The following is a 576,716-nucleotide window of genomic DNA, read 5'->3' on the forward strand; positions in this document are numbered from 1 at the left end:
TTTTATTATCCCTCTGCAGAAGGCGTCAGTAAAACTTAGCAGTGACCAGCTAACTCTGCTGACTTTAAATGCCTGCTTTATCTCCTCTGCCACATTTCTCTCTACTGGGACAGTTTTCCTCATTACCATACAATTTTTAGAATTGTACTGCCACCTTGTGGCAGGAACTATCTGCACCCTTCTTCCCACAGGGTTCCCGTCCTTGTTGCCGCAGGACTAAGTGAACCAAGCCAAACCCACATCTTACTACTCAGTAGTTCAAAAGTTCCATGAGGTTAGGTGATGCATCATGAGAAACAATCAGCAGTGGATCTCATGGTCATGCGCTGTTCTCATTATTAATTGTTTTACACCGACTGCTCTCATTATTAATGAGCACATGGTCAAGCACTGCTCTCATTAATTGTTTTAATCCAGATCTCCAGAGAAGCAGATGCCAAGACAGAACTAAATATGCAGGAATTTCACTAGAAGGAACACTACTATATGAAAAAATGGAGATAAATATGAAATGCTAAGAAACCTGTCAGAGAGCAAAGCAAATCTGACCCCAGGTGAAGGTGAGATGGGGAGAAAACTGGAGAGAAGCGTTGTAGGATCACACAGTTTAAGGAAGGCCTGTGCAATGTGAAGAAGGTGCAGCAAAGCTGCTGGGGAGTCCTCAGCCCAGAGTCACTGTCAGTGGAGTCCCATGTCTCCATGGAATGCTCGCCCTATTTCTACCAAGGTCTGTCACTGCTTGGGAGCCGACCATGGGACGCGTGGCCTCAGCAAAATGACCCGATATGTTTCAGAGAACAGCTGCTCAGACCCTTCACCATTCGTGCTCCTTGTTCTAGGAGATTTCCAGGTACATTCCTGGCTGCCACACACCACTCTGTTTGTACACACTTATCTGCTTCCAGCCTGTCCAACTTTTAGAAATGGCTACAGGCCTCATTAGTGAATCGAGGACACTTCCAACATCAGTGTATCTCTCAGGTTAATTTGGCAGTCAACTTGGAAACTAGCAAACTGATTCTACAAGGACCTGTAGAGTTGGGGGCAGAGGGGAACCAGCCAAATCAAAGACAGCAACCCTGTCAAAGAATGCTTTAGAGGGTCTTCCATCATGGAAACTATGGCAGGTCTACACCTAGTCACACTTGGCACAGGCTTCGTGCTTTCTATTTTTTTCACAGTGTGGTAGAGAATGTAAGTAGTGCTCACCAAATAGTCTATAAGTTCTCCTGATGTTTTCCAGACCCTAGATGAACTCAGATAAGAATATATAATTAGGTCCATGACTTTGAAAAGAACCTAAGCAAGCAAGCGGACCTGGTGCTTTTGCTTCCTTAGCTTCATGATGTGTCTACTCTTGGTAACAAATATCTCAAAACACTAAAGAAGGATGTACAGCTCAAAGAGAAACAATAACAAGAGAAGGATTGTATTCAGATCTTACTTGAGTAAATACCACTGGGACAAGTCAAAGGCCAGCTGAAGGCTAGAAGCTCTGAAAGGAAAGAGGACGGTCAGATGGAGGGAGGGAGATTCAGGTCAACCTATAGGGTAGAAGGGAAAAGAGATGGTCTCCATCTTTGGGTCAGGAGGTTAGACCAGCAGGCCTCCACGGCTTCTAGGGATGAGGATCTGAGGCTGCGTTCTCCTGATTCAGAGCCTCTTCTGGATTCAGGTTGGAGGAGGGAGGGTGCAAGCTGAGGCTGAAAATACAGTAGACAGCAGACATGATTCAGGTGATTCAGGTGCAGATGATTTATTATATCATAATTTAAGCCTTCGGTAGTGACAACACAGGTGAGAAATAAATTATGGTTTTTTTCTTTCTTGGTTTAAGCCAATTTCTGATTATTTATTTGTTGTCATCCTCTCTTCAGGCCAAGGTTGTTAGGAACTGTTGCTGTAAGAGAAAACAAAACAACCAGAGTTGCTTTTTTTTCTGAGCCAACATATTTCTAATGCAAATAATTGAAAAGGCACAGGTAAACAAAAGGAAACAGTCAAGGAAATGAAAACTAAATCCAGAAGAAAACAATTATCCAGTTACCTCAATGGCAGATACTCTTAGTTTTATAATAGAAGCAGCTCTCTTAAATACTGTTTATTTATCCATATTTAGTAACTAATTAGGTCAATAAAACAAGTATCTTGACACTTCCATTCTAAGTATATGAAATGATTTTAACTTAGCTAAAGGAAACTTTGTGATAATTCTAAGTACAACCACATTTTACTTAGATGCACACACATATATATATATCTATATATTGAAATATTTTAACAATGACCATCCTTTGTGCTAAGATTAATGATAATAATTATTTATTTTGTATACCTATATTCTTTAAATGAATGCTTATTACTTGTTACTTATGTGATAACAACAGAATGATTCATACACTCAGATACATATACAAATATTTGAATGAATTAAGAAAGGAGAGTCAAGGCAGTATTTGGGCATTTCAAGGACTCTGGATGGGAAAAGATTTTAATGTTCTTTAAATCTGAAACTACCCTTCAGAATTATGAAAAATGAAACCAGTTAAACATTAAATAAAGTTAGAATTTTGTTGTAAAGTACAAAAGCAAAAATCACAAAAGTATTTTTGAAACCAATAAATAATGTTTAAAAAACAGGAAGTTATTAACACTGTGCGAAATCTAAAATCCCAACTTACATAACAGAAAAATCGGTGGAGTGAGAGATGGAAGAAGGGAATAATATATTAAGGACCCTAGTACTAATTCCACATGGTTATATGGTGTACTTTCTGTGCCGTACTCTGTATAGAAATAGCTCGGTACTAAATGGCACAGTGTAAAATAACAAAGAAAATTTCATAGGATAGTAAAAAATAGTAAAATTCAAAATACACTGTCTCTCAGAAAAGATACCACACACATGTTCAACTCACTAAAAATAAATAACTTATGAAGTTACAACTTGACTCAAACAGATTGGTGATGATCATTACAAGGAAGTCATTTGGCAATAAATACCAAAACAAGGAGTGCGTATACTGTATTTATGCTTTGATCACTCTCTTCTAGGGATTTATCCTGAGGCTATCATTGTATAATTATTTCAAAATGTGTACACCTTTAAGCATATTATTTACAGGGACTTTGTAAAAATAAAAAACTGGAAGTTGCCCTGGCTGGTGTAGCTCAGTGGATTGAGTACTGGCCTGTGAACTAAAGGGTCACCTGTTCGATTCCCAGTGAGGGCACATGCCAGCCAGGGTTGTGGGCCAGGTCCCCATTAAGGGGTGGTGCATGAGATGCAAACACACATTGATGTTTCTCTCCTCTCTTTCTCTTTCCCTTTCTGGAAATAAGTAGATAAAATCTTTTTTAAAAAAGAGTTGTTTTTAAAAAAAACTGGAAATAGTCTAAATATTCATAATAATGGAATTTTTGAAATAATTTCTTTTTAAATTGAATAGCATATGTCACAAGAGAATGATATAGGCCTAATTTTTTTAAACATTTTTTATTGATTATGCCATTACATTTGTTCTATTCCCCTCCTCCATTCCCCTCCACCCTGCACACCCCTCCCCCACCATTCCCCCCTTTAGTTCATGAACACGTGTCTCGAGTTCTTTAGATTCTGTATTTCCCCTACTATTCTTACCCTCCCCCCTATCTATTTCCTATCTACTGTCTATGCTACTTATTTTCTGTACCTTCTTCCCCCTACTCCTTCTCTCACTCCCCTGTTGCTAACCCTCCACGTGATCTTCATTTCTATGGTTCTGCTCCTGATCTAGCTGCCCTCTTAGTTTGCTTTTGTTTTAGGTGTGGTTGTTAATAATTATGAGTTTGCTGTCCTTTCACTGTTCATCTTTTTTATCTTCTTATTCTTAGGTAAATCCCTTTAACATTTCATATAATAAGGGCTTGGTGATGATGAACTCCTTGAATTTGATCTTATCTGAGAAGCGCTTTGTCCTTCCATTCTAAATGAAAACTTTGCTGGATAGAGCAATCTTGGTTGTATAGGCCTTTGGTTTTTATGACTTGGAATACCTCTTTCCAGCCCCTTCTTGCCTGTAAGGTCTCTTTTGAGAAATCAGCTGACAGTCTGATGGGAACTCCTTTGTAGGTGACAGTCCCCTTATCTCTTGCTGCTTCTAGGATTCTCTCCTTCATTTTAATCTTGGCTAATATAATGATGATGAGTTCCTTCTTGGGTCCAACTTCTTTGGGACTCTCTGAGCTTCCCGGATTTTCTGGAAGTCTATTTCCCTTGCCAGAACGGGGAAGTTCTCTTTTATTATCTGTTCAAATAAGGTTTCCACTTGTGACTGTTCCTCTTCCCCTTCTGGTACCCCTATAATTCAAATGTTGGAGCATTTAAAGATGTCCTGGAGGTTTCTAAGCCTCTCATTTTTCTGAATTCTTGTTTCTTCATTCTTTTCTGTTTGGTCATTTTTTTCCTTCCTTCTGGTCTACTCCCTTGATTTGAGTCCCAGTCTCCTTTCCATTACTATTGGTTTCCTGTGCATTTCCCTTCATTTCAATTAGTTTAGCCTTCATATGTTCCTCTAATTTGTGACTAAAATCAACCAGTTCTGTGAGGATCCTGATCATCAGTGTTTTGAACTGTGCATCTGAAAGTTTGGCTACTTCTTGGTCACTTAGAATTATGGGCTCTGGGGCTTTGAGTTCTTCTTGAGCCATGTTTTGGTCTGTTCATGCCTGTTACATATGAGAAGCGGAGCCTTGGGTGTTCACCAGGGCGGGGCCACCCAGGTCACTGGTTTGTGATGCTGTATGTGGGGGTGGGGTCAAAGAGGGGCAATAGTGGTCCCCTCTGCTGCTTCCCACCACTGTGGGGCCTACACAGTCTGTCTCACTGCTCACTCCTTCACCTGGTTTATCTGCACTCGAATGTACAACCACGGTCAGCCTGCTGCCTTGTGCCCTCACTGGGCCCACCCGTTGCTATCCCACACCTGGGATCCGCCCACGGCTGCCTGCTTGCCTGGGTTGGGGGATCTTTCCTGTCTGTCGCCCGCTCTACTGCTGGCTCCGCCCCTCTCACCTGTCTGGCTGAACAGTTCATTGTTGTTGGACTTCCGTACAGTTCAATTTTCTGTGTTTTGGCTGCATTTTTGTTACTAAAACTTTGTTGTCTTTAAACTTGGTTGTGCGAGAGGGTACCGTGTTTCCACCTATGCCTCCATCTTGGTGGAAGAAATGTACCATAGTTTTTGATCTACTCATTTGCTGATGGGCACTTAGGTTGCTTCCAGCACATGGCTGCTATAAATTGTGCTGTTATATTATTAATGGAAGTCATTTTTGTCTATTGATTTTGAAAATTTACTCTTAATTCATATATCAACCAAGGTAACTTAGATATTTTAATAAATATTTGATAATCCATTAACAATAAAAAAGATGTACTTTGAAAATAAAATGATCTATATTTTAATTCATTGTTAGTTTAGTTCTAATACCAAAGTTTGCTTGTATATCCCTGTTTTCCCTTCATATAAAATTTCAAAATCTTTTTCTCAAGTTTGGTATTCATATGTCAAAAAAATAATTTGAGTAAGTTCAAAAAAGCAGAAAACTGTACTTGACAATTTAAATATATATATATACACACAGAAACATACATATACATACATAGTTTATTAATGTTGGAAAAGAAGAAAATAAGCTTTAAAGTTAAAAGTTATAAGAGGATGAAGACAGTCCATTTCAAGTTAAGTGAAAAAGAAATATATTTTAGATAATTAGACTCAAAAATAAAAAAAATTTCCTTTGTTCTGTCTTGAAAATAAATGCTGAATTAATTATAAAAGAAATATAAAATTTAAATATGATAGGTATGATTGTTTTAAATATAAAAATGTAAGCTACAAATTTGATTAAAACCTAATAATTCTAAGAAGATGTTAAGTTGCTGAACTTCAATAAAAATTATACTGTACCAGTATATACTCCTACCTGTTGTAAACTGACCGATCTGCCTGGTTCTAGGAATTGTAACTCTACCCTCTGTGGCTGAGTCAGTGACCTCTGGAATGCGAGCCACAGGAGACAAAGCTTGTCTCTGGTAGCAAATGCTGCCTCAGTTTCCTCCCTGCCCCCAAAGCATGGTCGGAAGTTCTTAATGAGTAAGACCCCTCAGAGGAGGGGCAGCCTAGGCCAGGCATGACCACTTGGGAGGCCATCATGGAAGGACTCGGGGGGCTGCAACAAGGAGCAATAGACTCTTGCCCCCACCCCCACCCCGGCTTTGACAAAGCCTGAGTCCCCCATGTCTTCTGGGAGAAGCACTTCCTGGCTCTAATCCCCTTAAGCCTGAATACCTGATAGGGAGAAGTGCAGCTCCTTGCCTTGCTAGAGCGTGCCCTGGGGAAAAATCTCATATCACAAAGACTTCCTGATAAACCTGTGAAATCTGCTCTACTAAGAGTGCTTTCATTCATATGTTAAGGGTTCAAGCAAGAAACCCTAAAACTCTTCCTGACTGATTCTGACTCAGACTAAGCCCTCAGACTTCTTTGAAATGTTATCTACTGTTTGATTCTTACCGCCCAATATTCCTGTGTATTACAACCCAATAAAAGCCCCTGGAGGAGGGGTCTCAATGCCTTTTTTTTCTGGGAAACTGGCCACTCTCCTCCCCAAGCAGATCACATCATGTCTCAGTCATGTTTACTCTCATCCGTGGCATATGGGGGGACCTGCGAGCAAAGTTGCCCCCACACCTACCTGCATTTTTATTTTAATGTCTTTCATTTTTGTCTTTTTCTAATGAATAATGATGTTGAGCAATTTTTCATGTTTTGAGTCCCTTCATTCTCATCTTTTGTGAAGGCTCTTCAAATAATATGACTACTAGGTTCCCCCACCTTCTGTCCTTGAGTTGTAGGGTATGTGTGTGTTTATATATATATATATTTCTAAGTATGAGTCCTTTATTGGAAATATTCATTACAAAAATCTTCCCCCACATTGTGACTCCCCTTTTCCCTTTTAGAAGGAAGGCTTTTGGGAATCAAAAGTTCTTAAATTTTTAATAATTGTATTGTGCTGTGGTAAGAACACTTAGATCACCTTTGTTAATGAACTTTTTAAGTGTATCATACAGTATTGTTAAACATAGGGACAAGCAGATCTCTAGAACTAATTCATCTTGTAAAACTAATTTATCTACTGTACAGCATATCTCTAGAACTAATTCATCTTGTAAAACTGAGGCTTTATTTGCATTGATTAGCCACATGACTTCTTCCCCTGCTACCATTCTGCGATAACCAGTGTTCTACTGTCTGCTTCTATGAGTTTCACTCTTTTAGATGCCTCATATAAGTGGAATGATGTAGTTATTTGTCCTTCTGTAACTGGCTTATTTCACTTAGTATAATGTCTTCAAGGTTCCTCTGTGTTGTCGCATGTGCAGGATTTGCTTCTTTTTTACAGCTGAACAACATTCCACTGTATGTGTATACCCATTTTCTCTATCTACTCATCCACTGATGGACATTTAATCTGTATATACATCTTAGCTATTGCAAACAGTGCTGCAGTGGACATGGGACCACTAATATCACCTAGAGATCCTGATTTCAGTTGTTAGAAAAGTATCCACTAGTGGGGTTACTGGCTCATGTAGTAGTTCTGTTTAATAATTTTTTTAAGAGTTTTCAATAGTTTTGCTTAGCGAATGCAATAATAATTTGCATTCCCACAAACATGCTTTTGTTTTTTGTTTTTCTGATGATGGGCATTCTAACAGGTAGTCATGCTTTTGACTTGCATTTCCCTGATGATTAATGACATTGGTCATATTTTCATATGCCTGTTGGCCATCAGTGTGGCATTTGGGAAGAAGTGTCTGGTCAAATCCCTAGCTCACAGATGGCAAACACAAGGCCCAAGGGCCAAATCCAGGCCTCCACCTTGTTACATCTGCCCGGCACCTCATTCCCACATGGTGGCAGTGCCAAGATCCTTGCCCCTTGTTAAGGAGTAGTTACATTTATACAGTCCTAAAATTACATTCGGTCCTTTGAAGGAGGCTAATGTTGGCCCCCTGGTGAAAATGAGTTTGACAAGCCTGCAGCTCATTTGTAAATCGGGTTATTGGGTTTTTTTGGTATTGATGCCAGAAGTTCCTTATATATTTTCACAATTAACTCTTTATTTGATATATGGTTTACAAATATTTTCTCTGATTCTTTTGGTCATCTTCCACTTTGTTGAATCTTTCCCTTGCTGTACAGAAACTTTTTAGTTTGATACAGTCCCACTTGTTTATTTTTTGCTTTTCTCGCCTCTATTTTTGGTATCAGTCCAAAAAAATCATTCCCAAGACCAAGATCATAAAGTTTTTCCTTATGTTTTCTTATATGACTTTTACTGTGCTAGGGCTCACATATAAGTAATGTATTTTGAGTTAAGATTTGTGTATGGTTTAAGGTAAGGGTCAAATTTCATTCTTTTGTATGAGTATATTCTGTTTTTCCAACACCATTTGTCCAAGAGACTATCTCTCCCCCATTGTGTATTCTTGGGCACCCTTTTGATCATATGCATGTGGACTGAGTTCTGGGTCTCTACTCTGTTCCATTGGTCTTTATCATTTTTATACCAGTACCATAACTGCATAGATATATTTCATCTAGAAAGTTTAATTTATTGATTTTAAGTTGTTACTAGTACCCTCTTTTCTTCTAACATCCAAAATATCAAAAACATGTAATTTTAATACCTGACATTGATCATTTACATCCTTTCTCTTTTTATTTTGATTAAGTAATTTTTATCACTTACATTATTAGTAATATAATATCTCTAATTCCTTTCTTTTTCTTTGATTCTTTTTGTTATTTTTCTGTTGACTTTCCTTTTCATTTATTTCTGCTTTCCTTAATTATTTATTTCCGTTCACTGCCTTTGAAGGCAATAATCTCTTCTATGTCTTTGATAGAGATTATAGTGAAAAAAATACATTTGATTGTCCTCTGTCCTGTACTACACATTTTATTGTGATTAAAAATCTTGCTAAAAAGTAGAGATGTGCCTAATTTTTGTAGAACCTAAAACAGTCTGCCTTGACCATAGGATTAAGATGGTATTGTCCATACTTAACAGTGCTCTTAAAATTAGGATTTCCCTCAGTCAGGCATGTATCTCGACATTTGTTACATGAATATTAGTCAGTACTACATGAAGAAAGAGCTGGAAAAATAATCTTGGATGCTATTAAAATATTTTCTCTTTTTATATACAATCCATCATTTGCTAAGGAAAATTTTTTATGCTGGTAACAAAAGGGAAATGTCTAATTTTATAAAACAATGTTTTAAATTATTTCATACTCTGATCTCTGAATTTACCTTCCCTGATGAGTTGATGAAGTAAAATCAAAGAATACTCCAAGGCTCTATCTTATTAACAGTAAATTTTTCTGAGGTAATAGTATAACTATAAGCATGTGTGGCATACCTTACAATATCAGTCCTCTTTAATGTGGCAGTAAAATGTCACTTAGATATAAGTGCTTCTTACTAATGCTCAAAAGAATCCCATAATGCATTGCTCACAGATATTTGCCAGGGTATGCAAAAATCACTCGCTTAGTACAGGTCAAGGAAGAGAGGGTGAGATGTCATGAAACCGAATTTTATTGTTAAGGGTTATAAAGTAGCTCACAATGAGAACCATAAAGAGTGTTCTGAACAAATGCTTTGGTTGCAAAGGCACAGTTCTTAAGTGCTCGCAAACATCACAACCAAAACATACAATGGAAATGATATTGCTCCAACTCACCTCTCACTGGGGGACTGATCCATGTTATCCCTGCTTTCTTCTGACATTGATCTAGAAAGTTGATAAAACTTCTTTTAAAGTCGGGAAGTGTTAAAATCTTAAATGACTGTTTGAATAAAGAAGGTTTTTCAAGAAACAAAGTGACTTATTACATTAAACATCTTCTTCCAACCAAATAAAATAAAAACAAAATAGATGCTGTCTCAACATTGGAACAAGTGCCATTGGCCACCTTGCTTGGTTAACACTTCTCATCCTCATTTTACATTTATCCAAGTGTTTATGTCACAAGCTCACATTTGTCCACACAGGCCCCCTGATTCTATGTCATCCCTAACTCCTCTAGTCAAATTAAGCCAAAACCATTAAGTAGTCATCAAAAATTTCAGTTAAATTTTCTATATATGAATACATACTCCTTCCTCTTATAATACATATTCATGTATGCTCTTCCTATAGATTTTTGGAAGGTAAAACTCGAGGTAAATATTTCCATGGGAAAATCATATGAATTATTAATAAGGGTCTCCATAGCGATGTTTCACTATGACTCTGTGATGTTTCACAGAGTCACCTGTGTGACTCTGTTGGGAGGGCTGCATAGCCCTCATGCACCTGATTACAGGCAACAGGGGATATTTCTGGTACTGATTTGGTGCACCTGGAAAGTTGATGATACCCTGGAAAGCTATTATTATCTTCCATTCTATAGAGTTATGGAGAATAATTTTAAGAACATAAAGATTAAATCACTTGTTTAAGAAAGCATAGTTTTTACATGCCATATTTAGGAGTTAAAATTAGGCTTTCTGAGGCTAAATGTAATTCTGTTCCCATTTCATAATGCTGCTCCCTGTCTTTTAACCTGACCTTGTGAACTATGTAATTTCTACTTTAGGAAGGACTTTCCAAATTATCAAAATCAATGTTTAGGAAGATAAATATTATGGAGGCCAGTTTGAAGATATTATCTCTAGTTGAGAAAGGCAATTAAATTATTTACCACTGATCTGAGACTCAGTATCTAAAACTTTTTTTTGAAAGTTCCCTTGAAGTGCGGTGCCACCTATTCTCATGAAGTCAGCAACAACATAACTAGACAGGGCGGTGGACCAAGAGACTGGATAAACCACAATATTCGAGGCACCTACAGGTTCCCCAAAAATGATTCCAGCAGTAAAATGAATCAACCTAGAAAACCACAGAGGGCACCAAACCAGTTTGAAATGTTTCCTTGGGCCTCTCCTAATATCATCGTACCTATAGTCTTAGGTTATTCTTGATGAAACCTAGATACATTTTTTCTTGGCTTCCTTAGTAAGAGTTTTATATGTTTATATATACCTCTCACTTTCAGTTTCTCCTCTGTAGCATAGCTCTCTTATTTTATCCTGCTTTATTAAAACAGCAGCAGCGATGATGAACACAGGTAAAGAAATGTAGAAAATGAGTTGATATTGGCGTTTGGGGGGAATGGTAGATCTCTGCTCCAATAAACTTCTCCCTACTATAGAAAATATCCATTTCAAATTATGTCACAGATGTTATTAACCAACTGCAAAGGTGGAGAGGCTATCATTACCAACACTAGTCCCAAACACTAAACATTTCATTCATGTATATTAGGAGTATAATAAAGTCCCAGAAAGTAATGTACCAAATAAGCTGGTCCTAGTGCTTTACTGATGATTTTGCATTTTCAACTTTCCACCATGAAAGTTGATTTCTTTGACTGAAGGTAATGTTCTTTCATGAAACACATGCTCAATACTTGCAAACATGTCTTCAGTTCTTTTTTGACACACCTTCTCCAAAATTCAACCATCCATATCACAGAGATTATTGGGATTATACCTGGCAAATGTGGCACTTGATTTCTCACACATTACTACAAATTTTTCTAAAAAATTAAAAATTAGTAGCCAGTAACTAAGTTGTTTAATCAAATATGTAGCAATATGAAATTAAAACGGCTCTAGTATAGAATGCATCACTAAGCCTGGCATTAACCCATTTTTGACTCACTAGTGCTAATACCTACATTTTTCTCCCCAGTTCTTATTCATTCTCAGTTGAGAATATGGCTCCTCCTTGTATATACCAGCCACCTTTCTGGAACAATACTGTGTTGAGTTCACTTTCTCCATGGCTTGCTGGCCTGCCTCCTTTCACTGGATAGGAGGAGCTCTGTTCCCGCAGGCCTCCGCCAGCTGGAACAGTGGAGGAGCTGACAGGCAGAGGAGCCACTCTCTAGCTGATGATCCTTGAGTCTCAGTCAAATCCCCGGATAACTGCCCCCGGAGCAGTCATATTCCCCTAAGAATTTTAAAGGGAGTTCAAGGTACAAAGTTCAACACTTTCTGTTTGTCTGCTTTCTACATGTGGTTGGGGTTCCTGGTATTATTAGGATGAGGATTACATTAGAGATCAGCCTCTCTGGCTATATACTGCGGATTAATTCTCAGCTAGTCTTTGGGGTCATCAATGATATTAATGGGTTATTTGCAAAGAACATAACATATTCCCAGGTGGCCTCAGAAGCATGAGTAGGATTTCTGGAAACCAGAAAAATGGGTCTCACTTCTTTCTACTACAATCTAGTTTTAACAAGCACTACTAATAATAGCTAAGAAGGAACATTTTCTAACTCGCCTTTCAGCCTGGTCTTCTTCATTTAATTAATTACTCCGAGTTTCCATTTTCCACTGGTTAAAACTAGTCCATAGTAATCTGCCTCAAAGCTTACCCTACTTCATTCCATAGATGCTTCGGTGAATCACCTAGGCATTTAACTCTTCATGGTTTTTCACCTTCTCCCTTTTATTACACCGAAGTGTTTTAGCCTTTATTACTCCGGGGTTTAATCATCAAATCAGACTCCCAAAACATAAATCTTACCCACACCAAGCATTATAGTCAAACATTAGATAAAAGAAAAAATAACCTTTCCCCCCGAGGAGCCTGAATCCATCCACTGCACCTCCCAAAGGTTTCCCTTGTCCCCCTGCCCTCAGCATTTGAATTGGCTTCAGAAAAAAAACAAACAGATGAGAGTTTTGAGTGAAGTAGAAATGATATTGCTCATAAAGGAAGCTACGTCAGTTTTGTACTCTTAAAAACACAGCTTACATGACTACCTAGCTTCTCCAACTAACTATTCCATCATGAATCAATAAATTCCCGGTTTTAAAATAATCTATGTATACAGATAAGTACATCCTGCCCATAGTATTTTACAGAGAGGGACTCTTCACTTCTACTGCCAACAAATACTGCTAATGTGTGTGTGGTGGTTCACTTATTGTCATCTTGACTTGGCCATGTGTGCCCAGATACTTAATCAAACATTATTCTGGGCATTTCTGTGAGGGTGTTTTGGAATGACATTAACATGTATAATACGTTGGTGGACTGGGCAAAGCAGATTGCCTTCTCTAATATGAGTAGGCCTCATGCAATCAGCTACAGGTCTTAATAAACAAAAATGCTGATCTTCTTGAGAAAAAGAGAGGATTCTTTCTGCCTGAGGAAACTTCATGGAGACATTGGCTTTTCTTGTGTCTAAAACCTGCCAGCCTTTGGACTGTAAATATACCATCAACTCTCCTAAGGCTCCAAGAATGACAACTCGCCCTGCAGATCCTGGGACCTGTCAGCTTCCAGAATCACATGAGCCAATTTCTTATGATATCTCTCTCCTCTCTCTCCCCCATATATATATGTGTACATACATATATGTGTGTGTGTGTGTGTGTGTGTGTATACACACACACACACACACACACAGATCCTATTGCTCCAGTTTTTCTGGAGAACCCTAGTACAAATTTTGGTACTGAGAATTAGGCTGCTGCTCTAACAATTACCTACAAATGTGAAAATGGTTTTGGAACTGGGTAATGATAAATAGAGGATGGAGAAATTTTGAGACACATTTTAGAAAACCCTAGATTTACTATAAAGGAAAATTATAAAAATATCTGATTTCAAATAAGTGTCTATTTTTACATACTTATGAGAAAATAATAATGTATGTGTAAAATTATATGGGACATGTTAAATTATCATGCTTTTATTTTGGTCTGATACACAGTCTGGTATAGCTTTGTGTTAGTTCTCTAAAAAGTTGGTCACCCCAGGCACGACCACTGCCTGGTATCAAGCCACAGCTAAGTCTGCCCTGGTGTTTCATTATTACTTTTCCCAGAAGGAAAGGAAGTGAGGGTAGATAGCCCTATTCTGCTCCCAGATTATTTTAGGTGGGCGCCCATCCACTCTGGAACAGCGGGTATCCCTAAGTTGTTCCCATCCTTATCCAGACTTGCTTCATCTCAGAATAATGCTCAGGAACCCCAGGGTTGGGGAGGGTGGATTCTAAACAGAAAATTTCAAAAAAGTTAAATGGGAAGCCTTATAATTGAGAAGAAAGGATTAAAAGACAGTCTGAAAGAGTCCAGTGGCATTACTATAACAATGACTTATACACCAGGAATACATGAGACAATCCAGAGTGAACAATCTAAATAAACTAGTCAAATTATATGCACTGGCACTTCTAATGCCATTTACACACTGGCATTTAAAAGTGCCTAATACTGACTATACTTTATGTTGGTAAACAATGTCAATGTTGTCACAGAAAGGAGAATACAAACGTATAGTCCAAGGTTTTTTTAGCCTTTTATATCAAATAGATATGTAACCTAATAAACACATTTTGCAAAAACTCCAAGAAATAAAAAATAATTATAAAGCTGTGGGGTTTTTTGGCATTACTTGTTTGGCCATCTAGCTTGTAACCTATACTTTTATTCTCTTTCATATTATCTTTCATTAATGAAATTTGAAAGACATGAACTTCCTTTGCCTTGGTGCCCATCATCAACACTTCCAAACTGTCCTTTGGATTCTGTGCAGTTAGGAGGAGCAAACCCTTTGTCACAATGGCAATGATTGAAATTGTTGCAAATCTGAAATAATCAAAATATAAAGTAAATTTTTATGTACATAGATGGTTCTCAATAAAGACCAATGAATATCCTATACTTATGCAACAGATAACTTATTCCAGAGAAATTAGCCAATCTAGAGGATTTACCTTCAAAATTCAACAAATTTTCACCAATTTTCTCTTGAAATTATCTATACCTTAAAATGTACATCTAGCCACTTTTGTCACATATCAATTGAGATCATACAGGTGTGGGTTTATTCCTGGGCTCTCTGTTCTGTTCAATTGATCTATTTATCTGTCCTTGTGCCAGTACCAGACTGTTTTGATTATTGTGGGTTTATCATAGAGTTTGATATCGGGAGTTGTGATACCTCCAGCTTTGGTTTTCTTTCACAACGTTGCAGAGGCCATTTAGAATCTTTTATGTTTCTGTATGAATTTTTGGAATATTTGTTCTAGTTCCATGAAGTATGCTATTGGTATTTTAATAAGAATTGTGTTGAATCTACAGATTGCTGTGGGCAGAATGACTATTTTAATGATGTTAATTCTTCCAGTCCATGAACATGGTATATGCTTCCACTTATGTGTATCTTCCTCAATTTCTTTCTTCAGTGGCCTATAGTTTTCTAAGAACAGGTCTTTTACCTCCTTGGCTACAATTATCCCTAGGTACCTTTTTTTTTGTCATAAGAGTAAATGGAATTGTTTTCTTAGTTTCTCTTTCTCGTAGCTCATTATTAGTGTATAAAAATGTCATCAATTTCTGTGTATTAATTTTGTATCTTGCTATTTTGCTAAATCCATTAGTTAGGTCTAGTAGTTATTTGTTGGAATCTTTATGTTGGGTTTTCTATGTATAAAATATCATCCGTGAACAATGACAGCTTTACTTCCTCCCTTACAATTTGGGTGTCTTTTATTTTTTCTTGTTGTCTGATTGCTGAGGCTAGGACTTCCAGGACTGTGTCAAATAAGAGTGGTGAAAACAGACATTCCTGTATTGTTCCTGATCTTTAAAAGGGTGGTGAAAGCATACAATGGAACGAAGATAGTCTCTTCAATAAATGATTTGGAGAAAACTGGACTTACATATCCAAAAAAATTAAACTAGAGTACGAACTTACACCATACCCAAAAATTTTTTAAATGGATAAAAGACTTAAATGGAAGTCACAAAATCATAAAAATCTTAGAAAAAACATAAGTAGTTAAATCTCTGATATTCAATGTGGAAATATTTTTGCCAATATATCTCCTAAATCACAGCAAAGAAGGCAGAAAATAGACAAATGTGACTAGATCAAATTAAAAAGCTTCTGCACAGCTAGATAAACCACCTCAGGACAAAACGGGAAAACACAGTATGGGAGAACATTTTTGCCAATGATACCTCTGACAAGGATTTACTCTCCAAAATATACAAAGAACTAATACAACTCAATGCCAGGAAGACAAACAAACCAATTAAAAAATAGGCAAAGACCTGAATAGACACTTCTCCAAAGAGGACGCACAATTCCTATAGACATGTGAAAAAAATGCTCAACATTGCTAATCGTCAGAGAAATGCAAATTACAACCTCAATGAGATATCACCTTACATCTGTCAGAATGGCTGGTCATCAATAAAACAACAAAAACAAGTACTGGCATGGATGTGGAAAAAAGGGAACCCTAGTACACTATTGGTGGGAATGCAGACTGGTACAGCTATGGTGGAAAATAGTATGGAATTTCCTCAGAAAACTAAAAATGGAACTTTCTTTTCACCCAGTGATTCCACTTTTGGGAATATACTCCAAGGATCCCAAAATACCAATGCAAAAAAAATATATGCACCCTATGCATGCTATGTTTATGGCAGCACTATTCACAATAGCCAAGATTTGGAAACAGCCTAAAGTGTGCCCTTCAGTAGATGAGTGGATAAAAAAGCCTGTAGCACATTTATACAGTGAAATACTACACAGCAGTAAAAAAAAGAAAAACTCTTACATTTTTCAGTAACATGAATGGGCCAGGAGAAAATTATATTAAGTGAATTAAGCCAGTCAGTGAAAAAAAATACTACATGATCTCACCTATATATAGAATATAATCTAATGAACACAATAAACCAATGAACAAAATAGTAATAGAAGCATAGACACATAAAAGACTATTGCCTCCTGGCTGTTGTGGCTCAGTGGATTGAGTGTCAGCCCATGAACCAAAGGGTTGCTGATTCAATTCCCAGTCTAGGGCACAGGTCTGGTTTGCCAACCAGGTCCCTAGTGGAGTGTGTGTAAGAGGCAACCACACCTTGATGTTTCTCTCCCTCTCTCTCTCCTTCCTTCCTACCCTCTAAAAATAAATAAGTAAAATCTTTAGAAAAAACAGGTTGATGCCAAAAAGGTAGGTGGGATGAAAGATGGTGAAGGACCCATGGACACAGACCGCAATAATACAGGGATTGGCTTGGGAAGGAGAGGAAGCGTTAGGTGGCAGTGGGGAAAGGGAGAAAAAGCAGGCACTGTAATGGCATAAAAAATAAAAATCAAATTAACAAAAAATAGTAAAATGACAAAATGAATAAATAAATAAATAAAAATTGCATGCAGCTTCTGTTGCCAAATCATTTTTTAAAATTCTTTCAACTCCTCCCACAGCCAAACCCAAGAATCAGTAATTACCCATAACACACTATTAACTGTCATGTAGTCAGCAGCTTCACAAAACATCCCAAACTCTAAATTAACAACTAAGACTACCAAGAAAATTCTAATAAACTTTATTTACCGATTTCTGCCTTCACTCTGTGAAAATAGGGTGATTTTGGTGATATGATACCAAATGGTGTGTATAGTATATCTACCTCACATATTTAACTTTTTATACATCCAGAATCATCTTAAATGTTTCTATTTTATCTTCTGTAATAAATAGTTTGGCAAGGTTTCTTTGCAAAATAATATTAAAAATATAAATTATAAACTGTTAAATAACACTAAGTAGTATGAAAATGATAAAATAATTATTCAAATAATTTTGTAAATCTTCAAACTGTTTATTGAATTTTCAAAGCATGTTGCTTAAAATGAAAATTGGAATTACTTACCCCATGGCCACCGCAATGTTTAGAACTGTGGCATGCCCTTGTATTGAGCCTGTATTGAATCTCTAGGCACCTAAATCTGACACACATCTAAAACAAAGCAAAAGGAAGTGAAATGTAAAGTCAGCCAAATGATCAGATCATGTGTATTGGTAATACATAAGAAAAATTGAAGAAAATTCCAAATTCATATTACCAAAGATTGGCATAAAAATCTAAATAATAAAGTAATAGTGAGTACACTGAAATAAATGTAAAATAGGTTATCTTCAGATTATAAAGATATAATCATATATAAGAGGTTAGAATTTTTATTTTCTTATTGTCCAGTACCAAAAGTCCTCTTAGCAAGATAAACTTCTGGAAAACTAATTTGATTAGGTCCTTGAGGAACATTTTTTTAAATGTCCAGGCTAGCCAGTAGGTGGCACTCTCCCATAAAAGGATAACTCTACAAGACCTCCACCATTACAAAAATATATATATCATATTAGTGTTAGATGTTAATAATAGAGGAAACTGGGTGTGTTGCCTACGGGTAGGGATGGGCAAGTGGGCAAGAGGGAAGAGGTGATGGTATACTCTAACACTGGATGGTTGTGCAACTCTATAAGTTAAACAAAAGCCATGAGTTGTACACTTACACCATAGGTGAATTTTATGGAAAAATGATATCTCAATCAGGTTGTTAAATGCATTGGTTGGCATAGTGTCAAAATGAGTGTAAACATAATAAAGTATTGAAAGCACTTATAATTCTGTAGATTAATTACCATCCCAGGACCACACGTAGTGCCATCTTCTACAAATGTTTCATCTCTATCTTCAGGTTGACTGTATGTCGATAATGTCTCTTTGAGTATCCTGTCCGTGTGTAGATATGTAGATACACATGTTTCCTCTCGTACGTGTGTGTAAATCACAGATAAATTTGCACGCGATACTAATTTTTTATGTGGCCAAGAACAAACTAATTTTCCACACAGCAAATTACTAGAAACATAAGGCATAAAAAATTCTCTTATTATTAACATAGATTGCTAATACATCTAAGTTAAAAACACATTTTACCAACTTAAATCTATGTTTCAAGAATTTTCTGTCAGCAAAGTTTTCTGAACACACCTCCTTATGCATGATGTGGCTCTTTTGTTTAACGAGACAATGTGGCAAGGAAAAAATTAGTGATTTTTGCACTCTGACAGACCTCACCTCTCCTATATTACCTTCTGATATTTAAGTAAATGGTTGCTGGTCTTCAAATTTTTATTAGTGAAAAATGGAATAACTCTTACTATATATGTTTGATGCATTAAACATATTTATAATATACACTCATATAAGCTACTTAACACAACATCTACCTCATTACAACAATAAACGGGCAATTTTTATGGTCATTGGAACATTATAAGCTCATGTTATTTGTAGGCAATGGGTAATATGCTGTTCTCAGATCATAGAACAAAGAAAACCTGGTATAAAATATCATTTTAGTGATCATGTAATAATATATTCTGGTATCCTAAAAACATATAACCTACATTACAAACAAATTAGAATTGTCTAAATACATACGGAAATGAACAATACTGATTGCCACAGTTTCCAAATCTATCTCCTGCTGAATTTATTTCTTCATAACAATAAAATGGAGCACCTCTAGAAGCTAAAAGAAAAAATATGTAGATTATAATACATAATTCCAATTATCATTAAAGAAACAATAGACTCCCTCTGGAAATCATAATGTGATCCCTAGGGAGATTTATAATTACCTAGCATTAAATAATGGGTTGCAGTAGATCCAGGATTAAATTAAGATCCCCCCATTTTAAGCCTGCTACACTTTCTTCTGCACCAGACACAATAGAAATGAAGTAATATCCATAATGAAATACTGATAAGAAGTCCAAGGATCACTTAACTCTTCTTCTGTACTAGATTCCTCATCTCTGTTCCCAAGCATCCTAACAATCACTAAATATTAACTGTTGAATTTTAAAATTAGGAAAACATCAATGTTTATCTACTTAAGCCCTTTTATATATTTAGTTATGTCTAATTTTTAAACCTTAAATAATTCCAATGTACATGATAGCTGCTTCATTCCACAGATTTGGTGATTCAGAGGCTCATTGGGTTGATCATGTCAATCCAATGTGATAAGAACAATCTTCTGTTGTCACTACTATTAATTGAAAAGGGACCTCCCTTTAGCAATTTTACGTATTTTCATAGTTGGAGAACATTATCTAAGACTTTTACTATCTCTCCTGAAAGATATAATCCATACATATTCAGGGTGCTACCAAATAGTCAAAACAGATGTGTGAGCAGAATCCACCATAATCAGCCTCTTTTCTTTTGAAAAGACCTTCTCTTGAACTCACCCGATAATTGGCTTTTGTTTGCTTTACTCCAATCAAAACACTGTTTTGCTTCAATCTAATTTAAATGTGAGGGTTCTCCCAAATTCTATATGGGGCCAAGATTGGGATGGTAGAAAATTTAAGGGGGTAGGGAAACAAAAACATAATAATCCAATAACATCTTAATGCATCAAAAACATTAAACTTGATTGCGAGGAAAATCCGTAAGGAACCAAACACTACATGTTAGTTAGGGACGGGTCATTGCTGTATGAAACCTCGCTCTGCAGTGCCATCTTAGCAGCTTCGCCAATCCCCGCCCCCCCGCCCCAGTTTCCTCAAGTGCGTGGGAAGCAGGTCAGAAAGCCACCACGCTGAACAACCCAACATCCTCAACAGTGGCCTTTTCAGCTCAATTTTTTAGGCTCAGGATGGCAGGTATTTCTTCATTGTTTTCTTGACACCCCAGGTCCACTGACCTGGCAGATTTACTCCTGGCCAGAATTTTCTTTTCCTACCAAAATTGTGCCTGCTGCAGTTCTACCACCCAATTTTCCTGGGGCCTGAGAGATTTAAGCATATAGGTATCAACTTTCCTATTCTTTTTTCTTTTTTTTTATTTAATTATTTTTCAAGTACAGTATTCTGTCTTTTACTCCCATCCCAGCCCACCCCCCCACCCCCGTGTCCCCCACCTCCCTCCCATTTCCACCCCCCTTAGTTGTTGTCCATGTGTCCTTTATACTAGTTCCTGTAAATACTTCCCCTTTTTCCCCTGGAATTCCCTCCCCTTTCCCCTCCGGTCGCTCTCATTTGGCAGGCTTCGAAATGGGGTCACCACAAAACCCAAGTGAACAAAGAAAGACAATGATCAAAAGTTTGGGACACTTCAGGACAGAAATTTGATACTCTTACAGCAGCACTTAAGTCAATGGGGTTCCCTGAACTCTGAGGGTGGAAGTTCCTTGACAGGCTATGCCAACATCTAGTCACATGAGGAGTGGCAATGACCTGCTATGGGTGGGAATGGTCTTGAAGGAGACTCTGAGAAGGTAGTTCTGAAGATTCTGAGATCAAGAGAACGCATTTTTTACCTGATAGGGCCAAGTAAAGATCAATACCTGAGGGGCTTCATTTGTTTTGCAGGGGGTGCTTCTGTTTGGTTTGTTTCCTACACGGCAAGAAGATTCTCTAAAAGTAAGGCATTAATTTTGTATACTTTTATATACTTGTTCACCTTCATTGTTAATCCCTTGTATTTTGCAATTCACAGTCTTTCCCACCACATTTTATTACCGGAAGCAAGGCTGCGATAAAGCTAGGCGGGTATCTGTGTTTCTGCTTATGGGTAAGGAAACCCAGTGTCCTGCACTGTGTCACATTGATCTCAATGCTCAAGAATATTACAAGCAGGTATTCCTAAGTCTGACCAGTAGCTGAAGTGTAAAGTATAATAAAAATATAGCATCTTGGTTCCCTGTGATTATATGTATGAGACAGGGAGAGAAAAGGTCTAATTCCATAAAATGCTCCATGCATAAATACTCCAAGTACCAGCTATCACTGCCATGTCTAATGGAGCTTAGGAATAGCAAAATATAATAAAACAGGCTCTGGCTGGGGGGGCAGAGGGTCTGATAAATACATCTCCCAGTGTAAAATAGGGGCTGCAGCCAAATGGAGACCTACACTTGGGTGCCCGGGCTGAAGCTATGAAACCCAGTAGCACTGTAGATGGGCATATAAACTGGGGCAACTACTATGGAAAACAGTATGGAGGTTCCTCAAAAACTTAAAAAATAGGACTAAGTAGATCCAGCAATTCCACTTCTGGGTATATATTCAAAAGAATTGAAATCAGGATCTCACAGAAACAGCTGCACCCCATGTTCATTGCAGCCTGGTTCACAATATCCAAGATACATAAACAACATAAGTGTCTACCAACAGCTTAATGTAAAAGACACTGTGTGTGTGTATATGTATATATACAACAGAATAGAATTCAGCCATGAAAAGAATGAATTCCTCACATTCAAAGTGCTGAATAGGAAAAAAAGATGCCAACAAAGAATACTCTCCTGGGCAAAACTACCCTTCAAAAATTAAGGAGATATATAATCAAAAGCTGAAGGAGCTCATAACCATTAGACCTCCTTACACAAAATGCTAAAGTGAGTGACATCAGCATTGTGGTGGCGTACACAGCCCTCCTTTCAAAAAAATCCACATGTATTTATTATGTATTTGGTCTGTTTTATATGTCCAAGGAAGAACAGAAGATGGGAAAAAAATCATTTCCTAGCTTCAAGAAATCAAAGATTTAGATGTAAATGCAGAAAACATGATGTTAAAAGAGTAAAACACTACTAGCTGATGGGCTTCAGAATAAGTAAATGATGCAATGAAGCTTTAAAAATATTTAGCTGGGTTATTTTAAAGAATCTTAGAGACAGTTTCTAAATATCAAATGCATTAGGTATTTTGTTTGGTTTTCCAGATTTCTGACTGTGTTAAAATAGACATAATACAAAGTTGACCACGTACAGCATTTTAAGTGTGCTGCTCAGTGGTGTTAGGTACATTCCCAGTGCTGTGGAGCCATCACTGCTAGTCCATGACTCTTTGCATCCTTTAAAACTGAAACTCCATCGCTGCCTAACAATGACTCCCCCTTCCTCCCTTCCCCAAGCCACTCGCAACTGCCATTCTATTTTCTGTGACTATGATTTTGACTGTGCTAGGTACTTCATATCAGTGAAATCACACAGTGTTTCTTTTTGTGACTAGCTTATTTCATTTAACAAGGTTCATCCATGATGTCACATATGCAAAATTACCACCTTCTGAAAGCTGAATAATACTTTGATATATTTCTTGTTTATATGTAGATGTCACATTTTGCTTTATCCATTTATCTGTCAGTGCACCTTTGGGTTGCTTCCAAGTTTTTGCTCTTGAAAATAATGCTCTCGACATGAGTGTACAAGTATCCCCTACAGACATTATTTTCAGTTTGGGCGTACATACCAGAAAAGGAATTACTCATCATGTGCTAATTCTATTTTTAATTTTCTAAGAGGCCTCTGCAGTATTTTCAACAGGGGATGTACCATTTCATATTCTCATCACCAAGGCACACGGGTTCCCATATCTTGACATCCTCACCAACACGTCATTTTTGGTTTGTTTTTTTTTTAATAGTAGCTATCATAATGCATGTGAGGTGGTATGTTATTGTAGTTTTAATTTTCATTTCTTAATTATTAGTAGTGTTGAACTTCTTTTCATGTGCTTATTGGCCATTTGTATATTTTCTTTAGAGAAATGTCTATGCAAGTCTTTGCTCATTTTTTATTTGAGCTATTTGGTTTTTGTGGTTGAATTTTAGGAGTTTTCTATATATTCTGAGAATGAATTTCTTATCAGATATAGGCTATGCAAATATTTCCTCCCAATGAAATTACAAAACAGCCAGAAAACAGTAAGATGGTGTTAGTAAGCCCTTACATTTGGGGCCAGATAATTTTTGTTGCAGGAAATGTTCTTTGCATTGTGGGATGTTTAACAGCATCCCTGATTTTACTTGCTAAAGACCAGTGTCAATTTCAAGTTATCATAATGAAAAATGTCTTCAGGCATTGTATCTAGTCAGCAAAGGCCAACGATGCTTCAAGTATTCCACAATGCACAGGACGATCCCTCTCGCCCCCACCTCCCACAACAAAGGAATGTCTGGGCCTAAAGTATCAGTAATTCTGAGGTTGAGAAACCTTGATATAACTGCTGAATGAGTACTCACATACCTTCAGGAGCCACACCACTCAGTTTGGTGACAGATCTTTTTATTAATGTCTGTCACTTTACTAATTAGATTTTGACTTTCTAGATGACAATCATCACCACCAAATTAATGACACAAAAACTTTAACATTTATTTTATGCCTAGAAGAGGGAGTTTCTTTAAGTTGAGAAATAACACTGAAGAACATGCTGTAGCAGCCGGTCTTTTACAGAAACAAAATTTGGTAAAGAACTTAGAAAAAGGTGGTACATTCCCACTTGAGGTATATTACTGATCTAATTTTTAAAAAGTAAATGCTTAAATTTAAGGTCTTTTGCCATATGTTTCTCTACTTTGGATGATAATGCTTCATACAGAAGCTGTCTTTCAACATTATGCCAGAGGCATATTTTGTACAGAAACCAATAATTTGGTGTAATAATGATTTGTATTAAGTCTATGGGATAAGATTTGTCTTGGTTGTTGCCTATAAATTATATGTGGTTTTTACATTGGAAAGGTAATGCCTACTCCAGAATTACATAAAACCCTCCCCAAGACATTTTTAGTACCTTGTGTTTATGACAGGCCTCCATAAATAATGTAGTCAAAGAATTATAGGTAGTTTAGATTGATATACTGTGATCATTGGAGGCAAATTTACTTTTTTAAAAATTATTTCATTGTAGTTCAAGTACAGTTGTCTCCATTTATGCCCCAGCACTCCACTCTACCCCAACCATCCGCACCTCCCTACTTTGATTCCATCCCCACCCTTGGTTTTGTCCATGTATCCTTTATAGTTGTTCCTGAAAACATTCCATCCCTTTCCACCCATTATCCCCTCTGACCTCCTCTCTGGTTACTGTCAGCCTGTTCACAATTTCAGTGTCTTTGGTTATATTTTGCTTGCTTCCTTGTTTTGTTGATTAAGTTCCACTTAACGGTGACATCATACAGTGTTTGTCTTTCACCTAGCATAATACTCTCCAGATCAATCCATGCTATCATAAAGAGTAGGAGCTCCTTCTTTCTTTCTGCAGCATAGTATTCCATTGTGTAAATGTACCACAACTTTTTCATACATTTACTCATGGGCACTTAGGTTGCTTCCAGCACTTGGCAATTGTAAATTGTGCTACTAGGAACATTGGGGTGCATAGGTTCTTATGGATTAGTGTTTTAGGGTTCTTAGGATATAATCCCAGCAGTGGAATTGCTGGATCAAAAGGTAGGTCCATTTTTAGTTTTTTAGAAAACTCCATACTGTTTTCCACAATGGTTGTACCAGTCTGCATTCCCAGCAACATTGCACTAAGGTTCCCATTTTTCTACATCCTCTCCAACACTTGCTGTTTGTTGATTTTTTTATGCTGGCCATTCTGACCGGCGTAAGGTGGTATCTTGTGGTTTTAATTTGCATCTCTCTGATGGGTAGTGATGCTGAGCATCTTTTCATATGTCTCTAGACCCATCTTTTCATATGTCCCTCTGGGCCCTATGTCTCTGGGCCCTCTGGGCCACTCACCTTGGAGAAGTGTCTGTTCAGCTCTTTTGCCCATTTTAAATTGGGTTCTTTGTCTTTGTGGATTGGACTCATGTGAGTTCTTTATATATCGTGGAGATCAAACCCTTTTCCAAGGTATCATTGGCAAATATGTCTTCCCATACAGTTGGTTCTCTTTCCATTTTAATGCTGTTTTCTTTAGCCATGAAGAAGCCTTTTATTTTGATGAGGTCCCATTTGTTTATTCTTTCCTTTATATCCCTTGCTCTAGGGAACATATCAGTGAAAATACTGCTGTGTGGAATATCTGAGATTTTCCTCCCTGTGTTTCCTCTACAACTCATATGGTGTCATGACATATTTAAGCCTTTTACCCACCTTAAATTTATTTTTGTGAATAGTGTAAGTCTGTGCTCAAGTTTCATTTTTTTTTGTATGTAGCTGTCCAGTTCTCCCAACACTATTTGTTGAAGAGGTGATTTCTACTCCATTTTATGCTGCTGCCCCCTTTGTCAAATATTAATTGACCATAGAAACTTGGGTTTATTTCTAGGCTCTCTGTTCTGTTCCATTGGTCTGTGTCTGTTCTTATGCCATTATCAGGCTGTTTTGATTACAGTGGCCTTGTAATACAGTTTGATATTAGGAATTGTGATCCCTCCTACTTTGTTCTTCTCTCTCAAAATTGCAGCAGCTATGCGAGGTCATTAATGGCTCCATATAAATTTTTGAAGTATTCTACATCTGTGAAATATGTCATTAGTGCTTTAATAGGGATTGTGTTAAGTCTATAAATTCCTTTCAGCAGTTTAGACATTTTGATGACATTAATTCTTCCAATCCAGGAACATGGCACATGCTTTCATTTGATTCTGTCTTCCTTAATTTCTTTCTTCAGTGTTGCGTAGTTTTTAGAGTACAGGTCTTTTACCTCCTTGACTAGGTTTATTCTTAGGTACTTTATTTTTCTTGTTGCTATATCAAATGGGATTTTTTCCTGATTTCTGTTTCTGATATTTCATTGTTGGTGTACAAAAATGCCTTTGATTTCTGAATATTGACTTTGTATCCAGCTGTTTTGCCAAATTCAGTTATTAGGTCAGGCAGTTTTTTGGTGGAGTCTATAGGATTTTTTATGTACACTGTCATGTCATTTGCAAACAATGACAGTTTTGCTTCCTTTTTTCCAATTTAGATGCCTTTTTTGTCTTTTTTTTCTGATTGCTGTGGCTAGGACTTCCAATACTATGTTGAATAGGAGTGGTGAAAGCAGACATCCTTCTCTTGTTCCTGATCTTAGTGGGAAAGCTTTTAGTTTTTACCCATGAGTCTGACGTTGGCTGTAGGTCTCTCATATATGACCTTTATTATGTAGAGGAATGCTCCCTCTATTTTCACTTTGCTGAGTGCTTTTATCATAAATGGGTCCTGTACCTTATCAAATGCTTTTTCTGCATCTATTGATATGATCATGTGATTTTTGTCTTTTATTTTGTTTATGTGATGTATTACATTAATTGATATGCAAATATTGTATCATCCTTGCATCCCTGGATCAATGATAAATTCCACTTGATCATTGTGTATGATCTTTTTAATATATTGCTGGATGCAGTTTGTCAATATTTTGTTGAGGACTTTAGCATCTATGTTCATCAGCAATATTGGCCTGTAATTTTTTTTCTTTGTTATGTCCTTATCTGGTTTTGAGATTAGGATGATGCTAGCTTCATAAAAAGAGTTTGGGAGTCTTCCATCCTCTTGTAATTTTAAAAGTAATCTGTGGAGGGTGGTCGTTAGCTCTGCCTTAAATGCTTTGTAAAATTCTCCTGTGAAACCATCTGGTCCAGGGTTTTGTGGGTGTCAGCAGAATTTGATTACTGCTTCAATTTTGTCTGCTGTTATCGGTCTGTTCAAACTTTCTGCTTCTTCTTCATTGAGTTTTGGAAGATTATATTTTTCTAAAAATTTGTCCATTTTACCTAGGTTTTCAAATTTCTTGGCATATAGTTCTTCATAGTAATTTCTTGCAGTCCTTTGTATTTCTTTGGTATTAGTTGTAATCTCTCATTTTGAATTGTGTTTATTTGGGTCGTCTTTCTTTTTTTCTTGATTAAGTCTACTTAAAGGCTTGTTGATATCGTTTATTTTTTTCACAGAACCAGCTCCTATATTTACTGATCCTTAGAATTGTGCTTTTAGTCTCTATGTTGTTTAATTCTGCTCTAATCTTACTTATTTTCTTCCTTCTGCTTGCTCTGGGCTGTCTTTGTTGTTGTTCCTCCAGCTATTGTAGGTGTAGGGATAGGTTGTATATTTGATATGTTTCTATCTTTTTTTGGTAGGCCTCTATCATTATGAACTTCCTGTCAGGACTACCTTCACTGTGTCCCATAAATTTTGAATTGTTGTGAGTTCATTTTTATTTGTTACCAGAAACTTTTTGATTTCTTCCTTGATCTCAGTCTTGACCCATTTACTGTTTCATAGCATGCTTCACTCTCCATGAGTTTGAGTGTTTTTGAGTTTTTCCTTGAGGTTGGTCAGTTTCAGTCCCTTGTGATCAGAGAAAATGCTTGATGGAATTTCAGTTTTCTTGAGTTTGTTGAGGCTTGTTTTGTGTCCTATCATGTGATCCATTTTTGAAAATGTTCCATGTGCATTTGAAAAGAACGTGTATTGTATCTTGCTTCTTTGGGATGAAAGGTTCTGTACATATGTGTGTGTGTGTGTGTGTGTGTGTGTGTGTGTGTATATATATATATATATATATATATATATATATATCAGTTAAGTCCATTTCATCCAGGGCTTTGTTCAGTGCCACAATATCTTTGTTGATATTTTTTTTGAAAGACATACTCACTTTTGACAATGGGGTATTGAAATCCCCTACTATAATTGTGTTGCTGTCAATATCCTTCTTGAAGTCCTCCAAGATTTTCCTTATATACTCGGGTGCTCCTATGTTGGATGCATATATATTTACAATGCTTATGTCTTCTTGATGGACTGTCCCCTTGAGTATTATGAAGTGACCTTCTGGGTCTTTCTTTATGGCCCACATTTCAAAGTCTATTTTGTCTGATATAAGTATTACTACCCCAGCATTTTTTTCTGTTTGCTTAGAAAATTTGTTTTCAGTCCTTCACTTTCAGTCTGTATAGATCTTTTGTTCTGAAATGGGTCTCTTGTAGGTAGCATATGTGTGGGTCATGATTTCTTATCCATTCAGGTATTCTATGTCTTTTGATTGGAGAATTTAATCCATTTATATTTCACATTATTACTGATAGGTACTTATCCATTGGCACTTTACTTCCTTCATACCTGTTTTCTTCCCTCTCTCACTCTTTGTTTTTCCTTTTCTTAAAGCAGTCCACTTAGTCTCCTGCAGTGCTGTTGGAGGAGGTGCATTCTTTGAGGCTTCTTTTGTGAGGACAAATTTTCAACAGCTGCCTATGGCCTCCATGCTCTTCAGGGAGCTTCAAAAAATGGGACTGTGTTTCAAAAATAAGTGCAACAGTTGCCTGATAGCCAGGCCCAGACTTATCCTGTCCTAGATGCATTAACACAAGTGATCACTTGGATTGGACAGACATTCATTCAAAATCAAGATGCTTTAGCTGTTATACTTTCCTCCAAAAAGAAAGTTATACTATTTTAAAAGACAATTATTGTACTTATTCACAAACAGTTTCTCACTGAGGGCTTTAAAAATCACTGCTAATACTAAAGAAACATTAAGAAAAATTACCTAGGTAAAATGAACACCGAGGTAACTAACATCCACTATCTAACATTAAAAATATCTGTCCAGCACGGAGATTTATCTTCCTGGTTTTACATAGGGAAAGGTTGAATCTGGAATATACTTTTCTGTTTTTCCTGATTTTGCTTATAATTTATTGTTAGCTGAATTATGCTTTAAATACTATCCTAATGCAACCAGTATCTTGACAGATGGCACAATTATGATTCTACAGAAATAAGAATGAAATTATAATTACCAAAACCTCTATCTCATCTCCTTCTTAAATTCCTGACATTCACATTGATCTAGACAATACTTAGAATTTTCTCTTCTGACCTAAGGAAGGCATAGAGGACTGAGAATAAAAAATTTCTCTCTCTCAAAGGATATGTGCGGGAAAATGTATGGTATTTCAGCAAAGCTAATGGCCCATATATATATATAGGAAGCTATCAAGCTGGACTGGACTAGTGAAAGCCCTCACTCTTCAGCAAGCCTCCTTGTATAGACCCTGTCTTGAAGTGCACACAATCAGTGACTAGCCCTGCTTTATTCTAGTAAAAACTCTTTTTTTCACTTAAGTCTAAACCACAATCCATCACTTCAACTTCTACATAACATTTTGAGAAGCTGCATTTCTACTGGAGTGTTCTTCCACTTGCAAATAAGAATTCCATACAAATTTACAGGAGTTTTTCTGTTTGTTTTACATATTCAAGAAAGTTTTATTTCCTTTAATAGGCAAGACTTTCCTCATTAAGAAATTTTATCTACATTTTTGTTCTGTAGAGCTGAAGAACAGACCTAGAATAATTTATAAATTAAAAAGAAAATATGGCCATTACCTCCTCCAATTAAACTTTTACACTGTTTATCAAATGTCCGACATTTTCCTTTAAAACAGTGGGCTTCACCTGAACTACAACTTAGTCCATCGCGTGCAAAAGTGTTCCTCACACAATGTGAGTTATATCCATTGCAATATTCAGTAAAGTCACAGTCTTCATCAACTGATTTCCTGCAAACTGTGCCAACTGGTTTCAACTAGAAGGAAAAAGAAACATAAGATTACATATCAATGATACTCAAGTTTTCTTTCCCTTCAGGCTTTGAATTTCGATCCAATTTTTTTAAGTTGCTAAGATCAGTGAAGAAATTCTTCTTCTTAACTACCTAAGCACTGCATTGACTTTACTGTGCAAAAATGAGTGGGTAATGCTTATGAGAGATGTGATAAACTCAAAGACAATCAGACCTCCATAATTATGTAAAAGAAAGGAAAAAAGGAGAGCTGAGGAATTAATATAAAAATTAATTGTAACGCATCATGGCTATGCTCGGATATGCAGCCTTGGGTTTCTCCATATGCCATCCTTAACGCAGATATCAGCAACCATTTACAAAACAAAGTGTACACCATAATTATTTAGAAAAAAGTTTGTAGATTTTAAAAGAAAAAAATTTAAGGAAACAGGAAGTTCATTTCATATACCACACTGCAAACAATTGTAAATAAAGTAACTTCTCCAATTAAAGTAACTCCTTCAGTGCTTACTCTTTAGCTGATAGCTTCAGAGTTCCCTTTCTGTACGCCTGCTTTGGGCAAGAAACATAGAGCTTCCCTTAAAGAAAATCCTTTCTTCAATTCAAACCCCAACTTCTCATTATCCTATGCCAACTAAATCAAATTTGTTGAAGATTTCCAACATCCTACAGGCCCAGTTTATATAAAACTCACACATATCCCCTTCCCCAGAATAAGTTTTCTGTATGGTCTTTCTCATGTTTTCAACATGTATTTGCTACCTACACAAATTTTAGATAAAAAGACAAAACACAACATATGAGTTGAACAATCAAATCAAAACCAGTGATCAGAATTGTTGGTAGAGGAAAATACATATAAATACAATGAAAAAGTGTTAACACTTGTTTCTTGAGAATATGTTTCCTTTTGTAAATGTGCATATATGGCCATTTTTAAGTTATTTTAATTTAATTTACTATTAAAAATTAATTTTTTAGAGCAGTTTAAGTATCGCAGAAAATATGAGGGGAAAGTATGGAGATTTCCTTTATAACCCCTGCCCCACACATGCAAAGCTTGTGCCATTATCAGCCTCTCTGACTAGAGTGGTATATTTGTTACAAATGATGAACCCACATTGGTGCATTGTAGAGGGCAAGAATAACAGTTTCACTTTACCCACATCGACCCTCCTGCAAGGTGCCACAGCACAAACCCAACAGAGACCCTCTTGGGCTTGTGATTTCTCCAACAGGGATAGTGGAAGTAATAGGAGAGGCTGGTTTCCCCAGCCTTTGAGACACTGTCCAGGAGGTACTTTATTGTCCTACCCCACCCAGAACACTCAGGAAATTGGCACAGTTGGACACTCTGGGGACACCTAGGAATGGGGAAAGGGAATGGGGTCTCACAGCAACAGTGTGTAGATTGCAGAGGTCAACCATATATCCTGTTAACTTGCTCAGGATGCCACTGAGAGCCCCAGTCATGAACCAATAGGATCCTCTCCAGTAAGGACACCCACAAGTAGCCAACAAACACCCCCAGTATTCCAAACACATACCCTAGAGCTGGCATCCACTCTCCCCAGCCAGTGGTACACATAGGCCACCAATGGCATGCACAATCCTGCACTCAACACATGGATATCAGCAGCTGGTTTGACTCTCCTAAACTGGGAAAAGTCAGACAGCCTTGAACACTTCAGGGCACTGCCTTAGGTGAAGCAAATGGGAGCCTCTCTGCCTCTGGATGAGCTTTGGGGGATTAGAGAAGGCATCCAATCCTAATTTCTCCACAATGATGGAATAAGATAAGTGAAGTAAGCATACACATAGGAAGGATCTGAGAGGCCCCCCAAACCATGTGGGCTGACTTGATGACTAGCTTCTTAATCATCTTAATCTTCTTAATCATCTTAAGCTCAGTGGATATAAGAGAGAACAGAGAGACAAATAAATAAAAATCAGGAAAACAATAGATGAATAAAATGAGAAGTTTAATACAGAGAGAAATGGTTTTTCAAAAGAACCAGACAGAAATTCTGTATCTGAAAAATAAAATGACTAAACTGAAAAATTCCATATAAAGGCCCTCAGAAGTACAGTTGATCAAGTACAAGAAACAATGGACTTAGAAACATCCATCCAATGGACTTGAAATCATCCATTCAGAAAACCTGAAAAATTAAAAAAAGGAAAACCTACGATACTTGTGAGATACCATCAAAAGAAATAGTATACGCATTATGCAAGTCCCAGAAGGAGCAGAGAAAGAAAAAGGAACATAAGCCTATTTAAAAAAAATAATAACAGAAAATTTCCCAAATCAGGGAAAGGAAATGTACACAAAGCCAAAAGAACTCTAAATAGATTAAACATAGGGAGATATTCAAAAGAAATATTATAAACAAACTGTCAAAAGTGAACACAAAGAGAACATTCTGAAAGCAGTAAAAGTAATTATTCCATAAATGGGAACCCATATAAGAGTATAAGTAGATCACTCAGCAAATCTTTGCTGGCCAAGAGAGAGTGAGATGACATTCTCTAAGTGCCAGAAGAAAAATCACTTTCCAACCAACAATACTATACCTAGTAAAGATGTCCTTCAGAAATTAAGAAAAGATAAGACTTCTCCAGAAAAACAAAAGCTGAAGGAGTTCATCACCACTAGACCTATCTTTAAAAAATGCTAATGAGGACTTCCGCCAAGATGGAGGCATAGGTTGAGATACCGTGCTTTCTCACACAACTAAGTTTAGAGACAACTAAATATTAGCAACAGAAAACACAGCCAGCACACAGAAAATTGAACTTTTCGAAAGTCTGATAACAACAAATCCTTCAGCCTAACCGGTAAGAGGAGCAAAACCAGCAGCTGGCGGAGCAGGGTTGCACAGGAAAACTCGGTCAGAGGGACTCAGGTGCGTGCAATCCAGGCGCAGGGTTGGACCTAGTGAGCGACACAGCGAGCAACCTCTAGGAAACAGCAAGGGAGCAGGGCTGCGGGTTGACTGTGGTCTCACATTTGTGCGCGGATAGACAAGCAAGGGAGTGGATTAGACAGGACCCAGCAGGCCCAGCAATGAGCAGCAGCAGAGGACGCCACCATTTCCTCGCTCTGACCACGCCCCCACATACAGCGTCACAACCCAGCAACCTGGGAGTCCAAGGCTCTACTCCTCACACTAAACGGGCGCAAACAGACCAAAAATGGCTCAAAAAGATCTCAAAGCCCCAGAGCCTATAAATATAAGCAATGAAGAAATAGCAAAACTCTCAGATGCACAGTTTAAAACACTGGTGATCAGGATCCTCACAGAACTGGTTGATTATAGCCACAGATTAGAGAAACATATGAAGGCGAAACTAATTGAAATGAATGGAATTGCACAGGAAACCAATAGCAATGAAAAGGAAACTGGGACTCAAATCAATGGAGTGGACCAGAAGAAAGCAAATAATGGCCAAACAGAAAAGAGTGAAGAAGCAAGAATTTAAAAAAATGAGGAGAGGCTTAGGACCTCCAGGACATCTTTAAATGCTCCAACATCCGAATTATAGGGGTACCAGAAGAGGGAAAGGAACAGCCACCAGTGGAAAACTTATTTGAACAAATAATAAAGAAGAATTTCCTTAATCTGGCAAAGGAAATAGACTTCCAGGAAATCCAGGAAGCTCAGAGAGTCCCAAAAAAGTTGGACCCAAGAAGGAACACACCAAGGCACATCATCATTACGTTAGCCAAGATTAAAATGAAGGAGAGAATCCTAGAAGCAGCAAGAGCTAAGGGGACTGTCACCTACAAAGGAGTTCCCATCAGACTGTCAGCTGATTTCTCAAAAGAGACCTTACAGGCAAGAAGGGGCTGGAAAGAGGTATTCCAAGTCATGAAATCCAAAGACCTACAACCAAGATTGCTCTATCCAGCAAAACTTTCATTTAGAATGGAAGGACAGATAAAGTGCTTCTCAGATAAGACCAAATTCAAGGAGTTCATCATCACCAAGCCCTTATTATATGAAGTGTTAAAGGGACTTATCTAAGAAAAAGAAGTGAAAAAAACATGAACAGTGAAAGGACAGCAAACTCACAGTTATTAACAACCACACCTAAAACAAAAGCAAACTAAAAGGACAGCTAGATCAGGAGTGGAAACATAGAAAGGAAGATCTCAAGGAGGGTTAGCAACAGGGGAGTGGGAGAAGGACAAGGGGGGAGAAGGTACAGAAAATAAGTAGCATAGACGGTAGATAGAAAATAGATGGGGGGGCAAGAATAGTATGGGAAATATAGAATCTAAAGAACTTGAGACACATGGTCATAAACTAAAGGGGGGGTAATGGTGGGGACAGGGGTGTAGGGTGAAGGGGAATGAAGGGGGGAATAAAACAACTGTAATGGCATAATCAATAAAAAAATTAAATTTAAAAAAAAAATAAATATATAAATTTAAAAAACACTAATGAGGGTTCTTCAAATCAAAATAAAAAGATGCTGATTATCAATATAAAGTATAAAAATCATTGGTAATGTTAAGTATAGTGAAATTCAGAGTACTCCAACACTGTAATATGTTGGTATGGAAATCACCTTAACTCTAATATTTACAAGACAAAAGTATTAAAAATAAGATTAAGGCCTTAGTGGCTAGGTAAGAGGGAGCAGATTCCACTTCCCCCTACACGCAGGAGAAAAACCTGGCCAATCTACTAATGAACAGAGTAGACAGCCAACAATACCCCAGCATATAAGAAAATGGGAGATAAAAAATTGTACCAGACATTGAAGAACCAGACGGTAAGGAGAGTGCTTCAGGACAATAAGGCCCCAGGGATTGGTGCCGGGACCAGGGCGGCTGCAGCTCCAGGCCCAGTGCCTGCTGGGCCAGCCACAGGGCTCTTGGAAGAGAGCTGGGTTGGAGCTCCCTCCCAAGTCAACCAGGGTTTGAGCAGCACTGAGAGAGACCTGGTTGCTTGAAGTCACACAGAGGGAGTAAGGACTAAGTGGCAAACACACGGGAGCTGTGAGCACCCAGGCATAGCCCTGGGAAGAGTGTGTGCCTTAGCCTGTGTGACCAGAGGTGGCCTGGCCAGATGCGCTCACCTGCAACTGGGGGAGAGAGAGCTTTGTGGAACACCTGGGGACCATATCCATGGACCAGGAGAGACCCTGGGATGTTAAACACTCATGGGGTGTTAAAATCCCCTACTATAATTGTGTTGCTATTGATATCTTTCTTGAAGTCCTCCAAGATTTTATTTATGTATTTGGGTGATCCTACATTGGGTGCATATATGTTTACAATGTTTATGTCTTCTTGGTGGACTCTCTCCTTGAGTATTATGAAGTGACCTTCTGGGTCTCTTTTTATGGCTCTTTTTTTTTAAGTTAATTTTGTCCAAAATGAGTATTGCTACCCCAGCTTTTTCTTTCCTGTCCATTTGCTTGGAATATTTGTTTTCAGTACTTCACTTTCAGTCTGTGTAGGTCTTTTGTTCTGAAGTGGGTCTCTTGTAGGCAGCATATGTGTGGGTCATATTTTCTTATCCATTCTGCTATTCTGTGTCCTTTGATTGAAGCATTTAATCAGTTTACGGTTAAAGTTATTATTGATAGGTACTTATACATTGCCATTTTTTGTACCTGTGTTGCTCTCTCTTTCACTGTTTTTCTTCCTGTTCTTAAAGCAAACCATTTAGCATCTCTTGCAGAGCTGGTTAGGGAGGTATATTCTGAGGCTTCTGTTGTCTGGGAAGCTCCTTATTTGGCCTTCTATCTTGATTGAGAGCCTTGCTGGGTAAAGTAACCTTGGTTGCAGGCCTCTGGTTCTCATTACTTGGAATATTTCTTGCCATTCCCTTCTGGCTTGGAGCATTTCCATTGAGAAGTCAGCTGCTAGTCTTTGTGAGGCTTTCTTGTATGTTACTTCCTATTTTTTCCTTGCTGCCTTTAAAATTCTCTTTACCTCGGAATTTTGCCATTTTAATTATGATGTGTCTTGAAGTGGGCCTTTCTGGGCTCCTCTTGATTGGGACTCTCTGTGTTTCCTAGATTTGTGTGACTTTTTCTCTCATCAAATTAGGGATCTTTTCCATCATTATGTTTTCAAACAGGTTTTCTATCCTTTGCTCTTCTTCCTCTCCTTCTGTTACCCCTCTTATATGGATATTATTATGTTTCATGTTGTCCTGCATTTCCCTTAAGCCCTCTTAATTCTTTCTGAGCCTCTTTTCCTTTTCTTGCTTATTCTGGGTATTTGATTTTTTTTTTTTACCTTCCCTCCAACTTGCTGATCCAATCTTCTGCTTCATTGATCCTGCTTTTGATTCCTTCTACTGTGCTCTTCACTTCAGAAATTGTGTTCTTCATTTCCTCTTGGCCCTTGTTGATAGTTTCTATTTCCTTTTTCATGTTGATACAGTTTGCAGTGAGTTGACTGTAGTTTCCCTATAGTTTTTGGTAATTCTCTGTGAGTTCATTGAGCTTCCTAATAACCATTACTTTGAACTCAATATCTGACTTGTCTCAATAGTTGTCTTGCCTCTATTTCATTTAGCATTCTTTCTGAGGCTTCCTCCTTTCCTTTTATTTGGGGATTGTTTCTTTCTCTTCCTATTATTTGTGAGACTCTTCTTGTTAGCCTTTACTTCTTAAATTGATCTGTTCTGCCTCCCTGGGTTTCTGCTGTGAACTTCTGTGGTAGAAGACCTGTGAGATTCAGTGGTGTAGACTCCTACATCTGCTGAGCTTGCTGGTCTTGGGCTGTCATTTATGTTGGCTCTCTGTATGTCTTTGGGTTTTGATTGTTATTGGGTCTTTCTTTTGGAGGGTCCTTCCCTCCAGCTGGTTAACTGAGCATCACTCCATCCACCACCTCTTGTATTCTGTTGTGCAGATGTGGACAGGTTGCATTAAAGCTGGTTCTTCTGTGTGTACAAGGTTTTGAGGATTCGCTCTTTCTCTTGTTCAGTGGTTTGTTTTTAGCAATTTCTCCACCATTCAGTTGTATTTCCAGATAGGTCCTGGGTTGAGTTAGTGTGTCTTCTACTCCCTCCTTCACCTTCTTCTGTTCTCTGTTGGTGGTTTCTTTGTTGGTGGGTTTCTTCTTCCAGCAGGTATCCTGGTGTTCACAGCTTCCACCTATTCTTTTTTGTGATATGTTGAAGGGGGAAGGCAAAATGGTTTAAGCAGGAGTATATTCTGTAATATTTAAAGTACCAACCTGTAGAGAAGAGATAGAAGATCCTTTGGTTATGTATTTTGTTAACCATGATATTTCACCCAACTAGCCTCTTTTTAGAAAGGATGGAAAGAAGATAAGACTCTTGTTGGGGGAGAGAGGATTGTGATTTGGATCTAGAATGCAATGAGCTTGTGGGAGATCAGATAATAAGGTGAAGTGAGAGTAAAGGATAGAAAATAGGTGTAGTGAGTGAGAGAACAGAGTTAACAACAACAGTAATAAAGTTCAGGAAACAGTGAAGTGGGCTAACATCTGGGAGAGGTGCTGTGTAGTATTTATAATTGTATGGAACAGCAATTATTTACAATAGTAATGGAGCAACAACCATATTACAGAATCTATGTGATCTGGATAACAAGAATAAGAAGTATAGGACCTAGAGTAGTGTGCTAATAGAACACAAGTGAAGTAAAAGACAGTAAATTAAAAATATGCTATGAAAGAGAGAACAAGGGAAACCAGTCAAACAATGCAATTTAACCAGCCAAGTGAAGAAGACTAAACAGAAAAAAGAGAAATACAAAAATACTAATGAAATGAAAGATGTAAGAATAATGAAAAATAATAATACACATATATAATAACTCGCAAGTTCTCTGTAGTAGCAAAGTGAAATTTGTCTCACTGTCTCAGCTGTTGGGATGACCCCTCTTTGGGTCCATCTCTGGTCTTTTCACAGTTCCAGGTTTTATTTGTGTCAATTGTTGGGAAAGGAAGGAAGGGAGGGAAGGAGGGAGGGAGGGAGGGAGGGAGGGGAGGGAGGAAGGGAGGGAGGGAGGGAGGGGAAGAAAAAAGGAGAAGGAGGAGGAGGAAGAGGAAAGAGAAATAATAAGAGATATAAAGGGAAAGAAAGAAGGAAGGAAAGGAGGAATAAATAAAGAATCAAAAAAAGGAAGAAGGAGTTAAAAGAAAAAAATACTTTTTAAAAAGCCTCTTGCTGGCTTCAAACTGGCCAAGCCAGTTCTGCTGCTCTTCTGGCTGCAGCAGACTGAGGGGGTTTGGGTTTTGCTTTTCTCCCTTCCTGAGAAGGCTGAAGGGGGATTGGCTTTGTTTTTTTCTCTTCCTGAGCTGCACTGGCCCAGCCTCCAGCCCAGTTCCCTGCTGGGCCCCCAGTGCCCTTCTGTGCCCAAACTAGGCCTTCAGTCCACCAGTTGCGCTGTCTCTGAGGCGCACTAGTTAGGGGCAACTCACACACCACCTTCTTGCTCTTTGCTGTCCTAGATACAAGGGACTCTCAGCACCCCTTTAGGCTAGTTCAGCACCCACCCACCCCCCGCCGCCACTGAGTTAAGTCTTTCTGCAGATTGCTGGCTCCCTGAGCCCTGCAGTTCTCCTCTGTGGGGGCATCTCTGCCCTCCTCTTAGATAGCCAGTCAGCCCTGCAGGGCAGGGATACTGCTGTGGCTGCCCCTGCAGATGCAGTGTGCTCCTCCTCTTCTGCTTCTCCAGGGGAGCAGGGGTTGGGTGCACGATGCCTCTGGGCCACAGGGTCAGGCATACTCCATCCAGGGCCTACAGGTTTAGTGGGACAGGCAGCCACTGGTCCCACAGTTTTGGGTGCACACTCTCCCTGGGGCTTTGGGTGTGAGCACAGGGGTATGGGTGCAGAAGGCCAAGTGGCTGCTGCAGCCAGCGTTTAGAGTCTCCATGGGTGCACATAGCCCCCCTGTGTTTGCCACTTCTTCCTTATTCCCCTCCCTTTGACTTTATGCAACCAGGTCTCTCCTGGTGCTGAGCCATTGACCGGCTCTTTCCCAAGAACCCTGGGCCAGACCAGGCAGTCCCTGTGCTGGACCCAGGGACCTTATTGTCCTGAAGCACTCTCCTTATCATCTGATTTTTCAATGTCCTCTACAATTTTTTATCTCCAGTCTTCATATATGCGGGATACTGTTGGCTGTTGGCTCTGTTCCTTGGAAGACTGGCTCAAGAAGAGATTTTTTTTTTATTCCACTTATGATAGTATCAGAAAGGATAAAATACTTAGGGAATAGATTTAACCAAGACATGGTTAAAGACACGTTCGTCAAAAACTTATAAGACATTGATGAAAAAATTGAAAGAGATACAAATAAATGAAAAGATATTCTGTGTTCATGGATAGGAAGAATTAATATTATTATACTATCCATACTACCAAAGGTACATCAAAAAATTAAAAATAGAACTACCATTGATCTGGGAATCCCATTTATAAGTATGCATCTAGAACACATAAAATCTTCATGGGTTATGTGAACCTCCACACTCACTGCAGCATAATGCACAACAGACAAGACATAGAAGCAACATAAGTGTTCGTCAATGGATGCATGTATTTGTAAAAGGTAGTATATATACACAATGGAATAATATTTGGTTATGAAAAAAAAGGAAATCCTGTCATTTATGACAACACAGATAAAAGTTGAGGGTATTATTCTGAATGAATAAGCCAGATAAGACAAAGACAAATACTTTATGATCTTGTATGTGGAGTATATTTTTTAAAAAAAGACTCCCAAACTCACCAAAACAAAAAAGTAGAATGGTAGTTTCCCGATGCAGCAAGGTGGAAGAAACAGGAAGATGTTGGTCAAAGGTACAAATTTTCAACAATAAAATGAATAATTCTGGGGGTCTAATGTACAGCCTGGTGACTATAGTTAATAACAATATATTATATATTTGAAAGTTGCTAAGATAGTAAATCTTAAATGTCCTCACTAGATGAAGTGGTAGATGTGTTAACTAACTTCATATGGTAATTATTTTGCAATATATACTTATACCAAAACATTAAATTTATATAGTGTTGTATGTCAATTATACCTCAAAAAAGCTGCAGGAAATTTTTTTAAAAGATAAAAGCATACTGTTTTGCCAATCTACAGATGTCTGCCTTTAACTTTATTCAGAAGTTCATTCTTTCCTTCCTTTTTTCCTTTCCTTCTTTTTCCTTCCTTCCTTCCTTCCTTCCTTCCTTCCTTCCTTCCTTCCTTCCTTCCTTCCATCCATCCATCCATCCATCCATCCTGAGGAATTCTCTACTATACAGGACACATGAACAAAACCAAGGAGGAGGATGGAAGCAAGGGAGGGAGGTGGATTTGGCTGGGGTGGGGGTGAGTGGTAGGGAGAAAATGCAGACAACTGTAATTGAACAACAATAAAGTAATAGAAAAACAGGAATTGAATTATTGCAACAATAATTGAATAAATTACAAAGGAATAGAGGACTTTACCAGAAGACAGTGAAGAAAATTTAGCTAACAAATGAAACTAACCTACCTTCCTGACTTTATATGAGTATGGTAGGGTGTTAGAAAATAGGACCATAAGGGGGTTGCTGCAGATGTATGTCAGTCACTGAGAAGTCTCAATGGGTATAAGAGAGATTTGTGATGAGGTCAAGTCAGGACAGAAGTATCAGGTATTGTGTCCATGAGAGTTCTATAAATGATAGCTTGCCCAGTGGACTGAAGTGGGAGGGTGGGTCCAATATCACCTGGATATAATACAATGAGAAGGGCAAAATATGTTTTCCATCTTATATAAACAAAATCTCAAGAAACTAATTCTGAGCTATTATAAAATACGGATGTCCTCTTACCTTGCAATCTGTTGTGCAGCATTCCCCAGAACCACACTGTTTCTCAGGTTTCAATCTACATGATACAGCATCACAGCAGGCTTTATGTGTGCAATCCTGTAAATAAATGCTGTTACTCAATCACATATGACTAGCTACCATAAAATAAAACTGCCACTCAGGATTTCTTTACAAAGTCTGAAGCTTTTCTCAAATTCCCAGTTTTAGTAATCCCATTCTTTATATGAAATCCACAGAAATCAACATTTTATTCACTAGTTTGTAAAAGGGTGTTGTTCCACTACATTCCATATGACCTGAACAATATGAACATATTACTGTGAAGCCACAGTAATATGTGGCTCACACCTCTAAGGTGTGAAGCCAACACCTTAGAGGAAACACTCGCTAGCTGCCTTGCTAACTACCATTCTCTTCAAATTTTTTCTGATATTCTTGCTTTTATAATTAATTGTATAAGCCAAATTTGTTCACATGTAGAACTTCTTTGATGTGAAGTTATCAAAAACAACATTCTTCTCTCCCCAAAATGGTAAAATCCCCAAAACCACCCTAAAAAAGGTGGTCCCAGAAGTCAGGTTCATCTATTCAGACCTCTGCTTTCACTGGGATCCTGGCCCTATAGACACTTGTATTGTATAAGGTTCAGTGCCTCCAGGTCATCATTTCTACTCCTCAGTAGCAAGTTTGTCCTAAATTATGTAGTCTGTCAGTATCAGATGTTTCTTTCTGGGTGATGTGTCTTTTTTGTTACTGATAATTCTTATTACTATTTTCAATGAACAACTTGACCATAGGCTGTGGTACTGTACTTTTAAAAGTTATTTATGAGACCCAAGATGGCAGAGGAATAAATGGAAGCTATACTAACCTCTTCCCTGGACCAAACTGGAATTAAAACTAAATTGAAGAGAAATCATCCTGAATACCCAACTGAACTCTAGCTAGAGAGAGGCCTTATAACCAAGGACAGACAGAGAAAACCATACCACTGAAACAAGACTGGTAGGGACTATGAAGGAGGCATGAGAGGGCTGGCTGGGCTCCCACGGGCAGCAGCTTAGGTTCTGGAGGGATAGTTCAGTGGCTTGGAGTTCTCCCAAGAAGTGTGAAATTTAAACCCCTAAACTGGGCTACTCAGCCTACAGCACCAGAGCCAGGAAAATAAATAAATAAACAGTAACACCCAGCTGTGAAAAGCAGCAGGGTTTCTGTCCATCGGGAAGATACAGTTGGATATCTAGAGGCCTCTTAAATGGACAATGCACAAAATTTTGTTTGTAGCCACTTACACTGGGCTCCAGCAGAGAGAGGGCAGAGTGGACTAGAGCTGCATGAGGAAAGCCTGGTGTTGGAGGCTCTGGAGAGAGAACTGAAAGAAGAGCCTCCAGGATCCCTTTGCTGAGTCATTTCCCATATGGCAGAAGCCATCTTTCCCAGGCATAACCCCCTCCCTCTCCAAGTGGTATCAGCCTGAGGGGAAGCAAAAGCCCACTGGAATTACTCTACTCCACCCTGTAGAGCTTAAGCCAGGTCACTAAGAAGTACATTTGGAGGTTATCTATACAATTTAACAATTAAGGTAGATCTCTGGGAACTCTAAGACTTCAGCTGATCTGCCCCAGTGCCTGGGTGCTGGTAGAAGCCTGCCATGGTGCACAGTCTGGCTTTTTCAGCATACAAACAGGCCCAGCAGAGGGAGCCACAAGCTGTGGATTGATGATGACTCCAAACAGGTTGCCCCAGGCCAGTCACAGGCAGTGTCTGACATAGGTCTGAAACAGACACTTCACAGATATATCTAATACATAGAAACAAACACAAAGAGGTGGCCAAAATGGGAAGACAAAGAGACAAGACCCCAAATGAAAGAACAAGAGAATACTCCAGAAGAAGAATTAGGTGAAAGGGAGGCAAACAATTTATCAGATATAGAGTTTAGAATAATAGTTATAAGAATACTCAACAGCATGAAAAATATATAAAAAACAATTTTTAAAAAGTACCAGTCATAAATAAAGAATGCATTCTCTGAAATAAATAATACACTGGAAGGAATAAACAGTAGGTTAGATGAAGCAGAGGATCAAATCAGTGATCTGGAAGATAAGAAAAAACATCCAAGAAGAGCAGCAAAAAGGAAAAACAATAAAAAAGAATGAGGAGAGCTTACGAAACTTTTGGAACAACATGAAGCATAACAGCATCTGTATCATAGGAATACCAGATGAGGAAGAAAGTGGAAAAGGGATCAAGAACCTATTAGAAGGAAAAATTACTGAAAACTTCCTTAGTCTGGTGAAAAAATAACACACATAAGTCCAGGAAGTGCAGAGAGTCCCAAACCAGATGGACCCCAAGAGACCTATACCAAGAAACATCATAATTAAAATAGCAAGGCTAAAGACAAGGAAAGAATCCTAACAGATATAAGAGAAAAGCAGGTTGTTACCTACAAGGGAGCTCCAATTAGACTGTCATCTGATTTCTCAACAAAACATTTCAAGCCAGAAGGGATTGGCATGAAATACTGCAAGTGATGAAAAGCAAGGCCCTACAACCAAGGCTATTTTACCCAGCAAGGCTATCATTTACAATTGAAGGAGAAATAATTTTCCAAACAAGAAAAAGCTAGAGGAGTTTGTTAACACCAAAGCAGTACTACAACAAGTGTTAAAGGGCTTGCTTTAAGAAGAAAAAGGAAAAGAAAAAACAGAGGAAAATGGTTTAAAAATAAAACAGCAATAAATAGGTATCTATCAATAATCCCCTTAAGTGTAAATGGCTTAAATGCTTCAACCAAAGATACAAGGTTGCTAAATGGATAAGAAAACAAGACCCACATATATGCAGTCTCCAAAAGACTCACCTCAGATCAAAAGTCATGAAGACTAAAAGTAAAGAGGTGGAAAAAGGTATTTTATCCAAATGAAAAGGAAGAAAAAGCAGGGGTATAGTAACACTTATACCCAACAAAATACACTTTAAAAGCAACACTATAGTAAGAGACAAAGAAGGACACTACATAATGATAAAGGGGACAATCCAACAACAGGATATAACCCTAGTAAACATTTAAACACCCAACATAGCAGCACCTATATAGGTGAAGCAAATCTTAAGGGACAAAAACTGAGAGATCAACAGAATATAGTCATAGCAGGGGAAGTCACACTCCATTGACTTCGATACATAGATCTTCCAAACAGAAAAGCAACAAGGACACATCAGCCTTAAATGACATCCTAGAGCAAATGGGTTTAATTGATATCTTCAGAGCATCTCACCCCAAAACAGCAGAATATACATACTTTTCAAGTGCACGTAAAATGTTTTCTAGCAGAGACCACATGTTAAGACACAAAACAAGTCTCAGTAAATGTAAGAACACTGAAATCATATAAAGCATTTTCTCTAACCATAATGGTATGAACTAGAAATCAATCACAAGAACACTGAAAAATACACAAAGATGTAGAGGCTAATAACGTTATTAAACAATGAATGGGTCAACAATGAGATCAAGGAAGAAATCAAAAGATACCCTGAGACAAATGAAAATAAGAATACAACAATCCAAAATCTGTAGGACACAGAGAAAGCAATCCTAAGAGGAAAATTCATAGTATTACAACATATCTCAAAAAATCAGAAAAAGCTCAAATAAACAATCTAACTTTACGCTTAAAGGAACATGAAAAATAAAAACAAAAAAGCTCAAAGTAAGTAAAAGGAAGAAATAATAATGCAGATCAGAGCAGAAATAAACAAAATAGAGTCTAAAAAAATTATACAAAACATCAATGAATCCAGGAGCTGGTTCTTTGCAAAGATGAACAAGACTGACAAACCTTTAACCACACTCATCAAGAAAAAAAGAGAGAGGATTCAAATAAATAAAATCAGAAATGAAAGAGAAGGAATAACAACTGACACCAAAGAAAATACAAAGAATATTAAGAAAATATTATGAACAACTATATGCCACAGACTGGACAACCAGTCCAGTTCAGGTTTTCCTATTCAGGCACTGATTCCTAAAAGGTTTCAGCTTGCTCCACCAGTAAGTTGTGATTCTCTGTTATTTGCCTACCAGTCCTTCCAGGATAAGGGCACAGGGCCATGATTTGCTCTAATACCTCATTTCTCTGATGGATCTATGAAGCGTTGTTGCTTCCTCAATTTGTTAAGCTTTTGTTGTAAAGACTTAGTGGTGACTTCGTAACTACTCACATATCAGATCAGAAACCACAATACTTAAGTGTCTTTTTGTATTTAAAATTGGCTTTTGAATATTTTTATATATTCATATATATCTGAATATACATGAATTGTAAATATTGTCTCCCATTCAGGAGCCTTGCTATTTTGTTCTTCTTAACAGAGTCTAAAAGAAAAGATTTGTAAATTTGATGAAGTACAATTTATCATTTTTTAACCTCATTCTTATTTGTCATGTTTAAGCAATTTTTGCCTACCACAGGGTCAAAAAGATTGTCTCCTACATTTTATTCTAAAAGCTTTAGAATTTTAGCTGTTATATTTAAGTCTTTGATCCAGGTCCAGTTAATTTTTATGTATGTAGAAAGTTAAGGTTTATTTTACTTACATGGATATCCAATCCAGTTCATACAACACCTTTGTCAAAAGATTTTCTTTACCCATTGAATTGCCTTGACAGATTGCCAAAAAAAATCAGTTGACCATATACACATTATTTTATAAGTGGATTCTCTATACAGTCCCAGTAAGGTATATACTCATGCTTTGGCCAATACCACATCATCTTCATTATTGTAGCTTTATAAAATTTTTTTAAATAAAAAAAAATTAATCTATGTGTTCTACCCTTTTTTTTAAAGGCTTTGTCTTTTGCATTTCCATATAAATTGTAGTATAGATTATCAACTTCTACAAAAAGATGGGTGAGTTTGGGTTGGGATTGTGTTGAATAAATATATAGTTATGCAGAGCTGACATCTTACTAATACTGTGTCTTTCACTCCCTGAAAGTGAGTATGTCTTCACTCATTACAATCTTCCTTCATTTGCTGAGCTATGTCAGTTTTTATTGTACAGGTCTTGCACATATTTTGCTAAGTGTATGAATATATTTCACATTTTTGAAACAACGTTTATGGAACCGTACTTTTTATTTTATTTTCCATATTTTATTGCTTACATTAGAAATCCAATTGATTTCTGTATACTGCCCTTGTATCTAGTGACTTCAATGGACTAATTAGTTTTAGTAACCTTTTCAGAGGAGACTGCTTAGGATTCTCTAGTCCTGTGGTTGAGTTGAATTTTATTAAAGATAGGTTTGCACCTTTTTTTCCAATCATCATGTGCTTCTTCATACTGCCTTACAACAATGGCTATAGCATGTACTGCAATGTTAAATGGAAGAGATAAGAGTAACATCTTTGACTCGCTCCAGGTATAGGGGGGAAACTTTGAGTCTTTCACCAGTAATTATGATGATAGTTGTAGATATTTCAGAGGTGTACTTTATTAGAGTTAGGAGGTTCCCTTCTATTCATAAAGCACTGACATTATAAATGAATTGGTGCTAAATTTTCTTAAATGTTTTTTCTTCATATATTCTATTATGTTGCATAACAATGAATGACTTTCTTTTTATAAATGTAAAAATGTGTTTATTCACAATCCTTGAGAAGTTTCATATCTTAAAACAACCCTGTATTCTTGGAATAAGCCCCACTTAATCAAGACATTAAACTATTTATATATTGTTCATGGGGGATATTGATGGGATTTTCTTCTCTTTTAACTTTTCATCTTGTTTTGACTTCAGGCCAAGAGCCATTTTATGAAATGAGTTGCAAAATGCCTCCCATCCCCCTCTTCATTCCAGTCCTCTTTTGGCTTTGTCCACGGGTCCTTTATACACGTTCCTTGATGACTCCTCTCCTTCTTTCTTTCATTATCCCTTTCCTCCCTCCACTCTGTTTACTGTCAGTGTGTTCATTATTTCAGTGTCTCCGGTTGCATTTTGATTGCTTGTTTTGTTGATTGGGTTCCACTTAAAGGTGAGATCATATGGTATTTATCCTTCACTGCCTGGTTTATTTCACTTAGCATAATGCTCACCATTTCCATCCATGCTGTTACAAAGGGTAGGAGTTCTCTCTTTCTTTCTGCTGCATAGTATTCCATTGTAATGTACCACAGTTTGTTTTTTTAATATCTGTATTGATTACACTATTACTGTTTTCCCAGTTTTCCCCTTCTATCCCCTCTCCGTCCTGCCCCCAACCCTCTAGCATTCCACTCCCCTTAGTTCACATCCATGGGTTGTACATATAAGTTCTTTGAGTCCTCTGTTTCCCATACCATTTTTCATCTCTTCCCATCTACCTTATGCCTACTAACCAGGCTTCTTCTTCCCTGTACCTTTCCCTGCTATTCCTCCCTTCCCCCTCCCCACTGAAATCCCTACCTGTGATTCCCATTTCTCTGATTCTGTTCCTGTTCTAGTTATTTGCTTAATGTTTGTTTTTTTTTTTAAGTTCACTTGTTGATAGTTGTGAGTTTGTTGTCATTTTACTATTCATATTTTTTATCTTCTTTTTCTTAGGTAAGTCCCTTTAACATTTCATATAATAAGAGCTTGGTGATGATGACCTCCTTTAACTTGACCTTATCTGGGAAGCACTTTATCTGTCCTTCCATTCTAAATGAAAGCTTTGCTGGATAGAGTAATCTTGGATGTAGGTCCTTGCCTTTCATGACTTGGAATACTTCTTTCCAGCTCTTTCTTGACTGCAAGGTTTCTTTTGAGAAATCAGCTGATAGTCTTATGGTCTTTGTAGGTAACTCTTTCCTTTTCTCTTGCTGCTTTTAAGATTCTCTTTTTGTCTTTAACCTTGGATAACTTAATGATGATGTGCCTTGGTGTGTTCCTTTTTGGATCCAACTTCTTTGGGACTCTCTGAGTTTCCTGGACTTCCAGAAAGTTTATTTCCTTCGCTAGAGTGGAGAAATTTTCCTTCATTATTTCTTCAAATAAGTTTTCAATTTCTTGGTCTTCCTCTTCTTCTTCTGGCACCCCTATAATTCGGAGATTGAAACATTTCAGGTTGTCCCAGAAGTTTAAAAGAGTCTCTTCACTTTTTCAAATTCTTGTTCCTTCATTTTGTTCTGGATGAATGTTTATTTTTTTCCTTTTTTTTCTAAATCATTGCTTTGAGTCCTGGTTTCCTTCCTGTAACTGCTAGTTTCCTGAACATTCTACTTTATTTCACTTTGGGTATCCTTTATTTGTTTTATCATTTTTTGACCAAGCTCAATCAGATCTGCTTTAAATTGTCCATCATATAGTCTGGCAATCTCCTCCTTGCTTAGCTCTCTTTCTGAGGCTTCACTCTGTTCTTTCATTTGGGCCATATTCCTTTGTCTTGGCCTGTACCACAGTTTTTTGATCCACTCATGTACTGATGGGCACTTAGGTTGCTTCCAGCACTTGGCTATTGTAAATTGTGCTGCTATGAACAGTGGGGTGCATAGGTTTCTTTGAATTGGTTTTTCAAGATTCTTAGGGTATAATCCCAGCAATGGAATTGCTGGGTCAAATGGCAGTTTCATTTTTAATTTTTTGAGAAAATTCCACACTGTTTCCCACAGTGGCTGCACTAGTCTGCATCCCCAGCAACAGTGCACTAGGGTTCCCTTTCCCCCACAACTCTGCCAATACTTGTTGTTTGTTAACTTGTTTATGATGATGGCCAGTCTTTCAACATGTGTGCTTCACTTTGTTGTTAACACCTCCTCTATCATCTTTCATCTTTGTATTGGTTTAACCTTTCTTGCACATTTTTATATTTTCTACAAGTAACAAATTTCATTTTAAAACACTGTTATACAGTGGGCATAACCTGTCAACACAAGTCTTTTTCTCATTATATTATCAAACAAGGTCTATTCCACTGCCAATAGTCTATATACTTCAGATGTCCTTATCTGTTTTTGTTACTGCTTATTGTTAACTATATTTCTTCAACTCCTTCAGTACTTTTTGTGGTCACTAATTCTAAGTGTGAAGCTGATGCATACACTAAAAAATGCGAAAAGACAATATCTGAAGATAAACATTATCTTCAGAACCTTTGCTCTGTTTCCAAAAATAGCCACAAATTAGAAGACTTAAAAGCTGCCATCATCTACAAAATAGGTATTTTTTAATTTTTCTAAAGACAAGGTCTTTATCTTTTCCCCCACATATTATACACATATATAGAAAACAAAAAGTTTCTGACAAGTTTCTACTCACAGCTGCCTTGCCGCAGTCACACTCTTCACCCACTTCCAACCTCCCGTTGCCACACACATAGTTTACTTGTTTGTAAACTGGAGTAACATGAAGGATGTTATGAAGACAATCAAAGCCAGAATTTGAGGCGAGGTATTTAAAATCATCCAAGCTACAGGTGCTAAAATCCTTTATACCCCAAGAGTGCCTAAATTATTAAAAACATGGGTATGGTAAAAATTATTGCTGTATATCTCCACATTTACCCTAATGTATGGCGTTTTCGAGAGAGATTTAGAGTATTATTCTTCACAGAAAACAGAAGGCACATTTAAAAAATATTCATTGCATTGCTAATATGTTTAACACACTTTTTAAATTTCAGCAGAAAACTAATGGGAATGAAAATACAGGAACCGTGTTATTCTTTGTTACTTCCCCAGTGTCAACAACTGAATTAAAAAATTTTGGCTTCAGTATTTAATGTACTCTTAATCTATTTAATATTATTTTTATATTTTCTGTAACTGCCAGAATGAATACATTTAATGATATATTTATTAACAGTATTTATTATCACTATTTTAATAGTAACTTTAATAGCATGTTTTTTAGCTTTTCTGCTTCTCATAATTAAACATTTCTCAAATAAAAATTGGTTGGTTGAGCTCTTTGGGAGGGGCAGTAGGAGGACCTGTCCTGACAGAATAAAAGCTGTTAGCATTTTTGTAACACCTTGGCATCCAACTAAAACACTAGAAATAATATGATTTAAGAGACTAAAGATTGTGCCATAGACCAGGGGTTGAGGAACTTTTTTCTGTAAAGGGCCAAGTAGTAAACGGCATCAGCTTATGTACTATATATGCCATTAGAACTAATAAATCAGCTACAGTAGTACTAAAGAAGCCATAAGCAATATGGAAACCAATAAGCCTGGAAGTATTTCGGTAAGATTTTACTGACAAACCATGCAGCCAAATTTGGCCCCTGGACTATTGTTGGCTGGCTGTTGCCTTGTACTACAACCTACTCCCTATCATTTCTCACAGAGTCTAATTCAAGTTCTGACAGGATCCCCAGAGAAGACCAAATTGGAAAAACCTTGAGTTTTCCTATATGCATATTAACAAAGCATAAAAGCAAGCAAATAAAATTCAAAATGATTAGCCAGTAGTTGAATTGACTGGTAAAGAAAAAAAAATCAATGTTTTTCACAGAAAGGTAGGAGAATCCAAGCTTTCTATTGTATAACAACACTATTCAATGTGATGATGACGATAATGACAATGATAGACATAAAATAAATAAGAAAATGTAATCCATTGCCAATATAAAAGCAATCAATAGAAATCAACAATGAGATGGCCCAAGTATTACATATGGCATGCAAATACTTAAAATAAACTGATATTATATATTCAAATAATTAAAGAAAACTGCTTAGTTAATTAGAGAAATTACAATCTTATAAGTAAACACTCAAAGTATAGTATATATTCAATTTACATAAAATTATAGAGCAAGGTAAGCTTATTGTAGTCATAGAAATCAGATTAGTTGATGCCTGGGGCAAGGGTGGTGGGTAGAAGGAATACCAAGGGTCACAAAGGACCTTTCTGTGGAGACAAACACTGTATACCCTGATGACACTGTGGTTCAAAGATTTATATATATTTGTCAAAACTCATAAACTTCTCCACTTGAAGTATGTCAATTTTATTGTGGACAAGTTATACATCAATAAACCTGGTTGTTTAGAAAGTATAAACACTCAAAAATATGGTGAGAATATTTTTCTGAGAAACTATCATAAAGAAGAAATACATTTATTTATCTACTTTTCATTAAAAAAAAAAAAAAAGGCCCTGGATGGTGTAGCTCAGAGGATTGAGCACAGGCCTGCAAACCAAAGCATGGCCAGTTTGATTCCCAGTCAGGGCACATGCCTGGGTTGCAGGCCAGGTCCCCAGTATGGGGTGCACTAGAAGCAACCACACATTGATGTTTCACTCCCTCTCTTTCTCCTTCCCTTCCCCATCTCTCTAAAATAAATAAATAAAATCTTAAAAAAAAATAGATATCATAGATTCAGAATCAAAGTATAAAATTAAATAATGAGAAAATATCCTGAGCTGATTAGATCCTTATTTGCAAAAGATTTACTGAGCACTCTTCTAGGCTACATTATTTAGTAAAAAGTACACCAAGTGCCTCCTAGGAGCAAAAAGAAAGAATACCAGGATAGAAATATGTAAAATTACTCAGATAGTTACTGGAATGATGAAGAACAAAAATAAAGCACTATATTGTAAAAGTAAATAAAAGATCATATTTTAGAAGAGAGGATATTTATTTTTTTAATCTGTAGCTAACATTATACTTATGATGAAAAAGCGAATGCTTTCCCCTTAAGATTGAAAAAGCAATAATATCCACTTTTGCCACATCAATTCACATTGAGCTGAAGTTATTTTGAGTGTAATTAAGCAAGAAAAAAATTAAACACAAAGAGATGAAAAGGAAAAATAAAACAGTTCTTATTCATGAATGACAGGATCTTGTTTATAAAAAATGTTACAAAATGAACAAATAAAAATCTCCTGGGAACTTCTAAAGTGTTTAACAAGTTTACAGCCCTCAAAGTCAATGTACAAAAATCAATTATATTTCTATGTACTAGCAATGAATAATTTGAAGATGATCTTAAGCCCTGACTGGTGTGGCTCAGTGGATTGGACATCATCCTGCAAATCAAAAGGCCTCTGGTTCAGTTCCAGAGACTGGCTCAGGATACATGCCTGGGTTGCAGACCAGGTCCCCAGTTGCAGGTGTGCAAGAGGCAACCAGTAAATGTGTTTCTCTCACATATCGATGTCCCTCTCCCTCTCTTTCTTCCTCTTTTTCTCCCCTCCCTAAAACTTAGTAAATACAAACTTTGAAAATGACATAAAGTAAACAATTCCATTCATCATACCAAAAATAATAGTTAAAAGATAAATTTAATAATGCTCAAAGATAAACTTAAGAATACTTAAAGATAAATTTAAACTGTAAAACACAATTATATTGCTAAGAAAATTTTTAAATGATCTACCTAAATGAAGATATAAATCATATTCAAGGATCAAAATACTTAATATTATTAAAATGACAAGTCTCCCAAAATTGAACTATGCAATTAAACTATGCAATACTTTTCAAAGTCTCCGAAGTTTTTGTAAAAATTAGGAAATTGATAAAATATCCATAAAATTGCAAAGGACCTAGAATAGGTGAAAAAACTTGGGTGCCTACACTATCCAATTTCAAAATTCAATGTAAAGCTACAGTAATAAAGGCAGTGTGCTCTTCCATAAGGGCAGACATACAGGTTAAAAATATAAAATACAGATTCCAATAAAAAATCTGCACATATGTAGCCAATTCATTTTTGAAAAAAATTGCCAAGGCAACTGAGGGAATGGATAGTCATTTTAACAAGTAGAAATGGAATAATGGGAAATCCATATGGCAATAATAAAAATAAACTGAAATGTGTATACCATAATTAACTCAAAGCATATCATAAACATAACTGTAAGAGCTATAAAACCATGATGCAGAAAGGAAAAAAGGATAAAGTGTACCTCGTCAAAATTAAAAGCATTTTTAAAAAAAATTCATTCAAAGGAGGAAATCATGTATCTGATAGCAAGAATGAATAAACAATTCTTACAACTCAATAAGAGCATGAAAATCTTTTTTTTTAATTAAAAAGATAGTTTTGAATAGGTTCTTCACCAAAGATGACATACAGAGCTATTAAGCATGAAAATATGTTCAACATCATTAGCTCCTAGGGAAATGTAGTTGAAAACCAATAAAAGATAGTACTACATACATAGTAAAATGATTCAAATTAAACTCTGAACATACCAAGTCTTGGTGGTGATGTCAAACACCTGGACTGGCTACAAAAATGGAAATGTACGGACCCTTGTTTATAAATGATACTAAAATTAAAAACTTTTTCCTTTCTTCAACAGTCTGTCTGTCTCTAATGGGTCATGGTGTTCTTTATTTGCAATTTAATGTCTTTTTAAATAAAAATTTTGATTAACATGAATTGTACTGTTCATCCTGATATTGAACAATGCCAGTTTACTGCAAATATCAGAGCATTTAACTTCATGCAGAATCACTAAAATTACACAATTCATCTCGCTGGTCCATAAAGGAAGCTTTCAAGCAGGTCAGAAAAAAGACACAAGCCGGACTCTGGAAGGTAGGAGGGAGAGAGTTTCCCCAGACACGGAGTGCTGGGGAAGTGCTGAGACTATTTTGGTGTGTGTTTCCATCTGCACTTGAAAAGAATGTGTATTCTGTAGTCGTTAGATATAGTGTTCTATAATTGTCAATTACTTTAGTATGATTAATAGAAATGCAAAAGTTCCTAACCAAAAAATTTCTTAAAAAGGAATTATGGGTGTTTCGTGAAGTTATCTTACATTGCTTCTGGTGACATTGTACAAACATCTCCTGAACAGTGGCAGGTGTCAGGGTTGTCAAAACTCAGTCCCATATTAAGGCCAAGCATCTGCACAATGCTGACAGTATAGAACTCCAAAGATGAACCTTCCGGATACTAAATGTAAGAAAAATAAAGGGAAAAGAGTCAGCTAAGAATCCTATTCAGTTATTTTTTTAAAAAGCAATACTTACTATAATCAAAAATTAGTATATGAAATTCATTTTTAAAATATATTAACACATCCAAGGTACCTTGTCAATGCAGTTGGAGTGGTTATGTAAGCATCTGGGTGATAGATTTATTAAACACAAACAAATATAAAAGTCTCATTTCAAAACACTATTACTTAATGACAACAGTAGCTATCTTAGAGCATTAAACACCACATTGTGTTGCCTCTTTGAATTTTTTTAAACAAAATGCCTCTAATCTTTAATAACCAATTCTATATTTTCTTTGTGGAAAGCAGTCTCTGAATGGGTTTCAATGATTTCTGCCTTCTGCTATTTGTGTTCTTGAGTGCCAGCTGCATTTATGCACATACTTCTAGTTCACTGAATACAGTAGAGTGATGGGTCATCTTTTCCAAGACAGGTTAGAAAAAGACTGATTTCTTGTGTTCTATGAATCACTGTCCTCACTCTGGGGGAATCTAGCCAGCTACCACATCATGAAGTAGGCCTATGGAGAGGTCCACATGAGGTCTTCCAATAGTTACATGACTAAGCTTGAGAGCAAACTCTCTCTGGGTTGAACCCTGATGAAACTACAGCTCTACCTGACACCTTGATTTTGCCCAATAAGGTGCTCCTAGAATTTTAACCCATAGGACTGCATTTTTACATCTGCTAAGCTTTGGTATAATCAGCTAGATAGCAATAGACAACTCTACACCCTCATTAGGTATTGTTGTTCTCCTTCGTAACATTCCCAGTTTCTTTGCATATATGTTTATAGCAGCTTTACTCATAATTGCCAAAACTTGAAGGCAACTATGATGTGTATCCAAACACTAGGTGAATGAAGACATAAACTGTGGCACATTTCAGACAATGGAATATTATTCAGCACTAAAAAGAAATGAACTATAAAGTAATAAAAAGAAATGAAAGAACCTTAAATGCATACTACTAAATGAAAGAACCCAATCTGAAAAGGCTACATACTATATAATTTCAGCTATATATAAAAATTCTGAAAAACACAAAATTGTGGAGACAATGAGACAATCCATAATGGTTGCTGGTAAGGAGGGGAAAATTAATAAGCAGAGCCCAGAGGATTTGGGGGGGACCGTGAAAATGTTCTGTATGATACCATAATGATACCATAATGTGTATATACGTGTATGTATATAAACAGCATGGATGAATGAATCTTGAGGGCATTATAATAGGTGAAATAAGTCAGACAGAGAAAGACAAAAGCTATATAATCTCATTTATATATGGAATCAACCAAACCCATAGAAGCGAAGAACAGCTGGATGGTTGCCAAGGGTGGTTTTTGTGGGGTGGCAATGAGTCAAAGGTACAAACTTCTAGTTTCTAGAGAATCGATATACAGCATAGTGACTAGAATTAATGATACTGTATTGTATATTTGAAAGTTCCTAACAGAACAGACTTAAAGGTTCTCACCACACACACATACAGAAATACTAACAATGTGAGATGATGGATGCGTTAACCTTATTGTGGCAATCGTTTCGCCATATATACACATAAATCATTACACTGTAAACCTTAAAGTCACATAATGTTATAACAAGTATACACCAGAAGTGAGTTTAATCTTTTCAATCTGTCGATGGCAATTTGTTTCATTTTAGTTGCTACTAAAAGTCAACCAACTGCACAAGTGGGTCAGTATGAAAATCACTCCTTTTTCTGAGTGATTTCTGAAGCACTCTCACGTTAGTTCCCTTTCCAACTTTTTATATAACTTGTTGTAAATGGACTATAACTCTATAGTAAGAGCTCATTCTCACTTTCCTCAGAAGTCAGTAGATTATGAATATTTGGTAGCTGTTTTTTCCCTACAAGTCTTCTCCCAAATATAAATACTTAAGTGCAATAATAAAATAAAATAAAGTAGAAGACAGCCCTGGCTGGTGTAGCTCAGTGGATTGAGCGTGGGCCTGTGAACCAAAGGATCGTGTTCGATTCCCAGTCAGGGCACATGCCTGGGTTGCAGGCCAGTTCCCAGCAGGGGACACTCGAGAGGCAACCATACATTGATATTTCTCTCCCTCTCTCCTTCCCTTCCCCCTCTAAAAATAAATAAATAAAATCTAAAATAAAAATAATAAAGTAGAAAACAAATATTGATGAAAGCATGCCACCGTTCAAAACAAATTTTGACTTACAAAGGTCAAATACATTTTAAAAAACAGTATTACATTATGATCAGTTCAATTTTTAAATGTTCTATTTTTTAAAGATTTTATTTATTTATTTATTTTTAAACAGAGCGAAGGGAGGAAGAAAGGGAGAGAAACACCCATATGTGACAGACATGTTGATTTGCTGCCTCTCCCACACCCCTAGCCTGGGACACAGCCCACACCCCAGGCATGTGCCCTGACTGGGAATCGAACCAGAGACCTCTCGGTTTGCAGGCCAGCACTCAATCCCACTAAGCTACACCAGCCAAGGCTAAATGTTCTACTTTTTAAAAGCAATTATATAGTTTAATTTTATGCTTCAAAACTAGTAACTTAAAATACTATTAAAGAATGAGTAAACTATGTAATACATTTATTTATTCTTTAAAATATTTAGGAAATTTTGAAACATGAAAGTAATGAGAGCAAACTGGGTAATAATTACATACCAGAGCAACTCCTGCGACATGGTCCTTATTACATACTTTTTCAGGAAGTATAGCTCCTATAAAACTCAATTGTTTCTTGAAGCTAAAAAAATAAGAATTTCCTCATGATTCCATTTAAGGCGGTATTATTGATAAATTTTCATAGCAACAAACATTAGGGAACAATTACTATGTCCTAAGCACCATGCTACTCTGAATTAAGCTTATTTAAACATATTTTTCTCATACCTACAATGTTAAGAATATTTCAGTATATACTTGTACTTTCTTATTTGCTAAACACTCAGAAGTATAATAAGGATAAAGCCTAACAGGTATGCCAAGTGCATTTGCACTAATAGTTATAGTTTTTATTCTGGTTCCCTCTACATTTACATCCCTGAAAATTAAATTTTCTGTGACCTTCTTATTCATTTATTCTCTAAAAATGAATAGATCTTTCTGCGCATAAGATTCCAGATGATGAAACAATTCAATATATTATTAGAAAATAAAAACAAAAATTAATGAGATGAAAAACAAGATGTAGAGATAATATAACAGGTAGTAAAGTTTATAAGCTGAAAAACATCAAATTTTATCACAATTAATCTCTTTTATTTATTTCAATGCTTCTATGTAACTTCACTTTTATCAGGTTATTTTATGTCAGTTGATAGAAGTTCTTAAAGTCTCACTTTGCATTACATCATTGAGAACAAGAACTGTAACTTACATTTCCCCCCATCCCAATCATGTCTACTGAATATAAGGAATATAGTATGTATTAAATAAGTTCTTCTTTTTTCATAATTAACATGTGAAATCATTTTCCATTCTTTCTTTAACTCTATACAAATACAGAATACTATACTCACGCAAGTAAGTATGCAACATGATGAGTCTGAAAGACATGTTTGGTTTTCCAATCTAAAAATCTGAATAATATGTGATTAGGATTTCCAACAGTAGAAATTCTGTTTTTATTTGACCAGATTTCTATGGCAGATATTATAACAGTCAGTTTTAACTGAGAGAGCATCTAAAAAGAGAAGGTAAATGAAAAATTTTAATAAATTTGATTATATTAAACCTTTATAAAAGTACAATTAAGACATTTAGTTGCCTTGTCCTGGTGAATACCTAAGGCCCCAGCCCCTTAAAACTTAACAGGTGCCCTGAACAAAGAAATAGGGCCAAAATGAAAAGAACATAGTAAAACTTCAGAGAGAGAGCTAAGTGATGAGGAAATAGCCAACCTATCTGATGGAGAATTTAAAGCCCTGGTAATCAAAATGCTCATAGAACTATCTAAACTTGGCCTAAAAATGAAAGAACAAATGAAAGATACCCAAAATGAAATAAAGCAAAATATTCGAGAAACCAACAGTGACAGAAAAAAAACTGGGACTCAAATAACAAATTTAGAACAAAAGGAAGAAATAAACATCCAACCAGAGCAGAATGAAGAAATAAGAATTAAAAAAAATGAAGAGAGGCTTAGGAACCTCTGAGACGACTTGAAACATTTCAATATCTGAATTATAGGGGTGCCAGAAGGAGAAGAGGAAGATCAAGAAATTGAAAAATTATTTGAACAAATAATGAAGGAAAAAATTCCCCAATCTGCTGAAGAAAATAGACTTCCAGGAAGTCCAGGAAGCCCAGAGAGACCCAAAGAAGTTAGATCCAAAGAGGAACACACCAAGGCACATCATCATTAAGTTATCCAAGATTAAAGACAAAAAGAGAATCTTAAAAGCAGCAAGAGGAAAAAAGAGTGTTACCTACAAAGAAGTGCCCATAAGACTATCAACTGATTTCTCAAAAGAAACCTTGCAGGCAAGAAGGGGCTGGAAAGAAGTATTCCAAGTCATGAAAGGCAAGGACCTACATCCAAGATTACTCTATCCAGCAAAGGTTTCATTTAGAATGGAAGGGCAGATAAAGTGCCTCCCAGATAAGGTCAGGTTAAAGGAGGTCATCATCACCGAGCCCTTATTATATGAAATGTTAAAGGGACTTATCTAAGAAAAAGAAGATCAAAAATATGAACAGTAAAATGACAACAAACTCACAACTCTCAACAAATAAACAAAAAAAAAGAAAGAAAAACAACAAAAGCTAAGGAAACGACTAGAACAGGAACAGAATCAGAGAAATGGACATCACATGGAGGGATTTCAGTGAGGAGGGGGAAGGGAGGAATGAAGGAAAAAGGTACAGGGAAGAAGAAGCATAATTGGTAGGCATTAAATAGAAGGGAGGGGTCAAAATGGTATGGAAAACAGAGACCTCAAAGAACTTATATGTATAACCCACAGACATGAAATAAAGGGGGGGCTGCAGGGCAGAGAGGGGATAGAGCAGGAAAATGAAAAAACTGTAATAGCATAATCAATAAAAGATACTTTAAAAAAGACATTTAATTTGGTAGTTTGATCATGGAAACTCTTCAACGGCATAACCAAATACTATGTACATCAAAACATATTACATATACTTTTACAAAGTGTATAAACAAAAGGGGATTTAAGCACTTACAGTGTTAACAAATCCAATTATCTGAATAACCTTCTGTGTTACAACCTTTACATCAGAGCCCATGTAATCAAACTGAAAAAGATCAATTATTTTTAAAAACTAGTGAATGCCATTAATATATCACATACCCTTTATACATACAATGGACTATGTTCTAAATTAGTGATCGAACTACATTCTAATTGTAATCCAAGAAAGGAATAATGATATATAAATGATTTCTAAAAATAAATCATTTCATGTTACTATAATGTATATAATAAAAAAATTTAATAACATGGTTTTGGTTTTTGTCTTCTTTGGTGATATTGTTATTCTTTGAAAACTTTAGTGATATTTCTATAGTTATACATTTTTATTAAATTTATTGGGATAACATTGGTTAATAAAATTACATATGCTTCAAGTATACAATTCTACAAAGCACCTGACTAGCTCAGTCAGCAAAGCATGAGTCTCCTAAATACATGACTTGAAGCAATGTTTAATGCACTTAACTTGTGTCATTAATTATTATTTATGAAAACAGAATCATAACTTTTTAAATGGGGTATTTTATAAATAAGTGAGACTATATCAAACGAAAAAGCTTCTGCACAGAAAAGAAACCACCAGCAAAACAAAACAATACCAACTGAATGGGAGAAGGTAGTTGCAATCAACAGTTCTGACAAAAAGTTAATATCCAAAATGTATAAAGAACTCATACAACTCGAAGCCAAACAAAAAGACAATCCAATTAAATATAGGCAGAAAACCTGAACAGACACTTCTCCCAAGAAAACATTCAAATGGCCAACAGATAAATGAAGATTCTGTCCACCATGGTGGAAAGAAGAAGAAGGGGCTAGTCAAAGAACATGTAGGAATAACCCATGGACATGGACAACAGTGTGGGGACTGACTGTGGGAGCAGGGGGATGGGCTGGGCAAGGGAGGCAAAGGGGGGCAAACTGGGAGAACTGTAGTAGAATAACAATAAAAAATATTTTTAAATAAATGAAAAGATTCTCAACTTCACTAGTTATTAGGGAACTGAAAAACGAAACTAAGAGATACCACTTCATACCTGTTAGAATGGCTATCATTAACAAGACAAGTAAGAATTAGTGTTGGAGAGGTTGGAGAGAAAGAGGAACCCTCATTTACTTCTGGTGAGAATGTAAACTGGTGCAGCCACTATGGGGGTTCCTCAACAATTTAAGACTATGTGGGATATAAAACAGAAAGCGACAAATGAACAAACAGGAAAACAAACAAAAACTCAGGGACACAGACAACAGTATGGTGGTTACCAGAAGGAAGGAAGGTGGGGAGGGTAATAAAGAGTAAACAGGGTCAAATATATGAAGACGAAAGATGATTTGACTTCGGGTGGGGTTAAACAATGCCATGCACAGACCAAGTATCATAGACATGTGCTCTTGAAGCCTATGTAATCTCACTGACCAACATCACCCCAATAAATTTAATAAAAAGAAAAAAGAAAGAACAGAATTACCATATGACCCAGTAACCCCTCTTCTGGGTATCTACCTGAAAATTGTAAATACATTTATAACGATATATATAACTCTATATTCATTGCAGCACTATTATTCATGGTGGCCAAGACATGAAAATAACTGAAGTGTCTTCAGTAGATGATTGGATAAAGATGTGGTACATCTATACCCAGCCATACCAAAGATAAAATACTGTCATTTGTCTTGCTTTTAATCTTTATCTTTGGTTTTATTTATTTCCTTACTTGTTGCATTTTTTCCATTGCCATTTATCTCCCTTATCACCCCCTCCCCCTGCAATCACCACATTGTTGTCCATTTGCATGAGTCTTTTTTCCTTTTTGCTCCATCCTTCTACCCATTAACCCCTCCCACAGCGGTCATCCTGCTTTCCGAGTCTGTCTCTATTTTGCGTATTAGTTCGGTTTGTTCATTAGATTCCACGTATGAGTGAAATCATCTGGTATTTGTCTTTCTCTGACTGGCTTATTTCACTTAGGATAATGTTCTCCAGGTCCATCCAACCACAAACAGTAAAGTTTTCTTCTTTTTTATGGCTGAGTAGTATTCCACCGTGTAAATGTCCCATAGTTGTGTTATCCACTCATCTACTGAAGGACACTTTGGCTGCTTACATCTCTTAGCTATTGTAAATAACACTGCAATGAACTTAGGAGTGCTTATGTTCTTTCAAATTAGTGTTTTGAGTTCCTTCAGATATGTTCCCAGAAGGGGAATCACTGGGTCAAAAGGCAGATGCATTTTGAATGTTTTGAGGTATCTCCACACCGCCCTCCCCAGTGGCTGCACCAGTCTGCATTCCCACCACAGCTCACAAGGGCTCCCCTTTCTCCACAACCCCGCCAGCACTTACTTTGTTTTCTAATTGCAGTATTTATTCCCTCTATGTCCACTACAATTACTTTTATGTTTGAGTAGAAATCTTTTATCTTAACCTTGGCTTTTAAATTTGTCCCATATTTATGAAACGAATGTTTAATGTGTAATGTTTTTCTTCCCCTTGATTGCCTTCTTCTTGTTTATTATGCTTAAAATTCTGATTAGCAACTTCTAAGTGCTTTGTAATTTTACAGAAATATGATTTTAGAGCATGTGTTGGCTTGGTACAGGGTCAACTTAGCCATAATAAAAACCTCTCCAACTCTTTTCTGAGCCAGAAGCTTCATTTTTTTTAATCCCTGACAACAGTTATGTCCACACTTCCCCACCTCATGTTTACTTCTTTGAGAGTCAACGGACTTCCTTCTGAGAAAAATATTTTTCTTTATTACCTATGCATTAAAATATTAATAGCCAAATTTTTGTGGATCTAAACCTGTTACTTTTTTGTTTTGCAAACCTTGTTCACTGTGGCTAATTTTCTTATGGATTTTGAGCTTACACATGGCTCATATTAATCCATGGGAATCCTGTTTGAAGTAGCATTCCTCCAGGGAGAAATACCACTTGCTTCCCTTATGTGCCCTCAGATCTTACCAACCTAGGACAAAGACAGCCTCATCTCTCGGAGTAATGGTGGGGGGAGGGGAGGAATGGGGACAACAGTAACTGAACAACAATCAAAAAAGAGAATCCCCTAACCACCTGTGTTGCATGAATTCAAATTTTAGACACTAGATCTGAAAAATAGTCGTGAATTCTCAGTATGAACATTTTGTTAGTTTGTTTTCCTGTCATTTCATTTACTTAAAACTGAGAACAAAAGAGGTTAAGTTGTTTTCTTCCTCTGCTTGAAAGGGGCAGCATATGTGTTTAGTAGCCGACTCTACCAATTAGGCTGAGGCAGCTAAATACTATTGCACATGAGGATGAGGGTTTGGGGAAATTCTAATCTATACTTTCATTAAGAATGTAGTCCTTTTGGAAAAAAGTAAAAATAACAGACAAGGTTTAGAAAATGAAAAGATGCTTCACTTTACAAAAGCAACTGGAGATTATACATACAAAATAAATTAACAAAAACTTGGCTTATTCACAATTTTAAGAACTTATTAACTGCTTAAAAAGCAAAATAAACATAAAAATTTGTTTAAAATTGGTATTACATCATTGAAATCAAGTTAGAGACAAGTGTTAAATAATTTTAAAGTAATAATGTATAAAGAAGGACCTACCAGATTTTTATCCACAACAATATACATTTCCAGGTATTGAGGGAATAACTTGAAAAATTCAACTCTCTGAAAAGCACACAACATGAACACTGAAAATTTTCTAAAAATGTATCTTTTATTGAAATTATATTCAAAGATAGATTGAGAGACATGTTGCTACCAATTATATAACAAGGCTATTTTCAAATACAAAATTTAGGTACTCTTAGAAAAATTCCAATACAAATGTACCTGGGTTAAAAAGAATTTTTACTGAGATCACAAGCTACATAAGAACCCAGGTTCTTTTGATTTCAGCAACAGCTGAAATTAGCAATATTAAGTTTATAGCATATAGCGTTTCTTTCCTTGGCCATGTGATAATTTTCATAGTAATCTTCCATATAGACAGATTTATTAGTTTACTGGAAAACTAATTTTGGCAAACTATAAAGTTTTTAAAATATTGCTAAAGCATGATCAAAGGTGTTCACTAGGGCTAGGGATGTTATTGATGGCAGTTTGCAGGTGTTTGTGGAAGAGAACTAACCACTTTGCTTTACATGTACTTTATGCAAGCCACAGATGTTATTCATTCCTGAACCTTCAGGAAACACAGACTTAACTTACAAAGTCAGATCACATAATATTTATACCATGTAAATCATCAGACAATTGAGGAAAAGGAATTAATTAATACCCAATGGAATAAATAATACCCAAAATTATTTTTTTGGTTTCTTTAATCCTATATTCACATATCTGTTTCCGATTTGTCAATCACTATGTGTTTGCTAAACTTTCATCTGATAACAAACATAACAAAGAACTTAATTTCATTTTCTATTTATCTTAAAATTCATGCAGGTACATCTTGAAAAAGTAAAATCCAATATTTGCAAGTCACCAAATTTTGCGCTGAAATTAATTTTATTTCACAAAATTATACTGAGTAGATTAAAACTAAAAAGTCAACACTTACTTCTGATTTTTTTCTGTCGTGGTACTCTGAATTGTTATAACTGTAAACATCATTGTCTCTTAAGAGAGGAAGGTTAATGTTATAACCTCTGTCTTCATAAATCATGTGCACGAATTCCGATATGGTCTCCACAGGTTCTATTCCATATGAGATGTTTTTGAACTGCAACGTTCCCCTAAATGTTGAAATAATCAAAACATCTAAAATGATTCTACCAACACTATAATCTAATATTCTAATGAGAAATGTTGGTCAGGGCTTTTTTCCCACTAAAAGTCACCTTAGTTTTTCTACTTTATCTCTTTATGTTTGATGTGCTTCCCAGAACTGGACCAGTAATACCACAGGATATGTATTATTTTGCATCATAAATGTTCCAAGAAGAATATTTTAAAGAAACCATGACGGTGGCGTGGAGCCACATGCTGGAACAGGTTAGGATCCCTCCCTGGGGGACAGGCTTCCTAAGCCAGTCTGGGGGACCTGTAGGCCCACTTCCCTTTGGTCTTAAGTTCTCTCCCTCTTTCTGAGACACCTCACTCTCCCCGACACTTCATGTCCTGAATACTTTGTGTGGGCTGAACTGAATACACTACCTGGCTAAAAATGATGAGAGCTGAGCCAAAGTGCCTATCAGACTGAGGCTTTCTACAACTGTTAACCATCCTAGGAAATTACGAGAACATAAAACATTGGGGAAAACTAAAATACAGAGAGACCAAGCCACACCCCCTACACTCAAGATTGCTCAAAGCCTCAAGCAACAGATCCTATCATTAAGTTCATCATCACCAAGCCCTTATTATATGAAATGCTAAAGGGACTTATCCTTATCTAAGAAAAAGAAGTTAAAAAAACATGAACAGTGAAAGGACAGCAAACTCACAGTTATTAACAACCACACCTAAAACAAAAGCAAACTAAGAGGACAGCTAGATCAGGAGCGGAACTATAGAAATGAAGATCACATGGAGGGTTAGCAACAGGGGAATAGGAGAAGGAGAAGGGGGGAGAAGGTACAGAAAATAAGTAGCATAGACAGTAGATAGAAAATAGACGGGGGGGGGCAAGAATAGTATGGGAAATACAGAATCTAAAGAACTTGAGACACATGGTCATAAACTAAAGGGGGTAATGCTGGGGATGGGGGGTAGGGTGGAGGGGAACGAAGGGGGGAATAGAACAACTGTAATGGCATAATCAATAAAAATAAATAAATAATTTAAAATAAAAACAGCCTCCAATCAGGAACAGAGGCTGTCAGCGTGACCATCTATTTTATCAGTAGTTCTGGCTCACTCCTTAGGGAATTAAAGTAACAAAGGTAACTAGAACCAGAAAAGATATGTGGAGGATCAACTCATACACTAGCAGGATCTACTACTGGCAAATGAGGTTTATTTCCATTAGTTACAACCTGAGTCCTGAACAAGTACTGAGTGACACAACAGAATTTGGAAAGCCTGCAATGTATCCATAGTAATTGCAATCCATCTGAAAAAAAATACAGGAAGAAAAACAAATGGATAACGTATTTTTAAAACAGACATCACATATATGTTACTTTCATGTATTATCACATTAGCTACCTTAGTACATGAATGGGAACTACCTACTGACGCTGTGCCAGGGAGAAATAAGAACTAGTTCAGATTATTCATTTTAGTGCATGGATAAAATTACATTTAGTAATTTCAAAGTGTTCATATTTTTAAAGGAAATTCAGAGTAAGACATCTGTACAAAAAATGAACTTCAGTCTTACCTGATCTAACAAAGGGTGGGCCTTCTGGGTGTCGTTTTGGTCATAAGAATAAACGACAGAAACTGATGATAAAAATGATCTAGGCAGAAAGCAAAACAACATGCTCGAGTTGTAAAAGAGAAAACATGGAAAAAACATTCTTCATAATACGTTTTTCATTTTACTGGAGAATTTAAAGCAGTACCAATTACCTTGGCATATCCTATCTTCCAAATACTTCTCTATCATTTACAGTAAATTAGGCACCAAGGGAGGCATTTTAACTATAGTAACCTATACTACCAAAATTCATGCTAATGAGCAACCCAAATTCCTGGGAATATCAAACAGCAAAACAACATAGGTCCCAATTTCCAGCACAGAACTTTCAAATCTTTGTCTTTATTCCTCACTGACTCCAGATTTTAAACCTGAATCTCAAAATTAAAATGTAGGGTTAGAGTATAATCTAGATAGATTTCCTTGACATTGCTACAAACTCGTTCACTAAGCTTAGCTAAGCCCCAAGTTCTTCTCAATAAACTTGGTCAGAATTTTCTTCCATTCTCCTCAGTATCTATTTAGAAACTTGGCACCACCCCTGTCATTCATTCCACACAATCTCCATGTCACCTCACTTTCACATGACCTCTGCCCACCCTCACCTCTGACCTCTACCTCCAGAAGATGACTACCTTGGGTCAAAGCAAATACTATACTTGTGCTACAAATCCCATTCTGTGCCATATGTTGAAGATGCATATTTTTTCAGTCCCGTCATTTTAAACTCTTCTCTCTGCCTTTTATCCTAACACTATTTAAAAACTGTATTATCAACTCATTACTGTCCTAAATAACTCTCCCTTGATCCTGTGTCCTACTATAACTATTCCCTATATATTTCCAATTTGCAGCCTATTTTTAATAGTTCATTTTTATTGTGTTTTTTCTATTACCATTTATCTCCCCAATACCATCTTCTACCCCCACCCAGCCCTTTCCCCCACATCTCAATGGCCACACTGTTGTTCATGCATAATGTTTTCTTCCCTTTTTTTAGAGAGAGAAGAAGAAAGCATCAGTGTGTGAGAAGCAGCAACTGGTTGCCTCTCTCACATCCCCAGCCAGGGATCTGGGCTGGGCTGCAACCCAGGCATGTGCCCTGATCAGGAATGGAACCAGGAACCTTTCAGTTGACAGGGTGATGCTCAACCCACTGAGCCACGCCAGCCAGCACTTTTTTCTTTTTTTGCATCCATCCCTCCTCCCCTCAGCACCACCCCCAGAGCTGTCAGCCTGCAGACTATTTTTATCAAATAAGTAATCCATACCTAGTTTCTCCACTTTGTCAATATTTATTCACCATGAAACTGCTCTGAAAAGATTCATAGCCATCAAAATGTGAAATCCAAAAGGCAGTTTTTACATAATCATTGTACTGGACCTCTAGCACCTTTTCTGGAATCTGTGCCCACTAACTCTAATCACACATCACTCTTCTGCTTCTCTGCCAGTGGTCAGCCAACAATAATTTGTGGGCCGAATTTGGCTGGCTGCATGTTTTATAAATAAAGCCTACTGAAATACAGCCAGGCTTATTGGTTTACATCTTATTTATGGCTGCTTTTGCATTACAAAATTGCTTAGTTTCAACAGAGTATACAGCATATTAGCTAATAATATTTACTGAGTGGCTCTTTATAAAAGAAGTTTGTCAACCCCTGGTCTAAGAGGGCATAGTCTTGCATGTTCGCCTTTGTTCTACCTGTCCCAAAATATTCATCTTTACTGGGATTCAGTCTTCAGCCACCAATCTATTTATTAGCACTCTATAAATTCTCATTTAAAAATACAGCCAAACTATTGATTATTGCAAAATCTATATCCCAATTACCAATCTCTGCTCAGAGATTCACATTCCTATATTCATATACCTAGTGGAAAACCCTCTTGGATATCATATAGGCGCCACAAACTAAACTGAACTTTTTCCTCACATAAAGATCTCCCTTGTTCATACTCCTCAATTAATTACACTAGAACCCACCCATCTTCTTAAGCAACAACTAATTTACCCAAGATTCCTCACTGTTTCCCAATCACACTACCAAATCTGTCTTCAAGGTCTACTGAATGTTTTATTTCCTGTGCTATAAGCTATAGCATACATTCAAGCCACCAATCATCACTCACCTAAACAATTAGAGACCCTACCTCTACTTTCCCCCCCTCAGAATCAGCCTGCAAGACTCACTGAGCCTATGTAAGTATATTCTTACAAACATTTTGCCTTCCAACGTCCTTACCGTGGCGTGACAGATCTCCTACAAACTGGTTCTACCTATTACCCTTCCAAAATCTTTCACTCCTATCCTCCAGAAAATGTGTTTTTTAGTAATTCACATTGACTTCTGCACACCACAGAATCCATTTGGTCTCCCATCTTCACGTTTTACACATGACTTTCTCTAAACAGGATGCCCCGCTACACTACCCTACTTCTTTTCAGAGCTAAAGGTATCTTCTCCCAAGATACAAGCCATCTCTTACCTCTTTCTGAAAAGCCTTCCTTGATTTTCAGACCGCTGTTTACATATGTATCATAATAGCATGTTATAATAAAATTCTCTCCATTTTTTATTAATTGTTTGCATATATCTTTCTGCAGTCTAAGTTATTTAAATGTGCACCATATTTTATTGTCTTTAGTATGCCTAAAACTTTACCCAATAACAAGTACACAATAGATATCAAGGGCATATAAACACCAAATATACACCTGAATTGAAATGCTCCTATTCACTGCTATTTTTATACATTAAGAAACCACAGAATTAAAATTTGAAAGGATAAAGTAATTACTTACTGCTTTGTGAGAGAGACAAAATATGGTTTTCCTTTTATTGTAATCATATAAGCAACCTGTAACATGAGAATTCAAAATACTTCAATACTTGTAATTAATATGTTAAATGATGTTTGCTGTCAGTTATGCCTTTACAATGTTGTCGAAATTAATAACAATATATAATCATTACATATGCTTCCCTTCCCATGTGGATATTTGAAGCTTCAGGATTCTGAAGTGAGAGCAAGGTGGCAGAGCGCCCACATGCCTGCCAGGCACCATTACTCATATTTCTGAGCGAGAAGCTTACCTGATGGTTGCTCTGTTTCGGTTTAGACACATACCACCAATCCCCCATGGTCAAGGTAAACAGCAAAGGTGCCTACCTCACTTGAGAGAACCTTCCGCTTGCTTACTCCAGGCCATCCTGGAAAGTAAATTTTCCTGCTCATTGGAAGAGACACCCCCAAAAGAACGAACTACAGGCATGCACTAGACCTCTAGCAACATTGCACAGCAACTACCGTTGTTTTGCTTATTCAACAAAATAATGAAACTCCTCTGGAATAAAACGTAGGAGAACAGAGAGACATGTACGGAGAACTCTCTAGAACATATGGAAAACATGAGTCATTATTTATTTAGTGTTTAAAGATTATTTTAGCCAGAGAAATAGCCATTTGAACATTTTCAGTTCCTTAACTCTGTACCATGGCAGAAGCAGATTCTTTGCGACAGATTAAGGGTCTGAGAAGGGCCATTGGGTGGCACACTGGAAAGAAGTGGAGTCTGCAGGGGACCGTGCAAACTGTGCCCTCTAAAAATCCCTTGTTATTCAAGAAACACAAAAAGTAAAGGGCCAGGTGAGAGCGGCAGTAAAATTTTAAATCTACATATCTTAACAAGAAAAAAACTACTATGTAATTAACAAGAAATGGACAAAATTGATTCCCAGAGTTTCTACAACTTTACACGCACAACATCCAACTGTGTGGGCTAAACTGTATCCCTCTGGATTTATATGTGAATTTCTAACCACAGGATCTCAGAATGTGACCTTACTCAGGTAATGAAGTTACACAGATAATGAAGTTAAAATCAGGTATCATTAGGGTGGGCCTTAATCCAACGTGACTGGGATACTTGTCAAGAGTAAATGTGGACACAGACATACTCAAAGGCAGAATGTCATGTGATGATTCATAACAAGTACACATTCATCTATAAACCAGGATAGGTGCCTACAGCAGATCCTTTCCTCACAGTCCCCACTAGCACCTTGATCTTGGACTTCTAGACTCCAGAACTGTGAGACAATAAATTTCTGCTATTTAAGCCACATCATTTGTGTTACTTTGTTATAGCAGCCCTACAAAACTAACATAACAAATTTCAATAAAAATTAAAAGAAATGCTAAAGAACAGGATCAAATTATCCAAAAAAATAAAAAATTGAAATAACAAAGCCACAGGTAATATGGTTAACCATGGTAAAATAATTGGTAAAATCATGGTAAAATAATTAGCCATATTTTAACTATGATTAAAATGAAATAAGCATAAAATGGAGTAAAAATAGCCTCTTCAACAAATGGTGTGAGACCTGGACAGCTAAATGCAAAAAAATGAAACTTGAACACCGACTTACACCATACACAAAAATAAAGTCAAGGTGGATAAAAGATTTAAAAATAAGTCATCACACCATTAAAGGCCTAGAGAAGAACATAGCAGGAAAATATCAGATATTCCACACAGCATTATTTTCACCAATATGTCCCCTAGAGCAAGGGACATAAAGAAAATAATAAACATAAAGGAAATAATAATAATAATAAAGGAAATGGGATCCTGTCAAAATAAAAAGCTTCTGCATAACTAAAAAAACAGCATTAAAATTAGAAGAATACGAGAAAACATATTTGCCAATGATACCTCACACAAGGGTTTAATCTCCAAAATATACAAAGAACTTACACAACTCTAAGAAGACAAGCAACCCAATTAAAAAATGAGCAAAGGACTTGAACAGACACTTCTCCAAGGAGGACATCCAGAGGGCCCAGAGACACATGAAAAGATGCTCAGTATCCCTAGCCATCAGAGATGCAAATTAAAACCACAATGAGATACCACTTCACACAGGTCAGAATGGCCATCATAAACAAAACAACAGACAACAAATGTTGGAGAAGTTGTAGAAAAAAGGGAACCCTAGTACACTGTTGGTGGGATTGCAGACTGGTACAACCACTATGGAAAACAGGATGGAATTTTCTCAGAAAAATAAAAATGGACCTGCCTTTTAACCCAGCAATTCCACTGCTAGGATTATATCCTAAGAACCCTGAAACACCAATTCAAAAGAACCTATGCACCCCAATGTTCACAGAAGCACAATTTACAATAGCCAAGTACTGGAAGCAACCTAAGTGCCCATCAGTAAATGAATGAATCAAAAAACTATGGTACATTTACACAGTGCAATTCTATGCAGCAGAAAAAAAGAAGGAGCTCCTACCCTTTGGGACAGCATGGATGGAAATGGCGAGCATTATGCTAAGTGAAATAATGCAGGCAGTGAAAGATAAATACCATATGATCTCACCTTTAACAGGAACCTAACCAACAAAACAATCAAGCAAAATATAACCAAAGACACTGAAATTGAGAACAGGCTGACAGTGATCAGAAGAGCGAGGGGAGGGGATTATAGGGGAAAAGGGTGAAGCGTTTGTAGGAACTCTTATAAAGGACACATGGACAATAATAAGGGGAGTGAAAACAGGGGAGGGAGATAGGAAGGGCTGGGGTGGTGGTGGTGGGGAAGGCATAAAACTATACTTGAACAACAATAAAAAATATGTGATTTTTTATTTTTGGAATTTTCCATTTAATATTGTTCCACAGTTGACCGTGAATAATTGAAACCACAGAAAGCAAAATCGTGGATGGGGAGGAACTGCGGTAGCTTGGGGAATCATCCGAGCCAGGACTAGGGGGCCAGAAAACTCAGTAATAATGATAAACACTATTTGAATGCACTATTTTAAATAACCAAAATTAATGCAAAAATGTATGACAAACAAAAATACCAAAATTTTAAAGGAAGACAGTATCTGAACCTGACTCACCTCACTTGCCTCATCTTGGCCCTGGGGGAACCCCAGCTTTTTGCCACCCTCTTAAATTTTGCACCTGAGTCAAGCTCTTTGCTTGCCTCTTCCTAATCCTGGCCCTGGTTGCTCCTATCCTTCAAATCCTTCATCCTAAACAGAAATACATACACATACAGAGTCACACATATTCATACACATGAAAATGCTCCATGTTTCGATTCTGGTCTGAACTGCCAGCTCTGCCTCCAAGAACTGAGTCCCTGCCTACATTCAGCAATGCTGGTCTTCACAGTAAAAACAACACATTTAAGATATACAAATATTATTTCCCATTACATTGTTTTCTGGATCTTTTTCGGTGTCAGAAGATGAAATCTTTTCAGGAATTGTGGTCTGCACAAATGTTTTATGAGGATCTAAAATAAAAATAAGCAAAGTTATTTTGGTATCTGTTATCTCACATTATCCATTTCTAAATCTAATTCTGCATTTGTTTCTCTATTATTACCAAAAAAAAAAATTTTGTTTAATCTATGTATCTACTCTCCCTTTCCACTGTCTTTTTTTTTTGTCATTCTTACTACATATTTCTTAACCCATGCCAAGATCTCATGATTCTATTTTGTCTTTATCTATCACTATCCGTAACACACACTCACACACTGATTAGGCAGTTCGACAATTGGACTGTGTAACACTGAGTAACAAATACAGTGTTACTGTGTGGCAAAGAAGTGTGGAGATGGGAACCACACAGGTACATGGAGAAAAGGGGATCATTTTAAGGGAAAAGACAGAATATTGAACACAACTTCCAGTGGAGCAGCTTGAGGACAGCAGTCAGCCAATCAGGAAAGTCATAGATAAATAGCTTCTTCCTGGCAACGCAATTATTTTTACAACAGAATTTTGAATGTGGGAGGGCCCATGTCTCATTTTTGTCTGCTTTACAGACAAGAAAATCATTCCAGAGAAGTGAAAAGATTAGACCCTGAAGGAAAGGGTAAGTATAAAGGAGCCTGGTTAAGAGACTGGGCATCAATCCTGAAGCAAAAAGTACAGCCCCTTAAGCAAAGTCCCCCTAGAAGCCTGGGTTGGGAGGAGGAGGAACAGTGACCTGTACTTACCGGGGCCTGCCTGCAGACCACGAATTCCTGTGAGAAGGACCAAAAGAAAGAACATGGCTCCGTTGTCTTGGAACCCCGCTGGCCGAGTAACAGCAGTTGAGTCGTTGGGACCAGTAAAGGTGTAGCTCGCGCAGCGTCCCAGAGCCAGGAGATGCGCCAAATGGAGTGAAAGGCGGCCGAGAGGCTGTGTCAGAAAACGCACGGCTCTCTGCTGCCTCCGGAGGTGAGTTGGCATAAAGCAGGTGGGCGGGTGAGGATTTGGTGAAGACTGTCAACGTTCACACATTCAATTTATTGTTAAGGAAGGAAAGGCTGTGTGATTTTCAGTCCTCAGATTAGGGTGGTGTTCAATGGGGCTTTTGTTTGGATCATTTACTTAGGATAAAGAAGAGGAGGAACAAAGATAAAAAGGCTCAAGTTACTCATAGCAAACAAATTTCTGCCTAGTATATTATCACACTACCCAAACAGGAAAAACGCATTATTTGCAAAAATTGTTGCAAACACAGCTACTTTTCTAAATTTAATTGTTGAGTATTCCATTACTGGACACCTATTTTACACAGAAAAACCCATAAAATCCTCATTCAAATATATATGCTTAAAAAAAAAAAACTTCTCTAACCCTGGCTGTGTGTCTCAGTGGACTGAGTGCTGGCCTGAAAACCAAAGGGTTGCTGGTTCAATTCCCAGTCAGGGTATAAGCCTGGGTTATGGGCCAAGTCCTCAGTGGGGGGCATGTGAGAGGTAACCACACATTGAAGTTTTTCTCCTTCTATTTCTCCCTCCTTTTCTCTAAAAATAAATAAAGCCTGTAAAAAAACAAAACTTCTCTAATATCGCATTATTATTGCCACACTAATGTGGGTCCTACTTTTACTTCTTTATGTAACAAAATGGCAACGAGCTCCTTGAGTTTTCTTTTTGCCTCATATACCCCAGGCTGGGCGCTACAGAAGCCAATGACTTGGAAATACCAAGAGCAGACAAAAGAAAAAATAACAAAAAAAACCCCTCCTCTCCCTAGCTAAAGGACCAAAAAAGGGTTAATATAGCAAGACAAAAAAACTTCAATTTACCTACTCGCTAAATCCCACAGGAAAGAACCACAGCTCCATTCCAACTCCATCAGCGAAGGCGGAGTAGGAAGCCTAGAGGCCGCCCTGCGGGCTCTAACGAGATGCCACTCTCCCCCAAGCACCAGGGTGGTCTCAGAAATGACCAAGTGGGTAGATGGAACTTTATACCTGCCCACAATGCCATCTAAGGTGCTGTCGGAGACTTTTTTAAGGAGTCTCATGAGATAACCAAAATGTCAAACCAAGAACAAGAATCTCAAACTGAATGAGAAAAGATAATAGCCAAAAGATGACATGGAGAGATGTTGGAATTATGACAATTTTAAGGAAGCCATCATAAAAAGCTTCAATGCAAAGTTAACAACATACTTGAAACCAATGAAAAAATACCAAGTCGCAGCAAAGAAATAGAAAATACAAAGTAGAACCAAATGGAAATTTTAGTACTGAAAAATACAATACCCAAGTAAAAAACTCACTGGGTGAGTTCAACAGTAGAATGGAGAGTACAGAGATAAGAACTGATGAGCTTAAGATAGAGAAGCAGAAATTACCCCTCTGAACAGTGCAAGGAAAACAGACTGTAACAAACAACAACAAAAATAAGACTTTAAAGACTTTGGGACTATAATAAAAGTGCTGCCATGTCATTGGAGCCCCAGAAAGGGAGAAAGAGGGTGGGACTGATACAATATTTGCAGGCCAGAGGAGATTGGCAAGGAATATTCAAAGTGATGAAAAGCAAGGACCTACAACCAAGTTTGTTCTACACAGCAAATCTATCATTTAGAATTGAAGAATATGTGAAGAGCTTCCCAGACAAGAAGAAGCTAAAGGAGTCCATCACCTCAAGATAAGTAATAAATGAAATGTTAAAGAGCCTCCTTTAAGGATCAGAAAAAGAAAAAATATGAACAATAAGATAACAATAAATACATGTCTATCAACAACTGAACCTAAAAAAAAAAACAGGCCCCATAGCAACAGACTCAGATACAGAGAACATTTTGACGGCTACCGAATGGGAGGGGGGTTGGGGAGATTGAGGAAAAGATAAAAGGGATTAAGTACATATTGGTTGTTACAAATAGTCATGGGGATATAAAGTATAACAGGGAATATAGTTATTAATATTCTAATAAGTATGTATGGTGTCAGATGGGTACTAGACTTATTGATATGATCACTTATAAATTACATAATGTCTATTCACTGGGGTGTACATCTCAAACTAATATAGTTCAACTGTAACTGAAAATTTTTTTAATGATTTCAATGTAAAAATAATATAGTCCTAGTTGTTTATTTTTCCTTTTGTCTCCCTTGCCTGAGGAGATATATCAGAAAAAAATATTCTACAAGCAGTGTCTGAGATTTTATCACCTATGTTTTCTTCTAGGACTTTTATGCTTTTGAGTCTAACATTTAAGTCTTTCATCTATTTTGAATTTATTCTTGTGTGTGGCATAAGAAGGTGGTCTGGTTTCATTTTTTATGCACATATCTCACCAATTTTCCCAATACTATTTATTGAATAAACTATCTTTAGTCCACTGTATGTGCTTGCTTCCAAATATTGACTATAAAAGTGTGGGTTTATTTCTGGGCTCTCTATTCTGTTCCATTGATTTATGCGTCTGCTTCCATGACATTACCATGCTGTTTTGATTACTATGGCCTTATAGTATAGTTTGATATTAGGAAGCAGGATTCCTCCAATTTTGTTTTCCTTTCTCAAGATCACTTTTGCTATATGGGACCTTTTGTAGCTCCATATAAATTTTTCAAATATTTGGTTTAGTTCTGTGAAACATATCTGCATGGGAATTGCATTGAATCTATAAATTGCTCTGAGTAGTATGAACATTTTAATAATATTAATTCTTCCTATACAGTATGTGCTTCCACTTACTTGTATCTTCTTCAATTTTTTTCTTCAGTGTCTTACAATTTTCTAAGTACAGGTCTTTTACATCCTTGGTTAAATTTATTCCTAGGTACTTTATTCTTTTTGAAGCAATTGTGAATGAGATTGTTTTCTTAATTTCCCTTTCTGACAATTCATTATTGTTGTATAAAAATACAACTGATTTCTGGATATTAAGGTTGTATCCTGCTACTTTATTGAATTCATTTATCAGTTCCAGTAGTTTCTTGGTGGACTCTTCAGGGTTCTCTATGTACAGTATCATGTCATCCACAAAAAAGACAGTTTTACTTCTTCATAATTTGGATGCCTTTTATTTCTTCTTATCTGATTGCTATGGCTAGGACTTCCAGTACTATGTTGAATAAAAGAGGTGAAAGCAGGCATCCCTGTCTTGTTTCCAATCTTAAGGGAAACGCTTATAGTTTTTGGCCATTGAGTATGATACTGGCAATGGGTTCGTCATATATAGCCTTTACTACATAAAACTAAAAAGGACATCATCAACAAAAAAACACAACCCACTAAATGGGAAAATATATTCGCTGATATATCTGAAAAGGGGTTAATGTCCAAAATTTGTAAAGAACTTTTAAAACTCAACACCAAAGATACAAACAATCCAATTTAAAAATGGACAAAGATCTTCAACAGATACTTCTCCTAGGAGGACAGACAGAGGGTCCAGAAACATATGACAGGATGCTCAGCATCACTAGCCATCAGAGAGATGCAAACTCAAATCACAATGAGATATCAACTCACACCTGTCAGAATGTCTATCATCAATAAATCAACAAACAACAAGAGCTGGCAAGGATGTAGAGAAAGGGGAATCCTTTTGCGTTGTTGGTGGGAGTGCATATGTACGGCCACTGCGGAAAGCAGTATGGAGATACTTCAGAAAATTAAAAATAGAACTGCTTTATGACCCTATAATCCACTTTATACAAAGTGGGAATTTATACAAAGAAACCTGAAGTACTAATTCAAAAGAATATAAACACCCCTATCCTCATTGCAGCATTATTTACAATTGGCAGGATATGGAAGCAGCCCAAGCCCCCATCATTAGATGAATGGACAAAACAACTATGGAATACTAATTTACATTCATACAATGGAATACTACTTGGCCATAAAAAATAAGAAATGTTACATTTTGCAACAGCATGGATGGACCTGGAGAACATTACGCTGAGTGAAATAACTAGAGAAAGACAGACAACATATGATTTCACTCATATGTGGAGTCTAACGAACAAACAAGCAAAATAAAGACAAACTCACAGAGAGAAGGCTGACAGCCCCAAGGTGAGGAGGACTGGGTAGAGGGCAGAGGGCTAGAGCCAATAGTGAAAGGGACTCATGGACATAGACAACAGTGGGCATTGCAGGGGCAAGGGGAAGGGAGTTATAAGGGGGATAAATAGTAATAGAAAAAATACAATAAAAATTAATAATAAAAAAGGCAGAAATCAATGAAGCAGAAAACAGAGATGCAACCGAGAAAAGACAGTAAAACCAAGAGGTAGCCTGAAGATACTAGATTGATTATATGGAAAAACTCTTATGAAGATTGACAGAGAGAATAAGTATCACCATGATCGGGAATGAAAGAGGGACCATAACTATAGGTCCTACAGACATTAAAAAGGATGTTATGAACAACTTTATGCCAAAACACTGATCATTAAATGAAATGGATATACTCCTTTAATATAACAATATCTTAAATTATCACAAGATAAATGGAAAATCTGACTAGTCCTCTATCTGTTAAAGAAATTGAATCTATAATTTTAAATTTTCCCACACATACAACCCCAGCTATGTTGGTGAATTTTGCCAAATACTTCATTGAAAAACAAACAACTTTATACAAAGTCTTTCGGAACACAGAAAATGAGAGAACTGCCCTGGCCGGTGTGGCTCAGTTGGTTGGGCATCATTCCACAAACTGAAAGTTCTTGGATTTCATTTCTGGTCAGGGCACATGCTGAAGGCAACTGACTGATGTTTCTCTCTCACATTGATGTTCCTCCCCCTCTCTTTCTCCCTCTCTTTCCCTGACTCTGGAATCAATAAAAGAAAAAGAAAATGAGAGAAACTTCCTAATTCAATTTACCAATACTGAGACCAAACTCTGATAAAAGGTTAATCTCTGCCCAAAACCCAAGCCCAAGCTCTCTGGGAATTGTAATGACATAGGAGCTTCATTTATCTAATATGGCTTTTTAATGAACTCAAGCTAGCTTTGGACCTTCTAATAGCACCAAGACTCACTCACCTTCTTTCAACCAGACCCTTCCATATTTACACAAACTGCATGTCCACTCCCTTAATCATTAAGCCCTTAGAACATCAGGTTCTAGTCAACTCAAACTATCTTAAGAATAGAGCCTCAGGTCTGCTGCTCAAGGGAACAGAATTTTGGATAAACTAAAGATGATGTCTTAACTTCAGTTTCGTTTCAGCCCCAGGCCCATGAAAGCTGAATGACCCTCCCAATTACACCTTCATGAAACCAGATAGAATGATGCCATGGCTTTCATCAGGACCTGACTCAATGATCAACTACCCCTGCCCTGGTCGCAGCCAATCAGTACAGCTCACCACCCCAACTCCTTACTCACCAAGACTAATGATTCTTCCCTATATAATCTATCCTCTAGGGGCCACTGGGGAGCCAGGTCTTACACCTGTCTCTGGGCTTAGTGTTGTTTTCTTATATAAACCCTTACTTTGTTGCTGCAAACTACTGATCGTGTTTCATTTGGCTTTACTGCACACACGCAAATGAACCCCATTAATTGGATAAGAGATTTACTCTGTTGATCTCCCAGGAGAGGGGCAAGAGAAAGGTGTCAGAGAAAGCAAGGGGCTTGGATGCTGAAGTACAACCTCCAAAGCAAACACAGCATCTCTCAGAAGCCTGACTTGGAGTTGTGGGGAGGGTGAGGCGGGTTCAATGAAATCTGCATGCAGCCAGTGATCCGTGAGAAGGCCCAGGAGGAGGAACAGGGCCCACAACCCAGAGCCCTTCCTGAATAAGGGTAGTTGGTGCCAATCTCCAGCATCTGGGACCTCAAGTGGTGCTTGGAGAGCTGTGGAGAAGAGGTCTGGGAGCCGGGTGGGGATGGAAATGGCCTGGCTGAGATTACCTTTAGTTCAGGGCCCTAAAATGACAGAACTGCAGGCTCGGGCATGGAGGAAGAGAGAAAAACAGACACACATGCAAGTTGGCCCGCACTTAGTTTATTGTTTCCTTCAGCTGTGACAAGGAGAGGGAAGGCAGAATGTTCATTTCTCAGTGAGACAATCAGGATTATCCATCGCCTTCTGAAGGAATTACCAGTTACTGGGGAAGAGAACAAAGACACACACACTTAAGGTGCTGATGGCAAACAAAGTCCCTTCCACAGCAAAACACGCGAATGGCCGGGCTGCTGCCAGGCAAAAAAAAATCATATAGCAGGAAGAAATTCTGGAAAGAATTCTTACCATTTTGCTTGTGAGATTATTTAGCTATAACTTACTCTGTCATTTTCTGTGATTTTTGTGAAGTCATATTTAATAAAAAGTATTGCAAATGAGAAAAACTATCATTTTCCACATACAATAATTGTTCATGAATATAACAAGTTAATTTTCACATTTTTTAGAAATTTAAATACAAGTTAATTTTACTTTTTTCATTATCTTCTGTCAATAATTTGGGGGTTTTGTGTTATAATCAGTGTTTGTGGCACCTGGAAACTCACAGACCTTAAGCACTGTGACTACAGTGCCTACTGAGTGAAGTGGCCCTGATTAGAAATTCATTCTGTAGACTAATTTACATTCCTCACCTCCTATTAGATTCAATAGTTTAATTGCATTCTGTCATCAAGAACAAGTTCCCAACAAACTTAGTATAACTTTATGAAACTGAAGAAAAAGACTAAGTAATTTAAAAACCCATTAAAATAACAAAACTAGAAAAGATTAATAAATTATTTTTGGTATACTACTTTACCAATTTATCTACCCAATAAATAACTTAGAAATTAATTGTGGACTATGAATTTTATCTTAATTTCTAACAATTTATTTTAAGAGACATCTCTTAATGTACTTACCTAGTACTTTATATTTGGGTAGTTTCCTGTCATTCAGATCTAAGTAAATAAGGAAATAATGCTTTTAGTTGATAAAATGCAATCTGACAAACAATTTTCATGGCAGTTTCTTCCTCTTTCCTTTCAAAATTTTGGCAAAAGAGAAATTGCCAATTTTATATTTTATATTATTATTAAGCATCAAAATCAAATTATTGGACCTCTTTTCTATTTTTATATCCACAGATTTCTTATGTCAAAGCCCCAAACAAAAAGAATAAGAAAGAAAAATAATAAATTGAAGGCAAATTAAGTGAGGCTAATTGACAGAGAAGATAATATAGTTAGATTAGCAAGAGACTTCAGTGACGATATAGTTTTACCCTTTGCATCCTTTCCCTGTCTGCTATTTTTTATAGCCTCAAAACTTAGATTTTTCCTACTATTCTGACCTCCAAATACCCCTAATATATTTAACATAGTTAATTCTCCACCAAGCCAATAAAGGGGTTTGTATATCCAGATCTGTGAGACTACTGACGTTACAGCCCATTGGGTTTCCAGCTTCTAAAAAAAAATCGTTCTGGTAGTGTTTACTCAAGGAATTCATTCTAACAACCCCTCCCACGGTCTTTCCACTTAAAAAAAGATACTGAAAATAAAAATTTGAAAATAGGGAAGAAAAAGAAACAGTAAAGTACAACTATGTCTGCTTAGCTTATTAAATTTAGGTGAAAAAAATAATACAAGAATGCTTTTCTTGGGTATGCTAAACACAAATTAATGGGTTAACATTCATCCAAGTTACATTCTGCAGATGCAATGTAGTGTTCTATAGATGATGCTCTCTTGGCTGCCCCTGTCTAGTTGAATACCACATCTAGTAAAGGATATGTGAATGACACATTCTATAATGAGAGACAATGTGAGAAGAAAATTGGAGTAGTTACAACATTAATTATGTGTATACCTGAAGTTCAAGAGTAATCACTCATTCATTAGACAAGTAGTTATTGAGCATTTACTCTGCTTGGTGCTAACTATAAACTGGTTAGCAAAACATGGGTAGCCTTTACCCTTGTGCCCTTTCAGAATACACTGGGAAAGTAATGCCGCTAGGTGAGCAAATGGTTGGAGGAATCGCAGTGTTTGGCACCATTACCACAAACCTCTTGCTAATGGTGACAGGGAACAGAGACAATAAAGAAAATCAGCATTTTTTCCTTCATTCTTAGTTTGGAGAAAATAACTAAGGTCTATAAAGACGTGACTACATTAGGAGACATCCAAAACCAACAGAGAGAATAAAGGATATGGAATGGCTATAGCTTCCCTAGTAGAGGGACCGACTTCATAGGGGAGGATAGAAACCATATAATGGCCTCGGGTAACCTGAAAACTTAACCTAAGGATATGCAGACAAGATATTCTGGAAAACCAGTGGACTGGCTGTAACTAAAAAAGATACTTTAAAGAAAAATGGCAGACTGTACAAGAAAACTAAAACTATAGAAGGGAGACAGGAAGTATTTATTTGAATGAATAGTTGTTCCTTATAAATATCTGATGACTTCAGAAGGGTCACAAGGCCACAACTGTGGAGCATGGGAAACTGAACTTCAGGGACCCCTTGTTGACACAATTGTGGGCTGTTCATGGCAGTGGGAAATGTGGAATTCTAGTGCATTTATGGTACTGTCTCTTAGACGAACTCCTCTTAAGTGAACTAATCATTCACTCAGTTGTTCATATTGAGTTTATGGGTATAAATGTGGCCTGGAAAAAGTAATATTTCCCTTTGTGTATCCCATCACAAATGGTGCAAAAAAATGCCCTGCTTCTGAGTTAGGTTCACAGAGTAGTTATAAATACATCATCTGTTATTAGATTTAACTTGTTTTTTTCTATGTATCAAAAGAGGAAACAATCAGTACAAATTTAGTCAACTGAAGAAAAAAGATTGAGGTAATACTTGTTCCAAGAAAGAGAAATATGCATACTTTAATATGGTACTTTATCAACTGTGGCTGCTCAAAAAATATTAAGCAATTATTTGTTCATTCTAATTTTTGTCATATACTTATTTATAAGAAACATTTCCTAAATTGCTTACCTGCTGGTATACATTTGGGCACTACTTTCTGAACTGGATCTAAATAAAAATAGAAGTCAAAATAATGTCTAAAAGTTATATTTTAAAACACATCTATTTTAATAATGAAGATTGGGGTATTTTATGCCAAAATTAACTTGTATTAATACCTGGGGCATGCAAATAAATAGCATTCTCATTTACCCAACATCAGTTACAATATGCTGGGGAAAGTTTAAATCGTCCAATGAAGAAAAGTATCAAGATATCAAAGATCTTTTTTTTCTTTATCACTGCTAAGCACACAAGTCTGACTCTGAATGCCTAAATGTGGCCTTCAGACTCCAAGCTCTTTTTATTCCTCAATATGTAAATTGCCACATTTTACAAATTAAAACTCCCATTTACTTCTGGGCAGTCTAGCAGACTGATCTGACAGGGAAACTTTCCCATTCTGTTCCATAAGGAAAACTTCCCCTTTGTCTTCCACAGAAAAGTAGATGAAAATAGCACAAAAATGTTGATATTCAATTGTGATTAAGAGCTGGAAAACACTTTTCCTTCTGTCAGTAAAATATGACAAGCTGGAAGTTCAGAGGGAAAACAGGAACTAAAGCTGAATGACCACAAGGGAATCCAAATTACTTACACCCTAAAAAAGGTTCCTTTAATAACCTTAGTTTGGAAGGAGTTAAAGGCACAGACACTCAGATATTAGAAAGCTAGAAGGAAGCCCAAGCCTGGTAGTCCTGAATGGGGATAATACAAACTATACCACTAGGAGTTGAACAGGCAAATTGTCCCAGCCATGTAAATAGAAAAGGATCACCAAGACATGCAGAATCCCAGGCCTGTGCCATGTATAGCAGCAGGACCTCAATTTGCCAATTCTCGTATCCATAAATAAAAACCAGCAAGCATAGAAAATATTGAAACATTCAGGCCCCAAGACAGGCAAACCTGAAATGTCCTCCTCTTCCTTACATACGCTTCTACAACCTGGGGCACACGGGACTCCCAGGAGAACAAGTCTAAACTGCAAACTACTGTGTGGTAAATTCGCACAACCACAGCACAGCAGAAAACTTCACACAGGGTCAAAAGGTAACATGAAAACCTTTAATAGATATGTTTAGACTTCTGCCAAGATGGAGGCGTAGGTGGAAGCACTGTGCCTTCTCATACAACCAAGTTTAAAAACAACAAAGTTTTAGCAACAAAAATGCACCCAAACCACAGAAAATTGAACTACACGGAAGTCTGACAATGAACCCTTCAGCCAAACCGGTAAGAGGGGCAGAGCCAGCAGCTGATTGGGGTTGGGCAGGAAAGATCCACTGGACCGACCCGGGTGCGCAACCCAGGTGCGCCAGCAGCCATGGGTGGATCCCAGGTGTGGAGTAGTGGGCAGGCCCACTGAGGGCTGACCACAGTCACACATATACGCGCAGATAAACAGGTAAAGGAGCAAACAGTGAGACAAACAGTGCAGGCCCCAGTAGCAGGAAGCAGCAGAGGAAACTGCTATTGTCCTTCTCTGACCCCGGCCCCACATACAATGTCACAAACCAGCAACCTGGGTGGCCCCGCCCTGGTGAACACCTAAGGCGCCGCCCCTCATACATAACAGGCGCAAACAGGCCAAAACATTATGGCTCAAGAACAACTCAGAGCCCCAGAGCCGATAAATCTAAGCCAGGAAGAAATAGCCAAACTTTCAGATGCACAGTTCAAAACACTGGTGATCAGGATGCTCACAGAACTGGTTGATTTTAGTCACAAATTAGAGGAACATTTGAAGGCTAAACTAATTGAAATGAATGGAAATGCACAGGAAACCAACAGTAATGGAAAGGAAAATGGGACTCAAATCAAAGGAGTGGACCAGAAAGAGGAAAAAAATGACCAAACAGAAAAGGATGAAGAAACAAGAATTCAAAAAAATGAGGAGAGGCTCAGAAACCTTCAGGACATCTTTAAATGCTCCAACATCCAAATTATAGGGGTACCAGAAGGGGAAGAGGAACAGCCACCAGTGGAAAACTTATTTGAACAAATAATAAAGAAGAACTTCCCCATTCTGGCAAAGGAAATAGACTTCCAGGAAATCCAGGAAGCTCAGAGAGTCCCAAAGAAGTTGGACCCAAGAAGGAACACACCAAGGCACATCATCATTATATAAGCCAAGATTAAAATGAAGGAGAGAATCCTAGAAGCAGTAAGAGCTAAGGGGACAGTCACCTACAAAGGAGTTCCCATCAGACTGTCAGCTGATTTCTCAAAAGAGACCTCACAGGCAAGAAGGGGCTGGAAAGAAGTATTCCAAGTCATGAAAGGCAAGGACCTACATCCAAGATTGCTCTATCCAGCAAAGCTTTCATTTAGAATGGAAGGGCAGATAAAGTGCTTCTCAGATAAGATCAAATTCAAGGAGTTCATCATCACCAAGCCCTTATTATATGAAATGTTAAAGGGACTTACCTAAGAATAAGAAGATAAAAAAGATGAACAGTGAAAGGACAGCAAACTCGCAGTTATTAACAACCACACCTAAAACAAAAGCAAACTAAGAGGACAGCTAGATCAGGAGCAGAACCATAGAAATGAAGATCACGTGGAGGGGTAGCAACAGGAGAGTGGAAGAAAGAGAAGGGGGGAGAAGGTACAGAAAATAAGTAGCATAGATGGTAGGTAGAAAATAGATAGGGGGAGGGCAAGAAGAGTAGGGGAAATACAGAATCTAAAGAACTTGAGACACGTGTTCATGAACTAAAGGGGGGAAGGGTGGGGGAGGGGGTGTGCAGGGTGGAGGGGAATGAAGGGGGGAATAGAACAACTGTAATGGCATAATCAATAAAATATACTAAAAAAGATGTTTAGGATCTCCACAGAGATGAAGTCATAAATAAAGCAAGAAAAGGATAGCTGTTAAAAATATAGGTAAGAATGGGTGATTTGGAAACTCATGTGGATATCAATGTCAGAGAGAGAGATGGAAAAGCATAATATATGGACAGCCACATTAAGAAATGTGGAAGCTGAAACGAGAAGATCTTCCCATAAACAGGTATTTAGGTTGAGAGAAGAAAAAGAATGGGGAAGAATAAATAATTGAGGAAATAATGACTAAATTTTTTCCAGAATTAATGACCTTAATGCAGATATTTCAAGACTGTACTGAATCCAGAGCTAGATAAATAAAAACAAATTATATCAGGACATATCACAATGAAATAACAAAACATTCACTACAAAGAGGAAACCTTAGAAGCACATAAAGAAAATATGTATTGAGTGGAAGGGAATAACTAAATCAGACTAACAAGTGAGGTCTCAATAATGACAGTAGATGTCACATTACAACAACAAAATGCACTAAAAGACTGTGGAAAGCAACCTTCAGCTAAAAGTCTGTAACCATCTAAGCTATCTTTCAAAGAGGAGTGTGGAAAAAAAGGATATTCAGACATTTAACACAAATGCTTATAACCACTAGCTGAAGCTAAAAAGGGGGTACTTCAGGAAAAAGAAATTAAAATAAAAATGACAAAAGTAAATTCAAAAGTGACTAGTGATCACAGAAATTGGTAAATATGCTGTTAAATCCTGGTAAGTCTTCACATGATGCAAAGCGTGATGCCGTAGCAGCAGTGACGACATGACTGATGGAGGGGAGGCCACGGGGGAAAAACGCCCAGAAGCTGAGTCAAATCACAGTGGGTGAGAGATGAATGCCCAAAGTTTGCTGTTAAATGATCTCAGATCCTCTTGTTGTTTAGGCAAATACTGGAGATATTCATTGAGTTTAGGTATTTATAAGTTACTTATACTACTGTGGTATTAACAGAACTCCCACTAGAATTAACTCGACCTCTCCACATTCTTTGACTTCAACGGTCTCCCCCACTGACTCTCCACTAGTTACAGATTATTCCAAAAATAAATGTAAATCAGATGATTTTTGGTTCCATTTCTTTAAAAAAAAAAGACATTGGGATTTTTATGGAGATTGCATTAAGTCTGCACATTGCTTTGGGTAATATGGTCATTTTAACTGTCGATCCTTCTAATCCATGAACATGGAATATCTTTCCATTTCTTCTGTTTTAATAATTCTTTGTAATTTTCAGTATAGATCCTTTACATACTTTGTTATACTTATTCCTAGGTAGTTTATTGTTCATATCGTAATTAAAAGAGATTTTTTTCATTTCTTTTTCTGAAATTTCATTGTTAGGACATAAGAATGCAATAGGTTTTTGGAATTTATTTTGTATCCAGCCCCTATACTGTATTTGTTTACTGTTTCTAATGGTTTTTGGTGTAGTCTTTAGGGTTTTCTATAAAAAGAATCATGTCAACTGCAAAAAGTACAATCCTGAGGCAAAAAAAAATTAAGCCAAAGTTAACACACTCCCTGACTAATTATAATGCAAAGCAATGATGATCAAAACAGCATGGTATTGGCAGAAAAACAGATACAGACACCAATGGAACAGAATTGAGAGCCCAGAAATAAACCCACGTGTATATGGGAAAATAATTTTTGACAAAGGAGCCAAAATTTTCCAACAGAAAAACAAAAGTCTCTTCAGTGAATGGTGCTGGGAAAATTGGAAAGTCACACACACACACAAATACTAGATTACAGTTTTTTTCTCATGTATAAATATTAATTCAAAATAGACCAAAACCTAAGTATAAGATCTAAAACAATACATTACATAGAAGAAAACATACATACTAAACTTATGGACCTTGGTTTAAGAGATGATTTCATGAATTGGGCCCCAAAAGCAAGGAAAGTAAAAGCAAAAATAAATGAAGGGGACTGTATCAAACTAAAAAACTTCTGCACACAACAAAAGAAACTAACAAAACAAAAAGGCAATGAACTGAATGACAGGAGATATTTGCAAACAACAGCTTCCACACAGGTTAGTACCTAAAATATATGAAGAACTCATACAACTCAACACCAAACAAACAATACAATTAAAAAATGGGCAGAGGATCTGAACAGCCTCTACTCCCAAGAAGACATACAAATGGCCAATAGATATATAAAAAGATGCTCAACTTCACTAGCTTTTAAAGAAATGCAAATCAAAACTACCACCTCACACCTACTAGAATGGCTGTTCTCAACCAGACAAATCACAAGTACTGAAGAAGTTGTGAAGAAAAAGGAACCCTCATTCGCTGCCAGGGGAAATGTAAACTGGTACAGTCACTATGGGAAACAGTATGGAGGCTCCTCCAAAAGTTAAGAATAGAGATACCATAGGATGCAGCAACTCCACTCCTGGGTACCTACCCCCCAATTTTGAAAACATTTATTTGCAAAGACATATGCACTCCTATGGCTACAGCAGCATTATTCATGGTGTCCAACACATAAAAACAATGGAAGTGTCCTTTGATAAATGATGGAATAAAGAAGATGTGGTACATAGATATGAAATGTTGCCATTTCTGACATGGATGGACCTTGAGAATATCATGCTCAGTAAAATGTCAGATAGAAAAAGTCATGAATCATATGATCTTCATCATAGGTAAGATATAAAACTGAAAGCAAAAAATAAGCAAGAAAAACCAGTAAAAAGTCATAGACACAGGCAGCAGTTTGGTGGTTACTGGAGGGAGGAGGAGTGCAGGGGAGTAAAAGGTAAAGAGGTCAAATACACCGTGATAGAAGATTTGGCTTTGGGTGGTGGGCGCACGATTCAATATATGGGTCATGGTCATAGAATAATATATTTGAAACCTATATAATTTTATGGTTTTGTTTATTAAATGTATTGGGGTGACATTGGTTAATAAAATTATACAGGTTTCCTGAACATAATTTAATAATACATCATCTGTATACTGTATTGTGTGTTCACCGCCTCAAGTTTCCTTCTACAACCATTTTCCCCCCTTCCCCTTCTTTTCCCTCCCACCACTCCCCTTTCCCTCTGGGAATCACCACACTGTTGTCTGTGTCTATGGGGGGGCGGGGGATTGGCCAAAAATCCCCTCCAACCACCTTCCTCTCTTAGAGGTCTCAATCTGTTTTTTATCTATGAGTCTGTTTCTATTGTCTGTCGATTTATTTTGTTCATTAGATTCCACATGAGTGAAATCATATGGCACTTGTCTTTCTCTGACTGGCTTATTTCACTTGGCATAATGTTCTCCAGGTCCATCCATGCTGTCAAAAAGGGTAAGATGTCCTTCTTTTTAATAGCCAAGTAGTATTCCACTGAATAAAGGTAGCACAGCTTTTTCATTCACTCATCTACTAATAGACACTTGGGCTGTTTCCAAACCTTGACTATTGTAAACAAGGCTGCCATGAACATAGAGGCACATATATTCTTTCAAATTAGTGTTTTGGGTTTCTTTAGGTATATTCCCGGGAGTGGAATTGCTTTGTCACAAGGCAGTTCCATTTTTAATTTTTTTAGGTAACTCCACACTGCTTCCCACAGTGGCGGCACCAGTCTGCTTTCCCACCAACAGTGCATGAGGGGTCCTTTTTCTCCACATCCTTGCCAACACGTGTTTTTGTTGATGTATTAATGATAGCCTATACAACTTTATTAACCAGTGTCACCCCAATAAATTTAGTAAAGTAAAATTAAAATCTAGATGCTACTTCTGATTCTTTATCAAGCTTGATGACATTAGTCAAGATAGACACTATTTGAAACTCGCTTTGATCATCTATAAAGGAGAAGGTTCTGATATTAAAAGATAAAGAGTTAAAATTTCACAGCAATAAATAATAATGTATGGACTATAAATGGGAAACTAGTTGGGAGATGGCTTACAAGTTTTCATGGAGAAATTTGTAAAAAATGTTTAACTTGAAAGGAATACACACCTTGTGGTCGGCAAGGGAAGAGTGAAGGACAAAAAATGAAAAATAACTTAGTTTGCATATTAATTGGAGTTTCTTCTTTCTCATATATTTGTTTATTAAATGCGCTTTTACATATTTTGTGAACTTATAGGTTCATATTTCTAATGATAACCAGGGTATTTACTTCATTGTTGTGGATTAAATTGTGTCCCCTCCAAAAAAGAGGTTGAAGTCCTAACACCGAGTACTTGTGAATGTGACTTTATTTGAAAATAAGGTATTTACAGATGTAATCAGTCTAAGATAAAGTTATACTAGATTAGGGTGGGCCCTAAACCCAATGATTAGGGTCATTTTATAAGGAAACAGATTTAGAGATGCAGGAAAGACGGCCAGGTGGAAAGCACTGCGTTTGCCGGAGTCCTGCAGCAGCAGGCCAGGAACACCAAGGCCTGCTGAGGAGCACAAGAAGCTGGGAGAAAGGCACGGAAGAGGTTTTTCCTCAGAGCCTCCAGAAGGAACCAGTCTTGCTGGTAGCTTTGTTTAGGACTTTTGGCCTCCTACACTGTGAGGAAATGAATTTCTGCTCTGTTAAACACCTTCCCCACAAATAAACAATAAAGAAATGACCTGAACACTGTACTGGATGTGATGTCAGTCAAGGACAACAACGGTGTCAAGTGACATTATTAGAATTTAAATGTATAATTTTAGAAAAAACTGTCTCCCTGGTGCACACCAAACCAAAAGGCTGGACTAATGAACTAGCATCCCAAAGTGTACTCCAGTGGAAAGAAACACTTTCCTATGGGTAATGCTGTCGACTCTCACTCAGTGTGGGTGACTGAGGACCAGAAGAGAGATGAATTATGTTCATCTAGAAAATTTGAAATGCCAGCCCCTACACAAGTAAAGAGTTTTTAAGTGAGAGAGGGAGGCACAAAAACTCCCAAATGTTTTATATCTGCAGATGGGCCCCAAATCCAAGACTGTTAGACGTGAGAAAGTAAACATTTGTTGTATAATCATATAGAGATAGCCACCTTTCAGGCAATGGAGGGGAATCTAATTAAAACTATTTTGTAATGCTGAGAGGCTATGGAAAATACAGAAATTGTTCCCTTCTGATGCTTTCCTTCAGCAAAGTTTTCTTAACTGACCATGGTAAGCAGTCATTCACTCAGCTGTTCACAGGTATATATATTGAGTTTCTAGTTGACTCTCCAAAGAAAGAAGTAAACTTCCCCATTTATGAGTTAGCTCCATAAAAACGAGTGATCATCCAAGAGTAAACTCCCAACAGACATTAACAAACTGGAGGGACAAAGACATGTATTTACCCAGGTTAAGTGCTAGTTCCTAATCGGCAAATACTAATAGGTTTGGTTTGGTTTGGTTTGGTGTGGTACTGTGCCAATTTTTGCTGCTCAGTTAATACTTACCAATTAATTACTGATTAATAATTTGTTCATCTTTTTAACGTACTTATTTTAAGAAATTACTCCAAATTTACTTACCTGACAATATCCGTTTGGCTACTGCTTTCTGATCTGGATCTAAATGAGGACAAAAATAATGTTTCTAAGTTAATTCTTTAAAAAATGTGCCTTTGTAAATAATGAATCTTAGACAATTTTATAACCTGAATTAACTCTTTTATAGCACTAATCACCACCAAGGAATAACCTCAAATGATTACTAAATTAGGGTATGCAACTAAACAGCATTCTCATTCACACATATCCCATGTCCACAAAGAATATAAATTTCAAATCCCCGACTAGGGAGAGGACCAAGTAACACATTTGTTTTCCTCCATGTCACTACCCAGCACAGAATGTATGCTTGACCTTGAATGCCTGATTCTAGCCTTCTATCCTTCATAAACCTAATGCTTTATCCACAGGTAAACAAATGACTACAGGTCCTGATTCAAACCCCTCACCGGCTTCTAGACAAGCAGGCAGACTGGGCTGACAGTGTTCTGCCCCCTCCATCCCACACAGAGAGATATAACACACACGCAATACCAACCAAAATTTAGAAGGGACATTTCTACTATAGTTTTTTTTTAAGCAGAGAAAATAAAAAAAGCACAAAAGCTAAATAGGAGCTAAAGTGGAACAACTCCAGAGCTGCATAAATCAGCTGTACACATCAGCTCGTAAGGAGCTGAGCCCTTCTAGAAAGCTAGAACTGATCTTCTCTACACCTGACAGCCATGAAGGGCCTTACCAACCAGACAGAGGGACAGTAAATGCTCTTACCACTAGTCTTTGGGATAGGGCAGGGAAATTTCCTTAAATGTGTAGCTGAGAAAGCATCACCTGGAGACACAAGAACCCTAAGTGTTTAAAATGGTTTAAAGATACGGATAACACAGACGCCACACAGAGAAGCAGGAACCTTAGTCTTTAACAAGCACAGGTTCAGGATACCGGCTCGTGCTTCTTTAGAATCCTAGATCTCCAGGTCTAACAGGTGCTGTGAAAGTGGGCGACTTAGGAGGGAAACAGGAAATGCTCTCCACAGGAGGATTCTGCAAAGCAGGACACGTAGAATTCTCATGAGACAAGCATTGCTGCTTAAAACGGCCTTACGATCAAAGACAAAGCCAGTAAGAGCTAATGCCCACAGCCAGAGCAAACAGGTAACAGAAAAACTTCAAAAAAGTGTTTAGGATTTCCATAGGGATCAATAAAGGAACAAAGTCCATTAACCAAGAAATGACAAAATGAGGAAAAAAATTGCTGATTTTTAAATTGTTTAGGGAAATCACCCAGAACACTAGGTAAACAGAAATACAGGGTAGGGCAAATGTGGGGTTCCAGCTGTTCAAATGAAAAATAATACAATGATCACTAATAATACAACAATAAACTCTGAGTTTTATAAACTCACAACTGTAAGTCTAATACACAGATGGGCAAAAGTAGGTTTACAGTTGTGAATACCCAAAACACAGTTTATTCTTGTATTATTATTGACTGATTATTTTATTATTTATTTATACTATTTGTCTTATTATTATGTTTATTATTTTGTATTCTTACTTATGACTTATCTTTCAGGTAATGATGGCTGGTCATTTAAACTACTTTGGCCCACCTCTGATTATAAAAGACCAGCTAAAAAACATGGAAAAATTTAAAACAAATTTAGAATAGGTAGACTCAGTATTTGAAGAGAAAAAGTCTAGAACTTTTCCAAAGTAAGGCTTCACACTGAAAGAAAATACTGAGTTCCAGTTCATGATTTTTAAAAATTTACCAGATTACACCATAATGAAACAAGACCTCTATGGATGGACAAAGAAACACGGCAGAGGCTTATTAGGCCGAAGATGGCCCCTAAGATGCCCATTCTAAAGATGGCCCCTAAGATGCCCGTTCTTTGGATATTCAAACATTTTTTAAGTGTTGCTCAGAAGAAAATTTGTAAATGTAATTAAAGCTCCAAATCAGTTGATTATAAAATTCAGAGATTTTGGTGGGCATGACACAATCAGGCGAACTCTTTAACAGAGAGTTTTCTCCTGCTAGTGGCAGACAGGAGCTAAGAGAGAGTCAAAGCCTGCGGAAGACCTGAGGTGCCCTTGTTTCTTTGAAGATGAAGGGAGGTACATGCTAAGTCCTGTGAGTGGGCAGATCAGGAGGGGCCTCTAGCAGGCAGAGAGCAAGGAAACAAATACCTCAGACCTACAACTGCAAGAAATGAGGTTCTGCTTGCAACCCGGAACGACCAGCTAAGAGCTCAGCCTGGCCTTTTAGCCTGCACTCGGGTCAGCCTTGTGATGACCCAGACGAATCCACCTGGAGTTCTGACTTACAGAACTTCAAGATAATACATAAATGTTGCTTGAAGTCACTAAGTATGTACAGCAGTAAATGAACTAACATACCAACAAATTTATCACCATCATCATCATCAGTAAATGCCAGGTGTCACTGACATATCATCAAATTAGCTGATGCAAAATAACTCTCAACCAAGACTTCCATACTACATAAATTCACATTCAAGAGTGAAAATAAAATAGACAATTCTAGACAAATAAGATAAACAGCTTACTACGCATAGACTCACTAATAGTTTCTAAGAGATGTACCATATTTCACCACATATAATATGCACCCATATCTTATTACTAATTCCCATGTATAATATGCATCCTTACTTTTTCCTCAAAAATTATGGCAAAGAAGTATGTATTATGCATGGCAAAAAATATGGTACTTCATCAAAAGGGATACTAAATATTAAAAGATTTGAAGTAGGTTAAAATTCAGGAGTAAATAAACCCCAAATGATAAAATATGTAAGAGTCAATGAAGGAAAATGTACAAGATCTGTCCAGAAAAAGTCCAGCCATTCTTAATATAATGAAAATGGTTTGCATGACATTGATGTATCTGGCAGCCAAGGAGAGTGGGCTGGAATGTACATGTGTGAAAAATGACGACCTCACCCTGGCTGGTGTAGCTCAGTGGATTGAGCGTGGGCCTGTTTCTCTCCCTCTCTCCTTCCCTTCCCCTCTAAAGATAAATAAATAAAATCTTTAAAAAAAAAAAATGACGACCTCATTGTACCAGTCAGTGGGGGTGGAAGACGCTGTTGAGTGAGCGTGTGTACTGTGTGGCTGTAGCATTCAAAATGGCTGAGCAAGTACAGCAATGAATCTGTATTAAATTTTGCAGTTAGCCTGAACATTCCTCCCCATAAAGTATTCAGATGATTCAGAAGGATGCAGCTATGGGCAGCTGATGGTTGGTGACAACATGCCTGCTGGTGCATCAAGTCTCGTGCATGGTTTTTGGAGAAATATCAAATCACCCAGGTGACTCACCTTCCTAAAGCCAAGATTTGGAATCCTGTGACTTCTGGCTTTTTCTAAAACTAATATCAGTTTTGGAAGGGAAGAGATTTCAGACTGTTGATGAGATTCAGGAAAATACAATGGAGCAGCCGATGGCGATTCCAACAAAAGATTCTGCAGAGCGTATTGAACAGTGGAAAAGGCGCTGAGAACTGTGCGAGGCCCCACGGTGCCCACTCTGACGGGGACTGAGGCGTCATTCTCCTGTGCACAAAGTTTCTTTTTACTTTTTTTTAAAACTTAGTGTGAACTCCATTTTTTAAAAGATTTTATTTATTTATCTTTAGAGGGAAAGGAAAGGAGAGGGAGAGAAACATCAATGTATGGTTACCTCTCATGTGTCCCCTGCTGGGAACTGGCCTGCAACTCAGGCATGTGCCTTGACTGTGAATCGAACCGGGATCCTCTGGTTCACAGGCCCACACTCAATCTACTGAGCTACACCAGCCAGGGCTACAATGTTTATCTTGTATCGTCAATAAATGTCTCTATTTTACATATTACATGGATGGATACTTTCTGGACAGACCTCATAGGGTTAAATGGGTTAAGATCTATATGTTATCAGAAGAATATATGTGTGTGTGTGTGTGTGTGTGTGTGTGTGGTGTGTGTATATATATTTGCAAATTAACTACATTTAAATTTTTAATAATGATATAATAATTTAATAACTAAATAATACAACTAAAGGAATAAAATTAGAACATATGACCAAATTAATAGATGGAAAGAAAAAACAATAACAGCACAATTGATGTAATGAAATGATAAGAAAATCATTGTAAGAAAATAGAAGAAATATCGAAAAGTATAATCAATAGAAAAAATAAAACGGTAGACTTTGGTCTAAATATATTGGCAAATATAAGCCATAAACATATTAAATTCAACTACTGAAAAACACTTGAGATTACTGATTTTAAATCCCTCTGGCAGGGTGTTTTTCAGAGCCCAGCCTGTGAAAAAGTTATGTCAGTAAATCTAAGACAGAATGGATCTGTGCAAAGTAGACTGAAAACCTTCTGGAAAGGACACACCATTCTACACGCCATTAAGAACATGAGTGATTCATGGAAAGAGGTCAAAACGGCAGCATGAACAGGAGTGGGGAGTCGGCTGACTGAGGGCTCAGCACTGCGGGAGGAAACAGCTGCAGACGTGGTGGGCACGAGAAGAGGAGAGAGAAGCGAGGCCTGAAGATGAGACTGAACTGTGGCGCTCCAGTAACAAAACTTGAGCAGTTGAGAGGTTGCTTCTTACGGATGAGTGAAGAAAATGGTTTCTTGAGACAGAATCTACTGCTGGGGAAGATACGAAGATTGTTGAAATGACAACAGAAGATTTAGAGTATAACACAAACTTCATTGATGAAGCAGTGGTAGGGTTCAAAGGAACTGATTCCAATTTAGAAAGTTCTACTGTGGGCAAAATACTCCCAAACAGCAGCACATGCTACAGAGAAGTCAGTTGTGAAAAAAAATGTCAACTGATGCAGCCAACTTCACTGCCATCTCATTTGAAGAAATCGCCACAGCCACCCCAACCTTCGGCAGCCTCCGCCCAGACCAGTCAGCAGCCCACACCAAAGGACGACCCTCCACAGCAGAAGGACCGACTCACGGAGGACTCAGATGATGGCGAGCAATGTTTAGTAAGAAAGTGTTTTTAAGTTAAAGTATGTATGTTGTTTTTAAAAACATAGTTCTGTAGCATGCTTAATGGATTATAATATCTAGTATTTAATAACTATAATATATAGTACAGTATAATACAAACATAATTTTATATGCACTAGGAAACCAAAAAATTCATTTAACTCATAATATTACATTCACTTAATCACAACAGTCGAAACCAAACCTGCAGTATTTCTTGCAGGTAGGGCTACACATCCTTTTTCTTTACTAATTATACACTTTCTATTTCTTACTACAGTCAGTTATTTTATTCCTTGTTCCTTCAAAGTAGACTTCCAAGTGAATAAAAAACTAATTTACTAGAAAGTAAATTTTTATGTATTAGTGCCTAGTTTCAGGGCATGACTTTACCAACTGCAGGAGTTCAAACAATATCCAGAAATTAATTGTGAATCATTAATTCATTTTTCATTTTCAACATGTGTCTTAAAAAACACTCCAACCTACTTACCCGGTGGTGGTATATGTGTAAGTGCTGCTTTCTGATCTGGATATTTAAAAAACAGAAAAGAATGTCTCAAGTTAGTCCTGGGAAAGTTCGCCTACTGCGTGACTAAAAGGCCAGTTTATAAGCAGTGTTATCTCTTTTACAAGACTGACTATCAATAAAGCAGATAATGTCCCGGTCACTGGAAAAAAGATTCCTATAAATAACTTACTCACCCGTATACTTTATCCACAAAGAGTACAAATGCCAAGTATTGCAGTGAGAAGAGTTTTAACACACAAATTTGCTTTACTTTCTGCTTGTCAGTTCTAAACGCAAAATATAGGTTTGACTCTGAATGCCTGATTCTTACCTTTATACCTTAACGTTTAACTTCTTATTCATTGATAAAGAAATGCTACGTATTTTTAATCCTCATTCAAGGGAATTTTTTTCACTGGTTTTAGAGAGTGAGAAGAAAACACCAGTACAAGAGCGAAGCTTTGATTGGGTGCCTCCCGTAAGCACCCAGACCAGGCTCATACATGCCTGGACTGGGGATCGAACCTGCAACCTAGGTATGTGCCCTGGAATTGAACCTGCAGCCTTTTCGCTACTAGATGGCACTCCAACCCATTGAGCAACACTGGCAAGGGTGAGAAATGCTACATTTTGTAAATTAAAATCCCTACTGACTTCTAGACAATCTTGCAGAGTAGACAGGCCAGATATTGTCCCCTTCCAATGCTCACATAGAGGAGTGCTGAAAAAAACTAACAAAGACTTAATATATAACTTAATACAAAAACAAGAAAAAGACTTCTCCTGGTGCTAGTGAAAATAAAGCAATGGAGTTCAAAGGATAAAGAGGACCTAAAACTGAATGACTGCAGTGGTATCCGAGACTGTGATACTCCTTTGGGACTGGAGACTGAGCAGCCCTCCCTTAAAAGGAAATCAGTAAGTGGGAAACTGTACGTGAGCTCCCTCACTAACCCTGGGAGCCAGGGAGAGCCGCTCCATCCACAAAACAGGGATAATAAAGATTCTGACCACAGAATGGACACTTGAAACCTATATAATTTTATTAAGCAATGTCACTCTAATAAATTTAACTTTTTAAAAAGTGTACACAGGAGAGGAGAAATAAAAATTTTGTCTCAAGGTTAAAAAAAAAATCACCTCTGACCAGTAAGGAGCGTTTGGAATACAGCAGGAAAATGAGCTATGTGGATGGGGAAAGTATATCAGTGAGAGAAGTAGGACTCCCAAACCTGTAAGAAGTATACTTCCAGGACCCCAGCTCACACACTACAAGTTCCTGAACACCATGCATTGCAATTGCTTTAAATATTTTTGCTTTAAAAGAAGCAAAACTCAAACAGCCCACATGTATGTGTCTTCAACAAGGGCGTGCAGAATTCTCACAGGAAAATCACAGACACTGAGGATAAAAGAGTCAATGATTACAAACCACGGAAAGCATGAGTGTCAACAGTCACCACAGATCAGCAAATTCACGCACCAAGAAATACAACACAAATTGTTTTTATAACTTTAGAATAAGAATTACATTCTTGCATAGAAACCTTCACAAGAATTGATTCCATAAGACTATTACAGGACAAAAATGCAAGAAGAGTTGGTGGAAGTCTGAACAAGGAAATAAAACAGAACGTGGGATACACAGTTATAAACCATAAAGACATACTTCCAATTCTGGCCAAGATGCAGTACAGGTTAGGTTTACCCTCCTGCCTGAAACAACTGAACATCCTGACAAAATGTATGAAACAGTGGTTTTGAGACATTGAGTATGTCAGTGCAGGACAGTGATCTCTGAGAGAAGGGAATAAAAAAGGGGAGAACTATATTTGACTCTTCTTGTTGCCTGACGAGAGCTTCCAGGCTGTAGCACAGGAAGGAGCACAGGCAAAGCCAGAAGGTTCTCTGAGTTGGGGAAATGGAATAGGGAGTCTAGGAAGGGCAAGGCAGCTAGAATTCACAGGGGGAAATCGCAGAAAGGGACAGAGCTGCACACAGAGACCTCCTGAGATCTGTGGAGGGTCCCCGCTGAGTCTTAAGCAGAAGTGCAAGTGAGGAGACCACCTGAGTCAGAGGGGAAAAAAACTTCCTGAAATGAAGAAAGGGAGCAATCTGTTGTACACACAAAGGGACAGGGATAGTTTGTGTACCCAGCACCTCAGGTGAAAAATCTCATAATTCATGGTGAGCTGGGCAGAGTTACTCACAAGGGCTTTGCCTTAGTAGTGATGACTATTCTAATCCTGCTTAATGAAGCTTAAACAGCAATGGTATTAGAACAATTGGATATTCTTATGGAAAAGGAACACTGACTCTATCCATACCTCTTTAACTGTATAAAACTTAATTCAAACTGAACATGAGCCTAAATGCATAACCTAAAACTATAAAATTTTTAGAGGAAAACAAAGGAGAAAATCTACATGAATTTTGCTTAGGCAAATATTTCCTAGATACAACACCAAAATCATGATTTATAAAAGATGAAATTGATACAGTGTATTTAATCAAAATTTGAAACTTCTGCTATTTTAAAGAATGGAAAGACAAGTCTCAGAGTAAGAGAACATATTTGCAAATCATACATATGATAAAGTACTTGTATCCAGAACATATAAAGAACACTCAAATGCAACAGTGGGAAAACGAACAGCCCATTTTAAAAATAATTAAAAGATGTGAATGACTCACTAAAACAAAGACAATCCAATTAAAAAATGAGGCCTTTCAGCTATAGCTACCATCTTGTCAAAATAAACATGGTTTTATTTATAACAGTTAAATACCAGAACAACCCCAAAATTCATCAACAGATAAACAAATAAACAAATTACAGCATATTCATACAACCAAATACGTATCAACAATAAAAAGGAAAAACTTTTAATACACAAAAGAGCATAAAAATGAATTGCAAAATAATGATGGTGAATTAAATAAACCAGATAAAAATTAAAAGTACAGAAGATGGAGGTATAGGTGGAAACACTGTGCCTCCTTGCATAACCAAGTTTAAAGACAACAAAGTTTTAGTAACAAAAATGCAGCCAAAACACAGAAAATTGAACTGTACGGAAGTCCGACAACAATAAACCATTCAGCCAGACCAGTAAGAGGGGCAGAGTCAGCTGCGGAGCAGGTCAGGCAGCGGTGGACCCACCCAGGAGCACAGGCAGCGGTTGGCAGATACCAGGGAGGGCGCAGGGCAGCTGGCTGACTGCAGTCACGTATTCCAGAGCAGATAAACCAAGCAAAGGAGCAAACAGTGAGACAGACCGCTCAGGCTAGGGCCCCAGCAACGGGAATTAGAGCCTGAAAGCACCAATTGGAAAGACTTTCAGGTCAAGGTGCTGGGAGAGTTCGTTGGAGAAATCCACAGGGTCCTGGAGGGTACACAAGCCCACACACCCAGGAACCAGCACCAGAAAGACCCAATTTGCTTGTGGGAAGTAGCAGAGGGGACAGAAATCTGAGAGAGAGCAGAAAAAAACGTCATTGCCCCTCTCTGACCCTGCCCCCACGGTACAGTGTCACAACCCAGCAACTGGTGGCCCCACCCTGATGAACACCTAAGGCTCTGCCCCTCATACATAACAGGTGCAAACAGGCCAAAACATTATGGCTCAAGAACAGCTCAAAGCCCCAGAGCCAATAAATCTAAGCGACCAAGAGATAGCCAAACTTTCAGATGCACAGTTCAAAACACTGGTGATCAGGATGCTCACAGAACTGGTTGATTTTAGTCACAAATTAGAGGAACATTTGAAGGCTAAACTAATTGAAATGAAGGGAAATGCACAGGAAACCAATAGTGATGGAAGGGAAACTGGGACTCAAATCGAGGGAGTGGACCAGAAGGAAGAAAAAAAATGACCAAACAGAAAAGAATGAAGAAACAAGAATTCAAAAAAATGAGGAGAGGTTTAGGAACCTCCAGGACATCTTTAAACATTCCAACATTCGAATTATAGGGGTACCAGAAGGGGAAGAGAAACAGTCATGAGTGGAAACCTTATTTGAACAAATAATAAAGGAGAACTTCCCCATTCTGGCAAAGGAAATAGACTTCCAGGAAATCCAGGAAGCTCAGAGAGTCCCAAAGAAGTTGGACCCAAGAAGGAACACACCAAGGCACATCATCATTATATTAGCCAAGATTAAAATGAAGGAGAGAATCCTAGAAGCAGCAAGAGATAAGGAGACAGTCACCTACAAAGGACTTCCCATCAGACTGTCAGCGGATTTCTCAAAAGACAAGAAGGGGCTACAAAGAAGTATTCCAAGTCATGAAAAGCAAGGACCTACATCCAAGATTGCTCTATCCAGCAAAGCTTTCATTTAGAATGGAAAGGCAGATAAAGTGCTTCTCAGATAAGGTCAAGTTCAAGGAGTTCATCATCACCAAGCCCTTATTATATGAAATGTTAAAGGAAATTATCTAAGAAAAAAAAGAAGATAAAAATATGAACAGTGAAAGGACAACAAACTCACAGTTATTAACAACCACACCTAAGACAAAAGCAAACTAAGAGGACAGCTAGATCAGGAGTGAACCACAGAAATGGAGATCACATGGAGGGTTAGCAACAGGGGAGTGGAAGGAGGAGAAGGGGGGAGAAGGTACAGAGAATAAGTAGCATAGATGGTAGGTAGAAAATAGATACGGGGGAGGGCAAGAATTGTGTGGGAAATGTAGAAGCTAAAGAAGTTGTGACACATGGACATAAACGAAAGGGGGGGAATGGTGGGGGAGAGGTGTGCAGGGTGGAGGGGAATGAAGGGGGGAAATAGAACAACTGTAATGGCATAATTGATAAAACATATTTTTTAAAAAGGGGGAAAAAAGAATGATAAACACAACAAAAAATATAGAGATCTCAGCAAAACCAAAACTGCTCATGAGAAAAGGAAAAAAAAACTATATAAGCAAAGTTAGAATTAAAAGAGAAAACGTATCTATAAAACGTACAAAAAATCACAACAGTATATAATTGTAGCTCTGGCACACAGATGCAGCCACGGGCGGTGCAATGATGTTGCTCCCGCTCACTTCCGGGGCACAGCACGTGCTCTGCAGGCAGGAAGGCAACACTGGCAGGGCTGCCACTGAAGACACGCACCAGTAATTTCATAAGAGAAATAAGAAAAACGTTAACATTCATTCATTTCTAATGGTGTGCAAATGGGCATCACCTTTTTCTGTGTCTTTGTGTTTGAATTAATTTTTTTTAAATAGCCCTGGCTAGTGTAGTTCAGTGGATTGAGCACAGGCCTGCAAAGAAAAGGGTCGTTGGTTTAATTCCCAGTCAGGGAACATGCCTGGGTTGCGGACCAGGTTCCCAGTAGGGGGCGCATGAGAGGCAACCACATATTGATGTTTCTCTCCCTGTCTTTCTCCCTTCACTTCTCTCTAAAAATAAATAAATACAATCTTTAAAAAGGAAATAAATAAAAATAAAAATAAAACTTTATCCAGAAGATCTTTTTAAAAGGATTTCTTACAGGAGGCAGTAATGCAAACTGCAATATTTCATGGGTGGTAAAGCCCAGAAATCTGCATATTCACACCTTGTTTCTCCTGTAAAGTGACATGCATGGGTCACTGAGAACCACTAGGGTTATTTCCTCTCTCAATTACCAAAGCAATGACTTTGGAGAGTTACTTAAATTTATACTCCCGAATCTTTGTATCTCTAAGATGAGACTATTCAAAATCATCATACACAACTAAATGACATACTGATATAATACTCAAAATTCTTATTAAGTATATCGCTGTTGCTCATGATAATGCCTTACAAGGGACTAGATTCAAACGGTACTAAAGTTTAACTTCAGAACACAAATTTACTCGCTACTTAGGGATTCCTCTTCCTTGGTGAACGACTTTTTCAGTTGATTCCATGAAATAGCTATTACGGTTGCTATGATGAGAACAGATAAAGTGATATAGAAACCTAGAAGCCACCGGTTCTTTTCCGATTTCCAAAAAGCTCTTTTCATGATTAAACCTAAAAACAAAAAAACCATTACAAATCAGAGTAAAAAAATTAAGCTGTATACTTTTACTTCAAAAGTGCAACAAACTAGTGACAGTGTCCTTAATTTTTTTGTCATTCAAGTAACACAAAAACATAATAGTATCATAATACTTTGGACTATCTCCTACTATCTCTTATTCTAAAAGGATGAAAACCAAGTTCCAGAAAGTTGAACGGATTCTGTTACACAAGAGCTATAGCAAAAACTCACTTTATAACACTATAAGTGGGTGTGAGTGTAATTTATTAACACTCATAAATTTCCATGATATATGAGTACAATGTGGTATGGTGTAATTGCAAAGTTATCCAATGAATTTGCATTGTTACAGGTCGCATCATTACAGAATCTCACCATATTTGTGTATATCCTATTTTTCTTTAGTAGACTGTTGACTTTTTGGCATTAGGGATCTGTTTTTATATTTTGAGCCATTATAGCACTATTAAAATGGGACTGGCATAAAAATCAGGAGACTTAATTCCTAACCCTTATTGTGCGACTAGTTAGCACGGGTATGGTGCCCTGAACATACTCCTAAACTCCACAAGAAGAGGGACCTTGTTTAGCTCACTGTGTATCTCTTGTGCCACATGACCAGCACCGGGCATATTTAGGAGTTCAATATATATTTGCCAAATCAGTGAATGAATGACATGCTGAACAGATACAATACTGTGCTCTCATCCCTCCAGGATCTCGTTAACAGCAACTGGCGGGTTTTTCTCATTTAAGTTGTAAACTTCTTCAGAGTAAAACTTATCTTCAATTTCCTTTATTTCCTCTATTATTAACAAACACATACTCACACACAGTAATTGTGTATAGCTGAGATCACAGGATTGATTATGAAGGAGGGAATGTTGAAAGATAGTCTTAAAAGAGGAAAATCAATGATATCAGTAAGTGCAAATTTTAAAAGATACTCTCAGCTTCAATCACGATATTTTAAAGTTAATATGAGAGGAAAAAAAGAGCAAGATTAAGAAGGTATATTTGGTTTCCATTTCTTGAAAGAAGCCTATTTACCTTTTAATTACAAATACGGGTTTCTTCCTAAGTGGAGAAAATGTAACTGTGTTTGTCCAGACGAGCTGCCCGAGAGCCTCCCTGACTGGACGCGTGAAGACAGAGACACTTGCCTGCTGGGAGGCCGTCGGCCTCTCTGGACTGCTGGTTGCAGGTGGCGCCCGTCCAGCCCTTATCGCACTGGCAGTGCTGCTGGGAAGTGCACACCTAGGATCGTTTGAAGACACTTAAATCATCGTTTAAACATAGCTTTCCTATAGAAAGTCAGATTATCAGCTGGATTATCAATCTTTTTTGGTTTTTGTCCCGTGTAATTTTGTTTATTTGATTTATTTAGAGAGATCAGCCAATAAACACTTGATTTCTTAGCCTAAAGTGTGTACACGCAGACAAACGGACAAACCCTCACACACAAGACAGCTAAATATGAAGCAAGGCTCACAAGATTTGCATCAAGAAAGTTTAGTATCTTCAAATGTTCTCCTGACATCTTAGCCTGCGGTTTCAAAACACACTCTTAACTCGAATGAAAACGAGGCACTTCCAGTGTGTGCTGCAGGCCAGCCACCACCAGCCCTGTGCACATCCCTTCCAGTCTCCAAGTTCAGTGTCACCACCAGGTAACTGGAAGGATTTGCACTTACAAACGAGGACCCACCCTCCCCTAGGAGGGGTTGTTAAACATTTATGAGTGTAACACTGCCCTTGATCCCTATCAAGTTTTATTCTGTTTGCTTTTGTTTGATCGATTTTTAGGCAAAGAGTTTTTATATTACCACAGGGCATCAGATACTTAGACAAAGCATAACATCAGGAACTGATGGTTTCTATTATTAATAAATTAATTATTAAATAACAGCAAACGCCTTTGTGATGCTTACTATGTGAGTCTCCATTCTGCACAAGTCTCAGCACTTTATACAGGTTTACTCATTAAACCTTCACAGCAGCCCTCTGAAGTGAGGACAATTATTATTCCTACTTTACAGATGAAGAAACTGAGGTACAGACATTTAACCTGCCAAAAGGCACATGGCTGGTAAGTGATAGAGCCGAATTTAAACCCAAGCAATTGGGTTTCAGAAGGTCTGCTCCTTGAGCACCGTGCTATGCCACTTCTCAAAATAATATAAAACATTGCTCAGTTTCTAAGATCTCAACTTAAAAACAAGACTCTAATTTCTCTGTTCCATGGCTAAAATGCACAGGGGGCAAATACTCTGTTCCAGGTATTCAAGCTTCTGTCATAGCACCTTCATAATGTTGTATATGTAAATGTATACTTTTACTCTGAAATATTTCACAGAAGTGACATTGTCCTTCTCATGAGGCACTTGGCAATTTGTCCTAATCACAGTCCATCCCTTTCAGCCCATGGAGTGCTGTCCTAAAACTGAGGCAATCCAGTCATGGAGAGGATGCCCACCTCCTGGGGACCACTGAGCACTTCCCTCTACGGAAGAGAAACTGTCACACAGAGAGCTAGCAGAAGCCTCAAGAGAGAAAATAAAAACCTGTGCTTCTGTGCCACCTACAGGAAAATAAAAGAAAGACCTCTACCTATCAAAGTTCTTTTTATTTTTTTAAATTTGATCTTTATTGTATTTTTCTCCATTACCATTTACCATTTCCAAAGTTTTTTTTAAAGGAGCTTTCAGATAAATTTAATTTAAAAAATTCTTCCTCACATTAAAAAGGCAGCTTTCATTTCCACAAATGTCAAGGCGGAGAAATAACCCATCATGTATGTATAAGGAATAACCCAGATAGCAAGGGAACTCAGAAAGGAAAAATTTTTCAGAAAATAAAAATAAAGACATGTAAATACATGACTTAAATAACAGAATTCAAGATTGCTGTTCTGATAAACAACAATATCCAAGAAAACTCAAAAAGGCAACTCAATAAACTCAGAAATAAAATCAGTGAACAAAAGGAATACTTCACCAAAAAGATTAAAATTGTATATATAAAGAAACCAAACAGGTCCCAGCTAGTGTGGCTCAGTTGTTGGAGCACTGCCCCAATAAACCAAAAGTCGCGGGTTTGATTCCCAGTCAGGGCACACGTCTAGGTTACAGGTTCAATCCCTGGTTGGGGTATATACTAGAGGTAACCCATCAATGTTCTCTCTCACACTGATGTTTCTCTCCCTCTCTCTCTCCCTTCCACTCTCTCTAAAGTCAATAAGCATGTTCTCAGGTGAAGATTAAAACAGAAAAAAGAAAAGAAAAATTACGGAGCTGAAGAGCTCAGTAAGAGACAGAATGAACTAGCAAGCTTAGGAAACAGAAAAGACAAGACGGAGGGAAGAATTAGTGACACGGAAAATAGAAATCTGGAAATGACTGTTGTGGAAGAAGAGAGTCAAGAGTAAAAAAGAAACAGAGTTCTCTATGAGAGCCATGTGTCTCCATTAGAAACAGCGACATTGGAATGGTGGGCACATAGACTCCATCGGAAACAGCGACATTGGAATGGTGGGCACATACACTAAGAGCTGAGAAGCAGCAGAAGGGAACGGAGAGCCAACACGAACAAATAATTGACAAAAAAAACTTCCCAAACCTTTGGAAAATACTGGATTCTCAGATATAAGAAGCTAACAGAATACCTAATTATCTCAATGCAAAAGAGACTTCTCCAAGACACATTATTATTAAAACTATAAAAAATTAACAACAAAAAAAGAATTCTCAAGGCATCCAGGGAAAAGGAGATAATAATCAATAAACAATATCTCATTAGATTATCATCAGATTTTTTTTAGCAAAAACCCTATGAACAAGGAAAGAGATTAAATATTCGAAGTATTAAAAGAGAGAAATCACCAGCCAAGAATAATATATCCAGCAGAGCTGGACTTTTCCAGACATACAAAAGCTGAGGGAATTTTCCACCACAACAACTGCATTACAGGAAATACTGACAGGTATTTTTCTATCTGAAACAAACAGTCAAAAAGATACAAAGCTATGAGCAAGGTTACTAACAAGAGGGGCAGAACCTGAAATTGAAACCCTCACTCACAATAGGCTACCAAAACCTTAAATAAACATAAAAGTTAAAGAAGGTAAAACCATTTTTTAAAAAGAAGCAAATAGCTACTGAAACTTGGAAATAAACCCACAGCATTACAAAAAGTGATTTGTGACAACAAAAACAGAAGGGAAGAGGATAAAAAACTGAACTGCACAGCTGAATGGAGATAAGGTGCCATCACTAAGAAAAAGGACTACTGTATATATTAAAGTTGCTTTTGCATAAACCCAATGGTAAACACAAAAACATCTAGAACTGAAAAAAGACAGCCAAAAAAAGGAAATGAAGGCAGGGGGAAATACAGAATACAACCAGATGAAAATAACAGACAGAAACACAAGAGAAAAGAAACTATAGAAGCACAAAGCCCTCAGAAAACAAAAGATAAAATTACCACAGGAAATCTTCTTATATCAATAATCACCCTAAATACAAACGGAATGAACTCACTTGTTACAAGGTATGAATCAAAAAACAAAATTCTCTATACACTGCATTCAGGAAACACATCTCAGTCACAGAGACAAAGACAGATTCAAAGTGAAAGGGTGGAAAATGACTCTCCAAGTAGATGGCATCCGCAGAAAGACAAGTATAGCCATACTTACATCTGACAAAATAGATGTCAAGTTTAAAAAAGGGAGCGCGAGCCAGAGATGGACATTTTATACTTGGCAAACGGGCCACTACACCAAGAAGACATAACACTTCTCAGTGTGTGTGCACCCAGTCAGGGAGCACTGAGATACATAAAGCAGCCACTAACAGAAATAAAGGGAGAAACTGACAAAAACACAATCCAAGTAGGGGACCCAAACATGCCATTCACAGCAGTAGACAGATCATCCAAACAGAAAACCAATAAAGAAATATCAGCCTTAAAAGACACGTTAGACCAGATGGACATAACTGACATTTACAGAGCCTTTCATCCCAGAACACCAGATTACACTCTTCTCTATGGCACATAAAACACTCTGAAGGACAGATCATATGCTGGGAAACAAAACTAGCCTCAACAATTTCAAGGAGACTGAAGTCATACCAAGCATATTCTTCAAGAACAATGCTTTAAATTATAAATCAATTGCAAAAAAGGGAGCAGAAAAAAAGATACATAATGTGGAGATTAAATAACATGCCATTAAAAACTGATGGGGTCACAGAAGAAATAAAAGTGAGGACAAAAGACATAGAGACTAATGAGAACGACAATATGACACAGCAAAACTTTGGGGAGGCAGCAAAAGCAGTAATAAGAGGGGAGCTTAGAGGCCGAGCTCAAGAAACAAGAAAAATACCAAGTAAACAAGATAATATTACATCTAAAAGAAGTAGAAAAAGAACAAGAGCAGCAGAAGAAAGGAAATAATCAAATTAGAGCATAATTAAATGAAATGGAGAACAAAAAGATGATACAAAAAAAACAGTGCAACAAAGAGCTGGTTCTTTGTAAAGAACTCACTAAGGAAAAACAAGATTCAAACAAAATGGAAATGAATGAGAAGCTCCCAGAGACATCACGGAAGTACAAAGGCTCATACTAGAATACTAGGAGAGACTATGTGCCCCAAACCAATGACCTGGGAGAAATGGACATGTTCCTAGGAGCAGATAACCTTCCTAGACTCAACCACAGAGGACTGGAAAATCTGAATAGGCTGATCAACAGTGAGGAAAGTGAAACAACTTTTCAAAACCTCGCAAAAAGTAAAATCCAGGACCAGATGGTTTCCCTAGTGAATTCTACCAAACGTTCAAAGATCTGATACCTATCCTTTTCACTCTTCCAAAAAATTAAAGAGGAGGCAATACTTCCTAATACGTTTTATGAGGCCGACAGTACCCTGATATCAAAACCTGGCAAGGATAGCACACAAAAAGAAAACCACAGTAGGTCAGATAAATACACATGCAAAAATCCTAAACAAGATAAAAAATAAAAATTAGCAGATTTAATTTTAATCTGTCCTACAGATAAAATTAATGGTATAATGTATAATGGTATGATGTTCTACAGACAACATTATACCTAATGGTGAGATCAGAAGTTTCCCCACTAAGATCAGAAACAAAGCAAAAAAGTCACCTCTCACCACTCCTTTTCGGCATCATCCTGGAAGACAAGAAAACAAAAGCTATGCAGATTGTGAAGGAAGAAGTAAAACTGCCTTCGGAAGTGACAACAGCAACACTGCGGGTGGAAGACATTCCTCCTTATTGTTCTCCTTTTAACCCTGAATTTGGCACCATCCTGAACAAAAGTACTTTTGTGGGAATTGTGTAATTGAGCACCATACATCAAGGGACCCAGGAGAAATCTTGCCCACCTATGCATCAGGTAAAAGGCAGACAGGCCTCAGTATAGGCTGCGGAACCAGCAGGAGTCTGTGAACAGGCCTCTGCCCCTCTTGGCTGCATTCAGGGAAAACCCAGAGAGTTCTGCCATGGACATAAAAGCCTTGCATAAGTCCAACCTTTTGAAGAATAGGTTTCTGCATTCTTTTGGAGTAAGATAACTGTTTGGAATACCCAGGAGAGGGTGATACAGGGTGCAGCAAGGGGGGGCCCCAAAAAAACAGATTTGGAATGGTGTCCAGAATTCAAAGTGTATAGAAATATTGGAGAGACATATAAGATGTCCTCACCACTCCCCCCCCCCCAGGGGGAAGGGATGAATAGAGCCAGGCCATTGAGAACTATTTTGCATAGCAACAGTTTTGGAGCTAACCTCTGGAGGAATGGTTATTTAACATATCTATAACCTTTAACTGGTTTCATAGATATGTTAAATAGCTGTGGCCAAGTTTGGGGCCAGGAAGAAGGAGGGAGAGGGGAGAAGGTAGTAGCTGGGACTCAAGATGGGAACTAGGGGCTGCTCTCCTGAGTGAGAAGGGCTTGGACTCAGAATGTAACAAGGGGCTGCGCTCCTGAGCGAGATGGCCTGGGTGGGAGCTTGGAAAAGACTGGCTCCGAGACATGAAGGGTCCCCCCCGCTTGGCCAGATGAGAGGGAGAGCCACGCGGTTTCAGCAGAGTGAGGACCCCCTGTTGGTGGGGTGAAAGAGGGAGCCACGTGGTTTTGGCGGAGTGTGGACCCCCTCTTTCCCAGGTGAAAGGGAAAAACCACGCAGCTTTGCCAGAATGGAGATCCCTGCAGCCAGGTGAAGAAGACAGCCACATGCTTTTGGTGGAGTGCGGACTCCTGCAGCTTTGGTAGAAGAGGCCCACGCGGCTTTGGGGTGCCCCCTTTGGCCGCGGGGCCTGAAAAGCAACAGAGACTTTGACTGGAACTGGGTACAAAGGACTCTTGCCAGTGGACCATGAGAGGGTACCACAGTACTTTGGATTAACTCGAGATCCTGCACGGTGACACAGCTGACGGTGCCAGCGGCCTGCAACACAGACGTGTGCTCTTTTCCTGATTTACGGTACCCGGAATTGGGACAGCGGGGGAAGGGAGCACTGTGTGGGTGTAGGTGTACAACCTAAAGAACTTTGATATTTTAGTGGTGGCATTAGGCCTGAATAGCATTAAATAAACATTTTGTTTCCTTTTCACAAATCTCTGGCTTTAAGAGATGTGTTTCCAATTGGCGGCGGACAGAAGGGCCCAGTAGATTTTAGTATTTTGGTTTTTGGGAGGGGCCCATGTTGTACAGCAGTTTTGGGCATCCCTAGGTGGGCCAAATATTGTATTGCCCCTCCCTCGGACGACCTCCTGTTGTTCGGTAACAAGGGCAGAGTGACTTTGCCAGGGTGACCTCTCTCCAACCATGGGGCTGAACTAGCCAGTGGTGACCTCTCCTGTGGGGGAAGGGAAAGGAGCGAGTGAGTCCTCCGTTAACCAGCTGTGCATCACACAGCTGGAGAAGCCTGTTTTTCTCCTGCAGCATCCAGAGTACTAAGGCAGGACCTCCGTGACTGGAGAAGTATGATCAGAAAATAGTCAAGAAATATGAAAGGGCATTAAAGAGACACAGTTTCTGCTGAATGTTTTCATTACTCCATCAGGAAGCCTGCTCATAAGCTGCTACAAAAACTTAAATCATGGGTGCCCCCCAACCTGACCTGTGAGCACCCCCAGTGCCCCAAGTGCTAAATCCGTAAGTTTCCCCACTTTTGTGGCCTGCTCCTTGTACACCTGAGCTGATCAGCGAGAGCAAGCTCCAGCAGACAGATATATCCCTCAGAGAATCAAATCAGGGTCCTCAGGCAAGGGAGAAAACACAAACTTGAGTTCTAGCCACCTTCTGGAAAACAAAAGAGAGGTTTTCAGCAGCCGCCTTCTAAGAACCAGAGAAGACATACTAGTTTAAGTACTCTGCCACTAGAGGGAGCCAGAAGTGTGAACGACCCAAACCTAAATAAGACCAATAAAACATACCTCCCACCAGAAGACAACCAGTAAAGATTTAAGGTGACTACTACTTCAAATGTGAAAACACCAATGCAAAATTCCAAGAAACATGATGAATCAAGGAAACAAGTCATCATCAAAAGATAACAATACTTCAGCAACCAAACTCAAAGATGCAGAATTTAGTAATTTAGCTGATAAAAAGTTCTAAATGGCTGTTTTTAATAACTTGGTGAGCTACAAGAAAACACAGAAATACAATTCAACCAAATAGGAAATCTTGTAGATGAAATTAAATGTTAACAAAGAGATAGAAATCATAAATAAGAACCATAAAGAAATTCTAGAGGTGAAATTTTCAGTGATTTTTTTTAATGTCATAAAGAACATCTGCAGCAGAATAAACCAAATAGAAGACAAAATTGTGACCTAGATAAATAGGAACAGGGTAGAAAAAATAATAAGAGCAAAGAAAGCACCCAGGACCCATGGGAAGCCACCAAACACAGAGACATTAGACTCACTGGAGCACCGGCAGGGGGCAGAGAAGAAAGAGCCAGGAAGTCTATTTAAAGAAACCATAGCTAAGAGCCTCCCAAGCCTGGGATGAGACTTAGACATCCGAACTCACAAAATTCATAGATTGCTCCATTTCTCAATGCAAAATGACCTCCTCAAAGACATTATAACGACACTCACAGAAAATAAAGAGAAAGTCCAAAAATAGCAAGAGAAAAACCAATTTCAATCTACAAAGCAATCCCTGTAAAGGCCAGGAAAGAGTAGAATAACATATTCAAACTACTGAATGAAAAAAGCCAGTCAAGACACTTTATCCAACAAACCTATCCTTCAGAAGTGAAGGAGAAATGGAAACTTTTCCAGACAAACTAAAGGAGGGAGATCATCCCCACTAGACCTGCCTGACAAGGAATTCTTCTGCTGAAAGGAATTCTTCTATCCAAAATGCAAAGATAATAATCAATAGCATAAAAACATACAGAAATCTGTGACACACTGCTAAAACTAAATGCACAGATTTTTAAAACTCTAAATCTGTGATGTAATTGTGAATTAACCATTTAGCATTAGTATTCAGGTTCAGGGAAAAGATTATTAAAAACTAATTATAGCTACTATAATTTGCTAATGAATGCACAAAAAGAGGTAAACTGTGGCATAAAAGGGGTAGTAAATGGTTAAAGCTCTTGTGTGAGATTGAAGTTAAGTTGCAATTAGCTTAACATGGACTATTTTATCTATAAGATGTTGTATGTAAATTCATAATCCAAAAAACAAGAAGCCACAGGAGATTCACAAAAGATAAACAGAGGGGAATCAAAGTACACCACCATAGAAAACCACCAATTCACAGAGGTAGGGAGAAAAAAAAAAGAGGGAAAAGAACAAGGGAACTAAAACACAGCCAGAAAACAATTAAAGATATGGCATTACTAAGTTCTCACATATCAAGAACTTCTGTAAATGTTAATGATATTAATGAACCAATCAAAACACAAAAGGGATGGATAAAAAAAAGCAGAACCCAACTAAGTGCTTCCTGCAAGAGGCTGACTTCAGTTTTAGAAACACACACAGGCTCAAAATAGAGATATAAGATACTCCATGAAAGTAGAAACCAAAACAGAAATGGGGTAGCTATCCTGATATAAGATAAAGTAGACTTTGAGCCAAAAATAACAATAAGACAAAAAGAAGATTACTAAATGATGATGCAGGGGTCAGCTCCTCGAGAAGATACAACAATCGTAATTTGTGTGCCCTGTTCTGAGCACCTGACATGTTACGCAAATACTAACAGAACTGAGGCAACTGACAGTGGCACAATGAAAGTGGGACACGTCAGCTCACCACTTTCAACCATGGGTGGACAATCCAGACAAAATCACAAGGAAATGTGGGACGTGAACCACACTTTAAATCACCTGGGTATAGTAGATATATACAGAACATATCATCAAACATCAGCAGGAAACACATTTTCAAGTTCACATGGAACATTACCAAGGACAGGACGTATCATAGGCCACAAAAGTAATGTTAGCAAAGTTAAGAAGATTAAAAACATATCAAATATCTATTTGGCCAAAATTGTGTGAAATGACAAATCAACAAGAAGAAAGCTGAAAAATTCACAAATATGTAGATATCAAACAACACACTCTGAACCACCAATGGGTCAAAGGAGAAATTATACAGAAAATTAAAAAAATCTAAAACACGTGACGAAGAAAACAGCACAGGGCAAAAAACCTGGGATGCTGCAGAAGCCGCTCTTAGAGGTGATTTACAATGATAAATGCACTTGTAAAAAAAACAGGTAATTTCAAATAAGCCATCTAACTCTACACCTAATGGAACCAGAGGAAGACAATAAGCCCAAAGTTAGGAAAAGAAAGGCAATTACAAAGATTATAGTGAAATAAATAAGGACCCCCCCAAAAAAAACAAGATCAATGAAACTAAGAGAAAGTTCTTTGTAAAAATAAATTGATAAATCTGCAGCTAGACTACGGAAAAAATAGAAAGTAATATCACCAAGATGACAATGTAGATTGTTCCCACAGTCACTCCCTCTGAGAAGAAAAACGAACAACTACTCATGAACAAGACACCTCCGAGAGAATCCCAGAACACGAGGGTGAGACGAAAACCAACCCGGGCACCACTCGGATGCTGATGGAGACAGACTGTGTTGCCCCCGCCCCAGGCCCGCACACCACCTGAGAAGTCTTCCCTGAGCCTACCATTCCACCAACAGGAAAAGATTGCTCAGCGTGAACATCCAGACCTTCCAGCATTTCGAGTAGCTTCTTGGGAGTGTCTACTCGAACTCTGCTCACAGAGATCATGCAAGAAATGGTGAGGCTAGCCCGCTGGGGCTCTGATTTGAGGGAGGGGGCAGGAGGGGCTTGCAACCACAGGATCTTGTCCAGATTCGTACCTGCAGCGCCCACGTAGTAGTCCTGACCAGCGGCTTTGTTCATCCGCACAGCCAAGACAGTGGTGCAGCAGGACCAGGGAGCCTGACAGGGTACAGGTCTGCCTGACTTGGGGCCTCAAACAAAGGGCCTTGCCACCTCTGGAGCTCGGTATCCCCTCACCCCACAGGGGGCTGAGTAATAGCCCTCTCCAGTGCTGAGTGTAGTTCCCAGCCCCACACAACCGGAAATCCCGGCCAATTAAATTCTATAAAATGGTCTCTATACCTACCTCTGGCTGCAGACTTAGTAACCCAATAAAGCTCCATATGGAAACCAGATACAGCAGAGCCTAGCTGTTGGGAAAGGTCATTAAAAAGACGACCAGTGGTTTGACCCACAGCTTTATGTACCTGGGGAATCCGAGACTCTTATTCTCCACGGAGCTTGCAACAGGTGCTCCGCTTGCTCTCCCTGGGCTGGAAGCTACTCTAGGATACAATCTTGAGACAGAACTGTGGTGCAGAAGACAACCTGTGCTAGGTATGTGACTAAACCCAGGTCAGGCCCCTGTGTAAGTGACTGAACCTACTTAGGGCCTCTCTATTAACTTCTCGAAATCTCGTGGACTGGTGCAGAAAACTCCTAGTCCTGCAGCTGCCCAGGACAAGCCTGTAAGCTGTTGGTTAAATCTGCTGCCTACCAGTCTGCCTTCTTCTTCAGTATGTCCCTGCCTTCCATGCATGGAAACTGGTTCAGGTTATACTGAAAGCTCTGGAGGAGGCTGCCACTCAACACTAGCGTACAGTGGGGACCAAATAAACTAATGAGTGATCCTAAAACCTGAAAAATGTCCCAGGTAAATGTGATTTGGGAAACACCAATCACATGCTTACTTACTCCATGGCCACTGCACTTTGCCGAACAGGTGTGAAAGTCACTCTTGAGCATCCTCGATTCTACACACTCACGATTTACACAAACCTAATGAAAAACAATTCCTAGTCAGAGAAGTTCAGCTATCTTAACATTACAATCCGCAATTTTATAACATAAAACCATAACCATTCAATGCAATAAATGTCCATTTAAGTACTGCTTTTTCTGTACCCCACAAATTTTTAAGTTGTATTTTCATTTAATGAAAAATAGTTTTCAGTTTGTGAGGTACATGTGTTATTCAGGGTGTGTTCTTTAATCTCCAAATATTTGAGATTTTTCAGGTATGTCTACTGTAAACTATAAAGGTAGGTGCTAATGATATATCAGTGTATGTTTGTCAATTGTAACAAAGCTACCAAGAGTGTTTTATCATATAAGACTTACAGTATTATGAAAGGTTACCTGGTACAATTTGTTTCCATATATTATCACTGAGAATAACTATGCATGTTATAGAAAAGACTGTATTCTTACTAAATTACCAATTCAATAATACCAAATCAGCTGTTGACTCGTTTTATTCTTGTATTGTTTTGGCTCCATCGCCTAAATCTTTCTACTGAGCTTCCAGGCACACCCTTCCCTCGAGGAGGCACCCACGACTCCTAGGCGGGAAGAGGAAGCCAGGCAAAGACCTGGGCAGGGATGAAATGAGGCTTCAAAGTAAATTTATTTTCTCCAGATTGATGTCGGCCTCAGAAATCATGATTTATAATAACGAGTAACAATGGCCAACCTGTAGTTAACGTTTACTACATGCTAGACATTAGACTAACCGCAGCACACTGTTCCGTCATTGAACGTTCTCAGTAACCCCCAGAGTAAATGCTCTTACTGCCCCTACTTTACCTCTAGGGGTGGGATCTCAGACTGGTTAGGCCACTAGCAAACTGTCAAAAAACAGCAGGTGAAAATTTGATTTTATGCAGCCTGATCTGACTTGCGTTCTTATCAACTGGGCCACAAAGAGACACATGTTAACCAATGGGATTTCTTCTTTTTTTTTCCCAAGAAGAAAAGTAAATTTCCACGCCGCGCACCATCTACAGTCTGCTGCTGACCTCTCTCCCCTCCTTGCTCCAGTCCCAGAACACTTGGTAGTGCTTCCTTGCTCACAATATTAAAATTCTGAAAAGGACCAAACAGTCCATTCCCTCCAAATATCTGGAGTCTAGTTTAAGCTTATTTCTGTCCTCTTTATCTAAATATGTGAGGTTATAGAGCACTGCAAATGAATTTAAATTTGAAACTGAGATGAAAATATGTACTAAAGAAATGACTAAAATTCGATTTAGAAATGGGTGTTCATTTACTCACCCTCCCTTCATCACACTGAGAGCCATCCTTGACCATCATTGGGTCTGTGAGCAAGCCATGCAGACTGTAGTCCAGAGTTATGCATATGACGTTGCGCACGTAAGCATAGAGCACAGCGACATTGTCTCGGTAGAAAGGAGTTCGAGTGGGGTAGGTGCAAATTAACCTTCCACATATGAGATTCCTGCCAACGTAATAAAGTTATGATTGTCACACATTAGGCATTTATTGGAAATGCTTCAGATTTGTTTTCTTTGACAAAAGAAACAAAAAATGGTTCATCATTTATGGCAGTGTATCTAGGGAAATGTAACACTGTAACATTTAAAGTAAAAAAAAAAAGTACAAAGCCACTGTATACAAGAGTATCTTTCAATGCTGCTAGTTGTCTTTTATTCACTGTGAAGATTTATGTACTTATTATCAAATAATCCATTCACTCAAGCATGTCATATGATATAAAAATAAACAAACTGTGACCTCTACCTTGAAGACTCTTATAGTCTGATACTGAATGTGATGTGTTGTTGAGTTGTACACTTGAAACCTGTATGGTTTTGTAAGCCAATGTCACCCAATAAATTCAACTTAAAAAGTGTAATTGTTTTAGAAAGTGCTACAATGAAATAAACAAATTCTTACAGAGTTTTAAAACGAGGACACTTTCTAATTTAGCAGGCAGGGGAAACTTGAAACAGAACATGCCATCTGAGTCAAAACTTATAAACAGAAGGATTTCAACAGTCAGAATAAGTTGTTTCTACACAAAAGTAACAGCATGAGCAAATCAAGGAAGCACCAAATACGTGTTATGTTTACCTGTCTACAAATTCCATGAGTACAAGGGCCCTAGATGAGTTGCTAACTAGTATTGAGCCCGGTGTCTAGCACATACTAAGTTCTTAATAAATGTTAAAAGAAATTCATGACCAATATATCAAAGAGCTGGCCCTTCAGATGCCAGGAAAAATGAACTTCATTTTATAGACACCAGGTGGTCTTCAGCTTAGGCAAGCAAAGGAATGGGACCAGTGTTTTTATAAAAAAGAATGAGCAGATTAAGAAAGAAAAGGTGCAATAGACATTGTTAGTTTCAATCATGTATTGGATCTAGGAGTCTAATAGTCATCTACATATGTTTATAAATTAGATGTAGATTTAAGCCTGTAGCACAAGGAAGATGTTGGGGTTCAAGATTTTGATTTGAAATTCACTCCCATATACATGTAGTACTTGGAACTACTGGCATGAATGAGACAAATGAAGAAAAACTAAAGACAGAACCTTACAGAATATAAGGAAAGTATCCTCAATATTTGCACAGCCTACCTCCACTGGCAGAACCGATACTGGCCCCTCTCCATACCACAGTTCCCGAACCTGTCAATTTGAGATTGTATTTCTTCATAGCAGGCAAATGGAGCATTTGATGAACCTGTCAAAGTTTAAAATACATTTGGATTAAAACTTCCTTTTTTTTTCATCTTCTTCGTTTCCTTTTCCTTTTTCTCTATTGTTATGTAATTCGAAAAAAAATTCCAAGTGAGGTTGTACAAGAGAAAGAATTCAAGTGGTTATGCCTCCTTTTGCTTCATTTTCTGTTACTTTCATGACAGAAGCTGTGAGGGGAGAGAAGTCACAGGAGTCTAAACCATGAGAGAGGGTTCTGTGAGAGTAGGCAACAGAAAGATAACACAAGAAAATTATACTTGTTTGCCTAGGTTCTGAGTAGGACCTCATAAAAAAATCCAGGTCTATAATGTAATTTTATTGAAGAAACATTGTTTCATCAAGAAGCCTAAAATAGCAGGACCAAAATTGCCAAGCTATATATTTAACTGTTTTTCCTTCATTACTATATTACTTTTATTATCACTTTGCAAAAAATACCAAGACCTTGGCAATTTACAATACCCCTGTATAATGTCACAGTTCCTGGAAGTCATGAAAAACAAATCAATATACAAAAATCAATTATATTTCTACACACAAATAACAGTTGGAAAACCATGTTTCAAAAAAACAATAGTTTTTATAATAGCACTAAACCCCATTCTGTGTCGGAAAGAATACAAAAAAAGATGTGAAAACCATGTTCACTATAAACTGCAAAGCACTGCCTGAAGAGGGGATGCCCCAGTGAGCGCAAGTGCTGCTCTCCACCTGGGGGGCCAGCGGCCACCGCGCCCGCTCCGTGTGTCAGGGCATGTGCTCTGAAACCGTGCTGCGTGAAGTACGTCAGACAGGAGGTGTCGAGAACCATATGACTTCACTCCTGTGTGGGCTGTAAATCAGAAAGGAACAGAAACTCACCGACACAGACAACTGTATGGTGGTTATCAGAGGGGAGGTGGGGGGGGCACAGTAAAGGGTAAAGGGATTAATACATGGTGATGGTGATTTGGGTGGTGGGCTCACAATGCAATGTACAGATGATGTACCATAGAATTATACACTTGAAACCTACATAATTTCATTAACCAATGTTCCCCCAATAAATTTGATAAAAAAGAAAAAAGTGTTTATGGTCACATAACTATAAAGGGACAACTTTTATGGTATGTGAATTATATCTCAAAAATGTTAATAAAAATAGCCCTGGCCCGGTTCCTCAGTTGGTTGGAGCAATGTCCCATACACCAAAAGACTGTGCGTGTCACCCCTGCTCAGGGCACATACCCAGGTTGCAGGTTCGAACCCTAATTGAGGTGCATACAGGAGACAATAGATCGATGTTTTCTTCTCTCTCTCTCTCTCTCCCCTACTCCCCCTCTCTCAAAAGAAAAAAAAACAATAAACATATCCTTGGGGGAGGAATAAAGTGAATGAATGAATGAATGAATGAATGAATGAATAAAAGAGCCAAACCCATAGAAATGAAGAGGAGAGTGGTAGTTCCCGTGGGCTGGGAGGTGGGAGAAAAGGGGAGATGTTGGTCAAAGGGCACACACTTCCAGTTATAAGATAAATAAGTTCTGCAAGTCTAATGTACAGCATGATGCCTCCATGTACTTGAAATTATACACTTGAAAGCATATTACATACTTGAAGGTTGCTAAGAGAGTAGATCTTGAATGTTCTCACCACACAAAAAAAGAAGTGGTAATTATGTGACATGATTCAAGTATGAGCTAATGTTACGGTGCTAATCACTTTGTGACACGTGAGTATCAAATCAACATGTTATAGACCTTAAACTTATATATTGTATAAGCTGGGGGTAGGGAAGACTTAAATGTGAGACCAGAAACAATAAAACTCCTAGGATAAAACATAAGAAAAAAGCTTGTGGACATTGGTCCAGGCAAAATTTGTTTGCATATAACACAAAAAACACAGGCAGCAATAGCTAAAATAGACAAGTGGCAGCTGCATTAAACTAGGAAACTTCTCAGGAAAGGAAACACTCAACACAGTGAGAAGGAAACACAGAACAAGGGAAAATATTTGCCAATTATCTAACTGATAGGGGCTAATCTCCAAAGTATATGTTACAATTCAGTAACAAATACAAACAGTGGGATTTTACAATAGCAAAGACTTGAAGAGACATTTCTCAAAGGAAGACATTCAAGTGATCAACAGACACATGAAAAGATGTGCTCAACATCACCAATCAGGGAAATGCAGATCATTTCAGACCTGCACTTACCAGGTCTTTTAGGATAACTATTACCAAAAAGACAAAAGACAAGTGTTAGCAAGAATGTGGAGAGACGGGGATTTTTGTACACTGTTGACAGGAATAAAACTGGTACAGCTATTATGGATAACAGCAAATAAACTCCTCACAAATTAAAAATAAACTACTTTAGAACCCAGCAATCATATATATACTCATTCTATGAGGCCAGGATTACATTATAAAACCAGTATGACATTCTATGAGACCAGTATTTTATATAAGGTGAATATATATATAGAGGGAGAGAATACACTGGCATATATATGCCAATATTTTAATATATAAATATATAGTATATATTTAGAAAATATATTTACATAAAATATATAATATAAATATATAAAATATGTGTTTATATAATGCTGTATTATACATTTATATGATATATGTAATAATTTATATATTATGTATAAATATATTCATGTGTGCAAGTGTTTATATATATAAAGAATATATATATAATGGATTTGTTAAGTAGTTTCATTGTGGCAACTATTTCACAATGTATATAACGTCAAAACATCAAGTCATATACCATAAATATATGTATTTTAGCTATCAATTATACCTGAATAAAGTTTGAAAAAATAAAAATGTGTAAGTTAAACAAAATAAAAAATTTAAATTTATGTATTTATGTACAACATAAACATGGACTACAAATCATATATAATTGACCACTGTCTTGGTAACGTTAATAAAATACTGAAGACCAACAACTTCGACGCTACAAGGCAGTATTACCTCTTCCAAAGATGGACTGGCAGCGTGCGTCGAGGTCTTGGCAGTCTCCCCCATAGCAAATGTATTTTGTCTTACATGATCGTCCATTGAGTATAGTCACATCAGGAAGACAATCTCCTGAGGTTCCGTTGCAAGATTCAGAAAGATCACAGTCAGGATGTGCAGCAGGCCTACACACTGAACCTGCTTTAGCAAACTAGTAGAAATTAAAATATAAAAAGTAAAGCATTATATATAAGACTGCTGTGTTTATCAATATTGATTTCAAAATTATGTTAATTTTATTCATAGGTTGATAATGTATTCATTAATGTCTCTTAATATCTTCTATATAAAATACTATGCTCATCATAAACAAAGCAACAAACAACAAGTGTTGGAGAGGTTGTGGAGAAAAGGGGACCCTAGTTCACTGTTGGTGGGATTGCAGACTGGTACAACCACTGTGGAAAACAGTATGGAATTTTCTCAGAAAAATAAAAATGGACCTGCCTTTTGACCCAGCAATTCTACTGCTAGAATTATATCCTAAGAACCCTAAAACACCAATCCAAAAGAACCTATGCACCCCAATGTTCATAGCAGCACAATTTACAATAGCCAAGAGCTGGAAGCAACCTAGGTGCCTGTCAGTAAATGAATGGATCAAAAAATTGTGGTACATGTACACAATGGAATTCTATGCAGCAGAGAGAAAGAAGGAGCTACTACCCTTTGCAACAACATGGATGGAACTGGAAAGCATTATGCTGAGTGAAATAAGCCAGGTGGTGAAAGACAAATACCATATGATCTCACCTTAACAGGAAGCTAAACAACAAAACAAACAAGTAAGCAAAATAAAAACAAAGACACTGAAATAGAGAACAGGGGGACAGTGACCAGAGGGGAGAAGAGAGGGAATTTCAGGGGAAAAAGGGGAAGGATTTACAGAAACTAGTATAAAGGACACATGGACAAAAACTAAGGGAGGTGGAAATAGGAGGGAGGCGGGGAGCACTGGGGTGGGGGGGCTGGGATGGGAGTAAAAGACAGAAAACGGTACTTGAACAATTAAATTTTAAATTTTTTTAAAAAATAAAATAGCCCTGGCTGGTGTAGCTCAGTGGATTGAGCATGGGCCTGTGAACCTGAGTATCATGGTTCGACTCCCAGTCAGGGCACATGCCTGTGTTGCAGGCCAGTTCCCGGCAGGCGACACACGAGAGGCAACCATACATTGATATTTCTCTCCCTCTCTCCTTCCTTTCCCCTCTAAAGATAAATAAATAAAATCTTTTAAAAAATAAAAATAAAATAAAATACTATGTTCATCATATCAAAAAACATGAGTGTCCTTAACTGAAACAGGACACAAAACACACACATGAGGAAAAGTGTAACACAAATACGGTGTGACAAGAGCCAAGGTTTTGTCTGTGTTCTGGTGCAAGAGAGGAAAATCACTCTTAGCTTGTGATAATTACTCCTTTGGGGTGAGAATAGTGTGATCTGCACAGTTTCCAAATAAAATATAGTTATTCAAATCACAGTCTGTAAATATGGAATATCTGTAATTACAATCTTTCTCCTGAATTACCCCATAGTTAGTTAACACTTCCACATATAGAATTCTAAAAATTTATGTAAACAATCTTAAATGAGCATCTATCTCACATTTCTTAATCAATGGTTTCCAGGTGACACTAACAAGATCAGAAGTAAGAATGTAACCACATGGTAAGATTCTAGAGAAAAATATCGTAAAACTGTGTTGGTAAAGGACTGTCAAGGACAGAGAACCTGTGGTAGGAAGTTCAACAGAGAAATTCTCATACAATGAATTGTTATAAACATATTAAAAAACTGAAAAGGAAAACAGGACAGGAGTCAACATCTTTTTCATATAAGCTAAAGTGTGACCTTTAAGACAACTTACCTTTGAACACTAAGTTTATAGTTTAAATTTTGTGCTATGTAACATTTGGAACTGTTGGTTCTAGTGAGTTTCATCAGAAACTCATTTATATATACATTCAGTATTTATACATTCATGGGAAACTGCTCTGTTTTCTGATAAACCTACAAACACCTACCACCACCAGTAACATTTTTATTTGTAAAATGTAAATGTTGGAAAAAGTGAATGAAAGTAACCCCTTTTAATGGAGATTTTCTACATTGGAGAATTCTGTAATAACTCATTGGAGAATTCTATAATCGAGGCTTGAAAACAACAGCATCAAGTCAGGGAGAATAATGGCATTAGAAGAAGGCCTCAACATCCAACTGAAGTTCACAAAATTAGAAGCCTGATTCCGAATTTGGTATCTTTTTTTTTTTAAAGGGCACTTGTTTGACTTGCAGCTATAGGTCTAAGTACTGTGGAGAACCTCAGACATGATCCCGTATATACTTGGGTGATGTTAATAAACTCGAGTCTTACTTTACAGCCGTGGCAGCATAACCCTCTATCGCATTCTGATCCCTGTTTCAGCACACAGGTCATGGGATCGCAACAGCTGGCAGGTCCACATTGCTACCAATGAATGGAATGCAAATGAAAGATACGTTATAACATAATAGAAACTTTGGCAGGAGCTATATTTACTGTGCTTTTGGGTTTTGGGAAAGAATATGAATGCTTTCAACATTTATAGATTTTTACTTCTCTAGACAATTAAAATACTAAGATACTTCGAGTCAAAACAGAGTAACTGGAACCCCACTAACTCTAATCAACTAGAATATTGGGCAAAACACATGCAACAACTTTTTCCAGAAAGTAGATAATAGTAACAGAGAGAATAGTAGTTATCAGTGCCTGGAGGATGGAAGAAATTGATTTTAAAAAATACAAACGTTCACTTAGAAAATGAATTATTTCTGAGAAAGTAATGTACAGCATGATGCCTTCGGTTAACTATAATGGATTATATACTTGAAATTTTGTAAGAGGACAGAAGAAGTATTCTCACTACTCACAAAAAGAAGTAACTTTGAAGTGAGGAATGTGTTAGATTGCAGCAACAATTTCACAATGTATGCATATAGCAAAACACCGCCCTATACACCTTAAACATACATACCACTGCTGTTTGTCCACTACACCTCAACAGATCTGGGGGAAAGGGGTGTGTAGAGTTAGGGCCCACTGCAAAGTTAGAGAGAACAGTCCCTAAGGCTTCCCTCATTTTTACACCAATGATCAGCTCAGTGGAGTTTGATAATTTACCAGAAGAACTCACAGCTCTCACTAAAAGCTGGTATATGCAACAGTTATGGTTTATTGTATAAAAAGGGTACAAATTAAAATCAGCCAACAGAAAAAGCACTTAGCACTTAGCACAAAACCCTAGAGAAGCACTAAACTTGAAGCTCTTACTACCTTCTCCCCATAGAATCACAGACACACTACGCTCCAAGCACTGAAGTGTAGTTTGAGGCCAGTATTATGCCAACACCAAACCTAGCCAAGACATTACAAGAAAAGAAAAGAACGTAACGATATCTCTCATAAATGTGCATGCAAAAATATTCAATAAAAATTAGAAAATCAAATCAAACAATGTATAAAAAAATATGCACTGCAACCAAGTGGGATTTATCACAATTATGCAAGACTGGTTCATCAATCAAAGATGAATTAATATAATCCATCATATTGACAGGCTGAAGAAAAAAATCATGTGATCATAACAACTGATATATTGAATGGAATAAGCACCTAACAATATCCAAATCTCTTTTATGCAAAAAGCAATACAGGAATAAAGGGAATCTTTCTCAACCTGATAACCAACTAAAAGTCTACAGCTGACGCCACACTTACAGGGAGATACGCTTTTCCCCTTGTGGTCGGGAACAAGGCGAAGATTCCCCCTCACCACTGCTGTCAAAATCTTAATGCAACTATATGAGAAAATAAAACTTTAAAAAATACATGTTAGATAGAAAGAAGGAAAACTGTTTTGTCCATAGATTGCATGATTGTCTATGTAAAGAAACTTATAAATAATTGGCCAAACCATTATAGCCACAAAAAAATTTTCCTGTGGCTAGTGAGTAATTATATCAAGGTTTCTAGATACCAAGTTAGTATGCAAAATTCAACTGTTTGCCTGTATACCAACAACAGAAAAAGTGGGAATTTAATATAAAAAACACAATCCCATTTACATTACTACTAAAAACAACAAAAATTTTGGGAATAGTTCTAATAAAATTTCAAAAGATCTATATGAGAAAAACTACAAAAATCTGATGAAAGAAATATAAGAAGGTATAAATAAATAGAGAGATATTCCATGTTCCTCGGTAGGAAAACTCAGTATTATTAGGCCGTCAGTTCTTCCCAATCTGATCTAGAGAATCAATATAATTCCAATAAAAACTCCAGCAAGTTGACAAACTGACTCTCAAGGCAAAAGACCTGCAACAGTCAATCTAACACACATGAAGAAAAATGAGAAAAAGGAAGAGGAAAACTGAGGGACTGACAATACCCAGTATCAAAATTTACTATAAACTGAAAAAATGAATGGATGGTGTTCCAAAAGAATAGATGAAGAGATCATTAGTGATGGAAGGTGACCAGACTCAGACACAGAGGATAGACTGACAGCTCTCAGAGGGGCGGGGAGATGGGTGAAAAAGGCAAAGGGATTAAGAAAAACAAACAAACAAACCAAAAATATACACACAGAAAACAGTATGGTGATTACCAGAGGGAAAGGGGAGTGGGGGAAGGTGGTGGAGAGCAAAGGGTGCGTAAATGGTGATAGAAGGCGACTAGACTATGGGTGCTGAAAACAATACAACATACGGATGAGGTGTTATAGAACTGCACGTTTGAAACATATATAATTTTGTTGACCCATGTCACCCCAATGAAATCAATAAGTTTAAAAATAGAAGACGACCTAAATTTAATATTATGTACACACATTGGCAGACTCAATATCAATATGGACACAATACAATTCCAATCAAAGTCCCCACATTCACATGCAGATTCTTACTTTATGTGGAAAGAAAGGGCCCTAGAAGAGTAAGACCATCTCGGAAAAGACAAAAAAAATAAGTCTTGTTTCAAGACTTACTATATAAGAGTACATTAATTAATAAAGCATAGAATTGGCAGAACAACAGACATAAATTAAAAGAAAAAAATCCAGGGATAGACACACCGGGTGTGGTAACTGATTTTCATAAGGATGTTAAGGTAAAACAAAGGTGAAAAGATAGTTATTTTAATAAATACTGCTAGAGAAAATCACCTTCTTAAGGAGGATAATGAATGTCAAGCCAATCTCTAAACAACAATAACAAAAAAACTCAAATGGAAGACAGACTAAATTTTAAAGTTTTAATTCTCCAGTTCTCCCAACACCATTTGTTGAAGAGGCTATTTTTACTCCATTTTATGTTGCTGCCCTCTTTGTCAAATATTAATTGACCATAGAGATTTGGGTTTATTTTGGGGCTCTCTGGTCTGTTCCATTGGCCTACGTGCTGTTTTTATGCCAGAACCAGGCTGTTTTGATTACAGTGGCCTTGTGATACAGTTTGGTATCAGGTATTGTGATCCCTCCTACTTCGTTCTTCTTTCTCAAAACTGCAGCAGCTATTCGGGGTCATTTATGGTTCCATATAAATTTTTGAAGTGTTTGTTCTAAGTCTGTGAAATAAGCCAGGTGGTAAAAGACAAATACCATATGATCTCACCTTTAACAGGAACCTAATCAACAAAACAAACAAATAAGCAAAATATAACCAAAGACACTGAAATAGAGAATAGGCTGACAGTGTACAGAAGGGAAAGGGGAGGAAATTTCAGGGGAAAGGGGGAAGGGTTTACAGGAACAAGTATAAAAGGCACATGGACAAAAACTAGAGGGGTGGAAATGGGAGGGAGGGGGGAGGGCTGGGTGGGTGGGATGGGATGGGAGTAAAAGACAGAAAACTGTACTTGAACAACAATTTTAAAACATTTTTAAATATATGTTACAGAAGAAAAAGTTTTAATTGTATAACTTCTGGCAGAAAACATAGAATAAAATATTCATTACCTTGGGTGAATAAAGATTTATTATGACAGAAAAACTGTGACAATACCAAAAAAATGATAAATTGGACCTTATAAAAACAAACAATGCCTGCTATGCAAAGACTTTAAGAAACTAAAAGGGTAACCCATAGACTAGAAACAAATAGGTATAATATACATGTATGACAAAGAAATGGTATCTAGCCTATAAGTCAATAATAAAAATAAACAACTTAATTTTTAAAACTGGCAAAATATTTGAGTAGATTATTCAAACACAGAGTGGCTAATAATGACATGAGAACATGTTCAACATCATTAGGGTCATCGAGGAAAAACAAAGCAAAACCACTGGAATGGCTAAAATGTAAAGGCTGCAGTATCAAAGTTTCATATATTGTTGATAGGCATGTAAAATGATACAACCACTTCAGAAGATAGTTTGAAAAACCGTTTCTCATAAAACCATACTTATCATATGATCGAGCAACTCTTTTAGGAATTCAGAGTAATACCAAATACTGTTAACAACTCAAATGTACATTGCCAGGTGGATGGAAAAACAGATTGCATTACATTAAAACAATGAAATATTACTCAAAAAAAGAAGAAACTATTACGACATGAAACAGTGTGGGTGAATCTCAAAACACTGTATTGGAAGGAAGAAGCCAGACACAAAGAATATGAGTTACATCATTTCTTTCATGTGACTTTCTGGATGAGGCAACGCCGACATCCTCAGGAGTTGCCTGGAGGCGAGAGGTAAATGGCTGCTAAGGGAGCGTGAGGAAGCTTTTGGGCACAAAAAAACCACCTGTGTTTTAATTGCACCAATGCTTATAAACATCAGTCAAAACTCATCGAGCTGTGTATTTAAAAGGAGTCCATGTTATTGTATGTGGATTATGCCCCAGTAACAGCTATTTTAAAATAAAGAAGAGTAAAGAGGGAAGACTTATCCTACCAAATGGTAAAACATAACACAAAGAAAGGCATAGTAATTAAAATGACGCAATGTATGGGCAAGTACATTCAAACCCATGTATGTATCAAACCTTAATATCATTTCCATCTATTCATTTTGTAATCACAGAAATGTATGGTATCTGCTGGATTGCTGCATATATTTCATTGCCTAGAATCATTATATCCTGGACATTTAGCATTCATATTTTCAGGACTTCCCTATAAACATAACCTAATGTTCACGTTGTAATAATAACACAGAGCTCTATTACCATATTACAAGTTCCATCATGAACTAAGACACTAAAGGGTACCTGATAGTCCACTGCCACATTAAGCTTTAATAAGACATTTATAATATGCCCAATGATTAATCACAGGTTTGGATCTTATATTTTTTGTCTAGAACCCAATACCTATTCTAGACCCCCATTTTTCCCATCAGCGATAATTTTTTGGAGTGCATTTGTTCAAAACTCTTCAATCTATAAAATTCAGACACTATATTCTTGCCTGTATTTCCACCTTGATTTCATTTACTGCCATATTCTACATGCTGCTCAGTCGTATTTGAGATACAGAACACTGATGACAAGGAGATTAACTAAAACAATCACTTTACTAGCCAGTGTTCCCAGTTACCAGACTTACCTCCTCAGTCCCACAGTCACAGACCTCAGGCTTCTCCACTCTGCCATTGCCACAGATCGCTGCTCGACCCACTTGCATTTGTGGCTTATTCTGAAGACACTTGGCACCCATATTTGAAACAAAATGTCTGAAGTCACTCACACTGCAACTGCTAAAGGTCTTCACACCACTGGATTGCCTAAAGGGGAGTCCGTATAATGTTGTTGGCACTATATTCTTGAAAGCACAACTCTATATTACATTAATTAATTTCAAAATGTTAAATCTAATAAAAAATAATAAATGTTCACAATGAAAGCTTAGAAGCTAAAATCATTCTTAAGGAGGTCATGTGATTTATTCAGTGGAACATATGTCCTTATTGAAACAAAATTAAGCACAACTCAATAGCAAAAACAAACAACCAATTAGAAAATGAATAAAGGTCTCGAACAGACATTTTTCAGAGACAACATATAAATGGCTAACGGGTGTATGAAAATGCACACAAAGTCATTCAACATCAGGGAAACACAATCAAAACCACAATGAGATATAACCTCACACCTGTGAGAATAGCTAATTTTTTTTAAAGAAAGGTAAGTTCTGGCAAGGATGTGAAGAAATTGAAAGCCTGGTACACTGTTGATGGGAATGTAAGTTGGTACAGCTGCTATGGAAGGCAGTAGAGAGGTTTTCCAAAAAAAATTGAAAATATAACAACACATATAATCTAGAAATCTCACTTCTCAGTGTATAGACTGGATATATACATTAAAATCCCCTACTATGATTGTATTACTGTCAACTTCTCACTTTAAATCCATCAATTTTGTTTATATACTTAGATGCTCCTATGTTGGGTGCATGTATGTTTACAAAGGTTATATGTCCTCGTGTTACATTGATCCCCTTATCATTATGTCCTTCTTTGTCTCTTATTATAGCCTTTTTAAAATCCACTTTGTGCCTGATACTGATATTGCTACCCCAGATTCTAACACATTCTAACAGGTCTGAGGCAGTTTCTCATTGTGGTTTTGATTTGAAATCAGGATCTCAAAGAGATTTCTGCACTCCCATATTCATTGTGGCCTTATTCACATAGGCAGATATACGGAAGCAACCTAAATACCAACTGACAGATGATGGGTAAAGAAACTGTGGCACATAGGGTTACAGCACGTAACATCCCATGCAATGGGATACAGTCAGTCTGAAAAAAAAATCTGACATATGCAACAACATGGATGAAGCCTGAGGACATTATGCTAAATAAAATAAACCTGAACACACCAGACAGAGACACAACAAAGAAAGAAAACTTCAGGCCAATATCGCTGATGAACATAGACGCTAAAATCCTCAACAAAATATTAGCAAATTACATCCAACAATATATCAAGAAGATCATACACCATGACCAAGTGGGATTCATCCCAGGGATGCAAGGATGGTTCAATATTCACAAATCAGTAAATGTAATACATCACATAAACAAAAGCAAAGAAAAAAACCACATGATCATATCAGTAGACCTAGGAAAAGCTTTTGATAAGGTACAACACCCATTTATGATAAAAAACACTCAGCAAAGTGGGAATAGAGGGAGCATTCCTCAATATAATAAAGGCCATTTATGAGAGACCTACAACCAACATCATACTCAATGGAAAAAAACTAAAATCTTTTCCACTAAGATCAGGAACAAGACAAGGATGTCCACTTTCACCACTTCTATGCAATATAGTTTTGGAAGTTTTAGCCATAGCTATTAGACAAGAAAAGAAAATAAAAGGCATCCAAATAGGAAAGGAGGAAACAAAACTGTCACTATTTGCAGATGACATGATAGTGTACATGGAAAATCCTATAGACTCTACCAAAAAACTGCTCGAGCTAATTAATGAATTTGGCAAAACAGCAGGATACAAAGTCGATATCCAGAAATCAAAGGCATTTTTGTATACCAACAATGAATCAGCAGAAGCAGAAATCAAGAAAAAAATCCCATTCAATATAGCAAAAAGAAAAATAAAATATCTGGAAATAAACCTAACCAAGGAGGTAAAAGACCTGTATGCAGAAAACTACACAGCACTGAAGAAAGAAATCAGGGAAGACACAAACAAATGGAAACATATATCGTGTTCATGGATTGGAACAATTAACATCATCAAAATGTCCATACTACCCAAAGCAATTTACAGATTCAATGCAATACCTATTAAAGTACCAGTGAAATACTTTACAGACATAGAACAAACACTTCAAAAATTTATATGGAACCATAAACACCCCCAAATAGCAGCTGCTATTTGGAGAAAGAAGAACAAAGTAGGAGGGATCACAATACCTGATATCAAACTGTATTACAAGGCCACTGTAATCAAAACAGTCTGGTACTGGTATAATAACAGGCACATAGACCAATGGAACAGAACAGAGAGCCCAGAAATAAACCCAACTCTCTACAGTCAATTAATATTCGACAAAGGGGGCAATAACATAAAATGGAGTAAAGATAGCCTCTTCAACAAATGGTGTTGGGAGAACTGGACAGCTACGTGCGAATAAATGAAACTTGAGCACCAACTTACAGCATACACCAAAATAAATTCAAGGTGGATAAAAGACTTAAATATAAGTCATGACACCATTAAAGTCCTAGAGGGGAACATTGGCAGGAAAATCTCAGATATTTCACGCAGCAACATTTTTACCGATATGTCCCCTAGAGCAAGGAATATAAAGGAAAGAATAAACAAATGGGATCTCATCAAAATAAAAAGCTTCTGCGTGGCTAAAGAAAACAGTATTAAATTAAAAAGACAACCAACTGTATGGGAAAACATAATTGCCAGTGATACCTCGGACAAAGGTTTAATCTCCAAAATATACAAAGAACTTACAGGGCTCCACTCTAAGAAGACAACTAACCCAATTAAGAAATGGGAAAAGGTCTTAAACAGACAATTCTCCAAGGATGTACAGAGGATCCAGAGACACATGAAAAGATGCTCAATATCGCTAGCTATCAGAAAGATGCAAATTAAAACCACAATGAGATACCACTTTACACCAGTCAGAATGCCATCATAAACAAAGCAAGCAACAACAAATGTTGGAGAGGTTGTGGAGAAAAGGGGACCCTAGTTCACTGTTGGTGGGATTGCAGACTGGTACAACCAACCACTGTGGAAAACAGTATGGAATTTTCTCAGAAAACTAAAAATGAACCTGCCTTTTGACCCAGCAATTCCACTGCTAGGAATATACCCTCAGAATCCTGAAACACCAATCCAAAAGAACCTATGCACTCCAATGTTCATAGCATCACAATTTACAATAGCCAAGAGCTGGAAGCAACCTAGGTGCCCATCGGTAAATGAATGGATCAAAAAATTATGGTACATATACACAATGGAATTCTATGCAGCAGAAAGAAAGAAGGAGCTACTACCTCTTGCAACAGCATGGACGGAAGTGGAGAGCATTATGCTGAGTGAAATAAGCCAGGTGGTGAAAGACAAATACTATATAATCTCACCTTTAACAGGAAGCTAAACAACAAAACAAACAAGCAAACAAAATAAAAACAAAGACACTGAAATAGAGAACAGGGGGACAATGACCAATGGGGAGAGGGGAGGGAATTTAAGGGGAAAAAGGGGAGGGATTTAGAGGAACAAGTATAAAGGACACAGGGACAATAACTAAGGGGGGTGGAAATGGGAGGGAGGTGGGAAACACGGGGTGGGGTGGGCTGGGATGGGATAATTAGAAAATTGTACTTGAAAAATAACTAACTAAAAAATAAAATAAAATTATTAAAAAAAATAACAAACCTGAACAAAGGCATAACTACTGTATAGTCTCACTGATATGAAGTATCTAAAATAGTTAAACTCATACATGCAGAAAGTGGAATGGTGATTGACTGGGACTAGGAGAAGGAAAGCATAGGGAATTGTTCCACAGGAGTAAATTTGTTATGAGAGATGAACAAACTCAGCAGGTCTTCTGTACAACATAATGCCTATAGTTAACAATATTGTTTTGTTTATTTTAAAAATTTGTTAAGAGGACTCCTACAAGGAAAAAATAAGAACAGGTTAATTTTACTTTTATAAGCATTACAAACTAAATCCACCTTTAAGTTTTTCTGCATTTTGGGGTGCGGTTTATGCCAATTCTTCCACACAGAGAAAGTGGCTGTATGTGTGTACAATATCTCTGCTGAGGTGAAATAAAACTGAAATGATGGCATGGAGAAAACTCTATATCCTTTTATGTAAATTCCCATATGAATATCAGCAACTCTCCAAATTTTCTTCTACTTCCTCCATCTTTGCCCTGATCACCACAAAATTAAGAATCAAGCTCTTGACAGTCTGAATCCATTCCAATGTTTTCCAATGTTTATTCATAGGTGTGTACTACATATATAATGATAGCTATGGTAATTCATTAAACTTAACTTCAGATGACAAAGGTAATAATTTTGTTATCTGTATTGTTAACATCACATTATCTGCACAGTTCTTAGCGAACACAGAATCAATTGTCTAGTAACAAACTTTTTTTAAGCAAACTATACTATTTAATCCAGAACATTTTATAGAAATTAAACCAGTGTACAAAGAAGCTAAAATTCTCAGCAAACTTAGAGTTTATAAATATGTAAGGTCAGATGCACACAGTTAAAGACTTTAAATTCAGGTACTCTTTACCCAAAAATTCATCTTCGAATATTACATAATTCAATAAAATATTTGTTATTACATATTAATAGATATTTTACTCTAAAGTATATACTTTGATGATCTGACCACCAAAATTGAAAGGTGAAGAAAATTTATAATTAAAAATCTATATGGCCCTGGCTAGTGTGGCTCAGTGGACTGAGTACTGGCCTGATAACCAAAGGATTGTGGGTTCAATTCCCAGTCAGGACACATGTCTGAATTGTGGGCCAGTTCCACAGTAGGGGGCATGTGAGAGGCAACCACAGATTGATGTTCCTCTCCCTCTCTTTCTCCCTTCCTCCCCCTCTGTCTAGAAATAAATAAATAAAATCTTTTTAGATAAATAAATAAATAAATATGTGATATTTTCACTCTGGGAACTATTTATAGCCAACTATATATAATTTATAATATTATATACATATATAGTCCCCAATTATTCATCATTTTGCTGCCCATAATAGCAGTTCTTAAGAACATATATTTCCAAAACTTATTTGTAATCAGTTATCTGGAGGTTTTCTTTTTTTATTTATTTGTTTGAAATTTTGCATTCTGAATTCTAATACCATGTTAGGTTTTTTCCAAATTATTTTATAAATACTTATTAAAACTGTCATATAATGAGCCTAAATTCTGAGGTCAAAAAACACAGAAATTAATTAGAAAAAGAAAATAATAGAAAAGAGTAGTTCTATCATTTTTCTGAGGTTGGAGGTAGCATTAACAATATTTTGAAACAAAGAAAAGTTTATCTCATATGCTACTTGATCTTTCTTTAGAGTCTTTTGTCTACACATCACCTACCCCACACAAATTCCACGTTCTCACTGTTCTAGTGTATTCCTATATAACCATGTGAATACTTTCTTAGGTCTTCCCTATTCCTCAAATAATAAGAGATATGAGCACAACAGTAAATAACTTACATATCTCGATTACTTGCATCCTTACAACTGTGCGATATAGCTCTCATGGTGCTCATTTTTCAGATGAATAAACTAAGAGTTAGAAAAAATGAACAAACAAACAAGTGAAAGAACACTCCAAAGCCCATGTTCTCTTCAATGTATTCCATATACCAAAATTGCATCCCCTCAAACCAGAAGAAAAAGAGAGCAAGAATTGAGAACATATTTGAAGAAATAATAACTGAAAACTTCTCTAACCTTGGAGAGAAAAAAAGATACACAAGTCCAGGAAGCACAGAGAGTCCCAAAAAAGATGAAACCAAAGAGGCTCACACCAAGACACACCATAAATAAAATAGCAAAAACTAAAGACAAACAGAGAATCTTAAAAGCAGTAAGAGAAAAACAGCTACCTACATGAAAGCTTCCATAATATTGTTAGCTTATTTCTCATGGGAAACATTCAGGCCAGAGAAATGGATGAAATAGACCAAGGAATAAAAAGAAAGTACCTACAACCAAGACTATTCTACTCAGCAAGGCTGTCATTTAAAATTGAAGAAGCTTTCCAGACAAGAAAAAGCTAAATAAGTTATTACCACCAAGCTGGTATTACAAGAAATGTTAAAGAAACTTCTTTAAGGAAAAAAAAAGAGGAATATAGTTATAAAGAATAAAATGGTACATGGACAATAATAAGGGAGATGGAGGTGGAAGGGAGAAGGGGAGGGATGGGGGTAGGGGGTAAAGAGAAGAAAACTGTACTTGAACAATTAAAATAAAAATTAAAGAATTCACCAAAAAAATAATAAAATGGAAATAAATAGGTACCTATCAATAATCATTTTAAATGTAAATGAACTAAGTGAAATAAGCCAGTTAGAGAAAGACAAGTACCATATGATTTCATTAATATGTAGAATCTAATGAACAAACTGAACCAACAGGCAAAACAGAGACAGACTCATGATAGAGAGCAGCTGACAGCCCCAGGGGGTAGGGCGAGGAGTGCAGGAATCAAGCAAAAAGAAAAAAGAACTCATGGGCATGAACAGTGTGGCGACTGCAGGGGGCAAGGGGGTTGGTGGAGGTAGAAGAGGGTATGGGGAGTAAATGATAACAGAAAAAATACATTAAAATGAACTATTAAAAATAATAAACAAATGAAAGTGAATTAAATGCTTCAGTAAAAATACAGACTAGATGGGAGATCAATGGTGATGGAAGGAAACTTGATTTGGGGTGGTAAACAGCAATACACTATACAAATGATGTGTTGTAGAATTGTATACCTGAAACCTGTACAATTTTATTAACCAATGTCACCCCAATAAAATATTTCAATAAAAATACAAAAGATAGCCCTGGCTGGTGTAGCTTAGTGGATTGAGCACGGGCCTGTGAACCAGACAATCGCGGTTCGATTCCCAGTCAGGACACATACCAGGGTTGCGGGCCAGTTCCCTGCAGGCCAGTTCTTAGCAGGGGACGCATGAAAGGCAACCATACATTGATGTTTCTCTCCCTCTCTCCTTCCCTTCCCCTCTAAAGATAAATAAATAAAATCTTTTTAAAAAAATACAAAAGATATTGGATGGCTTAACAGATAAGAAAACAAGACCTATCTACATGCTGTCTACAAGAGACCCACCTCAGAACAAAAGGAACACACAGACTGAAAGGATGAAAAAGAGATTTCATGCAATGGACATTGAAAAAACTGGGACATATATAATAAATCTTGAAAACAATGGCTATATATAGTAAGAGACAAAGAAGGACATAATGATAAGAGGATATAACCCTTACAAACATTTACACATCAAACATAGGAGCACCTAAATATATAAAGAAAACTGAAGGACATAAAGTGAGAGGTTGACAATAATACAGTCATAGTAGAGGATATATATACATATATCCCCCCTGGACTATATACTCAGAAAAGGAATTTATGGATCATACAGGTTGTTATAACAAAACCAGATAAAGGCACTACAAAAAAGTTAAAGGCCAATATTTCTGATGAACATAAGTGCAAAAATCCACAACAAAATACTAGCAAACTGACTTCAGCAATACAATAAAAAGATCACACACTATGACCAAGTGGGATTTATTTGGGGAATGTAAGGTTGGTATGATATCCACAAATCAATTAATGTGACACACTACATAAACAAAATAAAGAATAAAAATCATATGATAATATGAATAGATGTGGGAAAAGCATTTGACAATATCCAAAATCCATTTATGATTTGAAAAAAATGACTCTCAGCAAAGAGGAAATAGAAAGAACATATCTCAACATCATAAAAGCCATATATCTCAATATATCAAACCCACAGCTAACATCATACTCAACAGAAAAAAACTAAAATTGTTTCCCTAAGATCAGGAACAAGACCAGGATGTGCATTTTCACTGCTCTTATTCAACATAATACTGGAAGTTCTAGCTACAGCAATCAGACAAGAAAAAAATAAAAGGCATCCAAATTGGAAAGAATGAAGTAAAACTACAGATGACATAATACTGTATTTGGAGAGCCCTAATGCCATCAAAATATTATTCTACTAGAACTGATCGATGAATTCAGTCAAGTATCAGAATACAAAATAAATATTCAGAATTTGGTTGCATTTTCTACACCAATAATGAACTATCAGAAAAAGAAGCTAAAAATTTTCATTTATAATTGCATTAAAAATAAAATACCTAGGAATAAATTTAAGCAAGTAAAAGATTTGTACTCAGAAAATTATGAAATACTGACCAAAAAGTAAAGAAAATATAAATAAATGGAAGCATATAACCATTTTCATGGATAGAATTATTAACATCATTAAAATATCCATACTACCCAAAGCAATGTATAAATTCAATATAATTCCTATAAAAATACCAATGGTATTTTTCATGAAACTAAAACAAATAACTTTTAAATTAATATAAAACTTAAAAAACATGGAATAGATTGAGCAATCTTGAGAAAGAATTACAAAGTTGGATATATCATGCTACCTGATAACTACACTATAAGGCTACAGTAATCAAAACAGCATGGTAGTAACATAAAAATAAACATATAGATCAATGAAACAGAATAGAGAGTCCAGTAATAAACTGACACCTATAAGGACAATTAATATTTGACAAAAGGGTACAAAGAGTGTCTTCAATAAATGGTATTGTGAAAATTGGACAGATATCTGAAAAAAACAAAATTATGTCACCATCTTACACTATATACAAGAATAAACTCAAACGGACTAAAGACTTAAATGTAAGGCTTGAAACCATAAAACTTCTAAAGAAAAACATAGGCAGTAACATCTCTGACATCAGAAATGTCAGAGATGTTATAGCAATATTTTTTTCTGATATTAACCTTGAGCAAGGAAAATAAAAGAAAAACATATGGGACTAATCAAACTAAAAGTTTTTGGACAATAAAGGAAAACATCAACATAATGAACATACATCCTACTGAATGGAAGGACATATTCACCAATGATACATCTGATAAAAAGTTAATATCTAAAACTTTTAAAAAACTCATACTACTCAACACTAAAACAAAAAAATAATATTTCAATTAAAATTAGACAGAGGACATGAAGAGACACTTCTTCAAACAGGACTTACAAAAGGTCAATAGATATATGAAAGGATGCTCAACGTGACTAATAGTCATGGAAATGCACATAATAACCACAATGAGATATCATCTCACACCTGTCAGAATGGCTACCATCAATAAACCAACAAACAACAAGTGCTAGCAAGGTTGTGTCGAAAAAGAAACCCTCGTGTACTATAGGTGGGAATGCAGATTGGTGTAGCCACTATAAAAAACATTATGGATGGTCTTCAAAAAATTATAGTGGAATTGCCATGACCCAGTGATTCCACTTCTGGAAATATTTCCAAAGTAATCTAAAACACTAATTTGAAAGAACATATGCACCCCTATATTCATTGCAGCATTATTTACAATAGCCAAGATATAAAGAATAAAATCTTAGCATTTGCAACAGCATAGATAGACCTAGAGGGTATTATGCTAATGAAGTAAGTCAGTCGGAGAAAGAAAAATTTTATGAGATTTCAATTATAGAATATGTATAAAGTTTTTTACATATGTAATCCATTTGGAACTTATTTGTGATATAAAATGTGCATATATATAAATAATATATGTTTGAGTTTAAGCTATTTTTAGAATGCAAGATTAACCTTCAAGTGATGCTTAGAAGGAACTATGAAAAGAGCATGTTTTCAAAAACTAATCTGACTTATTTTTACATCTGACTTTTGATTGTTCTTCAGTTATGAGGTGGTCCTACTTAGCATAGGCCCTTTCACAAACTAAAAAAAAAAAAAAACTGTAGAATGCTAACAACACCCACTCCAGTCTTTGATAAACTATTTGGGGAACACTGGCAAATTTAGAAGCACTCTAACAAATCCATCCTTACTTATAGGACTTTATAATTCAGAAAACACTTTCACATTTTCTTTTTGTTTTATTCTTGCATCACTCTGTGAAATAAGAGAACAGGCATAATCATTTCCATTTTAAAGCTGAGGAAAATAACTGAACAAGGTGAAGTAATTTGTCCATACTCACACAAATATCATATATTTTATATGAACTTCCAACTAGGACCCATTCTGAGTTTTTCCACAACATTAAACTACTCTAAAAGCAAAACCAAAAAATTTGTCTAAAAATAAAATCCACTTGTTTGGCCTGCTGACATATTTTTAAGATCCTTACTAAGTGCTTTCTTGAAACACAGCCACAGAGAATTCCTTTGCTAATTATCTTACAGACTGGGTTTGTTATCCTGGACTCTTCTTACACTGAAAATTTCATGCTTATATTTTATAGTACTTGGTCCATTTTTAGCTGATTTATGCTATAAGTAAATACTGTATTTGGCCTTCAAGTATTTAAACCAAAATAAATATAATAAATAAATCTTATTATTTAAAAACTTACATAGCTTCTGGATTCATTATACAGATAGCTCCTGAACATGAACATTTCTTCGGGTTATCATACGATATTCCCAGACTGAGTCCCAGCATCTGGGTGACAATTACAGAAAATGCCTCCAAAGTTATCTCCTCGGAATACTACATTATCAACAAAGAAAATTCAAATGAAACAAATAACTGAAGGGTGTTAAAATAATAGTTTTGTAATTCTGAACATTCTTATTGTTCTATCAAATACTTAAGAACAGGTAAATGCAGCTCCTTGGACAGGTGACAAGCTAAAGCTCTTCTTATGAAATTTATTGAGACATAAGCATATTAATTCTATGCCAAGCTGTGCCATGATTTAATGTTTGAATAACTAACACAGTAAGAAGCTACCGTAAATATATAAAAGGGCTGCTTTTACATTAGAGTTCACATTAGCGTTTTGGCTATATGAGCCATGATCTTCAATTTACCTGAGTTCTTACAACTCTCATACACGCTGAGAGCTGTGTCCACAATATCCCGCCTCCCACCTCTCAAAGTGACCCCATAACAAAATACTAAGTTTAAGTGTCCTATTTGCTTCCTGCTAGTATTTCTCAATGGCATAGTAAGTGGTATCAAGAAAAACCACATTCCTGGATTAGGCTTCTCATATATACAGCAAGTGTACAGATAACTACCTTGCCAAGGAGAATGGAACACTCAGAGCTGTCTTTTTTATGTTATCATTTCTGGGGGGCATAAGGTGACATGCATTTCATATATATTTTTTTTACAATTTAGCAACTCTTTTTAGTGAAGTATTTATTCAAGTATCTTGTCCATTTCCTATGGCATCAGCTTTTTTATTGACTTGTGGAAGCATTTTACATATTCTGTATATAAATCATTGTTACTCACGCATTGCAAATACTTTCCCTACTCTGTGTCTTGTCTTTTCACCCTCTCAATGACTTTTCACAAACAAAATTTCTCTAATTTGATGTGGCCCAATTCCTCCATTTCCTTTATAATTAGTGTTTTTCGTATCCACCTTACATTTCCCTATACCCATAGTCATGAAGCTATGTTCCTTTTTCACCTTCCAGGGCTTTGTTTTTTAATTTTTGCATACAGATCTACAATCTACAGATTATATTTTATGAATAGCAGCGAAATTACATTTATTTTTAAAATCCACTATAATCACATTTTTGGTGTTGATCATTTTGTAGTGGATACTGATGTCAAACTATGTTGTACACTTAAAAACTTACATAATGTTTTATACCAATTTTAGCTCAATAAACAGATCATCCACTAGCAAGTGCATGACAATCATCTTTGTAAAAACTTAACTACATGCCTATCGTTTTACCATTTTGAAACTCTCTATTCTATTCCACTGGTCCCTTTGTCACCTTGTCTTCATCACTGACACTTCATGATAAATATATCTTACTATCAGCTACAGTATGGCCCTCTGCTATGTTACTCATCAAGATGACCTTAGTTATTCTTAATTCTTTGCATTACCATAAAAATTGTAGATTTTGCCTGTCAATTTTACACATGCACAGAGCTGCTAGGATTTTTACTGGGGACTGCATTTACCTTGTAAATCAACTAGGGGTATCAGTATCCTTGTAATATTGTCTGCCAGTCCAGGGCCTTAGGCACTGTCTCTAATAATGCTGTATTTTCTCTGTAGAGGTTGTATACATCTTTTGGTAGTTTTTTATTCCTAAATTTCTTGATTTTTATGCTACTTTTAAAGTTTCAATTTCTGTTTCCAGTATAGAGAAATACATTTATTTTTTATTGTTGTTATTAAACCCCTCCATTTACACTCCTCCAACCCATATATTATGTTTGTTTTTTCATTTTTTCATCACATTCATCCCCCCATTCCCTCTTCCACCTCCACCCACCCTACCCACAGCAATCACCACACTGTTGTCCATATCCATGAGTTCTTCGTTCGTTTTTCCTTTTTGCTCAATCCCCCCCACCTACCTGTCCCCCATCAGAGTTGTCAGCCAGCTCTCTACCTATGAGTCTATCTCTCTTTTCCTTGTTAATTAGGTTTGTTCATTAGATACCACATATGAGTGAAATCTTATGGTGTCTGTCTTTCTCTGAATGGCTTATTTCACTTGGCATAATGTTCTCCAAGTCCACCCATTTACCTTTGCTGACACAAAGGTAAAAGAGTAAAATTTCTTCTTTTTCACAGCCATGTAGTATTCCATTGTATAAATGTACCATAGCTGCTTTATTCGCTCTTCTACTGATGAACATGGACTGCTTCCAAATCTTGGCAATTATAAATAACACTGCAATGAATAGGGGTGCATATATTCTTTTGAATTAATGTTTTAAGGCTCTTCAAATAAATTTCCAGAAGTAGAATCACTGGGTCATAAGGCTGTTGCATTTTTAATTTTTTGAGATAACTCCAGACTGCTTTCCACAGAGGCTGCACCAATGTGCATTCCCAACAGTACACAAGGATTCCCCCTCTCTCCACATCCTCACCACCACTTGCTGTTTGTTGGTTTAGTGATGAGAGCCCTTCTGACAGGTGTGAAATGATCTTTCATTGTGGTTTGTGGTTTCAATTCGCATTTCTCTGATTATTAGTTACAGTGAGCATCTTTTCATATGCTCTTTTCAAAGAGGACCTGTATGTCCTCTTTGAAAAAGTATCTATTTAGTTTCTTTGCCCATTTTTTAACTGGACTGTTTGTTTTTTGTTGTTGTTAGATGTTATAAGTTCTTTATAAATTTTGGATATTAACTCCTTATTCAGTGTATCAGCAAATATGTTCCCCATCAGTGGTTTGTCTTTTCAATTTTTTTTATGGTTTCATGCTGGATGTGGCTACCAACAAGATTCTAAATTCTTAGTGCTTTAATATATTCACATAAATCCCAGTGCAGATGTTCCTGGTTGTGGGTAGCCTTACATATGTTCATGCTGAAATAATTACATATTGTACTCCTGCCCTTATTTATGTCTTTTCCATTAAGCTCACCAGTGGAAAGGCTCACACAAGTTTTAGCTGCTCCAACCAAGAAATGCAAAACATTACTCCTATTCATATTCCATTGAGATATAAGAAGGTCTGAGAAATGTGGCTTATGAATTGGCACATGCTTTTCAGGCACAGATGTGGAGTATGTCAGCAGAAAACCACCTATGACACATTTGCGTCATTTGTTTTCATTTAATTTTGTATCTATTTTAGTCTCACCACACACACTATTATTAATTCACATAGGCCATATTCAAACATTACTGTTCATTCCCTCTGACTCTCAGAGCTCCCATTTCATATCACTTTCCTTTTTCATAAAGTATATCATTTATAAATTCCTTTAGTGACATTGGACAGTTGGAAAGCAGTGGAGGCAAAGAAAAAACAGAAAAATGTAAAATAAGGTGATAGCATCAATTCTAGAAATATCAGTAAGTGCAGGAATGTTCATGACTGAAACTTAAATAATTAAAATACATATATTTTTATATTGGACAGAGAAAATTGATCTGGTTCTATCCTGTTTACAAGAAATAGTCCTGAATTGCTTTGATTTGATGTAGAAAGAAAATTCAAAATATTAATGACAGAGTAGAAAAAAATTTTTCACACACATAAAAGCAACTTCAAGCAACTTCTTGGTTTTGGAGAATCTGGGCTCCTTCCACCACTCTACTCCATTCTGACTAGGTGATGAACTTGTCTTCATATGGCATTTATAGCAAATTGGAGAAAGGCCACAATAAAATGGGTAATACCCCTTTAAGGAAGCTTCCTAGAAATGTTATTTTTGCTTTCATCACAATAAAAGAAACTGAGAAAAAACTAGCTATAAAAACAGTGGAAAAAATGAAGGCTTCTATATGAACAAGAGTATTGCCTATCTGAAAACTGAGGTTCTGGTTTGGGGCAGTTTTTTAAAAAAAGATCAAATGGAGATTGGAAGAGGTATGTATAGAGATGTTTATTAAATATTGTCCATAATGGCAAAAATAGAAACAACCAAATGCTCATGAAAAGCATAAAGGAGGCAGGGAGGCATATTTCTATAATGAAATATCACACATGCATAAAAAATTAGACACAAAGCATTCTGAGTACAGTGAGACTACGCTGAGTGATGCTGAATTGCAGACATATGTCACTATACATTTGTCAAAACTCACAGAATGTACAACACCAAGAGTGAGCATAATGTAAACTATAGACTTTGGGTGATTGCAATGCCTCAATGGGTTCATCATTTATGACAAATGTACCACTATTGTGTGGAATGTGAACTGTGAGGGAGGGTATAGAAAAAGTCTCTGTACTTTCCTCTCAATTTTGCTGTGAAGCTAAAACTTCTATTAAAAAATAAAGCCTTACACAATACTGAGGATATGAAGGTGTTCGACTTCCCTATTATATGTCTTAAATGCTTATCTAGTCTGAAATTTTTCTTTCCTTCTTTCCTTGGATTCTTATAGACTTTTATCTGTACCAGCAATATAATCTGTATACTCTCTGCCTTCTATTACAAAAATGTGCATGCCACTTATCCATGTCATTGAACCCCTACTAGGTGGAGGGGTCCTTAACTAATGACAGAAACAATGATACAAATGATAAGGATGACAATGATGATAATAAGAGTTAAGATTTATTATGCTCTTACTATGTACTGTACTAGGCTTCACTGATTTATATTTATTCAATTACATTGCACATTCATCTTTGTATGTTCATTAGGCCTAATAGCACCTGGAATAAAATTATCTGTGGAATGAAAATAAAGTCTTTTAGAATTAACTCAATTTCACATGTTAAGTAAATAAATAAATCTCAAAATTATAAGTGGAAACCAAAAATTCAAGTGGCACATTATGATATAATTTACATTGTGCTTAAAACATAAAAACAATTCTTGTTTAGAGAAATATTCAATTGTGGTAAATGCATAAAAGCTTTTAAACAAGAAAAGCTTTGTAAAAATATAAGTATAAAAGCTCTGTGAAAGAATAATTCCTTGAATCCATCTCCCCCAATTATTCTACCCTGCTTCAACCAATGGTTCACATCCTAAATCTTGTTGACAGGTCTTTATCAATACGTATGGCCAATCCATCATCTCTATAAAGCTCATATTACAGACTAACCACCTAATTCCTTTCCTAATCAACCCTCTAGCACTTCAACTCAACAATCATGTACCCTCCAGAACATCTAAACCAGGGTTTGTTTCTAAACCTTCACTGATCCAAACATGGTACTGACCTCTCCTTCCTTACAAGCACCCCAAAGTTACCTTGTCATCATTTCACTTCAAAATAACTTGACAAAAACACAATATATTGATCTTCAAAATGCCAATACAGAAAGATGTGAGAACTAGGATTTCATACCTAGCCAAGTTATCAATCAAATGTGGTAGGAATGCAAAAGTATCTTCATTAATAAAATAACTTCATGTTTGCCATTTATACCCACTATTTTCAGACATACAGAAGGTCCAAGACACATGAAAAGATGCTCAAATGACTAGCTATCAGAGAGATGCAAATTAAAACCACAATGAGATACCACTTTACATTGGTCAGAATGGCCATCATAAACAAAGCAACAAACAACAAATGTTGGAGAGGTTGTGGAGAAAAGGGGACCCTAGTGTACTGTTGGTGGGATTGCAGACTGGTACAACCACTATGGAAAACAGTATGGAATTTTCTCAGAAAAATAAAAATGGACCTGCCTTTTGACTCAGCAATTCCACTGCTAGGAATATATCCTAAAAACCCTGGAACACCAATCCAAAAGAACCTGTGCACCCCAATGTTCATAGCAGCACAATTTACAGTAGCCAAGTGTTAGAAGCAAGCTGGGTACCCATCAGTTAATGAATGAATCAAAAAACTATGGTACATTTACACAATGGAATTCTACACAGCAGAGGGAGGGAAAAAAAAAGAGCTCCTACCCTTTGCTACAGCCTAGATGCAACTGGAAAGTATTATGCTAAACGAAATAAGCTTAGCATATTTGTCTTTCACCACCTGGAAAGCCAGGTGGTGAAAGACAAATACCATATGATCTCACCTTTAACAGGAACCTAATTAATAAAACAAACAAGCAAGCAAAATACAACCAAAGACACTGAAATAGAGAACAGACAGTGACCAGAGGGGAGAGGGGAGGGAATTTCAGGGGAAAAGGGGAAGGGTTTGCAGGAACAAGTATAAACGACACATGGACAAAAACAAGGCGGGGGTTGAAATGGGAGGGAGGTGGGGAGGGATGGGGGGTGGGCTGGAATGGGGGTAAAAGGCAGAAGACTGTACTTGAACAATTAAAAGAAAATAAAATAAATTTAAACAATAAAAAATAAAAATAAAGACAACTCATAAGTTATTCCAGAAAAATAGCAAAGAATTCCAAGAAGAGGAAGAGGAAGTTTCATTTCCTTTGGCAGTTGGTTTCACCCTTAGAAGTTAAAAAAAATTAAGAAGCTCTGTTAGACTCTGATGCCTAAAAGATTCTCTTTTCAAAGCTTTACTAGCACAGCAATATATTTCTTTATTCAAGAGTTAACATTATTTATATGCTCAAAATACTGTGAAAGTCTATCTACTAGTTTAATTATTAAATCAACTTGCAAAGTACAAAAGTTCTACAAAATAAATGATAAACTTTGTAAACCAAAAAAATGCATATGAGAATTATACAGCTATTTTGTTTTTCATAGCATATAATGAATGGATAGTGCCTACGGTAAATAGTTATTATTTAAATAATTATAAATAATAAAGTATAAATATTAAAATGTAGCATATGTATAATATGCATAATTATATCATATGTATAAACACATATATAGTGCTATGTTATATTTAAATAATATAAATATTATTATAAATAATAAAATAATAAGAATACATATAATGGAGGGCTAAATATGTTTAGTGATTGCTTCCTGAATGTGAAGATGATAGATTATATGAACTTCCTTATATGTTTGTTCCCTTATGCACTTTAAAAAATGGTCATGAACAAAAATTATTTTCTAATTTAAAAATATATAGTACTTACAAGCAAACAAACAATCATAAAGAACCAGAGACATGGAAATGAAGAACAAATTGACAGGGACCAGAGGGGAGATGGGAGAGAGATACAGGGGAAAGAACCTATGAGCAAAGGACCCATGGACAAGGACAGCAGAAGGGAATTGTCTTTGGGAACAGAGAATGGATGAGGCAGGGGAGAGCAAAGCAGGGGAAAATGGGGACAACTCTAATTAATTAATAATTAAATGGGACAACAATAATTAATCAATTAATTAAAATATATACTTTGTAAGCTTGCTTTTTAAAAGAATAAATTGTGTGGGTAAGTGGCTCAAATTACTTTACCTTTCAATGCTGCACCTAACTGCACCAATAATTTATTTACATATAAAATATTTAAGTACTATAGTTTTTAAGTTTATTTTTTAAAGATTTTCTTTATTTACTTTTAGAGAGAGGGGAAGGGAGGGAGAAAGAGATGGAGAGAAGCATCAGTATGTGGTTGACTCTTGCACACCCCCTACAGGGGACCTGGCCTACAACCAATGCATGTGCCCTGACTGGGAATCAAACCTGCAACCCTCTGGTTCCCAGGCTAGTGCTCAATCCACCAAGCCACACCAGCCAGGGCTAAGTACTATAAACATTAAAATATACATAAAAGTTTCTTCTTAATATTGTTTCAAGTATTTTTAAAAACTTTTATTATACTTTTGATCATTTGTTTTGATTTTGAAGCTATCTTATCTGTAAGACTATTTCTCCAACTTTAAGTCTACAATCAAAAACTTATTTAGGTTTCAGAAATTTCTTTGCAGATAATTTTTCGTGTTTAGTATTCTGTATTTTAAAGAGTGTATGTGTACTTATATTTTTATTTCACTTTAACTTCCAAGTAATGGCAACAAGATACTTGTTCTACAAGACTCTTCCTTCCACACACTTCAATTTTTAACAGGAATTGAAAATAAATGCATATGTAAACTATAAAATGTTGATTAATTTTTCAACATATAATTTTTATTGTTGTTCAAGTAGGGTTGTCTCCACCTTGCCCCTACCACTTTCCCCTGCCCCACCCACCCCTACCTCCTACCCTAATCCTATCAATACATAAATAATTACATACCAAAGCAATCCCTGCAGAGTAATTAGTAATACACATCTTTCCAGGAAATGTTGCTCCCACATAATCTGGATAATCTCTATACCTAAAAAAAAAAAGTATACATTTATAATTCACTTTGATGAACAATTCAGATGTGAGACTTCCTGCTAATAAATTGTCTGTAATTCATAAAATCCAAGTCTGAACCAAACCAAGATGTAAAATTTCCATATTTTCTTAATTGTTTCAAATTAGGAAAGTATTTTTAATTAAGTGAAACTAAGCACCCTGCTATTGAAAATTGTGCTGTTATGAACATTGGAGTATATAGGTTCTTTTGAATTGGTGTTCAGGATTCTCAGGGTATAATCCCATCAGTAGAATTGCTGGATCAAAAGACAGTTCCATTTTTAGTTTTCTGAGGAAATTCCATACTGTTTTCCACAGCGGCTGTACCAGTCTGCATTCCAACCGATAGTGAGTGTACTAGGATTCCCTTTCCTCCACAACCTTGCCAGCACTTGTTGTATGTTGATTTGTTGAAAGAGAAAGAAAGAAAAAGAGAGAGAGAGAGAAAGGAAGGGAGGGCAGGAGGGCAGGAGAGGGGAAGGGAGGAAGAGGGGGAGGGAGGAAGAGGGGGAGAGAGGGAGGGAAGAATAAAAAGAAAGAAATTAAGCCATCTGGATTTCTAAAAGATATTCAATAAGTCCAGGTTTTTATTGGTTTCCTTTACTGTTCTCATAATATTGGTTAAGGCTACCAAAGCCTTTGATCAAACATTTTGATCATAAGCATTTTGCTGAGTGACAATAAAAAGTAGTTTTACTGTATGGATTGAAAATATTCACACTTATATAGAAAAGCTCACCAGTTGCTCATAGAAATGACTTCGTTCTACAACTTAGTATTATTTGTTCTTTGAGTAAGAGCCTATATAAACTGTGTAATAATAGCACTATTTTCAGAGATTTATATAAATATTCCATTTAATACTCAAATAAGCCAGTAAAATATTTATTATTACACCCCCAGTGGAAAAATCAAACATCAGATGGTAAGTATGATAAGTAACATTCTCAAGATAACACAAATGATAGGTGCTTCTAAATGATTCAAATTTCAACAATCTGAATCCAGACCTAGACACTCAAACACAAAAGTATAGATGCTCCAAACATAAAGTATGTCATCTTTAGAGCCCTCAGCAAAACGAACATTCCAGGACACAAGTAAAAAAAGCTTGTTACCCAATTCTCAATTAGAAATGCCTCTTCAGTGTTGACTGCACCTCAATTCACAATTGCATGGGTTCCCACTGCTGCCTTATTCTGTCTCTCTGATATTGTTCCTACCTAACCCCTCCTGCACTTATTTTCTCTTTCTTCTTTTAAGCATGTGTCTTTAATAGGATAAGAGGTACAATGATTTGTCTCTATAAACACTATAAAGATGTAGACTGTATAGCACAGTGGACAAAACAGCACACTCCCAGCTAGTGATGTCATTGGTATTTCCATTCCCTGGAAGTCAAATGTTGATTTTACAAGGGTTGTTTTTGGGTTCTTTTTTTTTAGTGTTTTCAGGTATTCACTCCTAACACCCAATTTTGGCTTTACATTCCAATGTCTGAGTATTGTTTACACTCTTTCTTCATACGACATAGTTCTCCCCATAGATAAGACTTTTCCCAACTGTTCACACCCTTACTGAGCTGGACTCAAGAACAGTTCATTTTTACTTACTACTGCCCACAATCCATTCTCATCCTCGAGTCACTTCTCAAGATCTACTGTTTTAATTTTGCAATGTTTCTTATATCCTTACCCTCCTTCGAATGTTCAGCTACAGTTCCAACTATGAGTATATTTGTAGGTTCATACTTTTGTAAATAACTAAGAATTGTTTAGTCTCATTGATTCCATGACCTGGAAAGCTTTCAACCTCCTTTATCTAAACTTAAGTGTTCCCAACTCTGCATTCCATTTCTAATTTAATTACAAGTTTCTGAATTTGACCTTTTTTATATATTACTTTGAATCAGTCCCACCTCAATTCTTTTTTTCTCTTATAAACTACAAGCAAGTAGAGGTAATGTACTAGCATAAATCTCATGGAGTGACATAAGCAAGATGGCAGAATAGGAGTTTTCAGCCCCCATGTCCCCACAGAAACAATGACTGTGACAATCACCCACAGATGAGAATACTTTGTGAGAGTACAAAAAGCTGGAGGAGGAGTTATAGTGCCCCACTAGAGAAAAAAATCCAAGAATAGATGCTCTGAAGAAAGTAAGCATAGCTTCAATTTACCCATGTTATCATTCCCCAAAAGCAGCACAGCTCAATGCTAAGAGAGATGCCCTCAGCCATGATTTCTCCCACAGGAGAAAGTGAGTATAGTGAACACTCCCAGTCATGCAGGATGCTGTCCAAGAGCCTGCTTCTTAGTGTTCATTGACAGATGACTGGATAATCAAAATGTGATGTAAGGTGGGTCCAAGATGGTGGTAAAGGAGATCACTGAGCTCACCCCAAAACATATCAAATGTACCTATATTTAGAGCAATTCCTCCTAAGAGACATCTGAGAGCCAATTAAAGGCCAACTGAAAAGCCCGTACACAACAAAAAAAGAGGAGACCACATAAAGAAGGCTGGGGAACCAAAAGAGCACTGGGAGCTGAGTATGCTCTCCAGGATTGAAGAAACCAGTGAGTTCCATTGTTCAACTTTCCCCTGCACTTGGACAATGGGCAGAAGCTCTATCCAGGTGCTCTGGCCAACCTACAGAGCCACTGTACCACATACCTAGCCACCCCTCACAGAGCTACATCCCAAATAAACAAGCAGGAGCCATAACATGCACACACAGGGCCCCTTCACCCGGAAATTGATACAGCTGGAATATTAGGGTGCTGCTGTGCACACCCACTGGACTGTAAGTGCACATAGAGCTTTCATGCTCAGTGAAACTGTGGAGCTTGCAAGGCATGGCAGTGCCTGTACACAGGGCTTCCGTACCCAGAGAAAGTGCAGAACCAGTAGGACAGTGCAGCCTATACACACAGAGCAGTTCCACCCACACACTGCTTGTACAATAGACAATAGCAGCAGGGTGTGCCATATGCATACAGTGTCACCCCACCTGGATTAGAAGAGCAAGGAAGCATGCACACATTAGGCTTCCCCACCCAATTCCATGGGGAGCCAGAACAACAGGGAGATACTGCACACATATGTACACCAGGCTGCCCTACCCATAACCCACTCCTTCTGGCCAAGCAGCACACCAGGCACCAAATCCAGCTGCTCCAATTCCAACCAGTCTGCCAAGACCAGCCAGCATATGGTCTGCATAGGCCACCTTTTTGAGATTGGAGAGATATCTATTTAATCTAACTCAAAAGTGCAAACACAGGACTTCCGCCAAGATGGAGGTGTGGGTGGAGATGCTATGCCTTCTCACACAACCAAGTTTAAAGACAACAAAGTTTTAGTAAAACAAATACGCAGCCATAACACAGAAAATTAAACTACCGAAGTCCAACAATAAGGAACCCTTCAGCTAGACCAGTAAGAGGGGTAGAGCCAGTGGCTGGCAAGCAGGTTTGCACAGGAAAACTCGGCCAGACCAACCCAGGTGCCACCCAGACCGACCCAGGTGTGCAGGTGGCGGTTGGTGAATCCCCAGGTGTGGGGTTGCAACAGGTGAACCCAGTGAGGGCGCAAGGCAGCAGGCTGACTATGGTCACACATTTGCGCGCAGGTAAGCCTTCAAAGGAGTGAGCAGTAAGACAGACCGTGCAGGCCCCAGCAGTGGGAAGCAGCAGAGGGGACCACTATTGCCCCGCTCTGACCCCGCCCCCACATACAGCTTCATGAACCAGCCACCCGGACAGCCCCACCCTGGTGAACACCTAAGGCTCCACTCCTCATACTTAATGGGCATAAACAGACCAAACATGGCTCAAGAAGAACTCAAAGTCCCAGAGCCCATAATTCTAAGTGACCAAGAAGTAGCCAAACTTTCAGATGCACAGTTCAAAACACTGGTGATCAGAATGCTCACAGAACTGATTTTAGTCACAAATTAAAGGAACATGTGAAGGCTAAACTAATTGAAATGAATGGAAATGCACAGGAAACCAATAGTAATGGAAAGGAAACTGGGACTCAAGTCAAAGGAGTGGACCAGAAGGAGGAAAAAAATGACCAAACAGAAAAGAATGAAGAAACAAGAATTCAAAAAAAATGAGGAGAGGCTTAGAAACCTTCAGGACATCTTTAAACATTCCAACATTAGAATTATAGGGGTACCAGAAGGGGAGGAAGAACAGCCATGAGTGGAAAACTTATTTGAACAAATAATAAAGGAGAATTTCCCCAATCTGGCAAAGCAATTAGACTTCCAGGAAGTCCAGGAAGCTCAGAGAGTCCCACAGAAGTTGGACCCAAGAAGGAACACACCAAGGCACATCATCATTACATTAGCCAAGATTAAAATGAAGGAGAGAATCCTAGAAGCAGCAAGAGATAAGGGGACAGTCACCTACAAAGGAGTTTCCATCAGACTGTCAGTTGATTTCTCAAAAGAGACCTCACAGGAAAGAAGGGGCTGGAAAGAGGTATTCTAAGTCATGAAATCCAAAGACCTACACCCAAGATTGCTCTATCCAGCAAAGCTTTCATTTAGAATAGAAGGGCAGATAAAGTGCTTCTCAGGTAAGATCAAATTCAAGGAGTTCATCATCACCAAGCCCTTATTATATGAAATGTTAAGTGACTTACCTAAGAAAAAGAAGAAGATGAACAATGAAAGGACAGCAAACTCACAGTTATTAACAACCACACCTAAAACAAAAGCAAACTAAGAGAACATCTAGATCAGGAGTGAACCACAGAAATGAAGACTACATGGAGAGTTAGCAACAGAGGAGTGGGAGGAGAAGGGGGGAGAAGGTACAGAAAATAAGTAGTATAGAAGGTGGGGAGAAAACAGGGGGCAGGGTAAGAATAGTATGGGAAATATAGAATCTAAAGAACTTGAGACACGTGGTCATGAGATAAAGGGGGGAATGGTGGGGGAGGGGAGTATGCAGGGTGGAGGGGAATGAAGGGGGGAAATGGGACAACTGTAATGGCATAATCAATAAAATTTTTTAAAAAAGAAATCCAAAACACTAATTTGAAAAGATTAAAAAAAAAGTGCAAACACATAAAAGTCAAACAAACTGGTGAGGCAGAAGAATATACCCCACTGAAGAAATATGAAAAAAATCCAAGGGTAAAACAGAGAAGTAGTTTGCCAGATAAAAAAGAAGTTCAAATAAATAGTCAAAAGGATGCTCAACAAACTTTAGAAGAGAAAAAGTTTGATGTTCAGAAAAAACATCAACAAAGAGCTTAAAAATAGAATAACCAATCAAGGATGAAGAATATAATATCAGAAATGAAAAGTACTTTAGAAGGAATCAACATCAAAGTGGTTAATACAAAAAAAAAAAAAAACAGAATAATAACCTGAAAGACAGAACAGTGGAAATCACCCAATCAGAAAAGTAAAATGAAAAAAAAGCTTAAATTAAGATACTATAATGGACCTCTGGGACAACATCAAGCACTCTGACATTCACATTATAGGAATTCCAGGAGAGACAGGGAAAGTAACAGAAATTATATATGTTTGAAGAAACGATGGGTGAAAACTTTGATGACCTGGGGTAGGAAACAAGCATCCAGGTCCAGGAAGTATAAAGAGTTCAAAAAAGATGCACCCAAAAAGGTCCATGCCAAGACACACTGTAATTAAAATGTCAAAAGTTAAAGATAAAGAGAATATTGAAAGCAGCAAGAAGAAAACAAAAAGCCACACATAACAGCAAGCCCATAAAGCTGTCAGCTAATTTCTCAATAGCTACTCTACAGTCCAGAAGGAAGTGGTAGGAAATATTTAAAGTGCTGAAATATTATACCCAGCAAGGTTATCACTCAGAATTGAAATAGAGATTTGTTTCTCAGACAAACAAAAAAGCATTTACTACCACTAAACTGGGCTTACAAGAAATATTAAGGAGTCTTCTCTGTGCAGAGAAGATCATAGTCAGACATAAAAAAATACAGAAAAGAAAAAAAATCTTATGAGTAAAGGCAAATATATAATAAACATGGTGAATTAACCACTTAAAGAGCAAATATGAAGGTTAAAAGACAAATTAACCTTACCTTATAGTATCAAAATTAACTATACCTACAATAAATAGTCAAGGAATATACAAAACAAAAGGATATAAAATATGTCAAAATATAAATCATGGAGGAGTACAAATGTAGTGCTTTTAGGAAGTGTATGAATGCCTAAAATAGACTGCTATAAATATAGATGGAAATATATAAATCTCATGTAACCAGAACCCAAAAATGTACAAAAAAAAATAAAGAGAAAGGAACTCAAACAAAATATTAAAGAAAACCAATAAACCAAAGGAAGCAGGTTAAAACAGCAACGAAACAGAAAAATACTACAAAAACAACCAAAAACAATTAACAAAATGGCAATAAGCACATGGGTACCAATAATTACTTTAAATATCAAATGGAATAAATATTCCAATCAAAAGATATAGGGCAATTGAACTAATAAAATAAAAAAGACCCATCTATAGGCTGCCTAGAAAAAAGAGTAACATGAAATAGAAAGATACACGCAGACTGAAGGTGAACAAATGTAAAGTATTCCATGCAAATAGAAATGAAAGGAAAGCTGGACCACCAATATTCACATCAAACAAAATAGACTTTAAAACAAATAATGTAAAACAAGACAAATAAGGACAGTACATAATGATAATGGGTCAATCAAAAACAGAATATAATAATTGTAAATATTTATGCACCCAACAGAAAATGTTCAAAGTATATAAAGTATATATTAATGTATATAAAAGGAAAAATTAATAGTAACACAATAATAGTAGAGGACTTTAATACCACACCTCAATGAACAGATTATCCAGACAAAAAAATTAATAAGGAAATAATGGCCTTAAATGTCATTAAGACATTTAATAGACATTTGTATACCATTTCATCCAAAACTGCAGAATACACATTTTTCTCAAGTGCATATGCAACATTCTCTTGGATAGACCATATATTAGGACACAAAACAAGCCTCAATAAATTCAAGGAGATTAAAATTATATCAAGCATTTTTTTACCACAATGACATAAAATTATAAATCTACTACAGAAAAAAAAATAGAAAAAAAAAACACAAATACAGGAGAATAAACAATATTTTACTAAACCACCAATGGGACAAAGAAGAAATCAAACAGAAAGTCAAAAACTATCTTGAGACAAATGGAAATTAGAACACAACTTTCCAAAATAGATGAAGTGCAGCAAAACCACTCTTTTTTTCAAGAGGGAAGTTTATAGCTATATAAGCCTACCTCGAAAAAACAAAAAAAATTCCAAATAATCTAACTTTTCCAACTAATGGCAGTAGAAAAAGAATAACAAACAAAAACCAAAGTGAATAGAATGAAAGCAATAATAAAGATCAGAGTAGAAATAAATGAAATGGAGACTAAAAATAGGGGGGAAAATCAATGAAATTAAGAGCTGGTTCTCTAAAAGGATAAATAAAATGTACAAACCTCTAGCCAGGATCATAAAAAAGATAGAGAACCCAATAAATAAAATCAGAAATAAAAAAGGAGATACTTCAACTGACACCACAAAAATATAAAGGATCATTAAAGAACACTATGAACCAATACATGCCAACAAACTGGACAACCTAGAAGAAATGGATAAATTTCTAGAAACATATAACCTTCAAAAACTGAACTAGGAAGAAACGGACTTTCTGAACAGACCAATTGCTAGCAATTATATTGAAGCAGAAAAAAAAAACCCTCCCAAAACACAAAGCTCAGGACCAAAAGGCATCACAAGTGCCTTCTACCAAACATTTAAAGAAGAATTAGTAACAACCATTCTAAAACTATTTGAAAAAAAAATAGAGGGAAAACTTCCAAACTTACTTTAGGAAGCCTGAGTTACCCTGATACCAAAACTAGACAAGGATGAAAAAATATTATAGGCACTATCCCTGATTATCATAATTGCAAAAACCTTCAACAAAATATTAGCTGACTGAATTAAATAGTACATCGCTTCTCAGCCTTTTGGCTAAGATCAAGTGAATTAAATAGTACAAAAAAAGTATCATACACCAGGATTGAGTGGGATTGTTCCAGGTATGCAAGGATGGTTCAGTATCTGAAAACAAGAAAGTGATAATCTGTATCAACAAAATTAAGAATATCATATAATCACCTCAATGTATGCAGTAAAAGCATTAGAGAAAATTCAACATTTATTAAGATAACTCTCAACTGGGTAGAGAAGGAACATTCCTCAACATAGTATAAGCCTTATATGACAACAGCTTATAGGTCAACAGCTGATATCATACTTAAAAGCGAAAAAGTAAAAGCTTTTCCTTTGAAATCAGGAACAAGACTAGGATGCCTACTCTCACTAACATTATTCAACATAGAATTAAAGACTAGGATGCCCAGTGTTATTCACCATAGTATTAGAAGTCCTAGTCAGAGCAATTAGGCAAGAAAAAGAAATGAACAGCATATATTTATTTGAATTAACACCTTTATCATGATATAATGATCTTCTTTGTTTCTTTTTTCTTTTGTTTTTTTGAAAAAAATTATTTTAATTGTTGTTAAAGTACAGTTTTTTTGTCTTTTACCCCATCCAAGCCCACAGTGCTCCCCACCTCCCTCCCACTTCCACCCCCCTTAGTTTTTGTCCATGTGTCCTTTATACTTGTTCCTGCAAACCCTTCCCCTTTTCCCCTAAAATTCCCTCCCCACCCCCTCCCCTCCCCTTGGTCACTGTCAGCCTGTTCTCTTTTCTAAGTTTTTTAAAATATATATATCTTATTAATTATGCCATTACAGTTCTTCTATTCCCCCTTCATTCCCTTCCACCCTGCACACACCCCCACCATTCCCCCCTTTAGTTTATGATCACATGTCTTAAGTTCTTTAGATTCTATATTTCCCATACTATTCTTGCCTTCCCCCCCTATCTATTTTCTACCTACCATCTATGCTACTTATCTTCTGTACCTTCTCCCCCCTTCTCCTCCTCCCACTCCCCTGTTGCTAACCCTCCATGTGATCTTCATTTCTATGGTTCTGCTCCTCATCTAGCTGTCCTCTTAGTTTGCTTTTGTTTTAGGTGTGGTTGTTAATAACTGTGAGTTTGCTGTCCTTTCACTGTTCATCCTCTTCTTTTTCTTAGGTAAGTCACTTAACATTTCATATAATAAGGGCTTGGTGATGATGAACTCCTTGAATTTGATCTTACCTGAGAAGCACTTTATCTGCCCTTCCATTCTAAATGAAAGCTTTGCTGGATAGAGCAATCTTGGATGTAGGTCTTTGGATTTCATGACTTAGAATACCTCTTTCCAGCCCCTTCTTGCCTGTGAGGTCTCTTTTGAGAAATCAGCTGACAGTCTGATGGGAACTCCTTTGTAGGTGACTGTCCCCTTATCTCTTGCTGCTTCTAGGATTCTCTCCTTCATTTTAATCTTGGCTAATGTAATGATGATGTGCCTTGGTGTGTTCCTTCTTGGGTCCAACTTCTGTGGGACTCTCTGAGCTTCCTGGATTTCCTGGAAGTCTAATTCCTTTGCCAGATTGGGGAAATTCTCCTTTATTATTTGTTCAAATAAGCCTTCACTCATGGCTGTTCCTCTTCCCCTTCTGGTACCCCTATAATTCTAATGTTGGAACGTTTAAAGATGTCCTGAAGGTTCCTAAGCCTCTCCTCATTTTTTTGAATTCTTGTTTCTTCATATTTTTCTGTTTGGTCATTTTTTCCTCCTTCTGGTCCACTCCTTTGACTTGAGTCCCAGTTTCCTTTCCATTACTATTGGTTTCCTGTGCATTTCCATTCATTTCAATTAGTTTAGCCTTCATATGTTCCTCTAATTTGTGACAAAAATCAACCAGTTCTGTGAGCATCCTGATCACCAGTGTTTTGAACTGTGCATCTGAAAGTTTAGCTATTTCTTCATCACTTAGATTTATCGGCTCTGGGGCTCTGAGTTCTTCTTGAGCCATGTTTTGATTTGTTTGTGCCTGTTATATATGAGGAGTAGAGCCTTAGTTGTTCACCAGGGCGGAGCCACCCAGGTGACTGGTTTGTGATGCTGTATGTGGGGGCGGGGTCAGAGAGGGACAATGGCAGTTCCCTCTGCAGGTTGCTGCTGCTGGGGCCTGTGTGGTCTAGCTCCTTCACCGGTTTATCTGCACGCAAATGTGTGACCATGCCCTCAGTGGGTCTACCGCCTTGCGCCCTCAGTGAGTCCGCCCACTACTCCACACCTGGGATCCGTCCACGGCTGCTGGCGCACCTGGGTCATGCACCCTGGTCAGTCTGGTGGATCTTTCCTGCCCAACCCCGCTCTGATGCTGGCTCTGCCCCTCTCACCAGTTTGGCTGAAGGGTTCATTGTCAGACTTCCGTGTGGTTCAATTTTCTGTGGTTTGGGTGCATTTTTGTTGCTATAACTTTGTTGTTTTTAAACTTAGTTGTGCAAGAAGGCGCAGTGTTTCCACCTACGCCTCCATCTTGGCGGAAGTCCTCTTCTTTGTTTCTTATTACAGTCTGTTTTAAAGTAAGTTTTGTCTGATATAAGTATAGTCACCCTAGATTTCTTTTGATTTCCATTTTCATGGAAGGAATATCTTATTCCATACCTTCACACTCAGTCGGTGTGCATCCTTACTTCTGAAGTTAGTTTCTTGCAGGTAGCATATAGGTGGGTCTTGATTTTTATCCATTTAGCTACTTGGTCTTTTGATTAAAGATTTTATTCCATTTATATTTAAAGTAATTATTGCCAGCTATATACTAATTGCCATTTTATTCATTGCTTCCTGCTGTTTTGTAATTCTACTCACTTCTTGTTCTCTTATGCTCTTCCTTTGAGATTTAATGATTTTTTTGTAATGGTATGCTTAGATTCCTTTAATCTAATCTTTTGTGTATATACTATAGGTTTTGGCCTTGTGGTTACCATGGGCTTACATAAAACAATTTATATTTGTAATAATCTATTTTAAGATGAAAACAAATTAAGTTTGATCATATTATAAGACTCTACATTTTTACTCCATCTGCACATTTTATGTTTTTGGTGTTACAATTAATATCTTTTTATCTTGTGTATCCCTTAACAAATTATTGTAGCTATAATTATCTTTACTACTTTGGTCTTTAAACCTTTATAAATAGCTCTGTCAGTGGTTAAACCCCCATACCCCATCTTTACAACATTAGATTAGTCTGGGTATATGTATATCCAGACTAATTGGATATATTATAAGGCCAGTCCACTGGTGATGATCTCCTTTAGCTTTTGCTTTCTCAAAAACTTTTTTTTCCTAACCTCCTACTGTCTTCCCTTTGGAATAGTAAGAAATGAATAAAAATTCCCCAAATAAAGCTACATAATTATCTCAGATTTTTGTTTTCTAAGAATACTGACGTATAATTCTTACATGAATAGATATGCAATGTCGTGAGGTCTCAGGGTAAGATACGATTTTTTCCATTCTAAAAATTTATGCAATAATTCATCTTCCTCACCAACTGTAGAAATCTTATTTTTATCTGACCACAACTCCAGTGATGACAGCACAATAGTAACTTTAAGTTGGGCAAATGCCTAAAAACAAAAGAGGTAATACATAAAAAATAACCTTTGTGTTATTTCACATGGCCAAGAAATGAACTCAATGTTTTGACAAATGCATGCTTAGTTTGCGTGTATGACGTAATTATTCAGAAACACCTGAACAGACAACTCATGAGTATGGACAATGGGGGAGGGACTGACTGGAAGTGAGTGGGGGCAGGGCAGGGGAGAGCAACAGGGAAAAGGCAGGACAACTGTAACTGAACAACAATAACAAAAGAAGTTTAATAGTAGATATAAGCATAAATAATAAATGTTGTATTTCTCCGAAAAAAAGAAATGCCACATCAAGATAAAAGAATTTATAATTTTAAAACTTGTATGAACTTTTCTAACTAGTATGAAAAGAAAACTACTTACTGAATTTACAAGGCCAATAATTCCGATGACTTTATTTGTCACTATCATGCTATCAGAGCCCAAGAAATCATACTGAAAAACAGAATTTTTAATTTAAATACAAATTTGTAATGTAATATGTCTGAGATTTACTTTCCATCTGCTCTCAGAGATTTGAGGCTGCTTTGGGATTAGAACAGTTAAAAATAAGCTAGTAACAAATTTTTTTAAAGGATATAAATTTGATCACTCACACATATTGATGAGAATGCAAAATCATGCATTCACTCTGCAAAGTATTTTGGAATACAAATAATGAACTTATCACAGGACCCAGCAATTGTACTTCTGAGCATTTATCCCAAAGAAACAAAATCTGATAGTCACCAAAATAACCTGCACTTAAGTATTTATAACAGTTTTATTCATAAAAGCCAAAAACTAAAAACAACTCATATATCTTTCAATGGTTAACTGAACACACTGTGATACATACATACCATGGAATACTACTCAGTAATAAAAAAAAAAACCTGAAATTTCGATATGTGGAAAATATAGGATAAATCTCAGGAAAATTATGCTGAATATTAAAAAATCTCAAAAGGATCCCTACTGGATGATAACATTTATGCCATATTGCTGAAATCAATGAGAACAGATTAGTGATTGTCAGGGGTTAGTGAGTACAGGCAGTGGGGCGAGATGGGTGTTATTATAAAAGGAAAATATAAGAGCATCTTGTGGTCATGGTACCATTGAGTATCTTGACTGGGGTGGTATTTATTTAGTGTTATATTTGTGATAGTGTCACATAAAACTACACATACACAAACAAGTGTAACTACAATCGTTGGAATCTAAATAGAATCTATGGAGGTACCAATGTCATTTCCCATATCCATAAATCATACCTCTGAAATACACTACCTGTTTGATGTCCCACATGACCCTCCAATTAAACATATCCAAACTAAATTCATCCTTCGTCTTCAAAAGTCTGCTCCTACTTACTCTTCCAGTTCCACAGTGAATGTTGGAATCATTTTTGACCTCCCACATGTATAATACTACATGTTCCATGAGAGCAGAACTTTTCTGTTGTGCTCACTGCTGTATACCCAATAACTAAAATCATAACTGGCATCTAGATCACACTCAAAAAATTTACTAAGTGAATAAACAAGCCTAATCAATTTAACTGGTCCTTGTAATTCAACCTCATCGGTAACTTTTTAAATTGTCTTTTTCTTTCTAGTCTTAATACTTTTAATCTGTGAATTGTCACCTTGATTTTTGAAATAATCTCTTAAATAGTTTCTCCCTCTCCGATTTTCTCACCAGAAATCCAATCACTACACCATTTTTTAAATGGTGATTCTAAAATGAAAGCATGAACATTTCACTCCCCTGCTTAAAATCTTCTGACTCTCTACTACCTTTAGAACAAAACCTAAATATCATGTCAATTCTCCAACTCATCTCTTTCCATTTCCCTTCTTCAATGCTTTGTAACAATTACACTAAACTTCTTGCAGTCTTCTGAAAAGAACCTTCTGTCATATTTATGTGCTATTGCACAAAGTCTTCCCTGGCCCCAGATGAACCAATCTGAACTCCAAACTTTTACCAGATTCTTACACTCCAAGCCATTATTCCCCTGCCCTAACCCCAGAGCCAGGTCCCACACAAGTAGAGTCAGCCCCTACACCCCAGAATCCACTAAAATTATTCCAAGTAGCCAATTTTAAATTTGGTTATCTTGCCTCACCAGTTCTTTCCCAAAGAACCCACAATCAAGGCTCCCATACATCTTCCCAACAGCAATCAAGCCACACCTGGATAATAATAACACCTACATTTTAAAACAGCTACTTGCGTGCTCTGAGAGCACCTCAGGCTACAGCGGTGTCTCTCCCTGTCTTTCTCCACATGGAACTGTGTTTTCTAGTATCACATGCTTCCCTCCATCATGGCACTGAGTTCCTGAGGCTACAGCTGTGAAGTCACCAAGGACAACATCATCACTGCCCTGTTTTTTATGCCCCACATCTAGTAACACAGTTGTCATCACTGGCTCCATGTTTATTAAAGAATATGTAAATATGTATGAGAATGTAGAAAAGTGGTGTTTAATCCACATTATATGACTGACAAACTTGGCAATTTGGACAGAGGAAGCTTTCAAAACAGCTCTCAAAACCTATCACATAATCCTGAAACAAAATGATTTCCATAATCCAAAGTATTACTTGGAAATTTAGTCATTTTTACTGAAAGCATCTTAATTTCCTCTTAAATGTTCACTTTGCCCTTTTCCCTACACCCTAATAAATCAAGTACTATCATGTCCTTCTCCAAATCTCACCTCACTTTGACCTTCAATTCTGGCTTCCTGGCAAACTCTACAACCCTACAAGTAAAACTGGTAGTGAGTATAACTTATGTTCTCTGTCATATCCACAGGTATGACAATCCAATGTTTTTAATGAGAACAAAACCTATAAAGTATATTTTTATTCTTATTTTCTAAAATGTTCAAAATAGTGAGGAAACAAGACAACTGATTGAGTGCAAACTAAGTTAACACCCAAGGTCCGAAGTTCAGAGGTCCTCGAACTGTTTATGGGAATCAGGGATCTCAGCAGAGGTGCATTTAGACCAGATAAACAATAGAACGGAACAGACATGCCAATGAAAACTGTTAAAAAATTGAAATATTAATGTAAGCAGTTCCCATAAATAACTATACTATCACCATTTTTGGGCCAATAATTATTTTATAGGGCAAAACATTCTCCAGACAACACACTGCTCTTCAAGTGCAAACAAAAATTAAAAGCTTAAAGAACATCGCATAAAGCAAACATCACCATAAAAAATAATGTGGATTAACAGAGGCCCCAGGTAAGTGGAACCTAATCAACAAAACAAACGAGGGAGCAAAACAGAACCGGAGACATGGAAATAAAGAACAAACTGACAGTGACCAGAGGGAAGGGGGAGGGGCCGACAGGGAAAAGAAGGGGAAGGGTCATCAAGGAAAATGTATAAAGGACCCGGGGACAAAGACAACAGGGTGGGGGGAGGACTGAATGTGGGAGGTGGGGATGGGTAGGGTGGGGGAGAGGAAAGGGGGGGAAATGGGGACAACTGTAATTGAATAAAAACAATTTTTAAGATTTCACATAAAACACTTCTGATACAACTAGTATAATTTTGAATATGTGTTTTGTCAGTTTGCAAATGTTTCCATTGTTCAGTGTACAACATACAAGTAAGAAGATTAGAATCTTTAAGTCACTATCTAGCTAAGGTTAATCATATATTAATACCAAATATGTAGAAGTAAAGAAAAATACATACCAAAACTTTGTCCACCACAATATGCATTTCTAGATAAAGAGGAATTAGGTCTGAAACATCTGTTTCTACCTAAAAAGAAGAAAAACAGTATTTAAAAACATAAAATCTTTCATAACTTATTTATTCTGAACTTTTAAAGTCTTTTTTCCATTTTGGGGTGGGCATGGTTGATAAATACATATATATAAGTATATATATCAATTTAAACATACCTTAAATATGTATATTGATGGTATAAGACTTGATTTGTATAAATTGTGAAATAATTGGCAAAATAAAGCTGATGACCATATCTACCTCATATAGTTAACATTGTCTGTCTTTGTGTGTGTGGTGAGATCCACACGTAAGATCAACCCTGTTAGCATATATCAAGTTCCCAATATAGTATTGTTAGCTATAGTCACATTACTGTACATCAAACCCCCAGAAATTACTTTTTCTGCATAACAGAAACTGTGTACCCTTTGATCAACATTTCCTCGCTTTTCCTTGTCCCCCCACCTCTGGCAAATAACATTCTACTCTCCACATCTATGAGTTTGACTGTTTCAGATCCCACATATGAGATCACACAGTATTTATCTTTCCATTCCTGGCTTATTTCACTTAGTATAACATTTCCAACATTTATTCATGTTGTCACAAGCGACAGGACTTCCTTCATTTTTAACACTGAGTAATATTCTTGTGTGTGTCTGTGAGTGCCACACTCTTTATCCTTCATCCATCAATGGGTACTTAAGTTATTTCCATATCATGGCTTTTCTGAATAAAGTTGGCAATGAACATGGGAGGGCAGATATCTCTTCAAGATACCTACTTGTTTCCTAGGATATATACCCAGAAGTAGCATTGGTGAACCATATAATAGGTCTAGTTTTAATTTTCCAAGTAATCTCCATCCTGTTTTCCATAGTACCTGTACCAACTTACATTCCCACCAACAAGGGTTCCTCTTCTCCACATTCACAACACTTATTATTTCTTGTCCTTTTTTATAATAGCCATTCTAACAGCTGAGAGGTGATGTCTCATCGTGGTTTTGATTTACATTTTTCTGACAAGTGGTTCTGAGCTGTATGTAGTGATGGGTGGTAACTAGGTTTATTGCAGTGATCATTTCATAATATATGCATATGTCAAATCTCTATGTTGTAGGCTTTAACTAACAAACTTGTGTGCCAATTACATGTCAATAAACAACTGAAATAAAACAGTTGTAAATATAAATACGTTTTAAGAGTTCCAGATTCTAGACACTGAAAGCAGAAGCACAAAGACAGAGTATCCCACCCTCCATACCTATATCCACAAAAATACCATAAAGAAAGGTCTGAGGGAACCCGGGCAGCGCACTAACACTGCCCACCATGGTTTGGGTAACCTAAGTCATTGTAAATTACCCTCCTAAATTCTCAGACAAGAAAGAGAAATTTTAGTATTTAGTTAACAAAATTTCATGTTTAATTATACACATATATGTGATAGCACTGAATTCTTTGGTGCTGCATCTTCATTTCACCATACATTTGATTCCTGTATTATTTTGGACATAGGATTAGATGCTATAACAGAGACACAAAAATAGTAGTGGGTTAAACAATATTGGAATTTTTTATCTCTCAAAAAAGTCTGATTAGTAGTATTCTATTGTGCAAATGTACTATAATTCTTTGATCCACTCATTTACTGATGGGCAGGTGGGGGTGAGTGGGGCAGGGGAGAGTGGGGGGGAATGGAGACAATTGTACTTGAATAACAATTTTTAAAAGTCTGAAAATGGTGGTTTTGTCTTCTAAATTCTTCAGGAACAAGGCTCATTCTATCTTGTTGCTCTGCCACTTGTTGGTACCATTATTATCCTGTGGACTACATGATGCACCAACATGTCCACAATGCAGTCAGAAGGAAAGGGAAAACTAGAATTAGACTATAAACCCCCCTCCTCTATAATTCAATCCTGACATAACATGTATTACGTCTGCTTACATGGCATTAGCCCTAACTTTATCGCATGGCCCCACTTAAATGCAAGGGAAGTTGAGAAATGTAGTCTTTTTTTACATGCCCAGAGAAACTCTTAGGGGTTTGTTATTTAAAATGAGAAGAATGTATACTGTAAACAACTAACAAAGCCATATATCTCTTAAATACACTATGCATATTTCTGCAACTTTTACTTGGCACAAAATTACTATCGCACTCAATTTCTATTATGAAGACCAAAACATGCAGTTATACATGGTATACACTGAACAATTTACATGGCTACATGTGACAATCCTGCTTATGACATTTTAATTATATCTGTAATTAACGCTAACTTCTTGGTTATGGGTGCAACTTTTATAAATATTGGCTTTAATGAATACATTTCAGGAATATAGAGACAAAAACAGGAACTGAATTTTTAAAGTTTGTATTGCTATACACTAGTTAATTTTTAGAAAGTTATAAATAACAAACAAAATAAGAATTAAAATAAAAGTAAAAGATTGTTGCAAACAGGAAAAGGAGGTATGGGCAAAGGACATCATAAGGTTAAAAAAAGGTGAGGATGTTCTTAGGGATATTGAGCAAAAGAAAAAGAGAGAGAAAAGGACTCATGGACACGGACAACAACATGGTCATTACCAAGTGGAGGGGCAGTGGGGAGATAAATCATGATGGACAGAGGCTTAACTTGTGGTGATGAACATACAAGACAGTGTACAGATGCTGTGCTGTAGAAATGTGCACCTGAAACCTGTATAATCTTGTTAACCACTGTCACCCCAATAAATTCAATAAAAAGGGAAAAAAGAAAATATGAGCTACAGTTATACAATAGTTAATCAATTTCTTTTTTAAATAAAAGAAGAAACTATCTTGAAAGTAGTAAAAAAGCATATATGACTAACTTTTTCACTTATGAAAATGTTATAGTCCATTGGGTTTTGTCCTATGTCACGGTTATTTTCAGTATGAACTGCAAATTTAATGTTTTCATTCCTTAATTTATAAAGAATGTGCTGAAATTCAGCTTCAGTTTCCAGAGGCTCGATTCCATAAGAAACATTTTCAAATTGCAGTATTCCTCTGTAAAGTTAAGAATAAAAAAATTAAGTGCTTTTAGTCCATTTTTAAAAATTCTTACAGAATCTAAAAAGAAAAAAGGAGAAAACACAGAACATGTTTAAGCTCAATATTTTGACCCAAATTCTTTATATTTTGAAGATGATTCTGAAGAGATAAAAGATCTCCCCCAATCGAAAAAATTTCCCATTTCATTTCTGCAGTTATAAAAGCAATTACGTGATCAGTGCTAGTACAGTGAATAGCATTCACAGTGATCAAGTAATTCCATCCAGTCCTCAAATCAGTGGCTAATGAAAGCACTATAGAAATTGGGTTTGCACTGCTTTATGAAAAGATAATAAAAGGTTATATAGTGAGCAATTTCATTACAAAAATATTTAGCAATTATTATGAAAAGACATGTATTGATAGTTTATGCACACAGTTCTGAATAAGAAATTTAAAACATGACTTTAAAGAGTAAAATAACTTTTTAAACTATTCTTCCCTGAATCAGGTAACAATAGTTCAAGTAACTACTCCCTAAAAACCAAATTTTAGATGTCCATGTAAAAGCACTGAGGAACACTGTGTGTGTGTGTGTGTGTGTGTGTGTGTGTGTGTGTGTGTAACAAGGATCAATGCTACAAAATGAGAGTGAAAACTTTCCTGACATAAGAGAAAACTCTCTCAGTACTAAGGAGGAAACCATAGAGATTTTCAGATACTGGAATCATTAGAAAAATGAGTATCATATTAATAATTATTTATTTATGTAGAATCTATTTCCTCTCTCTGAAGACGATTTTCCTTGAGAAAAAGCATGCCTTATTTGTCTTTATTTTATCTTATATTTCTAAACACTAGGCTAGAAGCTGGTACATTGTCAGTATTGAAAACATTCTATGTGCTGGAAAAATAAGCCAGCTTAAATTTAACTCCTCAAACGTGCTGTAGTCACGATGTTTGTCATTTCTGTAGTTAAGAAAAGACAAGATATAGAGGAAGGACACCAGAAAATCTAAACCTTTACAGAAAGAAATTTGGTCAGTGAGGAAAGTGAGGAGAAGTAAAAGAAATGGCAGAGAGTATAACTGAACAATCTCCACATGGGAATTTTCCTCCAATTTCACACTTGGTATCAACAAAAGAAACTTGACACAGCCAAACATCATAAGTATGATGTTCACATATCAACAGTAGAAACGACATAACCTCAGTCCCAAGCACGTGCTTAGTGTGACAATAGAATTTGGATATCCTTCGACAGATCCTTGGTAGTAGCATTGAGTCTAGGAAAGAAAAATGTGATCTGGTTACTTAGAAATTGACAAAACTTTCAACTGATTTCTTACTTGATAGGATTTTTAAATATTGTTCCAGACTACAGAGTTCATATCAGCATGAATAAAGCAACATTAAGAAAGCAGTCTCCCCACACTTGCCACTTTCATTATACTAACTACTCTTATCAGATTAATATTTGGGATTGTTATTTTACACCCTGCTTCCAAAGTGAATCCCATATTTTTAATATTTTATTGATTATACTATTACAGTTGTCCCATTTTCTGCCTTTTATTTCCCCTCCACCCTGTGTACCGCCTCTCACCCACATTCCACCCCCTCCCTGTTAGTTCATGTCCATGGGTCATACATGTAAGCTCTTTGGCTTCTACATTTCCTATACTATTCTTAACCTACCCCTGTCTATCTTCTACCTAACATTTATGCTACTTATTCTTTGTACCTTTTCCCCCTCTCGTCCCACTCACTCCCCCACTGATAACCCTCCATGTGATCTCTATTTCTGTGGTTCTATTCCTGTTCTAGTTTTTCACTTTGTTTTTGTTTTAGATTCGGTTGTTAATGATTGTGAGTTCGTTGTTATTTTACTGTTCATATTTTTTATCCTCTTTTTGTTAGATAAGTCCCTTTAACACTTCATATAATAATGGCCTGGTGATGATGAACTCCTTTAATGTGACTTTATCTGGGAAGCACTTTATCTGCCCTTCCATTCTAAATGAAAGCTTTGCTGGAACAGAGTAATCTTGGATGTAGGCCCTTGCCTTTCATGACTTGGAATACTTCTTTCCAGCCCCTTCTTGTCTGCAAGGTCTCTTTTGAGAAATCAGCTGACAGTCTTATGGGAACTCCTTTGTAGGTAACTGTCTCCTTTTCTCTGGCTGCTTTTAAGATTCTCTCCCTATCTTTAATCTTGGGTAATGTAATTATGATGTGCCTTGGTGTGTTCCTCCTTGGGTCCAACTTCTTTGGGACTCTCTGAGCTTCCTGGACTTCCTGGAAGTATATTTCCTTTGCCAGATTGGGGGAGTTCTCCTTTATTATTTGTTCAAATAACTTTTCCACTTGTTGCTCTTCCTCTTCTCCTTCTAGTACCCCTATAATTCAGATGTTGGAACATTTCAAGATGTCCTGGAAGTTCTTAAGCCTCTTCTCATTTTTTTGAATTCTTGTTTATTCATTCTGTTCTTTTACATTGGTTAAATGTTTCTTTCTTCCTTCTGGTCCACACCATTAATTTAAGTCCCAGTTTCCTTCCTGTCACTGTTGGTTCTCTGTACATTTTCCTTTATTTCACTTAGCATAGCCTTCATTTTTTCATCTAATTTGCAACCAGACTTAACCAATTCTGTGAGCATCCTGATTACCAATGTTTCGAACTATGCATCTGGTAGATTGGCTATCTCTTCATTGTTTAGTTGTATTTTTTCTGGAGTTTTGATCTGTTTTTTTCACGGGGGCCATTTATTTTGTCTGTTATGTACACCTGTTATGTAGTGAGGGACAGAGCCTTAGGTGTTCACCAGCGTGAGGCAACCCATGTCACTGTGTTGTGGCACTGTATGTAGGGAAGGGGTCTGAGAGGGAACAATAGCACTTGCTCTACTCTATACCAGATTTCAGTCACTTTCTGAGCTTCCCATAATCAAATTGGGCCCTTCTGGTGCTGATTCCCAGGTGGGTGGGTTGATGTACATTCTAGGACCCTATGGGTCTCTCCAAGGAACTCTCCTGTGAAGCTGGGAGTTTCTCCCGCTGCCGCTGCAACTCTCACAGATATTTTCAATCAGAGGTATTGAGGCTTTATTTACCTGAACTGGAACCCTGGGCTGCACAGTCTGTCTCACTCCCCAGTTGTTCTTCCTTGTTTACCTACATGCAAATGTGGGGCTGCCCAGCCTGCCAGCTGCCACCTTGCCTCAAGTCCTCTCCACCCGGCCGCCTGTCTCCGCCCCTCCTACTGGTCTGGATGAATATTTCTTCTTTAAGTCTTTGGTTGTTGGACTTCCATTCAGTTCGATTTTCGGTCAGTTCTGGTTGTTTTTGTTTTTTAATTTGTTGTTGTCCTTCCTTTGGTTGTCTGAGGAGACACAGTGTGTCTACCTACACTTCCATCTTGGCCGGAAGTCAATCTCATATTTTTGATAAAATTATTTTCCCTTGTATAAATGTAGGTCATCAATTAAAAGACAAAGACTGTTTTGCTTAGCATGATAGTCTCCAGTTCCATCCATGCTGTCACAAAAGGGAGGAGTTCCTTCTTTATTTCTGCTGTGCAGTGTTCTATTCCATTGTGTAAATGTACCACAGTTTTTTTACCCATAATAAACAAAATAAACTAATGAACAAATAAAACCGCAGGCATGGAAACATGGAACAGACTGAAAGTGACCAGAGGGGAGGGGTAATGATGGAAACAACAGGAAGGGACCAGACAAAGAACATGAATGAATGACCCATGAACATGGACAACAGTGTGGGGACTGACTGTGGAAGCAGGGGATGGGATGGGCAGAGGAGAGCAAAGGGGGAAAAGCTGGGACAACTGTAACAGAACAACAATAAAAAATGATTTAAAAATAAATAAATAAACACTTCTGTCAGAAACTGACAAATCAAGCATTCAGAATCTGTATCAGATTTGAACAGTATGTTAATAACCTAATATAGATAGAACACTATACTTTAAAACTGTGGAATACACTTTCTTTTTTTAATTATCTATTTATTTTTATTGATTATGCCATTACAGTTGTTCTATTCCCCCCTTCATTCCCCTCCACCCTACCCCCCCATCCCCACCATTACCCCCCCTTTAGTTTATGACCATGTGTCTCAAGTTCTTTAGATTCTATATTTCCCATGCTATTCTTGCCCTCCCCCCTATCTATTTTCTATCTACTGTCTATGCTACTTATTTTCTGTACCTTCTCCCCCCTTCTCCTCCTCCCACTCCCCTGTTGCTAACCCTCCTTGAGATCTTCATTTCTATACTTTCTTTTTAAAGAACACGAAACATTTACAAAAATAAAACTATATTCTGGCCATGAAGCACAAGAATAAATTTTAAATTATTGAAATCATACAAAGTTCAGTCTCTGACCACAGTACAATTATGCTAGATATACAGTCTCCAAAATCCAGTAGTGCTATAACTTTTGATAGAAATCAGTGTAAGATTTGTTAACACACTACTCTATGTTGGAATTAGGGGAGTAAAAAAGTGAGAAAAAGAAATTGATGGTCCTAACCAATATAAATGAAGTAACCTGGTGCCCAATTTAATATTTCAATAATTTTTATTATATGCTAATTATGAGCCAGGCATTTTTCTATGCATTAGGTATACATCAGTGAACAAAATGGACCAAAAGCCTACCTGGTGAGAACCATATTGCACCAGAGAATCAAAAAATAGAGCAAGTGGATAAAATAAATGGCAGAAATTATATTTGTACCATTATGGGGAAAAACAAAACAGGTAAGAGAGTACTAGGTATAAAATGCAATTTACAATAGGGGTTAGTCAAGGACTAATATGCTTTTGAGCAAAGACCTGAAGAAAATGAAGGAGAAAAACATGTGGCATTTTGGGAAAGAATAAACACCTGGATCAGAAGCGATAGAAAGTACAAAATCCTTGAAAGGAAAATATGTCTGGTATGTCTGAAGAACAGCAAGAAGAAAAATGTGATTGGAACAGGTAAGTAAGGTGGAAAATAACAGGAAATGAGGTCAGACAGGTAAAGCAGACCAGAATGTGTAAAGGCTGTAGGATACTGAAATGATTTTGGTTTTCACTTTGTGACCGATAGGTGGTCATCCCATGGAGGGTTCTGACCAGAGAAGTGACATGGTCCAACTAAATTTTAATAGGATCGATCTGGTTGCTGTGTTGAGAATTGACTGAGAAGATGGGCCAGGCGTGGAAGCAGAAAGATTATTCAACAAGCTCTGGCAATAATCCAATTAAATACGATGTTTACTTGGAAAACAGAGGTGTCAGTGGATGGAGACAGAGGGAGAGGGTGGTTTATGGATATACAATACTGTAATTTAAAGGGTCGATTCATTACAATTTCTTCATGGATGGGATAGGGCAGCAATTCTCAACCTTTTTCATCTCATGGCACATAAACTAGTCACTAAAATTTTTGGTGCAGCACACCAAAAAAATATATATTTTTTGCTAATCTGACAAAAATAGGTATAATTTGATTCACACCAGATGGCTATCATTGTGTTGGCCATGGTCATTTTTTTTAATTTGACAGTCTAAGGAAAAAGGTCAGTGCCCATGACTAAATAACCAGGTAATGCATGTTGTAAAAATTCTTGCAGCACATCAGTTGAAAATCACTGGTGGAGTGGGATGGGAGGGGTGGGGAGAAAAGTTTTCAATCTATGATTTTATGTCCAGTAATATTTGTGTTTGCTTTTATTATGTTTTAATTTACACTCATTAATTCAACAAAAAATTAATTAAGAAAATGATATCTATATTCTTTAATTATTGTTTTTTTCAAGTACAGTTTTTTGTCTATTTCTCCCATCCCAGCCCCCCTCCCATGCTCCCCACCTCCCTCCCATTTCCTCCCACCAAGTCCTCATCCCTGTGTCTTTCATACTTGTTCCTCAAAATCCCTTCCCTTTTCCCCCCTTAAATTCCCTTTTCTCTCCCCTCTGGTCACTGCCCACTTGTTCTCTATTTCAGTGTCTTTGTTTTTATTCTATTTGCTTGTTTGTTTTGTTATTTAGCTTCCTGTTAAAGGTGAGATCATATGGTATTTGTCTTTCAACGCCTGGCCTATTTCACTCAGCATAATGCTTTCCAGTTCCATCCATGTTGTTGCAAAGGGTAGTAGCCCCTTCTTTCTCTCTGCTGCATAGAATTCCATTGTGTATATGTACCACAATTTTTTGATCCATTCATTTACTGATGGGCACCTAGGTTGCTTCCAACTCTTGGCTATTGTAAATTGTGCTGCTATGAACATTGTGGTGCATAGGTTCTTTGAAATTGATGTTTTAATGATATCTATATTCTAAGCAGAATAGGAGGTGCTAAGTCAATCCAATTTGTCTTTAGTTTACCAAGACTTCAGGAAAACCTAATAATGGGAGAAATTAGGTTTAAAAAAATGGATCCCTTAAATATATCTATCTTCTGTAAAGACAGTCTTCTGTAAAGAAAGCATTTATTCAATTTTTTTAAGTTTAAAAATTTTTCTAAAATATAGAACTTAAATCTTACCTGAATATTTGAAGAATGAGAATTTACAGATCCTTGATTATACAAATAAACCATAAAATTATCAGCTAAAAAAAGTCTGAATATAAAAAAAAGAGAGAGAATTTAAAAAGTCATTCTTTTTAAAACATAAATCAGAGGCCAGCAAGCTAACGGCCTCAGGCCAAATCTGACCTACTCTCTGTTTTTGTAAATAAAGTCTTATGGGAACATAGCCACAATCATTGACTTATGTGTATGGTCAGTGGCTGCTTTCCTGCTACAGCAGCGGAATTTAATCACTTTGACAGAGACTTATGGCCCCCGAAGCCAAAAATATTTACTATGTGGACTTCTAGAGAAAAGTTTGCCAACCTCTGATAAAGGTATTTTCTTTTGGTATATATGTAATTTTTATTCAAAGAAATACACATTTATTCAAAATACTTGTCCTATCTTAATGGACTCCTTTAAAGAAAATAAGAAAAAGAGACTACAAGATGTAGGATTATTCTTTCACTTCTAAATTTTATTACCATGCATACATATATTTTTTGTAATGAAGTAGAAGAGTATTGTGTAAAAGTCATATTAATCTGAACATAGGTACTAAAACCAGTTAAGTTCAACCTTCTCTGGTACCATCCTATTTCAGTTAGGCTTCCTCACCCCATGTCCACTCCTCAATCCAATGTAACAAAACTAGACCACCCAGACTAAGTTCTGTTGGGAATCCTCCACTGCAACTGATCTCATGTAGGTTAATTACCTAACAGCCCGTAGCTGTCAAACCCAAAAGGCAGTTGGAAGTCAAGTAAAACTACTCTAATGCACTTCATATTGTTGACCACATTCTCCTTCTTTAAATCATCTTATCTTCAACGTCAGTTGTACCATTTCCTCTTGGTTTTCCTCTCATCTTTCTTTCTTTTTTAAAATTTAATTTAATTTAATTTTTATTATTTTATTTATTTATTTTTATTTAATTATTTTTCAACTACAGTATTCCGTCTATCTTTCTACTTCTGTAAATCCCTTCATTGGATCCTTGCTTCCTCCCTTAAATGCTTCTTCCCTTTCCATGGCATTCATTTGTGGGTTGTTTTTTTTTTTCACTTTTAATATTTACCCTCACCTCTGTAGATTTATCGTGTCTATTTTTGGTGCTTCATTTATACCTACATAAAAAGATGCCTTTAAAAGCCACACCTCTCTTCCATGTTCTAAACTAAATCTACTTGCCAACTAGTCATTACTCCTGAGATATCCCACTAGCACTTGGTATGCACCCTCTCCAAAAACGAGCCCACACTCTCCTTGGCTCAGATCTGTCCCCCATCTCCTTCACTGCCACACTAAGTCTCTGCCACCCCTCCCTGTATCCAATCTGCTAGCTAATCTTTCTCCTGCCACTTCCGTATTTCTCCAAAAAAAAAATCACTACCTCTACACAATCGTAGTTCTGCTTCTCATTATTTCTCACACAAGTTATTTGCAATAACATAATTGGTATTATGCTGTCATAGGCATTATGCAGATAATTTCCCAAATTAATAGCATTTCATCTACACATGCTCTACCCATACCCCATGCTTCAGTCCCTCTCATTTTCCCTCTTAAACACTTGAACAGTTATTTGTGTTTTTGTTCACCACATTCTTCTTCCCTTCTGTCCACAGGAATAGGTTAACTCTTCTTTAATTCAACTCTTCTTTTACTCAATGCTTTCTTTGAAAGCATTCTCTTGCCCTCTCTTCTTTCTCTGCCCGAGGCTTTTGGTAAGTTATTTACGCTTACTATTTTTGGATTTCTCACAATTAGCCTCTCCTTAATTCCATGTAGTCTAGCTTTGCACCCAATATTTAACTGAAACTGTCCTCTTGAAAGTCACAAATTACTTCCAGCCAGATTTTCACAACTGGGTTCCCATTAGAAAATTAAATCTTATAAAAAGTAGTTATAGTTATTTTCTTAATTCTCTGAAAGATGATACGTAACTAGTACTGTTTTCCATAAATTATTCACTAGCTCCCACTCAGTGTATAATCTAATTTCTGTGTTAAAGATCTTATTAAATGTCCCTGATTGTGGGACACAATTGCCTCCCCGATCAAATTTTAACCAATACAATCCGTTACAGACTTAGTTCTTATTTTGATATTTTCACTTGATTATACAGAGTGAGACAAAAGTAGGTTTATAGTTGTTCATACATTTCTATGCTACACTGTAAGCCCACCTTTGCCCCACCCTATATAGGCCCTGCTGGTTCCCCCACATTAAGATTGTAGAGATTAACATTCAGGTGGTGAGTCCCTATTTTTTCTATTCCTAACCCCCCTATTCACAAAAGATCACTTGAGACATTAGGACCAAAAATTTAATTAGTTCACGGTCGAGCATCTGTTTATCTGTGACAACTAAAAGTTGTAATAACAACTACATTTATTATTTTAGCAGTCCATTTTAATTATAAGTAAACAAATTCATATAAATTAAATGAAATCCAAAACTAAAGAAAAAAATTACCTTTGCCTCAGGTGCACAATGTATGGTTTCTCATCAATTGGAATAATATAGGATATCTGTTTCTAGAAAATCCAGAAAAACTGGGAGTGAACACAAATATAATTGAATAAGCGAAACAACAATTTTATATTACTCCCTCCAAGCAATGCTTAAAATGTCTTGATTAAAACATCTCAGTCTGTGTGATTTAAAATCTGCAACATACAAATTCTAAAGACCAAAGGCAGCTGAATGTTTTTTAAATGAGCACAACGCTAGCATCCTGAGGTTTCAGCTACATAGATGTATTTGGTTACCAGTAGGTTTGTGAAATTGGTTCTTTGTATGGGGGAAAGTCCTTTGTCACACACCTAGATCTTTTCAGAGGTGTTGGAAATTGGCAGCTTCGGGTACTCTCAGCCTAGATTGATACTTGTCACACCCCAGATAAAATGCACAATATTTTATAGTTGTACTTTATAAGTGGTAGTTAAATGGAACCATTCAAGCCATTTTTATAGTTGTTTATAGTTTTTATAGCACAACATAACTAAGAACTTCTATCAAATAATCCTTCAGTAAAATGCGAATGGTTTACTGCCCGTGATGAGCAAAAATGAGTATTTATCATTGGACTTACTTGAATAATTATAACGAGATTCAATGCCCACATGTTAAGAGTCCAACGGGCCATTACCTCCAATGCTGTTTTCACCCTTTTAGAGCAAGTCACATGCAGGGAGTGTGAACATTGGGGTGGTTTATTATCCAGGCTGCCTTACCCTCAATCTGCTCACAGATGACCATTTACTAATGATTTTATATTTCTTAAGAGACATGGGACAGGAAAATGAAGTGTTTGCTCTTTATTTACTAAATGATTATAAACTCAAGTTTTTCATCAAAATAAAACTCCATTGCTGTAATGTTTTTAAAAATCTTAGCATGTATCTACTACATAATATGTTCTATTTCCACACAAGTAAGCCCAGGAAGGGATTTATACAGTATTAGAAGTCTACATGTAACTGAATTTCAAGCTCTTCAGGAAGAAGAGCCCACGTGCTGTGCGGTGAGGTCCACTCAGCTGGCCTCCCTGGGATGATATCTACATCAGTGGAGCACAGTAGGCACAAAAATTATTTTAACCATTTCCTAAAAGGTATTGCCTATATTTTTCAACAGAAAACTCTTGAACAAAATTTGGTATTCTTTTTGACTCTATCACCACTATTCTCAAGTTAAAACATGGATGGCAATAAGTTCTAATGTCAGTAGGTCGGTGAACCTGAGCAAAGAGATTTTTCTCCAACAAAAGATAACATGTGAAAAACAAGAGTTGAAGTATCATAGAAAAAAAACTTAGCTGAAGAATATAAAAACCAATATGCACAAATACCAGGACACAGAAAAAGATAAGCCTTCCAGAAACTGTGACAATAAAAAGCAACCGAAACACTATACAAATAAAAAAATACAATAAGGCAGACTGTTAAAGGGTCTAATAAGTGGTCAAAAAAGGAGCAGGAAGGTTACCGCCACCAGTGATAAGTCAAGTTAATGTCAGGCATCCCCTGCCGTGCCTGCTGGAATGAGAAGAGCACTTCGTCTCTACTGTAATCTTCTCTAAAACTCAACCCCAGCATGACCATGAGAAATCCGGACTGAGAGATGTTGTACAAAATTACTTTCAAGATCATGAAAAATAAGAAAGACCAAGAAAAAGGGCACAGGAGACCAGGGTTACATAATGACTAACTGAACTGCAATGCCCTGAATGGAATCCTAGAACAGAAAAAGCACATTAGTGGAAAACCTGGTGAAACCAAAATAAAGCTAATAGTACTGCATTAGTGTTAATTTCTTAGTTTTGACAAATGTATCAACACAGTTATAAAAGAGGGTAACTTTAGGAGAAAGTGAGTAAACATGTATGGGAACTCTCTGTAGCATCTTTGTAATTTTTCTGTAAATCTATCATTATTCCAAAAATTTTTGTTTATTTTTAAAATCAAAACCAGAGATGAATTGAAGAAAGAAGTAAAATGTGTCTGTGGCAGATACTGGGCGGGCCTGATCAGGTGACTAGATCTTCATCTCTTGGGGTTCTAGGCTGCCAGTTAGTTGCCAGGCTACACTTGCTATACATTCTCATTTACAATTAAAACTCACCTGGGGGCTGTAAGAAAAGCCCCAGTGGATCACCTGAAGGCCAAATACTTGCCTCCGTGCCCTCCCTAACTCAGCAGCACCCCAAGTCCTCCTGATGTCATAGTAAATCATCCTGCCAATACGGCAATTTCATTCCTTTCTTTTTCTTGCAGTTCTGTGACACAGAGCCAAAATAACCACAAGGCAGCTGTAGCTCTAGATTTAGAGGGAGGTTTACTATGTTCCCTGGCAGAAGCATCTAAGATCCAGAACCCTTATACCCTCAGCGCATACAATTGGAAGAAATGGATCAAACACAGTCTAGAAAGTAACAGTGAACAGGAGCACTTCCACCACTTCGTGGTCCTTGAATAACAGCCACTTGTCTCATGTATAGACTATACTCTAGTATGTCATTCCTTGCAACTGCTACTTCCAAGCTGGAGTTTAACTGCATTTAAGAGACCGATCCTTTACTTTATCAGGCTGGCTCCTCCTCGTTGATGACTTATGTAACAGGGATCAGTGGGTCCCATGGTCATTTACCCACTACCACATTTTATTTGCCATGAAGCAGAGCCCTTGATCTTATCCCAGGTCAACAGACCAGACATACAGTGAAATGACGGGTAACAGTGCTGGCCAATACACTGCAGAGGCTGATGCTGGCCTAGTCACTGTGGACAGGACAGGCAGACCATGCCCACAAGTATGTGTCAGGAATAGGAAGCACAAAGCCTGGCTCCTTCCAGAATGGAAAGAGTCTAATGTAATCAACATGAAAACAAACAGAAGGTGCCATTATCATCAGGGGCTGAGCATCGATCTCTATTGCTAATAGATCAGACATTCAAAGTGGCAGTGATCGCTGCTTTGGTGAAGGAGAGCCTGAGTTGTTGGACATGTGCGCAGCCTTCTTCTCTACCTCCACGGCTGTCTCATTCGTCCATCTGTGCAAGCACTGGGGCAACCAAGGACAGAGGCTGACTTCGCTCTGATGGATGGACCATCCACCACTCGCTTGTTTAATGACTCTTCCGCAGTAAGTGCTCTCTGGTGTGTATTCACACATAACACAAGATCTCTACAGTTTTTACCAACCGTCATAAGTCCAGTCACATGCCTCTGCCCCAGATCCCTCAATCTAATCTTCCAATTGTGTTCTTTCTAGGGCCTGACAAAACAGGCAAACCATTCACCACAGCCCGTGAGTCTCTGCAGGTTTTTTGTCTTCTGTAGTGAGAAGGCCTACGTCCTTCTCACTACAAAGTGGACTATCAGGTGCACCACCTGAGGCTCTCCCACTGAGAGGATTTCCCCTTCCACTGTCTGTAGGAGCCAACACTGACCAGAGGGGTAGAGACACAAGAATCCAGTTTTTCTTCGTACCAATATACCAGCTACTTCGTTAATGAGCCAAGTTCAGTTTATATTTTCTTCTTTCATAACATACTCACAGGGACCCCTCATGAGTCCACAGGTATGAGCTCAGAGAGGTATTTATGCCACAACAGTGGATGACATGAGGATCTACCTAGTCATGCAACTTACTGGTGCCCTCCAGGCCTACTCAGTCCCCGCCTCAGATGTACTGACCTTGGGCCCAGTCCATTTCATGACCTGGTGAATCTAATAATGTGTCTAGAATGGGGAGTTCAGGTTGCACAGTCATTACTCTCTCATGGTCATATTCCACAGTATTTTTCAAAAAACAAGCAGCATACCAGGAGCTGCTTTTTGAATGATACATATGTATTTGATGAAGACAATATAGCCTTGCTCCGTAAGCCCAAAATTCTGCACCAGAACTCTCCTATTGGGGCTTGCCTGAGACTTTGCATGGCACCCATTTGTACCATAAATACTTCTAGGGCCATGGGTCTGCTGGTTCATATAGCTCAGGCCACAGGGATGCCAATACTGCAACCTGGATCTGCCCTTGAAACTGGAAGTCTTTTAAACCATTCAATAAATGAGTCAGGGTAACATTTCCAAGTAAAAATTTGCTGTCACTAAAACCAAAAAAGGCCTATCAGGTGTTGTGGCTCTTTCTTATTGACAAAAGGCACAAAATATAGCTAGTCTTTATTTTGGAGGGACTGCCACAGCTGCCACCACCCTCTAGACCCCTCCACATATCACTGAGGCATCAAGACCCTGAATCTTCATGGGGTGCACCTCTCCCCCTCTGGAGGGCATGTATTGTACCAGGATATCAGGAGTACTTGCCATTTTTTGTGAGGTCTAATTAACTGTATGTAACTGGTCTAGTGAACCAACATGATGATCTTTGAAATGTCCAGATGACCCAGATTCCTTTTACTATGTTATGACAGAGAACAGATATAGTGAAATCATGAATTTAAAGAGTTGTCCAACTCAGGTAAATGTGAAGGTCTCCTGATATTCTTCATGAGATGTTGAAAACTCATCAGCCAGGCTGACAGCACTTAACTTTTGAAATCTTGGAATTCTTACGACTATGTCCTGGGCGTCCAACAACGTAAGTCCTTTAGCTACAAAAGATGAGGCTCAGGTCCTCTGACATTCAAGCTTCACTTTAAACTAATGATTAAGTAGCATGAGCCTGTAGTTTTCTCTTTTCATTGAATTATTGATACTGATCAATTCCACCATCCTCGTAATTACTGTTTCCCCTGTAACTGTCAGACACATGAACTACTGCACTAGCCAGTACATCTATTCCATTTATTTACCATCACCAGTCACTACAACAAAAAGTCTTGGTAATTTCACTGCTACACATTTCAGAGATTACCAATATTCCATCTGCCACTAGTCACAAGGTCCTCATTACCAACTAAATTGTGGGTAAAGTGCCTCCAGGTCCTGTTTTTAGAGTTGGCTTCCTAGAACCACCGTTTCTGGTACCAACTGTCTTAGCTGAATTCACAAGAAGCTAAGTCTGAAATTATAATTACTTTTGCAAGTGACTTAGGAAACAAGTGCTATCAGGAGAAACCAGTGGGAGCATGAGAGAAGCAAAATTGGCAAGGAGTAAAAATTAAACATAGAGTTTCAAGTGAAGTCTAAATTCAGCCTCATCCTACAGAGAGAACTGGAGAGGAATTGTTCTATAGAGCCTCTCTTGTCTTGAGACATGAAAACTGGAGTTTCTGAGTCACTGGCCCCTGGAACTCTGGATGAAGTAGCTCCAACACCCCAAGGCAATCTTTTGGGGAAATCTACAGTGGGCCATTAGTGGCTGCACTCACAATAGCTAGATAAGGGAGGGAATGAAGCCAACCAGTAAAGGGGTATTTTAGGAACAGGGTAAAGCACCATCACTGTCTGTGGTAGAAAAATAATTTGAGATAAATAAATCCCCTTTACAATTGAAAGACTTATAAGCAAGACAAGATCATGACGATAGGGTAAGTTTTAAATCACCAAATCCTTCTAAAAGGAGATAGAGCAACTAGAGTATTCTTAAAAAATCATACCTAGACTCTTCATCAAGGTATTCTCATAAACCAAAGATTATGATACAGGAGGAGGGAGTAGAGGGGTGCAAATTGAGACGACAGGAACACCTAGAGAAGACTTAGAATATATCACCAGCTATTGATAGAGAGAAATTAAAGGGGAGTTCTAAAATTTCTAAGAATACTAAAACACAAATATTATCAATACACTAAAAAAAAGTGAAACCCACACTTGATGAAAAGCATGGTTACCTGTAAAACTGTGACATAGCTACACATGTCCCAATTTTCAAGCAAATGCAAAAGATAAATAAACAGGGACCCCCCTAAGTGTCTATAGGAAGATTAGGTGCAGGATGTTCTGAGTCTTCTAGAGTCCTGCAAATATCCAACACAATCTTTCTTTCCGAAGGATAGAGGCCTTGCTTATAGTATAATACAAAAAAACACTGAAGGCAAAAGAGAGTGTTGAGATACTGGGGGGAAGAGTTCTAGAAATTCAGCTCTATGGAGCTGGTAACACAGGGAGCCTGTGTTAATCATACGTTAATCTAAAACACGAGAATGGAACTCTTAAACTAAGAGTTTAATGAAGCTAGAAAAGATATTCTGGTCTACCCCCAGCACTGAAACTGAAATCTCATCATAATGTGTGAGAAATACATATCATTTAAAAAGAAGAAAGACAATTGATACCCATACAAAAATACTGTAAAAAAATAATGAAAATAATCTACAAATATCTAAAAAAGGCACACCACAAAAATATAACAGCCAGTCAGATAAAACCATCACCTAATATGACAAAGTAATCTAAAATAAAATAACCATGGAAGATACAAAAGAAAAGCAAAAAAATAAATAAATAGGTATGATGGTTAAACACAAGGAAATGTGAGAAAAGAGAGATAACGGAGGTCAGAATAAAAATTGAAATTTAAAATATTTCAGAAATTAAAAATAGATATAATATCCCATACATCACAGAAAGTATTATAAGAAAAATAGAGGATAGAAAAAATAATTATTTAAAAAAATTAAAATTAGAAAAGAATAAGTATAAAAATAAGCAGTGATGATTCAATATTTTTGTAATGATGTTATGAACAAATATTTAATATTATTAATCATTGGAGAAGTGTATATTCAAGTTCTTTGACCATTTTTTAATTGGGTTGTTTTTTTGGTGCTGAATTTTGTAAGTACTTAATAAGTTTTGGATATTAACCCCTTATCAGATGTATGGGTGAATATATTTTCCCATTCTGTAGGTTGTTTTTTTATTATGTTGATGTTTTCCTTTGCTGTGCAAAATCTTTATAGTTTTATGTGGTCCCATTTGTTTATTTTTTTCTTTTGTTTCTCTTGCCTGGGAAGGAAATATATCTGATAAAATATTGATATAAGTAATGTCTAAGATTTTGCTGCCTATGTTCTCTTCTAAAATTTTTATGGTTTTGGGTCTAACATTTAAGTCCTTAATCCATTTTGAATTTATTCTTGTGTGTGGTATAAGAAGGTGGTCGAGTTCCATTTTTCTTCATGTATTTGTCCAATTTTCCCAATACCATTTGTTGAATAAATTATTTTTTAATTTTTTTATTTAATTATTTTTCAAGTACAGTTTTCTGCCTTTTACTCCCTTCCCAACCCACCCCCAGTGCTCCCCACCTCCCTCCCATTTCCACCTCCCTTAGCTGTTGTTCATGTGTCCTTTATACTAGCTCCTCTAAATCCCTCCCTTTTTTCCCCTGAAATTCCCTCCCCTCTCCCCTCTGGTTGCTGTCCCCCCATTCTCCATTTCGGTGTCTTTGTTCTTATTTTGCTTCCTTGTTTGTTTTGTTGTTTAGCTTCCTGTTAAAGGTGAGATCATATAGTATTTGTCCTTCAACACCTGGCTTACTTCACTCAGCATAATGCTCTCCAGTTCCATCCATGTTGTTGCAAAGGGTAGGAGCTCTTTCTTTCTTTCTGCTGCATAGAATTCCATTGTGTATATGTACCACAATTTTTTCATCCATTCATTTACTGACAGGCACCTAGGTTGCTTCCAGCTCTTGGCTATTGTAAATTGTGCTGCTATGAACATTGGGGTGCACAGGTATTTTTGCATTGGTGTTTCAGTGTTCTCAGGATATAATCCCAGCAGTGGAATTGCTGGGTCAAAAGGCAGGTCCATTTTTAGTTTTCTGAGAAAATTCCATACTGTTTTCCATAATGGTTGTACCAGTCTGCAATCCCACCAACAGTGAACTAGGGTCCCCTTTTCCCCACAACCTCTCCAACATTTGTTGTTGCTTGCTTTGTTTATGATAGCCATTCTGACCAGTGTAAAGTGGTATCTCATTGTGGTTTTAATTTGCATCTCTCTGATAGCTAGCGATATTGAGCATCTTTTCATGTGTCTCTGGATCCTCTGTATGTCCTCCTTGGAGAAGTGTCTGTTCAAGTCCTTTTCCCATTTTTTAATTGGGTTATTTGTCTTCTTAGAGTGAAGTTGTGTGAGTTCTTTGTATATTTTGGAGACGAAACCTTTGTCTGAGGTATCATTGGCAAATATGTTTTCCCATACAGTTGGTTGTCTTTTTATTTTAATACTGTTTTCTTTAGCCACACAGAAGCTTTTTATTTTGATGAAATCCCATTTGTTTATTCTTTCCTTTATATTCCTTGCTCTAGGGGACATACCAGTAAAAAGTTGCTGCGTGAAATATTTGAGATTTTTCTGCCAATGTTCTCCTCCAGGACTTTAATGGTGTCATGGCTTATATTTAAGTTCTTTATCCACCTTCAATTTATTTTGAATAAATTATCTTTAGCCCATTTTATGTGCTTGTTTCCGCTGTCAAATATTAATTGACTATAAAGTTGTAGGTTTATTTTTGGGCTCTCTATTCTGTTCCATTTATCTATATGTCTGTTTGTATGCCAGTACCATGCTGTTTTGGTTACTATGGCCTTATAGCATAGTTTGATATAAGGTAGTGTGATTTCCATATCAGCAGATTTTTAAAAAGCATTTGGTAAAATCCAGTACCCATTTATGATAAAAACTCTCATCAAATTGGGACTAGAAGGAACATAGCTAAACATAATAAAGGCTATATATGACAAACTCACTGCCAGCATCATACTCGATGGGCAGAAACTAAAAGTGTTCCCCTTAAGATCAGGAACAAATCAGGGATGTCCACTTTCACCTGTCTTATTCAACAGAGTTCTGGAAGTCCTAGCCATAGAAAACAGAGAAGAAGAAGAAATAAAGGACATCCAAATGAGAAGGAAGAAGTAAAACTGTCTTTATTTGCAGATGACATGATACAGTACACAAAGAACCATAAAGATTCTACCAAGAAATTACTAGAACTGATAATGACTTCAGCAAAGTGGCAGGATACAAAATTAATATCCAGAAGTCCATTGCATTTTACATGCCAATAATGAATTATCAGAAAAAGAAATTCCATTTACAATTGTTTCAAAAAGAATAAAATACCTAGGAATAAATCTAACCAAGGATGTAAAAGAATTATACTTAGAAAATGATAAGACACTGAAGAAAGAAATTGAAGAAGATACAAATAAATTTAAGCACACACTGTGTTCGTGGATAGGAAGAATTAACATGATTAAAAGGTCCATGCTACCCAAATCAATCTATAGATTCAACACAATTCCTGTCCAGATGCCAGTGACACATTTCACAGAACTATAAAAAATACTTCCAAAATTTATATGTAACCACAAAAGGCCCCATATAGCAACAGAGGTCCTGAAAAAGAAGAACAAAGTTGGAGGAATCAAGAAGACATAAAGATGGTTGACAGACATACGAAAAGATGTTTAACATCTGATAATCAAAGAAATAAAAATTAAAACCACAATGAGATATCATCTCATACCTGTCAGGATGCTATCATCAATCAAAGAAGTGCTGGAGAGGATGTGGAGGAAGGGGAGCTACTTTGCACTGCTGGTGGGAATGAAGATTGGTGAGACCACTGTGGAAAGTCATATGAAGATACCTCAAAATATTAAAACTGGAACTGCCTTTTGACCCAGCAATCCCACTTCTGAAAATATATCCAAAGGAACCCAAAACATTCATTGGAAAGAACATAAGCGTCCCTATGTTCATTGAAGCATTATTTACAATCACCAAAATATGGAAGCCACCCAAGTGTTCATCAGTAAATGGATATAACCATTTATGCAATGGAATACCACTTGGCCATAAAAAAGAAGAAAATTTTACCCTTTGTGACAGTATGGATGGACCTGGACAACATTATGCTAAGTGAAATAAGTCAGTCAGAGAAAGACAACACCATATGATTTCATTCATATGTGGAATGTAATGAACAAATTGAACTAACCAGCAAAATAAAGACAGACTCACAGATGGAGAGCAGGATAGTGGCCAAGTTGGGAGGGGAGGTTAGAGAGTGGAGGGACTGAGCAAAAAGGGAAAAGGACTCATGGACATGGACAACATTGTGGTGACTGCAGGAGTTAAGGGAATATGAGGGGACTAAAGGGTAATAAAAAAGAATACAATAAAAAATAAATTCTAAAAAAATTAAAATATTAATCAGGAAAACATTCCTGAAATAACAGCAGACTTGAAGTAACACTAAAATATATAAGAACTGAAATGTATATAAATATAAAATATGTAATATAAATGGTATACATATTACACAAAATTATTTGTATATAAATAAGCAAAATATGTATTTTATATATACGGAAAAAATAGAATGTATAAGTACATGAAGTACATATTATATATTAGTAAATACTGATATATCATTTAAATAAAATATAAATATATACTATACATTACACTATATATTGCTTAATTTATATGTAAACATATTTTATATGCACTGTTATACACAAACAGCAGAATGTTAAAGTGAGAAAACATGCACGCACTACTAGTCTCGACCCGAATGTGGAACGAGTAGAGCTCCTGAACACTGCTCACGGGGTATCGGCATACACATCATAGAAAACCCCTTGACACTGCATATGTGTAACAGGCATCCCAGGAGGGGAAGAAAGAGAGGCAGTCAGAAAACAATATTTTTAAAACTTTCCAAAACATTCAAAATTGGATGAAAAACATTAATAGGCACATCCAAATCCTTGGCAAATCCCTAACAGAAAAAAAAATAGAAGAAGATACACATCATGCTACATCATGTTCAATCTATTGAAAGCCGAACATGAAGAGAAAAACAACTCATTATATACAAAGAAGCATCAGTTTAATTAATGGCAGACTGATCATCTGAAATAATAAAGCCAGAAGGCAGTAAAAGGTTATTATCTTTTAATGTTGAAAGAAAAAAAATCCTGGCAACCAAGAATTCTATATCCAGCAAATCTATCCTTTAAAAATGAAGGTGAAACAAGACCTGCCCCACAGGAAATACTAATGGAATTCCTTCAGGCTGAAAGGAAATAACGAAAGATGGTAACTTAAGAACCACAACTGGTTAAATATATGAGTTAATATAAAACACTGTATTAATTTGTTAAATTATGAATATGTTTTTACTTCTTTTAATTTTTTAATTAATGGAAAAAGCAATAAATACAATAATGTATAGGTGGGTTTATACAAATACAGATGTCCTATATGACAAGAACAGCATAAAGGACAGAGAATTCCACTATATAGGAGCAGTTTCTATATTTTATTAAATTTGTTCATATTAATATAAATCATGATAACTTAAAATGCATGTTGTGATACCACAGAAACTACAAAGAAAATAAATTTTTTAAATTACAAAGTGAATGTAAATCCAATCATACAAATAACTGACCTTAATGTGAACAATCTGAACACCTCGATAAAAAGACTGAGATGGACTAGAACAGCATGTACAACAATATCCAACTATGTGCTGTTTATGAGACACATCTAAGATTCAAATATACAAACAGGTTCAAAATAAATGAATGGAAAAATATGTATGCTGTGCCAATAATAACCATAAAAAGGGGCTGTATCAATATTAGATAACATAAGCTTAAAGACAATAAACATTACTAGAATGGAAACATTTCATAAAGATAAACTTGTCAATACATTAAAAAATATTAAAAATTTTTATGTACACACAACTCTTAACAGATCCTCAAAATACATGAAGGAAAAACTAACAGAACTGAAAATAGAAAGAGACAATTTTATAATCATAGTCAGAAATTTTAATATTCCAGTCACAATAACAGGTAGAACAACTCAACGGAAAAACAACAAGCATGAAGGATATTCCAACCAAACCATTAACTAGCGCACCCTGACTGACACAGAAAACACTCCACCCAACAACTGCGAGATCCACATTCTTTTCAGGTGCATAGGAAATGTTCTCCATGAGACCGTATTTGGGGTCAAGAAATTAAAAAGAATTAAAGTCATAAAAGTGTGTTTGCTACTGCAACTGAATTAAATTAGTATCAACAACAGAAAACATCTAGGAAATTCTCAAATATATGAAAATTATACAACAAACTTCTAAACAACTCATGGATCAAAGAAAAAAATCACAATGAAAATTTAACAATATTTTGAGCTAAATGAAAAACACATTATACCATAATTTATGGAATTGGTGCTCTACCCTCTGTGCACACTAGGGCAGTAGTATTATCCCCACAGCCCTAAGCAGTAGCCCTGTCCCCTCCCACCCCTATGGCTCCAGATAGCAGCCTTGCCTGAGACAGTGAATGGAGGCACCCTGGCTCTGTGAAACTAAGAAGGTCATCAACTTCTGAAATCAAGGAGGAAAAAGCTTTGCTTCCAAGGCTTGTGATGAGTCAATTCTGAATAGCCTTTGCATCATTCCTCCCTTTTTTTGAAGGAAAATGAATGTTCAAGTTCCACCTTCTACAAAACACCGGAATACTATTCAGTCAAGTTCTTTGTCACTTTATAAAAACAATCACCTTTTCTCCAGTTTCCAATAACTTGTTCCTCATTCCCATCTGAGCTCTCACCAGAAACACTTGTAATGCACATATTTCAAACAACACTCTTTTCGTGATAGATTATATATATATATGTCTTTGTTCTAAAATGATAGAAGCTTCTTCTACAGCTCTTCTCTCTTCTTTCTGAGTTCTCAGCAGAACTGCCTCTTGCATTCATGTTTGTACCAGTAGTCATTTCAAGGCTAGCTAGGCTCTTTCTAGCATATGCTCATAATTATTCTAGCCTCTACTTATCACCCAGTTTCAAAGCTACTTCTACATTTCTAGGCATCTCTTACTGCAGCACACTACTTCACAGATCTGCATTTGTTGGTTTGAGCTGCCTTAACAAAATACCACAGATGGAAAGACTTAAATATAATTAAGTTGTTTTCTCGCAGTTCTGGAAGCTGCACGTCTAGGATTAAGGTGCCATCAGGGTGGGTTTCTGGTGAGACCACTGTACATGGCTTTCAGATAGCTGCCTTCTCACTGTGTCCTCTCATGGTCTTTTTCCTGTGCTCAGGTGGAGAAAAGGGGGAGCGGGAGTGGTGTCTATAGGGAACCGATCTGCATGGCAGTGGCGAATGTAGACTAGCCCCTGATTCAGAAAACCAGCAGGAGCGAGTCAGCACACAGGAACCGAGCCCATGGAACACTATTTCCATAGTAAAACCAGGCAGGCCTGCATTGTACTTAGGCTTCTTTGATGCTTGCTTTTTGCTAAACTCCCTCACCCTGAATTGAGGCAGCAAGTGTTTACTGCATATCTTTAAAGTAACTTCCTAAAGCCTGTGCTAAACCTCCCAAGAATAGAGTGTAACCAGTTCAACCACTTTCCCCATGCATTTGCAAACATCCTTTTCTTTGAAGTAATTAGCAACATTCTTTCCTTTGTTATCTATAAAAGGTAACCACCTAATGTGAACCTGTGCATAGTAAATGAGGACCATCTGTGCCCAGAAAAGCAGTAAAAGCTTGCCCAGGCAGAGGTCCAGGCCCTCTCTCACTCAGAGAGCAGTCATGCCATCCCTTTTTCTCCACAGGACTTCTTCAGTCCGTGTGAATGTGTTCATTGCAGCCACAACACACGGACCCCGATGGTCGAAGTCTGTATCAGGTATCTCTTCCTCTTCTTAAAAGGCACAAGTCCAATCAGCTTAGGGAACCAGTTTTAGGAACTCATTTCACCTTACCTCCTTAAGGGCCTTATCTCAAAATACAGTCACATTGAGGATTAGGGCTTCAAATATGAACTCAGGGAGCAGGGAACACACTCCAATCCAAAACAGAGCTCTCAGTTACAATCAGCAAAAACAAGAGTCATAAAAAGAAAATTTGATTAACTGGATATCATTAAAATTGAAGATGTTTGTGCTTCAAAAAATGCCAGTGAGAAAACAATAAAACAAGACACAAATTGGAAGTAAATAACTGAAAATAATACATCAGATAAAGGATTTGTATTTAGACTATATAAGCAATTCCTAGAATTCAGAAATAAAGAGGAAAACAACTCAATTTAAAAGTGGGCAAAAAATTTGAGTGAACGTTTTACCCAGGAAGATATATAAAAGGCTAAGAGGCTCATGAAAGATGCACAACATCACTTTTCATTAGGGTGATTCAGACTGAAGCCACAATGAAAAACACTAGGTACCAACTAGAATAACTAACCAAAAATGACAGAGACATCATCAAGTGCTAACAAGTAAAAACAAAACAAAACACAACTGCAACCCTCATATGAGGCTGATGGGAAATGTAAATTGTGCAGCCACCATGAAAAACAGTTTGGCAGTTTCTTTAAATGTTAAGTATAAACTTAACATATGACATAGCACTTTCACTCCTAATAATCTTCTCAAGAAAAAGCAAAATATGCATCCACACATAAATGTTCATAACAAAATTATTCATAATAGCCAATATCTGAAAACAATCCAGGGTCTATAAATGTCTGTTAAGAAATAAAAATTAATGAACTACTGATAAGTGCTACCAAATGGACAAACCTAAGTGAAGAAAGCCCAATAAATACATATTACATGTTTCTGTTCATATGAAATGTCCAGAAAAGCCAAAATTACAGAAACAGAAAACAACTCAGCAGTGCCAAGGGCTGAGAATGGAAGCAGAGAAATACTGCGAAGAGGCATGAAGGAACTTTTTAAGGCAACAGCAATGTTTTGAAACTGGATTGTGGTCTTATTTACCCAATTCTCTTTGTGCACTAAGAATCAATAAGTTGTATTCATTCACAGTGGTGAATTCTGTGGTGGGCAAACTATACCTGAATAAAAGTGTTAAAAAGAAAGTGTCAAAAGTAAGGTCTGATTTATTTTTTTATCTCCTAAGACATTTTTCATATTTTTGTATCCTAAGACACTTAGCATATAGCTGTGCACACAAGCCCAGAGAAATGTTTGTTAAATAAATTGATGAATAAGATAAAGTATCTCCCTTTCTAACAAAAATAATAGAATAAAGGGCTCCTCTCTGACAACTCGAACATGCTCCAGTAAAGAGTAAGGAAGGAGGCTTTATTTTTAAAAAGATTCTCCTTAACCTTTTTGGAGAAAATTATTCTCTTCATATGAACCATCTAGATATAACTCATATAAGACCCTAATTTTTCTACATTATTTTCTGTATTTGAACTTTTAATAGTTTCACCATGAGGAAATGACAAACATTAAACAAAACAGAACGTTCTAAGGTACGTATTTGCTTTTGCCATTAAAACTTTAAATTCCTTATTAGAAGCAATACTGGGAACTTATGTTCCCTACTATAATAGGACTGATATATTTCACTGCTATAGGATAAAAATAAGAAATTTCATACTATAACATTGATTGTAAAATATATCTTACATTTTCTAGTTCTGAATTATCACTTGTATTTGTTTCGATTTTCTCTGGAAATATAATCTGGACAGATGAATTCTGAGAACCTGAAGAAATAAAATACAGTTAATAACTGTGTCTTAAACCTGACTAAATCTTTGTTCAGGGTCTTTTGTAAGATTCACTTACGCAAATACGAGTTATCACTGTATACTCCTATAAAGATCTTTGAAACAATTTAAAAACAGACACAACAGTTATAATACACCATAAAAAACACAGGGAAGGAACTATCAACTTACACAAAATTTGCTGTTCCCTAACAAAACAGAAAATATTAAAAATAATCATAGATAAACCTCAAGAAAATTTTCCTGAATTAAAAGATTTAAACAATAGGCTGGAGAGTATACTGTAATATAGTAAAATCCAATAACAATTAATTAAAACTGAGATTATTCTACTTAAATTGTTGGCTAAGACAAAGAAATAATCCTATGGGCATGTTAGCACAAAAGGAAAAGGAAAAGAAAATCATATCGGGGTCAGGGAGAAAAGCAGGCTGGCTTGTGAATTTTTTAAAATAGTATTCAATGTTAAAAAAAACTGAATAACAATGCCTTTTTAAGATCTTCATGAAAAAAAGTATAGAACCAGGAATGTTTTACCCAGAAAAATTGTTATTGAAACATGGAGACAAAAGACAGATATCTACAAGCAAAAACTGAAGTAACATAGCTCACACATGCCTTCATGAAAGGCAGATGAACTTCTCCCAATAAAGATAAAAACAGAGTTGAGGAAAAAGGCCTAGTAATAGTGAGCATTAAATAAACTTAAATATAGAATAAAGGTTAAAGCAACTATGGAAATTGTGGTCATTCAATTAAATGCAAATGTCATAAACTATGATTACATAAGCAGAATAAAAAATATATATATATAATAATGTCACAAAGTATAGCAGAAGAAGAGGGGTACCATATGTGCATACTGAGTTCCTCAAATTTATTGCACTGTGGGCAAAAAAATCTGACTTAAAGCTGAAAATCGAGTGGTAGAAGTAGAAACCTAGTGTTTAATAACTAGTGTTTAATAACCTTCTATAAAGGTATAGAAGAGTTAAAACCACAGTCCTGTAATAAAGGGGAGAGAAGGAGAAAATTTTAGTATTTAGTAAAATACTAAATTTCCTAATCACAATGAGGAATCACTAGTTACTACTACCTAAATAAAGGATTAAATCTATTATATAAAATAGATTATAAATATTCCAAATTAAGGGGTGAGAGAATACACAAGGCATCCAAAAAACAAATTGTCACAGATTTTTATGGCAAGACTTTTTACCAAAACAGAAGCATGAGATCAATAAAGTAAGACATAAATAAGAAGCATAGAGATTAAAAATCTGTCATATCAATACATGTAAGTAGGATGAACTGATCAATTAGAAGAAAAAATCCTCAGATTGGATCCACAAAATGAAAATCCAATTACTAAGCCTTCCATAGAATAATGAATACTGGATCTATGCTAATAGTAATTTTTGAGGACCTAAAAAATGCTTACCAGAAAAAGTCAGGTGATTAATGCTCAAATCTATGAGTGTACTCGTAGGTCTGCAAGTTAACCCTAACACAATTTGCCCAGCTACGGAACCATCTGTGGAACTAGAAATAATCAGTAACTTGTTCAACCCCCATCTAGCCTACCTAACCCACAGGGTGAGAATTACTATGGTAGGAAGGGCCAGAGAGAAAACTCTGAATATCACTTTCACTATCACCAAAAAAATTAAACCAAAAGTCTTTCTGAATCCAGAAAAGTAGTCCCACTATGGAATCTAATGAATAAGTGAACTAACAAGCAAAACAGAGACAGACTCACAGAGAGTAGGCTGACAGCTCTGGTGGGGCTGGGGAGCAGGTTGGGGTGGGGGTGGAGGGATGGAGCTAAAAAGCAAGAGGACTCATGGACACAGACAGCAGTCTGGTGATGGTGGCCGGAGGGGTGAGGTGGAAGAGGGTGCAGGGAGATAAATGGTAATGGAAAAAACAATAAAAAAGTGATTCAATTAAATTTTTTAAAAAAGAAATATACAAAGTCAGTAATCCCTATTTTATCCCCACTTTATTTGTTTGCTCTGGGCAAATGAGATAATAGAGATTAGTTGTTTTACATTTATTTCAGGTGATGATTGAAATAACTAATATTGTTCAAAATACGGTCTCTAGGAAAGCAAATGAACAGTGGCATTGGCCCCTGTATGTAACCGTGGGTAGGAAAAGGTGGCTTTCTCTCTCCCAATAAGCAGAGAATTGCCACAGCAAGTCTGCATTGTCACTTGGTTGGCAGTGACGCCATGATGCCTTCGCTAGCCATGTCGCCTCAGGTGTTTGTCATCTCTAGCTCTGCTTCTGCTGAGACTCCACACGCACCACACTCTGTGGTGGAGAGAATAACCCTCCCAGAGATGTCCTTGTCCTAATCCCAAGAACCCATGAACATGTTAGGTTACTTGACAAATAGTAATTGAGAATTAATGTTGTTTATCAGCTGAACTTAAAATACAGAGATTATCCTGGATTAATTGTGGTCATAATTTAAGCACAAGGAACCTTAAAAGTAGAAGGGGAGAAGCAGAAGAGAGAACCAGAGAGACAGTAGTATGAAAAGAACTCAGCCCAATGCTCTTGGCTTTAAAGATGGAGGGAAGGGAACACAAGACAAGGAATGCAAACAGCCATTAAAATTTGGAAAGGGCAAAGAAACAGATTGTCTACCACAGCCTCCAGAAGGAAGAGAGCAATGCCAACCCCTCGATTTTAGCCCAGTGAGACCCATTTTACAGAACTGTAAGACAATAAATGTTACAGCAACAATAGGAAACTAATATAACATCTAAGAGGAAATCACTCTGGAGACTACATTCATAACATCATGCCTACAAGACCTGAATTCGCAAGTGCATGAGATGCCTTGGCAAGAAGCAGGTGTGCCAAAGTCTTGATTAACTACTCTATGCACAAGAAAAATCCACTTATACTGGCCTAGTAGTCTAGAGACACTAGAAAATAACCTCTATAGTAAATGGCAAGAGGCATTTGGATTTTGGAGGCAACATACATAACATATGGCTGTGGTGCTTTGACCGTTTTACTGAAAAATCATAGGCTGCCAGCTTTGTGAGATGCCAAAGTAAAAGAAAACTCAGCTGACTGAGGCTTCTGTGCAAGCAGCTGTTATGTTTCTCATTTAAGGCAAGGAGAAACCATAGTGCACTAAGGATCTGCGGCAGATGTAAATCTGAGTAGAGCCTGTGTTAAGCCCCACTAGGAGAATGTCAGTAAAAGCCCCTGAGGTTCTGAAGCAAAGACATGTCCTCAGTGGCATATACAGTGGTTTGACTGATGATTCCCCTCACCCCAGCAAAAGATATGTCCACTCAGAACCTGTGGATGCAACCTTATTTGGAAAAAAGAATCTTTGAAAGGTGTTATTAGCTAAGGATTTGAGGTGAGACCATTCCAGATTAGGGTGGACCCTAAATCCAATGACATGTGTCCTCTAAGTAAGAGAAGGGGAGAAGAACAGAGGAGACAGCCATATGAAGACACACAAACACTAGACTAATATGTCTACAAGAAATACTAAGGATTTCTGGCAGTCCTCAGAATCTAGGAAAGAGGAATGAAAGTCAGTTTCCAAAAGGAATCAGTATCTTGATTTTGGATTGCTGGCCTCCAGAACTGCAAAGGAATAATTTCTGTAGTTAGTGGTATACTTTTTCATGGTAGCCACAAGATATTAATATAACCATCTAACTCTATTTATTTTATGCAAGTTTCTAGCTCACAGCTGGGCTCTGATAGAGGCTAAACTTCAGGCCATGTGATACTACAGGATCTTGCAACCTGAGCTCCTCTTCAAAGATTGACATAATCAGGCACTACTGGCTTCTAAGGTCACTGTGCATCAGAAAAGATGGAAGAGGGATACATACACTCAATTGCCTTGATCCAAAATTGACACATTTCTTCTTCTCAACCCCATGAGCAAGAGCTAATCGACCCAGCTTAATGGAAAAAGGCCAAGCAATGTAGGCAAAAACAGATACTAATAGGCTTTGTCACATAAAATGGGGAAGTATGTTCACAACAAATATTAATCAAAGAGGAGCTGATGTAGTAATGTTAACATTAGCACAGATAGAATTTAACAGCTGAAAGTATTATTAGGAATAAATAATGGCAGGCCACAGTTAATAAAAAGAAATCAAAATGAATTTTAAAAAGTGAAACCCCACCTGACACCATATACAAAAATTAACTCAAAGTGGATCACCAAATACTGTTCCAAGTTGATACTGGTGACCTGCACCTAGTCTCCTGCAGCTATCCCAGCTGTCCACCCACCTGCTGGGCTCTGGAATGCCCATGGACCTCAGTGGTCCAGGCCCTTCAGCCTGCAGGAAGTGAGCAAGACACCACAGCACCCACTGAAGGTCAAATACGCTGGGGCAGAGGTTGACGAGCCAGGCAAAGTGCTGAGACCTACCCAGGATAAAAACCAGCCCACTAGTATTGCATGGGACAGCCTTGATCCAGGTAAACCCTTGCACCTTGATCTTGACAGACCCAGATGCTCCCAGCAGGACCCCAAATATAGAAAATGGCACCATTTTCTGGTGGCCCGATTACATGGGCTCTGGGCTTCCCAAGGGCACATGCCTTCACCTCTATGTCTGACTGGTTTATCAGTAGGACAAGCTGCTGAAGTGTGAAGAACTCATTCTCAGCAACAAATCTGGAGACCACCATGGAAAATTCAAGGTGTTATCATTCCTCAAAAGGTCAGAGCCAGTGTCGCCGGTGGCTGGCACATGTAATGCAACAGAATTGAGTGACTGTGCCCAAGCTCTATGAGCAGCTGTCTGGGAAGTAGAGGAAAGATAGGAGACAGAAATCACCCTGGGAGCCCCAAGAGTTCTCAAGTTCAGTGATACACATAGACTTCTCCTCTTCCCTGTCCCCATTCTCACAGGCAAGGCCTGAACAGATAGGGATTTAGGGAATCCCTTCTATCTATCCTTTATATTGTACAGGGCCACACACCCTGTTTTATGTTTGGATAAAAATTTTAACTCCTTTGGGGAATATTTTGATGCTCTGATGGGGTCATCAGTTGTTAATGTAAGAATAGAAACCCATAATTTAAAGAGAAAAATGGGGGTAGGAAGAACAGGTCTATAATAATAGAGCAAAGCATCAAAAAACAAAATGTTTAAGGAAGGTTAAAAGGAAAAAAAAACACAATTCACTGCATCTGCCTTTGTGAGCCCAAGTCCAGAATTGGACATGGCGGCACCTTCTGAGATCTGTCTTCACAGCTCTGTCCTCACCAGACAACAAGAAGCTGGCATGCCCACTAACACCCAATATGGTACATCTCTCTAGGTGTCAGTGTCCCACTCCGGCTCCTTTTATTTTTAACCCTCACACAAAAACATGCTTATTGATATTTTTTAGAGAGGGGGAAGAGGATAAAAAAAGAAAGAGAAACATAATATGAGAGAGAAACATCAATCGTTTGCCTCTTGTAATTGCCCCAACTGGGACAGAATACGCGACCTAGGCCTATGCCCTGACCAGAAATCAAACTGGTGAACTTTTTTGTTGATAACACAATGAGAACAGTTTGCACAAAACTGATGTAACCTAGCAGCCAAGGAGAGGGGACTGAAATGAGCATGCATGGCCAATAATGACTTCAGTGTACTAGTCAGTGGGGGTGGTGGACGCCATTGAGTGAGCATGTGTACTGTGTGGCTGTCACACTCAAAATAACTGAGAGAAAATAACTGAGCAAGGAGACCAATGAATTTGCATCGAATTTTGAATTAAGCCCGGGCATTCCTCTGTGGAAACTATTTGGATGATTCAGAAGGCCACAGCTATAGAAAAATGGTGATTGGCAGCTTCATCATGACAATGTCCCTGCTCATAGATTATGTCTCATGCAGAGTTTTTAGTGAAACATCAAGTCACCCAAGTGACTCAGCCCCACTACAGCACAGATTTGGCTCCCTGCAACTTCTGGCTTTTCCCAAAACTTTTGAAAGGGAAGAGATTTCAGATCATTGATGAGATTCAGGAAAAATACAATGGAGTAGCTGATGGCAATTGGGAGAACTGTGTGAGTTCCCAGGGTGCCTACTTTGAAGGGGACTGAGGTATCATTATCCTATGTACAATGTTTCCTGTATCTTGTACGTTCTTCAGTACATCTTCCTATTTTTCATATTACATGGCTGGATACTTCTGGACAGACCTCGTATATTGTCTTAGTGCCAGGGATTAATTGAGGCTTTAAAGAAAAGCAGCCAACTAGTCCAGCAGTATTTTCAGAGCACACTCCCAGGAGATGAAGACCTGCTCCACAACTGACATCCTTGAGCTTTTGTCCATTGGAAAAGCCATCTCCACAAGGATGCTCTACAACCCAGGCCAAGGGACCTCACCAGCCAAATTTAGAGGCATTGATTCCTGGACTCATGCTCCTCATTTGAAGAAAGGTCCAACACCTACATGACAATCTGCCCCTGGTGCAGGCCTAAAGCTCAACATTTCCAAGGAGCAGAAGCAGCAGACACCATCTGAATAGACAGCTTTCCTAAGCTTCTGGACCAGGCCAATACAACCTCATGCTTTTTCCTCTGCACAATTTGCCAAAAGAATCTTTTATCCACTTTTCTATGTGCTGAAAGTGCATGACAATATGTAACTTACAGTGGTAAGACCTTGTCATTCGGGTCTTACCACTATAAGTTATAGTGGTAAGTTATAAGAAAACTACTATTCTTATATTCTTACATGCTATTCTTATAATCTCTAGCTCATCAACTTTTATTTCACTTAGAACTCACATGTTAGCTAGTATACCAGCTACCTTTCTTGAGTTCTTACAATGGCTCCTGTTAATAATTTTAAAAGCTCTTGATTTGGCCTGTTTTTGTAATCTACATGCTAAAAATTACAATTTATTACACCCTTTTGTTCCTACCCTACAGAAGCTTTCTGAACCTGAAAATCTCACGGGCTTTTGGGTCTGTACCACAGCAAAGCATGCTCTTGAGGTTCCTGGGTTGGTGGCCTGATCTCTATCCCCAAAGGGATGAAAAAACTTGACTGGTACAGTTCTGCTTTTGCTTCTATGAAACACACACTGCCTTCCCTCTGGAAAACATGCCCCAGAGATAATTACCTTCCACTGGGACCTTCTTGCTCATAAAGGTATATAACCCTTACTCAGATTTAGACATTGACTAGTAACCTTTCCTTATGTTTTGAAAATATGAATGTTCCTGGTAAAACATTAAGTTAACTTCCATTAGATGCCTATAGCTATATGCTCTTGTATGATTCAAAAGTGAGTTCATGCACAGAATGAAGAAACAAGAATGCAAAAAAAATGACAGGGTTAGAAACCTCTGGGACAACTTTAAACATACCAACATCTGAATCGTAGGGGTGCCAGAAGGAGAAGAGGAAAAGCAAGATATTGAAAACTTATTTGAAAAAATAATAAAGGAAAACTTCCCCCCAGTCTGGTGAAGAAAATAGAAGTCCAGGAAGTCCAGGAATTCCAGAGAGTCCCAAAGAAATTGGACTCAAAGAGGATCACACCAAGGCACATCATCATTAAGTTACCCAAGATTAAAAATAAAGAGACCATCTTAAACGCAGCAGGAGAAAAGGAGAGAGTTGCCTACAGAGGAGTTCCCATAAGGCTATTAGCTGATTTCTCAAAAGAAACATTACAGGCAAGAAGGAGCTGGAAAGAAGTATCCCAAGTCATGAAAGGCAAGGACCTACACCCAAGATTACTCTATTCCAGCAAAGCTATCATTTAGAATGAAAGGGCAGATAAAGTGCTTCCCAGATAAGGTCAAGTTAAAGGAGTTCATCATCAACAGGCCATTATTATATGAAATGTTAAAAGGACTCATCTAAGAAACAGAAGATCAAAAATTATAAATAGTAAAATGAAAACAAACTCACAACTATCAACCACTGAAACTGAAAAACTAAAACTAAGCGAACAACTAGAACAGGAACAGAGTCACCGAAATGGAGATCACATGGAGGATTATCAGTGGGGAGAGAGAGGAGGGAGAATGGGGGAAAAATAAACAGGGAATAAGAAGCATGATTGGTAGGTACAAAATAGACAGGGGGAGGTCAAGAATAGTATAGGAAATGGAGAAGCCAAAGAACTTATATGTACAACCCATGGACATGAACTAAGGTGGGGCTGTGGGAAATACTGGAGATAGAGGGTGCAGGGAGGAGGGAGAGAAAGGGGAAAAAAAAACGGGACAACTGTAATAGCATAATCAGTAAAATACACTTAAATAAACTGAGTTCATGCGGTGGTGGAGTCTGCATGACTACAATGTAACCTCTCTAACATGTCCCTATGGAAGGGTAACAAGAACTATAATGGAACTGGATATTGGAAAGATGTGCCTGCCCTGAAGGAAACAACGTGGGGAACGGTGGAAACTAAATTCCACCTGCCTTTTTCATGGAAGTGCCCCACTTCTGAACCAAAATTTGACTCACAATAATCAAACTCATTTGTTGCTTCAAATATTATCTTGTATTGCAGAACAAATTAACACTGTATGCAAGATAAGTGTTGAGACAAATGACAGCTGAGGAAAGTCGGGGTTTTTTTGAGTTTGAGTGGAGTTCGAAAAGTTTTTTGGGTGCTTTGGAGTGCAAGTAATTTTGAGGCAGTTTGATGACGTGCATGACAAGCCTGCAAGAAAGGCCAAACCCAAATTCAGAGAGGAAAGGATTTGTCCTTGAGCTTATTGATATCTTCTCTCCGTCACTTCGAAGGCCAGATGTCCAAACACAGCCTGGGTGACGGGGCAAACAAAACCAAAAAGCAGGTAAAGCCCCCGACTTTTTAATGGGGTTAGGCCCCAGTCTGACTTGGACGGAAGCTGGTGTGAGTTGAAAGAAAACTCTTCCTCCGCCCCAGACCAGAATAACTGGGTCTCCCATTGACTTACCGGGTGTGGACGTGAGCAATCCACAGAGACCAGCAAAGAATAACATTACGGGGAACATGCTGGTGTCCTCGGCTCCGGGCCACTGCTGAGCGTACAGCCGTTGGTTGGCTAGGAAGGCGTCCCACCGGACCGCAGGGGTCGCGCGGAGCCCCAGGGCCTCCTCCCGTACGCACGCCCCAGAGCGCGTTCTCGCGAGGCCTCAGCGGTTGGGGCGTTGCAGCCCGCAGGTGTGCAGCCCTCTAATCAGCCCACGCCTGAGGTCAATCCCGCCCCCTTCCCCAACGCCTGCCCCACCGGGTGGCCTGTTACTCCTCTAAAGTTACCCATCTCAGCCGCTCCTTCCCAACTGTCGTCCTGCAAATCTGACTTGCTGTTGATTCACGAACCTGGAAGAGCTAACACGTTCATTATGCGATTTGTATCAGACACACCCAGCTGCTTGAAAAAACGAACATTAATACTTTCTGAAATTAAAACTATACACTAGATGATTGGATAAAGATATGGTACATATACAATGGACTACTACTCAGCCATAAAAAAAATTGAATATTGCCATTTGCGACAACATGGATGGATCTTGAGAATATCATAGTAAGCAAAATATCAGAAAAAAATTAACCATATGACTTCACTATGAGATATAAAACTGAAAGCAACAAATGAACAAACAAGAAAATCAAAACCTCCTAGACACAGAAAACAGTATGACGGTAATCAGAGGGAATAGAGCAGAAGGATAGTAAGGGATAAAAGGGGTCAAATACATGATAATGGAAGATTTGACTCCCGGTGGCGGGCACCCAATGTGATATACAGACGATGCATCAATAGAATACACTTGAAACCCATATAATTGTATTAACCATTGTTGCCCCAGTAAATTTAATTTTTAACATATTTTATTAATTATGCCATTACAGTTGTTCTATTTCCCCCCTTCATTCCCCTCCACCCTGCACACCCCTCCTTCACCATTCCCCCCCTTTAGTTTATGACCACGTGTCTCAAGTTCTTTAGATTCTATATTTCCCATACTATTCTTGCCCTCCCTCCTGTTATTTTCTACCTGCCATCTATGCTACTTATTTTCTGTACCTTCTCCCTTCTTCTCCTTCTCCCACTCCCCTGTTGCTAACCCTCCATGTGATCTTCATTTCTATGGTTCTGCTCCTGATCTAGCTGTCCTCTTAGTTTGCTTTTGTTTTCGTTGTGGTTCTTAGTAACTGTGAGTATGCTGTCCTTTCACTGTTCATATTTTTCATCTTCTTTTTCTTAGGTAAGTCTCTTTAACATTTCATATAATAGGAATTAGTGATGATGAACTCCTTGAATTTGATCTTCTCTGAGAAGCACTTTATCTGCCCTTCCATTCTAAATGAAAGCTTTGCTGGATGGCTCAATCTTGGATGCAGGTCTTTGGATTTCATGACTTGGAATACTTCTTTCCAGCCCCTTCTTGCCTGTAAGGTCACTTTTGAGAAATCAGCTGACTGTCTGATGGGAACTCCTTTATAGGTGATTGTCCCCTTATCTCTTGCTGCTTCTAGAATTCTCTCCTTCATTTAATCTTGGCTAATATAATGATGATGTGCCTTGGTGTGTTTCTTCTTGGGTCCAACTTCTGTGGGACTCTGAGCTTCCTGGATTTCCTGGAAGTCTATTTCCTTTGCCAGACTGGGGAAGTTCTCCTTTATTATTTGTTCAAGCAAGTTTTCCACTCATGGCTGTTCCTCTTCCCCTTCTGGTACCCCTATAATTCTGATGTTGGAACGTTTAAAGATGTCCTGAAGGTTCCTAAGCCTCTCCTCATTTTTTTGAATTCTTGTTTCTTCATATTTTTCTGTTTGGTCATTTTTTCCTTCCTTCTGGTCCACTCCATTGATTTGAGTCCCAGTTTCCTTTTCATTACTATTGGTTTCCTGTGTATTTCCATTCATTTCAATTAGTTTAGTCTTCATATGTTCCTCTAATTTGTGACTAAAATCAACCAGTTCTGTGAGCATCCTAATCACCAGTGTTTTGAACTGTGCATCTGAAAGTTTGGCTATTTCTTCCTCACTTAGATTTATCAGCTCTGGGGCTCTGAGTTCTTCTTGAGCCATGTTTTGACCTGTTCGTGCCTGTTAGGTATGAAGGGTAGAGCCTTAGTTGTTTCCCAGGGCGGGGCCACCCAGGTCACTGGTTTGTGATGCTGTGTGTGGGGGTGGGGTAAGAGAGGGACAATGGCAGTTCCCTCTGCTGCTTCCTGCTGCTGGAGCCTGCACAGTCCATCTCACTGCTAGCTCCTTCACCGGTTTATCTGAGCGTGAATGTGTGACTGTGATCAGCCCTCAGTGGGTCCACTGCCTTGCGCCCTCAGTGGGTCCGCCCGCTTCTCCACACCTGGGATCCACCCATGGCTGCTGGCGCACCTGGGTCGGTCTGGTGGATCTTTCCTGCGGGACTCCGCTCTGCTGCCTGGCTCTGCCCCTCTTACCAGTTTGGCTGAAGGGTTCGTTGTTGTCAGACTTCCGTGTAGTTCAATTTTCTGTGGTTTAGCTGCATTTTTGTTGCTAAAACTTTGTTGTTTTTAAACTTAGTTGTGCGAAAAGGTGCAGTGCTTCCACCTATGCCTCCATCTTGGCGGAAGTCCCCTAAATTTAATTTTTAAAAAATTAAATGGAAATAAGAAAAATATGTGAACACACACACAAATATACATAGATTTACTAAAGCTAGGTTTCTAAAAGAACAAAAACTAGCTGGATGGTTTCTTAACTAGATTCTGAGAATGGAGAACGTGAGTAGATTCTGATGCTTTGGAAGACAGCCTGCTATGGTTCACTCGTTTTTCCCTACCTATCCAAATGCACTTTCTAACCAGACTCTATCTACTGTTTCTTCCAATCACTCTGGTTCTCCACCAGGGCCTTAGCTAAAATTCACACTCGTGACCCTCTCGTTCAGTAACTTCTCAGTACAATGAACATTCATTTGTGTAGTGAATGAGACGGGCAAGTTTCTTGTCCAATTACAGTATGTTCCCATAGAAAATTCTAGTCAAAAAGATGTTCAACATTTTCTACATTCTAACCCGGGCTGCCACCTCTTTTCTCCCACCGCCAGTGCTTCGGCCACCTTGACCTCTGGTCTTTTCTGAATGAACATTGCCTTATTATTTATTCCCTTAGACTGCAATGCCTCCCCCCTCTCGGCCTCACCCGTCTCCACCTATATGCACTATCTTTTAATTCTTTTCAAACCCCAAAGAATGAATTCTCATACTACCTAACGGAAAAGTAGACACACAAAAGAAAAGGCAGGGCAGAGGGAGTGGGGTTACGAAAAAAAGCTCACTTGGGGAATCATCACCCTCACTCCGACATTTCACATGCAATTTTATGGATGCATAGGGTTTAAACAGGGCAATCTAAACCCAAAAAGAATGGCATGAGCTAAGACAAGGCAACACAAACATACATCTAGTTTGTATCTCAACAGGAGCAGCTGATGCTACACTAACACCACTTTCCGAGTTGCTGAGGCAAAAATCTGGTCTCGTTTCATAGCATTAGAAGAATTATAATAAGTGCTTAGACTTGCCAATTTTGAATATACTTCTAGTTATTTCTTTGGCTTTTCCCCTCTCCTCAACCTTTAATAAATCTTTAATAAAGCAGATCTTATATTAATCTTATTAGTGTACCTGGCTCTCTCCATTACAGGAGGCAATTCCAGCTAAAACTTATATATCACACTGTCTAATATAGTACCTGCAAGATGGTCGAATTTCAGTAAATATTTCTGAAACTTAATAAAATCTGATTTGCGCTTGGAAAACCTGCACTGTGCTTTACTATATTGTTAGAGACCTAGGCATTTGCTTGATAGGAAGGGAAAACGCAATGCCCTGAACAAGGTGGATATACAGCCAAATAGTTATACCCAAGTTAGATACAATTTATCCTTGGTTATTAAGACATCGTCAGCAGATGGCAAGGAAGCCCTTTAAAGATTGAAGTGGGATCTATGACCCTAAAATTTAACAATTTTTTTAAAGATTTTATTATTTATTTATCTTTAGAGGGGAAGGGGGGGAAGGAGAGAGGGAGAGAAACATCAATGTATGGTTGCCTTTTGTGCGTCCCGTGCTGGGAACTGGCCTGCAGGGAACCGGCCTGCAACCCAGGCATGTGCCCCGACTGGGAATCAAACCTCGATCCTGTGGTTCGCAGGCCCATGCTCAATCCACTGAGCTATACCAGCCAGGGCAAAATTTAACAATTTTTAATAGCAATTCAAGATAAATCAAAGGCAAACCAAAGTCAAAAGCATATGTTTATAAATATATATGAAAGTAAAAGATTTAAACTGATTAAATAGTCATTTAGAAAAACTTTCTAAACATTGAAAGATTCAAGGAATTTATTCTGAGAAAAGCTTTAAATTACATAGTTAATATATTACCAACTGTAAGATTCCAGTAATATGAGTTACAATTGTAGTCAAATCAATGAAAGACAAATATTTTAGTTTTATATGAATTCATTCAGGGATTTAAACTGAAATGAAGATTCTTCATTTGGAATTATTTATGACTTTTAATGTATATCTGATTGTTAAAACAATGTACCATCTTCAGAGAACTGAAATATCTTTTTCAAAACTAATGTTTTCCTTTAATAACAAAAAGCCATTGTGTACCGTTTGACATATGTTAAAAAATTAGTGAAATATCTGTAAAAGTTTGAGTAGTATAGTAGTTTTGTCCAGTATAATGTTCTTTGTAAGATTTTATTTACTTTTAGAGAGGGAGAGTGAGAAAATGAGGGAGAGAAACGTCATGTGGTTGCCTCTCTCCTGCCACCAACTGGGACCTGGCCCACAACCCAGGCACGTGCCCTGACTGGGAATCAAACCAGCGACCCTTTGGTTCACAGGGGAGCACTCAATCCACTGAGCCACACCAGCCAGAGCATAATGTTTTAATTCATAATGTTATAAATAACTAAGTAGGGAGTACTAGACAACACAAAACAGAATTTCAAGTATTTTATTTATTGTAAATGTTATATTTGCATATGTATATATACACAAACCAAAATTTTGAAAAAAAACTAATGAAATTCAGTTAATAAACCTATTATTAAACTTTATTATGAAAGATTATGTAAAATTTTTAAGTACTTAAAATTTTACTATCGATACCATTGCTTCCATAGTAAAATTCTTTTTTAACACAGTTGGGATGATACCTCAGAGACACCACGTAATTTTTTTGCACTTATCTAAGAAAATCTTTTCATCCTTTCTCTCTCCAACCTAATTTCTTTGAAAAAGTGTCAATAGACGACATGTTCCAGCACACCTTAGTCAATGTAAACATTCTAAATTATATTAATAGCAAGCTATGAAGTTTCGGATTTTAAACTTAAAGTGCTCATGAAATTCTCAAGTGGTTTTTGTAACAGCTCCACTGACTGAAGATATAATCGCTCCTGCTTTAGTACAGCCATGAATTAACAGCATATCTGATTAGTTCTATTAAATATATCGTACCTTAAAGTTTATACTTTATTAAAATAATGCTATTGTAAAAGGATGTCATGTTTTAACATGATTCACAATAGAATTCTATTATTAAATTAACCTTTCTAATATTCATTATCCACAGATAGATCCATAGAATCTATTATCCATAGAATCTGTAGAATCATTAATCCATAGAATCATTTATCCATAGAACATCATAAAAATAAAAGATAATAATTGTGTGTGAATACACACATACACTTTTAGTGTATTTTGTACTTAAAAAGTAATATTATAACATCTTAAATGTGGGTTTTGTGCATTCTTCTGAAGACAGAACAAATGTCTATTCAAGATTCTAGCGCATGATAATGATTAGTCTGTGCAAGATGAAAAATATTAGATATTATTGGCAGTTAAGTCAGTTTTCACAGGTATTAGATTATCACATGTTCAACCTGAAACTACATTAATGATAACTAAGGTCAAAATTCATAGTTACATTTAAGCACACAGTAACAAATCTTAAACCAATACAGTTAATTTGAGAATCATTACAGTAACATGTTCAAAATAACAATTCATGTTAGGTGCATTAACTTCACAGATGACTGAATAAGACTTATTCAGTGATGGAAATGAAAATGTTATTCTAAATTCCCTGATTTCGTTGAATTTCTCATATTTCTCAATTCCCACCATCCATTTTCTGCTTTTCTGTGTCAGTAAAAGTTTGTTTTGCGGTGTTTTGCTTTCATTCATAGTTGCAGCAGGAAGAAAGGATTTTCAAGAAAATACCAAGAAAAAAAAAGTATTATCTCAGTTCCCTGAAGACATCTGCAGGAGGAAAGGGAAAACAATCAAGTGAGGGAATTATATAAAGGGGGTGCAGGAGCAGGGCGAGCAGGAATTAAATTTCCCTGAGATGGTACTTTCGGTTGCGGTGGAGGGGGCCTGTGAGAAGAAAAAACAGAGTTAACCATGTGTTTCAGCTGAATGGCACAATGCTACATTCATTGCAAGCCCAACATATCACCATCCTGAACATCGCTCACCATTCTTAAGTGTAACGTTATATTCTGAGATTATTACTAATCTGATGTGCAATGGTTAAAGAGAGTCTACAGTGGAGTACTGACATTACATTAATGCTATTCCACAATCTATAATGTTGTGTGAAGGTTCTGGAGACTGTGCATTTAAGCGCCTCTTGTGGTGTTAGGATTTAAGGGCAGTGAATTACTGTAAGTATAAACCTTACAAATATACACGGAGATGAAATTCCAGGTCTCTCAAACATAATATCCAACTCTCAGAGTTAAACTGGCTATGACTTCTCTACCAGTCCTTCTCAGTCGTCACACTTTAACCTGTGGATATCCTTTCCTTAACCACTTCAATCAGTTCTCGTATACCACTAATCCAGTTACACACTGCATTACCCGGTGAGTTATGTGTATCACAATTTAGATATTCTTCTTTTGATGTTCTGTTGGATTTGAACACACTCTTATTGTATAATAAAGATTATACAGGAGAACACATCTCAGAGGTGCAACTCAGCTGTAATTTGAAAAGACTTTTGGGGATGGAAGGGGTGGGATGCATCTTGCGTGATACAGTAAAAAAAAAATTTCTTCTTTCTTACTGATTTTAAGCCCATCTATTGAGTCTTTCATTTGGCTCCCTTTCTTAAAAGTTTCTAGTTCTGTGCTGAAATTCTCAATCTTCACTATTAATTCTATACGATAATCACCACAGTTATTTTCAAGTCTTTATCTGATAACTCTGTTGACTGGATGACCTCTGACTGTGTTTCTATGGTCAGTTGCTTTTCCTGGTTTTAGTCACATTTTCTTTTCCTTCTATGTCTGTTTTTTTTTTCCCAATTGGAGACCAAACATTAAAAAAACAACTGTAGGAATAAACTGAGGACTAGTTCACCCGTAACCCGAGGTTGCAGTGCAAACCCCGGGATGTCTGTCGGGGTGTCTTCTCCTCCTCGCAGGGCTCTAGTCTTTGTCCCCTCGGCCCTGTGAGTTTGTTGACAGTGCTCCTCGGCTTCCTAATCTCTCACTGCTCACACTCTGAACGGGCAGACGCACCTACGACAGAAAGAGGGCCCCCGGGCTGGGAGCATCACCAGACTGCCTTCCTCTCCTGGAACTCGGCCCCACAATTCCTCACCTCCCTGGTAGTTCTCTGCTGCCTAGTCCGACCCACCCAGTTTCCCACTGCCGTGCACTTCACAGGCCCTTCTTTCTGAACCTTATGTACACCAGCGGCTGCAGCAGTTTACTGTCTTGCTGAGGCTTCTTTAAAATTTCATTTGACACTGTACGAATATGACAAAACTTACATAAAATTCTTAAAAGCTCTTCTGTAAATTGTGCCGTATCTAATCCAAAGGTGTCAAACTCATTTTTGCCGGGGGGGGGGGCCCATCAGCCTCCTGGTTGCCTTCAAAGGGCTGAATGTAATTTCAACTCCTTAACAGTTAAGGAGTAGTTACATTTATACCATCCTAAAATTATTTCGGCCCAAACCAGGAGTTTGACACCCCTAATCTAATCTGTTGGCAATAAATACACGTCCTAAAGCAAGTTAAAATAGAAGGAAAAAACATTAGACATTAGCTCTGAATTTTATTCTACTCAAATAATCTAAGCAAATTCGCTTCAGACCTTGACGGGAACTGCTGAGGTTGCTTGGCTGCATACGTTGGTACAGGGTATCTGTTTGCATATATAGGCTAAAAGAGAAAAAAAGTCATTACCACAATGCATTCATGACCATGTTTTCTATACGGTTTGTTGTTTTTCATATAAAGTAACCAATATGTTTAAAATCAATGACTAGATACCTTAATTATAATGCTAACATCAAAAATTTTTTTGCTTATTTAACATCTTTACCACTTAATATGAAATAATTATTTTACGGCTATGTATTTTTTAAAGTCGATATTACTAAAGTATGATAATCTTAGTTATAACCAACTACCTTAGTTAAAAGGTAACATATTTCCTATGTCAATATATTTTATTTTATTTTTTATTATTATTTTTACTTTAATTGTTGTTCAAGTACAGTTTTCTGCCTTTTACTCCCATCGCAGCTCACTCACCTAGCCCTCTCCACCTTCCTCCCCTTTCCACCCTCCTTTGTTTTTGTCCGTGTGTCCTTTATACTTGTTCCTGCAAACTCTTCCCCTTTCCCTCTGAAATTCCCTTCCCTCTCCCCTCTGGTCACTGTCAGCCTGTTCTCAATTTCAGTGTCTTTGGTTACATTTTGCTTGTTTGTTTGCTCTGTTGATTAGGTTCCTGTTAAAGGTAAGATCATATGGTATTTGTCTTTCACTGCCCGACTTATTTCATTCAGCATAATGCTTTCCAGTTCCATCCATGCTGTTGCAAAGGGTAGGGGCTCCTTCTTTCTTTCTGTTGCATAGAATTCCATAAATGTACCATAGCTTTTTGATCTATTTATTTACTCATGGGCACTTAGGTTGCTTCCAGCTCTTGGCTATTGTAAATTGTGCTGCTGGGAACATTGGGGTGCATAGGTTCTTTTGTATTGGTGTTTCGGGGTTCTTAGGATATAATCCTAGCAGTGGAATTGCTGAGTCAAAAGGCAGATCCATTTTTAGTTTTCTGAGAAAATTCCATACTGTTTTCTACAGTGGCTGTACCAGTCTGCAATCCCACCAACAGTGCACTAGGGTTCCCTTTTCTCCACAACCTCTCCAGCAATTGTTGTTTGTTGCCTATGTCAATATATTTTAAATAAACTCTTCCAAAACTGTATTGCCAAACATATATAGTACCTAAGTGGTGCTACAGATACCACTAATCTACAACCCTGGATTTTGGGATTCCTTATATTCTTCCTTGACAAGGTGTTGAAAGTTTTGAAACAAAGTGAGACTCTATAACACAGCCTTAAATAAGAAAGTAAAAGCAAAAAAAATTTTCACAAATCACATTACATTAGGAAAATTTAGGGAGGATGAGATAAAATTACTAGATCACTGATGAAGATTCCTGACTATGGTATTCTCCACTCTCAACCAAAGCTCCATCAGTGGCAGAAAATGCTCTATATGCACAGTGTTGTTGAACATGAGCTTGAACGTTCTCTGGGTCCTGCTATGGAACAGATGATCTATTTTGTTCTGGGGATGTTTTTGGAGGTTTTACCCCATGAAGTGATTTGCTTATACTGTGAAAATAGAGGAATGATGCAAAAAAAACTGTCTCCATCCCCTTCCGACAAGCTATAGGTACACTTTAAAGGGATAAAGTCCACTCCTTGGAATTTACATATACTTTTACATGTCTGCAAAAACCTATGTACAAGAATGCCTGATGCTGCATTTGTGGTGAGAACAAGATTTGAAACGACCTGTTTTTGAATCCACGGTAAATCCATAAGATGGAATGGTATGGAGCTATTAACAAGAATGGGGTACATACTCACTGGTCACAAACAACAGTACAACCCATGAACAACCACAGTAACATGGTTATCACAAAAAGATGAACAATTTTCCAGAAACCAAACTCAAAGTGACAAAGGATTGTGATCTAAATGATAGCGAATTCAAAATAGCTGTTATGAAGCAACTCAGCAAGATACCAAAAAAATTCAGAAAGGTAGTTTGATGAGCTCAGAAATTAATGAACGAAAGAAGTACTTTACGAAAGAGATTTAAACTCTAGAAGACAACCAAACAGAAATCTAGGGCTGAAGCACTCAATTAATGAGATGAGAAATGCATTAGAAATAATAATTCATGTTTCAAAACAAACTTCCCCAAGATGTGGTACTTTGGCATGTGAATTATTTTAAGCTGAAGGCAATCAAGGACCTGTGGGCTCAGGAAAACATTCTGCCCCTCCCTTAACTACTCAGAAAAATCTAAATCGAGGGCCTTGCCCATAATAAGGGCTATTGCCAAAAATGACTTTTTGTGACGTATCTATACAGCAGGGCAAATATCTAATTATTAAATATATGACTTTCTTACCATGCTGCAATAACTTTCCCCCTCTCTGAAGCCTCAGGTGTTTTACCTTATCTTTAGCTCAGTGTGTCATACATCATTTTCACTGAATGTTTTCAAATGTCTCACAAAGATGAAGTTGCCATATGCACATATGTAATTAAAGTTAATTATTTCTCTTCTTAAAAAAAAAGAAATAATAATTCAGGTAGAAAATAAAAGAAAACTAAGATTTTTTAAATGGAAAAAACAGAATTATTGATCTCCATTAAGAAGGGCAACATAAGGATAATGGGTACCTAATAAGAAGAAAGAGCCTGTTTAAAGAAATACTAGAGGAGAACTTCCAAAAGCTGGGGGTTGAACTCAACATAAAAATATAAGAAACTAACATAACACAATTATCTCCATACAAAAATAAACTTTTCTGAGACATACTATATTAAGACTGTCAAAAGTCAATGATAAACAAAAATTCTAAAGGCAGCCAGAAGGAGAAAAGACAGTAACCTACAAAGAAACCCCCACTGGGCTAGCATCGGATTTCTCAGCAGAAATTCTACAGACCGGGAGAAAGAGAATGACATATTCAAAATATTGAAATACAAAAACTACCAGCCAAGAGTACTCTATCATCCAGCAAAGTTATCCCTCAGCCACGCAGGAGAATCGGAGGCTTTCCCAGACAAACAAAAGCTGCAGGAGTTCCCCACCCCAAGAACTGCATTACAGATAATGTTGGAAGGAGCACACGAACTTTAAGATGACAAACAGAATCAGTGGCAACTCTATTTCAAAACAGGGTATTAAACACTTATTACATGGAAGAGACGGGGGTTGGGCTAGGGTGGGGGGAGTGATGGGGGAAATGCAGACAACTGTAAACGAACAATAAAATAATTTTAAAAAAAATAATAAATAAATATGATAACACAAAAGTTAAAAGGGGAAACACCTAAAATAACTACAGCTAATTCAATTTGGTACAAACCCACTTGTAAAAAGGGCAATTTGCAACAATAAAAACATAAAAGAGGAGCAAAAGGGCCCAAGTTATACATGCAAATAAAGATAAGAAGCTATCAGAAAAAAAGGACTATTTACCCATGAAACGTTTTACACAGACCTCACTGTACACATAAAACAAAAATCTAGAGCTGAGACACAAAAAGATATAAGGTCAATATTAAACCCCCAAAAAGCTGATATTGCCATATTAATAAATTTTTTAAATAGATTTCAGATGAGATTGTTTTTCCCAGTCTCTTTTTTGTACATAAGGACTCTACCAACAGCTGAAAATGTGAAAACAGTTCTCTAGGACTGCCTTAAGGACTTCTAAACATCAACAACAAAGATTCACTAGAAGAACATAGAGAAATTTTTAAATGCGCCAAAGAAACTGAAAGCATCCCCCTAAAATCAGAAATGATACAAAGATGCCGATATTACCACTGCTATGGAACATAGTACTAGAAGGTCTAGCCAGGACAGTTGGAATAAACACCTAAGTAAATAAGTGGTACTGAAACTGGACAAACGGAAGTACGACCATTTCTATTCACAGATAATATGATCCTATATATAAATAGAAAACTCCAAAGAAAGCTACTAGAGTTAACAAATGAATTCAACAGTGATGCAAAATATATAATAAACATGCCTAAATCAATTTTGTTTCTATAACACCAGCAATGAACAATCTGAGAAGGAAATTAAGAAAGCAATTCCATTTACAATAGCGGCCAAAAGGATAAAATACCTAGGAATAAATTTAATCAAGAAGGTAAAAAACTTAAACAGTGAAAATTACAACCCATTACTGAAAAATTTAAATGAGACCTAAATTAACAGAAAGACAACTAGTGTTTGTGGTTTCAAAGACTCAGTATTGTCAAACTCTCTCAACCCAAAGTGATCTACAGACTCAACATAATCCCTATCAAGTTCCAGTAGCCTTTCTGTATAAATGGGAAAGTAGATTTTCAAATTTAAAAGGGAGGAGAGATGGGAGTTATTGCTTCATGGTACAAAATTTTTGTTCTGCGTAATGAAAAAGATTTTTAACAAGATAGCGGTGATGACTGCACAACACTGTAAATGTAAGGTCACTAAACTGTACACTTAAAATTTATTAAAATGGCAAATTTTACGGCATGTGTATTTTATCATAATAAAAATACGTCAACGGTGAAGAGCATGTATGTCATTTCTAACTTCTGTATGTAGGGACTGTATGATTATCCTATATATGTAGTGATATGGAAAATCTTGGAAATATATAATTAAGGAAGAAGAAGTGCATAATAATTTTTTGTTTCTTTTTTACTAGGGAAAAGGAATAGAATATATATAAAACATGAGGAAGGATATCTAATCATTTCACTACACATAAAGTGGAAAGACTTTATAAAAGTCTGACAAGTATTGACAAAGATGTAGATGTTTTCAGATCTACATCTGAAAACAAAGCAAACAAAAACTCGTAACACAGACAATACGGTGGTTACCAGAGGGAAGTGGGGCAGGAGGGCAGTAATGGGTAAAGGGTCAAAAATATGGTGATGGAGGAAGATGTGACTTGGAAATATTTTATATGAATATATTATTTAAAATCTAAATTATTTTATATTTGAATTATTTTATTGAAAAATAAATAATTTTTTAAATATTGCATAAATATATAAAGTAACATTACATACTTCTTAGGAATATATGCAGCTGAGAAAATGGATGTCATTATCGCCAAACCTCCTCCTAAGACATGCAGAGGAGCGGTGGTGGTTCTCCCACTGCCGAGACAGTGAAGTGCATTCCGGAGCTCAGCACCCGGCCTTTGGCAACATGCCCCAGGGAAGCCAGGCATTGAAAACAGAAAGAGCAGACAAGGAAAAACCAGGGAGAGCTTGAATCCCCCTTCACTTCCCAGTCTTGGTTCCGAGGCAAGGCACTCCTGTTACCTGAATGTCTTCCCTCTCCTCTGAGCCAGGGACCCTGTTGGTAAACCTTTAACCCAGAGGCCACCTACAGACCACATTCCTAAATTCTCAACAACTGTCTGTACCTATGTGACAACTGTTTTTTTCATCTTGAAAAATGTGAAACTATAATAATAGTAAAGAAATAGAATTTTTCATTTTAAACTTACAGCTTCTCTGGGAGGAGTCACTGGAGAAACATGCCGAGGGGCATTCGCTGGATGTCTAGAAACCTTTCCTTGATTTTTGCTATCTGACCTGAAAGACAAAATGACTTTTGAGCTGCACTGAGATGAAAACACTTCTACATGACATATTACACATACCTTGCATTTTCCCCAAAACAGAATAATGATGTTGGCAGTGGTAATAATGATGACCATGATGCTACCTAAATTTTTCCCAGCATTTTTAAGCTTTCACGCATTTTTAATCCTTAGAGTATTAGAAAATTTTATTAACCCCATTACACAATGGAATAAACTGAAATTCTAAAAAATTACAAAATTTGGTCAATGAGGCATACTCTTAAGCTGCACATGCAAAACTTGAGGCAGTCACTCTAAAAATTAGGAAGTCCAGGTGGAGCAAATGAGCCCTGGAAAGGTATCAGCTGAGTTTAGACATGCTGCGGCAGGGGCGCGTCAGCGAGGGGGAGATGTGTAGGAGAGAGCTAGAGCTGTGGAACTAAAATTTTGGAGATGCAGATTGGGGAATTACATGGTTTGGTCAGTCTGGAGTGCGTAACAAAGTAAGAGAAAGCAAGGACAGAAAGATAAATGTGTTTTAGAATATGTTAAAAATTAAAGCTAACATCAGGGTACTCTAGAAAAATGCTCTGCAGGAAGTGAGAAAAATTGGGCACTAAAGTAAAGGTAAGCCATCACAGAGATGTATGTTGGGTTAGCCAAAAAGTTCACTTGCTTTTGTTTTTTTTTTCCGTACGATGGCTCTACTAGTGCTTAGTTGTCTTCAACTTCATTTTAAACAATTTTGTTAGACTGTATTGTGACAGCTGTCATATCAGCATGCACTTAAAAAAATCAAAGCTGGTGAATTTTTGTGTAGCCATTTTAATATTGAAGATGGAAGAAAATATGCAACATTTTCAGCATGTTATGCTTTATTATTCAAGAAAGGTAAAAATGCAACTGAAACGCAGAAAAATACTTGTGCAGTGTATGGAGAAGGTGCTATGACTCATGGAACGAACGTGTCAAAAGTCGTTTGCAAAGTTTTATGCTGGAGAGCTCTCGCTGGACAATGTACCACAGTCAAGTAGGTCAGTTGAAGCTGATAGTGATCAAATCAAGACATTAACTGAGAACAATCAATGTTCTACCATACGGGAGACAGCCAACATACCCAAAAATATCCAAATCAACAAAGTTATTGGTGAAAATGAAAACCATGTCTTTTATTTTATGGGCAATAACTAAACAAACTTTTTGGCCAACCTAACATTTTAAAATCATTAGCATAACAAAAATTAATTATTAAGTAATTACACTGTGCCAGCCAATCTGCCATGGGTTTTATTTTTCATTTCTTTTATTTGAAAAAAATATTTTCCCTTTAATCCTCCTATTAAGAGCTAGGTAGTATTATTATTCTTATTTTAGTAAAAGTAAATCAAGGCTTAAAGAGTTTCAGTTCATAATTATATTAAATATTAAATGACAAACTGGAACTTAAATTTAGATCTGATTACAAGGTCTATGCTAATCTATGCTACATTCTAATGCAAACATGTAAGTGATAGTTGAGAGATAGTCATACAAGAGTCCAACACACAGACTAGATATGTCTGAATTATGGCAATGCTTTCTTCCACCAAAACTTATTTCATAAAATCTTATAATTCACAAAATCTGTTTCCAAAACGATGATTTGAAAAGCTCTGCCCTGACTGGTATAGCTCAGTAGACTGAGCACAGGCTGAAAATCAAAGGGTGGCTGGTTCAATTCCCAGTCAGGGCACATGTCTGGGTTGCGGGCCAGGTCCCCAGCATGGGGTGCTCAAGAGACAACCACACACTGATGTATCTCTCCCTCACTTTCTCCTTCTCTTCCCCTCTCTCTAAAACTGAATAAATAAAATCTTTAAAAAAAAGGAAAGAAAAGTTCTTCCTCTGTGAAAAGTGATACCTAAAATAGACAATAAAGAAAAATTTCAGCATTTACATTTTTAAATTGGTATCCTGTATTTTAATCTCTGATTAAGAAGTCCAAATAAAAAACTGTAGCCCAAATTCCTACTTACCCCCTATCAGAAATCAGTGTCAAGCAAAATGAACTCCAACGGTCATTTTTCAGCAGCATACAGACTGGTTACCATAACCCTATCCCCCTCCCCATTTTAAGAGGTGGCTGAGTCCTCACTATTTCTTTTCACCCCTGCTAATCATGTCAAAAAATAGATGTTTAGAACCCTATTTTTAAACCAGCCTCTATGATCTGACTGCCATCACTGTAATTACTTAAATTATGTTATATGAATCACAAGACAAAATGTACGTACTCATATGTTTGTGACCTCTTCTTTCTGAAGCAGCGCTGCCGTAGTTGACTTCTCTTGATGAAGAGGAAGGCAGCAAATACGAGAAGAGGAACAACTAAGAAGAAGAATACTAGAAGTCCGTCCCTCAATGCAGTATTGGCTAGAGAGAAAAAAGTTCTATTAGTGATCAGTAAGTCAGAACTTAACTCATACTAACTAGAACATAGTAGGTGATTACAACTATTTTACACCAATTTCCACATCATTTGAAACTCAAACTGATAAAAATTGAATACATTGAAAAGTCTGTTCACACCCAATCGCTGCCCACTTTTTTTGCCTTCCCCAAAATAACTACTTTTATTAATGTCTCATATTATCTTACAGTATTTCTTCATACAAATAAATATAAGAAAAAACTATTTTCTGTTGTCAACCCTATCTTACATAAAAGGTAGCATACCATAAACACTACTCAGCACTTCACTTATCTCTGTATCTTTCCAAATCATAAAGGACCACCTCATTTTCTGTACGGCCACACAAAACAGTACTGCAAGGACGTCCTATAGTTTACCCAAACAGTACCCAACTGATACTTTCATTCTTGTAATCTTTTGTTATTTAAAAATGCTTTAAAAGTGCTACAATGAATAACCCTGTAATAGAACCAGAAATTTATATTAAAAGTTGTATGACACTGTATGAAACAACAACCAACCCAATTAAAAATATTTAAAAATTAAAGACAGCAAAAATAAAATAAATAAATAAAGCTTGATATATCATTTTATACCTACTAATGAATAGACAACATTTTGATTAAAGCATACAACACTGGTAGGTTATGTTGAAAAAACTGGTACCTTCATACAGTCAGCAGCATTACACAAATTCATTTAGAATTTTTTCTACGTTAGGTTTTTCTACTGTATTTTTTCCATGATCACTTACCCACGTCCACCCTCCCTCCTGCATTCACCACACTGCTGTCCATGTCCATGAGGCCTTTTTCTTTTTCTTAATCCATCCACCCTCTAACCTCCCCCAGAGCTCTCAGCTTGCCCTCTATCTGAGTCTCTCTCTACCTTTTCATAGTACAGTTTGTTCACTGGATTCCACATACGAGTGAAATCATACGGCATTTGCCTTTACCTCACTGGCTTATTTCACTTAGCATAATATTCACCAGGTCCATCCATGCTGTTGCAAAGGACAAAATTTTATTCTTTTTTTACAGCCTAGTATTATTCTATTGTATAAATGTCCCATAGTTGTTTAAGCCACTCATCTACTGATGGACCCTTGGGCTTCTTTCACTTCTCCACTATTGTAAATAACACTGCAAAGAACATACAGGTGCTTGTGTTCTTTTAAGTTAGTGTTTTGGATTTCTTCAAATATATTCCCAGAACTGGAACCACAGGGTTAAAACGAAGTTCCACTTCTAATTTTTTTCTTCCTTTCCAAGTTGGATGCCTTTTATTTCTTCGTCTTATCTGACTTATGGCTAAGCATTCCAGCACTACATTGAATAAGAGAGGTGCAAGTAGACATCCTGTCTTGTTCCAGGTCTTAAGGAGAATGCTTATAGTCACTGCCCATTGAGTTTAATGCTGACAGTGGGTCTGTCATAGAATTTTTATGAAGAACCATAGAAAGGATTATACCCTCCAACCTAGTCATCTCATTTCTAGCAATTTATCCTCCAACTGGAGAAATGTGTTAAGTATTAAGATATACATTACAATGTTATCAGTGCATACCAAAAATTAGAAACAACCTAAATGTCAAATAATTACAAAACTGCGAAGCCAAGTTACAGCACATCTACTCGATGGAATGATACACAGCCATTATTTCTGACTTCCACTTCTAGCCAAGGTGGGATAATAGGGACCAAATCTATCCTGCCAGCTATAACAACCAGCAAACCCAGTAAAATATATAATGTCCAACTTTTCAAAATGTTGGACATCAGGCAATAAAGTACAGTGATACCCGAGACAAAAAAAAAGATAAGGTGAGCTTTACAACTGTCCCAGTTTGCTGCCCAGTGAAAGTTAACAGATCATGATGAAGAGTGAGACAGCCCAAGCAAAGCTCAGTGGACTCTTCAAATGGAGGAGAGGGAGCTGGCTGTGCCCAAGGCAGCTAGAGTTCACTGGACAGACAACCGGAAGGAGAGAGCTGCAGACAGAACTTGAGAGCTGTGCAGAGGGCTCCTCACACATATAAGGTGAGAACTGATTTATGTATGCACGTAAGGAAGCCACTTGAAGCCACAGAAAGAATGACCTGTAGGAATTAGAACGAATCCCACAACTCACACAGGACTGGGAAAAATGCCCGTTCCTACCACTGCCGGTGGAAAACTGCATAATTACCATGGCACTGAGGAGAATAAACAGAAGGGGTTTTGCCTCAGTAATGGGGCAAATTAGCCCTAGGATAAATGACACTCTGGTCCTCTCCCACAGAGTTTAAATGCAACACTCAAAAGCATCAAACTATAAACTATGTTCAAGTAACATAAGCACCCTAGAACAAAGCTCATCAATGTAAATTCAAAAATATCTAGTATCCAACAAGGCAAAATTCACAATCTCTGGCATCTAGTAAAAAAAATTACAAGGCATGCAAAAGGCAGGAAAATATGATCCAAAATGAAAGGAAAAATCAGTCAAAACTGATGGAGAAGACAGAGATGATAGCTGACAAGGATATTAGAAGTTATTATGACCGTAGTCCACATTCAAGATGTTAAAGATTGAACATGCAATGCAGAGACATAAACTATACCAAAAAAAGAGAAACAAATAGAACTTACAGAGATAAAAAATATAATGTCTAAGATGAAAGTTACAGTAGATAAAATTAATGAAAGAGTAGATATATAGAAGAATGAACTCAAAAAATAATGATACAAACTATTCATAATTAAACCCAGTGAATAAACAACAAAATAATCAAGGCAAATAAATGAGATGTGAAAAAACTTCAAGTTATGAAAGAGACATGTACTGGGTGTCCCTGAAAGAGAGAAAAGAGAAAAACAAAAAAAAGTTGCTCAATATCACTAATCATCAAAGAAATGCAAATCAATACCACAGTGAGATACCATACCACACCTGCCAGAATGGCTGTCACCCATAAATCAACAAACAACAAGCGTCGGCGAGGATATGGAGAAATGGGAACCCTTGTACACTGTTGGTGGGAAGGCAGACCAGTGCAACCACAATGGAAAACTGTGTGGGGGGATCCTCAAAAAAATAAAAAATGGAACTGCCTTATGACCCAGTGATTGCACTTCTGCAAATATATCTGAAGAGACCTGAAACACTAATTCAAAAGAACATATGTACCAAATATTCATTGCAACACTGTTTACAACAGCAAAGATATGGAAGCAACCCAGGTGCCCACCAATAAATGAGTGGACAAAAAAGCTATATTACATATACACAACAGATTACTACCTGGCCATAAAAAAGAAGGCAATTCTGTGACAACATGGATGGACCTACAGGGTATGATGCTAAGTGAAATAAGCCAGTCAGAGAAAGAAAAATAACACATGATTTCATTTATATATGGAATTTGAAAAACAAAATAAAAACAGACTCATAGATACAGATAATAAACCAAGTTGTCAGAGGGGAGGGGGTTGGGAGCTGGGTGAAAAAGGCGAAGGGATTAAGAAGTAAAAATTGGTAGCTACAGAATAGTCACAGGATGTACATTACAGAATAGGGAATACAGTCAATAATATCATAACCATGTATGGGGCCAGGTGGGTACTTGAACACTAGGGAACCACTCTGTAAAATACATGATTTTGTAACCACTATGCTGTACATCTGAAACTAATACAGAATAATACTGAATGTAAACTGTAACTGAAAAAAAAAAGATTCTGAGACTTAGAAAGGTCAGTCAAGAACAATTTCCTTACTGAAGTCAATAAATGTCTGGATGTGCTACATGTGACATATATGTGCACATAATTCTTTTTTCCATGTTTCTAATTGATTTTTTTTTACTTTTGAATTTTATTGTTGTTCAAGTACAGTTTTCTGCCTTTCCCCCCAAACATAATTCAATAAAGTAGTTAATTATTGTGTTTTAAATGTATAAAACATTACAAAACAAGAAAAATAAATTTTTAAAGACAAAATGGGCAAAATTTTCCAAATTTAAAGAAACTATAAAAGCACAAATTGAAAAAAGTCTCACAAATCCCAAGCGTGCTAAGGCACATTATTGTCAAATATTAAAAATCAGAGATGAAGAGAAAATCTTACAAGTGACTAGAGGGTAAAAACACACCTTACCCACAGAAGACCAAAAAAAAAAATAAAGATGGCAGATTCCTCAGGAAAGACACGTAAGCCAGAAGACAAGGTAGGGACATCTTTGAAGAGGTAAAATGGGGCTAAAACTTCACCCTAGAATTTTTTACCCAGTAAAAAAAAATTCAAGGCAAAAAAAAAATTTTAATATACAAAAGCTAAAAGTATTTGTCACTGGTAGATCTGCATTATAAGAAATGGGAAAAGAAGTAATACGAGCAGAAATTAAATGATACCTAATAAAAATCTGACTTAAAAAATGAAGAGCACTAGAAATGGTAGCTATGTGGGTATAGACTTTTTCTATTATTTAAATCTTTGAAAAATAATCAACTGCTTAAAGTCAAAATAGTAATAGTGTGTGTGTAGGGGCTCATAACCTATGTAGAAGTATGTCATCAATAGCACTAAAGGCAGATACATGGAAGCATAATGAAATAATACAAACTGAAGACAGAAAAGTATTAACATGCTAGATTTAAACCCAAACATATCATAATCAAATTAAATATACAGATCAACTCAATCAAACAGCAGAGACTGGCAGAGTAGATAAAAAAGCAAGACTCAACTACATGCTGCCTATAAGAAACCTGCTTTAAATGTAAATACACAGGCCCTGGCCAGATGGCTCAGTTGGTTGGAGCATCGTCCTGTGCACCAAAAGGGTGCGGGTTTGATCCCTGATCAGGGCACATACCTAGGTTGCAGGTTCCCCATCAGTGTGTTTCTCTCTCACATTAATGTTCCTCTCTTTCTCTCTCTCTTTCTCTTTCTCCCTCTCTCCTTCCCTCTCTCTCTAAAATCAATAAACATATCCTTGGGCAAGGATTAAAAAAAGAATTAAGATATAAAGACACAAATAGATTAAAAGGAGAATGATGAGAATTCCCCATGCTGACTAATCAAAAGAAATCTGGAGTCACTATATTAATACCTAATTGCAGAACAGAATATTACCAGGTATAAAGAGAGATATTTTATAATTACAAGGGTCAATAAGTCAAAAGGACAGAACAATCCTAAATGTTTATGCACCTAATAACAGAGTTCTGCAATACATAAAGCAAAAACTAATAAAATTGACAGGAAAAAACAGGCAGATTAGCAGTTATAGCCAAGGATTTCAATATTCCTTTCTCAATAATTGACATAACAAGTATACAGGAATCGGTAAGGATACAGAAGTCTTAAACATCTGTCAACTAATATGAACTATTTATTAAATATTCCACATAACCACAGCAGGATACAAATTCAAGTATATACAAAACTTATTACGAAGATAAATCACCTTCTGGGGCATAAAACAAGTGCCAAAAATACAAAACAATTCAAATCATACAATATTCTCTAAATACAGTGGAATAAATGAAAAATCAGTAACACTAAAATTGCTAGAAAATCTTCCATATACTATAAAACAAAGTAACACTTTGAAATAACTCATGGGTCAAAGAAATAATAAATATATTAAAAGTCATTCTGAGCTGAATGAAAATGAAAGCACAATGTATCAAAATTTGTGGGGTGAAGAAACAGCAATCCCTGCAGGAAAACTCACAGTACTACAATGTCTATATTAAGAAAAGACGACTTCTGGCCAAGATGGAGGCGTAGGTGGAAACACCATACTTCCTCGTACAACCAGTTTATGAACAACAAATATTTAAAAACCAGAATGAGAGAAAATTAAACTGTACCAAAGTCCAACAACGATGAACCATTCATCCAGATCGGTAAGAGGGGCAGAGTCAGTGGCTGGTGGAGAGGGGTCCCAGCAGGAAAAAGTGGCTGGCCAGACTGACCCAGGAACGCAGGTGGAAGTTGACAGATCCCAGGCACTGGGTGGCAAGGGGCAGACCCAGTGAGGATGCAAGGGGGCTGGCTGACCGCGGTAACACATTCACACGCAGATAAACCAGGCAAAGGAGCAAGCAGTGAGACAGACCGTGCAAACCAGGGCCCCGGTGCCAGGAAATAAAGCCTAAAAGCACCAATTGGAAAACTTTCAGAGGTCGAGGTGCTGGGAGAGGCTCCCAGACTCATATTGAGTTCATTGGAGAGACCTACAGACGCACAAGCCCACACATCTGGGAACTAGCACCAGAAGGGCCCAATTTGCTTGTGAGAAGCAGGAGAGGGGACTGAAATCAGAGAGAGAGCAGAAAAAAACTCCATTGCCCCTCTCTGACCCCACTCCCACATACAGTGTCACAACCCAGCAACTGGGTTAACTGGCACTGGCAACACCTAAGGCTCCGCCCCTCATAGGTAACAAGCACAAACAGACCAAAACATTATGGCTCAAGAAGAAGAACAGCTCAAAGCCCCAGAGCCAACACTTCTAAGCAACCAAGAGATAGCCAACCTATCAGATGCACAGTCCAAAATACTGATGATCAGGATGCTCACAGAACTAGTTGATTTTAGTCACAAATTACAGGAAAAAATAAAGGCTTCGCTAAATGAAATGAAGCAAAATGCACAGGGAAACAATAGTGATGGGAAGGAAACTGGGACTCAAATTAATGGAGTGGACCAGAAGGAAGAAAAAATGACCAAACAGAAAAGAATGAAGAAACAAGAATTCAAAAAAATGAGGAGAGGCTTAGGAACCTTCAAGACATATCTAAACATCCCAACATCTGAATTATAGGGGTACCAGAAGGGGAAGAGGAACAGCAATAAGTGGAAAACTTATTTGAACAAATAATAAAGGAGAACTTCCCCAATCTGGCAAAGGAAATGACTTCCAGGAAGTCCAGGCAGCTCAGAGAGTCCCAAAGAAGGAGGAACACACCAAGGCACATCATCATTACATTAGCCAAGATTAAAATGAAGGAGAGAATCCTAGAAGTGGCAAGAGATAAGGGGACAGTCATCTACAAAGGAGTTCCCATCAGACTGTCAGCTGATTTCTCAAAAGAGACCTTACAGGCAAGAAGGGGCTAGAAAGAAGTATTCCAAGTCATGAAATCCAAAGACCTACACCCAAGATTGATCTATCCAGCAAAGCTTTCATTTAGAATGGAAGGGCAGATAAAGTGCTTCTCAGATAAGGTCAAGTTCAAGAAGTTCATCATCACCAAGCCCTTATTATATGAAATGCTAAAGGGACTTATCTAAGAAAAAGGAAATAAAAAATATGAACAGTGAAAGGACAGCATACTCACAGTTATTAACAACTACACCTAAAACAAAAGCAAACTAAGTGGACAGCTAGATCATGAGCAGAACCATAGAAATGGAGATCACATGGAAGGTTAACAACAGGGGAGTGGGAGGAGGAGAAGCGGGGAGAAGGTACAGAGAATAAGTAGCATAGACAGTAGGCAGAAGATAGACAGGGGGAGGGCAAGAATAGTATGGGAAATATAGAATCTAAAGAACTTGTGACACATGGACAGAAACTAGAGGGGGGAAAGGGGGGAGGGGTGTGCAGGGGGAGGGGAATGAAGGAGGAAATAGAACAACTGTAATGGCATAATCAATAAAACATATTTTAAAAAAGAAAAGAAAAAAATGTCTCAAATCAATGACCTTCTTAGTCTTCTGTCCTAAGAAACTAGAAAAAGAACAAATGAAAGATGAAGTCAACAGACCAGGAGAAAATATTTACAAAGCATTTTTCATAAAGGACTTGTATGCAGAATAAAGAAGTCTCAAAACTCAAGAAGACAAACAATTTAACTAAAAACTAGACAAACAACTTGAACAGACCCACCACCAAAGAAGACATGTGGATGACAAATGAGCACATGAGAAGATGCTCGACATCATCAGCAATTAGAGAAATACAAATTAAAGTCAGAATGAAATGCCACTACATACCTATTAGAATGGCTAAAATTAAAAAGACTGACATATGGAGTGTTGAAGAGGAGAAACTGGAACCCTCGTATACAGCTGGAGAGAATGTTAATTGGTACTGCCACTTTGGGAAACAGTTTGGCAATTTCTTAAAATGCTAAAAATAAAGCTACTCTATTAGCCAGCCACCCCACCTACTACCTACCCTAGAGAAAGAAAGTGTATCTTCTCAATAGAAAGGTACTGGTATCAAGGAGCTTATTCAAGACAAGCAGGGAATAGGAATAAGTGGTGTATAAGTAATTACTATAGTATGTGAAAGTGCTTACAGTAACAGGAGAATAGAAAGGGCACATTAATTCAGATTTAGGCAATCAGGGAAAACTTCCTAGGGGAAATTAGGTATAAATTGAAATCTGGGTAGCAATTAGCCAAGTTCCAACAATGTAAATATAATATGGTGTGAAAGCCCAGAGGTAATAGAGGGTGGCCTATTAGAAGAAGTAAAAGAAGTTACAATGTCTTAAGCATAGTGAAATGAGTTAGTTGGGAAAGTTAAGCATGGGGCAAACCATGCAGGGCATTTAAGCCGCGTCCAGGATTTTTGGACTGCACTCTAATAACAATGCAGAAGCACTGAATTTAAAACAAGATACTGGCATAATCAAAACCGAATTCCTGAAGGAAAAACACTACAATTCTGTAATGTAGTATGGAATGTGGATGAGGAAGCAAGATGGGAAGAGGGAGCCTAATTAAGAGGCTACCACGTAAATCCAGGCAAGAAACTGAAGGTAATTCACAGGGATGGAAAAAATGGAAACACTTGTGAGAAATTCAGGCAGCAGAACCAACATAATCTAATGTATAAGTGATGTGAGAAGTGTGGGAGCAGTGCAGGGATGCTCGATTTCTGACACAGCTCCTGGGACATCACACTGATTTTCCTCTGTAATACTTGCCATTGTACGTAGGTCCACTGTCCACACTTCCTCCATATCCTTCCGTCTCACAGGTCGGGGGAGCCCAGCCATTTTCACAGTGACAATTCTTATTGCTATTACACACCTTCAAAACAACCAAAACACCACTTTTATTAATTATGATAGCTGCTTTCAATCATGAACTCTAGAATGGAAACCAAGAGAAAGAACTAAATTCATGCAAATCCACAGACACTCTAAGGATAAACTTGTATCAGGCATCTCAATTCCCCAAGGTCAAAGAAATCCCAAACTCTTAGGAAGCCTCGCATGACACTGGGGTTCCTCATCAATCCGCGTACCTCCATGAGCAAACCAGAAGAGCAGACGACTTACCCCATGTCCGTGACACTTCCTCTGAATATCACAGTCATAGTTCAGAACAGAAGCATTCACACACTGGAAGTTCCTACAGATCTGAAACAAAGGAGGAAATGAGTACAGAAAACTTGAACGCATTAATAAAACTAGCCAGGAAAAAAAAAACTACACCTGGGCATAGATTATTTCATTGGTTAGGAACTCTTTCAGACTTTTAAGGAAGGGTTATTCCCACATTATATATTTGCAAATGTAGCAAAGTAAGTAAAATTCATTAATTGACACATAGCTGATCAAAAAGGGAAAAATAATAAAAAGGGCAAAAATAATGATAAAACTGCAATCTGTCCTTCTACGTAAATACAGAGGTGAAAATCCTAAGTGAAATATTTGGATGAAGAAAACTACAGTATCTCTCATTTTTTATTTCAGGACATAAATTTGGAGCCAAAGATGAACTACCCAGGACAACAAAAAAAGAAGAGAATTCTCCTTTTCCACTTTTTTTTCACTCTTAATGTTTACCTCCTCCCCTAAATACAAATGTAGTACCAAACAGAAAGCCTGCTCCAAGTGCAGAGTCTGGACTTTACCGAAACCCAGAAGAAAAAGGACTCAACCTATCCTACTGCACGGCTATACCGAACGTTTGGTGTTTGGTTCCATTAGTGTGTCAGTACAGGTACTGACAAGCATGCCCTATCCTTCTTGTACATAAATGTTGTAAACACAGTATGAAAACCTAGTAACCTGGAGTTTAAAGCCAACACTTTCCAATGGGGGGGAAAAAAAAGCATGTGGGGTTTGAAAGTAACAATGATACATCTTACGTGGGGGAAACCAGTAGATACTATTTTTATTCTTGATGTTGGTGGGGAAAATATGTTAATGTGTTTTTCTTGCTATCAAAAGAACAAATAGTACAATGAAAAAAGATAAGTAACTGTCAAACTGAACTCACACACACACGCACACACACACACACACACACACTATAAACATACAATTTGTGCAATCTAGGAAGAGAGTAAGATAGACTAGAAAATATTTTTTAAAAACACTTAAAAACAGCATTAAATGAGATCATAGAAATAGAATGAAACGTTAATAAATTAAACTGTGCCAGTAAACACCAAAGCCCAACCAAATTACAAAAATACAAAATGAAAACAGAGGATATTTCCATCATAATGGGACACAAAGAGCTTTCCTAAGCACGACATGAAGCTAAGACAGAGCAATGTTAGCAAGAGTCTGGGAGAAAACAAGACAGCCTCACACACAATTAGTGTCATGGACATTGTTAGCACCGTATTGAGAGGTAAATGGACAGTGCCTATCAGATTTTAAATGTATATGCCTCTTAATTTAAAAAACCGACTAGAAATCTATGCTACAGAAGTACTCAGAGATGTAGGTGAGATTAAGTGTAGAAGAATATTCAGTGCTACTAAAAAATAAATAAACTAAATGATAAATAAGAACGCAAAAGATCTGAATATGTAATTATCAAACACTATATGCTCTAAGTGAGAACACTATCTTCAAATGCACATTTATCAAAAATGAACGTACAGAGTCAACTCATTAAACATGGATGTTTTATTCCTAGAAATGAGCAGAGATATTAAACCCAGCACCAAACTTGAAGCATGCCCAATTTCCAAAGCAAAGAGTCATGTTCACAGTAAATCTTTTTGCCTTCTCTTACATCACATTTGGGGAAAAGAAAAAGGCAGAAGAAGATGTGGTAGATACATACAATGGAATACTACTCAGCCTTAAGAAAAGATGTAATACTGCCATTTGCAACAACATGGATGGACCTTGAGAGTATCATGCTAAGCAAAATAAGTCAGCCAGAAAAAGTTAAGAACCATATGATTTCACTCACACATGGGATATAAAACTGAAAGCAACAAATAAATAAGAAAAACATAGGAACAAAAACTCTGAGACACGGACAACAGTATGGTGGTTTCCAGAAGAAAGGGTGGGGCAGTAAGGGGTAAAGGGGTCACCTATGTGATGACAGGAGGTGACTTTGGGGTTGGACACACAGTGCAACTTACAGATCGTGCATCAGAGAGATGCGTAAGTACATCTACAACCTATTTAATCTTATAAACCAATGTCACCCCAATAAATTTAATTTAAAAAAGAAAGACAGAAGTGTATTCTGTTGGTTATGATTTTCAAACCTGCCCATCAGCACTTTTTTTTCTGTTATCCCGAGGGTTTCAGAGAAAAATCTCACGCCTGTGGAGATGTACATTTTGAGGTAATCAGCGTTCCAGTTAACTGTATCACCGCAGCCATGAACACTGCCCGCTACCGATTCACTCAGCCTGCGATGTCAACAGAGGTCTCTGAATGCCAATGCTGTACTATTCCCAGTCAGGCTGACGGATCACTTCCAAAATCACTTCTAAAGAACAGGGTACCGGTTGACCCTCATTTTTTAAACAATGTAATACATGCACATGGGTATAAATCAAATAGTGATCAAAGTGCTTACGAAGAAATAATTCTATGACCCATTCCTATTCAGTCTGCCATTCTATCCTATTTCTTAATTTACTTAACTTAGACATCACCAATTAATGTCCATATAATAGGTAAGAATTCTGCCTTCTAACACAAACCCAAACGCCCATTGCCCACCTTCTCAAACTAAATATTGCTTAACATTTACACATAATATTGGGATATTACCCACTCAGTACGCTACATGCCACTATTACTTGAGCAAGTTCGTAACTAGGTGAAGGAAGACAGGGGAGGCTGATAATTGGAGACCAAAGTATTACCTTTCCTATGGATAAAGCAGTTAACATCACTCAAGTAAACAATGAACTGGGCTTCCTAATTCTGCACCCCAAAATCAAACTTACCTGCCTAGTCACAGGCTGCTCTGGACAACCACAGGCCTCCCCCCACAGAAGCAGAGCCTGCCCTGCTAAATTTACTGCATGGTCGAGAGAGCAGACCAGAATGCACCCTCTCTGCAGGCAGGGAGATCTGAAAAGAGAAGACAGAAGGGACTGAGCTACTCGTGCCCAGTGTCTTCTCCCAAACTCTTCAGCTGCATCAGTCACTTTGCATCCCTTGGGGTGAAGTGAAGGAGAAACACACTGAGGCTGGGAGTCGTTATTTCTTTTTCTCCATCTTTATTGACATGTAACTGACGAATAACATTGTGTAAGTTTAAGGTTTACCACATGTTGATTTGATAAACTTCTATTTGTGAAATGATTACTACATCAGGCTTATTGAATACCTCCACACTCCCCATAATTACCATTTCTTTTTTGTAGTGAGAACACTTAAGGTCTACTCTGTTTGTACGTGCAAGTGTATAATATTACTAACCATAATCACCATGCTGAATATTAAATCCTGAGAACTTAAGCATCTTATATCTGGAAGTTTAAACCCTTTGACCAGTATCTCCTGTTCCACTACCCCACACCCCTCAGCTCCTGTGAACCACCATTCTATCCTGTTTTTATGAGTTTGGCTTTTTAAATTCCACATACAGGCAAGGTCACATTATTTGTCTTTCTCTGACTTAGTTCATTTAGCATAATGCCCTTAAGGTCCACCAATGTTATCTCAAATGGCAGGATTTCCTTCTCTCTCATGAATGAATAATATTCCACTATATAGATTATTTCAATATCTTGGCTACTATAAATAATGCTACAATGCACAGAGGAGTGCAGATAACTATTCAAGATCCTGTTTTCATTTCTTTTGATTATATAACCAGAAGTTGCTGGATCATACAGTATTTCAACTTCGAATTTTTTGAAGAAATTCTATACTATTTTCCACAGTGGCTATACCAATTTACATTCTCACCAATCAGGCACAAAAGTTTCATTTTCTCTGTGTCCTCATTAACACTCATCTTGTCTTTTTAATGACAGCTTATATAATAGGGATGAGGAGATAGATATCTTATTGTGGTTTTGATTTGCACTTCCCTGACTATTAGTGATGTTGGGCATATTTTCAGGTACCTGTTGGCCATTTGTTTTCTACTTTGGAAAAATGCATTCTGATCCTCTGCCCATTGCTATTGAATTGAATAAGTGCTTTACATATTTTGTAGCTAACCTCTTATCAAATATATGATTTACAAATATTTTCTCCCATTCCATAAGGTACCTTTTCATTTTGTTCATTATTCCTTTTACTGTGCAGAGGCTTTTTCATTTGATATAGGCCCACTTAATTATTTCTGCTTTTGATGGTTGCATTTTTGATGTCATATCAAAAACACCATTGCCAAGCCCAAAGTCAAGGAACTTTCTCCTAATGTTTTTTTCTAGGAAACATACCATTTCAGGTATTATTTTTAAGTCATTAGTTCATTTGAGTTAAATTTTGTAAGTGGTAAAAGATGGAGATCCAATAGCATTAAAATATTTAATAGCATGGGAATATCCAGTTTTCTCAATACTACTTATTAAAGAGATGATCCTTTCTCCATTGAGTATTCTTGGCTCTCTTGTCAAATAGTAGTTGGCCATACATGTGGGGGTTTGTTTGGGGCTCTCTCTATGCTGTTCTGTTGGTCTAAGTGTCTATTTTTATGCCAGTACCATACCGTTTGATTACCACAGCTTTGTAAAGCAATTTAAAATCAGAAATTGTGATGCCTCCAGCTTTGGTCTTCTCTCTCAACACTCCTTTTGCTATTCATAGTTCTTGTGGTCCTACACACATTTTTAGGATAATTTGTTCTGTTTCTTTTAAAAAGGCTAATGTAATCTTGACTGTATTATATTGACAGATGGCTTTGGGTAATATGAATATTTTAACAATATTCATTCTCTCAGTCCATGAACACTAGATATCTTTCCATTTACAGGCATACTTTGAAGAGATGCTGGTGCAGTTATAAACCACTACAATAAATTAAATATCAATAAAACAAGTAACATGAATTTTTGGTTACTCAGTGCATATAAAAGATGTATTTACACTATCCTGTAGTCTATTCAGTGTGAACAGCATTGTGTCCGATAAATATACAGACCTTAATTTAAAAATGCTTCATTGGTAAAAAAGAAAAATGTTAACCATCATCTAAGTCTGTTGGGAAAGAGGGCCACTAGACTTGATCAATGCAGGGTAGGGTTGCCACAAACCTTCCACTTGTTGAAAAAAAAGATCAATATCTGCAGAGTGCAATAAAATGAAGCACAACAAAATGAGGTATGCTTGTATTTGTGTCTTCTTAAACTTCTTTCACCAAAGTCTTGTAGTATTCAGTGGACAACTCTTTCACCTCCTTGGTCAAATTTATTCATAAGTATTTCATTTTTTTATGCTATTGTGAATGGCATGGTTTTCTTTATTTACTATTCAGACAGTTCATTGTTAATGTATATGTCTGCAACTGATTTCTGTATGTTGATCTTGTATCTTCCAGCTTTACCATATTCATTGATTTTTAGTAACGTTTTTTGGTGGAGTATATAGAATTTTCTATGTAAAAGATCTTATTATTTGCAAACAAAGACAACGCACTTTTAGATTACAATTTGGAGGGCTTGCATTTCTTTTTTCCAACCTGCATGCTCTAGCTACAAATTCCAGTACTGTGCTAAATAAGACTGGTGTGACTGTGTGCCCTTCTCGTTTCTGACTTTCCAGGAATAGCTTTCAGCCTTGCACCACTGAGCATGATGTAAGATGCAAGCTTGTCAGATATGGCTTTTATTTGTAGGGAGATTTTTAACATGCACAGGTGTCACATTTTGTCAATGCCTTTTCTGCATCAATTAAAAGAACCTTATGATTTTATCTTTCATTCAATTAATATGATGCATCATTTTTACATATTGAACCATCCTTGCATTCCAGAGATAAGTACAAATTGATCCTGTTGTATTATCTTTTTAATGTGCTGTTCAGTGAGGTTTGCTAGTATTTTGTTGACAATGTATGCATGTATATTCATCAAGGATCTTGAATGGAAGTTTTTTTCTTGAATGTTCTTGTCTGGCTTTGGCATCAGGGTAATGCTGGGTTTGAAATACAAGTTTGAGAATGTTCTCTCCTCTTTGATTTTTTGAAGAGTTTTTATTGGCTTTAAATTTTCTTTAAATCTTCGGCAGAATTCACCAGTTAAAGCATTTGGTACTAGGTTTTTCTTGGGAGATTGTTGATTACTGAGTCAATCTCTTGTTATTGGTCTGTTCAGATTTTCTATTCCATCATGATTTAGTCTTGGTAGGTTGTATGTTTCTAGAAATGTTTCCATTTATTCTATGTTATTCAACTTCTTAGCATATAATTGTTTATAGTAGTCTCATGAATTTTTGTACTTCTTTGGTATCAGTTGCAATGTCTCTTCTTTCATTTCTGATTTTATTTGTATCTTCTCTATATTCTCTATTTTACTTTTCACTTCATTCATTGTGTTCTCCAGCTTCAAAATTTCTGTTTGGTTCTTTTTTATGATTTTTATCTCTTTGTTAAACTTATCATCTCTTCATGCATTGTTTTCCTGATCATGTTAAATTGTCTATGTTTTCTTGCTATAGCTCACTGAACTTCCTTTAAAACAGCTATTTGAGCCCTGGCTTATGTGGCTCAGTGGATTGAGCTCTGGCCTGAGAACCAAAGGGTCACAAGTTTGATTCCCAGTCAGGGCACATGCCTGGGTTGCAGGCCAGGTTGGGTCCCCAGTTACAGGGCGTATGAGAGGCAACCACACATTGATGTTTCTCTCCCTCTCCTTCTCCTTCCCTTCCTCTTTCTCTAAAAATAAATAAATAAAATATTTTATTAAAAAACAGCTATTTGAGTTGTTCATGGGTAAATCGCTTATCACATGTCTTCGGGACCAGTCACTGAAAAGCTGATCCTTTGGTGGTGTCATGTTTCCTTGATTGTTCATGTCTGTGAACTTTTGGATTGCTGTCCTCACGTCTGAAGTAACATTCAACTCCTCCAGTCTTTATGAACTGCCTTCATGAGAGACATACCTTCCTTCAGTCCAGCTAGGGATTCTGAAGCTTTCTCAGCCTTTTATGGGTACGCCTGCTCCACACTTCTTGCTTCCACTTGTTGCAGAATTCTTAGGCTTATTGCCTTCCACTGATCTTGTGACACACCAAGCCCAGTGCCCACAACCTCCTTTTTGTTCGCTAAGTGTCTGCAAAAGCTCACTCCTGCTACCATTGTTAGGAGAGCGTATGGGGTACCCACGGGCCACTTGGAAAGACCCACAGGCAAGGCATCTGCTGTCAGTTGTGGGTGGGCTTCTGGTGGAGTATGGTAAACACTTAGTAGGATCTGCATTTTTTAATGTCCTCCAAGGGTCCTACCCCCTCCCCCCAGCCTCTTCTCACTCCTCAATCATACAGTCACAAATTGGTACACTGGTAGGGGAGAAAGAAGGGGCGCTGCACAGCTGGGGAAGCCAGGTGCTCACTCCCCAGCTCTCATTCTCCCCCGTGGGAGAAATCACGAGCTGAAAAGATCTGTCCTAAGCTGTGCCACCTTGCGGGATTCGGATAGAGTCAAACCGTTTCTCTTACCCTCTCCAAGGTGTCCAACTCGCATTTGTTTTGCTCTAACACTATGCTGGAACTTCTCTGCTAGAAACTTGGACTTTTGCAAAGGCTGTCTTATCTGGGAGGGACTGACTAAAATGCTGTTTTCCAGAGGCTTCCAGACTGTGGCCTGGAAGGGCTGGAGCCAGGCAAAAACCACTACAGAGTCCAACGTCCAGGACTGTGGTCTCTGCTATTACCTGACATGAGGTAGGCAGGAGTCCCCCTGGTCTCTATGGTGCTGAGTCCCACAGCTCTTACAAAGGCACTTCTGTACATGGGTGGATGCCGAATTGTTATTTAGGGGGGAACACAAATGAGCGACCTCTTATTTGTCCATGTTGCTGATGTCACCCCAAAAGCCAGGAGTGTCATTTTAATGGAAGTTCCTCCACAAGAAAACAGTGAAATGGAGAATAAATCTCCCTTGCCAAGTTAAGACAAAACGCTGTTGATCTGAAAGCTAAGTGCTAAGACTATATTTTCTTTTAAAGAGCTTTTGTTCCTACTGCAGATTAAACACTTGCCTTTCTTCTCATACAACTGGCCTTTTGTGTCATTTCCTCTTCCAAGTTCCCTCTTTTTCAAATAACCTCCTATGAAGTCCCCTTGCCCCAGTGAACATTCATTTTCCTGGCCTGATACACAGCTGTTATCTTGAAATTTCTGTTTGACATACTTCTATATCCTAGATTACATTTCTTTCCCTTTTTGCTTTACTTCCTCATTTACTAGAACATTATGTTAGATGATTTCCTAAGAAAGGATAAATAAAAGATAACTTTTCTGATCCTTTAAATCTCTGAAATGGTTTGATTGTGTCCTCTTATTTGCAGATGCTTCAGCTGTATATAGAATTCTAGGTTGAGAATCTCTCAGAAACATGAAAGTGTTGCTCCTTTGTCTTCCAGAATTTGGTTTGCAACCTCATTCTTTTATATGTGGCCTATTTGGGGAAGTATTTGTTTGTTTGTTTGGTCTCTAGAAGCTACTGGGATTTTTCTTCACGATTACTCTAAAATTTCATAATTGCCCACTCTTCTTGTTTTCTTTCTCTAAATCTGAAGTTTTAATTAGTTGAATTTAAAAATCTGTATTTGATCCTTGCAGGCTTTTATCTTTTCTCTCATATTTTGTCTCAGTCTTTCTGTTCGGCTTCCTCAGAGATATAACTCTAACTAACAATCCATTTCAGTTCACTTCTGTATGCATGAAGGGAACAGTGTACTAGGGTTAGGATAGGGACATAGGTACCTCTTAAGAGGATAACCAAATATAACAGCAAAAATTTTGGCTTCTCATCTCCAACCTAGAGGCCTGTGCAAATGGCTGCTGACACTCGTGGACAGGATAAGAAAAGCAGACGGATAAGAGAAGGGCCTCGTCTCTCCCTTAGTCGACTAAAAGTAATTCCATTTCAGTCTCATGGTTCACCCCACTCTCAGCTATAACCATTATTTCCAAATCTCCAATCCTTTTAGGGTTCTGCAAGGCTGAGAAAGTCTTCTTGATCATGTCCTATCCGTTTGCACTGTAAGTTGTAGGTTCTGCTACTCTGTCAGACTAATTTCTGTCCTCTTTCAGGTTTCCAAAACTTGTGGAAACCTTTGTTTACCAATGAAGTCTCATATATTTCTGCTTTACAATTTATTCCCTATTTTTTGTTTATAGTCTCAGAAGATTTGGATAAATGAATATTACAATCCAAGATCTTGTGTGGATGTTTTTCCCAATTTATATTTTAACTCAGAAGTTAATTAATTTGTAATAATTGACTGTGATAATTACTTTTATGGCCCACATGTATAGGATATACAGTGCTAGACATGTGATCAAATATTTTTTCTGAGTGTTTCTATGAGAGTGTTTTTTGGTGAGGTGAGCATTTGAATCAAGAGACAATTAAGCAAACTGCTTCCCTAACATGGATGAGCCTTACCCAATCAGTGATGGCTGGAATAAAACAAAAAGGCTGGCCCTCCCCTCAGTAACAGGGAACTTCCCCTGCCTGCATGCTTTCAGTCTGGGACTGCTGCTTTCCTCCTTGCCCACCAGCCTTCTCTAGCCCTGCTCCTACTTCATGGCATCCCGCAAAGAATTCTTACAGTTTCTGCCCTATCCTTAATTACCTTTTTTAAATTATATATTCCAAACAAAAAAGAATTTGGCCTAGTTCATCTTCTCAAATGGAACTACTGGCATTAGGTCAGGAGATGGCTAACTCCTGGCTCGTAGCTGATCCAAACACTGTGGTCGGGATAGCAGGGAGCATGGGCAGGACAAACACTGTGAGGTTTCTAGTACAGAGACACACATGGATGCTCACACACACACACACACACACACACACACATTCACACACCCCTGGGAATCACCTAAGTGTCCCAATAATGGCAGACTGACTAATAAATTACAGCACATCGATGGGGAGGGGAAATATACACAGTATATGGCAACACAGAAACCATTAGTTATGATACATGAAAAAAATCTGGATAGTAGAAGTATAATCATTCTTAATTTTGCTCTTGGTGGCTTCCTATTCTCCCAAATTTCTATAATAAACATAGATTTCTTTCATAATCCAAAAAGATCAATCACTTACTTTGCATAATGCTTTTGTAAATTTTACTTTGTAAATAGGAAACATTTTAGTTACCTTTCCAGTGTCGCATTTTGTGCCTTCATTCACCATCCCAGGATCTGGAACATCTGATCCTAGCTGAAAATCCACGCCCCAGCATTTGGTGCCTCCGCTGGGAGTCTGAATAATAGCAGGCACAATTCCAAACACAGGCATCTCTTGTACATTCTCACACTGAAGCTTCCCACACAAAGCATTCCTATAAAGATTGAAAAAGAATTCAAACATAAAATGCATCTGCTGTAGATGCAAAGAAAAATTATATTTCTATGTGCACAGACAGAAAGTGTTCTGCTATTTAGTGGAAGGGAATCTCAACAGAAAAAGTGTATGAGAGTAACAAAGATCAAAGCATCTCTTTAAATACAGCGGAGAAGAACAGAGACAAATGGATGCTAGGATGCAAATTAGCAGGGTACCAGGTGGTGCCGATGATTCTTTCTTCACACCTAATCCCTCTTCACTATCTGCTAGGGTTCAAAAGTCTAACTAATAGTTTCTTAGAAATATAACTTTATAAATATTACACCCAGAAAATAATAGAACTACATCAAAATTCAATTGTGCCTTCTTAAAGAATTGTGGTAACTAGAGTCTGTAGTGTAAAATAACTAAGAAAGGACTCTGGCATTCTTGGCTTGGTTATCACTTACTTGAAGACTCAATCGTAATTCAATACACCGAAGCTGTGTGAGTTAAATGCCCTTCCTAAAAACTTTAATAACACAGCAAGTACGCCTAACATCAACTTTTATGATGCTGTATTAAAAATTTCCAACTTTCTGATTCAAGCAGCTACCCTATACCTGAATCTCCTCTATGATATCACTGCCATTATAGTCATGATAGGGTACTGTTTTCCAATCTCTCTAACTTGCCACCTCCTAAAAATTCCCTTTCTAGCTTTCATAACTTTCCTTCACTTCTTGAGTTAAACTCTATCTCCCTGTAACTTTCCCTCACTGGTCCCAGATCTTCCACATGACACCACGCAGATAATGTCTTTTCCTTCTTCCCCATGGCGGCTATTTTAGGACACTCATAATGAAGCTCCTAATGACTTACTACACCGGTGCAATAGCCTACACCCACTTCTCATGCAACAGAAAGGTCTTTTCTAAATTATGTTCCAGTTTGTTTTGCTGCCTCTGAAGCACAGAGCTCAAAGTGGAGCATGAATTTCAGTTACAGCCTAACAAACGAAAACAAAATGGTTCTCTCTCATCTCCTTTATTCTATATACCACACTTCCATTAAACCCAAGATTATAGGTGCTTTTGTGGTAACTACATCAATATGTAATACACTCTTAATGCCCTTGAACTTATCACTAGTTAAACCTCTGCAAAAGCTGCTACTAAGTCTCCTCTTTCTTCTGTCCTGCACTCAAAAGTGAGTCATTTTGTCCCAACTTTCATTTATCCTTATGTCACCAGCTATTCACTGGGTAACTTGACTAAGGTGCTTAAATTTTCTAAGCTTCAGTGTCTTCATCCGAAAAATAAGAGATAAATGCTATCTCACGTGGGTAGTTGGAGTTGGACATGAAAAACCTCTAGAGCAAAGCACAGCGGAAGGCAGACCTCAGTCAACCCCTGTTGGAGCCCTCCAAGGTGCATGCTGCTATGACACACCCGGTGTGTCACCTGTAGTCTCGGTGGCACACTGGAGTTTAAAAAGCTATCAGCTGATTTCTCAAAAGAATCTTGCAGGCAAGAAGGGGCTGGAAACAAGTATTCAAAGTCATAAAAGGCAAGGTCCTACACCCAACATTACTCTATTCCAGCAAAGCTATCATTCAGAATAGAAGGGCAGATAAAGTGCTTCCCAGACAAGGCCAAGTTAGAGGAGTTCATCATCACTAAGCGCTTGTTACATGAAATGTTAAAAGTATTTATCTAAGAGAAAGAAGAAAATCAAAACTATGAATAGTTAAATGAAAACAAACATACAACTATCAACAACTGAACCTAAAAAAAAACAAAAACAAAAAAACTAAGCAAACAACTAGAACAGGAACAGAATTGCAGAAGTGGAGATCACATGGAAGGTTAGCAGCAGGGAGGGAGAGGGAGGAGCATGGGGAGAAAGGTACAGGGAAAAAGAAGCATAATTAGTAGGTACAAAGTAGACAGGGGAAGGTTGAGAATAGTACAGGAAATGGAGAAGTGAAAGACCTTGTATGTACGGCCCATGGACATGAACCAAGGGACAAGGGGAATGCTGGAGGGAATGGAGTTGCTGGACAGAGGGGTGTCAAGGGGAGAAAAAAGAATGGGACAACCATAATAGCATAATGAGTAAAATATTCTTTAAAAAAAAGAAAGAAAATACAGTTTACCCTTGAACAACATGGTTTGAACTGCACAGGCCCACGGACACACAGTTTTTTTTCAATGAATACTACAAACATATTTTCTTTTCCTTATGATTTTCTTAGTGATATATTCTTTTCTCTAGCTAGCTTCTGTATTGTATGAACACACATACATAATGAATATTAAATACAAAATATGTGTTAATCAATTGTTTATGTTATCAGTAAGGTTTCCAGTCAACAGTAAGCTACTAGTAGTTAAGTTTGAGGGAAGTCACAAACTTCTGACTATGTGGGGGGTCAGTGCCCCAAATCCCCATGCTGTTCAAGGATCAACTGAACTCTTAACACATATAAAGCTGTTACATATCAATAAGAAAACTATAGCTGCTTCAACAGAAAAAAATAGCAAAAGTGCATGGAAATAGGCTATTCACAAAATAAGAATATAAACAACCAACAAAGCTAAGAGTTGCTCATTGTTACATTCATAAAAGATATTCTATTGCAAGTCTCAGTAGAATAATGACGTCAGGCAAGGATCATCAGTGCAGGTAAAACCATCAAGTAAAACCCCAGTGGGGAGCTGAGTATTCATGCGGTACAACATCATCACCCCACGTACTACCGCAGAGTTGCAATGAGAAAAACATAACTACAAGTTCTGGTCATTGCCACTTAGTAACTCTGTTAATAAAACAGACCAGAATTATTTGTCTTCTTGATATAAAGCACAACTTAGGGGTAGTCTTCCCCCAGTATTTCACCTAAATCTAATTAATAACTTAGATTTAACTTCAGATTCATAAAAAAATCAGGGGGTAGAGACACAAGTTAAGCAACAATGAGAAGCACTGAACAAAACCAGAATGACTGGCCCAGTCATCTCCTCAGTGAAGAATAATATTTTAGATGAAAAGTGACTTAAGTGACATGTCAAATAACTGCAATGTGTGATCCTTAACTAAGTCCTGATACGAGAAAAAATAGCAAAGAAAGGCAATTTGAGGACAACTGGAAAGATGTTAATATTGACCAGGTAGTACTCAATACTAGAAAACTGTTCATATTCTTAGGTACGATAATAGTGTTGTTGTCAATGGCCTTTTATGATAAAGATGAAAACTGAGGAATTTAGGAGCAAAATATCTTAATGTCTGTAGTTCACCTGCAAATGGTTCAGCAAAGTCTACACAAAGTAAATATGATAAAGTATTAACGATGTTTTAACCTAGGATATATGGATTTTCATCATACTATTTCTACTCCTCCGTATATTTGAAAATTTTCATTTACGAAGTTTAACAGGATGGCGCCGCCTATGTACTGAAGGAGGAGACAACTCTCAGTGAAACAGGACAAAACATGCAGAACGACGTCTCAGTGAGCAGAGCAAAGGGCGGAAATGGGGTGGGGACAAGGTTACGTTTGTGCTTAAAGAAACTCGGCAAAGGCACTCGTGAAGCTAAAAGCAATAGGTACAGGGAGGGAGGGTAAGAACAGGGGAAAAGAGTATAGGAGTGGAAGCCACATTTTCTCTATAGCCCTTTAAACATTTTTTGAATACCCAACAATAAAGATAAATAATTATTCACAAATTCAGTTAAAACAAAGATGAAATACCTAGTTAATATAACAAATTGAAAAAGTAGTCTTTTAAGATAATACTCTGGCACTGGTGAGAGGCATTGGTCATATAAATCAGTTAAACATTTTGAAGGTCAATTTACAAGTATCTATAAAGACCCTTAAAATTATTGTCCATATTCTTTGACTACGAAAAGTCTCTGGAAACATTCAGAGAAATAAACAAATATCTAAACTGATTTTAACATGGCCTTATTTAAAATAGCAAATTACTAGAAAAACCATAAATTTCTAACATAAGGAAATGGTTAAAAGAAGCTGGGTGCATACCATAAATGCTCTTAATAAAGTGGAAAGTGAATACATCAATTTATAAAACAGTATTAGTCATAATATACAATTTTGTTTATATGGATATATGTGTGTCTGAGTACACATATGTGTATATATGTATGATGAACACAGGAGAATGACATTCAACAAAAATTTAACAAAGCATTGCTGAATAACAAGACCACAATGTCATCACTTTCTTTACACTATTCTAGATTTTATACATTTTCTATGATGATGATTATAGAGATGATGATGATGATGATGATGATGAATCCAACAACAAACTCAGTGCTAACTTCCATCAACTCATTCAGTCTTCCAAATGACACTGAGAAATAGGTATCATTATTATTCCCACTTTACAGAAGTGAAAAATGAGGTAAACAAATAAAACAACTTGTCCAAGTCTCAGATATCCTCAGTGGTTAAAGCAGAATTCAAATGTAAAGAGTCCAACTTCAGATGCGTATTCCTAACAACTATATTATCTTTATTATATATCCTTATTAAACTATTATAAAATGTTTTTCAAATCAGCTACCCCGTACTTAATAAGTTTCATATGTGTAATTTCTATATTTTCATCAGGATATTCATAAAACCATGGAAATATAACCAGACTGGAGAGAAGGATAATGAATGTCCAGCAAACTCTAAGTCTGCGTTCATCCACTTATGCCAAGGTTTTAGCTCAGTTCATTCAAACTAATTCTCCACCCATCAGCTAGTTTGAATATAAAATATTCCCATGGTAATTATACTATAAACTTATTAAGAATAATAGTTTGACTTACCCCAGAAAAACAGTGCTGTACAAATGCAAGAGAATTTATATCTATAACTACTTTTGAGACTATATACAAGATGTATTTAAAATTAGTATGTTCATAACCCCTTTTGAAATTCTTTCTTGTTTTTTAACTGCCTTCAACCTAATGTTTTAGGTTTCAAGAAAGGTACTAAGAACACCTACAAGAGGAATATCTGAGAAAGTGTTCCTTAGGGAGGTCATACTGGAACTGAGATCAGCAGGGCAGAGCGAGCAGGCCGGGCAGAAGGAACAGCACATGGCAAGGCCCTGTGGCAGAAGGTAGGCCAGTACGGCCAAAGCATTTCATAGCACTTAATGGATGCGTACAGAAAGGTGATCCTACAAATAAACACATTAAAGGAGCATCCAGAAACTCGTAAAAAATACTAGAAGAACATTCTACACAAAAGCCAAGGAAAAAGGTTTCTCCAAGGAGAAACTGGTCAATACAGTTGAATGCCCTAGATAAGTCAAGTAGACCTAAAAACCTCTGCTGGATTTAATGATACGAAGGTCGCTGTTGTTATTTCTTCTTAGTAAGTGTTGCTTCACTACTGCAGCTTAGCTTAACCGGCAGAGTAGGAGATGGAGTGAGAAGACATACACAGCATTATAAAGTCATTCCAATTATGCGACAGTGTGCGCATGTACAGTGTACAGAAACAAAAAAAGGAAAGATACACACTGCAATTCACAAATGACATAGTTTGAGATTATTGATGACTTTTTTCTCACCTGCAATTTTTGATATTATTAATTTTTATACAAGCAAATGTAGAAAAAGGGTTTTATAGGGGTGAGCAATGGGAGAAAAGGCAGAACGACTATAATTGAACAATTAAAAATTTTTGTTAAAGAAAAAGGGTTTTAATTTGTCACTTTTATATAGAGCTAGAAGAAAATAACAAAATACAAAATTCTGTACCTTTATAGATTTAGCAGCATAACCTTTTAATGAAAGGAAGAAAGAGGAAGAAGAATGTTTATTTGGGGTTCTCACTGTAGAACACAGATAAACAAACTAAGATTCTAAAAATCATTGGCTTTAGGTAGGCAATGTCAAAAGGGATGACTTCTTTTACCAGTTCAGTTCAGAGTCTCTCGGAAACCTTGTGTTGCAACATTGTAAGCCTGAAAAGTGAGGTATTCAAGGGGAGAAATTGGTAGTCACAAGGAGTTATAAAAGACGACTGGTCTTGTAATCTTTCTAATTGCTTCAGAATCTCTGCAGCACTTACCCAGTGGCGCACTTCTTGTATTCATTGCCAGAGAAGCCACAATTTCCAAATCTGTCACCTTTAGAATTCACATCAATGAAGCAATCTTTGGGCGCAGCCTTGGCTTCTGTAACATTAAAAAAGTTTCTTTTTAAATAATGTGATGGCAAATTTAACTCAGAAATAAAAGTCTTATCTATGAGAGTCCACACACCTGGATGAACTGCCTCAATGCCTTTGCAAACGTTACAGGCCTTACAGATAAAACACTTTTTTTTTAGACTTTATTTAGTTTTAGACAGAGAGGAAGGGGGGGAGGAAAAGAAAGGGAAGCATTAATGTGTGGTTCCCTCTTGTGCGCCCCCTACTGGGACGCTGGCCCACAACCCGGCCATGTGCCCTGATCTGGGCACAGAACCCATGACCCTTTGGTTCACAGGCGGGTGCTCAATTTGCTGAGCCACACCAACCAGGACAGATCAAACATTTTTTGTTCCACATTTTATACTTGACAACCAATTATAAAAGTAAAGTTTAGATTGCACTTAAAAGTTAGCCTAAACAAGGTGCCATTAAATAAGATGAAACGATAGATAAATTAAAACCCATACACAGTATGGGCAGCATTTTCAGCATAGTCATTCTCACTATTCTCGAACATGCATCTACTGCAGTCTGGATAAATCAGGTAGGGAACGGTTCATGAAAATATTGCCAACTCTTATTATTTGTTTTTTTTAATTTACCCTATATGGAGGCTTAATTCAGGTATTCCTAGTAGTGACAAGCCATCCCTAGCCATGGCAACTGATAAAGTATCAAACCATTCTTCTTCCTTCTATTTTATGTATGTATCATTTAATGTTCAGTTTTTTCCACTTAATTACACATTTCTAAAAATATTTAACTTATAAATATTTTAAGCCAAAATGCGAGTACTTTCTATTTAACACACAAAATTCACTTGTTTGTCTTATACATCTAATGCTATGTGATTTAGTTTAAAAGAACATGGATACGAGTGAAAGGACTTGGACCAAAAATGAGGCAGAGGATCAAGTAATACGAACACTGAATGCAGAACACTTACATGTGAGGTCATATGGCAATATCCCTAGCAAAGCTCTTCTACAGAATGGAAACAGCTATAAAAACTTCAGATAATCTCCAAAGATAAAAATCGCTACCGTTCTTTCAGTCCTAGATATTTTTTTTGCAGGCCTCTGTAAGATCTTTGCTAAATAACAGTATTTACTCCAGTAAGATGACCTTCTAAAATTACTTTTTCTAGTCTGGAAGAACCTGCCTATTTCCACAAAATACGTGTATCAGAAGTTGACAGATCTCTGCCACTCTTGTCCCACAGCCTGACTGATAGAAATAAGTCACATTTAATTCTTCAACAGTCTGCTGTCCTCCTGTTTAGGAGTACCACAGAAATGAAAGAGAACGGAAGTCTGGTCAAAATCCACAACTCTAGCTTCAAAGAAATAAATTCGGCATTTTTTTAAATCTTCACCTGAGGATATGTTTTATTGATTTTAGAGAGAGAAGAAGAGAGAGAAACATTGATCAATTACCTCTCATTCACACCCCGACACCCCAACCTGAGATCAAACCCAGAAATCAAATCCACTTCAACCAGCTGAGCCATCTGGCCAGGGCATAAACCCAACATTTTTGGCAAACACCCAATGACTGTATGAGATTGGCTGATTGCCCCTGGTATCACCAGACAAGGTAGGGGGTAAAAGGATAAGCTCAGGTATTCAAATTCCCAGCTTAATCACTGTATAAATAACCTGAAAGCTCTGTGTGACCTGGAAAAGACCCTTAATATCTCCTGTAGTGACAGACCTGAGGTGGCTAAAAATCAAACCCAGAATCTCGTTCTCCAACTGGCTGAATTACAACCCAAGATGAACTCCCAGCCTCAAAGGGTATCTGTCATTAGGTTGAAGGCAGTGGTTGCGAAAGAATGAGACTCTGAAAGTTGAATGGAAATGCATGGGGAGATCCTGATGAAGCTGGGGACACTGAGCCCCTAAATTCTAAAGAGTTGCCTTTGTCAAGGAAGCAGACTCCCCACCCTCATCTAGAGGGATTAAGCATGTACTGCTTGAGGAAATTATGGGGGCATCCCTGAGGAAGTCACCATGCAAGACAATAGTCAGGACCCCCTACCACTCCTCATTGCTTCTACACCTCTAGTCAGACTCAAGTCTCAGCAACCCCCTAAAGGTGACGTGACCCATAAGAAGGTATGCTACACACCAATCAAATTATTTGGGTTTTCAAATTTATACACATAGAAATATGGGCAACATGTGGGAAAATGAATATTAAAGGTATGGGATAATGGTTAAAAAACAAAGTTTAATCAGGTCAAATTTATTGACATGGGCAGAGATTCTGCATTTAATGTTGCAGCAAGAAGAGCTAGGGCTGTAACAGTTTATGAGGTTGGCTGGCTGAAACATGAACCAAAAGGCGGCCCACAGTGAGTGAGCTAGAAATGCTGGACCTGCCTTGGCTTAATATAGAAAAACAGATCCATGAATTTACAGAGCTTGTAATGCTACTGTAGGTTTCCCATTTAAAACCTACTTACTCTGGGAGGGTCCAGAAGACACACCTTTCACCGTGATGAGAAATAAATTGTGAGGGAAGCCCCAGCACACCTGAATAATTCTGTGATCACTCTTCTCTGCAGGCCACTTTACACTGGGACCTACAGGCACTGAACTGGGAAACCTAAATGCAATGGAAGTACCTGGACCCCCAGCGGCAGAGCCCAGTGCAAGGGCACTCGACTGCAAACACACGGTGGACGTGTTGACCATAACAGAGAGCAAAGTCAAAGTCTGACTTGCACAGACCTAAAGCACTGGTTAATCACGATGTTCCAAGAAGTGAAAAAATTGGGAGCCTACTAGTAAATTCTTACTAGATCTGTAGAAGCAGAGAAGTTCTAGGTCAAGTGAACAGAAGTCCAACCTGAATTAAATGAACTGAGTCAGGAGCCGTCAACAAATTCCCAGATTTGAGTCACATTACACACCCCAAACCCCTTAATTGAAAGAGCACCCTAGTACACTGGCAAAAACTTATACTGTCGATCTTCCTCTTATTCTACCCCAACGAGATTTAGGGCCTTTCCCCAGCATAACTGTGCACTGTGGAAAAGGAAATAACCAGACGGTCAGGCACTACTAGACACTGGCTCTGAATGGACACTAATTCCAGGAGCCTCACACAGCATGGCAATCTACCTGTCAGAGTAGCTGGAAGTAAATGACCAATGGAGTTTTATCTCAGGTCTGCCTCACCCCCAGCCCAGTGTGTCTCCAAACCCATCCCATGGCTGTTTCCCCAGTTCTAGAATGGATCACTGGAATAGACATAATAGCAGCTGGCGGAATTCCCACACTGGTTCCCTGACCTGTAGAGTGAGGGCTATTATGACAGGAAGGGCCAAGTGGAAGCCAATGGAACTGTCTCTACAGAGGAAAAGAGTAAATTGGGGTATCGCAATCCTGGGAAGACTGCAGAGATGATTACCACCATCAAGGGCAAGAAAGCTTCCAGGGTGCCGACTCCCAACACATTCCAATTTAACTCACTTCCTGGGCCTGAGCAAAAGGCAAGTGGATCTTACAAAATGATGGTGGATTATAAGCTTTGCCAGTGGTGACTGTAATGACACCTCCTATGCCAATTTTGGTTTCACTGTTTGAGCAACTTAATACATCTTCTGGTATATGGTATGCAGCTATTCAATCAACATATGCTTTTTTTCCCCTATGCCGGTCAGTAAGGACCACCAGAAGCAGTCTGCTTCCAGCTAGAAGGCCAATACTGATACGCCTTCCCTGTCCTCTCTTAGGGGGACAGCAACTCTCCAGCCCCATATCATAGTTTAATTTCCAGGGATTTTAATCACCTTTCCCTTCTACAAGATTTCACAAGAAAGCTCTTTACAGGCAAACCACAAGATGTTGGTACCCCACGTGAACGCTCACTATGAAGTGACCTCAGCAGGGCAGAATTTTAATAATCGAGTGGGTAGGGTAATTATCCTACCTGTTCTATGGATACCACTCAACCTCCTTCCACGGTCATCCCTGTCATCCCCCAATGGGGTCATGAGCAATGGGCCACAGTGACACTGACGGAGACTATGAACAGGCTCAGCAGCGTGGATTTGTACTCATCAAAGCCAACCCAGCTACAGCCACTGCTGAGCATCCAATCTGCCAGCAGCAGAGTCGTCCATATGTGCCATTCCTCTGGGGATCAGCCAGCTACCCAGTGGAAGGGTTATTAAATGGGACCCTTTCCATCATGGCAGGAGGCTTCGTTCTTACTGGAATAAAAACTTACTCTGGACAAGAAGTGCTCTCCATGCATGCAGCATTTTTGCCAAAACTACGCTCCATGACTGATAAAATGCCTTATCCACCATCACGGTACTGCACACAGATTTGCTTCTCACTGAAGAACTCACTTCACAGCAAATTAAGCATGACAATGAGCCCTTGTTCATGGAATTCACTGGTCTTACCACATTCCCCACCACCTTGATGTAGCTGGTTTGATGGGATGGTGGCACAGCCTTTTGAAGACTCAGTTACAGGGCCAGCTGGGCGGGAACAGGTTGCAAGAAGGGGCAAGGTTCTTCAGAAGGCTGTATATGCTCTGAATCAGCATCCAGTACATGGTTGTTTCTCCCGTAGCCAGGATTCATGGGTCCAGGAATCAATGGGTGGAAGTGAGAGTGGAACCACTTATGATTTCTCCTATTGACCTACTGGCAAAATTTTTGCTTCCAGTTCCCAGGACCTTTGCACTGTGCTAGCCTGGAAGTCTTAGTTCCAAAGGGAAGAGCTTCCGACAGGAGACACAACAATGACTGCACTGAACTGGAAGTTAAGTCTGCTACCCAGCCACTTCGGAATCCTCATGCCTCTAAATGAACGGGCAAAGAAGAGAGTCCCTGGCCGGGGAGATTGATCCTGACTACCAAGGGGAACCTGGCCTACTGCTCCACAATGAGGGGAAGAAAGAGTACAATGAACATAGGAGATCCTTCAGGGTGTGTTTAGTATTGCCAGGCTCTGTCACTAAGGTCAATGGAAAACCACAACAACCCTACCCATGTAGTACCACTAATGGCCATAGCCTTCGGGAATGGAGGTATGGGTCACCCCACCAGGTAAAGAACATGACCAGCTGGGACATATGGACTGGTAATGAAGAAAGCTGGTAAAAATGCCAGCTATGATTACATGACCAGTTATAGAAATGAGGACATTAATGTCATGAATATTCTTTTTTGTTATAATAAATATATTTGTTAATATATATAAAATATCCTTGTTTTCTTTCCCCTCTTAGTCCCTTCTCGTGTAACATGAGATGCATTGACTTTATATAATATAAGTATTGTTAATTTTCCATTCTAGCACTTAAGTTAGGGGTTATTGAGAAGAATAAACATCACTCAAGGACTTTACTTCTTCCTCTAAGAAAAGGTATAGTGCATCCCCAGTTAAGTAGAAGTATGACCTTGTTATTTTCTCCTTTTGGAGATTACATATGGCAGAATGAGATACATAAGGGCGTCAGGTTGACAAGGGGCGGACTCGTGGCCATTAATCTTACATGCCTACTTGACCAGGCCACAGCATGCCCAGATATTTGGTCAAACATTATTCTACATTATTCTGTAATAGTGTTGGTGGATGAGATTAATATTTAAATGGCATATCAAGTAAAGCAGATCATCCTCCCCAGTGTGTGTGAGCCTCATCCACTCAGCTGAAAGTCTACAAGGAACAAAAAAGCTAACTTTCCCTGAGTATGAAGGAATTCTTCCTGAGGACCTTCAGACTGGGACATCGGCTTCCTCCTCACCTTCAGCCCTGAACTGAATCATCCAGTCTTCCCGGCTCTCAGGCCTGCCCACCTTTGTCCTAGAACTAAACCATTCGCTCTTCTGTCTCTACAGCTTGCCTACTTACCCTGCAGGTCTGGAATCTACCAGTGTCCATGACTATGTGAGCCAATTCCTTACAACAAACCGTGTGTGTGTGTGTGTGTGTGTCTGTCTGTGTGTGTGTGTCTGTGTCTGTGTGTCTGTGTGTGTCTGTGTGTCTGTGTATCTTCCCATTGGTTCTGTTTCTCTGAAAACAGACACAAAAAATCAAGACTAAGGAGAATCAGGGGCCTCCAAGCCAGACTTCTTCAGACGAGGTGAAATTAGCAGAATACTGATGCTTCTAATCACCTCAAGGAAGACAAGGCCACTGGTGAACAGTCTGCAGTTCGATTACTAATAAGGATACAAAAAACTAACCAAACCCAGAGAGAGAGAGGGAGTAAAAATTATTAACTCCAAAAAAATAAAAATAAAAGGCAAGAAAGCAATTGCAGCTTACTACATAGCTCAGCTGGGAATAGCATTAATAGGATTATTACAAAGTACTCAGGTGTACTGTGTGTATATTTTTTCACAAAACCAAGCAATTCTCTGACAATTCTACTCAATTGTGATAGTACAGATTAAAAGGCTCAGTCACATCTCAAGACCGTCCTCCCCACTGCTCTGTCCCCACCTCAGGCACCAAATGCAAGCCCAGATTGCTACCTGTGTTTCGGACCAGCAAGCTCTAGACCAGAGGTTTCCGCAATCCCTTCCTCGGTTTCATTTGCTACAGTGGCTCACAGAACTCAGATAATCTTTTTGCTTACTAGGTTATTAGATTGTTATGAAAGGATGTAACTCAGGAACAGCCAGATGGAAGAGATGCACAGGGCAGTATGGGAAAAGGGCCCGCCACAAATGCGACACTCAGTCTGCATACCCACATGTTCACCGAGCCAGAAGCTCTCCAAACCCTATCATCTGGGGATTTTATGGAGGCTTCAGGACACACATTAAATCACTGGCCAACTGTGATAAACTCGATCGCCAGTCCCTCTCCCTTTCCAACCCTCTAATCACATGGTTGGTTGCCCAGGAAACCAGCCCCCTTTAGTTAGGTGGTACCTTCTACAAGTCACCTCATTCCATAAACAAAAGTCACTTGTATGGCTCCCATCACATCACTTAGAAAATTCCAAGAGTTTCAGAAGCCCCCTGCCAGAAAATACATGAAGACTGAACATATATTTCTTACTATAAATCAAAATACCACAACAATTGTCACTGCCATAACTAAAGTTGTAACTAATTCACATTAAAAAAATGAAGAATAAAAAATGAGCATCAATGTGATAAGAGTTGGCAAGACTTAGAAGAGAAGAAACTGAGTTATCTTCCATGACGAAAAATTAATATTTAAGTCCTAGCATGGAAAAATGTCAAAAATAGCATTATCAAGTGATCATCTAAAGAGCTGGATTGAGCAAGTAAAAAATATAATTGGCTAGATATGGTAAAGTGGTTGGCTTAAGAGATAGAGATATTATTACATACAAGTCTGCTTTATTGTTTTCATAAAACCTTGTAAATAATATGGACCTTTATGTGTAAATATAACTTAAATAAAAATAAACACTTTAAGAAGAGAATTAGAAAAAATTTAAAACATCCTAAATACCTATCAGTAAGAGAACAGATTATATTTATATCATAGAATATTTTAATGCACAATGATCTAAATTTATCAATAAAATGGATTTATTAAAACTAAAATATACACATATACACATGCATGTACTGTTTATATGCATAGACTAGAGAGGTGATAGAGAGTAACAACGAAATTGCCAACTGAATTTGGGCACATCAAATTCATGACCATGATCATCCATAAAGAAGGAAGGAAGTATGATAGGAGAGAGGAAACAAAAATAGTTCAATTTAGCAATAATTTCTTATTACCACTTTTAACATAAACTAAAAAATAAATAAATAAAACCCAAACAGTCAATTATGAATAAAATAGCTTACTTGAGCCAAAGATGACTTGACACTGAGCATCGTAATACTGGCACATGCCGTTGTAACAATAGGCTTTGTTATTCTGGCAAGGATATCCATTCTGAATGAAAACATCTGGCTGGCAGAACTGAGAAGACCCATTGCAATATTCTGGAACATCACATTCATTGGATCTTCCTCGACATAAAGTACCTCCAGGAAGAAACTAAGGTAACAAGATTCAAATGAAATAGGAGTATCAGGACAATTCCCACAAATTAATCAGATTAGAAACCACAATATCTATATCTATAAAATTTCTAACAACAAAAAATTAAATATCCCAATATTTAATGAACAGATGAATCGAGGCCAATGAATAGAAGCCAATAATAGGCAATTCATAAAAGTTACAAAATACAGAAAATGAAAAAATATTCATTTTGATTGCCTTATTGGCAATCAAAAGAAAAGCAAATTAAACAAATATATAAAAGCACATTAAACTAATCTATCAAACTAGCCAGGATCATAATGCTTGCTAGCAACTAATGTTAACATTAGTTGATAAGCATATTATTACACTCGTGGGTACAGAATGGCACACTGTGGAAAGTATGTAAAATGCGTGTCAAAAACTATTAACACTCATGCTCTGCCCCAACAATTCTAGTCATGAACAAAAACTGGAAGCAATCTCAATGACCATCATTAATTGACTAAGAAATCACAGTATAGCCACACAAAGAAGTACTAACTACACAATCACGTAGAATTACATAAATGGGAGAAAGTCCATCGTATCTTATTAAAAATACAAATAGGAAAAATACATATCTGTGTCTACCCATTTACCCCTACACGCGTGCGCGCGCACACACACACACACTCACGATCACACTTATACAGGAAAAAGTAACTACATCAATAGTATTTTATCAACAATTGCTATGGTTAAAATGACAGTCTATCACTATCTGCTTTCTATACTTTGGTACTGTTGAATTTTTTAAAAACACAGATTATTCTTAAAATCCGAAAAAATTTAGGAAATCTCATTAGACTATTTGTCATAAAAGAATGTGACGCAAAACTACAAACAAGCAGTATAAAATTCCTCGTGTGAGTAATCCTGTAACAAAAACAGTGCTCTCTTAGAGATCAGAGAACACTAATTCAAATATATACACATTTTTCCTTTTTCTATTTTGGCTCAAAACAGGAAGGAATTTCTTACCCGACAGTCTTTGCAACAGTCGCCATACGCACAGTCAGCAGATGATTTGAGCTTACAAGTAGTTCCTTCACAACAAGGGTCCAATTCACATTCCTGGGAAGAGAAAAGGACTGTCAGTAAAGAAAGGACGTATTGTCGTCAATATTCATTAATAAAATTCTTATCTTAGACCCCAAATCTATTCTTTCTAACCTGGTTGTAACAGTTAGTCTCTGGAAACAGTCACTATCCTTCTGGGTTTGTCAGCGACTCTTTAGCTACAACTGTTGAGGTCTCAACATAAATCAAAGGACTGAAATCAGAGAGTATGTGTCTTTGCCTCCTGGAACTGCCAGAACGAGACGACAGCTCGAGCAAAAGAAAGTCATGACGTCACAGTTCTGGAGGCTAGAAATCCAGGATCAAAGTTCCGGCCAATTCAGTTTCTGGTGAGGACACTCTGCCTGACTTACAGACAGCTGCCTTCTTTCTGTGCTCTTAAAAGGCCTTTCTTCAGTGTGTGTTCAGAGAGACAGAGCAAGTGAGCTTTCCAGAATCTCTTCTTACAATGACACCAGTCCTATCACATCAAGCAAGGCCCTGCCCCTACGACTTCATTTAACCTTAATTACCTCCCTGAAATCCCCATTCCACCCATAACAGTATATTTAACGATCACTGGAAATTAAACACCTATGAATGCATTTCTCTTCATGCTCAGGGTCTGACTTCTCTGCTCAGTGGATCTTCACCCTCTGTGGATATTCTGAACCTTTCTTGGCTTCTCCTGCCCCACTTTAGGCCACCACAGCACCCCACCCCACAACCCCCTACCCCCCCCCACACCTACTCTCCTATGTTCCAACTAATGTCCTCATGTCTGAATTGGTGGGAAAGGAAGGAAAAATGGAAAAAGGAGAGACGATAAGGGAAAGGATGAGAAGAAGAGGAAAAGAAGGAAAAACAGCTTTCCTATTTCTTACTAAAATAAGATGTGACCTTTGGGGAAAACTGGGTTTATAATTACTTCATAACAAAAATTTAAAAATAAATGAACTATAACCTATACCTTGCACCATACAAAAATATTAAACCAAATGGATCATAGACCTAAATGTAAAAGTTAAAACTGTGAAGCTTCTAGAAGAAAACATTTGCAACCTTGAATTAGGCAGAGATTTCTTAAATATGACACCAATAAAGCACAAATTGATAATATAGGCTTCATCAAAATATAAAACTTCTCCAAAGATACTGTTAAGGTAATTAAAAGACAAGCTATAGACTGGGAAAATACATTTACAAATCATGTATCTGAGAAAGGACTTGTACCCAGAATGTAAGTACTGTTCAAATTCAGTTATAAGAAAACCACCCAATTTTTTAAATGGCAAAGAGTTTAACTGACATGTCATCAGAAGAGACATAACAGTTGACAAATAAGCACATGAAAACATGCTCAAAATCACCATCATTAGCCAAATTCAAAGTAAAACCTCAGGGAGGCACCACTTCACATCTACCAGCACAGCTATCACCAAAAAGACGGACCCTAGGAAGTCGTTGTGGCGAGGATGTGAGAGAACCAGAACTCTCACACACAGAGAGTGGGGATGCAGAATGCAGCCACTCTGGAAAATAGTTTGAAAGTTCCACATGACATAGTCATTTCACTTAAGGTATTTACCCAAGAGAAATGAAAACATGAGCTCATATAAAAACTTGTAGGTGAATGTTCAAACAGCTTTATATGTAACAGCAAAAAAACTGAAAACAGCCCAAATATACATCAAGAGATAATTAACAAACTGAGGTGTATCCATACTACTCAGTGATAAACAGCACTAAAAATGAATGAACTACTGACACAGTAGCAACATGAATGAATCTCAAAATAACTATGCTTAATATATGAAGCTAGACAAAAGAGATATTCCAATTACATGAAACTCCAGGAAGTGCGCGCTAATGTGTAATGATAGAAAACAGACCAGTGGTTGTCTGAGGAGAACGGGGGAGCACAAAGGGGTGGGAAGAAGAGATTACCAAGGGTTCAAAGAACTTTCTGGGACGATACGTTCACTATCTTGATAGTGCTGATAGTCTCACATATGTGTATAATGTGTTAAAGATCATCAACTTGTGTACTTTAAACATGTACAGTTTAATGTTGATCAAGTCCTCAACTGCCAATTTCTTACCCTTTGCTTTGTCCTGACCAAATTTCAGTAAGGCTTCTTTCTTTCATTTAGGTCCCTGAATTCTGCTTGTCCCCCATGCCCCACACACAAAAAGTAAAAAGTGTTCCCCTTGTCAGCTTCTTCCGGAAGTCATCTGACCACAGCCAAATACTTTCCTCTTGGTGCTCGCTGGTTATTTCCTCCTGCTTCTCAGCTCCCCGCTCCAACTTTCTGCTTATCTCTGCTCACCCTACCTTTACCCTATTAAAGAAAAAACTTTTCCCCTTTGATTCTGAGACACTTCCAGACTGCTGAGATCAGAGTGGTCTCCCTGTTACCACAGTTTTTCTTCTGAATAAGGCCTTTCCTTATCTAAATCCTAATTCAGTGTTTTGACACCATATCCAATTATACTTAAGCTGTTAAGTTTTTTTTCAAAAACACTTCGAAACAGACAGATGACTTCATAAAGAATAGAGAATCACAAAATAGACTGTGTACACAGGAATTCTGATTATGTTAAAAGTGCCATTTTAAATGGTTTTGCAACAACTGACTATTGGTGGAGAGAAGTTAATTTCCTAGCTCAGTCTACATGATCCCCTCAATTAAAGAGCTAATATAAAAAATTTAATGAAAAAATGCTAGAAATTATAGAGGCTGTAATGATAATCTTGAAAGAAGCATACTACAAATCTGGTCAAAATACAAAACTCAGAAAGTCTTCAGAAATATAATTGATAAGTTCGTCTTCATTTAAATTTTAAATTTCAGTTTAATAAAAATACCCCAGGTGAAACGCTGAATGACAAGAGTAAACCCCAAGATAAACGACAGGCTCTGGGTGATAATAATGTGCCCAGGTGGAGCCATTGTAACTGCTGGGCTGCAGGGTGCGGACAATGGGGACACTGTGCATGTGTGGGCAGGGGCAGCACGCAGGAACTCTCGGTACTTTCCATTCAAGTTTGCTTTGACCCTGAAACTGCTCTGAGAGATAAAGTTGGTTAATTTTTTAAAGCTAAATGGTAAGCTACAGGCAGAGAGGAAACATTCAACATATGACCAGATTCAACATTAGAACATATTCAACAAAGGACTTTGCACCTAATACATGAGTTTCTAAAAATAGATTTAAAATAATTCACATCCCGCCCTGGCTAGTGTAACTCAGTGGATTGAGCATGGGCCTGTGAAGCAAAGGGTCGCTGGTTCGATTCCCAGTCAGGGCACATGCCTGGGTTGCAGGTCAGGTCCCCAGGAGAGGACACGTGAGAGGCAACCACACATTGATGTTTCTCTCCCCCTCTTTCTCCTTCCCCTCCCCTCTCTCTAAATATAAATAAATAAATAAATCTAAAAAAAAAACAATTAACATCCCGGACCAGTGTGGCTCAGTTGGTTGGGCCATCATCCCAAAAAGCAAAAGGTCTCTAGCTCAATTCCCAGTTAGAGTACCTGCCTGCATTGTGGGCCAGGTCCCCCACTGGGATGAGTGCATGGGAGAGGCAACAGATGGATGCTTCTCTCCCTCTCTTTCTTCCCCTCTTCCCCTCTAAAAATAAATAAAATCCGAAAAAAAAATTGCTTTCTCTTCTCTAAAAAGAAAAAAGGGAATCAACAACCCAACATAAAAACTGATGAGGGATATAAAAACAATAATTCATAGAAGAAAATTATGCACATGGCCTAGAAGCATATGAAAAGTAATAAAGACTAAATGAGCCCTGGCTGGTATAGTTCAGTGGATTGAGCACAGGCCTGCAAAGCAAAGGGTCACAGATTCAATTCCCAGTGAGGGTGCATGCCTGGGTTGCCGGCCAGCTCCCTAGTAGGGGGCATGCAAGAGGCAACCACACTTGACCTCTCTCCTTCCCTTCCCCTCTCTCTAAAAATAAAATAAATAAAAACTTTTTAAAAATACTAAATGAAACCTTAAACAAGCATAATCAGTCAGGAGAGTATATGAGAGGAGCTAGGGCTTATGGCAATTCTCACACTCTACATAATCCCGAGAGCCCTACAGGAAGAACTCCATGTCTGTAATAAAGCTCTATGATTCTAACTTCCTTTTCCCTTCTACACATGTCCTTCATCATGGCATGCCGGCCAGAGTGTGCATGTGGCTGGCCATGTCTGCACAGACTGGGTTACGACCCCTTATTTTTCCCAAAATAAATCCTTTTTGGTGATGAAACACCTATTTGATATTATTTTTCAGTTAATAAAAGATATCAAATAAAACAATATTTTCTTATTTTTAGCCATTAAAATTAAGAAAACATTCATTATCCTCTGCTAGTAACTATAGTGGGCACTGAGTGCCACTGAGTGTTGGTAGACCTGCAAATGGACACAGCCTTTTTGTATAAAATTTGGTAGTCTCTAATAAAATTAAAAAATGCAGTGTTTTTCAATTCAGTAATTTTACCCTTATGTAATCCTCTTAGAGAAATACTTGTACGTTTATGAGCACGTACAAGGGTGTACCGTTTGCAACAGAAAAATACTAATTGTTTTTTTTTTATGGTGAATGTTTTATTGTTTTATTTTTGTGTCTTTTTTTATTTAATTGTTGTTTAAGTGCAGTTTTCTGTCTTTTACTCCCATCCCAGCCCACCCCCCCAAGTGCTCCCCACCTCCCTCCCATTTCCATGCCCCTTGGTTGTTGTCCATGTGTCCTTTATACTAGTTCCTGTAAACCCTTCCCCTTTTCCCCTGAAATTTCCTCCCCTCTCCCTTCTGGTCACTGTCTGCCTGATCTCTATTTCAGTGTCTTTGTTTTTATTTTGCTTGCTTGTTTGTTTTGTTGTTTAGCTTCCTGTTAAAGGTGAGATCATATGGTATTTGTCCCTCAACACCTGGCTTATTTCATTCAGCATAATGCTTTCCGATTCCATCCATGCTGTTGCAAAGGGTAGGAGCTCCTTCTTTCTTTATGCTGCATAGAATCCCATTGTGTATATGTACCATAGTTTTTAGATCCATTCATTTACTGATGGGCGCCTAGGTTGCTTCCAACTCTTGGCTATTGTAAATTGTGCTGCTATAAACACTGGGGTACACATGTTCTTTTGGATTGGTGTTTCAGAGTTCTTAGGATATAATCCTAACAGTGGAATTGCTGGGTTGAAAGGCAGATCCATTTTTAGTTTTCTGAGAAAATTCCATACTGTTTTCCATAGTGGTTGTACCAGTCTGCAATCCAACAATGAACTAGGGACCCCTTTTCTCCACACCCTCTCCAACATTTCTTGTTTGTTGCTTTGTTTATGATGGCCATTTTGATTGGTGTACAGTGGTATCTCATTGTGGTTTTAATTTGCATCTCTCTGATAGCTAACAATATTGAGCATCTTTTCATGTGTCTCTGGATCTTCTGTATGTCCTCCTTGGAGAAATGTCTGTTCAAGTCTTTTGCCCACTTTTTAATTGGGTTATTTGTCTTCTTAGAGTGAAGTTTTGTGAGTTCTTTGTATATTCTGGAGATTAAACCCTTCTCTGAGGTATCATTGGCAAATACGTTTTCCCATATAGTTGGTTCTCTTTCTATTTTAATACTATTTTCTTTAGCCATGCAAAAGTTTTTAATTTGATGAGATTCTGTTTGTTTATTCTTTCCTTTATGTTCCTTGCTCTAGGGGACATATCAGTAAAAATGTTGCTGTGTGGAGATTTTCCTGCCAATGTTCTCCTCTAGGACTTTTAATGGTGTTGTGGCTTATATTTAAGTCTTTTATCCACCTTGAATTTATTTTGGTGGAGGTAAAAGACCTGTATGCAGAAAACTACACAACACTGAAGAAAGAAATCAAGGAAGACACAAATGGAAACATATACCATGTTCATGGATTGGAAGAATTAACAACATCAAAATGTCCATACTACCCAAAGCAATTTGCAGATTCAGTGCAATACCTATTAAAGTACCAATGACGTACTTCACAGACATTGAACAAACACTTCAAAAATTTATATGAAACCATAAATGACCCCAAATAGCAGCTGCAATTTGGAGAAAGAAGAACAAAGTAGGAGGGATCACAATACCTGATATCAAACTGTATTACAAGGCCACTGTAATCAAAACAGCCTGGTAGTGGCATAAAAACAGGCACATAGACCAATGGAACAGAACAGAGAGCCCAGAAATCAACCCAACTCTCTATAGTCAATTAATATTCAACAAAGGGGGCAGCAACATAAAATGGAGTAAAAATAGCCTCTTCAACAAATGGTGTTGGGAGAACTGGGCAGCTACCTGCAAAAAATACTGACTACAGTCACTACGTGTCCATTAATGAGAGCATAGGTACATCCTAGTACATCCTTATATTAGAACAGTAATTAGCAGATTAAAAGATTATCCACATAATACAATAACATGAAAAATCTCCAAGATAAATTAATAGAAAAACAACTCTGTACATAATACATTAAGTCTGATTTCATTCATGTAAAAAGATAAAATCCTAAAATACATCCTGGCTGGTGTAGCTCAGTGGATTGAGTACGGGCCTATGAACCAAAGGATCGCAGTTTGATTCCCAGTCGGGGCACATGCCTGGGTTGCAGGCCAGTTCCCAGCAGGGAACACATGACAAGCAACCACACATTGATGTTTCTCTCCCTCTCTCCTTCCCTTCCCCTCTAAAGATAAATAAATAAAAATCTTAAAAAAAAAGATAAAATCCTAAAATAAACACAACTCTTTATAAGTGCGCACATTGTATGAATATAAATGTACGGAATAAAGTCTGAAAAAAAACACTCTGCTTATAAGAATGATTACCACTGAAGAAATGTTAGAAAATTTACAGGGGAAATAAAGCTATGAAAGGAGAATTTTGCTTGTTCTTACTATTTGAAACTTTTATACCAAGAACCAAAAAAAAAAAGCTGTGATATTTGAGAGAAAGGGGCTATATTTTTTTAAGAATAATTTTGTGAAAACTCAAGAAGCACATTGAGACTATTTCAATATTTTTGGTAGTAAACTAACAGCCAGGAGAAAGCAAAACAAGATATCTAAGAATAAAGAACTTAGATGCCTAGAAAGGAAAAGAGCTTAGTTATCCTAAGTACATAAAGTTAATTTGAAATTAAACACACCTTATGAGGCCTTATTGTCCTCGTTTGAAAATGAGAATATAAAAGTATCAGTTTATGTGGCTTGCTGTGAGCATAACGGCATATAAAACACTGAGCAGAAGTCCCTGACCCACAGCAGCAATGCAATGAAGGCCCGACACAAGTTCATCATAAAATACATACTGTCCTTCTAGAATGTGGTCTTCCTTCCGGCAAAAGCCAGGTGTGGTCAGGCAAAGAAGACGAAGAAGAACTTGTGGAAAAGACTGGGAATGTAGTAAAGCTTACACATAAATGAACAAATTTCTTTAAAATTTAATGCCAGGCCTAAGAGGAAAGAGCCTGAGTAGACCACTTTGAGAGGAGAATGGCTAAGATCTAGAACAATAATGAAGGTGAGCACGGGCTTGTGGCAATAGGTGTGGGTAACGGGTGTGATAAAGCCAGAGATCAGCAGGTAAACTAGAGGTTAATAAAGGGAGAATGTTAATTTCAGTGCCAATAACTTTGTCAATGAAGGACGTTGGAGAATTCCATTTATTATTAAAGTGAGCTCAACTGAATAAATACTTCTGCAAGGCAGTGCCAAAATGTGAAAGCTTATAAAGACAGAGCCAAGTGGAAACCGGATCCATTCTTTAAAGTAAATAAATGACCCAATAACCATAACAGAAGTGGTAGAAGGTAGCAAAAATACAAGAATAAACAGCATTTTCCTTGACGTCCAAACAGATGACACCATCAGTTGTGTCCTGGCAAGGAAGCAATGACCAATCCCAGGAAGATATTTCCACAAACAAGACGTCACTAAATGTGACTTCAGCTCCTGTGCCAGAGTTGCCCAAAGCGCGCTGTTTTATTTTTGCAAATCCTGGGTTTATTTAACAAGGCAAAAATCAAAAATTAAACTTACCTTTGGAGTACCACAGTCACACTCTTCCCCGGAGTCCACCAGTTTATTTCCACAGAAGGGAGCACTATAGGCTTCATCAGGCTTTGGAATGTTAAGGAGGCAGTTTCCTCCTTTATTTAAAGTTAACTTCTCAAAGTCCTCTGCACTGCAACTGCTGAAGTTCCTGGAACCTCTGTAACAAACACGAAGAAAAAGAGCTGATGTTACAGCAATTACTCGTTTTGAAAATTTGAAGTCATCCCTCCAACCAGCAAGAAATGAATTGTTTATTTTTATGTAATCTTTATTGTATTAAGAAACAGTTTTAAAAGCAGGAAATAAGCTAACCAAAAGAGAGAAATGAGAATTCTATTTCTAACAAATATAGAACATCATTTCAACTAGTATAAGTAATTACTATCTGGGTTTCACTATAATATACCTCCATGAAAATATCTTCCAAACAATCACTTACCTTGAAATACAAAATCATAAATCTCATCATCAGAAGAGAGCTTAAAAGTGATCTAGTCCAACTCAGGATTAAGTTTTAATTATCTTCCATCGATCTTCAAACATTTGAAGACAGCTACACGTTTCCCCAATCTTTTCCTCACTCCACAGGATAACCCTCACGTGTTTCCCTCACTATCACTTACTAGAATGCACTACAGCCATCAAGAAGCAGAATGCACAGTGCAGAAGTTCAGCTACAGTTGAGGTTCAAAGGCCTTTCAGGATAAATCCTGAGAACACTGGTAAACACTTTGAAAGCTAGATGAGCATCTAGAAACTGTGCAGCCTGAGCTGTCCATGTAAGACTGAAACACATGCAACTTTGATACATTTTACATGTTCAGTGTTAATTATTGTTTTACTCAATAACTATCAAATATTTTCAAATAATCCTACTGGCTGTTTTTACTTTTGAAGACTAGTCGGAAACACACCCACACATATGACGAGAATCTGTGAGAAATCTAAGTCACATGAAAATTTTATCAGGGGAGCCCTGATTGGCGTGGCTCAGGTGGCTGGGTGCTGTTCCACAGAGAAGAGAAGGGCCACCGGTTCCCACTCAGGGCACACGCCCACGTTGCGGGTTCAGTTCCCAACTGGGGCATGTACCAGAGGCAACCAATCCATGTCTCTCTCCTCTTTCTCCCTCCCTTCCCCTCTCTCTAGAAATAAATAAAATCTTTTTAAAATTTTTTATCAGGGGAATTTGGTGCCCTGAAAGAATCCCTTTTTCATCAGTTTGAACAATGATGCCAGAAGTAGCAGTGGGAATAAACACTGTTGCATTATAGTTTTTGAGGAAGCATTCCCATCTTTGCTGAGTCTTTGTACGCACCAGGAATCTAGAAACAGATCCTTTCTGTGAAGAAACTGTGTTCCCTGGGCATACAGTTTACACTCTTCTTTGCTCACTGGCCCGGGATCTCCAGGGAAATAGACAGTCCTGGCTCCAGGCTCTTGGGGAGGAAAAACAGCCTGCCTAGAACACTCTGGTACTGTTAACCACTTTTGACAAAAAGGTCTTTCAATGTGGGATGTTGAAGGATTTTAACAGACTGACTGGCAGAGAAGAAACCTGTACAATCATGTATGACAAAAGAATGAGCAAAGACAGTATTTTGACTAACTAGGTTTTTGACAATAACAAAAACACTTGTTTTCCACATTTTTCTTTTTCCTGCTACTCTGTTTAGAAATATTGTGAGGAATCCTTTTGTACAATGTAATTCATCCAACAAATATTTGCTAAACATCTCTTATGTACAAGCACTCTTCTCTTTTAAAGAATAAAACCGTAAATAAAGCAGACAAAAATCCCCAGCACTGTGAAGGTGACATTCTAGTGAGTGAGACTATAAACTTAATAAGTAAATTTGGTGACATATTAGAAGACAAGTGCCACTGCGGGGAAAGGTGAAGAGGTAAAGGGGGATGACCTATATAGGGGGGGAAGCAACTGCAATTTTATTTATTTTTTTATTTCTTGATTTTAGAGAGGGGAAGGGGAGAGAGACAGGCATTGATTTGTTGTTCCACTTATTGATGCTTTTTCATTGGTTGATTCTTGAATGTGCCCGGACCAGAGATGGAACCCGCAACCTAGGCATATTAGGGACAACACTCTAAGCAACAAGCTACCCGGCCAGGGCATGATTACAATTTTTAAAAGAGCATTCAAGACAGGCATTTCAAGCATTATGACAATTGACTCACAACTGACTACCTGGGGTGGGGAAACATTACAGGGAGAAAGAACAGCAAGAACAAGAACCCTAAGAGTGAGGCCCAACCAGCATGCTCAAGGAAAAACAAAGCAGAGAGTAGGGTTAGAGTGGAATGAGTCAATGAAGGAATGAATAACATACGATACCATCAGCAAAGATCAGAAGAGGCCATTGTAAGAAACTGACTTTCTCCTATGAGGGAAAGAAGGACACTGGGGAGAGGGAGAAGGGAGAGAATGGCACAATGGAAAGGGCTGAGCAGGAGCCACTCGATATCTGAATAGGATCACCATGGTTACTATGCTAACCATGCTGGAAGCTCCTGCAGAAATCCACTGGATGATGATGACAGATCAACATGAAAGCAGGGGAAGCAGAAAGAACTGTTTGGATTATTTATGTTTTAAAGGAATAGCCATAAGAAGAAGAATGTGACAAAACAGAAAAGTCAAGGATGACTCTGAGATTTCCGTGCTAGACGGAAGAAGTTATCATTAACTGACCTGCGGAAGACTGTGGTAGAGCAGCTTTTTGGAGGGACAAATAGGAATTTGAATCTAATAGACATCAAGTGGAAATGTCAAACTAGAGTAATAATTATTTGATAAACAAAGAAGACTTCAATTAAACAGAGGTTTGTAATTATTTTTTCTTATTTTTTTAATTTATTTATTTTTAGAGAGAGGGGAAGGGAAGGAGAAAGAGTGGAATAGAAACATCAATGTGTGGTTGCCTCCCATGTGCCCCCTACTGGGGATCTGGCCTGCAACCCAGGCATGTGGCCTGACTGGGAATGGAACCGGTGACCCTTTGCTTCACAGGCGCGTGCTCAATCCACTGAGCTACACTAGCCAGGGCTGTAATTATTTTTTTACCTCCTATTGCTGACCTTTATGTGGTTAGTACAGTACCTGCCACATAGTACATATTCAATAATATTTTCTTTAAGAATGTATTAATCAGACAATAGCTAGAGGAATTTTGAAGTCATATGTATATTCCTACACTTTTGAGTCCCTAATTTTATTCTACACAAACCCACCACTTTTAAACTAGAGTATAGTAAAACTTCAATATACAAAATAAATACACGAAGCCAATTTTTACTTTATATAAGTAATTAGAAAGTGAATTTTTAAAAGATATTTATAAAAGCATCTAAAAACATACAGTATAGGAACAAAAATAAAAATAAAAATACATACAGTACAGAAATAACACTAGGAAAAGAAATTGTATCTCTACAGGAAAAATAAGTATTTTTTAATAAAAGGAATTAAAGCAGATCATGGACTTGAAGACTCCATACTAAAAAGGTGTTTTCTCTTTTTAAATTAAATTTATTCCTGACTGGGCAAGCTACCTGGTATAAATATAAAAATGTGTTAATTCATCACCAAACTAATCTAGAGATTTAATACAATACCAATCAATCCCCCAATAAGACTTTTTCGTGGAACTTGATAAGGCAATTCTAAAACTACATAGGAAGTCACAAACAGCCAAAAGAGTCTTTTTTTCCAATTTTACTTTACTTTTTTGCCTTTCATTAAACTTACTGGGGTGACGGGGTTAAGAAGATCACATGGGTTTCAGGTGTACATGTCTATGATGCAGGACGAAAACTGCATTGTGTGCTCACCCCACAAAGTCAAACCATCTTTCATCCCCTTGTATTTCACCCTCTTACCCTTTACTGCTCCCCACCCCCTTCCCTCTGGTAACCACCATACTGTTTAAACAAATAGATCAAAATAGGAGAACTTCCTTTGTACACCTACTATAAAGCGGTGCGATTGAGGAAAGTGCATTTTTGATGCAAATACAGACAAACAAATGAAATTGAAGAGCCCAGAAATAGACACATATATTTATGGACACTTGACTCATGACCAAACTGACAATTAAAGGTAATAATCAGGACTTCCGGCCAAGATGGAGGTGTAGGTGGAAACACTGTACCTCCTCACACAACCAAATTTAAGGACACCAAAGTTTTAGTAACAAAAACACAACCAAAACACAGAAAATTGAACTGTACAGAAGTCCAACAACAACGAACCATTCAGCCAGACCAGTAAGAGGGGCAGAGTCAGCAGCTGGTGGAGCAGAGTCAGGCAGGAAAGATCTGCCGGACTGACCCAGGAGCACAGGCAGCAGTTGGCAGATCCCAGGTGTGAGGTGGTGGCAGGCAGACCCAGTGAGGGCGCTAGGCAGCTGGCTGACCACGGTCACAAATTCATGCACAGATAAACCAGGCGAAGGAGCCAGCAGTGAGACAGACCGCACAGGCTAGGGCCCCAGCACCGAGAGTTAAAGCCTGAAAGTACCAACTGGAGAAACGTTTGGGGTCGAGGTGCCAGGAGAAGCTCCCAGGCTCACGGAGAGTTTGTTGGACAGACCCCACAGGGTGCTGGAGGGTGCACAGGCCCACACACCTGGAAGCCAGCACCAGGGGGACCCAGTTTGCTTGCAGGAAGCAGCAAAGGGGATCAACATCCGAGAGAGAGAATGGAACAAACGCCATTGCCCTTCTCTGACCCCACCCCCACATACAGCATCACAACCCAGCAACTGGGTCACCCTGCCCTGGTGAACACCTAAGGCTCCGCCCCTCATATGTAATAGGCGTGACCTGACCAAAACATGGCTCAAGCAGAAAAAAGAGCTCAAACCCCAGAGCCAATACTTTTAAGCAACCAAGAAATAGCCAACCTATCAGATGCATAGTTCAAAACACTGGTGATCAGGATCCTCACAGAACTGGTTGATTTTAATCACAAATTAGAGGAACAAATAAAGGCTAAACTAATTGAGATGACAGGAAATGCGCAGGAAACCAATGGTGATGGAAAGGAAACTGGGACTCAAATCAAGGGAGTGGACCAGAAGGAAGAACAAAATGACCAAACAGAAAACAAGAATTCAAAAAAATGAGGAGAGGCTTAGGAACCTCCAGGACATCTTTAAACATTCCAACATCCAAATTATAAGGGTACCAGAAGGGGAAGAGAAAGAGCCACGAGTGGAAAACTTATTTGAACAAATAATAAAGGAGAACTTCTCCAATCTGGCAAAGGCAATAGACTTCCAGGAAATCCAGGAAGCTCAGAGAGTCCCAAAGAAGTTGGACCCAAGAAGGAACACACCAAGGCACATCATCATTACATTAGCCAAGATTAAAATGAAGGAGAGAATCCTAGAAGCAGCAAGAGACAAGGGGACAGTCACCTACAAAGGAGTTCCCATCAGACTGTCAGTGGATTTCTCAAAAGAGACCTTACAGGCAAGAAGGGGCTGGAAAGAAGTATTCCAAGTCATGAAATCCAAAGACCTACAACCAAGATTGCTCTATCCAGCAAAGCTTTCATCTAGAATGGAAGGGCAGATACAGTGCTTCTCAGATAAGATCAAATTCAAGGAGTTCATCATCACCAAGTCCTTATTATATGAAATGTTAAAGGGACTTATCTAAGAAAAAGAAGATAAAAAATATGAATAGTGAAAGGACAGCAAACTCACAGTTATTAAGAACCACACCTAAAACAAAAGCAAACTAAGAGGACAGACAGATCAGGAGCAGAACCATAGAAATGAAGATCACATGGAGGGTTAGCAACAGGGGAGTGGGAGAAGGAGAAGGGGGGAGAAGGTACAGAGAATAAGTAGCATAGACGGTAGGTAGAAAATAGACAGGGGGAGGGCAAGAATAGTATGGGAAATATAGAATATGAAGAACTTGTGAAACATGAACATAAAGTAAAGGGTGAGGAATGGTGGAGGAGGGGGTGGAAGGGAGATGAAGGGGGAAATGGGACAACTGTAATGGTGTAAAAAAGAAAATATATTTTTAAAAAGTAACAATGAAAAGAAAGTCTTCTTAATAAGTGGTGCCAGTTCAACCAAGTATTCATATTGGAAAAACATCACCCTTACCTTACAAAATGCACAAATGGTAATTTGAGGTGGATTATGGACCATCAAAGTCAAAAATAGATGAAAAGTGGGAAAGGGAATAGTATAAGAGTATCTCTGTGACAGTAAAGTTAGGGGACAATTTATTAAGTGAGACACAGAAAGGAACAGCCATGAAAGAGTAGATTGATAAATTAACAACTTTTCACTAGGTCACCAAAAAAATTACAAAACCACTCTACAAATGAATAAAGATAGACAACCCAATTTTCAAAAACTGGGAAGAGAACAGTATCTTCACACACACATAAAAAAATTCCAGTGATTCATAAAGATGAGTAAGTGATCTAATCTCATCTCATTAATAGGGAAATGCTAAGTAAAAGCACAATAAAATACAACTATATACTCAACTTATTATTGAAGTTTAGAGCAGATAATATCAGTCATTGATGAGGTAGATAGTGGGCACTCACTGCACCCCACAGCACATTTCTTCCACCCGCCTTTGATTTTGGCAGTTGTTATGGTGGACAGTTCCCCACAACTCCTACCTCTGAGCTTGTCTCCTCGGGTGCAACTCCAAGGTACAGAGGAGTTAAATCCCAGGAGGCAACCATCAAACCAAAGAAAGATGGAAGCCAACAAAAATGCAAATGTACTACAGCCACCTACATCAGAATGGACAAATGTCACGAACAGAAGGCCAACTAAAAGAAGCTGCAGGCAACAGGAAACACACTGTACACGGCAGAGACCCCTACACATGGGAGATACATTTCAAGTCCCCCAGCAGGTGTCTGAAACTGTGAAGAGTACCAAACCCTATACATACTAAATTTTTTCCTATATGCACATACCTATGATGAAGTTTAATTTGGAAATTGGGCACAGTAGAGATTAACGACAATAACTAATACTAAAATGGGACAGTTATAACAACATGCTGTAATAAAAGCGACGTGAATGCGGTCTCTCTTCCCTTTCTCTTGGTGATGGGGGTGATGCAACGTCCGCAGGGTGAGTGGACGGGAGGTGGGTAGGCCGGACAGAAGGATGATTCACGTCCCAGGCAGGACCGAGCAGGACAGTGCGAGACTTCGTACATGACTCAAACTTATGAATTGTTCCTTTCTAGATAAAACTTAGGAATTGCTTATTTCTACAATTTCCTCTTTAATATTTCCAGACTGTGGTTGACTGTGGGTGACTGAAACTGCAGAAAACAACACCAGAGAAAGCAAAACCGCAGACAAGGGAGACTTCTGTAATTCTGTTGACTAACTCTACTCAGTCTACTGTATAATTAGAGCTCAAAATAGGCAAAAAACTAGAGTAGTTAAGAATACATATTTACGTGACAACACTGTAAAGAAAAGCAAGGATAACAGCTACCTGTAGGGAAAAGGTATGACAAGGATTTCTGAGAACTGGTAGCAAGCGACAGGCCTCGGGCGGTTACACAGTGTTCACTTTATAAAAATGAGTTCGGCTACACATTTCTTTAGCTAGATTTTCTGTATGTTTTATTTTTCACAACGACAATGCTTTAATATATCACAAGTTGTACCAGAATAAGACCCAGCACGAGTATCCTCGGTGCGTCCCTTCCTGCAGGTTTGCTCAGGGGAACCTAGTCAACTGGAAGGCTATGTTTAACCAGGGCTGAGAAATCCTGTAGGGAAAAAAAGGATGCATTTGCTCAACCTGATGGAGGTTGTTAGAGGTCAGAAAGCTGGCATGAGCCATACCTTCCATAGGAAGCAATCATCAACAAGAAATCAGAATCAAAGATAAAGGTCACAGAGTGAGAGGCAAACCTGGGATGCAGAGCAGGCTTTCTCTGATGTTAAAAAAAAAAAAAAAAAAAGAGAGAGAGAAACACGAGATGATGCAACTGAAAACACCACCATTAATAAAAACACCACCCCCTCCATTCAGTAATGAAGGTCTCACTTACATTCTTTTTTGCGAAGTGGAAGACATTTTATTCTCCAAAACTTGATATTCCTAGATTTAGAACATTCTTCCTTTTGCCCTCATTAATTTCAACTTATTATACTAACATATAAAATTATTATTATAAGACCAATAAAACTGGCAGAAACTCACATGCTGACTTGCTACACAACCAAAGAACCTCCCCAAAAGGCAGAGGCAACAATCCACAAATAACTACATCTATGCTGAAATCCTTATTAGATTGCTAAAGTGGGAAACTATTCTCGTACCAGCAGCAATGGGAAAACAATATCAAGACAATCCACTCAGATCTATTTGAAATATAATCGCCCCCTGAAAACTTTTTTTAAAACTCCACAACAAAATTAACAACAACAGCATTATCAGTCCTCAAGAACACAGTCTGGGGAACACTGGTAACAGTAATCACTTCAAGGTTCGATGCTATTAAATGTTGTAACAGAACAGCACCTACACTTTTTCTACAACACCTCTAGTAAGTTGTTTTGTTTTAGTTCCTAACTAAAAATAAGTGTTTTCTCAGAGCAAAATGACCTAAAAAACACAGAAAAGCAAGAAGAAAATGGAAAAGGACTTAAAAGATCACCACCAAAAGACACAACCGGTTCAACATTTTGGCATACAGCCAGCCTTCCAACCTTTTTCCACATGTTCATATTTTTTTAACATGGAAATAGCTCACACAAGGATATTTCATATACTCCCTTTTTCACATGAATAAATACATTTTAAAGGGGCACATTACTAACGACCAGCACTTCACAAACCATCCTCTGCGACACCCCAGCGCTTCTAAGGAGGTGTCCTCAGGGGCCGGGCCGGCTTACTCACTGGGCACACCGCCTCGGTGTGTTTTAAGCTTAATTTCCACAGTTTCCACAGCCCACGAAAGTGTTTTAAGCTTAATTTCTTTTAAAATCAGAAGAAAAAAGGGAAGTCACAATAATAAATCCAGACCTGGTTATATTCATCTTTACATCAACACAGGCATAGGCTATCATTTTTAATACGTATAAGTAGAAAAAGGTACAAATAAAGGCAAAAGTAATTAGGAAGCATGAAAATCATAATGCAGCCTACGGGGTTTTATATTTTTTGGCATTTGCCCTTCACTCTTTGAGTTGTCCGTGACCTAACTCTTCAATCCACAGGTTGTTTTTTTCTTTCCAGGATTTTTTTTTGGTGGAGAGGGGGCAAGAGGGGAAAGTCTCTGCTAAGAAAATCTTTCCCTATCCATGACTGTGTTTTATTAAATCATGTTTTTCTCTATTTCCTTATGTAACTGAATTTTATTTTAATGTATGATATATGATGTATGATCTGTATTTTTTCCAAATCTTTACAAATTATACCAATCCATTTATTGAATAATCTATCTTGTCTTTAAAAATGTCACTTTTAGTAATTCTTAGTTTTCTACTATGAGTCTATCGATATGTATAATCCCCAAATACCCTAATACCTAGTATGAAAAGCTCTCTTATATTTTCTTCACTATTATCACAAAATTATTCCTTCAAATTGACTTTAAATTTATTTTTGTCATGTTCCAGAATTAAAGAAATATATAATTATCTGGAACTTGATAGGATTTGCATTAAATTTAAGAATTAACCTGAAGACATTTATTTCCAATATTTAGTCATCTCATAAAACAACACTGTCTGTAACTAAATTATATATTTAACTGTCAATAAACTTCTGTTGTCTCTTTAAACAAGTCCTACATATTTCCTATGAAGTAGATTCCAAGCTACCTTGAACTCTGGACAAATAAAAACCACTTTATTCCTTCATGCTTTTCAAAACGGTTATAGCTAGTTTATTGGGAATCTATCTATTTTATACATTTATCTTATAACTGTATTCTAATACTATTTAATTGATTCCCTTACTGTTCAAAACCAGACAATCATATCATCTGAGCTGCTTCCCTGTTCAAATATTTATTCCTAAATCTTTTCCTAACTCAGTGCATTAGCTGGAACCTCCAAAACAAGATACAGTGTCAGGACTGATAAATCTTATCCCCACCCTTCTCCAGTGTGCTCTGTGCTTGGTGGAGACCGACCTACATGGACTGTGTATCCAATTAAGCACAGCCAGTAAGAGGCACTGGCAGAGACAGGAAGTCGGCAGGAGAATATGGTTAATTCCCGTGAATCCCACTCCAACGGGATCCCACTCCATCGAACCGCCTGGTGTTGGCAGTTTCCCTCTATTTTAACTCCCACACAGTCAGCATCTCCTAGGGCAACAGCTTTTCTCCCCAAGATCTAGTTACATTCTTCCCTTTACATCTTCTACATCCCTACAAAGTTACAGTTTTATAATATAAAAAAAAACTTCTTTGAAGCTCTTCTCATGGTGAAAACAGACAATCTGAAATTTAGTATCATCTTATATTCATGTTTAAGTTTCAGTATGTAGTAACTTTAGAATGTAATAGTCACAATACCATTACCTTCAAAATATTTTATAACTACTTCAGGTCTCTTCTTTGGCACAAATGTACTTAGGAGAGTGCTTTAAAAGTATCGGCTCATTTAAGGGGTTTGTTATCAATATCTATAGTCTTACCACTTTGTGGTCAAAGAATGAGACCTGCCCTGTTTCTGCTTTTTGGAAATTATGAAAGTCTTCTTTTGGCCAAACGGTCAACTGGACATCTGCAATGAAGATTTATGCTCTGTTCTGCATAGAGCTGAAGTTTTATCTATTAAATCAACCATACTAATTATTCATTTGAACTTCTATAATCATGAAGACTTATCAGAACTTTAATACCATAATTCCTGTTCCAATATCTGGACTTCTGCCACTTAAGCTCCGATGCTGCTTGCAAAGCATAACTTTAGCCCTTTGGGGTTCCAAAACCACCCGCGGAGCAAGCGGCACCCCTTGTGCTGATTGCACTCTTTGCTAAACCATACTCTGCATTCCTGTCAAATAACACTCCCTGCACTATAGTGGTGTGATCAGAAAACAGCTTTTTGGTTCTACAGGCCTGGGCTGAAACAAGGATGTTAACAAATGCTTACTCATGCATCACCTATTGTTCTCATTGCAAACCCCACTTGCTTGACCTCTGAGTCAGCCAACCACTGAAAGTACAGTGGCCCCACCAGTCAGAAAAGAAATAATGGAAGCTTATGGTCTTGTTTTCCCTGGCAACCCATCTCTTTGACGGTCAGCTCCTTCTACAAAAGTTGCCTTATCCCACCCATTTTGAAAAATATCTTTGGTTCATACCATGGGCTATGTTTCCTGGTTTGCAAATCATTATCTGAATAAACTCTCTTTTAATTTTCCAAAAGCTTCCTCCAGACTTTTGTTTACATTTATATATATATATTGTTTATATATTGTAATCTGTCAATGATTAAAGAGATTTTTAAAGTTTCTCTAATATAAGTGACGATTTTCCCTTAAGGTCCTTTTCACATTAAATATTTTAATAACATAAAATAAACAACTATAACAAATGTTCACTAATGATCATATATCTTATAAATGAAAATGATCATTTTTGACTTATTTGAAGCCTCTTAGTCACAGGTATGCTTCCTAGATATAATTACAGTAGTCTGTGACTGCTTGCTGATATATTTATTATGTTAACATTTTGTCTTCCCCCCACTGAAGTGTAAACTCTATAAAGGGCAAGTCTTTGTCCAACTCACTGAGATATTCTAAGTGCCTGAAACAAAGCCTCGCACGTGCTCAACAACAGTGAATGAAGTACGGGCCGCTCTTCGCCGCCCCACACCATTCCCAGTTCCTCTCCAGCACTGCTTCACGACATCCTTCCTCTGAATACTCCTTTTTGCACCTCAGTCTCTTGTTTTATCTCACTTTTGATTATTTATTCCTCATTCCCTGAATTTATGTATTCCTCAACCTCACTGCCAGCCAAAGCCAACACTAAATTTACTTCCCAGAATCTCCCATGGAAAATCTTTTACAAACATGACATTTCTTGTGAATTTAACCGCATTTTTATTAAGTATAGTTTTTTCATAAGCACTACTCTAATTCTTTCATTATTAATTTTTTCAGCCTAGTATTTGCTCAAAAACATATCGATTCTGCAGTAAATGCTACCTGAGTGCTTCCCCTTTACACCAGGGTGTAATTACAATTATTCTCTCAGATCTAAAGATAAAGTGCTGATGGACCTAAGTTTTTATTATCTTTCATTGCCCCAGGAGGTTTGAGAGAAGTGACTCCTTGGGGCCATGGATAGTCCCCCATACGAAATCTTCATCTGTATTGATTAAAGATGAACATCTTTCATACATAATTTTTTTCTCTGGCTCAACTTCTACGGCACACATGCGCTGTGGCTGTATCCAGCTCTCTGCTTAGTACGGCTGCCAACTACATTAAGATGCAACTTTGTTGACTTACAACAACTCTGCATCAAAAAGAAGCCAACGACTCAATGGTTCTTGTTCACCATGAGATCCTCAATTAAATTATTTTTGAACCCTGGCAAAAGAAGGGGTTCTAAGATCACAGGTTCTGGATCACAGGAACCAGACTTCCTGATTTCAAACTCCAGTTTTACCACTTCCTTAGATGCATGACCTCAGTTTTCCTCACCTACAGAGATGAAAACATACCTACGTCTCATTAGGCTGCTGAGCATTAAATGATTAATACCTTTTAAGTAGTTAGAACAGCACCTGATACAAAAAAACGAGTTCCATAAACGTTAACTCTTCTCTCTCCTCCTCTTTGTCTTGCCTCCCACCTTTATGTATAAAATTGGAGATGGCGGTAGGACTGTATTAGGGTTTCTTCTGCTTACAGTGACACTGCAGTGCTTTCTCAAGGGGTTCCTGAGTAAATGCTTCATACTGTCCTTCCATCTGTATTCCAACCCGCACCAAATCGAGCAGAAACCCTCCCCTGATTTCTAATTCAGATGTAAATTTTCCCACGTTCTGGTATCTTTTGGTCTGTCACCTGCTTTAAAGAAGAGTGTAACTACCCACCTGTGCCTACTACATAAATGTTTCTTGCTGAAAGCCCTGTAGAATTATTTATTTAATTAAAAACAGACTGTTCATTAGTGTATCATGCACTGATTTCAGCAGAGCCTGGAATAAATTGTCCTGGTTTTTTCTGGGATATGTGTATGTCCCACAGTTTAAGGGACATCGATCTACAAAACCATATTAAAAAGAGTAAGAAGAAAGAATTCGATTACTCACGATGCTCCTGAATTCATGATGCAGTTCTGAGCTCCACAAACACAATCTCTCCCATCATCATGGTTCATTCCGAGGTTATGACCCAACTCGTGAGCAACAATGGATGCAAATGTCTCTACTGTGATTTGCCCAAACTGTCCAAATACAAGAAGGTATTAATTAGGTTTCTGAGCAAAAAGGACATGTTTTGTTTCTGAGATTATTTTTTCACAACATCAGTCCTTATACCTTTCAGTCTAGTAAGAAACGTGTGACTCAACACACTGATCATGAAGATAGACCCTTTAAGCAATAAATCAAATACTGTACTTTAGATTACTATGGTGCTTTATGGGAAAACAAATTCATGGTTCTACTTTAACTTTCTTATATGGAGTCTCTATGTCCTCATCTATAAAAAGTAAGGAGCTAATAAACACATAATAAGTATTAGGTTTCTGAGCAAAAAGAATATGTTTTGTTTCTGAGATTATTTTTTCACAACATCAGTCCTTATACCTTTCAGTCTAGTAAGAAATGTGTGACTCAACACACTGATCATGAAGATAGACCCTTTAAGCAATAAATCAAATACTGTACTTTAGATTACTATGGTGCTTTATGGGAAAACAAATTCATGGTTCTACTTTAACTTTCTTATATGGAGTCTCTATGTCCTCATCTATAAAAAGTAAGGAGCTAATAAACACATAATAAGTTATTAGAATACTTAATCCAGTCTCTAGAAAAACCACCCCTCTGCCACTTCTACACTGTCCCTAAATATACCCAAAATATAGTTTTAAGGACAAGGGGAGGAAGTGTAGACTCAATGAATGCCTGACGCTGTCCTCATGCAGAGACCCAAAGGTGAACATCAAGATCAAAAACATACCACGTTAATCCCGCCTGCGTGGCTCCTGGAACACACTGTTCCCACGAAGGCCATTCCCGCAGTCCCACCGAAGCCTTTCTTCCTGAGTGAAAAGAAAAGGTAAAAGTTGTAAGAAGTGCTTGAGAGGATAAAGGAACACACTGCTCCTCTATCTGTGGATAATCTTCAAGAGATCGATAGAACCTACAAAACCTGGGAGAAGATGGCAAAATTAAATGACATTTTAAAGTCAGAATACAATTAAGCCTTCTCTCTTTTATTATCAGAAAATAAGATTAATATTACAAATTCACTCTTTAAAATGAAGATGCATTTTAGAAAACACAAAATATTTTCTACCTTCTAATGAAAACCTCCCTGAGATGCATTCCATTTATATAGTCAAACACTCTAGTGACAGGTAATAAACCCAATGACCACATGTGCACACAGGAGGCTGCCGGGCAGGGAGCCCAGTGGCCTCCACACGGTCCCTCACTTGGATCTCAGGACCTATTCCCTCTGCCTGGACCCGTCCTCCCCAGTGACACCCCTAACTCGGCCGCTCACCGCCTTCGGGCCTTTACTCAAAAGTCATCTTCTCACTGAGAATTTGCCACGTTACCTACAATTTCCACTTTACTCCTCCAAGCCTTTTATTTTTCCGCCTTACAACTTACCTTTATTTAACATATTATATATGCTTATTCATCTCATTCATGGCCAATCACCTCCACCAGAATATGAACTCCATGAGAACAAGAAGTTTTATCTGCTTTGTTCACTGCTATACCCCAGTGTCTACAGGTATAATCTTTTATACCCCTAATAAATATCTTTTAAATGAATGAATAAATCCTTTTCTGGGGCATCTGAACAGCCAGGAGAAAAGGACTCCAGATATTGACACAAGGGGATTTCCAAGAAAACACATCAGCCAGATGGCCACACAGTGAACCCAAAAGTCTCCAAGCCCCACTCAGGTACTCAATGCTTCCAAATGGCTTTTCAGCACCCCATGTTAACCACAAACAGAAACCAGACATCATCTGACATTTGGGAAATGCCTCTACCACAACACATGGAGACCAAAAGGAAGTGAGAACACAGCTTGGTAAGGTGCACTTGGGCAAGGCCCGGGGGGTATGCTTGATGTCTGTTCCTTTTAGGCTTACGTGAACTAGATAGTATGCTCCCTATCTGAGGATACATGCAGGTACAATTTTACTAAAAATTAATAAGAAGGTCATGACCAGCCCTGGCTGGTGTGTGGTTCAGTGGATTGGGTGCCTGCCTGAGAACCAAAGAGTCACCGGTTTGATCCCCAGTCAGGGCACATGCCTGAATTGTGGGCCAGTTCCCCAGTAGGGGGCACGTGAGAGGCAACCACACATTGATGTTTCTCTCCCTCTCTTTCTCATTCCCTTCCCTTCTCTCTAAAAATAAATAAAAACTTATTTTTTAAAAGGTCATGACCAAGCCTTTTTAATTACAGGGCCATAAAAATCCATTTTGGCATTTCCAGTGCCTTGCTTTGAACTAACTCATATAACAAAAGAAAACAAAATAAAATCAAGGGAAATTTCTCCTCTGAAAAAAATTTGTATTTTAGGCATCTCATTGAAGGAGGCAAAAAAAAGTATCATATAAAGTAAAACATGTTCTCGGCAAAAAGCCAGCCTATCAAGCCAGAAAACTTTTAAGAAGCATAAAATGTTTTAAATATTTTTTTAAATAGTGACTTCTTTTTTTTTAAGGTTTTATTTATTTATTTTCAGAGAGAAGGGGAAAAAGGAGATAGTGAGGGAGGGAAACATTGATATGTAAGAGACAAATCAACTGGCTCCCTCTCACAATGGCCTACAACCCAGGCATGTGCCCTGACTGGGAATCAAACTGGCGACCTTTCAGTTTGCAGACTGGCTCCCAATCCACTGAGCCACACCAGCCAGGGCTGTTTTAAATATTTTAAGTGAACATTTTGTTGTAACTTTTTGGAATATACTTGTATAAAGTGTTAATATAAGTTTAAGTTTTATTATGGTACCATGAAATTGCTATATGAAGACAAAAAAATTTTTAAAGATATCAGTAATATTTCAAAGAAAGTAGGAAAACTATTATACCCATGAAGTCAAAACTTAATTATATAAAAAATTTTCTGGGGAACAAAAAAACTATTAAATATTAAAAATAATACAGCCAGAAATTAAAAACTCAATATAAAGCTTAGAAGATAATTTTAAGAAAATATCCCCAAAAGTGGACAAAAAGACAAAGAGAAGAAAGGAGTCAACAGATAATAAAATTAGAGGATAAACACAATATTCAATTGCCAAGTAAAAGGAATCCCAGAAGAAATGAAGAATAAAAATAAAGAAGATGAAATTATCTACAAAACAATTTGAGAAAAACGCCTAAAACTACAGAACATCAGTTTCAAGACTGAAATTACCACTAAGCAGACAGTACATCACTGACTAGACACCTACAGCAAGAGACCTAATCATCAAGAAACTTAACGACACCTGGGAACTAGAGAAGATCCTCTATGTTCCCAGAGAAAAAGAAAAAGGCCACACACTCAGGATCAGGAATCAGAATGATTTAAGGCTTCTCAATAGTAATACTACACGTGAAAAGATAACAAACACATTCATGCTTTCAAAACTCTGAAGGAAAAAGATCACATGCCTAGGATTTTATACCCATCCAAGTAATCAAATAGTTACAAAACAAACTAGAAAGCACACCTGGGAAAGACAGTTACTCAGACACCAGGATAATCAGGTCAAAATGAGGTCATTTTACAATCTGTTCTGAGACTGTGAAATACATTTTCTGACATGCAAGAGGTCACAATTTTTCTCTCCATATGTCCTTTCACGAGACGAACTAGAAAAAATGTCAAAGTGAGAGTAACCCAAACCCAAGAAACAGGAAGGAGGACATGGGATAAAGGTGACGAGGAATCCCACACACCAGACAGGTCTCACTATCATACCCTCACTTGTCCTACTACATGAGACTGTTTTCCTTATTTAAACGAATGCTCAAAACCCCACAAAAATCATTTAAAAAGCGAGCAAAAATCATTATTCTGACCATCTCACCAGCAGTACTTTTTTTAAAAATCACTCACAGAACCAGCTGCGCACTGTCGTGTCTCCGACGTGTTATGAGGAACTTTTCCCGCCACTGCACGAAGTTCCCCAGCACATCACCGGCCCCTCCCATTATGCTGATCAGGTTTCCATTCGTCCAAATCTCCAGTCCAACTAGCACAATCCGAATGTTTAACATAATGTACATCTAAGAAGAAAACAAAAGTATGAAAATATATTAAAGTATGGATGTTTTAACTTACAATGAAGTAACATAAGTACTTAAATTAAAAACAGGACTCCTCCCCTCAAACAAGATTTCCTTCAATATGAGACCCTAACCTCTCAAGGGGTTTCCTCATCCACAAAATAAAAGTAACATAAGTTCAAAATCCTTTTAATCATCCACTCCAACATTTGACAAACTCTGGAAATTTAGACTTTCTGGTAAGTTAGTACCAAAACTTACCCTAACCTAATGGAGGCCTATTTATGGTCCACATTTATCTCAGTTAATGGAAATATTCACACATTTCACTACAGAGAAACCAATGGGTTTGATTACATTATGCTACCCCAAGATCCTGTGGGAGGAGTTTATATAATACCTAGTGAACCATGTTACCTTTGTGGACCCTAAGGAAGATAATCCCTAGTAAGAAAGGCTCCTAGTGGCTGACTGGGCTCGAATTTAAAAGTAGAGCCTGGCTTTCCGGCAGTGACAACCTCTCCACAACAACACACCTCTCACTAAGGCCCTCCTTCATCCCTCTCCAGGAGAGAAGAGGAGACACGAGAAGAAGCATCTGGTGCAGAGCCCCAGTTCCTACTTCACGGATGTGAAATGCCCGGGATGCCATAAAATCACCACTGTCTGCAGCCCTGCAGAAACGGTAGTTTGTGTGTAGGCTGCTCCTCCCCTGTCAGCCTACAGGAAGAAAAGCAGGGCTTCCGGAAGGATGCTCCTTCAAAAGGAAGCAGCACTGAAAACACCCTGAATCAAGTGGGGAACCATCCCCAAAAACATTTTTTGTATACAAAACAAAAATAAATGAATATATAAATAAAAGCAGGGCCTAGTAGCTGTTTCTAAACAGGGCCTCTCCCACAAAGCTCATGTCATGGAGAAGGCTGCACTGAACTGCCTGCCTGCACTGTGCTTCTGCCATCTGGGCCTGCCCTTATAAAGGAGTTCCTGCATTGTATTTCAACCCACAGGACTGAGGCTTTCCCCATCCAGTCAGAGCTGTGCAGCTGTATTCCCCACCAGCATCTTCACAGACCAATCAGGGCAGCTCCATTCTGACCAATCAGGACAGTGCTTTTTGGACCCATCAAACTGCAAAGATCTGGAGTCCTCACTTGCATAAGGATGGGCCAATCAGGGACCAGGGACAGGTGCTTCTGTTTATACAAGTCAGCTCCCCTCTTGCTGAGCAGACCTGCACAAAGTGGAGCAAAGCAGAGGAGAACTGTCTATCTGCAGAGGGGCCTCGCTCCAGAACTTCCTCCTAGCCACCCTGTTTCACAGCCATGCTGCTTCATAACTGAGCTGTAACACCACCACGCTTTGCTGGTCTCACTGCTATGCTATATCACAATTGAGCTATTTGCACTGGTGAAGTTTCCTTCTTCACTCCACCTCAAACTGGAGATGCCTGTCAGTGTTAAATTGGTGGCAACAACCACTGGTTGGCACCTTTCTAAACTCTTATCTAAAATTCTAATTACATATAGCCCCAAACTTTCAGATAAAGGAATCTAGAACTCATATCTGTTTCATAAAAATAATGTGAAGAATAAATAAGTTCTTAAATGTAAAGCACTCAGTCAGTTTTGAGAGCATCATAAATGCTCAACAGAATACTATTATCATCATCATTATTACTAGGCTTGGTATTCATCAGGGAAACACCTTACAGATGAAATCATCTTATGAGAACTTCTATCTAATTTTCAACACCTCCCACTGGATGACTGAACCCCAAAATCTCAAACCACATTTCTCTGTCTCTCTCCCTCTCTCACACATACACACACACAAATTTTGCCATATCATGTTTTCAGAGTAGGAGGCAGCCTTAATCAAAATAAGGTTCTCTCAGTAAAAATTCAAAGATATTTTCATAATGCAAAGTACCTTAGCCTATGTACTCTAAAGATAAAGTAGATGCTAATATTAAGTCTCTTGCTTGTCTCAAAATCTTACCACAATTACACTTTCCTTTCAAACATAAAAATAGTTGCAAAAAGAACTTTAAAAAAAAGACCCCTGGAAAACTGAGTCATTTAGGTTTGGGGATAATTAGAGCTCAAAATGAGACAATTTTTAAATTCTGTTCTGGGACTGTAAAAGAATATGATAAAATAATTCTAAGAGAAAATACAACTTACACTATCCAAATAGTTTGCTAAACGAATCATCTCTTCTCTCACTGCAGTCTGATTTCTTCCCATCATGTCATACTAAAATGCAAGAGAGGAAAATCTTTACTACCAAAGTAATTTCAGAAAATAATTTTCTATAATCTTTTACAGTGAACATTAAATTTTAAATATTTCCTCTGAACCAAAACCTGAGACATTTAGACATTCATCAGCATTTCGATTTATAAATCTAAAGATATATTTCAGTGATAAATAGGAATAAAAAACAGGCACAAGTGTGAATAATTAATAATGAAAAAGCACAGAAGTCTTCATTTTTCTCTAAATTAGTACAAACTTTAAAATGAATTTTCTTCTCAATTTACTTATTCACTTTAATGTAAAAATATTTTCAAGCACTTCACAAAGGCAGAGTTTAAAAACAATCAAAATGCATGAGAATAAAAACAATGGATTTCCTGACTCCTTAGGCTAAAAACATTACCAATAAACCTAAACTTTGGGTATATTAATGAGAGATTAGTCAATGTTTAGTATTAGAAACATTATATGTAAATAAAACACACAGATATTTAAAAGTTTAACCATATTAAGCCAAACAGTCAATATGACAGATTCTTTTCTTTGAGGCCTAAACCTAAATATCTATTTTCACACAACTAACTTAATAAACAATGAAAAAAATTTAAGAATGTATGTTTCACTTTATGAGAAGGGCATTAAAATAAGATTATATCAGATCTGATCAGTTAGGCATTTTACCATGATTCTCTTAAAAAATGAAAAATAAAGTTGAATATATTTAACGAAGTTCGATTGAAATGAAATCATTTTTCTTTGGCATCATTTTCTACAAGTATATAACAACTGTATTTGGAGAAAGTAATGAAGAAAAACGTGTCAAATCTGTATTTTGTCCCTTATCCAAACCTTCCACAGAAACATCTGCCCCTGGCTGGGGCAGCATTCACGCTCGTTCACACTCCCTCTCCTGCTTCCTTCTGCCTCTTGAACGTAATGAACTCAAAATGAGCAAATCTGAATACGTTTCTGACTCTCAATAAATAGGGATTTTCCCCCAAACTAGATAAAATAATGGATTGTTTAAAACCGTACAGTCCTTGAAAACGATCTCTTCAGCTTACAAGACAGGAACTGCCAATCATGCAAACTTTCTACAAACAACTTCTTCACACAAATAACAAAGCTGTCAGTAGAAGCTAGACAAAAACATGTCAAAAAATCTATGTTAAATTATATGACAGCTATATCTAAGACTGAAAATCCTATAAATGCTAAAACAGATCCATTATTTTTCTCAGTTAAGTGCAATTCTTAGTAGGAATATGGAAAAACCCTGGTATTATCACGGACAGTGAAGTTAATAGTATTGATAAAAGCTAAGATGAACCACCCTCCTCTATTCCCTTCTAACACATGCCAGGACCTGGAATTTTCTAGCTCTTCAAACGAAGTTTAGGTTAGCAGAAATTATAGAAAGCAAAGCAATTCTATTAGGCAGCAAACCAATATTTGATTAGCTACTTAGTCCTTTAAAGTCATCTGAGAAGGTCTCAAGACTCTGAGAGGCAGTACAGTTTTCCTTAAGAAATTCAGCATAAGCAAATCACCCGAAAAAAAAAAACAACAGGAAACAAAAAACACTAGCAAAAAATAAAGTCAGAGGCAGTCCTATTGCTATCTGCAGCTTCTGGTGGTATTATGAGTATTCAGTATGCTTAGGGGGGAAAAAGCCATTTCTGTTTTTAAATTGCATTTCAGAAGAATCAATACAAACACATTATTATACTTTATATTTCTTTCATGGGATGCTCACTTCTCATCTGCTTTTCCTGAAAAAGAAGAAAAACTGTCACCAATCCTACCCTTTCCTTGTCTACGACAATGAACAGCTCCACGTAGCGGGTCTGCGGCAGCACAGCTCTTCTCCTCTGTCCAAACACATCACAAAGGCAAAACATGCGCGTTACAAAGCTTATGGTTTCCACAGGTAATGATCATGCCCTCACCCCTGGTCACTTATTTCATGTCTTCTAAGAACATCATGAAATTATTTTACATAACACATCCTAGATGGGAAAAGCCAATAACATGCTTTTTAAGTGATATCTGTTATCCTTACTGATCTAAGAAAAATTCTACTTAAATATGAGCTAAAGTTTATAAAGCAGAATTACTGGTTTTCTAATATCAAAACTACACATTCACTCTCTAATGAGAAACCCCATTACTACGTTGAGTGGAAGAAAGAATACCCACCAATAACCCAGAGCAGAAGTGAGCGACCTTTTAAAGGTTGCCACTTAAAACAAACAAACAAAAAAGACTGGTAAATTTGCATAAATGCATGTAAAGAATAGAATAAGCTAAAATTTAACATATTCCAATGATTAAAATTGAAAAGAACAGGGTAGTAGTCAAGAGTGGATGGTAGACAAGGCAAGGAAAATAATGCCATAAAGTAGCACGAGGTGATGTTAATGAAAACGCACCGGAAGAGGCACATGCCTCTCCCTACACAGCAGCATCATCTCGTATGTAGAGGCTGATCTACTCCTAAAACCATTTCAACCTCTTTAAGAAACACTTGCCAAGAGGATGCCACAGAATCCTAATAAAGACTCAAAACGGGGACACAAGTGTCCCGGGAAGCCACATGAAGTAACTCAAGTCTCCACCTCTCTCTGTCTCCCCAACCTAGAGCTCAGGAATCACCATCCCGGTGTGTGTAAAAGGTATCCAAATAAGAAATTCTGCCACTCTTGAAGGAAAGTGTAATGGACTGTTATGTAGCAATGATAAAAAAGAAGTACAATTACTGTTTAAGATTTAAGCCTTAGTTTCTAAAACATATAGAAGCTTGCCATGGCCAGGTGGCTCAGTCGGTTGGAGCGCCCTCCTGTATAACAAAAGGTTGTGGGTTAAATTCCTGGCATGTGCAAGAGGCAACCAATCAATGTTTCTCTCTCGTGTCGATGTTTCCCTCTCGCATGGATGTTTGTCTCTCTCTGTCTCTATGAGGCCTTCCCCCTTCCTCACTCTCTAAAATCAACGAACATATCCCCAGGTGAGGATTAACAATAAAAAAATAAATAAATAAACCCTAGAAGTTCTACTATATTCAATTTTGCAGCACCTGTTAAATGTCTGGCACAGTTGGCAAAAACACAGCAAGAGTAAGTATTTGTTTAATGCAGAAATACATGACTGTTTTTAAAATTCTAGTCTGTGTTCACTGATAGACAAATGGATAAAGATGTATGTAGCACATACATACAACAGAATATTACTCGGCCATAAAAAAAGAATGAAATCTTGCCCTTTGCAATAACACAGATGGACCAGGAGTCATTACACTAAATAAAATAAGCCAGACAAAGACAAATACTACATGATTTCACTTTCATGTGGAATCTAACCAACAAAATAACTAAACAAACAAAACAGAAACAAACTCACAGACACAGAGAACAAACCAACGGTTGCCAGACTGGGGGAGGGGGTGAGAATGGGTGAAAAAGGTAGAAGGGATTATGAAGTACAAACAGCCAGTTATAAAAGGTACAACTTAGGGAATCTATCAATAATATTGTAATAACTATGGGGCTAGACAGGGACTAGGCTTACTGGAGTGAACACTTCAGAAGGTTTATATATGTCTAATCACTATGTTGTACACCTGAAAGTAATATAATATTGCGTGTCAACTGTAATTGAAAATAGAAAAACTAAAGAAGGAAATCCTCAAAACAATGATGCTTCATTTTTATTCAATAGAAATAGCTTTTGGTATTAAGCCGGAGAAAAAAACCCTTTAGTCTGAACCACGAAGAAGTAGATTATTTCCTTACTCGAAGCAGCTGAGTGATGCTAGGAGGCTCTTCCTCTTCATCCGGGGTGGTTTCTTTCTCTGTGTCCTTGTTGGGAACCCCACATGTCAGAGGCTCTTTGTGGACATCATCCATTCGATAAAAGATGTGCTCGAAATGAGAGCTGTTTTGCAGGGGTTCGATCCCATAGCTCACATTCTCTATATGCAGCAATCCTCTAAGGGTTGCGTTGCACATACACAGTTTTTAAGAATGAGGGAAAAATACAGAGGAAAAGGAATCAGAAAACCTGAATTCAAGTCCTGGTTCTTAACATATGTAAGAAAGAGTAGGATGGTATAGAGAAAAATATAAGGCTTTATAGTCAGGCAGACCTAAATTCAAAGTTCAAGACTGCTACTTACTACCCCAACTCCCCAAAAGTTACTTAACCTCTCTGAGTGATTACTGGGTAATGGAAGGCAAGAAAGGACAGTGGCTGAAAGTGTGGGGTCTGCAGCCAGAGAACCAGAGTTCAAATCCCAAATGTCTGCTCCTAGCTGTGGACTCTCAGCAAGTTATTTAACCTCTGCCTTCCTTTACATTCTATACAAAGGTATTCTGAAAACTAAATTATTTAATAGGTGCAAAAGACTTAGAACATTGCCTGGCACACTGTCACTGTTCTGTAAGTGTTACTACTTAGATGGTGACCATCATAGCCATCTTATGCAGTTGGTCTGAGAAATAAAAGGAATATTTATTAGTTCAGTCAATCATGCAACCAACCGACCAGCAGTGTCATACTGCCCGGCCCTCGGGAAACGTAACTGTAATGTTATTATCATTTCACTTGATATGTGATACAATTTCCCCAAACCTCCGTTTGCTCACCTAAACGTGGAAATAATAAGCCTCTTTTCACAGTCATTATCAGGTAAAAAAGAATATAAGTGAAAATTGTATAAACATAAAGTGTTATACAAATTTTAAGTATATTTTAAATAGCGAAAATTAGTTAGCAGTCTCGAAAATGAGTTTTCTCTTTATATGTTAAAGTTCATCAACTGTAATGTTTATCTAAATAACCATGCCGAGAATGATATCTGAAATATAGCCCTGAAGAACTTCAGCAGTATCCAAGTAAAATCTAATTTTGTTAAGTCCCCCAAATGACCTGATTTGGAAACAGAAAAGTAAAGAAGTACAAAACAGAGGGAAGAAAGAACTAATGAGGAAAATCCCTTACCTGAGTCCCAAGCAGCCAGTAAGAGCAACGGATGAGTGATCAGCTCCCTCCACGTAGCCCCGATAGTGACAGTGATCCTAGAGCATAAACACTGCATTATCTCCAGACACTGTTACATTGCTGAAAATCACCACAGAATTACAGAGCCAACAAAATCATTTAAGGTCAGTAAACTAAAAATGTCATTTATATCATTGGCACCTCATAATATCACCTGGCATTCTTTAGACGATTTCAGATTACCTGCGATCACCCTGTAAGTACAAGAATATTTAGGTGCAATTCTAAAGAATACTAAGTACAAACAGCTCTATTCCAATAACTTTTAAGCCTAGAAGCAGAAAAAGACATTGTCACATTTAACACATTGTATCACCATCAAGCCAAGAAGCAATAGCAGCCAAGTGACAATTAATACAGAAGTGGACCTTGTGATGGGCCAATGACGAAAAGGGGGAAAAGAACTTAGTATGTAGCAAAAAGGACTGATTTTGATCAGGTTATTTTTCTTTTCCTCCTATAGATATACTGATATAGATATATAGATATAGTATAAAATAATATATATTATATTACTTTTATTAGTTACACATTTAGCCATCTTTAAAAACTAAAAAGTTCGTATACTTAATTTTGAGCAAGAAATTGACTAGTGGAAATACAAGCACAATATCATTCACTAATATTTAGATTGTTGTAGTACACAATAAGATCTTCTTATCTTCAAAACAATTACAAAGCACTAAAAAACAAAACAGCCAAAGGTGTGTGGTGGGGGAGAACTAGCCCTACTGACCGCTGAAGCATATCACATGCCTTTATAATGGAAATGGCACAGTACTGGCGGTGTGCTGAGAGACCAACCAGTGAACAGAGTACAAAGTCTCAAAACAGTCCAAGGTACATACAGAACTTTTATGATGAAAGTGGGACCTCAAATCACTGTGGCAAGGATGTACTTTTAATAAATGGTGCTTAGTCCACTGGTTAGACATTTAGAAAAGAATAAAATTAGAGCCATACCTCACACCATACATAAGAATAAACTCCAAATGGATCAAGAATTCGAACATAAAAAATAAAACCATACAAGAACTAAAGGAAAATATGGGTGAATTCCTCTTTAACCTGTGTGTAGAGAAAGAGTTTCTAACTATCACTCAATAGCTACATGCAATAAAAGTGACAATTTTTATGGAGCTATGTAAAACAAAGGGTTTTTTTAATCTTCTACATCAAAATAAACACATACACACAAAAACAAGGTCAAATGATAATTCACAAACTGAGAGAAAATATATAAAAGATAAAGGCTTAATATCCTTAACGTAGTATACAGCACTCTTCAACAATGAAGGGAAAAAATTAAAAACCCAACAAAAAACTGTCCAAATACATGAACAGACCATCTGAAAAGGAGGATATAAAAAATATCATTGCATATATGAAAATATTTTCAACTAACTAATGATAAAGTAAGAACTCATGAGTCTGTACTGATATAAATAAGGAAAAACTCTTCCTTACAGTAGAAAGCACTGACGAAAATATGAAAACACTGATGAAATTAAGAAATCACAATTTTAACAACTATTACAGTAATGATTTAAGCAAATACTAAACGCTAACAGTAGTGGGTAAATATTTGAGAAGTAACAGGATATCCGTATGGTCCCAAAGTATCCAACCGTAACATTAAAAAGTAAGAAGAGTGACTTGACAGAAGAGAACCCTGCCGACCACAGAGCTAACGGCAGCACACACTCACTGACCTGACTGACCTGAAGGCCTGAAAACCACTCCATGTTCCTGCACAAAGTCCGGAACCTGAATCTGATCATGGGTAAACTTCAAACTCAATGGCAAGTCATTTAGCAAAAGGGGGACCATAATAAATGTTGTGAAAGACAAGGAAACATAAGTGTTTCCTAATTAAAGGAAGCTAAAGACACATGACTACTAAATGCAACACATGAAGTTGGATTTTCTTTTTTATTGTATAGCTGTTGATATGAACAAGACTGACTCCATCTTTGCGGCCTTGACTTCTTGTTCGAGTTTTTCATGCTGTGAACTGTGACTAACCTCACTTGAAACGTGAGTTTCAGCCAGCATACTGAAGCCTGTAATTAATGATTATCTGTGGTCTTTAAAATTTTACAATATAACCATAGAAATTTTTGTTGGTAACGAACCAGAATGGCGCGGTAACCAAGATAAATACCACAGTAGGTGCTGGCACCAATTGTAAGAAGCCATCCACCATGCAACCACCAGGAGGCATGGTTTCTGGCACACATCACACTTGCTGTCCCTTTGTCTTGTCCACGATCATCAGTACGTTAGCTAAACCACTCAAAACATTTACTGTTAACAACTGTGGGGTAGGGGAGATTAGCTGCAGAGACTATGGGGCTGCCTTCCACCCTGATCCTGTCCCTGTAAGTAACTTACCCTGCAATAAACTCACATTAGTCTATGCAGCTGCCTGTTTCATTTTTCAGTCTCAAGATACCTTTTTGTTTCGGTGGCCACTACCTTTTCACTCCACCATCAGAACACTAAAAAGGATATTATTGGGATGATAGACCAAAAAAAGTCAATAGTTTATCAATTAGATAATAATATTGCTTCAATGTTAATTTCCTAATTTTGAGAATTGTACTATAGTTATAAAAAAATTCCTTGTTTTTAGGAAAGTTACATTGAAGTATTTAAGACTAAAGAAATACCATGTCTGCAACATATCTTAAAAGGTTCAGGGGGGAAAAAAGGAAAGAAGTGATAAAACAAATGTAGTAAAATGTTAATGTTTCAAGAATCTACATGAAAGTGCACATGCATGTTTTATATTAGTCATGCAAATTTTCCTGTATGTCTATAACTAAAGACTTATATACTAAGCACCACCGGTTGAATTTCAACATTGTACAGCTTGTTCCTGTGTGAGGCAACTTACAACCACTAATGTTTCCCTTCCTAGTGTTCTGTACTTAGAGCTTTGCTACTATCTTCTTCTCACTAGAAGAAAAAAATACCTTCTACTATTACAGATGAAGTAACACGTATGAGAAAGTGATACAGTAACCAAAGCACTCAAACATTAAATATTTCCAGTTTCGACTATAATAATAAAAGCTCTGAAACCATGGTCACTAAATCTACCAACTCGGTGGTATTTTTTAATTACTTTTGGAAACACCCAAGTTACTTTTTTAAAAAACAGCATCATATTTTGTAAGTTTATAAAACATCTAATTAAATTGCATGATGACAGTAAGGAACAAATGGCATAAACGGTTTTGGAAACACACAAAGGCCAATCGAAAAACTCAACCAGTGGGAACAGAAGTAGAGAACAGCGTGTTAGCCCACAAGACACCAGTGAGCCTTGGGCAGTCAACACGCTTTTAGAGAAAACAAAGAGCATCAATTACTGGGGCGGGAGGGGGGATTAATTAGAAGACTTTACTAATGCATTTGTGAGGTGCCCCAAAGTTCTAAGATATAGTAATTTGGAGTTTCACTTCACACAGCAATCTATATAAAGTGGTCATTAAAACTTTCTTTGTGAAAAATGGCCTTGTAGAAGACACTGGTAATGAAAGCCACGTAACATCTTTACAAATTACCTTAAACAACAGAATCATAAGGAAAAGCATTCAAATTTTCTCAGTGTAAATTAACTGCATTTTATGGACAAAAGCATATATCATTATGATATTTGACAATCTAGCCATATGCCAAAAAAATAAAACCAGTAGCAAAGTTTTAATTGATATCTGAAATCTGCAGTCACACTTTCATTTATCTGAACAAGATTCAATAACCAAGAAATAAATGAAAGACTCCATTTATCTTAGTTTGGATTTTTCCAACACCCAGGGAAGCATAATTCCATAATACTTTAAGATAATAGTTCCATAAGTTTCTAACTGAAATCTACTTGTAGCACTTTTAAGCATATATATTTTCAATAATAACAAGTAATGATATTTATTGAGTTAAAATGGTTAAAATGACTTCTAAAAATTTCAAAAATATTAACTCAGTTAAGCCTCCTAATAACTCCATGAAGTTGCAATTAATTATTCCCACTTTAAGGCGAGGACACTAAGGCACAAACAGGTTAAAGTAAACTTGATCAGCTCATAAATGACAGAGCCAAGTTTCAAGTCCAAACAGTGTGCATCTCCAGAACAACAGCAGCAGAAGCCTTTCTGACATCACTGCTTCGGTTGAGTGGCATTAATTAGATGGTCTTTGGCCTCAGGCCAAAGCAATCTCTGGCTGAATCATAGTATGGATGAATGGATGGATGAATGATCTGTAATCTGGTTTATGCTATCTTGTAAATTTAAGCTCCTCTACTGATTTGCTATTAAACAATGAACAAACAGAACATTAAGATAAAAGAATCCGAAAAGGATAGGGTTAAGTCAGCACTCCTTATTTTTTAAAGCACTAATTCATTTTTTATTTAATTAATTAAAGATTAATTACTCTAAAATAAAGGCTTTGCCTCCTATTGATCTGAGGAGTGCTGCGAAAGTGAAAAACTAGCAAAAACAATTCAAGCCAGCAAAACATTACAAAGCTCAGGGGGGAAATTACATGTTTAATGGGAACAAAGACTTCTTGTGAAAACTATTGCAAAAGAAAAAAATATATAATACCTAACTGCCAAAAACATTGTAAAACACTCTCCCTGAATAAAACTAGAAATGTTTATGCTCTGATTAAATAACACATAAACCCAAATGGGTATCTGCCAGTTTTTTTCCAGGTACACTTCGCCAGTTCTGTCCTCAGGAACATTGCTCTCGGATGCAGAGAGTACCACACATCTTTAGGAAAGAATAGTTTTCAGCAAAAAATTGGAATATATGACAGCAAACCAGTGTTTGATCTTTACTACTTACTACTAATGATAAGTCAAGGGTTTAATATGGAAGTAAGATTTTGGACATAGTAAATTTCAGCCAAAAAACCAAATCTTTCAAAATATATCAAATTTTCCCCTTTCATAATCAATAAGGATTATCATTAAATAGAGGATTATTCTCCCACTCTTTAAAAAAACAACACTTGACTCTCCTGAGTACCTGGAGGGCGGTAAGAGATGGTTTAGTTAACGTAAGTGCACCTACCACCCCACCACCCCCAGGACAACTCTGTGTACCACAGTGTCAAAGGTGACCCTTGAATGAGATATGTAACAGTGCTGAGTACCTAAGCAGAAGACACTTTAAAATTATAATCACTTTAAACTCTGTTGTAGGACCAGGAATAAAAGATATTACCTGTATCTCGGGGTAGTCAGAGATCAGGGCCCCTTCCTTGTTGTAGGTATAAACTACAAAATCTTTGGGCAAAAGGTCTCTGGAAGAGGAATAAAACACAGCATTTAAAATTATTTATATACAACTAAGGGTACAACTCAAAAGGCATGACCCCTAGAAGAAATGAGCAGAATAGAAACTTTCATCTGATATGCTGTATTTTAAAGATGGAGCCACCATAAAACTAAACACACCCAGACGTGCCCCTGAGAGCACCTGCCTCGCTCCCTCACCAAAATGTTAAACTGCATGTTTGTGCTAATGGTTCTAAAATGCTGGTTACAAAAAATAATGACATTAACGCAAACAATGCCCTTAAATTTCTCTGCAACATCTCATAGGAAAAGCACAGATTGGGTTATACAGTACATTATATTTCTAGAAGGAAAATAGTACTTTTACTCTTTTCTAAAAGCCTCGCATAAACAAGAAGCACTTGTTGCCTTCACCTCCTGTGTACAGAAGCAAAATATGTCAGTTGTTGGAGGAAACAAGTATTGCTGGTGCCTGAAGCTTCCCTGCATGTTAAGGGTGCTCAGTGGTGTAACCCACACGTGTAAAGGGTTCTCTTTGTTAAAGAAAAAATATTCACTGACGCTTGTTAAAGATGACAAGGCAGACTTGTATTCAGGTATAGGGACCACTGCAGGAGAATGTCAGAGTGGGGCAGAGATATCAGGTTCAACTCCAAATGCAGCATGGGCCAGTAGGAATTGACAGATAAAGAGCTGGGTGGGGGTCAGTAGAAAGAAAACGACTAGGAAGAAACATCAAGGGGTGAGAAAGGCTCTGGCTAAACCGGCCTGACAGACCTGAGGGTGGTAGAGATGAGGAACCTGTTCAGACACCCAGAGTGATCAGGTAACACGGGGAAGGGGGGTCGTTCTTGCTAAAACTGGATTCCACAAGGAAGTGCACCAGTGTGCCCAGGAGAAGGTTCAGGACCCTGACTGAAGTTCCGCAGAACTGGAGGAGCTCCATTCTCAGCCCCTCCTTATCTCCAGGGCTTAAGGACTAGTCAGGGATGCCAGGAGCTAGCAAGTGATTTATACTGCACTGTTTATGGTTCCAAACTTTCTAAACTCCCCAGAAGGCATCCAGGACCAGTTTATCTATATTGTTTAAAGCTGGGTGGATTGATGGTTTGCATGCACTATAACCAGCCAAAAAGCCTGACTTTAGCTATGTGACTAATGTAGCATAAAAGACCCTCTTAACACTTGTGCCTGGGCTCCCCTGCAAATGTGATGCTTCACACGTCTCAGTGTTTTGCGATCTGAAGACAAGACACTTCTCTGAGTGGGGTCAATACATGGCTCTTCCACCACCCCTGACAAGGGCTGGCCAGGCAGCCCCTGGCCAGAAGGAATGTGTGTTGTTTTGGGAATGGATTGTAAGTAACTCCCTCCTTATCTCCTTTTTGGAGTGCTTTCTGGTCCTGTGACTGCTTCTTGACCATCTCCTCCTGCACGTACACAATGATGTAATGTAGCTCCAGGCCACACGTAGATTTGTGCAACCTGGACCTATACTGTCTTTGTCTGGCTGGGACTCCTTATAACGAGCCTCAGATGGGAGGAGGTGCGGCCTCTCTTGCACCCCGCTGGTGCACTCCCCTGTAATATGAGTAATAAATGGCATGTACACATCTGCTAGTCCTCGGGTGGTTTCTTCAAAATATCACAAACACTTTCAGCAGCTTCCCAGCCTGGGGCTCCTGTGCTACACCGGGCAACTGAGAAAGGACCGTGGCGGGCTCTGCCCGGAAGTCTCTGAACCTCTTACTGATTGGTTGCCCTTTCTTTTTCCTGATGCACTTCTCTTTTACATTCATTAAAGTCTACTGGGCTGAGCTTGGGAGTAGCCTGTGGAGTCTTGAGTCCTTTCAATTATCCAACCCTGTTCAGTCATTGCACCATCTCCCCTTCCCTCCCCCTCCCCCACACATACACACCCCCTTGGTTCCCTCTTGCAGAAAATTTGAAAAGAACACACTGGAGATACCTGGCTTTGTTCTGCCCTTCTTCCTCTTTGGAAATCACTGCCCACCCAGTGACACCTTCTCCAGAAGGCTCACCAGCATGCAGCACTGACCATGAACAACTAAATCTGCCTACTAATACTGGTTCAGGATTCCTAGGTCCATCAGGTTCTTGTTCTAAGCTGAATCCCCCGAACCAGCCTATATCAGTAATGAAAGGGATGTTTTAACCTCCTGTTTAACTTACCTTCCTATTTTATTTTTATATTTGTTCAGCACAGGCAGAGAAAAGGTGTGCTGCATTCTTTTCTACAACCCCAGCCTCTGATTATGCACACTCCTCTTCAAGGAGGGTTCACAGCTCTAACCAAATTCTCAAGGGATTTGTGACCTCAAAAAACTTAAGACCATAATTCTAGAGGCAATGGGAAGAAAAATAAGCATTTGCTCAAATACAGTCACTCTTGCACTGAACTTCATAATTTCCCCATTACTAGAGAAAGTCTACCTGAGTCATTTTATTATAGGCTACCTATCCTAACTTCTTTTCATTAGTGATCACTAGATTTAATGACCACCAATTTTCCCACCAATTCAAGAAGTATTAGCAATGCAGACTATACATAGTATATATAATCATTATATCATTAGACTTCATTAGACTTTAGGTTAAAAAACTTGGACTTGCACCCCAGCTTGAACATGTACAAACTAAGTGATACTGAGCAAGTCACCTAACCTTCCTGAACCTCAGAATTCTTATGAATAAAGTGAGGAAAACAGACACTACTCTACAATGAAGTTGTTATGACAATAGAACAAATGAAATAAAAGTTATGAAAATGCTTTATAAACTGAAAACTTTGCAAACATAAGGAACTAAAATATTGTATTAATCTACATCTCCTTGTACAAAGGAAGAGGTGGAGAAAATATTAAGACCTATAACACTGCTATATATATTGACATCATTATATAGGGGTCAGGTAGGATCTCTCAGGAGTTTGGTGAGACTGAGATAAATAATGCACTTAAAAGTACCTGGCACAGTGCCTAGGATATAGAAAATGTTTAATAAATGTTAACGTCTATCAAATACAGCGGCTTCGAAAGACCTCTTTGTCTGAATGTATTTGTCACACTGCCTGAAATTCTGTCAGGGAAACTCAGGCCCTTTGACTCAGCCTCTTCGTCTGAAGTGAAAAGTGTTACCAAATGGGAGGGTGCACACAAATCAGCTGGAAAACTTGTTAAAACACAGACTGCCGCCGTGACGTCGCCCCAAATTCTGATTCATTCTAGCACCGGACCTGAGGATTTGCACTTCTAACAAACTCCCAGGTGCAGCTGCTGGTTCCAAGACAGCACCTGGAAAAATACCGTATTTTTCATACTGTAAGATGCACTCCCCCACAAATTTGGGAGGGGTGGGGGGGGTGTTTTATAGTCCGAATGCAGCTTACCTGGCTCACTGGGGTGGGGAGAAGTGGCCTACATTATTTACGTTATGAAATATTTTAACACATTTTTTTGCTTCAAAATTTTTTTCCTATTTTCCTCCTCTAAAACCTAGCTGTGTCTTATGGTCCAGTGTGTCTTACTGCCTGAAAAATTTGGTACTTCTTTAGACAGGAGCACTTTACATCCCATCATTCACACCTTAGTATAAATGAGTTTCTTAGGTGGCTCTTTTTTCTGGGATCTCTCACTAAAGATACTGGAAATTTTGCTCCATGAGAAAAGGGAGAGAGGGGTCAAAAAAGGCCACGGAAAAGTGGAGAGCTCGGCACAGTGAGAAACCTAGCGTTTCAGAAAGGCAGCAGAACGGGCCAGATTACCCAAGTGGGAACAGGTGAAAATATGCCAAAAGAAGGAGAAAACATTAAAACAGGGAGGTGAGAGACTACTGTTATGGAAGGAATCTTTGTACTCCCACTTCCCAATATCCATACCTTGAAGCCCTAACTCCCGGTGTGGCTGCGTTTGCAGATAAAGCCAGTAAGGAGGTAATTACAGCTGAATGAGGCCCTAAGTGTGCAGCCCTAAGCCAACAGAATGAGTGTCCTTATCAGAAGAGACACCAGAGCGCTTGCTGCTCCCCCACCCCCAACCCCACACGCACACACACAGGGAGAGGGCATGGTAGCACACACGGAGATGTCCCTGTGCAAGCCACATGGACAGCCCTCACCACATAGCAATCTTGCTGGCACCTTGAACTTGGACCTCCAACCTCCAGAGCTCTGATGAATACATAAATTTCTGTTGTTAAGTCTGTGGTACTTTGTTATGGCAACTCCAGCAGATTAATAAAACTACTAAAGAATTCTTTACCCTGATCGGTTGTTCCTTGGGTTGATAACAATTAAAAAGTTTTCTTCTTAAATGCAATTTTCTCTTACTTTAACTATTTTCCCTTGCTCTCTTGTCAATGGAAATATAAAATAATATGGCTTTTTCCAAACTTGTACTGTTATTATCCTCAGTTTTTATCAATCTACTAAACAACATCTAACTAGAAAATAAACCTATACATTACTGAAACAAAATTACTGACAAGCCAGAGCAAATTAAATTTCTTACTTATTCCTTTCCAGGTGAATAATATGTTCTTTTCCTTCAGCGTGAATGACATAAGATACCTAAATGTACAAAAAAGGAGAAAAGAACAATAAAACACCATCTTATAAATTACTTTCCAACAAGTATTTACAAGACATGGAAAACTCCAGCCTCCATTAAAATAATTAGGTGCTGACTAAAGTTGTTTCACAGGAAAAACTTACAGCTGCTCTTAAACAATAGAAAATATTCTGACCATCCCTGCTTTCCATTAATAGCCTATTATAGAAAATTGCCTGCATATTTATTTAAACTCTTCTTAAATTCATTATAGAACTGAGCTGAAACTTCAGGAATTACTTCTGTACAGTCCATCCATGTATTACTTAAACACTATAAAGTAGTTCTTCCTTTTGTTTCAATGAAATAAACTTAGTTTCATGAAATTATCCCTAGTTCTAGTTATCTAAAAGTTGAAACGAAGTACATCCACCCACAATTCTGTATCTTCACACGACTTACCACATTGCATCAATTCTAAAACACATTTCCCCCCACAAATGAACATCTCTGAATTCAGGATGCATCCTACAAAGGCACAGGAGTCTGACTGGTAGCACTCTGCTTCTTTCTTAATCAGGGGTACATTAAATGAGAGCAGGCTTTACCATAAATGGCATCTCGGAGTCAATGAAGTGACATAAGGTGACATGCACTTACACATCCTCAATCTCAAGCGATCCTCTTCTCTACCTCAAACAACTCTGAAACAGCTTCCCCGGCAACTCATCAGTTCATTAGCCAGAAATGTTTAATGTGCTCACTAGAACCAGGAGATCCAACTTGCCTTAACTCTTTAACAAAAGAGACCATCATGGAAAAACTCAACACGTAATGCCATGTGAAGTGTCCTCCAATTTCCCCCACTGTGTCTGGACTCTAAGTTAATATCTTGCCAAGAAATAGCATGATTTTCCTCTCCAGGGGCACATCGACATCTGATTCCCAGGCCAGGATCCCAGATCCTGGCATTCCACTTCCACATCCTGAGTGGGAGCCTGAGAAGCCTTTGTGATCTTCCTGGATCTCCACTGAGGCATCAAAAACACCAAGCTCCTCCCATCACCCCAGCTTTGGCATGTGCCTTTCTATCCTTTCTGCTCTTGGCCAATCATCTGATATAAAAACATCACTGTCATCTCCTCTGAGAAGAATTCTGAGAGTCAAAACTCTTTCGTGATACTCTATTCTTTCCCCAAATATCTGCCTGGATTGCTCATCCCCCTCCTTCTGGTCTTCATTCATGGGTGACCTTCTCAGTACCCAAGCTGTACTGCTAAAAAAACACAAACCATCCTTCTCCACCCCACCCCTATTTCTACATTCCTTATTCCCCTTCCTGCTTTTGATTTTCTTCAGAGCACTTATTACCACCTTAACAAGCACTCTGTATTATTAATCTATATTACTTGTTTATATTTTCTCGCCCCCTAAAGTGGAAGCTCCATAAGGGGCACGGACTTTTGTCTGTTTCATTCCCCGCCATACCCCCCCATGCCCAAACAGTGCTTCCCCTTCTTCAAATACCTATAGGGGCACATGAATGAAGTTTATTATGATCGCAAGTACTCTGTGTGCAGTACTGACAAAGATACGATCAGAGACACAATAAAAAAGACAACATAGTCCCTATGCTAGTTAAGAAAGAGAGAAAAATAATGAAGCAAGCACAAAATAACCCCATTCTAAGGCAACAAAAAAATCAAATGGTAGGATGCCCGATTCAAAAAAAAACCAAGCAAACATTATAAATTGTTCCACTGGAAGAAGATCTTAGACTCATGTATTTCTTACTTATAGAGGAAAAATGAAAGGCTGAAACTAAAAGCTCCTGGATCTAAACTCCAGTGTTCTTTTTACTATGCCCAGTCCCCAAACAAGTACAAGGTGTCTTATATTTATAAATGTATCAGCAATTCAGTGGGAATAAACTCTATGCTTCATTATCTGTTCCTGTTAAATGGTAATAGGGTTAAATTATAATTCTACAAAGTTAAAGAGTTTGAAAAATCAGTTTTAGCCCAAACAGTTTGTTTAGAGTAAGACAAAATAGTATAAAAAAGTATTTCTGTGCATTGGTTACCCCCTTAATATCAGAGTATGTTTCTTCCAATATAGAGATAAAACTTACTTTTGATTAAACATTCCCAATATGAAATATATGCATGGAATATACTACTATTCTCCAATGTCTAGGAAAATACAATATGAAGTATTTTACCAATCACAAACTAAAAGAGAGGTTACTTATTATTATTACAAGATCATTGTAAGTATCAGCTGTCAGTTAAGGGTTAGGCGTCTGTGTAATCAGCTTCCTACCCTGGTCCTAGAATTTTTTTTAACCATTTCATTCTGTTATGTTTCAAGTTGACCATTTTGTCTTTAAAAAAAGATACCAAGGATCAATATGTCACTTTTACTAGAGTAACATCCAATAAATATCAGTGCCATATGCATGGTTCTATACTAACTTTTGACCTATATTTACTCACTGAATCAATCATTACTGAAAATAACACTCCTGTCCTTAAAAACACTAAAATACATACATATTTCTCAAGAGACAACTTACCTGTTTTGAATAGGGCCTACGGGCTTCTCTTCGTTCTCTAGTTAATCTCCAAGGAGTTATAATTTCATAAGAAGAGAGATGTGAGGTCTGTTGAAAGCCTACAGAAAAGGGAATAACAAATATAAAAAGTGAACCAAAAAAGAATACTACGTAATACCAAAATATAATGGAATTCAAAAGCTAAATGCTCATATCAGAAAACTCATTTGATTCAACATAGTGCTGGAAGTTCTAGCCACAGCAATCAGACAAGAAAAAGAAATAAAAGGCATCCCAATCGGAAACGAGGAACTGTGATTGCTTATAGACAACATAATAGTGTACATAGAAAACCCTAGTCTGCACAAAAAACTACTCGACCTGATAAGTGAATGTGGCAAAATAGCAGGATACAAAGTTAATATTCAGACATTGAGGGTATTTTTGTACACTAACAATGAAATATCAAAAAGAGAAACTAGGACAAAAATTCCATTTACTATAGCAGCAAGAAAAATAAAGTACTAGGAAGAAACTTAACCAAGGAAATGAAAGACTTGTACTCAGAAAATTATCAAACACTTAAGAAAAAAAATTTAAAAGATACAAATAAATGGAAACACATACCATGTTCATGGAATGGAAGAATTAACATCATCAAAATGTTTACCACCCAAAGCAATCTATAGATTCAACACAATTCCTATTAAAATACCAATGGCATATTTCACAGATCCAGAACAAATATTTCAAAAATTTATATGGAACCAAAAAGACCCTATATAGCCTCAGCAATTATGAGAAAGAAAACCACAGTAGGAGGGATCACAAACTGGATGGCAAACTATACTACAAGGCTACTGTAATCAAAACAGTCTGGTACTGGCATAAGAACAGACACATAAATCAGTGGAACAGAATAGAGAGCCCGCAAATAAACCCATGTCTCTATGGTCAATGAATATTCAACAAAGGGGGCAGAAGCATACAATGGAGTAAAAATAGCCTCTTTAACAAATGGTGTTGGCAGAACTGGACTGGTACATGCAAAAAAATAAAATTTGATCACCAACTTATACCATACACCAGAATAAATTCAAAATGGATGAAAGACTTAAACGGCATAACACCATGAAAGTCCTAGAGGAAAACATAGGCAGGAAAATTTCAGATATCCCATGTAGCAATATTTGTGCCAATAGATCTCCTAGCGCAAGAGAATTAAAAGAAAAAATAAACAAATGGGACTACATCAAATTAATAGGCTTCTGCATGGCTAAAGAAACCATCATTAAATGAAAAGGGAACCAACTATATAGGAGAATATTTGCCAATAATACATAAGACAAAGGTTTGACCTCCAAAATATATAAAAAACTTCTACGACTCAATGCCAGGAAATAACAATCCAACTAGAAAATGGACAAAACACCTGAACAGACACTTCTTCAAGGAGAACATGCAGATGGCCACAGACATGCAAAAAGATGCTCAGCATCACTAGCCATCAGAGAGATGCAAATTAAAACCACAATGAGATACCACCTCACACTGGTGAGAATGGCCATCATTAATAAATCAACAAACAACAAGTGCTGGTGAGGATATAGAGGAAAGGGAACCCTAGTGCACTGTTGGTGGGAATGCAGACTGGCGCAGCCTCTGTGGAAAACAGAATGTAATTTCCTCAAAGAAGTAAAAATTGAACTGCCTTTTGACCCAGTGATTCCACTGCTGGAAATATACCCTAATCCAAAATCACCAAAAGAACTTATGCACCCCTATGTTCATAGCAGTGCTATTTACAATAGCCCAGCGTGGAAGCAGCTTAAGTGCCCATCAATAAATGAGCGGATCAAAAAACTGTGTTACATTTACCCGATAGAATACTATGCAGCAGAAAGAAAGAAGAAACATGTACCTTTCACAGCAGCACGGATGCCACTAGAGAATATTATACTAAGTGAAAAAATAAGCCAGCCAGTGAAAGGCAAATACCATATGATCTCACCTATAAGATCATGTGGTATGGAACAAAATAAACTAATGAGCAGAACAGAACCAGGGGCATGGAAACATAGAGCAGACTGACAGCAACCAGAGAGCAGAGGGGAGGGGGATAAGGGTGGAAATAAGGAGAAGGGGCTAGTCAAAGAACATGTACGAATGATCGATGGACATGGACAACAGTGTGGGAATTGAATGTGGGAGCAGGGGGGTGGGCTGGGTAAAGAAGGCAAAGAGGGAAAAATTGGGACAACTGTAGTAGAATAATAATAAAAAACTTTTAAAAACCTCATTTGACATTTCCATATTAAAACATACACACACACACACACTTGTACATGCAAATAGCAATACACTACATAAATGTAAGGGGAAAATGAATTTCCAAAAAAGAATGTCCATCTTTATCCAAATAGTCGATGCACAACAATCATTTTCAAACAATTTTTAACTATAAATCCTAACGCTTTCTCTCAAATAAAATCTTAGGATGTAAACACACACACACACAAGACCTGCTTTGGAGGGGAAATGGGTGTGACAGAGGCATCCCCCCACCTCCCATTCTCCACCCTCACCCAGCATAAATGACATTTCCACCCTCAGACAGTACTGGAACACTTACACAGTGGACAAGGACAGTAGGAGGGAAAAGTTACTTTTAATGCCTTGTGGATTAACTCTAATAAACACAACAATGTAGCCATTATGGCAAATGAAATTAATGCCATTTAATCTATCCTAAGAAAATTAACTTCAGATAGAATTTATTAACAGTGAAGAAAAAACCACTCATGAAGATTTACTCCCAATTTCAATCCTACTCAGTCTACCATACAGCGGAATCGTATGTAAGTGAGACTTGGGTTCTAGAGTCATCGCTTGGGCAAAAAGTGAGTAGGACTGAAATTGGCCACGCAAATTCCTCAGGAGGAGACCCCACGTTAGAGTCGGAGACACAGCCTGTCCATACATCCAGCAGATCTATTCTTCCGCATCACTGAGATGACCTATCAAGTCTTTCAGTGAACCCGATGAAGGAGATGGTCACAGTCTAAGGTCCATGGATGAAAACTCTATACAATAATCTCTACAGGCCAAAACCACATTCAGTATGAAGAGGCCCAAGTCTAGCACACACCAACAGAAAGACTAAGGGAAGAAGAGAGATGCAAATTTCACTCAACAGATCGATTTAGGAAATAGATTCATTAAGTGGAATTTGATAAATTAAAAGAGGCCTATAAATATATGGACCTGTGTAGATCCTAGTTCAATTAAATCAACAGGGAAAAACAAATTCTGAGACAATCAGGGAAATTTTAACACTGCACAGATATTTAACGATCTTCAGGAATTAGTGTTAGTTTTTTAAGTGTAATAAGCATGTTGTGGGTAAAATTTCCCTTTAGAAATTCTCATGTCTTAGAGACTCATTCCTAATATTCGAGGGCAAAATTGTTGTCTAACAGGATGTCCAACCTGCAGCCCCCAGGGCCAAATGGAGCCCAGGATGGCTATGAATGTGTTCCAACACAAAATCATAAATTTACTTAAAACATTATGAGACTTTTCGTGTGATTACGTGTTTCACTGTACTTAATGTGCAGCCCAAGACAGCCCTCCTTCTTCCAGTGTAGGCCAGAGACGCCAAAAGGTTGGACACCCTGGTCTAGGATTTGCAACAAAATAATCAAGAGTGTGTTTGAGGGAGAAGATGCAAATGAAATTATATTAAAACTGGGTAATGAGTCCACAGGAGTTCATTACTCTTCTCTCTACTGTTTTGTATGTCTCATATTTTCTACAATAAAATAATCATTTTTAAGTAGTTATCTATAGGGAGAGGGACAAGAGACTTTTATTTTTCACTGTATAAAACTTTGAATTATAGTGTTCATGAAATATTGTACCATGTGTTATATGAGACTATAGAATGTGTCATAAATAAACATGTAAATATCAGGTAAATATACCAAACTTATTTAAAGTAGTTACTATGATGGAATAAAACCAGGAAGTACTAAGGTAAGGATTTGGACTTTATTTCCTGCACTCTGATACGTCTGCAGTGTTTGAATTTGTTTTTATAATAAGCATGTATTTTCCAACCCCTGTATTACTTTTAAAATTAAAATTGTAAAAAAAAGAGTGTTTCTTCAATAAAAAGCATAAACTATTTAAACACTCTGATTACATAAGTATCTCTCAACAGCTCCTTCCCTTCCATCAGCCTTAACCTCATATCAAGGCTGCTACAACACCTTCATCCCTGGTCTCCTTTCCCCCACAATCCCCCTCTTTGGGTCCAATCCACATGTTCATTCACTCAGTAATGGCCTTATGCCCCTCAGATTTCTGAAAACAGAGATTAAAATGAAGTATTTACATCAAACTTTCCCTAAGATAACACTGTACATGTATAAAAATGTCTACAACTTTGTCTAGCTTGGGATTTTAAAAGATGCAGTATAAATAGGAAAACATGAATTGTATCATATGCAATACAGTCATGTCATACTAACAGTTTTCAAACTCTTTACCCACCAATCCCTTATGGCTTTATAATATGTATAATATGGCTGCATGTATACGATGTATACTATGTATACTATGTATATGTGGCTGCAGATCATTACATAAAAACACCAGAAATGGTCGAAAATAAAATGCTCACAAAAGCAATCATGGGCTACTCCAAGGCATATTTATGACATACTATGATAAAACATTCAGCTTTTTGGAGCTGTCAATTGGGAACCATGTCAAAAGAAACCCATGACCTGAATAGATGCAGGCTTCAAATTGCTGGGTAGAAATATCCTTTAGTCCTGAATTAACTGAGCTACGGGACTATTTCTTCACCCAGAATAAATCCTTCAAGTTTCTCGATTTTCTAAAAACACGAATTTCAACATTTCCTTAGTCATTTCATTCTGGATCACAGTGATCCACCCAACTACTAGGGCAGTCACTCTAGAGATGCGGGCAGGAATAGGTGGCAGAAATAAAGCGCTTTCTGTAGGCAACAGATTGGAAGCTCTGTGTGAGACAAACGTAAATCAACGTAAATCATCCGGTGCATCATTACAGACGAGGATATGCATGACTCATTGCAAGGATGTGATTCATTAACTGAATCATTACAGACAAGGATATGTATGCTAATATACCCGGACAGCTGTTAATGATAGAAGCTCAACAATATGGAACTAAACTGAAAGTTCTTTATCCCAACTTAAAAGCAAAGACCACAGAGAAAAAGAAATTCTCGGCAAAAGGAACTACAAAAGAGCAGCCAGATAGTTCATCAGCTCTCACTCTGAAACAGGGTGACTTCATAAGTCACACAGCTGGTTTCAGGCAGTGAAACTATTTGCCAAAACTAGCTCTTTTATACAGATTGCTAACAAAGAAAAAAGTCCAATATAGGAATAAAAGCACAATTCTTGTTTTGGGGGGGTGAAAACACAATTAATCATTTATTTTAAAAGACTTTCAAAACTATAGCACCCAAAAATAACTTGTATATGTAACAGCTGTTATTATGCTATCAACTTCTTGGTTTTAAAATCCAAGGATCTACTTTCTGAGTGGCATAAGGAATCTAAAACATAAGAAATGTACACTAGTTGTACAGAAATACTCCCTCCTATATTTTTTCAAAGTTTATTTCTTCATTTCTAGTTCTGGTTTCTTTTTTTTTTTTTTTTTTCTTCTTCGTACCTTGCGTAGATTTTTCAGTTCCCCCCCTTTTTAAAATTCCAAATAGCAGCACTTTCTCCTGGGAACAAAAATGACATATTTCACATGTTACTATAAGGAAAGTGCATTAACATTCTTTATATAAAGCTTCAACCACAACAATATTAACATCTGGGACCAGAAAATTCTTGGGGTGGGCGGTTTCCTGCGCAAAGTAGGAAGTTCAGTAGTATCCTTCGCCTCTACCCACTAAATGCCAGATGCACCACTCGTGTGACAACTAAATATATCTCCCAGGTGCCTTCTGGGGGGTGTAGTCCACAGTGAAATAAAAATCTTAAATCCAATCAAGTCCATAGAGAATATATGCTGTTATAATAGAATCTGACAGACTAAACATAGGGTCAAAAATCAAGCTACTAGAAAACACACTGGAGATAAAATTAAGAGTTGAAACATGAAAATTAAAGTGTCTTAAACCCAGGAAAAGGTGTTTAGTTTCACTTCTTCCTCTAACTCAGCGATTCTCAACCCCTTTTCCCTCACAGCACACATGAACTAATTACAAAACTCTGTGGCACACCAAAAGTATCTATTTTGGCTGATCTGGCAAAAAATAGGTATAATTTTTATACATTCACACTGGACAGCTATTGCTGTGTTGGCTGTTGTCTTTTTTTTTTTTTGACAATCTAAAGGAAAAGAGGTGAGTGCCCCTGACTAAACAGTCAGGAATTGTGTATTTTAAAAATCCTTATGGCACACCGTTGAAAATTCAGCTCCGTAGATATTTTTATGTTCTGTTTTGGAGAGAGTCCAAGTATATGTTTCATAACAGTAACTGTAGCAAAGGAAACAAGTAAAAAGAATTCCACCTAATTGCAAAGCAAACAAATGTGAACCCTGAGTCATGGGCTTTTCAGCTTTTCTCCTTTCCTCCCCACCTGTAATGTAAACAAATAGCCACCTTGAAGTACTTTCACTGTAGAAAGTAAACCTGGGTTCCCCATAAAAGATGAAAAGGTAATTCTGTTGTCCAAGTTAGTTCTTGAAAAGAAATTGTTGTAGTTAGATCCATAAACCTGCTGTTACTCTGAGCCATATATTTCCATTCCACTCACATGGTTAATCCCAAATAAACATATACCACATATTATCAATAACTATCCTCAAACATAATTATAATCTGTCACAGCTATGTCTTATATGTTTACATTTCTTGAGTGTTAAGCATGTTTTTTGTTTACATTTACACATTTAAAAAGAAACAGAGCATTGGCTGTTGTTTTTAAGTGTCCCTTATGGAAAAATGCCAACCATGTATAGGATTTAACGCCCTAAAGAATTTAAGTTCCTCTGGCGAGGAACTTAAATTTCTTGAGACAAAGGACAGTACCTTACTTGCTATGTGTTTTCTGTGCAGTACAGGAAATATTTAATAAGTGTATGTTGAGTTAACGACCTCATCTTACCCTTACTGCTATACATACACACAACTCGTAATTGCAATGAACATGTACAACCCAAAGTAAGCTTTACATTGACATCCTTTATACCCATTTTCCACAGCTGCATGTGGCCCACACATCTGGCATTTTAACCACAATACTATATTCCATCGTATTTCTGTGCCACAGACTGCTTAACCACTCCTTTCCAGCAGCTGGGATCAGCGCGTCTGCTACTCACAGCAGGATTATAATAAGTCCATAAAGCTAATCTCCAGGGATCTACTGCCTGAGGGTTCTCAGGAGAAACCAAAGTGGGGAGTCCTCCTAACATGAGTTAAACCATGAGACATCTCATTGAAAGAAAAATGTGTCAAAGGGGAAAAGGCATTTCTGCCTATGGGAATGGGTTTCGTCACACAGTACAGCAAATGTTTGGCAGTGGCATCATTTGACTTATTATAAACTGAAATACACTAAGTCTCATGTTAAGATAAACATAAATGAATACACACACGACTGTATATTTTAAAACAGTTAAGTGAACTTCTTAGGTTCCCTAACTTACTCTTAAAAGATGTGATTCAAGAAGTATCCTTTTTCTCCCCTGATACTAAAAAAAAAAAAAAAAAAAAAAAAGGATCATATCTCACCATGTTGGAAAAATTATTTGACTAAAATAACACTGACACAAAATAAACACTAATTTCTCAATATAAAAACAAAAGTATACAATTCAAAGAGCGCTCCAACTTTCCAAGGTAGTGGAGGGTTAGTCACTGAGACACCAGGGAGACTAGATTTACTTTTCGGCAGTCAGTCCGGCAGCACTGACTCACAGGGTTGTGTAACTCCAAGACTCTGCTACAGACCAGGTATCCAAGGGGGGTAGATAGGCAGATAGATAGATAGGCTGTTTGTCATGTATTTGGGCTTGTGGCTATTCCAAGAAAAAGCCTGCGGTTACTCAGAGATTGCATCTTTGGGGGAGGGGGGGAAATTCATAAAAAAACAAGATTGATCAAAATAAAAATATATAAAAGTACCTTATACTTTGGTACGGTTAAATTTAAAGCATTTTTTGAACACTGTGCTGGGACCCAGCAACATGTTCTGTATATATTTTCATTCTAAATGTTTTACTTTTTACCTAAAAGTTGAAAACCAAACTGTCTTTGTTTTTTTATTCCATTTGAAACTATATTTTAATTGCCAGATAACAATAACACATTTACAGTTTCTTTTTATCAACAGATATAAACAGTATTTAGAAACGTAGCATGCATCTTTGGTTTACCTAAGATAAATTACACCCCATCACCATGGGTTATAATACTCTCAACCACTCAGGAAAGCCACTCATAACAAAGAAAGCTAAGACAATTGGCTAGAAGGTGTAGACTGCATTCTTTCACTTCGATGGTACATCCTGCTGGGACCAGCCTGATGTTAAAGGAATCAAGAAATATCTCACAGGGGCAGGCAAATAAGGGAATATGTTACATTAAAAACAAAAAAAACCCTATTATTCATACTTCAAATTGGTCTACTAATACCTAACCTGACCACTAAGTTAAAATCAATGAGACAACCATATCCAGTCCATCACCCTGCTCAGTACAAATATTTCATTATATATTTTACCTGCTGCAGTTCACTTACATGTAAACTGCTAATATCAGAGAGCATTAGAGGAGGGAATAATTAATTAATGAAGCTATGGTTTGCTGAAGGGAGACTTTTATGCTGATTCTCTAGGGAAGGCTGTAGCTCAAGAACACCATTTTCCCCCATACTAGTTTATAAACAGTAGCCCTGGGCATATGATTGGCTCCTTATTGTCTTTTCTTACAGCAACATAGATAACAAATGTCCAGGGGTTATTAGGTCAAGAAATATAAGAGGAACCATGCTGACCCCAAAAGAATATTTATAGAATATTATCATATATTTTCATTTGTCAATCAAATTTCAAACAATTTCTCTGCACTAGGCATATCTTCATGCAGTGGGAATACAATGATGGTTACAATATAATTTTTACACCACAGGCTTCCCAGGGTAATGGAAGACAGGAAGGGAAACTATTTCACTTGCAGTATCTTCAATACTTGAACAATTACAATAAAAGGTTATGAAAGACTTCTTGGAGAAGCTGATCATGTGCTATCCAAAATGACAAGTAGAAGTATTCAGTTCTACCAAACTCTCTCACTACTTATTAAAATTTTAGCTCATATAATGCACTGGAGGAATTTTTGCAACTCAATAGTGTTTTAGTTTATTAAAAGATGAATTAGTTGCAGAACTTTCTCTCGTTTAGGTATAAACTTTGGGATAAACATCTGTTTACTTATAAATAACCAAGAATAGAGAATTTTCTACAGAACTATTTGTTCAGAAGCTTGCCCCCAATTTTCGCTATGTCGTGGAGACCAGCATTTATTTTTTTTCACAGAGTATTTGAGTACTTCCATTGTGCCCAGTTTTCTTCAGAAAAACATGTATAGGGCTTTAAGTGAGAACCAAGCTATCTTTAAATTTAAAAGACTACAGTCTCCTATACAGTACAAACATAAACATCAAATTCAAATAATTTGCTGGCACCAAAAAACAAAATTAGTGTGGACCTTAGTTCTTATTATATAGTTCATTTTACAATGATTCACCATGAGTAATTACACTTTAAAACTTACTTTCTTTAGAATGCTAGTCTTTTTAAATGTTCATTTTTTAAAATTCTAGACCTACTCATCATAATTACTACCTTCAAGAAGAAAATCGGTAGAGGTTTCATACCTGGTTCCCTGTGTTATTTTTCACAACCATACATAGTTACTTTTGTTAATCCCAGTTTAAAAAAAAGTTTTACTGTGAGTGTCAGCTGTCTGGAATTTATGCTGCACTTCCTCATTGACACAATGGCAGTAAAAATTCTTGCAAAACCTATTTGACTGCTATGTAGACAGTGCTTATTGAATCCTAAGATTTCTCTCCCATTAGCAGAAAAAGGTTGCAGTGCATGTTTTAAACACCCTTCCTGTATTGCAAAAGTTTAGTCATCTGATTTTGGAAGAACATTCTAGTGGGGAAACATGACTTGACTCACTATACACTATTACAAAAGCCTCCTAACGGTTCTCTCAGCTTCCAACCTGTACCTCACACATTGTCATCCATTGTGTTGCCAGTTACCTCCATGGCAAGTCTGGTTATGTAACACACCCTACTTAAAAACCTTCTTACCCAAAGAACTTGACCTAGAGGGCAAAGTTCAAACCCCTTAGAGCATAGAAGACTCTTCCCAGCTGGTACCAATCTACCTTAGCTTCCCCTTGCCCCCCTTTCATAGCAACTGCCTGGGGATGTTCTCATCGTTCCTAACAAGTCATGTTCTTTCACCCCTTCATACTCTTGGAAAAACTCTTTTGCTTAGAATGGATTCCTATCCCTTTACTTGAACATTCACCAATATACATCAGTTCAAATATCGCTTTCTCTATGGAACCTTCCCCAACATCCCTCAGATACTTAGCAAATGTAGTCACCCTTTGCCCCTCCAAAAGAACTGAGCATGGTGTTCATAGGAGTTCAATGAACACTGACTATAGTTTGAAAGCATACACAGGCTTAAATGAGGGACTGGCCATAAACTGTTAAAGCCAGAGTTAGAAACCACAAGGATAGTCCATACATCTATACGCAAGCATATAATAATCAATATACATTAACATTAAAAATGTAGTGTTAGTTATGTTTGAAAACACGCTGAATCATAGATTACTAAAAACTTGGATGTATAAACTACTGCACCTTAAATATTGGTAAACGTTAACCCTCCAGAATGCCACAGCAAAAACACTCTTAACCAGAAAAAATTCAGTAGCTCTCCGCAATAAAGTCTCATTATCGGGAGCTTTAAAATTCCTGCGATAGGGCAAATTCATTTAATTGAAAAAAGAATAAGACAAAGATAAGAAAAAATGTAACTAATGTCCTGAAGGTCAGCAGCCTGGCACTGAAATTTCCTGTCATCCCCTTTGACCAGTTCTTAAGGCAATGATTCAGTAAAAAAAAAAAAAAAAAAACATTCTCCATCATACTCTATAACTGATCAAGAAAATATAGCCATGGAAACAATTCAATACAAGAGACAGAATAAAGTTGTGTCCAAAAAGTAGTTAGAATGTTGGCAATTTGCTCCCACTATGGGCATCTCCAGTATTAATACTTCACATATTCAAAGGAAGTTTCACAATTCAAAAGCGATTTCACATAAATCATGTAACTTTAGCATCGTGCAAATTATTTGTCCGGACTTAAAACATTACAAACCCAGGAAAAATCCAGGTAAAAGACTGACCAAAGAAACATAGCCCCTCCAAAAAGAAGTATTCTTACTACAACAAAATGGCCCAAGAAAAATGGGCATGCACACACCTTTATTCCATCACTAAAATTAGTTCGGTGGACCCACTGAAAAAATGAACGTCAAAATTTCCAGTTATGATAACCTGGACCAAAAGTTCCATCTCCCGGCCTGTTTCCAAGTGACATTAACTTCACCAGCAAGACAAAGCTCCAGTTCTCAAAACAGTTTAAATGTGAACACACCCTCGGCGCGCACCCAGCAGACTCCCCGAGGTCCGAGTCAGATCCAGAGTAGTCTGGAGAGTCTGGAGTACCCAGCTTTGCGCGAGATGGAGGTGGGGAGAACCGCCAAAGACTGTCAAGCAGGGAACGGAGGAAGAACCCGACAGAAGACCAGTGCCCCGAAGGGTTTTGGGCGCCAGACACTGGACCTAGGGTCTGAGCACTGTCCACACACAGCTGGAGCGGCTCCGCCTCCCGACCCCGAGTCCAGTAGCCAGGCCAGGCCCCTCCACTCCCAGGCACCGCGGGGTAACTCCGAGGTCCCAGCCCTAGGAAACACCAATCCCAAAGGTCCCTGGGGGCGGACACCCACCTGGCCGAGCCCCACCAAAGACTGGGCCTACCAAGCCAAACAACAGCAACCACTGGAAGCGGAGGGTCCCAAAGGGCGAGCCCGCGCGGGATCCCATCTCGGCCGATTCCGCAGGTTCTACTCAACATTCGATCGCTCCTGCGTCCGCCTGCTCCATCATTTCCCAACCCTGCCGGGGCCCCAGAGCTAGCAGGGATGCGCGCGCCCGAGGACGAACACGCGCTCGCCACTGACGCAACTCCGCTCTTATCCGAGCTCGCTCCCGACATGGAGCTCGCCACCGCTGACGTAGGGAAAAATCCAGTCTAGGGCGAGAGAATGGGATTGCTATCTGCCGGCTAAAACCCGCACTAAATTGCCCCGCCCATTCACTGTCCGCGCTTATTTCCACTCCCAGGCCCGCCTACTCTGGGGGTCGAAGGAACCTATTGGAGGAGGCTGTAAGAGAAAAAGGAGGAGCGTGTGACGCAGAAGTGGAATTGACAGGCAAAGGCAAGGCACATTCCCGCCCCCTGCGCAGCCCTTTCTGATTGGTTATCAGGGTTGGGCGGAGCGCCGGGCTACGTGCCCATTGGCTGTTTGGCAGCCAGGAACGGGGCTCCGGGAAGAGACCAGACTAGGCAGAGAGCTTGGGTCCCCGGTGCCCGCCGGGTTTGTGGTTAAGGAGGCCCGGTCTCCGCCACTGGGCCCAGGAAGATGGTGCTGGGTGGTTGCCCGGTGAGTTACTTACTTCTCTGCGGCCAGGCGGCTTTGCTGCTGGGGAATCTACTTCTGCTGCATTGTGTCTCTCGGAGCCACTCATACAACGCTACCGCGGAGCCGGAGCTCACATCCGCTGGCGCCACCAACCCGGAATTCGCGGGTGCTTCGAGCTGGGAATATGGCGACCCCAACTCTCCAGTCATCCTTTGCTCTTACCTGTAAGCTACCCTGTCGTCGAGGCAGGTGGAGATGGCGATAGGGCAAGGGTGTGAGGGTGTCGTGCTGGGAGTGGTGGGAGAAGGAGAGGGGAGCTGCTTTATTTTTTTTTCCGGACTCTCCAGCGGAGGACCTGATAGTCAACAAATGGGAGGTGAATATCATGACAGGTTTGTCACTCCTCTCACCCATGCAGGGGAAAACCTTGTGTGTGGGTGGCAGATTCTTTGGCATCCAAAAAAAGAGAACTAGAAAGGAGTGACATCGAATAGCCTCCGGAAGAAGGGTACGAGGTTGAACCTTCGCCGTCCTGCTCCTTTTTACCCGAAAGAGACTCCATCATAGGGGCTGGTACTGCGTGAGAAACAAATGAAGTAAATTACTTGTCCCTGCCTACAAGGTACTTCCTAGAAAAAAGTAATACCACTACCACTGCAAAACCAATTCATTTTGTAACATCTCTTTTCAGTCAAATGAGAAAAGGCGTTTGGGAAATGCGAAGAGAACTGGGACTTCTTTGGTCTCAATTTTGCCCTCAAAGCCTTGCAGCTGTTTACCTAGGGAAGAGATGAAGTCGTGGCAGAACTAGAATCCACGTAGGGTTATTTGGATGGCTGTCTGTTTGATCTTCCATGCTTTAGTCTAACTGACACCATCTCTTGTCTTGGGGAAGAGTCAGGATGAAAGTAAAAGTTCAAGAAATGTCTCTTGCCTGGTTTGACTATATACATATAAACAGCCATTTGCAAAAACCATGTGATGATTATGATTCTGCTGATTTATAGACCTGATGAATTCATAGAATGTGAAGACCCAGTGGATCATGTTGGAAATGCAACCGCATCCCAGGAACTTGGTTATGGTTGTCTCAAGGTGGGTTCTTATTTTGTCTTATTATCAAATTCTTCCAGAAATGTATGAAAAAGTTACTGAAAAGTACAAGCCCTATAAGGAGTATGAAGTTACCTGTTTGTAGAATTCATTAGGATGACTGTTGTTGGAAATTTCTGGCCAGGGTCAGTTACTGAACAAGACATTTAGTTTCCTCAGGAAGAAGCAGTCTCTGTCAAAACTACCAAGATGCAAAGACCAACCTGCCTCTGATTTCTTTTGGCCATTGACATAGATGGATTTGAAGCCAAAATGTTACCCCTAACTGTCCTTCAAGGCATGCACTTTCCTGAAAGAGCAAAAGAAAGGCTTATGCACTTTCTGAAACTGATGATGAATTGAGCAGTATGTTCATTACACATGCATTTGGAGCAAATCTTCTCTTGCTAATTAACTTGCTTTATACCAGGCAAGCAGTTTCTACCATGTGGAAACAAATACGATCTATTATGTCTTTGTAGGGGGTCATAGCAATCAAGGAGAAGCATTTAGTAATCAATAGCCTCTTGGAATAGAGAGAAACTATCCATTTCCATTAATATCCCTTAAGCTAAGTGCACCTTGCCTACTCAGACCCCTCAAAACCAGTGAAATTCATGTACTTTCTCTGCACTGTGGGCTCACCATTGTGTTATATTGTGCTGCATAATGCAAGTCAAGACGCAGGTGTAACAGAATTGTAGGAAAACATTCTTGTACTAAATCAGACACAGAGGAATAAACCTGAAAGTAATAAAACTAAAAAGGCAACTCACACTGCAGTCATGTGTAAATAAATATTCTTTTTTTTTTTTAAATCATGGTACTTTAAGCTGCTCATTCAACAAGTTTCATACACTTATTCAGGAGGCTTTTTTTTAAGATTTTATTTATCTTTAGAGGGGAAGGGAAGGAGAGAGGGAGAGAAACATCAATGTATGGTAGCCTTTCATGTGTCCCCTGCTGGGAATTGGCCTGCAGGGAACTGGTCTGCAACCCAGGCATGTGCCCTGGCTGGGAATCGAACCACGACTGTCTGGTTCGCAGGCCCATGCTCAATCCACTGAGCTACACCAGCCAGGGCTTGTAAATAAATATTCTTAATACAGTGAGATTTTTGTTCTCTTGATAATTATTGATAAAAGTCTGAGTTAGCATTTTATAGAAGTCACTTAGTTTTGCCCATTAAAATTAAAAACTGAATTGATTCTGTCAAGGCACTCAAACTGTTACTTCCCCCGGAAGTTCTAGAGGACTGGGAGTCCTCGGGCACCTGAGTCCCTGGGGGAGATACAAGGAGAAAGCATCGTTATTTCCTGCTTCCTTCCCTTTGAGAAATGCTCCAGCAAAACTAGGTGCCAGTAGAGAATGTAGAGCTCTGTGTTCTCTCCCAGAATTCAGTCTTACAAAGGGTCAGAGGGCCTGTTCTGAAGTTTTATGCTGAAATTCAAACATACTGTACATGTACTACAAATAACTATTAATTACACATTCCTGGCCTAAATAAAGTTATGAGTCAGTTGATATTCTGAACTCTTCTCTCCTATGTTCATTTATAATATATATAAAACAGAACTCTAATACACATCAAGTTTTTAAATACCCATTCCCAAATGCTCAGTACTGTGCTTTTTTTCCTTGTAAATGAAAGATAATTAAGCATTGTGTCCAGCACTGTAACTGGCATTTACCAAAATTGATTATTACCTGTATTATCAAAGACACCATTCATAAAGAAGAAAAAAGAGAAGAGTTTATTTAAAACAATGTACATTTAGGATGAACTAATTTATAATCACTTGAAGTATGTCACTAAATTCCTGGTTCTTTCCAACAGCTTTCCCTTTCAGGATGATAATTACAATAATTATCATCCTGATCCTGGTTTAGTTTCTTTTGCTTTGGTTGTCATTCCACAGTTCGGTGGTCAGGCCTACAGTGACGTGGAACATACATCCGTCCAGTGCCGCGCCCTGGACGGAATTGAGTGCGCCAGTCCTAGGACCTTCCTGCGCGAGAATAAACCTTGTATAAAGTAAGTGTTACTTTGAGTGGGTAGTTGGTACTTGGATGAAGGTAGAGCTGTTTTCCTTGTCATCTCTTGATGTAAATTTTTCTTTTACTTTCTTTTCTTTTATGGATTACTGCTGTGCATAATCCGTAAATGGAGATGATGTAATTCTAATAGAGATGACACTGGACTGAAAACCAGACGCCATTAGTTCCAAATGTCTCTTTCACCAACTAGCTAAGTACCTTTGGGTGCTCATAGTCTCTGTTCCTTCATCTACAACATGAAGGAGTTGGACCAGATGATCTAGCTCTAAAATTCCCATTATAGGCATAAATTCTGTGAAAACAGCCTTTGTATTTTAGGAAGAAATGTTTTATTATGAAAATTATGGGCCATTCTCTGAAAATAAGTTTATCTTAAAGAATCAGTGTTATTTCTGCAAACTGTTTGAAGGCACAGAATTTACTTACGCCACTGGCTAATGAAGAGTCTGTGACTATGTTTAATGATGATATTAAAGTAACTACAGTTGACTATCATTGCAGTACGTAAGACGCACGTCTTTATGAAGATGTCCCCATTTTTAGTTGCCACACGACAGCAAAACAGGTATATGGAGATCAGCGTTCACTTAAGGGAAGTCGACGCTTCCTTAGAGAACTGCATGCAGAGCTACGGCCTCAGGAGCCTGGGCAGGGAATAGCGGGCGCCCAGACTCCATTCCTTCCAGGAGGCCTTTGTGCTGATGTGCTTGATCATTTCTTGTCCAGGACCGTCCAGCTCAGTATTTGTCTTACAGGGCCTCCACATCTTAGCAATTATGCTTTTGAGATCCTAGACCAACACAAGATCTTTTGGAGGGGGTAGGTGGTAAGAGAGTGAGAGGCCACAGAGGAACTGGCCGCACCATCTTTTCACTCTCTTTAAATTCACCGATTAGGTGTTTTAATTTTCATGTGGTAAACATCTTCCTTTTCATCCCTCTTGTCTAGGTATACTGGACACTACTTCATAACCACTCTACTCTACTCCTTCTTCCTGGGATGCTTTGGAGTGGACCGTTTCTGTCTGGGACACACTGGCACAGCAGTAGGGAAGCTGTTGACACTGGGAGGACTCGGGATTTGGTGGTTTGTTGACCTTATATTACTTATAACTGGAGGGCTGATGCCAAGTGATGGCAGCAATTGGTGCACTGTGTACTAAAAAGAGCTGCTCTTATGGCCCTGGGAGGCCAGTCTTCTGAACTCATCTCTGCAGGCTCGGGACTCTTCCTTGATGTCAGGCCTGACCGTTACTTGCCCCCTTTGGAGGGAATGGCTTTGGTTAGGAAGGCTTCTTTGGACTGTGGATTTTCAACCCAAATTTTACCTTGCAAACTAGAAATGACAAGCAAACACTCTTGTGGGAACCAAGTTTAAACCTTTCCTCACATACAAAATATAAAGGCTAGCAACTAGCTTATAAGCTATGGAAGGGTTTCTACACTTTTTATCTCTGTACATGGCTACTCTCGGTCCTTTGGAGCAAGTGGACCCAATGGGATGAGCAAAGAGTATTTTTAGCCTTGTGATTCCTTTTGTGATCCTGAAGCTCATGCAGAGGAGAACTGAAGCCGAACCAATGAAAATCTTCAGCGGAAGTAGAAATGGCCATGCAGTTGAATACACACTGAAATTCTGACTTCCTGAATTTAAACTGTATTATAAACTTTGCCAACCTGGAATGCTGTTTGGGTATTCTCAGAATGTAGAGTGAAACTCAAAATTATATTTGTTTTGCTAAAAGCTAGGCCATTGAAGTGAACTACCCTGTTAACGAACCCTATAGGTTCACCATTATTATACTTACTTAAGAGCCAATGTATACATGGAAATATATATATACACCTGGAAATAATTTTTTCATTCCATTCTGGTTTAAGAGCCTGCAGTATCAGACCTGTCTGAGTTGGCTATCCTCTCAGCAGAATTTTCCTTGTCCGAAAGGTAGCATTTACCAGTTTAGGGAGCTCATGTTGTAAGCCGGTAAAAAAAAAAAAAAAAAAAAAGACTTCATGCAAATGATTCTAAAACTGTTCTTCATGATTAGGTAAGATAAGGTGAGGAGCATCGTGCTCCTGAAAGGAACAACAGACTCTTCCTTAAAGGACATTATTACTGAGTGATGGGAAGATTTAGGATGTGATTTGCGGGGAGAAGGAGAAACGGGGTACTTTCTGTAAAAATAAGCTTCATGCCAGAAGCTGTTACTGTGGCAACAGCAGTCAGTCATGGAGAAAGAGACACAACCAGACTCTCACATTCCCAGATCACTGTGGATAAAGGAAATGTTTTGACCAGTAAGTGGTTTTGTAAACTTAGTTCCATCTTTGCCATCCAAGTTGAAAAGAACTGTTAAATACAAAGTAAAAGAACCTTATAGAGAAGTCAGCTAAGATCCTGCTATCTGGAATAACTTACAGTTTCTAGAAATAATCAAGGTAGAACCATGCAAAGTTTAGTTTCATAAGAATTGGTTTAAAGATCAAGAATCGCAGTAAAAATACCTCTGGATATTCTCCACCATTACCAAATGGCTTTCCTAAAGTTCCAGCTTTATTACCCCCAGTCAGTATGTTCACTGTTCTTATATTATTAAATGGTGGAAACTGTGTGAAATTTAAAACAGCTTGTTTTGTTCTGCCTTGAAAGTTCTGTACCACACTGACCTTAACCTTCACAACAGTAACAATTGGTAGATTTTTATTCATAATCTCTATACTCTAAGGCAGTGCTTTTTAAATTGTAGGTCAATAAGAAACTGGACCCTCTCCCCAGAAAAGCACACAAACACATAAAATTTTGCATTGATGTCATATAAAAAACTGACTTAGAAGTCCAGAAAACAAGCTGAAATTAAAATCCTACCCAAAATAATATACTACTATAAGCCACAAATTCCACCCCATCTCACAACTTGTTTTTTGTTAAATTTCCTTAAAGAGCATCGCAAACCCCATCAAAAGCTATTTGGTTTTAAAAAAAAAAAAAAAAGACACTTGGGCAGCTTTCAGACTCAAATCATTTATGTTGCCAGGAGGAAGATCATGGGTAAAAAGTCAGGGCTATAATTTATTGAAGTATCTATTTTATAAAAGCCCTTCTTGCGGTCAGAAAAGCTGTTGGAGATCGAAGTTGTTTCCACTGCTAGAGTAATAACTTCTGTGACAATCCACAATTGTCAGTTTCAATTTGACTTATACATGGTATTTATCCTCTGTATCTATAAACCCTGTCCAAATATGATACAACCTGAGAAACTGATTGCATAAGGGAATATTAATAAAAAGTGTTCTTTCCTTTGCACTGCTGGATTCAGGTTGTTTTTTAATAATTGGTAGATAGATCAGTTTGTGTGTGTGTGTGTTCTCCAGCTTCCTGACTCCAGCTCTGACTGGGGACCCTCTCTGGGACTGGGGAAGAGGGTGACTGTGGATGCTGAGCTCCTGGGCGTGACAGGGCCTGGTGACACGCCCCTGCTTCCCCGGAGCTTTACAGAAAGGTGGTACCTCACCACTGCCTGGGCTCCCTCTGGGTCCAGCAAGACAAAAAGAGAAGGAGCACCTGGCTCCCACTGTCCGTCCTACCATCACCTATTTCAACAGGGGCCAGCTGCTCTGAAGACTGGAGTATGACAGCCGGGGACAAGGCTAGAGTGGTGGGGCACGGATCCCAGTGGCCAAGGTGTACTGTGGGAGGACCTAGGGTCCCTCTGCAGAGTTCTGGAAACTCCTCTCCTTTGGAGAATTAGGTCTCCAGCTTCCCAGCTGGTTCCTGCAGTTAGGACTCAGCTTCTTCCAGGCTGGTGAGCGGACAGGAGGACAGGGCCCTGGGACTCCTGCAGTGTGCAGTGCACTGCTTTTAGAAGAGGAGGCACCTGCCTGCCCAGGGAGGGCCAGGCACTGCAGGGGATGCCCAGACTTCAGCCCAAACAGCCAGACCTAGGAGGCAGGTCTGGATACCTCGTGGGACCACCACCTGTGTGTGTATGTGTATGATATCCAGTTTGTGGCTATAGAGTTTTAAAATACTAAGTGTCTTTCTGTCAAGGTTAAATTAGAAACTGGCTGTTTTTCCGCTGTTCCTATCTTTAAATAAAATGTTATCAGCTTCCCAGACTTCCTGGCACCACATTCTTCCACTGGCTCAGTAAGGCCTCTTAGCAGCAGTACCAGCCCCAACCCGATGGTCCCTGAACGTGTATCTGTGTTTAAGCGTTCATTGTCCTGTATAAGAATGAGATGCTAAATCCGCTCGCCATCTTTGGCACGTCTTCAATACAAACCAGGTAATACAGCCTTGGTTTTGTTAGATAATTTCTCTTTGTAGCAAGATACTTAATCGATTATTTCAGGTGTGACTGTCAGGATCAAAGCACGACTTCCCCGACGAACTGTGACGGAAAGGGAATCATTGTCCTTAACAGCTTCAACAACGTCGTTCGTGGTGGTAACAGGATGCCCATTTATGCTGACAATTACATCGTGGTCTCTCAGCCCAGAGCTGGGACAGAGGGGAGAAAGGACCATGAAAGTCTGAGAGTGTTACTTATCCCCAGTCAGTATGTAATGTCTGTCTCCGAAGGCACTGCCATTTCGCTGGCAGTAAATATACCAACCAAGACACCAGAAATAGCCTCCATCCTTTCAAATATGAGGACTGTTCTAAGCTCTGCTGTGAAATCACCTGGAGGACACAATGTATTTACCTTTATAAAATTAATACTCTATCAGAATCGTGTGTAAGAAGTTTACTCCTCCCATATATTGGGTTTGGTTTGGAGTAAGGAGTTTAGCTTTAAATTTCTATTAATGTCTGACCTCTATTAACCTCAAGCATACACCCAGTCTTAGGGGCAAACATAAAAAGTCCAAAAACTATAATTTTCCCCAGACAGTTACACTTCGATCAGTCCACGTGCCCCACCTTCAACCAGAGCTTTCAGAACGGGAGTGTGTTGAGCTACACTGTGAAAAGCTCTGCTCCCAGAAGTAAAAAACCAGTCACTCTTCCCAGTCTAAATAGTTAAGACTCTAATTCTGGACCAGAGTCGAGATTTTACTGAGTCTCCTACAAATTTGCTTCACTTAGAATGTATATTCTAGAAAGCAAAACCACCTCCAACACTGGAATAAATATACAGCTATGCTGTTGATTTGTCTTAAAGTCAAAGTTAGGCTGGATGAGGGACATAACATTAAATGACTTCAGGAGATACCCTTTAAGAGAAATGGGAAACCCAAGGAGGAATCATAGAAAGGATTACCAAGATATGTGGAGTTTATTGAAAAACAGGAGAAATTTAAAGCAACAGGACGTGAAGAAAAGTTTAGAGGTAGATAGAGCTAAAAGCATGGAAAGCCTCTAGAACAAGGTTAGTCCAGGAAGACGACTGGGACAGGCGCGAAGAAGGAGCTTATTCATGGTAGTTCTGCGAGGGGAAAAGAAAGAAACCTGCAAATTGTTACTGAGTGCGGTCGATGCACCAAGCATGAGAAAGTGAGGCTCAGACAGGATACATGTCCCACAGCTTGTGAGAGGCTGAAGTGGGATTTGATCCCTGGTCTCAGACCTCAAACCCCACTTTCTTGCCACTGGACATCTGCCTTTCAGAAGCAAGAAGAGCAGCCACCAAAGCAGGACAGCACAGGGGTTAAGTCAGGGTCCATCTCCTTGCTGTCTGTGTAACTTTCACGTTAACCTCTGTATACCGCAGCTGCTTCCTCTGTTAAATAATGCCTATATCGCAAGACTGCTGTGGGCTCAAACCTAGCATATAGAACACGTAAGGTGGTGCCTGACATATAGTAAGTGGGTAATAAATGCCAGCTGTTATCACTATCATTGTTGTCATTAGTCTTAGAGATAAGTGGATGGAGCCAGGACAGATTTCTGGGTTAGTAGTAACATCGAGCAGTAATTCCCCCATTTACTGTGCGTCGTCACATTACGGAGATCTTGTTCAGAATGCAGTTTCTGATTCAGCGGTGAGCCTGCCATTCTGCATTTCGAAAACGCTCCAGCTGATGCTAAGGCAGCTGGTCTACAGACCACATCTAGAGTAGCAAGGACTTGGAGAGCTGAGATAGCTCTGGCCTTGAACCAGAAGTTAAAAATAAGGGGGACAGAGGAGACCAAGAAAGTCTAGGAAAGCCTGTGACAAGCCAAATTTAGTAACATGAGACATAACACTTAGCTATTCTGAACAGGTAGTACCCTATAGTTTCTTGCTCCCTACTAAAAGAGTTGCCATAATCTAAACAGATTATTGAACTCTTGAAAAACTGACCAAGAGATACAGGGACAGAGGGATAGTGAAGAAGTTTGAGAAAGCCAGGAGAATAATTGTTGGACAAGCCACCTCCTCCCTCAGTAGTCAGTATAAATGTTCAAAACAACAGTAAAGTTAGCTGGAAGATCTTCCTTGGAGAGCAATATCTACTCTAACCTCTGCTTTATTCACTTTATTTAGTCCTTCGTTTATTTGTTTAATTAATGCTGCCCTCTAATAGTGTCATGCAGAGTTCAAAGAAAAAAGTATTTTAAGGTACCTCAAATTGTTCTTGAACTTTTAACCCTTTAGGTTCTTCTGATTCTTAATAACTAAGGTATTGAAAGGGTAGATTTGGGGATCCTGGTAAAATTAATTTAAACTTAGGCTGGTAACATATCACACATTGCCAGGCTACAGAGAACCACTCCCCAAAACAAAAGCCCTTACAGTACACGAGTCTAAATCAGCATTACTATCCAGTAGAAATGTAAGGGAATCCACAAATGTTATACGTAATTTGTAATTTTCTGGGAACCATATTTTTTTTTCAAAAAATTTTAAACAGATGAATTTAATTTTAAAAATTATAACTTATTTAACTCAACAGATCTAAAATGTAACTTTAACATGTCATATTTTACTAATCATTGGTATGTATTTCACACTCTGTTTTAAGTGTGTGGAATCCACTAGAAACGGCACTGAATGACACCATCTCATACAGTGCAATGACCAAAGTGAAAGGCAGTCCTCCCCCTCCCCGCAAAAAACCAAGTGTGTTCAATGGAAAAAACTTCACATGCTTCTGGCTTCTTTATTTGAATAAAGTAAAATTAAATAAAATTTTAAATTCTGTCCATCAGTCACATCAGCCACATCTCAAGCATTCAACGGCCACTCATGGTTGGGGACCCCGAGCAGGACGGCCTATGCTGGATGCCACACACCTTTCCCACAGCACACACCTCTCGGGGACTGAGCTTCTCTTACCTTTCTGCAGCGGTTCCTTGAATCACCTCATATACAAAGACCCCGGAACTCACAGCAGGGAAGTTTGGATCTTGCCTTTTCATTTCCTGAAGAAGGCTGCGAAAAGTCAGAAGAGTTTTTCAGTAAGAATAAAGCACGGAGACTTCCGCCAAGATGGAGGCATAGGTGGAGATACCGTGCTTTCTCACACAACCAAGTTTAGAGACAACTAAATATTAGCAACAGCAAACACAGCCAGAACACAGAAAATTGAACTTTTTGGAAGTCTGATAACAACAAATTCTTCAGGCTGACCGGTAAGGGGCGAAACCAACAGCTGGCGGAGCGGGGTTGCACAGGAAAACTCGGTCAGAGGGACTCAGGTGCGTGCAATCCAGGCGCAGGGTTGGACCTAGTGAGCGACCGAGCGAGCGACCTCTGGGAAACAGCGAGGGAGCAGGGCTGCGGGTTGACTGTGGTCACGCATTGGTGTGCAGATAGACCAGCGAGGGAGTGGGCGATTGGACGGGTCCCAGCCGGCCCCGAAGCAAGCGGCAGGGCGCTGCCATTCCCCCCCCACCCCACCCCCCCGCTCTGACCCCACCTCCACATACAGTGTTATAACCCAGCGACCTGAGTGGCCCAGCCCTGGGGAACCACCTAAGGCTCTGCTCCTCACCTAGCGGCCTAGCGGCAAGAAGCAGAAGAGGGGGTCACCATTTCCCCGCTCTGACCATGCCCCCACATACAGCGTCACAACCCAGCGACCTGGGAGTCCAAGGCTCCGTTCCTCATACTTAACGGGCACAAACAGAACAAAAATGGCTCAAGAAGATCTCAAAGCCCCAGAGCCTATAAATCTAAGCGATGAAGAAATAGCAAAACTCTCAGACACACAGTTTAAAACACTGGTGATCAGGATCCTCACAGATCTGGTTGATTATAGCCACAAATTAGAGAAACATATGAAGGTGAAACTAATTATAATGAATGGAATTGCACAGAAAACCAATAGCGATGAAAAGGAAACTGGGACTCAAATCAAGGGAGCGGACCAGACAGAAGAAAAAAATGACCAAACAAAAATATGAAGAAACAAGAATTCAGAAAAATGATGAGAGGCTAAGGAACCTCCAGGACATCTTCAAACGCTTCAACATCCAAATTATAGGAGTACCAGAAGGGGAAGAGGAACAGCCATGAGTGGAAACCTTATTTGAACAAATAATAAAGGAGAACTTCCCCATTCTGGCAAAGAAAATAGACTTCCAGGAAATCCAGGAAGCTCAGAGAGTCCCAAAGAAGTTGGACCCAAGAAGGAACACACCAAGGCACATCATAATTACATTAGCCAAAATTAAAATGAAAGAGAGAATCCTAGAAGCAGCAAGAGATAAGGGCACAGTCACCTACAAAGGAGTTCCCATCAGACTGTCAGCGGATTTCTCAAAAGAGACCTTACAGGCAAGAAGGGGCTGGAAAGAGGTATTCCAAGTCATGAAATCCAAAGACCTACAACCAAGATTGCTCTATCCAGCAAAACTTTCATTTAGAATCAAAGGACAGATAAAGTGCTTCTCAGATAAGATCAAATTCAAGGAGTTCATCATCACCAAGCCCTTATTATATGAAATGTTAAAGGGACTTATCTAAGACAAAGAAGTTAAAGAAACATGAACAGTGAAAGGACAACGAACTCACAGTTATTAACAACCACACCTAAAACGAAAGCAAACTAAAAAGACAGCTAGATCAGGAGTGGAAACATAGAAATGAAGATCTCAAGGAGGGTTAGCAACAGGGGAGTGGGAGGAAGAGAAGAGGGGAGAAGGTACAGAAAATAAGTAGCATGGACAGTAGATAGAAAATTCATGGGGGGCCAAGAATAGTATGGGAAATATAGAATCTAAAAAACTTGAGACACATGGTCATAAACTAAAGGGGGGTAATGGTGGGGACGGGGGTGTAGGGTGGAGGGGAATGAAGGGGGGAATAGAACAACTGTAATGGCATAATCAATAAAAAATAAATTAATTTAAAAAAAAGAATAAGAAGCAGGGTGAATTGCTATGAGTCCTGGGCAAAGCCTTCGAAGCTCAGTCATCTACTTGTTCTCTCAAGGCTCAGAGGAGCCAGAGAGGCTTCCATCAGGTGAGTCACACTTGTTCCTCCCTGCGAGTGCTCTGATTCTCTATTGAAAGGCTGGAACCATTGGACATCATAAAATGTAGGCACAGTGAAAGAAATGACTGAAAGTACAGCGAATGCTGGCGTAGGCTGAGGCAGATCTGTGCCCTGTGATCAACAGGGTCTGCGGCCCCAAGAGCACCCAGCTGTAATCCAGACACTTCTATTGCCCTGTGAAGACGTGCCAGCTATGGCTTTTGCTTCTGGGGAAAAAAAAAAAACAGACATACCCAAACCCATGCTTACTTCAAAGTGAGGGGCAGCATTCGCAGACCCAGATATTTCTTCTGCGACAGAGTCTTTCCTGGAAAGGAAAAGTATCCTGTGTTGCCATCAACAAAACTTCTCTGTCAGCAGGTCTTAAAAGACACTGGAGTCACAGGAGATTTTTTTACCATCAGAGCTGCCTTCTCAGGCTGTCAGCTGCAAACATGTGCCTCAGAGAAGGCATTTGTCATTAATACAGACACTCCTCCCACCCACCTCCCCACTTCTCCCCGTCAGGTTTCCTGTCCACCACAGTTCAATCCAAATATTCCTGGGTACAATTCACGCCTGGTTTTGCACCTGGAGCCCACATTCCTGCCCGAACCACAGTGATGGGAAGCGGGCACCAGGGACTCAGTATGCCACAAAACTATCTCCGCAGTAGATTGAGGGCTCCTGGGGAGAAAAAAAAAACCCACAAGAGGAAGAAGTCGGCCTCACTCCCCTTACCTTTCAGCTGGCGCTCATGGAAATCAGCCAAGAACTGTCGAATGCGATCCGAGGGAATTGCAAAGGAGATCCCTGCGGTCACCTTCAGTGTATTTATGCCAATCACATCACCATCCTGGCGAGGGAGGACATACCATGCAGTGACCGAGTTGTGCAAACTGAGCAACGAGTGAAGCTAGTGACTTTGGTCAGAGCACAGAAGGGCTAGGAAACGTGTGCTTCTTCAGTTGAGATCAGCGGACGTTGCCTTAGAGGGTGAAGAGGGTGGTGGGACTGCACAGGGGACCTACACGTACAGATTTCTGCTAAGGAATTTATTCTTTAATCTTGGGCTCACTTTTCCTTCGCCAAATGACATTGAGTTTGAATGTGAGCCACAGTCTGTTATTTCACCCAAATAAAAGGACAAGGAGTATTTGCCTTTTCATTCCTTAAATGAAGCTAAGAATAAACACGGCAAAGGCAAAGAGCTGTTAGGTTTTTAGAAACACTTCAATGAAACTATTCAGAAGAATCGGTAAATTGATTTTGGGAACAAAGCTCTGCTAAACCAAAGCTACGAAGTGAGAAATACTTTCCTCTTTGTGCACTTCATCATCCTGTAGCCTTTATTAGGTAACAGAAAGGATTTTAAAAGTCATATTATTTAATGAAATGTTTAGTCCTATAAGAGTACAGATTATAATTCAGTACGTCTAGAGGGTGGCCTGAAATTTTGCATGTGATCCCTGGTCTAGGGAACTCATTGTCTACCAGAGAAAGAAGGCACAAAAAATGACGTGCAACGTTATGAGTAAAAACGCTCAACAACTTCACGTACAATTCACCCTCCTGCAAGCAAGTATAATACATGAAGATGAACCAGAACCAGTCATCTCAGAAACTCAGAGAGCATGACCACATCACCACATGATCACATTGCCCGCTTTGTTTCCACATGCGTTTGAGCAACTAGAAATGCTGGCATTTACGCTACAGAGACTGAATAAAATTTAAGAATTAAGTATGTGACAGAGCAGTGGATTTGCACTGTGGCATTTCTGTCATCTAAGTGGGTCAAGACTAGAAACCCAGAGAGACCATATCATTAAACCAGCATTTTGAGACGAGAGACAGCTCTTCATAGGCAGCAGCAGGGGCTCTTCAAGGATACACATGACACAGTACAGGTGGTCGTTTCCCATGGGCCAGTACCCAGGACTTTGTGAACTACCCGATGGAAAGAGAAAGCATGTAAATAAAGTATCAGTAAACCGTGACGCTCTCCGCTGGATGAGATCACATGCAGGGATGACAAATCCACTGCAGCTCTGAAATTTTCCTAACTGTTTGCAGAAGATGCAGTCATAGAAAAGCATCATCCCACAGATTTCTGCACTTGGATTAGTCTGCACCGTGGAATTTATGAAGTCTTTAAAAGGAACAGACATGAAGCAACAAGGACAGTGGCCACTTACCAAGTTCACCAGAGGGCCCCCAGAATTCCCGTGCTAAAGACAGAATTTGAAAAAGCCATCAGTACTTTTCTCCCTGTCAACTATACATGTTTCCTAAACAGGTTTACTGAAAGCAGTCTGCTCTAGTAAAGCCCCTGTGCCCCCAAGGCAGGCAGAGTTGCTCCCCCCGCCCTCGTCATCATTAATACTGAAGTCACTGCAGGTAAAGAACAACAGCAGAAAGACCACCACTGTCTGCAGCAGGGTGAGCTCTCTGACAGACCCCAACAGACCACCCAACATCATGGACACCAGTTATCGTATCAAACAGGCTGAACTCTTAACTGCAAGGTATTCCATCCCTCTCCTAAGGATCTAACTGAACTCTGGACACAGCCAAAAGGCCCAAAGGAAAAGAAGGGGCTCTGAAGTGTTCTCCTCATCACACTTCCAGTATCTTATGGGCTCACAATGGCCCTCCCACGTGACTTACATTAATTATGGCATCGGTCTGGATATAGTCCATGTCTGAATCCTTCAGCCCTAGTTCTTTTCCCTCTCGCTGTGTTGTGCTGACAATTCCTGCAGTTACTGTGTTCTGCAGAGAAAACGGGCTGCCCAAGGCCACCACGAACTCTCCAGCCCGCAGATCAGATGACCTTCCCAGCAGCAATACAGGAAGGTCAGTCTGCACACGGGTAAGAAGGGATGGGGAGGACAAACCAAGAAGAGAATCAAGCAGTGTTTGTGTACCACACATGTATGACACAGTCTTTGGGATTTATAATCCAAGAATCTCCCCCAAACTCTCACCTCTCAAGATGATTGGGATCATCTCTAAAATCTAAAAATACTGCTTTGCAGAAATTACTGTAAATAAACGGCAAGTGAAGTAACTGATGAACATGAACTGACATTAGCAATTTACTCAGCACCAGTCCAGCTCAAAAGCTTATTAAGTTAATTGGCCACCAAATAAATAAAGAAATAAGATCACCCAGAGCAGCTCTTCTCAAACCAGTCACCTGGGGAGCTTAAGAAAATGCAGATTCTAACTCAGCAGACCTGACTGGGGTCCAAGATTCTGCATTTCTAAAAATTGCTTAGATACGCTGGTTTCTCTTCAGATCGTATACATTTTTCACCTTTCACTAAAAATTGCTTAGACAATGTCCATGCCGCTACTCTGCAGACCACCCATGAGAAAACAGGACCTCAGAGTATCCTTTAGCAGCTCTGAAGCCATTGCAATCATTCCCAGTACTCTAAGGGAGTACTCTAAGGGAGTACTCTAAGGTAAGTAAATTTCCCAGAAGCAGCAGCTGTTGAAGGTGGTGAAGAAGAACAAAAACGACTATGCTATATAGTTAATAGAAATTGTCATGCGTGTACTGACTGGCATGGAAGAAAATAAACAAAAGAGAATAAAAAAGACAGAAAAGAAAGAAATTGCAAAACAGCATACACCAGGTGAAAAGATATGGGGTGGGGAAGAAAACATGAGCAAATTGATGAACATCCCCCCAACACACAGGCTCTGATTTAGCCCTCGAGTACTCACATTTGGCTCAATCTTAATCAGCGCGAGATCCAGTTTGTGGTCAATGTCCTTGACAGTGGCTTTATACTGGGCCCCGCTCTGGAGCTCCGCCTGGATTCGCTGCCGGTTGGTGAGGACATGGGCGTTGGTAACAATGAGCCCATCCTCAGACACTATGAACCCAGAGCCACTGGATGCAGGAATGTCCTCCCGGCTGAGAGGGGACCTGTCTCAGCAAGACAACAGCATAAGCAGAGGGCAGGGCAGGGAGGGCACCCACCACAGTCTGGAAACCTCACGTTTATCAAGCATGTCAGTGTTCTCATACATTTTACTTTTCCCTGTCTGTGTTTTCATTTTCTCCATGTATAACTGGACTCCACGGGTTCGGTGGCCACTGAGGGCTGATTCCAGCTCTCCCTTCCCAGCGATTCTCCCTTCTTCAGCGTGGGTCAGAGCAGCAACCCTCCGCTCCAAAGAGGCCCAACCTAACCCAACCACAGTACTATGGGCAAAAGTGGACCTAGTGCCAAATCAGGACCTAGTGCGGAATCACGAGGACCCAGGCAGGGACGGAGCCTGGGAAGTCTGTTTCCTGTTTAGATTCCACTGCTAACTGGCCTTGTGGCAGGGGATTTCCTGCCACGGCAGTGAGGGGCTGAACAAGATCATCCAGATGCTGTCTAGCTCTTGCACCTGACATGTAATTTGGTCTGTGGGAGGTGAGGGAGAGAAAACTCCCAGCCATGTAAAGTGCCCAGGAGTTCCCAGATTTGGAAGTCAGAATCCTTATCCCTTCAACGACCTTGACCAGGTGATTGCAGCGCTGAGTCTCACAACTTTTACCACTACCTGATGCTTAATGCAGGGCCTGGAGCAGAAAATCAGCCGGTAGCTGGTGGATGACCTCCTCCTACCTCCTTTACCTGTGAAACAGCAGCAAGTGAACCACTGATGGCGCCACCTTCTCAACCACCTCTGCGATGAAGTTGTACTTGCTCCTGAGCCAGCCTGCGCTTCTGGTTCCTGTGGAAAAAATGCTCCATTCTTGGGGGCAATGGGACCCTCACCTCCTGACCCTCTCAGGGGTCCGATCTCAAATCTCTCAGTCTCTCCCCTGCGTCTCCCTCCACCTTCCCTCCTCTCCAGTCTCCCCATCAGTGTTTCATTCAGACCTGTCATCCAGGTTGGGAAACGAAGGAGGGAAGGAGGGCAAGGGAGAGAGGGAGGGAGGAAAAAGAGAGGAAGGAAGGAAGGAAAGGAAGGAAGGAAAGAGGGAGGGAGGGAGGGAGGGAGGGAGGAAGGAAGGAAGGAAGGAAGGAAGGAAGGAAGGAAGGAAGGAAGGAAGGAAGGAAGGAAGGAAGGAAGGAAGGAAGGAAGACGGCCTTTAACAGGTGTGGGGAGGAAACTGGGGAAAAAGCCACAAAGGAACCGGTAGAGACACACCTAAGAGGGGAATAAAATCAGAAACAACGAGAGGAATCCCTAAGGCCAACAGAGGAGAGTAGAACCCCTGGCGAGCTGCGTGATTGAAATACGTTCCCGTAGAAAGTTCCACAAGTGCCCTCAGAGCCCGCCTCCCTGACACTTACCTGGATCCCGACAGTCCCCCTTCTGCACCGGCAGCGCCGGGAGTGCCCCGCGGCGGCGCGCCGCGCGGTTCTCAGCACGGAGCGCGCACAGGCTGGGGTAGGTGCGCCCGTCGCTGCCGCACACAGCCGCCCCTGTCGCCGGGCAGCCGCAGGTGCCCAACCGGGTGCCACCCAGGCGCTGGGGGCTGAATGGAGCCCCGCACTGCAGCCCCGGGGCACAAGGCCGGCCGAGCGCCCCGCCGCAGACCTCGCCCTCGGCCGCGGCGCACACGCGGCAGCAGCCGCAGCTGTCCGTCACCGTCCCCGCGGAGCAGGTGGGCAGCGGGGGACAGCGCATTGGCTCGCAGACCGCGGGGCACAGCGGAGAGCGCCACGTCCTCTGAGCCTCCGCCCTGGGAACGGGCTCCGGGGCCAGCAGCAGCCACAGCAGGAGGAATTGTCCGAGCCCAGCTCGTCGAAGCAAAGGTCTAGTCATCCTGCTCCCTTCTTCCTCCCACTCTCCCAGTTACTTTACTCCGGAACCGCAACCACCCTCACACAGCCACACTCTGCCCCGGCTAGGGTGCCGCCTCCAGCAGTCTCCGACTTTAAGGGGCAGAGCCTGGAAGACCTCCCCGCACACACACCCACGCGTCTTCCCAACACCCGTCTCTCCCGAGGGCCACACCCGCCCCCCACCCCACTCCAGGCCGTGACGATGAGAGGTCCCGGGCCCCACCCTGAGCAGGGACCTACTTTGTGAAGTCCATGAAACCAATAGGGGCAGACTGACAGGGCGATCGCCCATCCCAGGTCAGCGTTAGGAAAACACACCGTATTTCAGTATTTCACATGGTTTTATTACAAAACAAGCAACAAAACAGTTTTAGAAAATTATTTTTTGCTACATACCAATTCAGAGACCACATAAAATGAGAAGCATAAGTTTCCATGCACTCAGCTCAGGGCTTGCGGTGCGAGCGCATCTCACAGCGGAAACACACTGGTTCAAAACACAGAGTCATGCCACACCGTCCTAAGCAGCAGGGAAAGGTCAAACAGTTCAAGGGGAATAAGGCGAAAAGTGACCTTGATAAAAAGGTTTAATACACCTGTCCATTTCCAAAATATTTTTACGTACATATGCCTGTTAATCTGGTTCACAGTGAAAATAAACCTCAAATCCGACTGCTCAACTACTGAACCTGCTGGGGTTTTTTTTAATTGGGTCCTTTTAGCCTATGGCAGAGCAGTTATGCTCAGGAAGAGAAAAAAAACCTTTTGCTTCAAAGTGAACTCCAAAGCTGGACCTTACATTGACTGTTTCTCACGGGAATCTTCCGGCATCTGCCCAGAAACAGATGTGTAATTCCAACATTTTGACCTGAGGTCACTCTATTCAATGTATATGTATGATGACTCGCAGTATGCAAAAGGCCCAATTATGTTCGGCAACCATCAGCTAACTTGAGATAGCAAACCCTTAAGCTTTTCCGTAACAGTGGATGGTGAGTGGTTCAGCCATTGGGAAGACCACCTGAAATACTGTCACTTATAGTGAGTCAAGACCCCGCCAAAAATCTTATGAAAAACAACACAACTCAGAGGTTTTCGTTCCACAAGGCCAATGCAGTACCTTTCTTAGTTCCTTTTTTTAAAACTCAGATTTATTCCAGAGCCTATGAACTTAACTATGAACCTATAGTGCATCCTTACCCTATTTTTTTCCATTTGGTTCCACTTTGTACGTTTAAAACCAAATGCTTTGGTCGTACATACAACATCTTTGGCTCACATGTATAATGTCATTAAAAGGCTGTGATGTGAAATAGGCCAGAAGTTAAGAAATAGGGACACAAAAGGAATTGTGAAATAAGGTTTGGGAATGAGAACGCTTTCGAGCTTCAGCTGAAGAGAATTCTATTTCTCTGGTGTTGGAACTACATTAACAATGTTCTGACTTGAAATTCCCAAGTAGTTGCCAACCAGAGTCCTTGTTTTTCCCTCTTTCATGATAATACAATCTGGATTTATAAGTATGTTTAATTTAACACATTCTCAAAATAGACCTTACTGAATAAGAAACATTATTAGCTTACTTGATGGCCAATTATTTTAGCAGTAGTAATATAACAGACAATTTAATCTTTAAAAGAGATACATGAGTAGATTTTTATAATTTAAACACCAAAAGACTTCTATAACTTACTTTTCATGAGATAGGGAATGTTTAGAGCTCTTAAGAGTCCCTCATTTATTTTCATTAATTCAGTCTCACTGTGTACTTTCTTTGATCTAGCCAAATAATTTTCTGAAGGAAAACTGGAATATGAAACCTGAGACAAGGAGCTTCAAGAATTTGGAATGACTTCTTGAAAGCAGGCTACTTGAAGGATGTTGTAACCTTGACTACTCACAAATAAATAATTCCCCAAATGAGGATTTCTGAGGACAAAAGTATACAGGAGTCTGCAGAAAAGAGAGAGGGGGTGGGGGAGAGCGATGGATTCAGTAGCAGATTTCCTTTTATACCAGGACCAGGAGACCAAGCTATGTAAGTGAAGGGCAGCTTCAACACAGTGCAGTCAAAGACGGTTTTCAGCATGACACTGACTTCCAGGAAACTGCGGTTCCAGGGAAAAAAATGTAAGATTTCCCTCAAGTCATGAAGGATTTTCTGGTCACGTCTTTTTGCCTCTGCATTTGGTTTGGACATAAAGAGGGAAAGGGATTCACTTAGGTGACAAAGCTTCTCTCAGCCTCTTCTGCTTGTCATTAATGTTTTAATTTAAAGATATAATTAGTTGATCTAGCTGATAAAAGTTACAGACAGAAATGAGTTATGTTTTTCTCTCCCTTTAGGGGACTCTGATCAGTTCCTGGTAGCAATTCACCATATTAGCTGGAGAGACAAATCCTCCCAGGGACCCCAGAAATAGTATCCTTTTGTCGAATGAAAGAAGGCACACCCTGAAATTTGGGTGGGAAATGTGACCTATGCTCTTCTACCTGGGAAATCTCTAGTCAGCAATGCATAGCCTCTAAACCAATGTTCCTATGCAGTGTCTATTTTATTAAAAATATAAATATCTACCAAGATTATCTTTGCATCTCTCTGCTCTTAAGTACATGGAACCGCATCGGATTACAAGGTCGGATCATGCAAACACACAAGGTTTCATTCAAAGGGCAACACAAAGAACAGGAAGAAAGCAACCTGCCAGGGTATACACTATTACAGCATGAAACTTAGGCTAATATTGGCCCATCAAAAAGAGAGCTGTGAGGCAAGGATTCAAGACCACCTGTCTCTGCTAAAACAGACCTTTCCTTATGTCTGGAAAGCATGGATCCAAAAAACTTAGCTTGGTGAACTCTAATCCATCTCTTCCCAGCACCTATTTCAAAGCAAATCTAAAACAGAGATCTGATCTACCATACAAGTGAATTATCACATACATATCAACCTTCCACACATCCCAACATAACACCATATCAAGAGAAATGTCTGTTCTGTTCTCAGTCGTCCTAACATTTAACACTGATAAGCCCATCCCTGGGGCCGGACACAGAAACCAGGTGCGCAGGTCTGTCCCTCACACTGACAGTATTTGGGGTCAAAGAACATCTAAACAACAACAGAGTAATTCTCAAAATTGGCTGCTGCATTAAGTGAATCATTCCCCATTCCTTACAAGAGGTCTTTCTTCCCCTGTGGGGGTCGTGCGGGGATCTGCCCTGGTAGACATTCTGAGGGTCACCAGCCAGCCCCCAGATTTTAACACCTCCCCTCAAGTAGAGCCTGGCTCAGCCACCATTCCTCCCTCCTTTCAGGTGGGCTGGTTGCCACCCTTCTTCACAGTCAAACTGTGGCCAATAAACAGGCTAAACCCAGATGACTGACCTAAGATTTTGTGCCTGTCCTGACAACAAAGGGAACGAGCTAAAACAAGGACAAGCGAATAAAACTTGGTCAGGGACGAGATTGGAATTCCAACCTCCTCTCATTAGGACGACCTTGCAATAGTTGAACAAGAGGCCACCCGCTCTCCACTGAGCATGCCTACAGGTCTAACCTAGTCATTTTCCCAAATTAAGTACACTGCACTAATTTTTTTTTTTACAAAATCCAGCTGCATGGGCCCCTCCCACAGAGCATCCACAGGAATATGAGTGGCATAAAGACTTCTGACTATCCCCTAACAGATAGGGGCGCTGAGTCACGGCCTCCTTCTCTCGAGTCCTCCCCGCCCCTCCCTCCTGGCGCACTATGCCCCATCACACATCAGAAGTCCGTATGTTCTCATCATCGAGGTTGAACATAAATGGTTTCTCCTTGGGGTGCTGGGGCTCTGATCGGTGCCTTATCCGGGAGCTGGGCAATACCCCAGACGCATTGCTCTCCCCAAGTCGAGGCGTGAACAAAGAGTCCTCAGGAGTCTCTTCAGCCGGATGGAGCTTTTCTCCAGCCTGGGGGACAGGCGTCCAGGGTTGCCAGGAGGAGGCCACGGAGGGGGCTTTGCAGAGGGCTTTTTTCTCTTCCGCAGGTGGCCGCCCTCTGCAGAAGACAGAGTTGGGCCCACCTGAGAGGCTGGAGCTTCCAGGGCGAGTCAAAGAAATGGATCTAGAAAAGGATAGATCCTACAAAAATAAAAAGCAAGAAAAATAAATGAAAGCAAGGCCTTTCCTGACAATGTTTATCCCAAGGCCCCTGGAAGAGTTCCCAGGTTCACCACCTCACGGGTCCAGAGACACTTGTCTACAGAAATCGAATAGGTCGCATGGGATTCTCGCCAGACTCGTCAAGGTCTGCCTGGCAGGGAGGTGTACACGCACGACACATCGGAAACTCTGTTTCTCTACCCAGCCCTACCTCCTCTGACAACCAAAACCAAAAAACAAACATGTGTGCCCAAGTCAGTCGAAAGAGAAAAACAAGACGGCCTGGGCTTCAGCTAGGACCAGGCTGCAGCCTGCGTCACCAAATAAAGCCTGCAGGCTTCGGGACAATCATCGATAAGTTGACAGTGACTATGCAGCAGAAAGGAAGTGACTTACTCTGGGGTGGCACTTGAGGGCCTGGACAGCTGCCCTGATCTCCTTAATCCAGCTGTGCATGTCTTCTGGACTGTCCGCCTGCAAAACACCCACAGCACTTACACAGACGTTCTGGGCACTATGATTTCAGTTGTCAAGTCTCTGACTCAATTCTAAATTCATAAAATCACATCATTAGAGCTGGAAGAATCTCAGAGATCATCTAGTCCAGTGGCTTCAGACTTTTGAGGACATTTTGCCCCCTGCAAAAATAATATTTGACACCTCACAAATAAAACTGCCCAAAGTAGATTTTGCTCTGCAATGTGTCCCGAGGGAGGTCATGAGGAATAGCAGAGCCGGGAGGCCCATCCCCTGCTGAAGTCTCTCACCCGCTCTGAACACAGTGGGCCTGGTCTGGTTTTCCAGACAATGAAAATGAGGGCCTGTGGCTGGTCTACATTCCTGTTCTCCTGCGTCCCAATGCAGTCATCTTTCTACTACAGACATGTGAACAGAATAATCCTACTTTTAACTCCAGTCCCATTAAAGCCAAATCCTCTACAAAGTCTCCCAGGTGTGTATTATCTCCCAGCAGGTCTTCTCTCAAAGCACAAGCTAGCTGGGTCTGTCTGGACTCTCCACCCAGACCTCAGAGTTGTGAGACTTGGAGCGCTAAGCTTAACAACATGTAAGACCCTGCCCACCGTTAAAAAGTTATTTCCTCCAGAAATACCTACCAAGCCCAGAAGGGGGCAGCAGCGGCTCTGAGAAGAAAGGAAGAAAAGCCACCACAAGTGGAGTCCTGGGAGTTATTACCAACGCTTTCCAGTCTTACAGAGGCTGAGTTCAGGCGAACCAGCAGACGTTTAATGAGGTGCTGGGCAGAGATGGGACCAAGACTGAATCCCTGACCTCCAGAAATTCACATTGATCAACCTCACTCTGTCCCCCTGTGCCCTCCCCAAATAGTTCCACCCAAGTTCACAAGCATGCATTTGCATGCCCGCGGCACACGTGTATGCAAACACCACACTGCAGACTGCAAAATTCGGCACCCGTGCCCCTCACTTTCCCCAACCCCCAGATGATTCCTTCCCTTTGCATTGTATCAAAAATCCTCAAACCAGCATCCCTGTCCCTTTCTGTCACACCAAACAAACCTCCCTTGGTTAGGTGTGTGCAGGAGAAACTTGCAAGGAAAACGGTCTCGTGCCCTGCACACCAAGTCAAAAGCATGTGGCAACAAGCGCCCAAGGGGAGCACCCCTCTCAGACACTAGAGCTGCCAATGTGCCTGCACCCCGTCTCTTCCCGGCTTTTTCCAGTTGTCCTGGTGGTTTCCAGACAACCCAGTGGTTCCCCAAGAAGAAGACAAATCCACCCCTAGTCCAAAAAAAAATCAGGGCAATCTCCAAGATTCTTCTGGAACACAGTTTACTAACATCAGAGCTAGCCTGCCCACAAGTAGAACTATTAGGAGAATGAAGTAAACTTTTGCAGGTAAAGCAGTTTGAACAGTGTCTAACACAGAGAAAAGGCTTTATAAGTATTAGCTACTATGTCATTATTATTACTACATAGGAAGGTCTATATGATGCCTTGAATTCCAACATTACAAATGTGTGCACTGCCCTCTCCATGAGACTTTTTCCCCTCAATCTGTAGATAATTCCTACCTAACTGATCACATTCTTTGAATCAAATAAAATAACATATTTTGGGGGAAAAGAAGGGTCATTTCCCACTGGAATGAGATGGAGGTAATTGGAAAGCATTTCTTAAAGAGATTTTCCTTCGAGGGAAGCAGATGTGATTTGACAGGGGAAAATGTTACAAGACAGAGGGAAAGACAGAGATGGGAGCTGAGCGAGGGACAGAGGTCTCCCACATCACACAATGGACCCCACCCCCACGATGACAACCCAATAATCAGTTTCCAGTGCTGTTAAGCTACTTCTACTCCTTCCATCGCCCTAGCAAAATGCTGCCTCCAAGTCAAATGTTATAACCATCAGCCAAAGGCCACGACCTAATTGTCCTTTGAGACCTCACCAACAAACTTTCAATGTGCCCCAGCTTCCACGTAGCCAGGAATCACCAAATCACAGAAATCTAGAAGTGCCCTGATTCGACATCTGGGGACTCAAGCACAAACATCCTCTAAAGCAGGTTTAGACCATTTCCAACCCTCCTCTAATTATAAATAATGCTGCTGCTCACACCTTGGTGCATGAAGGGTCTTCGTACCCCCAGGGAGACCACCAGATTCAAGAGTACACATTCCTTCCTGGATCTTACATTTGGCCAGACACATTTCTTGCTAGAACTACATACTACAATTTTTTAAAATCTTTGCTAATTGATGGGCAAAAGAATCAAATCTCCTTTTTAAAACATTTAGTAATTAATACAGATGGAAATTGTTTGCTGATGATATTTCCTCCCTAATTTTCTAATTCCATTTAAGGACCTCTCTTTGTCAGATAATCTAGGTAGTTAACCCAACCATGTTAATGTTGGCAATAATAAAAATCAGGGAACTTCATTTTAATGTTTAATAAGCTATTTAATAATATTATTCAAACAGAAAAGAACTGAAAAATACCTTAAAACCATATCCCAAAGGTAGCTTCATGAACCAGAGGAAAGAAGCAGAGCTGAAGTCCACCCACCCCGTGGTGAATCACTGAGACTGTAAAAGGCTTCAAGCAGAGAACCAAAAAGGCACACCACTCACGCCTTCATCTTTTCCTGGTGCTTAAATGTGTGCACTCGTTTCTGATGCCTGGTTCAAAAGAAGTCGTAGGGGTTCTGTCCTGAAGGGCAGTTTTTGAGGTGAGGGGAACAAAGGGCATTAAAACAAGTCACTGCAGTCTGTTCTGTTTTGTTTTCATTGCAGTCCAGTGAGCTCTTCATGAATATCTACTAGGAGCCCAGCATTGAAACAGATGCAATGGTTCAAAGCAAGGAATTGGAGAGGCCAATGGTAAAGGGTTTCCAATATCTGCTTCTTCATTCCATTCCCAACCCCTGCCCTCTCCCCCAAGCACCAGACCCTCTTGAGACCCAGCTCTGCCACGTGACTGCTAAGGCTGCACAGACTACCTGCTTCCGAGTGGTGTCAAACACCTCGTAGTCTAAGTCAAAACAGTAAGTATCCAAAAGCTCGGCACTCGGCTCTCCACGTGTGAGCCCTCTTTGTATTACTCCAGTCCTGACACAGCCCTCTCGTGTTGACATCTGGGCTTATGCCAAGTCACCAAAACCGGCCTGCACTACATTTCTTATTTCTAGTAACTAATCCTCCTCTTGATAAGCTGCCTAATACCCTTCACCTTCCATGATTGGGAAGTAAGGAAATGGTGAGCCTCGCTCGCCCTGTACCTGCTGAGGAACTTGCTGACATCAAAAGCTCAGGAGCCTGACTACCGCCAGGTCCTGGATCCCTGTCACCATGGTCCATCTGCCAGGACTCCTACTTCCCCCAAGCTGCTCTTCCCAACGCCAAGTCGGGCTACCCTCTACATCTTGGGCTCTGCGCCAGGCTGCAGGTAAACAACACAAATGAGCAGGCCTTGTCCCAGCACCTGGTGCCTCCGATCCCTCCCCTAACTCACCAGGTCAGTGATCTCAAACAATTCACCTTCCGACACTCCATTTCCTCATCTGTACAGCGCACATGACCTCAGAAACGGCTGAGAATTAAGTCATGTGCTGCCTGTAAACTGATTACCATTGTGTCTAGAATAGCAAAGTGGCCAGAAACGGTAGCTTTTAATTAACACAAAGGAAATGTTACAGTGTGAGAGATCACAGGGTATAAATTATACATACATATGACCTATAAGATAAATGTGACAGAGGAGGTAACAACACCTAAGTAGCTAGAATCCAGCCCCATTCTGTTGCCCAAGTCTCTCTCTGCTGCCCACCAAGTTTCTTTTCCCTGCATAGCTCTCCCAGCTCCACGGTCCAGCTTACCTAGATACCAAGCATAAACGGTTCTTTGAAGCAGACTTACTGCATAAAACTGTAGGGAGCAGGTAGAATGCCGCTCTGGCATTGGTGGTAGAACTGCTGGCGCCACACCATATGAGCAGCCTTATATTCTTTCACTTTTTACACGAAGTGTTCTTTTAACGGGGAACAAATGACCGACAAACTGCCAGTCAAACTTCTTCAGGTTTACGTACATGGCAAAAACTCTTTCGCAAAACTGAATAAAATGGGCCAGTTTGGCAGGAAGATCATGAAAGTATTTTCTTGCAAAGGATGAATTTTGTGATTTCAAAGCAAGAATCAGAATTTCAGGTAATGTATATTCACTTCCACGAGCATGACGGTGTTCTATACTTAAAGACTGTCTTAGTGATACTGGTAGTGATATTAACAAATGTGCTTTTTAAAAATATTATGTAATAAAATGGGTCAACCTTTGGAAAATCTGCATACCTCAGTGAGACCATGATTTTCCAAATGACTTAAGCATGCAGTTACAAAATCATGCATTGGTTAAAGGACTCATCCAAAGTGCAAAACTGACCAATGAATTTTAATGTAAGGGTATGAAACTTTATTATGATTGGCTTCTAATTTCACATTGTATCTAAATATGAAGAAACTACTATTTGCCCAGTTTCAGTATAGGATCAAAGAAAAATACCACAATTATCTGAAAAAGCTATTAAAATATTCCTTCCCCCACCCCAAATCCGTATCTCCACGTGGGGCCAGATTTTCTTCATATTCTTCAATCAAAACAACATATGGCCCCAGATAGAATGCAGAGGCAGCTATGAGCATCCTGCTGTCTTCTATTAAGCCAGCCATTAAAATTAAAGAGATTTGAAAAAAAACTGCTTTTCCTGTTGCTTTTTTTGTTTTAGAAATAAAGTTCTTTTTCATAAAATGTTACTTGTCTTAACACAAATGAGTTTATAGTTACTATTTTAAAACAAATGAATACATATTTTTAATGACTTTTAATCTCTTCTCCAGCCTCCGATTCCTCTCTGAGTTAGTCAGGTGTGATAAACAGAGGTGTCCATCCGCTCATTCATTTATTCAAGGCGATGCTAGTGTTCTTTTACCCCAGAAATGGAGGAAAAGAAGGCAAAGCAGGCTAAAGTGAGGAGAAGCTTCTGGTACACATCCTCACGCTTAGGTAGATGAAGCAAAACCTTTGAACGTTCTTGTCGGTGCTGGGGTTCATGTTTCCCTAAGCCCTGTCCTAACCGCTACCCAGCGTAATCGGTCACTTGACCAATACTTACTTAGTACCACCAATGTGTCGGGCACTGTCTGTCTAGGGGCCTTCGTAGCACGTGCCCTTGGATGTCCCAGAGGCGTGGTAAACTCAGAAACACCTCTGCTGGGCTTGTGTGTTTCCAGCCCCTCCTCCCAGGCTCCTGTCACAGCGATCGATGCCATCAGCCACCCTTGCCTCTCCCTCCTCCCTGCACCCGACATCCAACCAACAACCAAGCACTAGAAAGGACTCCTTAATAGCTTTCACATTTTCCGCTTTGTCCCTCCACCAAACCTGGGCTTTCTTTTGTTCCTCACCTAAACCACGCCTCACTCCCACCTTCCCCCTTTCCTCATGTCCTCCACAGTGCACCCGGCCAGCCAGTTCACGGCCAGCACACCGTGGCTGCGGCTGGGGTTGAAGGCTACCATCTCTACTCTACAGATGAGGAACACCAGGCTCTAAAAGTTACATCCCTTGCCCAAGTGATATTTCTAGAAAGTAGATCTGACTGGGTCACTCCTCTAGTTCAACCTCGAGGGGCCCTACCCCTCAGCAGAGCAGAGGCTCTTTAACATCGGCCAAGGCCAAGGCCCTGTGTGTGTGCTTTCCAGCCTCCAGGATGCCCTGTGCTCCATTTACCTCCAGGCTTTTATTACACTCGCGGTTCCCTCTGCCTGGGCCACTCTCCCCTCAGCTGACTGGGTTTTGACATGTCTTCCTTCAGGAACCTCCCCTTGACTCCCTGGCACCGGGGTGGGGGTGGGGGGGTGCCCTTCTTATGAGTTCCCATGGCAACCACTACTCCATCTAATGGTAGCACTCACCACAGTTTCTGCCCTTATTTATTCCCCTACCCCAACCAGGGCAGCAGTTTCATGCCAGTGATACATTTAGCTTCCTTTGTCATATTCTGCATTCCATGCTGGGATCACCTGACCTCCTAAATGCTTTTTAAAATTTGCATATATTAAGGTTTACACTTGGTGCTGTGAAGTTCTATTCCATGCATCTACTACTGCAGCATCACACGGAATAGTTTCACTGCCCTAAAAACTCCCGTATTCACCCATCCAACACCCCCTCCGCCACCCCATCACACTGTTTTAATGGCCTGTGTCCCTGACTTTACCTCTCTCCAGCTCAGGATCCGTTCTGTGTGATGCAGTGTCCCCAGCGGGAGGCAAAATGCCTGGCATTCTAAAGGTGCTCTACAATTAGCAGCTAACGCCAGACCTGGAAATGCTTTTGTTGCTCCTACAGTTGAACTTTACCCCCGAACAGCAACAGAGCTGCTCTCACACCCCCAGCAACACTTTCTGCAGCTCCCCACGTCGTCCCTCCGGGATGGCAAGTGCTTGTCTGAATGAATGGATCCCACAAAGGGCTAAGGCTACCGCCATGTCTGCTGGGCCCTGGCTAGCTCAGAGAGGGGCCAAACAGAGCTGCTGGCCCCAACCAACAGGGGCGGGGTGACCCCTGTGGAAGGGAGAGCACAGTTAAAATGAAGAGGAAAGGGCATGGGGAACCCTGAAAAGCTTTGGTTGAGGGGTCCCCCACTTAAACCAACACACGACACGACAGTCTTTTGCTAGAAATGCAGCGTTATCACGATGCTGCACGAATCGAGGCACGCTCTGTGGACGGGTAGGCGGGCTGGGTGGGGACTTGGCCCTGAAAGGCTGGCCCTGCTTGGAAATGTGCCTTCCTAGCGCCTATGATTTTAGAAGGAGTTGGGAGAACTCCAAAGCTGTGGGCGGAGGGCAGAAGCTTCTGATGGCTGGGCGGTCAGAGCCCAAACAATGGCTTTCTCTGTGCAGCTGGGCGCTGCACCTGGTGCCTGCACAGGGGCCTCCGCGCTTTTGTCCTTCCGCACGCAGCGATGACCACACACGGGCGGAGCTTATAAATACCCTCTGGAGGGGAAGTGAAACCACTGACCAGTTCTGCTTTTCTCTGCTTAGCTGGCGCCCAGCGGCCAAGAGCAGCTGGTCCACGCGCGTGTCCCCGGCACAGCGGCTCAGCCTGCTCTTACTATTTTATGGTTGGGAAGCTTTTGGCAAACATCCTGTTTAGAATAAAATGGGACTCAGACTGACTTTCAGGGGCTAAATTTACCAACTAGAAACTTCAAACAAAATAAAAGAGAAAGCAGAGGAAAGGGCCAGGCCTGTGAGCGCACCATTCACAGAAATGGGACATCGGAGCCTTCCCGGAGTGAGCTTGTTACCTGTACGTAGAAGGTCCTGGAGCTTGTAATGATTTCAAACAGGTTGTCCCTCATCAGGAGATCACTAGACAGAGAAAAAGAAAGTCAGCTGCAGGCTGGCGCACGTAGTGGGGCCTCGATCTGTCCTCAGTCCAGGCACCAGTACCCTCCACCATAAAAGGGGCTCCTGGGCCGAGGCCCCCTCGGCCCCTGCCTCAGAAACACCACAGGGCTTTCCTCTGGCTTCGCTCCTTGAGGGGCCCCGGAGGTTTCGACATCCCCGTGGCACTCCTCACACACGTCGCCGCCCCACCAGCTCTAAAGCTCATTCCCTCTAACAGGGGTGTCCAACCCGCAGCCCAGGACGGCTGTGAATGCCGCCCAACACAACATCGCAAAGAGACTTAAAACACTGTGAGATTTGTTTCTGTGATTCTGCGTCACAATGTATTTAATGTGGGGACCAAGACAACTCTTGCTCTTCCAGTGAGGCCCAGAGACACCAAGGCTGCGCACCCCTGCAAGCCTTCTGCTAATATCCACCACCCCCCACACCACCTACAGACGTGTGCTTTATTTGTTTTTGTGGAGTTTTTTTCATGGCTAGGAATGTACAAAGTGCTTTGTGTAAAGTACTGATATTAAGTGCTTTTTTTAAAATCGAGTAGATGAAAATTTGATTACATACACCTATAGACAGGTTTATATATAGATATATCTATAGATATAAGGACAAATGTACAGTGTAATGATTTGATATTTGCATATGCAGCAAAACGATCACCACAGTAAGTCTAGTTAACATCCACCACCGCACAGTTACAAATTTTTCTTGTGATGCAAACTTTTAAGATCTACTTTCTTAGCAACCTTCAAATATACCATGCTATATTCTCCACACTGTACACGACATTCACAGGACGTATTCACTTCATAACTGGATGTTTGCACCTTTTGGCCCCCTTTACCCATTTCACCCACCTCTAGGGACCACCAATCTGTTCTTCAAGGAGACCCAGGTTCAGAGGTTACCTGACTTGACCACAGTACCAGAGTTAGTAAATGGCAGTCAGAACGTGACCCCCAAGTCTGACTCCAGAATCTACGCTTTAATTACTCCACTATTGTCTGCCTCTCCCGTAAGGGAACCAAGTCGCTCATATCCAAACCCTTCCCCCACCCAAGTAGCAGCCCACCAGCTTCATCAAGTTCCTGCTAAGTGTCTCATCACACTGGCCCGAGGGGACTGGACACTCAAGGAGAGAAGAGGAAGGAAAGAGAAGATTAGACTCCAAGAGGCTTCAAATGGTATGCAAGTCTGGGAAGAAGGATCCTGACTTCCGCAAACAAGGCGAGAAGTAGCTGATACTCAGTGGCAAACCTCACAGCAGCTGAAATGACCTACGGGATTAAATGTGTCCCAGTAGGGATATCTAAGGAGTGACCCATCGAATTCATTCTCAATAAAAGAAAATTTAAAAAGCTAAACTATATAATGTGGTGTTAGACTGTGTGCTGCAGGCCAAGAGTTAGAACAATTCCAAGAAAGGACCCATCATAGGCAGAGTCAGCTTCCTGAATGAAGACTTGGAAAGAAATGGCAGGCGCCCGGCCAGTGTGACATGGGTGCCAGGGACAGGAGCATGAGACTAACGACCCACACAGAAGGGGACAGCAAGGCAGTGGTCAGACTGATCTGGGGTCAGATTCTGACCCCACTTCGAGAAAAGGTATGTTAGGAACATTTAGAAAACTTTCTGAGCCTCTGTGCCCTAACTGTGAAGGAGAGATGAGAAGAACCCCTTTTCCTGGCCAGTCATCACCACATCGGTTTTAAGGAACATAAGGCATCCGGCATACAGCGTGTGACCTAGCAATCAACTGAAACACAATGCACTATTATCATCACCTTCTTCGTTTCTGAGAAGAGACAGCTCTGCTCTCTAGCTAAAATGGTTTAACCTTTTAAACTACTCATGCACACAGAATGTAACCACGGAATCGAATGCTGAGGAGATGAAAGAAAAGCAGGGAGAGACCTGCCCCCCGTTTCAGGTCTACTTCTCAGGCTCCATGTTGCCCTTCCGTTCAAGTCTACAAATGCTGATTGACGGCCCAGAAGCCCAGAAGCCCCTTGACTGGGTTGAGCAGACACACCATCTCATAGGCCTGGAACGTGCAGAAGAGGTTAGGGGGCCCCCTTCCTTGGTGATCTTCAACCCCCTTAACGCTTATACACAGAGTTCAGTCTGACACTGACACTGACAGGTATCTCGGCAAAGTACGAAACACTCTCAGGGCCGAACCTTCTCTGGGTTCTCAGAGGAGGATGCCCCAACGTGCCCACCAGGTCGTGTGTCTAATCAGTGCAGACACTCTCGGGTCAGGAACCATCTCTGAGGGCCTGGTCATACTCAATCTTCCCTTCGCCGCACTTCGGGAGCTTCCGTCTCTAGCTGCTTTCACGGACTATTATTCAAGGTCACTGTGCTCTGCAACTGCCATTTGCAAGACTCAGTGCAGTGCTCCAGTCCCTGCTCCGCGGGGTCAGAGCACTTCGTTTTCATACAAGGCCCTCCCATGGCTTCAGCCGAGAGCAGTCTGCCTACTGCTAATCACTTCCCGGAGGATACTGGCTAAAAACCCTAACCCTAACCCTAACCCTAACCCTAACCCTAACCCTAACCCTCGAGGCCCAGGGCATGGGACGAGAGACCATTGCACAGTCCCTAAAGACTGCAGCTTCAGAGCCAAAGGGCAGGTTTCTAGATGTCCAGAGATGTCCAGATGCCTTAAGGTTTCTAAAGCTTAGTTCTAGCACATCTGTATTTGGTGTGGATACAGGAGAGCCCTTACCTGGGGGGCCCCAGGTCCACAAATCACCTCTACCCCATGATACTTGGAAGGTAACCGTTTCTTAGTGGAAAGAGGAGCACATTAAGACGACCTCCTCTTTCTGCCCAGTGGGAGTGACAGAGTTGCTGTGAATCACCTTGTGTGAAGGGGATACCAGGGACTTGTCAAAAGGAGAAAAGGCATAAGAGATTCAGGGAGGAGGCTCAAGCATGAGCAGTGACCAGACCACACGTGCTGAAAAGTAGGTGACCAAGGGCACAGGCCCCACCCTGAGCCCCAGGCCTCCTGTGCAGTGAGCACCCAACGCTGCGGCTGCAAACCACGGCAGCACCACGCTGCTCCTGCATTCTTCTTCTTCTCCATCAGAGAAGCATTACACAGGCTCATCCTCTCAGGGGCGACAGTACAGTAACGGGCACAGGGTAAGTCAGCCCAGTGCCACCTCACGTCCACGCCAGCTAGGACGTGGCAACTCAGCCACAAGACCTCAGGTCCGGGCCCTCGTGCTTGGAAGGAGACTCTCGAACCCAGCCTCGGAAGTGTGGTCAACAAAGATATCAGAGGACAAGTGGGGGTTTTGAGCAGAAAATAAGAAACAGAGACAATTACCCAGATTTGACCAGACACTCATGGGTCTTGAGAACATCCTTGAGAAATATCGTGCGCAGCGGTTCTCGGTCCTGGGGGGAAATGGAAAGAGAGGTGAACGAGGCTGGCCACATAGTGCCATGGCCCCGGCTCGCTGCCTGACGTGACGTGCCTCTCTCGGCAGAGATGGCTGGCTGAAAACCAGGCTGCACACAAGGCGAGGCCTCAAACTCATCAAGATATCAAAAAAAAATCTAAGATGTTCAGTGGCTCTGACCACAGAACAGCTCACCGCGAGAAAGGAGGGAGGAAGTTCGGGCCGCTGTGACATCCCTGTGATGGTGAGCGCACAGGATGGACGGAGGTAAGACAGAGAGGCCCCTCCAAAGTCTGTGTGTGTGCCGCACCTCTACCTACCCCTCCACGGGGTCACTGGTGTCCCCTTCCCTCCATGACCTGTGGGAGGGCCCAGGGCAACTACAAACCTGCTCACACTTGAAGTAGGAGATCGTGAAGTCATCGAGTGCAAAGAAACGACGTTTCCAGCTCTTCCGCTGAAATGTTAAGTACAGAGCAGGACATCAGGAAGAGGTCCCAGCACTCCGGAGAGTGTTCCAATCCTAAGCTCCCAGGGACACAGCCCCACTGGAGCAGGGCTCCCGCATTCAGTGGGGACACAAACTCCTTCCTACCTGGGGCAATGCCTCTGACTTGTGGGGGCAAACGTTTGGTCCTGGGCCTCTCAGGGTTTGGGCAGGGGCATGGAGGACTGCAGCTCCTCCTGGCAGATACTCTCCCACTGCTATGCCCACACCCACCAGCACCAGCTCCAGCCCCAGTGCTGACACTCACCACGTTCCCTTGCTTCACGCAGTAGCCACTCTTAATGAGGGGAGGGCCAGTGGGTACACGGCAGCCTGTCGTGGGGACGTAACTCTGAGACCTTCGAAGGATGGCGTGGGACCCTGGCTCACTCCCTTCCTGCCCATCCCCACCATTCTACAAGGAAACAGCGTCAGGGTTAGCACCTCCCCCTCGATCCGCAGGCAGCCTCCCCCGGCCCCGCCCAGCTCCCTCTGGCCAAGTCACATCTTTGCCTCTCTGCCCAAGATGACAGTCAAAAAACTAAACAAGAAAATAAACATTTCCTTTGCTCCCATCAGGCTTCGTACCGGAAGCTTTCTCGGAATAAGGCTCAGGGAGTCCGGGCAGACCCAGGAGAGAGGGAAGGACGGAGAAGGCAAACCAGGAGAACACGGACAGCTCACGTGCCTTCTGTAGCCCCACCCCTCGCAGGTTCACCTGGGCTCCTCTCACACCGTGCTGGCCACATGGCTTCATGACACAGTGGCCCCAATGTCTATGCTGCCATTACCTGCCTCCACCGAGCCCCATTGTTTCTTGCCCACCCACCTGCCCTGGCTCTACCTCTCCCATCCCCCCAGCACAGTCCTCTGTGCACGTCACTGCCACACCATGGCCACTACACGCCCCCACGGTCCCCCGGCAGCCCCGGGTGCCAGCACCTGGTTGATGGGTGTGTGCACCACGACCCCTCCGATGATCTCTGTCTTGTAGGCCACCTGTGGCTTCTTCTCGAGGGCCTGGGGGACTGTTAGGTTTTTGAGAACTTCCGTCGCCGGGGGCATGTTCCCATGTTTGGGTACCTGGGAAGAGTGACAGCATTGTAGTCAACAGGAAACAGAAACTTAGGAAAAGCAGGGAGTCGAAAGCTGGGCGGGAGGGGTGAGAAAAGCTAACGTACCAAATTATAGTAAGACGTCCCTCTCCTCCCCCAGGCGCTCAAGTGATCCATAGCATATGAATGTGAAGAACCCTGCCAACAACTCCACCACACACGTGCGCACACACATACGCCTGAACACACTCAACAAATGTACTGAGCACCTACGGTGACTCAGCCCTTCCCTGGCAAAAGACTAAAGGGAAAACAGCGAATTTAGACACAGTCCCCCCCTCATGGCACATATGTGCTCATGGGAGAGACTGACCAAAACTGCAGGGCAAGACAATTAGAATCACTACAAATCGTGGCAAGTGCCATGAAGAACAGAGACGGGCTGAGCTCGCCAGCAGCAGGGGAACTGCCTGAGGGCATCCAGAGGAGGAGACGGTGGAAAGAAGCCAAAAGTGTGAGGACAGGAAAAAGCCCATTACTACTGGGGGGACAGGTGACACATGTCTGGTACAAGGCACAGAATTAGGAAACATGAGCTTTGGAGCCCAAGGGCCTGGGTACAAGGCCTGATCTGTCACTAACTAACCAGGGGACCTTCAGGCAATTCACCGAATGTCCCTGGGCCTGTCTCCCGTGTAAAATGGAAAGTGAAATGACCTTTATCTCACAGAGTCATTATGGTTATCCAATGATAGTGTGCATTCACTTAAAAACTTTAGGAAGACAAAAATACAAAAGCATTACAAATGACTTCAGTTAACATTTTACGACCGGTCCGCACCCTGACCAACAGAGCCCCTTCAAAAGCAGGGGCTGTCTCCGTTCCTCACCACGGCCGATCACACACACAGTCACAGAACCTTCACGGTTAGTTGGAGACCACAGGCCACAGGTTGCAAACTGGTGGCCTAAAGGCAGACTCTGTCCCAACCATGTTCGATTTGTCCTCGGCAATATGTGTTTCAATCTACATTTAACATTTGGGGTGTTTCACATAAAAATCCAGATTTCCAGCCAAGCAGCAGCTCACTCTTTTGATGGGGATTACATTCTCCACTTTGCCCCCATCCCTCCCATTCTCCCCACACTGAGGTCACACTTCAGGTGGCAATGATCCTCATTTACTTTGTGTTTCTTTCTCCTTGTCTATGTCACTCATTTATAACAGAGTCTGCAAGCTCTGAAGAAATCTTTCATTTTGTACAAAAAAAAGAGAGGCTTGGAACACTCAAGTCATTTTGGCTACGACCTCGACTAGTAACTAAACAGAGTCTAGACCCTGACTCCCAGTGGGGTGGCACCCGCAGCATCACTCAGCCTCCCGTTCACAAGAGTTCTTGCGAACTCACGTGGAGACCACACGAGGAAACCTAACATCCTCTTCCACTTCTCCCACAGCCCAGGGAGTCAGAGGTTCCTACCAATGTAGACCCTTCCAGAGCACACAGCTCAGGGGGCCCAAGGACACTCAAAGGGGTAAGACCACATGAGTAAGCTGGGGCCCCAGAAAGATGAGACCCCTCTTCCTGGCCTGCAAACTCAGTGCACATAGGCAAGGGTGACCTCTGCCCACCACGTCTGGAGACGGGGCCAGACACCCACCCTGCCTTTCCCTTCTGGCTGTGGGGAGAGAACAGCAGTTGCCATGGCTTTGGGCCTGCGTTCAATGCCCAGCAATGAGCTAAACTCTTCACTGCATTATCCCTAATCTCGAGGAATCTTATTCTGTAGGTATTACTTTATCCATTTTATAGATGAGGTAAACAAAAACTCATTAAAACGAAGTAATTTGCCTGAGGAACTGCCTGACTCACCAGTGCTAAACACACCCACCTACCTACCTACCTACCACCCATTCCAACTTGTTCTGAGTTTTGCTATTATGAGATAAAATTCTTTAGGAATGCTGACTATTGTCCGGTGATACCATCACCATGGAACAGCAGAAATTCACCCCAAATGACCTAAGTGAATTCCTGAAAGCCAGCAAAGAAACAGGGACACGGCTTTGGGTTTGCAGTGGCCAGAAAAAAACCTCACAGAAGCTTGGCTATCGTGTCACCTCCTCTCAGAATCTCGTCCCTCACCCAGAGAGCGGCCGGTGGTCACGGCTCATGCGCCTGCAGCTGGGCTGCTTCTGACCAGCCTCCCAGAGCATTTCCAAAAGGGCTACGCTTCCGAAGAATTTGAATCAGACTGTGAAGGACCGACTCAACAAAATCTATGCTCCAAGCTTGAAAACAAGATCATCTTCTTGGTCTGTCCTTATTATCCCAGAGGCCTAATCAAAGGTGGGCCCTCTTCCATCCACCTGTGGCGTGTTCTCCCATGCTGGAGATCCACGTGGGTCTCACTCGCAATGTGAATTGAAACTTTCGAGGACTTTCTCCTCACCAGGCTCGGCTAGACTGCTGCGATAGGGATCCAACGTGGGGCGTGGGGGCGGAGGGCTGTGCTTCACCTGTACAGCTCAGTGTTTAACCCTTTGTAGAAATGTAGTGAATTAAATAACGTTACCCTCCAACCTCAGAATGTGACCTAGTTTGGAAACACGGTTCTGGCTCATGGAACTAAATTAAGATGAGGTTGAGGGTAGGCCCGAAGTTCTCTGACTGTAAGAACAGGAGCGGTCACACAGACACTCAGGCCACCCGAGGATGGAGGCAGAAACGGAATGATGCAGCTACAAGCCAGGCACAGCAAGGGCTGCGGGAGCCGCCCGAAGCTGGAAGAGGCAAGCACTCTCCCCGAGAGCCCCGAGAGGGAACACAGCACCGCTAATGCCCTGTTTTCATACTTCTGGCCTCCAGAACTGTGAGAGAATAAATTCCTGTTGTTTTAAGCCACCCAGTTTGTTATGGTGGCCCTAGAAAAAAATATGGAAATATTAACATTCTGAGAGAGCCTGGTTCTTTAAATACCACATGTTGATTGTTTTCTTCAGGCATAAGGACTCTGTGACCTGAGCACAATATGAGTGCAGATCTGTGGGCAGAAAAACTGGATCCATCCTGGCTCCACAATCGTGGGCAGGCCACTCTGATCCCTTGGCATCTGTACCTCATTTATAAACGGGGATACTTACACTCGCCCCTCCTACTTTAGGTTTTTACAAGGCAAAAATGAAAAAAAGTGATGTGCAAGCTAACATATTTGAACACTGCTGCTCATTCTTAATATTTTTTTTCAATTTTATTTATTTATCTTAGAGGGGAAGGGAAGGAGAGAAGGAGAGAAACATCAATGTATGGTTGCCTCTGGTTGGTCCCCTGCTGGGACCTGGCCTGCAACCCAGGCATGTGCCCTGACTGGGAATCAAACCGCGATCCTTTGTTTCATAGGCCTGCACTCAATCCACTAAGCTACACCAGCCAGGGCTCGTTTTTAATATTTTTATAAACCCCTAGGTCTTGGGAGCTGGAGGGTCGTGGGGTTTGAATCCCAGCCTCACCACTCATGAACCTCTAGACTTTGGGCAAGACTCTGACTTCCCTTCTCCTCCTTGAAAAAATGACAATATAACCACCTGTCTCACACAGTGCTGTGTGGGGTAAACAGAGGGCACATGTGAAGGTTTAATTCAATATACTCTCTGTCCCCTCTTTCATCTCTGTATCCGCTAAGTACCTGACGCTTCCCTTTGCATATGAGGGGCCTTAACATTAATATGATGTTATCCATTCGGTGTCCCAGCCCACGTCTACCCCTTATCCCCGCCTCCCCAAGGAAGGACAGACAATGTAAGAAGTAAAGATGATGCAGAAGTAAAGAAAGGAGTAAGCCCTTCAAGGACACAAAATGATTAGGAGGATGGAGAGTACCCTCCTCTTCCTTCCATCTTACAAGATCTTCGGCAAGAGGACTGAAGCGATGTTATTAATGGAACAGAAGAGTGAGGGGGGGCCCTAGAGATTGTGGAGACCCTGAAGACTGTGTCCGACATCCCATCATGCCTTTAGACTTCCAGCCTCTGGACACCTGCATACTCCCCCACTCCCGTAGCCTGCAACTTCCCCTCCATGGGGCCAGAAAAGAGCAGAACTAGCTGGCTAGAGCACCACTATGCTCCAGGCATGAAAGAAAGGAAGAGGTTCTCCACCGCCTTACACGCTGTGTAGTTCACCAGGCAGGAAGAGAAGAGGAAATCCAGGAGGAAATGCTGAATGAGGATAAAGTGTTAGACACGGAAAGGAACTGCCCAAATTGTGAAAGACGCAAAGTGTCTTCACGTGAAGACCTCAACGTGAACAGAGAAAGCCTTTACTACAATCAGCACACTCGGAGACCAAGTCCACCAGCATATGGGTGAGCAGACACATGGGTTAGCAGCCAGCTCCTGCTTTCTGCTCTCTCCTCAAGGGTGTAACAGAGTTTGTCAGAAAAACAAGCTAACAAGCAAAACCATTTCAGTGACTGAATTGCACTCTGCGCGGTCCAGCGTCCCAGGTGCTGGACAGATTTCTTCTGTTACTTTTTTCATTGACATCCTGATGCATCTGGAGAATGATCGGTCCCAGCCCAGAATGGTTATTACTGGAAGTCACTAGAATGCAGAACTTTCTGACTGTGCGACACAGAAAATCAAACTTTTCAGCGTACAAACCATGTTTACGATGCCACAAGTCTGTCTAGATTATTGGTTAAAGGTCTAGTGTTTCCCAAAACGCACAGTTTCCCTCTCCACCTTCCTACTCTTCTCCCTTTCGTCTGTATTTCTAAGGAAGAAGAAAGATGTGCTTCATCAGTTAAGTCAAGGAGAATGAGAGTACTCGTGACCAGTCAGTGAACTAGCTCCGTGATGCTTTTAATAAAACATGTGGGTTTTATTTAAAGAGAGGGAGAGAAACATCAATGTGAAAGAGAAACATTGACTGGTTGCCCCACACATACCCCAACTGGGGACTGAACCCATGACCCAGGCATGTGCCCCGACCAGGAATCAAACTGGTGACCTTCCGGTATGCAGGACAACGCCCAACCAACTGAGCCACACTGGTCACGAATCAGTGACACTTTTAAATAAAACATCTTTGCAGGACAAGTCGGTGGATGGCCTGGACTGACGCCCCAGGCCACTCTTCAGGTGAGAAGAGTATAGTCCCTGAAGCCAGGACTGAGTTCTGACTTCCCTCCTCACAGGCTTCTCCCCTTACTTCCCGTTGTCGGCAATGCATTTTCCAACCCTACCGCCTTCCGATTCAGCATTGCCCAAAACACAACCGACCAGGAGCCCTCCCAGGAAGCACAAAGCAGGCACTCCACAAACTTCCCGTTGAACGTGATTCAAACCCTCAGTTCACCTTGTAGTCTGCCATGGTGTAAGAAGAAGTCAGGGAACTGGATCTGGAACAAGCCTCTGGAAAAGCCCCTGCCGCCCGCCACCAGAATCCTTGCCCCCCCACCCTACAGGCCACGTGCCGGGAAGAGGCGCGGACCCCTCCAGAGAGGAGAAAAAAATCATACGTACAGTGATTTTGCTGGCTTGATTCAGGGCTTCAACCCAGTCCTTCAGATCTTTCTGGTCATTGGCTTGAAGAAAATACCGCTGAGAGAGGGCGTTGATGACTGCAGACGTCATGGAGAAGAAGGGAGAAAAAGCCAGGTCAGAACACATGCCACATGGAGACTCCACAAAACTAAAGTGCTCCAAGCTGCAAGATGCGGGATTCCCACAAAGCAGACGAAGACTCTTCCCTCCGTGCAAAGTCACCTGGGGGACTCTTCCCTCCATGCAAAGTCACTCTTCCCTCCATGCAAAGAATACTGGGGGAGCAGCAGGCTGCAATGCTCTCTCTTTAAAAACGTGGGGTCGTCTACTGGCCACAAGAATGACACCTGACATTGAAAACAACCTCAACGTGCTATTGTGCAGGGAGTGATGAGGCTGCTAGTCTGCCACCAAGAAGACGTGCTCTTGACCTGCTTTTTAGAGGTGCTGACAAATTTACACACATAATGATACATGTATAATTTTGGCCCCAACATCCCTTGTTTCCACGGGCAAAACTGGCCTGGGTTAGGAGGATTGTCTGGTTAGAAAATGGAACAAAGCTTTCCTGAATCAAACGATCAAATCTGTGACCTTGACCTCAATTTCAACCTGGTCTTTCCTCTGAGCACTCCAATAGGTCAATGATTTACTTTTGGGTTCATAATTTTTAAAAAATAGATCTGCTGACAATAAAACCTGATGGCATCATTTTTTAGCTTAGGGGTGACAGTTGAAAAAAAATAATGGAATCCTGGCTGGTGTAGCTCAGTGGAGTAGCTAGCCTGTGAACCAAAAGGTCACCAGTTCAATTCCCCATCAGGGCACATGCCTGGGTTGTGGACCAGGTCCCCAACCAGTTGGGGGTGTACAAGAGTACATCCCCAACCAATCAGTATATCTCTTGCACATCGATGTTTCTCTCCCTCTCTTTCTCTCTCTCTTCCATTCTCTCTAATGATAAATAAATAAAATCTAAGAAAACAAAATATAAAAAATGATGGAAGAATGAGAGCACCAAAGAAGCTTGACCCAATCTGCAGTTGGGACAGAGGATGACTCAAGCGTCCATTCGATTCTCCTAGCATAAGAAAAGCCCCAACTATTTAAGAGGTGAGGATCACAGGACATAGAGTTCATCACCTCACTCACTCAGTGAACAAATATTTATTGAGCTCCTACTACGTGCCAGAACTACACTACATGTTGAGGATACAGGCATACCCTTGCCTTCATGAGCTTACATTCAGAATCACCCTAGATATATAACAGAAACTATTATCATTTGCTTGTAGCACTCAGTACAGTACTGACAACACAGTGGGAGCTAAATAGACCCTGATAAGTCAGTGACTTGAGGCATCCACAGAGTGGCTCTGCTTCCTGTGTCACCCCCAACACTGCCACTCCTTGGGCAATACTGAGACACTAACAGAATATCCCATCTTTTCTATCATCCCCCAAACTTTCCCAAGTCTCCGCCTTACCTGAGCACGCCACTAAAGAGCCCTGAATTCGGGGTTCCTAGAAACTTCTAGTACATACTTTGAGCCCTAACCTGGGGAGTCAGGAAAACCTGCAACACCACTGCTCCTCTATCTTGGGTTATTAATAGCCTCTGCGGTAAGACCAAGGCAAGTAGTACCACTTGAGTGCCAGGAACATGGCTGTGACTAGAGTCACTCATACACACAGGGCTGAAGTCACATGTGATCAGCAGACCGTCTCCAGGCCAAAGAGGAAGTTGCTGTAGGAGTGTTCAGAAAACCCATCCTCTAGCTCAGTACTTACCAAAGCAAAACGGAGTCTTTGGCTTCTGCTTTGGGGTAGCTATGCTCACCTAAATCATATAAAAAATAAAAAGAAGCATAACCATGTTTCTAACACTCTTAAAAAGCATTTTTCCCATTTTTGTGTGAAATATTTCTTACAATAAGAAACGTATATAAATATGTGAACACTTTAATAATAATAATAACTGAGTGGAAACCCTGTACTCACCATCCAGATGATGAACTAGGACATTATCAGCCATGTTTCTCAGAAGTCCCCTATGTGCCCCTCCCTGACAGGGTCCCATCCCCACCCGGCAGAGATAACCTCTATCTGGATGTCTGTGTTAACCTTTATCTTTGCGAAAACACTTTCAAAAGCCACTGAGTCTTGACAAAACTCTCTCTGGACCACAGCACCTGTACTGGCCCCACTCACACCAGCAAGATCCTACTCCTCTCTCAACACCACGCGCCCTCCCTAAGCTGTTCTGCACATGGAAGGTGGTATTGCTACACACACACAGATTTCCAGTGCAGCTCACGGGAAGATGAGGCGGCATGGCACTCACTGGACACACTGACAGATTTCCTATACATCTACCCTGACTGCTTCACCACAAAAACACGCACTTTTCACACGCTCCACGGGGAGCCAATGGAATCACAGGGCATAACTACATATTGAAGGAAAGGGCATAAGAAAGCAGAAATATTTCTATACTTCCTGTTGTTTGGTTTCATCTTGCTTCTTCAATCCTACCCCTGGCATGTACATTCCTGAGCACGTGCTTGTGAGCCCACCTCTCTGAGGTTCAAATATGATGAATGAATAAAGGGAAGCAACTCATATTCCATCAAGTGCCCACAGAGATTAGGTGACCACCCTTGATGGAGGCTGCACCTCCCTGAAGCAGACCTCCTCCACTGGACCTGGGCTTCCGAAGGGGCCAGCCACCTTCCCCCAGGGGCTATTCCGACATGGCCGTCATGCTCCTGTGGACACCTTTCCTTCAACCCCTTTCCAGCCAAGGACATTCTCTTTCCTGTTCTCACAGAGGGGCCCCAGGAGTGGTTCTCACTTTAAAAGAAGACATGAAGCCAGAAGCTAAAGAAAAATCTTGAGTCAAAATTCAGGTCTCTTCTTGGCTCACAGTCGCTAAGGGTCTGATCGTGACTTGCCCACCAGTCCGTCTCGGTCCCCACTCTCAGCTCTAAGGTCTTTCCGCAGACCTACCCAGATTCCTTCCCAACCGAAATTAAGCCTGCCACGAACACTCAACACAGGAACTGAGGTAGCAGCCTATCAAAGGAAGGACAGGCAGCAGAGCCTGAGTTCTGCTGCCACAGGACCAGGGCTTAAATCCCAGGCATCCGGATGTGCGACCCCCATCTCCTGTTCCATAAAACAGGCATAATAATACCATGTTCTCATAGGGCTACTGTGAGGACTATACGTGATACTGCATGTAAGGCACTTACCTATCCTGTCCTATAGAAGGTGCTCAGTAAAGGAGAGACTATTGCTTTTGATACGCCAGGTCCTTTAAAACTCCATTCCACACTGTTTAGCACACACAGTGTCATGCTTGGCACTATGTGAGCTTCTCGGGGCCTAACTAAGGTGTGAGACCTGACAAAAATGCCTGGCCTCCAGCATACAAAAGGGATATGGCATACTCAACATAGATACTCAGTGAAATGTCTGTATAACATCATCTCAACCTCCGTGACAAGTATTTAATCAAATGCATACAACATGACACATTAAGTCGACTTCATTCATGTTCCACTTACACATTCATAAAAATTCCATTACATTGAGAAAACTTTGCAGCTTTGATTTTTCTTAGTTCACAAAATACTTGGGTGCACAAGATGATGGCCAAGAAATTAGAGCCAATCAAAAATTAAATGAGTTACTCATAGCCAAATCATTCCAAAAGTAAAATAATTAAAATCCTTTCAAATATTTTAGAGCCAAACAATTATATTTAACGAGAAATGTAAGTATGTTTTGATATGTTTACCACGATGAGAGGGGGAGGCCAAAGGCTTTTCAATAGTCCTGAAATACATGAAGAGCTAAGCAAAGGTGAACCCAGGTATCCTGAGCTCAGACACCAACTGCTCAAATTCAGGCGCGTCTGCCCCACTCCCAGGGCCTGCGCACTAGAGCTCCACGGCACCACCGTCCCGGCCCCTGAGCTGCCTCATTTTCCTGAGTGTTAGACCCCAGAACTCACTCTGAAACACAGCCTGTGCCTTTATCCTGCTTGTGTCTGATGTTCTCCGTCAGTGACTCGTTTTCTTGCAGCACCTGTGTTCCTGTGGGTCCTCGTGCCCATGAATGCCCGCGTGTCCTGCCCTTGGCTCCTCTATAACCCTGATCACCAGAGAACTGCCTTGGGCACCCCCACCCTAAGAACCCACCTATCTCATGACATCCCTTCTACTCTCAGCTTTGGAAGGGCAATGAAAAGCTGGACGCTTCGAGACCTTCTCCAGATCGTTAGGAGACTCTCACTCCCAGAAACCGACATTTATCATCAACTAGAAAGACCATCACTGCAGGACACTTTTTACCCTGGTTGAATGACAAACGGCCCGCTTTGACCAAAACTCATCACCACCCTGTACTACAAGAATGCTACCCACATGCTCACTGTGGGAACTGACCCTTCCAAAGAGACTGCCTGGTTTTCATTTGTTCTCCAGTTTTCAGTTGGGGGGGGGGGATGCATGATTATATGCACACACATCTATAATTTGCCTCATGGCTTACCAGAGAGGGATTACTTGGCAAAGCAGTTCCTTGCTGAATTAACTAGACATCGGTGCTAGTTCTGCCCCAACTGGCTGTTAAGTCAGTGTTAAGACCCTCGATGTCTCTGATCAGCTTCCTGATTAGCAAAGCCAGAGTAAAATTCTCATGGTCAAAGAATGGCAAAAAGAGGAAAATGAAATTATATCTACCTGCACTGTACCCCTCAGAGAGCAGGGCCAAGGTGGGGTTCTCACTGTGAACAGTTAGCTCTGGTCCTCTCCTGACATTCTGGTGACTGTGCAAGCAGAATCCTTGGCCCCTGGGAAGTATACTGCCTCTCCCCACACCCCCACCACATCTTGGTGACCAAGCCAGGCTGTGCAGTCTCCCTCGGACACAGTGAAGGAGCCAACAACCCTAAGAAGTGTGGCTGACGGACGGACTAGGTAAAGGCAGTCAAGTGCAACCATCTGCACGCCACAAGGTGGCCTCAACTGCGTGCCTGCACAACTGTGGTTGACTGGCAGATCCTGGGTTACGCAAGCAGTGAGAGGAGGTCGGGATGTGAGGGGGGTACGAGCGCAGGTCACCCAGAGAGTGACGCAGATGAGGCTGCTCCACAGTGACACAGACTCTCGGGAACTTGTTCTTATCAGATCAAATGCAGACCACAGGAGCAGCCAGCTCATCAGTGGCAAGGCTCTGCTAGCCAGCCCCACCCTGCCTGTCCTTGGCCGGAAGTAGAGCTGGGGCCCCTCTGGCACAGCAGCAGCAGCAGAAGGAGGTCTAGGGGCCCTGGTGCCGCTCTGCCCCAGGGCCCTGGGAAACGCTGCCCTACAAGGCGGCATAAAGAGCAGAGGAAGAGAAGCAGCGGCCACCTGCACAGAATGATTGGAGGGGCTCTGACTCTGAGTCGAGGCCTCTGAACCAGTCAGAGTTTCAATGAGCCCTAAAATTACAGACAAAATCATGGTGTGTGCACACACACACACTTTGCCTAGAAAATGAGTCCACACTTTTCATCAGACTCTCCAAAGGACCCATGACCCACCCCAGAAGTTAGGAATGTAGACCCCATGAAAAAGATTCATTTGATGTGAACTCTATAAAGAAATTTACCTGCTGAGATAACTTCCCCAAATGGTCAGCAAAGAGCCCAAATTTTATAAATAATAAGAGTCTAGCAACCACCTACTGACAGAGAGAACCCCAGACTGAGTTCCTAGACTCTTGCACTATTCCCTGATCATTTTATCTGTCTGAGACAACTATTATGAGAGTTCCTGGTTTTGTCTTTGGACCAATGGACTAAGACTTTCCCCATCCAAGCAGAACTACAAAATTATATCCTCATTTGTCAAACCAACCATCCAGAATTGTTCTATAACAACCAATCAGGATATATAATGCTGAGGAATTGGGACTGCATGATTTGTATCACTTAGAACCATACAGTCCAGTCATGATGGAGGCATAGGTACACATGCTTTGCCTACTGGCACAACCGTAAGAAAGATCACAACTAATCTCAAAACAAAAAACACCCAGAACTGCCAGAAAATCGAACTGTATGGAAATCCAACGACCCAGGATTTAAAGAAGACAAATTCACCCAGACAGGTAAGGGGGAGGAGAGGGCTGGGGCAGAGAAGAGGTAGCAGTGGCGACAGCAACCAGCAGAACAAACAGTCCCACATTTACCTGTGGCGGATAAAAACTGGGAGTGACACCTGGGGAGCAAGCAATCCCAGCCCCAGGCCAGACTGCAGAGCCCAGGGTTCCAGTGGAGTGAAAATAAAGCTTCATAACTTCTCTCTGTGAAATCGTGGGGGTTAGGGTGGTGGAAAAAACTCCCTGTCCCTGAGAGTCCTTTTAAAGGGCCCACACTGACTGAGACCATATGTGAACCCACCCACTCTGGGAACCACTACCAGGGCAACAACTGGAAGGGCGCCAGTTGCATATAGAAAGTTGGTGAAGAGACTGGAAACGGGGCAAGTGCCTAGCAAGCCTCCAGCAGCCAGGCAGCGGCACTGTCCCCTCTCCAACTCCTCCCCCACATACAGAGCCACAAAGCAGTGAGGTGGGTTACCCCACCCTGGTGGTTACCTAAGGCCCCACTTCATACAACACAACAGGTGTGCCAAGACCTGGAGTCAAAGCGCTCTACCTAATACACAGAAACACAGGAAGGCTGCCAAATTGAGGAGACAAAGAAATATGGCCCAAATGAAAGAACAGAATAAAACCGCAGAAAAAGAAATAAGCAACGAGCAGATAGTGAACCTATCAGATGCAAAGTTCAAACACTGGTGATAAGGATGCTCAGAGAACCCACTGAGTATGGTAAAAGCATAAGGGAAAAAATGAAGGCTACACTAAGTGAAACAGGAAAATCCATAGGGAACCAACAGTGAAGGAAAGAAATCAAGTCAATGGCTTGGAAAATAAGAAATAAACAGTCAACAAGAACAAAATGAAGAAATAAGAATTTTAAAAAATGAGGAGAAAACAAGAAGACTCTGGGACATCTCCAAAAGTGCCCATTGGATGCCAGAAGAAGAGGAAGAGCAAGAAATTAAAAACTTATTTGGAAAAAAAAAGAAAATTTCCTTAATTTGGCAAAGGAAATACATACAAGTCCAGGAAGCACAGAGACTCCCAAACATGTTGGACTCAAAGAGGACCACACCAAAACACATCATAATTAAAATGCCAAAGGTTAAAGATAACAGAATCTTAAAAGTAGGAAGAGAAAAGTAGAGAGTTACCTACAAAGGAGTTCCCATAAGACTGTCAGCTGATTTCTCAAAAGAAACTTTGCAGGCAAGAAGGGACTGGTAAAAAGTATTCAAAGCAATGAAAAGCAAGTCCCTACAACCAAGATTGCTCTATCCAGCAAAGCTATCATTTAGAATGAAAGGGCAGATAAAGTGCTTCCCAGACAAGGTAAAGCTAAAGGAGTTCATCATCACCAAGCCCTTATTACATGAAATGTTAAAGGGCCTTATTTAAGAAAAAGGAGATGATCAAAACTATGATCCTTAAAATGACAACAAACTCACAACTATCAACGACTGGGTGTAAAAAACAAAGAAAAGCTAAGCAAACTAGAACAGGAACAGAATCATAGATATAGAGATATTTGGAGGGTTATCAGCAGGGAGGGGGTGGAGGGAGAATGGGGGAGAAGGTACAGGGATTAAGCATAAATTGGTTGGTACAGAATAGACAAGGGGAGGTTAAGAACAGTATAGAAAATGGAGAAGCCAAAGAACTTACATGCACGACCATGGCCATGAAGGTGGGGAGGACTGCTGGAGGGAAGCAGGGTATGGGGTAGAGGGGGGCAGAGGGGGAAAATTGGGACAACCGTAATAGCAAAATCAATAAAATATACTTTAAAAGAAAGAACCATCCAAATTTGGATACCTCATTTACACAAAATGGACCTAATTGGGAACCTGGGGGGCGACCTTCTCTGTAAAAGCTGGCACACCATCAGTTTCTGACAAAGGCTACATCTCCCCAGGTTGCACACCGTTCACCTGAACGAAGTCTCTCTATTTTCTAATACCCTTTTCGGGAGTTTTTGTTGACAGGAACCATGGTGCCAGGAATGGCTTCCTTATAGTTACTGAAGGCAAGGCCCTGACAAAACAGGACACAGACTGCGTCCGGGGCGGTGTAGAAGGCCACTGGGCAGCATGAGAAAGCTGCACCGAAGGCAGGCACCAATTGTTTTCTAGTTCGCCCAAGAACCGGTTCTGCTTCCACTGATTCCCTGGATGACGTCAAGTCAAGAACTTTCATCTCTGTTGGCCTCTCTGAGGGACCCCATTTTCCCAACATGAGCCCTCAGGGAAGATGTGACACAGAAGAGCACCCCTGAAGAGAGGCCACACATACACGGGAAAGCAGGCTGACACTGTGGGAGGGAACCCCTAGGGGTTAATAGGAGGTACATGGAATGCTGAATGGGATGCTGGTACCACTACTTAATGTTTCCCAGGGAAAATCCCTACGTTCTGGCCAAGTGAAAGGCCCTCAGTGCTGTGTAACCTGACCCACGGCAGCTGTGGGTTTTGCAAAGGGCCAACCCAGGCCTGCCTCTCCCTGGTGAAGGGCTAAAAGGCAGGTCCTTCCTTTCTAAATGAGGCCATCTCCAAAGCTGAGAATCCTAAAAACCCTCCTCTGAGCTGCATTTATAAATCGCAATTCAGCAAGAGACTGTAGTCACTCTTCCCCATCCAAAAACAAAACAAACAAAGAAAAACCTTCCCAAACACTCTTAGGCAGGCAGGTTTGGGGTTTCATTAATACTGAGGTTCTCTCTGAATCCTCTTTCTCTGAATCTCCTAGAGAAGTGACCTAATGAGCTCTCAGCAAGTCTGGACAGGAGAGCGGAGGCCGCCACGTTTCTCAGCACAAGGCAGGCACAGATCTCAAATCTGAGGTTTCAAAGGCCTTCCCTCTGCCTCCAGGTCATTATCTCCTCGCTCTAGCAGCTCAGAGGCTGCCCTGCAGTCGGCCTCAGCACCGGGCGGTGTCTGCCAGACTCCCCTGCAGCTGCCACTCACCCGCTGAACGGCAGGGATGGAGGGCTGAACCCAAGACTCCCAAAGCTTGTTATAAAAAGGAGCCAGGAGCTGTTCCAATTATGGTCCCCTCCTCCCTGTCTCAACCCCCAGGAGAACCTGATGAAGGAAGCAGAGGTCCCCAAGAGGCCTGAAGTGAGGGGTAAGTGGGCAGAGCAGGACTTCCGGAACCCTTAGTGCTGGCTGGGCGCCACCTGGCTCTCCTCACTGGACAAAGAGTTCCTCTTTCTGGTGAGGCTCTAAATCCTCTGACCTTTTTTATCACTGCTGTTTCACGGGTCAGCCCTGGGGCCTGCTCCAGGGAGGGGCCGCTAAAAGAAGCTGAATTCAGCAGCTACATGTGGGCACCATCGACCAGCCCCACCCCCCATCCCCACCCCCAGGTCTCAGCACCAAAGAGGAGCAACTCTCACCCTGTCTACACAAACTAGGCCAGAGGGTGGCTGTCAGCCCACCTGCCAGACTCTACAGCAGTAACCTGGCTGCTGAATGGCTTCCTGGTACATCTGAGCACCTTCTCAAGGCATTCTTAGCCTTCCCTCCACAGTTCCCCAGTCCAAGTGATTGATAAAATTCCAGTGCAGCCCCAACCCTTTCTGAGCTGGTCCTGTTTAATCATACCCTTTGGGAGATCCCTTTACTGTCACCAGGGGTTGTTGTTTGGTGTTCTTCCTTGTCCCAATTACCAAAAAAGGTCATGTCTCACACCTACCCCCACTACCAATATCTCCCTTGCTGGAGCTGAGATCATCACTGGCTGCAGCACCCCCACCCCCAAGAACTTGCTGACAAGAGCTCCACCCACTCCTGGTCAGCAGCTGAGCTTCCACAGGCAGCCCGAGGAAGGGGGAGCTGCCCAAGCAACCCCCCCCAAATGCTAACACCCAAAGGATTTAACACTTCCTCTTGTTTAGATACTAAACCTACTTAGGGAATATGAATTCCCAGCGCGCCAAACCAACATTACCTTCGAGATGTAGGTCAGCTGCAAAGATCCAACGGCTCCTGCCCCAATTGCCAGGTTCTGGGAAAAAAAAAATGTTTTTCATTTTAAGCAGGATGCTATGTGAGGCCATGGAAACAGCACTAAGAGACAGGAGACCAGGCTTCTACTTCTGCTTCTGCCACTCACTGGCTTTGCAGCCCTGAGCAAGTCACTCACCTATTCGTTAGCTCCCTCTCTTCCCCTGTGAAACAGGGGTGATCCTTGCCTTTACACGTGTGCAGGAGTGTCACTGACGGCCTTATGGATTAGAAAGAGGCATTCTGGTACAGAGGGTAAAAGTGTGGGCTCCACCATTTGACTATAAGTTCCGTAGCCACTAATCTTCAGTTTTCCCTTCTGGTAGCGTGTACCTACCTCGTAAGGCAGTTGTGAGAACGACTGAGTCCATTTAAGAGCACCTGGCACATAGATGACACTGAACAAGTGTCAGCTACTATGTTTTTCTGTCCTGACTAGTCTGATCTCCTTGTTGGCTTGGTCCTATTTTACGCCACTTCAACTTCTTTTCATAATAAATAGGGTACAGATTCACACAGTACAGAAATAAAAAATACAGCCGTCCAGGCTATTTCACAGGACTGTTACGATGTCCACACACTATAAAACACAAAGTAAATGTTTAATTAAAATAGGGAGAAACTCACAGGTACCCTGTGTGGCAATATCTACCTTGGCACAATCACTTTGTCTTTATAAAGTTCTCCATTGTCAGAAATGAAGCAATGACACAGGGATGAGAGAGGACCAAAGAAATGGCCCATAAACCACACTTGCGGAGTTTCTAATTTGTAACTTGGAAAATCCACCCCCCCCCCCGTGAACCTGAGAGCCTGTCCGTTACTCCTGTATCTCTTAAACAGTTTCTATAAACCTTAAAGAATAACCTTGAAACACCATTACCCAGGTCATGGCAAAGCAATAGAGGATCTTAGATAATGAAAATTTAATAAATTTCCTAAAGGGTTAACAGTGAAAAGACCTGTCATTCCGGGGAGACCGCCCTTAAGAAATATCCTGGATAAGAAGGAAGACTCATTCCAGGCCCAATTATCTACATTAATACATATCCCTCAAAGCAATGTAACGTGTGGAATGTCCTATTCACAAGAAATGGACGGGAATAACACGATGCTGAAAGGCTTCTCGGAGCCTTGGAATTTTAGAGTAAGAGATCTAGAAAGAGTATCTCCCTCCTTTTGCAAATGAGGCCATAAATCTAAAATCCGCCGTTAAGTAGCCAGATTAGCATTTCAGCTATAGTTGATTTGATTTACACATTTTTTTTTCAATTATACAGTGACTGCATTTTGTTTCATTTTGTTTTTTTAGGAACCTTCTATTGGGTGTAGCCCCTGAATCAGTGTCCAAAAAGGAGCCACCGCACCCCAGGAGGCCCGTGAGCAGCTGACTGCCCCGGAGGAGAGGGTAAATCTCTCTGGGCAAACGCTCCGCTCCTCGTGGAGTGAGACAGCCAAAAGCAGGCCCAGGTCTGCATGGCCTCCAGAGACACACAGAGCCACAGGCCTCTGCTGGACCCGGAACACCTGATCCACCCCGAGGCCCCATCTCACTCTTGCAGAAACTGACCTATGAGTGAAGGGATTTGTCCAAGGTAATCATTGGTGGCAGAGCCTGAACCACATACAGCTCAGGTCTCCTGACTTCTGCCCTGATGCCCCGCAAGCAACTCGGTGTCATTTTAAAAAGCATGAGCCGTTGCAATTCTAGCTTTAGAACATCACTGCTGGAGGACTGTAGGCAGGCGTAAGCCCTGTTTCAGAGTGTGTTGGAAGAGTGACGTGAAAACACACACCGAGAGCTGAGCCGAGGTGGATCCTATCTCCGACCCGCATGCTAATTACAAGATGCAGATGCCAAGTCTCAGGGCTGGTCTTGCACAATTCACTCTCCTGACCCCAAACCGCAACCCAAAGGCCTCCAGGGCCCTATCCTGAATTATGAGTGATGAAGTGGGATCTGGGGAACCACTGGGACACTAACCCAAACATAATGACAGATAGGAGCCGATCAGATTTCAACTACTTCATCCCCTCCACCCTCCAAGGCTGCTCCACCCTCAGCGCCCTGCTTCAGAGAGAAAGAGACAGCATTTCTCCAGGCCCAGTTACCCTGAGGGTGGGGGTGTCCTCCCTGCTTCACCCACAGCCCACCCACAGTCTGCCCCTAAGCTCACGTGTACCTTCTTCCTCTCCAGCATGAGAAGCCAGGAAAATGTGACAAACGTCTGCAAAAGCAGTGTCCCCCCACCATCCTCACCACCCAGAGGGAAACGAATGACAGGAGAAAATAGGCCCAGGATCACCGAGGCTTGATCCGGAGTGACAGCGCCGTGTCCACTCCAGTTACTGGACCTGGGAGATTAATGGTGACAGCTCACTGCCTGGGCGGCAGCCCCAAGCACTTCTTGCTCAAGGAAGAATGTGCCAACACGCCTGAGTTGTGCGGGCCGCAGCAGCCAGCCGTCAGGGTGGGGACACCAGGAACCAGCACCTGGGGAGCGGCAGGGCGTCGCAGACTAGCGAGCTGCCTCCCCTGGTCACCGCCTGTCTCCTGCAGGGCAGGGACGAGACCCCACCTCCACGGACTGCAGCCGGCCCTGGCCTCTGCTCTCACCGATTCCACGCACACCAGTCCTCCTCCAGCTTGGCTGCACCTCAGATTCTCCAGGGGAGCTTGTCTGAAAGGGCCCAGGCTCAAGCCTCACCCGAAAAACACGGAATTAGGATCAACTGGGATGTGGACAGAACACATCCATTTTTTTAAGATTCCCAAGTGATCCCTTAATAGGCCCAAGTTTGAGAACAACCAGTCTACATGGCAAAATCTAGCCCCGGATTCTGTGTTGGGGTATATTTTTCTGTGAATTTAAGTCTGTTCTTACTAGATTTCAAGCACATTGAGGCTCTAAGTAAAATCTCTGTGCCACCAGGTTTGAGGACCACGGCTGCAGACACCAGCTGACCCTGCTGGCTCTGCACTGAAGACACAGCAGTTGGTGAGATAAAGGGCCACGCCCAGCCGCAGCCCACAGAGTGGCCCTGGCTGCTGCACCAGCAGTAAACAGGGACACGGAAGAGGAGAGCCAGGGAGAGACAAGGGAGTCCAACTGCATGCATGGCTGGCAGCAACTGTGCGTGAAAATGTTTGTAAGTCAGGAACAACCTGTACACTTCTGGGACTTCTAAATTTTCTGGAACAATGCAGGGCACACGGCAGGCTCCTGTTAAATGATGGCTTTATGAAGACAACGCCTTTGCTTTTTGCTCAAATGCTCTTCTGCCGCCAAGGACCTCAAAGGAGCTCCCACTCCCCATGAATGGAAAGTACAGGGTTGTTTCTTTTCCATCAGCAAACAAAGAGCTGAGGTGCCCAGAGGTGTGGCATGGTAAGCCTTTCTTCTAGAAGCAACAGTACTTCTTGTTGAAATAGGAAAATTTTCCCATCTTCTAGTGAGAGTAACAAGAAGCATAGAAACGACCATAAGGCCTAACTATAGATTCATAAATTCGCAGAACGTCAGCATGAAAAGGTTCTGCTGATGCCTCATCATTCACCACATGAGCCATCCACGGCTCAGCTTGGGGCAATGACTTCCTCAAGGAGCAGAGAGAAGACAGACAGAACTCATTGCTCCCAACATCAGTCTGCCAACCTGACAAAGCACAGCTTGAGAAAGGAAGAAATGGACCTATCTTTAGAGTCTATTATACATCAGGCCTGCTGGTTGGTACCTTTGTATATTGTCACTTAATTCCAACCATCCCATTTTACAGATGAAGAAACTAAGGGTTGAGCAGGTGAAACAACTAGCCCAAGATGAGACAGGTACTGAGTAGCTGGGCCAGGAGGGAACCTAACCCTTCCTGATTCTCAAATCCCATGCACTTTCCTTTCTACCAGGCCACCTCCCATGAGACAGTCCTTCAAATGTACAAAGACCTGCTTATTATCTAAGAGTTGAATATCAATGAAAGGTAAATACAAGAGCTGGACCAGCAGGGTGACACCAGAGGCGGCCCTGTAGAGTTGCCCAAGCTGGGCAGGGCAGGAACTAGTCAAACTGGCTCTTAGGTGCCCAACTGCAAAAGACCAGGGATTCACAGGACAACAGGGGAAGGAGAGATGCTGGTGCCCTCTTACCTTCTCTTCTAACCCTCCAGGGTTCCTAGCAGACAGCAAGGGACACAGCAGGCAGTAAAAACCAGCCTGCTGGTCAACTCGGGAGAAGTAGGAAAAGAATGTATGTGGAAATCCCACAGCTAAGGCATGAGCCACCATGGCTGCCCATGGGCTGAAACCACAGCTCAAACCACCAAAAGCCTCAGCCAGACACAGACTCTCAGAAAAGGCCTTGGCTAAGAAGAACAGTGCCATGGGAATGGAGGGGAGAGTATAATTCCCTCTGCCCCATATTCCACAGCCCCACTGTGGCATGAGAGAATAATCAAAGGAAAGTGACCAGGCTGTTCCCAGACATTACGTGACCCAGGCAGTGGCTTCACTTGCTGCTCTGGTAACAAAGGCATGTCCCCTCCACCCTACAGCTCCACCCCCTGACCCCACCTGAAGAAAGGTGAAATGTCCGGGGCTGTTCTCTCCAGTCTCCAGTTCAGAGAGATCCATTTAGTCCTTCCCTTTGAGACAAGCCAATTCCATACCATAAACCACTTGCTGGCGTACGGCTTTCCATCCCTTATCTGGACATCTCTTTCTCGTTGGCTTGCACCAGCACCGGCTTTGGCCACAATGGACTTCATGATATGGACATCTCTCGACCTCCACATTCCCAGCTCTTTTACTTCCTCTTTCAATCCTGGTGACAGTGACCTAAGGACAGGGTCAAAGGCCTGGACCCTCGATAATCCCCTGGACAGGTTCGGGATCCAAGACTCCACCAATCGGCCACCTAAATGTTTCTGGGACCTGAAACTCGACCGGCCCACTACTTTTCCCCTTTCCTCCACTTGGCCTCCTCCACATGTACCTCCAACTCAGCCATCATCCCCTCCACCCTCTGACTGCTTCCCTTCCCAACTTCTCCATCTCTGCCAGCGGCTCCACCTTCTCTCCCCAGTCAGGCAGGCACTCAGCCTCTGACCATTCTGCCTCACCCGTCGGGCAGTCCCCAGCATTATCAGTGTCTTCCTTCCCAGGGCCTTTAAACCTGCCCCTTTCTCTCCATTCCCGCCACGCCACCACCACTATCACGTAAGGAAGCCGTGGGACAGATTCCTCACTGGCCCCTCCAACTGCAGGCTCCCCCACCTCCCTGTCCGTCCCATGTCCCTGCCAGAACAAAAATTCCTTCACAAGCAACACCTCTACCAACGTCTAATTTGATCAACTCCGGAGTTTATCGAAGTACTTTCGCATACATCACTTTATTTCACCTTCACAGCAACCGTGTCGGAGAGAGAGGTAATTCGTGTTATTACACGCATTTTACCGATGAGGACAGGAGGCCCAGCGACCCGTGGACGCCCCGTTACGTATTCACGGAGCCTGCGCTCGGCTGGTGTAACCAACACAGCAGTCTCTAGCAAAGTCTAACGCACAGCCCTGCTCCCACACCTACAAGTGCCCACTTTTCCTCACAGACTGTTTTAACAATAAAATGGCATTGCTGTATATACTAGAGATATAAAATAGTTAAAAACAGATATAGCACACGAATGCTGAAAGTTAAAGTCTAAAGGAAAACACAGCGACAGAACCAGAGACAAATTTTAAGAACACTCAGGACAACCACCACCGTGGAGCCTCTGCCAGTTTTCATAGCTTCTATCTCTTCAGCTGTAACACCAGGTAGCGCTAAGTGTTACCACGATTGCCCCAAAGTGCTTCTTAGTTTTCACTTTTCAATTTAGACCAAGTCCACCTTGTTATAAAGACAAGAATTATTTTTTGGAAAATAAGATTACCAGAGAAAACACGAAAAACAAAATTGCACTTACAGTATTTTATGTTAACTCTCAAAAGTCTACATGAAATTTTAATTCTTAACACATTAATTTAATGATCATTAAGCTTTAGCAAAATTTGCATTTATTTATTTCAATTTGCACTTAAGCCAAAGTACAGATCTGTCACTTGAAATCTTCTTTGGGGATGTTTCCCCCACAAAAAGAATTCTGCATTCTTACTCTAACACAATAATAGACGAGAGCAAGCCAGAAATTCTTCTTAACCCTTGAAATCACGTGTCACGTAGATCACTAATGTGCCAGTGACACCAAATCCATGAATTACGAACACGTTGCCCAAACAGTTGTTGAAGATCTGAGAGCCACTGGGATGCGGGTATATGCAGAGGGAGTCTCTGGGCAGACACAGAAACTGGCCACAGTGGTTGCCTCCGGCCAGGAAACATGTAGCCGGGGAACGGCAGTGGGAGGAGGCAACCTGTCACTGTATCCGCTTTCCCACGTTTCAAATCTTGCACCGGGTGCAGTTATTGGCCAGTTTTTAAAGGACGTTATCTGACTGGTTCTTGGCATTTTGACAGGGTGAAGCTTATTACACCAAAGTCCTTTAAGCATTGTTGGATTTCAGCCACATTTTGCTGAAGAAGGTTTCTGATACAGAAAATGCAATTAAAAAGAAACACACGTGCTCATTTTTGCGTAGCCTTGAAGACAAAACTATTATTCATTATATATTATGTATTAATATAATTTCCTACCACTCCATCATATGCTTTCTACTAAAATGCAGCCAAATATTCATCTTTTTGTCAACACAGCAAAGCTCTTTGCCCCTTTCAATGGAAAAAAATTACTTTAAGCTTATTCTTAAAAGAAAGATAGCAAAAGGTTTTTATTCAGGCCCCACAGATACCAGGAGAAATGCAGATATAATCTTCTTTTGGATACTATATTACGGATATTTTGTTCCAAAATTCACATTGTGGCCTTTTGAAAGGATTTTCTGAGCAAGAAGAGAAAATACATTTTACAGAGTAAATTTGGCAAGAACCACAATCTAGTGCAATCGTGCTTCTGTGCTCCTGTTTATCCTTTGTTCAGGGCTGTACAACTCGGCCTTGCGAGCACCAGACAGGTGGAAGGTAAGCGTTGCTGTGCAACTGAAACAGTTAGTTACTCTGTAGGTCCATGCAATAGAAGGGAGAAGCCTTTTTAAGGAACTGCATGCCCTCTCTCGCAATAGGGACCAGCGTTAAATTACAAGTGCTGGTGCCCTCACATCACAGAAGTGCTTTAAGGAAAATCCAGCCAAGGTTAGTTTCTATTCAAGAATTATTTATGTGCTTGACATTGTCTGGATATTGATTTTTAAATGCATTAGCCAAGTCAGTGATCATAATCAATAATATTGAAACTCTGCGTTTATAGGGGTCCTTTTTAGGTAATAGGTTTCCTCCTGGATCAGTTTCATGCCGCCGGTGCCTGGATTAAAAAACCTTGACTCCTTACTCTACCACAAGGGAGCTGCATATTGGCCAGTGGTCAAGGCATGAACCAGCAGGTAGGCTGACCCCTAGCATGACCTGCCATCCACCCCCGGGAGCGGACACTGTCGCTGGCCTCCCGCCTCTGATGCTCTGCTACACTCACCATGGCCACACCGGCAGCTCTACTTCGTCGGGCCACATCTGTCCTGTGAGGCGCACAGAAGCCCAGTTCCACGGGGACAACTCTTAGGCCTCCCTTACTGTCCCCTCCCCCAACCCCGCAGCAGCGGGCTAAGGCCTACCTACCCCTGGCAGACTTCTCCTGAGCTCACACTCTTGTCCGGCTTCCTCGCCTTCCCAGCACACCTGACAGTCTCAGGGGAACACTTCCTCCCTCAGGGGAACGTTTACTTGCCACAAATCCTTGCCTTGGGGCCTCTAGGGACCCCACCGTAAATACCCTCTAGGCAGACTAGCTCGCCTTCCCCCCCTGCGCTGCCCCGCCCCATGAAGCCTGCTGTTGACCTCACTGAAAACACCCTCCTCTCCCCCTTCCTCCAGGACACATAACAATCAAATGAGGTATTGTAAGTGAAAAGCACTCCAAAAATTTGAAGTGCTCTACAAATGTCGTGTCCAGATTTGGGTTTCTTGCTACCCTCTCCACAGAGGGGTGCCCTGCAGCTCGTCCTGCCACATTTTTATCTGATCTGCTACCTCCCCAGCTACCTGCAACCTCCTTGAAGATGAAGACTTTGTCTTCTTCACTGCTGAAGCCTCAGCATTTGACCGGTGTCTGGCATGCAGGCCAGGTTCAGCTACCGTGTGTTCTATACTGTATAATACCCTATTCTCAGCCCTTCAGGGGATAAAAAGGCCAAACGAAAGCCAGGTTAGAGATCACGGAGAACGCCTGTGGCCGGGGAGGATAAAGGGCTTGCTCACACACAAAACCACTTAGTGGCTGAGCCAGGATCCAATCCTTAATCTTTTGTCTCCCTGGCCTGAGAACGTCCATTTAAGACTCCACCTCCAGGTCCTCCTCTTCCCCAGACGGGCGGCAGCAGCAGGGAACACTGCAGCCCCCTCTCCTCCAACCAAAATACTGGCATCTGGCGGTCCCACTTAATGATGTGCTATCTTGTTATAAAGATGGACTCGGATTTTTAGCACTACAGTCTTGGTGTGTATTGGTTGCATCTCCCCAGCCAAACCTGAGGCTTCCTAGTGGTAAAGACCTCACTGAGCTCACCTTCCACGTGGTCTCCAGGACCGTGCCGGAGGCTGGGCACGAACACGAGTACGAGGAAGGAAGACAAGGGTGAAGAGTGAAGACACTCGAGTCAGACAGACCTGGCTCTGGCCCCAGCCCTGCATTTTACCACCTGTGCCACCTTGAGCGAAGTCCCTAGACTTCTCTGCACCCTGTAGAATAACACTGTGAGACTGATCATAGATCCCAAGCCCCGGGACTCTTGAGAGGAATTAATGAGATGATACATGTAATGCCTTTTGCACAATGGCTGGTAGAGGGAAACCACTCAGTGAGACTCAGTAAGTATAACCTGCAGTTAGTAATAACAGCAGCAACAGTGGTGGTAAAAACAGGCTCCATAAATACCGAGTGGCTTAACCAGACAGGGACCAGAGACCTGGGTTCAGAAAATCCCCTGCTTATGCATATCTATTAAGTAACCATGATACTACATATCGGGTGTCTCCTTTTCCTTATACAAGTAAGAAGTTCAGTGACCGAAGTCTCCCTTCACAGGGACAGACCAAAACCCTCCAGTCTGCTCTTGGGGTCACCTCCAATCCATCTTCTCCTGACGCTGTGCACTCCCCAGAACTTCCATTTGGTTCAGACCAGGTCCCCCACCCCAGGAGCGCAGGGCCAGGCACTCTGAATTTCCTAAAGGCTTCCCTCTGACCGTCTCTTTACCTGGCCCTCTTTAGTTCATTCATTCATTCATTCAATGAGTATGCACTTACTAAACATTGGACACTGTGGATCAAAAGCTAACCCAGATGAGCCCCCTGCCATCTAAGAGCTCCCAGCCCTGAGAGTCCTCTGGCTTCTATTTCTCAATCAGAAACTACCTTTGAAAGTTTTCCTTCCTCCCCAGCAACATTAAAATGACTGTCTCGTTATCAGCAACAATAGCAGGGAAACTGGACTCAGACTGCCAGGGTTAGAGCCCTGGCTCTGCCACTTTCTTATGATGTAACCACGGGTGGGTAAGTGTCTGCCCCTCTCTGCCTCGCCCGCCTCGCCTTCAGAACAAGGGCAATAATACCTACCAATTAGACTGTTGTCGGAATGAAGTGAGAACCCAATGAAGTCTTTAGAACAGTGCATAGCACATAGACATAAATGTTCACTAACACTATTTCACAACTTAACAAAAATATCCGCTCTCAAGTCCAGAATGGCTGATTGGCCTTCGGTACAACAAAGAGCTAAGCCAACAACTAAAGTGAAATGTTCTGAAATACTGCTGTGTCACAGCCAGACTCCTTTTTTAGGCATGTGCCAAGCCAGCTGAAATTTCTGCCTCCAGGGAAAATGTAAAGAATCTGCGGCAGGGGCCACGAGTTTTATTTGGTAACTCGAGCTCAAAAAAGGCTGTAGCATGAGAAGGGAGCTCAGTGGGCAGGGACGCACAGGAGGCTTCCCTGGGCAGGGGGACACCTGCTGCTGCAGAGGCTGAACCCAGACACCCCAGGAAAGCAGCCCAGGCCCGGCATCCGCGGTTAGCACAGGTCCTGGAACCCAAGTCAAACCAGAAAGCTGAGAAGAGCAAGAGAAATCCTGATAAGTGGCAACATTCGAGACTGGACATGGTGACACAGTGGTTCCAGGTGACATGTCGCTGACAGCAAGATTCTCAGTCTATAGCCCAGAGTGTGAAGGAGGGTCTGACTCTCAGGGGAGTTTGCCGGCAATGGCTGGGCAGGATTCCCTAAGCAAGAACAGTCCTAGCAGGAAGCATAGCCCTAAGTAGCTGAAACAGCACAAAACTACATTCAAGTTACCTGGGCTAACATGGCAGGTAAGTGGGAGGAGGTACACAAAGGACAAAAAAGGGGAAAGAAACGATCAGCCACACAGACCATAAGTCACCCGGCTCATCCCTGGCATGCCAGAAGCCAAGTCTACTGGCCACAGGACTTGATTTCAAGTTCCTCCAACGGTGGGGAAGTAGCACCTAAAACGACACTTCCTTCCACTGCAGATCTGTTGACTCAGCTATGGGCACCTCTACATGGCGGGGAAAATGACAGAGCAGGGCCCTGAGCAAACCCCCAAACAGCAGAAGAGGCGAGCGCTCCAGACTATGCCAAGGATGTAAGTGTCTGTATGTAGGCTTTGTTCTGCACGCTCAGCACTTTAAAGAAAAGGAATCAACAGAAGGTTTATCAGGAATGTGGGGTGAACTAGGGGGCACAGTTCTATTTGGGGTTAAGCCTTTCCCGGAGACAGCGATTTGCGGCAGCTCATCTGTGGGTATGTTTTCTGGACCTATAGCATTTTCTCTCAGCCATTAAATCCAGAGGACAAATGCCAGAAATCTCTAGAGGGTCAGTCCCGGATAATGACCTAGAGACTCACAGGCTTCTTTTTCCACTTCACATTTAGAGCCCAAGTCCATCCCCCAACACTCAGACTGTCCTCTTCCTAAGTCTCTGAGCCAGAGCCAAATCTCAGGCCCACACCCCTCCCCACCCCAGCGTGGCCACAACCCATGATCTTGCCATTCAAGGGCCACACCAGTCTCTGGGGCTTCGTTCCACCAAACTGCTCTAGGCTGGTGGGAAGGAAAGAGCCCACGGCACTCACGGCACCAGAAAAAGACCCGAGGTCCCGTGTCGGGGGCAGAGCAACGCCTTCCCAGACCAGGGACGACTCCAGGGACTCCCAGGCAAGGCATTAAAACGTAGGGGGCCCCTGTCGATTCCTAGGCCCAAGCCTCAGCCGTTTTCATCTGCAGTGCGAGGAAGCAAAAGGACGTGACTTCCAGGGTCACCTGCAACCGGGTATTGGGACTCCTGGCTCAATGCAGGAAACCAGGGAAGTCCACCGTTTGTCCAGCTCAGGGAACCAGGTCACATTCTCTGCTGGGGAGAGGCTCCCGAGTGGAAGAGCAGGAGTGGCCACAAGGCCACAGCCCTACCAAGAGAGGTGAGCAGAAGCAAGTCATGCCTCGGATCCAGCCCAGCCAGCCTCTCCCCGAGTGTGAGAAAAGACACCAGATCCTCTGGGTCAGGAGAGATGAGCTTCTTCTCAAACTAAAAATTGGGATGATTTCCTGTGCACAAGGGTGCACGAGTGCAAGCGTGCTTGTGGGTGTGTGTGAGTGTGTGGTGGTGTCTGCCCCTCCTCCCTGACCAGCAGGTCGGTGCTGCCAGGACAGATGAAGCCCTTCGGGCTAAGCCCATGCGCATTCCTCCCAGGCAGCGATGGCAGCCAGCCCACCTGCCGCCTTCCCCGGCAGCGTCTCACCTGGGGGTTGTCCATGTACCAGAGAAGGTAGTTGGCCTGGGTATCCAGAATAAAGTACCTCCGCAGAAACTTGCCACTGTTCTCATTCTCCTCGATGTCCAGAAACCCGCAGATTCGGTTCTGCCGATCAACATAAGGCATTCCTGGGCTCTGCTCACATCACCCTGCGTGGCGGGAGGGAGGGGTGCTGGTGAGAAGGAGGGCGATGCGGGCCCTGCCTGGGGACCTGTAGGGGACTCGCTCTGGCTTGACTCACCTCGGCCCTCTCCTGCATCAGCTCCCTTCCCCAGGGCACGAAATGTTCCACCCCAACCAGAGCCTGGAAGCCTCTGTGGATTCCATTCCGCAAGCAGTCATCAAAATCCATTAACGTGCATCACCTAACTTTCCCGAGGCTCTTCTATGTGCTGAGCTGAGCATTAGGCAACTTGACATACACAGAGGACATAAGCCTCGACTTTGGGTCAGGGGCCAGAGTTCCAGTTCCAGTTCTGGCCACTCACTGTGTGAGCACAAACTATTTAATCCTTGTGCACCTCGGTTTCTGCAGCTATAAAATGGGGATAATAACAGTACCTGCACCTCATAAGGTTTTGGTGAAAATGAAGTGCTTGGCGCTTATTAAGCACTTCATAAACACCAGGCATTATTATGCTCGTCACAAAAGCCTTAGAAAATAGGTCATAACCTAGTTTTATACATTAAAAAACTATCTCAGGAAGGATTAAAGCCCTAGTTCAAATTCCAAGATAAAACTTTGCCAGGAATTCAGTCATCAGCAACGGCCCCTCTGGATTCACAAAGGTGCCCAAGAATTACCCCGAGGGCTCCTGGGACCCTGTGGCCACAGGCTTTTACTTACTTCACTTTGCTGTTACCCAGAGGCCACTTGTAATGGAAAGAATGGGGGATCAGAAGAAAACCCCAACCCCTGAACACTGACGGACTCCAGAAGAGGATCTCGGTGTCAGGAGACATGCCACACCCTCCAGCCAGCCTCCCCAGCCTTGTGATTTCCTTCTGTCTCTCTGAAGAGCCAAAGGACGGGCTGCAGCTCTCTTCTCCTCCCAAAGGAATATGAGCAACTTCCCACAAGCAGTTACACCCAACCTGGCGCACAACACACTACAGAAGGGGGACAAAGTCCCACAAGGATGAGAAAACACCATTTAGACTTTCAAGGACAGACACCACCCACCCCTGGCCCGGCTGGGCTCCAACAAGCAAAATCCACTACGACCCTAGCCCACCACGGTTCTTAGTCTACAACTAAGCAAAGTCGTGAGACGGCCAACCTCAGGCCACTCCTTGCACCAGAACACTGGTCAGCAAGGAAGCTACTGAGACACCACACCTGTCGTCTTCCAGGCCAGAGGGGCGGGTCCACCATCGGGTTAATTCTAAGGGTGGCAACTGGCGGTACGATCTGTTCTCTCCCACCCCCAAAAAGGGGTCTGGCAGTGTTGAAAGGCCGCCCCAAAGAGAAAAGTGCCCCCCACCCGTATACAAGGATACCAGTGAACAGTGAATCCCTTGATAAGGTCAAGGCCAGGATGCCAATTGGGACAGACGACTCGGTCAAAAGGGAGATGGGTCGGGGGTCCCATGACCTCTCACTGGGAACAATGGGGAAGAATAAAGCAGGCAGGGAGACAGAGCAAAGGACATAAAAGGAAAAATAGAAGAGGAGGTGAGAAAAGGATAAAAAGTGGTAATGGAAAGTTAAAAAATATGGCAGTGGAGAAGGAAGAAGTGTAGCAGAAGTAGGGGACAATGGTGGGGGGGGGGTTGGGGGTAGGAACGGCCCTGCTGGAGGTCATCAGGTCTCTCCCAGGTACCTGCGGCCAGAGGCCTTGCTTCTCACGCCTGGCTGAGCAAGGAAGCTTCCACCCCAGCTCCAGTTCCACAGCAGAGCAAGTGTGAGTGCAGGAAAGGGAAAGAGAGGGAGGACACAAGCCAAGAGCTAGGAACCGACACCATAGGAGGAACTCAGTCCTCTTGCAGACACTGGGTCGAAGATGGGAAGGTGAGAGGCCTGGTGCTGGTTGTTGATGGAGCACATCCCCGAGAAAGGATGCAGCCTGAGCCCTGGGACCAGGGAAAACAGGAGTCCCCTGCAGAAAGGCTGGGTCAACCTCCCACTGAGAGTGCACAGCTGTCGGGTCAGGATGAGGGGGCCATCCATCCCCCAAGACAACTCGGCAAATTCCCTTGGTGCAGCCAGAGAGCCAGAATTCCCAGGGGTTTCAGAATTACCGCCACTCCTGGGGCATTTCTAAGAGAAAGCATAAGAAATGCTGCATGACAGAGCCCACTGAGTCGGGGCCCAGTCAGTAAGCACAGCACTCAGCTTCAGGCCGGCTTTCAAATGTGCCCTTTGTAGCCACCAGGACTGATCAGAGCCGTCTTTTTTCCAGGCAGAAGCTGGAGAAGGCACTCTTCCATAGCCCTCCAGCTGCCCACTGGTGAGGAGGGGGCTTCCTATTTGCATGCGTCAATGGGAGGGAGAAGACCTTCATGTCCCCAAAGGAAAGATAATAAAAGGAAGAGTTCTGGTTACAACATCTCCCAACTGCGGTTCTAGCCCCAGAAAAAAGAGGCTGCTCAGATGTCCTGAGAAGCCGCTGAGTCACAGAGCTCATCAAGAACGTGGGAGGTGGGGGAAGGATCAGCTGCAGGAGAACCGGCATGAGGGACACGTGGTGGTAACCAGTCGCCCCACGCAGAAGGGGCAGCCTCAAGGAGCTGCACGGAACACAAACCCGAGGCCCTGAGCCCCAGTCCTCAGACAGGCGGTCCAGATCCCATTTGTGCAGCCCCTGCCACAACAGCTGCTAAGACTTGGGATGGACAGACTGCTGTCCCCAGCCCCCCCAAATTGCCTCTCCCTCCCTCTTCATCTTCCAAGTCTCTGCTGGGTCCTCCTCCTTTTCCCACAAGGGCTCTCCAATACGACTAACTCTGCCACCCCAGGCTCAGCCCAGACAACTGGGCAGTGAGGGGAGAAAGGGAAGTGCTAGCAATTGCTCCTAAAGGGGGGAAAACCCACCTCGATGCACATACACATCCCATCACCCAAAAATTCCCCTACCGAGGGCAGGACGAAGCTTTGAAATGTTCTTTCTAACGCTCACCACTTTCCTCCACGTATATCGTTTTAGCCTAATTTCTGACACTCTAAAATCACTTTTTATCTTAAATTTCCTTTTAACTTCAATTCCCCAGGATAAAAATATTGACTAGAGGGTGACATTGGGTGGTTTGACCCAGGAGTCACCCCCTGCATGTCCTGGGCCCAGCACTCTGACAGTGACTCTCTCTCCCCGTCTCCTGAGACAATATGCAAAGTGTCCCCAGGGTGAAGCAGCACGCAGCCCCCTCTCAGACTAGCTGCTTCTCCTCTGCTCTAGCACCACAATGCAACCGCCCAGCAGGGAGCTGCTTAGCCTTCACAACACATGGTGGACAGAAAGAGCAGGCATTTCTGCAGGAAGGGACCTCGGTCCACCCTGCTCAACCCTCCCTATCTCTCCAAAGCAGGCCACACCTCCCGGTGTTTTCCGTGTGCCGTGCAAAACTCACAGTGTAACAATGCTGGCATTTTTAAAAGATCACTCTAGCCAACCATGTTCACTTTTGCATGCTTTCTCATGCCCTTGTCTGCATAATCGGTCTTTTTAAAATTTTAAATTATATCATAAACATGTTCTATGTTGCTACATGGTCTTTGTAATCATTGTTTTTAATGGTTGCATAACATTACTGGACTGTATTTACTATAACTTACATACCATTTCTCCATAATTAGATAAATTACATCTAATTTTCCACTATTATAAATAATGCTGAAATTCATAGTTTCGTGCTTTGTTTCTTCTTTTACAGGAAAATAAGGTAAATTCCAAGTAATACTATGACCAGATCATAGCTTATGATTTTTCACAATTTTTGAGACCCATTTCCTGCTTCATCTTCCTTCCTGGACTTTGTGAAATGAGATCGAAATGATGTGTGCACACGATCAATATCAATCAACCAATCTCTCTCTCTCTTACTCATATGCCCCAAACCAAACCCTGGCCTCACCCAAGTCAGATACTGAAATAGTGTATGTTAAAGAAAAGGAAAAGAGAAAAGAGGAAAGTTCTATATGATCCAAATTTCATCTGTACCTAAGTTCCTGAGTATGTTCTGAAAATAAAAAATACTGAGTATTTAATTCATAGTAAAAATGAAACTTAGAAGAAAAAAAATGAATTTGCATGAAGGTACCCATTGAGCAACAGCAAAAAATGAGTTAAACATCAGTTAAACCAAGATTCCCAGTTGACCAGTCGAAGCTCACGAAGGAAAAGAGAGTCAATGGCCGCCCACCTTACAGAGAGATCGGGGCATTTGGGGAGGTCTCTGTCCAAAATATCTCCCCAGTTGCCCATTTCAGTGCCTCAGGTCCCATCACTGGAGGAGATTTAAGCCAAGAATAAAACTGACCCCTAGGAATTGAGGCAATTGACACCTTTATCAGGCTTATAACATGCAAGAGATGTCTGGGACCACGACCCTAAGAAATAGAACACACGCTGAAGGAAGAGAGAGGCAGCAGAAGGGTAAAAAGTACCAAGAAGATTGCTGCTTGAAACAATGTTATCTGCTTGAAAAATGTCCCTAAGATTCTGATGCACCCAGGACAGGAGCAGGAACCTTTCTGGGAAGCAGTTTGGCAATATGTAACAAGAGAGCTAAAAATGTTCATGCCCTTTGACCCAGTAATTCTACTTCCAGGATTCCATCCAAGTAAATGAACAAAGATGCAAATAAAGATTAAAATAAAAAGACAGTAACTGCACTAGAATTTGTAATAACAAAAAGTTGGAAGTGCTCTGAATGTCCCAGTGATCAGGGAATGATTTTAAAAATTATAAGACATTTGCATAAGGAAATGTTACACCATCATTTACAAACTATGTTTTCGAGACATTTTTTAATGACGTAGGGAGAAACCATATCCTGATAAGATTTTTTAAGATATAATATGATTTATAATATGACCTCAACCTCCTAAATATTATTTTTCTCTATCTATATTTAGACAGAAAAAAACTGACATACAGACACCAAAATATTAGCCGTTCACATCTGTGGGTTGTGAGTTAATTTTATTTACTTCTCCATATTTTCTGTATTTCCCAAACCTCTTACAGGGAATGTGTGTTACTTTGGTTAGTAGGAGGGAAAGCTATTTAACTCCACACAAACCCTCATCCCCAGCACAGAAGTTTCGAAGCTAAGGATAAACTTCTCAATTCTCCAGAGTCCACAAACAAGAAAAACCTTGCCTACATTATAGTTCTCTTGTGACTTTGTTGGTGTGTCAATGCCTTAAATCTAATAAAGCAGTATCCCGCCCATCACAACTGTCCAAGAGCCAGGCACCTACTCAGAGAGCTTGGGCAGCCCCCATTCTAGTTGGGTATCTTACCTCCCATTTCAACATCCTCTTAGACAGGCTCGTTCTTTCCCCTGCAGGTTGGGGTCCTTACCCTCTGGGCCTCCTCGGAAGAGCCCCTGTCTTTGGAGCCAACAATATTCACACCCAAACTGATGCCTCTATTCCTCTGTTACTATGGCGTCTGAGCCTCGCAGAGCCCAGCCCTGCAGGAAAAGGAAGGGGAACGTGACAAGGACCCCCAGTGGAATCTTCCTTCTTGAAACTTGGGAGAGAGGGTTGACATGTTTTCAATGAATAGCGAGAAAGATGAAGAGATGGATAAACAGATTTTTTTAAGGAAAACAAAAGCTATAGAGCTATTAAGTCATGAAAGCTATGGTTTGCTGAACTAGACATTTTGATTTTGAAGATTACTAATGTAGTTTGGAGATAAGGGAAAGAAGAGAGTAAAATAAAGGGGACTGAGCTGCCCGACCATTAGACACTGTTGAGGAATATAAAAATATGAGAAAGAGATAACGGAGATAAAGTCCTCCATGGCCCCATTATGACACAATCTAACCTCCAGTTCAAAGAAAGTTCAAAATTACCCTTCATTCATTTGCTTTTCAAATTTGGAGATTTTTCTGGCATGTCACTCAGTGTTGGCAGGACAGGTGATTTCAGTGATTTAGTCCAGAAGACGGTCAGGGAGGCGTTTTTTGGCACGTGGTGGGGCACACAGCAGTAAGTACATCTCCTGTCTTGTCCCCTCTGATGGTGGGAGAAAGACGGTGGGGGCTGCAGACGGCGGCATCCAGCCCTGGCCGTGAGTGACAGGGACACCAACAGGAAATTGCTACATTTCTACAGGAGAAAGTTTATCAGGAAATGACATCAGAGGTCTCCGCGAGGACTATAATACGCAGAGAGGGACTGGGGTGTGGAGGTTAAGAACAGTCAGTCAACTCTTGCTAGGATGTGCACAGGCCGCGTGACGGAGCGCTCACCTACGTTAAACTGCAGCACACAGAGATGTGTCCTGTGGAACTGCAGCAATGCCACAGGCCCCATGAACATCACAAGAACAACAACCAAACACAAGCTCGGCTATTTCAGAGCACATCCCTGAGAATGGGCCAAAGATGGCAACTTAGGAAGTGTGGGAGCATCTATTTTCTACTGTTATAATATCACTGCATTTTGAAAATGTCATCAGAGCGCACTCCAAATAGTCGCAGGCAGGAGAGCGATGTGAGAGAGAAGAGAATGTACTGAGAACATGTTCCCAACGGAAGTTCAGGGTGAGGAATGCAAACATCCACAGGAATGGGGAAGTTCAGAAAAGGAGCCTTCTTGACATGGACCACTCGATCCCTGCTGGACCCAAGAACTCTGAATGGAGGGCAAGAGACACTCAAGGAATGTTTAAGGGGAAAAAAATGGGGAGGAAATGGCAGAAGTAATGGAACATTAATACCGCTGCGATAAAAATGCTAAAAACAACAAAATATTTTAAACACTCATGACCTGTCTTAACACAGCAGCCTCGTTTCTGTTCAGAGAAAATGTGTTTGTTGGAACCAGTAGGAAACAAAGGCCTGCCTCGGCCCAAGGCTCCTTAATAAACCACCTCCCCCGGGGGACCGCCAGTGCTGGTGAGCTGCCACGTTGGTTTTCCCAATAGCCTATAAACAGTGAGATCTCCAAACACCGAGAATCCTCCAATTCCCGCCACTGAGAAGACAACGAATTCAGTTTCTCAGTGGGGACACTAGCAGTAACCACCCAGGAGTCCCAGAATTATAATCTTCATTTAAAACTTGACAGTGTCAGACGTGTGCAGAAGGAAGACGAAAAGCAAACATCACCGTCTCTCCTCTCTACTAGCCTTTTGGAAAGTGCCAGAGGACAGTGTAAGTGCGTCTGTCTGAAGGCCTGTGCCCACAGCCCTGACTTCAGGGAACTCAGAGGGGCTGGGCGTGGCGCGGAGGATGTGCAGGTGACGGGGATCAGTATGAGTGCGTTTGATGAAACGCTTGCAAGAAGATGACCATGAAAAAGGGTGTGCTGATTTTTCAGTTACCCATTGATGTGGTAGAGTGAAGTGAAAGAGGCTGGGTTTTAGTCAGACTCTGCTGAACTCGGGGCCTGTGTCCTCGTTTGCAAAACCGAGAGAATCACTGTACCTACTTCAAAGGCTGCTCGGGGAGGTTAAGTGAAATAAATAATGGGTGAAAAGTGCTTACCAGGATGTCTGGTGAGGAGCGAGCAGTGGGCAAATGTTGTTGTTAGGATGTCAGCGGGTGGGGAGTGCCTGACAAGTAAGTATATGATTCCCAGGACACCCCAGAGCTGCTCAGGGCAGGAGCAGCGGCAGCCATCTCTACCCTCAAACATCAATAGGCAAGTATCAGTGAAAAGGCCATGACACTGGCCTCCCTCACAAAGAAAGGCATAAATGCGCCTTACTCTGGCCTCTACCCCAAGACCCATCATATTTTACATCTCTAAAAAATTCTCCAAGAAGTTAAAAAAAAATCCAAGCGCTCCACAGGCTCCATCTTGGCCAGCCTTTCCTGAAAGTTAACAAAACCCCAGCCGAGCCTATGGGTTCCAGGGAAGGGACTCTGGAGCTGCCTCCTGCTCCACCCAAGGGAGACGCACAATAGCTGAGAGCCACTCTGCAAGTGGTGGGTGGCCAAATCTGAGTCCTAGCTGATGGGACAGCGAGTACTAGCCTCTGCACTTGAACTGGTAGTGTTTCCCAGGAATGTAAGGACAAGCAGACCTAGCTTCCCATCCCTTTCACCCCTTTATCTCAGCTGGCCGACCTCTGTGGGCCGGAAAGCACACCGCAGGCACAAAGCCGAAAGCCTTTGGCCCACTCCGGGCAGTGTCAGGAGCTCCTGCACCGGCAGGGCTGGGACCTCCACGGTGAGAGAGCCCAGTCCAGCCTATAATCTTCTGCAGGTAAGTTCAGTCAGCAGGGGTCAGAGCAGACAAGGGGCGTTCAGAAAGAAGTAAATTGTAAAACCCAAAAGACTGACCAGGCCAGAGGAAGGGAGAACAGAGTAACCCAACATTTGAATAAAGGTCAGTAATAGCGCCACTGCACCAAGCACAGGCTCCTCAGAACAGGAAGGAAGGGACCCCATCCCTCCCACCTCTCAGCCACCCTATCTCCCCACCCTGCCCAATTCCCAGGCTCAATGATGGGCTTATATTGGGCAGGGCTAGGATTCTTCTCTTCCCATAGGCTGTCAACCCATAATATTTGCTCTGCTTCCTTCCCTTCCAAAGCCGAACAGATTAGATTACCAGAGTCCTTCCCAGCTCACTAAGACAGATGGAAAACTGAAAGGCAACCAAAATTGCTCACAGTGGGGTGACAGAGCAGCCCAGTGTCCCAGCGCCCACATCCTCTTTTTCATGCTCTAGGACCACATCAGCCAGAATGAACAGTGTCCAGTAGGTTCAGTGAATCAAAAGATATTTATTGCACTGTGGCCCACAGCAACAGCTAATATGAGGGAGGCATTCCAGTCTTTTAACAGGGGCCTCACTCACCTGTTTACCTGCCCCATGAAGAAGGCAAGGAGTCAATGAAGTACCAGCTGGATGTGCACAACGAACACCGAGCACCTGCTGCTTGGGTCTTCCTAGTATCCCAGCACTTCAGCAACCCCATGCAAGCCTGCAGGGGCTGTGTCGGGAGGACTTGGCTAACAGGGTTGATGCATCTCCCTTCCCACTTTTGCAAAATCCGTAAGTAGACACCAACCAAAACCTGCATGTCTTCAGGATTTATTTTAACCTTGGTAAAATACTGTGCTAAATACAGTTCAGCTCACTCTGATGACAAGGGATTTGCAGGCCCTACTTCCTTATACAGAAGAGAGAAGAAAGCACCAACAAAAGGAAAGGTTTTACAAACTCTCCACCAAAGGGCAGGTGGTTTCCAAGTCAATGCCTAGGTGATTACCCATCTCTGAAGCAAGCGAGGCTCCCATCATCAGTAGCCACAGCTCCATGAGAAGTGCCACTCTTTGTAAAAAGTGGGGCTTACAAATAGGGCAGAAAATTACTTAAGTGTAAAGGCAACATCCAGAGTAAACCCTCATTAGCCAGCTTGATGGACTGATTTCTACAGGCTGGAGGCACTGCCACACTGCTCTTTTCCCTTCCATTGGACAGAGGCAAACAATTCATGTGCTTGCAATCATTCATTCATTCATTCAATAAACATTTACTCACCACTTAGTAGATGTCATACACTGGGCTGGCCACAGAGTCTAGACTACAAGCTAGACTTTCACTATGACAAAAGTCACCTGCCTTCAAGTGGCACACAGTGGAGGCGGCTAATATCTGAAACGATCATAACGCTTTTTAAAAGCCTGTTTCTCAAAGCATGCTGGATTTCCACTCGAGCAAATAGCTTTGTGCTCTAGGAAGCTGTTTAGCTTCCTAGACTGGAAGCTCCCCAAAGACAGAAGCTGCATTTTGTTTATCATTGTCTTTCATGTCTTTATTATCCAATATATGTCAATTGCATACAAATAAGATCGGAAACAAACATTTCTATTTTTTCAAGAACTTTGGCTTTACTGTTTCTGAAGGCTTTGCCACCCAACAAAGAAAAATAATGAAGCTTCAGAAAGGAGGAAAAAGGGGACTGACTTAGATATATTAAAAACAGCATGAGTACAATTTTGGAACTTCAGCCCAAGTACAAGTGGGCCAAGGTGCCTCCAAGAACCACGGCTAGTATCCTGGTGGAAGTCCCTACTGCTCCCCTCCCCCCCCACCCCTCCCCTCTTCTCTGCTCTGTGTATTTTCCTCTGAAAAGCCTCATTTGGAGTCCTAAAGAAAGAAAGGAGGAGAGACGGGAGGAATTAGAAGGGGAAGGCACAGCCTGAACCCACACTCATCAAGAAGGAAGGAAACCTTAAGCTGAAAGCCTGGGGGGCAGGGCTGGCCTGGGGGAGGAGATATGTAAGACTTAAGTGGAGGACAAGCCTGGACACTTTTCCTTCCTACAAGGCCTCTTTTTTTCCCTTTCCTCTTTAAAAAAAAAAAAAAATTGGTGAAGTAACAGTCTTCAGAACTGGAGAGCTGGAGCAGAAAAGGGAAGCAAGTAAGGTGAGAAAGAAGTTGGTGAGAGAGAAAGACAGCTCCGCTCGAGCTGCTTTGCCAACCTGGCACCGAATCTGCATTTTAGGACAGTTTCCCTTCAAGTAAGCCCCATAGCCTGGAGTTCCAGAAGCCCAAGGGCGCGGGATGGACTCAGAGGAAAGGAAGGGATCTCCCTACGAAAGCACACCAGGCCTGCCCTAGAATAAGGTAATAGGGAAAGAGAGAGATGAGTCTCCACGGCCCAATGCGTGCCCCCAGGGACTTGCCTGGACCGTCTCTGCTGTCCTGCCCAACCCGCAGCTCGGACAGTTGTTGCGGGGCCGCTGCCCCAGCGCCAGAACCCGCAAAGAAGTTTCGCCGCTGCAAACGTGAGAAAATGCAGCTCAGCAGAACACCGCCCCAACCCTCCCCTCGGCCCCACCCCCACGTCCCGACCCCTGACGGTAGCGACCTTGGCCACCCTGGACGCTCCAGAGGGTTGGAGGAGGGGCTGCCCGCCAGGCTTCCCCGGGGCTACAGGAGGCGGCCAGGGGCTGCTGCGACCGCCCCCTTGGCCCTCGGCCACCCGGACAGGCGCGGCCCCAGCCCCCCAGCCCGTGCAGGCCCCCGCGCACCCCTCCGCGCCTCTCCGCTCCTGAGCTCGCGAGGGCACCCAACTTACCCCGCCGCGCAGGGGCCGGGGCTCGGGCAGGGTACGGGTGTCACATCGGGGTAGGGCGCGCCCCTTCGGCCCGCGGGCCGGCGCTCTCCGGGGATTTCTTTATCTCGCTGCCAAACTCTCGGTGGCTCCCGCTCCTCTAGCTCCTCTTCCCCCCCCTCACCCCGCCCCCTCCTTTTCTCTTGTCTCTCGGCTCTTTTTTCCGGGTTAATTACGTTTCGCCTTAAAGCAAAACCCAGCCCCGGATGTGAGTACAATGCTCCGCGGAGCCCGCCGGGGGAGGAGAGGGGTGCCGGGGCGCCGCGGGGTGGGAGGGGGCGCGGCCGGGCGCGGCGGGCTGCGCGCAGGGGGCGGGGCGGGCGCCGGGAAGGCGGCCCCGACCCCCTGGCCGGAGTCTGAGGCCGCGCAGGTGGGACCCGGGCCTGGGGCGAGGCCCTGCCTCGGGCGCCCGGCCCGGGCAGCAGGTGTCCGGAGCCGGACGGGGGCCCGAGGCGGAGGGCATCTTCGAAGGGGGGAGGCGAGTCCGAGCACCGGCTTCCCCTGATCCCCGCTCCCTCTTCCCAAAGCCCCACCCAGCGCCTTGGGCCGGGCCTCCCTGGCACCCTGAGCCCTTGCCTGTCTGGGACTGCAGGCTCCGGGTTAGGGTTAGGATCGGAAGAAGCAGTTCAGATTCTCCCTCCAAATTGCCCGCAGATCCCCGTGGGGGCCAGACGTTCTAACGGGGGATATAGGGACATTTTCAGAGTGTGGCGCGAAGACGCCGCCCTTCCTGACCTCGGAGCGGGAGGGTGCTCTGGGGAAAATGGGAAACAGAAGAACGTGCATGAAGTAAATACGGCCAAGGGGAACCTAAGAGAACTACTGAGAGCCCTGCAGCCTCCGCGTTATCTCGTTCGACATCCACCGCAGCCCTGTGCGCATTCATCCGGTTCATGATGAGGAAACCGAGACTGGGGACTGAGTAATGTGCCCTGGGTCCCACAGCTAATCAACTAATCAATGGCAGGTCGGTCGGGTTCTGACGCCGGCCTCCCACGTGGGGCGATAGACATGCAAATGTGCATCCAGTCGGGCAGTCAACATCCACGCACAAGTGTAGTGGATTCCGACTGGGAGGAAGGTCAGGAGACGCGGTTTCCCGGGATCCCGATGCACAGGGAGTGAATAAGGTCGGAGCGCAACCGGACTTGGAGAGAGAGGAGGGCAAAAGAAGGCCCCTGAGGCTCTGGGACAGGGACTGGATATGCAAGAGTGACGGAAAGGCTGGTCCGCATCCCAGCAGCGCAAGGCGAAGGCAGACAGTTTTAAAGTCCCCGGGACCTGAGGCGGCAAAGCCTGGGGACAGGGAGCCCGCGCCAGCAGCACACACCCCGAAAGCACCGGTGATGAAACCACACACGTTTCCTCTTCCATTTTGATTGCCAAAGCAAAAATGAGCCCCAGCTCTCTCAGGTGTGAAAAAGGCAGTTTGCTCTAGAACATTTTGCTTTGAAGAAGGAAGGAAAGGGGGACACAAGAAAAAGAAAAAAAAAAAAACATTTCCTTTGAAATAAATACATCGACGTCAATTCTTTTTTTTTCCCTGCTCATGAAGGTTTTTACCACTTATAAATTTCAGGCAGCGTAACATACTGAAGAGCATGTTCTCTAGAACCAGGTGGCCTAGGTTTGAACCCCAGCTCTGCCCCTTTGATTCCTGGGCAAGTGACTTCATCTTTGGGTGCCTCGGTTTCTACATCTGGGTTCTCAAGGAGAGTAAATGAGTTAACATTTGTAGTGTTTGGATTACTGTCGAAAATGAAGTGGATGCTATGGAAATGTTTTTTGAATTTAAAAATTAGATTATGGTTTTCGGGGTGAAAAGGAACAAAATCCCATCCAGCTCCATGCAAATCTGAATGGAGCTGGTGGTTTCCAGTGCCAGCAATGAGGTGAACTCTCAGATTTCATGGTATGGTTCACATTAAAACCCATAAAATTCTACTCCCCGTTGAGCCGGCCTGAGTCACTGCATCACAGAGCCACAACTATTCCCTGAGCACTAGTGTCTTGGATGCCTAGGAAGCCAAGAGGAGCGAAAGGCCCCGGGTCTCCTGGAGGAGGTCTCCGTAGCTTTGTATTCCTCCTGGAAGTGCCTGGGAAGTAAATGGCACAGAGAGTGATTACTGTCAGCCTTTGGAGGGAAAACATGTCTTTGTGTGGCACGGAGCTGGGTTCTCAAGAAGGAGATGGGTTCAGTTTGACTCCGATGGTGGGGAGCATGAACATGTTAGGCTGGGGGAGGGTCCTCGGCGCACTTTGAGCAATGCGCATACTTCACAGGAAGCCCCATTTTCTTTTGCCTGAGGCCCTGGCCAGGACCTGGCCCCAGCTAGCCTACAATGGCTGCTCTGATTCCATTCTCTTACCCCTGGATTTCCTGGTGCTTCTTCAGAGGGCCACCCCTCCCCACCTCTTCCTGTAGTGGGCGCCACAGAGCAGCTGTGAATTGCTTCTGGGCCCTGCTGTAGAGCGTTTCCATCTCATGACTGACACACTTTGAAAGTATTTCCATTGCTTGATTTTGTGGATTTTTTTCAGTACAATAAACAGCCCTGATGCCTGAAAATGTGACTCTGCCTGTGGGGAAAGGAATGTCCTAAAAAGGGCCTTTCACGTAAGCTATTTAAGTCCCCTCATTGTATCAGTGCAAGATGAGGTCCAAAAGTTTGCTCAAGGTTTTGCAGATAGTTAGTAGCAAAGCTGGTACTAGAAGCCAGCATTGACTACCCTCAGAATCGTCCAGTATTGGTATAGAAACTTTTCCATGAAGACCAGACTTCTGGCCCAGAACCTAAGAATCTAACCAGAAAGCCTATCACTCTAACCATTTATGCACTTTTGTTACTTCTCCATGTTAATGGCCGGGTAACTGATCTAATAACCTTCAGTGGTGAACAGCGTACCCTTCAGGGAACTGCATTGTTCTCTGTCCTCAGAGATACCCATTATATAAGGTACTAGGCTGCCAGTTAGTTCTGTGTGGAACTGAAGAGACCAAGGTCATTGGCTGATCCTGGTTCAGGCTAATTAACTTTACACAAAGATAAATTTCTCCAAGGCCACACATTGCACCTTTGATGCTAGCTGGTCTTTTATAAACAGTTACTACTGGTTTCAATAGCAAAGCAGCACCCATTTCCAGGAAGATTACTCAAACTACTATTGCTCTATTCAGTCCTATTTATTCAACAACCAATTATCTGAACTTGTCACCATGTTTTCTCCTATATATCTTGCATTTATTTATTTGCCAAATACTTACTAAATGTTAATTTCTTTACACGTATTATTCATCTAACTCTTACAACACTGGGAGCAAGTTATTCTTATTGCCCCATTTTATAGATGAGGCAACTGAGACACAGAGACCAAGCCTAGATCCAAACCTATGCAGCCTGGTGCCAGAGTTTGCCCTCTGAGCCACTGAGTTAATGAAGAATTCAGACAGATATAAACCAAAACACCCCTCCACATTTTTGATAATTAATATCATTTACAATATCCATTCCGCTTCACCTAGCAATTTCACATCCAAAGCTATGTCCTACAGAAAATCATCTGGAGATATACAGAGTACGTGTGTACATGTGTATGGGCTCTATACACAGGTACTCACGGGGAGTATTGTTTATAATGGTAAATTGAAAATCACTCCCATGATCATCAACAAGGGATTTAACAGGTAAATATTGGTACATTCATACAATCTTTTTTTTTCTTTTACATCAATGTGTGGTTGCCTCTCACATGGCCCCCACTGGGGACCTGGCCCGCAACCCAGGCATGTGCCCTGACTGGGAATCGAACCACGACCCTTTGGTTCACAGCCCCCGCTCAATCCACTGAGCTACACCAGCCAGGACTCGTTCATACAATTTTATACTATGTTTTTAAAAAGTGATCATGGGGAAGCGGAGCGGGTGGCAGTGGAAGAGGGTGGTACGGGGGGATAAATGGTATAGTAAAAAAGTACAGTAAAAATGTAAAAATCAAATATTTTTTAAATCATGTGATTTAATTACAAATGCTATATATATATAATATATTAAGTGGAAAAAGGGTACAAAGCTGTCTGTATAGTATAAACCCATTTCTGTAAATAAAAATTATACATGCTTATTCCATGAAAGGTCCAGAAGGCTACATTCCAACCTGTTAATCACAGTTTTCTTAGGGCAAAGAAAGGGGCTGTAATGGTGGATCTCACTTTTTAAGAGATGTATTTCTGTAATGTTTCATTCGGGGCAATAGGTATGCATACATCTGGTTATGAGAAAAAAATGATTTAAGTAATGATTTAAATCTTTAGTAAAAAATGTAAAAGCTCTATGAGAAGGCGCAGGGCAGCCCTCAAGGAACCCGTCCTTTACTAGGGAGGGACCATAACATGGACAGAAACAACTGCCACGAAAGCCAGAACATGAACCGTGCAGAGAGGGAAGAAGAGACAAGGTTCTGTGGGAAATCACAACCAGAGGGGGTGGACAGGTGCAGGAGAAGATGTACGAAGGACGCTTGAGAAGAGCGTTGAAGGGAAGGGAAGATGTAGAAGGTTGGGGGCGGGGCCGTGCGGTGCGAAGGGGTGGACTCCGGACACGGAGATCAACAATGGCGAGGCAGAGAGGCGGGCATGCCCGGGATCCTTTCAGGGAGGTGTGACTGCTCCAGTGCCGGGAAGGACAGGTGGAGGATTTTCATAGGGAACAAAACAGGGAAGAAAGGTGGATGGAGGGTCTTTACTGCTAAGCTAGTGAGTTGCGCTTGTTACTTTAAGCATCAAGAGCCACTGAAGCTTTGGAGCCAGGAAGTGGCACAATCAGAAGTGAGTAAGCACTTTAGTGACTGCATAGTACCTGGACTCTAGCACCAAGCTGCCAGGACTTGACGCCTGACTGGCACTAAACAGCTGTCTAGCCAGGGTCCCTGAACTTGACTTCTTCCTCTGGTTTCTATAACATGGGGGAAGGTGGTGATAAGGGACAACTCATCTCACGCTATTGTTGCTGAGGGTGAGTGAGTGAATGGCACCGGGCACATAGTAAATACTGAGAATTCGGTTAAATGTTTAAAAATCAGTATCCTTTTGGACAAATATCTTTGCATTTCCTTTTGAAACTTTTATTACGGAGAGCTAACATTATGTGATAAATGATTATTCGTTCTTCTTTCACAGGCTCGTCCATTATTAATCTCATTTTACAAAGGGGACAATTTAGGTTTTCAGGAGAGATACAGCCTCAGAAGGACATAGCCAGTTAGAGTTGTCTCCGTGAGTTCTGAGTCCCATTTCAGTGTTCTCCGTTCAGCACTCAGGGCTGTCTCTGAGCACAGATTCTCAGAGCCCTAAGACCAGGAGAAAATGGGGAGTGGAAGAAACTGCCGATATCTGTCAGTAGGATAAGGGGAACAGCAGCACAGGGCAGTAATCAAGTAAAATCAGAAAAGATAAAAATTGGGTGGAACATCTGGAAATATGTATATAAAACACACATATACACACAGACATATGCTGAAATATGACCCTCATTTCCAAAATCCTATGTTAAAGACCTAACTCAAAATGAGACAGCATTTGAAGAAAGGGCTGTTAGGAAGTAACTAAGGTAAGTGAGGTTTAAGGGTGTGCATTGGTAGCCTTATAAGGAGAAGAAAAGCTCTCTCCCTTTCTCCACAGACACCAAGGAAAGGCCCTGTGAACACAGAACAAGGAAGTAGCCATCTGCAAGCCAAGAAGAGACCTCTCCCCGGAACCCAACCGTGCTGGCAACCGGATCTGGGACTTCCAGCCTCCAGAACTGTGCAGAAATAAATTTCTATGGAGCCACATGTTCTGTAGTATTTTTATACACATACACACACATGTATATATACTTATATACACATGCCAAAATTATTTTCTAGTAACAAAGTTTAGAAGACATTGCTAAACCTGACACTAATATAAACCTCAAAACTGAGCGTGCACTGTGTGCCCCAGAAATAGCAGTCTGCCTGTGAAATGCACCGTTCCTATCGATTCCTGCTGAGGGCATTGCTTTTCCGTCAGTTTGAGTAAGTGCAGTGTCCCACGAGGGCACCTGCATCCCCAGCCAGGCCCTGTGACTGTGGGAAGAGCTGGGCCTCTGGAAGCAGAGAGAGAGAAGGCTTTGAATCCCTGACTGCGTTTTAGCAGTGTATTTAACTTTACTTTTTGTTTAGACTAGTTACATAATTCATTTCCTCAGCACTGAGCCTCCATGTGGGCTTCTATTAGTAAATACTGATGGACGAATATAGTCCCAGTTGATAGCTAGAACAAACACTATCCAGTTTTCCACAGCATTCCTATGGTGGGTTGAATTTTACATCAGTGTTTCTCAGTATGTCTTTCCATTATTTGATTAGTAGGAAAAATGTACATACTGTGCAGAGGTCAAAAGGTACAAATAGTAAGAATAACCAAATACTTCTTCCACCCAGATCCACTGGACTCTGTTTTATTCCCCAGGGATCCATTGATGTGTGTTTAATAATAAAAAAAAAAAAGCATTCAATTTGCAAGAAGATAACTTAAAATGTGTTAATCTGAGTGCTAGATTTATTTCTGAGATTTCCAAGTATTTGCCAGTAAGCATGCATTATTTTATGATCAGAGGGGAAAAATGTTAGTTCTACAAGTAAGTAGTTTTTAATTCAAAAGTACCTCAGAGATCTCATGGCTACTGTGTGATTTTAAAAAAAAAAAAGAACTACCATAGAACTAACTTTATCCTCAACTTAAAAAATAATTGTCAGTCTGTGAACACGTTTCAAAAAATTTCAGCCAATTTTGAACCCTTCATATTAAAACTCCTACCACTGGAAAAGATATACAAATCTGATTCGCAGCTTGAACCCAGAGACCTGGTAAAACTCAGTGCGAGTCACTGGAGACAGGAAATTTGCTCAGGAATCTTTCAGATTCTATCAACATTGTATGATGACTCCACGTGTCTGTCAAACTATGCTGAAATTAAGTGTAGCACAAGGATGGAGAATCAAGCCCACTCCACATTACCTTCTTCATTTAGTAATTACACAGTAACAAGCTAACTTTATCCTTACACCTAAGACTCCATGATACTGTGAATGTTCTAACTGGATCAGTAGCCAAATGCACCCTCCAGTGTCTGAGGTCAGAAGATGTCATCATCCTGGCCTGCTGAAAAGCATACACAGCAACATGACCTTGATCTACAGGTTGCCCCTCTGGCAACTTCAGTCTCTGGGAGAGAACTCTGAATTCAGAAAGTGAGAGGGGAAGGACCTCCAAGTAGCCAAAGTCCCTGCATTAAGAAGAGCCTTTCTTAGGCTTGCTTGTGTGTTCTTATTGAATATCTAATTTACAAAGTTCCAATAACATGGTTTCCTAGCTCGCAGCAGATTGGAAACAGCAGAATGAGAAGCTATGGGAGAGGGAGGGGGGAGGGCGTAGAGGGAACGACGTTCTTCAGTTTGTTCCCATGTCTCTAAATGGGTTAGCTGACGACATCAAAGGCGGGGTAAGAAAAGTGGACGGCATTCCCAGAGGTTATATGCGCTCAAGAAGACCTTCATCCTTCCTGGCGACTGGGGCCTTTATTTCAGGTGGAAGTTTTCATGTGCCTTTGCTGGTAGGAGCAGTGACCTTCAAGGAGGGTGTCACCTCTGAGGTGGTAAGCAGAGACTTTGGATTCACCCACACTCATGTTTTTAAAATATGATGTATGCATGATGTATCTTTTGCTTTAAATTTTTTAAAATTCTTTTTAAACAACTTTACAAATAAAGTCTGTGAAAAGAAAATTGCGTAAGTGAAAAATATTAAAGACCTGAAATCCTTAAACTCCTGGAAGAAAACATAGTGGGTGAGCTCCTTGGCACTGGGTTGGCAATGATATTTTTTGAATTTGACACTGAGAGCAAAGGCAACAAAAGCAAAAATAAATGAATGGGACCACCTCAAACTAAAAAGCTTTTGCACAGAAAAGGAAACAATCAGCGCCATTAAAAGGCAACCTACAGAATGGGAGTAAATACTTGCAAATCTTATATTTGATAAAGGGTTAATATCCACAATGTACGTGGCATTCATATAACTCAATAATGAAAAAACACTCTGATTAAAAAATGGGCAGTGGAACTGAATAGACATTTTTCCAAAGAAGACATATGAATGGCCAACAGGAATATGAAACAATGCTCAACATCATAATCATCAGGGAAATACAGATCAAAACCACAGTGAGATGTCACCTCACACCTGTTAGGAAGGCTATTAACAAAAAGACAAGAGACAAGAGTTGGCACAGATGTTGAGAATAGGGAATATAAACTGATGCAGCTGCCATGGAAAACAGCACAGATCTGCCCTACGGTCCAGCAATTCCACTTCTGGGCCCAGTCAGAGGGAAACAAAGCACCATCTTGAAGGCAGTATCCGCACTCCCCGTGTTCACTGCAGAATCATTCACAACAGCCAAGACGTGGAAGCAACCCAAATGCCCACGGATGAATGGAGAGATCAGAAAACGTGATATCCATGTAACAGGATAGATAGTATTAAATACATAATAGTATTCAGCCATGAAAAAGAATATAATCCTACTATTTGTGACGACATGCATAGAACTCGAGAGCATTATGCTGAGTGAAGCAAGTCAGATAGGGAAAGACAAATGCCGTATGATCTCACTTACATGTGAAATCTTAAAAAACTGAACCCATAGCAACAGGGGACAGATTAGTGGTTGCCAGAGACAGGAGATGGGGGCGGATAAATGAGTGAAGGGATGAGTGAACAGAGTCAAAAGGTACAAATATAAATAAGTTCTGGGAATATAATGTATAGTATAGTGACCATAGTTACAATCCTGTATTGTATATTTGAAAGTTGCTAAGAGAGTACATATTAAAAGCTCCCACTACAGAACAAATATTTATAACTATGCGAGGTGATGGATGTTAACTAAACTTATCGTTGTGATCATTTTGCAATACATACATATATCAAATCACTGGGTTGTTACCCCTTAAACTAACACAATGTTATGTTGATTATATCACAATTGAAATGGAAAAATTCAAAAGATAACCCCCCAAATATTGTACCACAATGAGACAGCACCACATACCTGTCAGAATGGCTAGAATAAGAATTAGTAACACTGCCATATGCAGGGGAGGATGAGAAGAAATGGACCGTGGGTCCTTGCCGGTGGGGGTGTGAGAGCGTGCAGCCTCTCTGGAAAACAGCTTGGCAGTGCCTCCAAAAAAACTAAACATGCAGCTGTCGTGAGACCCAAGAATTACACATCTGAGCATTTACCCCAGAGAAATAAAGACTGAAATTCACACAAAAACCGGTGCATGAATATTTGTAGCGGTTTTGTTGACAATAGCCAACACTGGCTACAGCCCAGAAGTCCTTCAGCCGGTGAACAGTTAAATAAACTATGGTAGATCCATACTGCGGAATGCTACTCCTCTGCAATGAAAAGCAACAAACTATTCATACACAGAACAGCCAGAATGAACGTTTAGAGAGTTATGCTAAATTTAAAAAAAGACAGCCCCCAAAAGTTACGTACTGTCTGATTTGTTCCATTTGTATAACATTTTTAAAAGCTTTTATTTATTTACTTTTAGAGAGGGGGGAAGGAGGGAGAAAGAGAGGGAGAGAAACATCAGTGTATAAGAGATACACTGATTGGTTGCCTCTCACACACCTCCAGCTGGGGACCTGGCCCACAACCCAGACATGTGCCCTGAGTGAGAATTGAACCAGTGACCTTTTGGTACGCAGGCTGGCACTCAATCCACTGAGCCTCACCAGCCAGGTCTATATAATGTTCTTGAAATGACGAAATTATAGAAATTGAGAACGGGTGAGCAATAGCCATTAAGAAGGGCATGGGAAGAGAGGGACGTGCGTGTAGCTATGCAATGGCGACACAGGGGCCCTCCTGCTGACGGAAACGTCTGTCTCTTGGCTGCAGAAGTCTCAGTGTCCTGGCTGTGATACTGTACGAGGCTTATCAAACACCACCACTGGGGGAAACTGGGTAAAGGGTGCACAGGATCCCTCTGAACTATTTCTTACAACTACACGGGAATCTACAATTATCTAAAATAAAAGGTTGACTTAAATGAAAATTTTCAGCTGAAAAATATTGACAGAGCTTTGTGCTTCAATAGATAGTATCTAGTTTGAAAAAGCCCTTGTGGTGAGACATAACCCTCCTGACCCCAGATTAACTAAAACATCACCACTCACAAACTCCGCACACCGGTTAGGCAGTTTCACACACCGTGGTTGCACTTAAATTGCGGGGAACTACCCTTTAGTTTTTAGTTCTGATATGAAGAGTGGCGCTTCATTTCTCTCCAACCTCACCTGCTCCCGTCCCTATTACACAGCTCCCCCCATGGCCACTTCCTTTGCCATTTGGGCACATGCTTGCTTTTACCCATTTTTCTGCCTTCCTGGAAAAGGAAGTTTTTAGTGCTTGGAGAAACTCCTCCAGAACCTCAGCTGGTCTGCAAGAAAGGCAGTTTCCTAGGACAGGGTGTGCATCAGGGTCGGTTGGATCATTTCAATTAGTCACCGTAAAACCATGCTGTGGCTCCCCTGTATTCGGAAGGCGACAAGCAAACAGTGCAGTAGAAGTCCGTTAGAATGCAACTTGTAATTATGTGTTACTGGGCACACCATGAGCCAACTCACGGCCACTGAAATGTAACTTGCATGTTCCTGAAATAGTTCAGCTGTGAGGTCTAGGGGCTGACTTATTTCTGGTTTCTCCAATTTAAGCCCCGGTATCATGACCCTGTAGCTACCACCCAGCTTAGAGTAGATGAGCAGCATGGTGAGGGACAAAGGACTCTGGAAAAGCAAACCTCTGAAACTGTAGGTAGGGCAATGCCTGCAATTTAACTCTTCAAAGTTGCAAAAAGGTCTAAAAGTATAAGTACTATGTTATGCGCAGGAATGTCAGTAAGAGGATGATATAAAACAGTGGTCTTCAAATTTCCCTTCACTACCTCCTCTGCAAAGTGCTGGAAAGAAGATAACCCTTTGCACACTTCTAAATTGGTACTTAGAACTTTTAATCATAAGTGTAAGTGGTTGCAAAGGATGTATTCTGCACATTGTTCACAAGAGGAATTTTGAAATAAAACTGGTACATCGCTCTTTCTCAGTGTATCCAATGGAATCTAACTACCATAGTCATGTGACACCATCATCCCTCTTCCAAAGTAAACAAGCAATTATTTGACAGTCAGAATGTTAAATCATCCCCTTTTCCCTGATCTCTATATTTACATTCCACGTCTCCTCAAGAATTGTATCCAAATGTCACATATTGTATGACATCATTTATTATTTCATCATCTTTGATTGATTACCCTATCATATATTCTGAAACAAAACGCATATGTAAATTGATTTTACAATTTAAAAATATCTTGTGACTATATGCCTCCCAGTGTTCAGTCTTTGAATCATCAGTACAATTATTAGTAACAAAATAAATACATATGTTATTGATCGTTAAACATAAAACAGTAAAATGTTAGGCATTATTCTCTTAATGAGAGGAACGAGAATGGATTTTTAAATGTAACATATTTATATATATATATCTACCCATATGTGTATTTACCCATCTACCCATAGATATGTTCGACTATTAATTAGTATTCCTTTTTGCAAGAATGAGCATGTTACCAATGAATATCATCTCTATTTCTCATGAGAAACCTTGTTCACATTAATAAGTAGATGGGGCTGTAGGAGTTTTGTTATGACCGTGTCCAGGGCTAATGAGAAGGAGGGAAAACATATTTCTGGGCTTATGGCTTCAGAGAGGGGTCTGGAATGGTCTAACTGCCTATGAACACAATCCCCATGTGAAGGCTTCTAGCCAGTCCACCTTTGCCAGGAAACCTGAAATTTGTTTTTCAGCAGGGCTGAACTTGGCAATGTCCTTCAATTCTTTGAACTCCTTCGAGTCACAGGTCAGATGTCACTTAGAGATCTTCCTTCAGAACTTATTCCAGGGGGAGGCTGTGTGCATGAGGGGCAGGAGCACATTGGGGAGCCCCCCCCCCCCGTCCTTTCTGCTCGGCTCTGCTGTGAGCCTGAAACTGATCTAAAAAAATAAAGCCTATTTTTTAAAAATTATTGTACTGATCCATCGGTGGTCAACTCAGTTAAGTTTTTCTCCAAGTTTTATGAAACACCTTAAATTTGAAACTACCTAACTTGCGAAAATAATACGCATCTTTTAAAAAGCCTTTTGCTTTCTCAACACAAACACAAATATTTCTGATTGCCCCCTGTGTTGACCCTGGATGCTTTTACAGCCAAAGACAATGCCTTTCCCCCCTTTTTAGAAGTGAGAAAGGACTAGTGTGAAGGACAGGAAGACCTGGCGTAGGCCCGGCTCTCCCTCCAACTCCATCCCCTGTGGGTATCTTTCTTTCAAATATCCCTGGAGTGCGGTGATTTAAAAACTGCCTCAAACACACAGAATTGTGATGTCAGGGTTTTTTAAAATTTATTTGCTGCTTATCTGAAGCTCAACTTTGATGGGGTGCCCAGTATCAAATCATTCTTTTGAAGAGACGAGACAGAACAAGATGAAAAAACAAGACCTGGAAAGACTAAAGTCCTGGAACAGGGAGGAGAGCCTTTTCTTTCTCCCTCTACCCGATTCTCAGATGTAAGTACTGCTTCCTCACCTCTCATCCCAGGTCACCCATCCTTACCTCTTCCCCAACATTTTTCCATTCCTCTTCCCCCCAAAGCAAAAGTATTAGCAGAAACAACCACCAAAATATAGGTGGACAACGTCCTTGAAAGAAGGGCAGCTTGGGAGAAACGAGGGCAAGGAAACGGGGTTGAGAGGAGCACAGAGGGTGTGTGGGCAGAGCAGCTCATCTGTCAACTCACAGCAGAGGCTCATAGGAGGGCAGCGGGCGCCACCACTTCTTTCAGGTCAGAAGCCACGTTTTATATGCAGTGTGTGAATATTCTCTTTTACAGTCCAGCCCGTGGATACACAATGAAAACATTATGCAAGTCCAGCTACACTCCTCACACCATTTGGTGCTCCCCTGAGTTGTTCCTTAGGAGAGATACTGACGGAGGCCTTCGGGTTTTCCTTCCCCCTTCAGTTCCTGCCCTCTCTCACTCCCCTCTCATCTCCCAAGCACCAAAAATAATGTGAATTTCAAGCCTTTTTTTGGCCTTCCTGTGGGTGTGGGAGGGCCTCCTTTGGGAATTGCTCTGGATCTAGTCGGCTCCATCTGTAATTTGGCAAAATCTCTGCCTGTACCCTGCCCCCATCTCCTTTTCTTAATACATGGGGAGTTCAGGTTCCCACCCCCCAAAAAACCTTCTCTACCCAACCTCCGGGTAACAAAAGGGAAAGGAGCCCCCGGGGAGCCCCTGTGGGCCTGCAGCCTCCACTTACCCCGCCCGGCTGGGGGAGAACAGAGCTCTCTGCTTCAAAGGACAAGGTGACTTGAGAAAGAGGAAGCAAGATCTGTGCTCTTCGGTTCAGGAGACCCAAGGCGAGTTCCTGATTTAGAGACAGAGCTTTCAAAACTGATTCAGTGAGGGGGGAGTGTGTGGGGGCGTGTTTCCTTCTCCCCAGTTCCCCCACAGGGTCCCCTTGATCTCTCTCAGGGGGGACAACTGATCCACCTTAACAAAAACTCTCTCTGGACTTAGCCCCCTGCTCTCCGCCCCCCGTTCCTCTGCCTTCCTCACCATTTCTTAGCTCCTGACTCAATACCCTGGTCAATTGTTTGTTATTGACGAGAAAAAGGAAAGGTAAATAAGAACAAGAAAGAGAAACGACCACACATCTAAGAGTTTCCTGTGGTTTAGTTCAAGGTTCTCATGGCTTGTTTTCCCCTCGTCCTTCCTCTCTGCACTGAAGGCAGTGCTCCAGCCCACTGCGGGTGACCTAAGGAGCGGGCGGGAGGGGGTGAATGGGGGGCGCCCGAGGATGAAGAGCCGGTTTGGGGCAGGATCTTCTGTGCCAGCCAGAGCCTCTGCCTTCAGTGCTGCAGACCGTGGACTCCTGAGCCAGAAAAGTGGGCGCCTGCCTGGCTGAAGAGGCACCAAAGAGGGATCTCGCCTCTCAGTTTTAATGATACTTGTATATTCCTCTACTGGGGCAGTTTCCTTGTATTAAAACGGGTATAATAATGCCTAACACAATGTTACTGTTAGGAAGAAGTAAAGTCAAAGTGCCTCGTATAGTGCCTGGCATATAGTAGACATTAAGTTAATGTTTATTGAGCCCGAAGTATGCTTATCACATTAGTTGTATTTGTTCACCTATTTGTCTGCCCTGCTGGACTCTGAACATCTTACTCCTTTTTATTTCCTCTTTACCAACCACACCTCAGTGCCTAGAATGTAGTGAACTCTCAATACACTTATTTTAATTAATTCGTGAATTAATTAATACCAATCCCACCCTCAACCTGGCCGCATTTCCCTTGCTGGTCAAGAATGCAGTCTTTGCCCTCTCTAAATATGTGTTCCGGGTCAAGGTTCTGGAACCATCCATTGAGGACAATCCACTATTTCAGGGAATCCCCCAACATAAAAGAAAGGTCAAGACAAACAAATGGAGGTAATATGGGGGGAACTTGGGAAAAACAGACAATCCAGGGAAAGGGAAAATTACTATCACACTGAGGTAAAAGAAGATACTGTGTTCATTTTTAAAATAATGATCATTAAAACAAACAAACCAAACAAGCAGAGCCAGGATGCTTTTTAAAGAAAGAGAAAGCATTTAAAGAAGGGGAAAGAACTCACAGAGAGTACAAATCTGTTGGAAACAAATTTCAGTAGGAGGGTTGAAATATAAAGTCGAGGGAATCTACCAAAAAATAAAGCGGCTAAACAAAAAATGAGATGCAAATCCAGGAAGCTCAATATCTGCTAAATAAAAGTTGCATGAAGAGAAAGCGGAGAAACTAATTCAAGGTAGGAGCCCAGAACCGAGCTGTGTCGGCTTCCCAACAAAAAGGGCCAATCAGTACCCAGCACAGTGAGTGAAAAACAGACCCGCACCAAAACACATCACTTTAAAATTTCAGAATTTCAGAGACAAAGAAGAAGTCTCAGAGAGATCTTTTTCTCTTCTTCCAGAGAAAGAAAACAGGTTATATTCACAGATGTCAAGGAGTTGTAATGACATCATCCTTCTGAACAGCAAGACTGGGCTGTAAAGGACAAAGTAAGAGATCAGGGCCTTCAAACAACCTCGAAAAAGAAAAATGTTTTAGAACCTACCCTCCTATACCCAACCAAAGCATAGATCCATCATGAAGAAAAACTAAAGGTACTCTTTAGGCACACACTGTCTCAAAAAAAAAAAATTGTTTCCTATTTACCCCGTCTCAAGAAGCTACCGGAAGGTATGTTCCTCTAACACACAGGAGGGGGAAAACTAAGAAGGTCCCTGGAAAGGAGAGAAGGGCAGGGGATACTCAGGATGAGGGTGACATTTCAAAATAATAGTACATCCAAAGGAGGGAGAAGGCTCCACCTGAGAACTGGAAGAGAGAAATTGAGGACTGCTGGATCCTGGCGCTGTCCAAGGGAACGAATAAACCGGGAGATGGCCCGATGTGTGTGAATGTTGACAGGCCTCGGAATTCTCAATTCTCAGGAATAAAGTTATACTCCTCATTATAAAATTAAACATTGTATACTTCTTAAATCACCATAAATTATGAAGTTGGGAGAATGAGTTAAGATAGGCACATAGAAAACCACAGTTATTAATTCCAGGAAAACAGAAAGTTACGTAGGGAAGAAAAGTGATCCCAATGGGCTAAGTGGCTCGTCTCTGAACAGTAGACATTGATTTGATAGAAAGTGTTATGTAACTAGAAGGGAGAGTGGAAAGAGAGCTAAAATCTCATTCCATAATGAATGTCCACAGAAAGAAAAAGCAAAAGCTAGCAGCCTAAGTATGATATACAAAACCAAGTGGATAAAAACTGAGTTTAAAGTGGGTGACTCTTAGGTGAGGGCTGCAATCAAAGCAAGGAGCTATTTTTTGTTACAAGCCTTATAGTACTAATTGCATTTTTAAATTGTGTGCATTGATTGCTTGGATAATGGTAATTTGAAAGGCGACAACACAGGCATCCTGAATTCTAGTCCTAGTTTCCTTCTGCTCACTCAATGGGTCTGAGTTCACTGCATGTCAAACCATAAGCCGATGATGCCCAGCCCCCCCTTCTCCGAGGTGAGGCGGAGGCGCTACTCAGAGCCCAGTAGGTGGAACCTTCTCTCATTCTCTGAACTCCTGATGCTCAATGTCTATTCCTTCCCCACACTAATTATAATATTATTCAGTGATTTGGGGGCAAATTTATAGAGATTGAGGAAAGTTTTTATTACATTTTCTTTTATATAAGGTGATGATAAGATGCCAAGGGTAAGGGTAGTATCAGGAAGCCTGGTCTCTATCACCTGTTTGCATCTATCACCTGTCTGTGTTCTAACTTCATGGTCTGCTCTCTGGCAGCCCTTGCATCCTAAACCCAATCAGGTATTTTTGGCCTCTCTCCCCAAATCATTGAAAACTTTCTGATGGTTGAGATCATAACTAATGTGTTTTTTGTTGTCTGGTTGGTTGGCTTTGCTTTGTTTTGGTTTGTTTTTGCACTCCCCACAGAGAGTAATAGTGGCTTGACAGCTATCAGCTGAGTGAGCAGGGGGATGCCTGTCCTGTCTAGCCGAGAGGCCCTGCAGTGCATGTGTCCCTAATGGGGACATACTTATTTTAAAAGAATAAAAAGAACAGGATCGCAGCAGGGTATTTTTATCAAAGGGCCTGAGAAACTGCTCGTTTAGTTCTCTGTACCACCTGTGTTTCTATTTTTTGTTGGTTGCTTTGTCCAATTCCTGGAGACATCGCTGGGTTGGGAATCAGAAAACACCGAGACTTTAGCTATACTCCGCCAATGATATGCTGGGGACCAGGCCGGAGCATTTAGCCTTATTGTTTCCCCGATAAAAAGAAAGGATTAAACCAGCTGATTACTGGAGGCCTTGCTAGTGTGTAGGTGGTAGGAGTCAGGACTGTTTACAACCCGTGGACACACCCGCAGGGCTGCTGGGGGCCCCACGCTGCCCTGCCGAAAGGGAATGGCCTGCACGGTAATGGTTGTTAGGTGTCAGGAAAGGAGAATAATAGAAAACAGCAGGTGGTACAGGGCCGAGCCAGCAACAGATGTGAAGAGGGAAGTAAAATAATGCACGAGTGAGCTGCAGGCGGAATAATTCATGAAGAAAAGAGCACCTCCGCCCGTTTCACTCCAGGTAACTTTGGTCCGAAGGTGCTGTTTGCCTGCACAGTTTGTGCAAAGCTGAATAATTCCAGAAAACAGCAACGACATTATTTCCATCAGAGTCACTGATTTTGAAGAGATCACTGGTGTAACTATTTGGGGAAAAGCCAGTGAGCATTTGGTGGGAGGGCTGGGAGGGGCGGAGGTGGGAGGCGGGGAGATCTGGAAAGCCGTTGTGTAATCACCGGTTCTGGAGAACGGTTACGGCATCTGGCCTGCCCTGCGGGTGCACACTTCGTCTTCGGAAGAGGACCCCTCCCCCCGACCCTCCTGAGAAATGCTCCTTCTCCCTCCCCAGCTCCAGAAGGAAGTTGCCACGTTCTCCATAACTCCACCTTCCTGGTAGGGCCACTAATTCGCCAAGGCACAGCTGCTCTAATTTGAACCCATCGTGGGGTCCCACCCACCTGGCTCAGCTGATTGGCCCAGGGATGAATCTGTGACCCACATCCAGTCAATTCGTCAATTTGTTTGGACAGTATCTCACATTAGAGCTGGGAAAATAAATCCAGATCCTCTGGCAGGTATTGACGTTGGATGTGAGACAACCTATGGCTGGTAGAGAAAGTCGCTCTGAGAGAAAGAAGCCCACAGACAGGAAAACACAGAAAAGCCTGTGCAGAAAAATCTCCTAGAAGGAAGAAAAGGCACCCATAGTAGTACTTTTAGAAAATTACTATTTATAGCCCTGGCTGGTGTAGCTAGGTGGATTGAGTGGGGGCCTGCAAACAAGACAATCGCAGTTCGATTCCCAGTCAGGGCACATAACTGGGGTTGCAGGCTGGTTCCCTGCAGGCCAGTTCCCAGCAGGGGACGCACGAAAGGCAACCATACATTGATGCTTCTCTCCCTCTCTCCTTCTCTTCCCCTCTAAAGATAAATAAATAAAATCTAAAAAAAAAGAAAAGAAAAGGACTATTTATAGTCTCCTCTGTTTGTCAATGAGTTTAAACTATTATTTGAATGTGCCTTATTCAAATAAACAAGTAAAAGGGGCTTACAGAGAGGAGCCTATGCTCTCTAGTAGAATGTACTCCCCCCGCGTAGCGTTGAGACTGAGGATTTGGTTATTGGTCTCTAGTGCACTTACCACACTGATAAGTTACTGCCCAAGTGGTCAGAGCAGGTGAAAGGCCATGCTGTAATTCATTCCTTAGTTGGCTTCCTGGGTGACTGAAACTTCTTGTTCTTTCCTTGGAGAGGCCGGGCAAGGGAAGGGGTTTCTCATGTGGCCCTCTGGAAACTCTTGCTTGAGTTCTGGCATCATGGGCACCTGTGCAGCCAGCAGTGGGGACCACCATCCCATGAAGTCTCGAGGAAGACCTACAGAGTAGTGACTGCCTGACATCCCTTTCATCCACATGGAGACGTGTCCTTAGGAAGAACCGACACTCATCTTTTGTTTCTCCCGTTCACACCCATACTCCTTCCTTCCCAAATTCAACTGATGCCTTTCCTGTGACTTCAGCTGTCATGTGTGTTGACAAGCCCTAAATATGTGCCTGTGGCTTGGATTTTTCTCCTATACTCTAGATTCCCATAGCCCATTGCTTCCTGGTCTCCTATCTTGGAATGTCCCAAACTTTATATACCTACAACTGACCTCACTGGCAATGCCTCATAAATCTCTCTCCTACTCCGCCTGTGTCTATAAAGGATAGCCATCCACTCAGTTGCCCAGGCCAGAATCCCAAATGTCACTCTTTCTCTTACCACCCACATCCATTTAATCATCAAGCCAGATTAATTCTTGCTGCTTCATGTCTTCTTATGCCATTCTCTCCTCCCCATCACAGTCTCAGTTCAGGCCCTTTTCATCTCTTGCTTGATGTGTTTATCATTCATTCATTCATTCATTCATTCATTCAGTGTGTAGAGACATGTTGGTAAAAAAGACCAGGATGACCCCTTCCCTCATGAAGGATATTTGATGGGGCAAAAGCCAATAATTATACAAACAAAAGAATCATACGTTTATAATATAGTAAAGAGGTAGGAGGGACATAGTGTCCTCTTGAAGGAGGTGAGATTAAAACTGAGACCTTCTGGTTGAGAAGGAAGAGTCTCGGGGACAGCCAAGAACAAGCACTCTAGGCAAGAGAAACAGAAAACAAGGGTCCTGGGGTTTAAAAAAACCACCTTGTGATGTTTGAGAAGCCCTGTGGCTTTTTGAGTGTTCCTTCGAGAAGGCAGTGGTCTGTGACGGCTGGAGAAGAGGGAGGGGCTCTTCTGGACAGTCATGAGAAGCCTGGATTTTATTTTAATCTCTTGAAAGATTTTTATTATATTTTATATAAAGATTTTATTTATTCATCCCTAGAGAGAGAGGAAGGGAGAGAGAGAGAGGAGGGAGAGAAACATCAATGTATGGTTGTCTTTCACATGTTCCCCACCAGTGGGGAGAAGGACTTGGTCCACAACCCAGGCATGTGCCCCAACCAGGAGTCGAACCAGCCACCCTGTGGTTCATAGGCTGACACTCAATCCACTGAGCCACACCAGCCAGGGCTAATCTCTTGGAAGATTTTTTAAAAGATTTTATTTATTTATCTTTAGAGGGGAAGGGAAGGAGAGAAGGAGAGAAACATCAATGTATGGTTGCCTCTCTGAGTCCCCTGCTGGGAACTGGCCTGCAACCCAGGCATGTGCCCTGATTGAGAGTCGAACCTCGATCCTTTGGTTTCCAGGCCCGTGCTCAATCCACTGAGTCACACCAGCCAGGGTCTTGGAAGATTTTTAAGCAGGCAAATGAGATGCCTTCCTGGGCCTACACCCCTAACCCTCACTCGATATGGCTTTCGGGTTGATCTTTCTATAACAAAAATCTGATTATATGTTTTTGTGGTTTTAAAAATTTGTCCAGGGCTCCCATTTGCCTACAGAACAACACTCGAACTTCTTAGCCTGGTCCACATGGCCCTTCGTGATCTTGCCCACGTTTCTCCCCATTTGTATTTCTTCCTGTGTCTCCTTATCCCCTTTACTTGGACTGAGCAAAGTGACTTCCAGAACCCCGGGCAGATTCTGCTATTTCACTGCTATGCCTTTACTTGTGATTTGTTTCTTTTGAGCACCGTGTTCCCTGCCGCATCATCAAACAAAAATTGAGTCATCTTTCAAGACAAAGATTAAACATCACCTCATCTGTGTCGCCTGTCCTGATCACTGCCCTCAGTAGAATGGACCATTCTCTGCTTTGCGTCCTCAAGGTGTACTGGACAAATGTCCAGCGTACGCCCTTTACCACTTATTGGCACTTCTCGGTTCACATGGATCTTTCCGATTCACATTTACTCCCTATCACTTAGAATTGAGCTTGGAATTCTTTATTGTATACAGAGAAAGAGTTTTCCTCCATTTTGCCATTCTGGATTACTCATGATTGTTCTGCCACAGGGGTGCTTGAAACTCAGTACGAATTTTAATAAGAATGGCAGGTGAGACTTATAGCAGTTCTACCAGTCTTTGAGCTAATAGTGTCCCCACCATTAGCTGCACCATCATGTTGATCCCCATTGGTAAAGATGGAATTGGGAATCTGAGCAGGTTAAAATATCTGTGGGTAGGTGGGGTGCACTGATTTGAAACCTATTGACTGGAAGCACCCCTCGGCATCCGCAGCATCCCCCGTACCCAACGTCTCTGCAGCGAGTGCTCACCAGTAGCAGATGGTACAAGGAGACACACAGCTGGTGGATGCAGGACTGCTGGAGACAGAACTCATCACTTTATAATTTCCTGCTAAGTGCTCAGCACCGTGGCATGTGGGCTGGGAAGAACAAAGAAGTAAACAACTCGTTCTGCAGATTGGAGGAAGGGCGATCATGACTATATCCACAGAAAACGCTAATTGATGTTTGTCAATGGGCACACCGATATGCAAGACACAATTAGAAACTGACCTGGGACTATATAATCAAGTGTTGGCTAGGGTGTTACAGGCGGGAAATAATGTCGACTTTTTGTCTCTTCTCCTTGGTGTTGAAGGTCATCATGTGGCTTCAACCCGCTTGTGTCTGCTTATATGGGTGTGGGCCACCCGTGGGGTTGAACTGGAAGAGGAACGGGCAGTGACCCTGCCAAATGCTCATAGAAGTTTCTCTGCTGCTGATTCAAAGTGCTTGTCATTGACTGAGAAATGCACATGGAACCTTTGCCGGTCCTGCCTTTTCAGCGGCTGCCTCTCAGAAGATCAGACAAAATAGACCTGGACCGGCAAAACGGTGGCAAAGTATGCTGAGCCCTGGGAAATGTATGTGGGACAAGCACTGTCGGCGTGTTCTGCTGTCCGGGGTCAAGAGAACTGTCGTCACTGATTGATTACCTTTTTATGAGTTCTCACTGGAAAAATTCAGTGGGCCCCGCAGGGCACATGGAGGGCCTGTTCATGAAGAAGACCGATGGCAGTAAATTTCCTCGCCGGGCGAACAGCTGCAGCTGCAGAGTTCACCCAGAGCCTTTGCCAGGAAGGCTTCGTCGCCGGGGCCAGGATCACCAGGAGCAGGGCTGAGGAGAGGGCAGCTGGCGGGGGTGCGGATGCAATGTCATCATTACCAACGTCTGAAGAAAGATTTAAAAACTTTAAATCAAACCATAAATTATAATGGCGCTCCCTTCCATAAATCCCAAGTGTGGTGATTTCATTCGGTCTTAAGCAACAAGCAATGTGGGGCTTCTCAGCGAAGTTTAAGGCAGTGCATCTTCTTACTCAATGCTACAAAATTCCCGTTGACTCTCTTTTTTCTTCGCTTTCTGTGTATTTATTTCTTGGATCTAATTTGATACATAAGACATGTGTTTGGAGCAGGAACCCATGCAATTCACTGCACATAATAAACTTGTGCTAAATAAATATCTGGTGCTTGATTGACATATTGAAATTTAGCTTTTTAGGGGTAGGCAAGACATTTCATATTGATTAAATATCCCCTAATCTGCAGTCCATATTCGCATAGCTCCAATTGCACATAAAAAGTCCTTTACAGCTATTTTTAGCTGCCTTTTGACCTCTGAACCTCTTAAGAGAAGAGAATTTCTCATAGTCCCATTCACTTGTTCATAATCTTCTTTAATCATATTTTCTGCAGAGGTTGTACCAGTGTCTTCAAAGGCTAAGGAGGAGTTCAATTCTATAGCTCTTCTTTGTGGATAAGAGCTGGCACAATTTGTCAGATCTATTGCCTCAATGCTCAAGGCAATGCCCCGCCTCCAACACAGGTTCCAGGTGAGGGGTGGGAGGAGCAGGCAGGTGGCGTTTCAAAGGTTTGCTCAGAACATCAGCTGTAAACACAAACTCACTCTGCAGCTAAGACCCTACACTGTGGTTTTGAAAGTAACACAGAAATGTTAATAGCATCTGATGTTAATAACAGGTGTGACCATGTCCCAATTAGCTAATTTGTTTTTTGGTTAGCTGCTTACATTGGCCACATGACCTGAAGCAACTTAGGTCTTTGCCTTCTAACATCGGTTTAGAAGTAGCCTTTTGGTAAGTCAGTCAAAGTTTCACTTAAAAGATACCAAAAGCCTCAACAATTAAAGACAGAATTAACCACACCAGGTCCAAAAATTATGTACCCCCCCAAATTCAGCTTTTGTGAGTTGTCATCTCCCCACCCCCACCTTCCATATTTAAAATTTTTGAGTGCGTGTGCGTGTTCCAGATGACTCATCCAAGCTGCTCTGGAAGTTGTCTCTGCCGGTGACAGTGAAGCCGATCCACCCTCTGCCCGCCGCTCTGTCTGGTGAAGACGCAGAGTGTCGGTTCCGCAGCACTGTCCCCTGCGCCGTGGCCTTCTTTATTTAGGTACAATGCTCTTCAGCAGCGCACTCCCACACGGGGCTTTTCATCTCCTGATCACATTTTCCCGTCACTTCCCTCTGCCTGCACCTCTCACAGCATGAGCGCCCTGCAAGAGGGCGAGGATGCAAAGATGCCCAGGGTCCTCAGAGCCCACAGGATGGGCCCCTCCAACAAGTCATGCCCTTGCTCCCTGCTCTGCATATCCCAGGGGACTAGACACTAACCTACTTCCCAGCTCCATCAGGACCGGAGCCCTGCTCCCTCTTCCTGCTTCTCTGCAATTCTCCACCGCAAAGGTGCCAGAAATATTTTTGTTGCACTTTTAGTAATTCTGATGCTGCCTATATTAACAGAAATCCTGAAACTTCTGGTGGTCCCAGCTCCTAGATTTCTTTTTGCAACGTTGAGGGGGCAGATTTGTGTGCCAAGGCGTTCAGGCTAACCAACCTAAAAACAACAGGACTTGTGTGGGGGTTGCCCTCCCCCTCTCCCTTCTCCACTCCTCCATAAATTTTCACATTCTGGAAGAAAGCCAGTCTATTTTTTTTGTTTGTTTGTTTTAACTGTAGATCTTCAAGCTATAGCTGTAGCAGGCTCCCAGCCCTCTCTCCCTCCTCCTTCTTTCTTTCCCCTCCTGGCTCCTGTTCAATGACTAAAGCTCTCCAGGAGTATTTATGGACCAGCGTATCTATTGTGACCTTGTGATTGCACTAATCCCTTGGCTTGAGGCTGCTCCACTCTGACAGTCACAAGGGTGATGGGGGTGGGAGCGGGAAGGCAGACAGCGCATCATCCAGGAGGGAGTGTTTATTTATAGGACAGGCCTTTCCCTGTCCTTCCTAGAGGAGTCTGTTAGTGCTGCGGGGGCCATACCCTCAAACTCTGCCTCTCAGAGATAGATGACGCACGCCCAGGGCTCCAGAGATAAAGGCTCAAGTCCTCGGAGTGAGGGCGCCAAGGGCCTGCTTCCCCCACCTTCAGGGGACAAATCCCAGGAGGAGCGGCTTCCCAGGGGTGGCTGACCAGCAAACATTGTAACCTCCTCCAAGCCCCAGAGTTACAGCCAGGTGCTTTTGCCTGGGGACACCTTGGAGCAGTGGGAGGCTGGTAGAGGCATCAGGGGTGAACCAAATTTCTGGGACACTCTGAACTCACTCTTGCTGTTTTTGGGGCCTGGTAGGACTGACCGACCATCTTTTTGGGGTCTTTGAAAAGCATGCTGGGAAAGTGCTGTTAGAGTAAAAGAAAACAAAGATGAAAGGGGACCTGACTTTGTCTGGTAGAATGGAATTACCACTATCTGGATTGAGAAAACAGAGAGAAAAACCAGGACTTTGGGGAAGAAGAGAGAACAAGGCTCTCTGAACAGAGCTAGAGGAGGGCTCTTGGACTGACAAGTCCTGCTTAGCCTCCTCACGATTGAGCACATGATCGTATGGACATCGGGTGACTGATTGCTTCTTGTGCTCAATTTCTGACTCAACCAGACTGCAAATCATTTGATGGCAGGAACCTTCGGTCACAGAGCTGGGTGCAGCATTAGTGCCCAGTAAGCCCTGTGAGCTCTCACATGTGAGTACTTACAAGCCACTACTGTTCGCATCCAGAAACTTTTGATGAGGGTGATGATGATGATGGCAGAATCCACTATAGGCAAGAACCCTACGCCCAGAGGGTGTAATGTGCGTGGTAGGCTTTCAAAATCATTTACTAGATTCTTATGAAATAAATGACTTAAAAGTTCCATGTCTGCCACATGGACATTTTAACCTGCTTAGCGGTGGCTTTGAGTAGGTCTTGAAGCTTCTCTCTCAAAAAACGAAACGAGATTCTCCTGAGCCCGACGTTCTGTTCTCCCAGATGGGCCCTCGGACTGTGATAGCGAAGGGTAGTGGTTCTCCAAGTCAAGCCCTGCATCAGCACCACGTGGAGACTTGTGGGAACGCCGTAGTTGGGTGGGACTCAGGAATGTGAGTTTGTTATAGTCGGTAGTGTTGTAATAACTCTGCCTGGCGTCGGGTGGGTGCTGGAGATACACGCTTTGTAAACTATATGGTCATCTAACCGCTGGGCTGCCCACCTGAAACTCATACAAATAATATTGAATGTAGACTGTAACAGAAACACTTTTAAAAATATTTTCTAAAAGCTAAAAGAAAAAGAAAGACATTGTATACACTTACATTTAAAATTTAATTCAGACTTACACAAAATGAATTTGTATAGAGTTAGATCTTCTCGGAAAGTTTGTTCTGCGAGAATCCTGAGCTGTAGGTGTACTAAAATGTATATTTCAAAGTTATTAATAAAAAGGTGTCCAAGTGTATTTATAGCCTATAAAATACGCTTAAGTCCAGTAATAATTGCATCGCCAGGAAAATCCTTTCAAAATTAAAAATGAGCAAAAAGTACTTGTGCTCTAGCATTTGCCAAGAAAGACTGAAAAACCGATGTTGCTTTCAGTTTTATCCCCTAACAAATAAAGTTACTGAAAGCATACATTTTGATGGCCTAAAACAAAATTTCTACAAAAGCAAGTCAGAAAAAATCTTATGGCCAACCGAGATCCCATTCGTAAAGTGCTTTCATTTATTATATGATAGAACAATTTGGCACCGAAGAACGGTGTTCTTTGCAAGTTGACATTGCTTGGTACTCTGTGGCTCACTGCTGATCCCCCACTGCCAGCCTCTGCCCTCCACCGCGCCGCCTGGGCCTCTCTCCCCTGCTGGTCTCCAGCCCGGCCACCTCCGCTGCCTGTTCACCCACTGGGAACATCACCAGCTCTCGGACTCACGCCTCCTCACACCTCTGTCTGACTGTCATTGAGTGACGATTGTAGAGCATCTACTGTGTGGCAGGCACTGTAATACCTTGGGGTTTTATGGTGACAGACAATGGATTCCCTGCTTCTAAGGAATGCACAAATCCAGCAGGAGGAGACTGATAAAGACCAGATAAAGAAATACTAATTGCACAATATGACCTGTATTTTCAGGAAAACTGCAGGGTGTTGAGATAGACACCAATGGGAATGAGAGAAAACGTACTTCCTCTCTGAGGAAATGGCATCTCCGCCAAGATCTGAAGGATGAAAGAGCGCCAGTACTGTGTGAACAGGGACAAACGTTTTGGGCAGAAGGGACAGCATGTACAGAGGCCTGACGGGGGCCCTCATACGGAGCTGCGCAGATTACTCCTGGCACAAACGGGCCTGGCCCAAGGGTAAGAGGTGCTGAAATCCAGCCTGTCTCGGCTCCCTCCGGTTTGTACCTGGTGAGAGGAAAGGGCGGGGTTTGTTTTCTGATTCTCACAAACACACCCCCCAGGTTAGCAGTACCCCTTGGCCCTCGGCCACAAAAGGGCGGGCTCTTACTGCTGTCCTCCTAGTCGGGGGCTCGGTTCACAGGCTGGAATCCTACTCGGCATGCAGATGCATGTCCATATGCCTGCCCGCCGCCCAGTCCATGTTTGCTTTCGTCTGTCAAATGGTAACAATTCAAATTTATGTGGCATTTTACATTTGTTAAAAATCCCATTCCATCTTCCAATATCTCCGTAAGGTAGTGAAGACAGGCGTTGTTTTTTTTTTCTTAAATGCACATATGATAAAATGGATAGATTTAAAGGGTTTGGTTCGCTATGTTTCAGTAACTGGAAGCACCGCCTAAGCAACACCTGAATCAAATCTAGAACATCTGCAACACACCTGGGAGCTTCCTCCTACACTTCCATCCCGGCACCCCCATCTCCGGCAACCACCGTTTTCATTCCTATCTCTAACTATTGACCAGATCTACCAATTCTTGGTCTTTATAGAACTGTAGTTGTGCAATAAGGATGATATTGTGTTTGGCTTCTTCTTTTTTTTTTTAAAGTCTTCTCCCTGAGGACATGCTTATTGATTTTAGAGAGAGAGAAGGAGGGAGAAGAGGGAGAGAGACACACCCGTTGGTGGGACGTGCCCTCTCGTACACGGCCCAACCGGGGACCGAACCCACAGCCTAGGCATGCACCCGGCAGGACTCAAACCCACGACCCTTCGGTTTATGAAACAGCCAAAGAAGCCACCCCAGCCGGGGCAACGTCTGCCGTCTTTTGTTCAATGTACTGTTTTGGTCCTTCTTTTGGAGATTGATTCAGTCACATCGTTGTGTCTCCATAGCTCATTCCCGTTGCTTATTAAGTAACGTTCCACTGAATGAATATATTGCAGTTAGTTGATTTGTTATCCTACTGATGACATTTGGACTGCTTCCAGATTGGCTAGTTTGACCAAAACTCTTAAAAATATTATTGTACAAACAAAACAACTCTAAACAAAACCAACCCAGCGCACATCCAAAGCTCTCATGGGATGCTGCTGTGCTGCTGATGGTGAGGGGACCACACTTTGAGAGGCGCTGCCATGACGGTGCGTCAGCAACGTCTCAGGTCCCTTTACCTGGAAACTGTACTCGAGGACTTAAGACGACTCTTAGAAAATGAGCTCACGCCCTGCCCAGGGTGGCTCAGTTGCCTGGGCCTCGTCCTACGAGGTGAAAGGTCGCCAGTTCCATTCTCGGTCAAGGCTGAGGCCTGGGTTGTGGTTTGCAGCCCCTGGTGGGGCACCAATGACAGGCAACTGATCGAGGTTTGCCTCTTACATGGACATTTCTCTCCCTCTCTTTTTCTCTCCCCTCCCCTTTTTCTAAAAGTAAATACATAAAATCTTTTTTTTTAAGTGGGTTCACAACTCTCTGTAGAGAGAACTGGGGGAGGCCCTCTTAGAGTTCTCAGATCGTTGCCTCCATCTCTGCCCGGGGCCCACTCTCTCCAGAATTTAGAGGTTCCTGAAGTGGGACAAAGGTTGCTGAGAAATCTAATTTACCTCCCGCCTCGCCTCTCTTCCATCTATTCCCCTCGCTCCAGCCCAGACGGCTTTTCTAATCCGAAATCTGACCCTCACAGTCTCCTGCTCTAAAGTCTTCAATGGCTCCTCGTTTCCTCCTACAGGAAGCGCAGACTCTGGGGTGCCTTTGCCTAGATGGCAAACTTCTTGAGATTTGACCCCTGCCTATCCCTTCAGGTTGGTGCCCTTCCCCTCTCCCACCAACGTGGTTCTCAGAGATGATCTCTTTCATTCCATTCCTCCGCACAAGCTCTTCCTCAGCCTGGCGTATTTTTTCTGGCCCCCTCTCAACTGCATCCTCCCCACAGAAGTAGTCCCCCGCTAGACTCAAAGCAAAGCCTGCCATGCTCCCCTCTCTTGCCCCCGGACACAGCTCCCATTACCAGAGTTGTTGTCCTTAGTGTTTACTCTTTGACTCACCCACCAGGCTATGGAGGGACCAGCACAGGCCTTTTGAATCCCTCATAATTGGCATAGCACCTGGATTACAGAAGGAGCTTCGGGAAGGTTCATTGAATGAATGGAAATTGCTGAAGACTACATAGGGTCAGTAATTACTTTGGAGACTCTTTGATACCACATAATGAAGAAAAACCCACAATAAAACAAGGAGGGGGTTAGGGGTTGCAGGGAAAGAGGAAGGGAAGGAACGAAAAGAGGAATGGGTGGAATTGCCAGTATCCCCTGTAAGTCACCCACAGTAAAATGAATGCCTCTGGCCTTTGTGCAGTGACAAAGGTGTGTTCAGAAGCAAACAAATGAAGCTTTAGAGGGAGAGCTTTAGGTACTGACCCATACCCGGGGCAGGAAGTCGACGGCTTTGCAGAAGAGGAAGTAGGAGGCTCCCGAAATTACGGCACCTCCCTGCTGGGCCCTCGGCTCCCGCCCCCGCTGGCTCCCCTAGCTCCCCTAGCACCCCTTCTCCCTGCCTGGCTAGCTGCATCTTTCTTGTTCCCTTCTGATCTGATGGCCTTGGATGACAACAAGTTGTTTCGAGGTCTAGGACTCTGTGTGGCACCTGGGGACACCAGGTTTCTTCTTCAGCACTTACTATAGGAATCATCTTTGAAGCTATTTATAGACTTACAAGGTTGACTTACACTCTGTGGGAATGTTTATAATACAAGAACTAGACTGGGAATTGGGAAACCTGGTTCCTCTCTCTCCTCCCGAGACCAGCTACTTGCTCGCAGTCAGGCAGTTGTATTTTCAACTTCCTTCCTTGCTCAGGCAGTGCTTACGAGGACTGCCCACTAAGATTTATTTATGAGCCTTCCAAACTGACCGCATAGCTGTTTTCCATTCCTAAGATTGTGCCTTAGAAAACTTGGACCCGTTTCCTAAGTCCCCTCAGTGATACGACTCCCTGTGAACTCCAATGGCCAGGAAAGTATGATAAACAAAAGCAACCCCAGAGGGAGTTTCTCAAGTTCCGAATGTTTGATCTCAAAATCTGGCTGAATTTATTGGCCCAAAGCGCCACTGACAGACTATTTCTGGCTGACCTCTGCCCTCCGCACCCACCGCCCCCATTCCGAACACTGAGCTTCTGGGCCTCCTATTGGCATCTGCACAGACCCCTCTCCTGGGAAAAGGGCCTGTGCTCTTCCTGGAACCGATTGAAACCCAAAGGAGCCTTTAAAAAGTATATTTAAGAGTTGGAGAGGGTCCCTCTCCTTTTCACTTGTGAGCTCATTCCCCCCGGGAGCCAAGTGACATTTAGATTCCTGTCTGTAAGTTGTTTTTTCTTTAGATTAGCTTTTGTGTAAACATTCCTCTGCAAATTATTCTCACATTTTAAGGAAACTGCTTTGAAGTGTCCAGTCAGACTGATTCCTACTGTGTTCCCTCCACTACCCCCACCTCGACTCTCACTCACCAACTTCCCCCTTTCTCAACAACTCAGATCTGAACTGATTCTACTGTTGGTTAAAACATTTCCCCAACTTTCTGGAATTTCCATTTTTAGAGGTTATCACCCCCAGGCTGCAGCCAAAGGTTGGCCCCCTCGGGTGAGTGAAGCCAGTGTGGGTCACGAAGGGTGAGTCAGCCTTGTTCCACACAGGGAGGGGCAGGTCAGCAGGGGGCCAGAGCTGTCCTCAGGCGGGGACCAAGGACCAGCAAGACAGGCCGAGTGTGAGGCACGGGGCCAGCTCCAGGGCCAGCCAAAGTGGGGAGCAGCTTTCTGATGACGAGACTCACAGGAGCCTGGCAGTCGCACACAGAAAAGCAGGCGAATTACGTCTTTTTCTCCAGCCTGGAACTTGATAGCTGCTTGTAATCGGCCCACGAGAATAACCTCTCCCTGTGTCTTTTTTCTCACAGTGACATTGTAAGATGTATCTAATTTGGGGCAATTTTCCCTATATAGATTCTCAATCTCTCAGTGTCAAAACACGGTCCTTCACCAGGTTACCATGAAAGTTAGCCGCGTTACCAGGTTACATTTTGAAGTTACCGTGAATAGCCACGCGGGCCGGTCACAATTCTAGGGATCGCGATTCACGCAGCCTACAATATAGGTATCAACATAACAAGCCACTTCTCTCTAAAACTTGGAGCCATCTTTTGTTCTGCTTTCGTAGGTTAAGAAAGGTAAAATGGTTGAGGGGAAAGAATACCTAAGGAGGTTCTACTACCGTCATCAAATTACTATGTGGCCCTGGACAGGTCCCTGTGCTAAAATCAGACAGTGGGGACTACATCATCTCTGGCAATTATATTTTGTAATCAGCAGAAAGTGACATGTCTTTGATCAATAAGCTGTGTGGTGGGAAGTTTCTGATGAGTCATTTTCTTACATCACCACTCCCACATTCTGAGTTGCTCAGCCTGATTCTGACTTTAGCTCAGGGCTACACTGTGGATTTTGAAGTCCAGTGAATGTGGGCTTATCGTGCCATTTCCCTTCCTTGATTTTCTAAGCTTGAATCTTTTCTGCACCATTGAACACAGAGGCCCTTATTTGAGGAATTAACTGAGGTGGTCACTTGAGGTCGTATAACAGCTGTGGCCCTTCAGGGTCTCACTTTTGCAAAGAAACAACTAAAAAAAAAAAGAGGAAAGAAGGTTGACCAAAAAAGTTGGGGAGCTTAGGAAACAAAGCATTCCATTCTAAGTTTTTAGCTGTGCGGGCTGAATCACGGCTCCTCCTGGGTTTTGTTCCCTAGCAAATCACAACTTGGCTGACATCTGACATAGGCCATCCCCAGTGCTGGGGAGGGCAGCAGAGAAACACATACTTGACCGATCCCAGAGAAGTCCTGTGATATCGCCACCCAGGGAGAATGTTGCAGGGAGAAGTCTCTTTTTAGTTGGCTACATCCAACAAGCCTTTGTCAGGAGCTCTGATTGTGAAGACCCAAGTGTGGAAACACTACTCCTGAACCTTGAAATTGATCTGTAATCCAACACATGAGCCAAATCAGAAAAGAGAGCAGTGCTTCTCCATCACAGAGTAAATACTGCAAGTAAGTTATTACTACTGAAATGTAGGGCACTAATGTTTAAAAATAATTATTTTGAGAACACAAATTAGAGCGAATTTAAGATCATCTTTCACCATCGAGATTTTTTCTTCTAAGTTCTCTGCTGGCATCTTTCTGCAGGATGGAATTGTTTTTGTTTAAGAGAATAACTTGAAGATGCATGTAGGTTTTAAAAGATGGGACGGAGCCTCAAAAGACAGATCCCGTGGAGGAATTATTGAATTGCTCTGCATAATAAAGAGGATGGAATGCAATTTTTGTTGGTGGTTGTTTTTGTTGGGAAAAGGCAGACCAAGAGACCAATGGCAAGGTGGCCTGAGCAATGTGACTGGAATGGGTCCCCAGGTTCGTATCTATGAAACCCACCACAATGCCCTTTGCAATGAAGCGATGTGGATGTTAGTGAAATGGGGCCTGGCTGCCACCCTCTGTCTGACTCCCATTCTCAACCAGGGTTGGACTAAGCTTCTTTAAAAAAAAATAATGGCAAAACATACATACCAGAAAATTTACTATTTTAACCATTTTAAGTATACAGTTCAGCAGCATTAAGTACATTGACTTTGTTGTGCTGGGCCGAGGTCCTTATTTTCTCTGGGAGAAGAGAATATGGAGGGAAAGGTGACACGGGTATGCCCAGTGTTCCCCCAGCCCATCTTTTCGCACCGTCCACCGAGGACTTTCCTGAGACTGCCACCGCCTTCCTGGAATCCAGCTAACTGGAGGATGGCAGGCTGACTCTAACACCATCGAAGCCAGAGTGGATGGTGCCAAACCATGGACTGGAATCAGATAGCGTAGCTGGGCTTCTGGAACACGAGCCAGCAAGGTGCACAAGCTTATCCCAGTCACCTCACTCCCCTTACCACATGCAATCCTGCATTTTGGGGGAATGAAAATTTCGGACCCCATGTATGTCTCATGGACAGGCTTACCGTGTGTACAAATACATAGGTAGTACCTATCACATAAGCACTCATTAAGTACTAAATATTACCAGGCGTGTCTAATATTCAAACTGAAGTTACTGCATGCCTGAGATAGCTTGTTCTGCAATGGTTCCACATCTGCAGGACTTCTTTATTATTATTACTTTAGTGAAGATTAAAAAGAAGACGCTAAGGTATATATTTGCATCAGTGCAACTCTAGAGATGTAAAAATAGACATTAGATTCCAAGTGAAGAAGATAAATTCACGGGAGGAAGGAAGCTAGGTCCAAAGCTCACTGTAAGAAGGGGAGCTGCGTGGAATTCCTGGTGATCTGACGGAGAGCATTGCTCTTCCCATGAAGCAGTGGTTCAAGTCAGTCTTATCCACAGCATCCAGTGTCCAGGGTGGTAACTAAGCCGCCCACATCCGGTGCTTCCTTTAACAGAAGAGAAGGGACTGCCCTACGGGAACTGTGCATGTGCTGGGTGTTCTGCCCAGGGGAGTGCGTGCTGCAGGTGAGCATCCTTCACGTCCGCACGTGTGGCGTGCGGACACGGAGCCAGCCTGTCTGAATTCTAACTCTGACTGCCACATGCCAGCTTGGGTCCTTGATCAAGTTAACTTGGTCTGGATTCCTCACCTATAAAATAGGGATAATGATGCAAGCCGTTCATGAGGTCTGGAAAGATAAGCGACTACACATACTGTCCTCAAGGATGTCTTCGGTCTATAAAAAAGTGTAATTTATGGACACAATGTTGTACTGACTTCTGCCAAAAAAAATTGTGAAAGACTTTGAAATTGTCAAAAAAAAAAAAAAAAGCTCAATGAGTGTCAGTTTATGTCACTCATCTCTGTTAGCTCCCACTTTCATTTTTGAGCTCCTTTTCAATTCTGTCAACTAGAAAACAGGTACTATTGAAAATGATTCTTATTACTTAATTGAGTTAGTAGAAGCATTGGCATGTGCTCACTGTATATATCTGTACAAAGGCCATGGTCACGCCCTCTTTTAAAAATTCTCTTCACATCTCAGGGGGTTATGGTAAAGATGAAGCAGGTTAATGGAATGTACGGCCCTCGGAGCAGTACGTGGCGCACAGAAGCCACTAACATCAGCGACTGCTGTCATCACCACCCACACTGCAGCCTCCGGACCCCGTGGTGTGATTGTGGGCTCTCTCCCTCACTGACTCCCTCTCACTCTAGGGTAAGGTCCCTTAGGGCAGGAACTTGGTGACTCCAGCACAGAAACCAGTAGAACCAAGCGCACGCTGCCATGTTTTTAAAATGCTTTAATTCAAAAAAAATGTTTTTGAAGAGGACCAGATAATGGATACTATAGCCTCTGGGGGTCAAAAGGTCTCTGTCACAAAAGAGCCTGTGGTTGGGGCGATGGGCATGTGATGCTGTGTGCAGATAGATGCCATTTTCCTGAGTGGTCGTGTGGTTCTGCAAACCAAGGTCACCCCGATAAATTCAATTGAAAATAAGCCTCTGTTGCCACCTCTCCGCTCTGCTGTTGAGAGCGCCGTCAACATTAGGTAAGAGAACGAGTGCGGATTTACACCACAACTTCATCTCCGAGTGCTGAAATTGGAGTTTAATATGATTTTCACCTGATACAAAATGTTGTTCTTTTGATTTTTCCAACCATTCAGAAATGTAAAAACAGTTTTCACCTTGAGGGCCGTAAGAAAACAGGTGCCTGGCCCGCTTCGGCGCCCGCCCGTGGTCTGCTGACCTCTGAACTAGATAATGGCACCTTGAGGACAAGAACTGGGCCTTATTAAGGCAACCTTGAAGCTAGCGTTTCTCATGTAATAGATGGTCAAATAATGCTTGTCGGATTAAGGGACAAGTGGACAGAAGAGAAAGGGAGGGATGGGAGGAGAGTGATGTGCGAACCCGTTTCAGAGGCATTCAGAGCAGTGGCAACAGCACGGCAACCGGCTTGGCCCTGCCTGTCATGTGGGGCAGGCGGCAGCGACTGGGTGCAACACATCAACCAAGTCCTTTGTCATAATCACTCCTAATAAACCTTAAGTGGCACCGATGGCTTTGCCCCCTGCCTGTAAATTGCCTTGGATTCTTTTGAGAACAAATGGAATTGAATATAAATCTAAATAACTGCTGACCAAAAAAGTGTGACCAGATCACATTTCAAGATACCTTCTCCAGAGGACATTGAAAAAGTGTCGGACGACATTGTACTGGCACTGGTCCACTTCACAGACCAGAACTGGGAACGTTGCAGAATTAGGGAAACGGCAGATCAGTGTCCAAAAGCACAGCTAGGCCCAGAATCTGATCCACCTACAGCACTGAGTTGGGCCCAGCTGGAATCCACAGATGCACGCCTCCTGGTGTGCACGCCTCCCTCCCCCTCGCTCCAATTGTCTCCCAGACAGAACAAAAGCATTTGCCTCCAGCTAAGCAAACCCTCTCCTCCCCAAAAGGTCATGTGTTCCCATGAACACTGAGCTACAAAGTTATACACACACAGGTACAGCTACATTTTTGCTCAGGAGTTCATAATTCCATTTTTTTCATTTTCTCTTTCTGTCTCTCTCTCTCTCTTTCTGCCTATGATCTGATTTCATTCAGAGCTCAGGCAAACGTTCATTTGCATGGAGGACTTTCAGACAGGAATTCATTCCGTAACAAGTGGCCATTTCTCAATGCAGGACTATGACCAAATGATTAGGAGAACAGCTCTGTTAGCAGGAACATATCCAGAATAAGATGGAAATTTGAACAGAAATTGAAAAAGAGCTCAGGTTTTAAATGTAAAATGTTAGTATGCCTACACACATGTGGTTTTAGAAAGAACACAGAGTCGCAGAGCTAGTCCAAACTTCTGATGTTTTGTAGTTGAGGAAAGAGGTCCCCGGTAACTGACTGTCCAGAGTCCCGTGCATGGGTGACGTCTTGAACACAGAGCTCTTTTCTGAACCTGACTTGGGCTCTTTGCACAGGAGATGCAGTGAGGAAAAGAAGAAGGGACTTTTCCTTCATTAAGGTGAATTATTACATGGCAGTTTTTAGCTTTAAAAAATTAAGGCAATACCTTATTTAAAAAGACATTGTACATGATACCACCACTTAGCTATAACCACAGCGGTACTTGTTTCTAGGGTGGAGGTGAAGTGCTCATAGTCTCCCCACATCCCTTTGTGCAACAGACCACACAAGTGCAGTAATGCTGGAGAGAGCAGGGAGATTGCAGGGGCAAGGAAATGGCAAAGACAGCTTTCTCCCATTGCCACCTACCTGGGACTCAGTACATGGTAAATGCTCAATAAACTCTCAAAGCCTCTCGAGACACCGTGACCATGGGGTGAAATACAGGAAAGGGTGGAAGTAGAGAGCTAACCACCAAAGGAAGAAAGTTCAAGAGAATCCTTGCAACTTTCCTATAAGTGTAAAATGGCCCCAAAATAACTTGAAAAGTCTAGAGAAGCGAGTGGTTATTTCTACAAATATTCCAGTGGACCAATCATTGCACCAGCCCTTTGGAACCCTCTGGTTTCTACCTGTGTGACATGGCAGTGAGCCTTCCTCTTTGCTCCTTTCATTTCTTTCCTTCACCCAAACTCTCGGATCCAACTTCCGTTATCACACTTCTGAAAACGTGTGGACACCTCGTGACTTAGTCACGTACTCATTTGACACTTGTGTTAATATATTCATTGCTCGGGGTGATGGTAACAGAAAATCACCCAAATTCTGTAAAGATTTAAATAGGAGATCTCGTTTTCTGTGTGTACAAACGTGTATCATTTAGAACGGAACTGTGCAAGAGAAGTATGAGAACTTGTCATCAAGGAGAATTCTCGCTTCTGGCAGAGGAGGTTTCGTTTTTTCAGACATGAGTCAGGTGCTTAGTCTGTAGCAGCCAAGCAGAGCTCGGGCGTGGAACCATAGCAGTCTGCCCTCTGCTGACGCAGGGAGAAAGGGTTTGGGGGAAGGCAAGAAGAATTTTGCTTTTCTTCAACTATTTATAGGCTACTTTTTTTCCTAGCAGTTTTAGTTCCACAGGCTTTTATTCTTCATATGCTCCCCTCCTAATCTCCTCTTTCTTCCCTCTCAAATGAGCACTAGAAAGGAATGTTTACGTCCTGTTTTCTGAATGCAGCTTCATGTTCCTGTTCTAAAGTTGTGATTTTCAAGTGACTATAAACTGTGGCTGTTGGTCACTAAGTGTTCTAACTCTGCAGATCAACTTGTAAAAGATGGGGATTGCAATCCTAAATTAGTTTTGACTCCCATAAAACCTTTGGCTGATTTAACAGCCCTCCGCTCCCACCACTAAAGTGAGTGGCTTTCAAACTTTCAAAACGTTTTTCAAAAAAGTTTTTCGGGCGTCCAACATAAGACATTTCAAATTGTAACCCAGTGCACATAGAAACATACAAGCGGAATAAAATTTCTCCGAACGGTACTTCCCCTCACTGCTTACTCTTACAAGCACACTTCTTCTCTGTTCTCTCCTGAGCCACATCCTCTAACCGGTGCAGCTTGGGAAACGGGACCGCGCAGACCACAGGCCCTTGGGACGGGAGCCCCAGTGACTGCTCTGCATGTTCACACTGGAAACTGATGCAGGACATAAAAGCACATTTTAGACATCTTATTTTTGTCATAAATCGGTGGTGTACAAAGATCAGCTAAAAGGGAGAAAGCAAACAAATGTGTCAAGAAAAATTAGGACTTCAAAAAAGACAAGTTACATGAAGTGCCAGTTTTTTCAGTGAACTGGAAGGCACATTTATTATTACACATCACCCTGAGGTTTACACTGGTCTGTCTGGACTGTAAGATTTTAGTAAAATATTGTAATTATGCCTAAATGCCCCAAATTAGCTACCTGTGCTGTCATTTTGGATGTCTGAGACAAAAATTTCTTTCTGAGTCTACACAGCTGAATATCTGTGATTGTGATTTTGTGTCATCTTATGCACTCAATACACGTTCTCACTTTATTTTCAGAAATTCAGACAAAGCATGCTGGCCATTGTTGCCGGGCATGTGACTGAACTACTGAGTCTGGGAGCACGTTACTGTGTGTCAGCTTGAGTGACGGGTGTCGGTCGTCACAGCGGCTGTGACGGCCCTCCCGTTCACGTGGATAGGACTGAGGTCCAGGTTGGGGCTGTGGGCCCGAGCAGATGAGGACACGGGCTTGGACACTGGTCGGGGAGTAGAGCCCAGGCCTTTCCCCTTCCTGTGTGACGCGGGCCGACACTCACCTCTCTGAATGCTGCAGCCACAGTGGACGCAGCAAAGTCCTGTGCACACATCGTCTTGTGGCAGGTCCACTCTTATAGGTGCATCTCAAGCCAGGTGTTTGACAGGGACACTGGGGGACCTTTTGCCTTACAGAAAGCACTTTAGGGGAATATAAAATCACAGAATCACAGGAAGGGACCTATTATTCTCAGTCCAAATAAAGGCATTAAGGGACTGACAGAAACGAGGACTAGAACCCATCTCAGCCTTCCACGCCAAAGCTCTTTCTGCAAGACAAGGAGGCCTGAAAGGAAACAAAAGATGAGTTTTGTTTTCCCTTAGCAGCATCTTTCCAATACAATAACTAATTATGGATCTTTGCTAGGTTTCATGGTCTCACACTATTGAACCTTGGTGACATGATTCTGCAGAGTTCTGATCCCATCGAAATATTCCCACTTGAGATAAGAAAGGAGCAATAAAACTCATTTAGTGAATACGAAGTCCTCCTTTGCCCTGTTGAAGAGCACTTGTGTGTTCCAAAGTACGGCCCAACCCCAGGCGGCCTTGAGAACGGGACTGGAGACCAGAGAGGTCTCTACGGGTTCACACGCCGGCTCCACCTGTGTAGTTGACTAAAGCTGCTGTGTGTTCTTCAGCCTCATTTCCCCCACTGGTAAAGAAACAACAAAAACCCAACTCCATCTACATGGAATTGTTCACGTGACATATTTGTAAAGGCAGCCAGCACAGAAGAAACTCAAATGTCAATTACGCTTTCCTTTAAATTGGCAACAGAAAAGAATTTCTGTGAACTGAGTTATATCTTCAATCTGTTCTTGCATATGTATTCCCATGGGAACCAAACTTAAAGGATGTACACTTTTTGGCAAAGGGAAAATAGAGATCATAGAAACCCTTCTTGGCCGGTACAGGTCTGGGGCGTCTTGGAATGCTCTGGGATGCACAGTGACCTCCATTCCCCATTTAGTAGCTCGATCACCCCAACACAGGGATCTGTCTGCAGCTAACCCTCCATTCCTCTGCCTTCTACCCATCTCAAATAAAAGAATATAGTTAGGGAACTCCTAAATTTCCAAAGCTTTGTTATATTTAGATATTTAATAAAACTAATAACAGAATCATTTGGTTCTTAGAAAATCTGAAACTTCCATGAAGTCGAGGTTTTAGGTGATGATAGTCACTACTGTTTATTAAGGACCCAGGAGGCAGGCACAGTGCTCATGGCCGAGTGCTTGCAACCACCTCAGGAGGTGAGAACTGTTATCACCAGAGCCAGAACACTGAAGCCCGGGCAGGTGACATCACTGAGGCGGGGACGCGAAGCCAAGCAGAGCCCAGAGTGTATATCCCGAGCAGGCTGGTGCCCTACCTGGTTTGCATGTCCTCCCCTATCATCCTGCCCCTCCTCCTGGACTCCTTCCACACTTGTCTGTCACACGACTCGACAATTCCACGCCACCTTGCCCTGTCTGGAGGTTAGATTTATCTCATAATTAACTTGTAAGCACCGCTGTGTCCCCACCCTCAAACACGTGATTCAGATAAAAACCTACAAGTCACAAGTGGGCAAAAGAAACCTAGAATGGGGATGGCTCTCTTCTGGGATTAAAGTTTTAGCTGGCACAGCATTCATATTTCAGTGAAGCTTCAAACTCGAAAACGGCTTCTCTTCAGCCAACTAGCCCCAGAAACTGCAGGTTCCAGTTCTAAACTCTGCAAATGCACTAAGTATTTGGTAATTGGTCCTTTTATGACTACACACTTAGAAAATGATGATTATCCAAATCTGGGAGAAACTGGGTTTAAAGAGCTTGGAAAGGACTAGGTAGCAATGAACTTTGTTGCTCATTTTGAGTGAGGGTGATAATGTTCACTGATACACAAACTCAGGAGCCTTGGCTATACAGTACTTTACTCTCTGGGCCTTTCTCTTCGATTGAAGAATGATGAACATTCAAACAAGTTTCTTCATCCTTTGACCACTAACCATAGCAAGAAATTAATTTTCGTAATGACCTACTACATACACATTTATATCTGGAATAAATTTCATGCAGCAATAACTTATTCTTAACTCGTACAATGCATTTGGTATTTCTCATCTTCTCTCTTACTAAAATACTGATTGCCACCCACTAAAATGATCCTATGATCCCCTATTTGTAAAAGCGTGAAAAACACTAAGTGTGTCTCATTATCTAAGAACAAGATTCTGTAATTTCCATCTCATTCTTCCCCCAAATTCTTAGAAAATGGTGGGATTTGCACGGTCTCCAGCATTCGGCCAATGGCAGTGCCACCTCCTCAGCCGTTTTACTGGACTTCCCTCCTGGCAGCCCAGGAGCACAGCAGGTGAAGAACACGTGCAGGGACCTGACATGCTGTGACAGTCTAATACTGCGGCCCGTAGTAAGAGACAGTGCTGATTTTTCTTAGCGACCTCCACTGAGGCTGTAAAATAGAGCCACTAATCTTTTCTTGTAATAAAACTTACAAACTGTCCCGCCCAGTCCACCAGCCCTTTAAGCAGAGTTGGCCTGGCTGGTCCTGAACGAGCTCTTCCTGGTGTTAACCTCGGAGAGACACAGGACGTCAGCTGTTTTCTGCGGGCCAAGCTGCGATGTTTACACAGCTCTGGCTTCTTGGGTGACTTAGGCTCTTACGACTTGAAAAATGCCAGGGCAGACAAGCAGTCTCTAAGCAAAACCAACAAGTACCCAATTACTTTGTTTGCACAGATGCAAAAGCATGGAAATTTATATGGTGGGGTCTGAATTCCCCAGTTTGTTTGTTTTGTTTTTAATTACACACCCAAGTAAATGCATAAAATCCCACAAAATGAGTGCAGCGAAAAATGTCATCTTTTCTATTTTTAAACTGAAGTACGGAGCCCATAAAAGCAAAGCTGTCGTAAATTTTCACTTGGGGACAAAACCACTATACCCAGGAAAAAAATGCATACACACACCCACATTTAACAGCGGTAAACAGTTTTTATTCAGGCAATGAAACATGGAAAAAATATATTAGTAATCATTATAATAATTTCATTTGTGTGAGTATAACTTTTACAAATATTTACCTGACATATAAAAGGGAAGTCACTGTGCATATAAAATTTATGTAGATGACGACCCCACACGACACCGTCCTGTCCGCAGTAGTCAGTGCAGCGCCCGGCCCCCTGGGCGGCAGGCTCCTCACACACGTCATGGCACCCGTGGGGACACGGTGGAAGCAGAAGTGCAATGAACATTTACTGGTTGGCACATTAGTACAAACGCTATCTACTGGCAAACACACACTTGCTCACAGCAACACTGGAACGTCTACTGCTACCTCTGAGATGGAAAAGCAGGGCCTGGGTCCTGCCCCGGGGGCGAGAGGGGCCGCGGCTGAGACTCCGGTGTGGGGACAGACTGCCCTGTATCTGGCCTGGGGGTGGTTTCTGAGTTCGAATTTATACAGGTCCGCTGGGAAATTATTCAGAGAGTATCGGTTAAGAATGTGACTAGGACATACTGTTTGGAGTATGTTTCAGATACCACTGAAAGGCATAGAGAGAGAGAGAGAAAGTGGCATCTTTTCAGTTCTAAAGAATCGATACAGGGAAGAGTCCAGCCACACCTCAGCCCCACGCCTGGCCGCCTCCAAATGAGCTAAGACTGTCAGCATCACACACGACATCTCTATATTAGGACTCTAACCAGAATATATATATATATATGTAATAGCTGTAACCATATTATAGTTAATAAAGTCATTCCTTAGGAATCTTGTTTGTCCAAATCTAACTGCATGCTAAGAGGCACAGAAATGGGGCCGCATTTGGACGGAGAACTACGAAAGTGCAATCTTCAGTCTCCAGGATGCTGGCTCTGGGCACTCGGGGGGATCTCTCCTGGAAACGCTGCCACTCACTTTACCTTCCAGAGGAGACCCTAGGAGAGAAGTGTCCGATTTCTTTACCTTTACTACATGGGAGACTTTCAAGGTTTGAGTGATAAGTTGCTTTTTAAAAATCACTGGGATCTGGAGGCCAGTCAAACCTTTTCGGACAGAAGTCTCCTCAAAATATTTGTGTTAAAATCTCTGAAGAAGATGACTTCTTAGACCTTTGGCCTGACATTCTGGGATTCCCAGACTATGTTTGTTCTTTAATAAGCAAAGAATAATCTGCTCTCTTTAAAATTCTTCATAATATATACATCTTTAAAATCCTTTGCCTGAATTGCTGAGTCTTCCAACGCCTAGTTTCTCTTCCCAACAAGAGGGCAGAGCAAGACACCCAAGTCTGGGAGCAAGCTTGCAGGGTCACAGCCAAAGGACAACAGTCGTGTGCAGGTCTATGAGGTCGCTACTCACTGTAGTGAAAAACCAAAAGGAAATAAAGAGGGGGCTTTGGAGTTTTACACCAATAGGAAAGGATGTGCTGAATCATTTCTAACTAGCGTCCACAAGATTACCAATGCTTGCTCTCTAAAAATTCCATCTTGAGCTCTAGAGCCACCAGCAAGCCCTCAAGTTAAAAGTGAGTGCTCCTGTCTGGCTGCCTTTAGACAGCCCCGGAACGAGGGAATGTGGGGGCAGCCGACCCCTCCTGCTCCCAAACGGTCTGCCTCAGAGCTGTCCAATGCAGATCTGAGTGCTGGGGTGAGAGCTCCCCGGAGTGTGGGGCAGTACAGAGGGTAACCGGCTGGAAAAAACTCTAACTTGAGTGATCCCCCAAACCAGACATAAATCTTCCCTTAGACTCCATAGCGCTCTGGAAGGCAGCCAGGCCCTCCGAGTTTTGCACCATCATGTGTTTCTGTACTTCCTAATTTGGGCTGGGTCTGAAGAAGCTAGAAACCACACAGAAAACCAGGCTTCTCAATATTTCCAGAACAGTTTTACAGAACCAAAGCTTTGGGCAGGCCTTTAGGAGCTTCTCCTAATATAGTAAATATCAGGAGGTCTGACTGTCACTGACCAGCCAACCAAGTGACAAATCGTTCAGTCTCCAATTAAAATGCTTTAAGAGAGAGAGTGCCTATCTACACTTTGGCAAAGTCAAAAACCTAAGAAATGGCTCCAGATCCAGAGTCTCAACAAGAGCACCTAATACTTCAAAAACCAGGATCTAGGCCAGCAACCCGCCCTCATCTGCTCTCAAGTTTGCAAAGGGCTTTTTTGCTGCCTAACACGTGATCTGGGGGCCAAGTGTGAGCTGAAATCTCATTCTCTAGAGTTCTGAAAGTTTGGGGGGCGGTTGCTTATTTTTAAAGAAAAATAAACAAACACACTTTATTCTGCTCAGTATATTCTCTTGATTTACCAGCTGCACAAGCCACATGTTTATTCTTCTTGGAGAAGATCCACTACTAAATCAGAAGGAAGAACACATTCTTGTGATGGCCATGGCTGAGAGGCCAGTGGCAAAGATAACTTAACAAGGGCCCTTTTATGTTCTGTGTACAGCAACTTCATTCTAGGATCTAGTGTTTTAGGGGTATCTTTTAGCAGTGTGCTAGGAAAGGATTGTCATCACCTGTTTGACACATCACCTGTTTGACCCCTTTTTAGTGTAGAAGAAGCCTAAAAAGAAAACTAGGAGTTATAATGGAGACTACCATATGCCTTCCATGCTTAAAATAGATCAATAGAAAACAAGTAAACACGGACAAGTCACCAAAACACAGCAGCAAAAAGGCTTAGCACATGTTTCTTTCTGCAAAATGCAAGTTAATTTTCCTAGTGGGAGAGGACTACTCAAAGAAATCAGTGACCCCACTGGAGACGCCTGTGCTCACCGCCACTCAGGCTGCGGCCAAGCGCTCATGCTGACCCTCAGTGACTGCCTGCAAAGTCCAAATGATTGTCAAGTCACTTCTCCAACCATATCATTTCTGCTCTTCTTCTTCTTCTTCTTCTTTTTTTTTTTGTAAAAAATGGTAAGATAATAGGCTCTAAAACACAGCCTAAGCACCAATTATGATAAATGCATATTGGTAAAACGTGACTTCTGGCTTTAAAAGACATCTTTGACCTCTCTGGGGCTAAAGACTGCACCCATGTGAATAGTAGACTTCTAAAGAAACTCCATGTTGAAAGACCTAGAGGTTCTCCGCGAGGCACAGCACATGGCTGAGGCTGGATCATGCAATACTTCTACAGGAAGAGCACGAAGACTTATACGGACGAACATAGTGCACGTCACCATGAAGACCCTCGAGGTGTTAGGATTAAGACAAAAGAGTGCTCTAAAACACGCGCACGGGCCTGGTTTTGCCTGTCAAATGCCAGGGGGTTCGCGGGCTGCATGGAGGTTTTCCATCTGTGGGGTTCTGGCCCCGCCACTCTGAACCAGGGCCAGCAGAGCCTGAGGAATCTGGTTTGTGAGGGTGCATCCGCTCCCCGCAGCCCCTTCCTCCACCAGTCCAATGGCCTTTGATTAAAATTATTCTAAATACAATAATTTTCAGAGTGGTTCACAAGATTTTTACTGCCTGTTTTGTTGAAAATTCTGTCTTAAGTTCAAAAGGACATTTTTTTTGCCTTGAAACGTCTGAAGAACAAAACATCAGCCACGAAAAGCCACCTATTTCTCCACCTTATACTGCCGGCAGGGTACCATTACCTTTTCACTATGTAAGATCATCTGAACCTTTTACAAGTAGACCTTCTTGGCATATTTCAAATAATAAGGAGGAAATACTGGCTGTGTAGCAATAAATGAAGCAGAGCAGACGAAATGGCTCTGAGGGAGCCCGCCGCTGTTCTCGCAGAACGCACACTTGGAGGCCGAGGACTAACCCCGAAGGGGCCACACTCCTGCTCGTCAAGGCCAAGCAGCGCCCAAATGCCAGGGTGACGGAACATTCCGGCCGAGTCTCCCCTACACGTGAATTAGCCTGGAGCCATGAGTCACGACAGACCCAAGTCCGCGGTTTTTACATCTTCACTCTCCCCAAATTCTGGCATTGGCATTCTGAGCCTAGACTCTTTCAAAACAGGCTTTTACGTTTATGGAAATAGGCTCTTCTGCAGAGAAGTTCTTCTCCCACTCTGCTTCAGGGAAGAAGCCGCAGCACATGTAAACATGCGTGAGCGCGTGTGTGCTTGTGGGCGCTCGGAGTCCCTTCCTGTGTATAAATTGGAAGTAACAGCCAAATTCCTGCTCAAATAAAACCGCTAGTACTGGAAATTAAGTTTAAAAGATGAAACAAATAGGTCACAAAACATAATCAAACCGGTGGTGAACAGGAGATGATCCCAAATATAGCCATAAAAGCACAAATTTCACGCACTTGGAAAAGTAAAGATGGCTTTAAAACGAACTAAATAGAGAGAACTCACAAACCCACACCCAGCAGCCTAACGGAGCCTGTGGATGGCGAGCTGCGACGGACTCGGGATTGCCAGATGCTGCTCCTTCGGTGACTGTGCAATACTCTGGGCTTTCTTCCAGGGCTGTTGGCGTGGGACGCTAAGCAGGCCAGGCAGCAGTAGGCATGTGCTTTTTCATAGTTTTTCCTCTGCAAAGGGGCAATAATTCCTGGGTAAGGCAAGATAACTGTGGTCACGAGAGAAGCAGCCAAGTGCAGATCTGCTGAGCTAACAGAGGGAGCTCAGTCAGTCTTCCCCAGCTTTGCAATCAGCTCATCACAGATTTTTGTCAGTTCTTCAATTTCTTGGTTCTGAAAGACAAATGATGTGACAGTGTGGGTCGTTTGTGTCCTGAGATAAAGGTGGCTGTGACTAATAGTCCCAACACTGACTATCCTCTAACTCAGCGGCTCTGAACTTTTCTCCACCAGAGATCCTTTGAAGAATGGATAACTCTGCACCTGCTACCCTGGAAAATGCTCATGTCTTCACAGTTACACTTCAGTTGAGTTGGGGGTAAAGGCAGTCACTAGCCCTCTGCAGCTTGACCTTGAACCTCTTAGTTCTCAAATTTTCTTGTTACCATAGGAATTACCTTGGGTGCCTGTTAAAAACACAAGTATCTGGGCCTCATTCAATCCATTAGCATTTCCAGAGACCTGGGATTCTTGTGTCCTTGTATCCTGGAACACTTAGGGGTCATCTGACCCCAGGGTAAGAACCCTGTTCTAACTGATTGGAGATATAGGAAGAAAAACACTAGGGGCATACAAAAATTCACGTCCAAGAATCACTGAGTAACAAGAAACAGGGACCACTGTTACCACTGATTTTTATTTACCTACAGCAGTCACCCCCCCACGCACCAGTGGCGTTTGGGTTGGGTCAGTGTTTGCTGTGGGGCTGTCCTGTGCGTTGTGGGACGTTTGGAGCATTTGGGGGCTCTACCCATGAGGTGCCAGTAGCAGCTCCTACTTGTGACAACCAAATACACCTCTAGATGCCCCTGGAGGTAAAATTACAATGAAGGAGGAAGTTGGCTTCATACATTACTTAAAAAACAGAAAGAATTCCAAGAAGGGAGCCTCGGAGCCTGACTAAGCAGTGTCCGGTCCCGAACTTCAGGTGCTGTGGCCCCTCCCTGCGGCCTGCCTGTGGACAAGGCCCCTCCGGAATGCGGGTTTCACACGGGTGTGTCTGGGAGTTTCACGGTTTGCCTCGTCTTCCCCAGGGTCAGTTCACAAACGAGCTGGATAGAAGTGTCTGGGCAAAAAGGCAAGGCCTCTTTCACGCAGAGCCCCTGCAAGCCAGCCACACGGAAACCGGTCCCCGGTCGCACCACACCCTCTTCGTACCTTCTGCTGAAGGGCCCTTTCCAGGGACTCCACCTTCATCTGCTCCTTCCGGAGTCCCGCGTGGAGAGCCGCACTCTCCGCCTTTGCTTTTGTTCGAACCTGAGCAATCTCTTCATTGGCTCTGTTGACGGTGTTTGTAGAGCAAAGGGACAAAGAGCACGTGTTAGTCGTCAGTCTGGCCGAGGAGGCAGGAGAGTAACCACTGACGCCTGGGAAACACAGACCGAAAAGAACTGACCCGCGACAGGAGGGGAAAAGGAATCGGTGACCTGAACAATTCAATTTTAATTGATAAAAACTCAATTTACACACAACTGCTAAGGAAATTTCCAGAGTGTAAACCAAGGCCGGAATTTATCTCAAAGGCCACGATGGCCTTCAAAATTCACATGGCACTGGAAAATGGAATCGCATGACAGTTTCTACAACAATTAAAAAAGTGTTGTATTTTTTTTTAACCCAGTACAGTAGCAGACAGGACCATTTGGGGATCACCACAGCCACAGAGGCAGGACACTAACCACTGACACCTATGACACACAGTCCCAAAAGTGACTTCACTCGTGAGGAGCAAAAAGAAATTTTTAAAAACCCCATAAATGTCAGTTGGTAAATAGCCAATTAACTGATTAAAGGATACTAACAACTCACTAGTAATCAGGGACATGCAAATTAAAGTGATAAACTTTCAAAATCTGTCAGGCTGGGAAAAACGAACAAGGGCAATCTTGTCTGCGGTGTCTGGGATGCAAAGAAAGGCTCAGGCGCCGACTTTGCACAGAGCGACGCGTCAGCAGCCACTACAGTGGATACGTGCACACGCCGGAGCCAGCAGTTCCCTCTCAGCAACCCAGCCCCGCCCCGTCCCACCGCACAGCGCTGAGCGCACAAGGAGGGTCCCTGCAGCACTGTTTGCAATGGAGAAGTGTGAAAGTATGTAAATACCCGCCAAGAAGGAATGGACTGGACCCACGACCTAATAAAAACAATTAGATTATGCTGTGTATTCTGACTTGAAAAAATGGCCATGATGTGCTTATTAAGTGAAAAAGGAAACTCGGGTAGTATGTCCCATTATAATTTTTTAAAAAAGTGACGTCCTCCTAGTCTTTATTAAGACACACAATAAACTCCAACAGCAGTGCCTCTGTGAGTGAGGACGGGAAAGGGGGAACTTAAAAGGGTTTACAAATAGAAAGACAGCAAAATATGCAAGTATACTTTGTAGTGAAAAAATAAAGTGGCGTGCATCTTTCATACCACCCCCAGGAAAAATTCCAAATGTTGGATTTAAGGATTTAAAAAATTAAGCCATAAAATTACTAAAAGGAAAACAGGAAAGTATTTTATATTAAAGTATCTTAATACAGGAAAGTATTAAGATCTTCAGGGAAGATCTTTTTTACTATGATAGAAAATCTAGAAGCTGTAAAAAAAAGTAACTGATACATTTTAATACTTCAAAATAAATTTCTGTATATCAAAAAACACTACAGGCAAAGCCAAAAGATAAATGATATACTGAAAAATTATTCACAACTCATATCACAAAGCACTGTCATCCTTAAATATGTAAATAAACTGACAACAGAAAACCAGGTAAACAAGAGTCATTCATAGTAAAGCAAGTACATGAACAGAACGAAAATATGTTCAATTCCACTCATAAAATAAACATGAACCAAAACGACAATGAATAAAACAAATGCTCTGTTACTCGACAAAAAAAACCACAACACAATAACAAAAAAATGAACCAACTAAATTGAAGTACCACTTTTGTCTACTAGATTTGCAAGAAAACCAAAAATTCGATGTGTTGGCAAAGCTGTAAGGGGAAAAAAGACACTTTCATACATTGTATAGGAACATAAATTAACACAAGTCTGAGGAGGGCAATTGACAATATTCATCATAATTATATATTCATATACTCTTTGGCCCGGCAACTCCTTTTAAATCATACAGCTAACTCACATGCATGCCTAATGATAATCATAAAAGGCTGCTATTGCAGCACTGTTTGTAGCAGAAGATTTTAAATAACCTGAATATTCAACAGGAGGGCACGTTCCAGCAACGGAATGGTACCTCCCAACAATAGAAAGCCACGTGGCTGTTAGAAACAATAAGGAAGCTCTTCATGGATTGATAATAAAAAGGTTTCAAAATATACTGCTGAACGAAAACAGCAAGGTATGTATCGTCTGTATGAAAAAGGAGATTCTCGCCACATAAAAACACAGTAAATTATGTGACAAGACGGAGGTGTTGGCTAACACACCGTGATACAATATATAAATATCCCAAATCAACATACTGTGTGTCTCAAACTTATACAGTGTTATGTGTCAGTTATGACTTAATAAAGGGGGGGTGCGTAGAAAAAAGAAGGGGATAAAAATTTATCTGGGAAGATAAAACAGGAGAGAAAAGAGGTGGGAACCCAGTGATAGGGGGTTGGGGTAGAGGGAGATACTGTGTATCTTTTTAATCTTTTTAATGTTAGAACCATGGGAAGAGTCTACTTATTCAGAAAAGCAAACGACACACATACAAATGCCACCTGGAGTTGCAAAACCGTCATTTTGTCCTTGTCTGCAGCAATCTCACAATGTCACGAAAACTCAAATTCTTATGTGCAAGGTCTTACTTGTCTAGTTTTTCTTCTGCGTGGATTTTCAGAGCCTGATAGCGCTGTTCCTCTTGTTTAACTCTGGCCAAGTAATCCTGAGCACATTTCTTCAAGGCTTCTTCATTCTGTTCCAGAAGGACCATTTAAAAGAAAAGAAACAGGTCGTTTTGTTTTTCTGCTACTGGTGTATGTCACTTTTTTCAAAACTGAGAAAACCCAATTAATTCAGATGCCTTTATATAAATCTACCAAAGAACTTCTAAATAATTTCTTCAGCCCTGGCTGGTATTGCTCAGTGGATTGAGCCCTGGCCTGTGAACCAGAAGGTCACTGGTTCGATCCCCAGTCAGGGCACATACCTGGGTTGCAGGCCAGGTCCCCAGTTGGGGGTGTGGGAGAGATAAGCAATCAATGTAGCTCTTGCATATCAATGTTTCTCTCTCTCTCTACCTCCCTTCCTATCTCTATAAAATAAATAATAATTTTTTAAAGCCTTGAACAAATTATTTCTTCAGGTATTAATTTTCAAATCATACACCAAGGTTTAGTTACATTGGTACACCTACTTTAGGAAGGCAGTTATTCAAATCTGAATGGCAATCTGATTCCCATAGATAAATGGGCTAGTCTCATTTTTATTTTAATATAGAAAAAAGAATGGTTACTGCTATAAATGTCTCACTGATGATGTTCAACGAAATTAAATCAATATGCCCACTTACATCTAAATTGGAAACATTACTTTTCTCCAGAATACACAGACTGCATTTTTCAGTGCTGTATCTAGAATCCCTTTTACTTTTACTAATGTTAAAGTGGTGAACAATCAAAACGATAGTTCTAGACTTTTCCCAAAGTCTAATTTCTAGACTTCTCCTACAGTCTGAGGGTCCCGCAGTTCTTACACCCCATGCCGCACTCTGGCTGTGTCCAGGGCTTACGGGCCTGACTCAGGAGAGGAACGACTAAGACAAGCCACCCACTGGGCCAGATGCCTGAATAACCACAGAAAGAAAATGGGGGGATTCTCTAGACCAACAGGGGCCCCAAATCCCTACTTAGAAGACTACCCACACACCTCTGGCATATACATCTGAAGATACATTACCAAGAAAACACACTAGTGAGGAAATTCCAGAAGGAAAGGACACGCTACCTTCTTGAACCCTTCCAGAACACCTTTCAGGTTTTCGTATCTCCTGAAGAGATCAGAAAGGGACCTTTCCACAGAATTAAGGTCAGCCAGGGCCTGCTCCTTCTCCATGGTCAGTTGCTGGAAGCTTTTCTGAGAGGTCATGCTTGTCCTTTGTTCATCTTCTGTGAAGCGCAATCAAAAGCAATGGTATATTCAATCAACACACAGCTGGCACCTGCCTTCCGCGAGCTACTCAGTGGTGTCCTCGGTGGTGGGACCCAGCAGTGGACATAACTGAGTTCCCGCTCCCAAGGAGGGACATCGGAGTGGGGGAGGTATGTAGTGGCAAGTGATGGAGAAAACACAGCAGACCAAGGGGGGGGATTCCTCTTTTATACAGGACGGCCTCACTCAGGAGAGATCCGAGCTGAAAACCCCGAAGAACGAGGGCAGGAGCTCCCTGGGAGAAGAACATTCACGCAGAGGCGAACAGCTGTGGCAAAGGCCACGTGCTAGGAAGGCATCATGTGTGTGGACCACAGACAATAGCAGCTCGATGCTTGAGTGCAGAAAGAGCTGACTGATTTAGGGAGTCAGTCCTTCTAACACTGGCGAGAAGAGGCTCTAAATTCAGTGCAGGAGGACCTACCACTGTTGTTTGAAAAGGCCCCCACGGTTCCGATACAGGGAAGGTACAACTGGCAGTGGAGTAAGGACGCTGCACCACTGTTCCCAGCCAAGTGTGAACAAGGTGATGCGTTCTTGCCTCATACCGTAAACAAGGGTCCTTTTCAGTCTATTCAGTGCCCCATTTTTTGCATTTTTGTGCTTCCTGTAGGTGATTTTGCTACTTAAAACAGCCCCCAAGTGTAGCGCTGCAGTGCCGTCCAGTGCTCCCAACTGCAGCAAGACTGTGATGCGCCTCACAGGGAAATGTATTCCATAAGCCTTGCTCACCATGAGCCATAGTGCTGCTGGCCATCCATTCAATGCTAATGAATCAAAATACATCTCTGATAAGACGTCCTTACACAGAAATACACATAGGACAAGGTTATGTATTCACGAAAAAGGGTGGCAGCCGCTGGCTTGTGTAAAACCTAACCTGCATTTCCTCAGAAGCAACGGTTCCATGTCTGCGGTAACTTTATACAACACAACTACTACGAATAATGAGAATCGACTGTTCTTAAGTGATGGACAAATGGAAGTTTGTGTCCTGATTTTAAAATCAGCTGGAGACCCTATAATTCATATGCTAAAAGAAAAATTCCTTACCAATCATTTGAGCAATGGTCTTTTCATATTCAGCCACAATTTTCCTTAAAAATAAAAAAAATGTATTATCAGAAGAGTTTTTAGATGACAAAAGTTGGAGACACGCTTCCCCAATCAAATACACTGACATTTGGGGTGGGCCACAGCAGACGTATGGTTGTTCGCACGGAAAATAAAACTAAATAATAATACAAGAAACTCACATACTCACAACTGTTGAGTGACTTTTGTCCCCCCTGTGCACTGACGAATTTACACAACCCACTTCTCTGCTTTGAGCTCTCTCTCCCTTTTCTTTTACCTTAATGCAAGACTTGTTAATGTTCGAAAAGATTTACCTTACAATGTTACGTTTAACAAGCCTTCATTTTATCTGTAGAAACAAGTGCCTTCACCTTTGCTCTGCCCTGTGTGAACGACTTCAAGGCAGCAGACTGAGTTTGCTTAAACAAATCAACCTTCTACACAGTAAGTTACAGTAGTGCCCGTCATCTGCGGTTTTGCTTTTCAGTTTTGGTTACCCGCAGTCAACCACAGTCCAGAAATATTAAATGGAAAACTCCAGAAGCACACAATTCTCAGGTTTTAAATTCCGCACCAGTCGGGTAGTGTAATGAAACCATACACTGCCCGCTCAGTCCTGCCTGGTGTGTGAGGTGTCTGTGCCTGCCGTGTCCACACTGCGCACACTACCAGCCCACTTGTCACGTAGTGGCCACCTGGGCGATCAGACCGACTGCGCGGCATTGCAGCGCCAATGTTCAAGTCACCCTGTTCTACTGAGTAACGGCCCCACGGCATGAGAGCAGAGATGCTGACAATTCGGACGTGCCAGGGAGAAGCCGTCAAGTGAAGAGGTGACTACAGTACAATATGACATCTTGAGAGACTACATTCACATGACCTTTATTACAGCATATTGATATAACTGTTCTAGTTCATTATAGGTTATTGTTGTTAATCTCTCCTCGTGTCTAATATACACATTAAACTCTGTCGTAGGTATGTATGTACAGGAAACAGTACACGTCGGTGTCGGCACTGGGGGCCTCGCGGCACACTGGCAGCGTGTGGGGGGGACACGGCCCTGCCACTCTGGGGGCTCTTCCTTAGAGACCTAACTGGAGTTCCGGCTGCCTGGCCCCGATCTGCCCTTTCAGGCATCTGTTCCCTCTCACTCACTTACAAGCCTTCTTTTACTGTCGTAATCCCAAAAGTATTTCAAGAACTGAAAAGTATTTAAAGACTTTAAAGATCACCCTGTTGTGTAACCTTTCTTTTAGCGAAGTGCAATAATGTCGCCCTGACTCTGTCCACTGACAGCGCTCTTCCTGTGACCGCTCAGGGAGAAACTGTCCCCCGAGAGTGCCCGTCATGTGGACCCTGCACCCAGGTCTCTCACAGCGGGCCCTGTAATCTCTCCAAGGGCAGCAGCGGTCCCTTCCTCTCACCATCCCAGCGCGGGGCCTCATACCCAGTAAATGCTCAGAGAGAAACAAATAATGCAAGAGACACAAATCAGCTTGAACACACTGAAAATGTTTCTTAATCAGTCAAATGCTGACTGTACAGTGTATAAATTATTTATGTTTTTCCCCTCTTCTTTGGTGCCATCTTAATTATTATACAACTCCCAAGTCTGCTTTCTAGGGAGAGAGCAGCAAAAATAAAAAGATTTCAATTTAAAAATGTCAATCAATTCTGCTTCCTGTTAACATGCTTTCTAAAATCTATTTGGTGGTTATGAGATTTGAAGCTCCCATGTATAATTAGTTTGTAAAAAGTATTATGAATTGTAATGCCTCCATAATTGAATGTCAGTAAATCTCATTACTCTGTATTTCAAATGAATATTTTTGCACAAATCTGTCTTTTCAAAAGATAAGAATTATGTGAGTTCTGCCCACTTGTAATGTTCTGAACACTTCAAAGTAAACAGTATTTATATATAGTAACTGATCATCAGTGCTCATGAAATGATACTACCAATCACAAACTAAGGTGTAAACAGCAGAGCCCCAAGTTCTCAACAGCTGGTTCTGTGGTGAGCAAATACTTTCATCACTTCATCTGTATTACATTTAATAATGCATAAAGGTATCCAGCCCTTAGCCCAAACCTCCCGGCTCACCTCATCTCCAAGACTTCTTGCCGGGTTTCTTCGTACTTTTTCTTCCATTCATTTGCTTCAATCTCTTTCGTGATTATCTAGGTTATAACAGAGAGAAAGCTGGTCTTACCTACTCAATCCATGACAGTCTGAATTTAAGACCGGAGACTGAGACAACACACTGGTCCACCCAGGATATTCAATCCACATTGGGAACACAAAACCTCAACATCTATATAATGCTCATAAGCATTTGGAAAAATAACTCTTAGCCACACAGGGTGCTGGGAATGTAGCCACTCAGGCAAAAGTGAATGGAACATCTCCTGGGCAAATCCTGAGAGGTGATTAAAACCTCTGTAAATGTTACCACAGCCCAGGGTCTCTCCGCTCTGTAGGCCTGAAAACGGATCGGGACAGGACACCAAGAACAGAGCCACTTGGACAACAGAGACTCGCCGGAACCAAAGGAGGTCCCAGCGCACCAATTTTAGTTAGGGAGAGAAGTGAAACTGCCACAAAATCGGGGCATTGGAAGTTGGCATGACCAACGTATTCCCTTTCTATAGAGAGCTGCTTTGTAACTGCCTTGTAAGAATGGAGCCAGAAGAGAGGGTCGGAAGTTCAATGCCTCCAGCCAGCTGCACCCATCTCACTGGCTGCGGCAGGATCTTGTTAGCCAGTGCAGAACCCGTAGTTCTATGTGGAACCCGCAGGCTAAAGGGAAAGAAATTCCCTAAATTCACTGCCTCATACTCCATTTGTCCTGAACAGGGCTCCAATAGGCACCTGTTGTTCTTTTTAATTTTACTTTTCTGTGCTTCTCTCTTTCTCACTGGTATGTTTTCACTTTGGTACCTTTAATTAGGATCTCAAGATCCTAGAACCCAGCTTATGAGCTTTAGTGACTAAACACATCTGTGCTTTGATCCATTGGGGGTCATCTCATCATTTAACTCTCAGGAGAAAGATGAAGTCATTCTCATTTATAAGATTTTGGGGGGCCTTCTCACCACTGCTCCCAAGTTTTGACAATAGCATTAGCTGACATCCCTCATTACCAACCTAATGCTGTTTTTACTTTTAAATGTTTTATGATTATACTGTTACAGTTATCCCATTATTTTCTCCCTTTGTTCCCCTCTGCACTGTACCCCCTCCCACCATCATTCCCCCACCTTAGTTCATGTCCAAGGGTCGTACATATAAGTTCTTTGGCTTCTCCATTTCCTACACTATTATTAACCTCCCCTTGTCTATTTTTTACCAACAATTTATGCTTCTTATTCCTGTACCTTCCCTCCCATTCTCACCCCTCCCCCTCCCTACTGACAACCCTCCATGTGATCTCCATTTCTGTGATTCTGTTCCTGTTCTAGTTGTTTGCTTAGTTTTGCTTTTGTTTTTTGAGGTTTGCCAACCTAATGCTCTTTTATCACAGGCACTTAACTACTCTCATCATGTTATAAAAATAAAACTGCTCCACCTTCTTTACAAAAAGGTGGAGTCAGCAAATAATACATGAACCAACACATGAAATACAGCACAGAAATATAACCAAGGAGAGTGGTGACTGATCACCAGTACACCACAGTGTCTTTCATATTTTTCAGGTCACCAAGAAGAGGCCTAGCAGTGATTTATTTTGAACAAAGGTTGTCAGGAAACATGATAAAGGCACCTGAGAGCTGAATTAAAGAATGGATGAAGGGGAAAAACAATTTTATATTACTGGAAGTCTAGAATTTAAGGCATTTTTATGTATAAGCACATATCCTCTATAAAATGAAGGCATTGATTTAGATACATATGTGGATAAAGTGGGGAAAATTTGACATATAAAATTTCAAAGCTAAGTACAGAAGAGTACAAAACTGTAGTTTTTTCCCTGGACACCGCAATGTCAGGACCCAGCAGCAACGTGGCCTTTCCAGGGAACCCTTTATATGAGCTACACAGGCTGCAGGAAACATGAACGTCCAGCCCGGGGTAACTCGGGCCAACAGAGATGGAATCTGCCCGCTGGCACGAGGTCTGCACAAAGAAACGGAGTGGTAAGTGGACGGAACAAGAAAGCCCTCACCTCTTCCCTTATCAGGGTGAGCACGGCTGTCTTATCGGACTCACTGAGGCAGATGCTGCCCAGGGGGCTCTCGGCGCCACAGGCCACGGACACCGGGGCCTTCTCCGTTGGGGACTCCAACAGTCCCTGAGGGGGGAAGAGGCGACATTTAACGCATTTAATCTTTAGCTTCTTGATCCAACATATTTCAATAATTCCCTCATTACTACATTCATCACAATCTTTAAAAACATGTAAAAAAAAAAAAACAAAGCCCCAGCAGGATTAAAAAAGTAAAATAGAATCTCTTACAAGGCTATCTGAAAGAAAAACCTGTTCTAATGATTATCAATGGCATCCCAGCTTGTTTAACAGCCTAGAGAAGTTTGCTTCTTCTCCAAAAAAAAAAGAGTATAATCATCATAGTGCTCAGTCACCAAAGAATTACATGCGAAAGAGAAAACTATACGTGGTTAATGGCTGATGATATTTCACGAGGTTTCTGGGGATGACTTTTTTTTACATATTGATGATTTTGGTGTCTGTGTAGTCACTTCAGATGGAAATGTTTCTAAAATATATGACTAACTGTCAGGCCTAAGAAAGTGGAAATGCTGCCTGTGTCTGGCCTGCCCCCGCCCGGGACCGTGGGACCTGCCAGCGCTCGGCAGTGATGGTGCGGCCGCTCAGCGACGCGGTCAGGTGCGCACCCCTGTTTGCTCCTGACAAAGTGGCCGCGTGGACGTGGGGATCTCTGCTCGCACTCCCAGTTTCGGTTCGTCCGTGCTGTTAAGTTTTCAGTTCGCTCTGGCAGCACCTCACTTCGTGATGCGCCAGCTTGCTTTTATCACAAACTCAGGCTCTGGGAAGCCGCATTTCGATAGCATTTTATTTTTCACAAGAATATAGATGGCGTACTATTTTCCTTCCTAGAAGGCATTTTTGGTCTACTTCCCCCTTACCTATATACAAGTAAACTTTTTGCATAAAGGAGAAAAAAGCTCACTGAATAGCACCAAAAAAAAAGCCAGCTAAAATGGCCTAAGAATGATCTTAAATGTCACTATAACTAACTGGTCACCTCATTACTGATCATAACCAGTCAGTTCTCTGGTATCTGCTTTGAACCTAGACTGAACATAAAAGCCAAGGTTCACTTAGACCAGTGGTTTTTAAACTTTTCAGGGTCTTTATAGATCCGCCCCCTCTCTAGAAAGTACTCAAACACACACAACTGTACACACAACTGCACACACAGCTTCACAGGCCTCACCCACCACAGCAACTCTGGGCTCGGGACACAAGAGGGGAGCGCAGAGCCACATGGTCAGGGTCCACTTCCAGCAGCACGTGGGGCAGCGCAGCCCCTGTGCTGACAAGTCCAAGGTCCGCTCAGAAACACTCTCTGTCTTGGGGAAGACCTATTGGTACAGCCAGAGGCCGTGGTGGGAAGCCTCTCCTGGCCCCAGTGAGCCGAGTGCTGGTACTAATCCTCTGTGCAATCTCCTCCCCTGCGTGCAGGCTGCCCCCGAGGACTCACTCCAAAGGACAGAATATGGTAAAAGTCAAAGACTGTCACATCTAAGATAAGTTTAAAAGAGACTCAGGCTTCTACATGGTGAGAAGCTCCATGGAAAGGTCCATGTGGCAAGGAACTGAGGGCGCTGTCAACAGCCAGTGAGGACCTGAGTTGCCACATGAGCGAGTCTGGAGGTGACCGCAGCCCTGGTCAGCAGCACCCTGACTGTAGCCTATGAGAGACCCTGAGTCGCAAGCACCCTGCAAAGCTGACCAAGATTCCCGATTCAGAAATGATGGCATAATAAATTTTGTTGTGGATAATTGATACTGGACATCTGGCTATTCCATTAACTTCCTGTGCTGCGTTTACCATCAAGAGGCTTTTTCATAATCTTTCTTCCCATGTAACTTGTGTACAGGAAGATAATGCACTAAACTGAGCTAACAGATTTGTTTCATTCTGCTGTTACATCTCTGATTCTAAATGAATACATTTTAAAGTCCTTCTTTTGTGAGTGTTTATGACTCTAAGCTAGACCCAGCAACTCCACTGACCTCTGGGAACCAGCCCCCTGTGCCTCCTCTGACCCGCACATTGGGGGGGACATTTGCTCTGGAGTTCAGCATCTCACTCGTGTGTTGAGGGTCTGACTGCTTGTTTGCAAGGTTACAAGCATGGTGTCTGAGGGAGGCAGCATTCTGACTTGGAGGTACCAGATTAGACCTCAGAGGGTGGCAAACATTTCCAGATGAGTGGGCTGTGCAGCCTGCAGTTCCCCCTGGGTCACTCCCCTCCACCTGGCCACATGCCAGGAACCCCATGGCTCAAAATGCAAGAGTTCTTATGAGATAAGGGCAGGAATTAATGCCATGGCCTATTTCAGCCACCTCTTCCAATCCCCTAGGATTTAACTTTTTATATTCCTCAGTCCTTTACATTACTTATCAAAAGTACAAAAAAACCTTCAGAATGTACTGTCACAAAGCACCGGCCTGACCATCTCTTCCTGGGCTAGGTAATCTGGTATGTGTTTAACAAAGATGCTAAATCAGCGCTGGCTGGTGTGGCTCAGTGGATTGAGTGCTCGGTCTACAGGCCGAGGGGTCACCGGTTTGATTTCCAGTCAGGGAATGTGCCAGGGTTGCCAGCCGAGTTCCTAGAAGGGTGTTCACGAGAGGCAACCACACATTGATATTTCCCTCTCTCCCTCCCTTCTCCTCTCTCTAAAAATAAATAAAATCTAAATTGTTAGATCAATCAATCATGTCCCTCCACAGGTCCCCTAACACTTTTCCTGGTCCCGCAAAGCACGAACCAACAAAGACGTCTCCTCTGTCCACAGTGGGAATCCATGGAGTCCTAGTGCAAGTTTACACTGAGCACAGGTGCCACTAAGTAATTCTTGCTCACGTCCTTGCAGTGGAATAACCGGCATCACTCAGTGTGCTCACCCCGTCACCTGTCCCTGCCCCACCGGAGCAGGGCCACACCGCCACTTTTCTAACAGAGACAGACTTGGAAAAGCCCGACAAACTCAACTTTTAACAAGTTTAAGGCTTCCTTAAAAAACAGACTCCTAAGTAAAAGATGCTGCAGAAGAACAGCTGAGAAGCCAGATGGGGGGCTTGACGCCCACTCACCTGCCCAGGCCACCACCCGTGTTGGGCATGAGACTGCAAAAGGAATGTGCTTCAAAGCAACCCAGAGAGGCTTCAACTCCAGACCGGACCTGGGAGGAGGTCAGCGTAGCTTCCACTTACTCCTCCGCCATCTTGGATCTCCAAGAGGCTTTAAAAACTAAATGCTAGGTGAAACAGATTTCTTTACTCGATGTTTTGAATATTGCAATTTCTTTATGCAACACTTCCTCAACATTCTAAGGAAACAGAGATTAATTTATTTCAGGAAGTTCAACTGGGGTTACTTGTAAAAGATCACAACATGTCGTATGTTCCTCACCACCTGGCTCTAGAGACAAGTGTTCTCCATTTTTCTTCTTCATTCTCCCACCCTTGTTCCATCAACATCACACCGCCTTACACTGCCCTTGCACTTTACCACTTCAATCTTTCACGCTGTCATTTCGTCTTACGCTCACACCGCTCTGATGAGGCATACAGATGCTGCTGCTAATATTGTATTATGGACGAATAAGCTGGGAACCCAAAAGTTTAACCAATTTATTTCAAGACTGGGACTAACTAACTGCCTGAATCTGCAGCCACACACAACAGTGCTTGGTCCACTCAATGCATCCTTCTTCAGTCATCCTTTTGCTACTTTTTACACTGAAAATATTCCAAAGGATTCTCATAGCACTTGGAAAACCTGAAAAGGAACTGGTTTCCCCAGGTGCTCAACCAGGCTGCTCTGCTGGTGCAGCGCGGAGTCCCACCGGCTCATTGAGGGGAAGGAAGGCCATCCCTCCCTCTGACAGGTGAGGAAACCTGGGTATTAGCCCGTGTGTGGCTGCACTAGGATTAGATGGCCTAGCTCCCAAAATGCTGAGGATCAAATGAGTTTCCAAGCAAAAGTGATTTTGTCCAGAAACAAATGTCACGAATGTGTAAAGCCCTTGTTAGAGGACAATGCTGCCTAGTCCCTATGTGCTATGAGCAGATCTTCCTTCAGCTCCTCCTCCCACAGGCTCCTCCCCCACTCGTCCCCCTTCACCTCTGCTCACTCTACCCCCGCAGGCTCCTCCCCCACTCGTCCCCCCTCACCTTTGCTCACTCTACCCCCGCAGGCTCCTCCCCCACTTGTCCACCCTCACCTCTGCTCACTCTACCCCCGCAGGCTCCTCCCCCACATGTCCACCTACACATTTGCACGCTCTACCTCCTTTAGGGAAATACCAGGGTCACTGCACAATAGTGAGTCTCAAAAACATCCCACAAAACTGACCACTACTCTTCAAAAGTGTCAAGGTCAGGAAGGACAAAGAAAGACTATAGTTGTGACAGGCTAATGGAGACTAAGGAGATGAGAATGAAAACCAGTAGCGGATCCCGAACCACAAAGAGACATTCCTGGGACAACTGGTAAAATGTGCGGACGGTTTATGGATTGGATGGCACTGTATCGGTGTTCGCTGATTTTGATAACTGTGCTGAGAATATAAACTGTGAACATCTGAGTACGGGTGCAAGATATACAGTTACTCTTTGTACTATTTTTGTAAGTCTAAAACTTGAAAAAAATTTTTTTGTTTTTCTTTGCCTCAGACTCAGCCTTCCTGACACCTGCCGGGAGCCCTGGCTGCCCCGGCCCCAGGCACACGCCATTCTACTGTGACACCCAGCACAGGTACACCTGTGCATTTTGTGCCTACTGCCAGCGCTATTCAAAAGAAATACAATGAAGCTACATGCAGCTAAAAATTCTCAGGAGCCACATTTAAAAAGTAAAAACAAACAGATGAGATTAATAATACAGTTCAGTTAGCCCAATACATCCAAAATATCATCTCAACATATAATCAATATAAAGTTAAAGACATTTTATTTCCCTTCTGTTTGCACTACATTGTCAAAAACTGGTTGTGTTTTATTTACACTTACACAACACCTCAGTTCCAACTAGCTACAGTCCATGTGCTAAGTAGCAGAGGCAGCTAGCAGCGTGCTGGCTGGAAATCTTGAGATAGACTATGAGATGCTCAAGTGAAGAAGTCGTGATTTATTTATGTTTCATTCCCATCACCAAACACGGATTAGAATTTATTTAAAGATTAACACAGGTTTCAGAACAAATGCTGAAAACACCGCTCCTCACACCCGCCCCTCCCATGTTTAGGAACTTACAGGCACAGCAGACCCATCTTTCTCCATCTTCTGGCACGGCTCTTTTTCTACGCCTAGAACACAGAGAGTCATTTCTGCAGTTACCCAAGGAGTCAGTTCCTTTCCCTCCTAGTGAAAGACACTTGGAAACTCCCACACAGCCCAGAGCAACATCTGTGAACACGTGCACCACATGTCAAGCTTTTCGAAGGAGCACTGGCGCTCTGTTGACTGCTGTGTTGTCCGTGTTAAGAGTCCAAAATATTAAGAAGGATGAGTGCACAGTTAGCTACAAAGAAATGCACAGCCTTCAGTTGGAAAGAACAGCAAGGCTGCCCCCTTGTGTCCATGTACTAACAACGGGATTATGTCAGAAAGAGGAACCTGAGCCAAAGGCTGTTCTTATTACCAAGTCTCAGTGAATCTAAACTCCAGCTCAAAAGGGCAGTCTCATTAGTGTAGCAGTAGCAGATAAGACAATACCTTCCAAATGCAATGCCCACAAAACTAAATGCACTCTCTACCTCCTACTCTCCCACCAGAGGCAACATTTAAAAAATCCAACACTACGCTTTTTCTAATTAAAGAAATATGCTCTCACTGAAGACAATTTTAAAATGTGGAAAAGCACATAAAAATTTAAAGACTACAATCTCCTACAGAGCCGTAATGAGTTACTATTTTAGCATACAATCTGTCAACAATGAATTATTTTTAAAACACAAACGAATTATTTTTAAAAAAACAATGAACTATTTTTAAAACCCTCTACTTAAAAACCCTTCAATGGCCCTGGCTAGTGTAGCTCAGTAGATTGAATGTCAGCCTCAAAACCAAAGGGTTGCTGGTTCGATTCCCAGTCAGGGCACATGCCTGGGTTGCAGGCCAGGGCACCAGTAGAGGGTGCTCGAGAGGCAACCACACATTGATGTTTCTCTCCCTCTCTTTCTCCTTCCCTTCCCCTCTCTCTAAAAAATAAATAAATCTAAAAAAAACCAACCTTTGAGGCTCCCCTATACCCATAGGATCAAGCCCAGTTCCTCAGTACCCTTCATTTTCCTGCACACCTGGTGCTCGCAGAGAGAGATACTGGGCATTTTTTACCCCCATGCTGGTCTTTCCCATGGCTGAGAGAGAGTCTCGTTTTCTGGTACACATCTATGCCTGTATCTATCAAGACCTACCTCAAGGGTGACTTTCCCCAGGAAATGTTCTCTGATTCCCCTCACAGCACCAGTACGTCCGTCCACCTCCACCCCTCACCTGCACAACCACAGCCTCTGCTTGACCCCTTGACATGGCTGATCAGTCCCACAGTGACACACCACCGACCAGAATCCCGCTCCCTACATTTCTGCTGAAGGGCTTTCCTCTGAGTGAGGAAGAACATAATTCAACAAACATCTACAGTGCACCTGCACCCAAGGAAATTCAGAGATGAATCACTCCTAGTCCTTAACCTTTAGAAGCTTGTCGAAGACACCCTTCTGTAGTTCACAACAGAAAACGGGAACGGAAAGGAGAGATGCGTTGGGAGCATGAAGCGTGGTAGGAGCCAAGTGACATTTCTGAATCAGACCCAAGAGGACAGGCAGAATTTTTATAGGGGATGGCAAAGAAAGGTACATCAAGTAAAAGAAGTAAGTATAGCCTGCACACCCAGACAAGAGGGTATAAAGGGAAATGGCGAATGAGATCTTGGGAAAGAAGTCGGAGCAGAACGAGGCCTGGAAAGAAATCTGAACAGTGTCGGGCACACTGATTTTGTAGCTAAAACACCGAGACCTGAAGGCACGGGGGAGATGGGAAAATAACTCACAAAGTTCCAATTTTCACCTGCTTCCCTAATTTGATGATGGATCATGATTTCTTGAATTCTAAGTATAAAAGCCCCAAATTAAATTACATTGTAGAAGATCTCTTTCTAATAATGTTTAATGTAGTCAGGATGGTGGTTCTAAATATTTCACAAGTCAAGTTTAAGGCCATAGATGTAACTTGGGACCTAAAAAGATAGCCTCAGCCCTACGATGTTCTAATAGTCCAACAGCAAGAAGCTTCAGCACAGGTTAGTTGATCTAGGTTTGCTCTTATTTGACCATCAGGAAGGATTTTATAGGCCACTGGTCAATTTCAGTCGATCACACCTCTGAGCAGGAAAATCTACAACAGTCTAACGTGACAAAAAATCACCTCTTCACACTGTAGCACTGCGGCTAAAGGATCATGGAACCCACTGCTGAGGTCGGAACCCCAGCTGTACCATTTCCTAACCATTTACAGGTGACCTTGGCCCAGTTATCTGTGTCTCACTTTCCTCTCTGAAAAGTGGGGAAAATAATGCTTAGCAAGGAGTGATGAGTCAATACATGTAATGAACTCAGAACAATGCTTGCACATGGCAAGGAGTTACACGTGTTAGTTATTATTATTTGGGTTCAATTGAATAAGGAGCACAATAATCACAACATGGTTACAGGCCACTACACATTGAGATGTGGCTGCACTAAAATAAACAGTAAAAAATGTCAAGTAGTCCCACACATTAGTGTCTCCTGTACATCCTCCACACTTATCCTCACGTCCCTGGTGTTTCATAAGATACCCCTCTGCATCTCTTTTCTAGATAAAGAAGCAAAGTATAGATCAGCATCCTAAATCCATCCCGCCGGTGATCCAGTTCTCTAATCTCTCTAAGGTGTCTCCACCTGTAGGCTTTCAGGCATTTCTACGCTTACGTACATTAGAAAGATGAAGATAGGCTTCCGTACCTGCTTCTGAGGATGAAAACGCATGATTTATGGTAGACACAGGAACATTGGAACATTCAAAGTACTCCAGGTCTTCCTCTGGCTCACCTTTCACCTCGGCCCCAGCTGCCTTCTGACCGGAGGAAGTAGATGCCAGTTTCTCCTCATCGGTAGCATGGCCATCCCTACTAGAAATGTCTGAAATCTGGGAGATCACTGCCCCTTCATCCTGGGAAACAGAACAGAGAAGAGGCCACCATTTAGGGGGACAAAGCAGGGGCAAGGGGGCAGACACCTCGGAGCAGACACTATTCTATATACACGCTTGATAAGAATTAACCACAGATGTGAGTACAAATCAAGGAAGCAGCTGGAGTTTCTCGATCTCAAAATGTTGTATTTTCTAGAATCTAGTTGAATATGTGATTCAAATCTGAAGCTTGACAAATTACTTCTTCTGGTCTAAATTTATAAGTAAGAAGTTTAAGTGGTCCGAGGCAGTGCTTTTCCAAATATACCTCCTAATTTAAAAGAACATCTACTTACCACATTGTATTTTCAGGTGACATCCAAAAAACTTTTTAGCATAAGTTTAAATAACTGCAAAGGATGTAATATCTGGTATCGCTGACCTTGCTTAATTCAACGTAGTTATTCTAATGATTTGATATCCTACAATATATTTAAACTCGGACATGAACAAGCTCTTTAACAGTCAGAAATTCATCCCTTTTCCTCTCTGGGTTGGTATTGCCAGTCTACTTCCATCAACTCAGGCGCTCCTATCTCGTTGAAAGTGATGAGTGAAAAACTATCTGACTTTACAAAAAACATTATCCAGTCACTGGAGCCAAACGTCTCCTTAAAACCTACATCAATATTTCAAATCTCTCCCTGGTTTGGTGGCCCAGAGATTTCACATCCAATGGTAATGCACCTTAAAACGATTTAGAATAGGTGAGAGGGAACTTTGAAAAGAAAAGGGGGGGGTGGAGAATGGTTATGGTGAAAAGGTTCCTTTGTCCTGAGGGGCCTTTTCAGATCAGTTTAGGAAGTTGGCTTTCTTTTCTTTAAGATCTTATTTATTTATTTTTAGAGAGGAGAAGGGAGAAGGACAGAGAACAAAACATGGATCAGCTGCTTCTCTCAGGCCCCCAACTGGGGACCTGGCCAAGAATCGAACTAATGACCTTTCACTTGGCAGGCCGGTGCTCAAAATCCACTGAGCCACACCAGCCAGGGCAGAAACTGGTTTTCTTAAAGCTGAGTACTCCAATATCTAGAGGGAAGTCTTCACTAACCACCGCCCCTCCTGGGCTGGGAATGCAATTGCCAGTTTGGAGACCACTGGTTTAAGAGGCGTTCTGGTCATTGACAGACTTACCTGAGAACATCCATCCAAATCAAGAGACTGTGTTTCGTATTTCTTCACCTTACAGCCACTCCTGGAAGGAAAACAAAACCAAGGCTGGTTTGGAATCTCACTGACCACTTCCACGCTATGAGATGGAGCAGAGATAGCAGTGTGAGCAGCTGGAAGCCAAGGCATAGAGCGCCACACAAGTCAAACATCTACACGTCAGAGATAAGGGCGCCTTTTATATCTCTGCATCTTCTCTCAAGAGACAGGACAAGCAAAGAACTAGAGTTCATTTTCTGAAAATACTTCCCCATGAGCATCTGTAGGACGTTAAACACCAGTTCTATGACCACCAGTTTTCAGCTGCACACCATCAGAAGCCGTTCAGGGAGCAGCCTCGGCCCCTGGAGACACTCAGTTCCCTAGATCCTCACCCGCTCGGGCTTGGACGTTCGTTAGAAAAATGACCACGCTCGACCAGATTCCGTAAAAATTCTTTATTGCCCTAAAAGCCATAAAAGTCGGATAAGACAGCTCCAGACCTGTGTGCTAACAGAGTTGAACTGTGGTCAATGGAAAGTATAAAAAGAAAAATATCTGTGTAAACTGTCACCATTCCTACCAGGTAGTAAGATAGAAAGGAATGTCATGGCCGGAACTAGAGAAAACTCAAACCACATGTTATTTTTAAACTAGCACATAACTTGTGATCCAAAGCCTAGTTCAAATTTTGTTTGAATGAACTTAGAATTTTCAGTAATGTTACTCTGACAAAATAATAATAATAATAGTAATAATAATAATTTGCAATTTTTTATTCTTGTGTGGGGCAAAAAAGGCAAGCATATATGCTACCAAAATGTGCGCAATCACTATCTGTTTCATGATTTTTCTTTCCTAAAGCTGAGTGCCATCCCACAACCAAACTCAAGTCAGTCCATAAAGACCCCAATCATAGTATGATGTCTCCCTTTTCCCCCCACTCCAACCCAGCAGCCTTCTCCTATCAAAAAAGCCAGTTATTCCCAGCATGAAATAGCAGAAGAGCAGTCCCTGAAACCACTGCTGGAAGGGAGCCAAGCCAGCACCGGGCATCAGAGCGCCACGCCAGGCGTGCCAAGGCAGGGAGCACAAGCTCTCGCACCCGAGGTGGGAAGGCCCACCTCCACTCCTTCAGGTACAGACAATTGCAAGGCTAAGCTGACTCATGAAGTGGCAAATGAAATGCAAAAAATAACCCGAAGGTCCAACTCAGAAACGGAAGCCAACATGCTATGCAGGGATGGGCTGGGGAGAGTGGGGGCAGAACTGTAAGGGTCCCAGGGACAAACAAACAGCAGGAGTACTTACAACAGAAAACAGAGAAATTTCACTTGTTCAGTAGTCCTGATGCACCAACAAAATCAGAGACAGGGAAGAGACAGACAGATGGAGAAAAAAATCATGTAAAGCCTGGAATATTTATCTCTAGTCTGGTAGATGTAAAGGCTGAGAAGTTCTTTCTATGAGGTGAGATACAATCAAAAATTTCATAATCATGAATGTATCACTGGTGAGTGAATGATTCGCAGGAACCTCAACTCTAACAGTAAGGGCAATAGAAACATTCAGAAATGCCATATATTCACCCCTGTAGATGAAAAAGTAAATGACTTCACTACTGAACACATTTACTCTGAAACATTTATAGTGGTCCAGACTATGGCGATGCATAAATAAAAATGTAGTTGGAAATGTCTGCTTATATTGACTGTGGGTATGTGTCACTAAAATACCTAAAATGATTTCACATAATTTATCTTATCTGGCCCACAAAAACCCCAATTATAGTATGATGTCTCCATTTGACAAAAGAAGAATCTGACACACCAGTTGCAAGTCTTTTAAAAAGTCACACAAGTGGCTGGTTAACAGACCTTCTAACTCCCCATGAGAGTCTACCATCATACTTACATTTTTAGTCTTACGTACCAATGAAGCTAAACAAAATCTGAGTTACACAGAGGTCAATCTCCCTTCTCAGAGACAAGAGTTCTGACTGCACTGAGTCTTAAAAGAATCTGTATGGATCAAGAAGTCCATTCACCAAAAACAGAACAGGAGAAACATGCTACCAGGTGAGGGTGGTAGGACTCAAGATAGGGTGCGCTTCTTGCTACTGAAATAAGACGTGGGATACATTCCCCACACTTCAGCCCAGATTTAATCTTATCTAACATGAATGCACTGGCTACTGGCCTTCAACATGTAACAGAGGAGGGCTCCCAAGTGACTGATCAACCTTGCTGGGCAGAAGTGCCCTGTGCGTAGGCCACTCCATAGCAGGAAGCACCAAGCAATGCCCTGGACAACACACTGTCTCAGACAACAGTAACGCCTTCACCACCAAAGAGCACTTTGAAGACACCTGATCGATCATATTTTTCAGCAACCATTTAACTGCCTACACATAGTCAAGGAACAGATCAACAACTGCCAATGCCATCTTACTCCCCTAGACATTGTGAAGTTGCCGCAGGACTGATGCCTACATTGCTCAAGCATCTTGGTCCTGATCGGTACTCTCTATTCTTCATACCCTTCCCTTTGGTGTAACTCACCACGCCACCCAGAATTTTTCTTGAAGTCACAGTAATGCTAAAAATTATTTCCATACTGATCTACGGTGACAACTACAACTGTGATACTTCTTTTCATCCCTCTTTTCATATTTCACCCTCTATGCCACCGTTCTTTATATCTTAGCAAAATGTCACAGGGTCACAAAGGGGTATATTGCCATCACTCAAGTGTTGGGATAAGGTAATCCTGCATAAATTTAAGCTGAAACTTCACGGGGACTATGGCCTGATGTCATCACTCTGAGAACTCCAAGAACCTTGTAAGAGCAGCTCCAGCCAGGGGTCAGGTGCACAGAGATGTCACAACATGCAACCAAGGACTAATTGAGTCAGATTTTTGTCATCGTTTAAAATATTCTTGATCCTCATTGGAAATTCACCTCCTTGCTGATGGAACCAAAAACTAAAGCATAAAGACATAAGAATTCTCACCAACTTTCAGCAGTCTTCTGTTTTAAGTGAAAAACTTCTATGAGTCCCTTTGGACCATTTTCTACAAGCCCTTGCTACGAGGCAGGAAATCTGTAAGCTTGGAATTTTTGTTTTGTCCATAGAGAATATGAAGGTGGTGGCTAACATGACATGTGAATTCTACATAAAGCGATTCCTGACAGCCCAAACAGGGTTTCTGAAAACCATCAAATCTCTACCTGCCTATCTTGTGCCATTTTTTAAAAAACAGGAAAAAAGTACCCAAGGTAGATGGTGAGGGGGCGTGGGGTGGGGAAAGAGCTTGGCTGAATAGGCTGAGGATTCAGAAACCAGGCAGACATGTAAAAAGGAAACCTCTGGGATTCCTGATTTCACGCAAGTTGGCTTCAAAACGGGAGACTGCAATATACGGTTGTAAACTTTGTGTCTGCCCAGCTGCACCTCAAAGATAACTTCAATTCACCAAAACCCAAAGCGGCGGGCTGCTAAACGCTCAGTGCGTACACAGAACACAACACCCACACCCGTCGTCACTCACGTTATTAAACGCGACTTTGCCTTCTTGGGTGATTCTAAGATTTCATTAACATGATTACCAGCAGGAGAACAAAAGTCACTGTTTGTTAACGCTGTAGTTGGTTTAAAGGGATCCATGCATTCCTCAAAATGGTAGGAGCCCTTAGAGGAGAGGGGAGGGCAGCTCTGCAGTGTGGACTGGCCCCCAAAGGGACTGGCGCTGGGGCGATCACACTGACTGGGGTCAAGCTTGGAAGATGCTTGGGAGAGAGGAGCATCGTCCGCAGGTGGCTCCGGAGGCGGTTCTGCACTTCTGGGGCCCGCTGGCTTACTGACGCCTTCTTTCTGTACCTTGGGAGTCAGTTTGTTACTCAGTTTCCTGCCAACTTTTCGTGGAAGACCTTTCCTGGACTCCACATTTTCCACATCTTCTGTGAAATCAAACTCGAGCTTCAGAGGGGAGCTCCTTGGCTCCTCCAGCAGCTCAACCCCGGAGTCATTGGTGTCACTACTGGGAGTGCTGCTAGATGTCTCCTGGACATCGGGGGCAGGGTTAGGGATCCTGACGTCCCCTAGCAAAGGATTTGTGTTCCCGTCCATTTCGTCAGTGTCAGACACTGGGGGGAGAGGCATGCCCTGCACAGAAGTTTCTGTTTCTGAAGACTCTCCAGCTGCTTTCCTCCTCAGAGAGACGGGCTTGGGCTTTCTTAGCTTGCTTCTGCTGCGCACTGGCTCCAGACAGGCATTCACACTCTGGGGGTCAGCTTCTGTGGGAGCCTCCAGCATGACCCCCATGGTGTTTTCCGTCATCGCCTCCTCCTGGATGGCTTCTGGCGGGCTGGAGGGCAGAGCCTGGCCTGAGACAGCAGTCATACGGCCATAGGCCGCTTCTGTTCCTAGAGCCACCGAGATGTCCGTGGAATTCTTGATTTCTACGGAAAAGGGCCTCACTACTGAAACTTTGCTACTATCATGTTCAGGTTCTTCTCTGAAAGCCTTGACTGAGTAAGAATCAATAGCTTGCGGTGACACCTCATTTTCTGAGCATCTAGAACAAGTCTCAGATGAACGGTTTTCAACCACTTCTGCTATCAGCTGTTCATCAACTTCTTGTGAGTCTAAAAGAAAACACAAAAGCCACCTATTAAAGAATTATCTTTTTGGCATTGGTAAATATGCTCCACTTGCTAACCCCACACAGACAAACAGTAGGCTATTCCCTCTTCGCTTTTCTTAAGCATCTTTAAGGGCAGGCAAGTATGGCAGTGCAGCCTCGAAAGGAAGAGCTGATGCTACAGCCGAAAATGAACTTCCCCATTCCCCACAGCATATGTGTATTATCCAAGTTATACAAATAATAATTATACCAAACAGAGCTACTTAGGAAGAGGCTAAGTAGATCATGGCTGTACTGCAAAGCATAGTGATATGACATGAAACTTCTGTAAGTTGAAATGACCAGTTAGAAGAAGTTTAGACACTGACCGCCCAGGTGCAGGGATCTGCCCTGGCCCTGGCACAGCTCCCATGCACTGCCTGGCAGTTTCAGGGTCCGAATTTCACACAGCAAGCAGATTTTAATTTTTGGATGTTAAAAGCAAGTACTCCCTCTTTCCCAGAACTGAATTTTAATAATCAATCTGTTTCAAAAGCAGATAGAAAACCCACCATGGGCAGCTCAGAATAAGTTCTCTATAGACTTAAAAACTAAAAGAACCAAATTAAAGAAAAATAATTTGAAAAAGCAGATACAGAAATGGCTTTAAAAACAAATAGCCCTTATTTTACTATGGCAGAAATCATAAAACAATACAGTTATTTTTTTCTTTAGAAGCTTCTCTAAGTTGGGCCAGGAATTTTCTCAAATCACTTGTAAAAAAATGAAGATCCTTTTTAATTGGGGTCTTATTAGGAAAGCTTCAATTAGGATGGCATAATGAGGGTATTTCTTTAGAGCACAAACTTCTAAGACAGTGCTTTCCTTAGATACCTGAAATAACAATAGCGTGGCAGCAAAAAAACGAACAAACTGGTTATTAACATTTTAAAAGAAATTTAGAGATGACCCTCTAACCCCATTTACTAGTCCTAATCCAGGATCAAAAACCTGAGCATCACTGGAAAAGTTTTGAAAAACCCTCACACATATTTTTGTAGGACTCCTTTATGACTGGAATCGGTCAGTGGTTTCCACCTACAGCTCTAAGGAATAAAAGGATTTTACCCACGTGTCAGAAAGCATGCCACCTACTATGGTGGCATGGGGAAGGAAAACAAACACCCCTCATCTGAATCCAGTCCCCGCCCTGAGCAGACAGTAAAGGAGCTGGAAGATGCCCAACCCAGGCATTTCCTGGCTAGCTCAGTCCGGTGCCAGGTAAGCACACTCGCCAGCCCTACACCTCATCACTGCAGACCCTATCTTGTCTGTATCTTCAGTCACCAGCAGAAGGGACTGATGGGGCGGGAGGGAGTGGTGGGAGAGGACTGCTCATTGACTTAAACCTGTTTTGGGAGTTGTGAGAACATAGAGCAAGAAAAGGAATTAATCACACCACTCAATAAAGTATGTTTGAGTCCGATTTTTTTTTCATTTACACTCTAAATCGGCAAGTGTCCTAGTCCCAACTAGGGGACTGGGCCCCTGGACCCCGCACGGCTACCTACTGCCCTGAAGCAGAACCTGAACTTCAAGTACCACAGCACAGGTAACTTTCAGTAAGAAGCACAACTCCCATTCTCAGTAGGCTCCAGTTCCCAAGCCTCCATCAGAGTTCTAGCCACAGCTGTCAGTCCCTGTTTTCAATCTGAAAACCCTGTTGTGTAACTAACCTACTTCCATTCATCCTTCCATTTTTACAAAAATCCTGTATTCCTTCAAAACCTTTCTCCAGGGCACTGACGGACTCGCTCCCTGGAACGAGGCTGAGGAGTCTGACAAGCACAGCAGTGCCTGGTAGCTGGGTGAACATGGACATTAGATCCGTGGCTGAATTCAAAGCCAACACAGAGGAAATCTAAAAACAGAGCAACATTTCCACTCCTCACACTTGCTGCTGTGAACGAAACCCTTCCTTTCCACTGTCAGCCTCCCACAAGCCTAAAAGGTTGCGTGACTCGCCCAAGGATGCGCTAAGACAACAGATGTCTTTTATGCTTGTTCTGGATACGGTCTCCTCCTGCAAAAAGAAAAGTTCCCCTCCTCCTCTGTAAGAAAAGGCATGAAATGCCCAAAATTTAAAGACCGAGATAACAACTTAACATTGCAGTTTGTACTCCAGTATAGAGAAAATATACTGGGTTAAAATGCAAGTTTTCAAAAAAAAAAACAAAAAAAACCCTGGAAAGCCTTAGAAGAGGGGAAATGTGTTCAACTAACATCTGCTAGGACCCACTGACCAGCTGCTTTCGGAAGAGAGAAACCGGCAGCCACTTGGAAAACAATGTCTATGGCTTCAGATCTGGCATTACTCTCAAGTATGCTTGACTTTTTCCCCTCAGATTTTAACTTTTTGGTGAAATACAGTCTGTGAGCTCCTTTAAGATCTATCTTTTCTGTCCTTTAGCTACAGATGATCCCTTTTAGGGGGTTCTAAATACCCTGGGGGTAAAGTGAGAAAGTTGCCAAAATTTTAACAGGCTTCCTGTCTGGCACAGACGTACGTACGGACTTTTGTTCTAACCTGGAGATCCACAAATAGTACCTGGTATCCAAGTCTAAGACACAAGGTCTGACTCCAAGGCAGAATCCTTGAAATGAAATCTCAGAACCAACCTGAACCTGAATGTCTTTTAGAGTAATTCAGGAAGGGTGCACAGATAGATTTTCAGAGGGTCCACGCAACGGACCTGAAACGCAATGAAGAACCGCGCGAGAGCATCCCTGGAGCAGCAAATCCGCAGCCGCCCGGCCCGGAGCCGCTGCTGCAGGAAGACTGGCTGTAGTTGGGGTCCTCGAAGGGGCTTCCCTCATCACTTCATAAAGTCAATACCCACACCCCAATCACTACACTGGGGTTTAAAAACCCTTAAGCTACTGGGAAAAAAAAAAACCCTCAACATCATAGAATGTAAGTTGTCACCTCTAAGAACATTCTAAAGAAATGTGTTGCAAGGGCCGTTTTAGGCAATTTTAAGTGGGGACTAAATCCTTGAGAGGGAACACTCACTAAAACACAAATTCAAACAAGTGTGTTTAACAAAGTTCGGTCACCTTACTTCATGCATGTCGACACCGAGACTGGACTGAGGGTGAACTAAAAGGACACTTAATATCAAGTGGAAGCTGGATGGGGATATGGTCGCACCAGTTCACTGGGTGTGAGAGGAAGGGCCTGGGGCAGACTACCTGGGCAGAGAATCAAACTCCTAGGGACAAACTTTAGAAAATACGGTAACTTCCTTCTATGGGGGGTGGTTCAGGTTTGTGATGAAGTCATAAGGTCAGGAGACAGCCAAAATTTGGCCTGTCTGCAGACCATTTCCCACTTTTTTACTATATGAAGCTCTTCTATGAAGCTCTAGTAAAACTACTGGACATTTAAAATACATTGATTTGAAGGGGGAACCAAATTGCTAGCCTTCCCAGTGACCGTGGCCTTGGGCGGGCCCCCATCCAGAGAGCTCAGGCAGCGTGCGGCCCCACCTGGTAGGCAGGCTCCTATACCAGATGTGCAGGAAACGCCAGAGTCACCATCACTAGACACCAGACGAGCCGCCTCCCACAAAATCTGGTGTGAGGTGAAAAAAACAACGCGGAGGAAGGAAAGGGAGGAAGTCGAGTACTGACTACTGGTGTCAGGCACGATGACTGGGCACTTCGCAAAGAAAACCGTGTAACATCAACAGGAGAGTTAAAGAGAATACACGGAGAGATTTTTGTGTCGTGAGGCCTTTATAAATTGGAGACAGTGAGCAAGCAGACCATGTCGCCTCCTCCCCATTTCCCATGTGAAATAATCCTGTCCCTGGTGCCTTTTGTTGAACGAGAATTAATAAATCCTGTATGATAGAGTATACCGCAAGCCATTTTTTTTAAATTACCAAAACATATTTGAAAAATATGCTCACTTTCAATTCATACACAATTAATAAACAGAATACAGTTTTTAAATCATCAGATTTGTAAAAATTAAAAGATCGATGACAGTAACAGCTGCTGGGCAAGGGGGCCAGCAGGCATGCTCACACATTCCATGGGAACGTATCATGGGAATCTTTCAGGAAGTATTTAGCAACACCTACCAAAATCTAAATGAATGGATTCTTTACTCATCAACTCCACTGCTAGGAATTTATTTTAATTATGTCAAAGAGGGCCAAACACACACATGTACAAGGATAAGGATGTTCATCCACAAGTGTAGGTTCCTACCCTTTTTGCACTATTATAAGGCATCACAGAGGACTGATGGAAAATTTAAGGTGCAACAATACACCGGAATACTCTGTGGGTGTTAACAGTGATGTAGACCTATATGAGCTAATACAGGAGGATCTCAAAGACACATTACAGGGAAAAAGCAAAGAACAGTGTGTAGGGAGTGCATCCTTATTTGATTTAAACATATAAAGATGTAAAACTATATTCAGAAGCCCAGAATCCTTCTTAGCAAAGACACAAATCTCTTCTCACTCAAAAGCTAATCCCATTCCACCCATTTCTCTTGTGTCCATTTCACCACAGGGTTTTTATTTGCACCCCAACGTGCTCTGCCTCCACTTCTCCCAAGACTGTGGGCTAGGCAGAGTCTTCTCAGATAGGACACCAATAAATAATATGACCTTTATCAAAATTAAAACATTTTTACACTTCAAATGTTACCCTAAAAACAAAAAACAAAAAACCAGCCCTGGCTGGTGTAGCTCAGTGGATTGAGCTTAGGCTGCGAACCAAAGGGTCCCTGGTTCAATTCCCAGTCAAGGCACGTACCTGAGTTGCTGCGGGCCAGGTCACCAGTAGGGGGCGCATGAGAGACAACCACCCATTGATGTTTCTCTCCCTCTCCTTCTTCCTCCCTTCCCCTCTCTCTAAAAATTAGTAAGTAAAATAAATAAAATAAATAAAAACAAGCCACAGAATAGAAACCCTTAGCAATCATATCTAATAAAGGACTTGTATTTAGAATGCACAAAGTACTCTTACAACTCAACACAAAAAGATAAATAACCCAATTAAAAAGTAAGCAAAGAATCTGAATAAACATTTTGCTTAAAAAGCTGTATGAACAGCCAGCAAGTACGTGAAGTGATGCTCAACACTGTCAGCCAGCAGAGAAATTCCAAATCAAACCCGAGTCAGATGAAAACCACGATACCACCCACGCCTACTGAGAGGGCCACAGTCGGATGGGTAACATGCACCACCAAAGACATGGAGAAACCAAAACCCTTATACGCTGCTGGTAGGGATATAAGTGGTGAATAACTGTAAAAGTTGATAACTCCTTAAAATGTTAGAAATAGGTACCCTACAACCTGCAATTCCACTACCACATATATACCCAAGAGAAATAAAAACATACATCTATACAAAAACTCAAACACAAACATTCACAGCAGTATTACTCATAATAGCCCAAAAGTGGAAATAGCCCAAATGCTCATAAACTGATGAATGGGTAAACAAAATGTGGTATATCCATATAGTGGAGTATTAATTAATAACAAAAAGGAATGAATAATACATACTACAACAAAATTAGCATTGAAAATACTCTGGTAAGTGAACAAAGCCAGTCAGAAAAGACTGCATGTTTATAAGAAATGTCCAGAACAAGCAAATCTGTTGAGACACAAAGTTAGATTATCAGTAGCTTAGTACTGGAGGGTAGGATGGGGTGGAGGGAGGTGACTGATAATGGGTGAGAGTTTCTTTGAGGAGTGATAAAATTATATAAAAATTAGATTCTAAACATTAGATTGAAGCAAGAGTTGCACAGTTTTGTTCATATACTAAAAACCATTGAGCCCTGGGGGTGTGGCTCAGTGGTTGAGCACCGGCCTGTGAACCAAAGGGTCATGGGTTCGATTCCCAGTCAGGGCACATGCCCAGGTTGTGGGACAGGTCCCCAGTGTGTAACACATGAGAAGCAGCCACACATTGATGCTTCTTTCCTCTCCCTGCCTAAAAATAGGTAAGTAAATACATAAAATCTTTTTTAAAAAAAGGAATCAAGGCAATGGAAATAAAGTAACTTTTAAAAAACAAATAAATAAAAACCATTCAACTGTACTTCCTTTACATGAGTGAATTGTATAGCATGTGAATTATATCTCAGTGAAACTGTTTAAAAAACAAAACAAAACATGGAAGCTCAGAGGGTAACAAAACAGGAGCACTGCCCTGAAATACCTAATAAAATGTTCCACCACACCACAGACTTACACTTCAGAAAATGATTTAAATAGTCTCTCTGTGTGTCACTTGTAGGGACCCGTCCCTGAGAGAGGTGGCAGGTCTCACCATCACATCAGTTCGGGATTTTAAATTTCTCATAAGGAAGCCTACAATGTGCTAGGTAAATTCTATTTACAAAAAGGACATGAAAAAAATGGCACCACTCCCCTCTCCTATAACAGATACAGCCAAGTATACAAATCATCTTGGAAACACGACCACTGTCAAGCTCAAAGGGCTTTCATGTTTTTTCATATTTTATTGATCATGCTGTTATAGTTGTCCCAATTTTCCCCCTTTGCTAGCTTCTGCCCATACCCCTATTCCCTCCAGCAGTCCCCTACCTTAGTTCATGTTCATGGGTCGTGCCTATAAGTTCTTTGGCTTCTCCAGTTCCTATACTTTTCTTAACATCCCATTGTCTATTTTGTACCTACCATTTATGCTTCTTAATCCCTACATCTTTTTCTCCATTCTACTTACTTCCCTTCCCCACTGTTAAGACCTAAATTATCCCCTTACCTATGATTTTATTCCTGTTCTAGCTGTCTGCTTAGTTTGTTTTTGATTTTGTATCTCTAGGTTCAGTTGTTGATAGTTGTGAATTTGTTGCCATTTTAATGTTCATACTTTTGATCTTTTTCTTCCTTATGTTCCAAATTGTTGATTTGATTCTCAGCTTCATCACTGATGGTTCCCTGTAGATTTCTATTTCACTTAGCATAACGTTCATTTCTTCCTGGTTCTTTTTTACTTTGTTCTTGTATTCAATGAGTTCTTTGAGCATCCTGACCACAGTGTTTTAAACTCTGCATCTGATAGGCTGATTATCTCCACTTCGTTTAGTTCTTTTTCTGGGGTTCTGTCCTGTTCTTTCATTTGGGCCATATTTCTTGGTCTCTTTAATTAGGCAGCCTCCCTGTGTTTGCTTCTGTGTATTTGGTAGAGCTGCTCTGACTCCCTGTCTTAGCAGCGTGGCTTATTGTAGAAAAGGCACCTGTACAACGTGTGGGGCAGAGCCTCAGGTAATCACCAGGGCAGGGCAACCTGCTTCACTGCTCTGTGGCTCTGCATGTGGGGTGGCTCAGAGCGGGGACACTGCCACTGACTGGCTTCTGTAGGTTTGCCCAGCACTCACCCTGTGTGACTGGCACCCTTCCAGTTGTTGCCCTGATGCTGAATCCCAGAGGGATGTGCGTATGTTTCAAGACCCACAGGCCCTTTAAGCATAGTCTCCCGAAAATCTGGCAGTTTCTTCTGACGCCCCGACCCCTACTGGTTTTTACAGCCAGAAGTTATGGGAATTTATCTTCTGGGCACTGCAGCCCTGGGCTCTGTGGTCTGGCCTGGGGCTGGGATCGCTCCCTCCCAAGGTACCGCTCCCCATTTTTATCAATCGCCTGTGAATATAGGACTGCCCATTCGGCAGCCATCACGTCTCCACACCCCTCAGCCCGTCCCCACATCCCCCTCCCTCCTACACCCGTCTGGATACATGAGGTTTCTTTAAATCCTTGTTTGTCAGACTTCCATACAATTTTCTGACGGTTCTAGGAGTCATTTGTTGCGAGCTCTAATTGTAATTCTTTCTGTGATTGCACAAGGAGGCAAAGCGTGTTATCTACACCTCCATCTTGTCCAGAGCCAGGCTTTTGTGTTTTTGTTGTTGTTTGGGGAGGCAGGGTTTTTTTAATTCTAATTTTTAACATCTTTCCTTTTCCAAGAACTCTCTCACACATTCCCTTGCTAAACTGCTGTGAAAATTAGCTACCTGCTGCTAACGCATCTGGGGCAACCGGGAAGTCTGGGAAATAGAAGGCGCCAGCTCCCTCCAGACTCTGAGCTCCGCAGGGGCCTCATGCTCTGCCTCCTTCTGGCCCCAGAGCAAAAACCAAGCACTCAAAATAGTGTTGACGTTCAGTCAGTGCCCACTGCCCAGGGAATGCCTGATACGTAAATGATGCCCTTCTCACATGATTACCTTTTTTATATAGAAAATAACTATGTGTAAGTTATGATAAAGCCATTCAGCTCTACACAACAAGTGTCAAGGACCAACTTTTGTCTTCCTCTGACCCCTTCCCTCTGATCCCTTCTTCTTTAAACAGATGCTTGGTCTTGCCCTCCCGCTCGGATCGGGAGGGAAACAACAGTGCTTCTGACACGGTGTCATCCTTTCTGCCATGGTCTGCCCAGAGGAGACTGTTAACAGGGTACACATTAGCACGTGGGCAGGTTTGAGGGTTTTTTCCGTTTTGTGCCTCAGAGTTCCCAGTCCCACTGATTCCCCCAAAGCTGAAATATATTGTATATACGTATGTTCTCAGACACTTAGTCAAGGGCATCAGCCCTAAAATGGAGTTGAAGTGGCCCTGGCCAGGTAGCTCAGTTGGTTAGAGCATCATCCTCATACGCTAAGGTAGCAGGCTCGTTCCCAGGTTAGAGCACATATGAGAATCAACCAGTGAATGCATAAATAGTGGAACAACAAACTGGTCTCTTTCTCTTCAAAATCAATCAATTTAATAATGGAGTGGAAGTGAGCACTAAGTATTTATAGTCCAGTGACAGGACCACAGGACAAGAAGGCTCTTTCCAGGAAGGAGCCTAAGGGTGTGGGCTGTGGGGCTCCCGTTCACCTGACAACCACTGGGCCTCAGGTCAAGGTTCCTAGTAGGTGAGTCAAGGCAGGAAAAGGCAGAGCATCCTCTTAGGTAAGCCAGAATTTTAAGATGTTAATACTTAAAGCATAAAATCAACACCAACACACACACACACCCCTGACCCAACCCAGATAATAAAATTAACTGTCCAGCCCTGACTGGTGTGGCTGAGTGCCTTGGGCGTCCTCCCGAAAACTGAGAGATCACCAGCTCAATTCACAGTCAGGCACATGCCTGGGTTGCAGGCCAGGTCCCTGGTGTGGGACATGCAGGAGGCAACCAACTGATGTTGTTTCTCTGTCTCTTCCTCCCTCTTTTCATCTCTAAAAATAAATGAAATATTTTTTTAAATAAAATAAAATAGCTACCCAAACCTCCTCCTCCCCACCCTCTAACAAAATTAAACAAAAACGTTACCAGGAACTCAGGTTTGAAAGTAGTGGGTAGGGAGGGCGGCTGCTTTTGAGAGAGACAGCGCGCCCATGCCACGTTGTTCTCCTAAGATAAGGATAACCTTCTAACTCCGGAGAGAGGCTCACTCTAAAATATGACTCCACAGGTAAAGAATCATCTGGAAAGCCATTTGATAAACTGAAAAGGCTGGCACCAAGGATTAAGAAGTACTTCGAATTTCCAAACCAACACCATCGACTGCTCTGTTTAAAAAGAGAGCCAAAGTCTATCCTCTGAAGGACAAGGCTGTAGGAAGGTAAGAAAGCAGGGCCCGCTCTCCATGAAATATCTGTCTATCAGGAAGCCAAAGCCTTCTCCGGAGAAGGATTTGTCTGAGGTTACACTTCAAACAGAGGTGAAACCCCCACAGACAGAAATCAGAGTGCCCCCCCCCCCCCCCCCCAGGGCTTCTATGCCCCCGAGCGACTGCAGCAGGAAGAGCAAGGGGAGAAGCAGCACTGCTGCCAGACGGGACTCCGTTGCAGAGATCTGACATTGCATAACTTCACTCTGCGGCTGCCAAACAACCACCATGTGCATCCCTTCCGAAATAATTACTGGGGAATTCAAAATGCCAACCGCCTCTCTCACTAAGTAGCAACCGCCTACCGGGAAGCTGATGCAGGATAAAGAGTCAGCAAGACAGGAGCCTCCAGAAAGCAGCTGCAGCCAGTACATGGGCCACGTGAGGTACCCAGCACAAGAGGACAGGGATGCTGGCTAAAGGCTGCATCGTGTTCCTGCCTCTCCTGCTCCTGCACTCTAAGAAAAGGGGCAGCAGAAAGGAGTGGGGGAAGCAGTGGAGGGGGCCCAAAGGAAGCGAGTAATGAAGAAAACTTTGCAGTCTTTGAAATTACAACCTTTAGTATTTTTTTTAAAGTAGGAAAGGGCCTTGAGGTAGCCAGCCTCCAAGAGGTCCCCCAATTAAGTCCCGCCTCCTGGCATTCATACCCTTGGACTGACCAGGTAACCAAAATGAAATTGTGGAAATAACAGTGTGACTCCTGACACTAAGTCATAACAGACATTGCAACTTCCACCTTGCTCTCGGACTACCTACTCTGCGGGCAGTGAGCTGCTGGACTAGAAGCACACTGCAGCAATCCCCGAGGGAGAGGTGCAGCCACATGGGCAGACAGCGAGGCCTTGCAGCAACAGCCAGCCCTGGCCTGCCAGATGCAGCGAGCCACCTGGGCAGAGGATCCTCTAGCCCCAGTCAAGCCTTCAGATGACGACAGTCCCGGCCAGCATCGTGGCTGCGTTCTTACAAGTAACCGTATGCCAGGCCACCCAGCTAAGCTGCTTCTAAGTTCCAGACCTATGAAAGCTATGTGAGATAATAACTGGTTATTGTTTGAAGCTACTAATAAGTTTTGGAGTAACCTGTTACGCAGCAATAGAGAACTAATTCGGGCCTCTTAGAAATACCTCTTCCTACCCCAACACAGGCGCAGAGTCCAGAGTCCCAGGAGGAGTCTGTACACATTTTCATGCACTTGTCTCTCCTTACTCACATGTGACTCACACAGGAGGACAGGGAAGCAAAACCCAGTGTGTCCATTTCCTCTTTGTTTCTCACTGATGAGCTGAAGCTAAGCACTAAGGGGGCAAAATGTTTTCAGTCCGCAGCACTGCTTACCCGGTGATGTTTTTTTTGCTTCTGATGCTAACTAAATTGTGCTGTCCACTTCCAAAGGTCTCATGTCAAAATTCCTAAAATACATTTTATACTTCATATATTATATATACCACGTTAACACATGTGGAAGATGTATGTATCCCCTGCTGAGTTTTGTAACTATCACTTAAAAGGAAAATTAAGAGACTGCTTCCTCTCATCACACTGTCCTAGCGACACTTCAAGTATCTTGCCCTGGCTTGTGTGGCTGGCTCAGTGGATTGAGTGCTGGCCTGCAAACCAAAGGGTCACTGGTTCAATTCCCAGGTAGGGGACGTGCCTGGGTTGTGGGCCAGGTCCCAGTAGCAGATACGTGAGAGGCAATCACACATTGATGTTTCTCTCTCTCCCCCTCCCTCCCACTCTCTCTAAAAAGGAATAAATAAAACCCTTTTTATAAAAAGTATCTTTATTTCCTGTTATAAGTCTTCCCTTCAGTCAGTGAGGAGAGAGACCCACACTTCCCTGGGAGAGAAGCTGTGTAACAGGAGTGCTGGATCCGTGATCCTAGCAGCTGGGTCTAAGACCCCACTCAACTACCAGCAGTAAAGGCCTTGGCCTCCCACTACCTGTGGAATTGAAATCACATGTGTCCTGTCTTACAGCACCACTGTTACAAAAATAAAATTAGATGCTATAAAAAACCTAATTATTTCCAATACATCCAATAACTACCGCTGAAACAGAAGGTTAGTGGTCTTCTAGGCAGAAGTTCTTATAGTGGGAAAGCTGGAGATCAATAATTTGTTGTTACATCTCCAGCAATGACACAGGAAAGAGGGTACCTGGAGAGTATTTGTATCTGCCAAAGAGAACTGTCAACTTGCATTTTTTATTTGTGAATTGATTAAATACTCCATTTGGTTACTATTCCCTGGAGTTTGGCCATCATCAGACTAACCTGGAGATCTAATCATGTTGGTGTGAACTCAAAAGTAGGTTCAGGTACATGGAATCCCTTTCTAGGCTCAACTTTAACAACTACTGGACAACTCAGCAACCCTCAGTTGTCAAACCCCCACTGTTCTGGGTGGGTAAACCATGATCTTCCCATCACTAATCTAAGTACAGGAAGCTATGACAAATGATTACTCCCAGGTCTTCCTATGAACAGTATTACTGGCCACTTGGAAAAGACACTATAACTACTCTTTAATTGAAATGTTTAGATGGCTTTAGACCACGTTCCTTTTCTCTGGTACAGTATTAAACGGCACAATTTTAGAAGCGTTGGCCCTCCCCACCGCCAGACAGACACACACGGAAAATGCCTCCACCACTAGAAACTGTTAAAGTAAGCTCTATTGCTTCATTTGATCCTCATGTAAGCCCAAAACTGGGGGGTGGGAGTCTGAAATTAGTCTAATCATTGTAATAGTTTGTAAAAAGATCTTAAATTTACTATCATCTTAAAAGACAAACACTGCTTTGACAGTTGCTAAAATCTTTACTTTTGGCAGATGGACTCTGCCCTGGCCCCTGAATTTTTTTATTTCAACACTGATTCCGCCCTCTCTGAGGTCTTTGCTAAAAACACGATACTGTTTCCCCAAGACATTCTCTTTAGGTGCAGCACCGTGCAGAAGCAGAGGGGGTCCCTGCGGCCCATTTACACTGGGGTAAATACAACAGCAAAGAAACATGGCTCTGAGACCAACTGGTGGGAATCTCCAAGCTGAGAGCTAAAAATATTACATGGTGAGGAGTGAAATTCTATCATGCTGCTGGAGTTTTCAAGTCTTAAACATCTTACGATAATATCAAACAATACAAAAATTTAAGCTGTGAAAGAGTCAATCATATACAAAAATAAAAAAAAATAAAAGCGTTAGCCTGGATGCTGTAGAAGGAGCCACATGGGTTGAACTGTTTAACTAGGTGCATGTTAAAGGTCCTTCCTAGTCCTCATTTCTAGGAAATTCTAATAAAGCAATCCTCGTGGTAGGGGCGGGGGGGGGGGATGTTAAACTAAGTCCCTAGGAGAACTGCTACAACACTTCGATGTATACCTAATGAAAAATGTTTGCGTAGCATTTAATTATACATTCGACCCAAAGTGTTAGAATCGAAACTCTAAGGCTTAGATTTTAACAAGATCTTCTATGTCTTACATATGTAGCCTAAAACATTCCAATAAATATGCTATACCAACCATACAATTCCAACAATACAGCATATCAACAATATACCACATTAAACATCCAAAGTTACATTAAAAACACTTCATGGGCACAAGTTAGAAGTTTGTTTGTACTTACAGTAAATGATTCCAAAATGCTCTCCATTTTTTCCCTAGTTTCCTTTTGTGATAACTCTCAGATCTTTAGTCAACTGAGAATCAAGCACACTGACAGACCAATTCCGTAATTTCCGTCTGCAAAACCAACCAATAGCCAGCCCAGGGCAGTCTCTGTCTGAAGCCTTCCCTGACTCCCTGACTCAGGGGCCCACGTGAATGGCACCGAGTGCCCACAGTTCACTGTTAACTACTCAGGTATAGCTGTGCTGCTTCTTTGAAGTCATCATCCCAAACTACTTAAACTTTCTATTTTCGACCAAAATCGCTATAATTTGACAAACCCTCTGTTCAGCTCTTCTGGTTACTCAGTCCCAGCTCCCAGCACTTGACCTTGCCATTGCAGCGTGAGGGCAGCCACAGACAACATCCAGAGGAGCAGTCGTGGCCGGCTGCCTTCCCACAAAACTTCATTTACGAGCTCTCAGATTTGCATTTCATAATTTTCACACATCATAAAATATTTTTTAAAAATATTTCTTGCCCTGGCTGGTGTGGCTCAGTGGATTGAGCGTGGGCCTGCGAACCACACGATCAAGGTTTGATTCCCAGTCAGGGCACGTGCCTGGGTTGCAGGCCAGTTCCCAGCAGGGGACTCACGAGAGGCAACCACACATTGATGTTTCTCTCCTTCTCTCCTTCCTTTCCTCTCTAAAGATAAATAAATAAAATCTAAAAAAAAAATTTTTTTTAAATTTCTTAAATGTAAAAAACAATTCCTAGCTCTTGGGCAGAAAAATAACAGGCGAGAGCAGGTGGCAGGCCAGATTTGGTCTTGGAGCCGCAGTTTGCTGATTCTAGAGCCAGACGACCAAAACTGGGTCAGCAAGCCGCTCCGCATGCCCCCCACGGTCCCCAGGAGTGAATCACCTGTGGACTGAGCCTGTTCCTCTCTTTCCTTCTATCCTGGAAGGCTACAGCCTAGATATGTCTCTGAAATACCTAGGCACTTAATTAACATATTAAACACGGCGGGTTAGGTTTAACGAGTTGTTTCGAGGGCATCCCAGAGCATCAGTATGTATTAGGATTCTCTTTCTCAAAGAAGAGTAACACTCTAAGTAAAGGTGGATGTGTAGCAGGGATGTGTCCCAGGTAGCAGAGACAGCCAATGGAGCTTTCAGAGTCTGAAGAAACACCGGACAAAAATCAGTCCATAAGCACCACCCCTTCCCTCAAAAAGAGAGGAACATCAGACTGTACCTCTTTCAAAGGTCCTCTCCTAGGTGAGGCCTCTTCACTGATACACCACCCAGCAGGAAAAGTACTGGGACAGCAGCAGCTAAACCCCCTTTGTGGGGAATGCAGACAAACGGCAAACACAGAACTGCCAGCGCAAACATTACAACCACCACTCAGGTATTTTCAAGAAACCTCTTTGGCTATAGTTTTATTTTGCCAGTTAGTCTGAAATGGTCTTCTATTTGTGGCTAAAACAACAAAGCAGCCCAGCTGGGTAGTTAAGTCGGTTAAAGCATTGTCCCAATATGCCAAGGATGCATAAATAAGTGGAACAAAAATGGATGTTTCTCTCTCAAATAAAAAAAAAAACAAAACCTACAGCCTCATCCAATGTAAATTTCTAGAACGGCACACAACTCTGTCTTAAGAAGAGTTACTATATGCCCTGGGAGGTGTGACTCAGTGGATTGAGCTCTGGCCTGCAAACCGAAGGGCTGCCAGTTCAATTCCCATTAGGGGCACAGGCCTGGGTTGCAGGCCAGTCTCTGGGTTGGGGTGTGCAAGAGGCAGCCAGTCAATGTTTCTCTAACACATCAATATTTTCTCCCTCTCTTCTCTTCTGTAAAAAAAATAAACAAATAAAATATTTTTTGAGTATAGAGTTCAAATACTTTAAGTCCCTAAAAAACTTTCAGTAAAGAGAAAATTAACTTCAAAACTGAGGCAGACGTGTCTCTGAGTTCATGGGGTGGAGGCCATGGGTGTGGTGTATGGGTTAGAGCTCACACAGCTGAGGGCCGTTACACACCAGGAAGCCAGGATCTTTCCATGTTAGCATCGGCTCCTGACTGGCTAACTTAAAAATCATCCCTCCAAAAGATCCAGGCCTGGCGTCCTACCATGTGCTAGAACCACAGAAATATGAAAGACTAACTTGGTCAGGAGGTGAAAACAATTTGGGAAGAAAGAGAACCATTCAGGTCCAAAAATTAGACTTCCACTAGAAATGACTCTCTGGGAAATTTTGTCCACTCACACCGTCCCTGGTCAGACCTGTGCTTCGGCTGTACTCTACATTTACTGGGTACAGGTGACAAAGCTGTCAACGGGACTCTGGCCCAGCTTTACGTGTTGGGCAGAAGGAGCCCTAGAAGGCAAGCAGGCTGTTACCAGGCCGAAGAGCAATCATCCTCTACAAAGACCCTAAAGTGACGGATCTCATAGTATGTAGTGGTTGTTTCTCAGACCCTAAAACCCACCTGGCCCGCACCATACACACGGTCTGCAATCACGAACTACTACATCGCGGGGTTTTCCTGGTCCATGAAGGAAAACTTGTAGAGAGTTTAAAAGAGAATGTAAGTTACCAAAACTTATAATAATGAGTCAGCAGCACAGGAAAGACCAAACAATTGGGTCTCTATGGCTCTGGGGGCCAGGCTTGGGCCATTCAAGCCACTGTTCAATTAGCAAAGAATGTGTCAGGATGAATCAGACTGCCAGCCGATAGAATGGTGGGGAAGGGGCTGCCCAAGCTGAGCGCAAGTCAAAGAGGCTTCCAAATACCAATTTAACAAGTCTTGTGAGCTTCATTTAAATTCGATGGGAAGGCGACAAAATAGATCTTTCAAGCTTTTAAATCTCCCTTCTGACCTGCCAATCTTGAGGGAAGAAAAGGGAACTATGAAGAACAGGTGGCTCTCCAGGCACTGAGAGCACTGTGAATGAAAAGCAAAGAGCACACGAAGTTCTGCAACACGCAAACTTGCTGTTCCCAGGCGGTCTCTGCCTAACACAAGGGTGAAAGCAGCTGGGACTGGTAGAGGGCACTCAGTTCTCAGCAGGGGAGGCACAGCATGGAGCTCGCCATTTAAAGCAAAACCAAATCGCAAAAAGCTGGTATTTCACTGATAATCCAGCTCCACCCCCCTGTGATGTCTACCACAGGGAACCTGACTTCCCTAGGCAACCTGTGAGGAAGTTAACTACGCAATAAAATAAAATAACCATTGAGAGACAAAAAAAAAAAATTAGAAATTAGGGAACTGGCTAACTGAAGGCTGGCTCTGTCCGCCTCTACAGGGTGACAGTGGCAAACAATGGGACAAAGATGGCAGAAAGGACATCCATCCTAGAGTCCCTTCTTCAGACAGAAGCCAGCAAACCTTTTCAAAAGGAAGTCAAAGCACAATCCCTCTGTGTTCAAGCCCAAGGTTGTGAGTTGAACTGGGTTCCCTCAAAAACCTATGCTGAAGCCCTAACCCCCAGTATTTGCTAATCACAGATGTAACCAACTTAAGAGGAGGTCACGCTGGATTAGTATGGACCCTAAGCCCAATGAGTGGTGTCCTTGTAAGCATGCAGAGTGAAGACAGACAAGCAGGGGGAAAGAAGGTGGCCACATATTGCAGGAGGCAGAGACTGGAGTTACACTGTCACAAGCCAAGGAACACTAAGAGTTTTCAGCAACTACCAGAAGCTAGAAGAGACAAGGAAGAATTCTTCCCTGGAAACTCTGGAGACTGTGGCCCTGCAGACACCCTGATTTCAGACTTCTAGCCTTCAGAACTTTGAGACAACACGTTTCTGTCGTTGTAAGCCACCCAGTTTGTGGTACCGTGTCAAGGCAGCCCTGGAAGCTAACGCACTCTCCAGTGGGCTCCTATCTCACTCAGGAAGAAAACCAGGGCATCATCATTACAATGGGATCCAGACTGCCCCTTACCTGGCTGACATCAGCAACTACTGCTCCCTGCCTAGTCCCGCCACTCCAGCCACACTGGCCCGTTCCCGCGTGCTCAAACATGCTGCCACCCTGCTACCCACCCACCACAGGGCTCCCTCAGTCACTGGCTGGTCCTGTTTCAGACCTTTGCAGATGCCATTCCCTCTGCTGGAAGGGTTCTGTGCCCGGACATCTGCAGGGCTGTTCCCTCAATCTTCAGGTCTCTGCTCAAGTCTCCTTATCAGTAAGCCTTCCCCTACATAATCTTCAGCATTTCCTATGCCTACCCCATACACCTATTCCTCCTTCCCCTGCTTTGTTTTTCTCCATAATACTTAAGACAAGCTGCCGTGTATATTTCACTTAACCCTTAAAAGGCCCATCACACCCTCATTGGTGTGGCTCAGTTGGTTGGCCACTGGTTCGATTCCCAGTCAGGGCACATACGAGAGGCAACCAATCAATGTTTCTTTCTCTCTTACATCGATGTTTCTAACCCTCTGTCTCCCTCCCTTCCCCTCTCTCTAAAAATAAACAGAATCTTAAAAAGTAAAATAAGTGAATGAAAGGTCCATCACCCGCTATGATGTTGGATGGTTAGAGCAGGACTTTTCTGCTGCTGAATCACAGTGCACTCTATCAAACAGATAAATAAATTCTATCAGGACAGATGAAATTTTACTCAAAACTGGCTGTGTGACAAAAAAGATTTCTACTAATTAAGTAGAACAGCAGAAAGTTGTACAGATGAAGGGCAGGCTCAAGGTTGGGATCTAAGGGGCTAGCAGAGAACCTCTGTACCAGGTTTTCTTAGGTAGGTTGAGGACTCACCACCATTCCTATATAGAAGAGCAATTTTGGAACAGCCTCTTAAGATTCTGCATCTAAAAAACATCAAATCTTACCTATAATTTTTGTCTCCAGCCACACCCCTGTAGAAGGCTATTTAGCCTGAGAAATTTGTGAAGCCAAACTTAAACACACCTCTACCACTGCATCCTACACACATTTTTGTTTTTAAGAGGCTGCAGGGGAGGGCCCAGCAGGAAGGTTTGATAATGATAATCTCACACAGTAAGTGTACTAACCACCTGGGGAAGAAACCTCTGACTACCACAATCCTCAAAGACAAACATTTCAAATAAACCAGGAGCTTTAAAACAGCCTTCTCTCACTCAACAAGGAGACCACCTAAACCTTTTTAAATGGCTCTAGGTTAGCACTTTTCCTTCCCTCATTTACATTTCCAAAACTTTAAAACAGAAGAGGCAGAAAATGACAGTTTCCTTACCTTGGGTTTCGGCCCCAGGTCCTGCTAATCCTAGTGATGACTCACAGGATTCCTTGAGAGGCGATCTGATGGGTGTTTCAACTTCAGGGGTCTCAAAATTACCTTCAGAATCCGAGCTGCCAAGGGGGAAAAATGAGGAATTACCACTTTCAACGGCATTTCCGACACCCTTTATAATCCATATATCCAAAATGGCTAAGTCCAGGATTTTTGCCTAACTTTACAACCCACTGGTCCTCAGCCCGGATTGGCCTGTGGGTGATGCTGCAGGTTTTCTAGCGGGGGGCCTCCACAAGCCTCCGTCTGGTGTCCTGTCCCCCTGACATCACCGTCCTCCGGGCCTTGCCCCAGCACCGTTTCTTTTGATGTCATCCTTCCCTCTGACACCCAGAAGAAAGCTCTTTTCAACCGACTCCTTTTCTCACAAGAGCCCTTTCCCAGAACCTTAAAAATTAAGCCTGTCCCCTCCCCCTAAAAAATTAAACCAATTCTCGCCATGATGCTTTTTCTCTGGCAGGCCTCTCTACCTGTTATAACTCAGTGGGCCCTAGGCTGAGAATGCTGTCACCTGCCTTCCGCAATCACATGGGTGACAGCTCAGCAGAGACCACCATTTCTCACCAGCTGCCAGGGGCCTGTCATCACGCGACCTCCTCTACCAAGACTGCATTTCTGGGACACAGCTGGAGCGACTCCTTCCCCACAGGGAAGGCCCCAAGTTCCACCGGGTGTGATCAGTGACACTGAGGGACCGGGGCAGGGGGGTAGATCGAAGCTCAGGCAAGACCGGGCTGATGCGGACAAACTGCGGATTCTCGGTTAGGTTCAGAAAGCTCATACTTCAACGGGAGAAAAGGAAATGCACGGGAGGACAGATAATCCTGAACTTTCGAATGCGCAGCGGGGACCTGGTTACAGGCAGGGTCGTAGCATTGCCATGAGCACGGTTACGCGGCGGGCGACCACACACACGCACACAGAAGGAGCCGCGGATGGGTGGATGGATGGATGGCAGCACGTTCGCATCTCGGCGGGGATGCGTGTACTTGCCTGAAACTCAAGGATTTGGTCTCGGCTTGCGAGTCCTCCTCCTCGGGGTCGCCCTCCGGCCCTCCGGCCTCGTCCTCTCCGGCGCCCCCGCCGCGCACCGCGGACCACGTCCATTTCGCCCACTGCACGGGGGACAGGATCTGCCAAGGGCTGAACGCCATGAGCGCGGATCCTCCGGCTCCAGGTCCTAAGAGCAGGGGAAGGGGGAGAGCCTTTTTTCCCTTTCAAAATGGAGGGAACCGGTGACAGGCGCCTGTTAGCGTTTCCAGCGGAGGCGCGGATGTGGTTAAACGAGCGCCGTCGGGGGCCGGCGTGAAAGCGCTTCCTCTCGCCGGCAGGCAGTGCCGCTTCCTCCTATTCCTCCTTCCCCAATGGGGCGGCCGAGGCGCCCCTCCGCGCCCGGCGCCTCCCGCCGGGAAGATGCCTCTCCTGGGGCCTCCTCAGGGCCCCGGCCCGCGGCGCCCGGCAGCTCGGAGACTCCGGGGTTCGGGATCCCAGATCCCCCTTCCCCGCCGGCGCGGCGCGCATCAGCTGCGGCGGGAGCCGCGCCCCAGGAGCCGCCCCCTCGGACCGTACTACTCGCGCGCGCCGGCGGGGGCGGCCGCGGCGGCGGGACTTTGATGTCTGCAGCGCTCCCGCCGGATCCCCCCGCAGCCGCGCCACGCTGGTCGCGCCCGGACTGCGGGCTTGGGGGCTTCCCGGCTGCGACTCCGGCAGCGAGCGGAGGACCCTAGCGCCTTTACGAGTCCTTGAGCATCGCGAGCTGGGAAGATCCAATTTTCTGGGTCCGTGCTTGCTGGACTTTCCCTTTTTATTTATTTGTTTGTTTTTACTTCCCTTTGTCTACTCCTGGGGGTCCATTCCCACAACTTTACTGAAACTGCTGGCCTATTTATTTTTATATTTTCATCTTGTCGCGGTGATTTAATGGCGTTGGCGATGTTAGATCGTACAGCAGTTAAGCCCATATAAGTATATATTAAAAACTTTGGTCTTTATCTCCGCCCTGGTGTTGACAGCATGGAAGATTTCAGCCTGATCACCTTCAACCCTATTACCCCCAGGATTTGGATAATCCGTCAGCCACGCTCCCACTGGGGCCAAGTGCAGGAAACTTAGATGCTTTGTCCCTCCCAAGCCGCACTCGTGGACGCTTTGTGGCCAGGTCTTGGGCAAAGGGTGCTAAATTACCCTGTGAAATTATAGCCTGGTCGGTTTCCCATCGTCCTTTTTGAGACTTTCTTTTCATAACGTCCAAGGCTTTGATTTCTGACTTCGTTTGCTGCTTCTGAAGTATGCCAACAGGCCTGGTGATGGCAACCTTCAAAATAAAAAACCCTCCTAATGCTTGAAGGCGGAGCTCTCCGAGGATTTCTTCGTTTTCCACTCAGGGATTGATCCTCTTGGAATCACCAATGCTGCCTCAAACGCTGGGCTTAATGATCTCCTTGCGAGGCTGCATAAGACTGTTACAATTTCCCAAGGTGTGGTTACAGGTTCCCACAGAGAGAGCAGGTCCAGAATTTAGGAACAAGTCATTGGCACATATGTTGCTGATGAATCCTGACTGTTTTACACATTTACTAACAAAAACAAAAGCAAAAATAATGCAAGGTAATAGGTGGATAGTTGCCTCACCATAACAGAAGGGCGGGGTTTGCTGGAAGTCTAGGTGAAAGGGCTGGGGGTGTTGGACGGTTACCGAATCCATCCAGCTCCTTCCCATTGGTAAACACAGCTGTCGTGAGTGCTCTGGAGACGACGAAGATGTGAAGTAAGCGGGACTCATTTTTTTTTTTACGTTCACATGAACATGCCACAACTCTATCCAACTGTATTTTTAGGTTTATGGTTCACCACATAAACCTTCAGATTATAAGGTCCCCCAGGGTCCTGTATTTAACAAAATGTTTTGTTGCCTGGAAATAATCACTCCGTGCAAATCAGTAACTGGCATGTACTAGCTACTGTGAGAACTATTCTTCCTCCCGAATAGTTCTTAAATCTTTCTCTGCACCCCCCTTTTCACAGTTCTACCATCAATGCCTCCCAACAGGTTCTGCCTCAGGTTTTTCTCACCCGGGGTCACTCTGCCTGGCTTATCTGTGAGGGGTACTCTCATCTTGCTGTTCCTGTCCCCCAAATTCCCAGCCTTTTGTGTTCTTAGCCATAATCAGTAGAGAATTGGTGCTGAACTTTTAAAATGTCCATGAATCGTGGGGGGAGGGGCATCTTTAAAAACACAAATTCAAACTGCCAGCAGGATCGGAAATCTGTATTTTTACCAAGGTCCTGGCAAATTTTTTTCACAGGATAAATCTGGGAAACAATGACTAGGTTGAAACAACTACTCGCTTCCTCCTGAACAATCTTCCTTTTGCCTGCAGTTTTGTGTACAGTCCTCCCTCCTGCCCCCACCTTAAACTCCCTGACCTTGACAGTCTGAACTTCCTTCATCACCCAGCTCGGGGGAAGCAGACTAATTTTTCCTTCCTTTCTAACATCTCTATACACCAAACATCCAGACAAGATTTACTGTGGCCCTTAGTTTTGAAAGGGGGCATTATTAATAGCTATACCAGGACAACAGGTATAAACTAGGGTATCCCAGGAGGCAAGGCCACCCTGCACTTAGCAAACTATATATAATGTATTTGTTTACTTATCTGTCCCACTTCTGGACCATAAACTTTAAATGGCAGGAACCACATTGTATTCACGATTCATTTCTGTTTCCCTAGTGATTAGGACAGTGCCACACATTCAGTAGATGTTTAGTAAATACGCAGAGAAGAAATATTCTAGTTTACAAATAGACCCTATAAGTTTGGCCAGGGTGACATAAATTCCTAAAGCCTGACTCATCCCAAAGAAATCCAGTTTTTGAACCAGCACAGACCGGAACTTGGGATGAGTAAGATAAAGTCTGACCCACACAGCAATTTCTTGAAACTGGAGGAGCAAATGCGCAGTGTCTGAAAAATCACTCCTCTAAGCTCCCAGACTTAATGAGAACAGCAATAAAGTAAGTAACTACTCAATAGCTTGAATTGATTTTACTGGCTGGAAGTACAAATGATGAGGCTAATGGATATGTGAATTTTCCTGTAATTCTGGGAAAGAACGGGTAATGTTTAACAACAGATATCCTAACCAAGGTAAATAATCATTTTGCTGCTACGTCTGCAACTTCATGGGACAAAATGTCTGCAAATACATGACCAAATAACCAGATGAAACACATTTGCTTTGGAAATAAGCATAAACCCTGAAAGGGCCCCATCCGTTCTCTTCCTGCCTCTGCTTTTTGCCCTCCACAGAAGCTCTGGACCAATACACCATGAAAACCTAAAATTGTAACTAGCGGGACAAACCTGTGTGCTAGATTGGCCCATGGAGCCTGGATGGACAGAGTGAAGTCTTTGAGAAGGGCTTCAAGGCTTCAGGTTTTGAGAAAGTAAGTAACATTGCCATTTAGAAAGATCATTCTGCCCTGGCCAGGTAGCTCAGCTGGTTAGAGCATCGTCTGGAGGCTTCAGGATTGGGGGTTTAGTCCCTGGTCCAGGCACATACAAGAATCAAGAAAAGAATGCATCTATGAGTGAAGCGACAGATTGATGTTTCTCACTCTCTCTCTCTAAAATCAATGAATACAAATTTTAGAAATAAAATAAAATAGAGAGTTCCCTCTGGCAACAACCTGGGGGCTGTAAAACTGCTATTTTCCCTGCTCCAAACTGCCCAGAGAAGGGCACAGCTTCTCCCCAGAGGGTAAAAGAAGCAGAACTGGAACAAGAGTCCTTATCTTTCACTCCTCTCGTTCACTAAGTAGCAGTGCTGTAAGCAAGCCAAGCACAGTGGGAACACTTGAAAATAAAGGGAAAAGAAAACCTGCGGCTAGGAAAATGGGGCTCCTGACAGCTAGTGAAATGAGGAGGTATCTGTGAAATGATGCTGAGGGAGTGGAGGCGGTGGGGGGCAGGGAGGTGGGGCGGGAGGGACGGGACAGCACTGAGGAGTCACAGAGACTAAATAACCAGCAAGAAACCAGAAAGGTCAGGCAGAGAGACGAACCTGTCAGTTCATCCGTGCTTTCTAACAGCTTAAGAATTTGATGAGTGAAAGTTAAATCTACTTCACCTAAGATTAAATGCCAGACTGATGATGTAACCAGAGTGGGTGGGCAGCCTCGCAGGGCCTAGGGAAAGCACTAGGACATTGAAACTGCCAACGGCAACTCGGTCGAGATGCTTCAGTGGAACCTCAAGGGACCACCTTCCATTTCCCCAGCCCTGCTCTTTCAGAGACAGCTGTTCGTGGAGTGAAGTTTCCAAAACATGGTGGGGAACTCTCTGCCCGTGGTTACTCCACCAACCTGACCACTGAATGTCTTCTCCCCACTCACCCAGCTAAACACTCTCAACTCGGAACTTTTTTTCCCCTTGACTATTTAGATGAAGGTCTCTTAGACGTAATGATAACAGTACTATGCCTTGTATCGATAACGTTTCATTCTCTCTTGCAGCAGGGCAGGCTTTCCCATTCTCAATTTGTGATAAAGCAACTAAACCAGAAAGGGCAACCCCCTGCCAGAAGTCACGCAGCTAACGAACACCACACTGAATCTAGAATCCTTGCCCCCAGCCTTTCAGTGCCCCTGCACACGGTATCAGATAGATCGCAAGAAAGCAGAATGCCCTCACAGCTACCCCGGAGCTAGTGATTCTATCAGTTAGACATCCCTTGCAAATTGCTGCTGCTTCCACTTCTCTGGCACTGCCTGCAAAATCACAACTAGGAATGCCTCCCTCCCTGTGTAAAAAACAGCCACTGTCACTAGGAGGCCTGCTATTCTGACTTTCCTCAGTCTAACCATGCAAGAACCTGCTGATGTCTGTTCAAGACAATGTTGCCAATAATGGTATCTGACGACATTCAATGATTTTCATGTTACAGTCTTCACCTTGCAAGATCTGAGTTATCCTTTACCTGCAGGCCATAGTCGCCTATAGAACTTCCCCTCTAACACCTATACCCACCCAAATCAGGGAATTTGCACTACACATTTACACTCAAAATTATAGAAAGACCCTCCTTTCTAATTTTTAAAAGAGAAAAGCCGGATTCCTGTCTGTAGCTAATCAATACTCTTTCAGAGCTCCAGGAAGAGTAGAAAGGACCAGACCTCAACCATTAGAGGTGGCGGAACTCCCCACGGGGGCTGCTGAAAGGCCCTTGTCCAGGTTTTGTTCGGGGAACAATTCTTGTCAGACGCCACTCTGATCTATTTTGTTCTGTATCAGAAAGTGGAGTTTGACTTCCCCAGAAAGTGTGCCGTCCAACCTTGGCCCCAGGGAGACCTGCAACAGGGCAGCCATCCTGTGTCAGCTTTCAAAGAAGCAGGGGCAGGGGGGACCCTGTATATTTTATGATGTGTCCACTACATTGGTGTTGTTTTAGAGCCATTTTATGAGGTTCTCTCTATCCCCATGGAATAGAATGATGATATGTTTATTGACTTCATATGAAAGTTCGTGTTAGTTCTCTGCCCTGGAATGGGAGAGTATTAGAGAAACAGTTGTTGAGTACACAAGACATAAACAGAGTCAGTTCAGTCTGTCCATTCCACGTGAGGAAAATAACCCCAAGGTTATTCCTCGTTCTTCCCACCAACGACTGCAAATCCAAAGTTGAAAACAAGCAAACCAAAAATAAACAAAAGATCCACCTAAAGCAGTAGACTGCCTTTAAATTTAAAAACACCTTCTATTCTAGTACATATAACTTTGGTTTTTCCTGCTAAACAGCACCACAGTTACAGAGCCTGTTCAACAGGTATGTCATCTCGTAAAACAACTGATACTGATTTAGCACATTTTGTTGTTTTCTGTTGAACTTACATTCCTTTTTAGCAGATTAGGCAATCAGAAAAGTGGGTGTTCCTTTATAGGTAGAGCTTCACACAAGAACCCTTTCTAAGTTGCTTATGAGTTTCAGCTTCTAACAACAAACATTACTCCGATTTGGAGAAATCTACTGTACTTCATTTACTTGGGCTATGGGGAGGTGGGATCTAAGGCTTGGGTTAAAAAGGGTGACGGAATTTAGGAATCTGAAATAGAATAATATTCCTTTTCCCCCAGCCACGTTGTCCCCTCTCCTCTACCCCACCCCCACAATAAAACAAACCTCCCCAACAATGTATCTGGAAGACGAGAAGAACGTCAATGCCAGCGCCCAGATTTTCTGAGGTCATTCTGATATCCAATATCCTACCCACTCTCCTGGCGACTACATGTCCCATTTTCAATTTGTGAAACATTGTGGCGAAGAAGTTGGAAGGTAACAGATTGGGAAGGCACACGAAAGGGCAGCAGAGACTCCCTGGTGAGAGGGTGTGAGCAGACATGTGCACCAGAGGAAAGAATAAAAGCACAAAGAGTTGCAAAATAATTGGCACCCCCACTCTGCCTACACCCTCGCTCCGGGGATCTGGGGCATTTCATGACAGTAACTTGTGCGTTTGTGACCGATAGTCTCCCAGTGTTTGTAAGAGATAAGAAGGTGGGAAACTAGGACGCAAACTCCAGGCCATGATATGAGTGAGGCCTTCTGCTGCTTCCAGCTTTATCTCTTTAGGGGAACAGGTTAACTGCCATTTTTTTGTTCTGAAACTACTTGTGAGTGAAAAATTGAAGGAAAATATGCCCTTTTCCTTCTCTGTTATAGTACAAAGTGGGGAGAGGGGAAACCTGTTCTCTTCATACCAGTTTTAAAACTCCGAATATTAAAATACCATTTTATTAACTCATGAATAGAAGCTAAACAACTAGCTGAATAAATGGAGAGATATTACAATGTTCCAGGTTGGTAAAACTAAATATTGTAAAGGTAGAACCACGACACCATTAATCTATAGGTCTGATGCAGTTTTCATTCAAAATTCTTAGGCGATTTTTACTGGGATTTGTCAATATTAAAAAAATAAGACAGAGTCAAGAAGGGGATTGGATCTACAAGATATTGACACATTGATGCAAAAAAGGCATATCTGTGTTCTGTAAAACAGAATGGAAAGCCCAGAAAAAGACTTTATAAGATACAGAAATTTATTATGATTTTTAAAATGTTATGATACAGTGGGGAAGGAAAGATTGTTTAATAAACGGTTGGAAAGGAACTGGTGGTATGAATGAGAAAAGGCTACGTAATAACCCTGAGACGCTCAGGGGCCCCATGACAGGTCTGACAAGCCCAGTGACCACACAGGCTGGAAGCTCCGGAATCCCGAACTGGCAGGTCGCAGCGGGTAGTCACGCCCCAGGCCTACAGCTTCCTTAGCAAAGGTCAGTCTTTACCATGAACAAACCCTGTCCACTGTCCTGCATTTGGATACCATAACTATTGAAAGAATAATTTTCTTTTGCAGGCACAGCTGCCGGCACCAGACCGCAGAGCAGGAGACCACGAAACTCCTCATCTTGTCGCCTGTGTGCCTCCTCCCTCGACCGACTGTTAATGTAACTGTCCCGTACCCACCAATGTAAAAAACAAATACATGTGTTTCTCCATTTCGCATTTTAGCCAATTCTAGAGATTTCGCCTTTGCTTTCTCCCACCCCCTTAACCTACCCCCCAGTGGATTTCTTGTAGTTTGCAAGAAAAGAACTGTAGGATTGCCAGTTTCTGGACCATTTTCTCTATCTGCTGAGATCTTGCTTCTGGGCATGTCCTCAAAATTTTGGCTCAAATAAAGTCATTAACATTTTCTATAGATTTGGATGTTCTCTTGTCTTTGACAGTTGGCAATCAGAAAAAAAAAAGATCAAGTGAAAATAAACCCTTACCTCAGAGCATATACCAAGATAAATTCCAGATGGATTAGATGGATAAATAATAAAAATCAAATCATAGGAGGAAAATAATCTAGAAGCAACAGAATCTGTCAAAGCTCTGTTAGAAGGATAACTGTCCAAACTTCGAGGTAATTAATGAAATCACACACAAAATAAAGATTGCAGACTTGGCTACACAAGAAGAATAACGTTTGTAAATGTTTGCCTTCAAATTAAAGAGCAAATTGACAGGCTGTGAAAAATAGTAGCAGCCAAGAGCCAAGACTGGATTATATCCTAAGGCAGCAATTTTCCACCTTTTTCATCTCATGGCACACATAAATTAATTACTGGAATTCTGTGACACATCAAAAATTGGGTGTTTTTTTTGGCCTATCTGACAAAAAATAGGTATAATTTTGATTCATTCGCACCTGACTGCTGTTGTTGTGTTGGCTCTTGTCATTTTTTTGACAATCCAAGGGAAAAGAGGTCAGTGCCCCTGACTAGTCAGGTATTGCATGTCAAATTGTCCCCCTCTGTTCATTAGCGGCCTCCCCCCCAAATATGTTTCTCTCCCTCTCTCCTTCCCTTGCCCTCTAAAGATAAACAAATAAAATCTTTAAAAAAAATTGTTGCAGCACAGCAGTTGAAAATCACTGCCCTGAGGAACTGGTGAAAACTGGTAAGATCATCCAGACCCCAAGGGAGAAGCAAATGATTGTAACTGCTCCCTATGTATCCGACACTATGCTAAGTGCTTTACATTTAATCCCCACTGTCTTGCACCAAAGTCTCAGGATGAAGATATCATTTCAGACTGATTAAGTTGTGTTATGGACCGCTCTGCCTGGTATCAGGAATTGTAACTACCTCCCATGGCTAAGGATGAGCGAGTGACCTCTGGAATGGGAGTCACAGGAGACAAAGCTTGTCTCTGGTAGCAAATGCTGCCTCAGTTTCTTTCCTGCCCCTAAAGCACGGTCGGAAGTCCATGACAGGTTAAGTCTCCTCACAGCGAGGAGCAACCTAGGCCAGACATGATCACTTGGGAGGCCATCATGGAAGGACTGGGGGGGGGAGGGTAGCGGGCTGCAACAAAGAAGGAGTGATGGACCCTCGTCCCCCCCCCCCCATTGTGACATAGCCCAAGGCCCCATTTCCATCCAGGGGAGAAGCGCTTCCTGGCTCTAATCCACTTAAAAAAGTGGATGACGGGGAAGGCAGTGCAGCCCTGTGCTGGAAAGGGCAGATATTGGGGTAAATCAGGCCTAAGAAAGAATATGTAAAAATCCTGTGAAACCTGCTTTGTTTAGAATGCTCTCATTTAAATGATAATGGTCCAAGCAAGAAGTTTGTTCCTCAAAGTCTTATGGCTCTTTAGCTATCTGACCCTGACTGAGTTAATAAGGCCTCATAGTTCTTTGAATGCTGTCTGTTGTTTGATCCTTACCTGTATTCTTGTGCAAACGAAACCAATAAAAACCCCTTGAGGAAGGGGCTCTTGGCCCTCCCCCTTTGAGGGACCAGCCACCTTTCCTCCCCAAGCAGATCATGTCTTGGTAGTGTTTACTTTCATCTGCGGCGGACTGGGGGGGGGGGATGGGACACACACACACACACACACACACTTTGTGAGCAAAGGTGCCCTCACAAAGTTGGTTACCTTTTCTGGGTTTAGCAAAGAAGCATATCAGAAGATCCTAATCTTCTTGAAATTGTATGCAAATTATGTATGCGCATATTTGCATCCTCTCACCCCTCCTTCCCCACAGACAGTCAGACTCTACTCCAGGAATAATGCTTTAGGCTGATAAAAGATTAAAGCTCGAATCTGTAAGTGGGACAAGAAGACTCCCTTTTTCTCTTTTATAACAGTTACAAGGACGTTCTAACAGAAAGGACTCTACTCAGAGAACCCAGACCTGCCAGAAATTCATATAAGCAGCAAGCCTGGATGTCATGCAGTGGGTGGAAAGGAAAGAAAATGTCCAGTGGGCAGCCTGGGAATCTAATCTAAGTGACCTGCTGGTGACTAAAGTGTGACGCCCATATTACTCAGAGGCATTTGCCTGCAGAGCCAGGAAAATGGGAGCTCTCTTTAGGAGAAATGCAGAAGGGCCTCAGGAGCACAGTGCCAGGAGACCTAGGAAGAAGGCTACGAGTGAAGAGTCCTGAAATTTAAGCTTCATTAGCTTCAGGGTAAATTCAGCCTGGCCCATAGGGAAGCGAGATCCCCCTGTCTCAGGATGGGTGTAGCTGGCTTTGCCCCTGAGGGAATATTCTGAGGGAAGGAGGCGCACTGACCTTTTCTGTCTTCCTGGAGGAAATGAAACACGTTAACCATTGGAAACTTGTTAAAATTGTCAAAAGAGGTCTCCTACACGAATTGTGAAACATAACTCATAGCCTTACTCCTTTTATACCAGTGAACACACACACAATTTAATTAAGATTTTAAAAAACTCTAATGTTTCTCTAGCATTGTATGCTGTCTGCGCCCTCATCCTTTACATTGCTACAAGACCATCATGGAAGAGTCTAACTGTCCCCCCACATTCATTATTTTCCTATTTCTTCTGGTGAACGAACCCCTGAGTTTTGCTGGGCACCTGGCCACCCAGCTAGACACCACATTTCCCAGCTGGAGCCCCCCAGCAGCCAGGGGGGGCCTCGTGGCTCAGTCCCGGCCTGTGAGACAGGAGCCCGTGGCAGATGCAATTTGGGGGCAATGTCTTTAAAACAAAAATGGTTTGTCCTGTGCCCTCCTTCTCCCATCCCCTAGGCTGGGGGAGAGCCTGCTGCTGTTGTATAGATGAGGGTGAAGGGGAACAGAAAATGCGACCCCAAATGTGCCCTTTGGCATGTGGATTACTTTGAACTAAAGTCAGTCAAGACCCAGCAGACTCAAGGAAAACATTTAGCCCTTCTTTAACTACCTATACGGTGGCTGGCTCAAAAAGAAAGCTGTTATGAGAATAACTGTGTGTCGGGCAAACCTCTCTTTACCAAACACCTGCTCTTCTATCTTCCCAAGAGCTACCTCCCTCCCTCTGAAGCCCCAAGGCCCCTAACGCATTCCTTCCTCCAGGACGGCCCCTAAGCCTCAACTGCCTGACTGCCTTTCAGTCTCATATTTTTATACGTATCCATGTATACAAAATTAAATTTATTTTCTCCTGGTGGTCTGTGGTATGCTAATTATTAGACCAGCCAAAGAATCTGGAAGGGGGACTTTTTCCTCCCCTCCCAGGCTCGCACTTGGGAGACACTTGGGAGATGGTGAAGCAATACTGCAGATGGGGCCAGGCCAGGCTGAGCTTGTGGAGCAGAAGGGGCTGCTTCCCTAGACTGTTACAGGAGAGAGAGATAAAAGTCCATCTTCTTTGCACTCCTGCACCAGTGGGTCTCTGTCATAGCGGCCTCGCCTCCCCATTGACAACATAACCTCCTTGGGGGCATTGCAGCATCTACACTCCCTTTGACAGTGACACAGGAAGAACCTGTGGAATTTCATTCCACATCAATGTGAGAAGGATTATGTTTATATGCCTCCAAAAATTCATCTTATATCTCAGTGGTGTTTTTTTCCTAAAGCAAAAAATTCCCCAACCATGAGACTCAAGACCAGGTGGCCTAGCAATCCTGAAAACAGGATGCGCCCACGCTTCCTTCTCCAGAAATGTCTCCCACTGTAACACTGCCTTTCTGGAAGCGAGGCAGTTGTGTCTTTCGAGATGAGAAGTGTAGACAAAAAAGCTGAAGGAAGCAGGGAGCCAACACGCAGCTTCCCACAAAGGCCAAGTCTTCCGGGTAGAATGGATGTGACTATTGTACAGAGGACATTATCTTCTTTGGGAAGAAAACAATATGATTTCATAAGCCCAGAAATACTGTATGCTAAATGACTACTTTCCCGATTCAGAGGCTAAAAGAAAAACTGACCCACTTTCCATAAATGAATTAATCATTGTTGTTCTTTGGCTTTAACGCTAACTGGTGTTAGTGATGATTGATTTCCAGCACTTAGGCACAGAATATTTTTTTAGAAATTGTTTTCTTATCGACTCATAATTCATCAAGTCACTTGGCTATATTACAGAGCTACCACAGGCAAGGTAATTTGCCACCCTAAAGCTCTTCTTTGGGGTGTTGATTTTAAGCTGGTTAGTAGGAAATAAAAGATGCAGAAAGCATGTTTGACCCTCCTTTCCTGCCCAAGAGATTCAGAAGGGAAGGCCTGCTCCAGGAAGAAAATCTTCAGATGTTCGCCTGAGCCGAATTCGAGCTGAGTATGGTGGGCGGGAGGACTCCAGGAAGGGGCCCGGTAGCTGGACCATTTCCTGTGTCCCACTGAAGCAAGACTACCTACTACCTGTAAATTGCCCGTTTTCACTTTTGAATTCTAATATCCCATCCCCAGTAAGTGCCCGATTTTGCCTCACTGCCTTTGGAATGGCTTATGTGAATTCCCTACGCACATATATTAAAATTTGATTTTCTTCTATTAATCGATCTCTCAACTTGATTATTAGCCCAGCTAGAAAAACTCAGAAGGCAGGAGGAAAAGTATTTTTTTAGCCCCCACAATGAAGTAATAGCATACATATTTTCTATTTCCTTTGGCCAAGGCGTAGATAGCTGCTGAGGAAAATGTATTTGTTTTATTTTTAAATTTTTATTTATTAATTCTTAGAAAGAGGGGAAGGGAGGGAGAAAGAGAGAAAGACATTGATGTGAGGGAGAAACAGCGATCAGTTGCCTCTGGTACGCACTCCAACCGGGGACTGAACCCAAAACCTAGGCATGTGCCTTGAAATGGTATGCATGGGCTGAATATCATTTGCTAGTTCCTTTCATCCAAAATATTCTGAGTTCCCTCAACAATACGCATGAGTCTTCGGCATCACTAAGGGCCTTGACTCACAACAGCCAAATTGCAGCTGTAAGAGGTCTTTCCTTATTGTCTGTCTGACATCATTCCCCCTTCTCTGAGCGAAGATTCGTCTTTTCCTTGAGAATCCAGCCCCTCCCACTCTCGGGGTCTGTGGTGTGGATATCAGGGCCCCTGATGCAGGGTGGGAAAGTGACTGACTTAACCGAACGTCCATTCCACCAGCACAGCCCCCACCCCCTCCCTCCTACCCGACAACTTAGCTCAGCACAGGCACATGGCCCAAGCCCATCCGGTGTATGTCTCCTGATAACCTCGATAAACTTTTTCACCACTAACCCCTCCCCATTTTCTGTATCAAATCAGCAGTTTTTTGGCAGTATTCTAAAGAAAATCCAGCATCTTCAGGGGCAGACACAGGTGAAAGAACAGCCCGCCCACAGGAGCCACCTGCGGGAGAAATGGCCTCTTCTGCGGGAGCTGCGGCACGTCCAGCAGGCATCCCAGGGTCAGGCGGAGTCCGTTCAGTGACTCAGCCTGTGCAAAACTGCGACTCTGCACTGGGATAGGCCAGCACGGTGGGCACTTGCATTAGTCCCGGCCTCTTGGGTCAAGCACCCCTTAAGTGCTCTGTGAGGCTCGTGTAATGACAGCTGGTAGACACATTTCCCGGGCTGCTGGTGCGGGGAGTGGACACACGGAGACATGCTTCAGCCTCATTACACAGCTCCTGGTGTCTCGGTGTGCCACAAAGCTGCCTCAGATGCTCCCAGAATCATTCTCCCTCCCTGAGTTTAAAGAAATTACTTAACTCCCAGCTATTAGAGTGTCTTTAGAAGTGTAAAATATTGTGCTGGAATCTTTCTTTTCTCCCTTGGATGCTGGCTTTTTTTTCTCAAGTAAGACATTGAGAATTGTGTTATTCAACACCCACACTTCAGTTAAATCCCCTCATTGGAAAGGCGCCTACTGTGTGGCTCTCAGTGTGGACAAGCCACGGCCCTGACCTTTCCCTCTGAACTCGCCCCACAAAAGGGCACATTACAGACAGCAGAAGGCCGGGGGCTGATGCGCTTTACATATTCCCAGCCTCCCTGGAGTGATGAACTGGAGGAAAGCTCAAGTATGACCAAAAAAGGAAACAACACGATAGCAGGAGAGGAGAAAGGAGGGAGGGAGGGGCACCTGAGGGCGGTGATGCCACTGGCTGCGAGGGAGAGATGCACCAGAAGCTGCTGCTCCGGGAGACAGTTTCACACTGACGAACAAGGCGCATCAGAGAAGCCTCCCTGCTTTGCAAAGAATGTGAGAAATCCGGGATCCGAGGCTGCCAGCTAGAGCAGTCACACTCCGTACAAGACACAATACAGCCCTGAAGAGAGCTCTCTGGCTCGGCAGGGAAACCATAGTCTTCTGACATCTCTATGTGTGAAACGGTCCCTGCTTTGTGGGGAAGGATGTGTGGGAAAGTGTGGGCTGGCAGCAGAGGTGCATGCTCGTGCACACACACCCCTCCCACACACACGTGGGTATATACATACACTCACACACCTGTGCACATAAACACACCTCCCCTACACACTTGTACACAGACACATAGCTCCCCACACACATACCTGTGCACATACACACACTTCCCCACACCCGTGCACACACATGCCTCCCCATACATACTTGTGCAAATACACAGGCACATATACATGTCACACACCCCACACATGCAGTCACACAGAGATGCATATGCACAGTCACATACATCACACACATACATACAGACGCCCCTCAAGCTCTCCAGTTCCAATACCAGATGCTCCCGGGCCTACTGGCCATTTTATACAGAGACATGGAATCGATTAAACAAGACAAGCAGTTAGCAGGGGTACAAAAACAACTTTTACTTAGGAGAAGAAGATCATAAACTGGGAAGGACAGCCAAACACCGGGAGAAATTTAAAAGTGTAGGCTACGGGCAATAAAGACTGAAAAAAAGAGAAGTTGGAAGAGCCAGTCAAGTGAGGGTTGGAGTGGTCTGGGTGGAGGTCTCTGCAGGCTGCACCCCCGGCGCCGGGCCCCCCCACCCCCTTTTGTTAGGGGAGATCGCACCCCGCTGGGTGGGGAAACGCCGGTCTCCCCCTTCTCTCTGAATAGAACCTTCGCTGTAGGCACACACCTGCCAGCCGGGAGCCACAGCAGCCGCCAGAGGGCACCAGAAAGTCCTGTCACAAATCCAATCAACAATTTTTTAGGAGAATTTCTTCAAGATTTATATTTGTGTAAATACAAAAGTCACAATTAGCCTCCTCTGCACCCAATACAAGGTGCTTATGGCACAATTCAGCCAGTGAACACCAACGAACAGGAAGGAGGACAAAGGCTTCCAACTAATCAGAAGCCACACCAAAAAAAAAAAACCGCTCTGAACCGTGCAATCTGCAGGAGTGAAGAGAAACAACACACCCGTGAGAGGCAGGATCCCGGGCAGCAGAAGGAAACAAGTATCAGAAACTTCAGTTTCGTCCTCCCTCGCTTCCTGACCCGTTCTTCTCCCCTGCAGGCACTGCAACGGTACCAGATGACTCCCTCCCTCCACCCCACCCCGCAGAGGGTTTGGCTGGATAGCCTTGCTCACTCCGGCCAGCCCCAGCCAAAAACGGAGCACATGGTGGCTGGCGCCCCCTGACGGGAGGACTGGAGAACAGCGCCTTTCACCTGACAAGAAGCAGGAAGGAGGTGAACAGCAGGCGAGAGAGGCCCGCTCCAGGCTACACCTACTAGCTCTGTCTCTCTCCATCCTCGCCAACGTCAGCTACTTCTGAAACTTGGACACACATTTCAGTTCTAACCCTGTCCTCAAGGGTACCTCCCAACCTGCACGTGGGGGTCCAACGTTATTCAGAGCCTGACCTGTGTTCCCAAATGTCATCATTATGGGTCACTGGACACTTATGAAGCACCGCGGTTTCGCACATGGTGAAACCAGTGCGTACACAGGTTTAAATGGCAAAGGAAGGAACAGGGGGAGGGACAGGCACCAGCAGACACTGCTGGACTCAGAGAAACGCTTAGAAGACGCTTAGATGTCTGGCAGGTAAAATGCCTGGCAGCTTCCCACCATTATACCTTGTCTAAGCCTTTCCTAGTTTTTTTCCCCCAAACCCCTATTTAGGAACAATTTCCATGTAGCCATAGAAACCGAACATCTTGCAGTTGTTAGAAAAGCAAGATTCAGGCACAAATGATTCAGCAAGGAAACCCAGGAGAGGCATTCTATCTGCTCTGTGGAAACACAATACAGTATATAAATATTTACCTACAGAATGGGTTGGACAATATTTTCTCAAACATTGACTTTCCTGAAAGTGTTATCAGAAGGAAAAGAGCCATAAAAACTTACTTCTAGCAGATAAACAGAAACCTCTGCTGGTGAACGAGTTGCCTCTGTGGCAGACCCACTCTGAAGGGACTGGGAATTTTGCTTCCACTGCTGCAGCCAGATCCCCAGACTTGAATCCCAGCTCTGCCATTTAGCAGCCCTGCGGACTTCGTTTCTCAACCTTCCCAAGCCCCAGTTTATTCATCTCTCAAATGGGTTAGGTGCATACCCCACAGGGTCTGTGAAAGAATTAAATGAGATGGTGACAGGCCCCAGGATCTCTCACACTCCGAACTCTTATATATTGTGTCTGCATGTATTTTTGTTTGGAAAACTCTATAAGATTTTTACCAAGGAACCTATGGTCCAAGTGTTAAGAGCTATTGCTCTAAACAAAGCATCTTTGCAAGATTCCTGGGAGCTCTCATCAGCGACAGAACGTGCTGTCAGACTTTTACGGGAACATGCAGTGCAGACAGACAAATGGGTCATATTAGAAATGGGACTACCCTGCTCTCAGAAGACAGATATGACCCTAAAGCTATTGAGAATTGTGTTATTCAACACCCACACTTCAGTTAAATTTAGGGTAGTACCCCTAAATGTCACCAATCCAAATATAATTTCTATGATATAATATTATATCATAACATGTAATATAATATTTATATATAATATAATAATTGTTATTCATAATATTTGCAGCAGACATACCATATGATTGGCCATAAGAAACAGCACTATCTACAGGCAAGATAATTATATCCAAAATATTCCTGAAAGTGAGAATTCGGAGAATCAAGAACTTGAAAGTGAGGGATCCTCCCTCTCACTGTCCCAGGTTACCAAGTTACCACAGGTACAGGAAGTGGAAGGTACAGGAGGAGAAGAGGACTGTGTTTTGTCACTTGCCATTTTTTATAGAATATGCTAGAACTTTATATCATGTTACTACAAAAAATAAAATCAAGACTCTCCATGAAAAATGTAAGCCTGAGAAAGCATGCAGATCACCTGAGAGCATTTGAAGGCACCCCCATTTCCATACAGGAAGCCAAACTGTTTAAAATAAAACTCTCAGATGGCCTGCAGACTGTTGTAGATCAATGTAAAATCTATGGGAAAGCTCAGTCATAAATGTCCTTTTTTTCCAAGCTCTATTCGCAAGGTCACCTCCACTTCTCTGGCAAATGTCCAGTGCCCGATATTATTAAAAAAATTTTAGATTTTGTACATTTCAAAAGGCTCTCCTCTGCTTATATTAATTTCCACATAAATAATAAATAACATTCACAGTGCCTGAACATAAGAATGTAGTCAATTAATATTTATTGAGTGAATGAGAAAGGAAAGAGAAAAACCATCAAGGGTTAAAACAGAAGGAAAGAGAGATTATAATATAGAATTTTAAAAAATGGTATTACCAATTTGTGGGAAAAGAAAGGATTGTTTAATAACTCCATACCCCATAGTAGTCCTGGAGTAACTGGTTAGATATTTTTTTTTTAAAAGTTAGAGCCTTATCTTACACTAGAGAGTCTAGAAATTTCAGGGTCAGTAAACAGTTTGTTATAAAGAGAAGGAAGTTATAACAACTGGGAGAAAAAGTTTTCCCATCTTCGGATACAAGGAGCTTACTATGTCCACGGGCAGAGCAGGAAACCCCGGAGGAAAACAGGACAGGTTTATTTACATTAAAAAGTAAGTGCAGCCCTGGCTGGTGTAGCTCAGTGGGTTGAGCACGGGCCTGTGAACCAGACAATGGCGGTTCGATTCCCAGTCAGGGCACATTCCTGGGTTGCAGGCTGGTTCCCTGCAGGACAGTTCCCAACAGGGGACGCATGAAAGGCAACCATACATTGATATTTCTCTCCCTCTCTCCTTCCCTTCCCCTCTAAAGATAAATAAATAAAATCTTTTAAAAAAAGTGAATGCGGTGTGGTACCCTGGAACAGAAAGGGGATATCAGGTAAAAATGAAGGAACGCTGAATAAAGCCCAGACTTTAGCTGATAATAATATACCAACGGTGGCTTCATTAATTGAAACAAAAGTACCACTCTAATATAACATGTTAATAACAGGGGAAACCGCTTGTGGGGTCTCTGGGAACTCTCAGTATATCTGCTTAAATTTTCTGTAAATCCAAAACTGTTCTAAAATTAAAAGTTCACTAAAAAAAACTCCCTCTCAAAACCAAACCAAGCCGAACAAAATGGCAGCCAAGGGTTAATGGTTTTACATAACAAAACAGCCAGGCATGTAGGTCTCTGGATTCGGGCCACTAGGCTTAAATCTCAATTTTGTCACTGGCTGCGAGACCTCGGGCAGGCTGCAGAATCTCTCTGGGTCTGTTTCCTCGTGCACAAATGAGGATGTGACAATGTACCCACCTTACAGGGTTATTGGGAGAATCATATAAAAAGTTAATGCATGTACAAGACTAACTTTCCCTAGCATATGGTAAGCGCTCAGTAAATATTAGCTGGCTTCATCACGAAGCTCTCACAAATGAACATTTTAAAATTTTAGCATCTTGGCACAAAATTGGCAAAAAGAAATAAATAAGGAATTAAGTAATTACAAATGGCTAATAGACAGACCGGGAAAAGTTCACTCTCGTTGGTAATGAATTAAAAAGTTGGAATGAGATCATACTTTTTCTCTTACCAAGTTGGCAATGACTCAGAATGACAGTGCAGGCGCTGGAAGGGGCGCCGTGAACTTCCGGGGAGGACGCCGCGCCACTGCAGGTGGGGGAGTGCGGTTTGGTGCGACGCTTGGGGGAGTAATTTGACAATATGGAGTAACATATAACAAAATACAACCAAAAGGGTCTTCACACCCTTTGATCCTGTAATTCAACTTCTAGGAATATATTCTGCTATTAATCAGAGATGCAAAAAGAATTATAAAGATATTTATTAACTGTGTTATTTATGTGAGCAAAAATTGTGACCAAGCTAACTGTCAACCGCTTAGGAAAAATAAATAAAAAATGTACCAATCATAAAAATGATGATGCAGGCAGATGATGTACCATTAAGCAAGCAATAAAATGATATTTTTGAATTCAGCAAATGATACAGAGGAAGGGTTATAATGTTAAATTTTTTAAAAGAATGAAAAATACATTTACTGAAAAAAACCACAAAATTGTAATAAAATGTACCACTCACCTACCACATTAATGGCCCTCCTTGGGTGATGAGGTTACAAGTGGTTGATTTTCTTTACAGTTCTCTGCGTTTTATAAATTTTCAGATATTTTAAAATCTGAAATACCTTATGATTATCAAAGGAATATATGTTTGTTATAGAACATTTGGAATGTCAGAAAAATGCTACTGAACTGCTAACATACAAAAATAAAAAGACGAGGGAAGATGTTCATAAAGGAAAACCTAGCTCCCTCCTCCGGGTGCGGCCTGGGTAGGTGGTGAGGTGCTGGGCAGAATGACGAGAAGCTGTGGTTTCAAGCACCCCCACCATGGGGTTGAGCCCTCTGTGAGAACACGTCTCCCCAGTTCAGTCCAGGGGTGCCATGGTGCCTCGGCCAACCCCATTGGCTGGAAACTCCCCTCTGAGGCTCCTGGAGTTCTGTCTAAACTCCCACATGACCACGAAGACCTCAGCACCCAGCCCACGTCCACCTCTCCAGCCTCATGGCTCCCCAGTGCTCCCCAGCCCCTTCCGTACCCACCCTGCCCCTAGAAGCTCACCACTCCTCAGCTCTAGAGGGCTCCTGCTTCACACAGACGAGGTCATGCTTCACACAGACAGTGTGGTACTGGCATTAGGACAGACTGACAGATCAATGGAATAGAACTGAAAACCCACAAACAAACCCCCACATATATGGTCCATTGATTTTCCATAAGGGTAGCAAAACCATTCAACGGGGAAAGGATAATCTATTCAACTAATGGTTCTGGGAACCCTGGATCCACATGTAGAACGATGAAGCTCTTCAATATACCACCTGCAAACGTTAACTACCAAGGAATAAAAGATCTAAAATGATAAAACTCTTAGGATAAGAAATAATGGAAAATCTTCATGACATTGGGTATAATTTCTTTTTAAAAATATTGTTTCAAGACTTTATTTATTTAGTTTTAGAGAGAACGGAAAGGAGAGAGAGAGAGAGGGAGAGAAACATCCATGTGTGAGAGATGCATTAATTGGCTCCCACTCACACACCCCCAACTGGGGACCTGGCTGGCAATCCAGCCATGTGCCCTGACTGGGAACTGAACCAGTAACCTTTTAGTTTACAGGCCAGCATTCAATCCACTGAGCCACACCAGCCAGGGCTAATAAGTTTTTAAATTTGATTTTAGAGAGAGAGAGAGATGAAGGGAGAGAGAGAACATCAATTTGTTGTTCCACTTATTTATGCATTCATTGGTTGCTTCTTTTTAAATGTTCACTTAAGGACACGCTTAGTAATTTTAGAAAGAATGTTAGAAAGAATTTAGAGAGAAACATGGACCGGTGGCCTCTCACACAGCAACCCCATTGGGGACTGACCTTGCAAACTGGACATGTGCCCTGACTGGGAATCAAACCCACAACCTCTGGTTTATGGGTAGACACTCCTACCAGCTGAGCCATGCTGGCCAAGGCCATTGGTTGCTTCTTGTATGTCCCCTGACAAGGGATCGAAACCACAACCTGGCATATCAGGATGATGCTTTAACCAACAGAGCTACCTATCCAGGGCTGGCAATGTTTCTGTTTTCATTTTTTTAAATCCTCACCTGAGGACATATTCACTGACTTAGAGAGAACAGGAGGTTAGGGGGCAGAGAGAGAGTGAGAGAGACATACATGTTGGCTACCACCTGTCCAAACCCTGACCTAGTATCGAACCTACAACCTAGGTATGTGCCCCATACCTGGGATTGACCCCACACCCCCTTTGTGTATGGGAGGATGCTCCAACCAGCCGAGCCCCCTGGCCAGGACTGGCAATGATTTGCTGGTATTAACACTAAAAGCAGAAAGCAATGAAAGGAAAAAACACATAAACTGACTTCATCAAAATTAAAAATGCAGCTGCATCAAAGGACACTGTCAGTGCAGTGAGAAGGCAACCCACAGATGGGAGAAAATATTTGCAAGTTACATATCTGATAGGCAATGAATATCCAGAACATACGAAGAGCCCATATGACTCAACAACAACAAGGCAAACAACCTATTTCAAATCTGGGCAAAGTTTGGGACATTCGGAGAATGAACAGTTCTCCAAAGAAAGATACAGAAATGGCCACAACACACACAAAAAGATGATTGACATCACTCATTATTAGTGAAATGTAATCAGAGAAAAATGAGATTCCCTTTAAGATAGCTATTAATGTTTTTAAAAAGAAAAAATGTCTCAGAAAATAGCAAGTGTTAGAAAGAATGTGGATAAACGGGAACCATCACGCATTGTTGGTGAGAATGTCAAATGGCGAAGTCCCGTGGAAAACCGCTTGGTGGTGCCTCAGGAAGTTAAACGTGGAGTTGCCCTGTGACCCAGCACTCGTTCCTAGGCACACGTCCAACAAACTGGGAGGCAGAGACTCAGCTACCTGTGCACCATGTTCATAGCAGAATTACCCACAGTCGCCAAAAGGTGGAGCAACCCAAGTGCCCATCAACAGGCAAGTGGATTAACAAACTGATACATTATTGTCACGCACCATATTATTCAACCATAAAAAGGAATGAAATTCTGATACATCCTACGATGTGGACGAATCATTGAGGGCATATGCTAAGTAAACCCACACAGAAGGATATTCTATAATTCCACTTATAGGAGAGGCCTATAGGCAGATAGAGACAGAAGGTAGAATAAGGACACCAGGGGCCAGCGGAGGTGAGAAGGCAGGGATGATGTTTAATGGTTCCAAGTTTCCGGCTGGTGTGACGCAGAAGTTCTGGAAATGGGTGGTCGTCATGGTTTCACTATACTGAGAGTATACTTAATGCCACCAAATTGTGCACTTAAAAATAATTAAAATGGTAAATTTTATGTTATATATATTTTACCACAATAAAAATGCAGAAAAATAGCACACCATAATAGCTACAATGAGCTGCCTCAGAAGATGGACCTCCATGTTCCATGACCATTCAAGATGCTACAAGTTCATTTCCTGACCTTGGGTTAACAAATTCACAGACCCTGCAGCCCGCTCTGGCTACTAACCAATTTAGTAGCCATTAGACACTCTACTTTGCTAGCTCAGTACACCAGCAGCTGGGCCCCCTTTTCCCCCCTTTTGTCTTCTTGATTTTTAACATTGAAACATATACCAGCTGGGGCAGCTGCGGGGTGGGGGTGGGGCACAATTGACCACTGAAGCTAAAAACAGGGGAGAAACTGTGGAGCAAAACTATACTTGAACCCCCTTACAGTTTCAGTCCTTGATAGAGTATCTATCTTAACCCTGTAATGATTTTCAGAGAGGGACTCCCCTTCTCTTATTAACTCTCTTTGCTGTTTCAAGTACCCTCAACAGTCTAGAGGTTATGATATCTAAACTCAACAAACACACACACAAATAACTCCCTTGTCATGTCATTCCAACCATTTCCTTTCCGATTGGCTTTACTGGAGGTGGAGCTAGCCAACATCCCCTAAAATATATATATGTATATATATCACATCTCTCAAGCCCCTCCTTCAAGTTAAACATTATAATTCTTTGTAGTTTTCTTCATATAGCTGGTTTTCCTGGGTCTTTCCCACAAACTTTCTTTAAGTCTCTCTTAATTGCACACTAACGCATCTTACATGGACAGTTAAAATTTCCTACAGCAACTGGGAACTTAAGCATTTTTAATGACAACTGAAACTGTGTGGCAAGAAGGTGGTGAATAGTACCATGAACTTGAAAGCAATGGTTGTCAGAAATACTGTTCCCTAAGTTTACTTCTTTTGCGTCATGTTTTCCTGGACTTGAAACTTCAAAGCCAGCACCGCCCTCCCCATGTCGGAGACATCTGTCCCACAGCGACTTGCCTGCGAAGAGGCATTTCGGCTTAGTTGCTGCTGACTTTGAAGTTCGCCAGAACATTGTAGAACCTGCATTTAATTCTCATGATCAGAAGGTTCACAGCAAAAATACTCCAGACCTCAGAAACTCTTCCTGACTTTGCCATTGACCTATTCCATTGCTCTATATTCCAAAAGCAAACAGAGATTGGACAAGAAACGCAGTAAGAATTGACAGCAGGTGAGCATTTTGCATTCCAGGCACACAAGCTCAACAAGTATGAGATGGATTCGTTATACACCATACTCCTTAATGAATAATGGTTTCTGCTTTACGTCATTCTCCAATTCTCTCCACAGATTATTTACTGCTCTTAGGAAGCCCACCTGGACTCATTGCTGAAAATAGTCAACTAAGGAATCAGTGGTTTCAAACATTTCACCAAACTACCATCTCCCCAAACACATGTCCGTCTTCTTGATCTTTCTAGAAAATGGAAATTAACTGAGGAGAAAATTGACTTAAAAAAGTTATTGCCTTGCTTCTTTAAGATGTCTTGCTGAGCCCTGGCTGGTGTGGCTCGGTGGACTAAGCCAGGGCCAGTGCCCGCCTGCAAGCCAAAGGGTTGCAGGTTCAATTCCCAGTGAGGGCACATGCCTGGGTTGGGTGCCAGGTCCCAGTAGGAGGTGTGTGAGAGGCTACGACACACTAATGTTTCTTTCCTTCTCTTTCTTCCTCCCTTCCTCTCTCTCTAAATAAGTAAATAAATAAAATCTTTTTTAAAAAGATGCTGAGTTAAGACACAAGTTCACCTCTTCAGAAGGGACCCTGCCTTACTCAAAAGTGTACATTCCCTGGGGACAGTTTATACAGGCATTCAGAGCAGTCCAGTATTTGACATGTGGCCGGAGGCTGCCCTACAACACAGCCTCTCCACAACCAGGCTGTCCTGAACCCCCGGTAACAGGGTTGTTCACCTTCACACCAAGAAGGTGGGAAAAGCACCAACATCTGCGTGTGCCCAGGTCAACTATGCGGAGCACATGCGGTGAGACCCAGAGTTCTAACGAGGTCGCCTGGAACAAACAACCTGCCAGCAGGGCCTGTGGGGGCCCACGCATGCCGAATGTGCCCCCGCAACAGGAGCAAAAAAACCGCTGTGAAGGTATCACAAACACTGGCACAAATCGGAAAGCTAAACAAAAAAAAAAAAAATGAAGCTTTTCTGAGTAATAAAAACAGTTAAAAGGCCAATGCATACATATTCCAAAGAACCCAGCCCAGTACATGCTTCCGAGGCACATGTCCATGAAAATGCATTAGAAATAACTCAGGTGCTGATCACTCATTCAGTACCAGGCCCTGCACGGATAACACACACCACCTGGAAACGTAGGTGTCACTATTACCGACACTTTAAAGATGCAGAAATTTGCCCAACTGAAGAGTTAAACTATTTCCCAAAGCTTCCTGAACTAAGCTGGCATGCAGTCTAGCTGGAAGTTCACCCCAGGTTGAAATTCCATTCTCCAGCTTCTGCATTTGACCACCATGTTGCGCGGCCCCCCTGAATAAATGAAGTGGGACTTCCCCTGGCTTTTACCAAAGCCAACTTGTGTGATTCCTTGGCTTTGGGGAAGGAAGACAACTACGATATTAAAAAATAATGAGTTTTCTCTTAAAGTCAGACTTGATTTTCATGTACCTCCACACTTGTTTTTATTTCACAATAGACCTCTGCTTGGAGGTTTATGTGGTTACATTTAGTACTTGATTAAATTACTCTGAAATGTAAATTGGGAACATTCTGAAACATAATTTCTCCCTCAGAAGACAAATGCCCCCAGTAATGCTCTGCTTGTGAGAGTTTCATGTATTTATTTATAAAAAGGAACAATAGATTTTAAAATGCAACGGCCAGAGTAGGAGAACTTCCTTGAGGTCAGCATTATCCCCAATAGCCACATGTCCGGCAGGAAATCTGCAGCCGGGTGACATTAACAATGAATCCTCCACTTTCTTGGACCCTGGAGAGACTTGTGGCTCACACGTCTGAACAAGGCAGGCCTTGGATAACTGCATACATTTTGCTTTTCATGTATATTATAGGCACGGCATCATATTTCTGAAGAGACTTCCACCAGCTACACACCAACTGGTTCGTAGGGTTGCATCATCAAGCATTGCTCGCACACCCTGATGAGGCTAATTAATAATCCCAACACTGCCTACATGGGTTTATGTGCTTCTTAATGTATTTGCTTGAGGAGGGTAGGGATTCCTGGGCTGTGTTCCCAGGTGAAGACCAAGGATGAGCTTTTACGTTGATCTTTGTTAGGTAAGATTTGCTAAACATATAAGGCACATGCAGAACCTCACTGGCGAGACAGATCCTCTACTGCCAAACCACTGGGTAGTTTAACAACTCAGAATCCAAATTCCTTCCTCTGCAGGACCCTAATGATGGAGTCCTGCAGAGAAGGCACTGAGTTCACATCTTCAGCTATCAGTGAATGGTTCCAATATTTACTTTCAAGATACACACACACAAAAAACATGGCCACATGTTCACAAAGATTCAATAGTTAATTTTTATCCTGGGCTAAAGCAATATATTGCTCAGAGATAAAACTATAACTTGTTATGCATGTACACATGACCTTACATCATCCTCAGAACAGCCCATGAAGGGGACATTGTTTGCACTCCCCTTTAGCCAACGAGGAAGCAGACACAGGGCGGTTAAGGCACAGGTGAAAGCTCTCCAGTTGTTGAGGCGTGGAGCCTAGAATCGTACTCACAGCCATCTGCCTCCAAAACGTTTTACTTCGTCTCAGTGCTCTGCTGCCTCTTATGTCTGTTTCTTAAAAACTTAAGTCAACTTTGGCACTTTCCTCACAGTTGGTCTTAAGCACTGCTAATTCAGATTTCTCCCTTATTCGGGAAGAACTGAAGAAATAAATGGGGTGTGTTCTGCAGCAGAGATAAACGTCTGTTTCTGCCCTGGCCGGGCAGCTTGGTTGGTTAGAGCATCTTCCTCGTATACCAGGGTCGTGGGTTTGATCCCTGGTCGGGGCACATACAAGAAGCAACCAGCAAATACATAAATGGATGGAACATCCAATCAATGCGTGTCTCTCTCCTCTCTGCCTACCCCTCTCTCCCCCTCCCGCACTCATTTTCAAATCAGTCAATAATTTTTGTTTGTTTCCTAGGATAGTCCCAACTCTCCTGCAGGAGGCAGCAACAGCACAGGCGCTGGAGTTAGAGGACCTGGTTTTACCACATCTAGCTGTGTGACCTTGGACAGGTCACTTAATTTCTCTGAACTTCAGTTTCCTCACCAGTAAAATGAGGCAATGATAGAAACTCAGTGTTCCTGCAGATTAAACAATACAATATTTAGAACAGGGTTTCCCACATTTTATGTGCTCAGTCATTCTCAGCTATTCTTATGATTAATGAGCTACCTGAACTAAGTTTAGATTAGTGATCATATATAAACATCAGAAGGCACAACTAAAACATCTATCATTTAGTTACTTGGAAGCTACTTTGCCTTGAAAAGATGACCAAAAATCCCTTCCATGGCCTGGGCTGCCTATATGTGGTGGCTAACTGAATCTCTCAAATTAAATAGCTTTGGCATTGGCTGATTTAAAATAGACTGTGGACTCCTTGACATTACCTCATCTCCAAAGCTCATACAGTCTAAAAGTTTTTGAAATTAAACACTTAAAAGTTTGTTTGGGTGCTCAAATAAATAGCTGTCAACGCATCCTCTCTGGCAAGAAGTGTGGCCATCTTTTAAATCCTGCAACGTGCTCTTATCACTTTCTCTAAAAATGCTGGCATGTCAGTACGTGGCGTCCCCAATTGTTGCTGTCCCCGAACAAAAGCCTAATTGCTACTAGTACAATACAGCCCTTTCTCTGAGATCACCATGAAGACCTCGGAACAAACAGGAGAGGGGGGTTCTCGGGAGCAGCAAGCATTGCATCAAAATCCGGGGACGCTGCAGGCCAACACGAACACGAGCTGAGTTATCTTTGAGACTCGAGCCCCAGGCCACTCTGCAAGTAGCTCTGTCTCCACACACGCTTTTTCCTTCTTGAACGAGTCTGGAAAACTCGAGGTCCCCTTCTCCCACCCGCGCAGCAAGAACAGGAGGGCAGCAGCCCTGCTTGGGTGCGATTATGTCACGGTGGGGTTGTGGCCGGGAGGGAGCCCTCAGGGCCCCACAGGGCGAGGCTCGGGGCCGCTTGTCTCACCAGGCCAACCCCGGAGTCCCCGCGCCCCCGCGGGCGCGAGTGGGTACCCCAACTTCCCAGACCTTGTGGGACAGGGGCCGGACGTTTCACTCCCGGCTAGCACGCAAACCCCCAAACGGCGGCCCCGGGGAGGCCTCTGGGACTCACGCGGTTTCTCTGGGTCTCGGGGGCCTCTCCCCGGCCGGCTCCCGGCCCCTCGGGGTCTGAGAGTGGGAGCCTCCCATGGCTTGGAGCTCGTGCCCGGGCTCGCGCCGCCTGTGCTCCGCGGCGCGTCGGCGGGACCCGGACCCTTGGCGGGGAGGAGGCGCCGGGGCGGGAGGGTGGGTGGGGCCGAGGGGTGGGCGGGGAGCCCTCCTTCAGGGTCCCGGGCGTGGAGAGCCGGCAAGAGGACCGTGCTGGAGACGCAGCCGTTCTCAGCCTAATGCAGGGTTCAGCCTGCCCGCCACCCGGGTCACCGCGAGGGGACGCCACAGAGCAGCGCTGATGCCCAAGTCACACCCGGGCAGGGGGCGCGACATCTCCCAGCCAGGGCGCCCCACGGCGGCCCAGGGCCACAGGGCGAGCGGACTGGCGGCCTGGGCGCGTCCCCCGCGGTCGTTCTCTCTGCCCCTGCCGGCCGGGGCCGTCGGGCGGCCCTGGGGCAGCGGGCAGGCGCCAGGGGAAACTCCAGGTCGAGCCTGAAAGAGGAGCTGCGGGGAAGGGGCAGCCCTGCGGAGAGGCACCGTCAGCGGGCAGTGTGCGCCCGAACCGCACGGCTGACTCGGGCTGCGCTTCCAAGCCTGCAGCCTCGCCCGCACGCGGGCGGGAGGAAGGCCTGGGCTGAGTTCTACAGAAAACAGTTCATCCTGGTTCTGCCCTTGACTAGCTGGGTGAATTGGAACCAGTCACTTCACCCTCTCCGAATCATTTCCTGATTAATCAAATAACGGAGTATGTTTATTTTTACCCCTCAGCATCCCTTCCGATTTGGACAACGAATGAATGAATGTTCTTCCACACCCAGAGGAAAAATGCACCCTATCCCTCCCATTGCACCGAATAACTCTCTCTTCAGACTATTTCATGCTCCACTTTTCTCCTCTCCAGCCACCTCCCCTCCACCCCCAGCGTTTTTGCTTTTTTGTGTGGGAGGGGTACCTAGATTGGTGTGCCTTAAACAAACAAACAAACAAACAAACACCTATGTACCGTTCCAAACCCAACACAAAGCTCTCTTCTATACCATTACCCTGAATCCTGACGTCACATCCTTTTTTGTTACTGTCTGTCTCCTGCACTGGAATGGAAACTCCGTGGAGACAGAAAATTAACTTTTGTTTCCTGTTCCTGCTTGGCGCTCAACTGTTGATAAATGCGTCCGTTCTACACGCAGGTGGTCCACCCTTCTTCCTGGCGTTCCCGCAACACTCGTTAGTTTCAATAACATAGCGTTTACCAATCTCATTTTGTTGCCATCTCCTCACTTGTTCATCTTTCCAGTAGAACCTGAGTTCTTCCGTGGCGAGAACGCTGTCTTATCTCTGCATCCGAACTCAGTGCCTGGCACAGTGCCGTACTGTACCCTGGCCCGCGGTGTGTGCTCAATGAGTGAACCCTGTGGGTAGGCGGCGCCCGGGGTGTGTTCAGCATTAGCTGTCATTCCGGATGGGAAGCTCTGGGAGAATAGAGAGGCCTGTGGCTACACTTCATGTTTCCAGAAAACTCATAATAAAGACATATATAAATATATATTTATATATACAAATAGAGACAGCCAATCTCTCTTTTTTAATGTCAAATTTTGACTTCCTATTTATACGTTATATATTATCTTCACTCTGTTATGGCCAGAAGGTTCCTAGAGTTTGGGATGCGGCCACATTGTTGACATGTACATCCAAGTATTTGGGAAAAGAAACGTTAATCTGTACAAATGTAGTGAGACTGAACTGAGGTCTTATGGGAAGCATTTCAAATAGCTAAGGAAAAGTTGACTCTTGGCAGATAACTTTTAAGTTCAAGTTCTTCACACATTCTATTGGGAATACTTCGGCAGTGTGATTGAAGAGCCAGCGATATCACAAACACGACCCTGTCAACGCCGCGGTCCCCTCCGGAGGAACATGCAGCCCCTCCCAGTGAGAAAGGTCTGCATTCCCAGTGGGTCAACCAAGAAAAAATGGGAGGGGTGCCAGGAGAGGAGGGTGAGGAAGAAAATGTTGTCTTCCCACCCCGTGGACAAGACGGTCTGTTGGGAAGAGTTTTATTGCTATAAGTGCAGAGAAGCCCAGCACATGTCACTAAAGTTGTTTAAAAGAAAAGAAAAAATCAAGCCCACACCCTGTTGCAGCGCAGAGAAGCTGAGATAAAGAGGGGGAGAAAGAGTCTCTAGAACAATGCGAAAGGTTGCCCATAAGGGACACAAATGCATCTCTGCAGAGATGCTTGTGTGCTCTGATTGGCTGTCCTACCTGGTCCAGACAGGAGCAGCTGGGGCTTCAGACCCAGGGATGGGAAGACACTGAAGGAGAAGTCTTGTCTTTGGGAATTAAACTTAAGAGACCTCTCCGGATAAAATGCCCAGCATAGACCCGAGAGCTCCACATACGTGATGATTTGCCCCTTCCACAGAAGCAGAGCTGAGTTCTGTTTTTCCACCCTAGAGACTGCTCACAGATCGCCAGTGCAGGAACAGACTACGCAAAATCTGCAAATCTTCTGCTTAATGTCCCTTGGTTTAAAACTCTTCTTGCTTTTTATATTTCAATTACAAAACAAAGTCAAAGCCTTCACATTCCTAATGAAGATACAGGCTTGTTGCCATGCGATCACAAGCTGTCTGAGGAAAACGATTGAACCTATGGCAACGCCTCCTCCCTGCCACTTGTGGTTCTGCGGTGGTGCAGTCAGAGGCCAGCTGAAAGTGTGGGGGACCCTGCTGTCACCTGACCCGCTGACTGAGCACAGAATGCCAGTTCTGGGGATCAGAACCAATCACGTAGGTGAAGAGTTCTGTTTTAAGCAGAGGGTAATAGCTGGAGACCACTTGGTGTTGCCTTTGATATGCAGTAAAGGGAAAAGAAAACCTGGCTATTAGATGCTGTGCTGTAGTTTCTGCCTAATGTGACCAAAAAGAAGAAAAAGAAGGAGAGAGGAGGGAGGCAGCCAGCCCACCTTTCTCAGTCCCTGGGGTCGGTGGGCTGCTGCAACATGATGGCCAGTCAGGGTCGAAGGAGACATACGGCCAGCGATGAAGTCTAGGAGGGGTATTACGTGATATCTGGTATTAAGGTTTTCATTTGGGCATTATAATTCTGCCAGTAAGTCATTTTTAAATGTTGAAAAAATAGTAAAGAAAGAAAATTTAAGAAACTGAAATTCAGGACTGCTCATCTGAGATTGCAAAACACACCCTTCAGTGTCAAAACTCCCCCCACCCCCAGAATGCTACTCATGCTTTGTAGAAGGACGGCAGCTAACAGGTATGAGATACCAGGTTCAGTGGGGAATGATGGTAACAGTAGTTAGGAGTTGCTGAGCACTTTTTATGTACCAGCCTCTGTTCTAAGTGCTTTTGATTCATTAACTCATTCAGTGTTCATCAGAATGTTCTGGGTAGGCACGTTTCGTGTCCTTAATTTACAAATGAGCAAAGTGAGGCATGGAAAGGTTAAAGGTGCCCATGGCCACATGGCTAGGAAATGGCAGCGCCGGGATTCGGAGTTGGCAGGCCAGCTGCAGAGCCCTCACACGGAGCTCAGACTCCAGGCTGCACTTCTTTCATTTTTACACTGCAGTGTCTGCAGTGCTTCAAACCAGTTCTGTCTGGATTACAAGTTGATGCTCAGCATGCATCTTCGCCCCCAGCAATCATGGCAAATGAGTGTTACCCTTCAAAGCAGCTGCCTTGGAGAGCTATATACGTATCTCAGAGCTGCCCCTTCTTTCCCATTTTGGAAATTGTTTAAATGCCAAATTTATGATGTATTGGATTTACTACCGAAGAGCCACATATTGTTCTTGACATCAGGTAATGTAAGTGCTCCAACGTTGTTCTCCTTCTTCAAGATCATTTTGGCTATTCTAATGGGACAGCTGTCTTTAGACAAAACAGGCAAACTTTGGCTTTCCCTATAACAACATTTAAAATAAACTTGTTCGTTTTCTTTAGAGGAGGGGTCCATGGAGAAACTTATTTTTTTAAGTTTTGGTCAATGGGATAAAAACAGATGTATTAAGTTCAACTCCCAGGAAGTATCATTAACAGAGAGTGAGGGGGTACCGCAGTCTGAATGTCGGTGCCCCTCCAAATTTCATGTGTTAAAGTCCTAACCTGCACAGGTGATGCTATTAGGTAATGGGGCCTCCAGGAGATGGCTAATTCATGAGTGTGGCACTCTCATCAACGGGATAAGTGTCCTTATAAAGACGCTCCGGGGAGATGAGACCCCTTCCCTTCTTCCGTGTGAGGACACAGGAGGCACTGGCTATGAACCAGGAAAACGGCTTCACCAAAGTGCCGCCATGCTGGTGTGCTGCTGCTGGAATTCTAGGCTTCAAAACCGAGAGAAATGAATTTCTGGGCTTTTAAAAATATGTTTTAGAGAGAGGGGAAGAGAGAGAGAAACATCAATGTGAGAGAAAAACATCTACCAGTTGCCTCTCGTACGCTTCCTGACCGTCATGAACCCACACCCCAGGCCTGTGCCCTGACCAGGAATCCAACCCCCAAGCTTTGGGGGTGTGCAGAATGATGCTCCAACCGAGCTGCACCAGCCAGGGCTAAATTCCCGTGTGTGTGCTTTTTAAAGCTACCCAGTTTGTAGTATGCTGTTATAGAGGCCCAAATGGCCCAAGACAGGAAGTGAGCCCTTTGGGGGCTCTTTGTTTTCCTGCCAGCCTGAATGCTGAGGGGCTAAACTGGATTCTCGCAGCCACGCTTAATCCTGAGGTTGAAGGAGCCTGAGTCCTTTACACCCAGGAGCCTCTGAGCCTGCCCTGGATTGCCTACCTACAGATTTCATTTACGTGAGAAAAAAAATGAATAACACATTGGTTAGCCACTAACAGTTTGGACTTCTGTGAGACTCAAACAATGCAAATCCTAATCAATATTCTGCTCACTAAATCAGGGAGAAAGAGAGTCCCATTACCTGTGCCTGGAAGAACTGTATTACTGCCAGCAGTCACTCCATTTTACTCTATAGATGAAGAGTGTTATGGAAATAACCCCTAATCCTAATACAGGACACCTCACTTTATTGCACTGTGTTCTATTGCACTTCGCAGATGTTGTGTTTTTTACACACTGAAGGCTTGTGGCCACCCCGAGTTGCACAAGTCAACGGGCGCCATTTTTCCAACACTGTTTTCTCACTTTATGGCTCTGTGTCACATTTTTGCGATTATCACAATGTTTCAAGGTTTTTTCATAATTATTATATCTGTTACGGGGATCTACGATCACTGATCGTAGTTGTTTCGGGGCACTAGGAACCATGTTCATATGCGACGGCAAATCTGATCGATAAATATCGTCTGTGTCTTGACTGCCCCACTGGCCGGTCGTCCCTCCCCCTCCCTCGCCTCAGGCCTCCCTAGTCCCTGAGACACAGTGATATTGAAATCAGGCCAATCGACAACCCTTTCAATGGCCTCTAAGTGTTCAAGTGAAAAAAAGAGTCACGTCTCTCACTTTAAAACAAAAGCTAGAAATGATTAAATTTAGTGAGAAAGACGTGTCAAAAGGTGGGACAGGCCAACACCTAGGCCTCTTACACCAAACACTGAGCCAAGCTGTGAATGCAAAGGGAAAGTTCCTGGAAAAAGTTAAAAGTGCTTCTGCAGCAAACGCATGAATGATAAGCAAGGGAAACAGCCTTATTGCTGATGTGAAGAACGTTTGAGTGGTCTGGTTGGAAGGCCGACCAACCACAACATTCCCTTAAGCCGAAGCCTAATCCAGAGCGAGGCCCCAACTCTCTTCAATTTTATGGTGGCTGAGAGAGGTGAGGAAGCTGCAAAAGAAAAATGTGAGGCTAGCAGAGGCCCTTTCGTGAGGTTTAAGGAAAGAAGCCATTTTCAGGGCATAGACGTGCAAGGTGAAGCAGCAAGTGCTGACATTGAGGTTGCAGCGGGCCGTCCAGATCTAGCCGAGACAATTCATGAAGGTGGCTACACCACACGGCAGATTTTCCAGGTAGACGAAACTGTCCTCTGTTGGAAGAAGATGCCCTCTAGGACTTTCACAGCTAGAGAGAAGTCAATGCCTGGCTTCAAAGCTTCAAAGGACAGGCTGACTGTCTTGTTAGCAACTTGAAGCCACTGCTAGGGCCCTTAAGAATTATGGTAAACCCACTCTGCCTGTGCTCTGTAAGTGAAACAAGGCCTGGATGAAAGTACAACTGTTAACAACATGGTTTACTGAATCTTTTAAGCCCACTATTGAGATTTACTGCTCAGAAAGAAGATTCCTTTCAAAATATTACTACTTATTGAAACTTTCATTTAGAACGGAAGGACAGATAAGGTGCTTCTCAGATAAGACCAAATTCAAGGAGTTCATCATCACCAAGCCCTTATGATATGAAATGTTAAAGGGACTTATCTAAGAAAAAGAAGATAAAGAAACATGAACAGTGAAAGGACAACAAACCCACAGTTATTAACAACCACACCTAAAACGAAAGCAAACTAAAAGGACAGCTAGAGCAGGAGTGGAAACATAGAAATGAAGATCTCAAGGAGGGTTAGCAACAGGGGAATGGGAGGAGGAGATGGGGGGAGAAGGTACAGAAAACAGGTAGCATAGACAGTAGATAGAAAATAGATGGGGGGGCGAGAATAGTTTGGGAAATATAGAACCTAAAGGACTTGAGACACATGGACATAAACTAAAGGGGGGTAATGGTGGGGTTGGGGGGGCAGGGTGGAGGGAAATGGAGGGGGGAATAGAACAACTGTAGCAGCATAATCAATTCAAAAAAATAAATAAATTTAATTAATAAAAAAAAAATATTACTACTTATTGACAATACACTTGGTCATCCAGGAGCTCTGAGAGAGCGGCACAAGACTGAGGTGTTCTCCTGCCTGCTAACACAACATTCATTCTGCCGCCCATAGATCAAGGAGTAATTCTGACTTTCAAGTATTATTATTTAAGAAATACACTTTGTAAGGCTCTACCAGCCACAGATAGTAATTCTTTTGAGGGATGTTGACAAAGTAAATCCTTCTGGAAAGGATTCACTATTCCAGGTGCCATTAAGAACATTTGTGATTCACGGGAAGAGATCAAAATAGCAATATTAGCAGGAGTTTGAAAGAAGTTGATTCCAACCTTCATGGGTTACTCTGAGGGGTTCAAGACTTCGGGGGTTCAGTGGAGGAAGCAACTACAGATGTGGTTTAAACAGCAAGAGAATTAGTATTAGAAGCGCAGCCTGAAGAGGTGAATGAGTTGCTGCAATCTTGTGATAAAACTTTAACACAGCGGTCCCCCAACATGTTTGGCACCAGGAACCGATTTCATGGAAGACAATGCGCTCAGGCAGTAATGAGAAGCTTTGCTGGCTCATCCTATGCTCACCTCCTGCTCACCTCCTGGCGTGAGGCCTGGTTACTAACAGGCCACAGATCTGTATGTCCCCGGCCTTAGGGTTAGGGACCCCTGCGTTAATAGATGAGGAGTTCCTTCTTATGAATGAGTTTTAAAAAGTGTTTTCTCGAGATGGAAACTACTCCTGATAAAGATGCTACGGAGACTGTTGAAATGACGACAGAGGGTTTAGAATATCTATAAACCTGCTGGCAAAGCAGCAGCAGGGTTTGAGAGTGCTGACTCCCATTCTGAAGGACGTCCTACTGTGTGTGAGATGCTTCCAAGCAGCATCACATGCTCAGGGAAATAGGCCGTGAAAGGAAGAGTCACTTGATGCCGCAAACGTCATTGTTCTCTTATTTTAAGAAATTGCCACAGCCGCCCCAACCTTCAGCAACCACCACCCTGATCATTCAGCCGCTGCTAACACCAAGGCAAGACCCTTCCCACTAGCAAAATGACTGTGACTTGCTGGAAGCTCAGCAAGCGTTTGGTTATGGTTAGCGTTTTTTAGCAGTCAAGTATTTTTAAATCAAGTCATGTACATTGTTTTTTAGAGATAATGTGAATGCACAGTTAATAGACTATAGTTTAGCCCTGGCTGGTGTGGCTCAGTGGATTGAGTACTGGCCTGGGAACCAAGGAGTTGCCAGTTCGATTCCCAGTCAGAGCACATGCCTGGGTTGCAGGCCAGGTCTCCAGTAGGGGGTGTGCAATAGGCAACTACACATTGATGTTTCTCTCTTTCTCTTTCTCCTTCCCTTCCCCTCACTCTAAAAATAAATAGAATCTTTAAAAAAATAGTTTAGTGTATGCATAGCTTTTATATGCATTGGGAAACCAAAAAGATTGTGACTTGCTTTATTGTGATATTTGCTTTATTGTGGTCGTCTGGAATTGAACCTACATTATATCCAAGGTATGTCTGTACTTCCTAAAGTTTAGCTCTGGCCAGATCTGTCCAAAAAACCTCCCCTCAGCCATCATTCCTAAGCAAAATCATGCCCTATTCCAAACAAACTTCCTCCAGCTAAATGCTTTCATTCTTTTCTCCCTTAACGCTCTCCTGAGTGCTTCATTCATTCATTCACACAATAAATGTATTTATAAGTGCCTGCTTGTATGACTGTCCACTTGAAATCATCATTGCAAAAACGTTGGATGAAGTGAGGGCTGCCTGAGGCCTGCTACCAGCCTCAAGATGGCCCTCTTGCAAATCTATGCCCTAATTCTGCCTCACATGATTGTTTTGGCACCGCCTAACACATGGGAAAAATCACAACTGAGAGGCTGATTCCTAGAACAAAGCTGGAAAGGCTCCTAGAGGCCATCTAGTTCCACCTTCTTATATTTATATAAGTGAACCAAGGCCGTGACGCTGGAGACGTGCCCAAGGTTACAGACACCCACCAAAGCCAGAGCCAGGGCTCAGATTTCCCCCCTCCTCCCTAGTCCTTTGTTCTTCCCTGGGTCCTTATTTCCTTCATTCACACTTAACCCAGATACAAAGATTACATATAGGCTATTTTGATTAGAAAATTTTAGTACATTACTTTAAAAACCATCCCAGTTATACTTGGTGTCAAAGAGGGAAATTCCCTTTGGTGATCTGTCTTTGAATTTATCCTCAATTTACACTGAAGAGTGAACACGCCAACAACCTTAGTGAGAACTTTTTCTCTGGCCTTGAAACCCTTGGGGCCGAAGAAAATTAAGTCAGGTGAAAGTCACATGCTAACTTACAAGGCAGGTTTTCAGTGCAAGTTTCTAGCCAAATGCCTTTGGCTCACAGGCTGATTCTCAGAAATTCCTCTATAATTCTACCAGCCACACTGTGCATGACTGTTCCCTAACACTTTGTGCCAGCAAAACTGAATTCTGCCAAAAAAGAAAGTCTTTGTTCCCTGTTTCAAGGTGATGCAACTGTCAACTCTAATAAGTTGGCAGTTTTCAGAAGAGAGCTTGTGCTTCTGACCTGTGACCCCGTTCTTCTGCTGTGGGAACAGCTCCAAGTTCACGATTTCAATCTGTATTCTCGGGGAGAGGAATGCAAGCACTTAAAAAAACCTTCTTTCCTTTTACATTTCATTTACTTGTCATTTCTATTCCTACATAATGGTTCAGGGACAGTGCACCCTTTGTGTGCTTTTCATTGATTTCTTTTTAAAGCAGGCTAGTTTTTCTGTCCTGGTGTTTTCAGAGACAGAACCCGCTTATAATTCAAACATCCTGGACTCAGTAAACCCAAATGTCATCTTGGAATATTAACTCGTAGCACTTTTTGGGGTCTCATGTCTCATGCAGCTTTGAGTAGTGACCCAGAGCGACCTTTGGGTATTTAAGCACGGATTCCGACCTCACTGTCTGGTCTTGGGGGTGGAAGGTAAGGAGAATTCATCCACCAATACTTTATTTGCACTCTCTGGCCTGGCATCTGACTGTAGCCTTCCCACCAAGAAATGATGACGCAGACAGGAAAACCAGAAGGCTGGCAAGAGTCCTGAGGGCCTGGGTTCAAGGCAGGATTTTAATTGGTGAAACTTTGATATTAAAATCGGTATGCCTAACCCACTGTGCAAAAACACCATGAATATAAAAAATGCTACTGTTCTCTGGCTGGGCAAAACAAACAGGGTCTGTGAACTTGGAGTGTTCTACAAAGAAAGCAGAAGCGGATGTTCAAATGAAGCCTAAAGAGAGACAAAGTAAACATAAAAATTTCCTTAGGTTTAGAAGGAAAGACTGTCCTGAGAGGCCATGTGAAGACTCTAATTATGTATCTTAGGACATTGGGAGCCAGACTGAGCCATCAAGTTTCAAGAATAAAACAGGCCTTTACCCTTAAGCAGGTAAAACAAAAGGAAGAGTAAGCACAGGTAGAAGAGAACCCCAGAGCCACTCTTTCTTCAGAAAGTCTGAATGGTTTCCACCTTCCTGCAGAGAAAGACTGGACTGACCCGGAATGACTCTGCATCTGCAGGTGAAAACCCCAGGGCACCCATGGGCGTGGGAGTTGGGATGGAAGGAAATGAAGCTGTCACACCTTGCTAGGTGTGACACATGCAAAGGTCAGCAGGGAGTATGGTCGTTTCACTTTTCCCATGTTCCAGACAGGGGACAAGTCCAATCAGGACTTGGTTTTTCAACTCTCAACTCACAAGCTTCTGGTCTATTTGCCACAATGAAAGTCCCTGAAGAAAGGAGGAAATCTGATCCTACTTGCAGGTCAGAAATGGCCAGTGCAAGAAGCAAAGCAGAGGCCTGAGTGAGACGGAATGAACATAAGAAACAGAATACGTGGTTGCCTGGATCAAACCTGGCCAAGCGACGACAGCCTCGGGGCCCAAGAGCTGCAAGGGAGGGGCCCATGGGATCATCCGCTCCCAAATCCCACCTGATGCAGGAACCCCTTACTCAGGATTCCTGACCAGTGCTTGGCCAACCTGTGTCTGGAATGTTCAAAGATATTTCTGGCAGACACAGAGTTGCAGCACTCAGATCCCCCTCCAAGAAAGGACTTAGCAACCCAGCTCCAAGGCATGTGGTTAGCTGAGCATCTCCAGCTGTTAGTGCCTTCAGGGTCTGCTTCTGCTTTTGAACTGAGATCAGTCTCCTCTGGCAGTCCCCAGCCAATGGCTAAGCAAGGTAGTAGTATAAAAGGCCCGACTATTTCTGACTAGCATGGGACCCGTCTAACGGGCGGGTAGAGCACAGGGGTTATGTAGATAACCCCTTGATATGTGGAGCACAGGGGTTATTTTTAGGGTGTGAAACTATTCTATGTGATACCATATGGTGGGAGCAGGACACCACTGATTTGTCAAAACCCATAGAACTTTACAGCACAAAGAGTGAACCTAGTGTGTGCAAATTAAAGAAAAATCATTTAAAAGATCAGAGGATCCCCGGATGAAATGCACGCTATGACAAAGCAATCTCACTGTATTGCAGATGTTCAGACAACATCACTGAAGGGGCTGACCTAGCCAGCTTTGGAGATGCATGGCGTCTGTAAGACTAAGAGCAAAGGAAATTGTGCATAAGCATTAAATCCAGCTGATAAAGTCGGTTCCCATGGGAGTGCAGGTTAATGATTGTAAAGCCACTATACCCGTGTACTGAAATTGATGTAAATGATAAAGATGGCGGGAGCCGGATTTCTCATTGCTGGGATGGGAACTTAGAGATAAGGAAAGAGAGGTCTAGAAAGATCCATGTGGTAATGAATCAGAGTTGGAGACATCAGCATCAGTTCATGTTTTGTTTAATATAGAGTCAGATGGTCACATACGGAAATAATTACGAATGTGTGTATATGTACAGGTTAGTGTACACACATATATCTTCTTGCTCTATTAACTGAAAGGGACGAGAAGCAACAACTCCTTGGTAGCAACAAGCACACCTAGCACCCAGATCTTGGTTTTCAATACAATTCTCTAAGGAAAGGAGCCAAGGCTACTTGAAGTAATGGCTGATTCTAGGACTGGGGCAGGAAATACACAAAATGAGCCTTGAGCATTTTACATTGCCAGAATGTAAATAAGTGCACAAAAAAATTTTTTAAATTTAAAAACACACCAAAACTCACATTGATGGCAGTATGACAAAGGGACACAGAAGTCAATTGAAAGAGTTTCCAATGGCCAAAGCTGGGTCAAACTGAATAATATAATTAATAAATTAGTATTGGAATATAACCTTAAGTGTAAAATAAAATGCATGCGTTTCTACTATATAAATAAATAATTTAACAAATAAATCAAGAGAAGAGACATATTCGATGAAGAAGAATTCCAGATAATTCATACAGATAGTCCACCCTCCAAATGCTTCACTCCCCACTCCCTTAGCAGGAGCTGTCTGTGCGTAGTAACTTCCTTCCAGAGCGCACCACGTGGAAAGGGGGAAAGGAGAGGCTCTGCCGTGCCTTACGACCACCACTTCCGTCAGGAAATCAAGGTTAACGCCGACAGGGACAAGCCATGTGGATAGTAGGCACCCTTGACGTGGTGCAGCGAAATGGCACTTCCCTTCTGTGACATCCCCAAGAACGCGCTGCTGTATGCAATGAGGAAAACAGAAGACAAGTCCCACCTGGAAACATCCTACAAATACTGGATGAACAGATTGACAGTCCTCAAACTTTCAAGGTCATCAAAAAAAGAAAGAGAAAGAGAAGGAAGTTAGGAAGGAAGGAAAAAAGAAAGAAGGAGGAAGGAAGGGAGGGAGGGAGGAAAGTCTGAGAAACTGTCAAGCTGAGAGTGATATAAAAAGTCATGTCTATAGATTTTTCTTTCTCCAATAAACAAAGACACATGTGTCAGTCGGGACCCCAGCAGGACACACTCTCCAGTTTGAGAATGTGATACAGGGACTCTTTACAAATGTAGATGTGAGTAGAGTCTGAGAGACCTCAAGAGACAGCAGTTTTCCAGGGCTGTTTAGTGAAGGATGAGACCCGTGTGCAGAAGGCCTCCTGGTAGGAGCTGGGGTCTTCAGTCAGAGGACACAGAGACAAGCCGCCCGTGACAACTCAGCAGGAACAGCACGAGAGGAACAAATACCTTTGCGTCACTCTACCTGCCACCGCCCCCCTCCCCGATTTCCAGGTGTGGCCTCCACTGGCTAAACCTAACTGGAATTCAATGCAACGCAGCCATTTAGATCAGCCTCTTGGACACAGAGGAGAGTGGAGAAGGGTGGAGAGCGGATTTACAAGGGTAAATGGAAATACCAGCACCCGCATCATTTTAACCCCCTTTCAATACTATTATCATAACAGAGTGGTTTTGAGATACAGAGGGACCCCTGGGTCTCCGTTCTGTGATGTTGAGGAAGTCACTACTTCACTAAGTCTCATTCTCTTCATCTGTAAAATGAAGGGTTTGTACTAGGAAGCCTCTGAGATCCCTTTCGGGCCCGATGCACATGATTCTAGATGCAATGAAATGCCTCACCAGGCTGCGGCTGATACGTGCCTACAGCCCTGACAGCTGTTTATTTGCTGAAGTATATGCAGACCTCTTTTTTCCATGACGTGTCTCTACATCTGTGCCAGGCTGTGCAGCGCTTGTTGGTTAGTGAGCCACTCCAAGGAGAGGAGCGGGCTTTGCTCACTGCTGTCTGCAGACATATCGCAGGCCTGCTGGTAGAGCAAACCTGAGTCTGAGAATCCAGACTGGGCTCTGGACAAACAACTGCAAGAGGCGAGGAGGTAGGCTGAAGGGCAAGCCACTCACCAACGTCAGGGTCAGCAGTCAGTGGGCATGCCTGCTTGTTCCTGAAGAAAACTTGAGGGGGCCTCCGCAGCTGGCAGCAGCTGATGCAGCCCCCAGGCTGGCCCAGCAACTCAACTGGCAGACCCAGCAACATCTCGGCTGCCAGCAACCACACAGATGGTAATCATTAGCCAGAAAGTCAAACTATGGAAAGTTCCAAGGGTCCAAGAGAGCCTCGCGTTGAACAATGAACACACAGGCCTTCCCCCTGCTGCCTTGGAACATTTTGTTCTGTATTGTGTCTGCTTTTTCAACTACTGCCTGCTTCAGCCTCTTCAAAACTTGTTTTGAAAATGAAGAGGCTAAGGAAGGGAATATCCCTATGACCTTTCCAGGGCTGAAAGTACAGAAGTTCTCTCCTAACCTCGTATATCATGGGTGACCTGGCATACACAAAAGGTTTTCACCATCTTCATAATTCCACCCGTAGTCATTAAACCAGGACCCTCCACAGTCACTGATGGGCCACACAGGACTACTGGTTTAAAGTGTGATTGAGGTGTCTGAGAAAAACCTAGGTTCCAAAATCCTCTAAAACGCTCCCAAAATATTGGACAGGTACATGGAAAAAATGAAACTAGACCATCTTCTTATACCATATGCAAGAATAAACTCAAAGTGGACTAAAGGCTGAAATGTAATACTCAAAACCATAAAACTTCTAGGAAAAAACATAAGTAGTAAAATCTTTGACATTTCTCTTAGCGATATTTTTTCTGACAACTCTCCTTGAGCAAGGAAAACAAAAAATAATAAGTGAGTGGGACTACATTTGACTAAAAAGATTTTGCAGAACAAAGGAAACCATCAACAAACTAAATGACAACCTACTGAATGGGAGAAGATATATGCCAATTATATAATCCATAAGGGGTTAATATCCAAAATTTATAAAGAACTCACACGACTCAAATGCCAAAAATCAAACAACTTAAAAATGAGCAGAGGACCTAAATAGATACTTTTCCAAAGAGGACGTACAGATGGTCAACAGACATATGAAAAGATGCTCCATATCATTAATCATCAGAGAAATGAAAATCAAAACCACAATGAGATACCACTTCACACTGGTGAGAATGGCCATCAAAAGCAAATCAACAAACAACAAGTGCTGGCAAGGATGTGGAGAAAAGGGGTCCCTAGTGCACTGTTGGTGGGAATCCAGACCGGTGTAGCCAGTGGGGAAAACAGTATGAAGTTATTTCAAAAAATTAAAAATGAAGCTGTCTTACAGCCCAATGATTCCACTTTTGCGTTATTTATCTAAAGAAACCCACAACACTAACCTGAAAGAATATATGCACCCCTATTGCAGCCTTGTTTACAATAGCCAATGGAAGCAGCCCAAGTGCTCATCAGCGGATGAGTGGATCAAAAAGCTGCGGTATACACACACAGTGGAATATTACTCAGCCATGAAAAAGAACGAAATCTTGCCATTTGTGACAGCGTGGACAGACCTAGAGGGTGTTACACTAACTGAAATAAGTCAGTTATAGAAGGACAAATACCATATAATTTCAATTATATGTAAAATCTAAAGAACAAAATAAACAGAAACAGACACAGACTCACAGATACAGAGAACAGACTGATGGATGCCAAAGTGGACGGGGTTTGAGGGCTGGGTGAAAAAGGTGAAGGAATTAAGAAGTACAATTTGGCCCTGGCTGATGTAGCTCAGTGGATTGAGCACGGGCCTCTGAAGCAAAGGGTTGCCAGTTCGATTCCCAGTCCGTGCACATGCTTGGGTTGCAGGACAGGTCCCCAGTAGGGGACACATGAGAGGCAACCACACATTGACGTTTCTCTCCCACTCTTTCTCCTTCCCCTCCCCTCCCTCTAAAAATAAACAAATAAAATATTTTTAAGAAGAAGTACAGTTTGGTAGTTACAGAACAGTCACATGGATGTAAGTTACAGCATAGGGTATACAGTCAATAATATTGTAATATCTATTATGGTGCCAGTTCGGTGCTGGAAATACCAGGGGGAGCATTTTGTAAAGTATATGGTTGTCTAACCACGATGCTATACAGCTGAAACGTATACAAAATAGTATTGAATATAAACAGTAATCAAAAAATAAATCTTACATTTTAAAAACTGTCCCCAAACTGTTGATTTCTAAATTCTCTTGTTGTTTCCAGCCCCAACAAATAAATAAACAAACAAACAAACAAATAAACAAGCAGAAATGAAGAGAAAAGAAAAACTGATTCTTGTTGTAAGCACACGCCGCCTTGGGGGATGAGTGCCATAAGGTTGTTCGGTGAGTTCGGGGCCTAAAGGCCTTCCGACAGGTGCGGAAGGAAGGGGAGTCTAGAAGTGAGAGGCAGACCAGGAGGGAGGGAAAAGGGCCCGTAGGGAAAAGGAGAGGGACAAAGACAGGGCTCTGAGCACCTGGGAAGAACATCACACCCCTCAACTGCTGCCGAGAGCTGACCGGGTTGAGACGATGCTCTGAATGTTTAAAAATCTCAGAAAAGTGTCTTCTCTATCAAGTAACACAGGACAAGTTTTCAGTCTGGACTTTGGACCCTCGGGAAGGAGTTTGTCTTCCCAGCTTTGGGGTGATTAACGAGTTAATCACTGTGGTGTGTGGCTAGGGGTACCTAGGAAGTCTCCTTTCTCTGAAATGCTTTTCCTCTTCACTACGGCAGTGAAACCTAAGTCTCCCATTGGAGCTGCACCTGCATATCAATTCTCTTGTTAATCACTGTCCAGTGGCCTGCTGAAAGTCAAGCACTGGTCAGAGGAGGCTTAGATGAACAGGTGACAGGATTCGTTTTAGCTATGGGGTGCTGCGGTTAGGGCCAGAGCGGGGCTCAGTGCGAGGCCCCCCGCTGGGCCCTTCTCTGTGTGGTTAGAGAGTGACTGAGACCCCTTCAGAAGGGGGGAGAGGAGTCCTGGGGACGGGGGGGGGGCCCCTCTGGGAGGGCACCAGAATTCATTTATAAACCACAATCTCCTTACTGTGTTTCTAATCAGCTTCACTTAGCTCTTAAATTTTATATCTCAGCTTGAAATCCTGAAATCATCCTTCCAAAAACACAAGTGGTTCAGCCAAAGTCACTTAATCATTGATAAAAACAAGCATTAAAAAATAACAATAGGTCTCATGGTTGGCACTAATTTCCATAACTACGAAGATTGATAAATTATACTTCATTTCATCAAAAAGACCTGGTTCGGCAAATCCAACTCTAAAGATGAGCTGTTTGGGGTCTCTCTCCTTAACCCCTGGCACAACCTCTAAGCTCTTTCTCGTGGGTCCTAAGCCATCTGTCCGGGACGCGGCGTTGCTCCTGGCTGGGCCTGGGCATCACCCTCTCGGCCACAGCTCACCGTTCAAACCAGGGGTGCCCATTGCACGGTCTCAGACACCAGTTACGTCTTGTTTCCAGACCGCCACCCAACTACCTTACCTGAAAGTAACCCAGCCACCTTTCACACAGAGTAACATATTTACTGACTGCTTACTGTGGGCCAGGCACAGTTCTCAATGCTTTATGTGGTCACAGAGATCATAATATCTCTGTGAAATAGGAACTGTTATTTTCATCCCTCTACCTTGAAGTCATTCTTTATAATATTTATAAGACAACCTAGCTAACACGTGGCGAGCTGGGAGTTGAGCCGGGGCAGTCTGGCTCCAGAGCTGGCTCTTTGCCACAAAATCCTACGACCGCTCAGAGGAGAGGCCAAGTTTATCAGAGGTACAGCTTGGACAAGAACCCTGAGGTGCCCTTCCTCCCAGGGAACACTCTGTCCTGGCCCAGTCACTGTTCCTCCCAGACTGTTCTCGGGGCATCCTTTGCCAAGACTATGAAAGACCTGTACTCACAATATTCCTCTCACCTCTGCCACATGGGCTGCGAAAATACTCAAGGCAGTTTGCTCAGACTCGGGGGATACAGCTTCGATCCCACCTTTACCACCACTGACTGGCTGGGTGACCCTTGAGCAAGTCGCCGAATGTCTCTGCCTTCAGACGCCTCATCAGCAGAGTGGGCATCACGCCGACGGCTGCCTTACAGGGCTTCTGCGGGGGTGCGTGAACTATGTGTGGTGTGCTCGGCACAAGGTCTCGATAAGGAAGCCGTTATCTGTGAGGGAGATCTCTAATAACTATTATGATTATTGATCACACGGCCCACAGCTGTGAGATGTGAGAAAGGCACATTCAGAAAAGACTCAGAGAGAGGCCAGGGTGTGATCTCCGCTCTCCGCGCCCCGCCCCTCGTCTGCCGCTGCACCTGAAGGAGGGCTGCCTGAGATGGGAGCGCTCACCTCCTGAGCCTGGCAGCATGTGCCTCCCAGGGCAGGAGACGGTCATTAAGCAGGAGGCAGGTGAGGAGGGCCAAGCTAGAAATCCGTGTGTAAACCAGCTCTGTTCCGTAAGCCATCATTTCAGTCTAGACAGAGCGTTCCTTGTTCCAGGTCAGCAGGTGAAAGTTTTTCATAACTTTCAGCCGGGCACCCCACCGTATAAATCAGGTAAAGACATAGCTGCTTCCTTGGGAATGAGAAAAGGTGGGTCCCACAGGCTCCTGGTTGAACTCCTTCCCAAAGGGGATCCAGTACCCCTTCTGAAGAGCAGTGATGTTCTTAGACTGTCGCTAAAGAGACATTTTCTAAGAGACACAAATGGGTATAAAACATGAATCCCGTCCTAGGGAGCTACAGTCTAGTGAGCTGCAGTCTTGCACTGGCTGGCCCCTGAGCCCCGATGTGCCTGGTGGAAGGTACAGTCCTAACCAGGCACTGTGGCCCCCCTGCAGAACCTGAGGCTTTTCGGTGGCCAGTGATCCCTCCATCCATAAGACACACTCCCAGGGTTGGGGAGAACATGCTTCCATTGTTCAGCTGCTTCAGAAAAACACTCCTTTACAATGCATTTACCTTTCACAACACCTCCCCGAGGTGAGTGTATTACTACCCCATTTCCCAGATAAGGAAACTGAGACTGAGAACACTGAACCTGTCCAAAGTCACCCAGCTAGACAAGGCTGGAACTGCACTGCAGACTGGGGCTACTTCAGTTCCGATCCCTCCTCTGCCACTTACTAGTTGTGTCCCCTGCCTCAGTCTCCCCATCTGTAAGATGTGGGTGCTGCTGCTGATACTTACCACCCTGAGAATGGTGCCTGGCATATACCAAGTGCTCAGCAAGAGTCAGTGGCTGCCTTGCGATCACCAACTAATAAGTTATGACTAGTTTTGTCCAATTCATTCCCCCAGTTGTTTAGCCTCTTAGAGAACAGTGCCCAGCGGCATGTGGCTAAAGACAAAAATGTGTGATTTAGAGAAACCAATGCCGCAGACGTGCAGAGAAAGGGCATTTGAAAGGCTTTGTGATTGCTTCATGAATTTTGGAGTGCTCCTTGTGCAGAAACCATGCTAAGCCCTCTGAGTCACTCCAATGTCAGCACACGTGTTACCAAAGGTAGCCTTTCGGTGATGACAGCCAGGAGCATATCCCCAAGGAAGCCAAGGACACATGCAGCTTTCTGGGTAAACCAGTGAGCCCTGTCACAGACAGCTAAGTCCCACACAGCACCTGGGCTCCGCCCCTAAGTGCACGGCACTGGTGCTCAAGATGCCCCATTTCCTTGCCTAGAGGGCAATTCAAGGTGTGTGTCCCCATCCACGACCGTGGGTGGGAGACAGGGAAGGAGAGAGCATGGGGAGAGCCAGAAGGATACACGGTCCGGGCACTGGGACACAGCGCCACCCCAGGTCATCACAGCAAGGATGCCTCTTCCTAGACTTTCTTTTCGGTCGCTTCTCTCTGAAGGTATTCAGAGCTGAAAATATTTATAAATGCTCCTTGACATTCCGGGGAAAAAGAGAAAAGAAAGGAAAGGAAAGGAAAGGAAAGGAAAGGAAAGGAAAGGAAAGGAAAGGAAAGGAAAGGAAAGGAAAGGAAAGGAAAGGAAAGGAAAGGAAAGGAAAGGAAAGGAAAGGAAAGGAAAGGAAAGGAAAGGAAAGGAAAGGAAAGGAAAGGAAAGGAAAGGAAAGGAAAGGAAAGGAAAGGAAAGGAAAGGAAAGGAAAGGAAAGGAAGAGATAAAAAGATAGAAGAAATGAAGGAAGAAAGAAGAAATGAAGGAAGAAAAGGATGGAGGGAGGGGGAGAGAGCAAGAGGAAGGGAGGAAAGAAGGAAGGATGGAAGGATGGAGAAAAGAAGGAAGAAAGAAAATCAGGAATTTCCCAGAATTCGGCCATAACACGTTTCACATCAGAACTCAAACAAAACGTGTGCTTCCGGGGACCCAGGAATTAAAGTTAAGTTTGGACAGATGGTGGGAGAGAAATGCCTGACCTCGTCCCCTGAGTCCATCCACCCACGACACGCACCGTCAGTGCACATGCCCTCGGCCCAAGGCTTAAAGGACAAGCGTCTCGTTTTGCTCAATAAATGTCAAGCGATGGCAAGAATGTCCAGTCCCTCAGTTCCTACCTCTTCAGCCGTGGTCCCAGGGTCGTTTCTCTCTGGCACTGGCACCACCTGCTACAGATCCATCATCTCTCCTTGGGAAGCCGAGCCGCTGGTCAGGGCGGGGTTCCAAGGAAGGAAGAGGAGGGCAGGACTGAGATCAGCAGCGTGGGGAGGGGATGGTCTCGGACCAGAGAAAAGGATGTTTTGCAATTTTGGGCTTTAATTTCCAGAAGCAGAACAGGAAATGTCCACTGGGGCTGGGAGCTCAAGAGAGAAGTCAACGTTGCCTGCCTGCAGAGGGGGATCTCCGAGAGCCCTCTCTGCTGTGGCCTGTCTGGAATGGAAAGCTCTGTCTGCATTCCGGTGGCTTCCCCTCCTCACTCTTTCCTCTGGCCCTTTTTTTTTCCCCTTAATGGAATGTCAGCTTCATTCCTGACATGCTGGAAAAATTTTCCTCTGCCTAAACTTGGCTCAGGAACACCCCCTCCTTATGAGAGAATTTCTCCTGTTACACAGTTCAGCTTTTTTTTTTTTTTCCCTAACAGAACTAGTTGTTTCGCCAACTTTTGTGCTGGGGACATTTTTTTATGGAAGGTCCCTCCTCCTAAATCTCTGAATTCCAAGAAATATACACACCCACATCCCTCCTGATTGTTTTTTCCCCTTCTAGTTAAAAAAAAATAACAACCACAATAATACTAGCTAGTAAAAGGTTGCAGGGAAAATGTCAAGCTATGGGCTCAGGAGGGTCCTGCCGGGTCGAACTTCTGCATGTACCCATCTGGGCCCACAATGCAGTGCGTGGTGTGTGAGAGGAGGGGCAATGATTCTCTTCAAGGCCCTCTCTTAGTTCTAGGTCTTTCTAGGATGGTAACATAAGAATTAACTACCTTTCCTAAACAGGGTCCAGTTCCAAGTTACAAACTCTGCCTCCTTGTGCCCCCCCTGCCCCTGCCCAGCATGAGTCTGAAACACTTGTGATTTGACTCCTGAAGGTGCTGGGGTGGAGGTGTGGGGGGTGAGGCCATTGGAGATGCAGTTGTTGGTTACTGCCCGGAGGGTGGCCTGTCTGTGAGTCATCAAATGCCACCACAAATTGGGACCCTTAGGGTACTTGTTGACCCCTGCCATAAAACGGGGTCATTCTCATGGTGCCAATTAGAGATGTGTTCACCACAGGACATGACAATGCCTCCTCTGTTCTGTTATTTTAAAAGGGGGGTAATAAAGAAATGAATAGTGTAAACAAGATTATAAGAAAAAAATTGCCTATTTGTCAAATTAGAAAGTTTCAAATGCTTTAGAAATAGCTTTAATTTCAAAAACTACACCGAGGCTAGTCATCTTTAAACTGTTGATTTGATGTACTGATTACATGTTATTTTTTATTCAGTCAGCAAAGCAGGACTGACCGAGGTGACGTTTTTCTGTTCTGGCTTGAGTTTTGTACCTGAACTTGAAAGTAATCGAAATGTGTTCATGTTCTAAAATGTAGAGATTCTATCATTTTAAAGTCATTTTAGTGTGGAAATAATCCTAATAAAATGTAACCCACCATTAAAAGTATTTAACTCGATGCCTATTTTTAAACATATTTAAACATAACAGTAAAATAAAATAGAACTCCCTCACATGGTGTTTGCCTGCAAATGATGTCAAGAATCACCCTGAAAAGAGGTAGGCAGATTGAGTCTATCCGATGTCTAAAAATAGACAACACGTGTTTTTAAAAGATCGATCATGCCCCCAGCTGCGGGCAAAAATCACAGACTTGAAGAGTGGTTGGCTCGGTGGGCACAGCTCACCACAAGGGTGTGAGAACGTTGCCAGGCATAACTGGTGAGCTGGCAGTTCTAACTCGCATCTTGAGAGCAAGATTCGAGAGATCAGTCAGCTCTTTTCACTCGTTAAACTAGCTGCTTTGAGGTCATGAATGGAGACCCAGGTGTAATGATCTCATATTGGGCAGCAAAAGACAGAGCTGAAGGTGAGATGAAAACCTCACCTTTTCTAGGTTAAAGCTAGACCGTGTTTCACAGAAGAGCGAGTGTGGGTTGGCTTGTGCATGCGGGGGCATAACCCATCTAACTGCCCACCAAACACTGATCGAAGGCCTACTGCGTGTACCAGGTCTCTGCATCCTCCTCAGATGGAAGCAATTTTAACACGACAGCCCTGTAAGGTATGGTTGTCGTCAGTACACAGACACGCGGCCAGGGTGCTGGGAAGTACATTTTGCAATTTTACCTGTCAGTGTTAAAATTGTCCATGATTTTGGTTTTAAGAAAGAGTCATTTTATTCATGTCTGGTGTCTCAACCCCCCACTGCGTGTCACGCTGGAATTGCAAACATCATCTATTCACGTGTTCCAGTCAGTGCGTGAGGAACTGCACGTCTGGTACTGGGACAGGAGGCCAGTACTCCAAGCTCTGTCCTGGGATGCTTTTATTTTGGGGGAGGGACAAAGACCTACCTGTGTTATCTCATGCAGCAATTCCACTCCTAGATGCACACCCAAGAGAACTACATGTCCACACAAAAACACGCACACGAGTGTTCCCGGTAGCCTTATACATAATAGCTGCCGCAGAAACAACCCAAATATCCACCAATCAATGAAAGGATAAACCAATGTGACATTGTCATACTCCAGAACATAGAAAGGGACAAATACATGCTACAACATGGATGAGCTTCGACTATGTTATACTAAGTGAAAGAAGCCAGTCACAAAACACCACATATTATATAATTACACTTACATGAAATGTCTATAGTAGGCAAATCCAAGGAGACAGAAAGTAGATTAGTGGTTGCCAGGGGCTCGGGTGGTGATGTGTCAGTAGCAGGAACTTGAGGGTTGATAGATAGTTAAAGGGTGTGGGGTTTCTTTGGGAGATGATGCAAAGTTCTAGAACTGATTGTGGCAATAGGTGCACAACTTTGGGAATATACTAAAACCCACTAAATTGTATGCTCTAAAAGGAATGTAAATATTTTTAAAGATTTTATTTATTTATTTTTAGACAGAGGGGAAGGAAGAAAGAGAGGGAGAGAAACATCAATGCACAGTTGCCTCTCATGCGCCCTTTACTGGGGACCTGGCCTGCAAACCAGGCACGTGCCCTGACTGGGAATCAAACCCACAAACCTTTGGTTCGCAGGGTGGCGCTCTATTGAGCCACACCAGCCAGGGCAAAGGAATGTAAAGTTTAGCTATATAAAGCTATTAGAAAACAATACAAGTACCTGAAAAAATTTATACCTGTTTATTTTGTAACCCACCCTAACTTCTAAAGTACCATATTCCATATACAGTTTTTTATTTCCTTGAATAATTGATTTTGAGGTTTTATTTTGAGAAATTCAAGACACTGAGAAGAGAAAAGATGATGTGGGAAATTTAAGGAAAGCATCATTTCTTATAGGCACAAATTACTCTGCATATTGTGATTCTTTGACAATCATCCTTCTTTAGGGAAACAAATGTCTCCGAGCTCTTTCCATCCCGTCTTCTACCAAAATTCATATTCAATAGATTTTTAAAGTATAATTACACTGTGATTTAGAGGCCTGACAATGATTATATGCATTTAATTAATAACTGTTTCAGTGTCTTAAGGTAATGAAATATTTACTCTAATTTTTTATCTCTCAGAAATGACCAAACCCCCTTTGCATTCCAGGTACCCTGAAAGGTGCAGGAGCTAGGAGTGCGCAGAGGAAGCAAGCAGTGCACGCTAACGCAGTAGGCAGCTCCAGGTGCTGTAATAGAGGATACGAGTACAGTAAGGTTCCAGAGACAGCAAGAAGTCGGGTGGAGAACAGCTGGTTCCGCCGACGTGGTGACCAGGAGGTACTGAGAACGGTGAAACTGGCACTTTCACTCTAGAATTCCTGGGAAGTAGGCGTTTCATTATTCTTGTCGTTATTTTGAAGGATGTTTTCTGTACGGGTAGTTTACAAGCAACTTCCTGGCTTCTGAAATGTGATTGGACAGTTACCTAAGGGGAAGACAATTCGGCCGCTCTTCTTAAGGATCCAGTATTGGGACAAGTTTCATTTCTCCGCGAGGGTCAGATGTCATTCCGGCATATGTCCAGTAGATGGAAGCATTGCTCTCTTACCAAACTTGGTCTTCCTGATGGCTCCAAGCCTCTGAGCACCAGAAACGTCTGCCCACAAGACAGAAGCCCAAAAGTGCACAGTAGAAAGAGCGTGGGCTTCGGGGTTGGCTGAGGCTGCGTCTTCATCCGGACTCTTTGCCTTAGTGGAGTGGTCTTGGGCACGCTATTTCAGCCCTCTGAACCTCAGGTGCCTCATCCAAAAAGTGAGGATTTCACAGACCCACAGTCTCATTCATATCCACCATATCCAAAGTCCCACATTCTGAAAATCAGAGGCATTTCGTACTTCACTCAGCAACAAGACCTGACCTAAACTGATCTGCGGTTATGTAGCTTCCTACTTCTTAAGAATGTGCTTATATTTCATTGTGAAGAGGATTTGCATTGTGTTTCCTTGCAAGGTGCTCCTGTACCCACTGGGAGTTTGAGCTAATAAAACATGTATTATGCAGTATTATCTTTCCAACATCTGAAAAAGATCAGAATCCTGAGGCACACCTGACTTTTAGGCTAAAAGATCGAGGGCCTGCAATGCCGACTACAAGGGTGTGGTAAGAATGGAGGGAGGTGCCTTGTGCAAAGCACCTGGTACACCTTTGCCTCTCAGGGGCCCTTCTCTCTCCCCTCAGAACCATCAGATTGGGGGCTGCAAAATAAGAGAAAGCTCAGGGGAAAGACAAGGTAAAGGATTCCTCTTGATGCCTTCATATCATTCACTCATACAACTAAGATTTATTTAGCACCTACTACGTGCCAGATATTTGTGATTAATATTGGGCTTATAGTCTTCTGTTACGCTTGTGCCCTCCTTAGGGGTAAGCTCAGAGATTGTCTTCATTGGGTTCCACACATTACTCAGGCCAGAGAGTCACTGGGTGGGGCACAAGTAAGACGAAGAAGGAGGTGGCTGTGCCGGATACAATGGAAAGAGAAGAGAAAGGTCCTGTTCCTAGGACTCAGTCCACGCTGTGGCTGCCTTTTCCACCCATTTCTAAACTTTTCATACCGTCTTTGATTTACACTCTGGAGAGTTCACCTGGTTAACCTTCTACCCTGGAGGCGGGGTGAATGATGGAGCCAGAGGTCCAAAGATGGACTTCAAATGCAGCTCACCTCCAGGCAGTGCATAGCAGGAAGTCCTGGAATCTTACTCTGCAGCAGATTAATGTCTGTCATAGACTCACCACTGGTGCAATGAAGGTGATACCCGGCTCTGCCCACGTCGGTGCCTTCTTATCTCCGGCTTCTCCCTCCCTGCTTGTCTGTGCTCCATTAATATCAGGGGCTTGCAGTTCTCCAAACACGCCTCGTTCGGCCTTCCCTCTTTGCCTCTGCACGTGCTGCTCCCTTTGCCTGAAACTGCCTTTGCCATGCCTCCCTTCTCTCTTGTTTAATTCCTGGCAGTTCCTCAGCACAGTGCTTGGCTCAATTGCTTCAGATACCTTACCTGCCCTTCCTTTCCTGGAAGGCCTGAGTCATCCCCAGTGACCCCGTGCACATGGCCATCACAGCACTGAACACACTGCATCCGAGTCATCAAGGCTGGTGCCTCCCGGACCCTCACCCCACCCACCACGCACACGCACTGGCAGCACTGCGAGGTGCACTCTATTCTTCTCAGTGTCCTTAAACCACTGGGCTGGCTGCTCAGATGACTGTTGGTGGATTGAAGGAATGGCAGTGAAGATCAGTGTTACCGCATTTATGAAAGAGCTTTGAGCTCCTGGGACACATCAGAAAGTGACATAAAATTGCACTCATCGCAAGAAGAAATCACAGATCTTTTAATGTCAGGCCCTCACCTTGCACGATCCATTGCTTCATCCTTAGGACAGAGACCTTGCTTGTGGGAAGCACACCGGGCTGGAAGTTCCAAAGCTGGGGCTCAGGACCCACATCTGTCACTAGCCAATTGTGTGATCACATCATTGACCATCACATAGCAGCTTAGCCTTCTTCTTGGGGTAACAAAGAGCCAGAGCAGCTGCTCCCTAAAGTTCTAATCTCCTGTGGCTTTGTTTGAGTGCTAGAGCTGTGGGGTCACTGAATACATGATGACATTTAACTCAACGTGCTAGCTCTAAAAGTGCGACACACACGTGATGTGTGCCCAAGTGTGTACACAGACAGGAGTGTGGGCAAGGGTGCCAGCAGTGTGCTCGGTGGCCAGTTGGAAGGCTGCCACTCAAACATTCTACCTTTACAGATTGCACCCTCCTCTGTCTTTAGGCAGCCTCCTTCTAACATTCAAATACTTCTGGTTCCCACCCTTTTACCTTAAAATTATAAGATGTCAAAGCTAGAAAGGAGTGTAGTAGAGAACAGCTGTTATCTTGTCAAAACTTCACAGCAGCCCTGGCTGGTGTGGCTCAGTGGATTGAGCACCAGCCTTCAAACCAAAAAGTAGTTGGTTCGATTCCCAATCAGTGCACATGCCTGGGTTGCAGGCCAGGTTGTCGGTGGGGTGCATGAGAGGCAACCCCACATTGATGTTTCTCTCCCACTCTTTCTCCCTCCCTTCCCCCTCTCTCTAAAAATTAAATAAATAAAATATTTTTTTAATAAAAAAAAAAAATCCTTGCCGGGACAGTTGATGGACAATTGAATAGGACAGGCTCCGACAGGCACCTGGGTAGGAAGGCCCAGTGAGTCCTGCAAGCTGCCGATAGGAATGAAGAAGGTAGGTAAAGAGAAATGCCTCCTACCTTTTCATTTCTCCTGTAGCCGTTGTCAGTAATGCAGACACTGCTACAAAAGCAGAACCTCTGTCCCAAACACAGGGGATTCTCCACGTCCCCATTCTGCTCTTCAGGCCCCCTTCCACCACATACCAGTTGCTCAAACCAGAGACCTGCAATCGTTCTCTCTTCCCTGCCTCGAACACTACTCGATCCTGCTGAGTGTTCCTCTAAACATAGTCTCTTCCTCCAAACATATTCCCAACCTGAAAACTTCCTACAAACTTCACCGCTGAAATCCGAATCAAAATTTGTTTAAAGCCCTCAATAGCTTCCTACTATCAAAGCCACTGACCACGTCCCAAGGCCGCCGCCCCCTCTCCAGCCCCTCAGTCTGGGCAGCACCACGCTCACCTTTCTGTCCCTTCCACATGCCAAGCGGTTTACTGTTTCAGGACCTTTGACGGCATTGTAGCTTCTCCATCCGGATCTCCCCACACAGGCCCACCCTAATGTTGGCCGGGCCCAGGCCCGTGGAGGCCCACATGCCACCTCCAACTGTCACATAAGACACTCTCTCCTCTTTCCAAATGCCTTCATAATGACACAATAGAAAAGTCTGGGTGCATGTATGGTTTTTGTGACTGTCAGTTGGTGAAATATAAAGGACAATTTAATTTAACTATTTTTGTGCATATTTGAGTCTTCTCTTGGGATATTTAAATGAGTAACAGACAGACATTGTTCATAACTTATATATTTATTTCACAAAAATTTATTTTTGGTTTTCACTCAAGTGAAATCAGGAAAAAATCATTTTCAAATAATTGCATTCTTTGAGATGAATGGTATAAAAGATTTTTTAAATGTTATTGTCTTCAAGTGTATGAAATTTAAATATATTATCCTTAAAAACATAACTGAAAGTAAATATAAAAAATAAAAAGCTAAAATGTTTTCATGAGTGCTTTCAAAAAAGCTTTTTTCTCAAACAATTAAAATGATTTGAAATTAAATCAATACATATTATAATTAGTGAATACTAATCGTTTAACGTAGTGTTATTTAAATAAGAGTGAAGATATTTTTGGAAAATTTATCTACATTCTTATCAACAAAACAAATCTCAGTATGAGTAATTAATGTTCACGTGGCTGTTGAAGTAAAGAATCAGGTTTCTGTAAGCACTTTACATCTAGACCAGCACACCTACCAAATTAAGGGAAGTCTGGATCACTGAACAGTACGGATGCTCCTCGCACGCCCTGTGCTAATGTTGCAATGCTGTTTTCGTTCATGAGCAACTCCAAAAACAAAGAAGAGGAACAGCAGCAGCAGCAGCAAGGGTGGGTGTCAGGACTCTGGGAAACGACTCTCTATGCCGTCGTTCACTGCACTGGTGCTCTCTGAGAAGAAGGGCACCCCAAACTCATCAGTCTTTTCTCTTACCTAAGCACTCGGCCACGCTCACCCTCTCCACGCTGATGTTCGTCTAGATGCAGAGGTGGAAAAGCATTTCTCTGCAGCCCAAGCAGTTAAATAATGAGGATGCGCAGTCTTCTCACACAGGGCCCAGGGGTCCCTACTGCCTTGGTCCAAAGGTAGCTTGTGAAGAGGGTCACTTCCTTCCTGGCCTCACAGACCTAGAAAGGCCTTCCCTGACCACAATGACTAACTGAAGAGGTGCCCACCTCCTCACTCACCCTAGTCATTCTCTATCTGTTGTCCTAGCTGCTCTTCATCATAGCAATGACCACTCTCTGGAATTACATTATCTCTTACTTGTTGACTGTTTATGAAAACTCTCTGATAAAAGTCCAGCCACTGTTAATATAATGAGAACAGTTTGTATGACATGGATGTAATCTGGCAGCCAAGGAGAGTGGACTGGAATGTGCATGTGTGAACAATGACAACTTCAAAGTACTGGTCAGTGGGGGTGATAGACACCACTGAGTGAGCACATGTACTGTGTGGCTGTCACATTCAAAATGACTGAGTGACCAGAGCAGTGAATCTGCATCAAATTTTGCATGAAGCTTGAACATTTCTCCATGGAAACTATTCCAATGACTCAGAAGGCCACGGCTATGGGCAGCTGGTGATTGGCAGCTTCATAATGACCATGTGCACACGCATGCATCACGTCTCATGCTCAGTTTTTTTTTATTTAAAAATATTTTTTATGATTTTATTTCTTTATCTTTAGAGGGGAAGGGAAGGAGAGAGGGAGAGAAATAGCAGTTAATGGTTGCCTCTTGTGCATCCCCTGCCAGGAACTGGCCTGCAACCCAGGCATGTGCCCAGGCCAGGAATCGAACCACAATCCTTTGGTTTGCAGGCCCACACTCAATCCACTGAGCTACACCAGCCAGAGCTGAGTTGTTTGTTTTTTTTTGAAACATCATATCACCCAGGTGACTCAGCCCCCCTAACAGCCCAGATTTGGCATCCTGAGACTTCTGGTTCTCCCAAAACTAAAATCACCTTTGAAAGGGAAGAGATTTCAGACTGTGGATGAGATTCAGGAAAATACGACAGGACAGCTGATGGCAGTTGGGAGACCTGTATGAGGTCCTAAGGTGCCTGCTTTGAAGGGGACTGAAGTGTCATTGTCCTATGTACAGTGTTTCTTGTATTGTCTTCAGTGAATGTCCCTATTTTTCATGTGACATGGCCGGATCCCTTCTAGACAGACCTTATGTTATTGATCTCCACCACGGTTTCTGTCATGTCCACTTTACATACTCAGCCCTTACAACAGAGTGTGACACATGATGGGCCTCAGTAATTACTCATTAGTAATTAAACATCTCCGATCTCATAATTCTAGAAGCTCGACAGCAATGTACATTTACTTACATGATGCCAGTTCACCCTTACCTAGTGTCTGCTCACTCGTGCCCACAACCTGTGAAGTGCAAACGGCTCGACCTGGGCTGGGAAAGGTTTGGAGATTTGTCAGTGTGAGCATGTGGTAGAGCCCCGGGGGCCTGAAGCCAGTCTCCTTACCATAAAATTCGGTTTCACATACGGCAGGAGTGAAGGGGCCTTGAAGGTTTATCACTAGGCCTGGAAACGTACACCCCTGGTGTGAGCCATGTGCATTCCTTCCCCTAGAGGGCAGTGGCTGCACGCGCACGGACACCTGACTGATGGCTGCCCTTTAGGCAGTGACAGCGCCCACATCTTCACCCAGATTCTGGAAGACCCTCGAGACAGTCCGACCACGCCAACACTGTCCTACCAGTGCGATAGATCTTGTTACCTCTCCGTGTTTCCAGAGAGTCAGAACTTCCTGGTATGAACCCCCTTGCCCCCACATGCCTTTGCCCCCTTTTCAAGTGAAAGTTAGAATTTAAAGCCAATGCATCCCTCTCCTTCCTGCGTTGAACGACCTTATTACCAGTGTTTCTCTATCTTCACACTACCGACATTCGGGGTTGGAAAACGTTTCGTGGCGGAGCGCGTTGTAGGATGTCTAACTGCATCCCTGACCCCCGCCCAACCAGCTGCCCAGAGTACTCACTACCCTTTCTCCCCCACCAAGACACACACACACACACACACACACACACACACACAATTGTAACAACCAAAAGTGTCTACAAACCTAGCCAAATATCCCCGGGAAAGAAGCGGTGATATCGCCCTCTCACCCGAGCTTGAGAACCCCTGTCTCATCGCTGTAAATAACAAAAAGCAAAGGGCCCATGAAATACACGTCATGGAGTCTAGCGGCTTCAGGACGCTGCTGCGGAGGAATTCACCATGTTCTCCGCACACGATCTCACGACTTTCCTGTAAACTTTTCTTCCAGCGACATTTAATGTTTTACCACCTCCAAATGGCAATCATTTGCAAATTAAATGGTGTTTATCCTCCTGGCTATGAACTCTAAAAAGGCGTGCAGGGAATTTGTGTGTGTGTGCGCGCGCGCGTGCGCACACAGTTCTTAGACCCTGGGAGTCATTTATCTGCCTTTTATTGTTGTCGTTCCTCTCTTGGCCTCTTCCTCTACCAGACAGGCTTAATAACTGGCAATCATCACATTGCAGGGCAAAGCTGTCGGCAGCCACCTCCGCACCCGAGGAATCAGACATCCACAGAGCTTGCCCGAGCGGAGGCTTCTTTTGTTTTCTCAAGCAGACTGCAGTTTTTTCTCTCGGCTCTCCCTGAATGAAGAAAATCTGAGCACATCATGTAGCTGCAAATGGCTTCCTATAAGCTGGAAAGAGAAGTAAACAGGAAGTCAACAGCCAAGGAGAAATAAAAATGATCAGTCAATTAGACTGTGTAATGCCCCGCAGGCATCTCTGGGGAAAGCGAGGCTGCATTAATCCGGCCTGAGCAGGCAGAGCTGCAGGGAGCGGGCCAGGGGAGCGAGTGCCAACCCCCTCTACGGGCCAAGGATCTTCCAGGAGAGGCAGCACGATGTGGCCCACATGCGTGCGTGAAAAGCATCACAGCCAAGTTGCAGAACGTACATGACAATTTTTTCTTCTTTCTTGGACTCAGATGAAAGGCCGCACTGTGAGCGGAGAATACAATTGCCCTGGCGTTCCCATCCCACATCTGGCTGCTCTTGTTGTACACCCTAGATTTTAACATTCACAGAGAACAACCCACTGTGTTCTTTATTTCTCCCTTTTTAAAAAAAGTTATTGATTTTGGTTGGAGAGGAAGAGAGAGAGAGAAACATCACTTCGTTGTTCTACTCATTTATGCATTCATTGGTTGTTTCTTGCATGTGCCCTGACTGAGGATCGAACTCACGATCCTGGTATATAGGGATGACACTCCAACCAACTGAGCCGGTCAGCTAGGGTCCCGCTATGTTCTTGAGATGAGCGGGGCACTGTGCCTCAGAGTCCACTTCTTAAGACTCTGGCCACTCTTCTGGCCACCACCTAGAGCCCATGGCTGCCGTGCCCGGGGCTCCGACCCAACAGTCCTCCAACAACAGGGACCGCCGCAGGGTCCTGTCTTTAAGCCCTGGCTCGTCCTGCCACGTCTTCCTTAAAAGCAGTGTCAAAGAGAATTTGGGGAATAATACCGTGAGTTCTTTGATGTCAGTCTGAAAGGGAGGCCTCCTGAAGCTGAGAGAGAAAAAGAGAGACACCAGGTTCTTAGTGTCCTGTTTTGCAAGGAAGGTCAGATTGTGCAAACAGGGAGATTTTTCTTTTCTTTTTTTCCTTTCCTTTTCTCTTCTCTTCTTTTCTCTCTTTTTTTTTTCCTTTCCTTTTTTGAAGATGTAGGAGTTAACAAACTAGTTTGGGGTCAGAAGGGTAAGAAACATATTTTGAAGCAAGTTTCCAAGCCTACCTGGAAGAGGCAGGGATGTCACTTACAGAACAGTACGATGAAAACACAATTCCCTCTCCTACCAACATTCCTCTGGTCGACTTATTTTGTCACAGATGATTCTCCAAATCCAAACATGGAAGTGGCTGGAGACCAGGGGTCTCCATACCAGAGGCTCAACTACGGATGGGGGGGACATTTGGAAGGAGGCCCCCCGAGAAGACTCGGATTACTCACAGTGTAAAACAACAGGACGAGAGTGGAGCTCTGACCTCTATGCTTCTGAACTGGAATCTTAAGCAAGTTGTTTTCCAACACTTGACACCCCTGTGACGAGACCAACTGAAGAGCAGAGATCCTGACCAGGTGTGTGAAAGTGGCTGGCGTCCAGCTTCTGTTTCAGCGAAGGCTCACCTTCCTGGAAACACTCTTGCTGTCTGGCCCCGGGCCGCTGCAGCAGAACCACTTGCAGGAAGCAGCCCTGGCTGCCCTCCTCACCCACTGCACGAGGAGAAGGCCCCAGGAGGGGCCACGAGACCTCCAGCCCAGGCTGGGACTTCTCAGTTTTATCAACCTCTGCGTGATTCCCCATCTCCTCAGTAACCAGTCCTAGCAGTCAGTGAGCAATCACACGTGGGTAAGTTGGACAACAACCCGGACACTTATGTGGTAAGCACAGATTCACATCTGCTGAGTGGGAAGGGTCTCTCTGTATAACTTCCATATTCCAGGTATGCTAAGTGCTAAGACTTGGCCCAGCCGGGCATCATGGACCATGAGTAAATCAGTGAGCCCTGCCATGTGTCTGGGCTGTGTTTGGCACAATGCGTCACATTAAAGAAGCCCAAACACGGCTCTGTTGTGGCTTCTGTGTGGTTGCAGCCTTGCTCAACTCACAAGACTAACAAACATGTAAGGCTGAGATCATACCGTGAGGCCAAATAACCATTCTGGCCCTCGGTGAGCCTGAACATTTAGGAAGCGCTGGCACTTTGTCCCATAATACCTCACATTGCTATTTAATTTTTCTTTTTTTTGTCCTTGGTCATCCATTAGGTTATAACTCCTCCGGAGTGGGAAGCACAGCTTACCCTTGGTAGAGTCTCATCTCTCTCTCTCTCTCTCACACACACACACACACATGCACACACACACGGACGGCTCCCTGCATAGTGCTGCACACACAGTTAGGTGCTTGTTATGCTGTCCCCGAATGCTCCAGTAAGTTAATTGTGTGGAACAGAAGATAATTGCAATAAGAGTTTGTGTCGGGAAGCAAGCTGGGTGGGCAGGGGGAGTGGTGGGAAGGAGACGTAATGGAGATGCAAGAGGCAGTGGACAGTAAACAACTGCGGTTCTTCATTTTTTCCTTTTGAAAGTAGTGATTAAAGGTAACATTTAAAAATTATAAAAGTGCACATATTCACTATAGAAAATTTGTAAAATAAAAAAGTATATAAAGAAGAAAATTAAACTCACAGATAATTTGACTCCCAGACATTCGTAAACAAACAGAATATAGGACTGTGAACCCTAACAAGTGTTATGAGGGAACAGATAAATAAGAGAATAAATAATAGGGGCCTCTCTGAGGATGTGGCACTTAAGCTAAGACCTGAAGGATGAGCAGAGGTTACACAGGTGAAGAGAGAGAGCAAAGGCCTAACAGGCAGGTGCATGTTACAGAATGCATTTTTTAAAGAAGGAAATCATAATTCTTAGACAAACATGAAGCGAACATGTGCCAAACATTGTATTTAACTCATTGTATTTAAGCCAGTGAGATGTTGCAACTTGTTCAAAGGAGAATTCAAAGTACCAACCTTATCAATTGAGAAGGCTGCAGTGAAATATAAATTGATGCCAAGGAAAATCATCTGTCCCTCCCCAGAACGGAATTCACCAGGATATGGAAAGTTATCATTTGCATTTCCTCAGTTATCTACTGCTTACAGAGTTGTAAAGTAGCTCAGAGAAAATGGAAAATGGAAATAACCAGCATGTGTAAGCTCATAGGAGCACCTATAAATATTTTTCTCCGTACTTCAGAGTCACTCACGGTTTTCCTGACATGTGTAAATGCCCTGGGAAGGCAAAGAGCTTCACAGAACCAAAAGGAGAGAAACGTTGCTGGGGTACAGTGAGCAAGGGGGAGAGTGGGTTGGGGTGGGGGTCGTGCTGGACCTTCCTGTTTGTCTTTGATTTTTTCATTTAACAATATAGGGTGAACATTTCTCCATGCCATTGAATATCCTTTCAAAGTATGAGGTTTTTTTTTAAGACTTCATTTATTCACTTTTAGAGAGAGGAGAAGAGAAGGAGAAAGAAAGGGAGAGAAATATCAATGTGTGGTTGCCTCTCATGCACCCCATACTGGGGACCTGGCCCGCAACCCAGGCATGTGCCCTGACTGGGAATCAAACCAGTGGCCTTTTGGTTCGCAGCCCACACTCAATCCACTGAGCTACACCAGCCATGAGTTTTTAATGGATGCACCGTGTTGCCTTGTAGTGGACTCATCATAACATATTTACAAACCACCCCCACTCTTGTCCATTTAAATTCCTGCAATGTATGAAGAATTGCAAATTCACTAAGTATTCTTTTTTTAAAGGTTTTGTTTATTTATTTTTAGAGGGAGGGAGAGAGAGCAGAAGAGAAAATTTGATGTGAGAGAGAAACATCCATCAGCTGCTTACCATATGCACCCTGACCAGGGAAGGGCCCGCCGCCTGAGCGTGTGCCCTGACCTGGAATGGAACCTGCGACCTTTGGCCTTGCAGTACAAAGCCCGACCAGCTGAGCCACACCAGTCAGGGCTCACTCAATATTCTTGTACATGACTCTTCGTTCTTACATATCTCTGAGTAGTCCCTTGGGACAGATTTCCATAAGTAGACTCTGTAGATCAAAGATATTTTAAAGGTATTTGATTAACAAAAACTGTTTCCAAATGTTTTCAGAAAATATTTTGGTGTGAGGAGGTAGAGGCTCTGAGATTGCCTAGAAGGCCAATGTGCTAAAGAGGTGAGAGGTGGGAAGGGTCTGCCCCAGGGGAGAGGGGTGGGTAGAGATGAGGGTCGGACCTGAGAAGGGACGGCAGCAGCAGCCGTCCGGGAGTCTGGGCGTGTGGAGTAGAAGCAGGTGGAAGAGATGGCCCTGAAGCTTTGGGCTTGCCTTTGCCTTAGACACACATTGGAAATGAGCCTGTGTGAAAAGGAAACTAACTTGAGGGAAGAAGACGCGTTTATTTTTAGACATAGAAGGTGTGGGGTGACCATTGAGTATCCAGGAGCATAGAGGCAGAGTCTGGGCTAGAAAGCTTCATCTGGGAGCCGTACAGAGACCTGCTGGTTCAGACCAGGAGAGAGGGGGTGCCTCCACGAGAGGAGCCCTGGCAGAGTACCCACGCTCCTGGGCATGTTTGGAGGACCCAGCAAATAAACAAGCAGAAGAGAGGAAGGTAGGAAAGGGTGTCCATGAGGCAGGTAATTAACAATGTCAAATATTGTCACCAGGTCAGAAAGGCTGAGGATTAAGGGGGAAAAAAAAAAACACATGTGTTTGGCCTAAGAAAGTCATGGCAACCTCAACGAGAGAACTTTCAATAAAACCGTGGGGGTGGAAGTCAGCGGTTAAGGAAATAGGAGATGGAGGCACGGAGTGCTGGCCACAGCATGGAGAATTTTGGCAGCGGAGGGAGAGGAAAGTCTGGAAATCAGCTAGAAGGGAGGAGAGGCCAGCACTATTTTGTGTACGTGTCTTGTTCAGATTCCAACCCAGCAGCTTCCGTCCTGCTTCCCACGTCCCTACCACAGTTTCCTCTACTTAGTGTTAGAGCCCAAGTATTTTCCAACCTCAGGGATGTGATGTGGCTTCATATGACAAGCACTTAACACAGAGCCAGACACATAGTAGGTGCTCAGTAAGTGTTATTATGGATATTATTTTTATTAAGAGTCTTTAGGAACCTAGTATGCAGTATGCAAACAGGAAGAATGATATACAAGGGAGAGGGAGAGGGAGAATAGGGATGAGGTGAAGAAAGTGCTCTGTCCTTAGCAGAACAGACCATATTTTTTTTCTTGGCCTTAGTTCTAGATCTCTTATTGACTTAATTCTAGGTGTACTGTTTCTACATGAGATATCCCAAAGAGCCTACATTTTGTCAGTTGGCATGTAGCTTTGAGACTCTCCTCAAGGATTTCTCCCTGCATTTTCATTCACGGCTTTGGGGTCAGCCTGAGTCGAAGGTCTGGCCCTGCCCCTTGGAACTATGGGAGAGAACAGAGGAAAACTCCGAGAGGGACAGGATTGGGGAAGAGAATGTGCAAAGAGGAGCTAAGCAAATGCCAAGCATGTGAGCCACTTACAGCAAATGCAAGCGGGGGACAGAGGAGCCCAAGGGCCCCTGTGTTCAGAAAGGGACTGAGTGCAATCACAGCCTCGCATCAGCAGGGGGTGCTGAGCAAGAGCAAAAGCCCGGAGGGTCCCAGGAGCCCGCCAGCAGTGCAAGCTAAGAAGCAGAGCGAGCTGGTGGACTTCTGCAGCAGATCAACAGAATTGCTCCACAGTGCACTGAGGCCGAGCAGAGAAGTCGTGTATTGTGCCTACGACTTTGCTGGCCTTTCCCCTGCACCACCTTCATCCACTGGCTAGAAGACAAAAAAGGAACTAACTGTAGAACATACTTCAAAGCTTCAATGACTTCAACAGTCCCTTTGGGTAGAGTATGGTCACTCGTGATAAAAGTGCTTCTTCTCCTCTATTGCACCCTAAGATAGTGTCTGGGATACAGAGGAAGAGCTGTGTGCGGCTTCCACGACGAAAGGCCTCAGACGCGTGCTCAGCATCCTGGGAGGTCCAGTGAGCTTTCTCGTGTCTTCCTGGTTGCTACTTGCCCTGATGGCCTTCTCAGGTGAAGGGCGATGGAGAGAGGCTGATTAATGCATGATGTGGTTTCCCGTGGCTTGACCAGAGCTCCCGAGTTGACTTGGCTCTCTGGCTGCTGCATGCCCCTCTGAGACCACCTGTGACCGCCATTAGATCCTACTGCCTGGATTCCATTCAAGCCACCCTTCCCAGTGATAATTCTTGCCTTCCTCACTGGTTGCATTTCTTTTCAGTAGCAGAAGCCCTGCTGTTACCAAAGTTGACCATCTCATTGCTTGATTTTATAACTGAGTTGGTTGACTGTCAGCCCGGAGGGAAAAAAAATCTACTATTAAGGCTATCCATGTCATGAGACCTGAGCCGCCACAATGCTCTGCACTGACTGACGCTTCAGACCAAATTGTTTGAATTGACTAGTTAGTTGTCTGGGCATCTGGTGGAGATGGGTTTTTTGTTTTTCTTTCTTTTTTTTTTTTGGCCAGACCTGAAAACCTGAGAGGTCTTTTTATTTCAAACCCTCTAAACTCTGTGCTCAATGAGGATGGAAAGTGTTGCATGTAGAAATTGCCCGGGTGACCGGGGAAAACTTGCCAAGGGAGAAACTTTCCAGTTCCCGGCTTTCAAAGTGTGCGCTGTGCCATATGTCATGAGGTAATACAGATTCCCTGAATGGGGGGCCACAGCCGATGAAAGGGGTGACCCGACCGTCAGCAAATACAGTTCTAGTCACTAATCAGAGGCAACAGAAGAACTGGTAAGAAAAAGCAAAAGAAGAATGGCCGAGAAGAGGAAAAAAAATCGGCAACCAAGTGTCGAAGCTCCGCAAAATGGAGGGAAGCTGCCCGGGGGCCCAGACCCTCGTTTTGTTTTGTTTAGCAGAAGAAAATAAGCTTGAAAGTGTTCCCAAAGCGGCAGTGTTCACGTTAACAGATACCATCTGGAAATCAAGAAAACTCAGATCTTGTTTTTACAGATTTGTACTGAGAACCAGTTCCAGCCAGGGAACCTCAAATCTGAGAAGTTTCCAGCAGGGCACTAAGATATAAACAATCATTTAGCAAAATCCGCAGTCAAGACGACAGACGGAGGCTGTTGTCTTCTCCTCTCTATTTAAATCAGGGGATGAGGTCAGACGTGACCAAGTGCCTGGCCATGTGATGGTCTGTGGAGATGCATTTTAAGTAATTTTCAACATACAGAGACTGGCCTCAGAGACAAGCAAAATTTATCTTCAAGACTTCACTCCCTGTAAGAATCTAGTGTCCTCATTCTGGCCTCTACTTAATTGCTCTCTCTGCCCCCCACAGATTACAGTTCTTGGAGGATAATGACTTAATGGATTTGTTAGTGTTTTTCCTCAACTACCCTACCCTCTCTTCATATTTGCATTTTAACAGGGTGTTTTGGAGATAATACCTCTGAAACAATGACACGATTATAGGAATTCTAGGCAGGAACTTGGTGGGCTAGAGGGGAAGGTGGGGGTGCATTTGGGGAGTCTCTAAATCACCATTCTACAGAAAGCGCCTGCCTACACAAGAGCATTCCCTCGTTTGAGGCTGGTTGTAACATCCTTCCAGGGGGCCTCTCATCTCCTTCCACATCCTGGCAGCTGTGAGCAAGGGATACCTGTGGAAGTCTTGCTTTCTCCTGCAGCCCACAGCACAATCTATCCTATGTTGTTGGCGGAGAACAATTAGGGCAGGTTTCCCCAGGTAACGGGGCAAAAAACAAGCCTGGTGCATCATTCCTTGCCTGCATGTGGCCATTTGTAAACAAATTTCCCAAGCAGAAGACCTCAGCCTCTCAGAGAGCCCCCCTTGCCTGGCTTCTTTCTCTGGCCCCATCCTGAGCAGGATTCAGCAGCTCCTCAATTGCAGGGCTGCCCAGATGCACTTGGGTGCTTCCTGCTGCTTCGCGCTGGACTGCTGGACTGTGTGGGTCATTCTGTGCAAGGGAAGGTCACAGGCTTGTTAACTAAACGGAAAGCAAAGACAGACAGGATATGAATTTTCCTAGAAAGACACTAGCATGGTGTAACAGCAATACTGTTTCCAAATTTTAGCAGTGATTATGGCCACTATCCTTTCCTGTTTCCTGAGGACAACAAACAGTTCATCATGACTTCCAGCACAATTAAAACAAACGGCTTTAGACAGAGCCGATTTAGGGGGCGTGCAGGCCTGAGAGTCACAGTGCACTGCTTTTTAAATTTGATTTCTCAAAGGGGTGCTCATGCAGAAACTGCAATTGGGAATACACAGAATTCCCTGGGTTTAGTTTTATTTGTATGCAGCATATATTTGCATGATACTTTTATTTTTTTGGCCAGCACTTTCTCATTCATAATTTCATGGGAGCCTTACCAGAGTGATTTGTGGTAGGTAAGGTGGGGATTAATCTTTCCTTTTGGTGAATGAGATATCTAAAGCTCACACAGCTCCTGCAGATCATGGTGAAAAGGTAGGACTAATCCCAGGTTTCCTGGCTCCTGGACCCTATTTCTATTTGTCAAATCACCTTTCATTAAGACCCAGAGGGAGCTGTGGTTGGTCAAACCCAACCACATCTGTTCGAGTGGACATGTGCATTTTTTCTGCCCAGAATCCCCCCTATTGGAATTACCTAGCTCTCAATTCTATAGTATTCTTTTTTTTTTTGGCTATGGTAGAACCCACCATGTCTGTAACTAAAGATATGAAACTAAGCCCTGGACAATCAGAGTTTCCTATTACCCTGGCCACAATGATGGGCTCAGGTACAGCCACATGACCTAAGCTGGCCAATCAGTCTTCTTTGGGCCTTTTGTTAAGGCTCTTGGGAAAGATGCACTCTTTCTCTGAGTCCTTGCTGATGTGAAACAAGAGTCAGACTGGGAATGGAAGTACTTGGGGGCAACTAGAGCTGAAAGATGGAGAGTCTTGATGATGCTATTTGAGCCATTGAGTCCAGCTGTGCCCGAAACTCTTCCGTGGGCCAAAAAATTCCTTTTTTGTTTCAGCCAATTGGTGTTCTGTTTATGACACTTACAAATGAAAGGAGTTACTGAGTAATAAAGCTGCCATTTCTGTCTCCCCCAGAATTAAGAAATTACCTCTTTAAAACTGTTTATTTGTAGTATGCTTTATTCCTACCCACCAAAAAAAGTTCTGAAGCAGCTTATAAAAATAAACAGAAAAAATAGGCAAAAAGGCAAAATTTAATGAAAGGGTAAGTTTAATACATAAAATACATATCACATGTGGAGTATAGTCTTTATATTAAATTGAAAATTTTATTTTTTCTATTTTAATTCCAAGTATCATTGAGAGTACTAGGAAATGGACACTTTGAGAGAAAGCATAAATTGTCTCAAACTTTCTGAAGAGAAACTTGATAATGCTTATTTATATACTGTGCTTTTTTTTCAACACCAACAATTTCACTTTTCAGAATACATCCAAAGAAAATAACTAAATAAAAAAGGAAGTATTCAAACATTTGCCTATAAGAATGTCTGTGAACGCCCTGGCTGGTGTGGCTCAGTGAATTGAGCACTGGCCTGTGAACTGAAGGGTCACCGGTGCGATTCCCAGTGAGGGTACTTGCCTGGGTTGTGGGTCAGGTCCCCAGTCGGGGCGTATGAGAGGCAACCAGACATTGATGTTTCTCTCTCTCTCTTTCTCCCTCTCTTCCCCTCTCTAAAAACAAATAAATAACCCCCCCCAAAAAAAAGAATGACTATTATAATTACCAAAAAATTGGAAAACAGTCTGAATATCCAATGATAAATTGTGGGCCAAAAAATTATATGTCCACTCATTAGAATATCATTTCTCTAATTTAATAAATACACTAATGTGTCTACTAAAATAATGATGTGAAATTCTACTTACTGACCTGAAATAATATTGGCCTATTGTAGCATGGCTTTGAACTAGCACCTCTAAACTCTCCCTAGGCCACAGCATGATTCAATTAAATGGTTCACTCTTAAAAAACAAAACAAACAAGAAAGTTTTAAATGTACTGATTGTGGTGATTAAGAGTGGGAAAATATGGAAGTGGCAAAAATTGCCCTTCTGGTCTCATAGTTTGGGTATTCTTGTTTGGGTCAAAGTTGGCTCTCTATAAACGTATCATAATGACCCCTTCTTGGACCGTGTGTGATCCATACACTCTCCATTTCCCAAACACGTGACTTATGTTGGGAGACTATTTACTGGCAGTGGGATGGGACTCAAGTATGATCTATTGCAGATCAACAATTGCCAAAATATGTGCATGCTCAGAACAAACCTGTGGGTTCCAAGAAGAAAATTTTAGAACTTCTAGTTATGGTAACCCTTTCTTACTTTCTTAAAAAAAATGTATATAATGTAACTGAATAGTGTACAACAAATAAATACACACAGGTTGCTAAAGTGTTTTTGATGATAAAGATGTATTCTGGTTATCTATTGCTATGTAACACACAACCCAAAACTTAGCAGCTTAAAACACCATTTTATTCTCAATCCTGTAGATCAGAAATTTATGAAGGACTCCCCTGTGTAGTTTACTCTTGCCTCAGTTAGTACCAGTTGGAACAATCAACTATATCTAGAAGATTCTCTTCCAAGATGGCTTCCGCACAGGGTTGGTAAGTTCGTGCTGACTTGGTTGGGAGCTCCCCCAGGGACTGCTGGCAGCTGCGGGAGAGGGAGGTCTCGGTTCTTTTCTGCATGGCTTCTTCATTGGGCTGCTTGGGCTTCCTCATGAAATGGAGTCCAGGTTCTAAGAGAAAATGTCCCAAGAGAGGAAATAGAAGTTATCAGACTTTTCAGGCCTAGAGCAAGAAAATAGTGTCTCTTCCGTCATATTCTGTTGGTCAAAACAACCTGAGGGTCCACCCAAGGTTCGAGAAGTAAAAGCATAGAGCCCATCTCTGAACAAGAGGTCTGCCAAAGAACTCCTGGCCGTCTTTAGTCCACTCCACAGTGTGTGATCAAAAACGTCTAGAGACCACTGACTCGGATAAACAGTGCTCGCCAGCAGCTCAGGCCCCTGACGAGGGCCCCGCTAGCTCACGGAAGAGTCTCTTCGGCAGCAGAAGCTGCCTGCTCCACTGGAGCCCCTCCTCAAAGCCCTGCCATCAGAAACGAACTCAGGTTTTCCTCTTAATGGCTTTTTTATTAAACTCCAAAGTCAGAACCAGAAGAAAATGCAGGATAATGTGGGGAAAGATAGAATCTAACTCTTATTAGTGCTACTGCTTTTTCTTGCCTAATAAAACCGAGTTTCACTAATAGTAGAAATAAAGCATGTATCTGGTCAGGTCTTGGTGACCTATAACAACATTTCTTTTACATAACATACTTTAAACCAAAATATGCTGAATATTAACCTAAATGTACTCAGAATGACCCTTAGAACTCAAAAGGACATAATCTTCACAGTGTTCTTACCAGAAAGTTCCCGGTGTGCAGGTCGACACCTGCTTTTCCTCTCTCATCAATCAAGGAAAATAACCACAAGCAGAACTCCGATAGTTTGTTTCTATAACAGAAAAATAAAGTGGGTTACTGAACAGTATAAACTCCTTTTGGTAAGGAAATGTGTGGGAAAAAGACGAGAGTACATTTTTCAGCATTTACAGGGGGAAAAGATAACGAAAAATTGTTTTTCACCAGAAAAAGGAGATGTCTAGAGGAGGCAGAGGAGAGATGAGCTGTTTAAAGGGCTCCAGTTTGCCCCAAAGCTTTTGGTAAAATCTGCATTATTCAGCAGTTCTTTTTGGTGTTGGATTATGTACTTTAGGGGATAATTCTGGATGCCGATGTCACTGAAGGCTGACCCAGGCCAAGGACAAGGGCAGCCTAAGGAAGTTTAAGTCATTTGTGAGTGATGTCTGAGTAGAAAAAGTTCAAAATACACATAAACCAGGTTGTGGCAGTGAATATCTCTGGATAGTGGATTACAAATGGTACCTATTTTATTCTCTCTTCTATATTTTTTACATTTTTTCTATTAGTTGTATTATTAAAAAGAAATTATTTTTGAAACATAGTGAACTTTGCAATCAAACAGACTTATGTTAGAATGCACCTCCCTTAATTCTTAAATTTGTGATTATGGACAGGCTCCTTAATCTTTTTCAGCCTCAGTTTTCTCATTTGCATAAAAAAGGATAATAATAGTACCTTCCTCATAGGTAGTTGTGAGGAATAAATAAAATAATATGTGCAAAGTTCTTCAAACAGAGTGCATACTTAGAGCTGAGTACGGGTATAGTACGTAGCACAAGCTATTATTGCTGTTGATGCCTAGAACCTGCTGGTACTTCTCTGATCCTGCAAATTACCAACTTCTACTCACTGCCAAGAAGTCAAGGCAGCACCTGGCTATGTGTCTGTATCCTCTAAAAAACAACAGAGCATCATCAGCTGACGTTTTATCCCTACCCCCGGAAGTCGCACTAAAATCATCATGAAGGGAAACCTTTCCTGGGTGCCCGCTGTGGGCAGGTCATTTAAGTTCTCTGGAAGTTAGATGCAGCGACTGCGGCCTCCATCTTGTGGCCAGGTCAATTCTGGCCCCGAGAGCCCAAGTGTCTCGATTCCTAATTCAAAACATTGTCAGGACAGGCTATACTTAGGCCTGGCCACATGTTCTTAATTCCCAGGAAGAACACACACACTACTTTTCAGGACTTCCACTCGAGCCCAAGCGTTCTGATGTGGGGTTGAGTTCCTCGGCACTGTCATGTGACCAGCTTTTTGATGTGGTTTCTGTTCCAGTAAGTTAAACTCTGGCATCTCTGAGCTGGCACGGCCTGCCACGCTGAACACACATTCGAAGCACAGACCAAGGCTGAATCTGCAGGCCTGCGGGCAGGCGGGACCACAGCCGGCCCTGGGGTTCGTTAGCCAGAGGCTGTTTTCATTGTGGCCCCACTGCCCGGGGCTCCCTAGCTGGGCCTGTAGCTTGGCTATCTTCGACCTGTTTTTGGTGTTTGACCTCTTCGGTGGGAGAAAAAAAGAAAGAAAAAAGGAGACTCTGAATCCTGCTCGTCCCTGCTCGAGGCTACAGGAGCACATTTGCTGAGATTCACGAAACGTCTCACTGCTCGGAGTGAGCTCTTCCCTGTGGTTTCTGGTATTTATTCATTACGTTAAGTAATGAATAATCCATGCCTAAAACAGATGCTTGAGCATTGTGGTAAGTATTGCTAGTGCTGGCCAGTATCTTGCTCTATCTTTGCAGGCATGTAGCAGACTAGACTGCTCAGCCCTCTCTGGTGGGGTAGGGCCATGTGACTGCTGTAGGCCAATGGGGTGTGAGCAGAAGTGATGCTGATCACTGCCTGGCCAAAGTGTTGAAGCACTGAAGAGCCAGTGAGACGTCCAGTGTCTCTATTTCCTATTGAGGAGAGCAGAGGAGTCCTGTGTTCTAGGTGTTGTGGCTACAGATCGTAGAGCCTCCATCAGCCTAGATCCTTGAAGGACTGATGGAGCAGAATTTCCCTGGACATACCCCTACCCTTGACTTGCCATGGACACTTAGCACATGTAAGGAATAAATCTTTTTGGTGTTCACCTTTGGAATCTTGGGGTTAATTTGTTACCAGAGTATATAACCTAACATGACTAGTTCTAATAAAAATCACCTGAAAAATATTAGTCATAGACTGGTCTGCAGGTCACCTGTAAGGCCTGTCACTAGGGTTAGGCCAGGGCTGTCTACAGTGGAAGATAGAGGACAAAACGAATGCTTTTGGGGAGGAGCAGTAGTCCAAATTACCAATTTCAAAGGGCCTGGAATGCTCTGGGACAGCTGGAGGCTGAGCAGAACTTCCAGGGAATACTGTCTTTGGAGGGGTTCATCCCAGACACGCAGCACCCCAGAACCAGGTCAGCCAAGTACAGCAGCCCAACCTTCCGGAAGGGAGGTGTTCTAGGAGACTGGTCACCGTGGCCTCTTTGGTTCACAGCCTGGGGGTTGGTCACATGTCTAAGTTCCCCAGAAAGTAAACAATGCTTGATGGGTCCCTTCAGATGCAAAGGGTGTTAGACCCAGATGCAAATTTATTAACTGGTCTGGTTGGCTTTCTTTGCATAGAGCCCAAGTGTCAATTGTCCAAAGGGGAGTTGAGACGTGCTCACACAGCCCCCATCCGAAGCTTCCGAAGTGCAGCCTAAGTGATAAACTGACAGCCCCAGTGTCGGAGGAGTCGGTGCTGCTCTCCCCATCTCTAAACCCAAAGTGACCCAGCTGCCCTCATGAGCCTCAGCAAACTGGACAGAGAAAAACCTGGAAAGGGAAGGAGGAGAACCTTTTCCTCTGGTCCTCACTGATGACATGGCTCATAGTGACTGAAAGTCAGCATGACACCTGTCTTCTGCTTGACCAGCCTAGAATGTGGTGGAATTCAGGTGAAGGCCACAGACAATGCACGTGACCACATGCATCATGGCACCCGACTTCTGTCTTGTTAGAACTGGAAGAAAGAAGAAAGGGTGATGGGTTGACTTGCTCAGGACTCCCTGGGCTGGGATTGCTGAAGAGTTTGTACTTGTGTACAATTGTCTTCGCAGAAATTTACTTCTCTGAATTAGTCCCAGCGCAGAGCCAGGGGCCTGGCAACATTAAGATGAAAGCTTCACTAGGACCTAATGGGTTTTTGCTACTTTGCTACTTAGCCGAACTTTTATGCTAAAGTCTCTTGGGGTTTTTAATTTTTACAAGGTAATTATTTTTGAAGTCAAAAAGGTGCTGTTTCTCTTACTGAAAACCTCCTGCTGCAAGAGAAATGGGATCTTGTTACAAATTACTTAAGTCACTCACTTCCTCTGCCTGTATCCACCCTACCGCGCAGGCTAGCTGGCAGATGGAGAGCCATAGCTTGGTTCCCAGGTACGATGCCGGAAAGTAATTACATCAGATGTTAACTTGGGGAATCCATTTAAACAGAGATAAGTTCCAAATGCAAATACAGTTTTGCTTTGAATGTGATGCACTTGAATGGAAAATGCCTGTGCATTTAGAATAGAAGACAGATTTACAATGCCCCACCCTGATTAAATAAAGGATTTGGAGATGGTGAATACTGTCAGTTGAAAAATAGTAGTGAGAGCCCTGACTGATGTGGCTCAGTGGGTTGGGTGTCCACCTGCAAGACGAGAGGTCACTGGTTTGATTCCTGGTCTGGGCGCATGCCTGGGTTGTGGGCCAGGTCCCCTGTTGGGGCCGTGCAGAGAAGCCTGATCGATGTTTCTCTCGCACATGTGTTTCTCTCCCTCTCTTACTCTCTCCCTTCTCCATTCTCAAAAGATACATAAATAAAATCTTTAAAAAGGAAAAACAGTAACAAGAACCTTGCTAGTGGTTCCCTACCTTTTAAATTCATATCAACGGCACTGTAAGTGTATTTTAATTATAATTTCCAAATCACACCTTGATACCCTGTGAAATGAAAGAAAAAGCCCCACCTTCTGAAATGTACCATAGTCAGATTTCATTTTTTTAAAATATTAACTTATTTTTAGAGAGAAAGGAAAGGAGAGGGAAAGAGAGGAAGAGAAACATCATCTTGTGGTTGCCTCTTGCATGCCCCCTCTGGGGACCTGGCCTGCAACCCAGGGACGTGCCCTGGGAATGGGTTTGACTGGGAATCAAACCCGAGACCCTCTGATTCACAGGCCCGTGCTGAATCCACTGAGCCACACCAGCCAGGGCACATTTCATTTTTCAAATGTTCTGAGAGTGCTTTATTTCCAAAGGTTGCTGATATGAGGATTCTTGGAAACCAAGGTAGCAGATAAAGCCCCTTGCTTAGAGCCCCAAGGGCTAAGCCAGAACTGGGACCAGTTCCTTCTGCGATGATTGCCACAGGTCTGGAGGAATGGGCCAAGGACAGGTCTTGGTTTACAGAGCTGTACATAGCAACTTGTGGGTGGAAAACATACTTCTTACTTCATATTGGCCCTGTAACTGAGGCAGAGCTGTACCAAGTAGATATTTGTAGCAAATGTTAGGAGACTTGTGCACTTTTGGCAAGCAACGCTTCAGATTTCCAATGCTTAAGTTGAGTTTATAAATAAATAACTGTAATCTCCATACTATTAAAACCATGCAAATAAACAACAGAAGGAAAAGAGGGGGGTTGGGGTACAAGGGATGTCTTTCTAATATGCCAGGTGAAGGTGATGTGGACTTAAATTCTTGCTTCATTCAGATCCAAGCCCTTTATAGAACTAAGTTCTATAAAGGAAGACAAAGAGACTAAAGAAACAGACACTTAATGAGCTCACAAAACAGATGACTCATCCTCGCTGCCTAAAGCAACACACCTGATTGAAGGGCGCAGTGAACTCTGCTCCATTCTCACTGGCCCGGGGAGCTGAGACTGGCGTGCGGAGTGGGAACAGAAACCTCCGGCTTCTCGAGCACTTTGAGGTCAAATCAGAATGTTTCCGTCTTGCCTTTCAAAGCTTTGTTTTCGTATGAGCCATCCATACCAATGACTCAGCATGGCTGGACCGGGGAAGACTGCAGTGGGCACCGTAGGTGCAGTCATAGATGGACATTTTTTAGAAATGAAAAGGACTGAGGCTTTTCCTAAAAGGATTTTTTAGAAATGGAAATTCAGTTTCACCATTGACCTGGCTACTCTACCTCTGCCCCACCGAAGCTTAACCCACCCTGAGGTTAGGGAAAATAAATAGGGAATGTGTAAAGCTTAGTAGTGATTCTATTCAGAGTTACTGCCATCCATGTCCAGAGCCCAGGCAAATATAAAGTCACCCAGGATGTCTCTTCAGAGACCTAACTGGACATCCTCTGCGGCAACTGAATCATGGAACCTGGGCAAATGAGATTTTGATGGAATGAACCGAGTGTTCATTCTGACCAGCACAGGTAAATGCAGTGTGGCTCTTTAGTATCCTAATGATAATACGTATTAAAACTTACAGTTTACAGACTAGCTTCCCATGAATCATCTCTTTTATTTCCAGAACCCCAGGTTCTGATAGGTAGGGCCTGTATTATTATTTACATTATGTCAATAAGGAAACAGACTTCTTGGAGGTCAGGAGACTTGCCTTGAGTAACAGAACTAATTGGTGTTGGATGTAGGATAAGGGGAGTCTTCAAGTCCAATACTTTTTACAATCTACCCCACTGTCTCTATGGAAAACAAACAAGCAAACAACCCCACAACGTTTTTTTCTTGAAAGCTTTGAAATTTATAAATTGTTTTAGTACTTGTTATTTTATTTGATGGAAATGAAAAATAGCTAACATTTGTTGTCATTACTGAGTTGAGTAACTGTATTGAGTGTTAGATGTTTAACACAAACTTTCTCATTCGTGAGTTGGTATTAATCCCCATTGCTGTGGATGAGGAAGCTGAGCACAGAGAGGTGTGTGTATTTGCGAGGACCACATAGCTAGTAAGTAGTGGAGCGGGGATTTGAAAACAGCATAACTCCAGAGCCTTAACTGAGTGCTCTGAAGCCTCCTGTCCTCACAGCCATCTGGTGAGGCAGGCAGGCTTGTGACTTCTCTGACAACTGAAGAACCGCAGGTCCAGTTGTTCGTAGGCAGAACTGTCCACATTGCCAAGGTGTTTGGCATCTTTGGGCTTCATGTTGATTGTTCCAGCTGGAAGGCTAAGCTGGAACCAATAGAAATAAACCAATTAACCACTAGAAACCAACCACTCTGCTTTCAAATGGGGTTCTTCCCCTGCTACTCTGCCCCACGGGATAGCCTTTCTTTTTTATCAGCTAGCTTTTCCTTCACAATGGTGTCACTGTTACTTCTGTTTCTGATACTAAAAACCATTAAGTTCCTTCTCCTTCATCTCCCGTATTTGGTCAATGATCAGGAATTCTTATTTCTTCACTGTGTATATCTCTAGAACCTGCTTTTCTCCTACTGCCACTTCCACAGCCTGGTTCGAATACTAGACAACTGTCCCTTTAGCTTCAGGTACTTCCCATAATATAGTCACTTCTGTCCCCAGTCATCCTAAAAGCACAGCTGTCCTCATCACATTTTATGCCATGAACCTACAAACGGAACCCTCTTGTTTATCAGAAGCCCTGGTTTTTTTAGATGCTCTATTGTCTGTTCTACTTTCTCTACTATTACCGACCAACAGGTCCGGGGGGGGCAATATTTGGTCCACCCAGGGCTGCCAAAAACTGTTACAGAAAACAGGGGCCCCTCCCAAGGACAGTATACTAATACCTACTGGGCTCGTCTGTCTGCCGCCGGAGGAAAGACATCTCTCAATGCCAGAGATTTGTGAAAAGGAAAGGAAAGGTTTATGTAAAGCTGTGCAGACTTAAAGTAGTGACCCAATGTCCCCATAAAAACATCAAAGTCCTTTAGGATAACCACAGACACCCACAGCACTTCCTTCTCCCCCTGCCCTAATTCAGGGTACCGTATCTCAGGAAAAGAAGCACATGTCTGTGTTTCAGGTTGCTGGCACCATCAGCTGTGTCACCGTCCAGGCAGGATCTCCAGTTAATTCAAAGTCATGTGGCACCTTCTCACGGTCCACTGGCAAGAGTTCTTCATACCCATTTTTCCAGGCAAAGTCTCTCCTGCTTTCCAGGCCACGCAGCCAAAGGGAGCACCCCAAGGCCGCGTGGGCCTCTTCTACCAAAGCTGCAGAGGTCCGCACTCCACCAAAAGCGCATGTCTTTCTCCTTCACCTGGCTGCAGGGATCTCCATTCTGGCCAAGCTGCATGGTTTTTCCCTTTCATCTAGGAAAGAGGGCGTCTGCACTCTGCCAAAACCATGTGGCTCTCCCTTTCACCTCGCCAAGAGGGGGTCCTCACTCTGCCCAACACCGCATGGCTCCTTCATACATGACTGCAGGGGTCCTCACTCTTTCCCAGACCCCGTGGCTCTCTCCAATGGGTTCCGTGTCTGGGTTTAAATCCCCGCACCAATCTTCCTCTGCAGCCCCAGTTCCAACTCCTCCCACAATCGGTTACACATGCCAGGACTCTCATATCCTCCCAGCTTTACTGGGCTGCCATAGTGAGTATGGGCAAGTGTGGCCCCATGGTGTGGAGCCAATCAACTCCAAGCTCTCACGCAGGTGCTGCAACTCAGGGGACCAGCCCCCAGTTACATCCTGGGTAGAAGCCACTCCCTTCTCCCTGGCTCAAAGCATGGCCACAGCTATTTAACATATCTATGAAACCAGTTAAAGGTTATAGATACATTAAATGACCATTCCAGAGGCTTAGCTTCGAAACTGTTGCTATGCAAAACAGCTCTCAATGGCCTTGCTCCACCTGTCCCTTCCCTCTGAGGGGGGGGAGAGAGGGGAGAGGACATCTTAATATTTCCTGGACACCCTGAGCTCTGGACCCCACTTCAAATTCTTTTGGGGGGCCTCCCTCCTGGCTGCACCCTCTTACACTACCAATCCGCTCCCTCTCCCTTCCCACCTGGTTAGGTAGGCGTCCTCACAGTACCCAGCACGTGTTCAACTCTACATCTCTGCGCCCTCTTTGTTATTTTCCCTCTTCATGGATATGGATATGGAGGATATGGGAGTCCTGGCATGTGTTACCGACTGTGGGAGGAGTTGGAACTGGGGCTGCAGAGGAAGATTGGTGCGGGGATTTAAACCCAGACACGGCACCCATTGGAGATAGCCATGGGGTTTGGGAAAGAGTGAGGACCCCTGCAGTCATGTATGAAGGAGCCATGCGGTTTTGGGCAGAGTGAGGACCCCCTCTTGGTGAGGTTATTTCTCTTCTCTCATGCTTATTCTAGTCTAGACATCCCTCTGGCCTTCTATGAAATCTTCTCAGACTAGTCTTCCTTCTCCTCATTTTTCCTACAGAAGGCGCCCCAGAATTTAGAGTGCCATCTTGTTTTCTAATTGTCTCACTACTCATTTTATGTCCTCCTCGGGACTGGAAGTTTCGCAGGTCGAGAGCCTTCTCGGATCCTCTTCATGATTCTGCCTGGGGCACAGGAACAAGTGCTGAACTCAGAGACGTGCTGTTTGGTTGACTGATTTCACTCCATGACGGTAATTGGCATCCGCCCAGAAGGCAAACTAGCACAGGTTGAATTAGTAGCTCTCACGAACACCCCCGTGGCCTTGCTCTGGGAAGGCTGCTTCTCTACCACTTGATACCAACATCAATTCATTTGAAGGTCAGGAAATTACAAGAAGGCCAATTCACTTTCTGCAGTACAGCTGTCTGTTCCCCCACCTTCCTGAAGAGCAGCCCAGGAACCCATCGTCTCTGAGTTCTCTGCCAGGTCACGGAGACAGTTCTTTAAAGAGGCATGATAATGGAGTGGGGAGGGTGAAGGTACAGGGAGGTATCCCAGTGAAAGACCACAGCAAGTAGAGCCTGATTTATAATCTCCTAAGTAATACATTAGAGAGTGGAAATTAGCCCCAGGCAGATGTTTCGGAATAATTCATGAAACAGTTTTTACTTGGCTGCTAAGCGTTGTTCAGAATCAGCATGTTAAGTGGCCATTCATCAAGGTTAAAGTTGCCCCAGGCAGGGTTTTGAGACTAGTGCTTTGGAACCAGAATATTGGTAATAATAAAGTTAGTATATACGTACACATTTGAAAAGCATGTCATACTTTCCAAACTGCAGTCTCAAGTGCCATCTTAGGAATTAAATGCTTTAAAAAAGTTTCAAAGGTTATCTGGTTGAAATAGGAACAACATCCTTTGCATGCTGTTCATATACTTTTCTCTTTTGTGTTTCATTGACTGGCCCACCCCTCCACCTTCCCATCGTCAGAGACAAATGTCTACCTTCAGATTTCTAGAGCATGAATGCAAAAAAAAAAAAAAAAAAAAAGGGTTAATGTTTAGGATCTCACAACCAAAAATGGAATATTGTGGGAATAACAGCTGCAAAATTAGGCATTGTTGAGAGAGAAATAAGATTTTCTCAATTTCTTCAGCTCCCATTTTGTGTAACAAGAGCCAAGCCTGTAGGTAGGACTCAGATTATAGGACTCTTCCTATACATGCAAGGACTGGTTCTATTTATGATGACTAGGACACAGGGCTAAGTTCTTCAGGGTTAGATGAGATTGATGAATTGTAGAGGCAAGAAGCCTGCCCATTTCTGGCCCTGAAGAACCATGAGGAGAAGGCAGACGGATGCTGGAGACACACAGCGATCTTGACGTTCTGTTGCGGGGCTGCCCAGAGGAGGAGGTTTGTTACAGAAGTTAAAATCAACACAAGGCCTTTCCCGCGGTTAAGACTGCATGGAAACAGGCTCCCCACACTGACCTGGGAGTGGCCACATCAGAGTGAACTCTGCAGCACAGTATGCTTAGGCAGTAGAAGGGCTAGAGCTGAGCCTTCCCAAGCTACCCTCAGTCCTGTGCGGTGGGGAATGGCACAACATACCCTGTGTGCCCTGGAGCAGGTGGGGCACGGAGGGTAGCTGGACTCTGGCCAGAGGATATACCAGAGAGGGATGACCATTGTGGGCGAGATGGCACTGTGGCCATAAGGTACAAATGAAGTGCCTGGGCCTGACCTTACATCCAGACCCAGGGCCCAGAGCACCAATGGGGAGCCAAGGGGGGCTAACTTAGGAAATAAGAAAGCTGGACTCTGGTTCAGCCAAGAGAGAAAATGAACTACAAGCTACCCAACCCATAGTCTTCAGCAAGAAACACCGGCTGAATGCCAAGCAGCGGGACAAGCTGCACATCCGTGGTCACCAGTACAGGGAGCAGCCCAGACCAGCCGCCCTACACAGTGAGGATCCAGAAAATGCCACATGGACTCAGGTCTGTTCCCTCTACCCGTGAGAACACAGTGAGCTTCCCTCATGCACCCAGACACTGTCTCGGTGAGAGAGGGAAAAAGAGAGACATTTGGAACTCTGAGCATTTCTCCAAAAAGAAAAGAGAAAAACCGAGTTATCTGAAGAATGCTGTTCCAGAGCATGGGGTTGGACTGGGATGAGAGGGTTGAAGTAAATTCGGTTTCCCACATCCCAGTGGGATGAGGACTCACTGAAAAAAAAAAAAATCAAAGCGTCTCTCCAAGTCCTCTGTACTCACTCGGAGAGCAAGGTGAGCGCTTGGTGACCCTGCTCCCTAGCCTGACCTTCTCCTTTCTGTTCAGGAAGGGCCCGCACGGAGCAGGGGCCAGATAAGGCACACATTACTATCTCCATTTCACACAGGCAGAAACCAAGGTCCAGCGATACAATATCTCATCCATGGTCAACTGGGTGGCGAAACCACAGCAGGAGTTTAGACCTCCTGGTCCCAGCCCGGTGCTCCTCCTGCAGGTCCAAGAGCCTCCCCAGGGACCCTGCAGGAGATGCCACAGCACCTGGGCGGGGCAGCAACGGTGAAAGGTGTTTACACTCCAAAGTATGCCTTGTTTCCTGGGCTCAGGCCCCCATCATATCTTCGAGTCTTCTTTCCGGAGAATCCTATGGCCGAAGTTCCTTTGACAGACGTACACCTGAAGGAGGAGTGGGGGTCACGGGATTCTACGTGCCTTTCATTACGCCAAATGCATGAAGTGGCAGGAAGCTGATAGAACAGTAATTGAACCAGAGTGTTTCTTTTCTCCCAAGTATCACCCACAATTGAAACCTTTGTTGGCTGTAGGTTTTATCCATCTGCACAAACACGGAGGAAGAGGTTGGTGACTAATTTCAGGCTTTTCCCCCTAGAGTGTTACTTACCTGACTTTAGCCAGATCCTGCGTATCAGCCTGTCTCTCTCCTCCATGCTCAGTGTGTAGAAGACAGAAGAAATACAAGGAATGCTAGTTATGCTATGGACTCTCTCCCACTCTCTTTCCCTTTCTTTCTTTTCTTTCTCTTTTAATTCCAGGACCGGATATACAAGTTCCAGAAGAGGAATATACATCCCCAGAGTCTGAAATCAAATCTGGAATTCATATCCTCTGTAAATGTACTTTATTAAAAGCAGGAATCAAGAAAGGTTTTGGAATTACTATATTGGAGAGGTTGATTGTGTAGAACGGACTTGGAATTAGGGATAATTTTAGACGTGTTTTGCAGGCAGCCAGCTCCATGGACGAATGGGAAGACTGGGCATTTGGGCATCAGTCCTATTCCAGAGGCTTTAAAACCAGCCCTCAGCCTGTGTTACAAAGTTGGAAAAGAAAGCAGGAGACATTCATCTGTGATTGTTGTAATCAGGTGAACTGATGTTTTGTAGGAACACTTAGTAGGCATCCAACTGTCATTTGAAGGTAAATTTTTGTAAAATCCATTTGTTGACACTGAATGATGTTTAGTGCAACCCCAGATCTTGGCCAGGGTGGGAGGCGTGAGTGTACGGTGTGCATGGTGCGTCTGTGCCCACATCTGTGTGAAACAGCGGAAAGTACTGGGTGAAGTCCAGAATCAAAACCGGCTGAGGCTGTAAGGGGAGGAAGTGGAGCAAGTCCCAGGAAACGCACTGCACTGCAACGCGCCTGCAGCCGGTGCTACCGGCTGTTCTCCCGGTGGGAAACGAGGAACTTCTCCATTGTTCCCAAGAGGCCCCGTTGGTTTGGTATCAGTAAAGTGTCTCCGAAGAGTGTTTCCCCTTTTCTCTGGCACCCTTTTGAATACCATTGCAGTTCATGGTATTCCTGTGATGAAAGCGACCATTTCTTGGGAGTCAACCAACTCAAGAGCAGGAGCAGAGTGGTCATGGGATCCACATTCCTGTAATAAGAGAAGAGCTGTGCCCTTCAACTGGTCAAAGAGAAGAGGGAGCCCCCTCGTAACCCAGAAGAAGCCTCTGAGAGGACCCTGAGCTGGGGCGTCAGTGTTCCTGAGCTAATTTAAAGGGGAGTAATTGCTGTGCTTGATAGAATGCTCAGGGAAGAGAAGGTTGGAAAGCTGAACTTGACGCTCCTGACTGGGACGCTAGCTGGCTTTCTACTGCTGTTGAATTCAGGCTCCACCCCCACACCTCCCACTCCTCACTGACATCATGTGTCTCTCCTGTTGCTTTATTTGCGAAGTGCCCTTTTTCAGAACCTGAGGAATGTACTGTGAACATCTGAATGGCTAAGGTCCTTGACTTTTCTTGTGAGCTGCCTTTCTAAAACTTTTGCGTTATTGTCTTCATTGTAGCTACTAAGAAGGAGTACTTGAAATTCCCCTCTACAGTGGCTCCCGGGAGGAATAACAGCAGGATTATTTTCCCCTGTTCCTGTCTTCTGGAGAGAGCTGGAATCTTCACTGCACTCCCCCCTCCCACCCTTCTTCTTTCCCCTCAGCACTGTTCTGGCCTCCGGAGGTGAGCGTGGGCCTGGAGCCTCTGCCCCCAGGGTTCTTTGCAGGAAGGGTGGCTGCTCAGATTCCAAACTTCCTGCCTGGACCAGTGACAGCTCTAACACCCCCTCAGGGAGGTGTTTGCAATGTTTGTCCTGTAAACTCTTAAGTAACTGTTCTGTTCCACCAGAGGAGGTCATGTGGCTTAGAGCGAGAAAAGATGTGTTTTTCTGTGGCCAGTTAAGGCAAGGCGGCTGCACCAACAGACCCCCCTCTCTGAACAGAGAGCACTGTTCAGGGAGCCAAGGGAAAATGACGTTCGTTGTCAAGGGCAAATTAATGTGCTACAAACAGCCCTGGGCACTAGGCTTGCAACACTTACACATCTGTCTTCAGAAGCTTGTCTACAGAAACATCTTCTTTAGGAAGACACAAGTCAGTGGACTGATACACGTTTCAGGAAGAACAGCGTTTCAGGTATCTCTGCCAGAGGGCATTTGTTCTTCCCCTTGTTCACATATAGCTGTGTCCCTCACTATACCTTTAGCTGTAGCTGAGTCAGTCCCTCCCCTCCCCTCCCTTCCCTTCCCCTTCAGCTCAGGTCATCCTGTTTGTCTCTAAAGGCCAGAACTTTCCCAAAATGCATTGAGACAACAGGGTCTGAGTGACTAAAAAGAGTCCAGCTGCCTCTTGCTGAGGGATGTGAGAAGGGCCCCGGCCCCGAGCTCCACGGGCCTCAGGCTTGGCTTCCCAAGTAGTTTTCCCTGCAGCCTCGGCTGCTGCTGCGCCCCAGGTGAAAACAGAGACCACCACTCTCAACTCAGATGTGTCTATCATCTTGGTTTTCTTGAACTGAGGTATAATTTACACATAGTAAAACACGCAAATTCTAATCATAGAACTCAATGCATTTGGACAAATGAATATCTGGAAATATTCCTCATTTAACCTCCCAAATCAAGAATCAAGACCCCACAAAATCTCCTCCTGCCCACCCTGTTACTGAACTCTGAAAGCCATCATTTGACTGTCTCACAGAGTCACTGAGCTCTCCCCTCGTTGGAGCTCCTTGCCCTGGCTGACACTGGCTCTCCACCAGCTCTGGCTGCAGCCTTGCCCTTCCCTCGGTCACTCCCTCCACAGCCAGATGGGGGAGCTTGTGCAGACTCCGTTTCCTTCCTTTTAAAAGTCATTAACTTGAAGCTCTGAGGATCAAGCAATATGCTCCCAGCCACACAGCCAGCAAGGAATGGCGCTGTGGCCAGAGCCAGCTCCTCCAGGTTGGCTCTTGGCTTTCCAGCTTTCAGGAGAGCACCACACTGTGTCCTACGGGAGTGAGAACTGATCCGGAGGCAGACACCTGGAGCCCACCTTCATCCAGGTCAGGCAATGTCCAGGCTCTGGGCTCCAGACCTATGGGTCACCCCTGCCTAGCAAGCTTTGGATGTGTGTTCTCTCTCATGCCCCCCTCTTTCCCACTTTGCCCACCAAATGCAAATACATGCTGAGAATCATCCACAGAGTGAGTTGTCAGACCTGGGGCAAGGCCCAGGAGTCTGCGTTTTTACCAGGCCTGTTCTCCCCCTCACCCCACCTGCCCCAGACGATCTGTGGGACCGCTGCCCTTTGATAAAGGTTGTATAGGAGGGGCTCTCCCTATCTACTCCACCGAGGGAACAACATTCAATAGTTTCCACCCTTATCAAACCTATCCCCCCCTTCCTGGAAGAGTTTCCCTTCCTTCTTCCTCTTTTATCTTCGCTATTCACCTAGTCTCTAGATGATTGGGTTCCTTTGATCAGGATTCTATTATCCAATCTGTTCATCTAATCTCTAGTCCTTCCCTGAATTGTCCATTAATCTCGAGATAGCCTTAATGTTTGTGATGATTTCGAGTAATCCACACACACCGAATACGTGTGCAGACACGACCTCTGCTGAGATCCCTGCCACAGCTCCACTGAGGAAAGTCCAAACTCCTTAGTCAGGCTTAAGACTCTGCAGCACCTACGGCTCTCCTTCCAGTCTCATCATTTGTCCTACTTTCCTGCAACACACCCTTCCCTCCCACCACTCTTTCTAGCTATTTTCATATCCCCCTTTGCCTGTAAAAGTCCCTTCCATGGGCTCATCTGGGGAACACTCACTTGTCAGGACTCAGATTAAAGGTCCATCCTTCAGGAAACATCTAAGCTTCTCTGAACACCCCTAACGATGAATTGTTCCTTTTTTTCTAGGTTGTGTCTTCTCTCCCTGACAAAACTAGGAGCCATGTAGCTTCAGAAACTGCACGGGGTGGGAACTGAGGGTGGAGTCGTAATCCAATTTTCCTGGACAAAAGGCTGTGGCTGCTTTTCTATGATGGTTGTGGGCTGTTTTAATTTTTTCCCCATTAGGTTTATTTGTACAAGCTACAATATGTTTTTCCCTGATGGTGGTTATTTAGAAGGACCTCCTGTCTGTACAGTGTGACGTCTTAGGTTTCAGAGAATGCAATCAGACTTCTCACGGCAGAACCGCACCAGTCAGTGAAGGCAATTGTCTCTGCTGATCTGAGGGTTCCACTTCTAGGGCAGGCGAGTTCTACGCTGGGCACTTCTGATTCAGTCACCTAAGTGGGTTTTTTTCTTCTTGTATTTATTATGTGCATAGCAATAGATCTAAAAATTTAAATAAAAGTCTATGGAGGCAAGGGGGGGAATGATTCAAAATATACAGAAGATTTCCTACACAGAAATTAATTTTAAAAGGAACCTCTCTGGGCTGTTCTTTTCCAGACGTTCAAAATGCCACCAGCTCACGCGTCACTGCTCTAAACAGGCTTCTTGCTCCCCTCGATTTATGACACAGGATAGAGTTGAGTTGTCTCGGTGCAGAAAGGGGAGACCAGCAACTGAACCCGGCTGACTCCTAGTGATCACTGCCATGTGCTGGCTTTTCCCAGGAGATGGTCAGTTTAAAGCCACCAAAATGGACTTCTCCATTCATTAATCTCTTAGTTAGGATGGGAGTGGAGACAGGGAAATCTGCTCACGATAAGCATGAAGTACAATATGACTTTACCTTCTTAAAAAGAGCCATCCTTCACATAAATTGCATCTTTCAACCTTTCAGGGGATTAAATGCTACAAGACAGACATCATCTGGTTCAAACAGCAGCAAATCAAAGGGGGTAACAATACACCACATGGTGAATAACAGGCGGGCTCCTGTGTCCATAGGAGGCCAACAGCACAGGGAAAAAGAAACCGGCGGGAGGCTCAGTAAGAAAGGGCGCACCTGTAGATGTGTCGGGGAAGATAGTGGTGGCTGCGCGGATAATAACGCCATTCTTCCAAGGTGACCCAAAGCAGCGGGCAGTCACCCTCCTTCGGGGGTAGAACACAGCTTTCCTTGACCCAGGGACCAGAACAGAGAATAGGGGACAGGGACTCTCCATTCTGAAGGCCACCAGCTGGGGCCGTTCATTAACGTGCAGACTCCAATTGGCTCAGTAAAGGGTTTCTTAAGAGAGCAGAGCAAGAGGCTATTTGCCTGGTATTAGATAAAACGTAGTTGGAGTTTGACCTCTTTGTCTTAGCAGCCCCTTTCTTATCCTCCCCCACTTCCAGTCCTCTCCTCCCCTTTATCTCCATCTCAGGCTCTTATTACTCTCATGACCTCTGCCCTTTGACCCTTCCAAGGAAGGATCAGATGCATGCCATTCACACCTCCATGTAAAGTTAATCCTCTGCCAGCTCCCAGGTATTTTGTTTTCGCTGTAACCCCAAATGAAAGGCTCTCCTCTGTTAAAGGAATTTCGCGTTGACAGTGAGGTGTCTTTTGGGGGGCTGCTAAGAGTCAAATTCAGAGGCTTTGGAGTGAGGCCTGCCTCAAGCCTCTCAGACCACCCTTTTCTGGAGCTTCGCCTGACTCCCACTGGGAGTATTAACGTTTACGTTCCAGAACTATTCTATGTGCTTTATTTATATATTAATCTCTTTTAAAGTTAGTTTTAATTTCTATCAAAGTTATACATGCACTTTTTCCCCCCCAGTGGTTTTCAAATGTGGCTGAAATTTAGACTCATCTGGGGAAATGTTTTAAAATCCTGAAGCCTATACTTCCCTCCAGCCCAGCTAAGTAAAAACCCACCGGAGGTGTGGCCCAAGTCCTGGGGCATCTGAAGAGCCTCAGATGATGCAGCAGGAGTGTAAGCCAGTGACGAGTGAGACAATTCTACAAGGCATACTTAAAACCAGACCAGGCCAAACCAAATAGCAACATGGGGGGGGACCCCAGAAAACAGAATTTATCTATTAAAAATGTGTATTTATTCTTACATGTTTAAACCTCAGTCACCTTCAAAGGTGCATGTATAACTTTGATAGAAATTAAAACTAACTTTAAAAGAGGTTAATACAATAATCTCTTGTATTGATGTTCTGATGCAATACACCTATCAAGATTATTTTTCCACTGCTCAAAACAGTTTTTGAACTCAATTTTGTTTGAACTCGGTTTTGACTCCTTTTAGTGCTTCTGCATTTTTTTGTTTCACCTCTTTCACATCAGCAAAGCGTTTCCCTTTGAGGACTTTTTTCACCTGGGGAAACAAAAAAAAAGTTGCTTGGGGTGAGAGCAAGTGAATAGGGCAGGTGGGGCACATGGGTCATGCTCTTTTTGGTCAAAAACTGCTGAATACTCAGTGTGGTGTGGGCAGCTGTGCTCATAAATCACCCATCATGAATGGGTAAATGCGTTGGGCCTTTAAAAAAATTCCATGAAGCCAAATGCAGCCTCTCACAACAATGCCAGCTGGTGCACTGATACAGTTGGGTTCCTAGGGGCCCACCCTCAATAAGATAATTTCAGTGTTTGGGGGGTCCCCCCTTTGCATCTAACTAAGCCTTACCCCTCTTATTTTTCACTTTCCAGGAGCAGTAAATTCAACTATGCCTGAGGCGATTCCTACAGGATCTACTCTCGTATTTCTAAATTACATGGTTCCTTTTAGACTGTTTTTGGCTTTAACCATGTATGGACTTCCCATCGTGAAAAATGAGATTTAACTCTTTTATGCCACCACCACCCACACCTCAAAAACATCCCCCCAGCCCCCCCCATCATCACAACGCTGTTCTAGTTTGGTACGCTGATGTCATATTTGACTATCTTCTCTGTTTGCTTTAGTTTTCTCTGTACTCATCACTAATACAGGCCAAAACGCTGTCCAAATTGCCCTCCTCATACTTAGTTGAACTCTGCACCTTGGGGCCCCCACTCTGGACTGGCCCTTCCCAGGCTGCTGCGGGGGGTGCACCTCCTCACCTCAGCCTGAAAATCCCCGCCTTGTACTGTGTCGGATCCCTTGTCTTCTTTTTTGGTTTTCTTCCTTCTTTTTATAGGGTCCATTCTCCAGGGGCTTCTGGGAAAACAACATGTAGGAGTAAAGTATTTGAAACTTTAACTGTTTGAAAATTCATGTCTCTCCTGGAGTTTGCCTGGAGAAAGAATTTTACGATAGAAACGATTTCCCCTCAGAATTTTTAAGACATTACTTCACGGTCTTCTATCTTTCTGAGTTGCTGTGGAGAAAGCCAATGTCATTTTGATATCTTGAAAATTTGCATAAAGCTTTTTCTTCTCTTCCTCTGAAAGTGGGTTGGAACTTCCCTTTGATTCCAATGTCCTGAAATGTCATGATGATGAACTTGGGGAAGCTCTAATTCCATCCACAACACCAGGCTCTTAATGAGCCCTTTCAATCAAGAAATGCAAGTCCTTGAGGGAGAAATGGAATGATTTCATTAACATTTCCTCTTTCCACTTACTCTATTCTCAAAACATTTTTATTATAGTCACCACACTGCACAACCTATGTTTAATTTGTTTGCTTTTTGTTTTACTTTCAGGAGGATTTCTTCATCTCTACCTTCCAGCTCTTCTATTAAATTTTTCAGCTCTTCTGTCTTACTTTAAATTTCTAAGGTCTGTTTTGAGAGCACCCCTTGCATAAAGGATAAGACAAGAATTCCCTGTCTTATGTGGAGGACTGTGGGAATCACATAACAGGGAGGGCAATGTGGGGCTCCCGCTGACCACGGGGACACCAATCTTGGTGACTCACACTGTTACACACTTGGGTGAAGGGGATAGAGGGCCACCTCCAAGAGACAGAGGAGAGATTTTACCAGCATAACATATGGACAAAAAATAGTACACAGACCCAGAAAGACACTGTCTCTTTCTTACTATGCAGGAAGCCTGTCTGGCATTACTGACTGACATTGAGGATCAGAGTATAATGAGTCCTCTTCTTGGTGGCTTTAGGATAATATAGAAACATTTGTTCTAATTATAATCCATTTGTTAAAGATGAAAACTGTATAGTGAAATAAAGGTCAGTAATACCCCTTTCCTCTATATGCAACTTCTCATTCTGCCAAGGGTCTGCATGAACAGTGTCCCATTTGGTGCTCAGAAGGACTGCCCAGCCAAAGAACACGCTTCTCTCATTTACAAATGAAGGAAGTGCTCTTCCCTCCTCACGTGCTAGCTTGCTAAGACAAGTTGTAGCTGTGCAGTCACAATTTGCCGTGTAGATCAATATAGTGAAGTGGGAAAAACACACTGGAGTGGGAGTCAAGACACCTGAGTTTTAGGCTATAATCTGCCACTAAGTTAAGGGAGCTTGGGCAACTCAGTTCCAATTCACCAACATTTCTTATGGACCAGATATCGTGCCATGTGCTCGAGGTACCAGATTGGATAAAGCACAGTTATTGTCTTTAAATTGCTTACAGTTTTGTTGAGAAGTCAGATATAAACCCCCCTCCAAAAGATAGCAGTTTTCTGTAACCAGGTATGAAAATAATATTCTATATGAACATAGGCCCTGAAAGACCATAGAAGGCATTATTAATTCCCTCTGGAGGGGAAAAACAGTGAGATTTTCAAATAGACGGTGAAAAACTATCTTTATTTTTTTAAGTATAACAGTAATATATTGTCTCGAGAAAATTCGAATAAAGTATGATACACAGAAAGTAAAAAAATCACCATAACTCCCTGCCCACGGAGAGATGAGCAATGCTAATTTTACGTTTATTAGGAGATACATTTGATGTATGTATTAAAGGACTAGTGGAGGTCTTCCTGACATGAAAAGTAACAGAGAATTCAAGGCAATGGAAATATGCACAATGGGGAAGGGAAAGGGCGTGGCAAGTTTGGGACACAAGCTGTAGTAACTTGTGGGAGGAATGGCAGGAAATAAGGCAAGAGAGCAAAGCATCTATCTATCAGAACAGAAGGGATTTTATCTATCATGCTGAGGGCTCTGGACTGCTTCCTGCAAAAACTGGGGGGCCACTGAAGTATTTTAAGTCGGGAAGTAGATAGAGTCAAGCCTGCATTTTATATACCATTTATTGGTGCGTGGGAGGTACACTAAGGATGGGTGAGACAAGACTGGAGTAAGAGACCAGTAGGGAAGTCTAGGTGAGAATAATGAGTCTGAACTAAGGCAGAAGAGTGAAGACAGATAGGGAGGGACAGATTTGATAGACTTTAGGAAGTTAGTATTAATAAGAAAATTAACTAGAAATGGAGATAAAGAAAAAAAGCAGTCTTGGATTACTCTTTGAATTCCGGCTTGAATAATTGAGTGACTAGTGGCGTTATTAACAAAGGGACAGAATTTAGGACAAGCAGCAAGTTCGGAGGAGAGGATAATGCCTGGAAGACCTCATGGGGCAGCTGTCCAGGAAGCACTGATTTATGAGGTTGGCAGTGTCCTGTTCTTCAATCCTGGTGACTCCCTGAAAGGGTACTGGCCCAGGTAGGGTCAGCTCGACCAGGCACAGCAGAAAACAGTAGAGGGAGTGAATAGTGTTAGTACCAGTTGCCCAAGGGGAGAGCCAGAGGAGTAACATTAATCATCTAATCCAAGCAGCGGATATGAAACCATAAAGGAAATAAGTCCAGGGGTCAGGAAGTTAGGGAGTGAGAAATAGAATGGAAGGCAAAGGATAAATAAATAAAGGCAGAGTGCAGGGTGTGGGCTGCAAGGAAGACAAATATGACAAGTCCTTTTTTCATTATTGACTCTGACTGAGGGGCTAGAAGCCCACCTATTGGCTGAGAGTGCCCGCCCTGGGTCCAGGAATGGCAGGGCCAATACGTGCTCAGCTTTGCCCGGCTATCCTCTCTCTGGTTCTTTCCCTTCCTGGGTACCAGGTGCTAGAACTGGCTTCTGTTCTGGCTCACAGGATGAAAGGAATAGGAAAGCTAGGGGCAGGAGGTGAAGGGGTATGACTGGGTCAATGGAAAGGCCTAAGAAAGGAATCGAGGTTGGTGGCAGGGTTGTACCTCATTTTCACAGGGTGCTGGGCCGTCTTCAAGGTGGTTTCTTCAGGCTTCAAAGGCATTTCTCACTCCCAAACCAAGTGGATGGAGTACACGCCTGAGCCTAACTCTTCACCAGAGTCATGCTTTGGCCAGAGAAATGGTCATAAGTATTTCAGCTTAGTTGGGGTGGGCCAAGAAAGGGAAAGATGTAAAAAGGGTCTTAAACCCTTAAACACTGCATATCCGAAAGAATTGAAGGCAGAATCTTAGGAGATACCATGTGTCTGCACGCCCATATTCACAGCAAATATTATTCACAATAGTCAAAACATGGAGGCAACCCAAGTGTCTGTTAATGGATGGATGAGTAAGCCAAGTATAGGCTTACAACAGAATATCATTCAGCCTTAAAAAAGATGAAAATTCTAACACATGCTACAACAGGGAAGGGATGAAACTTGAAGATGCTGTGATTAAGTGAAACTAGCCAGTCACACAAGGACAAATACTGTCTTACTGCGCTTAAACGAGGCAAATTCATCGAGACAGAAAGTAGAGCAGAGGTGATCAGGAGTGGAGGGGGTGGGGGGGGAGAAGCTCTATCGTCCGAAGGGCACAGAGTTCCATTTTTCTAAGATAAGAGGGGTTCTGCGGCTCAATGGTGCTGATGGTCACACAATGACATGACTGTCCTTAACACTGACCTGTAGTACACTTAAGAATGGTTAAGATGGTAAATTTTATGCCATTTGCATTTTACCACAATTTTTTAAATAAAATAAGGTTAATAAATAAAGTATGGATGAGCTTGAAAGGGAGAGAAGGAAATCTGCAGGTGCTAAAGTGAAGAGGAAGCTGAGGGGTCAAACATCAGACACTGGGACTTACGCTGCCCTGGTCCCAGGTTGATGACGTGACCCAGTAATGGCTCAGGGCCTGCACTTTGACACCCATGCAGAGATGGGAGATGAGGACTCACGCCTGAGTGAGACGAGGGGTTGGAACTGAGTCCTCTACATAGAGCCCAAATGTTCTCAGCAAAGCCAAACATCAACCCAGCAGGACACCAAGGAAGCTCATCTCTACCCTGATTCTAAATGAGGAAAAACAGTCCCCTATGAAAATCGAAACCCCAGACACATGCCTGGCACAAGTTTAGAGTCCAAATACCTACTACCTTCATCAGAAGAAAACCCCGCGCCAAAAAATTAACATAAATCTGGTCGTAAGCCAGTGATACCTCTAGGATACCTGGCAGAAACGAATATAAAACCACTCGGAAATTAAACTTCAACACTCCAGGCCACAGAGAATTCCCACAAGGAAAATAAAGACTTGCTTACAATAAAAAATTATAAAAACAGAGAGGAATTATCTACCATGTGCAAGAGTCACCAGTCAAAATAAACAGGAAGATTAAATTTCTCAAAACTTAGATAGCAGATAACCTGTCATAGTTTATAAGCTGATAGTACAAACTATAAAAATAGTACTTTAAATTATTTTTAAAATCAAGCTCTGGCTGGTGTGGCACATTGATCGTGGGCTGCAAACCAAAGAGTCACCTGTTCAATTCCCAGTCAGGGCACATGCCTGGGTTGCAGGCCAGGTCCCCAGTAGGGGGCATGTGAAAGGCAATCACACACTGATGTTTCTCTCTCTCTCTCCCTCCCTTCCCTTCTGTCCAAAAATAAATAAATAAAATATTTTTAAAAATAGATAATTTTAAAAATCAAAGAAGGAAATACCTAAGACTAGTACAAGACATTATTTTTAAAAGAATAGAAATATCTAAAATGAGCCAGAGGGACCATCTAGAAATTAAAAATATGGTTGCAGAAATTAAAAGTGCAAGGGATGCAGTAAGTAGCAGATTAGACAAATGAAAGAATTAATGAAATGGAGAAGAGATCTAAGGAAATATTTCTATATGCTCCATAAAGAGACAAAGAGATTAAATATATAAATGGCAGGTTAAATGATGAAAATGAAAGAAAAGAGCAAACATATGTCTCATAGGAGTAGCATAAAAAGGCAATAAAAAGAAGAAACAATATTAATGATTTAATATCTAGGCTCAAAAAATGGCCTTGCCAATTACTATTTAACCTTAGGTAAATAATTTAATCTCTCTGTGACCCAGTTTCCTGGATTGCAAAATGGTTCTAGGACTCAGTTGTGAGAATTCAATGAGATAACAAATGTAATGCACAGCACCAATGAAACATATAATATGTGTGCTTATTACTGTTATTAATGGGAAATATTCCATATTGGTAACAGATTCAAACTCCTGTTTAAAGAATTCCACAGAAGATAAATAAAAACAAATCCATACCTAGTCATGCACTAAACTGCAGAATATAAAAGACAGAGAGAAAAAACTTAAAGCAATAAGAAAGAAAAGACAGATTTTCCACAAAGGGACAATAATTAGAATTATAGCAATGATCATCTTCAGTGGCAACTAAAGAGGCCAGAGGAGAAAGAGAAATACCTTCAATGCACTGAGGGAAAAAATAACTGTCAGCTTAAAATTCAACATCCAAATAAGTTGCCATTTATTATTAGGGATGGAATAAAAGCACTTTTCAAGGTAAAACTGAGATTTCTTTTTTTTGCCAGTCACAAACCCTCAGTTAAAGAACTACTAAAGGGTGTACTTCAACAAGGAAATCGATTCCAGAAGGAAGCCATCTTTTGTGAAAAACAGAAGTGAAAAAACAAAAGAATCTTCTTGGGGTAGGAGTAGGGGGCCAGGAGAAGAGTCAGGGCAGGCCGAGATGAATCGGGTGGAAATGGGTCTGTTCGCCCTGACAGGTGTGGCTCAGTGAGTCCAGCCTCATGGCACACAGCAAAAGGTCACCAGTTCACTTCTGGTCAGGGCACATGCCTGGGTTGTGGGTTTTGTCCCCAGTAGTGACACATGCAAGGGACAAGCAACCGATGTTTCTCTCCCTCTCTTTCTGCCTTCCTTCCCGCTCTCTAAAAATAAATAAATAAAATCCAAAAAGGAAGGAAGGAAGGAAGGAAGGAAGGAAGGAAGGAAGGAAGGAAGGAAGGAAGGAAGGAAGGAAGGAAGGAAGGGAGTGCTGGAGAGGGAAGGCTGCCAGAGGAGTTTATGTGCTTATGCTGTAGGTGAGTGAGATCCCAAACCGTCAGGGAGACAAAGATAAGACAGTTATGGAGGAGAGATGGGAATAGAGCTAACAAGCTTTAGAAAACAAATTAGAATTCTGATGAGAGAAATGTAAGGTTCCCCTCCCAGCGGTTTTGAAAGAACTGAGTTGCTGTCTGGAACTGAATTCCTTGTCTGTGGGGTTGGATTTAATGGTCTTTCGGGTCCCTCCTAACTCCGACATTTTATAGTGTTGCATAAGGAGTCGGAGGGGTGAGGCCAGGGCTCCTGCGTTCGCGTACGGAGACTTCTGACCCTTGGAAAGATGAGCTCAGTCCGTTTCTGAAAAAAAGGCAACGACTGGCACTGGGCACTAAAGCTGGAGAGGAGAAGAGCCTGAGCCTGCACAGACGGAGATGGAAGTGGTGGAGACCAGGGGAAGTCCTGAAAAGCCACATCCTGGCTTCCACGCCGCTTTCCAAAGGCTCAGAGTTTGACAGAAATCCAAACATGTCTTGTCTAAGGCACTTTCCCCTTTAATTTTCAAATGTATGTGTATTTTAAGGGAAATTTAATCTACGTGGCTCCGAATCGTGTACAGCAAACTCCTCCAAGAGACGCTTGCTGCTGGGAGCTTTTCCTGAACTTGGAACAACTTGTTACAAGAGGATCTTTTTTAACGGATTCTGTTCCAGGTCCAAGGTTTGGGTCAGGCGCTAAAAGCCGGCTGGAGAAGGACTCTGCACTTTTCTTCCGCTTCTTCCTCGCAGTCGAAGGGAACGCAGGCATCGGAGCCACGGGGACACAGGGCTTGGCTGTCAAAGAAACGGCGCAGTCCTGAACGCCAGCACAAACTCGGCCTCAATCTGGTCCTCGGCACCACGGCTGCAGCTGCCCCGGAGGCAGGGCTGGCCAACGGAACTCCAGTTTCCAAGCGAGTTTCCTTAGCTGCAGTAAGCGCTCCACCCAACCTCACTGTGCAGTGGCAAACCTCACAGCAGCGTGTTGGTGGTTCATACGCTCCTGCTAACCAGAGCCCAGCCCGACCGGGCTGCTGGAGAGGAAGGTATTCAGCCAGGACGGGCTGCACACTATTTTCCTTCCATCGTTCTCAAGTTGTGCTGGCCCAGAGCGCGTGGTCCCAGCCGACCCCGTTGTTTCAGCCGTCCTGCGGTGCACCTCACTTCCAGGAACCCTGCCCAGCCCGGGGCAGAGAGCCTCGTCACTTACTTACCCACAGACCGGTTCCAAGATGTGAAATCATACCACTGGAAAGAATTTCTGGTCTGCAACTCTGGGGCCCACAGTTTCTACATTTCCTTTACAATTGGTAATGGATATAGGTGCCCCTTCCAATGACATCTTCTCTTATACTTTCATTCGTACTTACTTAATTTTTTAGCTGACTTTGGTTTGAGTTGGGCTGCAAAGACCAATCAAATGAAAGAGTCAAATCTTGCCACTTAACAAGCATTTCAGGAGCCAAAACCACCTCAGGGCTGGTTTTCTACATTTTTTTTCCCTTTCCATGTAGAGGTGGAGTTACTCAAAGTAGCTTAAGTAGCATAAATTTAGGGGTGACCACTCTTCAATAATATCCCTAGTGGCATCTGCTATTCCATTAACAACAGTTATTAGCCATCCCATCTGCGTTACGATTCCTGGGGGAGGGAAAGAGGGAATTTGGAATACACTCGTAAAATACATACACTCTTGGAAATTAAACCACACCAAGTTCCAAACAACTTGATGTAAATTAGTTCATTAGAGCAGGAAGCCCCGCAAAATAATGTGGTTTAGCAGGAAGAACACTGGGCTTGGCGTCCAAAAACCAGAGACTGAATCCTGATTCTTTCTTTCTCTGACTTAATGCCTTCATCTGCGAATCGGTGGTAACCATCCCTGTGTCGTTGTAAAGCAGTGTGTGTGCGCATGTGTGTGAGTCCATGAACATAACCTCTAATGATTTTATGAACGTGTGCACATCCTGAGAGCAGGGACCACAGGCCAAGAGGGAGGAAGGAGGACAGGGCTTCAGGCTGCCACGGGCTGATGCAGTGCAGAGCCCCAGTGAGGCCTCTGATGGCCCCGAAGCCTCTTGCGGGGCCAGTCTGCCCCTCAGTGCTGCTTGGAAATTGAAAAGGGGCTGAGTGGTCCTGGCTGGTGTAACTCGGTGGATTGAGCACAGGCTACAAACCAAAGGGTACTGGTTCGATTCCCAGTCAGGGCACATGCCTGGGTTGCAGGCTAGGTCCCCAGCAGGAGCCACATGAGAAGCAACCACACACTGATATTTCTCTACCTCTCCTTCTCCCTCCCTTCCCTTCTATCTAAAAATTAATAAAATATTTTAAAAATATTTTTTAAAGTGAAAAAGCACTGAGTGTTTGTTAGGCATCGACTCCAACACACCCCAGAGCCTGTCTGTCCCGGGCCGCCTGTCCCCCGGAGTGCGGGTCTGCCTGTGGGTGGAAGGCTTGGAGAGTGGGCTGGACAGATGGAAGCACCGTCGTGGCTTTTTAATGAAGACTGTTAGACCTCAGGTGTAACTTTTACTAACTCCCAGGGAAGCCTGCTCACCTCTGCTTGGGGCACCTTTCCTCTGGCTTCATAAAAATTTGTTTATAAGGCCAAGCTCAAATAAAGTTAAAACAGTCCAATGGGGTGGTTGGGAATGGGTTATGAAAGGCCCCAGCCCATTACACAAGACTCCCTTTAGCCCCGGGTCTACAGGCTGGTGGTGGACTGCTCCCCAGACTTATTTTTCTATTCATTTCAGAAGATTTTTTTTCCCCAAAGCAGGCCTCTGGAGCTGCCAAGCCATGGTAACAGGGAGGAACAGGGGCTGACATGTGAGCCCCCACATGCAGCGGTGGGGGGGTTTGTTTCACCTCCGGGCTTGGAAATAAGTGCAGCCTGACTTTTGGGAGAGAGCCTAATTGATTCTACTGGTGGCGGCAGTGTGGTGGAGACCCCTGGAAAGAATGACGTTTGGGGCCGGGGTACCAGCGCCGAAGGCACACACACTTCCTTTAATTAACAGGCACGCGATGCCAACAAACACACCGGCATCGGGGAAGTGAGGGCGACTAGCAGGCAGGCCTCCCGACTTCCTCAGGGAGTGCCCTGCCAGCCAGGATTATTCCTGGTTCCTGTTTCTTCACAAAAAAGCCCCTGTGCTTGGTTGAGAGGCCAGCCCCAGGTGTTGGCAGACCCCCAACCTGGAGGCACTGCCTGAGCTTGTCTTCCTGCTTCTCTCTCTGCCAGCGAGTAGCTAGCTGGAAGCATTCAGAAAAGCCAGGGGACCTTTCTGGGGACTTTCTGGCATTAAATGGTCAAATTCTGCCTCCCTGTGCAGGGTCTGAAATTGTCTCCAGCACCCCCCAAAGCCATCCAGGTGAGGCGCGGGGTTACTGTATCTATGGCTTTTCCCAAAGACAAGGTCAGTGACTCTGGAGTAGACTTTCTATGCTCCACGAGTCTCTTTTCTTCACTGGCCACTGCAAACGTAGCTCAGGAGAGAGAGATTCATTCAATAAGCATATGTATCAAATGTCTGTTAGGTGCCAGGCCCTGTGCTGGGTGCAGAGGACTCCAAGCCCCTGAGGGAAGACCCCTCTCCGGGGAAGAAGCCAGAGGCAGGAACAGAAGCAATAGGACAAGGCGAAGGTTCTAATAGGATGTCCAAGGATCTGTGGGTGCACCAGGGAAGGAGCATTCTGGCTGGGCACAGACCATGTGAATCAGATCAGTCTTGTTAGTGATGTAGGCCTCATCCTCAGGCCTCACCCTAGAACTTTCAAGTCACAACCTCAGGGAGGGAGACCCAGGAAGATACAGTTCAGTGAGTCTCTCACATGATTCTGGTTCACCCTAAATTTTGAGAACTGCTGTCCTCTTTGGGAGCCCTTGTCCTAGGGGTCATTAGAAAGTGTGTATGGAGGTGCTGACAGGTGAGGTTTTTAAAAAAATAATAGTCTTTACTTAAGTTTTGATTTTCCTTGAAAGAAATCATCAAAGGATGCTTTGCTTTATTATTCTGTACTGTATATACAGGGGTTGGGTCCCCGTTTTGTGACTTTTTAATATCAATTTTTTAAATACTTTAAAAGTTGTGATAAAATACATGCAACACAAGCTTTACTGCGTTGACCATTTTTAAATGCACTACAGTTCAGCAGAGTTAAAGACCGCCGCCACCACCACCGACCCATGGGACTCTCTTTATCTTGCAGAACTGAAACTCTGCTCCCTGTAGGCAATACAGCTCCTCATTCCCCCTCTCCCCTCAACCCTGGCAACCAGTGTTCTACAGTGTGTCTATGAATTTGCCTCATGTAAGTGAAATCATACAATATTTGTCCTTTTGTGATCAGCTTATTTCATTATCATAATGTCCTCAGGGTTCTTCCCCACTGTAGCACGTGCTAGAAAGAAAACTGATCACAGGTATAGGGTAACTGTAATAACCAGGCAAGGAGTCACAAAGAGCCACACTAAGGCCATTGAAGTGGGACGTGGTGACTGGCTTAGGTGGTGGAGACACGCGGTTGCTCCAGTACGATTCTCTCTTGTCGCTTTAGAGAACTGAGTGGAAGGCCCTGCCACTCACCCAGGCAGAGAACAGCAGAAGACAACCGTGAAGCTGCAGCACCCAAGTGTCTGTGATACTGAACCAATTGTTCTTCTCTCTCTGCCGTGGTGCACTGGGGGTTTCCACCCTGGGTCTTTACTAACCACCCCCCCCCAGTGTACGACAAGCCCAGACACAGTCCAGACATTTTGAGGACATCATCAGCTCTCAGCTTTGGCCACATAAAAATAGTGGGTTCATCTGTGCTTTGTCAACGGCAGGATTTCACCATGTCTGTGGGCAGCTTCATGATTCCTGATTCAGACCATTCTCTCAACCGCAAAAGCCACCAACACTGCTCTGGACAAGCACCTCTGGTCCAGTCGAGAGATGCCATTCCTTTGCAGATTTTTTTTTCTAGCTGTGGCTTTCAGAAACCACACAGAAGATTGCAAGTCACATCCGATCTGCGGACTGAACACCCAAGTGCGCACACATTCTATGGAGTGGTACTGTTTGGTGTGCCCACAGCCGGGGCACTCTCGGGCTACTCCTGAAAACCCAAAGAAGTGGCAGGGGCCAATTAAGTTACTGACAGGGGGTTTCAAAACTTTAAGTTTGAAAGAGCTGGAGCACATTTGGTCCCAGGAAGAACACTGCAATCAGTCGTCCTGGTTCTACTGACCCGGCATGAAGCACAGCCTGAACCGAAGACTGGAATACAGAGTTGGAGTTGGCCCCAAAAGGGATAGTGCTCAGTGATAGCAGCTTAAAACAACAAATATGTGTTGTTTTCACGTAGTTCCTGTGCGCCAGGAATCCAAGAACAGCTTAGCTGGGTGGTTCCAGTTCAAAGTCTCTCGTGAGGTTACAGTCAAGCTGTCATCTGCAGACTTGAATGGGGCTGGAGGAGCCACTTCCAAACTCGTTCACATGGCTGTTTACAGAAAGCCTTAATTTCTTGCCCTGTGGACTTCTTTATAGGGATGCTCATGATCTGGAGGCTTGCTTTGCCCTAGTATACCCGAGAGAAATAGAGAGAACGAGAGCCAGAGACACCAGAATACCTTTCAAAATCTAATCTCAGGAGTGGTGTATCATTACTTCTGCCATATTCTATGGGTCACACAGATCAACCTTGATACAGTGTGAGAGAGACCACACAAGAGTTGAATACCAGAAGTCAGGGACACTGGGGCCACCTGGGAGGATACATGGAAAGTTCTGGTGGGTACTCGAGCCCAGTGTACCTGTTCTACAGACAGAAAGACAGACAGACAATCTTACCCACGATACTTCCTCTTTATGTTTTCCAAGTCTCAGGAAACTGCGGGAAATGTATGTTGGCCACTCGTTGACCTCCAGCATTTCCATCCCGTTGTCACCAGTGAACACTTAACGTACAGCCTCAGCCCTTTAAACTCCAACTGCCCTTGGACTCAGTGTTGAGTCTACAATTTAGCACTTTATCATTTTCTTGCTGTTTCACATGGACTTACATGGTTTCCTCAACTAGACTGTATGCTCCTGATGAGAAGGGACCATATGTCTTTTTATTTATAAGGGGCCATAGCAGCGAGCCCTATGCTGGTTACATGGTAGTTGTTTAATCAAGAGTTATTCACTGACCGATTGATTTAGAGGACCTCTGGGAAGTCGCAGAGTCGGCGAGGAAGAAACTTAGTCAGATGAGTCATCCGTCAAGTCCAGAACAAAACTCCACGGACAGCTGCTCGTCCCAGCTGGAGGAAGAAGACTGGCTCCTGGTCTGAGGCCCAGAGCCCACCTGCTGCGTTTAGCTGGGGCTAATGATCAAGCCTCTCTCACACTGAGCTGCCCGATATAGCTCAGGAGGATGTTGGAAGCATCGTTTCTGTACAGCCTGGGCTGGTTGTATACAGTCTGCAGGCAAACACTAACGCTTCGAGAGGAAATGGTTACTAACAAGCAGAACTTGCTTTAAATGTCTGCACGATTTGTGACATGCTCTGAAATGAGAAGCATGTCCCTTCTGCGGAGCAGGAGAAGGGTCACTAGCCCCGCACAATGTCATCAGCACATACCAGGGACTCCAATCTGCTCCTCAGCACTGGACCCTATTCATACAACAGTCAGTGATTTGGGAAGGAAGCTGTATTCAGTCCAATGCTGGTGAAATGCAGTCAGCGGTATCAACCAGCTGTACTCCGGAGCTGACGTATATCCAAGTGGCAACATCAATATCTGAGACTGGAATCCCAGTGAAGAGAGCCCCTTTTCTCCCACAATCTGCCATTCACTTGGCTTGGGGTTACCTGAGGTTAATGGGTCCCTGCTAAAATGCTGATTTTTCAACATGGCCTTTGGAAACCTGTGCCTTTTGTTCTCTCAGTGAATTTACCTTCCTGTGTTGTTTGCACCTCAGCTTTTCCTTTCAGCGATTTTGCATCTGTGGTAGCTATGGGAGAAAGCCTGTGAAAAATGCTTTGTTACATTACATTGGCCCCTCGCTCCAATGAATTGTTCCATAAATCATGTTATTCTTAAAGTGTCCTAGCAAAACTAAACCACTTTCAGGGGCTCAGCGAGCAGAAGGATATTAATCAAAGGCAACCATTGCAGCAGGATCATTTTAAAAAAAGGAAGGAAATAAAAATATACGGTCTTGAATGTGTGGAGCCTGGAGAAGAGCAGTGGGAATGGGCCAAACCAGAAGATCTTTCCTTTTTTGTAAATACTCTGATCCAGGAACATATTATCTCGGAACACTTTAGGCCTATTTAGTTTTATAGCAAAACAATATTGAACACCTGCTACACCTTCGTGATCTAGTTCAAGCAGCACAGGGTAAGAATGGGGTGGCGGAGCAGGGGCTCCATAAATCAGGAGGAACTTTTCATCAGATTCAGCTGGGATCTGCAGGGTTTGCTGAGCGGATGACAGGTACAAGCATCTCACAAATGTTCCTGAGAGCCCCTGTCCTTGACCGTCTACAGCAGAGGCGATGAACCTTGCTCTTGGAGTCCTAGGTTCCCTGTGCAAACCTTAGGGAGGGGAAGTAGGAACAGAGCATCAGGTTCTCAGATTATTGGTCAGAACAACTAGTCGGTAGGCCAACAGCCTTCATTGAGAGCCACTAAACCACTCTGCACTAGGTATGATGGGAAAACCCAACTCCAAAAAAGGCCCAATTCTACCATAACAAGCTAAACTCTGGAACTTTAGTCAACAAGGTATTGCTCAAAATAAGTGGTGCTTGCTCAGATTTCTGTTGCAAGTTTGGTTTCTTTTTCCCTTACCTCCTCTATTGAGATATAATTGACATAAAACATTTTAGGTGTTTAAGGTGAACAATGTGATAATTTGAAACACATATATACTGTAAGATGTTTACTACAATGAGGTTAGCTAGCATCCTTCACCTGACATAGTTATCATTTTGTTGATGTTTCTGTAGTGGTGAGAACATTTAAAACCTACTCTCGGTAGCTTTCAAGTACACAACACAGTACTGTTAACTATAGTCACCATGATGTACATACATAAGATGCCCGGAACTTAATGGCTCTTATTATTTGAAGTTTTTAGTCTTGACCAAAATCTCCCCAGTTCCCTCAATCCCTGGTAACCACCATTCTAGTCTCTGCTTCTATGAGTTTGGCTCTTTTATTTTTTAAAGATTTTATTTATTTTTGGAGAGAGTGGAAAGGAAGGAGAAAGAGAGGGAAAGAAACATCAGTGTGTGGTTGCCTCCTGTAAGCCCCTACTGGGGACCCGGCCCACAACCCAGGCATGTGCCCTGACTGGGAATCAAACAGGCGACCCTTTGGTTCTCAGGCCAACACTCAATCCACTGAGCTACACCAGCCAGGGCGAGTTTGGCTTTTTTAGATTTCACATAGAAGTGAGACCGTACGGTCTTGGTCTCTGTCTGACTCTTTTCATTTAACATAATGTCCTCCAAGTCCATCTCTGTTGTTGCAAATGTTATCATTTCCTTCTTTTTATAGTCGAATACTATTCCAGTGTGTGTGGTTGTGCATGAATCTATCACATTTTCTCTATCCATTCATCTGCCGATGGACACCTAGTTGTTTCCATGTTTTGGCTATTGAGACTAATTCTACAATAAACAGGGTCAGATGCACATATCTTTTCAAAATAGGGATTTCATTTCCTCCAGATATGAAATCCTTGGGACTATATCCAGAAGTGGGATTGCTTGATCACATGGTAGCTCTATTTTTAATTTTACATAGTGTTTTCCACAGTACCTGCCCCCATGTACATTCCCACCAACAGCACACAAGGGTCCCTTTTCTCCACACCCTCATCAGCAGGTAGCTGCTGTCTTTTTAGTGATGGTAGCCATTCTGACAGGTGTGAGGTGATACCACATCATGGTTTGGGATTGCATTTCAGGGTTTGGTTTCTCTCTGAATCTGAGTTAAAGTAGATGACTCATGTCATCAAATGACTCAGCACCTAATGCTGTGTGATAAGCACAAACGAGTACTGTTTCTAAACACATATTAGATGCACACTGCTTAAATCCCCTTCCCACACAATAGAGTCTAACAAATGAGGAGAAGGACAGCTTCCCACTGGTTAACTGCAACAAAGGCCGGCATTTTAAATCCCTTATTTTTTGCCTTCTTCCTCATTTCCCAAATACATGAAGAAAATAAAGGTCACCTGAAATGCCATCAACTTTTTGATATTTTGGTATATAACGATTATGATTAAGCAGATGGATCCTGAGATCAGCAGACCTAGGTGTGATCACAGCTCCATGTGTTGCTGTTGCTCAATTCTTTTACCTCCTTTGGCCTCAGTCTCTTTATCTGTAAAATGGAAATAATAATAGCATTAACCTCATGCAAGTGTTGTAAGAATGAACAATGAACTAAGACAACCCACACAAGGTGCCCAGAACGTTACCAGGCAAGTACTGAGCACTCAACAATGCAGTTACTATATATACGTCTATCACTGCCATATTATTTATGTATACATACATCAACACACATCTTTTTTTTAAAAAAGGGACCACACTTTACATACTGTTAGGTTATCTTTCTTTAAACTTACAATGTATTATGAACAATTTTACACATTGTTAGTCTCCCACAATATCACCTGTAGTGGGTGCCAAATACACCCTCACATAAATGGACCCTAAAGTATTTAACTAACCTATTGTTGGACAATTAGCTTCTTTCCAATATTTGATATTATAAATACCCTGTGAGAAATTGCCTGGTGAAGGTTTCTTGCATGCATTTTTGGTTTTTGCCTTAGAATAAATTCCCAGAACTAGAGAAGCACTGAATCAAAAGAAATGCAATTAAAATATTCTTAAAAGAATATAAACACATTACAGAAAATAAGGAAAAATTGTGATTGCACCACACCAATACAATTACTAATATCATTAGGGTGATTAAGAGAGTCTGATGTTTTCATTTTTTACTTAGAAGAACAGAAGTTTCAAGTACAAAATGAGCAGATGTTTATTATTTCTGCTCCCTTCTGAAATTCACTACAATCACAATAAATACTAAAAAAAAAGTGTAAACCCACAATAAAAAAGACAATGGAAGACATAACAAGAGCCAAAAGACATGATCAAAATTTTGAGAACCGTAAAGCACACCAGATGAGTGAAAACTGACCTGGTGGATCGAAGGAAACTAAAATCCACGTCATGACTTAGAATCCATGACTGGCTCCAAAGGAAGCAGCTAGACCCTCCAGAGCCCCTCCTTGATCCTGAAAGAAGACAGAAGATTTACTCTCTAGAGAGGCTCTGGATCCGGTGCTGCGGAGGGTAGGATAACGCATCTCAGGGAAAGGAGAGTATTTAAGTAGAAGTAAACAGGTCTACCGAAAGGTAAGATTCTCAGCTCCCTTCCCCAGCTCAGCTTCCAGAATGCTGGCAGCCAGGCTCACAGACTCTCTTCCCTCCCCACTCCACCCCTCAAGACAGCAGTTTGGAGAATTCTTCCATGAGTCACTCATAGGTAGGTCCAAGAAAAAAGGCTATGGAGGTTCCCTCAAGGAACTGTCAGTCCTCCGCATAAGCTGTGCTGAAGTTCAACACACCCTCTTCATGCAGAAAACAATCACTAGACATTTGAGAACGCTCCTAACATGAAACATACCAACCCCCC

General features: G+C 41.5%; 8 protein-coding genes and 1 pseudogene across 17 annotated transcripts; 3 read left to right on the top strand and 6 right to left on the bottom strand.

Annotated features, from left to right (window-relative positions):
* Positions 1-9,825: 9,825 nt before the first annotated feature.
* On the bottom strand, positions 9,826-72,881 carry LOC119065025 (disintegrin and metalloproteinase domain-containing protein 5-like). The gene is made up of 18 exons (XM_053660078.1): positions 72,717-72,881; positions 71,926-72,005; positions 68,489-68,544; positions 65,644-65,722; positions 65,297-65,373; positions 63,880-64,054; positions 62,919-62,984; positions 59,279-59,350; positions 57,613-57,776; positions 56,756-56,837; positions 53,898-54,034; positions 49,429-49,615; positions 41,136-41,231; positions 30,115-30,313; positions 19,431-19,521; positions 18,626-18,845; positions 17,856-17,942; positions 9,826-9,852 (listed from the first exon to the last, which is right to left on the bottom strand). The coding sequence occupies exons 1-18, from the start codon at positions 72,769-72,771 to the stop codon at positions 9,826-9,828; spliced, it is 1,950 nt and encodes a 649-aa protein (XP_053516053.1). The 5' UTR covers positions 72,772-72,881.
* A 6,096-nt stretch (positions 72,882-78,977) lies between these two features.
* ADAM32 (ADAM metallopeptidase domain 32) lies at positions 78,978-198,565 on the bottom strand. Its single transcript, XM_053660079.1, has 25 exons — positions 198,508-198,565; positions 189,450-189,529; positions 174,008-174,069; positions 171,503-171,578; positions 166,156-166,232; positions 164,784-164,961; positions 161,881-161,949; positions 158,536-158,607; positions 157,979-158,145; positions 146,397-146,478; positions 138,215-138,351; positions 127,566-127,743; positions 122,343-122,435; positions 119,918-120,113; positions 116,818-116,923; positions 115,489-115,672; positions 114,130-114,213; positions 113,056-113,334; positions 103,000-103,093; positions 101,667-101,826; positions 95,795-95,830; positions 90,285-90,323; positions 81,936-81,974; positions 79,844-79,882; positions 78,978-79,083 (listed from the first exon to the last, which is right to left on the bottom strand). The coding sequence occupies exons 1-24, from the start codon at positions 198,563-198,565 to the stop codon at positions 79,873-79,875; spliced, it is 2,556 nt and encodes an 851-aa protein (XP_053516054.1). The 3' UTR covers positions 78,978-79,083; positions 79,844-79,872.
* Positions 191,788-194,369, top strand: LOC119065012 (phosphatidylethanolamine-binding protein 1-like; annotated as a pseudogene).
* Positions 198,566-203,187: 4,622 nt separating the features above from the next.
* ADAM9 (ADAM metallopeptidase domain 9) lies at positions 203,188-307,511 on the bottom strand. Its single transcript, XM_037166907.2, has 22 exons — positions 307,178-307,511; positions 295,073-295,170; positions 292,459-292,517; positions 287,856-287,934; positions 282,553-282,629; positions 281,346-281,541; positions 279,360-279,425; positions 277,480-277,551; positions 275,124-275,293; positions 272,003-272,084; positions 271,129-271,262; positions 257,790-257,961; positions 249,627-249,719; positions 248,420-248,615; positions 240,484-240,589; positions 234,210-234,393; positions 223,992-224,072; positions 223,635-223,740; positions 214,526-214,664; positions 212,175-212,262; positions 206,706-206,773; positions 203,188-204,975 (listed from the first exon to the last, which is right to left on the bottom strand). The coding sequence occupies exons 1-22, from the start codon at positions 307,272-307,274 to the stop codon at positions 204,882-204,884; spliced, it is 2,457 nt and encodes an 818-aa protein (XP_037022802.2). The 5' UTR covers positions 307,275-307,511; the 3' UTR covers positions 203,188-204,881.
* On the top strand, positions 275,817-276,072 carry LOC119065011 (40S ribosomal protein S27-like; the record flags this gene model as incomplete). Its single annotated transcript, XM_037166925.2, is given in 3 exon segments — positions 275,817-275,979; positions 275,982-276,002; positions 276,005-276,072. Coding segments are annotated over 3 exon segments (252 nt in total), but the record flags the coding sequence as incomplete, so codon positions are not given.
* A 247-nt stretch (positions 307,512-307,758) lies between the features above and the next one.
* TM2D2 (TM2 domain containing 2) lies at positions 307,759-314,326 on the top strand. Its single transcript, XM_037166979.2, has 4 exons — positions 307,759-308,097; positions 308,881-308,968; positions 310,885-311,000; positions 311,972-314,326. The coding sequence occupies exons 1-4, from the start codon at positions 307,874-307,876 to the stop codon at positions 312,183-312,185; spliced, it is 642 nt and encodes a 213-aa protein (XP_037022874.2). The 5' UTR covers positions 307,759-307,873; the 3' UTR covers positions 312,186-314,326.
* On the bottom strand, positions 314,003-326,238 carry HTRA4 (HtrA serine peptidase 4). Its single transcript, XM_037166980.2, has 9 exons — positions 325,736-326,238; positions 325,070-325,169; positions 324,165-324,369; positions 323,097-323,291; positions 322,625-322,657; positions 321,168-321,282; positions 320,697-320,754; positions 318,285-318,380; positions 314,003-315,523 (listed from the first exon to the last, which is right to left on the bottom strand). The coding sequence occupies exons 1-9, from the start codon at positions 326,208-326,210 to the stop codon at positions 315,358-315,360; spliced, it is 1,443 nt and encodes a 480-aa protein (XP_037022875.2). The 5' UTR covers positions 326,211-326,238; the 3' UTR covers positions 314,003-315,357.
* Positions 326,239-326,552: 314 nt separating this feature from the next.
* Positions 326,553-395,761, bottom strand: PLEKHA2 (pleckstrin homology domain containing A2). Of its 3 annotated transcripts, XM_037166891.2 has the most exons (13): positions 382,149-382,315; positions 381,754-381,847; positions 370,921-371,084; positions 358,946-359,002; positions 350,633-350,681; positions 348,821-348,918; positions 343,181-343,321; positions 342,507-342,653; positions 342,140-342,208; positions 341,676-341,746; positions 338,232-338,295; positions 330,773-330,850; positions 326,553-330,355 (listed from the first exon to the last, which is right to left on the bottom strand). In XM_037166891.2, exons 3-13 carry the CDS (start codon positions 371,059-371,061, stop codon positions 329,993-329,995), a joined length of 1,278 nt encoding a protein of 425 aa, XP_037022786.2. In that variant the 5' UTR covers positions 371,062-371,084; positions 381,754-381,847; positions 382,149-382,315; the 3' UTR covers positions 326,553-329,992. The 3 variants fall into 3 exon arrangements, with proteins under 3 accessions (XP_037022786.2, XP_037022787.2, XP_037022785.2); XM_037166892.2 differs by lacking the exons at positions 381,754-381,847; positions 382,149-382,315 and adding an exon at positions 395,666-395,761; XM_037166890.2 differs by lacking the exon at positions 381,754-381,847 and having other exon boundaries at positions 382,149-382,314.
* A 27,163-nt stretch (positions 395,762-422,924) lies between these two features.
* TACC1 (transforming acidic coiled-coil containing protein 1) lies at positions 422,925-519,656 on the bottom strand. Of its 8 annotated transcripts, none has more exons than XM_037166912.2 (14): positions 519,315-519,656; positions 471,615-471,801; positions 470,565-470,680; positions 450,900-451,995; positions 447,333-447,393; positions 445,970-446,177; positions 443,220-443,272; positions 437,916-438,041; positions 435,854-435,930; positions 433,723-433,766; positions 432,466-432,626; positions 431,328-431,434; positions 428,675-428,795; positions 422,925-427,630 (listed from the first exon to the last, which is right to left on the bottom strand). In XM_037166912.2, the coding sequence occupies exons 2-14, from the start codon at positions 471,773-471,775 to the stop codon at positions 427,562-427,564; spliced, it is 2,400 nt and encodes a 799-aa protein (XP_037022807.2). In that variant the 5' UTR covers positions 471,776-471,801; positions 519,315-519,656; the 3' UTR covers positions 422,925-427,561. The 8 variants fall into 8 exon arrangements, with proteins under 8 accessions (XP_037022807.2, XP_037022810.2, XP_037022806.2 ...); XM_037166915.2 differs by lacking the exon at positions 519,315-519,656 and adding an exon at positions 512,809-512,947; XM_037166911.2 differs by lacking the exon at positions 519,315-519,656 and adding an exon at positions 512,809-512,946 and having other exon boundaries at positions 446,057-446,177.
* Positions 519,657-576,716: the final 57,060 nt, after the last annotated feature.

This window comes from Artibeus jamaicensis, unplaced genomic scaffold (genome assembly GCF_021234435.1).
Source record: "Artibeus jamaicensis isolate MK-2021 breed Jamaican fruit bat unplaced genomic scaffold, CSHL_Jam_final scaffold_833, whole genome shotgun sequence".
NCBI classification, from domain to species: domain Eukaryota; kingdom Metazoa; phylum Chordata; class Mammalia; order Chiroptera; family Phyllostomidae; genus Artibeus; species Artibeus jamaicensis.

What these genes read in the sequence shown, in the direction of transcription:
- LOC119065025 (XM_053660078.1), bottom strand. Translation starts at nt 72,771, where the DNA reads ATGTTCTTTCTTTTGGTCCTTCTCACAGGAATTCGTGGTCTGCAGGCA. An exon ending in TTTGTCTCTCTCACAAAGCA is followed by an intron (nt 65,723 to 68,488) that starts GTAAGTAATTAC and finishes CTTTCTGCCTAG; the next exon opens with ATCATTTTTATCATCAGTTT. An exon ending in AACATTGCGGTGGCCATGGG is followed by an intron (nt 9,853 to 17,855) that starts GTAAGTAATTCC and finishes TCAACTTTCTAG; the next exon opens with ATCAATGTCAGAAGAAAGCA.
- ADAM32 (XM_053660079.1), bottom strand. Translation starts at nt 198,565, where the DNA reads ATGTTCCCCGTAATGTTATTCTTTGCTGGTCTCTGTGGATTGCTCACG. An exon ending in ATTGCTCACGTCCACACCCG is followed by an intron (nt 189,530 to 198,507) that starts GTAAGTCAATGG and finishes TTATTTCTTCAG; the next exon opens with GTTCTCAGAATTCATCTGTC. An exon ending in GGCCGACGGCCTCCCAGCAG is followed by an intron (nt 101,827 to 102,999) that starts GCAAGTGTCTCT and finishes TTTTGTTTTTAG; the next exon opens with GTTTAATCATGAAAAGAGCT.
- ADAM9 (XM_037166907.2), bottom strand. Translation starts at nt 307,274, where the DNA reads ATGGGATCCCGCGCGGGCTCGCCCTTTGGGACCCTCCGCTTCCAGTGG. An exon ending in ATTCACCTGGAAAGGAATAA is followed by an intron (nt 287,935 to 292,458) that starts GTAAGAAATTTA and finishes TTCCTCTTCCAG; the next exon opens with AGACCTTTTGCCCAAAGATT. An exon ending in TTGTCGTAGACAAGGAAAGG is followed by an intron (nt 277,552 to 279,359) that starts GTAGGATTGGTG and finishes CTTGCATTTTAG; the next exon opens with TATGACATGATGGGAAGAAA.
- TM2D2 (XM_037166979.2), top strand. Translation starts at nt 307,874, where the DNA reads ATGGTGCTGGGTGGTTGCCCGGTGAGTTACTTACTTCTCTGCGGCCAG. An exon ending in GTCATCCTTTGCTCTTACCT is followed by an intron (nt 308,098 to 308,880) that starts GTAAGCTACCCT and finishes GCTGATTTATAG; the next exon opens with ACCTGATGAATTCATAGAAT. An exon ending in GAGAATAAACCTTGTATAAA is followed by an intron (nt 311,001 to 311,971) that starts GTAAGTGTTACT and finishes CCTCTTGTCTAG; the next exon opens with GTATACTGGACACTACTTCA.
- HTRA4 (XM_037166980.2), bottom strand. Translation starts at nt 326,210, where the DNA reads ATGACTAGACCTTTGCTTCGACGAGCTGGGCTCGGACAATTCCTCCTG. An exon ending in TGATTAAGATTGAGCCAAAT is followed by an intron (nt 323,292 to 324,164) that starts GTGAGTACTCGA and finishes ACCCGTGTGCAG; the next exon opens with ACTGACCTTCCTGTATTGCT. An exon ending in CAAGGAACCGCTGCAGAAAG is followed by an intron (nt 315,524 to 318,284) that starts GTAAGAGAAGCT and finishes CCTCTGTCCCAG; the next exon opens with CTCTGGGCTGAGAGACCACG.
- PLEKHA2 (XM_037166892.2), bottom strand. Translation starts at nt 371,061, where the DNA reads ATGCCTTATGTTGATCGGCAGAACCGAATCTGCGGGTTTCTGGACATC. An exon ending in TGCACACACCCATCAACCAG is followed by an intron (nt 342,654 to 343,180) that starts GTGCTGGCACCC and finishes GTTTCCTTGTAG; the next exon opens with AATGGTGGGGATGGGCAGGA. An exon ending in CCTACTTCAAGTGTGAGCAG is followed by an intron (nt 341,747 to 342,139) that starts GTTTGTAGTTGC and finishes ATTTCCCCCCAG; the next exon opens with GACCGAGAACCGCTGCGCAC.
- TACC1 (XM_037166915.2), bottom strand. Translation starts at nt 512,941, where the DNA reads ATGTTGCTGGGTCTGCCAGTTGAGTTGCTGGGCCAGCCTGGGGGCTGC. An exon ending in AAGATGGGTCTGCTGTGCCT is followed by an intron (nt 438,042 to 443,219) that starts GTAAGTTCCTAA and finishes TTCCCCCCTCAG; the next exon opens with GGACTGTTGGAGTCCCCAAC. An exon ending in CAAGAAGTCTTGGAGATGAG is followed by an intron (nt 433,767 to 435,853) that starts GTGAGCCGGGAG and finishes TTTATTTTTAAG; the next exon opens with GAAAATTGTGGCTGAATATG.